Here is a 576,716-nt window from a genome sequence, read left to right as displayed (position 1 = left end):
AGTCTGACCGATTGTGAGTGTTTATTGACCTATCACGGAATCGAGAGACACCCCGCCCCCGGGGCTCAGATCTTCACCTAGCGTCACTCTCAAAACCTTTTCTTTGGAGGCCTATGGATTTTTCTTTTCCAAATAATTCTCTTGTTGATTGCCTCAGTTGAACCTGCCTCTACCACAGTTTCAGGCAGTGCACTCCAGGTCCCAACCATTTGCTGCATGAAAACGTTTTCCCTCATGTAGCCACTCCATACTTTGTCAATTGCTATAAATCACTACCCTCTAATTCTCAAACCTTCCATCAATGGGAACAGTTTCTCTCTGTGTCCAGACCCCTCATGATTTTGAACACCTCAATCAATTCTCCTTTCAGACTTTCTCTTCTCCAAGGTGAACAGTCCGAACGTCTCCAATCTATCCACGTCATTGAAGTTCCTCACCCCGGGCCCATTCTCATTAATCTTTTCTGCACTTTTTTCTCATACTTTCACATCCTTCCTACAGTGGCAAGCCCAGAACTGGACACAATACTCCAGTTGAGGCCAGACCCATATTTTATGTAAGTTTACATAACTTCCTGCTTTTGTACTCTATATCCTGTTGATAAAGCTCAGGATTTCACCATCCCTCCAGACCTAACCCTCTGAGGATGAAAGATCAGTCCTCAGCAGAGGCCTCACCTTCCTTCATTCCCCTACGCTCTCGGATTAATGAGTTCAACACGCGCGTGACATCGAACAATTCTTCCGCCGCCTTCGCCTCCGCGCCTACTTCTCCAACCAAGACTCGCCCACCCTCTGACGACCCCTTCTCCCGCCTCCAACACACCCCATCCACCTGGACACCCCATGCTGGCCTCCTACCTGCCCTCGACCTCTTCATAGCCAACTGCCGCCGCGATATTAACCGTCACCTGAACTCCCCCCACCCCTCTCATCCACTCCAACCTCTCACCCTCGGAACGCGCAGCCCTCCACTCCCTCCATTCCAACCCCAACCTCACTATCAAACCAGCAGACAAGGGAGGTGCGGTAGTAGTTTGGCGCACCGACCTTTACACCGCTGAGGCTAAACGCCAGCTCGCGGACACCTCCTACTGCCCCCTTGACCATGACCCCACCTCCCACCACCAAACTATCATCTCCCAGACCATCCATGACCTCCTCACCTCAGGTGATCTCCCATCCACCGCCTCTAACCTCATTGTCCCATAACTCCGCACCGCCCGTTTCTACCTCCTGCCCAAAATCCACGAACCTGACTACCCCGGCCAACCCATTGTCTCAGCCTGCTCCTGCCCCACCGAACTAATCTCTGCATACCTCGACACGGTCCTGTCCCCCTTAGTCCAAGAACTCCCCACCTACGTCCGGGACACCACCCATGCCTCCACCTCCTCCATGATTTTCGCTTCCCCGGTCCCCAACGCCTTATCTTCACCATGGACATCCAGTCCCTTTACACCTCCATTCCCCCATCACGAAGGACTCAAAGCCCTCTGCTTCTTCCTTTCCCGCCGTACCAACCAGTACCCTTCCACTGACACCCTCCTCCGACTGACTGAACTGGTCCTCACCCTGAACAACTTCTCTTTCCAATCCTCCCACTTCCTCCAAACGAAAGGAGTAGCCATGGGCACCCGCATGGGCCCCAGCTATGCCTGCCTCTTCGTAGGATATGTGGAACAGTCCATCTTCCGCAACTACACTGGCCCCACCCCCCACCTTTTCCTCCGCTACATCGATGACTGTATCGGCGCCGCCTCATGCTCCCACGAGGAGGTTGAACAGTTCATCCACTTCACCAATACCTTCCACCCCGACCTCAAATTCACCTGGACAGTCTCAGATTCCTCCCTCCCCTTCCTAGACCTCTCTATTTCTATCTCGGGCGACCGAATCAACACGGACATCTACTACAAACCGACCGACTCCCACAGCTACCTGGACTACACCTCCTCCCACCCTGCCCCCTGTAAAAACACCATCCCATTCTCCCAATTCCTTCGTCTCTGCCGTATCTGCTCCCAGGAAGACCAGTTCCAAAACCGTACAACCCAGATGGCCTCCTTCTTCAAGGACCACAATTTCCCCCCCCCCCGATGTGGTCAACGATGCCCTCCACCGCATCTCTTCCACTTCCTGCTCCTCCGCCCTTGAGCCCCGCCCCTCCAACCGCCATCAGGACAGAACCCCACTGGTCCTCACCTACCACCCCACCAATCTCCACACACAGCGTATCATCCGCCGTCATTTCCGCCACCTCCAAACGGACCCCACCACCAGGGATATATTTCCCTCCCCTCCCCTATCAGTGTCCGAAAAGACCATTCCCTCCGTGACTCCCTTGTCAGATCGACACCCCCCACCAACCCAACCTCCACTCCCGGCACCTTCCCCTGCAACCGCAGGAGGTCTAAGACTTGCGCCCACACCTCCCCCCTCACCTCCCTCCAAGGCCCCAAAGGAAACTTCCATATCCGCCAGAAATTCACCTGCACCTCCACACACATTATCTATTGCATCCGCTGCACCCGATGTGGCCTCCTCTATATTGGGGAGACAGGCCGCCTACTTGCAGAGCGCTTCAGAGAACACCTCTGGGACACCCGGACCAACCACCCTGTGGCCCAACACTTCAACTTCCCCTCCCACTCCACCAAGGATATGCAGGTCTTTGGACTCCTCCACCACCAGACCACAACAACACGACGGTTGGAGGAAGAGCACCTCATCTTCCGCCTGGGAACTCTCCAACCACAAGGGATGAACTCTGATTTCACCAGTTTCCTCATTTCCCCTCCCCCCCACCTTGTCTCAGTCAAATTCCTCGAACTCAGCACCGCCCTCCTAACCTACAATCTTCTTCCTGACCTCTCCGCCCCCACCCTACTCTAACCTATCACCCTCACCTTGACCTCTTTCCACCTATCACATTTCCAACGCCCCTCCCCCAAGTCCCTCCTCCCTACCTTTTATCTTAGCCTGCTGAACACACTTTCCTCATTCCTGATGAAGGGCTTATGCCCGAAACGTCGATTCTCCTGTTCCTTGGATGCTGCCTGACCTGCTGCGCTTTTCCAGCAACACATTTTCAGCAAAGCTCAGGATACTCTATGCTTTGTTAACTGCTCCCTCAAGCTGTCCTGTAACCTTTCATAATTTCTGCACATAAAACTCAGACCCTTCTGCTCTTGCTTCCTCTTCAGAATTGTACACTTTATTTGAATTATTCTCTCTGCGTTCTTCCAAACAAAATGAATCACTTCATGCTTCGCCACATTGAACTTCACTTGCCACTGGTCTACCCACTCAACATGTTAATGTTCTTTTCTACTCTGCTCTCCTCACTGGTTACATTGTTTCCAAATTTCATATCATCTGCAACGTTTGAAATTGTGCCTGGTACATCAAAGCTAAACGGGAATGTGCAGGCTCTTGTGGCACTCTGGCCGCTGGTAGATTCCAAGAATCACTAAAATGTCACCCCAGGAGAGGAGGCAATAACACCATGGAGCAGAATAACAGCATGCATGCTCCCAAACTTGCCATTCCAACAGTGCGAACAATGCCCATTCACCGGGCTGCTCCCAACCCATGTCAATGTGGTGCTTCCAAAGTCAGTGTGATGTAAGCTTTGTGATTTATATTTATTTTAGACTTATTTCAGTGTTTGGATTTTAGACAATAGGTGCAGGAGTAGACTATTCTGCCCTTCGAGCCTGCACCACCATTCAATATGATCATGGCTGATCATCCTTAATCAGTATCCTGTTCCTGCCTTATCTCCATAACCCTTGATTCCACAATCCTTGAGAGCTCTATCCAACTCTTTCTTAAATGAATCCAGAGACTGGGCCTCCACTGCCCTCTGGGGCAGAGCATTCCACACAGCCACCACTCTCTGGGTGAAGACGTTTCTCCTCATTTCTGTCCTAAATGGTCTACCCTGTATTTTTAAGCTGTGTCCTCTGGTTCGGCACTCACCCATCAGCGGAAACATGTTTCCTGCCTCCAGAGTGTCCAATCCTTTAATAATCTTATATGTCTCAATCAGATCCCCTCTCCGTCTTCTAAACTCAAGGGTATACAAGCCCAGTCGCTCCAGTCTTTCAGCGTAAGGTAGTCCCGCCATTCCAGGAATTGACCTCGTGAACCTACGCTGCACTCTCTCAATAGCCAGAATGTCTTTCCTCAAATTTGGAGACCAGAACTGCACACAGTACTCCAGGTGTGGTCTCACCAGGGCCCTGTACAGCTGCAGATGAACCTCTTTGCTTCTATACTCAATCCCTCTTGTTATGAAGGCCAGCATGCTATTAGCCTTCTTCACTACCTGCTGTACCTGCATGCTTACCTTCATTGGCTGGTGTACAAGAACACCCAGATCTCTCTGTACTGCCCCTTTACCTAAATTGATTCCATTTAGGTAGTAATCTGCCTTCCTGTTCTTGCCACCAAAGTGGATAACCATACATTTATCCACATTAAACTGCATCTGCCATGCATCTGACCACTCACCTAACCTGTCCAGGTCACACTGTAATCTCCTAACATCCTCCTCACATTTCACCCTGCCACCCAGCTTTGTATCATCGGCAAATTTGATAATGTTATTACTAATACCATCTTCTATATTATTAATATATATTTTTAAAAGTTGCAGTCCCAGCACTGATCCCTGCGGTATCCCACTGGTCACTGCCTGCCATTCCGAAATGGAGCCGTTTATCACTACACACTGAATTAGTGGCATGAGGGTTTTCGTTTTCGTTTGTGTGTATGAAGGGATAATAATTAACTTGCCAGTCTTCCTGGAACCATTATTTTTAAACTAGTATGTGTCAGAGAGGTGACTGGGGCTCTTCCAGAATGATAACATGAGTTTGTTTGTCATTGAGTCATAGAGATGTACAGTACAGAAACAGTCCCTTCAGTCCAACTCGTCCATGCTGACCAGATATCCGAAATTAATCTAGCCCCATTTGCCAGCACTTGGCCCATATTCCTCTAAACCCTTCCTATTCATATACCCATCCAGATGCCTTTTAAATGTTGTAATTGTACCAGCCTCCATCACTTCCTCTGGCAGCTCATTCAATGCATGCGCCACTCTCTGTGTGAAATAGTTACCCCTTAGGTCCCTTTTAAATCTTTCCTTTCTCACTCTAAACCTATGTCCTCTAGTTCTGGACTTGCTCACCCCAGGGAAAAGACCTTGTCCATTTACCCTACCCATGCACCTCATGATTTTATAAACCTCTATAAGGTCACCCCTCAGTCTCTGATGCTCCAGAGAAAACAGCCCTGGCCTATTCCGCCTCTCCCTATAGCTCACACCCTCCAACCCTGGCAACATCCTTGTAAATCTTTTCTGAACCCTTTCATGTTTTACAACATCCTTCCTATAGCAGGGAGACCAGAATTGCATGCAATATTCCAAAAGTGGCCTAACCAATGTCCTGTACAGCCTCAACATGACCTCCCAACTCCTATACTCAATGCTCTGACTGATAAAATCTTGTGAAAGCTTTATGATCAGAAATAACAAACATTGAAAGGCTTTAGATTGCTTTCATTTAGAGGAACCAATGTTTTTTTGCTTAGTAAAAATCCATAGATTCAAAAGCTTTTGGGGGCAGTTCACAGAAGTCCTAAGGTTAGATATAAGAACAGTTTCTCTTGGAGAAAGGAGTTAGTTCAGAACAGGTTTCCAATTTGAGTGGTTTGGGGATCTGGGGGAATTGATGGAGGGATGTCATCAGGTGTAGAAGAGTTATCCTTTGATTGCCCTCAAGTTCCTCTTGGTGCCCATGGACTACCACATGATGAAAAAATTGTGGTTGCTGCTAGGATAGTAGGCAATGACCAATATGAATATTCCTGCACTGTGATACACAAACTGTTCAGTGGTAGATTGGTAAATCTTGTGGTACCACTGTCTGTTGTCAAGAAGAAACTGGCAGAGCCATGTTTGAGCTGCCAATGGTACCCAGCAACATGGGCAATCCCTTCACGTGCCATCATCCCATGAATGCATCACTGGCTAGTATATTGGCAGTGGCTTATGTTCCATGACCCATTTCTGCCTAGAATCATCAATTCCACAAGAGGTTTAATGAGCCTGTAACCTTATCAGTAACTGGCAGTGCCATTCTTGCCCAGCTATGAGCTCTTGAAGGAGGTGGCATGCTTACGTAACCACCTCCTTATTGAAGCTCAGTTACCACAGTCATTGCTCCAGGATTAAGTGGAGCAATGAGAAGTACTCTCTGAAAACCCCGTGCCGGGTAGGGCCTTCTGTGTGGAGCCCTCCTCCCCATCACACCCTCCCACCACCTTTGCAGAGCTTCCCTCTTTTTTGAAACAATTCAAGGGACATGGGCATCACTGACTGGTCACTATTTATTGCTCATCCCTCGTTGCCCCTGAGAAGGGGGTGGTGAGCTGCCTTTTGAATACATACTGTATGTAGACCCACAATGCCTTTAGAGAGGGACACTGAAGGAACGGTGATATATTTCCAAGTCAGGATGGTGAGTGGCTTGGAGGGGAACTTGCAGGGGATGGTGTTCCCATGTATCTGCTGCCCTTGTCCTTCCAGATGGAAGTGGTTGTGGGTTTGGAAGATGCTGTCTGAGGATCTTTGATGAATTTCTGTGGTGCATCCTGTAGAGATGCAAAATAGAGGTGGAGTACGGCTCCTGAGCTGGAGCTCGTCGCTCTGACTGCTTTTCATTTTTTTCTTTCTTGTTTCTTTCTATCTTCTATTGTCCTTACATACCTCTTCAACTCAGGTGTCATTGGCGGAGGACCTCATGGACCTCGAGCAAGCCCAGTGTGGATGAGAGTAGGCCCAGCGCAGACCTCAAGTGGGCCCAACCTGGACCTCGAGAAAGTCCAGAGTGGGCCCAGCGCAGACCTCAAGTAGGCCCCTCGGACCTCAAGCAAGTCCAGCGCAGAGGAGTGTAGGCCCTTGAGTAGGGAGTATTCCATCACAGTCCTGATCTGTGCTTTGTAGATGGTGGACAGGCTTTGGGGAGTCAGGAGGGGAGTTATTTACCACAGTACTCCTAGCCTCTGACCTGCTCTTGTATCACCATCACTCCCCATCTCCATCTATATAACACCTTCCCAGTTACTGTCCCCTAGCCCCACTCCCACCCTCCTTTTTATCTCTCAGCGCCCTTACCCTGCCACATTCCTGATGAAAGGCTTATACCCGAAATGTCGACTCTCCTACTCCTCGAATGCTGCCTGACCTGCTGTGGTTTTCCAGCGCCACATTTTTCAACTCTGATCTCTTGCATCTGCAGTCCTCACTTTCTCCTATTTATATGGCTAGCCCAGTTGAGTTTCTGGTTGATGGTAATGGTAGGGGTTTCACCAATGGTAATGCCATTGAATGTCAAGCGGCAGCAGTTAGATTATCTTGAATTTGTGAAACTGCAGCTCATCCAGGTCTGAGATATTAAATAAGCAGTCTGACAAAGCCACGGCTGCAAAGTCAAGGGAGATGTTGGGAAAGAGATGTTATTAACACATTCATTTCACAAGATAACAGCTTTCAAATGCATTTATTGTCTCTTAAAGTAATGAAGCAGTTATGTGATCCTAACTATTATCAAAAACTGCACACCAAATGATAACAATGGTTAACAATCATACAGATGCCCAGGGTCACACTAACAGCACTACACACTACAGAATTCAAACATTCAAGTTCTCAAGTTTGAGGTTACGGGCTTTCAAAGCCTAAGTTCTATTTTAACCCCACTTTAACATTTCCTTCACTCTGGTTACTTGAAAAACTGCCTATTTCTACACTAATTTGTCTAATTTACTGCTATAACTGCAATTTTAACAGAAGTTATTGCTTACATTTTATCTAATTTCCTTGGGGGAGTTAATCTCATAAAGCAGGGACTCAGAAAGCTTGTAGCCAAATACGTATCTGTTAGCCTCCATCTGGTGAGTGAAACTGACTTTTACATTTGACATATCATGAGAAGTTAAACTGATATTTCCACTCTTCTAAGAGAAACGCAAGTAAAACACAATACGAAGAATTCAAACTCTCGGTAAGGATATGATTAAACTGGGTGCCCTCAATGTACACACAGACTCCAATGCCATGTCTTCAGATGATAGTCCCATGTGGCAGCATGCACATGAGAAATGGAAGCTACATAGAAATCCTTCTCTTAGGGGACTCCAAAAGTAACAGTGTATGGAGATGGAGTGAAGCCGTTGCTCAAGATGGTCTGGCTAAGACTGACTTGACAAAAGTGACAGTCCCAGCTGATTAAAGGTGGTGGAAGACTGTTGTCAAAGGCTGGAGGCAGGTCAAGGAGAATGGGGAGGGAAATGCTCCACGATTGCAGTGAAATAGGATGTCATTTGTGCTTTAATTAGGACAAAACAAATTAAATTGTGATTAAGTAGATCTTTCCTATGTTGTAAAGGTGGGGCTGATTCATTAAGTAAGGTTTTGTGCAAGGCTGTAGCGCCCTTTGTTATTCTTTCATGGAATGTGGGCAACACTGGCAAGCTTGCATTTGTTGCCCATCCTTAAATCCCCCTCTGTTGCTTGCTGGGCTATTTCAGGGGCAGTTCAATGTCAATCATATTGTTATGGGTCTGAAGTCACATGTGGGCCAGACGAAGATAGTTTGGCAGATTTCCCTTCCTGCAGGGCAATAGTGAACCTGATGGATTTCCATAGTCTCAGTAATAGTGACCATGAATCTCGCTTCATTCCAGATTTGTTAACTGCCATGGTGAGGATTTGGATTCACAACCCCAGAGCATTTACCCAGACCCCTGGATTACTAATCCAGTGACTTTACCACAACACCACTGTCTCCTCTTTCCTCATTTCTTTGGCAGGAAGAATAGAGGAGCTGAATATTACTGAAATGGAGAAACATTGCAGAAAACTACATAACAGAGGAATTTTGGAGTCCTTACACGATCACGAAAAACAAGCATCCAACTTCAGTGGATAATAGGGAAGGCAAATGGATTGTTGTCCTTTATTTCAAAGGGAATGAGTCTTATCGAAGGAAAAGTTTACTGACATTGCAGACAGTCCAAAGAAGGTTCACTAAGTTGATAGCAGGTATGGAAAAAGTGCAGATGCTGGTAATCAGAGTCAAGAGTGTGTTGCTGGAAAAGCATAGCTGGTCAGGCAGCATCCAAGGAGCAGGAGAGTTGACGTTTCAGGCAAAAGCCGTTCATCAGGAATGTGGCTTGTGGACCAAGGGGGCTGAGAGATAAATGGGAGGGGGCTGGGGGGAAGGTAGCTGAAGGTGAGGGTGAAAGTGATAGGTTGGAGGAGGGTGGAGCAGTTAGGTGGGAAGTAAGATGGATAGGTATGACCATTCAAGGCAGTGGTGACAAGTTGGAAGGTTGAGACTGGGATAAGATGGGGATAGAGGAAATGGGGAAACTGGTGAAATCCACATTGATTCCATATGGTTGGAGAGTCCCAAGGGGAAAGATGAGGCATTCTTCCTCCAGGAGGAGGCCCAGGACTTGCATATCCTTGGCAGAGTGGGAGGGGGAGTTAAAATGGTTAGCCATAGGGCGGTGGGGTTGGTTAGTACGGGTCCCAGAGATGTTCTCTGAAACGTTCCGCAAGTTAGCATCCTGTCTCAGCTAACTTCCCGGCAGCCCCATCCCCTCTCCCATTTATCTCTCAGCCCCCTGGGCCCACAAAATTCGGCGTAATCCCGAAACGTCGACTCTCCTGCTCCTCAGATGCTACCTGACCGGCTGTGCTTTTCCAGCACCACACTCTTCAACTCTGATAGTAGGTAGAGGCTGAATAGATTGGGCCTGAACTTATTGGAGTTCTGAAGAATGAGAAACAACTTTGTTGAAACATACAAGATTCTTAGAGGATTTAACAAGGTAGATATGTTTTCTCTTATGGGAGTGTCTAGGACCAGAGGGCATTATCTCAGAATAAGGGAGTCATGCATGGACGGGTTGGACAAAGGGTCTGCTTCCATGCTGTACATCTCTATGACCATAAAATAGAGGAGTAGAATTAGGCCATTCCTCCAATTGAGTTTGCTCTGCTATTCAATCATGGTTGATATGTTTCTCAATCCCATTTTCCTGCCTCTCCCCATAACCCTTGATGCCCTTACTAATCAATAAACCTATCTATCTCTGTCTTAATTACACTCAATGACTTGGCCTCTACAGCCATCTGCAGAAATGAGTTCCACAGATTCACTCCCCTCTGGCTGAAGAAATTCCTCTTCATTCCAGTTCTGAAGGGCCATCCCTTCAACCTGAGGCTGTGACCTTGGGTCTTCGTCTCTCCTACCAGTGAAAACATTTTCTTCACGTCCACTCTATCCAGGCCTCTCAGTATTCTGCAAGTTTCAATCAGATCCCCCTCGTCATCCTACTAAACTCGATCAGGTAATGATCCAGAGTCTTTAAACATTCCTCGTATGATAAGCCCTTCATCCCAGATCATTCTTGAAAAACCTCCTCTGGATCCCCTCCAATGCCAGCACATTTTTCCTTAGATATGGGGACCAAAACTGTTCACAATATTCCAAACGTGGTCTGACCAGAGCCTTATACAGCATCAGCAGTACATCTCCGCTCTTGAAATCAATGCTGACATTGCATTTGCCTTCCAAACTACCAATTGAACCTGCATGTCAACGTGAAGAGAATTCTGAACTAGGACTCCCAAGTACCTCTGTGTTTCAGATTTCCAAAGCCTTTTCCAGTTTGGAAAATGGTCAACACCTGTATTCTTTGCAGAAAAATGTATAGTTTCTTACTTTGCCACATTGTAATCCATCTGCCACTTCTTTGCCCACTCTGCTAGCATATCCAAGTCCTTCTGCAGCCTCTCTGCTTCCTCAACCCTACCTGCCCTTCCACCTATCTTTGTGTCATCTGCAAACTTAGCAAGAATGCCCCAGTTCCTTTGTCCAGATCGTTAATGTAAAACATGAATAGTTGTGGTACCAACACTGACTCCTGTCAAACTCCACTAGCCATCCTGAAAGACTCGTTTATCCCTACTCTCAAGCTTATCTCTCCACGCTCCAGGCTCACTGCCTTTATTCCTGATGAAGGGCTTTTGCCCGAAACGTCGATTCCGAAGCTCCTTGGATGCTGCCTGAACTGCTGTGCTCTTCCAGCACCACTAATCCAGAATCTGGTTTCCAGCATCTGCAGTCATTGTTTTTACCTCAGTCCTCTATCCATGCCAGTATCTTGCCCCTAACACCATGGGCTCTTCTCTTATTTAGCAGCTTCCTATTCAGCACCTTGTCAAAGACCTTCTGGTAATCCAAATAAGTCATGTCCACTGGCTCATTGTCTAATTGGTCATTACCTCCTCAAAGGATTCTAATGGATTTGTCAAGCATGACTTCCTTGCTGAAGCGGTGCTGACTCCACCCTAATCTACCATGTACTTCCAAGTACTCCACAAACTCATCCTTAATAATGGACTCTAAAATCTTAACAACAACTGAGGTCAGGCTAATTGGCCAATAGTTTCCTGCCTTCTGCCTCCCTCCCTTCTTAAACGGGGTGTTGCATTAGCCATTTTCCAATTCTCTGGTCCCCTCCCTGACTCCCGTGATTCATGAAAGAACATTTAGATCAGAAATGAGGAGGAATTTCTTCTCTCAGAGGATAGTGAATCTGTGGAATTCTTTACTGCAGAGTTAAATATTCAAATTTATAAAATCAGAATAGCAATTCATGGTGAAAGTAATAAAGGATTCAAAGTAATTTACATTAAAAATAATATCATAGCATAAATAAGTCCTGTTTAATATATTCAAATTACAATGGAACGTTTGGTAAGCAATACCTCATTTGAGATTAGAGAATTTACTTCTTTTTAAAAAAATGTTTTGACATTCTAGTTCAGAGTGGGTTCGGAGAATACAGAGAAAAGTTTTGATTGAAATAATAAAATATGAAAACTGATCCTGGACATGGATGTATAATCTGGAATTTTGCTTGATTACCATTGCGGATGAAAGTACTGTGTGATATAGTGGATTAAAAAGGCACATTTAAAAGCACTCATCTTAATGACTAGTGATTAAAATTAATTGACAAAGGATTATTGCACTGATACTTCTAATTCGAATGAATGATTCACAGCAGACAAGTAAATATAAGGCTTGGTGTTCCCATGATCCAGCTTCTCATTTGACTGCATATCCAACAATATGGTGTTTGATCAAACTCATCAAAGGTGCAATGATGTGCTTCAGATTCAATTCTGAGAAGTTGGCTTTCTCGAGGTTTGCTGAAGTGTCCCTGGTCAGATAGCATCCATCCCCAAAGTAACGCCATGCAGGCTGGATCACATGTTGAATGAAGTGCAGCCATGTTTCTTTGTCAGCAGCCACATGCTCAATGAAGAAAAATGCCCCGCCCTGCAGAAACAAAACATTTTGTCAAGTATCTGAAGAAAGTGGGCTGAACAGGAAGCAGAGTCAATCAAATTGGCCACATACAGGGACTAAGGCCACAGACCAACCCCAACCAGAATAACAAGGGCAGCAGATATGTAGGAACGCAATCACTTGCAAATTCCCTTCAAAGCCACTCACCATCCTGACGTGGAAATACATTTCTGTTCTTTCAGTGTTGTTGGGTCAAAATCCTGGAATTCCCTCCCTAATGGCATTATGGGTCAGTTTACAGCACATGGACTGCAGCAGTTCAAGAAGGCAGCTCACCACCACCTTTTAAGGGGCAATCAGGGATGGGAAATAAGTACTGATCTAGCCCATACCTCACAAATTAATATATTTTTCAAACCTTCCACAAAATAAGGCTTAAGTGAAAGATAGACTCTGATTTTAATGAGTGGACTCCCTGTGGCCTTGCTCAATAATGTGGATATTACTGTTCTGTAAGATTAGAAGTGTTTCATTAACAAATGTACAATTTGTCTTTCTGCTACATTAGAGCTGTGCATCTTTTAAGACTACAAAAGTAAACTGTTAAGTGAACAAATATTCAATTTAATTGTTTAGTGGAGCAACTTGCAGGTTACATAATCTGTTTCAGGCTGCAGCTGACAAAGCACCCAGCAATTGGAATGTTTTCTGCACAGCAATGGAGTAATGGCTGCAGTGTGATGTTCATTATTACAGAATTGATGCCTTTCAGAGTAAGCCAGAGGATGTTATTTTGCAAAGAAAAAAGCAATATAGTATGGAATATTCAATGTATTATTAATGCTGTTTTAGCATCGTTGTGTGCATCTAAAGATGCAAGCCATTCGTGAAATCAGTGCTCAGGTTAGTCAAAGATAAGTTGGGTTCAATAAATTGGCAAAGGATAATTGAGAAGCAGATATGCTTGCTGACAAGCTGCTGGTTCATCTAAATGTATTGCCCACTGCAATCTCCCTCACAGGCCTTTTAAATTTGCATTGTTCTGAAACATTCTTTTCACTGATGCAAACCGACATACCTTGAGACATTTTCCTCACATTTAAAGCTGGTCACTGATAATTTTGAAAGTTAGCTAAATTTGCAGTTTAACAGCATGTCATTTGAAAACAATTGTTGTTTTACACTGTGTTCTCAAAAGACAGCAATGGATGTCTTTAGCAAAGTACCTCCTTAAATAATTAAGTATATATAGTATTAGTGCTGGCTAAAGTCAGTCCCAGATACACAACAGAGATGTAAGGCTGGAGACAGCTGTGGATCTCCAAGGGGGATGTGGGGAAGAAATACATTGCAGGAGATACAGGAGACTTTTATGACTGGAATCTTGTTTGAGATATTGATCTCACCATACTGTTCTGGAATTTGCTGCATAACTGGCTGGTTGTTATTTTTTTTTGCCCTCTCTAAAATTTATATTTACATTGAATGCACCCCTTGAGAGTGGTGATGAATTGCTGACTAGTGATAATTATGAAAGTAATAGATCCAGCAAATGTGCATTTCACAGAAGCCTACGAGTGGAATTAAGTTAACACATTTTAAATAAAGAATGTTGTTACCAATTTTAATCTCTTGTTCAACAGGTATTCCTCTTACTCTTGTGGATGCAAGTTTCGTTTAGGCTGACACTTTTCAAGTTAAGGTGATGTCTTCAGATGATATTTTTAAAAAGTGGCCCTGTCTGCTTATTCACTCATTGGGTGAAAATAAAGATCCCATGACTGTAGTGATTGTAATATGGTCAGCCAGGTGGACTTCATAAAATATGAGTTCCCTGACTGGACCAGATCAACAACCCCGATCAGGGAGCCCTGGCTGACACATAAGAACAGGAGTGTCAGACATGCTGTTCACTCGGAGAGCTGGCTCTGAGGGAGGTAGAATGGTTTCAAGGACACTCCACATGTACATAAAGGGTGACTTGGTGACAGAATACCAGCCTCTGTGGAGCTATTTCAATGGCAACGAGAGAAAAGCACACTCCTGAAGAAATTTAATTCACACCAGCTGTCTTTGAGTTGGGGTAAACATTTCTGGCATGATGCCATTTTTTGAGACGCTTAGCTCATTTGATCGTACTGTTGAAGACTGGGCCCAGTTTGCCCAGTCAGCTTTTGGACCTGCAGCTTTTTCAGTTATTAGGCACGAGATACAAAAACCTTTCAAGAGTTGATGATTTAGCTAAGAAATATTATGACACCAAACCTCTTCTAATTCTGAGATAATATCAGTTTTACTCGGCAATTCGAGAATCGGGGAATCAAAATCAGGGTTTTTGATTTGGTTAAGATGACAGGCAGAGACATGTGAATTTTGGTTTAACTCTTAATGAAATGCTAAGAGACCATTTGGTATGTGGGATTAATGATGTCACCATGCAAAAGTGCCTACGAGCTGAACCCAACTGGACTTCAAACAGATACTGTCACAAAGCTGGTTCTTTTTCTCAAGGATACTAGGTCCTTGGTTTTTTTTCTGAGAGGTCGTAAACTCTCACGGTGTCAATTAGACTGGTTTGGTACAGAGATTAAAGGGTATTGAGAGGCCTTTTTGTTTATATGTAAACAGATGAGACTTCAGGCCAAAGTGGTCATGTTTTAGAAATGACCTATATAATGAAAGGGGAGTGGTCAGCTCTCTAGCTGAGCAATTCAGTCCAGAACTAGTTAGGAGTTCAACAGTGAGCTGAGTGGAAACCCTCTCTCTCCTTCTGCCCTTCTAACTTCAACCTGTAAGCATCTTTTCTTTAACTGTGTTTAAGGGGGTTTGCTTATTGGGACTGTTGTGTATATTCGAAACAGCGTAATTAAGTCTAGTTTGGATAGACTGAGTTCTGTAGGGGTTCTTTATTCTGTTCTTTGTGTTTCATTGTGTAATTTTGTGAAAAAAAAAGTCTGCTTTAAAACATAATCGTCAACCTAGCTAGCTTACTCTGGGTAATTTTCACTGTACACTTACCAAAACAAATTGCGGTCTGGATTGCCTGCTCAAGAATGTTTTGAGTGGTCTGGCCTAGTCCATAACTACACTACAACTGGCTTTGTTATTGGAAAATGCAGCAAGTGGAGCATATGAGTTACAGGGCATTCTGATGGCAATGGACACCCTCGCCAGGCTGACTGAGCTTGGGGAACACCATTTGAATGAAGGCAATTGCACAGCCTCACTCAGGGCATATCCTGAACAGAGAGACTCTAAGTCAGCCCACAACAAAACCCCAAAACAAAGCCAAACCTCGGCCAAATGGTTGAAATGTTCTTCAGAATCTGAGCTGACAAGTCATTGTAGTTGCTGCCGGTATATGGACTCAAGACAGCAGAAGAGACTCACTGGATCTAAATGGAGTAAGAGAACTCAGAGGCCGGTATCCAGGAGAGTGCACACCCTGGAAAGTCCACCTACATCTGGTTTGGAGCAGTTAAATTGTTTAGCAAGATCCAAATCAGAACCAATCAAAATAAATGTAGAGTTAAAGGGTCGCGTGGTTGTAATGAAGGCCAATACAGGCATGGCCATTTCAGTGATCACAGAACCAGTCTTTAACAAAATTCATTCTGTACTCCAACCTTTAAGTTTGTGCAAGAACTTGGCCAAGCTGACAAACTATACTGGTGAACTTTTACAGATTAAGGGTACAACTTCGGTTCTGGTCCCTTCTGAGAAGCAGCTGGTACAGTTACCACTGATTGTAGTAAAAGGCTCAGGCCCAAGCCTATTGGGACAAAATTGTCGAGAAAGATTCACCTTGATTGGCTCCACATTTTTCAATTAGAAAATGGCTGCCTGGATGAAGTCCTAATTAAATACCTGGAAGTTTTTCAGGACGGTCTAGGCACTATTAAAGAAGCCAAGGCCACCTTGCATGTTGACCACGAGCAATTTAATGATTCTGTAAGACCCACCAGTGCCAATTGCCTTATGGGCAGAAATCAGGAGGCTGGAAAGGGAAGGAATCATCAAACCAGTCCAGGTTGTGGAATGGGCAGCACCGGTCGTACTGATTGTGAAGCCTGAGAGGTCGGTTCCCCTTTGTGAGGATTTTATACAAACAGTAAACCGTTTTTCACACCTGGATGAATACACAATCCCTCACACAGAGGGTTTATATGCAAAGCTGGTAGGAGGATTGTCCTTCACGAGGCTGGACATGAGCTATGCATACTTGCAATTGCAGTTAGATGAGGATTCCCAGAAGTATGCTACAATTAATACCCAAAAGGGTTTGTACCAATAAACGAGACTGCCATTTGGGTATCGTCAGCCTGCGCAGTTTCTTTTTAGTGGACGATGGAGAACATTTTATAAGGTCTACCCCAGGTTGCCATTCATCTAGATGACCTGGAATAATAGGGAAGACCAATAAGGAACACTTAGAGAACCTGGCCATTGTCCTTAGATTCTCCCAGGCAGAGGTTCACCTTAGAAGGAAAAATTGTGTGTTTCAGGCACCCCAAGTGTGCTACAGAGTCGATAAGACTGGGTTACACCCATTGGAAGGTAAAATGAGGGCAATCAAACATGCCCCAGCTTCCACGTATTCCCTTAGGCTGGTGAATTATTATGGAAAGTTCATACATAACCTGGCTTCGACCCTGGCACCTTTGAATCAACCCTTAGAAAAGGGTCAACCTTGGAAATGGTCATGTAGACAAGCCAAAGCTTTCAGGGAAGTGAAGAAATCGTTATCATCCTCTAAGGTGTGTTGGCACACTATGATCCCAAGTGAGATCTGGTGTTGACATGCGATGTCTCCCTGAATGGCATCAGGGTAGTATTGGCTCACAGGTGGCCCAATGGAGAGGAATGCCCAATGGTGATTGCATTCACAATTTTGGCTAATGCAGAGCGTAAATATGCCCATATTGAGAATAAAAATGTGCTGATCATATTTGGAGTCAGGAAGTTCCACCAATACCTTTAAATACGTAAATTTGTTACAGTAACAGACCACAAATCCCTGCTAGGGCTGTTCAAAGAGGACAAGGCCATGCTGCCCATAGCTTCAGGCTGAATTCAGCGGTGCGCTCTCATTCTCCATGCGTACAATTACAAGTTGGAACACCGTTAGGGAGGCCAAGTAGCAAATGCAGATGCAGTGCACCACCTCCCACTGGCAGATACTCCACTGGTGTATCCCATTCCGTGAGAACTGAGAGAGCAGAGCCAGGGTGAAAGGGAGCTTTAAGCTCAGAGGCCTATTATATCAGATGTGCTCTTGCTTTAAACTCAAGTCAGGAATTGACAGCGGCCATTACTGCCTCAGACCTTGCGACCTCACTTGGTGTTCTGAACTTCATTTTGCAATGCCCTTTTTGGCATATCCAGACATGCCAGCTGTCATTGTAGCAACTTTTCAAAGTATTTTACATGGAATTTGCTTGTTGCGTTAAATGGATTTCTTTAATGTTAATCTTTCAATTAATCTTCCAATCAACAGATATTTCAACTGATTGATGAGTTGGTGGGCAGGGATTGGAAATTACAAGAGAATAACAAAACAATAACACGATAAGAAGTCTGGCAAGGAGAGATGAGAACTGAGGTAATCCTTTGCTGGAATTCCATACTTCGACAAGGCAGATTTCATGGCACAGTGGACAATTGACTAGTCAGTGATATGGGCATTTGTTGCCCATCCTTAATTGTCCTTGAGCTGAGTAGCTTGCTTGGTCATTTGAGAGTGCAGGTAAGAATCAACCACATTGTTGTTGGTCCGGACTCACGTGTAGGTCAGACCAGATAAAGATAGTAGATTTCCTTTCCTAAAGGTCATTAGTGAACCGGATAAGTTTTTATGACATTCAATGACAGTTGTCACAGTCACCATCACTAAGCCTAGTTTTCAAATCCATATTAGATTAGATTAGATTACTTAGTGTGGAAACAGGCCCTTCGGCCCAACAAGTCCACACCGCCCCGCCGAAGCGCAACCCACCCATACCCCTACATTTACCCCTTACCTAACACTACGGGCAATTTAGCATGGCCAATTCACCTGACCTGCACATCTTTGGACTGTGGGAGGAAACCGGAGCACCCGGAGGAAACCCACGCAGACACGGGGAGAATGTGCAAACTCCACACAGTCAGTTGCCTGAGTCGGGAATTGAACCCGGGTCTCTGGTGCTGTAAGGCAGCAGTGCTAACCACTGTGCCACCGTGCCGCCCAAATATGTCTTAATATATTTTGAATTTCACAAACTGCTGAGAGTTGAACCAGTGTCCCCAAAAAAATCAGCCTGGGTCGTTGGATTACTAAAGTCATGAAAACTGATCAGAGCTCCAAAATACATAGATATTGTAAAAGTACATACATTTCAATATAAGACAGACAAAAGGTGGCTTAGAATGTAAATTCACCAGCTATCCAAAGTCCTTGTGTGGAAACAGAATGTTACCCAAACAGTGTCAACCATCAGACAGCAAGATTTTAAAGGGAGAGGTGCCATTAAAAAAAAAACTGAACTGTGATCTTCTGTGGGTGTGTTCCATGCTTATGGACATGACACAGGTTGAAAGAAAGGCAGTTCTCGGCAAAGGACAGGTTTGTGTTTTCCTTTTCAGGAATACACAAGGGGGTTAAAGACAACTAGAGCCCCTAGTCTGTGTGCGAGGTTGTGGTTCAAGTTCTACCAAACTAAAGTATGCTGTGAAGGGACATAGCTGAAAATTCCCACTAGACATCCCTGCATCTGCATATAGAAATAAACTCTTCCTGATTGTTGAAAACACTCAAGTCAGAAAAGCCACAATTGAAGGAAACTGGACAAATTCCTTTCACTAACTGCAGAACCAAGAACCTCCAAACAACTACTCAACGGTCAAAGTCAGCACTACCAGACTCACCCACCTTAATGACCAAATTGTTTCACAATTGATCTGTCATGGACAAACCAAATGATTGATAAATTCCTTTTTAACTTTTACTTTTCTGGACTCCCCTGTCATTTACAATCTGTCTACATTTGTGTCACGTTTTATTATTTTTTCTTGTTTTAGTAGCTAATAAACTTCTTGTCTCCTTTAACTCAGGAAAGCTTGGTTAAATTAGTTCTTTTAAAAACATAAAGACATTGAGATAGGGAAAAAGGTATACATGAGGAAATAAATTCTTTTAAAATTAACTTTGTTTTAATCAATTGAGGGAGGAGTTGTATAAAAGATAGCTAGATCATCCCTCCTTATCTCAGAACATGACAAATTGGGGACCGATCCTAACACTGGTTTAGTGGCATTACTATTATGCAACTGATCTCCATATAAACCTGTCAAGTGGCTGGATTTCTTTTCCCACTTTACTCCATTTCAATTAAGTAAACTATTACCCTAACAGATCAAGAAGCATTAACTAGTTTAAATTCTGAGGTTTCACAAACAAAGCTGAAGCTTCCTTTCCCCACACCTCATCATTTTAAACATTTAACCAACTTTTGCTTTAAAATGTTATTAGTTACTATTTTATGAACATGACATGAGATCCAAATTGGATGCAAGTAAGCTCAGCATTTATAGAGTAAAGCCTGATAGGCAAAATGTACAACCACTGTGCCACCACTGCTGCCTCACAGCGCCAGAGACCTGGGTTCAATTCCCGCCTCAGGCGACTGACTGTGTGGAGTTTGCACATTCTCCCCGTGTCTGCGTGGGTTTCCTCCAGGTGCTCCGGTTTCCTCTCAACAGTCCAAAAATGTGCAGGTTAGGTGAATTGGCCATGTAAATTGCCCGTAGTGTTAGGTAAAGGGGTAAATGCAGGGGAATGGGTCTGGGTGGGTTGCGCTTCGGCGGGTCTGTGTGGACTTGTGGGGCTGAAGGGCCTGTTGCCACACTGTAAGTAATCTAATCTAATCTTATTAATATGGTGAAAGAACTCCTCTGATATTCCTCATGGTTGAATGAAGAGGTTAAATTATTGTCTAACAGGAGTTGAATGCTGTGTTATAGAAATATGCATAGGGTGTAAATAGCCACTGAAGGATTTATAAAGAAGTTTATAAATGATGTCCTCAGAAAGTGTGTCAAGTAGGTTCTGAGATTACAAATTTTCCCTGTCTTCCTGGTGTGAATTAAGATACAAATACCACAGTTGCATCATGGTTTGCAATGAATACAGCAAACTTTTTATTAACTGACACCTATGGGACCAGGAGGGTGCTGGCTGATCAAGTATTCTGGGTAATCAAGAGGTCCACATAACCGCAGTACATCCTGACCAAGCAAAGCTTTGAGGTATCAACATATTTTTTTTTATTCATTTGTGGGATGTGGATATCACTGGCTGGCCAAAATTATTGCCACTTTCCTAGTTGCCCTTCAGCTGCCTTCTTGAACCGCTGCAGTCCACCTGCTGTGGGTTGACCCATAATGCCCCTAGGGAGGGAATTCCAGGATTTTGACCCAGCGACACTGAAGGAACGGTGATATATTTCCAAGTCCAGTGGCTTGGAGGAGAACTTGCAAGGGGTCGTATTCCCATGTATCTGCTGCCCTTGTCCATCTAGATGGAAGTGGTCGTGAGTTTGAAAGGTGCTGTCTGAGCATCCTTGGTGAATTTCTGCAGTGCATCTTGTAGATAGTACACACTGCTGCTACGGAGCATCAATGGTGGAGGGAGTGGATGCTTGTGGACGTAGTGCCGATCAAGCGGGCTGCTTTTGTCCTGGATAGTGTCAAGCTTCTTGAATGTTGTTGGGGCTGCACTTGTCGAGGCAAGTGGGGAGTATTCCATCACACTCCTGACTTGTGCCTGGTAGATGGTGGACAGGCTTTCGGGAGTCAGGAGGTGAGCTACCCACTTCAGTATTCCTAGCCTCTGACCTGCTCTTGTAGCCACTGTGTTTATGTGATGAGTCCAGTTGAGTTTCTGGTCAATGGTAACCCTGGAGACGTTGATAGTGGGGAATTCAATGACGGTAACACCACTGAATATCAAGGGGCGGTGATTAGATTGTCTTTTATTGGAGATGGCCATTACCTGGCATTTGTGTGGCATGAATGTTACTTGCTGCTTGTCAGCCCAAACCTGGATATTGTCCAGATTGTGTTGCATTTGAACATGGACTGCTTCAGTATCTGTAAACATTGTGCAATAATTGGTGAACATTCCTACTTCTGACCCTTTGATTGAGGGAAGGTCATTGATGAAGCAGCTGAAGATGGCTGGGCCAAGGACACTACCCTGAGGAACTCTTGCAGAGATGACCTGGAGCTAAAATGACTAACCTCCAACAACCACAATCATCTTCCAACAATGTCAGACATGACTCCAACCACCACAGAGTTTGCTCCCTGATACCCATTAATTCCAGTTTTGCTCGGGCTCTTTGATGCCACACTCTACTGAATGCAGCCTTGATGTCAAGGACTGTCACTCTCCCCTCCCCACTGGAATTCAGCTCTTTTGTCCATGTTTGAACCAAGGCTGTAATGAGGTCAGGAGCTGAGTGGCCCTGGTGGAACCCAAACTGGGTGTCACTGAGCAGGTTATTGCTGAGCAGGTGCTGCTTGATAGCACTGTGGATGGCACCTTCCATCACTTTACTGATGATCGCAATTAGACTGATGGGGCAGTAATTGGCCAGGTTGGATTTGTCCTGCTTTTTATGTACATGACATAGCTGGGCAATTTTCCACATTGTCAGGTAGATGCCAGTGTTGTAACTGTATTGGACCAGCTTGGCTAGGGGAGCAGCAAGTTCTGGAGCACAAGTCTTCAGTACTATTGTTGGAATGTTGTCAGAGCTGACAGCCTCTGGAGTATTTTGTGTCTTCAACCATTTCTTGATATCACATGGAGTGAATTGAATTGGCTGAAGATTGGTATCTGTAATGCTGGGGACCACTGGAAGAGGCAGAGATAGACCATCCTTTCAGCACTTCTGGCTGAAGATTGCTGCAAAAGCTTCAGCTTTATATTTTGCACTAATGTGCTGCGGTCTTCTATCATTGAGGATGGGGATATTTGTGCAGCCGCCTCCTCCTCCAATGGATCAGAGCAAATCCATTCATTTAAATGGGAAATTTACCTTCCCAGCAGCCCCTGATCCCTGGTTCTGGAAGGTTCCCTATAATATGTTCAGTCCGCAGTAAACCGCGGGTAACTGAAACTGCAGAAAACTATTCTGTGGATACGGGGGTCGCCCTGTACATAACTTTTGCCGTTTTATGAAGAGTGCCAGTTAAAACAAAGTTTACTGTATGTGGAAAGCAGGTATTTTTCACCAAATGTTTTTAGCTTCGCTGAGCTGTATGGATTTTACATGTTCACCTATGAAATTTTGTGAAGATTAATTTGTCAAACAAAATGTAAACAAGCTGCTAAATATACACAACTATTTTTTAAAAGGATAACAATCAAGAAAAGCTGAAGTTGCTGTTTTACCTTATCTTTGAAACTTATTGGAGACAATAATTACACTTAGTGCCGCTGTTCTTAAAGAAAAGTTGAACTTGAGAAGGCTTCAATTTCTATGGAGAGGCATGATTACAAGGAGTAAGTTCCAGCAATATCTGTCAATTGCTAATCTCTGCAATTGTAAGAATATCAGAAAGCTACATTACAACTGACGCAAGATCACACTATATTTTAGGAATTCAAAATATGTACTTACTGAATGTACATACAAATTAGGAGCAGAAGGCCATTTGGACCCATAAGCCTGCTCTGCCATTTAATAAAATGACTCCACTGCCAATCAAAAATCTAACTCAGCCTAAAAAATTCAATTATCCAGTCTCCCTTTCTCTTTGGGAAAGAGAACTGTATAGACAACAACATTCAGAGAATAACAAATTTTCATCTGTCAAAAATTGGAGCCTACTCAGTTTTTAAATGGTGGCTCCTAATTCTAGTCATAGAGTCATGGAGATGTACAGCACGGAAACAGACCCTTCGGTCCAACCTGTCCATGCTGACCAGATATCCCAACCCAATCTAGTCCCACCTGCCAGCACCCAGCCCATATCTCTCCAAACCCTTCCTATTCATATACCCATCCAAATGCCTCTTAAATGTTGCAATTGTACCAGTCTCCACCACATCCTCTGGCAGCTCATCCCATACACGTACCACCCTCTGCATGAAAAGGTTGCCCCTTAGGTGTCTTTTATATCTTTCCCCTCTCACCCTAAACCTATGCCCTCTAGTTCTAGACTCCCCGATCCCAGGGAAAATACTTTGTCTATTCATCCTATCTATGCCCCTCATAATTTTGTAAACCTCTATAAGGTCACCCCTCAGCCTCCGATGCTCCAGGGAAAACATCCCCAGCCTGTTCAGCCTCTCTCTATAGCTCAAATCCTCCAACCCTGGCAACATCCTTGTAAATCTTTTCTGAACCCTTTCAAAAGTTTCACAACATCTTTCCGATAGGAAGGAGACCAGAATTGCATGCAATATTCCAACAATGGCCTAACCAATGTCCTGTACAGCTGCAACATGACCTCCCAACTCCTGTACTCAATACTCTGAACAATAAAGGAAAGCATACCAAACGCCTTCTTCACTATCCTATCTACCTGCGATTCCACTTTCAGTCTCTCCCACAAGGGGAGACATCCTCTCAGCAGTCACATTTTCAAGATCCCCAGAATCTTACATCTCAAAAACATCTCAACTTATTCTTCTAAACTCCAGATCCCCAATCTATCTAACCTTTCCTCATAAAATAAGCCCTTCATCCCAGGAATTGAATCATTACTTCTAATGTATCCCTTCTTAAATACGGAGATCAAAATTGCATCTAGTACTCCAGATCTAGAATCTCTAAAGTGTCGAAAGAGGCCTTTCGGCCCAACACGTCTACACCGACCCTCCGGTGACTAATCCACCCAGACCCATTCCCCTACCTTATTTTACACCTGACTAATAACTTACTCCATGGGCAATTTAGCATGGCCAATTCATTTAACCTGCACATCTTTGGATTGTGGGATGAAACCGGAGCACCCGGAGGAAACCCACGCAGACACAGGGAGAATGTGCAAACTCCACACAGACAGTTGCCCAAGGCTGGAATCAAACCCAGGTTCCTGGTGCTGTGAGGCTGCAGTGCTAACCACTGAGCCACCGTGCACCCCTAGTCTGACCAATGTCCCATAAAAATGTAACAAATAATACGTGAAGTATTGCACAGATATGCAATTCAACACTCCACCACTGACAGTTATGCTATCAGCAGCCTAGAGCTCTGGAATTCCCTCCATCCATTTCTCCTCCTTTTTAACCTAGTTATACAGTCACACAGCACAGAAACAGACCCTTCGGTCCAACTAGTCTGCCAAGCATAATCCCAAAGTAAACTAGTCCCACCTGCTTATGCCTGGCCCATATTCCTCCAAACCTTTCCTATTCATGTACTTATTCAAATATTTTTTTAAAGGTTGTAACTGTACTCGCATCTATCACTTCCTTCGGAAATTCATTCCACACACGAACCACTCGGTGTAAAATATTGCCCTTCATGTCTTTATTAAATCTTTCCTCCTCACCTTAAAAATATGCCACCTAGTCTTTAAATCCCCCATCCTAGGTAAATGACATCTGCCACTTACCTCTTCTGTACCCCCCATGATTTTATAAACCTCTGTAAGCTCACCCCTCGATCTCCTACACACCAGTGAAAAAATACCAGCCTAACTAGCCTCTCCTTATAACTCAAACCCTCCACGCCCAGCAATAGCCTGGTAAATATCTTCGACCAATAGTCCTTGGACCAAGCTTTTAGCCACCTGTCCTCAAGTGTCTGGTTGTCACATATTGATTGATAACACTCTTGCAAAGTGCATTGGGAAATTTTACCATATTAAAAGGAGCACATAAGTGCAATGGTTGAAAATGCACAAAAGCAAACAATTTGTATGAAGGCTTGAAGATCTCTGTTGCCATTGGGTGGTGCAATGGACATCTCAAAGTCTGATAAAACAATGATTCATTTCCCTTTATAACCACAAACTTTAATTGCTCCTAAGTAAAAAATTAGTGAGATCAGAAATTAGCTTCAGGTGGGAACTCAGGCTTCCTTTTTTAAAAAATGATAATGGGTACAATCTGTTCAAAGTTACTCAGTCCATATCTGATGATAGTTAAAATATTTTTAATGTCTTAGGGACCTTATATATTCCAATTGCCTCCCCTTGTTTCCTTATTATGGTAGTTACAAATTTACAGTGTGTCACATAAAGAGCCTGTGTAATGGGTCTTTGATTTACTGTTCAGGTTGTGGAGTTGAAAGTAACTTTGTTTGAAGGGAAGAGTTGGAAATGTGCAGGGAGAGGACATCTTTTGTGAAAAACTTTAGTTACTTACCAGAACCAGTGTGCTGGAAACACATCAAAAATTGCATGCATCAGTGAGTGCGGACACAAGGCTTTGTTGTGGTGATGTACATTCATTAAGGTTTTTAAGTTGCGAAACAGCAGCCTGAAACAAAGTCAGGTTCAAGTTCCCAGCAAAATCAACTAAAATCTGAAATAACATCAGTCAATGTTTATTTAATGATTGAAAGGATGCATTAATTTAGTACTTGGTGTTTGAAAACTATTTTCACTCTGAAACTTCCCTCACCGACGTGTATGTAACTTTTTGTATTTTTTAAAAACATAACACAACAATTTAAGTTGGATAGGAAGTAGCACTGGATCTAGCATTTTTAAACATTAGTGGATTTCTTCTGCTATTATAACTCATTGTAAATCAGACAATGTGCCAATTTCAAAGGATATAGTATTAGACCATTTAATGCACTGTATTAATCTGCCAAGGTAATGCTGCAATTCTTTAACATTCCAAAGCCTAACTATTACATAATGCAACACAAAAAAAGGGTGAAATCTGTGAGATTGTTAAGCCTCAGTTTTCTTCAATATGAGCATAGTTTTACACGCTTAAAGGACAAGATTTAATTGGAGGAGCAGGTAAGTCCCGACCCAAAACGTCGACTTTCCTGCTCTTCTGACGCTGCCTGACTTGCTGTGCCTTTCCAGCTTCACATTTTATCGACTCGACATTCCCCAGTTCTTGCCTAATATTATGGAAGTTAGCCTTCTCTCAGTTTAGTATGTTCACCTTAGGATTGCTCTTATCCTTATCCATAAGTAACTTAAAACTTACAGAGTTATGGTCACTGTTCCTGAACTGTTTCCCCATTGAAACTTTGATCACTTGGCCAGGCTCATTCCCCAATACCAGCTTTAGTATGGCCCCTTCCCTCGTTGGACTATTTATATATTGTTTCAAAACATCATCCTGTACAAACTTAACAAATTATCCACCCCATCCAAGCCCCTGGCACTAAGGCAGTCCCAGTCAATATAGGGGGAATTAAAATCACCCACCACAACCATCCTGTTGTTTTTACATTTTTCCATAATCTGTCTACATATCTGTTTCTCGGTCATCCGCTGGCTGTTGGGAGGTCTGTAGTACAATCCCATCAGAGTGATTACACCTTTTCTATTCCTGAGCTGGATGGCCTTGCTGGATGAACCCTCCAAGGTGTCCTCCCTCAGTGCAGTTGTGATATTCCTCTTTTAAGTAACCCAACTCCCCCAGCTCTTTTACATCCCTCTTATCTCACCTGAAACATCTAAATCCTGGAATGTTAAGTTATCCATCTCTCAACCAAGTCTTTTGTTCTAGCTACACCATCATAGTTATATGTACTAATCCAAGCTCTAAATTAATCTGCTTTAATTAATACTCCTGACATTAAAACAAATACACTTCAAACTGCCTGTCCTACTGTGTTCAGCATCCTCTCCTCATCCGTTCCTCCTCTTAGTCTTATTGGCCTTAGTCTCGGACTCCTCCCCAGTCATTTTACTTACTGACCTACAGCTCTGCTTTTTTTCCAGCACCCCCCACCAAATGACACAAGCAAACCTCCCTGCCAGGACATCGATGTCCCTCCAGTTTAGATATAACCCATCTTCTTGTATAGGTCCCACCTCCCCTGGAAGACATTCTAATGATTCACATACCTGAAACCCTCCCTCCTATGCCAGATCATTAGCTACATATGTAACTGTACTATCTTCCTATCCTGAGCCTCACTGGCACGTGGCACAGCAAATAATCCTGAGATTACAACCCTAGAGTCCTGCTTTTCAATTTCCTATCTAACTCTCAGTGCTCCTTTTGAAGGACCTCAGTTTAATTGCTTACTTAACAGTGAACTGAAGAACCTCTCAGTAAATCACAGGCCCTGACTTTGAGGTCCTTCCTTGTCTGGGAGATGATGACTGGAGGCCTGTTCTTCACAGGATCCAACAGCAAGAAAGTAGGTCTTTTCCTTAGGTCATTTGGGACAGGACTTTGCAGGACCTTGTTTCCTGATCAGGGAAAACAGCCATTTTTCTTTGTTTCTCCCCTTCTCTTGTTTTTGCCCCCACACTACCACTGTCCCCAAACGGGACCCAGCAGTAGTGTTTATATTTTCCCCAAATCACCCGTGGCTATACGTGTATGTACAGTGACTCAGTAAAAAAAGACAGGATTGTGTGAATACTTTATTCTATATTCTCCATCACCAGGAAAACATGCATGTATCTAGTGAAACATTAACAAGCAAAACCTAATAAGGGCAATGCTTATGTCAAAAAGTGAAGGGGAGGGTACCAAATCAAAATGGAGTTGGAGGGGAAATAAAGCACTGTATTCCCTACAGTGCCCACCTTTCTCTAAAGACATCAAAAGCATTGACGGACACAACGTGCTTTCTCTCCAATGACACCCTGGCTCTAGAATGTAATCACGGAATAGGGGCAGGCTGTTGGCAGATGACCCCCCCCCCCGGCCCATTGTCTAGACCTGTTCAGCTATTTTTATCTGTCAAGAAGGCACATAATTTGACTGAAGGCAAATTGAGGCTCAAGTAGCTGTAAGTTGATCACTTAATGACTTTAGTTAATGGTGGGTTGTGAAAATTCTTGAGAAGAACTTAATTGTTGGGGGGATGTGGTGAATATTCTCCTCAGAAACTTGCCTAACTATCTGCCCCTCCCACCACTTTGACCAGAAGATGTGGGAGCTGAAGTAGGCCATTCAGCCCATCGAATCTACTCCACAATTCCATGAAGTCAAAGCTGATTGGATGATCCTCAACTTCACTTTCATCCCTTTTCCCATTACCTTGATTACCTTACTGTTAAAAATCGGTCTGTCTCAACTTTGAATATATTTAATTACCCAGCCTCAACATCCCTGAGTAAATACTTCCACAGATTCACTCCACTCAGAGAAGAGATTCCTCCACATCTCTGCCTTAAATATGCAGCCCTTATTCTGAGATAATGCTCTCTGGTCCTAGACTCTCACAAGGAGAAACAACCTCTCCACATCTGTCAAGTCTTGTAAGATTCTTGTATGCCTTAGATACCTTCCCTTGATAAGGGGACCAAAACTGTTCACAGTATTTCACACTTACTGAGACAAAAGGCCTACGGTCAATAAATCTTAACAACTCTTTGTAAACATTTCTGAATGAAAGGGTAGGCGGGGGAGGGGAGGGGAGGGGAGGGAAAAGAAGAGGAGTTATCCCGTTTCTTTTACCGGTCTCAACACTCGTTTAATCTCTTTCAGCACCGCGTCCACGTTCTGGGCGGTGCAGAGCACGAAGGTGCAGACCACGGCGTCTACTGAGCCGCTCGCCACTTGGCTCAAATTTTCGCCGCACGCCACCACGAACCGCTCGAGCTTCAGGTGCGTGTTCTTGGCGCCACTGCTCTTCAGCATGTGCTCGAAATTCGGATTCGGGTCCGTGCAGATGACCTTGCAACCCCAGGGGTAATACTGAAAGTTGGCACCAGTGCCACAGCCCACTTCCAAGACTGTCAGCCCCGAGGAGCTGGCGAAGTCCGGCAACCGGCCGAAAAGTTCCTTCTTCACTTTATCCATCTTGTCGTTGATAGTGGTGGTCATTCTGCGCATAAGGTATGGGAAAAACCTCTTGTATAGAGGGTCCCAGAAACCGATGTATTGTAAAATGGTGACTGGAAGAACCATGATCCCCACAAGGGAGCGCAGCACAGAGCGAACAAACGCCATCTTTAAGGAACCAAGATTGTCGACAAGCTTTTCTCTCTCTCTCTCTCTGTGTTGAACGTTATACTGGGCGGAGAGCAAATCTGTACAGCCCTTCCAGGTGCCTCGAATTGGTTAGAGGGAACTGCCCACAGTTTACCCCTCTCGTGCCAAACGGGAAAACAGGGATTAATAATTGCCCTGCAGAGAGAACCTGCACCGAAAGGGCTGAATTTGTCTTTCAAAAAAAAATTACGGATCCTTGATAAATACTTTAAAAAAGTCAAACTAAATAATATAATATAAATCAGTTTAGTTTTTAAATTGGTTTTGTACTGTTTCGTGGCACGGGGGCTCAGTGGTGAGCTCTGCTGCTTCACAGCGCCAGGGGCCTGAGTTCGATTCCAGCCTCAGGCGACTGACTGTGTGGAGTTTGCACATTCTCCCCGTGTCTGTGTGGGTTTCCTCCGGGTGCTCCAGTTTCCTCCCATAGTCCAAAGATGTGCAGGTTAGGGTGGATTAGCCATGGGAAATATACGGTTATCAAGGATAGGTTGGTGTGGACTTATTGGGCTGAATGGCTTGTTTCTACACTATACGGATTCTATGCAATGAGGGCATCACTGACTGGTCCAGTATTTATTGCCTATCCCAAATTGCCCAAAGGACAGTTAAGAACCACATTGCTGTAAGTTTGGAGTCACATGTTGGCCAGACCAGGTAAGGATGGCACTTTCCTTCCCTAAAGGATATTAATGAATTATTACTATTTCCCTAGAATCACAGAGTATTTATATGTGTATCATACATTATAGTCATAATATATGTGGCTTCTTTGTGATTTTGCTATGTAAGAACGATCCCCTGTGTGACCCTGACACAGTTTCTACCTGTGAATTAATTTCTTGAAGAGCAAGCAAAGGCAATGCATCCTGGAGAAAACACTTGCATTTGCCTAGAAAGGAAACCAGATGCTTGAACTTTAACATGGAAAATGTGCATAGTGTTTTGCGGCTCGTGCAATTTTTAAAGCACATTTTTTAATGTCCAAAATATACTTTATTAATAAAAATCATTTTTAAGCACATGCAAATATTCTAAATCAGTTCTGTGCAATCTGCAGAGAGAAAAAAAACCAAAATATTGGAATTTTGACATTTCTCAGAGCTTCTCTTCAGTTGCAAAAAAAACACTCATTTTCTACTTGTGCAGGTAACTATTTCTGTTCAATTTGGGGTACCAAAACAATTGAACGGACCCTTACTATACTTTGGTAGGAAGACCCTAGGCAACGGTCTTTCCGACTGTACATTCTCTTCCTTACTTTATTTCACTTGTTGGATAAGGAGTGCCGAAGTCCAAATCTGAATAACAAATGTCGACATAATGATAAGGTGACTGGATTTTTATCAGAGATCCAGACTAATATTCAAATCTAAACATAAAGGGCCAAATAATCACCTCCAGATGCTATATCATTCTACATGACCAGTAAGCTTGGTCAAGGAGGTAAGATTTAAGAAGTGTTTTAAAGGAAGTGACAGAGGCACAAGCATTAGACAAGGAATTCCAGAGCGCTAAAACAGTCTCGATCAAAGTTACAAAGTGTAGTCCATTAAAGTTTACTGATCTCTCTACAGCCTTTCATATGGTGAATCATGCCTTTAATGCTTTGCCTCTGTTATTCAGTTGTGTGTGACTGCCCTTTACCTATTCAATCATAGCTGGAACATCTCTAACTTCCTAAACTGCTATCTCCAGAAGTTCTCAAAAATCTTTCCTGGGGGGTGGGGGTTGGAATCCTTCACTTTGGTAGTTTCTTAGTGTTCCCAAAGTAGGATGCTCCTCAGTGTTATCCTATAAGACCTCTTTTTTTCCCACACCTCCTTATTTAGTGCATTTAAGAGTCATCCTTTCCCATAGTGCTGGAGGAGATCCCAATTCCCTTCAGTACTATCAGACCCCTAGATTTCCTTTTCTTCAACTGTGACATACCATAGGAAAGTCTTCAATGTTTGCAGTGCCCTTCACAGTTCGGGGGGGGGGGGGGTGCATGGTGGCTCAGTGATTAGCGCTGTTGCCGCACAGTGCCGGGGACCAGGTTTGATTCCACCTCGAGTGACTGTATAGAGTTTGCACATTCTCCCCATGTCTGTGTGGGTTTCCTCCGGGTGGTCTGGTTTCCTCCCACAGTCCAAAGATAGACTGGCCATGCTAAATTTCCAGGAATGTGTAGGAATAGCCATGGTAAGTACGGTCACAGGGATAGGTTGGGGGGAGGTCTGGGTGGGACGATTTTCGGAGCGTCGATGTGGACTTGATGGCCGAATGGCCTGCTACCACACTGTAGAGATTCAATGATTCTATTGAGACCAGTTGTAACAACCTAACAGTTGAAATCAGCACAAATAGTGAATACACAAACATGTGATCATTGCCAACTGCAATGGTGCAAAAGGCTATAGCAACGTAGGACACAAAATGAAATCATCTCTTGCTCCTGGATTCTGCATAGTTCAGGTATTTTTGATTAGGAACTTTAGAATAGTCTGCTTTCTCTGAATGAATTAACTGCAGGATAGATTTTGATAAACAAAATTAAACAGACATGAATATAAGATTAGAGATTGTGGTACTGGAAAAGCACAGCAGGTCAGGCAGCATCCAAGAAGCAGGAAAATCGATGTTTCGGGCATAAGCCCTTCATCAGGAATCATGAATATAACATTGCAATTCAAACCTGTAAAAAATATATAATATCCCCCTTTGTCGCTAATGGCTTGCAGTTATAGTACATTGAAGGGATTATTTTCTGTTTACCAAAGGCAAGTAGGCAGCAACCTCCATTTATTGAATTTGGTCAGTTGGCAGTCAAACATTCTTGCTTAATCTTGCAAAATTCTGTGAAATGTATCAACTTGCTTGAAAAGTATAGTGTATCATCTTTGAATCAGTACTATTCATTGTTTAATTGAGAACATCATGTTAAGGGATGTGTATCTCCCATGTTGAAAAGGTATAAGCAATACTCCAATATTATGGTTGGGAATTTTACCAGACTTCAATCATAGAATCCCTACAGTGTGAAAACAGGCAATTCGGTCCAACAGGTCCACACTGACTTTCCGAAGAGCATCCCACCCAGACTCACACCGTGCAGCCCCCGCCCCGCCCCCCCCCCCCCCCAACCCTACCCCTGTAACCCTGCATTTCCATGGCTAATCCACCCAACCTACTCATCCCTGGACAATAAGGGGCAATTTAGCATGGCCAATCCACCTAACCAGCACATCTTTGGACGACAGTAGGTAGCTGGAGCACCCCGATGAAACTTTGTGCATTCTTTCTAACATCTTGACTTCCACTCTGCACATTCCTGACCAAATCACTTAATGTTTTCAATGATTTCTTGAATAGCTTTCTGTATTTTGGTCAGTCACAAGCCATGAAATACTTTGAGGACATCCCTGTTTTGTCTTGGACTCTTAGGTAGATGTAGGAGCCATGTTGCTGGTAATATCCACATATAGCAAAGAGATAAATGAGCAGATAATGTACTTTTGCGAATATTGATTGAAGAAACTTGATTGAGTTCAGATCACCATGTCAACCAGTTGAGTTTTACCTTTTTGACTTATGATATCACTGTGCAATTCAATCTTCAACTGGTGACAGATATGTTCACATGCACGAACCATATATATTTCTTGCTATAAAAACACACCAATTTTTATCAATCGAGTGAACATTTTGAAAAATGTAATCAAAGTAAAGCAAACCATTTGTAAAGCCTCCTGTCACATCTTTCAGAAATGTCGTAAAGCTGCTTCAAGTGCAATGAATAATGTGACGCACAGTGACTGTTGTCAAATAGGCAAATATGTATCACGTAGGCTTGAGGAAATCATAGAGTCCCGATAGTGTGGATGCAGGCCATTTGGCCCATGAGTCCAAACCGACCCTCAGAAGAGCATCTCACCCAACCCACCCCTCTGTCCTATCCCTGTATTTCCCATGGCTAATCCACCTAGTCTGCACATCCCGTATACTATAGGCAATTTAGCACGGCCAATCCATCTACCCTGCACATCTGTGGACTGTGGGAGGAAATTGGAGCATCCAGAAGAAACCCATGCCGACATTGGGAGAATGTGCAAACTCCACACAGGCAATCACTTGAGGCTGCAATTGAACCCAGGTTCCAGTGCTAGCCACTGTGCTGCCCTTTTGCATAACAACAATTCAAAAGGCAGCGAGAGAAACTACCAGTTTGCATTGGTGTATTTGTCTGTGTTCTTCCAATGTCTCATCCCAACAATGACATCCCGAACAATGCAGCACTTCCTCAGTCATTGAGTCAGAAAGATGTACAGCAAAGAAACAGACCTTTCAGTCCAACTCGTCCATGCCGATCAGGTATTAGAGTCATAGAGATGCACAGCACAGAAACAGACCCTTCGGTACAGCCCATCCATGCCAACTAGATATCCCAACCCAATCTTGTCTCACCTGCCAGCACCCGGCCCATTTCCCTCCAAACCCTTCCTATTCATATACCCATCCAAATGCCTCTTAAATGCTGCAGTTGTACCAGCCTCCACCACTTCCTCTGGCAGCTCATTCCATACACGTACCACCCTCTGCATGAAAAAGTTGCCCCTTAGGTATCTTTTATATCATTCCCCTCTCATCCTAAACCTATGCCTTCTAGTTCTGGACTCCCCCATGCCAGGGAAAAGACTTCGTCTATTTATCCTGTCCATGCCCCTTATGATTTGATAAGACTCTATAAGGTCACCCCTCAGCCTCTGATGCTCCAGGGAAAACAGCTCTAGCCTATTCAACCTCTCCCTATAGCTCAAATCCTCCAACCCTGTCAACATCCTTGTAAGTCTTTTCTGAACCCTTTCAAGTTTCACAACATCTTTCCAATAGGAAGGAGACCAGAATTGCACGCAATATTCCAACAGTGGCCTTACCAATGTCCTGTGCAGCCGCAACATGACCTCCCAACTCCTGTACTCAATACTCTGACCAATAAAGGAGAGCATACCAAATGCCTTCTTCACTATCCTATCTATCTGCGACTCCACTTTCAAGGAGCTATGAACCTGCACTCCAAGGTCTCTTTGTTCAGCAAAATTCCCTAGGACCTTACCATTAAGTGTATAGGTCCTGCTAAGATTTGCTTTCCCAAAATGCAGCACCTCGCATTTATCTAAATTGAACTCCATCTGCCACTTCTCAGCCCATTGACCCATCTGGTCAAGATCCTGTTGTAATCTGAGGTAACCTTCTTCGCTGTCCACTACACCTTCAATTTTGGTGTCATCTGCAAACTTACTAACTGTACCTCTTATGCTCACATCCAAATCATTTATATAAATGACGAAAAGAAGAGGACCCAGCACCAATCCTTGTGGCACTCCACTGGTCACAGGCCTCCAGTCTGAAAAACAACCCTCCACCACCACCCTCTGTCTTCTACTTTTGAGCCTGTTCTGTATCCAAATGGCTAGTTCTCCTTGTATTCCATGAGATCTAACCTTGCTAATCAGTCTCCCATGGGGAACCTTGTCGAATGCCTTACTGAAGTCCATATAGATCACATCCACTGCTCTGCCCTCATCAATCCTCTTTGTTACTTCTTCAAAAAACTCAATCAAGTTTGTGAGGCATGATTTCCCACACACTATCCTTAATCAGTCCTTGCCTTTCCAAATACATGCCCATCCTGACCCTCAGGATCCCCTCCAATAACTTGCCCACCACTGACGTCAGGCTCACTCATCTATAGTTCCCTGGCTTGTCCTTACCACCTTTCTTAAACAGTGGCACCACGTTAGCCAACCTCCAGTCTTCCGGCACCTCACCTGTGACTATCGATGGTACAAATATCTCAGTAAGAGGCCCAGCAATCACTTCTCTAGCTTCCCACATAGTTCTAGGGTACACCTGATCAGGTCCTGGGGATTTATCCACCTTTATGCTTTTGAAGACATCCAGCACTTCTTTCTCTGTAATATGGACATTTTTCAAGATGTCACCATCTATTTCCCTACAGTCTATATCTTCCATATCCTTTTCCACAGTAAATACTGATGCAAAATACTCGTTTAGCATCTCCCCCATTTTCTGCGGTTCCACACAGAGCTGCCTTGCTGGTCTATGAGGGGCCCTATTCTCTCCCTAGTTACCCTGTTGTCCTTAATACATTTGTAAAAACCCTTTGGATTCTTCTTAATTCTATTTGCCAAAGCTATCTCATGTCCCCTTTTTGCCCTCCTGATTTCCCTCTTTAAGTATACTCCTACTGCCTTTATACTCTAAGGATTCACTTGATTTATCCTGTATATACCTGACTTATGCTTTCTTCTGAACCAAACCCTCAATTTCTTTAGTCATCCAGCATTTCCTATACTTACCAGCCTTCCCTTTCACCCTAAACAGGAATATACTTTCTCTGGACTCGCGTTATCTCATTTCTGAAGGTTTCCCATTTTCCAGCTGTCCCTTTACCTGCAAACATTTGCCCCCAGTCAGCTTTTGAAAGTTCTTGTCTAATACCGTCAAAATTGGCCTTTCTCCAATTTCGCACTTCAACTTTTAGATCTGGTCTATCTTTTTCCATCACCATTTTAAAATTAATAGAATAATGGTCACTGGCCCGAAAGTGTTCCTCCACTGACACCTTAGTCACCTGCCCTGCCTTATTTCCCAAGAGTACGTCAAGTTTTGCACCTTCTCTAGTAGGTACATCCACATACTGAATCAGAAACCTTTCTTGTGCACGCTTAACAAATTCCACTCCATCTAAACCCTTAACATTATGGCAGACCCAGTCTATGTTTGGAAAGTTAAAATCCCCCACCATAACCGCCCTATTATTCTTACAGATAATGGAAATCTCCTTACAAATTTGTTTCTCAATTTCCCGCTGACTATTAGGGGGTCTGTATTACAATCCCAATAAGATGATCATCCCTTTCTTATTTTTCAGTTCCACCCAAATAACTTCCCTGGATGTATTTCCGGGAATATCCTCCCTCAGTACAGCTGAAATGCTATCCCTTATCAAAAATGCCACTCCCCCTCCTCTCTTGCCTCCCTTTCTATCCTTCCTGTAGCATTTGTATCCTGGAACATTAAGCTGCCAGTCCTGCCCATCCCTGAGCCATGTTTCTGTAATTGCTATGATATCCCAGTCCCATGTTCCTAACCATGCCCTGAGTTCATCTGCCTTCCCTGTTAGGCCCCTTGCATTGAAATAAATGCAATTTAATTTATCAGTCCTACCTTGTCCCTGCCTGCCCTGACTGTTTGACTTGCTTCTGTTCTCAACTGTACCAGTCTCAGATTGATCTCTTGTCTCACTATCTTGTTGGGTCCCAGTTTACTAGTTTAAATCTTTCCGAGCAGCTGCAGCAAATCTCCCAGCCAGTACATTAGTCCCCTTCCTACTTAGGTGCAATCTATTCCTCTTGTACAAGTCACTTCTACTCCAAAAGAGATTTCAATGATCCAAAAATGTGATTCCTTCTTCCAAACACCAGCTCCTCAGCCATGCATTCATTTGCTCATCTGCTCTATCCTCCTATTCCTTCCCTCACTAGCTCGTAGCACCGGGAGTAATCCAGATATTACTACTCTCGAGGACCTCCTTTTTAAATCCCTGCCTAACTCTCTGTAATCTCCCTTCAGAATCTCAACCTTTTCCCTTCCTGTTGTCGTTGGTTCCAATATGGACAATGACCTTTTGCTGGCCCCTTTCCCCCTAAGAATATTCTGCACCCTCTCTGAGGCATCCTTGATCCTGGCACCAGGGAAGCAATACACCATTCTGATTTTTCACTGCTGGCCACAGAAACGTCTGTCTGTACCTCGGATTAGAGAATCCCCTAACACAATTGATCTCTTGGAACCCGATGCATTGCATTAGAGCCAGTCTCAGTACCAGAAATTTGGCTATTCATGCTATGTTCCCCTGAGAATCCATCACCCCCTACCTTTTCCATAACAGCATACTTGGTTGAAATGGGGAGAGCCACAGAAGACTCCTGCACTAACTGCCTACCTCTCTTAACCTTGCTGGAGTTAACCCATCTATGTGACTGTATCTGCGACTTTCCCCCCTTCCTATATCTGCCATCCATCACATCCACTTGCTCTTGAAGTTCCTCATTGCCTCTAACTGCATCTCCAACCGACCCATTCGATCTGATAGGATTCGCAACCAAAGGCATTTATTGCAGATATAATTCTCAGTAACCCGTAAACTCTCCCTAAACTCCCACATCCGACAAGAAGAGCATATCACTCTACTAAAAGCCATTTTTTGCTTCTTTCAGTCTACAGACTCAGAAAATGCACAGTCTTATTCCTCTACAAAACACTGCTCCAGGTTAAATTAACAGCTATGGCTTATATTTTAAGTTTAATCAAGAGACATATCTCAATAAAACATATAATCAAGAAAGAACCCACTCTATTCATGACTGCAGATTTACTGTAAGAACATAGAACAATACAGCACAGAACAGGCCCTTCGGCCCACGATGCTGTGCCGAACATTTGTCCTAGCTTAAGCACCCATCCATGTACCTATCCAATTGCCACTTAAAGTTCGCCAATGATTCTGACTCTGCCACTCCCACAGGCAGTGCATTCCATGCCCCCACCACTCCCTGGGTAAAGAACCTACCCCTGACATCTCCCTTATACCTTCCACCCTTCATCTTAAATTTATGTCCCCTTGTAACACTCTGTTGTACCCGGGGAAAAAAGTTTCTGATTGTCTACTCTATCTATTCCCCTGATCATCTTATACACCTCTATCAAGTCACCCCTCATCCTTCTCCGTTCCAATGAGAAAAGGCCTAGCACTCTCAACCTATCCTCGTACGACCTATCCTCCATTCCAGGCAACATCCTGGTAAATCTTCTCTGCACCCTCTCCAAAGCTTCCACATCTTTCCTAAAGTGAGGCGACCAGAACTGCACACAGTACTCCAAATGTGGCCTAACCAAAGTCCTGTACAGCTGTAACATCACTTCACGACTCTTGAATTCAATCCCTCTGCTAATGAACGCTAATGCACCATAGGCCTTCTTACAAGCTCTATCCACCTGAGTGGCAACTTTCAAAGATCTATGAACATAGACCCCAAGATCCCTCTGCTCCTCCACCTTACTAAGAACCCTACCGTTAACCCTGTATTCCGCATTCTTATTTGTCCTTCCAAAATAGACAACCTCACACTTGGCAGGGTTGAACTCCATCTGCCACTCCGCAGCCCAGCTCTGCATCATATCTAAGTCCCTTTGCAGCCGACAACAGCCCTCCTCACTAACCACAACTCCACCAATCTTTGTATCATCTGCAAATTTACTGACCCACCCTTCGACTCCCTCTTCCAAGTCATTAAAAAAATTACAAACAGCAGAGGACCCAGAACTGATCCCTGCTAATAACTCCACTTGTAACTGGGCTCTAGGCTGAATATTTACCATCTACCACCACTCTCTGACTTCAACCGGTTAGCCAGTTTTCTATCCAACTGGCCAAATTTCCCACTATCCCATGCCTCCTGACTTTCCGCATAAGCCTACCATGGGGAACCTTATCAAATGCCTTACTAAAATCCATGTATACTACATCCACTGCTCTACCCTCATCCACATGCTTGGTCACCTCCTCAAAGAATTCAATAAGACTTGTAAGGCAAGACCCACCCTTCACAAATCCGGGCAGTCCCTAATCAAGCAGTGTCTTTCCAGATACTCATAAATCCTATCCCTCAGTACCCTTTCCATTATTCCCGGGGTTATCCCTATTCCCTTTTTTGAACAGGGGCACAACATTCGCCACTCTCCAGTCCCCTGGTACCACCCCTTAAATCACACTGAAGGTCACACTTAAATATTCACTTCTGTTTCTGTGCTGCGACCTCTCCCAAACAGGTTCATCCAAGATCAATTGTGAATTTCACTGTTTGTTAATTTTCCCAGACACACTCCGATATCCAGCGATATGTGAATTCATATAGCAAAGGCAGTAACTGTGCAGGTTCACTGCCGTGTCAATTTTTTTCTCTCTCTCCTGCACTGACCTGACCATATGCTTCCTTTGTCTGTTCCTCATTCCCCTTTTAAAACTACTGCTGTTTTGACTTTTTTTTTCTCCAAAGTTCCAAAACAATGCAACAGCATATCAAACAGTAATTGCTGTTCCCGGAATTTGAGGAAATCACCTCTAAAACCTAAAATACTTAAAAAAAGGAGCAGCCTGTTACAGCCAGAAATTTTTCCCGTCCTCCATCTTGGATTACCCAGAATCCTCTAATCCCTTTTACCAACACTTGGCCCATATCTCTCTAAATCCTTCCTGTTCATATACCCATCCAGATGCCTTTTAAATGTTGTGATTGTACCCGCCTCCACAACTTCCGCTGGCAGCTCATTCCATACATGCACCCCCCTCTGTGTGAAAAACTTACCCCTCAGGTCCTTTTTAAGTCTTTATCCTCTCACCTTAAACCTATGCCCTTTATTTTTGGACACTCCCACCCCGGGGAAAAGACCTTGACTATTCACCTTCTGCCCCTCATGATTTTATAAACCTTTATAAGGTCACCCCTCAGCCTCCAACACTCCAGTACCATTGTCATTGCTAAGAAAAAATTAACATAAATATATGGGATGCTGAAGCATATTACAAAAATGATGGGATGCAAATCATAGAAAATCATGCTCAAATGTATAATATTGTTTTGTCAGCCAAACTATTGATGTGATAAGCCCGGTGATTGTACCTATTGTTGCAGACCTGTTTCAGGTCCAATGTTCCTTTCTCAGAATTCTCTAGAGTGTCAGCCTACAGTATCTACTTAAGTCATGGAATGGAACTACAAAGTATAAACTACAAATTACTGACTCAAGTAGGATCAAATAAGCCAACTGATAATGGTCAGAGAATTATTTTTCACCCCAATTGCAACCTAATAATTACTCACTGGTACATGATTATTAAGTCTTTGGGGGAGCTGGTGGTGCAGCATTTACATAACTAGAAGATCAAATCCCACCACAGCAGCTTGTAGACCTTAAATTCAATGAATAAATCTGGAAATGTAAACTGGTAACACCATGACAACAAGGTCCTTCTGATACAGTTCTGTAGAAGGGCCAATAGACTCAAAATATTAACTCTGTTTTCTCTCCACAGATGCTGCCAGACCTGCTGAGTTTCTTCAGCAATTTCTGTTTTATGTTTGTTTCCCTCTGATCCTCTGTACTTCCAAAACGACCAAAACAATGAACTGTTGGCTTCTCTCATTTCCACTTGAATTGATGTTATGCAAAAGGTGCACGTTTGCCTACTTGACAAGTCACTGTCCTTTAAGTACAGTATTTCATTGTATATGAAGCACTTTATGACCACACCACCAATTTTTGGGTATCATCTATAAACTTACTGATCATACCTCCTATATTCATATCTCGATCATTAATCTACACAACAAACAGCAAGGGACCCAGCACCAAACTGTGTGTTCCAGGGTTTTGACCCAGTGACAGTGAAGGAATGGCAATATATTTCCAAGTCAGGCTGGTATACAATGGAGAAAGGAAACTTGAGGTGAGCACAATTCTGTGTATCCTTTCGCCTTGTCTTTTTAGGCAGTGGATGGGTTTGGAAAATCCTGTTGAAGTTTAAGGTTACAGATGTAAGATTAGAATTCAGTACTAAGTTGAAAGGCCAGGGCTCATGTAGGACACCAGCAAAAATAAAGTAACTGGTATGGTTGTGATTAGGTGATACCAATGTTGGGTTTGGCCTTTAGAAAGACAAAAAGTGAAAACTTCAGTAGAGCACCAACTAGAGCAATATTGGTGAAACAGAATTACATTTCATTTAATTATCTTCAGTGTATTAAATTTCCTTTGACTGCAATAACCAGAAATAATATGATCTGCCAATGCATATTAAATGTTTACAATGTTATATAGATGCAGTTTCTGACCTCATATGAAAACAACAACTTCATTCCTAGTGGCTTATGAGGCAGGCAAAGGTTGCATCAGCGTCCATTGCTTGCTTTTCCTGGAACATGTCAATAACCATGTCAGATGAGGCTGTAGTTTGAGGGATTCCACTCTGCATGAAGCATGGCTGACCAGGAGTCTCTCCCACCCTTACTGTCTGCAATTGGTCTGCGTTGGAAAGAATTGCAGGTTGATATCCAACCTGTTCTATCACATTACAAACACACACCTTCCTTGACCATCAAGTCCGGGAGTGGGACTTGAATGTGGAGCTTCTAGCTCAGAGTTTTTTCCTCAGTTAATGCTACTGGAACAATGGGAATTTATCTAATTAATCTTTGGGATTATATTACTTTTGGGGGATTTTGCTTTGTGCTAACTGGCTGCTGTGTTTGCCGATGTTACAATATTGATTAAAGTTTCAAAGCATTTCATAGTCAAGTAATAATTACTTTTGAAGTTTTAAGGCCATGGAAGACAATATACAAATGCAAATGCTATATTTCCTTTTCCCTCTTGGACCTCAACTCTCACTCATTATCTTGCTCAACCTTTCTTTTACTTTCTCTTTAGCTAGTATTACTCTCTCATTTTCACATGCTGCTCGTATCCAGTTCACCTTATACAGGCTTCTTTTTTCACCTTTGACAAAAACCAAGTTAGAATTAAGAAATAAACTTTCTGTCATCTACTCTGTTGTTCCCTGTTTTTCTCTCTCTCTCTCTCACACACACACACACACCCCTTCACTTCCCTCTCCTATGGTAAAAGTTGAAATCATTTTTCTACATGACATTGAAAGTTTTGAGGAGATATGTTTTCACCCAGAACTTAGTGAGGACTTGAGACTTAATGCTGAAAAGAATGGCAGAGGCAAAAATCCTCATGACCTTTGCTATGTACTTGGATCCATACTTGAAGTACCATATTCCACATTGCTGTGGAGTAAAAGCTGAAAAATGGGATTAGGCTGGGTAGATGTTTTTAAAACTAGCACAAACATTATGGGCAAAATGGCCACCTTCTGTGCTATACACTTCTATTATTCTGAATAGTGGTTATATTTAGAAAATAATTAATTGACTAAGGCATATTGGGATGTTTGGAGGTTATAAAAGATGCTATGTTAATACAAATTGTTCATTTTCTTTGTTTTACACATATTAGCAGCAAAATACTTGGTGATTGAGATAATTAGGCGGCGTCAAAATTCAATTGTTGTGTTCTTTTTAGGATTGGACTGAAGTAAACATAAGTAAAATAAAACTACCCCTTACATCTTCCTCTCACCAAGTTCTTTTGAATATTTCAGTCACCAGACTCCGTACCTTTGAAATCCTTTTACGATCAAATTGTCATCAGTGTAACAGCTGGAAATATTGCATGGACAAATGCCATTATCGCACAGTTTGACATTGTTGTGAATTGTTTGGGATGAATGGCAATGATAGAGTGCCAGCAGTAATGACTTTTTCTTACTTAATCCTACTTCAACAAATGCATCCAAACCTCAAGATTGCCTGTTTCTCATGAGGGAAAATAAAACATAGATCTGAGCAATGCATTGGATCCTTCAATCAATCCCCAACTTACTCACTGCCATCAATCCCCGATTACGTTGGGTGCTAGATCTCCAGTAGCCTTTTACCAACCATGAGGTGATTGTAACAACTGTCTCAAAATGCATATTTAATAGATACTCTACCAGAGAAGATCACTAGCCTTATCAAGGCCTCAATAAGAAACATGAATAGTTTTTGAAGTTTATTTCCTTTTCAGGGGCCAAAGGATAAACAGCACTCACTGTTCAAGCTAATCTTTCTTTCTGGAAACTTAGAGAACTGGAGTGAAACTTATCAAAATCAAATTAAAATATCATTATCCAGGCTGATAATGCACCCCAGCTCCTGTGAGGCACACCCCTGCTTTCCGTTGGTCTTAATTGCATCTATGTTCCTCTTATTGTTCATTTATTGTGGGGGTCCCTGTCGTCTCCCCCTACGATGTTACAGCTGAATAGTGGCAGTCACAGCACAAAACCTGATTTGAATGTATTTGATATTGAACCTGGATGACAGAGAACTTTTTCACCCCCTAATGCTCACAACAATTAACATCAGAAACCTCACCAAAATATAAAAGGCAGCTTTCAGAGTACAAAACTGCAACACTATCCTCCATTTCAAAATAACATTGTCATCCACTAGAATTTCACTCTCGTGGTTTATGGTGTCATTACATCATTTATTCTTTACAGTTTGGTAATTTAATGTTTGGTCAGCTTGGTAATCTGAATTTAACGTTCACTCTAGATAGTGATGAAGGGTCCTGCTCCTCTGATGCTGCTTGCCCTGCTGTGCTTTTTCCAGCTCCACATTTTATCAACTCTGACTTTCCAGCATCTACGGTCCTTACCATCCCCAAAGTTCAGTGTAGGTCAGTGCTTGCTACAATGAAGCAGTGCAATTGCTCCACTCATGCGTCAGCTTAGAATGCTTACTCAAGTCTTAGAATGTGGCTTGAATCCACCAGCTTCTGATTGTGATTAAATGTAGCTAATAGCACAGCACAAATAAGTACCTAAACAACGGGGGTTGATGTTTGAATTGTTGTTTTTGATGAGGAACAACTTGTAACATTGTGCAAACTTTGAAATGGATCCGACAAATGAACTTTGAATGATAAGCCAATATTGTTTTACAGGCTGCAGTTGTTATCCAGTTTATTTGCAGTGTTTTGATTTGAATTCATTTGATTTGATTTTTGATTTTATTGTCACATGTACTCAAATACAGAAGTAAAAGACGACAGTGAAAAGTATATAATGTCACCACACATGGCACCATCCTAGGTATAAGTACGTAGGTTTAGATCAGAGTGGTGCTGGAAAAGCACAGCAGGTCAGGCAGCATCCGAGGAGTTTTCCTGCTCCTCGGATGCTGCCTGACCTGCTGTGCTTTTCCAGCATCACTAATCTAAACTCTGGTTTCCAGCATCTGCAGTCCTCACTTTTGCCTATAAGTACCTAGGTACAGAATCTTAAGAACAAGGTAGAAAGAAAGAACAAAGTTAAAAGTTAAACGTTGCAGTAATTATAGTCGAATGTAAAACATAAAAAAAGGTTAAAAGTTACACGTTGTAGACTTTTAGGTTTAAGTAGAAAATAAACAAATAAATCTGAAAGTTCAAACATTACAATCTTTCTTAAGTGCTTAGCCATGGTTGGACCATGCTTTCAGGAATCACTTTGAGACCAGAAGACCACACTGAGGCCACGCTGGGCTGAGTGACCGGCACATACTGTTGAAAGACCGCCAAGCTGGACTGAGAGATCACCACGCTGGGCCACTGAAGAGAGAAGAAGGAAGAAAAAGAAACAAGTGAAGAAAGAGAAAAAAGGAAATGGATGAGTAGGCAAGTTCCTCCTGAAGCGTTGTATTCTGCTGCCATCTTGACTCTTGGGATGCTGTTGGCCTTTATTCCCATACTGACCACGCACTACAGTCTAATGCCTACCCCTGGAAGGAGTGTAACAGAAAAACTAATGCATCAAACCTAAATAATGATGCTGTCCTTCATTTCACAGTTTTTGAAACTCTGGTACATGGCCATCCATGATCTCACTGAATGCAGCAACTGTTTTCTATTAACGGACCTCAAAGCATCACAGCAACTCAGGAAAACTAACTTCATTAGTATTCCAATAAAGTATTTTGTGCACATCGCTGCTGAATGGGACACTTTGCATTTCAGATATCCAAAGTGTCAGCATCAAGCACTCATGATGTGTATCACATTAAAGTATGGGGTATCTCCCTCTACACTCTCTAATAATATCCATCAGCTCAAATTTCAGCAGGGATCCCCCCCTACTGCAGTCAGCAGGCATCTATGGCCTTCCTGGGTGAGATTACTGCATTTTGAATACACTTCACTTCAAATTCTAACAGCTAGGCTTAATTCATATCCCATGAATCTAAGTGTGAAATATATCCAGGTTCACAGAGGTGAAAAGGCTGTTGTAGAGGTCGTGTGAGTCAAACAGGCTGTTTTGTCCTAAATGGTATCAAGCCTTTTGAGTGTTGTTGGAGCTGAACCTATCCAGGCAAGTGGAGAGTCTTCCATCACACTCCTAACTTGTGCCTTGTAAATGGTGGACAGGCTTTGGGGAGTCAGGACGTGAGTTATTCACCACTGTATTCCTAGCCTTTGACCTGCTTTTGTAGCCACTGTGTTTTATGTGGAGAGTCCAGTCGAGTTTCTGATCAATAGTGAACCCAAGGATGTTGATAGTAGGGGATTCACTGATGGTAATTTCATTGTAAGTCAAGGGGTGGTGGTTAGATCGTCTCATATTGGAGATTATCATTGTCTGGCAAATGTTACTTGCCACTTGTCAACCCAAGCCTGGATATTGTCCAGATCTTATTGCATTTGAACATGGACTGCTTCAGTAGCTGCAGAGTTGCTCCTGGTGCTGAACATTGTGCAATCATCAGTGAATGTCCTCGCTTCTGACCTTAAGATGGAGGGAAAATCATTGAGGAAGCAGCTGAAGGTAGTTGGACTGAGGACATTACCGTGAAGAACTCCTGCAGAGATGTCCTGGAGCGGAAATAACTGACCTCCAACAACTATAACCATCTTCCTATTGCCAGGCATGACTCCAACCTGCAAGGCGTTTGCCCCCGATACACTTTGATTCCAGTTTCGCTCAGGCTCTTTAGTGCTACACTCAATTGAATGTGGCCTTGATGTCAAGGGCGTCATTTTTGCCTTGCCTCATTTCATCAAGTTCATCAGGCAGGATCTATCCTTTACAAATTATACTGGTTCTCTGATCAGCTGAAACGTATCAAGACATTCAGTCACCCTTATCATTAATTATAGAATCTTGTACTTTCCTGACAACAGTTGTTAAGCTAGCTTTCTTAAATAATAGATTGATATGCACAATTTTCCAATTGAAAGGAAGAGTTTTTGAATCAGGAGAACTTTGGAAGATTATACTTTGTACATCTGCACTGTTGTCTTATTCTTATCTATTACCTTTATAATCTGGGGATGGAAACTCTGGTCATGAGTAGTTCTCACTCTTTACTGGTAGTATATTCTTCAACATCATTATTTTGCTCTCATTAATTTTGCTTTAGGTTTCCTAACAAGCATTGTATTTTTGAAAATAATACTTGCTATTTATTAAATAAATGCTTGCAGTAATTTAAACCTAATGTGAAGTACACGTACGGTGTAAAGTTTTCTGTTCTCACATCTGTACTCCTTTTCAGTGAGTTTGACAGAAAACTGCCAATCTATAACTAATTGTGGTCAGTTTTAACTACTGCATTCAAATACAAAAGATCCTGCATTGAGCCTGATTCAACTTAGTACATTATTGGGATCAACTCCAGGTACCTGGACAGTCCAGATCACCAAAGAGATGGGGGAGTACAGAAACAAGATGGATCTGAACCATTGCCTGCTCTTTGTATACATGCAGGAAATAAGCTCACTACTTCCATTGGTACTCATCATCACATAGGGAGCAATGTCGTTGCCAGCCTTCCAATATTGAGAGACAATGGTTTGTGTCTAGGTTGACAACACTGTGTTGGCCATTATCTGGTGTGGCTCAGGAGCCTGAGTCTAGCATAACAGCCTATGCCACAGAAGGCAGCACTGGGTTAAGAAGTTACATCTGATTTCTCAAGGTCCTCTCCTTAGCTAGTTGAGCTTTTCATTTCTCCTTACATCTTCCAATTCTCTCTAGTCAATGTCCAGATGTTATGGCTGCCAGGAACTGTCTCCCAGTTGCCAGTGTCTGCCATCTTCACATCTTGCTTGCAGTTGTTTTTGCAGCAGAGGTATGGATGTTTTAGAGGTCAGAACTGAGTTCATTGTACAAAAGGTCTTTCAATTTTTCGCTGTGACCCATCCAATAAATATTGCTGAGTCAGTGCAGAAGTCATTGACTTTCAGTGTCTACTGATGGAATTAGCACACTTCAGAGACTTTGACCTGCTGGAAGTTTGAGGATACATCTGAGACAGTGCAAGTAGAAACTGTTCAGCTTTTTTTCAAGCCTAGCATATGTTGTTCAGGCCTCATTACTGTAGAGGAGTGTGCTGATGATGTAGAGGTGGTACATTTGCGTTTATGTCCTCAGCCAGATTGCTGATGTTCCATATTCTCTTACTCAGCATACTCAGGCATAACACCTGCAGCTTTTGCAATGTGTGAGTTGATTTCAGTATCAAGTGACAGATTGCTGATGATCGTGGAGCCTAGATATGTGAAATCATCAGCAGCCTCCAGTAAGGCTCTTGAGAGGGAAGGAATGCAAAACAATTTTTTAGGCCAACTATAATCAGCCAATTTGAGGTATAAAATAGATAAATTTGCAAAGGCTAATATATGTCATGTTCTTGGTAGTATTTGTAGAGTCATAGAGATGTACAGGATGGAAACAGACCCTTCAGTCCAACCCGTCCATGCCGACCAGATATCCCAACCCAATCTAGTCCCACCTGCCAGCACCCGGCCCATATCCCTCCAAACCCTTCCTATTCATATACCCATCCAAATGCCTCTTAAATGTTGCAATTGTACCAACCTCCACCACATCCTCTGGCAACTCATTCCATACATGTACCACCCTCTGTGTGAAAACGTTGCCCCTTAGGTCTCTTTTATATCTTTCCCCTCTCACCCTAAACCTAAGCCTTCTAGTTCTGGACTCCCCACCCCAGGGAAAAGACTTTACCTATTTACCCTCTCCATGCCCCTCATGATTTTAAGCCTCTATAAGGACACCCCTCATCCTCCGACGCTTCAGGAAAAACAGCCCCAGTCTGTTCAACCTCTCCCTATAGCTCATCCTCCAGCCCTGGCAACATCCTTTCAAGTTTCACAACACCCTTCCAATAGGAAGGAGACCAGAATTGCACGCAATATTCCAAAAGTGGCCTAACCAATGTCCTATACAGCTGCAACATGACCTCCCAACTCCTGTACTCAATACTCTGACCAATAGAGGAAAGCATAGCAAACGCCTTCTTCACTATTCTTTCTACCTGCGACTCCACTTTCAAGGAGCAATGAACCTGCACTCCAAGGTCTCTTTGTTCAGCAACACTCCCTCGGACCTTACCGTTAAGTGTATAAGTCCTGCTAAGGTTTGCTTTCCCAAAATGCAGCACCTCACATTTATCTAAAATAAACTCCATCTGCTACTTCTCAGCCCATAAGCCCATCTGATCCGTAGAATATACTTGATTGTTCTATTTGAGAGGTTCGAATATATATTTGTAAAACTATAGACCAAACTGTGTACCCAGTTATCTAACTTTGCTAGTTTTACCACCATGTCAGATGTGTCCTCAGAGTTAACCTTTGAGAGTCAGAGATGTACAGCATGGAAACAGACCCTTCGGTCCAACCCGTCCATGCTGACCAGATATCCCAACCCAATCTAGCCCCACCTGCCAGCACCTGGCCCATATCCCTCAAAACCCTTCCTATTCATATACCCATCCAAATGCCTCTTAAATGTTGCAATTGTACCAACCTCCACCACATCCTCTGGCAACTCATTTCATACATGTACCACCCTCTGTGTGAAAACGTTGCCCCTTAGGTCTCTTTTATATCTTTCCCCTCTCACCCTAAACCTGTGCTCTCTCATTCTGGACTACGCAACCCCAGGGAAAAGACTTTGTCTATTTATCCTATCCATGTCCCTCAATTTTGTAAACCTCTATAAGATCACCCCTCAGCCTCCAACGCTCCAGGGAAAACAGCCCTAGCCTGTTCAGCCTCTCCCTCCAACCCTGGCAACATCTTTGTAAAGAGCTGAAAATGTGTTGCTGGAAAAGCGCAGCAGGTCAGGCAGCATCCAAGGAGCAGGAGAATCGACGTTTCGGGCATAAGCCCTTCTTCAGGAATGAGGAAGGTGTGTCCAACAGGCTAAGATAAAAGTTAGGGAGGAGGGACTTGGGGGAGGGGTGTTGGAAATGCGATAGGTGGAAGGAGGTCAAGGTGAGGGTGATAGGCTGGAGTGGGGGTGGGGGCGGAGAGGTCAGGAAGAAGATTGCAGGTTAGGAAGGCGGTGCTGAGTTCGAGGGATTTGACTGAGACAAGGTGGGGGGAGGGGAAATGAGGAAACTGGAGAAATCTGAGTTCATACCCTGTGGTTGGAGGGTTCCTAGGTGGAAGATGAAGCGCTCTTCCTCCAACCGTCGTGTTGCTATGGTCTGGCGATGGAGGAGTCCAAGGACCTGCATGTCCTTGGTGGAGTGGGAGGGGGAGTTGAAGTGTTGAGCCACGGGGTGGTTGGGTTGGTTGGTCTGGGTGTCCCAGAGGTGTTCTCTGAAACGTTCCGCAAGTAGGCGGCCTGTCTCCCCAATATAGAGGAGGCCACATTGGGTGCAGCGGATGCAATAAATGATGTGTGTGGAGGTCCAGGTGGATTTGTGACAGATATGGAAGGATCCCTTGGGGCCTTGGAGGGAAGTAAGGGGGGAGTTGTGGGCGCAAGTTTTGCATTTCTTGCGGTTGCAGGGGAAGGTGCCGGGAGTGGAGGTTGGGTTGGTGGGGGGTGTGGACCTGACGAGGGAGTCACGGAGGGAGTGGTCTTTTTGGAACGCTGATAGGGGAGGGGAGGGAAATATATCCCTGGTGGTGGGGTCCGTTTGGAGGTGGCGGAAATGATGGCGGATGATACGCTGTATATGGAGGTTGGTGGGATGGTAGGTGAGGACCAGTAGGGTTCTGTCCTGGTGGTGGTTGGAGGGGTGGGGCTCAAGGGCAGAGGAGCGAGAAGTGGAGGAGATGCGGTGGAGGGCATCATCGATCACGTCCGGCGGGAAATTGCAGTCTTTGAAGGAGGTGGCCATCTGGGTTGTACGGTATTGGAACTGCTCCTGGGAGCAGATGCGGCGGAGACGAAGGAATTGGGAATGTGGGATGGCGTTTTTACAGGGGGCAGGGTGAGAGGAGGTGCAGTCTAGGTAGCTGTGGGAGTCGGTCGGTTTATAGTAAATGTCTGTGTTGATTCGGTCGCCCGAGATAGAAATGGAAAGGTCTAGGAAGGGGAGGGAGGAGTCTGAGATGGTCCAGGTGAATTTGAGGTCGAGGTGGAAGGTGTTGGTAAAGTGGATGAACTGTTCAACCTCCTCGTGGGAGCATGAGGCAGCGCCGATACAGTCATCGATGTAGCGGAGGAAAAGGTGGGGGGTGGTGCCAGTGTAGCTGCAGAAGATGGACTGTTCCACATATCCTACGAAGAGGCAGGCATAGCTGGGGCCCATGCGGGTGCCCATGGCTACTCCTTTGGTTTGGAGGAAGTGGGAGGATTGGAAAGAGAAGTTGTTCAGGGCGAGGACCAGTTCAGTCAGTCGAAGGAGGGTGTCGGTGGAAGGGTACTGGTTGGTACGGCGTGAAAGGAAGAAGCGGAGGGCTTTGAGTCCTTCGTGATGGGGGATGGAGGTGTACAGGGACTGGATGTCCATGGTGAAGATAAGGCGTTGGGGACCGGGGAAGTGAAAATCATGGAGGAGGTGGAGGGCATGGGTGGTGTCCCGAACGTAGGTGGGGAGTTCTTGGACTAAGGGGGACAGGACCGTGCCGAGGTATGCAGAGATGAGTTCAGTGGGGCAGGAGCAGGCTGAGACGATGGGTCGTCCGGGGCAGTCAGGTTTGTGGATTTTGGGCAGGAGGTAGAAACGGGCGGTGCGGGGTTGTGGGACTATGAGGTTGGAGGCGGTGGATGGGAGATTCCCTGAGGTGATGAGGTTATGGATGGTCTGGGAGATGATCCTGCTGATTGCTGAGTCCACTAGTACAGGCAAACATTGACTATTGAATTCTGTTAGTTCCTCTAGTTTATTTTTCTAGTTTATTTTTCTAAAGCAAAGTGGTTGAAACTTGAAGTCAGATTCAGCATCTGTGATGAATTATGTAATTCAATAGTCAATGTTTGCCTGTACTAGTGGACTCAGCAATCAGCAGGATTTGAGGGTGAGAGTTTTCTTGCTCATCACTAGCTCTGCAGATATTTCACTTGCAAATTGACTGAACTCTTTTATAGAAGAGCAGGTGATTTCTGTATGCCTTCCTCCTTTTGCTCCTTCTGGCCAAGAACCATTTCTGATGTCTGGATTCTTCCTGGGCGTACTGCATAGAATGACAATTGCAGCCTGTCTTCATCACAAGCAAAGTAGACAGGCAAGAGGCTGAAAGAACACAGCAAGCCAGGCAGCATCAGGTGGAGAAATCGATGTTTCAGGTGTAACCCTTCTTCAGGACTGGGTTTGGGTGTAGGGGGAGCTGCAGATAAAGGGGGTGGTGGGGGCAGGGTGGTGAGGTGGGGATAGGTGACGATAAAGATTCACCTGTCTCTCTTCCAACCTAGTTGACTGCATCAGGTGCTCCCGATGTGGTCTTCTCTACAATCGAGGAGAAGAAGAACCGTAAACTTAGGGAACGGTTCACCAAGTATCTCAGCCGGGCCCACAGGGGCCGACCGGACCTCCCAGCTACCGTCCATTTTAATTCCCCTTACCAGTCCCATTCCAACATGACCATCCTTGGCCTCCTCCATAACCACAACAGCTCCACTCTCTGCAACTGGATCCTCAGTTTCCTGACCCACATGCCACAATCAGTGAAGACTGGGGACAATATTTCAACGTCACTAACACAACACTGGAGCCCCCCAGGGGTGTGTACTCAGCCCTCTACTGTACTCACTGTATGCCCATAACTGTGTCGCCAAATACCAGACTAATGCTATTTACAAGTTCGCTGATGACACCACCGTAGTCTGTCAAATCTCAGATGGCGACGAAACAGACTACAGACGGGAGGTGGAAGACCTGGAAAAATGGTGCACTGAGAACAACCTAGCTCTCAATGCCGGCAAAACCAAGGAACTCATTATTGACTTTCGGCAGGATGTTACTCATGCCCCCCCCCCCCCCCCCCCCCCCACCCCCCCCCACCCCACACATTAACAGCACAGAGTGGAACCAGTGGGGAGTGTCAAGCTCCTGGGAGTGGGTCATCCACAACAAGCTTTCTTGGACACTTCATGTGGACGCACTGGTCACAAAGGCCCAACAACGTCTCTTCTTCCTCAGGCAGCTGAGGAAATTTGGCATGACGGCGAATACCCTTGTCAACTTTTATAGGTGTGCCATCGAGAGCATTCTGTCTGGATGTATCACTACCTGGTGTGGCAACTGTACCATTCAAGATCAGAGACGGTTACAGAGAGTGGTGAACCCGGCCCAGACAATCACAAAGGCCAATCTCCCATCTATAGAATCCATCTACCAGGCCCGCTGTCAAGGAAAGGCCGCCAGCATTCTCAAAGATCCATCCCACCCTGGCAATGTTTTTCTACAACCTCTACCATCGGGGAGAAGGTACAGAAGCCTGAACACACACACCAGCCGGTTTCGAAACAGTTACTACCCTACTGTTGTTAGAATACTGAATGGACTCACAAACTCTTAACGTTCACCTGTACCTGTGTTTTGGTTTTTGCCGCTGTTTACCTATTATTTACTTATCTATGCTACTTAACTCTGTGACCTGCCTGTATTGCTCTCAAGACAAAGCTTTTCACTGTGCCTCAGTTCACGAGACAATAAATTCAATTAAAACCGCAAATTGGAGGAACACCACTTCATCTTCTGCCTGAGCAGCCTACAGCCCAGAGGACTCAATATTGAGGTCTCCAATTTCCCAGCTCCTCCCCCTCCCTGCCACCCACCAGATTCATTGACCAACCAGTTCATACCCTCTGCCTGTCTTCACCTCGCCCCACTTCACCACGCCTCCCCCTTTATCTGTAGCTCCCCCTACACCCAACCCCAGTCTTGAAGGGTTACAGCCAAAATGTCAACTTCTCCACTTCGTGATGCTGCCTGGCTTGCTGTGTTCTTCCAGCCTCCTGCCTGACTACTTTGGATTTCAGCATCTGCAGTTTTTTTTGTCTCTATCACAAGCAAAGCAAAATGTTTCTATGATAAAACATCTTGCCCTCCCACAAGCTTTGAATTCTTTCACTTTTGGAAGGTCCTGAAATAACAGCACAGAGGCCAATAGTCCATCTCCATGTCACCTTTATTTACTTGTGCATAGTACATTGGCCATGTGTGCTTGCCAGCTCAGTCAGTCCCCTGAACTGAGGCGATTCTAAATCCCCTGTTAATATTTTATTAACTAGTACAAATTACAGATAAACAGTTAACATGAACAGCCACATACAAGCAATTTGGAGGGGAAAGGGGTGGCAAAGACAGATCCCTAAACCCCACCGTTCAACCAGTTTTCAGGTGAATGAGGACAAACCTCAAATCCCACTTTCAGTCACCACAAAAGTAACAAATACATACAAGACAATCCAATAAAATGAGAAACAGTGCATAGAATACAGACCACCCACTCCCATTCCGCAACCCAGCAAGCCACCTGTCCCACCCACCTTCCGACCACTCTAAGGCAGCCCACCTCACACCCCTTCCGGCTCTCAATCCCCACCCTGACTCACCTTCCGGCCACCTTTAAGACAAACCGTCCCGGTACCTCCCCGAGGTGACAACGCTAAGGATGTCCTACCCGCCTTCCAGCTCCATCTGCCCCTACATACCATCTGGTTCTCACCCACCCGGATGCACCATCTGGCCTGTGGACTGCCCTGACACATGTCCAGGCCACATCTAGAACAGCCCATCCCCTCCCTGGGAGAAAAGTGCTCAGAGCAGCCCACAAGTATTCTGGATCTTGGCCCACACTTACGTACCTTCTGACTCTCAGCCACTCCGACACACCTTCCAATCACCTCTAGAACAGCCCATCCCAATTACCCCTTCTCGGAACAGCAGCACTCAGAACAGCCTACCCACCTTCCGGCTCTTAGGACGGCCTACCCACCCTTGGCTCTCAGGATGACCTATGAGCCTCCCAGCTCACATTAAGGCCTGCCAGACCCAGAGACACAAGACACTGCACTGATAAAGCCAACAAGTGACAAAACAATGTCAATTACCAACAGAGTCCCTTCTGAACCAGAGACCATTACCATAAACAGAATCCACAACCAAAGGCAGAGTCCACTCCTGAAAGCAGCAAATGCACACCCCACAGGTGTTCAGTCTCCATAGAGGCTTGGTCTATCCACAGAGAACTAGGCCCACTCACAAGAATACAGTTCATTATAAAAGATACGGTTAACTTACAGGGAATGATCCACTCCAACAGGCAGAGTCCACACCAACAGGCAGCAAATGCTCACCTCCCAGCATACACACACACACACACACAGGTGTTCAGTCTTTACAGAGGCCTAGTCCACTCACAGAGGGTCAGACCTACCCACACAGAAACAGTTCATCTGGAAAGGTACATTATCTCACAGGGGCTCAGTCCAAACACCAAAATAAAACACATGCAAAAAAGAAAGAAAACCAGAGTGCAAGGGCTGAGGCCTGCTACAAAATCAGTACAGTCCTTTTCTCAAAGTGGAAGAAAAGAGTAACACACAGGCTGTAACCAGCCAGTGAAACAACAGTTCCCTAATGAACTGAATTACATCTGTAACACATTGACTGTGAAGATCAGCCAGTTTAAAAATCAGTCCTCAATAAAAAAAAGGAATGCCAGTTCAGGTATCAGGTTCCCCCAAAACAACAAACCAACAACAGTACACACTAGCTCTGTGGCCAGCCAGTTCAGAGTTAGTCCCCTGAACTGAGGAGATTCTAAATCCCCTGTGACTATTTTTTTTTTTATTGAACAAATTACAAAACAGTTTACAAAAAAACATTGACAGCTGTACACAAAAGACAGCAATTTTACAAGGGAGAGGAGCAGCAAAGCTGGGCCCTGAACCCTACCGTTCAACCAATTTACAGGGAGAGGAGGACAAACCTCAAATTCCCCTGTGACTATTGGTCAGGCAGGGCTTACCTAATTGGCCCAGGTTAGCAACACCAATCAAGGACCTCATAGTCAACAAGATCTACCTGGTTCCAATCACTACACTCCCACTATGTTGTACAGGGGTAATAGCACATAGAACATTGCAGCGTAGTACAGGCCCTTCAGCCCTTGATGTTGTGAGACCAATCTGAAGCGCATCTAATCTACACAATTCCATTTTCAAATCCATTTCCAAATTATGGAATTCCATTTCCATAATCAAATTCTAAGCTAATTCTTTTGTGAGTGATAATTGAATAACTCAATTCAATAGGTTCTAAACAAACTCAAGGTAACAGACTTTTAAAACTTCAGTTACAGGTTTTAAAGAAGCAGTATTCTTTTAACAGTTTTGTTTCTTAAAAATTTGCAATATCAGAACTGCCCAGTTGTGATGGCTAGACTGGTCTAATTTATCAGATGTTCTCCTTTTGCAGACACATAATTGCCTTTAATCCTGCTGATCTTAAGACGTATCAGAAAATGTTGATGTTCTCTATGGAAATGATGTGAAATATAAGAAAATAGAAATCGAGAAAACTCTGGTCTGTGGTCCAAATTTTACTATTATGGCCTCTTCCTGATTTGATTAATCTTCTGCGGGGATTCAGTAACCACAGGGGAAAAACTCCAATGAGGAGAACCTCTAAAATGTCCCCTTCTGAAGGTAATGGAGCACAACGTCTCAGAGATTGATCTGAACTCATAGCCTATATTATTGAGCCTAGACAGTTGTTCACAGTTCACACTTCCAAGGTTATAACAGGTCTAATGGCAGAATAATCATGGTCCCTGGTGTCTTGCACCTTTTATATCAGTATTTAACCCTGTAAAATTCAATCCATAACAACCAGATGTTTTCCTGAATGTAGCATTCTCTTTGATTAATTTAATGTTTCTCAGCATGTGGTGTGAATGTCTCAAACACATGTAAACTTAACAAAAATATTTATAGTGCTCCTATGCAAGATATCAGCCTTTGTTCAATGATAACACTCTCATGCCTGAGCCGTTAAATCCAGTGTAAAAGCTATAGTTAAGTTCAGTATGGCATCTCATCAGACAAAAAATGTTAGAAGAATATATCCTGCAAATTGAAATAATTTACATTGCTAAATAACTTACAAAATAAATTGAAAAAATAAAGATAAATATGGTAACTTTCTACCTCCCTCCCACTTGCTGGCTCTCCTGCAAACTGCCAATCCTGCTCACCACCAATCCTGCTCACCAAACTACCAGCTTTCCATACTTCCTGACCCTCTCACTGCCAACCTTTTGGCTTGTGGACTCTCCCTTTCCCTGACCCTTGACTTTGTTAATTTTGCAGCTCATGGCTTCTCCTGCTTTTTGCCCCCCCCCCTCACCCCAATTGTTTTGTAGATTGTTCTTCTCACCAACTCTCTAGTTTGTGGCCTTTGCTGCTCCTCCTGCTTACCATGTCTCTCTCCGAAACTGTTGCTATAAATGTGGGTTTTGGTGATGAGCAGCAAGAGGTAGGAGGTAAACAGTGAGCTGGAGAAATGGTGAGATGAAGAGGTGGCAGCAAACCAGGAGGGTCAGGAAGTCTTCATGAACTGGAGGGTAGGCAGCAAGAGGGAGATTCAAGGGGTTGCAGAGGCTGCTCTTATATGGTGTCAATCAGGTCACATGGACTGATGGTCAGAACTGGTGCAAAATGACTTTTATTTTGTGCAGCACCCACACTCCTGTTTATTTATTTATTTATTATTTTTTTTAATTTTAAACCCCACACTACCACCTAAGTGCGGTAGTGCTTATTTTATCCCCAGCACCCATGGTGTGTGTGTGCAGGTGTGAGACACAGTGAAAGACACAAGGTGCACGAATCTTTATTCAATTTCCACCACCAGGAAGATAGGAAAACACCCGGGTGGCCAGTGACAAACACTGCCCTTCACATCAAAGGATAGTGCTGTGTGATCAAAAACAGTGAAGGGGAGGGTAGGGACTAAATCAAAATAGAGTTGGAGGGAGAAATAATACACTCCACTCCCTGCGGCGCCCACCTCTCCCTGAACAACTCCAGGGTGTTGGTCGACACCGCGTGCTCCTTCTCCAAGGACACCCGGGCCCTAACGTAACCGCGGAAGAGGGGCAGGCAGCAAAAATGACTTTAAAATGTAACTCAAAATGATAAACACAACTGATCTCTATTAAAGTGAAAAGACTTAAAATTGGGCAACTTAAAACAGCCACTTATTGTACATACCATAGTTAATTTTGGAAAATAAAGAAAGTTTCAAATTCATTCCTTGTTGTTGCTTATTTTTTGATCACGCAATATAGGTATTGCTGGCTGAGCCAGCATTTGTGAATCCTTTGTTGCCTTAAGATGGTGATGAGCTGCCTTCTTGAACTGCTGCAGGCCATGTGCTATGGTTAGATCCACAATACTCTGAGGGAGGGAATTCCAAGATTTTGACCCAGTGACACTGAAGGAATGGTGATATATTTCCAAGTCACGATTGAAGGGGAACTTGTAGGGGGTGGTGATCCCATGTATCTACTGCCCTTGTCCTTTTAGATGGAAATGGTTGTGTGTTCACAAGATGCTGTCTAAGGAGATTTGGTGAGTTGCTGCAGTGCGTCTTGTAAATGATGCACTCTGCTATCGATGTGCATTAGTGGTGGAGGGAATGAATGTTGAAGGTGGTAGACAAGCTGCTTTGTCCTGGATGGTGTCAAGCTTCTTCAGTGTTGTTGGAGATGCATCCATCCAGGCAAGTGGAGACTATGGTTTATGCCTTGTAGGGAGTGGACAGGCTGTGAGGAGTTGGGAGGTGAGTTACTTCTCTCAAAATTCCTAGGCTCTGACCTGCTCTTATAGATTCTCTTTATATGGCTGGTCCAGTTCAGCTTCAGGCCAATGACAACACCAAGGTTATTGATAGTGGGGGATCCCATGATGATAATGTAGTTGAATGTTAATAGGAGATAGTTCAGTTGTCTCTTGGGGATGGTCATGACATATGTGGTTTTGCACATATCTCACAACGAATGTGAGTAAGCTTTGGGGAAACATTGAGTAGTTTTCTTCCAAATGAAGGCCTTCTGGTATGCGCTATATATAATATAAAATTCATGCTTGGGCGTCGCTTTAAACATGCTGTCATTAATAATTCGCGATCGTTTTTAGATTGGATCGAAGAACTGTGCGACTTCCACTTTGGAAGAGAAAATGTAGAGAGATTCTTTACTTACCTTCATATTCTGACATGGCTCAGACATGATTTGATCAACTTACATGCATTTTCATTTACTTTTCATCCAGACAACAGCACTGCCAGTGTACAGTCCAGCATGATGCAAGAAGACAAAGCACAATAACTCTAACGCTTAAAAATATAGAGAATATCAAATGTCTAAATATGAGGTTGTTAAAGGCTTTTGAGCCAATTAATTCAATTATTATATAACAATTTCCCTGTTCATCTCCACCATCCCATATCTTGGTATGTGATTTGGTTCAACACATCATTATCAAAACGTTTGATGAAGTTCTACACTTGCCACGTGATTTGCAACTGGTCACTGGAGTGTCGCAACTTTGCAAAACCAAGTCCTGGATGGCCTGAAAATGCTATTCAGTCAACAGCAACAAATTCATTCCAGCAATACACATATCCACTTGTATTTCAAAATAATGAGAGATAACAATATAAAAATATGCAGGGGTGGTTGTCGTGTTATTACAATTGATCTCTACGTCCCAAGGATAGAGCAGGGAATAAAGTCAAACCATATTTAATTCCAATTCAGTTGTCCACACCAAATGTTATGCATAGCAATGTTTCAGAAGCTAATATATGACATCTCCCAACATCCACTTTCCAGACTTCCGCATGAAGAATAGCCACTGCAACAGAGGAGAGGAGAACTGTTGGTGCTGTTAAACTGCACCTAAGTATGGGATGGACTCTTCAAGAGCAGAAAACAAAGTTTGAAAAAAGAAGTGTATACAAGTTCACTATTTTGTAGAAAGTAAGTCGTCAAAATATCTTAATTTGGACTGGGTAAGCTTCCAATCGATGAAACAAAGAGGAAGTTGGATCATTGAAATCGTATATAAAAATGGCCAGTCAGCATTTGAAAGCACAAGGTAATTTTATATTTTGAGACCCATGTTTCATTAGAATTGAATTATTGCTCAGTCAAAACTGAACTTACACAAAGAGCTTTGCGCTGTTGTGTTGTCATCCCTACAATTAGTTAAAGGATCTTCCAATGAAAAATGGGTAGGTGTCTAATCTTCTTATGACCTGTTTGTGAAATTTTGGGAATCTGCAAATTCTGAAATTTAAGATATTTGAGAATTTGTTTTTAATCATGGTTTGCCAGTTTCAGAGGAAAAAAGGCACCATGTTTTTCAGTTATGTTTAGATAGTTCAGCTTCCTCTGTTAGTGTGTTATTTTACAGTGCAAAAAAGGACTTTTACTGTGGTGATTAACCTTTTAAAATAAAATAAATTTTATACAAAGGTTAACCAATAGGTAACTGGAGAAAATTAAATCTTTTTGATCTAAACTGCAGGCTTATACTTGCCTCTCAGATTCATTTAAAAGAGAAGAATGGAGTAAGCTCCATTATTCTTACACTGAAGAGAAGAGTTATGTAGGTCATGAAGATGTGCAGTTGTTCATACCTAATATTTTCTATCAATATTTATAGCCCTCTCCATAGTGCACATATGAACATTTATTTTAAAATACCTAAACACATCAGTGTTTCCATGAGGATATATAGAAACTGCAGAAGCAGTTTTCACCTGGTGGTAAACAAGGTTGGTCGGCAGTTAAAAGCAGTCAGAAATTTTGCCACTGGTGTACCCCCCCCCCTCCCCCAACCCCCCGATTCCAACCATCTCTAATTTTAATGTGTTTATCTCAGCAGCTGGTAAAGGCACACCCTTGAAGTTGGTGGGGTTCTCCCTTAAATACAATATTATCAGATACTGGTGGCAGTTTTAACTGAGGCCTGATTGGAAGGCTTTTTTGGCTTTGTGGTCAGGTAACAACTGTAGGAGGATGGCCTTGGACTGAAGAGGACATTTAAGATAATTTTTTAAAAAAATATTTCCTTTTGGTATTTGGAGTAGATGCTCCTCTTGGTCCCATGAGGAAAGCTTAACTCTCTTGCACCTAGGCTTACCAAATGTGACTAAGTATATTCCTGAAGGTGTCATCATATGACTTGATCCCACATTCCAGTCATTATGCGGCCAACACATTCATCCTCGTGTTGCACTGCCTTCCTGTAATGGGACCTCCAACAGCAGATGACAATGGTGATAGAAGACATGGACCAAGGGAGTTGAGCAGTTCACCGGGATCTCCACCAGCAGGTGGTGACAGTGAGGGGAGACAGTCAGCCAGACTCCCTCTGAAAAATAGGTGTCTATGATGGTAGAAGGCAGATGGGAAGGGGGAGCATTTAGATAATAGATTTCTCAACCCAATGTTACCCTCAGACTTTATCTCATGTACATATTGTTCTTGTTTCTCTTTAATTTTCCTTCATGTTTGCAAACTCCTAACACCAGTGGAATAAAGGATCCCTGCAATCTTTGGGCCATCCATCTGTTCAAACCTCATGTTAAGGTACACTAATTAGAAAGCAAAAAGGATTTATTACTCAAGTGATGATGAAAAGCATAGAAACAGAGAAACTAGGTGCAAGAATAGGCCATTTGGCCCTTCAAGCCTGTTCTACCATTCAATATGATCATGGCATACAACTCAGTGCCATGTTCTTGCATTCTACCCATGCCCTTTGATTCCTATCATTCTAAGAACTATATCTAACTTGCTTAACTGGCAGCCAAACAGATATTTTAATGCCTTTTTAATGTTTCTACATCTGGTGAAGAGAAATGTTCAAAGAAAATGACAAAAAACTTTTTTAATGTCCTTACAATATTTCAATCCAGGGTTTCACAGCACAGGGTCTTAGAAATTGATATTCAATCCTTGGAGATTCCAGGGCTATCCTGGAGGGACTGTGTCCCAGGTTCCGTCTCATGAAACCCATCCACAAACCTTGCATTCTGGACCTAACCTTCTGGGTGGCATTGTGCCATCTGGTGGTCTTCTAGATTCTGCATTTTCAAACCCAACCAGCAACCGTTTCTGTTCATTTCAGGCAGGGAGCTGACTGGTGAAATAAAGATTGAGACTGGGCAATTTTACCTTTATGCCACCCAGGTCAGCGTAGCTTGAAGGGTGTCTTCAAGAGAGGAACACAGGAGGTGATTTTATTTCTCAGTCTGTGTGTGAGCTATGCAGTAGCTTTCATGAGTAGCTAAGTTACATTCAGAGACAACATTTTCACTGTCCCATTTCTGTGGAGTAGTGTGACCCAGATTGCTTGAGGGTAATTATATGCATAATGTTGTCAATTGACATTTGATTTTGAGTATAATGTAGTAAATGTGTGTCTAGCAATTGTTAGGATATAAATTTGGTGGATAGACTTTTTATTGATGTGGTCAGTTATTTTATTTAGGACATGATTTGTGAACATTTTCTTTTCGATTAATTGTGTATCATAAGTAGATTTGTTTCTGCTATCCCAGAATCTTTAGTGGCGGTTATTGAATGGGGTTGCCATGGTTATAGCTAGTATTCACTGCTGGTGAGAGAGTAGTTTATTTTCTCCTTTACAGGGATTTAGAATATAGAACATTACAGCAGAGTACAGGCCTGTTTATATGTGTTTATCCAATGACCATTTAAAGTTGGTGAGTCTACTACTGTTGTAGGCAGTGCATTCCAAGCCCCTATTACTCTCTGAGTAAAGAAACTACCTCTGACACCTGGCCTATATCTATCACCCCTCAATTTAAAGCTATGACCCCTCGTGCTAGCTATCACCAACCAAGGAAAAAGGCTCTCACTGTCCACCTTATCTAACCCTCTGATTATCTTGTATGTCTCAATTAAGTTACTTCTCAACCTTCTTGCCTCTAACAAAAATAGCCTCAAGTTCCTCAGCCTTTCCTCATAAGACCTTCCCTCTATATCAGGCAACATCCACATAAATCTCCTCTGAACCCTTTCCAAAGCTTCCACATCCTTCCTATAATGTGGTGACCAGAACCGTACGCATTACTCCCAAGTGCGGCCGCACCAGAGTTTCGTACAGCTGCAGCATAACCTCGTGGCTCGGAAACTCAATCCCTCTACTAATAAAGGCTAACAACCGTATGCCTTCTTAACAACCCTATCGACCTGGGTGGCAACTTTCAAGGATCTATGTACACGGACACCAAGAATCTTACCATTAGCCCAGTACTCTTTATTCCTGTTGCTCCTTCCAAAGTGAATCACCTCACACTTTTCTGCATTAAACTCCATTTGCCACCTCTCAGCCCAGCTCTGCAACTTACCTATGTCCCTCTGTAACCTACAACATCCTTCAGCATTATCTGCAAATTTACTAACCCATCCTTCTGTGCCCTTATCAAGGTCATTTATAAAAATGACAAACAGCAGTGGCCCCAAAACAGATCCTTGTGGTACACCACTGGTAACTGAACTCCAGGATGAACATTTCCCATCAACTACCACCCTCTGTCTTCTTTCAGCTAGCCTATTTCGGATCCAAACCACGAAATCACTCACAATCCCATGACTCCATATTTTGTGCAATAACCTACCGTGGGGAACCTTATCAAGTGCCTTACTGAAATCCATATACCCCACATCAACTGCTTTACCCTCGTCTACCTGTTTGGTCACCATCTCAAAGCACTCAATAAGATTTGTGAGGCATGACCTACCCTCCACAAAAACATGTTGACTATCCCTAATCAACTTATTCCTCTCTAGTTGATTATAAATCTTATCTCTTATAACGTTTTCCAACACTTTACCAACAACCGAAGTAAGGCTCACTGGTCTATAATTACCAGGATTGTCTCTAATCCCCTTCTTGAAAAAGGGGACAACATTTGCTATCCTCCAGTCTTCTGGCACTATTCCTGTAGACAATGACAACATAAAGATCAAAGTCAAAGGTCCTAGAATCTCCTCCCTGGCTTCCCAGAGAATCCTAGGATAAATCCCATCCGGCCCAGGGTTCTTAGCTATATTCACACTTTCCAGAATTGCTAACACCTCCTCCTTGTGAACCTCAATCCCATCTAGTCTAGTAGCCTGTATCTCAGTATTCTCCTCGACAACTGTATTTTTCCAGTGTGAATACTGATGAAAACATTCACCACCTCCTTGGACTCCACGCACAACTTCCCACTACTATCCTTGATTGGCCCTAAACTTTCTCTACTCATTCTTTTATTCCTGATATACCTATAGAGGGCTTTAGGATTTTCCTTGACCCTAACTGCCAACAACTTCTCGTTTTCCCTCCTGGCTCTTCATAGAGGTCTCTTTAGGTCTTTCCTGGCTAACTTGTAACTCTCAAGTGCCCTAACTGAGCCTTCACGTTTCATCCTAACATAAGCCTTCGTCTTCCTCTTGACAAGAGATTCAACTTCTTTAGTAAACCACGGCTCCCTCGCTCGACCACTTCGTCCCTGCCTGACAGGTACATACTAATCAAGGACCCGCAGTAGCTGTTCCTTGAATAAGCTCCACATTTCAATTGTGTCCATCCCCTGCAGTTTCCTTCTCCATCTTATGCATCCTAAATCTTGCCTAATCACATCATAATTGCCTTTCCCTATAACTCTTGCCCTGCGGTATGTACCTACCCCTTCCCATCGCTAAACATAACCGAATTGTGGTCACTATCACCAAAGTGCTCAACTGCCTCCAAATCTAACACTTGGCCAGGTTCATTACCCAGTACCAAATCCAATGTGACCTCAGCTCTTGTTGACATGTCTTCATACTTTGTAGTGTTGCGTCACATTTTGCCTTGACTATCCAAACAAAACAGGTGGGAAGTGTTTTGTTCAGATAACTGAGAGTTCGGATAATGGATTGTTTGGATAATGGATAGCATTTTTACAGGATCTTGAGACCTTGTTCGGATAATCCGAAATTCGGATAATTGATGTTCAGATAATCAAGGTTGTTCTGTATACTAGTTATTAGATTGTTGAGTTGAATTGAATTGAATTGAATTGAAATTATAGTGAAAAGTGTGTAGTGTCGCCATACTCTGGCACCATTTTGAATTATTGAATATATTAAAGGATATTATTCAAATAGAGTTCATCTTTCTTTCCCCTTCTTGATCCTCCTCTGCTGCTCCACTTGACGTTGGCCAGGGTTTCAGTAATGGGTTCTGAGTATCGGTTACGGGCCTGCGCTGCCACCACTCCCATGACTGCCACATCTGAGCTGGAGCCATGGGCTAATTCTCATACCTCTGGAGCTCCAACCGACGCTCATCCAGACAATGTCCTCAGTTGCAGTGGTCCTCTGCCGTTCTCTCACCAGCACTGCTACTCGATCAGGAGCCTGTCCCAGCTGCAGACCTAGAGCCTTGGTTCAGCCTGTGGGTCTGGGCTGGGGGATTCAGCCTTGGACCTGCTCCTTGCTCACCGGGAGATCCAGACTGGGGTGGAGATATGTTCGCCTCATCCTGGCATTGCTGTGACTGCCAATGCCACTGAATGCCTCCTCCTTTATCATTCACTCGGCCTTGGATACTTCCACTCTCCAAGCCCATGCCACAGCCTTAGTCTGCCATCTTGGAGCCAACTCCAAGACCCAATGTACTGTGCAAAAAGATGTTCTGATGTGTGAGAAATATTAGTGATGGGGAATGGAATATTTTCACACTTCAGATATTGTGTCTGCATGAAATAGTCCAAGATCAGATCCAGCAGAGTGAAATGAAGAGTGGATCATTTGCTGTGCTATCTTCTGAGGCGGTCCCTCAGAATCACAGATGACTTGCCTCCTCTCTGCTTTGAAGGGTTCTGAGATGGCTAGTGAGTCCAATGTACAATTTGTCAACACATCTGGAGCAGATGATACTTGGAGGGTTATGTGCTCCCCTGGACCTTGTTTACAAATATTCCTGATGAAGTTTCTCAAAGTGTCTGTTGCTTTTCTGAGTGAGCCTTCTCCATTTTGGGCAGCCACAAGACAGGGTCTCTTATGAGTCAGCAGGGATGTTTGACCTCCTCAGTGAGGACACCTCTAAAGTGTTTGCCCTCCTGGGAGTCTCTTGCTGCAACTGAGTTCCTGTTAGAGCAGTTGCTTCCCCTATGCTACCTGTTTTAAACTCCAAACTAATAAGATAACCTTCCATTCTTTTATTTTCCACACTTGTCTTAGCAGTTAAAAGTGGTTGTTTTCATTGTGTGCTTATGTCCACAGGTCTAAGAAAGCTCAGGTGCATTTCCCATAGGGTGCTTCCAGTAACCAGATATCCTATTAGCCTGAGCGAGATGGAAAACAGAGCAGATGTAATGTGGCACTGTGCTACTTCAGTCCTGGCAGTAGAAACTATAGAGGCTGAGGTTGCAGATGGGGTATTAATGAAGAAATTTACCATGGTCCTGTTGCCATTTTTGCACTCATAATCGAGTCAGTAACTGTCCAAAATTCATGTGCAACAGCAATGTCAATCTACTGCTGCACTTCTGCCTGTTCTGATCATGTTAATGCCTGTCGTGGATATATATCTTTAGGTCTTGCTATTGATCTAATGGGCCCTAAGTGTGGCAAGAAATCACATTGTTGACCTTTTCAATTCTCAAGGTCAATGTGACTGAAGACTAGCGGGGAGCTCCCAACCTGGTGTTGGCCTGCCAGAGAGAGAGCTCACTAACTCAGGAAATTGTATGCAGTGTAGCTCTTAAAAGATGGTGACTGCTATTTATAGAAATGCCTGTATTTATGCACTCTTGCAAGAAATTTTTTAGCAGAAATGAACACAGAAGATTGGAGAACATTGCAGAGCATCTTTCGATATAGAATGTATACTGTGAGTACAGTGTCAGCTGAGGCTTGGTTGGCAGTACTCTTGTCTCTGAGATGGAGGTTTGTGTGTTGTGGGGAGGTCATGAGCACAAAGTCAAAACTGACTGTCCAGTGTAGCACTGAGGAGGAACTGTCTTTTGCCTTAGCTGTTAAACAGGGGCACTGCCCTCTCAGGTGTTTGCAACAGTCGCAGGACTGTTTTTAAAGAACAGTCAAAGAGAAAAAAGAAGAAAAACGCATCCTGGCCAATATTTTTCCCTCAATTAACATCATAAGAACAGATCCTGTTGTCACTGTCACATTGTTGTTAATGGAAGCTTACTGTGAAAAAATTAGATGCTGTATTAGCCACAGTTCAACAGTGATTACACTGCAAGAAAAGTCTTTTCTTGGCTGTAAAGTGCTTTGAGACATCCAGTGCTTATGAAAGGTCTTATACAAATGCAAACCTTTCTTTCTTATGAAGGAAGGGAAGAAGAGGGTTATCCTGCTTGAGCACTCACCCTGCAGGATAACTCTGGGAGGAGATGTGTCATGAGTTAATGCAGTGTTCAACACTCAGCAAGGGAGATAAGAAGTTTAATAGCCTGAGGATGTCTGGCAAGATGAGACTTGCAATTACTTCTCTAGGCTCACTAAGTGGCAAAGGATGCCTGTCACAAAAGCTTTCCATTGAGCCTGTACTATTCCTGAGGTTGCACGCTAATATACTAGAAAACTATATTGTTTTTCCTCCAAGGTTCAAATAGGAGTCTATACCATTCAAAAACTGATTAAGAGCTGAATAAACTAATGAGACAAGAACTAGGATGACACCACATGAGCAGCAACCATGAGGATTACAAGCAGCAGCAAGCTAGACAGAAAATGTATACATTCATTGCTTTATAGCTGCAAGGTATCAGTTTGTCTGTTCAGTAAACTGAGTTGAGTCTATACAACTTACCAAGCCAATGAGATATGATATAGTGATCAACAGTGATTTTCCCTCAGTGTCATGTACTATGCATGTGTAGGTAAAGGGTTTTTTGATGATGGAATACTGGCCTTTGTGGAGTTATTTCAGCGATGACGAGAGTGGGATACATCCCCAAAAGGATTTGCTCGCAACAGTCATCTCTGAGTTGGAATAAGCATTTCTGACATCATGTAATTATTTGGGAAACTTGACTCCTTTGACCCTGCCATCAGACTGGGCCCAGTATGTGGAAAGAATGCGTTATTTTTTCTGATCAAATGACATTGAGGCAAATGAAAAGCAACGAGTAATTCTCCTGACAGCTTGTGGACCCACAGCTTTTTCATTTATGAGGAGCCTAGCATTCCCTGAGGCACTAGATGTTAAAACCTATCAAGAGTTGATAGATTTAGCTAAGGAATATTACGACCCCAAGCCTCCTGTAATTCTGAAACGCTATCAATTTCATTAAGCTGTTTGAGAACCAGAGAATCCATGTCAGGATTTTTGATGAGGTTAAGACTACTGGCAGAGGCACATGATTTTGGTTTAACACTAAGTGAGATGCTGAGAGACTGTTTGGTATGTAGGATTAATGACATGACCATGCAAAAGCGTCTACTATCTGAAGCCTAACTGGACTTCAAACAGGCACTACAACTGGCTTTATCATTGGAAAATGCCCCAAGTGGAGTATATGAGTTGCAGGGTATGCTGATGGAAGTGGACACCCTTGCCAGGCCAACTGAATTTGGGGAGCACCACCTGAGTGAAGGAAATTGCATGGCCTCACTCAGAATTCTGAACAGAAGGACTCTAGGTCAGCCCTCAGCAAAACACCAAACAAAGCCAAGCCTTGGCCAAACGGTGAACATTTGCTTCAGGATCTGGGCCGGCAGGCCATTATGGTTGCTATCGGTATGCAGACTTGAGACAGAAAAAGAGTCCCATGAGGCCTGAATTGCATAAGAGAACTCATAGGTGGGTATCCAGGAGAATTCACCTGGAAAGTCCACCTACATCTGGTTTGGAACAGTTACATTGCTTAGCAACATCCAAATCAGAAGCAATCAAAATAAACACCTGGTTAAATGGTCACCTGGTTCTAATGGAGGTTGATACTGGCGCAGCTGTATCAGAGATTGTAGAAGCAGTTTTTGCCAAAATTTGCTCTGGACCCCACCCTTAAGTTTGCTTAAGACCTCGGCTAGACTGAGAACCTAAAGCGGGGAACCTTTACAAATTAATGATACAACTTCAGTATGAGAAGTAGCTGGTTCAGTTCCCACTGATTGTAGCTAAAATGCTCGGGCCCAAGATTGATGAGGTGAAATTGCTTGAGAAAGATTCACCTTGAGTGGCTCCATGTTTTTTCAATTAGAAAATGGCTGCCTGAGTGAAGTCCTATTTAAGTACTCAGGCATTTTTCAGGAAAGTCGAGGGACTATCAAGGGCACCAAGAGCACTTTACATGTTGACCAGGAAGCAATTCCACAATTTTGCAAGGCCTGCCAAGTGCCATTTGCCTTATGGGCAAAAGTAGAGCCAGAAATCAGGAGGCTGGAAAGGGAAGGAATCATCAAACCAGTCCAGGTTGTGGAATAGGCAGTACCAGTCCGATTGTGAAGCCCGATGGGTCATTTCGCATTTGTGTGGATTTTAAACAAATGGTAAACCGTTTTTTGCTGTTGGATAAATACCCAATCTCTCATATAGAGGATTTGTGACAAAGCTAGCAGGGGAGCTCTCCTTCATGAAGCTGGACATGAACCATGCATACCTGCAATGTTGATTAGATGAGGATTCCTAGAAGAATGCTACAATTAATAACCATAAGAGTTTGTACCAATATACTAGATTGCCACTTGGGATATCGTCAATATAGTGATTGGAACCAGGGGGATCTTATTGACCATGTGATCCTTGATTGAGGTTGTTAACCTGGGCTGACAGGGAGCCCTGGCTGACAGATATAAACAGAGGATTCAGAAGTTTCTCACTCAGGGACTGACTCTGAGCGGACTGGCCAAGCCAGTGTACTGTGTACATGTAAGTAAAGGGTGACTTGGTGAGGGGATACCAGCATGTGTGCAGTTATCTCAGAAAGAAAACAGTATGTGCCTGAAGGGCATTTACTCCAACAGTTGTCTTTGAATTGGGATCAGTATTTCTGCCATCATGTCTTTATTTGGGAAACTTTACTTGTTCGATCCTTTGAATACTGGGCCCTGTATCTGGAAAGATTGCGATTTGTTTTCCAGGCAAATGACATTGGGGCAGATTAGAAGCAATGTGTAATCCTTCTGACTGCTTATGGCCCCTCAGCATTTTCAGTTATATTGGCCTTAACTTTCCCAGAGGCACCAGACACTAAAACCTGCCAAGAACTGACGGAGTTGGTTAAGGAATATTATGACCCCCAAGCCTCCTCTAATTCTGAGACACTATCGGTTTTACTCAGCAGTTCGAGAACCAGGGGAATCCATAACAGAATTTTTGATGAGGTAAAGATGATTTCCTGGAACATGTGATTTTGGGTTAACCCTGAATGAGATGCTGAGAGACTGTTTGGTATGTGGGATTAATGAAGTAACCATGCAAAAGCACCTACTAGCTAAAGCCCAACTGGAATTCAAACAGGTAATATAACTGGCTTTGTCATTAGAAAATGCAACAAGTGGAGCATGGGAGCTACAGGCTATCCCAATGGAAGTGGATACCCTCACCTGTCCAACTGAACATGGGGAACACCACTTGAATGTAGGTGATTGCAGACTTCACGCAGGGCATATCCTGAGCAGATGGACTCTAGTCCAGCCCACAGCAAAACCCCACATTAAAGCCGTGGCCAAATGGCTGAAAGGTTCTTCAGGATCTGGGTCAACAAGCCATTGTAGTTGCTGCTGGTATGTGGACTCGAAACAACAAGGGAGTCCTACATGGCCTGATTTGAGTAAGAAAACTCGCAGTCTGGTACCCAGGAGAGTGCACACCCTGAAAAGTCCCCCTACGTGTGGGTTGGAACAATTTAATTGCTTAGCAACATCCAAACCAGAGCTAGTTAAAATTAATGTTTGGTTAAATGGTCCCCCAGTTCCCATGGAGGTCGATACTAGCACAGCTGTATATGTGGTTGCAGAACCAGTCTTTACCAAAATTTGCTCTGGACTCCAACCCTTAATTTGCACAAGACCTCAGCCAGACTGAGAATGTGTACCGGGGATATGTTACAGATTAAGGGTATGGCTTTGGTTCCGGTCTTCTATGAGAAGCAATTGGTGCAGTGACTACTGATTGTAGTAAAAGTCTCAGGCCCAAGCCTATTGGGGCAGAATTGGTTGAGAAAGATTTACCTTGATTGGCTCAAATTTTATGATTGGAAAATGGCTGCCTGAGTGAAGTCCTAATTAAATACCCAGATATTTTTCAGGAAGGGATAAAGACTATCAGAGGGACCAAAGTCACTTTACATGTTGGGCAGGAAGCAATTCTGCAGTTTTGTAAGGCCTGTCTGGTATGCCTTGCAGGCAAAAATAGAGGTGGAAATCAGGAGGCTGGAAAACGAAGGAATCATCAAGCCAGCGAAGTTTGTGGAATGCGCAGCACCGGTCGTACTGATTGTGAAGCCTGATGGGTTGGTTCGCCTTTGTGGGAATTTCAAACAAACGGTAAAAACTGCTTCTCACAGCTGGACAAATACGTAATCCCTCACATAGAGGACTTGTATGCAAAATGGCAGGGGGACTGACCTTCATCAAACTGGACATGAGCCACGCTTACCTGCAATTGCAGGAGACCCAGGAGTACGCCACAATTAATACCCCTTAGGATTTGTACCAATATACAAGACTGCCATTTGGGTATCATCAGCCTCGCCCTTTTCCAGCAAACCATGGAGAACATTTTACAAGGGCAACCCCAGATTGCCATTTATCCAGATGACGTGCTAATAACAGGGAAGACTAATAGAGAGTACTTGGAGAACTTGGACAAGTACCTAAATGTTTCTCCCAGGTGGATGTACACCTTAGAAGGAAAAGGTGTGTTCCAGGCATCCCAAGTGACCTACTTGGCTTACAGAGTCAACAAGACCATTGTTGAGGAGGGTCTGCCGACTGAGTCAGTATGAGTGGAAATTAGGAACAGTAAGGGAGCAGTCACCTCATTAGGGGTTTACTCCAGGCCCCCCAATAGCAGCAGGGAGATTGAAGAAAGCATAGGTCGGCAGATTTTGGTAAAGAGTGAATGTAATAGGGTTGTTGTAATGGGTGACTTTAACTTTCCCAATATTGATTGGAACCTCCTTCGAGCAGATGGTTTGGAAGGAGCTGTTTTTGTAAGGTGTGTTCAGGAGGGTTTCCTAACTCAGTACGTTGACAGGCCGACGAGGGGAGAGGCCATTTTGGATTTGGTGCTCGGCAATGAGCCGGGGCAAGTGTCAGATCTTGCGGTGGGAGAGCATTTTGGTGATAGTGACCACAACTGCCTCACATTCTACATAGCTATGGGGAAGGAGAGAAGCAGGCACAATGGGAGGATATTTAATTGGGGAAAAGGAAACTATGATGCTATCAGACGTGAATTGGGAAGCATGGACTGGGAGCAATTGTTCCATGGAAAGGGCACTATAGACATGTGGAGACTGTTTAAGGAACAGTTGCGAGTGATGCATAAATGTGTTCCTCTGAGACAGGCAAGAAGGGGTAAGATAAAGGAACCTTGGATGATGAGAGCGGAGGAGCTTCTCGTCAAAAGAAAGAAGGCAGCTTACGTAAGGTGGAGGAAGCTAGGGTCTTGCTCAGCTCTAGAGGATTGCAGGCAGGCGAGGAAGGAGCTCAAAAATGGTCTGAGGAGAGCCAGGAGGGGACACGAAAAAGGCTTGGCAGGAAGGATTAGGGAGAATCCAAAGGCATTTTACACGTATGTGAGGAAAAACAGAATGATCAAAGAAAGAGTAGGGCCGATCAGGGATAGCATAGGAAACTTGTGTATAGAGTCTGAGGAGGTAGGGGAAGCCCTAAATGAGTTTTTTGCTTCTGTCTTTACTAAAGAAAAGGGCCTTGTAGTGAATGAAATCATTGAGGAGCAGGTAAGCAAGCTGGAACGGATAGAGATTGAGGAAGCTGATGTGCTGAAAATTTTGACAAACATTAAGATTGACAAGTCGCCAGGGCCAGACCAGATTTGTCCTCGGCTACTGTGGGAAGCGAGAAATGTGATTGCTTCGCCGCTTGCGAAGATCTGTGCATCCTTGCTCTCCACCGGAGTCGTACCTGAGGACTGGAGGGAGGCAAATGTAATTACTCTCTTCAAGAAAGGAAATAGGGAAATCCCTGGCAATTACAGACCAGTAAGTCTCAAGTCTGTCGTCTGCAAGGTGTTAGAAAGGATTCTGAGGGATAGGATTTATGACCATCTGGAAGAGCATGGCTTGATTAAATGCAGTCAGCATGGCTTTGTGAGGGGCAGGTCATGCCTCACAAATCTTATTGAGTTCTTTGAGGATGTTACTAGACAAGTTGATGTGGGTTGAGTGGTGGATGTGGTGTATATGGACTTCAGCAAGGCATTTGATAAGATTCCCCATGGTAGGCTCGTTCAGAAGGTCAGGAGGAATGGGATACAGGGAAATTTAGCTATCTGGATACAGAATTGGCTGGTCGACAGAAGACAGTGAGTGGTAGTGGAAGGAAAGTACTCTGCCTGGAAGTCAGTGGTGAGTGGTGTTCCACAGGGCTCTGTTCTTGGGCCTCTACTCTTTTTAATTTTTATTAATGACTTGGATGAGGAGAATGAAGGATGGGTTAGCAAGTATGCAGACGACACAAAGGTTGGAGGTGTCATTGACAGTATAGAGGCCTGTTGTAGGCTGCAGCGTGACAATGACAGGATGCAGAGATGGGCTGAGAGGTGGCAGATGGAGTTCAACCTGGATAAATGCGAAGTGATGCATTTTGGAAGGTCGAACTTGAAAGTTGAGTACAGGATTAAAGACAGGACTCTTGGCAGTGTGGAGGAACAGCAGGATCTTGGTGTGCAAGTACATAGATCCCTTAAAATGGCCACCCAGGTGGACAGGGTTGTTAAGAAAGCATATGGTGTTTTGGCTTTATTAATGGGGGATTGAGTTTAAGAGCCGTGAGATCTTGTTGCAGCTCTATAAAACTTTGGTTAGACCACACTTGGAATACTGCGTCCAGTTCTGGTCGCCCTATTATAGGAAAGATGTGGATGCTTTGGAGAGGGTTCAGAGGAGGTTTACCAGGATGCTGCCTGGGATGGAGGGCTTATCTTACGAAGAGAGGTTGACTGAGCTCGGACTTTTTCATTGGAAAAAAGAAGGAAGAGAGGGGACCTAATTGAGGTGCACAAAATAATGAGAGGCATAGATAGAGTTGGTAGCCAGAGACTTTTTCCCAGGGCAGAAATTGTTAACACAAGGGGTCATAGTTTTAAGCTGTTTGGCGGAAAGTATAGAGGAGATGTCAGAGCCGGGTTCTTTACGCAGAGAGTTGTGAGAGCGTGGAATGCATTGCCAGTAGCAGTTGTGGAAGTGAGGTCATTGGGGATATTTAAGAGACTGCTGGACATGCATTTGGTCACAGAAATTTGAGGGTTCGTACATTAGGTTTACCTTACATGAGGATCAATGGTTAGCACAACATTGTGGGCTGAAGGGTCTGTTCTGTGCTGTACTGTTCTATGTTCTATGTTCTAAGACCGGGTTACACTTGTTGGAAGATAAAGTGAGAGTGATCAAAGGTGCCTTGGCTTCCACATCTGTGCGAGAGATTTGGTCTTTCATTGGGTTAGTTAATTATTACAGGAAATTCATATGCAATCTGGCATCCATCTTGGCACCCTGGCACCCTTGCACCTGCATCAGCCTTAGAAACGGTCGTGTAGCCAAGAGGTAGCTTTTAGGTAAGTGAAAAAAGCAGCTGTCGTCATCTAAAGTGTTAGCCCACTATGATCCGAAATGAGAGGTGGTGCTGATGTGCAATGCCTCCCCGTACAGTTTTGAGGTAGTGTTGGCTCACTCGTACCAACAATGAGCACTGTTGGAACACCCAATATTGTATGCTTCCCAGACATTGGCTGATGTCGAACCTAAATACGCCTAGATAGAAAAGGAAGGTTTGGCGGTCATCTTTGGTGTGAGAAAGTTCCCTCAATACCTTTACAGACATGATTTTGTCATAGCAATGGGCCACAAACCCCTGCTCAGGCTACTGAAAGAAGACAAGGCGATGCCACCCGTAACTTCTGTTCAAATTTACCGGTGGGCCCTTATTCTAAGCGCATAAAATCACAAGTTGGAACACCACCCAGGAAGCAGCGAATGCCTAAAGCCGCTTCCGACTGGCAGATACACCACCAGTGGTGCTGCCTCTAGAAAAGTCTGTTCTGGTTTTAAACTTTCTAGACACTTTCCAGTCACCGCTGACAATATCTGACTGTGGACACAAAAAGACCCGGTCCTAGTGAAACTAAAACAGCTGGTGGTGATGGGGGAGACTAAAGGGCCATCACAACTGGAATTGAAACCTTTCTGGACCCGACGAGACCAGACCACAGTAGAGGACGGCATATTATTATGGGGAGCAAGAGTGATTGTCTCAAGTAAAGGTCGCCACCAGAAACAGGCTGAACTCCACCAGGATCACCCAGGGGTTTCCAAAATGAAGATTTTGGCAAGAAGCTATGTCTGGTGACCAGGATTGGATGCTGACATCACTGCATTAGTGAAGCAGTGTCCAGAGTGCCATCAAGAACAAAAAGTACCACCAGCAGCTCCCTACATTCGTGGGAATGGCCGGATAAACCCTGGACTTGGTTATGCGTTGACTATGTTGGTCTTTTCATTGTCTCTATATTTTTAGTCATTGTGGATGACCACTCAAAGTGGCTGGACATGCATAAAGTTCATTCAGCAACCAAAGGGACAACAATTGAAAAGCTGCGAGTATCTTTTGTAATACGTGGACTCTCGGCGGTGTTGATCACAGACAATGGGCCATCATTTACCAGCAGGGAATTTGAGTATTTTCTAAAGTCGAATAACAGAGCAGCTCCAAACCATCCATCGTCTAATGGTCTGGTGGAAAGAGCAGTCCAAACTTTCAAGGCAGGCTTAAAGAAACATCCTACAGCTTCATTCAGTACCAAACTGTCCCAGTTCCTGTATGATTAGAGGACCACTCCTCATGCAACAATAGGGATAGCTTCAGCAGAGTTGCTAATGGGGAGAACACTCTGCACCAAAATCTACACTCACTATGGTGGCAGCTTATTGTGAAGGACTCATCTTCAGCATTATAAAGTGGATGTAGGTCAGATCAACTTTTTCGGCCCAGTGTATTCAAATAATGGGATTCATTGAGACCCAGGAAAAGTTGAAGATGTATAACTCATGCCTACTTCTTAAGACAAAGAAGACTTGCAGACATGTTCGGATATTTTAACTTACAAGTAGAAGACATGCCAAATATTTTCAACAAAACATCATCATCAAGGGTGTTCTTAAAGAAAGACAAGCCACAAGTATGGCAGGTGGATCATCAATACACGAGCAATCAACAAGCTTTGTCAACAGAAACATACATCCTACAGTAGTATGGCCCGTGGAAGAAAACAATGCTAGAAGTAAATGCATCTCAGAAAGGGGTAGGAACATGCATTATGCAAGATGGCACAGCAGTTTCATTTGGATCTAAAAGTTTATTATAAGCACAATCCAATTAGAGTGTGGAACACTTGCTATACTACTTGATATCGCAAGACTTCATTGTGGAAACCAATTATAATCCATTGGAAATGATTTGACACAAACTACTGACAAGTACACCACTTAGACTTCTAATGAAAACATTGACATCTGACTTCGACATCTACTACAAGCCTGACACCTGAGCGTTTACCTCAGGCATGCTGAGCAGATTACCAAATCCGAATAGGAATGCAGAAATTGCACTAGATTTACAAATAGTAGTCTGGACAACAAGGTGAAAGATGTGTTTAAAGTAGTCTGATGAATTTTAGTGTGCACAACTGCAACTAACGTCAGGAAGAAACAGTGAATGACCCAGGGCTGAAGATGCTTTGCAAAGTTATCAGGAAAGGATGGCTAAACACAATACAAGAGGTTCCATGCACTCAGATGATTTTGGCCTTACAGAGATGAACTAGGAATTTCAAGAAATGTAAATTTTAAAGAGAAATGAATGCTTGTACTTGAAGCTCTTTGCCAGGACATGTTGTCACAGCTATACCTGGGATATATGGGCATGGAGTAAAGATAGCAGCTGCTGCAGGAAACTACAGACTGACCAGGGATCAACAATGACATGGAAAAATCAGTGAGAATGAGGGAAGTGTATCAGAGTCACTAACCACAGCAGGGCAAAGACCCTCTACACCCTCACAAAATTCTCCGTCTCTTAGTCCAAAATCACAACAGATTTATTCGACATATACAGTGATGGTTTTCTCCTAGTCACCAACTACTTTTCCAAATTTTCAATTGTCACCCAGTTAAGGACACTTACTGCGTGTCCATGGCAGCAGTCTATTTGGTACACCTGGATATCAAACCTGACAATGGGACATAATATATAGGCAGACCTTTCAGGAATATGTGTTTCAAAAGGGGAAAAAAAACACATAACAGCCTCGCCACATTATTCCCAGATCCATTGGTCTTGCCAAGTGAATGCGCATGGTATGAAGTGCATGACAATGAAACAAGATTTTCATATTATAATGTTCCAACTAAGGACTACACCTCTGAATATGTTACCAGATAACGTGTTTGGAAGGAAAGTTAGGACAATCTTGCTGAGCCATCACCTTTCCTGGTTCTCGGAAATACAGGAAAAGCTTCTGCAAAAACAAGGGAAAATGAACTTGGTACATGACCGACAGTGAGTTACAGAGCTGTCTAATCTGTGTGTAGGACAGAAGGTCAGAGTCATACTTCCTACTCAAGGAGCTTGGTTACCCACAGAGGTAGCCAAAGTGTGAAGTAAGTCTTGATTCTACAACATCTAACCGGGTGACGTTGAGGAGAAACAGAAACCAGTTCAGGGAAAGGTACAGTACTCTGTGCACAAAGTACACACAAGAATATGCTTCAATAATGAAGGTGTGGAAGACCATCATGACAACAGTGAACACTCTAACAACGTGCAAGGGCCCAACCCAAGAACAAGTTGAGAACAATCAAGTGTGAAGTCACAGTCACCAGAAGGTTATACCATCCCAAGATATGGAAGAATTGTCACATTGCCTATACGTTATACAGACTCTTAAACTCCTAAGCTTGCACTTTTTACAATTCTTGTTTCAGTGTAAATCATTTTGCAACTATCTAATTCATATGCATTTTCACTTAATGCATGTAATTTTATCTTGGGGGATAAAGGGGCAATGTTGTGTAACTGCATCAAGAGCTGAGTATGCTGATAAGCCAAGGACCAGGATGACACATGAAGAACATGCTGGATTGTATGCGTAAGTTACTTTACAGCAGCAAGTTATCAATTTGTTTGTTAAGTAAACCTGTTTGAGATTTTCAAGTAAACTGAACCTATGTTACTTATCAATCCAGTTTGAGTGGCAATTCTGTGTTGAGGGAAACAACACAAGAATACAAAAATCAAGACTTTTTTTGATACTCTGATACTCTAAACTATCTAACGTTGTCTCAGAATATTGGACAGTGGAATGGTCAGCTAATGATGTCTTGGCTGAGAGTGAAATAATAGTGGGGAAACACTGTTTTATTGTGGTATTTATTTCATTGCATGTAGTCCCAGCTGTACTAGCCCAAGACATTGGTTTCGAAATTTGCAGTAAGAAATCTGACCTTTTAATTACAATTGATCACAATTCAGTCAAGAGCAAGCTGCCAGATACATTTGCACAATTTAAACAGTCATATATTATGCAGTGGGAAAGGGAGGGCAACTTTAAGTTCAACCAGGGAGCATTTTGATGCGTCATGTCAAATCAACAACTAGAGCTCTTTGTGCTATCTGTATGATTATTGGCAAATGAAAAAAACGTTACCCTATTACTTAGCACTGATAAATATTCAGACAGCCACAAAATTGGCAGAGATCTGGTACAAATGGATTCTGCACTCAAAATCCACTCGTGACTGCCTCAAATTGTTCAGAGCCTGTATATTCCATTTTGTGCTAAATAAAAGCACCTGATAAGCTATGTTTAAAGTGACATCCTTAGGTGACTAGAGGAATAAACACTGAGTCAGGGGAAAAGCAACACATCTCAGCCAGAGCAAGTCTAAAGCTTGGACAGGTAACCCTCAACTTGCCAGGAGAGATGTGCCACGTGTCACAGCACATTAAAACATTGACTGTGGAATATTCCCAGAGCAATACAACAATGTGCTTACAGGTTTGGGATTTTCTTTTCCTGTAGGATATCATCTTGAAGCACTTGAGAGCATAAGATCAGTCTGAAAGTCAGAAGAGCTGGGAAAGGAGGGAGTAATCATGGCTATGAATTGTATAAAGGCCACCTCTAGGTGGCGCAAGCAGTGTACATGTGCAAAGAGAAAGCCATAAGTGATGGAGTTGTGTGCAAATGCTACAACTGTGCCCTATTCACATAACAGATACTTGCTGAACAGGCTTGCTGCAGTGCTGTAACTAAAGCATGTGGAGTGTGGTCTCTGACTGGAGCATGACAATCATGCTTTTTCATGCATATGGGTCATTTCTTCTTTGAAAGTGATAGCAAGCAGGAGCAGCAGGTGCAAGAACAATCAGGTGCAACAGCAACCTTGCCCCCATGCTCCCCCCCAATCTGGTATGACCTCCTGGCTGGGCAGGTTAGGACAAGGTTAGTCCCAGCCTATACCTCTGCCTTGTTCCCAATCTTCCCATCCCCAGTCTGGTGACGTCAACAGTGCACACACTGAAACGTTCTGGTCTGGTGACATCAGCAGTATTTCTTGCAACCTGTCGTGGCCAGCTGATGTCATAGGCCACATCTGTGCATGCGCAGGGACCATTTTGATGTCATGGACAATCACTGCAAATCAAGAAAGTGACAGTTCCTACAGAATGGATTGGGGGAGTTTCACATTAGGTCAGGTCAGTGGGGATGAGGAGGCTTCAGTTTTAGATTATGCCAGGAGTTAGAGCAGGTTATAACCTTTGTCATCTTTCCTAGTTACCTATTCAGGTGAGTCAGCTGGAAACCTCTGAAATCTCCAACTGTAAATAAGAGCTAGGGACATTTCTAGAGGGTTTCAGATGCCAGGTAATTAGTTATCAGAAATTTAAGCTTCCCAGCCAATTCCCAGGTGGTCGAACCTAACAAATGGTCATGTACCTTCAGGATACATTGTGACAATGACTATCTTTCATTGAAGGACCTGAATTAGTGACTCTTCAATGACATCAACTTACACCAAAACTCTTTCCTTCTGCCCTTTGACTTCCTACATTCCCTCCTTTCATTTAATTCCACCGTCCACATGTAAACTGTCTCACCAACATATACTCCCTCATCTCTCCTCCTGAGGTCTGACTACCGAACAAGGCCACTGTCTATGCTGACAGCACAGCAGTACACTTGGTGTGTACTGTGTATTTATTGATCACTAATAAGATGCCTACCTCCAGTGTGTCTTCTGATAGAGGACACATTACTATGGCAGACTAAGAAGGACATTTGCACATCATTGAATTTCAGTCCAAATTTCCCTGTTTCTATTGAGCATGTTGGAGAAGAGGAAGATGCACCCTGGTTCTCCAACAGGGATATGAGGTCCTGGTAGAGTGGGTGACGGAGACGAGAGGCATCCTCTTCTCAGAGGACCAGCAGAGGAGGCCTCGCCATCAGGTCCTGGCACCACTTGGTTCTGTGTGATCTTCATGGTGCAGAGGAATGAACAGGAGTGCCACAAGAAGGTCAATAACCTTCTCCACTCCACCAGGTGCCACATTCTTCTCTCTGCACACTTGCTCTATCTTTGATACTGCACCCTCCTCCCATCAAGGCTCATGGTCTATCACTTTCACTATTGTCTGCAATATCTGCCCTCACTCGCTCTCACCCACTCCAGCCCCCCGATACCACTAACCTACATGCCCTTTGCACTGCCCACTCACTCACTGAGGACACCTCCCCACCTGCACCAGCACTAACAGCTGTGCTGCCCACTTTCACCTCACTCAATCCCTCCCTTTCTCTCATTCCAGGAGAAGACAGCCCACAGTTGGGAAGAGAGAGCCCTTATGGGTAGAGGGGTGCCCGACATTAGATCCCTCCGCTACGAGGAGAGAATCCTGGCCCTTGTGGGAGAAGACTGGAACCACTCTTGAGAGGATGGACAGTGAGACAGTATGGTTGCAGCTCCATTGCAGCTATTGATAAATACTGTAGTGCATGAAGCAGAGAATACCAGTTTCGAGAGAGACAAGTTTAGGATGACGGCAGTAAGGACATTAGATTAGATTACTTACAGTGTGGAAACAGGCCCTTCGGCCTAACAAGTTCCCACCGACCCGCCGAGGCGCAACCCACCCAGACCCATTCCCCTACACCTAACACTAGGGGCAATTTAGCGTGGCCAATTCACCTAACCTGCACATTTTTGGATTGTGGGAGGAAACCGGAGCACCCGGAGGAAACCCACACAGACACGGGGAGAATGTGCAAACTCCACACAGTCAGTCGCCTGAGGCAGGAAGGGTGAGAGCAAGGGTGATGGTGCTGAAGAATTGGTAGGGTAAGGTGGAGTTATGTTGGTATTGGATAAAGGGACTGGAAGGAAGAGGGAGAATGAAAAGAAATGGAGTCATCAGATCTCGAATGGCAAGCATTTTAGTTGTGAGGAAAGATTAGATAAGCTACTTCAAGTGAAGCATCATTCTGTCCTCTGCCTCAGCACTGCAGTTAAACTGGTAAAGATATAGAAGAATTGTATGTTGGCAGGCTTTGTAACTGTACAGAATATTACAGTTGAACCTGTTCTATTAGCTCACCTGCATTTGCAATCAGAAGTCACTGGATAATGAATAGGATGAGACTCTGTAGCTAACCTTTCTTTTTCAGTGCTGTTTTATTGAAGGCGTGGAATGTGATTCCGTCTCCAGGAGACAGAGAGAAGGTCTGGACTTCAGATGCTAGAGATCATAGTCAAAGAGTGTAGTGCTGGAAAAGCACAGCCAGTCAGGCAGCATCTGAGGAGCAGGAGAGTCGACGTTTCTTATTCCTCGGATGCTGCCTGACCGGCTGTGCTTTTCCAGCACCATGCTCTTCCTCTCCAGGAGGCAATCATGTAGCACTTTAACTTGGCATTGTCTTGAGTAGGATTTCAATTTGGCATGCAGCAGGGTCTGTAAAGTGCTTGTATGATCTCTTAGATTGTTGAATATTTTCTAACAATACAGCTGGAGCTTCAACGCAATGAGAAATTAGAATCATGCACCCTCCGCCAAATTCACTCATTTAACATTGATAAATAGTCAGTGAGGATCATGGAGCCTTCTCCTGATTAGCACATTGCAGTTCAATTTACAGCAATTATCCTGATCTTTACCTCTATAGTTCCTGACTTCAGATCAATTGTGCAGTAGAATTGCAAGCTCTAGTGAAATTCAGAACAGTATACTTGTATTAAAAACATGAAAAAAATAGTTCTCTTTGATCTCTAACTTAATTTGTTTTTTGGAATAGAAACATTTGTGACATGAGGTGGTGATCTGATATTCTGCAACTGTCATGCTATGTTACTTGTGTTAGCTCCAGTAACATAAATGAGACACATGCCATGCAGGACTGAAGAATTAAATAACTCTTATTACAGCTGCTGGTATTTACATATGCTCACTGACACTTGTGTGTCTGGGCTCAAGCTATGCAATTCGGATATTCTGTAGCACACTTGCTCAGTATGTCATGCTCCAAAAGGATAGAGCTCAATAAGATGGAGACTGAGAGCTTGAAACTATTAGGTTACATGCCATGATATGGTGAAGATATCCTGAGCACTTTGACCACACTTGAAGGTACTTGCCTACAGAAATATACGACATATTGTGTACTCCTGGAGGACAGCAGAAAACTGCAGAAAACAGAGACAAGGGCCAGAAAATTATTTGGACCTGAGGTTCAGCTGAATGAAGCTCCAGGAATAGAGCACAAATTCTGTTGACAATAAGAAGACATATTTGTTAGTAAATGATTTGAACCATTTTGTGTTTATTTTTCCATTTTCCATGAGTTATATGCTTGTTCCCAAGTTGTTTTTTATATTCAGCATTTTTCAATTAACTTCCTCTTGGGAAGTGGAAAAGACACATTGCTTGCTGCTGGCCTGAAAATCTAACATGAGCCTTCTCCCAAAACCACAGCATTTGTTATATCAGTGGCGCTCAGTCAGGAATATGAGGGAATTGACCGAGTGATGACAAAGGAATGGTGTGTGACTTGGAGGTGAATCGATTGCCATTAAATTTGCAGCTCTCCTCCTTCTGAGTGGAGATCATGAGACCAAGAAAATGCTGTTGAATTAACCTTGGTGAGTTGTTGAAGTGCATCCTGTAGTTAATACATACTGTAGCCACAGTGCAGTGGTATCAGAGAAGGGGATAATGTGTTTAGAGGAAGGAGGATCAATCAAGTAGGCTATGTTGTTTTCTTTTTAGCAGTAGACTTTTTTGCAGTTGCATCCATCCAGACAAAAGGTGAATATTGCATCTCAATCATTATGGCTAGGCCACTTAAGGTATTTGGTATTGGTAAAGTCCAGGCTGTTGATGGTTGGGAATTTGGAAGTCGTGCTGTGCTTTAGGTGAAGAGTGGGGTGGGGGGCGCGGTGGGGATTGTTTGGAGCTTTTATTGTAGAGATGGTCATTGTGTGCCTCCACGTCCTCCAAATTGTTTTGCATCATAAGATAAACGAGTAACATGTCTAGACCCTGAACAAATTACTCAGTTGTGTTACACTGAGAGAGAGAGAGAGAATCCCCAAAGGAATGAAGCATTTTGATACCAATTCTCAAAGGAAAGACTGCATAAATTGCCTCAGATTTAAACTCCTACCACGTAGTTTCAAGTTTTGTTTATACGCTTGTGGGACATGGGTGTCACTGCTGGACCAACATTTATTTCCTGTCCCTACTTGTTCTCAAGAAGGTGGTGGTGAGTTGTCTTTTGAACCACTGCAGTCCACATGTTGTAGGCAGACACAATACCCTTAGGGAGAGAGCCATGGACCAGAGACTGAGAAAAATAGTGGAAATCCATGAAGGTCAGTTTGGATTCATGCTTGGAAGAAATGCCAAAGATGCCTTTTTTGTTTTGCAATAAATGATGGTGAAATTATGGGAATGCCAATAATGTATGAGGATTGTGTGCATCGCTCTAGAGAAGGCCTACGACCAGGTACCAAGGGAGGAAGCCTGGAAATGTTCTGGAATTTGAGGAGTACCTGAAAAGTATGTACAACTTTTACAAGACAAATGCAATGAGTACCAGACAAGGTGAATAACCAATGTGTATAAGAGTGAGAGTTGCAAAGCCAAAGTTGGATTACACCAATGATTTGTGCTGAGCACTTTTCTCTTCCTGATTGTCATGGATGTTATAACTGAGTAAGTGCAACAGGAAGTGCCATAGTCAATTATGTTTGCAGCTGACATTGAGCTGTGAAGTGGGGATTATGAGAATGTGGTCAAGTATCCAGAGAAAAGCACTGGAAGACCAGTATGCAGATCAGTAGACCAGACACACAGTCTAGTTTAAGCCTAGGGTAGAGGATCAGAGTAAAGGTGTAGAGATCAAGGTAAAGATTTGGAGAAAGTGAATAGTTTTATGTGCTTGGGGTCAGTGATGGCAGAAGATAGGAGGATGAAATGAAACAATGGATTAATCCAGTTTGAATAAATGGAAGAAGTGCAGTGGAGTATTGTGTCATGGAAAAATAGAAAAACATCATTAAAACTGATACTATGATCTCAAATGATGTTATTATTAACAAGTCAGATCCCAGAAAAAGCCTATCTTTAATAATTATAAACTACCTTCTCAAGAGCAACTACTTTACATATCTAGATTCAGCTTTTTCCTAAGCTGTCGGTGTTTCCCTTATTCAAAAGACTATAATCAACCTCTGACCTTCTAAACTGGAGCATAATGCACAATTATTTTCTTTGTTTGCTCATAAAATTCTCACATTGTAAACAAATCCTATTACTCTCCAGAGAGTCTTTCCCTTATACGGCTATAGCACTACAAGTTAAATATTAAACTCTTCAGACATACAGAAAACCCATATGCCACTGTTTCAAATTCAAAAACAATATTAAAAAATATATAAATCATTTGCATTATATCAAACAAAAAGGAAGAATCTACAAGACAGTTGTGAGACTGGCCTTATTATATATCATGCAGAAACTTGGGCAACATCAAAAAAAGAGGAATGATGATTGGATAATGAGATGCAGATGCAGTAATGGATGTGTGGAGTGACAGGAAAGGACAAAATCAGGAACCAACCCATCAGAGTGTCAGTGAAAATTGTGGGAGCATTGAAGAAAGTAACTGAGAAGAGAGTGACATGGTCTAATCATCTATTGCAGAGAGCGAGAGAGGAAATGTGATGGGGTGAGTAATGGATACAGAACTACCATGCAGAGGAAGATCTGAGACCAGATGGAAAGATGTGGTGGTGAGTGACTTAAACTCAGTAGACTGGAAGAGGAATGAGTGTCTTTAGGAAGAGATGGAGAAAGTTGACCAACCAATAACTCCATGTAAAATTGGAGAAAGCAAAGGAAGAAGAGAGACACGATTATAATGTGGCACTTACATGGCATAATTGTCATCAGCCCAAATCTGATTGTTGGCATGAGCTTTCTCATTATCAGAGAAGATTGGGAATGGAGCTGAACAGTGTGGAATCATCAGTGCACAACCCCCTTCTGATCTTATAAGAGTGGGAAAATGATGGGTTAAGCAGATGAGCCTGGTTGTTCCATCCTGTGTTGGCAATGATTGGCCTTTGATAAGGCTCGCATAGTATAACCCCAGCCACTGGACAATTTTCTCAGTGTACCCTTAGACCTAATTTTCACTCAGACTCCTAATGCTAAATCTTGTCCATTGCTGCTTTTTGTCAGGGCAGCTTCTGTCAGATTGCCTCTGGTATTCAGCTCTTGAACCCATATCTGGATCAAAGCGTCAACAAGGTCTGGAATTTGGACATACTCAAGTGCTTTATTACATTGACAGGTAGACTGGAATAGCGTGACAAGGAAATTGTCTCATTCTGTTAAGCATTACAGGTAGGATGCTTTCTGTTTGTGCACTCAGCCAATTCTTTAAGTCACAATGAGAAACAGAACTGACGAGGGCATTGGCATCTGCAGGACTTTAAGAGGAGGTCAAAAAGGGATTCACTGCTTGCACATTTGGTTGGGGTTGCTTGCAAATAATTTCGCCTTACCAGTTGAACTTTCATGCTGGATTTCATGACAGTTGAGGTTATCCTGGGGCCATATCTTTCCATCATTTGGTAATAGTGATCGAGATGAGATAGGGCTACAGAGATTTCAGTTCTAATGGTTGTATGCTCCTGCTTCTAGTATTAGCAGGCACTGCTGGGTTGTACTTCTAATGTCACCTTCAGCAGCAATCAATCCTGAACTAGTATCATTGAGCATCTAGGACACTCTATATCACTTGTCAGGGGTTCTGTGGGTCCTTGCAAGGTTGATGAACCCAGTCCTTCAGCCACATCACTGACCACAAATTTGCAAGGTATTTTTAGGAGATAGAATTGATTCTCGGCTATGAGATTACTGGCATTCCTTTCTGCATGTTCTTTTCCATATCTCCCCTTGCAGACAGGTGTTTGAATAAATTGTGTCTCTTCTGACAGGAGGTTCCTCTAAGTTGGTTTGTTCTGAGCAAGGCTCTCCCAGGCTTTGACATCGATGTTGTATTCCTCAGGGAAGCTTATGTGGACGTTCTCTCACTCACTATCACCCACCCCAACCCCCTGACATCGACAACACTGCATGTCCTCTGTGCTGCTCAGTCACTCACTGGAGACACTTGTACCAAGAGTAGCATCTGTGCTACCCACTTTCATTTCCAGTAAGCCCTGCACCTCTCTCAATGTGGGAGGAAAGAAATCCCCAATAAGATAGAAGGTCTGAAGATGAGAAGTGGGCTGCCTGACATTCCGCTCCTTACCATTTATGAGAAGAGGGTCCTGACTCTGACTGTCCCGAGTGGCTTACTGACCCTGTCCAAGCTCCTGGACTGGGTATAGAGACTGGTATCTCTGGCTGAGGGACAAGGTAGCAGCACAGTGAGACTGGTATATTTGACCGACGGACAAGGCAGCAGCACAGTGAGCCTGGTATCTCTGGCTGAGGGACAAGGCAGCAGCACAGTGAGCCTGGTATCTCTGACTGAGGGACAAGGCAGCAGCACAGTGAGCCTGGTATCTCTGGCTGACGGACAAGGCAGCAGCACAGTGAGCCTGGTATCTCTGGCTGACGGACAAGGCAGCAGCACAGTGAGCCTGGTATCTCTAGCTGACGGACAGGGCAGCAGCACAGTGAGCCTGGTATCTCTGACTGAGGGACAAGGCAGCAGCACATTGAGCCTGGTATCTCTGACTGAGGGACAAGGCAGCAACACAGTGAGCCTGGTATCTCTGACTGAGGGACAAGGCAGCAGTACAGTGAGTCTGGTATCTCTGACTGAGGGACTGGGCAGCAGTACAGTGAGTCTGGTATCTCTGGCTGACGGACAAGGCAGCAGCACAGTGAGCCTGTCTTTCTGGCTGAGGTACAGGGCAGCAGCACAGTGAGTGTGGTATCTCTGACTGAGGGACAAGTCAGCAGCACAGTGAGCCTGGTATCTCTGACTGTGGGAAAAGGCAGCAGCACAGTGAGCCTGTCTTTCTGGCTGAGGGACAGGGCAGCAGCACAGTGAGCCTGGAATCTCAGGCGAGGAACAAGGCAGCAGCGCAGTGAGCCTGGTATCTCTGACTCAGGGACAAGGCAGCAGCACAGTGAGCCTCGTATCTCCGGCTGACGGACAAGGCAGCAGCACAGTGAGCCTGGTATCTCTGGCTGAGGGACAGGGCAGCAGCACAGTAAGCCTGGTATCTCTGGGTGATGGACAGTGCAGCAGCACAGTGAACCTGGTATCTCTGGCTGACGGACAAGGCAGCAGCACAGTGAGCCTGGTATCTCTGGCTGACGGACAAGGCAGCAGCACAGTGAGCCTGGTATCTCTAGCTGATGGACAGGGCAGCAGCACAGTGAGCCTGGTATCTCTGACTGAGGGACAAGGCAGCAGCACATTGAGCCTGGTATCTCTGACTGAGGGACAAGGCAGCAGCACATTGAGCCTGGTATCTCTGACTGAGGGACAAGGCAGCAACACAGTGAGCCTGGTATCTCTGACTGAGGGACAAGGCAGCAGTACAGTGAGTCTGGTATCTCTGACTGAGGGACTGGGCAGCAGTACAGTGAGTCTGGTATCTCTGGCTGAGGGACAAGGCAGCAGCACAGTGAGCCTGGTATCTCTGAGTGAGGGACAAGGCAGCTGCACAGTGAGCCTGGTATCTCTGACTGAGGGACAAGGCAACAGCGCAGTGAGCCTGGTATCTCTGACTGAGGGACAGGGCAGCAGCACAGTGACCCTGGTATTTCTGACTGAGGGACAGGGCAGCTGCGCAGTGACCCAGGTATTTCTGACTGAGGGACAGGGCAGCATCGCAGTGACCCTGGTATTTCTGGCTGAGGGACAGGGCAGCAGCAGAGTGAGCCCGGTATCTCTGGCTGACGGACAAGGCAGCAGCACAGTGAGCCTGTCTTTCTGGCTGAGGTACAGGGCAGCAGCACAGTGAGTGTGGTATCTCTGACTGTGGGAAAAGGCAGCAGCACAGTGAGCCTGTCTTTCTGGCTGAGGGACAGGGCAGCAGCACAGTGAGCCTGGAATCTCAGGCGAGGAACAAGGCAGCAGCGCAGTGAGCCTGGTATCTCTGACTCAGGGACAAGGCAGCAGCACAGTGAGCCTCGTATCTCCGGCTGACGGACAAGGCCGCAGCACAGTGAGCCTGGTATCTCTGGCTGAGGGACAGGGCAGCAGCACAGTAAGCCTGGTATCTCTGGGTGATGGACAGTGCAGCAGCACAGTGAGCCTGGTATTTCTGGCCGAGGGACAAGGCAGCAGCACAGTGAGCTTGGTATCTCTGGCTGAGGGACAGGGCAGCAGCACAGTGAGCCTGGTATCTCTGACTGAGGACAAGGCAGCAGCACAGTGAGCTTGGTATCTCTGGCTGAGGGACAAGGCAGCAGCACAGTGAGCCTGGTATCTCTGACTGAGGGACAAGTCAGCAGCACAGTGAGCCTGGTATTTCTGGCCGAGGGACAAGGCAGCAGCACAGTGAGCCAGGTATCTCTGACTGAGGGACAAGGCAGCAGCACAGTGAGCTTGGCATCTCTGACTGAGGGACAAGGCTGCAGCACAGTGAGCCTGGTATCTCTGACTGAGGGACAGGGCAGCAGCACAGTGAGTCTGGTATCTCTGACTGAGGGACAGGTCAGCAGCACAGTGAGCCTGGTATCTCTGACTGAGGGACAAGGCAGCAGCACAGTGAGCCTGGTATCTCTGGCTGAGGGACAGGGCAGCAGCACAGTGAGCCTGGTATCTCTGGGTGATGGACAGGGCAGCAGCACAGTGAACCTGGTGTCTCTGACTGACGGACAAGGCAGCAGCACGGTGAGCCTGGTATCTCTGGCTGAGGGACAAGGCAGCAGCACAGTGAGCCTGGTATCTCTGACTGAGGGACAGGGCAGCAGCACAGTGAGCCTGGTATCTCTGACTGAGGGACAAGGCAGCAGCACAGTGAGCCTGGTATCTCTGACTGAGGGACAAGGCAGCAACACAGTGAGCCTGGTATCTCTGACTGAGGGACAGGGCAGCAACACAGTGAGCCTGGTATCTCTGACTGAGGGACAGGGCAGCAGCACAGTGAGCCTGGTATCTCTGACTGAGGGACAAGTCAGCAGCACAGTGAGCCTGGTATTTCTGGCCGAGGGACAAGGCAGCAGCACAGTGAGCCTGGTATCTCTGACTGAGGGAGAGGTCAGCAGCACAGAGAGCCTCGTATCTCTGGCTCGGGCCAAGGCAGCAGCACAGTGAGCCTGGTGTCTCTGACTGAGGGACAGGGCAGCAGCACAGTGAGCCTGGTATCTCTGACCGAGGGACAGGGCAGCAGCACAGTGAGCCTGGTATCTCTGACTGAGGGACAGGGCAGCAGCACAGTGAGCCTGGTATCTCTGACCGAGGGACAAGGCAGCAGCACAGTGGGCCTGGTATCTCTGACTGAGGGACAGGGCAGCAGCACAGTGAGCCTGGCATCTCTGACTGATGGGCAAGGCAGCAGCACAGTGAGTCTGGTATCTCTGGCTGAGGGAAAAGGCAGCAGCTCAGTGAGTCTGGTATCTCTGACTGAGGGACAGGCCAGCAGCACAGTGAGCCTGGTATCTCTGACTGAGGGACAGGGCAGCAGCACAGTGAGACCGGTATCACAGACTGAGGGACAGGGCAGCTGCACAGTGAGCCTGGTTTCTCTGACTCAGGGACAGGGCAGCAGCCCAGTGAGCCTCGCATCTCTGACTGAGGGACAGGGCAGCAGCACCGTGAGCCTGGTATCTCTGACTCAGGGACAGGGCAGCAGCACAGTGAGCCTGGAATCTCTGACTGAGGGACATGCAGCAGCACAGTGAGCCTGGTATCTCTGACTGAGGGACAGGGCAGCAGCACAGTGAGCCTGGTATCTCTGGCTGAGGGACAGGGCAGCAGCACAGTGAGCCTGGTATCTCAGGCTGAGGGACAGGGCAGCAGCACAGTGAGCCTGGTATCTCTGAGGGACAAGGCAGCAGAACAGTGAGCCTGGTATCCCTGAGGGACAGGGCAGCAACACAGTGAGCCTGGTATCCCTGATGGACAAGGCAGCAGCATAGTGAGCCTGGTGTCTCTGACTGAGGGACAAGGCAGCAGCACAGTGAGCCTGGTATCTCTGGCTGAGGGACAGGGCAGCAGCACAGTGAGCCTGGTATCTCTGGGTGATGGACAGGGCAGCAGCACAGTGAACCTGGTGTCTCTGACTGGCGGACAAGGCAGCAGCACAGTGAGCCTGGTATCTCTGACTGAGGGACAGGGCAGCAGCACAGTGAGCCTGGTATCTCTGACTGAGGTACAGGGCAGCAACACAGTGAGCCTGGTATCTCTGACTGAGGGACAGGGCAGCAGCACAGTGAGCCTGGTATCTCTGACTGAGGGACAAGTCAGCAGCACAGTGAGCCTGGTATTTCTGGCCGAGGGACAAGGCAGCAACACAGTGAGCCTGGTATCTCTGACTGAGGGACAGGGCAGCAGCACAGTGAGTGTGGTATCTCTGACTGAGGGACAAGGCAGCAGCACAGTGAGTGTGGTATCTCTGGCTGATGGACAAGGCAGCAGCACAGTGAGCCTGGTATCTCTGACTGAGGGACAGGGCAGCAGCACAATGAGCCTGGTATCTCTGACTGAGGCACAGGGCAGCAGCACAGTGAGCCTGGTATCTCTGACTGAGGGACAAGGCAGCAGCATAGTGAGCCTGGTATCTCTGACTGAGGGACAGGGCAGCAGCACAGTGAGCCTGGTATCTCTGACTGAGGGACTGGGCAGCAGCACAGTGTGTCTGGTATCTCTGACTGAGGGACAGGGCAGCAGCACAGTGAGCCCGATATCTCTGACTGAGGGACAGGGCAGCAGCACAGTGAGCCTGGTATCTCTGACTGAGGGACAAGGCAGCAGCACAGTGAGCCTGGTATCTCTGGCTGAGGGACAAGGCAGCAGCACAGTGAGCCTGGCATCTCTGACTGATGGGCAAGGCAGCAGCACAGTGAGTCTGGTATCTCTGGATGACGGACAAGGCAGCTGCACAGTGAGCCTGGTATCTCTGACTGAGGGACAGGGCAGCAGCACAGTGAGCCTGGTATCTCTGACTGAGGGACAAGGCAGCAGCACAGTGAGGCTGGTATCTCTGAGGGACAAGGCAGCAGCACAGTGAGCCTGGTATCTCTGAGGGACAGGGCAGCAGCACAGTGAGCCTGGTATCTCTGACTGAGGTACAAGGCAGCAGCACAGTGCACCTGGTGTCTCTGACCCAGGAACAGAGCAGCAGCACAGTGAGCCTGGTATCTCTGACTGAGGGACTGGGCAGCAGCACAGTGAGCCTGGTATCTCTGACTGAGGGACAAGGCAGCAGCACAGTAAGCCTGGTATCTCTGACTGAGGGACAGGGCAGCAGCACAGTGAGCCTGGTATCTCTGACTGAGGGACAAGGCAGCAGCACAGTGAGCCTGGTATCTCTGACTGAGGGACAAGGCAGCAGCACAGTAAGCCTGGTATCTCTGACGGAGGGACAGGGCAGCAGCACAGTGAGCCTGGTATCTCTGGCTGTGGGACAGGATAGCAGCACAGTGAACCTGGTATCTCTGCCTGAGGGACAACGCCTGACAGGGATGTTGTGAGTTTCGATGTTGTCTCAGAGTGAGGGAGCAATGGGAGAGTGAGTGAACATTCCGGTACAGACCACGAGCTTTGGGTCAGTGTCTCAGAGCACAATGTCCTCACTGCAGCATTACCATGGGTGTCCGACGACTTTCTAATGGGCAGCATTGAAGGGCTGAAAGTTCCTCTAAGTGGATTGAAGATAGGTCGTAAGGGTTTTTGGAGCCTGGCACATGTTGGATGTCTGCATGTGTGTGTGTGAGTGGGGTACATGTGGCCAGTGCCCATGGAGCATCTGGTTTGCTCACAGCAGGTTGTCGGATAAGAAGCTACATATTAATGAGGCAAGATGTGCAGTTCATGAGGTCACGAACAAACAATAATCCCCTTTAATATGCAATTCATCAACGCCTGGCAAAAATCTTGCCTCAATGCCCAAATTTTAGCTGAAAGGTGGAACAAGTTGTTCCTGATACTGTGGTAGGCCATGCCGGACTACTTGCACAATTCTAACATTCTCCTCACCATAGCCCACATTGTTTCAGTCTTGATAAGATTCCACCCTATGTTTTGAGTTCCAAGAGTCTTTTCCCAGCATCCACAATACTTTTTTTAAAAATAGAACCTCTACAGTGCGGGAAGAGGTCAGTCAGCCCATCATGTCTGCACTAACCCTCCAAAGTGTATCCCACTCTGACCCAGTCCCACCCACCCTCCACCCTATCCTTATAATCCTGTATTTACCACAGCTAACCCGCATATCCCTGGATATTACAGGGCCATTTAGCATGGCCAATCACCTAAATAGCAACCTTCGGACTGTGCGAGGAAACCACACAGACACGGGGATAATGTATAGACTCCACACAGTCACCCAAGACTGGAATCAAACCCAGGTACCCTGCGCTGTGAGGCAGCAGTGCTAACCACTGATCCACTGTGCAGCCCAATTGAATCCCTATAATTCAGAATTCTATCAACATCTATCTCGTCAACAACTGAACTTCCACACTTCTCTGGATGTAGAATTCCAAAGATCCTCAATTCACTGATTGAAGAAATTTCTTCTCATCTCAGAGTTGAATGCGCACCTGTTATGATCCAAGCTGATGTGATAACTGGTCAAGTCAGATTCCAAACTGAACTCTAGCTTGACTGATCATAAGCTGGGTAAAAACAATGACTGCAGATGCTGGAAACCAGATTCTGGATCAGTGGTGCTGGAAGTGCACAGCAGTTCAGGCAGCATCCAAGGAGCAGCGAAATCGACATTTCGGGCAAAAGCCCTTCATCAGGAATAAAGGCAGAGAGCCTGAAGCGTGGAGAGATAAGCTAGAGGAGGGTGGGGGTGGGGAGAAAGTAGCATAGAATAAAATAGGTGAGTGGGGGAGGGGATGAAAGTGATAGGTCAGGGAGGAGAGGGTGGAGTGGATAGGTGGAAAAGGAGATAGGCAGGTAGGACAAGTCCGGACAAGTCATGGGGACAGTGCTGAGCTGGAAGTTTGGAACTAGGGTGAGGTGGGGGAAGGGGAAATGAGGAAACTGTTGAAGGCCACATTGATGCCCTGGGGTTGAAGTGTTCCGAGGCGGAAGATGAGGTGTTCTTCCTCCAGGCGTCTGGTGGTGAGGGAGCGGCGGTGAAGGAGGCCCAGGACCTCCATGTCCTCGGCAGAGTGGGAGGGGGAGTTGAAATGTTGGGCCACGGGGTGTCCCGGAGATGTTCCCTTAAGCTGCTACCTTGTTACGGTTGGAGGGGTGGGGTCTGAGTGCGGAGGTGCGGGATGTAGACGAGATGCGTTGGAGGGCATCTTTACCCACGTGGGAAGGGAAATTGCGGTCTCTAAAGAAGGAGGCCATCTGGTGTGTTCTGTGGTAGAACCGGTCCTCCTGGGAGCAAATACGGCGGAGGCTGAGGAATTGGGAATACGGGATGGCATTTTTGCAAGAGGTAGGATGGGAAGAGGTGCAATCCAGGTAGCTGTGGGAGTCGGTGGGTTTGTTGTGTTTTTTTATTTAACATGGTGGTCTTTCACTGAAACATAAGCACAAATGCTGCAATTTGGTTTTAACAATAAAACAGAAGTTTATTACTTAAATGAAAAGACAAAACAAGTTATTTACATTTTTTTATTCACTCGTGGGATGTGGGCATTGCTGGCTGGCCAGCATTTATTGCCTATTCTGAGTTGCCCTTGTGGCAGTGGTAAGCTGCTTTCTTGAACTGCTGCAGTCCATGAAGTGTCGGTGGACCCACAATGCTGTTCGGGAGGGAGTTCTAGATATAACACAATATGGAAGATTTCCAAACACATAGCAAAAAGAAAATCCCATCTGACACAACACCATCACTTTATAGTTCTCAAGTAGAAGTAAACGTTCCTGTCACATCTATAAATTTAACTTAGATTTGATAGCCTTTCCCTCAATTATTCATACAATTGGTCTTCGACTTTATTATGTTCAAACACTTTGGAGTTCAAACTAAACACTTCTGCTCTAGAATTTTCAACCTGAAACTCTTAAACTGAGATAACCTATTTCCTAACTGTACTGACCTAACTCTCCTGAAGAGATTGTTCTCTCATCTGACCCCAGCCATGTCTTCTTCAAACTGAAAATCAAAAGCTTTCTAATCTATGGGTTTTCAGAAGCAAAAATTCAATTATTGCTTCCTCTAAATCAAAAGTCTTTCTCTCCTTAATTGTAAAACTCTCACAATACAAATAAGCTCGCATCATCATTCCAGCAAGAGAACCCAGTCAGCTGCTCGCTGCCAAATACTGGTTTAAAAATCCATGCTCCAGGTAAACTGACCCCTTTGTCTACATCGACCAAAATCTATATGTCATGACATCAAAATTGAAACTCTAAAATACATGATATTAATATATTTTATCACACAACTTCCATCTCACACCCCTTTATTTTGAGACGATGACTCATATTCACGATTCTCAAGCTGGTGTGATCTTTTCATAGAATCCCGACAATACAGAAAGAGGCCATTTGGCCTATCGAGTTTGCACCAACCATCAGAATAGCATCCCACCCAGAACCCGACCCTATTCCCATAGCCCCTCATTCACCTTGATCAATCCACCTAATCTATACATCCTTGGACACTACAGACAATTTAGCATGGCCAAACCACATAACTTGCACATCCCTGGACACTACGGGACAATTTAGCATGGCTAATCCACACTAACCTGCTCATCCCTGGACATTGTGGGTAATCTAGTATGGCCAGTGCACAGAATCTGCATATCCCTGGACACTAAAGGCAATTTAGCATGGCCAATCCAACCTAACCTGTACATCTTTGGACTGCGGGGGGGAACTGGAGCACCCGACGGAAACCCACGCAGACATGCTCAAGCTCCACACAGATAGTCTCCTGAGGCTGGGATTGAACCTGGGTCCCTGGTGCTGTGAAGCAGCAGTGCTAACTACAGTACCTTTGTTATCCCAAAATCTATCCTGCCAAGCCCTTCTAGAATGTTTTACATTTCAAAGAGATCATCTCTCATACTCTAATCTTCAGAGAATATATGCCAAGTCTCGTCAATCTCTCCTCAAAGGACAATTGCCTGATGCCAGGCATCCCTGTCATGAACTTTGTTGCACTCCCTCAAAGTCAAAGATATCCTTCTGTAGTTAATGAAGCAAAAGCCTTGTCAAGGTCCTGTATACTTGTAGTAAGAGTTCCTTACTCTTATACTCCACTATTTTTGGATCCACTATTTATATCAATGATTTGGATGAGAATATAGGAGGTATGGTTAATAAGTTTGCAGCTAACACCAAAATTGGTGTTATCGTGGACTATGATGAATGTTACCTAAGAGTGCAGCAAGATCTTAATCAGATGGGCCTATGGCCCGAGAAGTGTCAGATGGAGTTTAATTTAGATAAATGTGAGGTGTTGCATTTTGGTATGGCAAATCAGGGGACGACTTACACAGTTCATCGTAGGGTCCTGGGGAATGTTGTTGAACAGAGGACTGAGGGGTGCAGGTTCATAGTCCTTAAAAGTGGCGTCACAGGTAGACAGGCTGGTGAAGAGGGGTTTGGCACGCTTGAGCGCAAGAGTTGGGGTGTCATGTTGCGGTTGTACAGGACGTTAATGAGGCCACTTTTAGAATACTACATACAATTCTGGTCGTCCTTCTGTAGGAATGATGTTGTTAAATTAGAAAGGGTAAAGAAAAAATTACCAGGATGTTACCAGAACTAGAGTTATAAGGAGAAGCTGGATAGGCTGGTACGTTTTTCTCTGGAGCGCCGGAGTCTGAGGGGTGACAATTTAGAGGTTTATAAAATCATGAAGGAGGCATAGCTAAGGGTAGAGGAGTCCAAAACTAGGAGGCATAGGTTAAAGGTGAGAGGGGAAAGATTTAAAAAGGACCTGGGGGACAACTTTTTCACTCAGGGGGTGGTGCATATATGGAATGAGCAGCCAGAGAAAGTGGTAGAGGCTGGTACAGTTACGGCATTTAAAAGACTTTTGGACAGGTACATTAATGGGAAAGTTTTAGAAGATTATAGGCCAAATGCAGGCAAATGGGACTAGTTCAGTTTTGGAAACCTGGTCAGCATGGACGAGTTCGACCGAAGGATCTGTTTTCTTGTTGTATCACTCTATGACCCTGAAAACTAACATAACATTTGTAATAAAACCAACCCCATAACATTTGCCTTCTGAATTGCTTACTGTAGCTGCATGTTAACTTTCTGTGATTAACGTGCAGGTACATCCAGGTCCCTCTGAATACCAACATGCCTCAGCCTCTTATTATTTTAAAAAATATGCTGCTTTTCTGTTTTGCCTGCCAAAATGGATACCTTCACATTTCGGCACATTATTTTCCATCAGTCACATGCTTGCTGCCTCTTTGCACCCATCTCACAAATGACTTGCCTATTTAGTTTTGTATTATTAGCAAACATGGATATGTTATACTTTGACCCTCATCTAAGTTATTAATATATTTTACAAATATCTGAGCTTTCCAGCATTAAACCAAGTTTGTAAGCATCATTCCTGACTTAACTTTCCCTGTTTCTCTAAGATTGTACACTTGTTATCTCAAGACTTGATTATTCCAATAATCTCTTGAATAGTTTGTTGTCTACATAAACTGTTTTTTTCTTTATTTCTTCCTAGGCTGTAGGCATCGCTGAAAGGCCAGCATCTTTCCCTGATTACCTGTACTCTCAAACTGAGTGGCTTACTCATGTCATTTCAGAGAGCAGATAAGGGTCAACCACATTGCTGTGGGTCTCGAGTCAATGTAGACCAGATTGGGTAAGGATGGCAGTTTCCTTTGCATGTAGTGATTGTAATAAGGTCAGCCAGGTGGACCTCATAGAATATGAGTTCCCTGATGGGGCTGTTAACCTGATCCAATCAGGAAGCCCTGGCACTGACAGGAACATGGTGAATGTCAGGGACATTGGGTTACTGAATGCCCGACTCAGTGAGAGGCAGTGCTATTGTCAAAGGTTATGCATTTGTAAATAAAGGGTGATGCGTGATGGGATGCTGGCTTCTGAAGAGTAATTTCAATGGCTTTCTACTAAAATCCATGGTTATTTATGGCACCATTCCTGAGATAATATTCCAGATTTATTGCCAGCTGGATTTGAACTCCTCTCCACAGAGTACAAGTATAGGACCCTCTTGATAACTAGTCCAGTGGTATTGTCATGACACACTGTTTCCCCAAAGCTCTGTTGCCTGTGTTCTAACTCATACCAAGAGATATTCACTCATCATCACTATCCTCAGTGAGCTACATTAGATCCCAGTCAAGCAATGTCTCACTTTTTAAATGCTCATCCTTGCTTTCAAATACCCCTAACTCTTTCTTAACCTCTTACAGCCTAGACCCCATCCCTATCTCTTTAACCCCCTCCAGACCCTACACCCCTCCCTATCTCTGTAACCTCCTCCAGCCCCCTACACCCCTCCATACCTCTGTAGCCTCCAACAGGCCTGCATCCCTCCCTATCTCCAACACCTTCTCCAACCCCCTTCACCCCTCCCTATCTCTGTGTCACCTCCTCCAGACCCTACACGTCTCCCTATCTTTGTCACCTCCTCCAGCCTCTACACCCTTCCCTATCTATGTAACCCCCTCCAGTCCATATATCCCTCCCTATCTCTGCCACCCCCTCCAGCCTCTCTTTATCACCTCCTCCAGCTCCTACATTCTTCGTTCTGTGCTATTACCCTAATGCATTTTGCATGGTATGATCTGTCTGTACTGCATACAAAACAAAACTTTTTACTGTACCTAGGGACATGTGACAATATTAAATCAAATCAAATCAAATCAAAAACATCCTTCCTCAACGCTGTCACCTCATCTTAAACCCCTGAAATATCTGTGCTCCTTCAACAGTGGGTATCCTGTGCATTCTTAATTTTAAAAATTACACAACACCAGGTTATAGTCCAACAGGTTTACTTGAAAGTACAAGCTTTTGGAGCGCTGCTCCTTCATCAGGAAGCTAGTGGGGCAGGATCATAGGACACAGAATTTATAGAAAAAGATCAAAGTGTCATACAACTGATGCAATGTATTGAACAAATTTAAATTGCTGTTAAGTCTTTAATCACTTAGAATGGGGATGCAGGTTCTGATTGATTAATATGTAAATCCCAGAACCTCTTTCAAGTCACAGTCCTGAGATAACTTAAGGTTTTATCAGCATATAGAGAAAAAAAGGTAACATCTCAGAGCAGACAATACATTAAAGGTGTGAGGTTAGAGTCTGTCTGTATCCCAACCTTGAGTCAGATTGGTTCTACTTCCAAAGTAGGAATTTATAAAATGTTACATTGACTGACTCTTTACAGATTGTGTGCTTTTTGAACAAAATAGAATGTATCTGCAAATACAAATCTGCAAATGTAAATTCACCCGGTACACATGTCTGTGTTTGTGCGTATGCGTGTGACAGAGAGAGAGTGTGTGTGGGATGGGGATGCAGGGGGAAAGTCTGGAGAGAGAGTGTGTGTGTGGGACAGAGGGAGAGTGTGTGTATGTGTGTGCACGCTTGATAGAGTGTGTGCACAAGGGAGACAGAGTATATGCCTGTGAGAGGGTCTGCGCATGAGTGTGAGTATGTGTGTATGTATCAGAGAGAGTCTGTGTGAGTGTGTGTGTGTGCTTGTGTGTGTGAGAGAGTGTATGCTGTGGTGGGGTCACCTGAATCCAAGAACCCAGGTAAGTCATCCAAATATTGCACCTGCACCCTCATTCACCTCATTCTCTGCTCTGGATTTCTCTCTGGAAACTCTTCCACCTTTCTTTTCTTCTCTTAAAGCTTACTTGTTTGCCCTGCTTTTTGTCATATTTCCTGATATCTCATGCTGTGTCAAATTCTGTGTGATTATCACTCCTGTGAAATACCTTGAGATACTTTAACACTATATAAATGCAAGTTGTTGTTGACTCTTTCACTCACTTCTGCTGTCACCATGAGCTGACAGTAATTTGACATGCTCCTCGGATGCTGCCTGACCTGCTGTGCTTTTCCAGCACCACTCTGATCTAAACTCTGGTTTCCAGCATCTGCAGTCCTCACTTTTGCTTAGTAATTTGACATGTCCTAATCCATCAGGTTAGCATGGTCACACTGGGCTGAATGGCCTCCTTCTGTGCTGTAAATCCTGTACTTCTGTCTAATCCTTGCCCCTTTCCTCTTTCACGGTGTTCAATACTCAAGGTTAAATGCTGGTTAAACAGAGTTTGGTCCTATACTGTACTAAATTTGCACATGGCAAGATCCCACAATCAGTCTTTAGATAATGGCCTGATAGTCAGGATTTTTTGAGAGACTAACATCAGAATTGGAAACTCTTGCATGATATGGCAGTCTGTGTTTATGTACTCATCATAATGAGGCAGTTGATGTATTGTCAATACTTCAATCCCTTTTGTACAAGAAATGCTGCTCATGTAATCAGAAAGCACAGAGCTGAGAAACTGCTTTAATTTTCAACCCTGATTAGTGCATACTGCACCTTGTAATCTAATGTGCAGGAACTGTAACAATTAGATCAAACATCTGCTGACAAACAGCGAACTTATTGCTGAAACCTTGACTGCTGTTTTAAAATTACTAAGTGCCTGAAATGCCAAGATTTTGGTAATTAATGCATTCATGCAGTCCTTTGTCCACAATTTTAAGGCATTAACTCATCTTCATTAAAATAATCTAGAGAGGAATTTCACATGAATACATTAATATATTCATTACTGCTATCATACTGCACAATTTCAAATTTTTACCCCCTTCCCAAAATAAATTTTACACAGAATGTCCTAACATTTCAAGTTATTATCACCAGCTGGGGATTGAGCCACTCTTTGTGATCACAGGGAGCTGAGCCTTCCAATATTACTCATTGACCAGCTATGTGATTGCTTTTTCTTCAACTTGAAGCAGTTTTGGAAGTATATCAACGCTAAACCAATGGTGTAACTCAGGAGTCAGATTGGCAAGAGCTGTGAAAGCGTGACAAGGACAATAGATGAAAAGCAGGGAGAATGAGAAGTTGAAGGAAATTAGAATTCATAAGAATGTTGAACTGGAGAAAGTTGATAAATCCCCATAACCTTATGGTCCTCATCCCAGAGTGTTGAAGGAGGTGACTATAAAGATAGTCAAATGTATTGGTGATTATCTTTCAAAATTCTAAAGATTCTGAAATGATTTCTGGGGATTGGAAGGTAGCAAATGTCACCCCACTATTTAAGAAGGAAGTGATAGAGAAAACAAAGAACTATGTATGTGTTAGCCTTACATCGGTAGTGGGGAGAATGCTAGAACCTTTTAATAAAGAATGGCATAAATAGACAGCTGGTTTGTAATGATATATTGGGCATAGTCAGCCTGGATTTGCAAAAGGGACATCGTATTTGATTAACATGCTGGAGTTCTTTGAAGATGTTATGAGCAAAAATGTTAAAGGAGAGACAATGTATGTCGTGTACTTAGATTTTCGGTAGGATTTTGATAAAATCCCCCACAGGAGGCTGATTAGAATAATTAAAGCACACAGGATAAAAGCTAATGTACAGGCATGGATTAATGATTGGCCAACAGACAAAAAGTAGAGTGTCGGAATAAATGGGTCAGTCTAACATGGATAGTTTGTGACTAATGGGGTACTGCAAGGATCAGTACTTGGGCCCCAACTATTCACGTTATATATATCAATGATTTGGAGGTGGGGACCAACATAATATTTCCAAATTTGCAGATTATACAAAGCTGAATGAGAATGTGTGTGGTGAGGTTGATATAATCTGTCTTCAGAATATTTAGACAGACTTAGTGAATAGGCTAGAACATAGCACATGGAATATAATTTGGAAAATTGTGAGGTTATCCACTTTGGTAGGAAAATAGATTTCCAGAGTATTTCTTAAATCGTGAGAGGTTGGAAAATGTAGATGTAGAAATGGACTTAGGTGTCCTTGCTAATAAGTCACTGAAAGCTAACATACAGGTAAAGCAAGCTATTCAGAAGGCTAATGAAATGTTAGCCTTTATTCCAAGAGTAGTGAAGTCTTGCTTCAATTGTGCAGAGCTTGGTTAGACTGCATCTGGAGAACTGTGTGCAGTTTTGGTTGCCTTTATCCCAGGAAAAATACTGTCATAGAGGGAGTGCAACCGAAGTTCGCCAGACTTGTTCCTGAGATGGCGGGACTATCTTTACAAAGAGAGATTGGGCAATATTCTCTAGAATTTCAAAGAATGAGTCATGATCTAATTGAAACTTACAAAATACCGAAAGGAATAGACAGGGTAGCTTCGGGTAAAATGTTTCCCCTGGTTGGGGCACAATTTAAACATAAGGGGGATGCCACATAAGTCCAAGGTGAGGAGAAATTATTTTACTCAGAGGGTTGTGAATCTTTGGAATTCTCTACACAAGAGGGTTGTGAAGATCAGTCTTTGAGTATGTTTAAAGTAGAGATTGATGGATTTCTGATTACTAGTGGCATAAAGGATTTCGGGATAGGTTGAGTGAAATGCATTGAAGTGTTTGATCAGCCATGATTACATTGAATGGCAAGGCAAATTCGATGGGCTGAATGGCCCACTGCTGTTCCTTTGTTCTGACATCAAAAATAATAAGAAATGAAGGAAATCCATTTGATCTCATTCCATAATACTAACGGTATAATCTCTAGCTGTTTCCCAAATGAGTTTAGTGCCCTGGTCTTAACTAGTCTTTTGGAAATCTTCTAGCTATTTCAGTGCAAAGAAATGTTTCCCTGGCACCTGTTCTAAACTTGCCATTTACAAACATGAATCTTTACCCTCTTTTATACCGGTGGCTTATCTGAAACAAATATTCTGGCTTTCCTTTCTCTATCCTCAGTATCTTAGGTTCCTTTATAAAGTTCCCTCTGAGTCAACGATTTTCTGAGCTACACCTCATCCTTCCAGCACGAGGGATCAGCTTCGTTGCTTTCCTCTGCATTGACTCCCAAAGCTGGACCATGTATGTCTTGGTAAGCTGGTACATGTTCAGCTGTCAACTAATCGCAATGCAGTGTTAATCTGAGTTTTAAGTATTTCCCAGGTAGTCTACTAATAGCGTTTTGAACAAATTTTAGCAAAGCGCTGATTGTGCCCTCTAAATCTTAACTGAAACTTGGAAGCTGGTGTACAGGACTCAGTATATGGACCATTGTTCCTGTCCAGCTGCAAAGATGTTTTCATTGGGCTTTCACTTGCTGTAGTTTTGGTTGAAGACCCCTATCACAGATGGTGCAGCAGAGTCACAAGGTCAGAGATGCATGTTAAAAACACTGCGTATGAGACTGAAAGCAAAGATGAACAAGTCAATGAGCACTTTTACATTAACAATATTTTTCAATGAGGTGGGACAACTTGAATTGAATATATCTCTCTCCAGAAACACATTTTTGGGGGAAAAAAGTTTGGTATAGTGCTCTTCAAATAAGAAATTACAAATCTATGTTGTATTTTTATGGCTTCATAGATACCACCATATCAGTTCTCTCAGCCCGAAAAGGCTCAGTTGGACGGTTTTTGTGACAGATCTATCATCGCAAAGCTCTTATTTCTGAAATTGTTCCTCTTCCCTAATCTTGATGCTAATCCTGGCTTTCCAACTCCATTAAAACATAAGTACCAGACAAGTGCTTGAGATCTGACTGCTGCTGAGTACCTTTAAAACATTCTATGGGTAAGCTTTTCTCACCTTACCTGGACTTTTCCATGCTATCTTCCCTATGTGTTGCAATATACTATGGCCCTTGGATTAAAATATGTTTATGATGGCCTCAGCCTTGATGAATGATATTTTTTCCCTTATTACATACCTTCAAGTCCATTGCTACAACTTTGTTTTAAAGTCTCCTGCTAGTGGGAGACTCACTATGGAGTGTGATATTGTCCTTTTTTTATACATTTAATTTATCACTGATCTCTTCTTTAAGTTTACTGTACTCTTCATCCCTTACTCCTGAATCCCTCAGTAGGATTCTTAGCCTTTGAAAAGGTTGATGGGCAAATAACTAATATAATTTTAGATATTAAGCCTTTTTCACCTTTCAACTTCTGTCAAGTGGCAGATGGAGTTTAATTCAGATAAATGTGAGGTGCTGCATTTTGGGAAAGCAAATCTGAGCAGGACCTATACACTTAATGGTAAGGTCCTAGGGAGTGTTGCTGAACAAAGAGACTTTGGAGTGCAGGTTCATAGCTCCTTGAAAGTGGAGTCGCAGGTAGATAGGATAGCATAGAAGGCATTTTGGATGCTCTCCTTTATTGCTCAGAGTATTGAATACAGGAGTTGGGAGGTCATGTTGTGGCTGTACAGGACATTGGTTAGGCCACTGTTTGAATATCGCGTGCAATTCTGGTCTCCTTCCTATCAGAAAGCTGTTGTGAAACTTGAAAGGGTTCAGAAAAGATTTACAAGGATGTTGCCAGGGTTGGAGGATTTGAGCTATAGGGAGAGACTGAACAGGCTGGGGCTGTTTTCCCTGGAGCATCGGAGGCTGAGGGGTGACCTTATAGAGGTTTACAAAATTATGAGGGACATGGATAGGATAAATAGACAAAGTCTTTTCCTTGGGGTCGGAGAATCCAGAACTAGAGGGCATAGGTTTAGGGTGAGAGGGGAAAGATATAAAAGAGACCCAAGGGGCAACTTTTTCACACAGAGGGTGGTACGTGTATGGAATGAGCTGCCAGAGGAAGTGGTGGAGGCTGGTACAATTGCAACATTTAAGAGGCATTTGGATGGGTATATGAATAGGAAGGGTTTGGAGGGATATGGGCCGGGTGCTGGCAGGTGGGACTAGATTGGGTTGGGATATTTGGTTGGCATGGACAGGTTGGACCGAAGGGTCTGTTTCCATCTTGTACATCTCTATGACTCAATGACTCTATAATATTTTGATTAGAGAATTTGGATATTGTTAAAGGAACACAATAATGTTTAGATTGTGTAAACTGAAAATCTACTGACCCTCCAAAAACGGTTGTCTTGTGTACCAAGTACAGTTTCATTTGAGCCTTTTCATAGACAGCCTGCTCAACAGCAAAGATATTCACTTGACAAGACGTCTATGCTGATAAAGTGTTTTACACAAGCTACTTACAGGGAATCGTCATTCCTTTTAGTGATAGCAGCCATTTAGGCACGAAGGCTGCTGGGAATGAATATTTTTGCAAGAATATTTTTAATGGCTTCTGACATATGTCACAAAAATGTGTTTCTTTCTGAAAACACAATCTAAATGTTGTTCTCCCTTTACATTGGCATTCTTGTGAATTGTCCTATTAAGTGCAAGATGAAAAGCATTGCCAAAATCCATCTTTTTCAGCAATACTGTCCAAGCAAATTTGTGACTATGTTGACCTTAAAGCCAGGGCAGAAAGTCAGAACCATTGTCATCAGAGAAATAGATCCACCAGATCCTATATTGCCATAATGCCTGAGGAGACATTCAGGAGGACCATAAGATCATAAGACATAGGAGCAGAAATTAGTCCATTCAGCCCATTGAGTCTGCTCCATCGTCCAATCATGGGTGATAAGTTTCTCGTCCCCATTCTCCTGCTCTTTCCCCATAACCCTTGATCCCCTTGATACACAAGAACCTATCTATCTCAGCGGAACAGGAAATTCTTGATCTTTCTTGAGCCAAGAAATGAAACTGACTATGGACACCTATACATGTACTGCATATTGCACAGAGTAGGATATGATAATTCCAGACATGGGACAACATTCTTATCCAAGCTTTGAATACAAGCAAAGCAGATGAGGATAATCAGAGTTACAGATTCTTTAAATTCACTTGTGGGGCATGGGTGTCACTGGCTGGGCTGATATTTATTGTCCGTGCCTAATCGCCCTCTTGAGAAAGTGGTGGTGAGCTGCCTTCATGAACCGCTACAGTCCATATACTGTTAGGGAGGGAATTCCAGGATTTTGACCCAGTAACACTGAAGGAACAGTGATATATTTCAGGGATCAGTGTTGGGACTGCAATTATTTACAATTTACATAGAATGATTTGGAATTGGGGACCACGTGTAGTGTGTCAAAGTTTGTGGATGATACTAAGATGAGTGGTAGAGCAAAGTGTGCAGAGAACTGTGAAACTTTGCAGAAGGATATAAATAGTTAAGTGAGTGGGCAAAGGTCTGGCAGATGGAGTACAATGTTGATAAATGTGAAGTCATCCATTTTGGTAGGAATAACAGTAAAAAGGACTATTATTTGAATAGTAAATCTTGTAGCATGCTGCTGTGCAGAGGGACCTGGGTGTCCTTGTGCATGATTTATAGAAGGTTGGTTTGCAGGTGTAACAGGCAATTAAGAAGGCAAATGGAATTTTGTCCTTCATTGCTAAAGGGATTGAGTTTAAAAGCAGGGAGGTTATGTTGCAGCTGTACAAGGTGCTGGTGAAGCCACACCTGAACTTGGTTGATTACGGAGTTAAGGCGGTTGGCTTATGAGGAGACACTGAGTAGATTGGGATTATATTCATTGGAATTTAGAAGAATGAGGGGGGGATCTCACAGAAACATATAAAATTATGAAGGGAATAGATAAGATAGAAGCAGGGAGGATGTTTCCACTGGTGGGTGAACTAGAATGAGAGGGTATAGCCTCAAAATTAGGGGGAGCAGGTTTAGGACTGAAATAAGGAGGAACTTCTTCACCCAAAGGATTGTGAATCTGTGGAATTCCCTGCCCAGTGAAACAGTTGAGGCTTCCTCAATAAATGTTTTTAAAGTTAAGATAAATAATTTTTTGAACAGTAAAGGAATTAAGGGTTATGGTGAGAGGGTGGGTAGGTGGAGCTTAGGCCATGAAAAGATCTGCCATGATCTTATTGAATGGTGGAGCGGGCTCGAAGATGGCCTACTCCTGTTCCTGGTTCTTATGTTCTTATATAAGTCAGGATGGTGAGTGGTTTGGAGGGGAACTTACAGGTGCTGGTGTTCCCATGTATCTGCTGCCCTTGTCCTTCCAGATGATAGTGGTAATGGGTTTGAGAAATGTGGTCTAAGGGTCTTTGGTGAATTTCTGCAATGCATCTTGTAGATAGTATACACTGCTGCTACTGAGTGTCAGTGGTAGAGAGAGGGGAAATGTGTAGTTGTGGTGCCAATTAAGTGGGCTGTTTTGTCCTCGGTAGTGATAAGCTTCTTGAGTGTTATTCGAGTTGCACTCGTCCAGGTACATGGGGCGTATTCCATCACACTCCTGACTTGTTTCTTGTAGATGGTGGACAGGCTTTGGGGAGTCAGGAGGTGAGTTACTCACTGCAGTATTCCTAGCCTCTGACCAGCTCTTGTCGCAACTGTATTTACGCAACTGGCAAATCCAGTTGAGTTTCAGGTCAATGATAACCCCCAGGATGTTGTTAGTGGGGAATTCAATGATGTTAACACCATTGAATGTCAAGGGGTGGTGGTTAGATTGTCTTTCATTGGAGATAGTCATTAACTGGCATTTATGTGGCATGAGTGTTACTTGCCACCTGTCAGCCCAAGCCTGGATATTGTCCAGATCTTGTTGCATTTGAACATGGACTGCTTCAGTGTCTGAGGAGTTGTGAATGGTGCTGAACATTGTGCAATCATCAGCGAACATCCCCACTTCTGAACTTACGATGGAGGGAAGGTCATTGATGAAGTGGCTGAAGATGGTTGGGCCTAGGACACTACCCAGAGGAACTCCTGCAGAGATGTCCTGGAGCTAAAATGACTGACCTTTAACAACCATGACTGTCTTCCGATGTTTCAGGCATGACTCCAACCACTGGAGAGTTTGCTCCCTGATACTTATTGATTCCAGTTTTGCTCGGGCTCCTTGATGCCACACTTGGTCGAATGCAGCCTTGATGTCAAGGGCTGTCATCTCCCCTCCCCTGTGAAAGTCAGCTCTTTTGTCCATGTTTGAACCAAGGCTGTAATGAGGTCAGGAGCTGAGTGACCCCGGTGGAACCCAAACTGGGTGTCACTGAGCAGGTTATTGCTGAGCAGGTGCTGCTTGATAGCACTGTGGATGGCACCTTCCATCACTTTACTGATGATCGAGAAGTAATTGGCAAGGTTGGGCTTGTCCTTTTTCTGTACAGGACATACCTGGGCAATTTTCCACATTGTCGGGTAGATGCCAGTGTTGTAACTGTACTGGAAGAGCTTGGCTAGGGGAGCAGCAGGTTCTGGAGCACAAGTCTTCGATACACTTGCTGGAATGTTGATAGGGCCCATAGTCTTTGCAGTATCCAGTGTCTCCAACTGTTTCTTGATATCATGTGGAGTGAATCAGATTGGCTGAAGAGATGCTGGGGACCACTGGAGGAGGCCAAGATGGACCATCCACTCGGCACTTCTGGCTGAACATTGTTGTAAATGCATCAACTTTATCTTTTGTATTGATGTGCTGGGCTCCCCCATCACTGCAGATGGGTATATTTGCAAATGATCTCGACCTGTGGTGTTTGGACTTTGAGGGGGATGGGAAATGGTGTGAAAGTGGTAATAATGATGTGAGACTATGCAAGACTGTGGATGTAAGCAAAAGTGAACAACTGGAAAATGTAAACCAAGTAGAGAAAAACTGGGGGAAGGGGTGTGATGCAGTGTAATGAGATTCATATAAATCATAATGGTGTAACTTATCGCATGACTGACATCAGTGAGAGAGAAGACTTCAGTCTCAAATGACAATGTGAGGAGAGAGATCTCAGAAACTATCCTACAGAGTCGTATTTGAGAATCTACTATGTACAAATGGAACTGAAGGAGCATGATAGTAAGGAGGTGAAGAGTCTTACTTCTGGATAAGGGGAAAGCAGTCACAGGACAGTGCAGACGCCCACAGCCTGAAATACTCCACACAAGTGTCTCAACATACAACTATCAGCACTGGCTGAAAGCACAAGATAAAGCACATTGTCCTTATGCATATCTGTTTCTCTTTAATAATTTTATTCTTAAAGTGTTTATCTCATCCCCTCTTCAATATCATGATTGTCTCAGTTTAATTAACTACTTGCAGTAATGCAGTGAACATCCATACTCACCTTTAGAATTGAAAATATTTCTTCTTCCCTCCATTTTATGCTTTCTTGTATTAATCCACATTAAGTCCCCCACCAATTATTAATTCACTGTCCAATAGTCATTCATGTCATTGAATCTGGCATGGGGTGGCATGGTGGCTCAATGATTAGCCCTACTGCTGCACAGTGCCAGGGACCTGGGTTTGATTCCTTCCTTGGGTGACTGTGTGGAGTTTGCATATTCTCCCCGTGTTTATGTGGGTTTCCTTCCACAATCCAAAAGATGTGCAGGTCAGGTGAATTGGCCATGCTAAATTGCCTGTAGTATTAGGTGTATTAGTCAGTGATAAATATAGGATAGGGGAATGGGTCTGGGTGGGTTACTCTTCAGAGGGTCGGTGTGGACTTGTTGGGCCGAAGGGCCTGTTTCCATACTGTAGGGAATCTAATCCTTTTATAACATGGAACATTCCTATTAGATCCTACTTCTAGCTTTTCTGCTCCAATGAATCCAGCCTTAGTTTTTTGTTTCTGTTTTTCTATCCTTTACATCTTCCCACGAGATATATCTATTTCATTTTCTATCAGAACCAAGGGAATTGTCTATGTTTAAAAACAAATGGTCTTACCCTTCTAAGGTTAATAACACTTTAAAAAAAATTACTGGAAGACGAAAATAATTATCTTGCTGAAATCAGACAATATTTATGCTAGAGATTGTGAATTCAGCTAATGTGTAGAGTTAGATATGAATACCTGTAGAGTGTGATTTATATTCTATGTGTGGGCTGGGCTGAGCAGTCACAAGCAGCAAAATTCAAAGTGACTGATAGTCATACCACAGAGGGATATAAATTGTGGGTAGTGTGTCTTCATAATGTATTCTGTTTCAATAACATGTTTATAATGTTGATAATCTTGCAGATTTCCTAATTTACACAGGAAGATGCTAGGGTGGCTGGGTCAGATACCAAATCCCAAAGTTCAGGGTAAACCTGCCTACACTGCTCCACTGGGAGATTTGCCTCCCATCTCAGAAGCTGTTGTCGGCAAACTGAGATTCCCCGGATGATTTTTAAGGTATATAGTTTAAACAATAATGTTGTAAATTAGCAGTCTGGTCACTTGGGTGAAGATAAAGGAGGTTATGCTGGGACTGGTGGGGTGAGAGCAATGTGATTGGTTGATAGGTCTGGGAAACAGAGAGGTGCGGGCAGAAGGCATGACCTTATTCCCTAGTGGGTCTCTAAATCTGCTTGTGGCTCCTGGCCCTGCAGAGGTGGGCTTGTCCCAGCCTCTCAGCCAGATCTGGTTCCTATTTACCTAACCTGGAGTATTGTGTGCAGGTTTGGTCTCCTCTGAGAAATGATGTTCTGGCGATTGAGGGAATTAAGCAAAGGTTTGCCAGACTGATTCCTCCATAGGACTGACCTATGAAGAGAGACTGGATCAGTTAGGATTATATTCATTGGCATTCAGTAGAATGGGAGGTGGGGGTGGGGGAAATCCCATAGCAATTTATAAAATTCTAACAGGACTACACAGGAAGGATGTTCCCAATGACCAGCGAGTCCAGAACCAAAGGTCAAAGTCTAAGGGTATGGGGTAGACTATTTAGGACTGAAATGAGGAGAAATTTCTTTCCCCTGAGAGTGAAAGCCTGTGGAATTGTCTGTCATAGAAAGCAGTTGAAGTCAAAACATTGAATGTTTTCAAGAAGGAGTTGGATATAGTTCTTAGGGTTAAAGGGTTCAAAGGGTTTGGGGAGAAAGTGGGAACAGACGACTGAGTTGGATGATCAGCTATGATCATGTTTACTGCTGGACTAGGTTGAAGGGCTGAATGGTCTACTCGTATTTTCTGTGCTTCTGTGTTTCCAACATATACTGACTGCTGATGCTACTCAGCATGGGAGCCTGGCATTCTCCCAGTGCTGCTATCAATCACTTTGTTTGATTGCTTGCCCATCACTCCCCATCCCCAAACATTGCTCAATAACAATCCTGGGTGCTTGCCTCTCCTCCAGTTCTGAAATTGGTCCAACAATCAATCATGGAGCAAAGAGGGACCCTACAATCATACAGAGATGAAAGCCATTGATAGTAATATTAAACATGATTTTCTTTTCCTTACTAATCTGTTGATGAATGCTAATCTGGCAATTCTTCAAGTCTTTTCACAGGATCAAATGCACTTTAACAACCTACCTCATAATATTCTATGATTGTGGCTCAGCAATGGTTCCTCATATAACCTGGCTTTGATTTATAAATGGCACTGGAGAACATTTACGTCCAGAAATCAGGTCCCACGGTGATGATAAGAAAACCAATTTGAAAGAAATTCATTGGCTTGTATTCTTTTTTGAAACATACATTGAAAAGTCTTAATAATGGACTTTGGTTCGTAGTGCAGGACAATACAAACAAATAACAAGAGTAGACCACTCGGCCCTTTGAGCTTGTTCTGCCATTCAATAAGATCGCGGCTGATCTGATTTTAACCTCATCTCTACATTCCTGCATATCCCCCGAAATTCTTTCATCCCCCTTGGTCATCAAGAATCTATCTCCCTCTGCCTTAAACACATTGAACGATTCTGCATCCACTGCCTTTTGAGGAAGGGAATTCCAAAGACTCTCGACCCTCAGAGGGAAAAAACATTTCCTCACTTTTATCTTAAATGGGTGACTCCTTATTTTTAAACAATGACCCCTAATTCTAGATTCTCCCACAAGAGAGAGGCCAGGTATCAGATATTTGGATCATTGGGATACCTTCTGGGGAAGGTGGGACCTGTACATGAAGGAAGGGTTACACCTGATTTGGAGGGGCACCAATATCCGGGCAGGAGGTTTGCTAGAGCTCTTCAGGAGGGTTTAAACGAGATTGGCAGGGGAATGGGAACCAGAGCTCCAGATCTCAGGATGGAGTAACTAGTGAACAGCAGATACGGCGTGCAGAGAGTCTGTGAGGAGGGATAGATATTTGATAGGGCAAAGTTGCAGTCAGTGTGATGAGTTGAAGTGTCTATTTTAATGTAAGAAGTATCAGGAATAAGGGTGATGAACTTAGAGCATGGATCAGTACTTGGAACTATGATGTTATGGATATTACGGATACTTGGATATCATAGGGGGAGGAATGGTTGTTGGATCTTCCAGGGTTTAGATGTTTCAAAAGGAATAGAGGGGGAGTCAAAAGAGGTGGGTGAGTGGCATTGCTAATCAGGGATAATGTCACAGCTGCAGAAAGGTAGGTGGTCGAGGAGGGTTTGTCTACAGAGTCAGTATGGGTGGCAGTCAGAAACAGGAAAGGAGCAGTCACTTTATTGGGAGTTTTCCACAGATGCCCCCCCTCCCCCCACAAATTGCAACAGAAACATCGAGGAGCAAATTGGGAGGCAGATTTTGGAAAGGTGCAGAAGAAACAGGGTTGTTGTTATGGGTGTGTCCTGGAAGGATTCCTAACTCAATATGTAGATAGGCCGACTAGAGGGGAGGCCATATTGGATTTGGTGCTTGGCAACGAACCAAGCCAGCTGTCAGATCTCTTGGTGGGAGAGCATTTCGGTGATAGTGATCACAACTCCATGCCCTTTACTATACTCATGGAGAGGGATAGGAGCAGACGGTATGGGAAAGTATTTAATTGGGGGAGGGGGAATTACTATGATATTAGGCAGGAACTGGGGCACCCAAATTGGGAACAGATGTTCTCAGGGAAATGCACGACAGAAATGTGGAGGTTGTTTAGGGAGCACTTGCTGATAGTGCTGAACAGGTTTGTCCCTCTGAGGCAAGGAAGGGATGGTAGGGTGAAGGAACCTTGGGTGACAACGGATGTGGAACATTTAATCAAGAGGAAGAAGGAAGCTTACTTAAGGTTGAGGAGGCAATGATCAGACAGGGCTCCAAAGGGTTACAAGGTAGCCAGGAAGGAACTGAAGAATGGACTTAAGAGCCAGAAGGGGACATTAAAAAGCTTTAGTGGGTAGGATTAAGGAAAACGCTAAGGCATTTAGACTTGTGTGAGGAACAAGAGGATGGCCAGAGTGAGGATAGGTAATCAGGGATAGTAGAGGGAACTTGTGCCTGGGGTTGGAGGAGGTAGGGGAGGTCTTCATTGAATACTTTGCTTCAGTATTCGCTACTGAGAGGGACCTTGACATTTCTGAGGACAGGTTGATGTTAAGAAGGAGGATGTGCTGAAAACTTTGGAAAACATAAAGATAGATAAGTCCCCTGGGCCAGATGGGATAGACCCAAGGTTGCAACAGGAAGTGAGGGAAGAGATATCCGCGCCTTTGGCGATGGTCTTTGCATCCTCACTGTACACTGGAGCCGTGCCAGATGATTTGAGAGTGGCAAATGTTATTCCTTTGTAATCCAAGATGGAGGATGCGAAAATTTTCTGGCTGTAACAAGCTGCTCTTTTTTTGAGATATTTTAGGTGTTGGAGGTGATTTCCTCAAATTCTAGGGGCAACAATTACAGTTTTATATGCTATTGCATTGTTTTGGAACTTTGGGGAAAAAAGTCAAAAGCAACAACACATTTAGAAGGGAGAGGAACAGACAAGGGCAGCACATGGTCAGGTAATGCAGGAGAGAGAGAATGAAACCCACACTGCTAACTGACACACAGTGAACCTGCGCAGTTACTGCCTTTGCTGTTTGAATTCATGTATGGCTGGACATCGGAGTGCGGTTGGGAAAATTAACAAACAGTGAAATTCTTAACTGATCTTGGAGGAATCTGTTTGGGAGAGGTCACAGCCCAGAAACAGATAAGTGAATAGTTTAAGTGTGACCTTACAGTAAGTGTGCAGTAGTGAGTAGAGTGGGTCCTTTCTTGATCATATGTTTTATTGAGATATGTCTCTTGATTAAACTTAAAAACATAAGCTGTAAGCATTAAGAGAGCCTGGAGCAGTATTTTGCAGAGGAATAAGACAGTGCTATTTTCTGGGTCTGTAGATTGAAAGAAGCAAAAATGGCCCTTAGTAGAGTGATATGCTCTTCTTGTCGGATGTGGGACTTTAGGGAGAGTTTACATGTTACTGAGGATTATATCTGCAATAAATGCCGTTGATTGCGAATCCTATCAGATCAAACAGATCAGTTGGAGAGACAGTTAGAGGCAATGAGGAATTTACAAGAGCAAGTGGATGTGATGGATGGCAGTTATAGGAAGGGAGAAAAGTTGCAGATACAGTCACATAGATGGGTTAACTCCAGGAAAGGTAAGAGAGGTAGGCAGGTAGTACAGGAGTCTTCTGTGGCTATCCCCATTTCAAACAAGTATGCTGTTTTGGAAAATGTAGGGGGTGATGGAATCTCAGGGGAATGTAGCACGAACAGCCAAGTATCTGGTACCAAGACTGGCTGTCATGCAATGAAGAGTACGTCAGGTTCCAAGAGATCAATTGTGTTAGGGGACTCTCTAGTCCGAGGTACAGGCAGACATTTCTGTGGCCAGCAGTGAAAAAGCAGAATGGTGTGTAGCCTCCCTGGTGCCAGGATCAAGGCTGTCTCAGAGAGGGTGCAGAATGTTCTCAAGGGCGAGAGTGCCCAGCAGGAGGTCATTGTCCACATTGGAACCAACGACATAGGAAGGGAAAAGGTTGAGACTCTGAAGGGAGATTACAGAGAGTTAGGCAGAAATTTAAAAAGGAGGTCCTCGAGAGTAGTAATATCTGAATTACTCCCGGTGCTACGAGCAAGTGAGGGCAGGAATAGGAGGATAGAGCAGATGAATGCATGGCTGAGGAGCTGGTGTATGGGAGAAGGATTCACATTTTTGGATCATTGGAATCTCTTCTGGGGTAGAAGTGACCTGTACAAGAAGGATGGATTGCACCTAAATTGGAAGGGGACTAATATACTGGCAGGGAAATTTGCGAGAGCTGCTTGGGAGGATTTAAGCTAGTAAGGTGGGGGGTGGGGTGGGACCCAGGGAGATAGTGAGGAAAGAGTTCAATCTGAGACTGGTACAGTTGAGAACTGAAGCGAATCAAACAGTCAGGGCAGGCAGGGACAAGGTAGGACTATGAAATTAAACTGCATTTATTTCAATGCAAGGGGCCTAACAGGGAAGGCAGATGAACTCAGGGCATGGTTAGGAACATGGGACTGGGATATCATAGCAATTACAGAAACATGGCTCAGGGATGGGCAGGACTGGCAGCAAATGTTGCAGGATACAAATGCTACAGGAAGGACAGAAAGGGAGGCAAGAGAGGAGGAGGAGTGGTGTTTTTGATAAAGGAGAGCATTACAGCTGTACTTAGGGAGGATATTCCCAGAAATACATCCAGGGAAGGGTTGAAGTGAGAAATAAGAAAGGGATGATCACCTTATTGGGATTGTATCATAGACTCCCTAATAGTCAGCGGGAAATTGAGATCTTACAAGTCAGCTTGTAAGGAGATCTCAGCTATCTGTAAGAATAATAGGGTAGTTATGATAGGGGATTTTAACTTTCCAAACATAGACTGGGACTGCCATAGTGTTAAAGGTTTAGATGGAGAGGAATTTGTTAAGTGTGTACAAGACAATTTTTTGATTCAGTATGTGGATGTACCTACGAGAGAAGGTGCAAAACTTGACCTACTCTTGGGAAATAAGGCAGGGCAGGTGACTGAGGTGTCAGTGGGGGAGCACTTTGGGGCCAGCAACCATAATTCTATTAATTTTAAAATGGTGATGGAAAAGGATAGACCAGATCTAAATGTTGAAGTTCTAAATTGGAGAAAGGCCAATTTTGACGGTATTAGGCAAGAACTTTCAAAAGCTGATTGGGGACAGATGTTCGCAGGTAAAGGGACGGCTGGAAAATGGGAAGCCTTCATAAATGAGATAACAAGAATCCAGAGAAAGTATATTCTTGTCAGGGTGAAAGGAAAGGTGGTAGGTATAGGGAATGCTGGATGACTAAAGAAATTGAGGGTTTGGTTAAGAAAAAGAAAGAAACATATGTCAGGTTTAGACAGGATAGATCAAGTGAATCCTTAGAAGAGTATAAAGGAAGTAGGAATATACTTAAGAGGGAAATCAGGAGGGCAAAACGGGGACATGAGATAGCTTTGGCAAATAGAATTAAGGAGAATCCAAAGGGCTTTTACAAATATATTAAGGACAAAAGGGTAACGAGGGAGAGAATAGGACCCCTCAAAGATCAGCAAGGTAGCTTTTATGTGGAGCTGCAGGAGTTGGGGGAGATACTAAATGAGTATTTTGCATCAGCATTTACTGTGGAAAAGGACATGGAAGATATAGAATGCAGAGAAATAGATGGTGACATCTTGAAAAATGTCCATATTACAGAGGAGAAAGTGCTGGATATCTTGAAACTCACAAAAGTGGATAAATCCCCAGGACCTGATCAGGTGTACCCCAGAACTCTGTGGGAAGTGATTGCTGGGCCCCTTGCTGAGATATTTGTATATCGATAGTCACAAGTAAGGTTCCGGAAGACTGGAGGTTGGCTAACGTGCCACTGTTTAAGAAGGGTGGTAAGGACAAGCCAGGGAACTATAGACCAGTGAGCCTGACATCAGTGGTGGGCAAGTTGTTGGAGGGAATCCTGAGGGACAGGATGTACATGTATTTGGAAAGGCAAGGACTAATTATGGTTAGCCAACATGGCTTTGTGCGTGGGAAATCATATCTTACAAACTTGATTGAGTTTTTTGAAGAAGTAACAAAGAAGATTGATGAGGGCAGAGCAGTAGATGTGATCTATATGGACTTCAGTAAGGTGTTCAACAAGGTTCCCCATGGGAGACTGGTTAGCAAGGTTAGATCTCATGGAATACTAGGAGAACTAGCCATTTGGATACAGAACTGGCTCGAAGGTAGAAGACAGAGAGTTCTTTTTCAGATTGGAGGCCTGTGACCGTGGAGTACCACAAGGATCAGTGCTGGGTCCACTACTTTTCATCATTTATGTAAATGATTTGGATGTGAACATAAGAGGTGTAGTTAGTAAGTTTGCAGATGACAGCAAAATTGGAGGTGTAGTGAACAGCAAAGAAGGTTATCTTAGATTACAATGGGATCTTGATCAGATGGGCCAGTGGGCTGAGGAGTGGCAGATGGAGTTTAATTCAGATAAATGCAAGGTGCTGCATTTTGGGAAAGCAAATCTTAGCGGGACTTATACACTTAATTGTAAGGTCCTGGGGAGTGTTGCTGAACAAAGAGACCTTGGAATGCGGGTTCATAGCTCCTGGAAAGTAGAGTCGCAGGTAGATAGCATAGTGAAGAAGGCGTTTGCTATGCTTTCCTTTATTGGTCAGAGTATTGAGTACAGGAGTTGGGAGGTCATTTTGCAGCTGTACGGGACATTGGTTAAGCCGCTTTTAGAATATTGCGTGCAATTCTGGTCTTCCTATCGGAAGGATGTTGTGAAACTTGGAAGGGTTCAGAAAAGATTTACAAGGATATTGCCAGGGTTGGAGGATTTGAGCTATAGAGAGAGATTGAATAGGTTGGGGCTGTTTTCCCTGGAGCATCGGAGGCTGAGGGGGTGACCTTATAGAAGTTTATAAAATCATGAGGGGCATGGATAGGATAAATAGACAAAATTTTTTCCCTGGAGTCGGGGAGTCCAGAACTAGAGGGCATAGGTTTAGGGTGAGAGGGTAAAGATATAAAAGAGACCTAAGAGGCAAAGTTTTCACGCAGAGGATAGTACGTGTATGGAATGTGCTGCCAGAGGAATTGGTGGAAGCTGGTACAATTGCAACATTTAAGAGGCATTTGGATGGGTATGTGAATAGGAAGGATTTAGAGGGATATGGCCCAGGTGTTGGCAGGTGGGACTAGATTGGGTTGGGATATCTGGTCGGCATGGACGAGTTGGACCGAGAGGTTTGTTTCCATGCTGTACATCTCTTTGACTCTATGTCTGTAAGATAGGGAATAGGGATAATGCTGAGAATTACAGACCAGTCAGTCTTAAATCTCTCGTTGGTAAATTGTTGGAGAGGGTTCTGAGAGTCAGGATTTATGATTACTTGGAAAACCATAGTTTGATTCGAGATAGTCAGCATGGCTTTGTGATGGGCAGATCAAAACACACGAACCTTCTTGAATTCTTTGAGGATGTGACAAAACACATTGATGAAGGTGGAGAAGTGGATGTGATGTACATGGATTTTAGCAAGGTGTTTGATAATGTTCCCCATGGTAGGCTCATTCAGAAAGTAAGGAGGCATGGGATACAGGGAACTCTGGCTGTCTGGATACAGAATTGGCTGGCCCATAGAAGACAGAGGGTAGTGGTAGATGGAAAACATTCAGCCTGGAGCTCGGTGACCAGTGGTGTTTCGCAGGGGTTTTGGCACCTCTGCTCTTTGTGATTTTTATAAATGACTTGGATAAGGAAGTAGAAGGGTAGGTTATTAAGTTTGCTGATGACACAAAGGTTGGTGGATATTGTGGAGAGCTGTTGTAGGTTGCAGTGTGACATTGACAGGATGCAGAACTGGGCTGATAAGTGGCAGATGGAGTTCAACCTGGAAAAGTGTGAAGTGATTCATTTTGGAAGGTTGAATTTGAATACAGTACACAAGATTAAAGGCCAGACTTTTGGCAGTGTGGAGAAACAGTGAGATCGTAAGGTCCATGTCCATGGATCCCTCAAAGTTGCAACCCAAGTTGATAGGGATGTCAAGAAAGCGTATGGTGTGTTGGCTGTCATTAGCGGGGGATTGAGTTTAAGAGCTGTTTGGTTATGCTGCAGCCCTTTAGAGCCCTGCTTAGGCCACTCTTGGAATATTGTATTCAGTTCTGGGTGCCTCATTATAGCAAGGATGTGGAAGTTTTCGAGAGGGTACAGAGGAGATTTACCAGGATGCTGCCTGGACTGGAGGGCATGTCTTATGAAGTAAGGTTGCGGGAGCTAGGGCTTTTCTCATTGGAGCGAAGAAGGATGAGAGATGACTTGATAGAGGTGTACAAGATGATGGGAGGCATAGATCGAATGGATAGACAGAGACTTTTTCCCAGGGCGGAAATGGCTAGCACAAAGGGACATAATTTTAAGGTGATTGGAGGAAGGTTTAGGGGAGATGTCAGAGGTAGGTTCTTTACACAGAGAGTGGTGGGTGCATGGAATGCATTGCCAGCAGTGATAGTCAAGTCAGATACATTTGAGACATTTGGATTTAAGCGACTCTTGGATAGGCACATGGATGATAGTAAAATCAAAGGTATGTTGATCTTAGAGTAGGATAAAAGGTCAGCACAACATTGAGGGTTGAAAGGCCTATACTGTGCTGTACTGTTCTATGTTCTATGTTCAATAAGAGGAAACATCCTTTCCACATCCACCATGTCAAGTCCCCTCAGGATTTTATGTCTTTCAATCAAGTTACTTCTGACTCTTTTAAACTCCAGAGGATACCGGCCTAGCCTGTCCAGCCTTTCCTCATAAGAAAATTCGCTCTTTCCAGGAGTCCTCTAGGCTGTGGGGTGCTCAAGTGGAAGATGAGGTGTTGTTCTCTAATAGGAGCTGTGGTTTGTTTTGGCAATGGAGGAAGCCAAGGATGGTCATGTCAGAAATGGAGTGGTTGGGGGAATTAAAATGGGTGGTGACTCGGAGGTCCAGTCGACCCCTGTGGGCTCGGCTGAGATGTTTGGTGAGCCGTTCCCTCAGTTTACGTTTGGTCTCCACGATGTAGAGAAGACCACATAGGGAGCACATGATGCAGTAAACTAGGTTGGAAGAGAGGCAGGTGAACCTCTGTCTCACCTCCAAGGACTGTTTAGGGCCCTGGATGGAGGTGAGGGGGGTGGTGTACCAGCAAATTTTGCATTGTTTCCGGTTGCAGGGGAAGGTACCTGGGGGCTCAGTGGTGGGGGTGGCGTGAACCAAGGACTGTCAAAGGGAATGGTCCTTGCGGAAGGCAGAGAGCGGTGGGAAGGGAAAGATGTTCTTGGTGGTGGGGTCTAGTTAGAGTTGGCGGAAATGTTTGAGGATGATGCATTCGATGCGGAGACTGGTGGGGTGGTAGATGAGGACAAGGGGGACTCTATCTTTATTGTGTTTGGAGGGGGGGTTTAGAGCAGTGGAACAGGGAATGGAGGTTGTGTGGTGAAGGGCTGTCTGGATGGCAGAGGGAGGAAAAGTATGTTGTTCAAAATAGGAAGACATCTAGAATGTCTCCTTGTCCGAGCAGATGCGGAGGAGGCGGAGGAATTGTGAGAATGGGGTGGAGTTCTCGTGGGATACTGGGTGGGAGGAGGTGTAGTCCAGGACTCAACATTCAGTTCTCCAATTTCAATTAACTTCCCTCCCCATTCCCACAACTCCTTTCCCAGCCCCTCCCCCTCCCGGCCACTGCTCCCTGCCACCAATCAGATTAATTCCTCCCATTGACCAACCAAGTCATACCCTCTACCTTTCTTCACCTAGCCCCACTTCACCACCCTGTCTCTGGCACCCCCTTTGTCTGCAGATCCCCCTGCACCCACCCCCAGTCCTGAAAAAGTGTTACACCCAAAATGTCAACTTCTTCACCTCCTGATGCTGCCTGGCTTGCTGTGTTCCCCCAGCCTCCTGCCTATCCCTCCTGATGCTGCCTGGCTTGCTGTGTTCCCCCAGCCTCCTGCCTGTCCCTCCTGATGCTGCCTGGCTTGCTGTGTTCCCCCAGCCTCCTGCCTGTCCCTCCTGATGCTGCCTGGCTTGCTGTGTTCCCCCAGCCTCCTGCCTGTCCCTCCTGATGCTGCCTGCCTTGCTGTGTTCTTCCAGTCTCCTGCCTGTCGCCCCTGATGCTGCCTGGCTTGCTGTGTTCCCCCAGTCTCCTGCCACTCCCTCCTGATGCTGCCTGGCTTGCTGTGTTCTTCCAGCCTCCTGCCTGTCCCTCCTGATGCTGCCTGGCTTGCTGTGTTCCTCCAGTCTCCTGCCTGTCCCTTCTGATGCTGCCTGGCTTGCTGTGTTCCTCCAGTCTCCTGCCTGTCCCTCCTGATGCTGCCTGGCTTGCTGTGTTCCTCCAGTCTCCTGCCTGTCCCTTCTGATGCTGCCTGGCTTGCTGTGTTCTTCCAGCCTCCTGCCTGTCCCTTCTGATGCTGCCTGCCTTGCTGTGTTCTTCCAGCCTCCTGCCTGTCCCTCCTGATGCTGCCTGGCTTGCTGTGTTCTTCCAGCCTCCTGCCTGTCCCTCCTGATGCTGCCTGGCTTGCTGTGTTCTTCCAGCCTCCTGCCTGTCCCTCCTGATGCTGCCTGGCTTGCTGTGTTCCCCCAGCCTCCTGCCTGCGCTGCCTGGCTTGCTGTGTTCCCCCAGCCTCCTGCCTGTCCGTCCTGATGCTGCCTGGCTTGCTGTGTTCCCCCAGCCTCCTGCCTGTCCCTCCTGATGCTGCCTGGCTTGCTGTGTTCCCCCAGCCTCCTGCCTGTCCCTCCTGATGCTGCCTGGCTTGCTGTGTTCCCCCAGCCTCCTGCCTGTCCCTCCTGATGCTGCCTGGCTTGCTGTGTTCCCCCAGCCTCCTACCTGTCCCTCCTGATGCTGCCTGGCTTGCTGTGTTCTTCCAGCCTCCTGCCTGTCCCTCCTGATGCTGCCTGGCTTGCTGTGTTCTCCCAGCCTCCTGCCTGTCCCTCCTGATGCTGCCTGGCTTGCTGTGTTCCCCCAGCCTCCTGCCTGTCCCTCCTGATGCTGCCTGGCTTGCTGTGTTCCCCCAGCCTCCTACCTGTCCCTCCTGATGCTGCCTGGCTTGCTGTGTTCTTCCAGCCTCCTGCCTGTCCCTTCTGATGCTGCCTGCCTTGCTGTGTTCTTCCAGCCTCCTGCCTGTCCCTCCTGATGCTGCCTGGCTTGCTGTGTTCTTCCAGCCTCCTGCCTGTCCCTCCTGATGCTGCCTGGCTTGCTGTGTTCTTCCAGCCTCCTGCCTGTCCCTCCTGATGCTGCCTGGCTTGCTGTGTTCCCCCAGCCTCCTGCCTGCGCTGCCTGGCTTGCTGTGTTCCCCCAGCCTCCTGCCTGTCCGTCCTGATGCTGCCTGGCTTGCTGTGTTCCCCCAGCCTCCTGCCTGTCCCTCCTGATGCTGCCTGGCTTGCTGTGTTCCCCCAGCCTCCTGCCTGTCCCTCCTGATGCTGCCTGGCTTGCTGTGTTCCCCCAGCCTCCTGCCTGTCCCTCCTGATGCTGCCTGGCTTGCTGTGTTCCCCCAGCCTCCTACCTGTCCCTCCTGATGCTGCCTGGCTTGCTGTGTTCTTCCAGCCTCCTGCCTGTCCCTCCTGATGCTGCCTGGCTTGCTGTGTTCTCCCAGCCTCCTGCCTGTCCCTCCTGATGCTGCCTGGCTTGCTGTGTTCCCCCAGCCTCCTGCCTGTCCCTCCTGATGCTGCCTGGCTTGCTGTGTTCCCCCAGCCTCCTACCTGTCCCTCCTGATGCTGCCTGGCTTGCTGTGTTCCCCCAGCCTCCTGCCTGTCCCTCCTGATGCTGCCTGGCTTGCTGTGTTCCCCCAGCCTCCTACCTGTCCCTCCTGATGCTGCCTGGCTTGCTGTGTTCCCCCAGCCTCCTGCCTGTCCCTCCTGATGCTGCCTGCCTTGCTGTGTTCCTCCAGCCTCCTGCCTGTCCCTCCTGATGCTGCCTGGCTTGCTGTGTTCCCCCAGCCTCCTGCCTGTCCCTCCTGATGCTGCCTGGCTTGCTGTGTTCCTCCAGCCTCCTGCCTGTCCCTCCTGATGCTGCCTGGCTTGCTATGTCCCCCCAGCCTCCTGCCTGTCCCTCCTGATGCTGCCTGGCTTGCTGTGTTCTTCCAGTCTCCTGCCTGTCTACTTTGGATTCCAGCATCTGCAGTTTTTTTTTGTCTCTCACAATAAAGGATGGCATCTTAATTTTACAACCATTTTACATCTCTTTTTCTCTTTCACCTCCATTAACAATGCCTTCGTCTATTCCACTGGGCCTCTACACCAGAAACCTGTATTCCCTTTGTTCCCTCCTCCTTTGTTAAATGTATTAAAAAAAATCCAACATCTTCCAGTTCTGAAGCCTCATACTGGACTGGAAACATTAATTCCATTTCTCTCTCCAAAGATGCTGCCAGACCTACAGATTTCTCTGCATTTGTTTCAGATTTTCATCAGTTTCTATACAAAGTAATTACAAAGCTCAAAGACAATAATCCAAAGTCTTATTCTTTTGTTGCAGGTGATGTTTATGAGCCACAAGTTTTCCCTTGATTCTGGATCCCCTTCAAGAAGCATTCTTTTTCACAAAACGTTTTTTTATTCAGTCACAGTGAATCAAGCTAGGGACTCTGTTATCTGATCTCAGAATAAACTGTCAAAAAGTTGGAAAATAGAATTTACGACTCTCTGCAGTAGTATCTCAATTTAAACAATCAAAACTCCCTATAATCTTTGCAGTAAATATTCAGACTTTCTTGGATAGGGGTTATTTACTTTGAAAAGTTGTTTTTTGCCACATAGACCAGCAATGTCACAATTTTGATTTATGGTCTGTTCTGAGCTCCATGATAGCAATCAGGACGTTGATGAGGATGTTTTAAGTTGCCGCAATGTCATTCGGTAAAAGAAAGGAAAATCAGCTGGTTTTCCCACTCTTCTTCACTAAGCAACCTGTGTGGAAAAGTGCACATGTAAATGTCAAACGAGGAAACCACCACCAGAGAGTGATGAGCCTTTGGAATTATCTGTTACAGAAAGTGGTTAAGGCTAAAACATTGAAGGTTTTCAAGAAAGAGTTAGATGTAGTTCTTCGGGCTGAAGGGATCAAAGGATCAGGGAGAAAGTGTGAACAAGGTACTGAGTTCGATGATCTGTCATGATCAAATTGAATGGCCTACTGCTGTTCCCACTTTCTACGTTACAATGATACCTGGATGTCATGAGTTAGGTTATAAGGAGAAACTAGCATTGTATTGTTAGGAATTTAGAAAGTTAAGGCATAATTTGGATAATGTCTTCATGATATGAAAGGGAACAGACAGGGTACTGTTGCCATTCTGGACACTCTTATTGGTATATACTGGTTCAGCTCCCTGAATCACATCTTTAGCAATCTAGTAGCTTGCTTTCTGTCTGTTTTTGTGCTCATGTGAATCTGGTTGACCTTGGTTCTTCATCAGTATTATGGTTCCTCAATCGTGTTATCAACCACAGTCTGAAAATGCAACCTTTGCCACTGACTTGCATCATGACAAACTCCATTGAATGCTGGAAGAAATCAGAAATCTCAGGCCAAAGCTCCACACTTAGCATTTCTCATTTTCACAGGGGTGGGATTAGGGGTGATCCCGGGTTTGTGCACATGTGGTTCCCAGAGGCAGCTAGTCATTTAAATGAACACTTGTCTCCACTGAAATTAGATTTTAGTGTCCCTAGTGTTTGGTACATGTCATATGGTAATTAGAGGGGAGGTGGAGGTTTAGTGGTAATGTCACTGGCCTAGCAATCCAAAGACCCCAGACTAATGTGATAGGGACTTGGGTTTGAATCCTACCATGATAGCTGGTGAAATTTTAGTTATATTCCGAAAAAGCTCCCCAACTGTGATCACGTAACAAAAAAAAAGTTGATTGCTGTAAAAGCTCATTTGGTTCACAGATGCCCCTCAGGGAATGAAACCTGCTGTCCTTACCTGGTCTGGCCTACATGTGAGTCCAGAATCACACTGATGTGATTGACTCTTAACAGCCCTCTGGGCAATAAATGCTGAGCCAGATGCCCAGATCCTGTGAACAAATTAAAAACAAAGAACTCATCCTGTTCTCAATACCTTTCTTTTGAATAGCTAGTGCACCCATTTGGAGAACAATGGTACCTCTACGGATAAGTTCACAGAAAGTCTTGGAGGTGGTAATCAGGGATCCTTTAGGACTGTTAACTGTGGAGGAGATTGTGTGTAAAACGTGCTTAAAGCAACTGAGAATTGTCCAATCTGTCAAGATTTGTCTAGATGCATCAACAAGTTTAATGGAGTTTAATGCGGAAAAGTGTGAGGTGATTCACTTTGGAAAGAGTAACAGGAATGTAGAGTACTGGTCTAATGGTAAGATTCTTGGTAGTGTAGATGAGCAGAGAGATCTCGGTGTCCATGTACATAGATCCCTCAAAGTTGCCCCCAGGTTGATAGGGCTGTTAAGAAGGCATACGGTGTGTTAGCTTTTATTAGTAGAGGGAGCGAGTTTCAGAACAATGAGGTCATGCTGCAGCTCTGGTATGGCCACATTTAGAGTACTGCATACAATGCTGGTCACCACATTATAGGAATGTGTGGAAGCTTTGGAAAGGGTTCAGAGGAGATTTACTAGAATGTTGCCTGGTATGGAGGGAAGGTCCTACAAGGAAAGGTTGTGGGACTTGAGGCTGTTTTCATTCGAGAGAAGGAGGTTGAGAGGTGACTTAATAGAGACATATAAGATAATCAGATAGGGCTAGATAGGGTGGGCAGGGAGAACCTTTTTCCTCGGATGGTGATGGCTTGTGCGATGGGACGTAGCTTTAAATTGAGGTAATTTCTTTACTCAGAGAGTAGTGGGGCGTGGAACGCACTGCCTGCAACAGAAGTAGACTTGCCAACTTTACGGGCATTTAAATGGTCATTGGCTAGGCATAAGGATGAGAATGGAATAGTGTAGGTTAGGTAGGCTTCAGATTGGTTTCACAGAGCAGCGCAACATTGAAGGCCGAAGGGCCTGTACTGCGCTGTAATGTTCTATGTTCTGTGTTCGAAGTATCAACCTGTCAAGAAGTGGTTACAAATTTTAACCCATCAATAAGTACCAAGGAATGTCAGCCTATCAAGAATGTCAACAAGTTTCAACCTGTCAAGAACAAACTTGCTCCAAGGCCTGATTGCACACATGCGCAGTTGCTCCAATGTTCCATGCATGGTGATAGGTGTTGGCATACTGATCACGGCATTGACTTCCAGTTCCAGAAGTCACTGCTGCACATAGACCTTGGAGGCTGGTGCAGCTGGAAAGAAAATGAGAGAGAATGCTGATCAAGAAGTGTCAACAAGTGAGATCTGTCAAAATGTGTCAACCTATTGAAATGTCAACAAGTGCTGACCTGTTGAGAAGTGTCAACAGAACTCAAGTTATGATTTTTATGAATGGGAGTGCATTTCTCAATAAAGTGTAGTCTGCAAAATAGAATTTTATTCATTGAACTTTTTTTCTTCTAAAATGTATGTATTTGTGGATACTCAATGAGATGACGTGATAGGTGACGGGGAAATAGTGATGGTTGGAGGTAGGCACTAAGTTGACGTAAGTGTATGAAGAGTCATGGGGAATGGCAAGAGGGCATTAGTTTGCATGGATGGTACATGGGAAGTGTGTGTTGATGAGGAAGGTGAGAGTGCTTTGAGGGGTGAGGACTGGAGGAAAGTTTTATATTTCTTCCCTTTTGGAGAGATGAGGTCCTGGGTCACCTTTGGAAGAGGTGAGGCACCCTTTGGGGTTGTGAAAAGGTATGTTTGTGCCTACAAAGTGCCGAAAACATGGGATTTGATTGTGAAGAAACTACTCAAAGAAATTTGTGGAATTGTGAAAAAAAAACAAGGTCAGGTATTTCAAGTTTCCTGTCCACATAAGCCATTATAGAATTTGTGCTGCTAAAATGATTTCCCAACCATCATTTTCACAATGGGGGTGGTTGATGGACAGCTCCAACTGATTGAATGGAAATGTTTGTTGATATGAGGGATTAAACATTTAGGGGTCAAGCACTTAAGTGGAGTGTTGTTTTCATAAGGGTCTAGTTGAAACAATTTAACAGTAGTTTGGTATCAATTAGAGAGCGATGTTTTTCAATAGGGACACCATCAACAGAGACCCAGTTCAAGTCCCACCTGCTTCAGAAATTTGTAATAACATCTCTGAATAGGATAATTACAAAAATAGGTTAAATAAAAAATTTAGACTGCTGACTAGGCCTCTTGGCTGTGTCACTACCTCTGATACTGGGAAGTTTGAGTTCAAGTCCACCTGCTCTGGAGGGGGCTAGTTAGGATCTCTGAACAGGCTAATTGGAAAATATAATACAAAGACTGACAACACTCACCTTCTTGAGTATTCAGGGGTAGAAAAAGGCACAAAATAGTCTGATAACTCAGGAGGCATCAGGACAAAAAAAAAGTATGTCCATGCTGAATAATAGGTGAGTTAGCACAGAGAGAAAGGTAAAAGATGATGATTGGGTGGACATTTAATGGGAGCAAGCTCGTGCTGTATGGCCTTATCACAATCACAGAAGTGTTACAATGCAGAAGGAGGCCATTCAGCCCATTCTACCAGCACAGCCTTGTTAAATCAATATCATTATCTCCTGCTTTTTCTCAATGCTCTTGCACATTATTTTTATCCCAATAATCATTCAACGCTGTCTTGAATTCCTCACTTTAACCTGCGCCCACTTCACTTTCAGGCTGAAAAGGGATATTTTTGTGTTGGAATCAGGTCAGAGAAGGTTCACGCATTCTTGGGATGAAGGACTTATCTAATGAAGAGAAGTTGAACAGATTGGTCCTGTATCCATTGGAGTTCAAAGAATGAGAGATAATTTTATTGAAACATATAAGATCATGTGGGGTCTTGACAGGACAGATGTTGAAGAGTTGTTTCCCCTTGTAGGGAAGACTAGAATGATGGACTACAGTTTAAAAATAAGAAGTCTTGATTTTAAGGCAAATATACGAAGGACTTTTTCCCCAGAGTGTTTTTAGTCTTTGGAATCCTCTTCCTTAGAAATCATTGAAGGCTGGATCATTGAATTAATTCAAGGCTGAGTTAGTTAGAGCTTTGATGGACATGGGCATCAAGAATTATCAGGCAGACATGGGAAAATGGACCTGAGACCATAACCTGATCAGCCAAGATCTTATTGAATGATGGTACAGCTTTGATGGGCCAAAAGGCCTTGACCTGATCCTAAGTTCTATGTCCCTATGCATAACAAAGCAGATATAGGTAAACTGAGGCAAACATGGCATCGATCCACCTAGGACAGATGTTTGTGGAGTCCTGCAGGTGTTACCAGCCCATTCCTGGAAGGAACCAGAGGTGAAAAAACTCAGGGCTGTGGCGACCATTACAACCACAGGCAATGGATATCCAGTTGTCTTGCTGAGAAATTTTTTAGAATCCCTACAGTATGGAAACAGGCCCTTTGGCCCAACAAGTTCACACCAACCCTCTGAAGAGTAACACATCCAGACCCATTCCCCTACATTTACCCCTGACAAATGCACCCTGAACATTGTGGGACAATTTAGCATGGCCAGTTCACCTAAATTGCACATCTTTGGATTGTGGGAGGAAACCAGAGCACCCAGAGGAAACCCACGCCAACACAGGGATAACGTGCAAACTCCACACAGACAGTCACCCAAGGCTGGAATTGAACCTGGGTCCCTGGTGCTGTGAGGCAGCATTACTAACCACTGAGCCACTGTGCCACCCCCAAAAAGGGAGGCTTGTTCCAGGAGTTTGAGGTTGTCAGAAATTACCTGCTCTGAAAATCTGAACTCCCTGAGACATTGATGCTCAGTTATGTTGAAAGAGGGGATCTTCTGTCTGAATATACCCTGTATTAGGGCTATTGCCTCATTTCAGCTGGAGCTGTCAGTCAATTCCCTCTGTTGTGCTGAGTGACATGTGACTGAGGAGGAGATAGCTGCTCATGCTGTTATCTTGCTTCGACTCCTCCTGTTGATGTTGGTGTTAGTGCTCCTCTTAGCTCTCATTAGAGGTCCAAAGTGAAGCTATGGAAACTGCTTGTGTGACCCACTGAAGGCTGACAGCAGGAATGTGCAAATCAAGGCAAGTAAAGTCCATGGAATCAGAAATTACCTCCAAAAATGATCGAAATCACCTGGAAAACATACTCTTAGAATGTGTTTTTTGAGCAGCAAGCTTGCAGCTAGGCAAGGAAGCAGCTGCCTTGCTTCAGTTTTTAATGACTTTCCAGCCTGCTGATCTCAAAGAGCTATGAATTTCTGTTGTGCTCTCGCCTTGTTGACTCTGGTGAAAGCTGGACAGTTCTGGAACCCCATGTGCTGGCAGTTAGCCAGAATACTGCACTTTCAATTATTTTCTTTCCATATTTAAGTATCATACCTACAAGGGCCTTGGGGAGACCACACCTGTAGTATTGCATGAAGTTTTGGTTTCCTAATCTGAAGAAAAATATACTTACCATAGAGGGAGTGTAGCAAAGGTTCACCAAGCTGATTCCTAGGATGTCAGGACTGTCCTATGAGGAGATATTAGGCTGACAGGGCCTGTATTCACTGGAGTCAGTGCTCCTGCTCCTTAGATGCAGCCTGACCTGCTGTGCTTTTCCAGTGCCACACTTTTTGACTCTGATCTCGAGCATCTGCAGTCCTCACTTTCTCCCTATATTCACTGGAGTTTAGAAGAATGAGAGAGAATTTGATTGAAATGTATAAAATTCTGACAGGGCTGGACGGACTGGATACAGGGATAACGTTTCTCTGGGGTCCAGATCAAGGAGACACAGTGTCAGGATACAGGGTAGGCCATTTTGGACTAAGATGAAGAAAGATCTCTTCATTCAGACAGTAGTCAACTTGTGGAATTCTGTACCTCATAAGTCTGTGGAGATGACTCATTGAATATGTTTAAGAAAGGCACATAGGTTTCTCGAGGCTAAAGATGTCATGGAGTATGGGGAAAGAGCAGGAACATGGCGTTAAGATAGAGGATCAGCCATGATTGTGTTGAATGGTGGAACAGGCTCAATGGATCAAATGGCCTACTCCTGCTCCTCTTCTGTCTATTGCTATCCACATGGGGATTTCCTTCATGTTTCTAAATGCAGGATTCTGACAGGTTTCTGGCAAACTGGAATTTTGTTGATATTTTGTATGCTCTGGTTACCACCCCTCCACTCATCCCTCACTTTAGGATTAAATTAGGATTCTGCTTGTTTGATTTTTCTACAGAACACCAAGACACAAAAGAAAAACATACTGTATTTCACTTTTTCCTTTGCAACATATTTGTCTTGCACTATAGATTAACTCAACTACAAAATAGTTATATTCTTCCAATCAATATTCAGTCAAAGATGCTGTCCTGTTAATCTGCACTCCTTAGTTTAACAGATAGATGGTGATGTAGCAGAAATATCACTGGATTGGTAATCCAAAGCCCCAGGCATGGGTCCAGCTGGTGGAATTTATATTCAGTTTATATATCTGGAATAATAAGCTACTTCTTCAGAACAGATGTTCTGGTGAAGAACAGTTTGGATGAAGTGTCATACCGGACTTGAAATGTTAACTCTGTTTTCTCTCGATAGATGCTACCAGACCTGCTGACTTTCTCCAGCAATTTATGTTTTTGCTTCAAATAACTGCATATGTATCTAAAAATGTTGTCAGCAAATATATCTTGGCAGAATTAATGTACATTAGCACTTCAGGTTCAATTTTACCATTTCTGTTTTGATCAAAATAAAGAACAGTGTTTAAAGATTCTAAGTGGGATGACAAAAGTGGTGGATGGAGCAAGTTGCCTAACTGTAAAGTAATAATGTATAGCTATCTGCATCCATCTGAATAATAAACTGATGAGACAGACTCTGACCATCATTGCCTAGAGGCCCCATTGAACCTTCAGGTTTTCCTGCTTCTAATCCCATAAAAGTATGTTTTTTTGCATATCTTCCTACTGCCCCCTCTCCTCCTCAGTCATGATACACCTCCACACATTCTTCAATAATATTCCAGCACCTAATCCTATCAATACTCAACTTCTCCTATCTGTTTACCATTCTGATGGTTGCACATCTTTTCAACCCTCTCTCCTCTGTGCAGATTTCAGTGTCAGCCTTCCTACCAATTTCTATCCAGTTTGCTGAGTTAAAAATGGCTAAAGAGATTGGAGTATGCAAGAAAGAAGGTTGTGCTAAAACTACACAAGACACAAGTCAGACCACAGCTAGAATACGGTGAGCAGTTTTGGGCACTTCATCTAAGGAAAGATAGACTGGCACTGAAGGCAGTCCAGAGAAGGTTCACTAGGCTGAGACAGGGTATGGAGGTACTGTCTTTTGAGGAGAGGCTGATTCAGTTGGGCCTGTACTGATTGGAGTTTAGAAGCATGAGAGGTTGCCTCATTGAAACATACAAGATTCTCAGGGGACTGAACAGGGTAGATTCTACATTGGAGGAACCAAATGCAGATTGGGTCACCGCTTTGCAGAATACCTCCAGTCTGTGTGCAAGCATGACCCCAACTTCCAGTAACTGGTTATTTTAACACAGTGTCCTGCTCACACGCCCACTTGTCTGTTCCCAGCATGCAGCAGTGCTCCAGTGAATCACAGCGCAAGCTGGAGGAACAACATCTCATGTTCAGACCGGGCACTTTACGGCCTCCTGGACTTAATATTGAGTTCAACACCTTCAGATTGTGAACCCACTCCCATTCCTTCCCTTTTTAAAAACTTTACGTGTTACATTCTCTGTCACCGCGTCCTTTCTTCCCTCTCCCACCCCAGTGGGACTGTCTGTCCTTTCCAATCTGGCAGTTAGACACACCAATGTTCTGCGTTCTACAATTCTCACATTCCGATCACTTAATCTGAATTATCAACATCCTTTCTCCCCCAGAACTCAATGCCCCCGCCCACCTCAACTATTACACACTTAACGTCAGCTCTGATGAAGTCATCTAGATTTGAAAAGTTGGTTTGCTCTCTCTCCATGGATGCTGCCTGACCCACTGATCTCCAACATTTTTTGTTTTCAGTACAGATTCCAGCATCTGCAGTCATTTGCTCTGAGATGTGAAAAGGTTTTTTCCCCTTATGGGAGAGTTGAAGATCACAGGGTTTAATCTCAGAATTCAAGATCGCACATTTTAGAGATGAGGAATTTCTTCTCTCAGACGGTCGTGAATCTGTGGAACTCTTTACCTGTAGAAGCTGAAGCATTAAGTATACTCAAAGCTGAGATAGACAGATTAATCTGTAATGGAATCAACGGTTATGGGGAAAAGACAAGAAAATGGAGTTCAGGATGATCAGATCAGCCATGATCTCACTGAATGGGAGAGCAATCTCGAAAGGCTGAATGGCCTACTTCTGTTCCTAATTGTTATGGTCTTAAAATTGATACAAGTGTCTTTTATTCCAATATTTTCAGATGCATTTCATTGGGTTCTTACCACTATACACCTCTTTCATGTTAAGATCTTAGCAGGACTTATAGACTTAATGGTAAGGTCCTGGGGAGTGTTGCTGAACAAAGAGACCTTGGAGTGCAGATTCATAGCTCCTGGAAAGTGGGGTCACAGGTAGATAGGATAGTGAAGAAGGCGTTTGATATGCTTTCCTTTATTGGTCAGAGTATTGAGTACAGGAGTTGGGAGGTCATGTTGCGGCCATACAGGACATTGGTTAGGCCACTGTTGGAATATTGCGTGCAATTCTGGTCTCCTTCCTATCAGAAAGATGTTGTGAAACTTGGAAGGGTTCAGAAAAGATTTACAAGGATGTTGCCAGGGCTGAAGGATCTGAGCTACAGGGAGGGGCTGAACAGGCTGGTGCTGTTTTCTCTTGAGCGTCGGAGGCTGAGGGGTGACCTTATAGAGGTTTACAAAATTATGAGGTGCACGGATAGGATAAATAAGCAAAGTCTTTTCCCTGGGGCCGGGGAGTGCAGAACTAGAGGGCGTAGGTTTAGGGTGAGAGTGGAAAGATATAAAAGAGACCTGAGGGGCAACCTTTTCACACAGAGGGTGGTACGTGTATGGAATGAGCTGCCGGAGGATGTGGTGGAGACTGGTACAATTGCAACATTTAAGAGGCATTTGGATGGGTATATGAATAGGAAGGGTTTGGAGGGATATGGGCCAGATGCTAGCAGGTGGGACTAGATTGTGTTGGGATATCTGGTCAGCATGGACGGGTTGGACCGAAGGGTCTGTTTCCATGCTGTACATCTCTATGACTCTATGACTAACATTTATAAAAAAGGGATGTAGAAAAAAAAAGTGGAAGGATGGCATAAGAGATCTAAGCAGAGAATTAATCAGAATAGGAAAACTCAGAAGTTTACAGTGTTGGAATATATAGAGAAACAGCAATAGATAAAAGGGAAAGTTATTAACTGCTGAAAATTGCAATAAGAGCAAAATGTAGGTAATAGGCTAGTCAGCATCTGAAAGAAGTTTTATGACTGAGATGTTAATAGATATAACTTAGTTTTCAGCTTGTTATATTTCAATTATTAGAAGACATTACAGGAAGAACAAGCAGCAAATTTCACACCGATTTCTTTAAGTTGAAGGTGAGCCTGAAATTTACAAGCATCTGCAGATCTGAAAACTTCCTTCACACACAGCAGCAAAACTCAGAACATTGCTGGTCACAGCAATTAAACTTTAGCATCTTAAAGGGTCAGGGCAGATTGAAAAAGCAGAATAATACATTGTGCATTATATGACATGCAACTCCATTCATTAGAAAGCTTGCTGGGCCAGCATTTATTATCTGCTCATAGTTGCCCTTGAGAAGGTGGTGGTGAATTGCCTTCTTGAACCATGCAGTCCATGTCAGAGAGTCATAGCGATGTACAGTATGGAAACAGACCCTTCGGTCCAACACATCCATGCTGACCAGATATCCTAACCTAATGTAGTCCCACTTTCCAGCACTTGGCACATAATCCCTCCAATCTCTTCCTATTCATACGCCCAGCCAGATGCCTTTTAAATGTAATTGTACCAGCCTCCACCACTTCCTCTGGCAGCTCATTCCATACACATACCACCCTCTGCATGAAAGCATTGTCCGTTAGGTCCCTTTTAAATCTTTCCCCTATCATCCTGAACCTATGCCCTCTAGTTCTTGACTCCCCCACCCCTGGGAAAAGACTTTGTCTATTTACCCTATCCATGCCCCTCATGATTTTATAAACCTCTATAAGGTCACCCCCCAGCCTCCAATGCTCCAGGGAAAACAGCCCCAGCCTGTTCAGCCTCTCCCTGTAGCTCAAATCCTCCAGCTCTGGCAACATCCTTGTAAATCTTTTCTGAACCCTTTCAAGTTCAACAACATCTTTCCAATATGAGGGAAACCAGAATTGCCAACAATATTCCAACAGTGGCCTAACCAATGTCCTGTACAGCTGCAACATGACCTCCCAACTCCTGTACTCAGTGTTCTGACTAATGCTGTCGGTAGACCTACAACACTGTCAGGAAGGCAGTTCTAGGATTTTGATCCAGTTACAGTGAAGGAACGATGATATATTTCCAAGTCAGGATGGTGAGTGGCTTGGAGGGGAATTTGAAGGGAGGTGGTATTTCTGCCCTTGACTTTTTATGTGGTAAAGGTCATGGGTTTGGCTGTCTTAGGAGTCTTGGTGAATTTCTGCAGTGCATTTTGTCGATGGTACACACTGCTGCTACTGAGCGTTGGTGAGAGGAGTTATTATTGAAGGTGGTGGTGAAGTACTTATTAAGTGGGCTGCTTTGTCCTGGATGATGTTGAGTTTTCTGAGAATTGTTGGAGCTGCACCCATCCAGGCAAGTGGCAAGTATACCCCTGAGTTGTGCCTTGTGGACAGACAATGAGGAGTCAGGAGGTGAGTTACTTGTACAAGACCCAGCTTCTGACCTGCTTTGGTAGCCACAGTATAATCCAGTTCAGTTTCTTGTCAATGGCAAACCCCCAGGATGTTACAGTACTGAAGAAGTCATACCAGACTCAAAACGTTTCTCTCTCCACCGATGCTGCCAGACCCGCTGTATTTCTCCAGCATTTTCTGTGTTTGTCCTAGGATGTCGAAGCTGTCTGACTTACTCTGAGTAATGCCACAGCAAAGTCTATGGCATTCTCTTGCTTTCCAGATGCCCACGGACCTGAAACCCATTTTCTATTGAAAAGGAACAGCGAAAGAAAACAAACAGGAAAGAAACCGAAGTGAACCGCAGGAAAAAAAAAATTATTGGTTCAGTGTGAGAATGACACATGAAACCAAACATCCAGGACAGGGGCGCAGTGGTCCTCACAGAGCCATGACTCAGTAAGAAGCAGGCACCGGCTGTCATTGCACTTTCATATAGCCCTTGAGAAGAGCGGATTGATGAATGATCGGATCACATGCAGGCTACATTTCCCCGGCGGGTGCGTGCGTTTCACGGAAGCCCCAGCAAGCCCCGAGAAAAGTTGGGCGAGTGCTGCTGTGTGCACAGCTAGCTGACTGGCAGATCTGGGAGAGGAGGCAATGGCAAAGTGAAGGCGAGGCGGGTGAGTGAATGAGGTGCTGGTGGTGGGAACTGGATTCTAACCCAGGCATTTCGGGGGGGGGGGGGGGGATGTTGGTGGTAGGAGAGAGAGAGAGAGACACACACACACAGACTGTTTTTGGACATGATCCCTAACACGCTGCTGAGAGTCATCAATTATGCAAGGTAACGGCACGCACTGGGAAGGGAAGGAAGCGCTGCAATATGGCGACAACCGCAGTTTCTCCTGCATCCTTTCAACATCTGCAGTACAGCATCACCTTCCGCGGTCTCTGTTAGAGCACCGAATGTAAGTCAATCCCTTCTTTTCCTCGGGCGGCAGCGCTTTCCCCTCACCTCTCCCCCCCCCCCCCCATAACCAAAAAAAAACACAGAAAAGAAGCGGCGTTTTATTCGCCTCCGCTTAGCCCAGCACAAGCCCTTGCCGCAGAACAATTTTTCCAGCCGTGAACATCGTCTGCATTTCTGAGTAGGGTGTCTGCTGGGGCTCTCTTCTACCTCAGCCCCCCCACCCAGAAAGATTCCATCCTCTCTGCAGGTTACCTCCAGAATTGCTGCCCCCACCTCCCCTCTTTACCGCGGATTTCGCCCGGAATCTCAGCTCATTTGCTGAGAGATGGCACAATATTGAAATGTCAGATGCAGTCTCCATCCATGGCACTCGCCCAAACGCCACCAAATCTCCATCCTCCAGCTCTGAGCTGGGAGAGCGTTTCATTCTCCTTCGCTACAATTTTCTATTTGTATACACCACCCCCACCCCGACCCCCCTCTCTCTCTCTCTTAACCACCCGAATTGTAAATGCATCAGATTGCACCATTTTATTGAGAGCCGGAACACTTTGCACAGTAAGAGGGCATGGTTGGGAGGGAGGGAGAGGGGAAAGGGAGGTGGGAGTGGGGGTGGGTGTGTGTGGTGGGGTGGGGGGGGGGGGGAGGCGGGGGCGGAATCTATGGTTGGGTTAAGTTCTTGAAAAGGGTTTGGAATGTGTGGTTATGCGGTTAAAGGGAAGCGCTGGGTGTCACCGCAGTTAGAAAGTCAAATTGAACAGAGTGGCTGCAAGACCGGAAAGGTAATGCTATGGGTTTGCTGGAAAGGCTGGCTAGTGTGAAAACTTACTGTCCCCTTTCACCCCCAGCATCCTCCCCCCCCACCCATTACCACCCCGTACTCCCCCAACACTCCCACCCCAGCATCCTGGCCCCCCAGCACTCCCACCCCGAGCATCCTGCCCCAGCACTCCCAACCCCAGCATCCTGTCCCCAACACTCCCACCCCCAGCATCCTGTCCCAACACTCCCACCCCCAGCATCCTGCCCCATCACTCCCAACCCCAGCATCCTGTCCCAACACTCCCACCCCCAGCATCCTGCCCCATCACTCCCAACCCCAGCATCCTGTCCCCAACACTCCCAACCCCAGCATCCTGTCCCCAACACTCCCACCCCCAGCATCCTGTCCCAACACTCCCACCCCCAGCATCCTGCCCCATCACTCCCAACCCCAGCATCCTGTCCCCAACACTCCCACCCCCAGCATCCTGCCCCATCACTCCCAACCCCAGCATCCTGTCCCCAACACTCCCACCCCCAGCATCCTGTCCCAACACTCCCACCCCCAGCATCCTGTCCCAACACTCCCACCCCCAGCATCCTGCCCCAACACTCTCACCCCCAGCATACTGTCTCCAACACTCCCACCCCCAGCATCCTGCCCCAACACTCTCACCCCCAGCATACTGTCCCCAACACTCCCACCCCCAGCATCCTGCCCCAACACTCCCACCCCCAGCATCCTGCCCCAACACTCCCACCCCCAGCATCCTGCCCCAACACTCCCACCCCCAGCATACTGTCCCCAACACTCCCACCCCCAGCATCCTGTCCCAACAATACCACCTCCAGCATACTGTCCCCAACACTCCCACACCCAGCATCCTTTCGCCCCAACACTCCCACCCCCAGCATCCTGTCCCCCCAACATTCCCACCCCCAGCATCCTGTCCCCCCAACACTCCCACCCCCAACATCCTGTCCACCAACACTCCCACCCCGAGCATCCTGTACCCCAACACTCCCACCCCCAGCATCCTGCCCCAACATTCCCACCCCCAGCATCCTGTCCCCAACACTCCACCCACAGCATCCTGCCCCCCCAACACTCCACCCACAGCACCCTGCCCCCCCAACACTCCCACCCCCAGCATCCTGACCCCCAACACTCCCACCAGCAGCATCCTGACCCCCAACACTCCCACCCCCAGCATCCTGCAACCCCAACACTCCCACCCCCAGCATCCTGTCCCCAACACTCCCACCTCCAGCATCCTGTCCCCAACACTCCCACCCCCAGCATCCTGCACCCCCAACACTCCCACCCCCAGCATCCTGCCCCAACACTCCCACCCCCAGCATCCTGCCCCAACACTCCCACCCCCAGCATACTGTCCCCAACACTCCCACCCACAGCATCCTGTCCCAACAATACCACCTCCAGCATACTGTCCTCAATACTCCCACCCCCAGCATCCTGCCCCAACACTCCCACCCCCAGCATCCTGTCCCCAACACTCCCACCCTCAGCATCCTGTCCCCCAAAACTCCCACCCACAGCATCCTGCCACCCCAACACTCCCACCCCCAGCATCCTGTCCCCAACACTCCCACCATCAGCATCCTGTCCCCCAACACTCCCACCCTCAGCATCCTGTCCCCCAACACTCCCACCCCCAGCATCCTGCACCCCCAACACTCCCACCCCCAGCATCCTGCCCCCCCAACACTCCCACCCCCAGTATCCAGCCCCGAACACTCCCACCCACAGCATCCTGTCCCCCAACACTCCCACCCCCAGCATCCTGCACCCCCAACACTCCCACCCCCAGCATCCTGCCCCCCCAACACTCCCACCCCCAGTATCCAGCCCCGAACACTCCCACCCACAGCATCCTGCCCCCAACACTCCCACACCCAGCATCCTGCCCGCCCAACACTCCCACCCCCAGCATCCTGCCCCCAACACTCCCACACCCAGCATCCTTCCGCCCCAACACTCCCACCCCCAGCATCCTGTCCCCCCAACATTCCCACCCCCAGCATCCTGTCCCCCCAACACTCCCACCCCCAACATCCTGTCCACCAACACTCCCACCCCGAGCATCCTGTACCCCAACACTCCCACCCCCAGCATCCTGCCCCAACATTCCCACCCCCAGCATCCTGTCCCCAACACTCCACCCACAGCATCCTGCCCCCCCAACACTCCACCCACAGCATCCTGCCCCCCCAACACTCCCACCCCCAGCATCCTGACCCCCAACACTCCCACCCCCAGCATCCTGACCCCCAACACTCCCACCCCCAGCATCCTGCACCCCCAACACTCCCACCCCCAGCATCCTGTCCCCAACACTCCCACCTCCAGCATCCTGTCCCCAACACTCCCACCCCCAGCATCCTGCACCCCCAACACTCCCACCCCCAGCATCCTGTCCCCAACACTCCCACCCCAACATCCTGTCCCCCAACACTCCACCCACAGCATCCTGCCCCCCCAACACTCCACCCACAGCATCCTGACCTCCAACATTCCCACCCCCAGCATCCTGACCCCCAACACTCCCACCCCCAGCATCCTGCATCCCCAACACTCCCACCCTCAGCATCCTGTCCTCAACACTCCCACCCCCAGCATCCTGCACCCCCAGCATCCTGTCCCCAACACTCCCACCCCCAGCATCCTGCCCCCCCCAACACTCCCACCCCCGCATCCTACCCCCCCAACACTCCCACCCCCAGCATCCTGTCCCCAACACTCCCATCCCCTGCATCCTGCCCCCCCAACACTCCCACGCTCAGCATCCTGTCCCCAAACACACCCACCCCCAGCATCCTGTCATCAAAACTCCCACCCTCAGCATCCTATCCCCAAAGACTCCCACCCCCAGCATCCTGTCCCCCAACACTCCCACCCCCAGCATCCTGTGCACAACACTCCCACTCCGAGCACCTGCCCCAACACTCCCACCCCCAGCATCCTGTCCCCCAACACTCCCACCCCCAGCATCCTGACCCCCAACACTCCCACCCCCAGCATTCTGTCCTCAACACTCCCACCCCCAGTATCCTGTCCCCCAACACTCCCACCCCCAGCATCCTGTCCTCAACTCTCTCATCCCCAGCATCCTGTCCCCCCAAACACTCCCACCCCCAGCATCCTGACCTCCAAAACTCCCACCCCCAGCATCCTGCCCCCCCCAACACTCCCAACCCAGCATCCTGTCCCCAACACTCCCATCCCCAGCATCCTGTCCCCCAAGACTCCCATCCCCTGCTTCCTGCCCTGCAACACTCTCACCCCTAGCATCCTGCCCCCCCCCAACACTCCCACGCTCAGCATCCTGTCCCCAACACTCCCACCCTCAGCATCCTGTCCCCAAACACTCCCACCCCCAGCATCCTGTCCCCCAAGACTCCCATCCCCTGCTTCCTGTCCTCAACACTCCCACCCCGAGGACCTGCCCCAACACTCCCACCCCCAGCATCCTGACCCCCAACACTCCCACCCCCAGCATCCTGTCCCCAAACACTCCCACCCCCAGCATCCTGTCCCCACACACTCCCACCCCCAGCATCCTGTCCTCAACACTCTCACCCCGAGCACCTGCCCCAACACTCCCACCCCCAGCATCCTGTCCCCCAACACTCCCACCCCCAGCATCCTGACCCCCAACACTCCCACCCCCAGCATCCTGTCCCCCAACACTCCCACCCCCAACATACAGTCCCCAACACTCCCACCCCAAGCATCCTGTCCCCCAACACTCCCACCGCCAGCATCCTGTCCCCAACACTCCCACCCTCAGCATCCTGTCCCCAAACACACCCACACCCTGCATCCTACACCCCCAACACTCCCACCCCCAGCATCCTGTCCCCAACACTCCCACCCCCAGCATCCTGTCCCCCAACACTCCCACCCCCAGCATCCTGTCCCCAACACTCCCACCCCCAGCATCCTGTCCCTCCAACACTCCCACCCCCAGCATCCTGCCACCCGCAACACTCTCACCCCCAGCATCCTGTCCCCCAACACTCCCACCCCCAGCATCCTGACCCCCAACACTCCCACCCCCAGCATCCTGTCCCCCAATACTCCCACCTCCAACATACAGTCCCCAACACACCCACCCCAAGCATCCGGCCCCCCCATCATCCCACCCACAGCATCCTGTCCCCAAACACTCCCACCCCCAGCATCCTGTCCCCCAACACTCCCACCCCCAGCATCCTGTCCTCAACACTCTCACCCCGAGCACCTGCCCCAACACTCCCACCCCCAGCATCCTGTCCCCCAACACTCCCACCCCCAGCATCCTGTCCCCCAATACTCCCACCCCCAGCATCCTGTCCCCCAACACTCCCACCCCCAGCATCCTATCCCCCAACACTCCCACCCCCAGCATCCTGTCCCCCAACACTCCCACCCCCAGCATCCTGTCCCCCCAACACACCCACCCCCAGCATCCTGTCCCCAACACTCCCACCCCCAGCATCCTGCACCCCCAACACTCCCACCCCCAGCATCCTGTCCCCCCCAACACTCCCAACCCCAGCATTCTGTCCACAACACTCCCACCCCCAGCATCCTGCACCCCCAACACTCCCACCCCCAGCATCCTGTCCCCCCCAACACTCCCACACCCAGCTTCCTGTCCCCAATACTCCCACCCCCAGCATCCTGTCCCCCCAACACTCCCACATACAGCATCCTGTCCCCCCAACACTCCCACATACAGCAACCTGTCCCCCAACACTCCCACCGCCAGCATCCTGTCCCCAACACTCCCACCCTCAGCATCCTGTCCCCAAACACACCCACCCCCAGCATCCTGTCCCCCAACACTCCCACATACAGCATCCTGTCCCCCAACACTCCCACCACCAGCATCCTGTCCCCAAACACACCCACCCCCAGCATCCTGCATCCCCAACACTCCCACCCCCAGCATCCTGTCCTCCAACACTCCCACCCCCAGCATCCTGTCCCCCAACACTCCCACCCCCAGCATCCTGTCCCCAACACTCCCACCCCCAGCATCCTGCCCCCCTAACACTCCCACCCCCAGCATCCTGCCATCCGCAACACTCCCACCCCCAGCATCCTGTCCCCCCAAACACTCCCACCCTCAGCATCCTGCCCCCCTAACACTCCCACACCCAGCATCCTGTCCCCAACACTCCCACACCCAGCATCCTAACCCCCAACACTCTCACCCCCAGCATCCTGTCCCCCAACACTCCCATCCCCAGCATCCTGTCCTCAAAACTCCCACCCCCAGCATCATGCCCCCCAACACTCCCACCCCCAGCATCCTGCCACCCCCAACACTCCCACCCCCAGCATCCTGTCCCCCAACACTCCCACCCCCAGCATCCTGTCCCCAACACTCCCACCCCCAGCATCCTGCCGCCCTAACACTCCCACCCCCAGCATCCTGCCATCCGCAACACTCCCACCCCCAGCATCCTGTCCCCCCAAACACTCCAACCCACAGCATCCTGCCCCCAACACTCCAATCCCCAGCATCCTGTCCCCCCAACACTCCCACGCAGAGCATCCTGTCCCAACACTCTCACACCCAGCATCCTGCCCCCAACACTCCCACCCCCAGCATCCTGCCGCCAAAACTCCCACACCCAGCATCCTTCCCCCCAACACTCCCACCCCCAGCATCCTGTCCCCAACGCTCCCACCCCCAACATCCTGTTCCCAACACTCCCAACCCCAACATCCTGTCCCCCAACACTCCCATCCCCAGCATCCTGTCCCCCCAAACACTCCCACCCACAGCATCCTGTCCCCCAACACTCCCACCCCCAGCATCCTGTCCTCAACACTCTCACCCCGAGCACCTGCCCCAACACTCCCACCCCCAGCATCCTGTCCCCCAACACTCCCACCCCCAGCATCCTGTCCCCCAATACTCCCACCCCCAGCATCCTGTCCCCCAACACTCCCACCCCCAGCATCCTGTCCCCCAACACTCCCACCCCCAGCATCCTGTCCCCCAACACTCCCACCCCCAGCATCCTGTCCCCCAATACTCCCACCCCCAGCATCCTGTCCCCAACACTCCCACCCCCAGCATCCTGCCCCCCTAACACTCCCACCCCCAGCATCCTGCCATCCGCAACACTCCCACCCCCAGCATCCTGTCCCCCCAAACACTCCCACCCACAGCATCCTGCCCCCAACACTCCCATCCCCAGCATCCTGTCCTCAACACTCCCACCCCCAGCATCCTGCCACCCCCAACACTCCCACCCCCAGCATCCTGCCACCCCCAACACTCCCACCCACAGCATCCTGCCCCCAACACTCCCATCCCCAGCATCCTGTCCCCCCAACACTCCCACGCAGAGCATCCTGTCCCAACACTCTCACACCCAGCATCCTGCCCCCAACACTCCCACCCCCAGCATCCTGCCGCCAAAACTCCCACACCCAGCATCCTTCCCCCCAACACTCCCACCCCCAGCATCCTGTCCCCAACGCTCCCACCCCCAACATCCTGTTCCCAACACTCCCAACCCCAACATCCTGTCCCCCAACACTCCCACCCCCAGCATCCTGACTCCCCAACACTCCCACCCCCAGCATCCTGCCCCCCTAACACTCCCACCCCCAGCATCCTGCCATCCGCAACACTCCCACCCCCAGCATCCTGTCCCCCCAAACACTCCCACCCACAACATCCTGCCCCCAACACTCCCATCCCCAGCATCCTGTCCCCCCAACACTCCCACGCAGAGCATCCTGTCCCAACACTCTCACACCCAGCATCCTGCCCCCAACACTCCCACCCCCAGCATCCTGCCCCCAAAACTCCCACACCCAGCATCCTTCCCCCCAACACTCCCACCCCCAGCATCCTTTCCCCAACACTCCCACCCCCAGCATCATTTCCCCAACACTCCCACCCCCAGCATCCTGTCCCCAACACTCCCACCCCCCCAACATCCTGTCCCCCAACACTGCCACCCCCAACATCCTGTCACCCAGCATCCTGTCCCCAACACTCCCACCCCCAGCATCCTGTCCCCCCAACAGTCTCACCCCAGCATCCTTTCCCCAACACTCCCACCCCCAGCATCCTTTCCCCAACACTCCCACCCCCAGCATCCTGTCCCCAAAACTCCCACCCTCAGCATCCTGTCCCCAACACTCCCACCCCCAGCATCCTGCCCCCCACAACAGTCTCACCCCAGCATCCTTTCCCCAACACTCCCACCCCCAGCATCCTGTCCCCAATACTCCCAACCCCAGCATCATTTCCCCCCAACCCTCCCACCCACAGCATCCTGTCCCCCAACACTCCCACACCCAGCATCTTGCCCCCCCAACACTCCCACCCCCAGCATCCTGTCCCCAACACTCCCACCCCCAGCATCTTGCCCCCCCAACACTCCCACCCCCAGCATCCTGTCCCCAACACTCCCACCCACAGCATCCTGCCCCCTCCAACAGTCTCACCCCCAGCATCCTTTCCCCAACACTCCCACCCCCAGCATCCTGTCCCCAACACTCCCACCCCCAGCATCCTTCCCCCCACAACACTACCCCCCCGGCATCCTGCCCCCCAACACTCGCGCCCCCCAACATCCTGTCCCCAACACTCCCACCCCCAGCATCCTGCCTCCCCAACACTACCCCCCCAGCATCCTGTCCCCCAACACTCCCACCTCCAGGATCTTGCCCCCCCCCAACATTCCCACCCCCAGCATCCTGTCCCCCCAACACTCCCACCCCTAGTATCCAGTCCCCAACACTCCCACCCCCAGCATCCTGTCCCCCAACGCTCCCATCCCAGCGTCCTGTCCCCAACACTCCCACCCCCAGCATCCTGTCCCCCAACACTCCCACCCCCAGCATCCTGTCCCCCAACACTCCCACCCCCAGCATCCTGTCCCCAACACTCCCACCCCCAGCGTCCTGACCCCAACACTCCCACCCCAACATCCTGTTCCCAACATTCCCACCCACAGCATCCTGCCCCCCCAACACTCCCACCTCCAGCATCCTGACTCCCCACCACTCCCACCCCCAGCATCCTGTCCCCCAACACTCCCATCCCCTGCATCCTGCCCCCAACACTCCCACCCCCAGCATCCTCGTTCCCACAACAATCCCTCCCCCAGCATCCTACACCCCAACACTCTCACCCCCAGCATCCTGCCCCCACATCCCTCCCCCCAGCCCTCTTCCCCCTAACACTCCCACACCTTCCCCCACATCCCCACCCCAGCATCATCCCACCAACATCCTCTCCCACATTCCAACCCCTTCCCCACATCCCCACCCCAACATCATCCCACCAACATCCTCCCACCCCCTCCCCCACATCCCCACCCCAGCATCACCCCACCAACATCCTCCCCCAGCCCTCTCACCCGCTTCCCCACATCCTTACCACCAGCATCATCCCCCAAACTCTTACCGTCCACATCTCTACCCACAGTTTACTCTGCCTGCCCTTCCATCCTCCTCCTCCACATCCTCACCACCAGCATCCTAACCCCCATAATCATCCCCACTGCCAGCATATTCCCACTGCACAACCACACCCCTCTCCCCTGTATTCCCAGCCCCAGCATCCTCCCACCCCCACCTCCAGCATTCCCCACTTTTCTCTTCCTCACCCACTCCTTCCCCCCACCTCCCCCCTTTCTCGCTCCTTCCCCACTCCGTCCCCACCCGCCTCCCCATTCCTTCCCTCCTACCTCACCCACTCCTTCCCCCCCATGCTTCCCCACTCATTCCGCCCGACTACCCCCTATATCACCCACTCCTTCCCCCTCCCTGTCTCCCCACACCACACTCTTATCCCCCCTCACTTCCCCCTCCCTTCCCATTCTTCCCCCTCTAATTTCCCAATCCTTCCTCCTAACACCCCACTTCCTGTACCCCACCTACCACTCCTTCCTTCACTACCTCCCACTCCTTACACCCCCACCTCCCCACTCCTTTCCTCTTAACTCCCCACTCATTTCCCCAACCTCCCACTCTTTCCTCCCTACACCCCCATTCCCTATACTAACCCCACTCACTGCATTCTCCTCCTCCATCACACCTTTCCCAAACTGCCCCAGTCCACCCCACTCTTAACGTCCAATATCTTCTGTGGAACCCCACCATTTTCCCCTCCCATTTATTCCTCTTCTCTCTTCCCTTCTCTTCCCCTTCCCTTCTCTTCCTGCTCCATCCTCTCTAACCCTCTTTCCCTTGTTCCCTCCATTTCTCCATCCTCCTTCTGCTTTCTGCCTCCATCCCCATCCCAACATCACTCTTTCCTGCCCTTTGTTTCTGCTCTCCCTTGTGCCCCTTCCTTGCCTCTCCATCTTTCTTATCCTCTCTTCAACCACTCCTCCTCTTCTTTCCCCGTTCCATCCTCTCCCCGTCCTTCCTCTCCATCCCCCTTCCTTCCTCTTCCTCACCCTCCCCTGCCCTTCCTTCCCCATCCTCTCCCCTGTCCCTGCCTTTGCCGTCCCCATCCTAATACACTCCACACTGTCCCCTCCCCATCTTCTCTCCTCCCTCCCCCTTTCTTCCCCTCCTCCTTTCTTCACCCTCCCCCTTCTTTCCCTCTCCCCCTCCCCTCCCCCTTCCTTCCCTCTCCCCCTCCCTCCCCCTTCCTTCACCCTCCCCCTTCCTTCACCCTCCCCCTTCCTTCACCCTCCCCCTTCCTTCACCCTCCCCCTTCCTTTACCCTCCCCCTTCCTTCAACCTCCCCCTTCCTTCCCTCTACCCCTCCCCTCCCCCTTCCGTCACCCTCCCCCTTCCTTCCCTCTCTCCCTCCCCTCCCCGTCTCCTCCCCCTTCCTTCACCCTCCCCTTCCTTCCCTCTCCCCTCCCCTCCCCTTTCCTTCCCTCTCCCCCTCCCCCTCCCCTCCCCTCCCCTTTCCTTCACTCTTCCCTTTCCTTCACCCTCCCCTTCCTTCCCTCTCCCTTCCTTCACCCTCCCCCTTCCTTCCCTCTCCCCTCCCCTCCCCGTTCACTCCCCCTTCCCTCACCCTCCCCCTTCCTTCACCCTCTCCCTTCCTTCCCTCTCCCCCTCCCCTCCCCTCCCCCTTCCTTCACCCTCCCCCTTCCTTCCCTCTACCCCCTCCCCCTTCCTTCCCCCTCCCCATCCCCTCCCCCTCCCCTCCCCCTTCCTTCCCTCTCCCCCTCCCCTCCCCGTTCACTCCCCTTTCCCTCACCCTCCCCCTTCCTTCACCCTCTCCCTTCCTTCCCTCTCCCCCTCCCCTCCCCTCCCCCTTCCTTCACCCTCCCCTTCCTTCCCTCTCCCCCTCCCCTCCCCTTTCCTTCCCTCTCCCCCTCCCCCTCCCCCTCCCCTCCCCTCCCCTCCCCTTTCCTTCACTCTTCCCTTTCCTTCACCCTCCCCTTTCCTTCACCCTCCCCTTCCCTTCACCCTCCCCTTCCTTCCCTCTCCCTTCCTTCACCCTCCCCCTTCCTTCCCTCTCCACCTCCCCTCCCCGTTCACTCCCCCTTCCCTCACCCTCCCCCTTCCTTCACCCTCTCCCTTCCTTCCCTCTCCCACTCCCCTCCCCTCCCCCTTCCTTCACCCTCCCCCTTCCTTCCCTCTACCCCCTCCCCCTTCCTTCCCCCTCCCCATCCCCTCCCCCTCCCCTCCCCCTTCCCTCCCCCTCCCCCTTCCTTCACCCTCTCCCTTCCTTCCCTCTCCCCCTCCCCCTCCCCCTTCCTTCACCCTTCCCCTTCCTTCCCTCTCCCCCTCCCCTCCCCACCCACTTCCTTCACCCTCCCTCTTCCTTCCCTCTCCCCCCTCACCCTTCCTTCCCTCTCCCCCCTCCCCCTACCTTCCCTCTCCCCCTCCCCTTCCCCTTCCCCTTCCTTCACCCTCCCCCTTCCTTCCCCCTCCCCTCCTCTCCCCCTTCCTTCACCCTCCCCCTTCCTTCACCCTCCCCTTTCCTTCACCCTCCCCCTTCCTTCACCCTCCCCTTCCTTCCCTCTCCCCTCCCCTCCCCTCCCCCTTCCTTCACCCTCCCCCTTCCTTCCCTCTCCCCCCACCCCCTTCCTTCACCCTCCCCCTTCCTTCCCGTTCCCCCTCCCCTCCCCTCCCACTTCCTTTACCCTCCCCCTTCCTTCACCCTCTCCCTTCCTTCCCTCTCCCCCCTCCCCCTCCCCCTTCCTTCACCCTCCCCCTTCCTTCCCTCTCCCCCCCCTTCCTTCCCTCTCCCCCTCCCCCTCCCCTTCCCCTTCCTTCACCCTCCCCCTTCCTTCCCCCTCCCCTCCTCTCCCCCTTCCCCCTCCCCTCCTCTCCCCCTTCCTTCACCCTCCCCTTTTCTTCACCCTCCCCTTTCCTTCACCCTCCCCCTTCCTTCACCCTCCCCCTTCCTTCACCCTCCCACCTTCCTTCACCCTCCCCTTCCTTCACCCTCCCACCTTCCTTCACCCTCCCCTTTCCTTCACCCTCCCCTTTCCTTCACCCTCCCCCCTTCCTTCACCCTCCCCCCTTCCTTCACCCTCCCCCCTTCCTTCACCCTCCCACCTTCCTTCACCCTCCCACCTTCCTTCACCCTCCCACCTTCCTTCACCCTCGCACCTTCCTTCACCCTCGCACCTTCCTTCACCCTCCCACCTTCCTTCACCCTCCCCTTTCCTTCACCCTCCCACCTTCCTTCACCCTCCCACCTTCCTTCACCCTCCCACCTTCCTTCACCCTCCCACCTTCCTTCACCCTCCCCTTTCCTTCACCCTCCCCTTTCCTTCACCCCCCCCTTCCTTCACCCTCCCCTTTCCTTCACCCTCCCCCTTCCTTCACCCTCCCCTTTCCTTCACCCTCCCACCTTCCTTCACCCTCCCCCTTCCTTCATCCTCCCCTTTCCTTCACCCTCCCCCCTTCCTTCACCCTCTCCCCCTTCCTTCACCCTCCCCCCTTCCTTCACCCTCCCCCCTTCCTTCACCCTCTCCCCCTTCCTTCACCCTCCCCCCTTCCTTCACCCTCCCCCCTTCCTTCACCCTCCCCCCTTCCTTCACCCTCCCCCCTTCCTTCACCCTCCCCCCTTCCTTCACCCTCCCCCCTTCCTTCACACTCCCCCCTTCCTTCACCCTCCCACCTTCCTTCACCCTCCCCCCTTCCTTCACCCTCCCCCCTTTCCTTCACCCTCCCCCCTTCCTTCACCCTCCCACCTTCCTTCCCTCTCCCCCTCCCCTCCCCTTTCCTTCCCTCTCCCCCTCCCCCTCCCCCTCCCCTCCCCTCCCCTCCCCTTTCCTTCACTCTTCCCTTTCCTTCACCCTCCCCTTTCCTTCACCCTCCCCTTCCCTTCACCCTCCCCTTCCTTCCCTCTCCCTTCCTTCACCCTCCCCCTTCCTTCCCTCTCCACCTCCCCTCCCCGTTCACTCCCCCTTCCCTCACCCTCCCCCTTCCTTCACCCTCTCCCTTCCTTCCCTCTCCCACTCCCCTCCCCTCCCCCTTCCTTCACCCTCCCCCTTCCTTCCCTCTACCCCCTCCCCCTTCCTTCCCCCTCCCCATCCCCTCCCCCTCCCCTCCCCCTTCCCTCCCCCTCCCCCTTCCTTCACCCTCTCCCTTCCTTCCCTCTCCCCCTCCCCCTCCCCCTTCCTTCACCCTTCCCCTTCCTTCCCTCTCCCCCTCCCCTCCCCACCCACTTCCTTCACCCTCCCTCTTCCTTCCCTCTCCCCCCTCACCCTTCCTTCCCTCTCCCCCCTCCCCCTACCTTCCCTCTCCCCCTCCCCTTCCCCTTCCCCTTCCTTCACCCTCCCCCTTCCTTCCCCCTCCCCTCCTCTCCCCCTTCCTTCACCCTCCCCCTTCCTTCACCCTCCCCTTTCCTTCACCCTCCCCCTTCCTTCACCCTCCCCTTCCTTCCCTCTCCCCCTCCCCTCCCCTCCCCCTTCCTTCACCCTCCCCCTTCCTTCCCTCTCCCCCCACCCCCTTCCTTCACCCTCCCCCTTCCTTCCCGTTCCCCCTCCCCTCCCCTCCCACTTCCTTTACCCTCCCCCTTCCTTCACCCTCTCCCTTCCTTCCCTCTCCCCCCTCCCCCTCCCCCTTCCTTCACCCTCCCCCTTCCTTCCCCTCTCCCCCCCCTTCCTTCCCTCTCCCCCTCCCCCTCCCCTTCCCCTTCCTTCACCCTCCCCCTTCCTTCCCCCTCCCCTCCTCTCCCCCTTCCCCCTCCCCTCCTCTCCCCCTTCCTTCACCCTCCCCTTTTCTTCACCCTCCCCTTTCCTTCACCCTCCCCCTTCCTTCACCCTCCCCCTTCCTTCACCCTCCCACCTTCCTTCACCCTCCCCTTCCTTCACCCTCCCACCTTCCTTCACCCTCCCCTTTCCTTCACCCTCCCCTTTCCTTCACCCTCCCCCCTTCCTTCACCCTCCCCCCTTCCTTCACCCTCCCCCCTTCCTTCACCCTCCCACCTTCCTTCACCCTCCCACCTTCCTTCACCCTCCCACCTTCCTTCACCCTCGCACCTTCCTTCACCCTCGCACCTTCCTTCACCCTCCCACCTTCCTTCACCCTCCCCTTTCCTTCACCCTCCCACCTTCCTTCACCCTCCCACCTTCCTTCACCCTCCCACCTTCCTTCACCCTCCCACCTTCCTTCACCCTCCCACCTTCCTTCACCCTCCCCTTTCCTTCACCCTCCCCTTTCCTTCACCCCCCCCTTCCTTCACCCTCCCCTTTCCTTCACCCTCCCCCTTCCTTCACCCTCCCCTTTCCTTCACCCTCCCACCTTCCTTCACCCTCCCCCTTCCTTCATCCTCCCCTTTCCTTCACCCTCCCCCCTTCCTTCACCCTCTCCCCCTTCCTTCACCCTCCCCCCTTCCTTCACCCTCCCCCCTTCCTTCACCCTCTCCCCCTTCCTTCACCCTCCCCCCTTCCTTCACCCTCCCCCCTTCCTTCACCCTCCCCCCTTCCTTCACCCTCCCCCCTTCCTTCACCCTCCCCCCTTCCTTCACCCTCCCCCCTTCCTTCACACTCCCCCCTTCCTTCACCCTCCCACCTTCCTTCACCCTCCCCCCTTCCTTCACCCTCCCCCCTTTCCTTCACCCTCCCCCCTTCCTTCACCCTCCCACCTTCCTTCACTCTCCCACCTTCCTTCACCCTCCCACCTTCCTTCACCCTCCCCTTTCCTTCACCCTCCCCTTTCCTTCACCCTCCCCTTTCCTTCACCCTCTCACCTTCCTTCACCCTCCATTTTCCTTCACCCTCCCCCTTCCTTCACCCTCCCCTTCCTTCCCTCTCCCCCTCCCCTCCCCCTTCCTTCCCTATCCACCTCTCCCTTCCTTCCTACTCCCCTCCCACTTCCTTCCCCTTCCCCTCCCCCTTTTCCCCTCCACTTCCTTCCGCCGCCAAGCTCCGCTCCCCCTTCCCTCCCCCTTCTTCTGCATCCTCTTCCCTCCCCTCCCTTCCCCTTCCTTCCTCCCGCCATGCATTCCACTTTACTTCCCACTCCGCACCCCTCTGCCTTCTTCCCCATCCTCTCCCCTCCCTCTTCTTCTCCATCCTCTCCCATTCCCCATCCTCCCCTCCTCCTTCCTTCCCCTTCTCCTTCCCTCTCACTTCCCCGCCCCTTTCCCTTCCTATCCGCTTTCCCCAACCCCTTTCCCCTCCCCTTTTCCCACCCCTCCGCACTCCTAAACCCTCCTGCTCCCTTTCCCCTTCCTTTTCCCCACCCATCCCACCTCCCCCTCCCGTTTCCCCTTCTGTCACTGTCTCCTCCCCATTCCCTTCCCATCCTCCTCCCCTTTCCCCACCATGCCCTTCCCCTCACCCTCCCCTTTCACCTCGGCCTCCCCTCCCCTTTCCCCTTTCCACTCCCCTCCCCTTTCCCCTTTCCACTCCCCTCCCCTCCCCTCTATCTTCTCCACTCCCCTCTGGCCTCTCCCTCCCCTCTCCCCTTTTCCCACCCCTCCCTTCTCCTCTCCCTTCTCCCCTTCCCTCTCCCCTTCCCCCCCACTCCCCTTTCTCCCCTTTTCTCCTCTCCTTCCCCTATCCCTTCCCCACCACTCCTTCCCCCCTCACCCCGACTCCTTCACCGCTTTCCCTTCCCTCTTCCACTCCCTCCCAGTTCCCTCCCCTCAACTCCCCTCCCTCACTCCTCTCTGCTCTTCACTCACACCTCCCCTCCCCTCTCCCCTTCCCCTCCGCTTCTCCTTCTTCCCCTTCGCTTCCCCTTCTTCCCCTTCCCCTCCCCACTTCCACATTCCCCCCCTCCCCTTCCACTGTCGCCTTCCCCCTCCCCTCTCCGCTTCCCCCGGCCCTTCCCCGCCCTTCCTCCTCCCCTTCCCCTCCCCTCATCTTCCCCTATCCCTCTCCTCTCCTTCCCTCCTCCCCTCTCCCCTCCTTTCCTAATTCCCCTTCCTCTCCTCCCTCCCCCTCCCCTCCCTCTCCTCCTTCCCCCTCCCCTCCCTCTCCTCCCTCCCCTCCCCTCCCTCTCCTCCTTCCCCCTCCACTCCCCTCCCCATTCCTTCCCTCCAAACCTCCCCATTCCTTTTACTTAACCCTCACCCTTCTCCTTCCCCCTCACTCCTCCCCTTCCCCTCCCGCTTTTGTGCCCCTCACACTCTATTCCCTTCCCCACTCCCCTTTCCTTCCTCTCCCCTTCCCCTTTCGCTTACCCCCTCACCCTTAATTCCCCTCCCCTTCCTTCCCCACCCACTCAACCTCCCTTCCACCCAACCACCATCTTCTTCCCTGCCCATTCCTTCCCATCCCCCATTGCTTCCCCCTCTCCCTTCCTTCCCAGTCCTGTCCTCTCCCTCCCTTTCCCCTTGCTTTCTCCACTCCTTCCCTCTCCCTCCCCTGACTCCTCCCCCTCCCCCAAGCCCTACCGCTTCCTTCACCGTCCCCCTCCCCCTTCCTTCCTTACCCTTCCTTCCCTGTCCCCCTCCCCCTTCTTTCCCTATCCTCTCTCCATACCCATCCTCTCCCCTTCCCCATCCCAATCCTCTCCCCTTCCCCATCGCCATCCTCTCCCCTTCCACTTCCCCATCCTCTGCCCTTCCCCATCCTCTGCCCTCCCCCATCCCCATCCTCTCCCCTTCCCCATCGCCATCTTCTCACCTTCCCCAATCTCATCCTCTCTCCTTCCCCATTCCCATCCTCTCCACTTCCTCATCCCAATCTTCTCCCCTTCCCCATCCCCATCTCCTTCCCCATCCTCTCCCCTTCCCCAATCCGACCCTCTCCCTTTCCTCATCTCCATCATCTCTCATCGCCTTCCCCATCCCCTCCCTTCCCCATCCCCATCCTCTCCCATTCCCCATCGCCAAACTCTCCTCTTCCCCATCCTCGTCCTCTCCCCTTCCCCATTCTCATTCCTCCCCTTCCCCATCTCCATCCTCTCCCCTTCCCTATCCTCGTTCTCTCCCCTTCCTCATCGCCAAACTCTCCCCTTCCCTTTCCCCATCCCCGTTCTCTCCCCTTTCCCATCCCCATCCTATCCCCTTCCCCTTCCCCATCCTCACCCCTTCCCCATCCTGTCCTCTTCCCCATCTCCATTCTCTCCCCTTCCCCATCCCCATCTTCTCCCCTTCCACATCTCCTTCCCCATCCTCACCCCTTCCCCATCTCCATCCTCTCCCCTTCCCCATTCTCATTCCTCCACTTCCCATCTCCATCCTCTCCCCTTCCCCATTCTCATTCTCTCCCCTTCCCCATCACCATTCTCTCCCCTTTCCCAACTCCATCCTCTCCCCTTCCCCATCCTCTCCCCTTCCCCATCCCCCTAATCTCCCCTTCCTCATCCTCAACCCTTCCCCATCCCCATCTTCTCCCCTACCATATCCTCTCCCCTTCCCCATCTCCATCCCCTTCCCCATCCACCTCCTCTCCCTTTACCCTTCCCCATTCTCTCCCCTTCGAAATCCTCTCACCTACCCCATCTCCATCCTCTCCCCATCCCCATCCTCTCCCCTTCGCCTTCCCCATCCTCTCCCCTTCCCCTTCCCCATCCTCTCCCCTTCCCCATCCTCACCCCTTCCCCATCCCCATCCCCATCTCTTTCCTCATCCTCTCCCCTTCCCCATCCCCATCCTCTCCCCTTCCCCATCCCCATCCTCTCCTCTTCCCCATCCCCATCCCCTCCCCTTCCCTATCCTATCCTCTCCCCATCCCCATTCTCTCCTTTTCCTCTTCCCCATCCTGTCCTCTTCCCCATCCCCATCCTCTCCCCTTCCACATCTCCTTCCCCATCCTCTCCCCTTTCCCATACCCATCCTCTCCCCTTCCCCATCCCCATCCTCTCCCCTTCCCCATCCCCATCCTCTCCCCTTCCCCATCCCCATCCCCATCCCCTCCCCTTCTCTATCCTATCCTCTCCCCATCCCCATTCTCTCCTTTTCCTCTTCCCCATCCTGTCCTCTTCCCCATCTCCATTCTCTCCCCTTCCCCATCCCCATCTTCTCCCCTTCCACATCTCCTTCCCCATCCTCTCCCCTTTCCCATACCCGTCCTCTCCCCTTCCCCAATCCAACCCACTCCCCTTCCTCATCTCCATCTTCTCTCATCGCCTTCCCCATCCGCTCCCTTCCCCATCCACTTCCCCATCCACTTCCCCATCCCCATCCTCTCCCCTTCCCCTTCCCCATCTTCTCCCCTTCCCCATCTCTATCCTCTCCCCTTCCCCATCCCCATCTTCTCCCCTACCATATCCTCTCCCCTTCCTCATCTCCATCCTATCCCCTTCCCCATCCTCTCCCCTTCCCCATCCCCCTCCTTTCCCTTTACCCTTCCCCATCCTCTTCCCTTCCCCATCCTCTCCCCTTCCCCATCTCCATCCTTTCCCCATCTCCATCCTCTCCCCATCCCCATCCTCTCCCCTTTCCCTTCTCCATCCTCTCCCCTTCCCCATCCCCATCCTCTCCCCTTCCCCATCCTCTCCCCTTCCCCATCCCCATCTCCAACTCCTTCTCCACCCTCTCCCCTTCCCCTTCCCCATCCTCTCCCCTTCCCCATCCTATCCCTTTCCCCATCCCCATCCTCTCCCCTTCCCCATCCCCATCCTCTCCTCATTCCCATCCCCTCCCCTTCCCCAATCTCATCCTCTCCCCTTCCCCATCCCCATCCTCTCCCCTTCCCCATCCCACCCTCTCCCCTTCCCTATCTTATCCTCTCCCCTTCCCCTTCCCCTTCCCCATCCTCTCCCCTTCCCCATCCCCATCTCCATCTCCTTCCCCATCCTCTCCCCTTCCCCATCCCCATCCTCTCCCCTTCCCTATCCTATCCTCTCCCCATCCCCATACTCTCCTTTTCCTCTTCCCCACCCTGTCCTCTTCCCCATCTCCATTCTCTCCCCTTCCCCATCCCCATCCTCTCCCCTTCCCCATCTCCTTCCCCATCCTCTCCCCTTTCCCATACCCGTCCTCTCCCCTTCCCCAATCCAACCCACTCCCCTTCCTCATCTCCATCTTCTCTCATCGCCTTCCCCATCCGCTCCCTTCCCCATCCACTTCCCTATCCCCATCCTCTCCCCTTAACCAACCCCATCCTCTCCCCTTCCCCTTCCCCATCCTCTCCCCTTCCCCATCCCCTGTCCCCATCTCCTTCCCCATCCTCTCCCCTTCCCAATCCACATCCTCTCCCCTTCCCCATCCTATCCCTTTCCCCATCCCCATCCTCTCCCCTTCCCCATCCCCATTCTCTCCCCTTCCCCATCCCCATCCTCTCCTCATTCCCATCCTCTCCCCTTCCCCATCCCCATCCTCTCCCCATCCCCATCCTCTCCCCATCCCCATCCTCTCCCCTTCCCCATCCCCATCCTCTCCCCATTCCCATCCTCTCCCATTCCCCTTCCCCATCCCCATCTCCTTCCCCATCCTCTCCCCTTCCCCTTTCCCATCCTCTCCCCTTCCCCTTTCCCATCCTCATTCTCTCCCCTTCCCCATCTCCATCCTCTCCCCTTCCCCATCACCAACCCCACCCTCTCCCATTCCTCATCCCCATCCTCTCCCCTTCCCCATCCTCTCCCCTTCCCCATCCCCCTCATCTCCCCTCCCCCATCCTCTCAACTGGCCCTTCCCCATCCTCTCCACATATCCATCGTCTCCCCTTCCCCATACCCATCCTCTCCCCTTCCCCATCCTCTCCCCTTCCCCATTTCTATCCTATCCCCTTCCCCTTCCCCATCCTCTCCCCTTCCCCATCCCCATCCTCTCCCCTTACACTTCCCCATCCTCTCCCCATCCCCATCCCCATCCTCTCCCCTTCCCAATCCCCATCCTCACCCCATCCCCATCCCCATTCTCTCCCCTTCCCCATCCTCTCCCCATTCCCCATCCTCTCCCCTTCCCCATTTCCATCCTATCCCCTTCCTCTTCCCCATCCTCTCCCCTTCCCCATACCCATCCTCTCCCCTTCCCCATCCTCTCCCCTTCCCCATTTCTATCCTATCCCCTTCCCCTTCTCCATCCTCTCCCCTTCTCCATCCTCTCCCCTTTCCCATCCCTGTCCTCTCCCCTTTCCCATCCCTGTCCTCTCCCCTTCCCCATCCCCGTCCTCTCCCCTTACCCATTTCTATCCTATCCCCTTCCCCTTCCCCATCCTCTCCCTTCCCCATCCCCATCCTCTCCCCTTACACTTCCCCATCCTCTCCCCATCCCCATCCCCATCCTCTCCCCTTCCCAACCCCCATCCTCACCCCATCCCCATCCCCATCTTCTCCCCTTCCCAATCCCCATCCTCTCCCCTTCTCCATCCTCTCCCCTTCTTCATCCTCTCCCCTTTCCCATCCCTGTCCTCTCCCCTTTCCCATCCCCATCCTCTCCCCTTCCCCATCCCCGTCCTCTCCCCTTCCCCATCCCCATCCTCTCCCCTTCCCCATCCCCATCCCCATCCTCTCCCCATCCCCATCCTCTCCCCTTCCGCATCCCCATCCTCTCCCCATCCGCATCCTCTCCCCTCCCCCTCCCCATCCTCTCCCCTTCTCCATCCTCTCCCCTTCCCCATCCCCATCCTCTCAGCTTCCCCTTCTCCATCCTCTCCCCTTACCCATCCTCTCCCCTTCCCTATCCCCATCTCCATCTCCTTCCCCATCCTGTCCCCTTCCCTATCCCCATCCTCTCCCCTTCCCCATGCTCTCCTCTTCCCTATCCTATCATCTCCCCATCTCCATCCTCTCACCTTCCCCATCTCCATCCTCTCCCCTTCCCCATCCACCACCTCTCCCCTTCCCCATCCCCTCCCCTTCCCCATCCTCTCCCCTTCCACATCTCCATCCCCATCTTCTCCCCTTCCCCATCCCCATCCCCTCCCCTTCCCTATCCTATCCTCTCCCCATCCCCATCCTCTCCTTTTCTTCTTCCCCATCCTCTCCCCTTCCCCATCCCCATCCTCTCCTCATCTCTATCCCCCTCCTCTCCCCTTCCCCATCCCCTCCACTTCACCATCCCCTCCACTTCCCCATCCCCTCCACTTCCCCATCCCCTCCCCTTCCCCATCCTCTCCCTTCCACATCTCCATCCCCATCCTCTCCCCTTCCCCTTCCCCATCTCCATCCCTCCCCCTACCTTCCCTCTCCCCCCCCCTTTCCCTTCCCCTTCCTTCACCCTCCCGCTTCCTTCCCCCTCCCCTCCTCTCCCCCTTCCTTCACCCTCCCCTTTCCTTCACCCTCCCCCTTCCTTCACCCTCCCCTTCCTTCCCTCTCCCCCACCCCTCCCCACCCCTTCCTTCACCCTCCCCTTCCTTCCCTCTCCCCCCACCCCCTTCCTTCACCCTCCCCCTTCCTTCCCGTTCCCCCTCCCCTCCCCTCCCACTTCCTTTACCCTCCCCCTTCCTTCATCCTCTCCCTTCCTTCCCTCTCCCCCCTCCCCCTTCCTTCACCCTCCCCCTTCCTTCCCTCTCCCCCCCCTTCCTTCCCTCTCCCCCTCCCCCTCCCCTTCCCCTTCCCCTTCCTTCACCCTCCCCCTTCCTTCCCCCTCCCCTCCTCTCCCCCTTCCCCCTCCTCTCCTCTCCCCCTTCCTTCACCCTCCCCTTTTCTTCACCCTCCCCTTTCCTTCACCCTCCCCCTTCCTTCACCCTCCCCCTTCCTTCACCCTCCCACCTTCCTTCACCCTCCCCTTCCTTCACCCTCCCACCTTCCTTCACCCTCCCCTTTCCTTCACCCTCCCCTTTCCTTCACCCTCCCCCCTTCCTTCACCCTCCCCCCTTCCTTCACCCTCCCCCCTTCCTTCACCCTCCCCCCTTCCTTCACCCTCCCACCTTCCTTCACCCTCCCACCTTCCTTCACCCTCCCACCTTCCTTCACCCTCCCACCTTCCTTCACCCTCCCACCTTCCTTCACCCTCCCCTTTCCTTCACCCTCCCACCTTCCTTCACCCTCCCACCTTCCTTCACCCTCCCACCTTCCTTCACCCTCCCCTTTCCTTCACCCTCCCCTTTCCTTCACCCCCCCCTTCCTTCACCCTCCCCTTTCCTTCACCCTCCCCCTTCCTTCACCCTCCCCTTTCCTTCACCCTCCCACCTTCCTTCACCCTCCCCCTTCCTTCATCCTCCCCTTTCCTTCACCCTCCCCCCTTCCTTCACCCTCTCCCCCTTCCTTCACCCTCCCCCCTTCCTTCACCCTCCCCCTCCCTTCACCCTCCCCCCTTCCTTCACCCTCCCCCCTTCCTTCACCCTCCCACCTTCCTTCACTCTCCCACCTTCCTTCACCCTCCCCTTTCCTTCACCCTCCCCTTTCCTTCACCCTCCCCTTTCCTTCACCCTCCCCTTTCCTTCACCCTCCCCTTTCCTTCACCCTCTCACCTTCCTTCACCCTCCACTTTCCTTCACCCTCCCCCTTCCTTCACCCTCCCCTTCCTTCCCTCTCCCCCTCCCCTCCCCCTTCCTTCCCTATCCACCTGTCCCTTCCTTCCTACTCCCCTCCCACTTCCTTCCCCTTCCCCTCCCCCTTTTCCCCTCCACTTCCTTCCGCCGCCAAGCTCCGCTCCCCCTTCCCTCCCCCTTCTTCTGCATCCTCTTCCCTCCCCTCCCTTCCCCTTCCTTCCTCCCGCCATGCATTCCACTTTACTTCCCACTCCGCACCCCTCTGCCTTCTTCCCCATCCTCTCCCCTCCCTCTTCTTCTCCATCCTCTCCCATTCCCCATCCTCCCCTCCTCCTTCCTTCCCCTTCTCCTTCCCTCTCACTTCCCCGCCCCTTTCCCTTCCCATCCGCTTTCCCCAACCCCTTTCCCCTCCCCTTTACCCACCCCTCCGCACTCCTAAACCCTCCTGCTCCCTTTCCCCTTCCTTTTCCCCACCCATCCCCCCTCCCCCTCCCGTTTCCCCTTCTGTCACTGTCTACTCCCCATTCCCTTCCCATCCTCCTCCCCTTTCCCCACCATGCCCTTCCCCTCACCCTCCCCTTTCACCTCGGCCTCCCCTCCCCTTTCCCCTTTCCACTCCTCTCCCCTCCCCTCTATCTTCTCCACTCCCCTCTGGCCTCTCCCTCCCCTCTCCCCTTTTCCCACCCCTCCCTTCTCCTCTCCCTTCTCCCCTTCCCTCTCCCCTTCCCCCCCACTCCCCTTTCTCCCCTTTTCTCCTCTCTTTCCCCTATCCCTTCCCCACCACTCCTTCCCCCCTCACCCCGACTCCTTCACCGCTTTCCCTTCCCTCTTCCACTCCCTCCCAGTTCCCTCCCCTCAACTCCCCTCCCTCACTCCTCTCTGCTCTTCACTCACACCTCCCCTCCCCTCTCCCCTTCCCCTCCGCTTCTCCTTCTTCCCCTTCGCTTCCCCTTCTTCCCCTTCCCCTCCCCACTTCCACATTCCCCCCCTCCCCCTTCCACTGTCGCCTTCCCCCTCCCCACTCCGCTTCCCCCTCCCCACTCCGCTTCCCCCGGCCCTTCCCCGCCCTTCCTCCTCCCCTTCCCCTCCCCTCATCTTCCCCTATCCCTCTCCTCTCCTTCCCTCCTCCCCTCTCCCCTCCTTTCCTAAATCCCCTTCCTCTCCTCCCTCCCCCTCCCCTCCCTCTCCTCCCTCCCCCTCCCCTCCCTCTCCTCCTTCCCCCTCCACTCCCCTCCCCATTCCTTCCCTCCAAACCTCCCCATTCCTTTTACTTAACCCTCACCCTTCTCCTTCCCCCTCACTCCTCCCCTTCCCCTCCTGCTTTTGTGCCCCTCACACTCTATTCCCTTCCCCACTCCCCTTTCCTTCCTCTCCCCTTCCCCTTTCGCTTACCCCCTCACTCCATCATCTCTCATCGCCTTCCCCATCCCCTCCCTTCCCCATCCCCATCCTCTCCCATTCCCCATCGCCAAACTCTCCTCTTCCCCATCCTCGTCCTCTCCCCTTCCCCATTCTCATTCCTCCCCTTCCCCATCTCCACCCTCTCCCCTTCCCCATCCTCGTTCTCTCCCCTTCCTCATCGCCAAACTCTCCCCTTCCCTTTCCCCATCCCCGTTCTCTCCCCTTTCCCATCCCCATCCTATCCCCTTCCCCTTCCCCATCCTCTCCCCTTCCCCTTCCTCTCCCCTTCCCCATCCCCATCCTCTCCCCTTCCCCATCCCCATCCTCACCCCTTCCCCATCTCCATCCTCTCCCCTTCCCCATTCTCATTCCTCCACTTCCCATCTCCATCCTCTCCCCTTCCCCATTCTCATTCTCTCCCCTTCCCCATCACCATTCTCTCCCCTTTCCCAACTCCATCCTCTCCCCTTCCCCATCCTCTCCCCTTCCCCATCCCCCTAATCTCCCCTTCCTCATCCTCAACCCTTCCCCATCCCCATCTTCTCCCCTACCATATCCTCTCCCCTTCCCCATCTCCATCCCCTTCCCCATCCACCTCCTCTCCCTTTACCCTTCCCCATTCTTTCCCCTTCGAAATCCTCTCACCTACCCCATCTCCATCCTCTCCCCATCCCCATCCTCTCCCCTTCGCCTTCCCCATCCTCTCCCCTTCCCCTTCCCCATCCTCTCCCCTTCCCCATCCTCACCCCTTCCCCATCCCCATCCCCATCTCTTTCCTCATCCTCTCCCCTTCCCCATCCCCATCCTCTCCCCTTCCCCATCCCCATCCTCTCCTCTTCCCCATCCCCATCCCCTCCCCTTCCCTATCCTATCCTCTCCCCATCCCCATTCTCTCCTTTTCCTCTTCCCCATCCTGTCCTCTTCCCCATCCCCATCCTCTCCCCTTCCACATCTCCTTCCCCATCCTCTCCCCTTTCCCATACCCATCCTCTCCCCTTCCCCATCCCCATCCTCTCCCCTTCCCCATCCCCATCCCCTCCCCTTCTCTATCCTATCCTCTCCCCATCCCCATTCTCTCCTTTTCCTCTTCCCCATCCTGTCCTCTTCCCCATCTCCATTCTCTCCCCTTCCCCATCCCCATCTTCTCCCCTTCCACATCTCCTTCCCCATCCTCTCCCCTTTCCCATACCCGTCCTCTCCCCTTCCCCAATCCAACCCACTCCCCTTCCTCATCTCCATCTTCTCTCATCGCCTTCCCCATCCGCTCCCTTCCCCATCCACTTCCCCATCCCCATCCTCTCCCCTTCCCCTTCCCCATCTTCTCCCCTTCCCCATCTCTATCCTCTCCCCTTCCCCATCCCCATCTTCTCCCCTACCATATCCTCTCCCCTTCCTCATCTCCATCCTATCCCCTTCCCCATCCTCTCCCCTTCCCCATCCCCATCCTCTCCCTTTACCCTTCCCCATCCTCTTCCCTTCCCCATCCTCTTCCCTTCCCCATCCTCTCCCCTTCCCCATCTCCATCCTTTCCCCTTCTCCATCCTCTCCCCTTCCCCATCCCCATCCTCTCCCCTTCCCCATCCTCTCCCCTTCCCCATCCCCATCTCCAACTCCTTCTCCACCCTCTCCCCTTCCCCTTCCCCATCCTCTCCCCTTCCCCATCCTATCCCTTTCCCCATCCCCATCCTCTCCCCTTCCCCATCCCCATCCTCTCCTCATTCCCATCCCCTCCCCTTCCCCAATCTCATCCTCTCCCCTTCCCCATCCCCATCCTCTCCCCTTCCCATCCCACCCTCTCTCCTTCCCTATCTTATCCTCTCCCCTTCCCCTTCCCCATCCTCTCCCCTTCCCCATCCCCATCTCCATCTCCTTCCCCATCCTCTCCCCTTCCCCATCCCCATCCTCTCCCCTTCCTTATCCTATCCTCTCCCCATCCCCATCCTCATCTCCATCTTCTCTCATCGCCTTCCCCATCCGCTCCCTTCCCCATCCACTTCCCCATCCCCATCCTCTCCCCTTAACCAACCCCATCCTCTCCCCTTCCCCTTCCCCATCCTCTCCCCTTCCCCATCCCCTGTCCCCATCTCCTTCCCCATCCTCTCCCCTTCCCAATCCACATCCTCTCCCCTTCCCCATCCTATCCCTTTCCCCATCCCCATCTTCTCCCCTTCCCCATCCCCATTCTCTCCCCTTCCCCATCCCCATCCTCTCCTCATTCCCATCCTCTCCCCTTCCCCATCCCCATCCTCTCCCCATCCCCATCCTCTCCCCATTCCCGTCCTCTCCCATTCCCCTTCCCCATCCCCATCTCCTTCCCCATCCTCTCCCCTTCCCCTTTCCCATCCTCTCCATTTCCCCTTTCCCATCCTCATTCTCTCCCCTTCCCCATCTCCATCCTCTCCCCTTCCCCATCACCAACCCCACCCTCTCCCATTCCTCATCCCCATCCTCTCCCCTTCCCCATCCTCTCCCCTTCCCCATCCCCCTCATCTCCCCTCCCCCATCCTCTCAACTGGCCCTTCCCCATCCTCTCCACATATCCATCGTCTCCCCTTCCCCATACCCATCCTCTCCCCTTCCCCATCCTCTCCCCTTCCCCATTTCTATCCTATCCCCTTCCCCTTCCCCATCCTCTCCCCTTCCCCATCCCCATCCTCTCCCCTTACACTTCCCCATCCTCTCCCCATCCCCATCCCCATCCTCTCCCCTTCCCAATCCCCATCCTCACCCCATCCTCACCTCCTCTCCCCTTCCCCATCCCCTCCCCTTCCCCATCCTCTCCCCTTCCACATCTCCATCCCCATCTTCTCCCCTTCCCCATCCCCATCCCCTCCCCTTCCCTATCCTATCCTCTCCCCATCCCCATCCTCTCCTTTTCTTCTTCCCCATCCTCTCCCCTTCCCCATCCCCATCCTCTCCTCATCTCTATCCCCCTCCTCTCCCCTTCCCCATCCCCTCCCCTTCCCCATCCCCTCCACTTCACCATCCCCTCCACTTCCCCATCCCCTCCACTTCCCCATCCCCTCCACTTCCCCATCCCCTCCCCTTCCCCATCCTCTCCCTTCCACATCTCCATCCCCATCCTCTCCCCTTCCCCTTCCCCATCTCCATCCTCTCCCCTTTCCACATCCCATCCTCTCCCTTTCCACATCCCATCCTCTCCCCTTCCCCATCCCCCTCCTCTCCCCTTACCCTTCCCCATCCTCTCCCCTTCCCCATCCTCTCCCCTTCCCCATCCTCTCCCCTTCCCTATCCTTTCCCCTTCCCTATCCTTTCCCCTTCCCCATCCTTTCCCCTTCCCCATCCTTTCCCCTTCCCCATCCTTTCCCCTTCCCCATCCTTTCCCCTTCCCCATCCTCTCACGTTCCCCATCCTCTCACGTTCCCCATCCTCTCACGTTCCCAATCCTCTCATCTTCCCAATCCTCTTACCTTCCCCATTTCCATCCTCTCCCCATCTCCATCCACTCCCCATCCTCTCCCCTTCCCCTTCCCCATCCTCTCCCCTTCCCCATCCTCTCCCCTTCCCTATCCTATCCTCTCCATATCCCCATCCTCTCCTTTTCCTCTTCCCCATCCTCTCCCCTTCCCCATCCCCATCCTCTCCCCTTCCCCATTCCCATCCCCTCCCCTTCCCCATCCCCATCCCCTCCCCTCCCCTTCCCTATCCTATCCTCTCCCCATCCCCATCCTCTCCTTTTCCTCTTCCCCATCCTCTCCCCTTCCCCATCCCCATCCTCTCCTCATCTCCATCTCCATACTCTCCCCTTCCCCTTCCCCATCTCCATCCTCTCCCCTTCCCCATCCCCCTCCTCTCCCCTTCCCCATCCCCTCCCCTTCCCCATCTCCATCCCCATCCCCTCCTCTTCCCCATCCTCTCCCTTTCCACATCTCCATCCCCATCCTCTCCCCTTCCCCATCCCCATCCTCTCCCCTTCCCCATCCCCATCCTCTCCCCTTCCCCATCCCCAACCTCTCCCCTTCCCCATCCCCATCCTCTCTACTTTCCCACCTCCATCCTCATCCTCTCCCCTTCCCCATTCTCATCCTCTCACCTACCCCTTACACATCCTCTCCCCTTCCCCATCCGCATCCTCTCCCCTTCCCCATCCCCCTCCTCTCCCCTTTCCCATCCTCTCCCCTTCCCCATCCCCAACCTCCCCCCATCTCCATCCTCTCCACTTCCCCATCTCCATCCTCTCTCCTTCCCCATCTCCATCCTCTCACCTTCCCCTTACACATCCTATCCCCTTCCCCATCCCCCTCCTCTCCCCTTCCCCATCCCCAACCTCTCCCCCTCCCCAACCTCCCCCCATCCCCCTCCTCTCCCCTTTCCCATCCTCTCCCCTTCCCCGTCCCCAACCTCCCCCCATCTCCATCCTCTCCCCTTCTCCATCTCCATCCTCTCCCCTTCCCCATCCCCATCCCCATCCTCTCCCCTTCCCCAACCTCTCCTCTTCCCCATCCCCAACCTCTCCTCTTCCCCATCTCCATCCTCTCCCCTTCCCCTTCCCCATCTCCATCCTCTCCCCTACCGCTTCCCCATCCTCTCCCCTTCCCCACCCCCCCCTTTTCCCCTTCCCCATCCTCTCCCATTCCCCATCCTCTCCCATTCCCCATCCTCTCCCCTTCCCCATCCTCTCCCCATCCCCATCCTCTCCCCATCCCCATCCTCTCCCCATCCTCTCCCCTTCCCCATCCTCTCCCCTTCCCCATCCTCTCCCCATCTCCATCCTCTCCCCATCTCCATCCTCTCCCCATCTCCATCCTCTCCCCTTCCCCATCCTCTCCCCTTCCCCATCCTCTCCCCTTCCCCATCCTCTACCCTTCCCCATCCTCTCCCCTTCCCCATCCTCTCCCCATCTCCATCCTTTTCTCTCCCCAACCCCCTTTATCTCTCTGTCCCCCCTCTGTCTGAATTATATAAGCAGACATTATTTGACAGAGGCGAGTCAGGTTGGGATTTTGTTAAGGATTGGCATGAAAAGTACTGGAAGCCTGAATACTGCAGTGTCTCCTCTTCCTACCCACCCCCTCTCTTGAATCCAGTGAACCTAGCCCTATATATTTTAATATTAATTATTTACACCTATTGCATTCTCTGTACACACTAGCGATTGATGTGATAAGGGAAGGCTGTTCTGAGACCTCTATGATGTGTTGGTGGGTGGAAATTGGGATTTGTAATAGGATCTGGAGTGCCAGTTGTAGGGATGAAGTGGTCATAGTGTTAGGTAGGTGTGTGGCAGAGGCCTGGATATGTGATGTGGCAAAGGGAGTTCCTGATTTATTTTTGAGGAGAGGGAAGAGTGGAATTCTTTTTCTGAATGAATGTGTTGCTAAGTTTAAGATGTTTTGGAATTGCAACTTTTTTCTTGGTTAGAAAAAAAGGCCCAGGAAATAATCATCTTGGGTCCATGCTGCAGATAACAAGTAACATGTCATACAGTTTATTGCATAATTTGGTTTCCAATTTATAACAAAAAAAATGCTTTCAAGAATTGGTGATGAGTTATTGACTTTGGTGCATTTGTTGTTGATGCATCTTATGCTTTGGAAAAATATGCATTCCTTGATCAGTGGATAAAAGTCTTGCATTTGTGGCCAATAGTGGAAGATTTGAGCTATCCCATCTCCTCCACCTTTCTGAGGGTAATCGATGTGCCTGGCTTTTCCTCCCCCCTCCCCATATTGTTTCTGGTTATTGTATATGCACATACTGCATTTATTTGCATGGTATTGCCCAATCTGTATGTGTCTCTCTTTCGCTTTCTGACACATACACATTAGCCCCTGAAGTCCTCTCTGAGCTTACAGAGTTGCAGTGGTGAATTGACAGCACCAGCTGCTAGGTTTTGACCCCAATCTCATTTTTTCTTGACCCCCTGCCCCCCGAAAAAATAGCGACATTTCTAAGAAGAACACTTCCATGCTTCCTGATATGTCAGGCCCACGCCCATTCAACAGTCTCCGAAATACCAACCCCCACCCCGTCTTATTCCAGTATACATTTCACGTGGGGCTGGATGGCAGTGCCGTAAATGCCACTCGACCCTCCGGTTGATAAGTGCTTGGCAGCTCAGGCAAATTGCAGGATTTTATTTCAAATGAGCCATTGGCCAAGAGGAGAGGGGACTACACCGGGAAGCAATTCGGGACGTCAAGATCGTGCTAACCCCCACTTCCCCTGTCCACTTGCTACAGTGGGCTCTTTGCATGCTTTGACTTGGGTGTGGTTTTTGCACTGTATTTATAGTGTGCATCTCTTACACGGATCTGCTTATATAAACAAGTCCACTGCAACCACATTTTGCCATTAAAATTCAACCTGCACAGCTAAAAAAAAACATCAGATGTAGCACAGGGAGCGGCGTTGCTAGTTACAGCGAGAACCAGTGACGGTTGGTAATGAGGTGTACTGTAGCAAGCATTCTATGCTTATTTTGATTGAGAACGATTGTGCGCTCTTACCCTTGCAATTTCACATCAGTTCAATCAACATGGTTTTATTTATGATACCTGGCATTGGTTTATCAGTTCACCCCCTCTGTGTTTTTCTTTAATGTTAATATTTTATCATTTGAGCGATTAAAAACTGCATTTTAAATTTCAGCTTGCAGCCTCTATGCTGGACACGTGATTGCCATTCATTATTGATTGCCTTCCTGCTGATGTAGCTGAAATAGGCATTGGATAACGAAATAACCTGGAATTGATGCTCCATTGATCTGCAAAGGATTTGCAAAGAAATGTCCAGTGTCTGAACATGAATTAAGACCAGAAAAAAGAACAAAATCCAGAAGGTAGGTTCAATGGTTAACAACAATCAAAAAGCTCGCCACTGTGTTCTGGCTGCTTTGAGCCGAAATGGCTCCAGTTCTTGGCACTGAGGCGAGCAAGCAGATTTGAAGGCAGGCAGGCAGGCTGTGTTATATTCTGGGGGAGCACGGAGACCAGGGCATTTGATGTAGACATGTGTGGTAATAATGATAAACCTAAGGCTTGTTTGTATAGTGTGAGTTTTTATTTGTAAAACTTGGTGTGCGTTAAGGTGCCATTCGTTCATCAAGTCTCTTGACTTCGTAATAGCTGAATTAGGATGGGTGAAAGTATAGTGGGTTTCAACTGTGTACTAGTTTTTTGAGTTAAGTATTACTTACCTTGGCCTCGAGTCTAAAAAGGAATATGGATTTTACAAACATCAGTGCCAACTTTGACTTTCAGTTTCACGATAAGACAGGATGAAATCTTATCATATGTACCATAACTGTTTAATGAGTATGTCTTGTTGGTAAAATTACACATTGCATCTTGTCTTAACATTATGAGGAGTCAAATTGGCAAATAATGAAATCAATAAATGAGTTTTGAGTCACCATTGCAGGGTGACAGTTTGCTGAATTCAAACTGACGATCCAGATCTAGATTGTGTTTTTCTCTTCAATATATCATGGCACAACTGAAACTGCAATAAAAATAGTGACTTTAGGAAGGGAAGTTAAATGTGGAAGAGGTCTGACATGCTTCAGCCTCTGATGAAAGGTTTAGATTGATAATGTGTGCATATCCCAGTTTGAGCTGTCATTATGTAACATGGAAAGCGACCATTACCTTGTACACTGCAGTAGTTGGAGAGTGTACACATCATTGAAATAAGATCTTTGAACACTTGAAGTTTTACAATCATTCACCTTTCTCAAAACAAGACCACCTCTATTCTGGCAATATTCTGTCCCTTGTGCATGCTCTCATTGAATTAGACCCAGCCTGAAACAAACCCTTTGAGATCATGTAATCTACTCAAAAGAGAACTTGCTCTTTTGAAGTGGGACGCTGAAATTTAAGTTGTGGCTGAATTTTGTTTGCAAATGATCTATGCTGAAAGATTATAATCTGAATATGTAACGCTGCATTTGGAGAGGCAAAAATGAGTTAATCTGCAGATTTTTAGATGTCAAGGGTCCGTGTTAATGCCTTAACGTGGTAGCTCTTTGAATTTCGAGTTTCATGGCAACAATTGTAATTGGGACATTACTGGATTCCTGCATATCTTATCTTGCTTTCACTGTGCCATTGTGCATGTTTTGCCACAATATGCAACAATAAAGAAAAGCTATTGGTCAAATTTAAAATGCAGTGTTGAAAATTTCAACACTACTTTTTGCCCACATTTCAGTGCCAATGTATTTACAGTCTCAGAGTCATAGAGATGTAGAGCACGGAAACAGACCCTTCGGTCCAACCCGTCCATGCCAACCAGATATCCTAGCCTAATCTAGTCCCACCTGCCAGCACTTGGCCCATATCCCTCCAAACCCTTCCTATTCATATACCCATCCAAATGCCTTTTAAATGTTGCAATTGTACCAGCCTCCACCACTTCCTCTGACAGCTCATTCCATACAAGTACCACCCTCTGTGTGAAAAAGTTGTCCCTTAGGTCTCTTTTATATATTTCCCCTCTCACCCTAAACCTATGCTCTCTAGTTCTGAACTTCCCCACCCCAGGGAAAAGACTTTGTCTATTCACCCTATCCATGCCCCTCATGACTTTATAAACCTCTATAAGGTCACCCCTCAGCCTCCGATGCTCCAGGGAAAATAGCCCCAGCCTGTTCAGCCTCTCCCTATAGCTCAAATCCTCCAACCCTGGCAACATCCTTGTAAATCTTTTCTGAACCCTTTCAAGTTTCGCCACATCCTTCCTATAGCAGAAGCTTTGGGGCGTTTCTGAAAAACCTGGTCAAGGGTGCAATATAAACTTTTGTTCTCATTAGTTGAAGAAAATATTTAATGGGTAGTCTCAGTGCTAAATATCAATTTTCTTTAGTTGATCTGTAATTTTATTCTTAAAGTTTCTTTGATTTTTTTTAGACAGAGCTGTCCCATCCTGGAGGCTACATAATTGAAGACATTGTTGCAGGATGAAAAGATGGCAGCGCACATGCTTGCACCGCCAGGCCCTGATAGTTTCCGCCTTTTCACCCGTGAGTCTTTGGCTATCATTGAGCAGCGGATTGCTGAGGAGAAGAAAAAAAAGCCTCCCAAGCAAGACAGCAGCCACCGAGATGATGATGATCAAAATAAGCTTAAACCAAACAGCGACCTTGAAGCAGGCAGAAGTTTGCCATTTATCTATGGCGACCCCCCTCCTAAATGCATTGCTGAACCATTGGAGGACTTGGACCCTTTTTATATAAATCAGAAAGTGAGTGCCTTGGACAACAGTTAATAGCTCTTTTTGCAGGGACAAAGCTGTAAGATCAGATTGAAGTACCAGAAGTGTGGTTGGAAAATTAGGTTTGATATTTCCCACTTGCAAAGGTTAACAGTCATGTGCCAATAATTGTCTGAGGGGAAATAGGTCACAAGCTATAAGTTTAAGTCTACATTTTGGTCTCATGTTTCTGGTACCTTGTAAAATTGGATCATACCTCCCTCGTGGCAATTTTACAGTCTCAGCCTTGATTTGTAACTGACTTCCATTTGAAAGAGCTTTGTACATTGTCCCGAGTGCCTTGGCATAGCTGGCTTGCAACAGCCACAAACTTGCTTTGTTTTTTATTATCAATTGGGTAATGATTACAAAGTCACAATTTCCAAGCATATGCTTTTTTTCCTGGTTTTTAAAATGAGTGTTTATCTGGATTATACTGGCAGTCATGCAATGTTTTCAATATGGCTTGCACATATTAGGAAAGGGATAAGATGGATGATCATTGTAGAGTTTAGTGACTGAAATATGAATGAGACTTAAAAATTGAACCTACTATTATATCAGTGCATGACATGTCAGCCATCGTTATACCAAGATAGAGATGCCCCAATCAAAACAGGGGGTTGTTGCTAAGTTGGATGCGAGGCTTTATCACAATTAAGTCATGTTTCACGATCCCATTTTTTTTGTTTCATGTTTGCTGGTAGTAGGAATAAAATATTTTGTCTTTGAAACCATAGTTTATCCCAGCAATGATGATGGCCTCAAACATTCACTGCAAGATGAAAGTAAACAATTGGATGCATTTTCTTAAAAAAAACCCTAGTATAAGAATTGGACCTATGATGGACAAAACTGTAGCTTTTAATTATTTTGCTCATAAAAATATTTTTTCCAAATTCTACAACCCATTTTAAATTAGCCCATGACATGAGGTAGGAAATTTAAAATAGGCAACAATTATCGTTGCTTCACCAATCCTCCCTTCCTAAATCCAACTCCTCCATCCCAGCTTGGTGCCTTCAGAATGGCACATTCTCTGCTACTATGCAAAAAACCCCAACCATTTTTGACTTATTAGACAACCACAGTGTTTGTCCTATTGAGTTGAAAGGATTTGAAAATTATAGTTGACAGATTGCCAACTCTTACGAATTGTTTTCTTTTTCATATAATGTCAGTTCATCAGACCTTGCCCAGGTAACCTTGTTTTCTGGTGATGTTGTCCTCCATAAAGTGCTATTACGTTGATTGGATAAAAACATGGCTTGAATTTTTTACAAATTAAAAGGGCATCAACTGAACACATTTGCTTTTTGACTTGAACCTTTTCCTGTCAGGATGTTCATGTGTTGTGCCAGTGGCTAGGACTTGAGAGAAAACCAAGTGTGGGAACAGGACTGAAGATTTGAGATTTGTTTGATATAAAATTGGAGCTAGGATTTTGTGAAAAAGTCTGTTCACTTTTACACTGTGGCATTGTAAGTGCAAGTAGAAAATGGGAATGCAAGGAATGGTATTAATACTGGGTAAGGAATATTTTCAATCTTGTTTTCAGTGGATTGAGTAGAGCAGGACCAACTCTCAGTTAGCAAACTTTATTTTCCACAAAGAATTATTTGAGGCATCAAGAGATTCTGCAGTTGTTTTGTCATTGGACCTGGATTCAAATCTACTCCAGGCTGATGGGGTGAAAGTCTCTGCTGGCTGTAAGAGTATGGATTAAAATGAATTCAGACAGTCTTAACCCAGTTCTAAGTGAGCATGGGCCTGCAGCACAAATGGCTCCTGACTTGTCAATTTGTCAGCTTGGTTCCCAGTGACAACAGATTCTTAGTACGAGGCCAGGTTCATAAATTAACTGTAGTTGTGAGTAGCCCAAGATGGAGCTTGGAGGGAATGGAATGTTATTTGCTGAGGTGCCCCTGTATTTTCTGGATTTGTCATGCCTTATTTACCCAGTAGTAGGTATGCTTGTAACTTTTTATTGGGGGAGGGTATATCATGCTGCAGCAAGCCAGGGCTCCCATATGACTCTAGTCATAAATCAGGTAGCATCAAAAAATATACTTTATTAAGAACTGAACAATCTGTGTTTTCTTCCATGCAGTTTAGTGAACCACATTCATCTGAAGTGACAGATCATCGTAAATATCATAAAGAGATATATGTACACTAGCTAGTGCCATGCAGCCCTTTCTTGTTCTCATTTGCCTGAAATATACTGAAGTCATTCAAGTGAAATTTCAAGTCGAATTCCACCTGTAGTTTTAAACTGAAGGTCCACACTAGTAGCATGAATTCTGCTCACAGTGGGTGAAGGCCCAATGTGTTTGGTGCTGCCAAGACTGAAAAGGGGTTAGCGTAAAGCTAATGGTGCGTGGTTGGTGGTAAACTTACTTATTGAGAGTTTGCAAATTTATAGAAAGAAAGGAAGACCAAGGGAACAAAGTCATTGCACAGATCGTGGGATCCAGATCCAGAGCTACAGCCACCATGAATATAGTTTTAATTTATGCTTGCCCATGCTGCTGAACTTTAAATTTAGTGAGCCAGTACTAAAGCTCAGGAAACTTGCAATAGAGTTGAATTGTTTTTTCTTCTGCATGCTATGTTGGTTGAGATGAGACAAAAAAATAACTGTCACCATTGTCACCATCAGGAAATGCCCTGTTACCTGATTTTCCCTCGAAATTTGTAAATTTCACAACACTTATAGAAGCATAGAAAATCAGAGCAGGAGTAGGCCATTCAGCCCTATGAGCCTGCTCCAGTATGATCATGACTGATCACTTAACCCAGTACTACTTCCTCTTCATACCTTTCGATCCCTTTAGCCCTAGGAACTATAACTCCTTCTTGAAATCATATGTTTTGGCCTCTACTTCTTCCTGTGGCAGAGAAGTCCACAGGCTTCCCACTCTCTGGGTGAAGACATTTCTCCTCATCTCAGTCCGAAACAGCCTACCCCAGATCCTGAGACTGTACCCTCAGTAAGGTGAGATTGTAGCTGTGTGATATCTATTGTGAAAGTATGCAGTACTCTCTTAAATGAACTTATGCTTGGAATAGAATTGCTTTTTAAAATGAATGTCTCAATTCAGTTTTTAACTAAATATGGGCCCAAGGTGGAAGATTGCTAAGTTAGCTGTGATTTTTAAGTTTGGAAAATGTCACAAATGTTGCAGCAGGAGATGCGGATCTGTGCTTGGAGTTGAGAAGCAGTATTTTAAGGCATTAAAGGGTTTTGATCTATATTCTGTGATGAAGTACCTGAGCTGGGACAGATTCTGATGCTGAGCACTTGGAATGGGATGCATTCCATTTGCTCCATAAACATCCTTCACCTTAATGCGAACTGATTCTGTTTTTTCCTGGACTGCCTTAAATCTGAAGCTTTGCAAGTTCTAACAATTATTTTGAGATGAAAGACGCACTGAGCTTGCAGGTGTCTGCCAGAGGTCAGCAAGAGGCCTTAATAGATTGGAATAAACTTGTTAATTGAACTCAATAGAAATCTCTATATGATGGAAGGTTCACCATTTTCCTTATCGGTTAGCCATAAATATGCATTTTGTTGTGCCAGAGCAAAACGTTAGATAGTTCATCGATCACAGATATATTTTTAAATAACAACTAGGTAAGTTTTCTATAGGTTTGCACATGGTCACGAGGCTTTGCATAGATTTTTGGTCTAAATTTATTTGGCTTGGATTTCACCTACAATGTGGAAGTTATAGTCACAATTATAAGAACAGCAGTAAATAAGTTATGGAGGCTTGAGACTTTATCAGAATGCAACACCAAAAATGTATACTTATGTAGAATCGTTAACATAAGAAAATATCTCGAGGTGTTTCTTGGGACATTATAAAACAGTAAACGTGGGGAAGGGAAATGGAAGCCCACTTTTGAATACAGAAAATTGATGGGAATGGTCAGCTTATTAGTGTCAAACCAAGTGACTATTAGGGCAGGTATCCAGAAGCTTGGTCAAAGAGGCTAGTTTTAAGGAGTGTATTAAAGGAGGAAAAGGAGGTAGAGAAGAGGAGAGTTTTAGGCAGAGAATTCCAGAGTTTGGGGTTCAGCTAAAAGCATGACCACCAATGATTGAGCAAGTAAATTGCTAGATGCTCAAGAGGCCAGAATTTGAAGAGAGCAGGGATCGCATAAAGTTGTGGTATTGGAAGCGAGGGAGAGTGTGCATATGTGTGTGTGTATCTCTGAGTCAAGCAACATTTTGTGTTTCAAATGTAAAGTCAAAGTATAATTTTATAATGGCAGATTTCTGACGATGAAAGAAATCTGTTAGTGTATTCCTGCCAGGTCTGTATCCTTATCCCCCTTGCCACTTCTTGGCACTATCTATTTTCCTCTTGTGTGACCTAGACCTCATTTTCCCACTTTGGTTTGTTTGCTTGCTTAAGTTAACCAGTCTGACTGTTGCTTCTACTCTCAAAGCAACCCATTTTATTTCGGAAGAAGGGTCACTAGACCTGAAACACTAACTTTCCTTTCTCTTCACAGATGTTGCCTGACCTTCTGAGTTTCTCCAGCAATTTCTGTTGTTCCTTTTTTTTGTTCTAAGGATGCAGAATCTCTTTCTGAAGTTGTCACCGGTAGTGATTGTAATGAGGTCATCCAGGTGGACCTCATAGAATCAGAGTCCCTGATTGGGGCTGTTAACCCGGTTCAATCAGGGAGCCCTGGCTGGCAGATATAAACAAGAATGTCAGAAGTTCTGCTCACTCTGAGAGCTGGCTCTGAGGGAGCTGGATCAGTGTCAAGGACTCTCCATGTATAGATAGAAACATATCACAGAATCCCTACTGTGTGGAAGCAGACCATTCAGACCATCAAGTCCACACTGACCCTCCGAATAGCATCCCACCCTCACCTAATCCTGTAGCCATGTATTTCCCATGGCTAATCCACCTGGCCTGCACATTCATGGACACTATGGGCAATTTAGCATGGCAAATTCACCTGACCTGCACATCTTTGGACTGTGGGAGGAAACCAGAGCACCCGGAGGAAACCCACACAGACACAGGGAGAATGTGCAAACTCCACACAGACAGTCGCCCAACAGTTACCACTGAGCCACCATGCAGCCCCTGTCAAACCTTTGAAAGAAACTTGTATGTTTCAATAATATCACCTTGCATTCTTCCAATTAACAAAATGTATGAATTTAATGTGCTCAATCTATCATCATAGCATTGGCCTTTGAGCTGAGGAATCAATGGGTAAATGTGAATACAGGTGCTAGTGTCTCCAGAAACCTAATTAGGTCATTGCTGTGAGAGACTGGTTACAAGTCTTGATATTAGGTATGTGTCTTACCCTGAATGCTATCCTGGATCATTTTAAATCCAAAATTATTCAGGAAGGAGGAGATGGTGACCAGCTTTTCCAGTTTGAATGAAACTTGCTCCTCATACCAGCCCGGACACCCTTGCCATGCTGACTGAGCTTGAGGAACACCATTTGAGTGAAGGCAATTGTATAGCCTCACTCAGGACATATCCTGAATGGAGGGACTCTAGGCCAGCCCACAGCAATACCCCAAAACAAAGGCAAGCCTCGGCCAAACGGTTAACATTTTCTCAAGGATCTGGGCCGGCAAACCATTGTAGTGCTTCCTGTATGGAGACTCGAGACAGCAAAAATGTCCCACTGGACCTAAATGAAATAAGAGAACTCAGAGGCCGGTATCCAGGAGAGTGCACACCCTGGAAAGCCCACCTACATCTGGTTTGGAGCAGTTAAATTGCTTAACAACATCAAAATCAGAACCAATCAAAATAAACATCTGGTTAAATAGTCACCCGGTTCTAATGGAGGTTGACACTGGCCCGACTGTATCAGTGATCACAGAACCAGTCTTTAATGGAATTCGCACTGGACTCCAATCCTTAAGTTTGTGCAGGACCTCAAATAGGCTGAGAACCTATAACGGGGAACCCTTACTGATCAAGTGTACAACTTCAGTTCCGGTCTCCTATGAGAAGCAGCTGGTTCAGTTCCCACTGATTGTAGCTAAAATGCTCGGGCCCAAGATTGATGAGGTGAAATTGGTTGAGAAAGATTCACCTTGAGTGGCTCCATGTTTTTTTCAATTAGAAAATGGCTGCCTGAGTGAAGTCCTAATTGAATACCTGGAAGTTTTTCAGGAAGGTCTAGGGACTATTAAATGAGCCAAGGACACCTTTCATGTTGACTAGGAGGCAATTCCACGATTCTGTGAGATCCACCCAGTGCCATTTGCCTTATGGGCAAAAGTAGAAGCAGAAATCAGGAGGCTGGAAAGGGAAGGAATCGTCAAACCAGTCCAGGTTATGGAATGGGCAGCACCGGTCGTACTGATTGTGAAGCCTGAGAGGTCGGTTCCCCTTTGTGAGGATTTTAAACAGATGGTAAACCATTTGTTCTCATAGTTAGATAAGTACCCAATCCCTCATGTAGAGGATTTATATGCAAAGCTGGCAGGGTGACTGTCCTTTACAAAGCTGGACATGAGGCATGCCTATCTGCAATTACAGTTAGATGAGGATTCCCAGAAGTATGCTACAATTAATACCCATAAGGGTTTGTACCTATATGCAAGACTGCCATTTGGCTCATCAGCCTGTGCAATTTTTCAGTGGATGATGGAGAACATTTTACAAGGTCTACCCCAGGTTGCCATTTATCTAGATGATGTGCTAATAACAGAGAAGACCAATAAGGAGCACTTAGACAACTTGGACATAGTCTTTCGATGTTTCTCCCAGGCGGGCATGCACCCTAGAAGAGAAAAATGTGTGTTCCAGGTACCCTAAATGAATTACTTGAGCTACAGTGTCAACAAGACTGGGGTTACACCTGTTGGAAGATAAAGTGAGGGTGATCAAAGGTGCCCTGGCTCCCACATCTGTACCGGAGCTTAGGTCTTTCTTTGGGCTGGTGAATTATTACAGGAAACTCATACATAATCTGGCCTCCGTCTTGACACCCTTACACCTGCTAAAGCCTTGGAAATGGCTGTGTAGTCAAGCCAGGGAAGTGAAGAAACAGCTATCATCCTCTGAGGTGTTGATGCACTATGATCTCAAGCAACATCTGGCATTGATATGCGATGCCTCCCCGTACAGCACTGAGGTAGTATTACTCATACGTGGCCCAATGGAGAGGAACACCTGATAGTGTATGCATCCTGGACTTTGTCTAATGCAGAGTGTAAATGCACCAGATAGAGAAGAAAGGTTTGGCAGACATATTTAGAGTCAGGAAGTTCCACCAATACCTTTATGGACATAAATTTATCATAATAATGGACCATAAATGCCTGCTGTTTCTACTTAAAGGAGACAAGGCAGTACCAACAAAGACAAAAAGTACCTCTAGCAGCTCCCCCCACCAATTCGTGGGAATGGGCAGGTAAACCCTGGGCTCAGTTACACATCAACTATGCAGGTCCTTTCACAGGCTCAATGTTCTCAGTCATTGTAGATGCCATTCAAAGTGGTTGGACATACAAAACGTTTTTTCGGGGTGATGACGATAGAAAAACTACAGGCATCTTTTGCAATGCACAGACTGCTGGAAGTGTTGGTCACAGATAACAGGCCATCGTTTACCAGCAGGGAATTTGAGAAGATCCTAAAATCAAATAGTATTTTTCATATAAGGACAGCTCTATAACATCCAACATCCAATGGTCTGGCAGAAAGAGCACTCCAAACTTTAAAGGCAGGCTTAAAGAAACAGCCTACAACTTCACTAAGTACCAAACTGTCCCAGAGCCCCTCGTGCAACTACAAGGAGAGCTCCAGCAGGATTGCTAATGAGGAGAAGACTCCACACCAGGTTAAATCTGATCTTCCCAGACCTGGGGAGGGGGGTGAAATAGCATCAGGAATACCAATACCAGGCACAACACGTCACTAAATGAGAGAGACAGTTTACTTCAGGGAATGAAGTTTGGTCTAGGAACCACAAGGATGGCCCTGCATGGATAAGACGCATGGTTAACAAGAGATCAGGTCTATTGATATATAAAGTTTGGATAGGTGCGATAGTCTTGAACAAGCACATGTTCTATATGAAAGCTGCAAAAACACAAAAGGTGTGGAAGTAGAACACACCCAGCTCCTCAATATCCTTTCTGACTGTTCTGGACCCCATGGGTTCTCCCTCTCCATCACTGGGTACGAAAGGCGAGCTACTGTGCGTTACATGCCACCTGTATCAGAGGCAGAGTTGGAGGAATCTCACCCGGTACTAAAACATCCCATGAGGGGCTGCAAAAAAAACAAGAACTGGCCGATATCCTCAGACTCTGAGTGGGAGGGTTGTAGTGATTGCAATGAGATCAGCCAGGGAGACCTCATAGAATATGAGTTCCCTGATTGGGGCTGTTAAACTGATCCAATCAGGGAGCCCTGGCTGACAGATATAAACAGGAGTGTCTCCAACTCTATTTTGATTTAGTCCCTACCCTCCCCTTCACTGTTTTGATCACACAGCACTGCCCTTTGATGTGAAGGGCAGTGTTTGTCACTGGCCACCCGGGTGTTTTCCTATCTTCCTGGTGGTGGAAATTGAATAAAAAAAAAAATTAACAGGAGTGTCAGAGGTTATGTTCAGTCCTGAGAGCTGGCTGTGAGGGAGCTGGATCAGAGTCAAGGACTCTCCACGTATAAATAAAGGGGACTTGGTGACGGTATGCTGGCCTCGGTGGGATTATTTCAACATTGTTTGTTTGCTTGCCTTGTTGAAGCTGTTCATTTCCTTCGGAAGTGGCTTGTTCACTGTTTATCCTCTTGAGGCTAGCCATTTCTCTCCATGGCTGTTGCACTCCTTCCTGAGATGATCTGTTTCCTTCTCTGAACTTGCCCTGGTTACAGCAGCTTTAAAGTTATTCAGTTTATTTTCTGGATCCTCCTTTTAATCCAAGTTCTCTTTCTCTCTCCCCAGGTCACCAACAAAAATCACAGAAAAATTGACTTCCTTTGAACCAAAAGTAGTCATTCTATTAGTTCTTGGTAAAATTTCTGTCCTTAAATAAGATCTGTGTGGACGCAGTGCTTTCTTTTTGCATCTGCAGTCCTCACTATCTCCAAGTTGCTTTTGCATGAATCCATTACCATGGCATGTGTTGGTGTAGTAGTAATGCCACTGGGCCTGTAATACGCCTCAGGCTAATGTTCTGGAGATATAGGTTTGAATCCCATCTTAGCAGATGGTGGAATTTGAATTCAGTAAATGTAAAAGCTGGTCTAATGGTAACCATGTTGGTTGTTGTAAAAACCCATCTGGTTCGCTGATGCCCTTCAAGGAATGGAAGCTACTGTCCTTACCTGGTCTGGCCTACATGTCACTCCATATCCACAGCAATATGGTTGACTCTTAACTGCCCTCTGAGCAATTCAGGGTGGGCAATAAATGCTGGCCTAGCCAGTGATGCCCACATCCCATGAATGAATTAAAAACAAATCTATTTACACGAATGAGGAAATCCCTTGGATGGGCCAGCTCTGATTATGTAATTGTTACCAACAACATCTTTAATGTAAAAGAACATTGGCGAAAGATATTACAAAAATATACTCAAGTATAATGAGCATGTAAGAATCTCCATTCACTTGACAAACCTGGTCTCACAATGGATGTCTAAGAGAATGTCTGGTTTTAATATGTTCCTCAAGTTGTATTTGCAGGCTGTAATTTGAGAGCACATTGTATTGAAATACATCCATGTCCAGCATGAATTGTGACTCCCCTCTTCTCTAAATGATAAACAGTGCAGGCCCATACAATGACCTAAAACGGCCTGGTCAAGCTCAATTGGCTCAGCATGAGGATTGAATGTGGGATCTGGCTGGTCAGTGTTGTTTAACTGTTTGCTGCACACGCTCATGCCAGCTGAAGAGATGCCATTAGTCTTGTTGCAATACAGAATGTATTTTGGATGATTGTCATTGTTACGTGGAGGGGAAATTGGAAAGTACGCTTTTTGTTACAGAAAGCTAGTAGCAAACATTGGAATCAAATTGTCATAAAAACCACAAGTGCTGGAGAAACTCAGCAGGTTTGACAGCATCTGTGCAGAGAAAAACAGAGTTAACGTTTCAAGGCCAGTGCAACCCTCCTGCACAACTTCTAAATTTGTCTTGTTTTCAAATGTCCATAATTGGAAGTTTTAAAATATGAACAATGGTTATATATACAAACCTTGATGTAGACGAGTGTAATCTCATTCATTATGGTTACCTTTATTTTAACCTTCGGATTTAGAAAGAACACAGTGGAAAGCAGTTGGATAGTGAAATATATATAAAGGGAGGGCAAGTCCTGCAGTAATGTCATTGATGATTTATGAAGCCTTTTACATAGTCAGCTGTTTTGGATAGAGTGGTACAGACTATCAGATTCTGAAAGTGCCCCAAGATACTTAAGGTGCAGCCTGACTGTCCAAGTAGATGTTCTCTCAATGTTTTGACCAACATTCCTCCCTGAAACAACACCATCAAAAGCAAACAATAGTTTGTTTCGTTGCTATTGGTGTGACCTTGCTGTGTGTGGAGCAGTTGCCAGTTGACTTGACAAAACGAGTGGCAGCACTTCAGAGAAGCTCATTCTGAAGTGCTTCTTGTGCACTCTAACTTATTTATGCCCGAAACGTCGATTCTCCTGCTCCTTGGATGCTGCCTGACCTGCTGCGCTTTTCCAGAAACACATTTTTCAGCACTATAACTTAAGGAAGATTTGTTATGGCGCTATATAAATCCTAGTCCTTTACTAGCAAAATCCTATTCAGCCTTGGTATTGAACGAAGAGAGATGCAGAAAAAATTGACTGGCAGGTTTGCTGGCAAAACAACATTTGCCATTTAGTCCTGCAGATTTACTGTAATCGTTGACAGCCATCTTTGGGCAGGCAATGTTCAGATTTTGCTCCAATAATATGGTCTTTTAATTTTGTTTCCTGAGGCCGCAACCTGTTTATTTAGTGCAACTTCATATGGGAACTGTGAAATTGTTAGATCAAAGTATCATTTCAGTTTCCGTACATTTTGAGATCATCTAAGCTGACATAGGTCAGCTCTTTTTGACAATAATTTGAATACATAGATATTCTTTCGTCAGTTAGGTAATCCTATTTGTTCTCATTAATGTTTTATTGCATTTGTGACTTATTTAATGAGATGATCTCAGAAAGTGAAATGACAAAAGGCATCTACGTTTATCTAATATTTTTAGAACCCTTTTTAGTATGTGTGGGATCAAATCTGGCCAGTACGTTCAGACAGAAATTGATATTTTTTTTAATTATAAGAGGTTGAAGCCCAGAATGTATTAAAAAATACCAAATTATTAATGACAATCTTGTACTCAAAATGGTTTTCAATTTTTTATGTTTTGCTTGCGCCAGGCTAATAATAATATTTTTGAACAATCGTTTTACTCCAATACAAATGGTGGACAAAAACACACAGGACCATCTGTGTAGTAAGCTGGAAATTGTATCTGTGTACAAGGTACTCACTCACAACATATCACCGGCCAGACAGCTGATTTTGCAGACTGCCTTTCTGCCTGTCATTGTTTGAACTCAGCTTGATTTCTCTGCCTGCCCAGAATTGCCTTTCATTTATGATCTCTTTCCTTTAATTCTTTGTTTTCAATCTTATCGCTCTTCCTTCCACCTGTTCCCCTTTCTCTCATCCATCTTTCTTTTTTGCTATTGTCTTCCTTTCTTCCACTTAGGTTTTTTCTTGTGATCCCCTTCTCTGCCACACCCTCACTTGCTATGCCCCCAATGTCTATCGAGTGCCTATCAACCTCTTCTGTGTCTTTCCTTGCTGTAACTTTCCCTGCTGTGACCTCTACGTCGCAAGGGCCTGTCCTCAATCTTTCTTTCTCTCTCTCTTCTCTTTTCTTCTCTTGTCATTCTTCTCTTGTCTTTTTTCTCCTCTCTTCTCATTCTCTCTCCTTTCTTCTCTTTCCTTCTCTTGTCTCTCCTCCCTTCTTTCGTCTCACTCTTGACAGGTTCAGACAGCATTACCATGGATTTACGAAGGGGAAGTTGTACTTGACAAATCTGCTGGAATTCTTTTAAGGATGTAACTCATGGAGTTGATGAGGGGAGCCATTGGATATAGTTTACTTGGACTTTCAGAGGCTTTTGATAAGGTCCACCATAAGAGATTGGGGACAGTGTACTGACATAGATAGAGAACTGGTTGGAAGATAGGAAACAGCGTCAGAATGAATGGGTCTTTTTCTGAGTGGCAACCAGTTAGGGTCTCCTGCATTTATTTCAGATTTCCAGTATTCACAGCCGTTTGCTTTTGCAAAACATTTTCCTATAGTGGCTCTCTCCTTGAGCAACTTAAAAGTGATCCTACTGCCCTACTTTCCCTCCCAATTCCTATTTTGATCATCTGCTTTAAACAATTATTTATTTTTCCCTTAAAACATGCACCAATGAGTTGAAAGATGAACTGGGATGCAGTTGTAGAGAAACTGAATTGTAGAGAAGCAATGGAATGTTTCTTAAAAAGAAACAAAGGTGTGCAAAGTATTTTTTATTGAAAAAGAAAATTGCTTTATTAAGAACACAAGATTGTAGAATTTCTCAGCAGGAATGAGGACATTGAAAGACAAAGGTAGACTAAAGAAAATTGGGATTCTGTTACAACCCTGCAGATTATGGGGTGAATTGATATTTAATTTGATGATTGGCAATATAGTGGAATGAAAGTGGATAGACTGTTTCCAGTGGTTGAGAGATACAGAATAAGAGACAAGATGAATTGAGCTTAAAAATGTTTGCATAGGTGGTTGTGAGACTGTGAGACACTCTTGCTGAGACCAGAGGTAAGGAGGAAGCTGTCAACATTCGAAACTAGTTTGAGGAGGTGGCTAGGTTAAGGTAATAAACGGTTTGGGAACATGCCACATTATAGGAAAGATGTGAACACATTGGAGAGAGAGGGCAGGAGGGATTTACCAGAATGGTTCCAGAGATGAGAAACTTCAGAGAGGAGGAGAGATTGAAGAGGTTGGGACTGTTCTCCTTGGGGAGAAGAAGGCTGAGAGGGAGATCTGAGAGAGGGTTTCAACATCATGGGGGGAGGGGGCTGGACAGAGTAGATCGGGAGAAGCTGTTCCCACATGGAAAAGGGACAAGAATGAGGGGGACAGAGATTGAAGGGGATGTGCAAATGAAGCAAGGGTGAAGTGAGAAAATACTTCTTAACTCAGCAAATAGTTAGGGTCTGGAATGCACTTCCTGGAAATAGGGTGGAGGCAAGTTCGATTGGAGGCATTCAAGGAGGCATTGGATGGTTATTTGGATAGAAATGGTGTGAAAGGCATGGGGAAAAGGCAGGAGATTGGCACTTGGAAATGACATTCACTTGAAGAGCTGGTGCAAGCATGATGGGCTGAATGGCCTCCTTCTGTACTAACAATTCTATGATGACAGGCAAGTATGATTAAAATTATCTACTCAAAGTTTGTGCGAAGATTTGTAGCTTGGGTGCTCGTTGTTGTGGTTCTGTTCGCCGAGCTGGGAAATTGTGTTGCAGATGTTTCGTCCCCTGTCTAGGTGACATCCTCAGTGCTTGGGAGCCTCCTGTGAAGCACTTCTGTGATAATTTCTCCGGCATTTGTAGTGGTTTGAATCTGCCGCTTCCGATTGTCAGTTCCAGCTGACAGCTGCAGTAGTCGGTATATTGGGTCCAGGTCGATGTGCTTATTGATTGAATCAGTGGAATTCCCTGGCTGTTCTCTGTTTGGCTTGTCCTATAATAGTAGTGTTGTCCCAGTCAAACTCATGTTGCTTGTCAACACAGGACAACACTACTATTATAGGACAAGCCAAACAGAGAACAGCGAGGGAATTCCTAGAGGCATGGCACTCATCCACTGATTCAATCACTGCAGTGGACAGCTGGAACTGACAACCGGAAGCGGCAGATTCAAACCACTACAAATGCCGGAGGAAAGATCACAGAAGTGCTTCACAGGAGGCTCCCAAGCACTGAGGATGTCACCTAGACAGGGGACGAAACGTCTGCAACACAATTTCCCAGCTCGGCGAACAGAACCACAACATTATCTGCTCACCTGGAAAGTAAAGGTTGACACAGATTAGTTGAGCTTTTGGCTTGCAATGGTGTCATAACTTCTTTGTATTTCTATGCAAACATCTGTAGCCCAAAACTGGTCATAATTGTCTTAAACAGACAATCTCATTCAGATGTCTCAAGGTGATTGGCTTTGGAAATTGGGACACAGTGAACTAGTGGCTGGTTTTATGAGGTTAAACCTAATCACCTTGTTCACGATAAGGGAATTTAATTATCCCTTGGGAAGTGATTGTTGGTAAAGCTGAAGAGAAAAGTAATCTTTTCTCCTAAACCACACTTCACCTATCTTCTTGAATTGGCGGTGCCGGTGTTGGACTGGGGTGGATGAAGTTAAAAATCACACAACACCAAGTTATAGTCCAACAGGTTTAATTGGGAGTGCTAGCTAGTGCTTCCAAATAAACCTGTTGGACTATAGCCTGGTGTTGTGTGACTTTTAACTTTATCTTCATGAACTAATGTTTGACTGAAAATGTTAATTGAAGAGAGGATGGCCTCAATTATTATATTGGCATGGAAATTAGAATTACTTTGATTTCCTGGTGACCTCTCATTTGTGGCACTCTCTCCTCTAGTGTAAGTTGAAAATGTAGTGCCATATCAAGGGAGTGCTGCACTGTTAGTGGTGCTATTTTTCAGCTGTGATGCTATTCAGTTAGATGTAAATTATCGTGGACTGTATTTCTCCTTCAAACACCACCAACAGAAATCGATTATTTGGTCATTTATTCATTTGTTGTCAGTGGGAGCTTGCTGTATGCAAATACATTGTCACACTTACCTGTGTAATGACATTTCAAAATCATTTCATTGGCATAAAGGATCGGGGATGTCTTGAGAATGTAATAAGGCTATATCAAAATGCATGTTCTTGTTCTCTTCTTGCTGCACTGTCAAACTTGGCTGTAAAGTATCTGCAACAGGGGGAGAAAGATGGTTTATTGGCAATATCTCCTGATAGTGAGTTGGGACAGATCTCTAAGATTCTGGATCAATGGTGCTGGAAGAGCACAGCAATTCAGGCAGCATCGAGGAGCTTCAGCAAAATTGACGTTTCGGGCAAAAGCCCTTCATCAGGAATAAAGGCAGGAGAGCCGGCTCTCTGCCTTTATTCCTGATGAAGGGCTTTTGCCCGAAACGTCGATTTTGCTGAAGCTCCTCGATGCTGCCTGAATTGCTGTGCTCTTCCAGCACCATTGATCCAGAACCTGGTTTCCAGCATCTGCAGTCATTGTTTTGACCCCCCAGAGATCTCTAAGAAGCAAGTGAGCAAAAAGAAATAGAGTTCTGCAGCAGTGATGTTCATCTAGACGCAGCATCATTGCTAGAGTTTATTTGGACAAAGTTCTGTTGAGTGAGAAGAAGTCTGAGCTGACCCCAATCCACACACGTTTTGGTTTTAAAGGAAGCAGGACAGCGGGTGCATGGCCCACTAATCCACACTCATGAGGCAATTCAGTCAATTTGGAGCAGATGTTCATTTTCACATGGATTCTACTATTAGCCACGGTCAGCCATTTTTTTTCAAGTCTTTGGGAAACCAGGCGAGTAAAGAGAGGTGAGGAAAACTAGATCTATATGATGGTAAGTGCCTTTGCAGCACTCCTTGTGGGCTGGCTCCTCTTCCCTCCTTTTGCTTCTTGCACCATTATCATCCCTCTTTGGGCCCACACCATCATTTATTTTGTCTTCAACCCTAGAACTTTGCTTTTATTGTGTTGCTGCACTTGCCCTGACTCTGCACTTGCTTAAAAACTGTTTTATCTCTGACTTTCACCACTTTGGATGAAGGATTACAGACTTGAAACATGAGCTCTGTTTCTCTTTCTCGGCAAATGCTCCCGGCCTGCTAAACATGTCAGCATTTTCTGTTGGTTTTTAATACTTCTTGACTCCACATTCTAGTTCTCCTGCCCAGAGTGCCCCTCCCAGCCAACAGAACATGAATGTTTCAGAGAATACTTCTAAGCATTTAAGTCAACATGTTGAGTTTGAAAGGTTTGAAATTTTCCATTTGGGGGCAACTCAGTCTTTGGATTTCTGGTTTGATTCTGGTCTCTGAGATATGTTGAAACCAATGAACAATTGCACTAAGGGTACATTATAAATACCCTGTTTTATTAAACCAAGTTCAATTGGATTCAACTTTCACATTTCTTTGTTGTACAAATTATGCATTTAAAAAGATACACAGTTTAACATCACAATTGTCCCCTATATCTATCAAACTAATGCAAAAAGCAAAATTGTGCAAATGTTGGAAGTCAGAAATAAAAGCAAAATGCTGGAAATACTCAGCTGGCCAGGCAGTACCTATTCAAAGAGAGAAAGAGAGACAGAAAAACAGCTGCTAACATTTGTTTTCAGCATGTACAGGGTGTGGCTGGTGAGGATGGGAGGAAACAAAAAATGAAAGATGTTCAAAAGGTGGAAGAGATTAAACAGCATGGATAAAGAGTGGAGATGGAAAAAGCACAGCAGCTCAAACAGCATCAGAGGAGAAGGGCGGTCAATGTTGCAGGTTGGAACATCGACCCCCCTCCTCCTCTGACGCTGCCTGACCTGCTGTGCTTTTTCCAGCTCCACTCTTCATCCACGCTGACTCTTCAGCATCTGCAGTTCTCACTATCTCCAAGTGATTAAATGGCAAAGGTATGATGGTGTGAGGCAAAATGAAGAAACTCAGCAGATCTGGTAGCAGCTGAGGAGAGAAACAGTTCAAACCCAATATCACTCAGAATGATTGTGAATGGTACAGGAACAAGAAGCAAAAAGAGATGAAAGGTTCTTGTGAGTAGAGATTGAGCAGTTTAGGCCCATACTCTCTGGACTTTAGAAGGATGAGAGGAGATTTAATTTAAGTATAGAAGATTCTAAAAGGGGTTGACAAAGTAGACGTAGAGAGGATGTTTCCTCATGTGGGGCAATCAAGAAGAAGGGGTCATCATGTTAGGATAAGAGGTCGCAGATTTAAAATAGAGATGAGGAGAAATGACTTCTCTCAATGAGTTGTGAATCTGTGAAATTCACTCCCATGAAAGTGTGGTGGATACTAGACATTGGGTAAATTTAAGGAGGAGATTGACAGATTTTTAATTAGTATTGGGTTAAAAGAGAGTGGGCAGGAAAATGTAGTTGAGGCTGAGATGGGGTCGGCCCTGATTGTATTAAATGACAGAGCGTGCTAAAGGAGCTGAATGGCCTATTCCTGCTCCTAGTTCTTAGGTTCGATAGAATTAACAGAACTTGCTGTTCCTGTTTTTAAAAAAGAAAATGGAAATAGAGGTTATGATTTTAAAATTGTTAAACCCTGTATTGAATCCAGAAGGCTGTATAGTGTCTAGTTGAAAGATGAGATGCTGTCCCTCAGGTTTGTGTTGAGCCTGAGTGCAACAGTGCAGAGGCTGAGGGCAAAGAGGTCACCGTGGGAAGAGGTGGAGGATTAATGATAGACAGTGGGAGACTCCGCATCAGGCTTGTGAACTTCATGGACATAATCGACAAAGCAGAGAAGATTGCATTGCCAATAGCAAGTGCAGATATGTTATATTGAGACAAATATATCTAAATTGCTGATTCATCTGAAAAAGGCATTGGCACCCTGGAAGAAAGAGTAGATAGGGTGTGGTGCTGGGAAGGCTTCTGCCCAAAACATTGACTCTCCTGCTCCTCAGATGCTGACTGACCTGCTGTTCTTTATCCACTGCCACACTCTATCTTCTCTGGGTCTCCAGCATCTGCAGTCCTCACTATACCCTGGAAGAAAGAACTTAAAGCTACAGGTGTTTCACCTGTTGTGCTTGCTTGGGAATATAATGTGGGAGCAGGTTAAGAGGGTTATTGAGGATCAGAAGAGAGAATGGTCTCTCGAGAAAGGCAGAAAGGGGAAGGGAAGATGTGTTTGGTGATGGAGTTCTGAAAAATGATGGAGGCTGATCTCTCAAATGTGGAGGTTTGGAGGGTGGAAAATGAGGACAAGGGGAAATCTTGTTGTGGCTCTATGGGAAGGGGAAGGAGGTTAGAGCAGGAACTTGTCAATTAGGATGAATTTGGGTTGAGGGCTCTGTCAAACATGGTGGAGGAGAATCCTCGGTTGGGGCAAATGCAGACATATTGGGAGAGCTATTATGAAAGGTGGCATCGTTAGAACAGAGACTGTCCAGACAGAGAAACTAGGCTTTGCAGGAAGCACACTGGAAGGAGGTGTAGTCTTACTAACTGAGAGACAAAGATAAAAATCACACAACACCAGTTTATCGTCCAACAGGTTTATTTGGAAGCACTAGCTTTCGAGGTGCTGCCTCTTCTTCGGCGTCTTGAGAGCAAGTCTTCCAATTAAACCTGTTGGACCATAATCTGGTGTTATGTGATTTTTAACTTTGTCCACCCCAGTCCAACACCGGCATCTCCAAATAATAACTGAGAGATGGTGGGCTTATTGTAAATATTGCTTGCCAGCCGATCTGCAGAACTGGAGACAGAAGTTGAGGGAGAGGAGGAAGGATACAGAGGTGGACCATGTGAAAGTGAAAGAGGGATGGAAGTTTAAAGCAAAGTTCATAACATTTTCCATCTACGAGGGAGGGCCACTGAATAGGCTTGAAAGAAACCCTTTAGATGGGTTCCCATAGTGACAATAAGTGGAAGGGACTGGACAAGGTGAGAAGAAAATATAGTCAAGAAAGGAAGAAATCCACTCAGTGGGACAGGAGCAGGTCGAAATAATGGATTGATCAGGGCTGTCCTGTTTGTGGATCTTGAGAAGAAGGTGGAAGTGGGATGTGTGAGGTTATTGGACCATAAGGTGGGGATGGAAATGAGTTCAATGACATTCTGGTTTGATGTTCAGTAGAGGCATCATGGTCCAGGGGAAGGTGAGAGGATGTGTCAGTTGGCATTCAATCACTGCAAGGTAGAGATTGATTTGCCAAATCACAACAGCGCTAACCTTGCCACGTGATATGATGGTGATGTTTGGGTTCAACCCCTGAGAGCGCGGACTGCAGCAAGATGATCATTGTCTTGCTGGCAGTTCCTATGAATAGAGCTGGTCATAGAATCATATAGTACAGAAGAGGCCCTTCAGCCCATCAAGTCTATACCACCAAAAATATACTCCCTACACTAGTCCCACTTTTCTTTACTAGGGCTACAGCCTTGAATGATATAACATTTAAAGTGCCTCATCCAAGTATTTTTCAAAGGTTGTGAAGTTTCCTGCCTCAACTACCCTCCAGCACCGTGGGGAAACACCTTTTCCTCAAAATCCCCTCTAAACCTCCTGTTTTTCACTTGAGCTGGTGTGCCTTTATTCTCTTATCTGTTGACTGAGGGTAACAGCTGCTTTCTATTCACATTGTGCATGCCCCTCATAATTTCATACACCTCAATCAGGTCCCCCTTCAACCAATTTAGTGAGGGATATAATGTGGGAGCAGGGCTAGTGGGTGATTGAGGATCTGGAGGAAAGAATGGTCTCTCTCGGGAGGCAGAAAGGAGAAAGGAAGATGATGGAGTTCTGAAAAATATGAAGGCTGATGGAGGTTTAAATGAAAATTCTAGCGGAAGGGTCCACTGTGTGGTTGGGGATGATGTGGAGAAAAGGGGCTGCGAGAAACTCCTGGCCAAAGAAAGTGGCTGTGGAGGCAAAGGTGATAGAAGAGTGCAGTGTTGTGTCAAACTCCAAAACTATCGAGGTGGGGGTGGAAGAGTGCTGACAGTGAGTCATTGCTACAGAAGAGAGAAGCTGAGCATGCTAATGGTGACATGTTGGTATTAAGTATCATTTAGCACCTGACTAATATAGTCTGTTGTAGAATCATTGACTTCAAATAGTGCACTCCATACAGCAATGGCAGTTGCCAAAAGAAGGGAAGCAGAGAAAAAAAACAAAGGAACTTGACACCTCATGACTTGAGGATGTCTCAGAACTCCACTCATTTCTCCTTCTTATCTATGGACCTTTCAGTATTTCTCTAAGTCTTTAATGAACTCTTCTTTGTGTTGCAATTGACTCTGTTTCTCAATAGCCACTTGTGGTAATTTATCCAGCATCTTTCTCACCCTTCACATGAAAACGTTCCTTCAGATCCTTCCCTCCCAGGCCTTGTGCTTCTCCTACTAGCCTTAACTGGTCTACCCTTTGTCACCACGTTTTGTTACCACATTTCTTCTCCAGCTGAAAATACTCCCTTTATTTTTAATCCAGTCCTCTGTTTTCTCCCTGGTGAACTACTAATGATTCTCTGCAGCAATTTTCCCATATCCTTAGTATTATTTCTATAAAGGTATTTCCAAAACTGCATATAATACTGTGCCCTAACCAGTATCTTGAATAGATTACTTCCTTGGTTTTGTATTCCACATTCCTACTTATAAACTGGAATCCCATTGGTGTTTTTAACATTTTCCCTCCACCTACATTTCTGTTTTTGACAATCTATATATCTCTCCTTACAACAAACCACAATTTCAATCTGTTTATGCATGTGGTCTCTCCACTCTAATACCATTTACGTTTAGCATGTCTAGAATGTATCCTCGTTTGCAAAACATACTCCATTTATCTGGGCTGAATTACATTTGCTGCATTCTCTGCCCACTCATCTATAGTCTCCTTCAGAGTTTGAGATGCCTCTCAATTTACTGTTATTCCCTCATGCACATCTTCAAATCTTTTATGTATGTGAAAGACAGAAAAGGGCACAACCATAAATCCCTGGGGCACATCGCTATTATCTAAGTCACCAACTAAGTAGCTGACTCATACCTATGCAGTGCTGTCACCCATCTTTTATACGATGAGCCTTAACTGTTTTAAGGTCCACTTACATGAATACAACACTGTGCATTAATCATTGCATGTTTATGCCCCTCCATTAAATTGTATGACTGGTTATTGATATCTGGCAAAAGAACATGCTTGTGTGTTCCTGCTTATTTGCTCCAGTACTGAAAGTTCATGGGATGTGGGAGTCACAGGCTAGGCCAACATTTATTGCCAAGAAGACTGTTAAGAGTCAACCCCATTGCTGTGGGTCTGGAATTATATGTAGCCTAGATAAGGTGAGAGTGGCAGATTTCCTCCTTTGAAAGATGTTAGTAAACCTAATGTGTTTTTACGACAATTGACAATGGTTACCATTAGGCATGCTTTTCATTTCAGATTTTTGATGAAGTTCAAATTTCACCATCTACCATAGTGGGATTTGAATCCATGTTCCTCAGTGCATTAGCCAGAGGTTCTGGATAACTGGTCCAGTGGCATCAATACTTCACTGAATCACAGAATTGTTACGACACAGAGGAGGCTGTAATGCTTTGATTGTGCCTGCACCTGCACCCCACATCATTGGGGTGGGAAGTTAAAATGTTAAAAATTCCACATCTGAATCCAAACCACCCGGGAATCCGGTTTTAATGATGGTAGAACGTAGCATTTAGTCTGAGAGTGAGAAGCTTTGCTAAACTTAAATAAGGGTAATTACAAAGAAATGAGCTTGTTGATGTAGACTGGGAAAGAGGTTTAGCAGAAAAGGCAGTTGAGGAACAATGGCAGACGTTTCAGAAATCAGTTCAAGTTTCACAGCTAAGACATATCCCAGTGAGGAAGAAGGATTCTAGGACGGAGATAAGCCAATCATCACTAACCAGGGCTGTTGATAATTCTAATTGTAAGAAAAAAACATGCAGTATGGAAAGATTAGTGCTAAGCCATAGATTGAGAAAGTTTTATAAAACAACAAAAGATCAACCAAATCAAAAGGGTGAAAATAAATGTTGCGGGTAAACTAGCCAGAATTATAAAAAGAGATAGGAAGAGCTTCTTCATAATATATGGAAGAGTTACCATCAGCTCACTAGAGAATGAGGCTGGGGAAATAATAATGGGAACCATACAGTTAGGTAATAGGGAAAACCAACAGAATGTTAACCTTTATTTCAAAAGTAATGGAGTATAAAATAGGGAGATCTAGCTAAACTTATACAAGGCACTAGTTAGGCCACACCTGGAATACTGTGAACAGTTTTGGGATATTGTTATTTTCTTTTTTTAATCTATCTGTCTATCTATGTCTGTCTATCTGAGGAAAGGTAGACTGGTATTGGAGACAGTCCAGAGAAGGTTCATTCAGCTGATCCCGGGTATGGAGGAGAGATGGAGCAGATTGGGTCTGTACTCATTGGAATTTTGATGAATGAGAAGCAACCTGATTGGGGCATGCAAAATTCTTAGGGGACTTATGCATAATGCAGAAAGGTTGTTTCCCCTTTTGGAAGAGTCGAGGATCAGAGGGCATAATCTCAGAGTAAGGGATCACTCGTTTCAGACAGGGATGAGGAGGAATTGTTTTCTCTGAGGGGACTGAATTTTTGGCATTTATTGAGGCTGCGTCTATTAAATATATTCAGAGTCAAAATAGACAGATTTTTAATCAGTAAGGGAATCAAGGATTATAGGGAAAAGGCAGGAAGTTGGGGTTGGGGATTATCAGATCATCCATGATCTCATCAAATGACTGAGCAGACTTGATGGGCCGAATGGCCTGCTCTGCTCCAGTGCTGCTGCTAGAATAAGGACAGTGACAATAGTATTCAATCCATGAATGATATTCTTAATTTGATCATACATGAGTGAAAGTAGCAAAGGAGCATCTATAATGTCATACCCCAGCAAGATTCATGTCTTCAGACATTCGGGAGCTGAGACTTATTGAGTTAGTCAGCTAGTAGACATGTAGATAAAAGCAAAATGCTGCTGATGTTGGAGATCTGACAGAAAAACATAGTGCTGGAGGAATCAGCAGGTCAGGCAGCATCTCTGGAGAGAGAAACAGTTAATGTTTCAAGTCTTGTAAGATAGTGGACCGCAAAGAGGGTTACCTCAGATTACAACAGGATCTGGACCAGATGGGCCAGTGGGCTGAGAAGTGGCAGATGGAGTTTAATTCAGATAAATGCGAGGTGCTGCATTTTGGGAAAGCAAATCTTAGCAGGATTTATACACTTAATGGTAAAGTCTAGGGAGTGTTGCTGAACAAAGAGACCTTGGAGTGCAGGTTCATAGCTCCTTGAAAGTGGGGTCACAGATAGATAGGTTAGTGAAGAAGGTGTTTGGTATGCCTTCCTTTATTGGTGAGAGTATTGAGTACAGGAGTTGGGAGGTCATGTTGCAGCTGTACAGGACATTGGTTAGGCCACTGTTGGAATATTGCATGCAATTCTGGTCTCCTTCCTATTGGAAAGATGTTGTGTAACTTGAAAGGGTTTAGAAAAGATTTACAAGGATGTTGCCAGGGTTGGAGGATCTGAGCTACAGGGAGGGGCTGAACAGGCTGGGGCTGTTTTCCCTGGAGCGTCGGAGACTGAGGGGTGACCTTATAGATTTATAAAATAATGAGGGGCATGGATAGGATAAAAAAGCAAAGTCTTTTCCCTGGGGTCGGAGAATCCAGAACTAGAGGGCATAGGTTTAGGGTGAGAGGGGAAAGATATAAAAGAGACCTAAGGGGCAACTTTTTCACACAGAGGGTGGTACGTGTATGGAATGAGCTGCCAGAGGAAATGGTGGAGGCTGGTACAATTGCAACATTTAAGAGGCATTTGGATGGGTATATGAATAGGAAGGGTTTGGAGGGATATGGGCCGGGTGCTGGCAGGTGGGACTAGATTGGGTTGGGATATCTGGTCGGCATGGACGGATTGGACCGAAGGATCTGTTTCCGTGCTGTACATCTCTATGACCCTATGATTCTATGAACTGTAGGAGGCTGGAGAATGATGTTTTTCTGTGTTGCTGACAAAGGGGAGGATGAGTGAATGAATGGATGGCGAGGGTGCTCAGAACAAAAGACAAAAAAGTTTTACTGGTAGTAGAGAATCAGTATAAAAGTAGAAAAGGTGTTATTGGTAGGCATTAATCGCAGATAATAAGTCAGGTCTGCTGACAGCAAACCCATGCAAGCAAGGTTTTGCTGGTGGGCAAGGTATTGTAAACAGTGTCCTCCATTTTGATTATGTTCTGAAGTTCTTGAACTCAGTGTTAAGTTCTGAGGGTTGCAAAGTGCCCAAGCGAGAAATGAGGTACAATTCCTTCAGCTTGTGTTGAGCTTTGCTGGAACACTGCAGCAGGGGTAGGATGGAAATGTTAATATTGGAGCAAAGTGGTTTATTGAAATGGCAATGGATATGCAATGCTGCCGAATGACCTTCCATCAGTTTTGGGTGTAATCCTGTTCTATAAATAATTGATGCCTCTGCTTTTTTAATCCCCCTTCTCCCTTACTCCTTGGTCTAAGCACAATCAGCAAAGTTTTCATTTATGCAGTCACTTTGATTCCCTTACAGATTAAAAATCTGTCTATTACACCCTTAAATCTACTTAATGACCTAGCCTCAACAGGTCTCTGCAGTAAAGAATTCCACAGATTCACTCCCCTCTGAGAGAAGAATTTCCTCCTCATCCCTGTCTTAAAAGAGTGATCACCTCTTCTGAAATGATGCCCCTCAGGTCTTCGACTCTCCTACAAGGAGAAACAACCTGTCCAAATCTCCCCCAAGAATCTTGTATGTTTCAATAAGGTTGTCGCTCATTCATCTAAACCCCAGTCTACTCAACCTCTTGTCATAAGACAGTCCCTCCATATCTGGTATCAGCCAAGTGAACCTTCTCTGGACTGTCTCCAATGTTGATAATCTTTCCTTAGATAAGGGGCCCAACACTGTTCAAAATACAAAGATTGACTGTCAGAGATTAGAGAGTTGCGCTATCCTGCTAATGCAATTTTTTAAATTGCCCACTAGTTAAGCTGTCTTCAGTGGTAATCTTTGAATTTTCCCCTTCCTTGCAGAGAAATTACCTGACTTTTTTTTATTTGTTTATGGGATGCGGGTATCACTGGCTGGCCAGCATTTATCGACTGTCCCTAATTTCCCTTGAGAAGGTGGTGGTGAGCTGCCTTCTTGAGCTGCTGCAGTCCAAATGAGGATTGCAGTATTGCTGAAATTCGGAATTTTATCAATGTGTAACTCTGGGGCTCTTGTGGTGCAGTGGTTGTGTCCCTACTTCTGAGTCAGGAGGCCCAAGTTCAAGTATGTTTTAATATCTCTGAACTGGGTGATTAGAAAATATCTAAGTCTGTTTAATACACCATGTGATCATGAATCATAGAATGTTAACATTACAGAAACAGCAAGCAGTTAGTGAGGCAAGGGCAGTCAGTTCTGCTATAAAACAGTAGTTCCGTACTCATGCTATCCTGTGTTATAAGAAAATCATGTAATAGCAGCACCATTTAAACTAATGGGGCCAGAATCACGTTATAACCAATACACACTTTGAAAGTTTATGCTTTAGAAACAGTGTCCCCAATTCGTCAATCATGTTATAGCGAATTCGCATTAATGAAGCGCACCTTATAGCAGAACAATGTGTAGTATGTTAGCTTTTGTTACAAAGGGATTGGAACACTAGAATAAAGAAGTCTCACATTGTAACCAGATGAGGAAGGGTGAATCAAACCCTCTTTTCAACCCCCTACCAGTCAGTTGTACAATATCTTTTACTTATTTTCGAGTGTAGCTATTTATACATCAAGTAAAGATGTAGATAACTCAATCAAAATCATAAGCCAATTATAAACTTTGTTTGAGTGAAAGAGAAATTTTATTTTATACTAACCCTGAGGAGGGGGAGGAAATGGTGCAAACACATAGTCAGACATGGATAAGATGTATAAAAGGGAGATGAAGGATAAAGCCAATGCAGTTTTAAGGTCCTTTGAGTTCTTGAGGTGTTAGATTTTAACCTAAGACCACTGTTATTTAATTGTTGACTCGTATCCTTAACAATGGTGAAGATTGTAGATATATTGTAGCTAAGGACAGAGAGAGTCTTCCAGTTCTTGCTTACAAATCTATTTTCCCTCTCTCTTCTGCTGGAGCTGCTTGAAATTTAGTTCAGTATGTAATCTTGAGTCTGGTTCCATTGTCTTTCAAAATTGGGTAACTTGTAGGTGAGCGATTCATCTGCAAAGATGTGAAGTTATCATGTAAGTGTGAGTTAAAACAGAAGATGCAAATTTCTTGATGCTGATTCAGAACCCTGGTTTTGATATCTTTAGATAAAATGTTAGCTTTACTACAGAAAGCTTCGTTGATTCTAGATGGGTCTCCTGGACTTGCCCCAATCTGTAGTCAGGTGATTCTGGACAGTCATTTCAGGTTAGTATTTGTCCTTTGTTTACAATCATTTTACTCTGTGAAAGATCTCTGGTATAACAATCAGCTGATGGAAGTTAACATTTGCGCATCCATATTTACCACTATTATACCACATACCAGAATTAAACAGGGCATTTGTAAGGCCACATTTGAACCACTCTCTGTAGCTTTGCCCTTCTTTCCTAAGGAAGGATACAGTTGCCCTTGAGGGAGTGCAACATAGATTCAATAGACTGGCTCTTGGCATGAGGAATTGTCCTTTGCGGAGAGATTGAGTCAGTTAGGCCAATATCCCCTGGAGTTTAAAAGAAGGGAGGTGAGCTCACTGAAACAAATCGGGCTGACTTTTCTTAACTCTGCATGTCCAGCCCAGGATAAAGTGACCTGGAACTTTTATTTCAGAGTGATGGGCTTCCCTAGGAGTCAGGCCAGGGAACCCCAGACCAAGTGCGGATGGTGGGGAGGTCTGCTTCTCTGCACTAGCACAGTTAGAAATTAGAAAGAAAGTAATCAAATGAAAATCATACCTCCAGTCACCTTGCCTGTCTCATAAGAACCTGAGAATTAAGAACAGAAGTAGGCCGTTCAGCCCCTGGAGCCTGCTCTGCCATTTGATACAATCATGGCTAATCTCATCTCGGCTTCAACTCCATTTTCATGCTCGTTCTCCATAACTTTTCAACCCATTACTAATAAAAAATCTGTCAATCTCCACCTTAAATTTACTCAGTGTCCTGGTATCCACCACACTCTAGTGGGAGTGAATTCCACAGATTCACAACTCATTGAGAGAAGTAATTTCTCCTCATCTCTGTTTTAACTCTCCCCCCTTTATTCTAAAACGATGACCTCTCGTTCCAGATTCCCCCACACGAGGAAACATTTTTCTACATCTACTTTGTCAATCCCATTTTTGCATCTTATATACCTCAATTAGATCTCCTCTCATCCTTCTAAACTCTAGAGAATAGAGGTATAAACTACTCAATCTCTCTTTATAAGGCAAACCAGTCATCTTTGGAATCAATCTATTGAACCTTCTCTGAACTGCCCTAATACAATTACATCCCTTGTCAATTAAGCTCTCACTGCCTTGCCCCACTCCCTATGCCACTCCCATATATGTCACTTACCCAACTCTCATGGCACTTTATAGTCCCCACATTGACTCATGCCAACCCATGCCTCTTACCCACCACCTTTTGGCTTTGAACCTACCATGCTAATTCACTCAATATGTACCATGGGCAGATGTTAGGATTGAGTTGAGTTAGAATAATGTGTGTGTATTGCAGATTATTTGTTTTTTAGAGGTACTCTCATTTACAAAAGCAAACACTTCATCTAACTTCCTTCAACTATATAATCCCTTATAATGACAAATATGTCATTAAAGTGCACAACCCCTTCTAACCGCAATAGTTAGGATTCATTATCCCACTTCAAGGAAACGCTCACCACTTGGAGCAGTCAATAAAAAATGTGAAAAGGCAGGCACCCTACTATGATAATGGAAGGTTATGGAATCATGTCATGTAGCACTAATTCAATAATGAAAGTCCTTAGGCTGATGTCAGCAGACAGAGTGAAATGGTAGACAGTGATTTTAAAAAAAACTCCAGACAGTTCTTTCATAGATTTAAATGACAGGAATTTTAAATGCTTTGACACTTTTGTCAGTTCCTCTTTATAGCCTCCCTCAACAGTTCTAAGTAGTATATGTGCTTTTTACAATCATGCCAACTTTTAACAATCCCAAGGGCACCTTATCTCTCCAAATGGGGACATGACCTCTCTGAAAAATGACAGTGTTTCAGACACCCAGGTTCCCAAAACCACATGCGTGGAAGCAACTACTTCAGGAAATGAGCGTTGCACAAATCCTGACTTACCTCTTCTTTCTTACTCTTGCAAAAATGGTAGATGCTGAGATTAGGAGTGTGACTTTTGATTTTTGGCCATTTGCATTCTTTTCACACTTTGTGAAAATCCAGGCCATAAAATTCTTGCGGGTAAAATTGTTTTACCTGGTTCGAGAATCTGGAACATGGAGTCATAGTTGAAAACATGGGGTTAGCTATTTAGGACTGAGACTAGGAAGTACTTCTTCACTCAAAGGGTTGTGAGTCTTTAGACTTTTCTACCCCAGACGCTCAGCCATTGCATATATTCAAGACCAAGGTTGATCAATTTTAATGGGTATTAATGGATATGGGGAAAGGGTGGGTAGGAGGAGTTGAGGTACAAGACCAGTAATGACCTTGCCAAATGGAACAGAATTGAAAGGCCAAATTATCAACTCCTCTTATTGCTTACATTATGATTGTGTTGCATCAGTATACTACACTTCCAAGGTATTTGCCTTTTTTTGATAAATATTGAAATAATGAGCAACAAGTGAGCAGTAGGTGTTGACTAATAATGTGTACATCAGCTTTAGATCTTGCTGTCCAAAGGCAGAATTGCACATCTTCCACTTGATGAATGATGTTCCCTTACTACCATAATAAATTGCTTGGATGCATTTTCCATCTCTCCCTATCATTAAATTGGAGAAGATTGCTCTCATCTCCATTACTTGCATAGTTGGATGATAAACCATCAACTAGAATCTCAGAATCGTTATGGTACAGAAGGAAACCATTCGGCCCAAATATGTTTGTTTATTCTCAGGGTATCATTGAGTAAGACTGTTTTTACAGTAGCACCATGCAAATATAACTCTGAAAAGAGCACGTGTTACCTTAAAAGAATTCCTTAAAGGAACTGGTAGGCCTTAATATCTGGGCAGCATTCTCTTCCCATTCTCTGAGGGTTGATTAATTCACAAATGCTCTTTAGGACAATCTGCCATCCTTACCTAGACTAGCCTACTTGTGACTCCATGTCCGTAGTAATGTGGTTGACTCTTAACAACCCTCTAAAATGGCCCAGTAAACTACTCATTTCAAGGATTGTTAGGAATAGGCACGAAGTGTTAATGCCCACATCCCATTCTTTCTACTGTTTGATTGGCAGTGTAGAATGGATTGTAATGTGTTCCTTGTGTAAGTATTTGCCAAATAATACTGATGAGAAGCCACTTTTTGGGGGAAAATGTGACATTTTGTGACACTCTGTCACCGTTTATTTGATTTTCAACGTGAAAGAATGTTTGAACGTTGCTGTTGGTGGATTGTTCAAAGATGCTATCATGCGAAGACGACACATTGGGCAGTTAGTAAGACTTTGGAGTTGAGTTTCTCTTGAGATGAATGTGGCACTTGTTCTGGTGCAGTGCATGTGGAAGACGTTTTCATGATTTCCCTGGTGAGCAATTTGGGGATGTAATGTTTTTGGTGGACAAGATGGTCTGTGGCATGAGTTTAATGCACTGCTGACATCTCATGGCGTAGTGTCCAATAGCAGCAATTTACTTGGCATATTGGAAAGCTATTCACTTTAGAAACGGGGGGGAAAGGGGAACATTTGTTTGTGTAATGGTGCTATATAGAGGTGAGTAAGTTGTTGGAGGGGATTCTGAGGGACAGGATCTACACGTATTTGGAAAAGCAAAGACTCATTAGGGACAACCAATGTGGCTTTGTGCGTGGGAAATCATGTTTCACTAACTTGAGTTTTTTGAACAAGTGCCGAAGAAGATTGATGAAGGGAGAGTCTTCAGCAAGGCTACCCATGATAGACTGGTTAGCAAGGTTAGATCACATGAAATACAGGAAGATTTTTGTATCGTGAAATTGGCTTGAAGGTAGGAGATAGAGGATGGTGGAAGGTTGCTTCTCAGACAGGAGGCCTGTGGCCAGTGATGTGCCACAAGGATCAGTGTTGGGTCCACTGCTTTTTATCATTTATGTAAATGATTTGGGTGTGAGTATAGGAGGAATGGTTAGTAGGTTTGCAGATGATACCAAAATTGGAGGTGTAGTGGACAGTGAAGAAGGTTATGTCAGAGTACAATGAGACCTTGATCACATGGGCCTATTGGCTGAGGAGTGGAAGATTGAGTTTAATTTATATAAATGTGACATGTTGCATTTTGGAAAGGCAAATCCAGGCAGGGCTTATACAGGTAATGGTCGAGTTCTTGAGAGTGTTGCCCCACAAAGAGACCTTGAGTGCAGGTTCATAGTTCCTTGAAGATGGAGTCACAGGTAGATGGGATAGTGAAGAAGACATTGGTACACTTGCCTTTAATGGTCAGTGCATTGAGTATAGGGCTTGAGATGTCATGTTGCGGCTTGACAGGACATTGGTTAGGCCACTGTTGTAATATTGTATTCAATTCTGGTCTGCTTGCTACAGGAAGGATATTGTTAAACTTAAAAGGGTACAAAAAAGATTTACAAGGATGTTGCTAGGGTTTGAGGGTTTGAGCTATAGGGAGAGGCTGAACAGGCTGGGGCTGTTTTCCCTGGAGCGTCGGAGGCTGAAGGGTGACCTTATAGAAATTTATAAAATCATGAGGGGCATGGATAGGGTGAGTAGCCAAGGTCTTTTTCCCAGGGTAGGGGAGTGCAAAACTAGAGGGCATCGGTTTAAGGTGAGAGGGGAAAGACTTAAAAGGGACCTAATGGGCAACTTTTTCACACAGAAGGTGGTGTGTGTATGGAACACGCTGCTAGAGGAAGTGCAATTACAACATTTAAAAGGCATATGGATGGGTATATGAATAGCAAGAGTTTAGACGGATATGGGCCAAATACTGGCAAATGGGACTAGGTTAATTTGGGATATCTGTATAGCATGGACGAGTTGAACCAAAAGGTCTGTTTCTGTGCTGTACATCTCTATGACTGTATATAGACTCCATTGATTCCCTTGGAGAAATAGTGTCACAGGCTGTTATCTGCTTGGCATAATTACCAAATGCCATTGTACAGGTATTGACCCATGATGCTGTCTGCTCCCAGGGAATCAGTATAGCTTGCGTGGTGCCACACAAGCTAACATTTTTCTCCTGGATCCCTTCCCTGACATGCTGCTGCAATATCAACTGCTCATTGGGTATTTAGTGTATTCACATTTGGATCCTCCAAAGCTATAATATCCCTCATGCGAGAATCATGAAATAGGGCAGCACAAAAGAGGCCATATGGCCCATTGAATCTGCGGTGCTCCTTTGAAAAGCAATCCAGTTTGTCCCATTCCCCCAGTCTTTCTCCATGTCCCGTCAATTCTTTTTCTCCTTAAAAGTCTTTGTCCAGTTTCCTTCTAGAGATGATTATTGAATCTTTATTGTGTTTCCTCATCAGACAATGTATTCCTAATTCTAACCATTTATTGCTATTTTTGTCTCTCATGTAACCTCTGCTCTGACCTACCATTATCACTCCCCCACCTGCATCTACCTATCACCTTCCAAGCTACCTCCCCCCAGCACCACCTCCCCTCCTATTTATCTCTCAGCCCCCTTCCCCTTTAAAATGTAATATTTGTCTTCGAGTAAACTGTGAATTAATTGAGACTGAGTGGCATTGGGTTGGTGGTGGGGGTGGGGGGGGCAGGAGTCTGTGTAACTATTAATAATGTACAGGTATAAAACAAGATTCAAATTTGAAAACTACTAGGAAGCTTTGCAAAATCTCGCCCATATCCTATTGTAATATCCCCACCCCACATTCCTGATGAAGGGCATATGCCCTAAACGTTGACTCTCCTGCTTCTCAGATGCTGCCTGACCTGCTGTGCTTTTCCAGTGCCACACGTTTTGACTCTTCTCCTTTTGACAATCATCCTAAATTTATGCCGTCTGCCAAATGACCCTTTAGCTATTTTAAAACAGTTTCTCTTTGTTCATTCTTTTAAATATCTCTCTCAAATCTGCTGTTTTCTAATCTTTGAACATACTGCAATCCCACATTCCTTGAGCCATCACTTCAATGAATCTCTCTGTACATTCTTCCAAAGCCTTCAAACTTCCCAAAAGGGTCGTGCCCAGAAATGCCGGCAAACAATGCTCCACCATGTAGCAAACTTGTGTTTCATACAGGTTCAACATAAATCCCTACCTTTGTTCTGGGGAGTTGATTAGTGGCATTATTAGTGGACTCTTAATCCAGAGACTCAGCTCTCTGTCTATAAAGCCCAGAATCCCCAATGCTTTATTGCCCAGTCTTAGCATCTTCAAAGATCCATGCATAAATACTCCCAGATCTCTCTGTTCATGGATCCTCTTTTAAATTGCACCCTTTAAAATGTAATATCTGTCTTCGAGTAAACTGTGAATTATTTGAGACTGAGTGGCATTGGGTTGGTGGGGGGGGAGAGTGAGTGTAACTATTAATAATGTACAGGTATAAAGCAAGATTCAAATTTGAAAACTACTAGGAAGCTTTGCAAAACCTCGCCCATATCCTATTGTATATTAGGTCCCAATTGCCTTTTACTCCTGTTCATGCCAACTGACATTGGCTTTCAATCTTCTAACACCTCAAATTTAAAATGTTGATTCTTATGTTTAAATCCCTTCTGTTTGCTGTATCATTGACAACTTTTCCTTTAGCTGCCTGGCCTCTTGCTCGACAATGTTGCTTGCCTGAACCCTGTCTGTTAAACATCCTGTAATCACCTCCTTAAAGCTCATGACTTTGATCACACGTTTATTTGATCCTCCTAATGTCCTTGAAATCTATGAAATGGATTGAGAATTTTTTTCCTATGTTAAAAGATTAATAGTGAAATAAATTTCCTTTTTGGATTTACAAATATTCTTGAACTTAATTTAAGACTGAGATGAGGAGAAATTCCTTCTGTCAGAGGGTTGTGAGTCTTTGGAACTCCTTGCCACAGAGAACTGTGGGGTCAGAGTCCTTGTGTGTATTTAAGGCTGAGATCAACAGATTCTTGATCAGTAGGGGAATCGAGGGTTGCAGGAAAAATGCAGGAAAGTGGACGAGAGAAATGTCAGATCAGCCATGACCCGTATTGAATGGTGGAGCAGGCTCAAAGAGCTGAATGGCTTACTCCTGTTCCTGTTTCTTATGGTCTTGCTATAAAGAGTAAACTGGTTTCTTGTCTCTCCTTGATAATAACCACATCGTTGCATTTTATTTGCTTATGTGTGACAATGAATTCCAAGACTTTGTTGAACATGCAATTCCCACATTTGGATTATTGGATATTATGGTGGTGCTGTTATGTTCTCCAAATGTCACTTTTTCCAGTTTTGCGTCTTGGAAATTAAAAATATAAGAGGCTTCTTTTCCTGGCATTGCATTTCTTTTCATGTTGGGTTTTGGGCTCAGGAAAGTAAGGCCTGTGCTTTGTTTCTCACCATTAGAAGGTAGAAGATTGCCCCCTGGGATCTAAACCCTGTCAATCCCTTAGGTTAAACTTCATTGTGAAAGCATTGCTATATTCTCAGCGATGACGAAATCTTATAGCAGGCCAACACCTTTAATGCTAGCCATTCAATTATTGGGTGTAAGATTTTTGGGTTTGAGAGCTACAGGTATCTAAAATTATTTGGAATTCATTTTAAGATTGCTAATTAATAAGCAACAATTTCAATTTGGTGCATTAGGAAAAGCATATGACCTGTGACAGTGATGGGTATTTCACTGATACCAGGGGATGTGTGTGTTGATCTTAGTAGCTTATGAAGGCAGCATCCAGCTTTCCAGCTGAAGTGTTTGGGAATTCCTCACTCAGTCATCTTCCATCTTCCACTTGAAAAAGGCAGTTGCCTGATGAGGACTGTTTCCCCCACCCCCTCAACTGGCCATCTCCCAGTTTGAGGTCAGTTCAGTTTTAGTTTATTGTCATACTGAGGGTTTGCTAGTCCTTAACAGACACTCATAGATTAAAGAGTACACAAGGTGCCATCCACAAAAATAGACACATGAACTAAGAGTTTCTGATGTTTCATAGAATGTAGAACATAGAACAATACAGTGCAGAGCAGACCCTTTGGCCCTCGATGTTGCGCTGACCTGTGAACTATTCTCAGCTCGTCCCCCTACACTATCCCACAATCATCCATGTGCTTATCCAAGGATTGTTTAAATCTTTCCTGAGATTGTTTATGTGTATTTCCAAGGAGAAGAAGAACGCTGTTTTTCTGAGGTGCTGTTTTTCAATGCCCATTGATCCCTTTTGGATACTTCCATACTTAGCTAAAATGTGCTATTTATGAAAGGGGATAATTGGGAAGGAACTGAAAAGTAGATGTCTTTCTTGCCAAGTTTTATTCTTTTGGGGAGAGGGGGGGAAGTGGTATGATGATATGATGCCATGGGCTTCTCTGTACTTGCAATACCTTGCTCTCTGGGCTGTTTATGTGTGAATAAGGTACGCAGGGTTTTTAAAATGTCCTCAAGTGGCACACACATTAACACATGCTCAGAACAAAGATCATTGAGTAACTATTAGGATTAAGAATGCAACCTATATTTTTGTTTTTTTTTTGCTTTCTTCCTCCCTGTCTTTGGGTAGATGTTGCTATTTGTAATATTGCTAGTGTTGTGCCTAAGAGCAGATAATTCACTACAAGCCAAAAATCCAACCTGAGACTGTAAGAGACCTCCTATATTAAGTTGGTAGGATATCATTCAATCATGACAAGACGCAGCCCTGTAACTTAGTCAGATCTGACTTGCACAATATGTGATCGGTACTCTCACCAGATACTTTGTGAATCTTGCCTTTTTTGCTGTTGTTCTAGAAAATGTAACACAGAAGGCTTGAGCTTTGATTCATTGGGCTAAATATAAATTTAGTTGAGTTCCACCATAATTGAACATCTAGGCTCGTCTGGTTGAATGAACCCTACAGTGGGTACAGTTTATGTGCAATTTAGCAGTTTTTCTTGTGATTTAAGCAATATGAAGCAAAGTAGACATTTTAAGTAAAGAGAAATTGTGGAAATTAACCTTTTTTTGTATTGAACAATGTCAATCATCTTCAAATCTTTGATCCTGAATAAGGTAGGTGAGGTTGAGAAAAGTCAATCTTGACATTTCTGTAGCTCTGTAATATGATGGGATACAGATGTTTCTGTCAGCCTCAAAGGAAAATGTAATAAACATATCTGATTCCAAAGTTCTCACTGTACAATCTGAATCCGACATATTAAATGGTGAGATCACACTCATTAAATAAGTGAGAATGACCATTACTTCGCCCCTGATTCATTTTGTCTGTTTGCCAGCCTCTGTCACATTTTATCTCTCTCTCGTCACCTATATCAGAGGTGCAGTCATGTGCTGGGCACAGTCATAGGTGTTGCCAACCCACCAGTAGCTGGTATACGTTGCCAATGTTGAGAGATGGTAGGCGTTTTAGGTGGGCAAAGGGGATCATCACAGCCAAGCCAACATTCATGTACATGTACTTTTCCAGCTGCAATCAATGCTCAGCGTTCAGGGAGAGGATCGCTATCTAGTGGCGCTAAGGCTAGTCATTACAGTTCTACCGCCAGAAACTAATTCGAGCAAGGCCAGGAAATCAAACCTGGAATCTTTTTGGTTTGTATGGCTCATGGTAACAATGAACAGTGTAATTACCAAGTGAATCATTGGGAGAAGGATTTAACAAATTCAAATCTAATCCTACCTTCCCAATTGAAAACACTGCACGCTGAACTTTTTGCCTTTGCAGTCAGGTTAAAGTGACCTTGGAAAATATTAAGTCACTCAGTTTGATTCATTTGGTAGCACTATACCTCTGACAGAAGGATTGTGGATTCAGGACCCTCTTCAGGCCTTGAGCACATAATCAAAGGTGAAATTTTAGTGCTGGGCTTTCAGACAAGCTGACTGTTGGAAGAAGTGCTGAACCATGATCCCACTTTGCCTGTGTTATACGTGGCACCATTTGAAAACAATGGGCAGTCTGTCCGTAAACCTTCTCCGATGCTACCAAAAGCAAATTTATTGGTCGTTGCACTTTTAATGATATTGCTCTGCGCAAAATAGCTGTTGCATTTGCCTTTATGACACATTTCCAAGTTACTGAGATGCGATACAAATTTAAGTCATTTTCTTGCTCTGAAATTTGATATCTTTTGATGCTCTGCAATCATTGTATATAAGGAAACCTGGCCAAAAGATTTTTCAAAATCCCCCTTTTGGAAAATTTATTGTATTAAATACAAATTAAACTCTCTGATGCATTCAATGCATTCATAGTGCGGCGCTATGTTGTGCATGTTCATGCAAAAGCCAACCTTGCCTTCTCCTTTCTGTCCCAAAAATCTGAGTTTATACTAATGCAGTAACATAAGTGAAACTTCATTTACAGCGATCTGTTTTTATTTGGAGAAGTCAACCTGAATGGTCTTTAAGGTAGCAGTAAGGTTGTGGGAAGATAAAACAAAAGAGAAAACAGAGCCTGAATTTATTTGAAAAGAAGTTGTTCAGTAATATTTAGCTTGAGTTTTGAAAGGATTTAAATAGTAGGAGGAAGCGAAGGCTGGGGGCAGAGTGGAGTTCTACAATGTTGAGAGGTTGCTGAGGAATAAGTACAAGTAGAGCAGATAATTTGAATGTGGATTTAAGGAATGGGGATGACAGTGCAAGGTAGTGGTGCATTTGTATTTCAGAAAATAATTTTATAATCAGAATAGTGGCTTTTATAGGGACATTATTAAAGAAATAAAAGGACGCTATATGAGAGAAAAGGACTGTCTATCAAGTAACACGCCTTTTCAATGTCAAAGGATGTTGTTAATTTATGCTTTAAATACAGTATGGGGTACAGTTTCAAAAATTCAATCTTCCCTTTTCTCTAGCCGTTGTGGAGCTAACTGCCAGTCACCTGTGCCAACTCTTCAAGCGGTGTTGCTGCCCAGGGGTAACCTTTTTATTATAGTAGCCAGTGTTTCAGACATTACAAAGGGTAATTTGACATGCCATGTTGTACATTGCTTATAATTGATCAGTAATATGTAAACGTTCAGCTTGACGCTCTCCTAATACTGTATGAGGAAATTGTTGATGCATTCAGACTGCTGTGCAAAATGGCTGCAAATGGCACTTGGGATTGATGTTTATAAAGCCAGTATATTTTTTCCCTTCCCAACATCTGGGATGTTGACCAATATCTAATGCAACCGCTGCTCTGTCGGCACTTTGTATTTGTCACTGGCAGAATACTTCAACCATAAACAATATGGTGCCACGTCAACACTAAAATGTTAGAAGGGCAGAGGGCTTTTGGCTTGAGATTAAGGTTAGCTTTATCACGAATGAAATTTCAGTGAAAACCTTCATAACTAGGACACCACAAAGTATGGGGCACAAAGAGATTTGGTGTCTGTATGTTACTTTATGAGGTGCACCACTCACAAATTGAACTATTTGGCTGAAAGTGAATGGGTGACATTCCTGTAATCATGTTAGAAATTATTCTTAATAGTACCATACAGTTGATTGGTTAATGATGGTGATTGCAAGCAGTGTTGCTTTTAGAACTTTGTACTGTAGATTAGCCACCTTTTGCTCAATTTGAAGCTGGTGCGAGGTGACTTTTCTTTGTTTAAAATAATGCGCATAAGTGAATCAGCTGTGATAATATGCAAATGTGGAATGACCTGCTGCGTATGCGCCAATGCAAAAATGAATCGCAATTGCATTTGTCGCCAATTTTCAGAGTGCGGCATTGGGAAACTGGCTTGGGACTGTTGAGTTTGATATTTCACAAAATTATTGAATGACTAGCTCCCCTTAAAAATGGACTGTCTAGTTCAAAGCCTGACAAATGGTCATACAGATGTACAGTGGTGGATTTCAAGGTAACCAAAGCAATGCATATAAAGACGTAAGTAATTATATTGAACCAATTTAATTGCCCATGGTATTATTTTGATGAAATACTGTACCAAATTGATAAAGGTTGCTGAAAAAACTACATCACAATATAGCTTCAGTTTGAATAAATTCAAAATCTTTCTGCTGACTTTTGTAAATAATTTTATGACTTTGGAATTATCCTTAATAACATGAAAATGTGCACAAGATAATGAGTTGTTTCAAATTGCAAATATTGATTGATTCCATCAGCTATATTTTTCAAATAGCCAGGAATTGATGGCTGCATGTTTTCAGTCATGTTAATGCTTGAGCATCTCAACATCCTTCAAATGAAATTAATTATTGAATCATGTTCTATGTGGTGGGAAGCCCAGTTTCTCCTAGGTGTATACCCACGGCATGAGAGCACCCATGATTTTGCTGTAATTGACACAGTGCAGCTGCTGATGATAGTTTGTCCTGTTCTGGGAAACTCCGATGCAAGCTGCTGCAGTAACGGGTACTTTTCTTGAGTTTTCTGCAAGATAAAGATAGCATTGGTCTGTGTTTGGATGTGCATACCTAGTCACTAAATGACTGATTCTGGCACTGAATGCCTCAATTGAGGTGTTCCATTCCCACCTCAAACATGATTTGCAGTGTTGAGCACAAAAGCATGAACACTGCCACTCAAACAAAAATTGAAGTTTATGTACCAAAAAAGCTGTGGAGCATTGCCTGTCACTTCCTAGTAGAAATTAGTCCTGCTAAATCCCATAAAGATCACTTGAAGTAAACTGGGACTAATTGGTCCCTGTTAATGTGGAAATGTTCATTTACGCCCTTGATAAGGTTTCACAAGAATGTAATTTACAAGAATTCAGCAGACCTTTATCAACCTTTGATATCACAGTTGTATTGAAGCCTTTACACAGGAGGTGCTCAACAATGGGAACAGATTGGCAGGGAGGATTGTTCAAGCTAAGATATCAGACTTGTTTTAATTTTTAAAAACTTACCTGAGATAATGTAATAGGGAGACATTAGGATTAGAATTCTGAAAGGACACTCTCAAAAGGCAAGAATGATCTTTTGTATCCATAGCTATTTTCAAAATTCCATGGGATACAATTCTGCTAATGTTACAGTTTTCATCTTTTGGATATTGTCTTGTAATCTTGCTTATACATAAAGTTGCTGACCATGAAACGTCTCACAGTTAAGATGATGATGGTGAAATGAGTTTTAAATCTAGAATTAAACATAGAGTTGTGGTATGAAAGGGTTTTTTTTCATTTGAATTGATTCTGTATGTAAAGGGCACCTGCACAACCTGTTTGCATTGCTGGCACTTCTGAATTATGTTTGTGTCCCTCTGCTTGTACGATAAGTTCTTTACTTAGCATTTCAACAGCGAGAGTCTGTGATTCACCTAACCTTTTCTCTGTATTGAACTAATGTCCATCTTTATTCATGTCCAAGATCCCAGCTACTGTGCATTAAGCCTTGTGAATTTAGAAATAACTTGTTTCCGATTCTCATTGCAAGTTTGACATTGTCCCTTGTCATATTCAGCAAAATGCTTCCTACTTCTCTTTGAAAATGTTTGTTGATGCAACGCGTTGGAATTATCACAGAACTAGTCATTAGAAATGTTTTCTTCAGCTTTCTGCAAGCTGTCCATTGAAGTAACGTTTACTGACTTATCTACTGCATGAAAATGTGTTGAACATTATATGTTTTCAATCTGTGTAACAATTTTTCCTCTTTTTCTCCTCACAGACCTTTATAGTACTAAACAGAGGAAAAGCTATCTTCCGATTTAGTGCCACACCTGCCATGTACATTTTAGGCCCTTTGAATCCACTGAGGAGATACGCTATTAAAATTTTGATACATTCATATCCTTTTTAGTGTATTATATGGTGCTTTTCTTTTATGTTAGTGGATGATAATCTGGCAGTCTTGAACATACAATGTTGTGTTTTCCATCATCATACCTTTATATCAGCAAATTAAATGCAAAGTGCATGCAATTTGTTGCCAAACCAAATTTGTGATAACGATGCAGTAACTATTGGTCCATCTAATCTATTCTATTCAAGTAAGGTGACTTGCAGAATCCAAGCCAGCCCCTGCCACTGCACCCCACCCCTGCCCAACGTCTGCTCTGCAGTACATATCAAACAATTTTCCAAGACATAGTGATACGATGTTTTAGCATGTAATGTGTTTTAGCAGTATCTGAAATATTAATACTGTGACCAATTTCAGCAAATCTAATTGTATCTCATGCAAGTTGACAGAAGGTAGAGAGAACTTCACCGGCACAGGAATTGATGGCTGCATGTTTTCAATCATGTTAATGCTTGAGCATCTTAACATCCTTCAGATGGAATTAATTATTGAACCATGTTCTATGTGATGGGAAACCCAGTTTCTCCTAGGTGTATACCCACAGGTTTTATATTTCATGAGAGGTTGACATAGCTTGAGTGATTTAACTAAGAGTGGCCTATGAACAAGATCACTTGGTTTTTTATAATGTATTCTTTTTATACTGCATGATCAAAGTTAAATTAATGGAGGTGAATGAAATATTTAATGGTGTGTGGTATTGCTTTATGGTTTGGATCCAGTAAAGCTCAGGGCAGAGTGAGAGCTAATCAGTGTGTCACATGGTTTGGATTTAGAATGGTTATAGTTTGAACATTCTCTTGAAAACAAATACTCAGAAGAAAAACAGCTTCAGGAATTGAGACAGAGCATTGGGATATAGTTACTCTGGGCATTCTGTGAAGTGGTGTTGTAAATATATTCAAAGAGAGCTTTATGGCTCCCCATTATGGCACCTGCATTAAATATGAAATATGTTATGTATGATCCAAGTAGTAATGAACAATATTCTTAACATTTCTTCATAACATAGACAATAATGACTGTGTCAGTCTGGAATGCTGAAACATTCCCAGATCAAATACTGTAAGCAATTGTATGCAGTATCTTTCCCACCTTTCAATGCACATCTTCCTCATCTTTCTTTTTCATTCAAGCTTTCCATATTCCAGTTGTTACTCTTTGCTTTGCTCTTGTGCCTTCAAATTGAACTGTTCAAATATTTGAATATCCAACCAGGACCAAACCACCTCCAATATAAATATTCAAATGAGGCTAAGTTTGATGACCAGGTTCTGCAGGCTCAAAACGCCTTGTGTGGACATCACTGCTCTACTCAATAAGTTCTGCTGGAGAAGAATGTGGCAATCCTAATCACTCTTTTCATCCCCTATTGAAACAAACTCAGTTCTGAAAGTTCTGATGGCTGTTTTGTAAAATGTTTCACTCTCCTGTCTATCACTTCATGATGTGGCATGACAAGTGCAGGGACAAAAACATTCCCTTTCAATTTGACAACAGCAGGGTGAGTGGGCAGGTGACATTGCAACTTGCTTATCACATGCTGTGCGGCACACCCACTTTCTTCAATTTAGGGACGGATACACATATAAGCCGAATGTGTGATCAAATCGATTTTTAAAAAAACCCTGCCCTTCCAAAAGTAACAACCATGCCATAAGTTGGGAGATAAATCACACGGGGATATTTTGTTCAATCAGAGAAAGCTGAGGAGAGATTTAATTGGGGTTTGGGTAGAGTGGAGAGGAACAACCCATTTTTCTAAGCAAAGAGGTCAATAATCAGAGGCATAGATTTAAAGTAACTGGAGCGGGGGCAGTTGAGGTGAATTCTTTTCACCTGGACCGTGGTAGGGATCATTCACTGAAAGGGTGATAGAAGCAGGAATCCTCATTAAATTTAAAAAGTGTTGAGAGCATCTTCTGCATTCTTGTATAACAGTCGAAAAGTGTGGCGCTGGAAAAGCACAGCAGGTTAGGCAGCATTTGAAGAGCAGGAGAATCGACGTTTTGGGCATAAGCCCTTCCTCAGGAATGTGCCTGAGGCATTGACTCTTCTGCTTCTGGGATGCTGCCTGACCTGCTGTGCTTTTCCGGTGCCACACTTTTCAACTCTGACCTCCAGCATCTGCAGTCCTCACTTTCTCCCATTCTCATATAGCATTTTGCTTAAAGTTAAGCTAACGGAAGAAGTACAGATGGTAACCTTGTACCCTTAAATGCAAATCGAAATGCATTTATTAGAAACAAAGATACCATTCTGTTACCCATAATAAACAGATGCAATCTATCTTCTTAGTTGGTGCCTAGCAGTTTTTCTTTTATTCAAATAGAATCATGTTGGTACAGAAATAAATGGTATTTTATGTTTGGAGAAGGTAAAAATTAATGCATTATATTTTAATTTGCAAACATCAGTCAGCTAGATATCTTCAAACAAACTGCATTGCACATTAGCTTTTTCACGAGTCAGTCACATTAACAATAGTCCGAAAGTGGGACCCAACATTGTGTATGTATTGCCGGAGTCAATTTTGAATTTCAGTAAACATGTAATGCATTCTCCACATGTTGGTAGTTAATATTATTTGCCAAAATGAATGGTATGTATTTGCTAAATATTTTCAGTTTTAACTTTTGATTTCCTGGAACTATTTTTCTGGCTAAAATTTGTTTTGAGAATGTTCAATATATGAACCTTCTAAATTAATAGGCTTTAGGACAATAGACAGTACAGGATCTAAAGGCGTTCAAGCCATCTCGACAGTCTCAAGGTTTGGAATAAACCATGCATTTCTTTATCTTTCACATCAACTTTAATTGCAGCCTGTAACACAGTCTCTTCTTGAATTTGCTAATGTTATTTCCTTTACCGTCCCAGAAAGGCAGCGGAGAAAAATAGTATTTGATACTGCATCCAATTTTCCGACTCCACTGGCTTGTTAGATTTGTCCAATAGCTTGCTCTTTCCATTTGAAATGAGACAAGACCTGAGCCAAGACATAATTCCACTAATAGGAATCTTGATTCTATGTTGGTACACGTTTTCAGCAATGGCTTTGTCTTACGCTTGCACAATTATAGGCTCGTTGACTTGAAAATGTTGCATTCTATTGTACATGATTCATGGTTGTTACATTCAGTGGGACAGGGCATACACAGATACAGTTTACATTTGTCTTGGTCTTGATACTTGGACAGAATACAAATCCTTTGCCGTAGCAAGTATTCTGGCAATGAAGTAATCTATTCTTTGAACTCCTGGTGCTTGATGTATCTGAGTGACAGCCTTAATATTTGGAACCAGTGAACTGTCTGTTACTTGATCCCCATCAAGACTGTGCAGGTATTAGTCAAATGGTTTTGTTCTTCTGTTATTCAGATAACACATTAATTTGTGTTTTCTGAGAGAGCAGTGGCAACTGTTTATCTTGAAATTTGGCAAGTAGTTGACTCATTTGAGTACCACATAATTGTATAGCCTAAGTTGGGCCCTTTTCCTAATTGGCCACTTTTACAACTGTGTGTGGTAAAATAGATTGAACAACCTGCCATGCTCACCATCCCCTGTGATAGGCTATGAAATTCTTTCTAATTGTCTTCAGCATTAGTGGTGCTGAGGTAAATAGATGATAATAAAAGTTAACTTTTCATTCTAACAGTAAGAGGATTGGGTTTCTGCACAAACCAATTGAGGCCAAGTCAATTGTTTACTGTCAAGGAGGTCATGGGATTGTATTTTTCACCCAGTGAGCTACACTAAGCTTTGCTCGACTGTTTCCCCAGTGTATGTTTTGTTTCTAAAGACCAGGCTAAGATCTAATATTCTTGTGTTCACTCACCTTAGCAAAAATGCAGATGTGAGCAAATGGGATGTTGAAAGAGAAGCAAATAAGGGGCATTTTACTGGTCTTTTTCCAGGATAATCTGATCATAATGCATATTTGAAATCAGGATGGATTGGAGCCACATCTGTGCAGGAATGCTCCTGAATTTTCATCCTTTAATATTAGTAGACTGAAATGAGGAGGGCCTCTTTGCACAGAAAGGTTCTGACCTGCCCCACTTTCTGATACTTACATCCTGGTGATCCAGGAAAATCTCCTCTGTTTATTATTGGTCCTCTGAGCATTCCTGTTTCTCAAAGGACTTCGAGATAAAAAGGTCAGTTTAACCCTTCTAATCAGAGCCTTGTTAGAGTACAGAAGTAGGCTATTGATCTATTGATCCTCTATTCTTGATGAAGAACTTTTGGCCGAAACGTCGATTTTTCCTGCTCCTCGGATGCTGCCTGACCTGCTGTGCTTTTCCAGCACCACTCTAATCTGGACTATTGATCCATTGGATCCATGCTGGCCCTCCTAAGTAGTGATTTACATACTGACCTCTCTCTCCACATCCCTGCACATTCCACCTCTTCACTTATTTTTATTTGGATGTGCATGCCATCATTTAATGACAAACTTCAGTTGTACTGGCCAGTCAGACCTGAGCAGATGTGGTGAGTTGCATGTAGCGGCTGATTCGAAAATACCACATTAACAGTGAGGCAAGTGAATAGGTTAGAAGGGCTTTGTGCTGAAGTGTAATGACAATTTACTGTAATGAAAGAGGAGCTGATAGTGGTTCTTTAGCAGAGGAAGTAAAGAACAATTATCCCCAAGCAGTAGTATACCGCAGCAAAGTCTGTTGCTTGGGCCTTGTGAAGGAATCAAATGTGAGTTGGCTCGAAGTCCCCAGCTGCGTTTGTACTTGAGTGAGGCCGCAGAGGCCTGCAGGGATAGTCCTCCAAGAGGACTATGATGCCTTCAATGTTTGTGTCAAGGGACCTTTGTGATTCTAGCAGTGAATATCTCCAGGAGAGTTTTCTTTTCCCTATGTACTGCTTCGCACTATGCACTCAGCTACCTAAACTTCTTCAAGATGCAACTGGAGAGTAATAGAAACACAAAATGTCCCAAAGACCAACTCTTCTAATCTGTAATTAACCATGATTCCTTCCTATTAATTGTTTGTCCCAACTGCATTCAGTCCATTTGAAAAGTTTTCTGAAGTTTCTAAAAGATGTGCTAAGATGCTTCAGAATTGCTTGTTTTATTTCCTTCTTTCTGCACAATCACAATCACAAAACCACCACGTGCCTATCCCTCTTGTGTGCTTTGTGTGTTTTGTTTGGATTTTCCATGACTGTTCTACTTTCTTCTAAATTAAGTAATGACTGATTTGTAAGATATATTGTAAAAGTGAAATCATTTAAAATGTTCACTGTCGCAGGATGTGTGCTTTAAATATGTTTTGCTTCCACTTGTGCATTGTAAACGCCTTTGTGTTACTCTAGCTGCATCCAACAGTTAAATCCTCCCTTGTTGAAAGAAATACCACTGGTGAATGGCTACATGCCAATTCGTGAGCTGCAAAGGATGCAAGATTGCAACCAAACTTGAATGACTAGCCATGAAAGACCAACAAGTCCTTGATGTAGTTGCTATGGGTTATGCTTTCAGAGGTGACACCTATTGCACTTTGTGCAGACCTGTACCGTGGCACACTGGCGTAATGCCAGCTTGGCTCACTGACCAAGTTATGGTCATTTAAGTTCCAGAGTCAACTTGTTGTTTAACACTTTTCTTCAGGTGAATTGAGAGTTTTGGCATACAGTAACCAGAACAGCAATACCAATCTGCGTAAAGATGCCCCGATTTGTTCGTATTGCTGGCTCAACTGATGTATCCACTGCAGATATCTCAAATATTGCTATGTCTTTTGTAGCAAGTGCTGTGCTCCATGAGAATCCCTGGTCATTCCATTCTACTTAAACAACCTTTCATGTGCAATGAGGCAAGTGGCTCATGCGCATAAGGCTGGTGCCATACCAATATCCCCTTTGAGTTGAGCCCTAGGAGACTTGTTTCCTCCTGAGTCAGGGTGGGGATAGGGAGGGGGAATTGCAGTGTAACACATTGGGTCTGTGCCCCATGCTAGATGCCTTCTCATAGAAACATAGAAAATAGGAGCAGGGGTGGGCCATTTTGTCCTCGAGCCTGCTGTACCATTAAATATGATCATGGCTGACATCAAACTCAGTAACCTGTTCCAGCTTTCTCCCCCATACCCTTTGATCCATTTAGCCCAAAGAACTATATCAAACTCCTCGAAAACATTCAATGTTCTGACTTCAGTCTCTTTCCTTGGCAGATAATTCCATACGTCCCCCGCTCTCTGGGTGAAGACATTCCTCCTCATCTCAGTCCTAAATGGCCTATCCCATATCCATAAACTGTGATCTCTGGTTCTGGACTCCCCAGTCATTGGGAACGCCCTCCTGCATTGATTCTGTCTAGTCCTGTTAGAATTTTATAGATTCCTATGAGGTCCCACTCATTCTTCTAAACTCCAGTGAAACTGAGTCTAATCGATCCAGTCTCTCTAAATCCGTCAGTCCTGCCATCCCAGGAATCAGTCTGGGAAACCTTTGCTGCACTCCCGCCATTGCCAGAATATCTTTTCTCTGATAAAAAGACCAAAATTACACATAATATTTCAGGTGTAGTCTCACCAAAGCCCTGTACAATTCCAGCAAGACCTTCCTACTCCTATACTCGAATCTTCTCACTATGAAGGCCAACATACCATTTGCTTTCTTCACCATCTGCCGTACCTGCAATGTTTACTTTCAGTGACTGGTGTATAAGGACACCCAGGTCTCATTGTACTTCCTGATCTATCACCACTCAGACAATAATCTGCTTTCCTGTTTTGCTGTTCTCTCATTGACCATTATTGTTCACCCTTCCCCAGACTATGGTTTCTCATGGTTTTTGATATCTACCTCTCCCATAGTATGTACATATGTTCTGGTACCCATCCTGAATGGGCTGTCCAAGGTGAATAGGCAAGTACATGGTGGAGCCAATTGTCCAGTAAATACCTTTGTTCTTTCAAGTGACTAAATGGTACCTGATGAATAGATGTGCACACCTATGCATTTATCTGCTACATTGTTATTTTCTGACTGACCAAAGCAATCAAGATGCTTTGGTGTTTCAAGGAACATACAGTTCAAGTAAAAAGCCGCGGGCTTGATTTACCTGTCGGAGTTGGAAACCTGACCTCCAAATACCTCTTGGGTATCACATTGTACTGCAGCTGCATGGCCCTTTTTAGAATACAGATGTCACATTTGAGTCAAATATGTGCTTTGGTGTCTTATTCATGGCTCTGAGTATCTAGGAGTTGGGAACTGCCTACACGGCATGGGTGACAATTGGCAGCCTTGCCTTGCTGAAGAAAGCAGAGCAGCACTTAAGAGTGCCAGCAAGCTCCCTGGACACAAATGAAAAGTAAAGCACATGTTCAGGTGCAATGCCCACCAGCTCCTGACATGTTTTCAAAACAGTGTAGAAGCTTTAATTTCTGCCTGATTTGAAGTTGACATTTGTGCAGTATTGTTTGAGTTTGGTGATTTGCATTATGTAAATTCCCTTCTTATTCTCCTGTCCCATTAGCAAACTCCTCAAAGAGCTTAATGGGCTGTTAGTGGGCGGCACGGTGGCACAGTGGTTAGCACTGCTGCTTCACAGCGTCAGAGACCCGGGTTCAATACCCGCCTCAGGCGACTGACTGACTGTGTGGAGTTTGCACGTTCTCCCCGTGTCTGCGTGGGTTTCCTCCGGGTGCTCCGGTTTCCTCCCACAGTCCAAAGATGTGCAGGTCAGGTGAATTGGCCATGCTAAATTGCCCATAGTGTTAGGTAAGGGGTAAATGTAGGGGTATGGGTGGTTTGCGCTTCGGCGGGTCGGTGTGGACTTGTTGGGCCGAAGGGCCTGTTTCCACACTGTAAGTAATCTAATCTAATTGACTGTAAATGAGTTTCCCATCTCCCACAATGTTGAGAATTGCATTGCATTCTGGAGGCATTGGAATCCAGCGCCAGATTTTCCATTTGTGCCTGTACCCCTTCTCAACCCCTTTGGCAAATGGAAGTTCAGTCCCATAGAAATGATTGGGATTCATCAGTCATTATTTGTGGTCATGTCACCTTCAGTGGGCACATAATGTGTAAATCTATAATGTGACAGGAGTTCCTTAATAGCTTGGTCACCACCATTTGCTGTGATGTGCTAGTTTGTTATGTGCAGTATCCCTTAAATGTCCAAATTAAGGGGATAACACCTATCGAAGGCATCATTAATGTATGCACGCACCTCCAAACTGCTAGCCCCATTTTAACTGATTAAAGAAAACTTTTGTTTGCAGATTTCCATCTTGTGGAGCCCGAAGGAGCAAGAGTGCTCCTCCACCTCCACAAGAGTCTCGATAACACTCCTTCCATTGCTCCCTCACAGACTTGAACAATTAAGGCACACAGTCCGACATTGAAGCCTTTATTTGTGGTCAAGAGCTTTTGGATGCACAAATAGCCCCAGCAGTCTGCTCCAAAGTTCAGGTCTAGTGCCCTGCATGTAATACCTTTATTAATATTTCTGTGATTGAATCCAATTTTTATCTATGTGTATCTTCTTTTTGTCCTGTCCATCTATGCTCCTATTATGCAATCATATTTGTTGCTCACATTTCGACTCACAAATCACATGCAGTTTCCTAAATTGCTGTCTGATTCTGTGATTGGTGGAGGAAGCAGTGATCTTATCTGATTAATTCCCATTTTTGCCTCGTGAGATTGTGCTCCCAGCTGAAACTGCTCTTCTTTGCCACTGCACCACAGGTTAGAGTTAATGTCCCCATCCCTGAACAAGAAGACCCAGGTTGAAGTCCCACCTGTTCCAGAGATGTGTCATTGATTGATTGACAGGTTGATTAGAAAATAAGTTTAAAAAAAACTGTGTTCCTGAGCCCAAGTTAGGGCTCATTGCTAAGAGTTCAGTTGTTCAGTGCAGTGAGTGCACACTGCTCCATTGAAGTGCAAAACTATTTGGTTAAGCAAACACAAGGACCACAGGAGAAATGCAGCAGGTCAGGTAGCATCTGTGGAGAGAGAAACAGAGTTAATGTTTTGAGTCCAGTCATTTTGCAGAAAAGTCATGACTCTCTCTCCCCACAGATACTGCTAGATCTGCTAAATTTCTCCAGCTTCCAGATTTCCAGCATCTACAGATTTTACCTTTATTGTTTGGTAGAGCACTTTGAAGGAACATGGCATCCTTACGTTTTTCAATATTTTTTATTGCCAAGAAAGTCTTACAAATGCATGTTTGAATGTTGGATCTTTGAGGTTTTGTTAGCATTTTGTCAATAACTGATGTTTTAAAACAAAATCCACTTTCCTTTCATTTTTACATGCATTGAACCCGAGTATCATGACTGCTCAATATGTTGAACTAATCTGGTCCAGCATAATGCCCAATTAGCAGCAGTTATCATGTTTGTTTGGTATAGAGCTATTTTTGCAACTGCTTTATTGAGCTGGCATTTTATTAATCCTCTCCACACTACTCAGTAGTTGCAGTCTCCCAGTCTCCTATAATTTCTCTTCCAGTAGCCCTGATACTGCAGCATGCTTTTAACTGTTTGTCACAGATTGCACCATTATCTTCATAGAGGGGCAATTGAGAACAGGGTGCCCCAGATCAAAGCTATTTGTCAATCTAGTCACCATGACCATTCTGCAAATTTGCGCAAACACTGCAGCCTGCTTTACCCATTTTTATTTTACACCTATTTTCTTTTATTCTGATGACTGAGCTGATTTTGCATCTTCAATGCTGTGTGCCCAAAATGGTGAACAGAGGATCAACTGAGATAAGAGAGGGTTGGCTCAATTTGAGACATTGGATTATTGTCAGCTGCCACCGGGTCTTTTTCATTTTACTCATGATCTGGTATGCCTTCTGAGTTGGCACATGTCCCCCTGCCAGTTCGAGACAAAATGAATTCCTGTTTGCTATTAGACCGTTGACACTGTATTTTACCGTATTGAGCAGCCTATCTAATAGCTAGCAAGGCTTCCCAACAGAGAGAGAAAGAGAACGTGCCATAGTTACGAATACAGATCTCCTGAATGAGGCACTGTTGGAGCTGGAACTCACACAAACTGCCCTGAATTGAAGCAGGCAACTCAGACATACTAGAGCTCCCAAAATGTCTGCAACAATTTCAGATCAAATTCGATATTCAATTGAATTCATGGCAGGTCAGTCTAAGGTCTGTGGCATGTTTCAAAACGGAATAACAGGGATTTATAGATTTTGTTTCTGCAAAAATGCATGTTCAGATTGAAGGAGATGAACTCCATGCTCAATGCGAAAAGCAATGCAGGACCTGATTCCAAGAGGTTGCAGCAGGAAAGGGGAACTGAGAGCAAAGCAATCAACCAAGTTGCGTGCAACCAACCTACTAAGGCTAGCTCGCATCAAGTCGCCAAGGTGGCTCGCAAACCACTGCTTGCATCCAATCAGCCAAGCTCACAGTCCGCAGCTCACAACCAGTCAGCAAGTAAGCAAGCAAATGGATTACCTGCTGCTAGAGGACTAGCTATTGGCAGCCGCTTAAAGCTATTCCACTTCCAATAGCCATTAACAAAATGGAAGACTTGGGCACAGCAACAGAGAAGGGGCTAATTACTATCATGCAAATAATGGAGTTACCTTTTACATTATCTCACAGATTGCATCATACTCCGTTGTTACAAATGTATCTTGTAACACTGGCACTAGGTACTGGATGGATTTAATTATCTCGATGCTTCTAAAATAATCAAAATTAAATAGAAAAATATGATTTCCGTTTCCAGTTTTGTGAACTGACAGCTATGCTTCCTTCTATCACTGCAGCTGAGTTCTGTGTGCGACAACTCTGCATCGACAGAAAGACTGAGCACGTGCTACTGCCTGAAATGTTAGAAGCAAAAAGACAAGCCACAAATGCTGGAAATACACATTGGGTCCATCGGCATCTGAAAGAAAGGTTAACCTTTTGGGTGTAACTCTTCGCCAGAGCAGGTTTTTTTTGTTTAGTGAATTTTGCACTCTTTAAAAGGTGTGGGAGTGATGTTGGGAGTGGGGAGGGTGGTTTTTGGGGAGCTGTTATTGCTGGCCAGTAGGACATTTTCTATTTTGGGAGCCTCATGTCAGTGTCAAGCTCTCCCTAGCCAGGTATAGTACAGGGTCAACCTAAAGCCAAGCTTTCTATGCTCTGCTTCAGCAGCATATCTCAGCTCTGAATTCAGAAAAGCACCTCCGATTTGCAGTGGAGTGACATTTTCTATCTCTCGTTGCTAACCATCAAGTCACCTCTTGGGTAAGACAGATGATTAATAGTGTTGTGCTGTGGACTTGCTCACATAAGGAACTAGACTGTGACTACCCAAACACATTTCAAAGTTTAGAGCAGAATTTAGGTTGAATCACTTGTTCTGAAGAAATGAATCCAAATCCCCATTGTAAGGAAACTTGAGCATTTCTTCAAACATTTGCATCAAGAAGTTGCTTATCATAGAATCACAGCTGTCTGCAGCACAGAGAAAAGGCCCTGCAGCCCATCAAGCCTGCGCCAGTTGAAAACAAGCACGTGTAGCACAGCTCGTTGCAAAGTAAAGCTTATTCTACTCTGCACTGACAATATACATCAGCTTCATGCTGAACCCCTGGTGAGCGCAAGGTGTGACACATTTCCGTTGAATATGCCAAGCCATTCTTTCATGAGGCTGCCAATTTAGTGCAGGATTAGGAACAATTTAGCCCTTTCCACAAGATAGTGGCTGGAGTTGGTCCCAAACTCACTTCATGTAGGATCCTTGCAGCCAGCGACATGGGAGACTTTCACGTCATCAGGATGGGTTCTGGAGAAAGCACTTGCTTGCTTATGAGTGGTTAACCTACTAGCTTAGATTGTAGACTCTTGATACAAAACCATCTAGTGTATATATGCTGAGCAATGATCTGCATCTACATATCAACCACTGAAAGCTGGGTAACAGGAACTGAGGCAGTAATGGCACTTATAAAACAAAATTGTCATTTAGGATATAGCTGGACGTCTTGGTTTCAATAACACATGTAACTAAAGAGGTGACACAGTGTGGATTTGCACCTAGTGCTGATGAAGGGTTACATTAGATTGGATTTTCTTTTTCATTCAGAAGCTGATCGGCCTGCTATGAACTTCCAGCATTTTATGTTTTAATCTGTGCCTGGGTGTTCCTTTCATCATATGGTCAAACAGGCAGGAGTTGATTTGAATGGATAACAGGATTCGAGTTTCATCGAGAGCTATTATAAACCAGATAGTCACCTCTGTATTAGTCATCCGAATTCACATTCTTTGCCACTTGCAGTCCAGTCACATGTTCTGTTCTCTTCTATTAAGTTGCCATTACTCCTTTCACCAGCCCACACTGTTGCTGTGAAAGTTGTGATTACAGCACTCTGCTAACGATTGTCATTGCACTTTGCATTTTTATGTTGCCTCATCCATTTTGCAAAGTGATCTTATTTATTTCTGTCTGCTGTCCATTTCTAGCATGTCATACACATGGTGCATTCCTTGAGATTCACAGATAATGAAGGCAGAAATGGTGTGAGCAGTGGAGATCCTATAAGAAGGCTTGGAGGCCTTGAGTTTTCACCTGATGGCAAAAGGCAGGCTAGAGCAGTGTTTGGAATGGGGGGTCAGGTTTTCATTCTGGCAAATTCTTTGCAATTGAAAGGTGGCCTAAATAATTCCCTCACATCATTGGTCTGTTCTTAAATGTATAGGTTTCGCTTTTTGGGTACCATTTTTGGAGTTTTTCAAATTGCTCACTTAGAAACAGAACTCTAGTCCAGAAATTAGCCAATTACCCCATTGAAGTCAACATCAAACAATAATCTCCATCTTCTTTGGCAGTAGCTATGAAGCCACGATAATGCAAGCTTATCCCAGTTTGGCCAACCCATCAATCGCATTGAGTCCCGCTGACCCGAAGCTGCAAGTATTTTTATTCTGCTCATTAAATTATCTGCAGGTGTCCCGACACTAAGGACATAAGTTAAAAATTTTAATTTTCAATTCAGTTTCTGACGAGGTAATCCCAGCCTTAATCAGAAATATCAGGGGATGGCCTTCTGGACATCTTAAAGGATCTCTGTCATGTAAGTGAAGGCTACATTTCATACCATCTAGGTGGCAGTGTGGAGAGTATTAGGTAGCCCTATTCACGGCAATACAGAACTTAGGTAGAAACTGGAGAAAGTATGATACCATGGAAATGAAAACTCAGTGTGTTATGAAAAAATATTGTGCTAAAAATTGTGAAGCACTAAGAATAATTATGATTTCCTTAACTCCAATCTACAGTGTTCAGCATGATTATTATGGCCACTATTTTGACCAACTGTGTATTCATGACTTTTAGTAAACCCCCAGACTGGTCTAAGCAGGTGGAGTAAGTATTTCTTTTTATTCCTCTTTAGAGTGTTTACTTTTGATTAATTTAACTTATCAAATGTGTTGTGCATGACCAATATGTTGACATTGTGTTGAGATGATCCCGGGGAAAGCAACGGAACCTTCCGGTTTATTCCACGGGTGAGGAAATGTTGAAAGAAACAAAATTTGGCCAAGTGTGAAATAAGCTATGCCTCACTTGTGGAATAAAATGGACGCTCCACCACTTCTGCCTGGTGTTTCCAATTTATACAACAGATGTGAGAATAATATGTCCTTTTTTCAGAAAAATGTTTCTAATGGGGCCAGTTAGAAATACAATGCCTCAGTTTAATCAATGCTACCTGTATCATGGCAAACTGGGCTCACCTTGTTCTGGACATGATTTCTCTCCATCTTGAAAGTCTTAATTGGGGATTGAATCACTTCAAAATCAAATGCTGTTGCTTCCGTGACTGATTCAGAAAATGGGAGTGTATGGTGGACTTCAGGCAGAAATGATCACAATTCTCATTGCCCCCAAACTACTTTTGTCCCATCAGCTTAATTCATGGATCCATTTAAGCAACAGATCGACTGCAAATTAAATTGTGCAGGAGGGACAAGTATTTTAACTGGCATATGATAAATACTGCATCACACTGGAGTTCAAGTGGACTCTTGTTCACATTCCTTGTTGTAGAAAAATAATGCCTGCTTCCCTCAGTTTGAGTTCTGCAGTCTGACCATGCTGTTAACTACCATATGCATATAGTTTCTACTTAACAGTGACCTGGCATGGAGAACCAATATGACTAAAGTTTTACAAACCATTAAAAATACCTGGTAAAGAGTGAATTGAATAACTTAAAATAAGCCCTAAAATCCCATTCATCCTGAAAATGTGGACATTTGCTCTCATGTATTAGAGCAAATTATCACTGAGAATAGAATTCAAAGAACTAGACTGAAGCATGATTTATGAACTGGGTTTTCTAAGTTACTGTGTGTAACCGTTTCTTGACAGTGACATACTGGCAACGTGGAGTTGCAGTAACTTGTACAATGCAAAATTTCATGAATTAATTAGATAGAAATTTGAGATTTCTCAAGACCCGGACAGCTTTGTTGGCCATTATAGTAACAAGGGATTAATCTTTGAGGGCATGGACTATTGATTTTGAGGGAACCATTCTCATAGACAACAAATGAAACACATTATCATTGTGGGCGGCACGGTGGCACAGTGGTTAGCACTGCTGCCTCGCAGCGCCAGAGACCCGGGTTCAATTCCCGACTCAGGCGACTGACTGTGTGGAGTTTGCACGTTCTCCCCGTGTCTGCGTGGGTTTCCTCCGGGGGCTCCGGTTTCCTCCCACAGTCCAAAAGATGTGCAAGTCAGGTGAATTGGCCATGCTAAATTGCCCGTAGTGTTAGGTAAAGGGGTAAATGTAGGGGTATGGGTGGGTTACGCTTCGGCGGGTCGGTGTGGACTTGTTGGGCCGAAGGGCCTGTTTCCACACTGTAAGTAATCTAATCTAATCTAATCTAATCAATATTGTGTGACAAACCATGCTAATTACCATGCTTCTTTTCCTCCTAATGCTCAGGTTGTTTAAAACTCTTTGAGAAATATTTGGTATTTATCTTCAAAATACAGTGACCACTTCTCTGATGACTTGTTAGCAGAAAGTACCACCTGATGTGAACTGAACCATGCAGATAAGTTCAGTATCAGATTAGAAAATAGGAGCAGGAGTAGGCCATTCAGCCCGTCGACACTCTTCCACCATTCTATATGATGGCTGATCATCCAACTCAGCATCCTATTCCCACTTTCTTCGCATATTTTTGATCCCTTTAGCTCTAAGAATGATATCTAACACCTTGAAAACATTCAATATTTAGCTTCCACTGCTTTCTGTGACAGAGAATTCCACAGGCTCCCCACTCTTTGGGTAAAGAAATTTCCTTTCATCTCAGTCCTAAATAGCATACCCCGTATCCTTAGAATGTGATCCCTGGTTCTGGACTCCCCAGTCACTGGGAACATCATTCCTGCATTAGCCTTGTCTAATCCCGTTAGAATTTTACAGGTTCCTATGAGATGCCCCCTCATTCTTCTAAACTCCAGTGAATATAGAGCTGATCGATCCAGTCTCCCTTCATACATTAGTCCTGCCATCCCAGGATTCAGTCTCGTAAATCTTCACTGCACTCCCTCCATCACCAGAGCATCCTTCCTCAAGTAAGGAGGCCAAAACTGTACAAGATACTCCAGGTGTGGTCTCACCCTATATAATTGAGGCAAGACATCCCTCCTCCTGTACTCCAATCCTCTCACTATGAAGGCCAACATACTATTTGCCTTCTTCATTGCCTGCTGCACCTTCATGCTTACTTTTAGTGCACCGCTCTTTCTCCCAATCAGATAATAATCTGCCTTTCAGTTTTTGCAAGCAAAATGGATACCTCACATTCATCGACATAATACTACATCTGGCATGCATTTGCCCACTTACTTAATTTGTTCAAATCACACTGAAGCATCTCTGCATCCTCCTTCGTTCTCTCTCCCACACAGCTTTGTGTCATCTCCAAATCTGGAGATATTACGTTTAGTTCCTACATCTAAATCATTAATGTAATTGTGAATAGTCGGGGTCCTAGCACTGATCCCTAAAGTATCCCACTAATCACTGACTGCCACTCAAAAAATGACCTGTTTGCTGTCAAAAAAATTCCAACAACATGATTTCCCTTTTGTAAATTAATGCTGACTCTGTCCGTTTCTGTCACTGTTTTCCAGGTGCACTGCTAATAAATCTCTTATGAAGGACTCTAGCATTTTCCCTTCTACCCTCAAGATCAATCCCTGCCTTGCACTGAGTTAGTTGAGCTTATCCAGACTGATATCCAGCACAATGGATGCCTTGACTTGTTAGGGCTTAAAAGATTGACCAACCTTCCCAGTCCAGAACACTGTTTGGTGATCTCTGCTGAAATATTTGTGCCTTTGTATGAATATGGTCACTTGTAATGCCACCTTATGGAAAAATAGTTTGAAGATGCATCTCATTGTGTTGTCCATGAAGGATAGCCATTTGCATTGGAGAGTGGTGAGAAAATACCCAGAACTGGTAGAGAGCAAGTAGAGTCAAAAAGTATGATGCTGGATGAAGAGATTATGCTCGAAACATCAATTCTCCTGCTCCTCGGATGCTGCCTGACCGGCTGTGCTTTTCCAGCACCACACGTTTTGACTCTGATCTCCAGCATCTGCAGTTCTCACTTTCTCTTAGAGAGCAAGTAGAGATGGATATCGAAATACTGTGTCTTAAACATTATAGGTTGCTGCAGTTCCTGCTAGAGCAGGATGGGGAGTGATTACTGTCAGCAGAGATCATGATGTCCAGCGACAGCATCAAGACTTTGACTTTGTTATAATTATCTATTCATTTGGAAATGGAATTAACTTTGACATTGTAGTCAGCGGACCTCTTCCTGCCCTTGGTCTGAGCTGTGGCTTGATTAAAATCTGCTGAAGGGCTCCAGATGTGAAGGACAGTGCTTTAGAAGATGCCCATTGCATATATTCATGCTTCATTTTATGTATTTTTCATTTTATTTTCAAATTGACTTCAAAATATTTCTTTAATAGAACCCAACCTAAAACAGTAAAAATCTGATTGATGACTTTTGTTGATGATATTTTCAGTATTTCTATTCGTAAAGAAATGTATGTTATGAAAGGCCATGTGGTCAGCCTCAAAGCTTAAATAAAAATACACATTTGGCAAGCCAGGCAGTTAACTATCTCCCTTCATGTAACTTATGCATTCTCCATGGCAATGTCTCTACCAATCAGACACCACTTGCCAACCAATCACACTCTTCTCTCGTTCAGTATCAATGTTGTTTTCCTTCTCCATTGGTATTTCTTGCAAATTGCCCTGATGAGTGCAAGAGTGCTTTAACAAAGCAAGTCTTTTTACAGCAATATTGAAAAACATTGTTCATTAATTGTTCTTTTGGTTAAAAAGAAAAGTGCTATCCACTTTTCTTTTCAATTTGCTGTTACTATCTGCAGCTGCTACTGCACTGGCCAGTCTGATCCATGATTTCACCTCCCTTTGTAATTAAACATGGTTTTGTTTCTTCATTCACAGGTACACATTTACTGGCATTTATACATTTGAGTCTCTTGTAAAAATGATTGCAAGAGGATTCTGCATAGATAGCTTTACATTTCTACGTGATCCATGGAACTGGTTGGATTTCAGTGTAATAATGATGGCGTAAGTAATTTTTCATCTCCTAGATTATACAATTTGTGATTCGGAGCATATTTATAATTTAATAACTATTACACATAACTAAAATTTGATGTTTGAACCTGCTGTCATTTTCATTTAACATTTGATGAAGATAATTTATTCAAATTTGTAATATATTGATTGCTTTCATAACATTACCAAACCTCCAACTGTTTAAGTCAACGTAAGTTGCAATGAAAAAATTTATTGTACCTCCAATTTAAGGATTGCAGCTGATGATGAGTTCACCGATACAAAGTTTGCCGAAATAGCAGTTCAAATGCCTACAAGGTTTCAGAGCAGATTTGTACTAGCACTGACGCTAGCTCTGTGTTATTTGGATCTAATTTTACCCAGCAGGATTTATATTACATTGAATGGGACTTGGAAGCCTAGAGGAGGTCATGAAGATCTAAAGGTTACAATATTTAATACACATAATGAAAGATGTTTAGCAACCTGCACCTGTGGTGATATTGAAATTAATACGGGTACTTGTCAATCCATGACCATTATGATCTTGCAGATCTCAACAAGAAACATGTAATATTATTTATTGGTATTTATCTGTTGATGTTCTGGTTCCATTTTTGTTGCATTCATCTGGCTCATCAAATTGATGCACCTGTATCACTGATTATTCAGATTGCTAAATACCTTTTAAAACAGAAAATGAATTGTTGACACGCCTCGTTCAAGCATCTGACATTGCATAGATAATTGTCTAAGCAGTGCTTAAAGGAAAAGAATGAACACAATTATTAACCCTTTGAGTGCTGATCTGGAATATTGCACCATGCAGCATCTTTAACATGTCCTTTCTCCACAAGGACACTGTCTCACAAAGAAAAGCTTGTTTAGAACATAGCCAGTATTTATCAGGGAGCAGGGAGCAGAATAATTGAGATTGTAACATCGTGTTTGAGGGAATGTCAGGTTGCTGCACCATCTTGCATTGCACAGGCCTTGCTTAGTTCAAGAACTATCCAGTTTCTGACTCCTGACTGATCTGTCAGTCTCTCGATAGCTGCTGTCAGAAAGGGCACTGTGCTGACAAACAGACAAATGTGTCACTGGAGAATCTTATCAGTGTGTGTGAACCCACAGTTAGCATATCACCATCTGACAGATATAGCAACTTGCAAATACAGATGAGGTGCAAAAGCAGCAGACTGAATGGAAAAAAGTTTGGCTGGATGTAGGTGGGTTGGTTTGATGTGCAAACATCAGCACTGCTTTTGGGAGTCACTCAATATTATTGGTCCAGAATATTTTGGAGCTTCTTTCAACTCCTTTCTGTGCTGAAAGAGAATATTAAAATAACATTGAAAAGGAACATATTCAACATAAAATGTGTCTTGATGTAGCATCTAACAGCAGACTGACGTATTATGTGACAGCAGAAAATTAGTGTGGAAGGAATAATTTGACATTGTAGCCCAGTTAATTGGTTAGGAGAGGTGGTTGGAGGACAGTTGAATGTAATGGGGCAGAGCCAAGTTTTTCTTCTGGAGCTTAGAGGGATACACCTGCTCCAATTGGCCCACAAAGAGACCAAAAAATAAATATAGTCTGGCTCCTGATCACAACTGTGGAAGCTGTTGTATATGGAATATTACATTGGCTCTACCCACTCTACTGATATCACAATGTCTGTAGGTTGAGACAAAGAATTCTATTTCAGCTTTTGGGAGGAACAGATGTATTTCTGCTAGCTCCCTAGATTCCAGGTAATTATACCTGACAAAATGTTGTTGTACCTATTGCTATCCTGCATAAGACCCTTTTGTTATCTGAGAACTCTGCCTCTTCTGTAGATATTCTATGTTGTTGGATCCTCTACCACTAATCAACTAGCTCAAGACAAAGCAAACAGAAAGGATTGCTGGCAGTGAATTACTTCAAAACCTTTTACCCAGAAGCACACACTAATAGAGGTGGCAAATACGACATAATGCATGAGTTGTCCTGTGGAAAAATACCACATCTGACCCCCATCATGATGCGAAGAAATTCTGAAAACCCAGAGAAAAGATTAAAAGTTCAAGCATGTGAAATTGTCACATTAAGAGCATTGTCACTCTAAGAGTCAGACAGCAACTAAAACACAGTTACCTGCATAGAAAGGCACTAACAACCAGGGAAGCAACAAAAAAGCCAAAACCCCACTCGAAAGGCAAAATTCCATTCAGAAGTTGGTAAGAAGTGCCTGAGCAAGAGTGTAGACTAGAAAAAGAAAGGAAATCCAACCTCATTACAAAATACAGAGGCCTTAGCAAAGGCTGCTCTGTAAGAAGCAAGGAAGGCTCTGAGAGGTAAAGTTAGAGATCCTTAAGGGAAAAGGGAACAACTTTATGAAAAATGGTGTACAGGCTGGAAAGGGAAGGCAAAGGAACGTAAAAGAGAGTTCTCACCACTCGCATCAAGCATTGATGCCATTGCCATTCAGCTTCCTGAGGCGCAGTTTCAAACCACAGTGAAAGGGCCAGAAATCAAATTTAGACCAGAGTTACAGTCAGGAATACTTCAGAATTGATTTAAGCTGAAATCAAGCAAATTGAAAGAAATCTGGTGAAAGAATCTAGCAGAAGAAGAAAGTCAGGAAAAATTAAAGATTTAACATGACTGGGACTAAGCAACAATTAAGCCGTGATTTTGGCAAGAAGATTTAAAAAGGCTGCAGCTGGAGAACTTTATTTAAAAATTTGCATAGAAAAAGATGCTCGGATTTAGATTATGAACAGCAGGAACATATCAATTTTCCCCAGGGATGAAGTGGGACGTTTAGCTGCAGAATGCAGGAAACTCCTAGAAGAAATGGGTAGGCACCATTTTGATTGATAAAAAGATGGCAAAACTCAGTCAGCACTAAAGATACAGTATCACCAATGAACAGATTTTAAAAAGCGTTAAAGCAAGTAAATTCTGACCAAATAACCAGTAATACAAGTTACAGCTTTATAAAAGAATTTAATATAGTATTACAGAAATACAGTGTTATAAAGACTGACAAATAAAGGAACTTTTGCAACATTTTTGTGGTATAGAGTCTAACAAGCTCTACAGTTCAATTTAAAACAGCATTGATGAATACAAACTTAGAGAGAACAGCAGATTTCAAGCAATTGAAATTATATAGATTTAAAATGCCTTTACAGTATTAAGGCTAATCAGCACATTGAGAAGAAATGGAACAATTATTGAATACTTTGGAGCAGATTCAAGGTCAGAGAAGGACCAAACCAAATATAAGATTGTACTTCATGGAGGTGACCATTCTTCAGACACAGCATTGCCTCAAAATCAAACACTCCATGCAGAAGAAACACACAGCTGCAAAGTTTCAGGAAGGGAGGAGGATACACATGCAAAGACCTTTAATGTAATAAAGCAATTGCTTGAGAAAATATACCTGAGGCATTTATAGGGGAAATTGGTAATCTCAATGATCCAGGTTGCATAAAACTTGTTAATATCAATGGATATTCAACTCAATTTAAATTTAATTCCAGTCCCGAGGTCATTATCCTGTCAGAGCAGTTATCATGGCTAAAAAAGAAAAAGCATCAACCTACAGCAACTTGGTGTGCCGCAACTTCAACTTCCTTAGCAGAGAAGAAATTTGATGAACTCCTGGAGAGGAGACGATCCAGAAACGAACTCTTGTTGACTAACTAGTCAAGCAGCAGCCAGTAGAAGATTTCTTTGGGCTTCCTCGACTCATGACAACATCCAAAAAGTAGAGAGAATCTCTTGAGATTACTTACGACAGCATGGAAGAAATGTTTCATATGGCCGAAAAGAAATGATGGCTAGCAAGCTAAGAGAGGAACAAATTTGACAAGAATTGAAGAGTGTTCAACACTCTCTGCTATCATGTGCCAGTGTTGTTTTGAAGGATGACCAGAACAGAAATCTGGCACATTGGCGGAAAGCACATACTTTAAGCAGTGAGAGCATTTCAAGATTTTGGACAATCTATGAGTGTATGACATAGGACTTGCTAGCCTAGTTTCCCTTTCGGAGGGTGCATCAGAAAGAATACACAAGGCATGTGGTGTTGGGGAGGGGTGGTGGGAGGACACTTGTGCATTGCCAGGTATGCAACCATTAAGTCGTGTGGTGGCCAGATATCTTAAAAGAGATTGACGACCTTGTCTCTTGTTGTGCAATCTGCAATTATAAAGGATTGGTAGTCTGGAAAACACTCCCATCATCATCAAGGGCAGAGCAGAAGCAAACACTCAGCAAAACATGTGCAAAGAAGCAAATACTGGCAATAAAAATGTGAAGCACTATCTGCTTGAGCCCATTCAGGAATTTTCACTGATCATCTTGAGAAACAGAACAGTCAATGCCAGTGACCAAGGAAGTGCTGGGTAAGCAGGAATCTTTCAGTAACATGACTGAGCATCTGAAAAGTTCTACTCTTGCCCCCCCAACCCCAGCCCCTTGTCAAGCAATCAGAATGGGCAACTGAAGGTCTCCCCCCTGATCTACAAATTGAGGCAGATAAGCTGCAGCCTACCCCATTGAAATCAGACTGGCATCCACAGATTTAAGACACCAGTGAAGAAGAGGAAACTGTCTCGTCTAAACATCCAGGATACTGCAAAAAAAGACCTGGCCTCTTTCAATTGTTAAGCTTTTGCCTGGTCTCGAAATCCAGGATACTACAAAGATTAAAGTATTTGGTTTCAATAGAGTAGCCAACTTCCATGACGGACATTCATGAGATTCAAGGAGCCCAAATGATGATACAGTGCAACTACATGAGTTAACAGGGAAGAGTTCCTCTGCTAAGAGAATTCTGGAGATTAAGGATACATCCTCTTGATAAGGTGATCAAAAATGACATCTGTGGAGAACAACATCCTCCCAAGGGTATCAAAGAGATTAACGATCCACAGATCAGGACCAGGGTCAACAGACTTACCATTCAAGCAGCAGACTTACCATTCTCTCAAGGCTGAAGAGATGGCATTTGGACAAAAATGTGCCACATTCCGATCGAATGCATTTTTGAAGCCAGAGGCTTTTGGGGAAGGTGAGACAGTGGTAAATGCAGTGGAGTTGTATACATGATTAGTATTATGGGTTAACAATGAGGAACAACAGCTTGAGGAGAGATGTTGTATACAGGTAATAGTTCTGAGGGGTTAATGTTCATATATACTGGTTTCGCTCGTTCTACTGTTAATACACACAGTCTGTGCATGGAGATGAAGTGTTCTACTTTAGTTTTTGAAGGGATTGGATATATTTGTACCAGCTCCATGAGGTCTAAGTACTTATGTCTGAACAAATATAGTTGTACTTACTGCTATTATGCAATAAACCTCCTTGTTACCTAAGAAAATACCTGTTCGGTAGATACTGCATGGTGATGTACCCTCCACTACTAATAACTAGATAGGCCCAAGACAAAGGAGGATTAGGCCAATTAATTATTTCAAACAGCCATTGAATGGCTATCTGGGAAAACATCACAGAAGCCATGAAGACTTCATTGTGGAAGCCTCAGCTTAAAATTGCAGACAGACTCTGGTGTAGCACTGATTCTACCCAGTTGCAAATCTATCACACATCGTGATATTTGGTGGATTAGGAATGCTTGTTGAAACTTGGAAGATAGCATCTACAATACAACAAGCAGCAACTTTACTCCATTGACTTTCCAATGACATGCTGCCACATTCCTGAGGAGTTGTCCACTGAGCAAATGAGGAATGATTTAAAGATACCTTTGAAAAGCTGTTTGACGTAAGAATAAGGCAGTCATGTTTTCACAACTTCAACTTGTACACTGCCTGAGAGGTTGGCCAAGATTAGGGTTCAAGAACTCCTGAATGCTCAGGAAATGTAGGTGTGTTGGCCTCAGACTGAGAGAAAAAAATGGCCAAGATAGAGCTACCTGGGGAGTGATCTCTGGTAGTGGTGTTGTTTTCCTATGAACAACAAAGATGCGGGGAAGCAAAGAACAAAAGGCAAGCTAAAAAGACTGGGTAGTTCCAGAAAAATCAGACAATGCATCCTTGCTTTCACTATGGAAAGCTATGTTGGATTGCAATTGGACTCCACAGCCATGTTGGAACATAACAGATAACTCTACGCTCGGAAGAAACAACAATCTTTGATAAGGAAGAGAAACAGATCCTGTGTAAGAATGCACTTGTGTTCTTATGAATGTTTTTATGATTTAATTGCAAGAATAGAGGAAATCTCCTCCTTTGTAATAGAAAGAGGTGGATATACATTTCTGTTCAGTTAATCATATGGGAATTTGGAGAATGAATTGTTGCATGCAGTGACCGTCCCAGACTAAATACATGGGAGTGCTGCCCACACAGCTGATTTGTAACAGTAGCTTTCAAGAGACAGTTTTATTTCTTGCAGGACATGATGAGCTACATCATAACTATTTTCTACACCCCACCTCTGAGACTAAGAGCAGGGCAAAGTGTGAAATAAGCTTGACTTGTGTTTCTTATTGACACCGGAAGAGGTGTTCTGTTGTAATGCACTGCAGAAATTCACCAAAGCTCCTCAGACAGCACCTCTCAAACCCACAACACTTCTATCTAGATGGGCAAAGACAGCAGATACATGAGAACACCACCATCTGCAAGTTCCCCTCCAAGCCGCTCACTATCCTGACTTGGAAATATATCACCGTTCCTTCAGTGTCGCTAGGTTATAATCCTGGAATTCCCTCCCTGAGGGCATTGTGTGTCTACCTAGAGCACATGGACTGCAGCGATTCAAGAAGGTAGGTCACCATTCCATTTTCAAGGGCAAATCGAAACCCAATTAATGCTGGCCCAGCCTGTGATGCTCACATCCCATGCGTGAATAAAGAAAAGCTCAGCTAGTGAATTGCATTGTCACATGATTTGAATGATGAAATATGAGCTGCGATTTCTTAGGATTGCGAAAGGGAAACTGCTTAAATGAAAGGAGAGACAACATAGGCCTTTAAAATAATGAAACCCATTCAAAGTGTCTAATGAGCATTGAACCAGAGAGGAATAATGCTTTGGAGTCCTGAAGCCACGGACATAAATTAAGGGTCAAGATAATAGTTGCATTTTCTTGCTCAGTGGCAGCAGTGGAATATACCTCCTTCATCGAGCTTGCTTATATGTGACAAACACTTTCACCAGCCTCTCCCACAACTGTGACATATGGTGCAGTTTTGCCAGCATCCTGGTTGAGCGATCTGTATGAAAATGCTTTCTTGTTCTCAGCAGCTGCTGATCCAACTTGGGAATCAGAACCTTTGCTGTTCCAGATCGATAGTCAGTGTAGCGGTAATGTGCGATCCGTTTGCTCAAGCTGCAACAGGAACAGCAGGTACAGAAAGTTGACAATGTTTTAGAACAATACAAAGTCTAAGTCTTTAATCCCGTTCAAAGAATTGAAGATTGATAACAGACAATGTTTTGAAGCTGAGAGCCTTGACAGGAGCTGCTTGACATTGATTCAACACTTTTGGCCAAATAGTACATGAGGTTTGGCTGTAAAAAGAAAACATTTGCGAGCATCAACGAAGAATGTCAAGATATCGGAGTATTGTGTACTGTTTTGGTCACTTAAGGAAGGATGTAAATGTATTTGAGGCTGTTTAGAGAAGGTTCACTCAATTGGTTCCAGAGATAAGAAGTTTGTCTTATGAAGAGAGATTGAACAGTTTAGACCTATACGCACTAGAATTTAGAAGGAAGAGAGGAAATCTAATGGAGGTATGTAAGATGTTAAAGGGGATTGACAAAGTCGATGTACAGAGGATGTTTCTTCATGTGGGGCAATATTGAACGAGAGGTAATAGTTTTAGAATAAGAGGTAGCAGATTTAAAACAGAGATGAGGAGAAATTACTTTTCTCAAAGGGTCTTGAATTTTTGGAATTCACTGCCCTAGAGTGTGGTGGATGCTGGGACAGGGAGGTAAATTTTAAGGAGGAGATAGACAGATTTTTAATTAGTAATGGGTTAAAGAGTTATGGCAAACAGGCAGGAAAGTGGAGTTGAGGCCGAGATACGATCAGCCATGATTGTATTAAACGGAAGAGCAGGCTGAAGGGGCTGAATGGCCTCCTGCTTCTCCTACTTGAGTTTTTATGTCAAAGACATTGTCAAGAAGTTCTCCCTGGAACATCTCAATGATGAACAAAGAAATTATAATGTGTGGACAGGGATCCTTGATGATAGTAATTTTGCTAAATCGTTGAGGAAGCCCAGAACCGTTGAGACGTTGAATGATCATTCCAGAATCTGACGCTAACTTTTGAAGAAATAAAGGGTCAGTGTGACCTTTTATTGCTCAAGTTGCTATTTCTCAACAATGTTTGGGAGTTTCTTGAAGAGCTATAGAGTACTGCTCTCCCAGTCTTGGTAAAGAATCTGACAACAGCAAAAAACTTTTACCCATGATAATTTTGGCAACTGATTCTTGCAAGCAAAGCTTGCTTCCAGGCAGAAAGAGAACCACAATGTCATACTTCCTTTAACATCTACAAAATAATGCATTTTTATTGATGTATCACTTTTCTTTAATTTGTAATGACTGCATTTTCAGTGATTGGCATAATTGCACAAACTTTGGAAAACTGTCATCCAGGGCAGATCCCAATAAAAATGTAACTTGCCTAAACTTGAGATGTAGCAATGCAGGAAGCTAAAATAGACTTGATTACTATATGTGCAAGACCTGATTTAACTTGAAAGGAATAGGGTTTGACTGAGTTGAAATCTGGCTTGAATGTTGAAATCAAATTTTTGCTTTTAGGCCTTTGCTAGTTGACTCCTAAGTGCGAAATAGTGTGACCAAGGTTATAAACTGTATAAACTGTCATCCTCTTAGCTGGACTTAAAGCAGTTAATCGATGTGGTAAAGAGAAGCAGGCTGATATTGAGTTTTTTGTATAGAACAGTTGAGTTTATAAAGACAGGCTGAATGAATTTACTGCACTTCTGTGAGGAACTACGGTATGCAAATAAAGACAATGCGCTCAATTTCATATGCCTTATTGCGGGAAGCTTTAAATGTCGAATATAATAGGCATTTGATGGCTAAAGTGAAAAATTATTATAGCAATGGCTTGTGGAAGTTGATAATGGTTCCCAAGATAATTAGTAGTGGTTGCAGTGGCCACTGGAGTTTTCCAGGAGCTGATGTTGGAATCTGGGCTTTGATTAATCTAATGAGTGAATTGTAAGCAGAACAAATGTGTTTGTGGATCAGACTAAAATGTGGGAAGGCAAAGTGCCCTGTGCGAGAAAGACATTTACAGTGATACTGAGGGTAGAAATAAATATCATCGAATACAGTGAAATTCACTGATAATGCCTCTTTGTGTTTAAAAAGTCTAGTTCTGTAATGAGGAGAATACTATTAAAAATTAAAAATCAGAAGAAAGCAAGGCACATGATATTTGAAACAACCATTGACATCATTGTCATGTTGTGTGTCAGCAATTTGGACTGTCTGGATAAGTACATAGCCACTGTATAAGGCTTGAGACCACATTCAGTGTCTTGGTCTCTTTTACTGTATTGCCAGATATGATGTTCCTCTGTCTGCTATGTAAAGCATATGTCTGTTATTGCTGCAGGTAATTTCTTGCCTCGTGCAGTCAAAAATACACACGAAAATTGGAAATGATACAAAGATGAAGAACAAAGATGATACAAGGACTTACATTAAGTGTTCCTGAGCCTGGATTCATTCACAGTCTGAGGGAAAGAAGGAAGATATTAGTTAACTCCATAGAATCATGGATACTAGTAATCTTTACCTAAGTTCAGACAAGTGTTTGAGCTGAGAAACTCAGAAGCACCATTGATATGCGAGCTTGAGAATTAAGAAAAGCAAGAAAATTACTGCTGCTATTTGGGTCCAAAACATTAGTCATATGACAGACTGCAGGGATATTACTCAACAGGGATCTAGGAGTTCTGCTTAGTTGTGACACTCAAGGACAAACCTGAAGTCAGGATTCCCCTGCAGGGAAAGTAAAGGTTCCAAACTGTTTTCTTTGTGGAAAAAGGATTGAAATTCTCCTAAAATACATGACGGGATGAGAAAGCAGCTCACGTCCAAAGTGACTCAATTACAAGTTGTCATTTTTTTAAAAAATAGCTTATAAATAGGTCATCACTGGCCTGTGAACTCATGGAAATAATGAACAAAGCATGCACACAATGAAAGACGCAATTTTTAATTTTTGAAAAAATGGTTTGCTGAACATTGCTTTGGTGCAAAATGTAGCCATGGTCCTCAAAGGGTTAAAATATAACCATGAATAACTGTGATTTAATTCTGCAGGTATGTAACAGAATTTGTAAACCTAGGCAATGTTTCAGCTCTTCGCACTTTCAGAGTATTGAGAGCTTTGAAAACTATTTCTGTAATTCCAGGTAAGAAGTCTGTGATTGGTGTTAGGTGTTGAGTAGGCCCTGTGTACCTCTAGTTGTTTTGTGTCTTGTCATTGTGTTTGTGTGTGACCTCCCTCATTGCAGATATGTGACAGAGTTTGTGGACCTTGGCAATGTGTCAGCGTTGAGAACGTTCAGAGTTCTCCGAGCTTTGAAAACTATCTCAGTCATTCCAGGTGAGAGCCCATTTAAACACGAAGGCTGACTTTTCCCGTTTGCAGTGCAAAAATCTTTCAGCATATTGATAATGCATGAGAAACTCATCAGCTCACTTGCTTTTAATTCAGTCAGTTGGGAGATATTGTTTGATTTCACTGGAGATATGCATGAATGGCTCATTAGAAAAGATCTGAGCTTTTCCCAAAAACATAGGTGCTACATTTCACCTAATCACATTTCACTTAATCACATGAGGCTAAGATTGGGGAAAAAAACAACTAGGCCTCAAGCATCCTGATCACTATCCAATGGACTTGTACTGCATGGACAAGATTAGAATTTGGCTCCCTCCCTCTCTCCAACAACTTAGCTTCTTTTCATGCTGTTTGAGGTTTGCAGTATGGGTTTACATATGAAAAAAAAGTCAGTTGGGCATAGTGCCATTGGATACTTGGCACTCATGGGAAATGTGCCCAAGATTGATTCAGTGCCTTCAGGGAGAAAAGGGGAGGACATCAGAAAAAAAAACACAGCTGCTTGAAATAAAGATTCACTGCAATAAAGAACCAGCTATCTGAATGCAAGTGATTCCCATTTCCTTTCTTTGTGTGTTTGCCTGGGTCATGGACTCTGGTGAAGGGCTTGACGGTTGACTATTGTGCATCTCCCTTACAGCTACTTTCACTGGTGTGCTGGACCATTTGCTGAAAGTATGCTTGAAGGTAGAAACCTGCTGAGGCCGTTGTCATCTTTCAGTCAAACCGCCCTCCTGTTTCTTCACCCAGTGCTGCACCTTTGAATAGAGGGAAGAAAATTGCAGGACAGTGAAATTGCACTGTCATCAGAGGATGGGATTCTAACCCATATCTCAGTCTCTAGCACAAATAATTTGAGCTTAGGAGACTATAATAATTATGTTGTTCCCCACTTTTGACATAAATTAAAATACCTGGCATCTGTACATGATCAGAGGTGGCACCTGCACAGTTGATTTAAGAGTTGCAGTGCAATAAGCAGGCTTATATCAGCACTGAAGATTAAAATGTTGCTGGTGAGGCCTAACCTTTCCTTGGAATTGTTCCACTGCGAGTGCCCTCTTGACAGCTCCTTCTCAAAGTTAACCTGATGATCACTAACTGAAAAATTCCTGTATTGCCAATAATAATGGATTCCCAAATTATTCTTGAAAACGTTTGCACATGACACAGTTGACATTCATATTTTCTTACAAAACTACATTCACCTGCATATGGCAGATAACGATTTACAATATTAATGCTTCTCTTTTTAAAAATGGTAAGATAGCTTGAATTTACTTTGACGTTTGCCTGCATTTTTGATTATAATTGACCCAAAAAAAGTTTTGATGAGAATTAGTATTTCACACTTTCATGTAACTATATTATTGATTCAGCCTTGGCGTTTAAGAAATGTGCATGGGATGTTAATCTAACCTGCTTGTGTTGTTTCTTATAAATTTGTATTTTTGCACCCTTATTTCAAGGATTCTTTGCACTTTGATCAACTCTACTCTACCTCTGCCACACTTGGGTTATATCTTTCTGCAATTTGCCAAAGGGAATAATGATCTAACCTTACAGAAAGTTATCTCAATTTGGTATTATTTTAAAACTGTGCTTTTATGAAAGAAGTATTCTCCTATATCTTTTGGTGGTTGCATTATTGACAAACCCTCTCTCAATCCTGGCTGTTAAGACTTTTGTGGAAGCAAAGTTTTTTTATAAACAAAAAATGGACAATTGAACCAGCAAACACAAACTCAATTCATGGAAGAATGGTTGGAATTCTCTTCAGGAGATGGTGAGCTTGGATGGAGGGAGGCAGCAGGACGGGCACTTAGTGAAGTGGGTGGTGACCATCCCCAAATAATGCCACCTTCCTATCTTCGCGGGAATTAGGGTTTTGGGCAGGAATGCTAACGGTCAGCCTTTATTAAAGGCATTTAGTGCCTGATCAAGGGACTGAATGCCGGGGAGGAGAGTCCAGAGAGGATGGCTGAGAGCCACCCTCTGTAGTGATTGTAACAAGGTCAGCCAGGTGCACAACGTAGAATGAGTTCCCTGATTGGGGCTGTTAATATGGTCCAATCAGGGAGCCCTGGCTGACAGATATAAACAGGAGGGTCAGAGGTTCTGTTCACTCTGAGAGCTGGCTTTGAGCGGGTTGGATCAGCGTCAAGGACTCTCCACATGTACGTAAAGATTGGCTCGGTGAGAGGATACCGGCCTCTATGGAGTTAATTCAGTGGTGGCAAGATTGGGATTAATTATGTAACTGTGCAAAAACGCCTACTGGCTGAAGCCCAACTCGACTTCAACAGGCATTACGATGGCTTTATCATTGGAAAATATGGCAAGTGGAGCATATGAGTTGCAGGGTATTCCGACTGAGCTTGGGGAACACCATTTGAGTGAAGGCAATTGCAGAACCTTGCTCAGGACATTTCCTGAACAGAGGGACACTAAGTCAGCCCACAACAAAACCCCAAAACAAAACCAGGTCTCGGTCAAACGGTTAAAATGTTTTTCAGGATCCAGGCCAACAAACCATTGTATTCCAGTATGCAGACAAAAGAATCCCACGAGCCCCAAATTGGGTAAGAGAATCCATAAGCCAGTGTCCAGGAGAGTACATACCCTGGAAAGTCCACCAACATCTGATTTGGAACAGTTAAGTTGCTGAGTAACATGCAAATTAGAATGAATGAAAATAAATGTCTTGTTAAATGGTCACGGATAATGGGTCATCATTTACCAGCAGGAAACTTGAGTATTTCCTAAAGTCAAATGGTATTCTTCATATGAAGACAGCTCCAAACCATCATCATCCAATGGTCTGGCAGAAAGAGCAATCCAAACTTTGAAGGCAGGCTTAAAGAAACAGCCTACAACTTCACTTGATAATAAACTGTCCTGTTTGATTATCAGAGCATCCCTCATGCATTGACAGAGATAACTCCAGCAGATTTGCTGGAGAAGACTCCACACCAGGTTAAAACTGATCTTCCCAGATATGGGGTGGGGGTCCTGGATTGGGGGGAGGGAGAGGGCGAGGAGGTGTGAAAAAGCATCAGGACTGGACACAAGACTCCGCTAAGCGAGAGAGACAGTTTACTTTAGGGGACAAAGTTTGGTGTAGGAACCATGGGAATAGCCCTGCATGGGTAAGAGGCATGATCACCACAAGGTCAGGTCCAGTGACTTATAAAGTTTTGGTAAGTGCGATGGTCCAGAACAAGCAGGTGGACCATATGAGTGCTGTAAACCCGCAAACAGTACGAGAGCAAAACATGCCCGGCTCCTCAACAGCCTTTCTGACTGTTCCAGAACCCATGGATTCTTACTCTTCCTCGGAATCTGAGATGGACACAGCAGATCTCACTGCCTCGACGCCTTTGCTGCTTGAAGAAGAGAATCAATTTCTTCTGGGATGCTTTGGACGCAAGAGGCAAGCTACTGTGCATTACACACCACCTGTACTCGAGACAGAGGTGGAGGAACCTAACCCGATACTAAAACGCAGCATTAGCACAGGAGCTTCTCTCTGTTCTCTGCAGTCAAAACCCACATTAAACCTGAAGAAAACCAGTTCATCTTTCCTTCAGCAATTATTGTAAGCTGTGATTCTACCTTGATAAGTGAACTAGTGACCTGATGTCTCTTGCAGACTAGTGGAAGGAGGAAGATGACTGAAAAGCAACATTTTGACCATAATTGTAAGAGTCATAATCTAAGCAACTCTTGATGGAGTTTGTGTTTCAATCTGCAGAGTGATTTTTTTTGTTTTATCTGACAAAATGATTTATGTAAAAGCAACTATGACGAAAGAGAGATTGTTTGTTTATAGATGGAGCGTCTGGAGAGGCCTACTCCTGGACAGCTCTGGAGGGAGTTAGTTTTTGTGTTTTATCCGAAGATTGAAAGCTGAATGTTAGATTATTTGAGGAGGAGTAGTTTTTTTATTGTTTAGCTGAGCATTTTATTTCCTTTTAACATTTATATGTTTACTTTTTTCTTTTTTTTTGAATGCTTAATATTAAATCTGTGGGTAAGGAGAGGTAGTTTACTTTTATATATAAGGTGCTGTTCAGTTTTTTTTATGCTTAATGTCACAGAGGGTATTCAAGGGACACTGAGTGTAATGACTAGTAGATTTAGAGAAGTGATTACACAGCAGGATCAGTCAGATCGATGATTGACTGTCGGGAAAGGGAAGAAGGTAGTTCAGACGTCTCCTGCAGCTATTCCTCTCTCAAACAGATATTCCATTTTAGGTACTGTTGAAGGGATAGTCTCTCAGAGGAAAATAGAAGTGGTAGTAGGATCTTGGGCAAGTTGTTGTCCACACTGGTAGGAATGACATTGTTTGGGGAAGTGTTCAGGCTTTGCAGAGTGAATATAAGAGGTTTAGTAGAAGGTTAAAAAAACAGATCATCAAAAGTGATAATCTTTGGTTTACTTATGGTGCCAAGTTAGATTTAAATTTAGATGTTATTGTCACATGTACTCAAGCTCAGAAGTACAGGAGTACAGTGAGAAGTACATAATATCGCCACACAGGGTGCCATCTTAGCTACCGAGGTGCAAAAAACGTAGGTACAAAGTAATAAGACAAACAGTTAAAAAGTTAAGCATTATTTCATAGAATGAGTAGAAAAATAAAGAAATAAGGTAATAGTTAAGATTAAAGTCTTTCTTAATTTAAACTAGGAAAATAAAGGAATAAGTTAAAAGTTCAACAGTCTTTGATGATGGAAGCTCTAATGAGGGAAGGAAAAAAAGGATGGGGAGATAAATCACTGGCTGAAGAGGTGGTGCAATTTGCAGAGATTCAATTCCTTGGGTCATTGAGATCTCTTCTGGGACACAAAAGATTTGTTCAAAAATGATGGGTTTCACCTGAATTGGAAAGGGACAAATATTCTAGTGAGGATGTTTGCTAGTTCTATTTTGGGAGCCTATAAACTTTTTTGGGAGGGCTTCCTAAGTAACAGTGAAAATAGAAAGACAGATGAGGATGGTTCTGAATCTGAAAAAAAACAAGTTAATTAGAAAAGACAGACAAGCGCAGGTCAGAGAATGAAGTAACTCTGAAGAATTAAACTGCAATTATTTCAGTGTAAGAGCTCTTACAGGTGAGGCTGCTGAACTCAGCATGGATGGGAACATGGGACTGGGATGTCATAGCTATTGCAGAAATGTAGCTGAGGGAAGGACAGGACTGGCAACTCAATGTACTGGGTTTTAGATACTGTATGAAGGATAGAAAGAGAGGAGGGTAAGTGGTGTTTTTGATGAAGGAAAACATTACAACTGTAATAGAGAAGATATTTCTGAGGAATCATTTAGCGAAAATACATGAGTTGCAATTAGAAATAAAAAAGGGATGATCACCTTGATGGGATTGTACTATAGTACCCCTCCCCCAACAGTCAGAGGGAAATTGAGAAGCAAATATATAGCGAGATCTCAAATATGTGTAAGAATAATAGGGTTGTAATAGTAGGGGATTTTAATTTTCCAAATATTGACTGGGACTGCCATAGTGTTAGAAGTTTGAATGGTGAAGAATTTGTTAAATATGTTCAAGATAGTTTTCTTTATCAATATATAAATGTTCCTACGAGAGAAGGAGCAAAACCTGACCTTCTCTTGGGGAAAAAAGGCAGGGCAAGTGACTGAAGTGTTTGTAGGGGAACACTTTGGGACTAGTGATCATAATTGTATTAGTTTTAAAGCAGTTTATGCCAAAGGATAGGCCTTGTATAAAAGTTAAAGTTCCTCATTGGAGTAAGACAAGTTTTAATGGTATGAGACAGGAACTTTCAAAAGTTGATTGGAGTAGATTGTTCACAGGTAAAGAGGTGACTGACAAGTGGGAGGCTTTCAAAAGTGAGATAACGTGAGTTCAGAGGCATTATGTTCCTGTTAGAGTGAAAGGTAAGGCTGGTAAGATCAAGGAAAAATGAATTAATAGAGATATTGAGGTTCTAGTCAAGAATAAAAATGAATCATAAATTAGATGTAGACACTTGGAACAAATAAATCTCTTGAAGAGTATAAAGACTGAAAGGGCATTCTTAAGAAGGTAATCAGGAGGGCAAAGAGGAGTTATGAGAGAGCCTTGATTAAAGATAATTCAGAAGATTCTACGAATATATTAAGAGCAAGAGAGCAACTAGAGAGAGAGTAGGACCCCTTAAAGATCAATGAGGTCATCTTTGTGTTGAACCTTAGGAGTTGGGAGAGATAGCATATGAATATTTTGTGTCAGTTGTTACTGTTGAGAAAGAGTTGGAGACTAGAGAACTTGGAAATAAATATTGATGTTTTGAAAACAGTTCACATAACAGAAATGGAAATGCTGGAGGTCTTAGAAAACATAAAGGTAGATAAATCTCCACGACCTGATCAAGTGTTTCCCAGGATGTTGAGGGAAATTAGGTAGGAAATTACAAGGCCCCTAGCAGAAATATTTATATCATTTTTAAACACGGATGAAGCACTGGAGGACTAGAGTGTAGCTAATGTTGTGCCATTGTTTAAGAAAGGCTATAAGGAGAAGCCTGGAAACTAGAGGCCTGTGAGCCTGACATCGGTGGTGGGGAAGTTGTTAGAGTTGATTCTGAAAGAAGGGATTTACATTGAGGAAGGAGAGGCAAAGATTGATTAGGGATAGTCAGCATGGCTTTGTGTGAGGAAAATCATGTCTCACAAACTTGATTGAGTTTTTTAATGAAGTAACCAAAAAGATTGATGAGGGCAAAGTGGTGGACATTGTTTACATGGATAACCTGAAATAAAGTGACAGCGTGAAATATGATGAAGTCTTTTGAAGTTAAAACAAAGAACTTATAGAAAAGTCATAAGACGAGAAAGGCATTCAACCAGAACAGGGGAAGTGATAAAAAATGTTAGGAATATAATGCCAGTAAAAAGTTGGGGGTGGGGATGTGTGAATGATCTGTTCCACCTTCGGGTTACTTTACTATCAGTCTGATCGAGGTATCTCATAAAGGTATAGTTGCTGCTATATTGGTCTAGTTACAGAGTGGACTTCCCTCCAACATAATTACACAATGTTCAGCATCATTCACGACTTCTCAGATATTCAGATATTGAAGCAGTCAACATGCAAATTCATCAAGACCTGGACAATATCCAGGCTTGGGAATGAAAAGTGGCAAGTAACACTCATCTCACACAAATGTCAGGCAATGGCCATCATCAACTAAGAGAATATAACCATTGCTCCTTGATATTCAATGGCATCGCCATCACTGACACCTTCACTATCAACATCCTGGGGTTATCATTGACCAGAGGCTCAACAGGACTAGCCTTATAAATGTACTAGTTACAACAGCAGGTCACAGGCTAAGAATTCAGCAGTGAGTAACACCCTCCTAACTCCCCAAAGCCTGTCCACCAACAACAAGGCACATGTCAGGAGTCTGATGGAATACTTCACACTTGTCTGGTTGGGTGCAGCTCCAATATTATTTGACACCATCCAGGACAAAACAGCCACTTAATTGTCACCACATTCACCACCGTCAATATTTACTTCCTCCACCACTGACACTCAGTAGCAGCAGCAGTGTGTACCAGCTACAAGATACACTATAGCAACATACCAAGGCTCCTTAGACTGCACCTTCCAAACCCATGGCCACTTCCATTTAGAAGGACAAGGGCAGCAGATATATGGGCACACCACCACCACCACCACCTGCAAATACCCTTCTAAGCCACTCACCATCCTGACTTGAATGTTGCTGGGTCCAAAACCTGGAAACCCATCTTCATGACACTGTAGGTGCCCCTAGACCTCACAGAGTGCAGTATTTCAAGAAGGTGGCTCACCACCACCTTCTCAAGGAAAATTTGAGATGAGCAATAAATGCTGGCCTTTTCAGCTATGCTCGCATCCAAAAACAAATGTTTAAATGTGATTGATTTCAAAAAGAACCATCACTCATCATTGCCACTGAAGATCGAAACAGGTAATGTTTACACACTTGTTAGTCTGTTTATTTATAAGCAATCTATCTCAAAATCTACTGAATGGATTTCAGTGAAATCTGGTGCACAAATTGGGTATGGGCCAAGGAAAAACAGATTTGTTCTTGATGAAAATGCAAATCCAGATCACGATCCTAATCCTGGAATTTTTTTTAAAGGATCTGTTGACAATGGGCAATAAGATGAATTAACTTTGTTTTTAGAATATTGTTAGTTGTCTCAGCTGCAGTGGTGCAATTTGTCACACTTGTCAAAACATGAGCAGAGGTTTCAGAGCAGGTTGTTGGATGCGGATTAACTTGAAGCTTCTGCAGTGAGATTGAAGCTCTTACTGAAAGAAAATAGTTTCTCTGCTTTGATGTTATAAGGCATCAATCAGGTATGTAAAAGCCTCAAAGAAGAGTGGCATCGTTGTAATAATGTCAAGTTAATGTCGCATGGTGTGGATTGCTAACAGAGTGTGGCAGAGGTATATGCTCCTCTGAGTACTCTCTTCATTTTATTTGTTTTTTTTCCAAAAGCTTGTGTGATGATACACTTATAACTTGTACAAAAGAAGCTTTGAGGAACACCAGTAAGATAGGGAAAGTTGTGGCATGGAGTTTGAAGATTAGCGGTGAGGCAGTAGTCAGTTTTCAGCTGTTATGTCGTTTTGTTTCTATCCTGTTCAGAAATTTGTCTGATTCTGCCAGGCTGTGCTACCTCCAGTTTATCTGCCAAGTCAATCAATTGGGTTTTGAAAGTTCCCTTTCAAGTGTGCTAGGGACACTTGAAGTGTCCCTAGGAGTGCTAGCACCTGCAAGATGTCCTTTGCAGTTTCCAGTGCCATGCCTTAAATGCAGTACAGAACCTGATGTTTTCCTTTACCTGTCTTACTTTCTAATACCAGACCCAAATATTCATTGCTTCATCTGCTGAAGGCAGATGAACTGGTTTTCTTCAAGCTTAAAGTGAGTTTTGACTGCAGAGAACAGAGAGACAGCTCCTGAGCTAGTGTCGAGATCAAATCGCTTGTCTGAATCTTGTTTCCAGTCCCAAATTGTTCATAAGGGGAGGCACTGGCTGAGTGGTATTATTGTTTGACAGTTAATCCAGAGACCATGATAATGTTTTGGGGACCCAGGTTCAAATCCTGCCACGGTAGATGGTGGAATTTGAATTCAATTTTTAAAATTTGGAACTAAGAGTCTAATATTGATTGTCAGAAAAAACCTGTCTAGTTCACTGATGTACTTTATCGAAGGAAACTTCCTTATCTTGTCTGGCCTTCATGTGACTCCTGACCACACAGCAATGTGGTTGACTCTTAAACTGCCCTCTGAGTAATTATGGATGGGCAAAGAATGCTTGCCTAGCCAGCGATGCCCACATCCCTTGAATGAATAACTTTCTTTAAAATGACCTGAGAACCAATCACACGGTTGTTGGTGGGCTGGGCATGAGGGCTTTGTTATTGATAACTGGTCACTGCTCCATAGACCAATCAATGTCTTGTTGCCAACCACAGTTGCATCTAACCTGGCCCCTCAGGTCCAGTTTGTCTGCAACCTAAACTATGTTGACTTTTTTTGTGTTCAAGCAGCTATTTAAATGATGCCTGCCATGAGTGTCAGTTTACTACTTTTCAAAACATGCAGCAATCTTTTAAAAACCAGTTTTAAAACAATTCCTTCTCATTTCAATCCACAATTTCAAGAAGCACAAAAATGAAAGACACCACCTTTACAAATGCAAGAGTTGTTAGAGGACCCTCCTCGATTGCGAGAGCAATGGTCAAGCCTTGGATGAGCTTGGTACAGATTTCAGTTATGAGAAACATCTTTGAGCCTGATCAGAAGTTAGCATAGTGAGACCACAAGTGTCAAAAATTCAGTGCCAGTTAGTAGCACTTCAGGCTTGGCAAGGGTTCTTGTGGTGCAATGGTCTCCCTACTACTGAGCCAAGTGACCTGTGTTCCAGTCCCACCTTTTGCAACAGTGTGTTGTAACATCTCTGAACAGACTGATTAGGAAAATTTAAAAACAATGACTGCAGGTGCTGGAAACCAGAGTCTAGATTAGAGTGGCACTGGTAAAGCACAGCAGGTCAGACAGCATCCGAGGAGCAGGAAAATCAACGTTTAGGGCATAAGCCCTTCATCAGGAAGGGCCAATGAATGGCTTATGCCTGAAACATTGATTCTTCTGCTCCTCGGATGCTGCCTGACCTGTGCTTTTCCAGCACCACACTTTTCGACTCATAATCCAAAGCCCCAGGCTAAAGTGCTGGGGACGTGGATTCGAATCCCACCATGTCAGATTTGAATTGAATAACATTCTGGAATTTTAAAAAAAGGGTGAGTTGAATGGCGCCCATTTAACCACTGTTGATTATCGTTTAAAACCCATCTTGTTAATCAATATCCTTTCGGGAAGGAAATCTGCCCACCTTACTCTTCTGGCCTACATGTGACTCCACACCCACAGCAATGTGGTCTTAAGTGCCCTCTGGGCAATTAGGGATGGGCGACAAATGGTGCCCACATCCTATGTGCAATTTTTCAAATATATGCAGCCAGTTGAGATGGCTCTGTGGCATATGGCAAGGTAAATGCTGTTCAATAATAATGTATTCTTGATGTTTAGATTAGATTAGATTACAGTGTGGAAACAGCCCTTCGGCCCAACAAGTCCACACCAACCCGCCGAAGCGCAACCCACCCATACCCCTACATTTACCCCTTACCTAACAATATGGGCAATTTAGCATGGCCAATTCACCTGACCTGCACATCTTTGGACTGTGGGAGGAAACCGGAGCAAACCCACGCAGACACGGGGAGAACGTGCAAACTCCACACAGTCAGTCACCTGAGGCGGGAATTGAACCCGGGTCTCAGGCGCTGTGAGGCAGCAGTGCTAACCACTGTGCCGCCCGTGCGTGCCACCGTGCCGCCCGTCAATATGTTATTTTAAAATATTGGGCAGAGGTTTGCTCAAGCTATCTGCAGAATGTAATTTGGGACCTTCTAGGTGTCTTTAACTTGTTTTCCACCCTCAAAGAGTAGCATCTCCAATGACAATTTACAAATTACCAAATCCAGATTTGCACTCTGACACGACTTCCTGATCTTTTGCCCAGGAATTTGTCTGCAAATTGCAACCAGTATGTAAATTAAATGCAATGATTTAAAAAAGAACTTGGTTCAACATGAGGTAGTAGTTTTAAACCAGTACTTGCATAGACTGATGCAAAGCAAATAAGCCAGATTGGAAGTGCTCACTGTAGAAGTGAATATCGTCAGAACTCTCCTCTCCAGTGTCCAAATGTTTGTTACATTTTGATGCTTTATCGAGTTATCCATAACAACAATGCACTGTTTGGTAAAATACAAAAGATTTATGAGGCAGTCTTAAAGAGATTATTTCTGGTGCAACCTCAAAGTATTAGGAGGTGCCCTGCTTGAGAAACTTTGCACAATTTGTTAAAGTGTGAAGCATCGCACTGTTAGTAAATTATGCCATTACTTTGCACTAGTGTAAGCCAAATACAACCTCACGTCACTGTAGGAGATGCAGAGGTTGGAGTGGTGGGAAAAATTCTACTGTTTGGAGCTAAGTTCCAGGAAGGTGGGAAATCACTCTTCCTACACATCTCTCTCTATCCTAGTCCTGACCTTCATTCCTGAGTCAAGCCTCATTGCACTTATGTGACTGGCTCATGTCAGGATTCCCACCATCAGACTGGAGCTTACCAGAGTGAGCAATTGAACATGAGTGGTGTTGCACTGGGTGCAACAGTGTAACACCAGAAGAGACAGTGAGGAACCTTTTAAGGTGCAGTATTGTCCTCCAAAGAAGGAAGTCTCCCAATGTAGGCTTTGTCAAAGACAGGAATCAGTTTGATGCCTGGAGTTAATAGTTCCTTCACAGCAATTCAGAAAAGACAATATAACTCCTGATTTGGGTCCTCACCAGATTGTGGAGGTGAAACCCCTTGAAGATAGCAATCCTGTCTTGTTTAGATTTGACATGGAACATAAGTGGTTTGTCAAATCTGATTTGAAAAAAAAATGCAGTAGGGACCTTGTCCCCTTGGGCACCTGATGAATTAATGGCTGGGAGCAGAGGTCTTTACTTGGTAGATTGTGCTTGTTGACATGAAGATTCAACAAAGAGCTGTGTGACAGTATTCAGGAGGGACTACTCTGTTAGAAGCTTTAACTCTTAGGTACCAAAGTCAGCTTATGGTGTAAATGCAGTTTGTGCCCTACATCTGTGGATCTTGGGCACAGATTGGTGTGAGCATCTGTTGCTGGTTCAATTGTTTCCATAGCAATGTAACATCAATGAGATGGTTAATTAAGGTTAAATGAATAAGTAATGTCAGAATACTTCATTAGTACTTCGCACAAATTGGCAAATCAACCTCCCCAAACCAGATTGCAAAGTAACGGCTCATTCATAACTGCTTCAATTGTTTTAATTCTCAATTTCTCTCTTGAGGAAGCTCAAGGGGGCAGAAGTTTCTACTTTCTTCGAGTGTTTTATGGTGTTTGCATCTCTTTGATTGCGACACAAGTGTTATTTCATTTAACCTATCCAAATTTTAAATATACAGGAGGCTTTGTGGCAGAGGAAGATGGATATTATGCTGCGCCACTGAACTGTTCCTTACAATTTGTTAACGTTTTGCTGTTGCTTCTGTTGCCAGTTTGCTAAGTTGTGATGGAGTTGATTGATATAAAGAAATGAAGTATTTTGAGAATTTCTGTTGAGTATTATCAAATTCTCAAAGACATGCCTTCAGTTAGGTATAGGCCACACACCCTCACCAAGAGAAGGCAATGGCTCAGTGCTGTTTTCACTAGACTATTAATCACTGGACACCCGGTAATGACCTGGGCTTGACAGATGGTGGAATTTGAATTCAATTGAAAATCTGAAATTAAGAGTCTCAAGATGACCGTGAAACCAGTATTGATTGTCATCTGGTTCGCTAATGTCTTTCAAAGGAGGAAATCAGATGTCATAGAGTCATACAGCATGGAAACAGACCCTTTGGTCCAACTCATCCATGCCAACCAAGTTTCCCAAACTAAAAAAGGCCCATTTGACAGTATTTGGCCCATATCCTGCTAAACCTTTCCTATTCATGTACCTGTCAAAATGTCTTTTAAATGTTGTAACTGTACTTGCCTCTACCACTTCCTCTGGCAGTTTCATCCACATATGAACCAGCCACTGTGTGAAAAAAGTTGCCCCTCAAGTTCCTTGTAAATCTTTCTCCTCTCACCTTAAATCTATGCCCTCTAGTTTTGAACTTCCCTACCCTGGGGAAAAGACCTTTGCTAGTCACCTTATCTATGCCCCTCATGATTTTATAAACCCCTATAAGGTCACACCTCAAACTTCTACATTGCAATGAAAAGAAATCCCAGCCTATTCAGCCCTTCCTTATAACTCAAACCTTCCAGTCCTGGTAACATACTTGTTAATTTTTTCTGCACCCTCTCCAATTTAATAATGTCCTTCCTATAACAGGGCGACCAGAACTCCAAAGGTGCCTCACCAACATCCGATACAACTGCAACATGAAGTTTCAACTTCTATACTTAATGGTCTGAGCAATTAAAAAAAATCAAGCATGCCAAATTGCCTTCTTTATCACCATGATTACCTGTGATGCAATTTTTAATGAACTATATACCTGAAATCCTAGGTCTGTCTCTTTGACAGCACTTCCCAGGGCCCTACCATTAACTGTATAAGTTATTTGTCTTACCAAAATATAATACTTTCCGTTTATCAAAATTAAACTCCATTTGCAAGACCTCAGCCCATTGGCCCAATTGATCAAGATCCCTTTGTAATTGTAGATAACCTTCTTTACTGTCCATTATGCCACCAATTTTGGTGTCATTCACAAACTTATGAACCATGCCTCCTGTACTCTCACCCAAATCATATATACAAATGGCTAACAACAGTGGACACAACACCTGTTCCTGCAAAACACCGCTGGCCATCGGCCTCCAGTCTGAAAAACAACTCTCCACCACCACCCTCTGTCTCCTGCCATGAAGCTTTTTTAGTATTCAATTGGGAAGCTCTCCCTGAATCTCATGTGACCTAACTTTACTAATTAATCTACCATGTGGAACTTTGTCAAAGACTTTACTAAAGTCCATGTAAACAATGCCTACTGCTCTGCCTTCATCAATCTTTTTGGTCATGACCTCAAAAAACTCAATCAAGTTGGTGAGACCTCATTCCCCATGCACAAAATCATGTTGACTATCCCTATTCAATCCTTACCTTTCCAAATACATGTAAATCCTCAGAATCCCCTCCAACAACTTACCCAACACTGATGCAGTTCTGTAGTTCCCAGGCTTCTCCTTGCAGCCTTCTTTAAATAAAGGCACAACATTAGCCACCTTCCAGTCCTCCAGCACCTCACCCGTGGCTGTAGATCATGCAAATATCTCTGCCAGAGAACCCACCATTTCTTCCCTTGCTTCCCACACTGTCCTGGGATACACCTGATCAGGTCCCAGAGATTTATTTGCCTTTATGTTTTTTAAGACCTCCTCTTCTGTGATGTGGACTGTTTTCAAGACATCAATATTTATTTCCCCGAGTTCCCTCGACTCCATGCCTTTCTCCCCAGTAAATACTCACACAAAATATTTGTTTAGTGTCTCTTCCTTCTCATGTGGTTCCATACATAGATGAATTTGTTGATCTTTCAGGGGCCCTATTCTCTCCCTAGTTGCTTTTTTGCTTTTAATGTTCTTGTAGATTCTCTTTGGATTATTCTTAACCTTATCTGCCAAGGCTCTTTCATATCCCCTTTTTGACCTTCTGATTTCCTTCTTAAGAATGTCCCTCCTCCCCTTATACTCTTCAAGAGCTTCACTTGATCCCAGAGTTGTCTATATCTAACATATACCTCCTCCTTATTCCTTACCAGAGCCTCAATATCTCTATTGTTCCCTACTCCCACCAGGTCTGACCTACACATGAGTCCAGACCAACAGCAATGCACTTGACTCTTAACTGCCCTCTGGACAATTGGGGATGGGCAAGAAATTATGCCTATATCTTGTAAATGTTTTTAAAAAATGCATAATTGTACCTGTTTAAAGTGACCTGGTCCTCCATTTGAGTGCAAAATCAATGATTGCACCACAGATAATCTTCTCTTAAAGTGATTGAGCTCTGCCTTTCTGCTCTTAGAAAGGTAGTTATAGCTGTGATTCTGCAAAAGCTGTGTACCCTTGTCCCAAATAAACCTCTCAACAATTCTAGTGGAGCTATCAAATCTGTTTACTTGGCCTGAGCTAATAAGCATTCTGACAATATGAAATAACCAAGTATAATTTAATTTGATGCCTCCTAAACAGTGGAGATAAGTTCAGTCCTAGCAAAAACAGAGTCAATTTGCCTTAGTGTTCATTGCTGTTACGCTTTCCATACTTATTTTTTGGGGACCTCTTATCGAATTTAGCTCATTCCCCAGCAGGAGGCTCATACTGTAATTTGAACAAATAGTGCCACTGATGACATTAACAGGACATTTAATGAGCACTAGGCTTTAAGACTGCTTTTTCTTTTAATACTCAGAATGGAATGGACTGAGCAGTTTCTACCATGGGAGATTGCCACTGAGAGCATAAAGATGGAAGTAGTTGTAAAAGTCAAGGCAGGCATTAGCAGTGTCTGGTTAACTCATCCCAAAGCTATTGAGGCTTGTTGTGTCACACTCACGTTTGGCATTCTCTGGATTTAATGCATGCAGTTGAATGGAAATTTTAGAAAAATTACAAAACTATTAGCAATTCAAAATTAACTTAGTAGGTCAGGCTTGTGAGATTCTGAGCTGTCTGAGTTTGAAGCAACTATCTGGTGACCGTATTAATAGTCATGTAATAAATAAGGTTTTGTGGGCCAGTAAATAACTTCTCTAACCTTAACTCAGTTGCTAATTTCCGCTGCGTTATCTGATTTTAATTGGTATCAGTGCCCTTCAATTAAGGAAGAGAAAATTCACCATGCAGGGTTCTTACTGCCCAGTAGCTGCAAAGGGAAAATTATCTGTGGGGTGCCATCAGATGACGATAGAACTCAACTTTTCTGCGGTGTGTCTGTGGTCCAAGGATCTGCTGCTACTCACTGACAAAGGCTTATGTGAAGAATGTTTGCTTTGGTGAACTACTGGAGAACTGCCTTCATTACAGTGAAGGGACTTTTTGTTTTTGAATAGCGGTAAAGTTCAGGTTTTATGTTGTTACTGTGAGTGAATTTGGACCTGGGACAATAAGAAGAAAGCTTGTAGGAATAATGACTGCATTGGTATTGAGAAAGACAATAAAGTCAAAAACTTTGCAATGGATAAAGAGGATTTTGAGATGAGAGATGAGCACATATCAAACTGTTAACAACTGGCTACTCAAATCACAAAGTCAATAGTAGGAAGGAAGGCTATGTGGCCTATCAGGTTAATGCTGGACTAGTGTGCCAATACTGTAGTCAAAGTGATGATGACAAAAGCCCATGTTATGTTGCTCCAAGTATCTTGACCACATTGTGCTGGAACAATATAGATTCTGAAAGGTCAGTAAGTAGTTGAATTACAAACCCTGCTCACCATTTAGTGAGAAACATGAAGCTCACTCAACAATGTGGGTAAATTAAAGTTAGTCTGAGATTGCATAATTAATCATTTCAGTTCAGCTTTGTATTTTGAATTATTGCATCAACCATCTTGAAAATGCATTAACCTTTGGAGCATTATAACTTATTAGAATTGTTCATTTGAGTTTTCAGTTATCTGGTGTAGCAAATAGGTACTTTGGGACAACTGAACTGTAGTATGGGAAGGGTATTGTAGCTGTACAATAGAAGATCGAAGTGGACACAGTAGAATTTATTCTGTGTATGATAATGGGTGAGTGCTACCTAATAAGATATGCAAGTTCACATTTTCTCGATTAATTTTTATTTTGTTTCTCAGTGAGAACTTTTAGTGCAGAGGAATGGAATGTGTTATTATTTCAGTTACCTTATTTTAGTATCAAGCATTTCAGGCCAAGTGCATCATGATTTGATATAAAACAAAACTGTTTCTTCAACAGTCTACTTCACCCCACACTTCGAAACTAATACTCCACTAGTGTGGCATTTTACCCATGTCCCAACCAAACCATCCTATCTTTTCTTAGCAAATTACAGTGAAATCCAGGATAGACAGTATCCAAATCCCCTGCTCATAGGAGTGCCAATCCCAAGCTTGCTTAAAGAATCAGTCATATGTGCCCTGCTGCTAGCTATTAATGATGCTGCAATTGTGTCTGATAAGTCAAAACTAAAAATAACCAGTTGTTAGTGACCGTTAAAAATTGTCTCCACCACAAGCTTTTTCAACAGCCCTTTTAGTTTTGAGCTCAAGCATTGTTATTAAATCCATTGACATGGTTTGCATTCAACACTGCTTGCTTTCCTGCATGAACTTTTTCTGGAATGTGATTTCTGTTCTTTTTGTGAACATGTGAGATGAGTGTTCACCCAGAGTATAGGTATAACAGTGTATGTTTATTTCTACAGGCCTGAAGACCATTGTGGGTGCTCTAATCCAGTCTGTGAAGAAGCTGTCTGATGTAATGATTTTGACTGTATTCTGCCTGAGTGTCTTTGCCCTTATTGGACTCCAGTTGTTTATGGGCAATTTGAGGCAGAAGTGTGTCATTTGGCCACCCAATCCAGCATATCTAAATGCCACAGATGAAAATGGAACAAGGATTTTTGACTTTAATGACTACATTATGAATGACAGTAAGCATTGAATAATCCATATTTCTGGGTTATGTGTATTGCTTCTCCTGTTAGAAGGGAATTATTGGCAGTGTTTTGGCATGATCAGTTGGTATGTCAATGTGCAATACCTTTCATTGATTTGACCTTTGTGTCTTGATTTCTTCCATTGAGAATACTTGATATTATATGGCTCTATATGCTACCTTTTTAGAAACTGAGAAAGCCACTAGGCCCAACAAGACTGTCATAAGCTTCACTTGCCCATCTTTTCACCAAATTCTTCAACCCTGGAAACAAGTCTGAATGTCTTTTGAGTGTTGTTGTTATTTTTGACCCTCTGCGAGGATGGCCCTTCTTACTAGCATATTGTACAGCTCTTGCTGTTTTGCTTGGCAAACTTTGTCCAAATTTCCTCCTTCCTTACTTGTATCACCAGGTGCTTGAATCCTACACAACAGTGAACAATTTAGTTGGATGGATGTGTCAATAAGAATACATTAAAGTGTTTATGTGAAATTCTTTTATCCGGGAAAAGCCACAAACATGGAGGACTTATCCAGATACGAGAGAGAGAACTAAGAATAAGTTGTTGAATTAGCAGGCAGGCAAGACACTTGTGACCATACCAAAGACTTTTGTCTTGAAATTAAAGAATCCTCTTATATAAGCAACAAACCTATCATTTTTGGTTCTAAATGAGGTTTCAGAATATTCATAAGTGGTTTATGGATAATTTGTGAGGAGTTCAGGATGAGTTTACATTTCGCCGATGACTGGGGAGTCCAGAACCAGGAGATCACAGTCTAAGGATACGTGGTAGACCATTCAGGACTGAGATAAAGAGAAATGTCTTCACCCAAAGAGTGGGGAGCCTGAGGAATTCTCTATTACAGGAAAGGGTAGAGGCCAAAACCTTGAATATTTTCAAGAAGGAGTTCAATATAGTACTTAGGGCTGAAGGGATCAAAGGGTATGGGGAGAAAGTGGGAACAGGGGACTAAGTTAGATGGTCAGCCAGGATCATATTGAACGGTGGAGCAGGCCTGAAGGGTCGATTGGTTGCCTCCTACTCATATTTTGTATGTCCAGAATGTAGAAGCATGGCTAACCCCTGGTCTGCAGGCTTTGTGTAGCTGCAAAGCTCCTTGTGTCTGAAATGAACCACTGACCATGGATCCAGGGTAAGCTAGTTGTCTCAAGGAATGAGACAGTTTTGTTAGGAACATGGATTGCCTTGTGTGCCCTGATTTGATCTACAAAATGACAATGCCTCAGTCCATTCATAATTGGAGCAATGAATGAAATAGTTTGATTGTGCCATGATTTAGTTTAATATCAGCAATACTACATGAAGCATAGTTTTACATTTTCATTATTGAGAGGCGAACATTTGCATGCTGGAAATACGGCAGAATGTGATCTGGCTAAGAAGAAACCAACTGATGTTGAAAGTCCCCAGCAAGATACCACTTATGAACGAGAAACACAGGTGATATTGTAAGTGAAAATAGGGAAACGGCAATCTTGCTAAGTTTATAACTTTGCATAAGGATTCTTAAGGGGCTTGACAGGGTAAATGCTGAGAAGATATTTCCTCTCATGGGGAAGTTTAGGAACAGAGGACATAGCCTCAAAATAAAAGGGCACCAATTTAAGATTAAGATGAGGAGGAATTTCTTCTCTCAGAGGGTTCAGAGTCTTTGGAACTCCGTGCCACAGACAGCTGTAGTTCTGCTGGTGGGACAGAGTCCTTGTGAATACTAAAGGCTAAGATAGACTCTTGCTCAGTAGGGGAATTGAGGGTTATGGGGAAAGGGCAGAAAAATGGACACGTCAGATCAGCCATGATCCTATTGAATGCGGAGCAGGCTCGAGGGGCTGAACGGCCTACTCTTATCCTATTCCTTATGGTATTTGCAGAAGAGGAAGAGGATTAAAATACCAGAAATTACAGGAAAACGAAAAGTAAATTGACAGCAGGCACTTAATAGATTTAATATCAGTCAGCAAAATGGAAATAGCGAAAGTAATGACACCGAAGATTGGCAAATTTCCAGAATCTGATAGGTTTTGACCAAAGGTTAATAAAGCAAATAAGTAAGGAAATTGTAGTTGCCTTAGTCATAATCTTCCAAAAGACACTTGATTAAGGAATTGTTCCTTGACATGGGAAATCCTGATTGTTTCAGTAAGGGTAGGAAAGAGTACGCTGAAAGTTATAAACCTACTAGTTTGATGTGTAGTATCTGGAAGGTACTAGAAACTGCAGTTTGAAATGGTGATTGTGTATTTGGCCAAATATTAACGGATGGGAGAAAACAATTGTTCATGGGTGAATTTTTTGAGGAGGTCACAAATGTGATGGATTATCTATTCATATTACTTACATGAACTTTCAGAAAACTTCATACAAGGTTACACTCAAGACATTGTTTTTAAAGATCAATGTACATGGAATTGGAGGTAACCAATTGTCATCGGTTTGGAATTCGGTTGGTGTTAGGAGACAGAAAGTAGAGATAATGGATACATGCTACAATTGCCAGCATGTGACCAGTGGTGTCCCTCAGGAAAATGTCCCTGGGCCTTAGGATTTTCTTTTGTTGTAGGCAATAACTATAAGCCTTTTCAGAGAACACCTCTGGGACACCCGGACCAACCAACCCAACCACCCTGTAGCCCAACACTTTAACTCCCCCTCCCACTCCACTAAGGACATGCAGGTCCTTGGACTCCTCCATCGCCAGACCATGGCAACATGACGGTTGGAGGAAGAGCCCCTCATCTTCTGCCTGGGAACCCTCCAACCACAAGGGATAAACTCAGATTTCTCCAGTTTCCTCATTTTCCCTCCCCCCACCTTGTCTCAGTCAAATCCCTCGAACTCAGCACCGCCTTCCTAACCTGCAATCTTCTTCCTGACCTCTCCAACCCCACCCCACTCCGGCCTATCACCCTCACCTTGACCTCCCTCCACCTATCGCAATTCCAACGCCCCTCCCCCAAGTCCCTCCTCCCTACCTTTTATCTTAGCCTGCTGGACACACTTTCCTCATTCCTGAAGAAGGGCTTATGCCCGAAACGTCGATTCTCCTGTTCCTTGGATGCTGCCTGACCTGCTGCGTTTTTTCAGCAACACATTTTCAGCAATAACATAAGCAACACTGTAGGTGTACCTGCATCAAATGGACTGCAGCGATTCAAGAAGATAGCTCACTATTACCTTATCATGGGCAGTAAGTACCAGTCTTACCAGTTGCACTCAAATCTTTGAATGGATATTAAAAATAATGAAGAAATCGAGAGCTGCATATTCAAGTTTGCTGATAACGGAATTTGGATGGTACAGAAGTAAACGGTGTAGTGAACACAGGAAGTTTCAGAAGGACATTGATAGATTGAGTGGTTGAAACTGTGGCAGATGACATTTGTGAGGACGTTTGCAGTCTGTACAGTCATATATTCAAGTCTCAATTTCCCCATTACCACTCTGGATCTGAGGACAATCTAGCAGGTTTCTTGACCCTCTGTGGTCCATGTGCTGTACATAGATCCACAATGCCCTGAGGGAGGGAATTCCAGGAATTGGACCCAGCGATACTGAAGGAATGGCAATATATTTCCAAGTCAGGATGGTGAGTGGCTTGGAGGGAAACTTGCAGGTGATGGTGCTCCCATGCTTTTAAATGGTTCATAGAATTATAGCCTTTATCTTGGCCTTGACACACAAGGGGGCAGAAGTTCTTCTACGGTTGTAAAGAGTTCTTGTTAGGTCCCATCTGGAGTACTGTGTTCAGTTCTGTACCACACCGCAGGAAGAATATATTGGGTTTGAGAGGGGTGCAGCTGAGATACACAAGAATGACAACTGGGACTGAAAAAGTATTTCTACATCCTCAGAAGGATACATCAGTCAGTACCTCTACCAATGTCATCTACTGCATCCGTTGCACCCAATATGGTCTCCTTTACATCAGGAAGACAGGACGCCTTCTTGCAGATCATTTCAGAGAATATCTCTGGGACACCCACACCCACCAACCCCACCGCCCCGTGGCTGAACACTTCAACTTCCCCTCCCACTTGGGCCAGCATTTATTGCCCCATCCCTAATTGTCCCTGATAAGGTGGTGCTGAGCTGCATTCTTGAACTGCTGGAGTTCATGTACTACAGGCAGACACATGATTCCACTAGGGAGGGAATTCCAGGATTTTGACTCAGTGACACTGAATGAAAGGTCATATATATCCAAGTAAGTGGCTTGGAGTGGAACTTGCAGGTGGTGGTGTTCCGATGTATCTGTTGCCCTTGTCTTTCTAGATGGAAGTAGTTGTGAGTTTGGCAGGTGCTGTCTCAGGATCTTTGGTGAATTTCTGCAGAGCATCATGTAGATGGTACACATTGCTACTACTGAGCATCAGTGATGGAGGCAGTGAATGTATGTGGCTGTGCTGCCAATCAAGTGAGTTGCTTTGAACTGGATGGTGTCAAGTGTCTTGAAAGTGTTGAGTGTTGTTGGAGTTGTATTCCACCACATTCCTGATTCCTGATGAAGGGCTTATGCCTGAACCATCGATTCTCCTACTTCTCTGATGCTGCCTGATCTGCTGTGCTTTTCCAGCACCACACTCTTGACAGTATTCCACCACACTCCTGACTTGTGCATTGTAGATGATGAACAGACTTTGAGGAGTCAGGAGGTGAGTTACTCACCATAGGATTCCTAGCATCTGACCTGCTCTTGTATTTATATGGCTAGTCTAGGTCAGTTTCTGGTCAATGGTAGCCCTCAGGATGTTGATAAAGGAGGATTCAATGATACGTTAAATGTCAAGAAGCAATGGTTAAGTTCTCTCTTGTTAGAGACAGTCATTGCCTGACATTCATATGTCACATGCCATCACGGCAATGAGTTGTCATCTTATACCCATGTAGTCCTTGTGATACAGTTATTCCTGAGACTGAATTTTTTTAAAAAAAACTTCATTCCAGATTTAACTGAATCTAAATTCCATCGGCTGTCGTGGTGGGGTTTGAATCCGTGTCCCTACAGCATTAGCCTGGGCTTCAGAACCTATAGTTTAGTGAAGTGGGTGATGGAATCCAATGGCAGTAAATGTAAGCGGTGTATTTTCATTTTGAAGAAAGTGATGCCTTGGGAAAAACTGGGTGCTGTGGAAGACTAGAAAGATTTGGGGACCCAGGTTTGATTCCAGCCTTGGGTGACTGTCTGTGTGGAGTTTGCACATCCTCCCAGTGTCTGCGTGGGTTTCCTCCAGGTGCTCTGGTTTCCTCCCATAGTCCAAAGATGTGCAGGTCAGGTAAATTGGCCAAGCTAAATTGCCTGATAATATGCAGGTTAGGTGGGTCAACTATGGTAAATGTGGGGTAATGGAGATGGACTGGTCTGAGTGGGATGCTGTTTGGAGGGTCAGTGCAGGCTCAATGGGCTGAATGGCCTCTATCTGCACTGTTGCTATTCTGTAATTCCATGCAATTCTATATCTAAGTTACTAGTTTTTAGCTACAAGATTATTCATTGTGAATGAATTTAACATTGCTAAAACGACAAAACAATCAAAGCATTTTTTCTTGTCCTCATCAAGACTGGAATGCAAGAAACCAAACTTAGAAAGGGAATACCAGTTTATGTGAGACAAGAACAGACCATGGTTGGTATGGCGATGCAGCCAGAACTGTTAACTGTCAATCCTTGCTGATTGAACGTGGACCAGGTGGGATGCGTTTGGTTGGTTGGGCATTACTGGAAGAATTGGCAGTCTCCATTTTTAAAAATATGGTACAGTATATGGACAATTTCCTTTTGTCCTATGTGTGAATAAATGGCTTTATCAGCTTTAAAATAATGAACACTATATGGATGTCAGTATTTGCACCATATAATTTATAGATATACACAATTTGGAAAACTTGGGTTTGGTCAACTTGAAGTCTAGCAGCTCTAGAGTCGACACCTCCACTAAGAGAGAGTTTACAAAGTGGGAGTGATAATTCCTCCTGCTCACATATGCCTAATTGACTGGTTATAGAGGGTGCTAGAAGCTTGTGACAGTGTTGCCCTCTTGCTTGACGGTGAATGTGTGGGTCACATATTGTTCTGTCAGGTAGAAGATAATATTTTGAAAAAAGAAGGAATAGAGGGAAAAAGGAGATTGTCAACCATGTGCTTGTTTTCAGCAAGCTCTCAATTTGTGTATTTTAAAAGTTAAAAGTCACACAACACCAGATAATAGTCCAACAGGTTTAATTGGAAGCACGAGCTTTTGGAGCGCTGCTCCTTCATCAGGTGGTTCCACAACCACCTGATGAAGCAGCAGCGCTCCAAAAGCTCGTGCTTCCAATTAAACCTGTTGGACTATTATCTGGTGTTGTGTGACTTTTGATTTTGTTCACCCAAGTCCAACACCAGCATCTCCAAATCATGTATTTTAAAAGAAAGACTGATTGGACATTCTTGTCCTAGGCAATTTGATATTATGACATTCTTGCAGTTTTGAACCATGTTTAGTCATTGGCACAGTTTGACTTTGTCTTGCAGCAGAATGTAATCTTCAAAACAAAGCAGCAACAGGTTGCAGAAAGTACTAACAAAGCTAAGGATACTGATTTTAGTTTGAATTCTGTACAACAAGTACCTCCTAAGCATTACACAGCAGAGCCCATTTCAACTGGCAACAGATAAACAAGAGTGATCTGTAAGGGTCATCTTCCTTAAACATGGCCAGTAAGAATACATTGCTAACAGTGATCACTTGTGTAATTTTATATATTCTGAGTGCACCTCAGACGTATGTGGAAAGCAGCCTACCTAAAATGCTTTTTACATACTGACACTCAGCAATTTCTGGATACTTTTGTGCTACACATCTATCGAATGTCATCTGAATAGTGGAGAGAGAGAGAGAGAGAAAGAGAGAGAGATAAATCATTGTTTGATGAAAGCCCTTTCAATATTTAATTGTTTTGCATTGAATTTGGCTGCCCCACTGTCAATTGTATATTAATCTCCCCATCTCCTCCACTTTGGTAAAAGATGTAGACAGAAACAACAAGATAAAAATACCCAACTATATTTTAACATAGTACTGGAAACCATTTATGCCCTAATGGATAATACTGGACAGTTTTAACTCGAATTCAGTCCCTTCAGCTGTGTGTTATACTGCTGGCACATTGAGTTATTTTAACCCCCCCAAAATGTGTTGAGTCACCAGGAAGTTAAAATTTCAAACCCAAACCTGACCCACCTACTTCTCAGTTTCAACTAAGCTCGGCAGGTAACCACAGTCTGCTAGGAATTAGGCCCCTATTTCAATGAGGCTGTGTGTTAGATGTTAGCTACATCTTTAATACTAGCCATTTGAATTGACTGGAACAGTGGATTCCCACAATGAGAAAAGGCCATGTGTCCCATGAAGTCAGTTAATTTGTTCCACAGTTGTTTACCTTATTATACATTCTACTCAACAAATCTGGTCTCGAGAAGAATGTCTTGCAAACCTTATCTCATCCTATCCCACCTTCCAAAGTTACTCAAGACAACTCCATACAACCTATCCGGTTGTATGTCTTGCACTGGATGTTCAAGACTGATTCCCCTCCTCCTCTGTGGCATATTTATGATCACTGGAAATTTATTCTGTACAAGATTCTGATACCTTCCTCTGCACTCGTCTTTATAATCCTGCTGGTTATAAACATTTGCCAATCCCCATTGGACAAATCCATTTGCAATCTCAACCAGAACTGTTTTGGAGCAACAAGAGACCAACACTTCATGTGATAATGGCATGCCAAATGGGATGGCTTAAAGAAGAGAGTGATTACCATACCAACTTGAGGGGGCTAAAAAAGGCTGTGAAAGAATGCAGCCTAACCTTGGAGCTGATGGTTCGTTTCTTTTTTGTGGAATGTCTCAAATTTTCTCACCAATAGCAACTGTGATTGTGGTATTAGGTAACATTTGTAATGTTTTTCAGAGCTTTAATTACACATTGTGTGGGGGAAAAGCAAAAGATTAATTATTGTAGTGAAGAAATGAACCTAATTAAAACATTATTCTGTTTCCTTGCAGCAAATTTCTACTGGGTGGCAGGAATGGGTGATCCATTGCTTTGTGGAAATAGCACAGATGCTGGGTAAGTTTTATCTTCTAATTGTTGAATTCCACCCTGTTTGTTAATTATGGTATTTGTAAAAGATTCTTCCAATTGAATTTGTCTGTCTGATGTGGGACTTAGTCATAAAGACCAGAAGCTTCCACAATTGTCTGTGCTGATCTCAGTTGGGCAACTGTTGAGGATCTGCAATTGTTAAACTACAGAGAGAATAAATCAACCAAGACCCCTTTCTCCATTTGTTACTCAGTGGTTTCCATTGCAGAGAATGCGGAACCCTGTTATCATGCTCTCCCAGTCTCCTATTTAAAGAGTAGCCTCTTGGATCAAGTAATGTTGATTGCTTAAGTCTGTGATGCTGTGACTGCAGGGAGGGAGGAAAGGAAACAGTGTCAATGCAGTCCCAGCTGTCTGAAGGAAAGCCGAGCAGTGTGGAAAGAAGGTCAATGAACTTCCCCACTCTACCAGCACAAACAACTCCCGACAGGACAGAAAGTCTGAAGATGAGAAGTGGGCTGCCTGACATTCCGCTCCTTATCCTTTATGAGGCGAGGGTCCTGACTCTGACTGTTCCGAGTAGCTTACTGACCCTGTCCAAGCTCCTGGACTGGGTATGGAGGCTGTCCCTGACGGAAGGCTAGCTCCCTTGAGTGATTGAGGTTCGGAGGCTGTCCCTAAGTGAAAGCTATCTCCCTTTATGTGACTGAGGTCGGCTGAAAACCAGGGCAAGCTTCCTGCGACTGTGTCTGAACGAAATGGCAAGGCAACACAGTGAGTCTGGTATCTCTGACTGAGGGACAAGGCAGCAGCACAGTGAGCCTGGTATCTCTGGCTGAGGGACAGGGCAGCAGCACAGTGAGCCTGGTATCTCTGACTGAGGGACAGGGCAGCAGCACAGTGAGCCTGGCACCTCTGGCTGAGGGACAGGGCAGCAGCACAGTGAGCCTGGTATCTCTGACTGAGGGACAGGGCAGCAGCACAGTGAGCCTGGTATCTCTGACTAAGGGACAGGGCAGTACTACAGTGAGCCTGGTATCTCTGACTGAGGGACAGGGCAGCAGCACAGTGAGCCTGGTATCTCTGACTGAGGGACAGGGCAGCAGCACAGTGAGCCTGGTATCTCTGACTGAGGGACAGACCAGCAGCACAGTGAGCCTGGTATCTCTGGCTGAGGGACAGGACAGCAGCACAGTGAGCCTGGTATCTCTGGCTGAGGGACAGTGCAGCAGCACAGTGAGCCTGGTATCTCTGACTGAGGGACTGGGCAGCAGCACAGTGAGCCTGGTATCTCTGGCTGAGGGACAGGGCAGCAGCACAGTGAGCCTGGTATCTCTGACTGAGGGTCAAGGCAACAGCACAGTGAGCCTGGTATCTCTGACTGAGGGACAGGGCAGCAGGACAGTGAGCCTGGTATCTCTGACTGAGGGTCAAGGCAGCAGCACAGTGAGCCTGGTATCTCTGGCTGAGGGACAGGGCAGCAGCACAGTGAGCCTGGTATCTCTGACTGAGGGTCAAGGCAGCAGCACAGTGAGCCTGGTATCTCTGACTGAGGGACAGGACAGCAGCACAGTGAGCCTGGTATCTCTGGCTGAGGGACAAGGCAGCAGCACAGTGAGCCTGGTATCTCTGACTGAGGGACAAGGCAGCAGGATAGTGAGCCTGGTATCTCTGACTGAGGGACAGGGCAGCACTACAGTGAACCTGGTATCTCTGACTAAGGGACAAGGCAGCAGCACAGTGAGGCTGGTATCTCTGGCTGAGGGACAGGGCAGCAGCACAGTGAGCCTGGTATCTCTGACTGAGGGACAAGGCAGCAGCACAGTGAGCCTGGTATCTCTGACTGAGGGACAGGGCAGCAGCACAGTGAGCCCTGGTATCTCTGGCTGAGGGACAGGGCAGCTGCACAGTGAGCCCTGTATCTCTGACTGAGGGACAAGGCAGCAGCACAGTGAGCCTGGTATCTCTGACTGAGGGACAAGGCAGCAGCACAGTGAGCCTCGTATCTCTGACTGAGGGACAGGGCAGCAGCACAGTGAGCCTAGTATCTCTGACTGAGGGACAGGGCAGCAGCACAGTGAGCCTGGCATCTCTGGCTGAGGGACAAGGTAGCAGCACAATGAGCCTGGTATCTCTGGCTGAGGGACAAGGCAGCAGCACAGTGAGCCTGGTATCTCTGGCTGAGGGACAAGGCAGCAGCACAGTGAGCCTGGTATCTCTGGCTCAGGGACAAGGCAGCAGCACAGTGAGCCTGGTATCTCTGACTGAGGGACAGGGCAGCAGCACAGTGAGCCTGGTATCTCTGACTGAGGGACAAGGCAGCAGCACAGTGAGCCTGGTATCTCTGACTGAGGGACAAGGCAGCAGCACAGTGAGCCTGGTATCTCTGACTGAGGGACAGGGCAGCAGCACAGTGAGCCCTGTATCTCTGACTGAGGGACAGGGCAGCAGCGCAGTGAGCCTGGTATCTCTGGCTGAGGGACAAGGCAGCAGCACAGTGAGCCTGGTATCTCTGACTGAGGGACAGGGCAGCAGCACAGTGAGCCTGGTATCTCTGACTGATGGGCAAGACAGCAGCACAGTGAGTCTGGTATCTCTGGCTGAGGGACAAGGCAGCAGCACAGTGAGCCTGGTATCTCTGGCTCAGGGACAAGGCAGCAGCACAGTGAGCCTGGTATCTCTGACTGAGGGACAAGGTAGCAGCACAGTGAGCCTGGTATCTCTGACTGAGGGACAGGGCAGCAGCACAGTGAGCCTGGTATCTCTGACTGAGGGACAGGGCAGCAGCACAGTGAGCCTGGTATCTCTGACTGAGGGACAAGGTAGCAGCACAGTGAGTCTGGTATCTCTGGCTCAGGGACAAGGCAGCAGCACAGTGAGCCTGGTATCTCTGACTGATGGACAAGGCAGCAGCACAGTGAGCCTGGTATCTCTGACTGAGGGACAAGGTAGCAGCGCAGGGAGCCTGGTATCTCTGACTGAGGAACAAGTCATGGCAGGGATGTTGTGTTTATCACGGTTGTCTCGGAGTAAGGAATCACTGGGAGAGTGCATGAACAGCCTGCAGATCCAGCCCGGTCCAGGCCACGAGCTGTGGGTCAGTGTCCTCACTGCAGCATTACAATGAGAGTTCCCAGGGCATCCCAAGGGGGGCATTGAAGGGCTGAAGAGTCCTGTAAGTGGATCGATGATGGGGGACCAGAAGTGTTCTTGGAGGCTGGCACATGTTGGATGTCACTGACTGTGGGCGTGAGGTGTATGTGTGCACGCACATGCGTTCCCCATAGTGCATGCCCTGAGATGTTGATGCCTCGTGTTTAACATGGAGATTGTTCAGAGCGGGCGGTGAGCTGAAGCCTCCAGGTGCTCCCTCTGGTTTCCTTGTTGTCTTTTCCCGATATCGAGTTTGTTTGGAGTCGAGATTGGTCTCGCTGGACGTGTCGCACAATTTTGCCACAATCTCACCCATAGCCCACTGTTGCTCTTAAGATTTTGCCCTTAGAGACTGTTGTGACCCGTTGTTACATTTTTGTGCTGATGTTGTTGCTCTGCATTTATTTCACTCAGCCCTCCTGAGCCACTGATGGGCTCCCTTAATAGCATCACATGTACTTTCACATGTACATGTACTCATGCTTTCTGTGCATTCTACTGGTAGACTTTGCTGTTAGGGAGGGACTTCCAGGATTTTGACCCAGTGACGATGATATATTTCCAACTCAGGATGGTGAGTGGCTTGGAGAGGAATATGCAGGGGGTTTGTGTTCCCAAGTACTTGCTGCCCTTGTCCTTCTTGGAAGAGGTCGTGGGTCTGGAAGGTCCTGTCTGAAAAACCTTGGTGAATTTCTGCAGTGCATCTTATCGGTAGTACACACTGCTACTACTGAGCGTTGGTGGGGGAGGGAGTGGATGCTTGTGAATGTGATGGCAATCAAGTAGCTGCTTGTCCTGGATGGTGTTGAGCTTCTTGAGTGTTATTGGAGCTGCCCCCATCCAGGCAAGTGGGGAGTATTCCATCACACTCCTCACTTGGGCCTAGTAGGTGGTGGATAGGCTCTGGCGAGTCAGGAGGAGATGAGTTACAAGCTGCAGTATTTCTAGCCTCTGACCTACTCTTGTAGCCACTGTGTGTATATGGCTAGTCCAGTTGAGTTTCTGGTCAATAGTAACCCCTAGCATGTTGACAATGAGGGATTCATTGGTAATGCTGCTAAATGTCAGGGGGCAGTTGCTAAATTGTGACTCTTACTGAAGTTGACTATTGCCTGGAATGTCTTAAGTGAATATTGTTTACATGTTATTCGTGCATCTTATTGAACCAAGCCTTTCCCAACCATATAGTATAACAAGGGTTGGCAACTGGGCAACAAGGCTTCAGTTACTGACCTATATATGGCAAATTAATTCACTGATGAATTTTCCTTTACTCAGTACACTGACACTTTGAAGTGTACTTTCACGCTAGTCTTATCTTGTGCTGTGATTTCGGCAGCCAGTAATTTTAAGGAAAGCTATTTCTGTATGAGGGTGTCAGATTGTGAAACATCCCACTTTTTATTTGCTCTGTCAAGAAATTTGCAAAAGGTCTTGCAGTATCTAAGACCATCTTATACTTGCTGAATGCAGTATACCTGCAGTGGTTTGAATGGTTTCTTTGGCATTCTTATTTTCATATAATTATTGTTACCCCTCAGAGCTTTGGTGACATTCAGGTCCCAGGTGTGATTGTTTTAATGTTACTAGTGTGCCCAGGTTTAAATTGGCTTTCAGTTCTCTGAATCAAGCCCATGACTTGTAGTCCCCAGGTTCTTTTGGTGCATATGCCCAAGGTACATTAACATTCGAAAATTCACAGTGATGGCATGCTGAATGACAACCTTGTTCCAACAGTCTGCATTCATTGGATGGCAATGTTGCATTAAAGAGCAGCTTGAGTTAGCTCTTTAGACATTGGGGAAAGAAATAGGTCTCCAGGATCACGATATCCAAAGCCATTTATGTAGGTCCGTGATTATAAATACGTTTGGCATGCAGTAGAGGAATTGTCAACCATCTCTCAAGATCTTAGCCACTGTCTTCCACCTGCACCCACTGCAATCTTTCAGTCTCTGTATTCACTTCACTGGTTAAAGGCTTTGAAAATGCAAGGAGCTCATTTTTTTGATGGCAGCCAACCTGTCAAGTTGCACGTTCATCAGGAAATGTAGATGTAACCTGAAGATGTGTCAGAAATAAAGCCTTCTAAATGTCCTGCATTACCTGCTTACAGGGTGAGATTCTGTGAGGCATGTTGGGCAGTAACTGTGGTGGAACTGATATATCTATTTTTCATCCAAACTGACTTTTCAAAGCAATACTGGTGGTATTCCCTATTTTACACTCGATAATTTCCTGTCTGAAATAGATGAAAGAAACAGACTAATGGGTAGCAGCAAGAAATTCACAGCAAATGCTTTTACTGTATAAAGTATTTGGGGGTGGTTTTACAGCAGGTTACATTGAAGATGGACAGTTCAGAATTTATTCAAGAAAAACAGTTGCTGATGGTTTGCATTTGCACTGTTCAATTTTCTGGCGAACTTTCTGGTAATATAGAAGCAAGAACATGCTGCTGACCCTTTGCCCGTTTATTTATATTGCTTTTTTATTCATTTCCTATATTTAGTTCTTCTAATTCACAATCTCACAAACAAAGGAGGGGTTAGTTTTCCCGCATCTAAAATGCCAGCCTGTAGTTTTTCACCAGGATGCATCAAGGAAGGCACAAATCTCCCATCTGCCCTTTTTCTCACTCCTTCTGGAGAGACCGTACCCTCAACTGAACCTGGTCTAAGTTGAGAATTACCTTTGTCCCTCATGACAGATGAAAACCTCCCTTGTGCTTGTTGTTGTTTAACAAAGTCAAATCCCCATTTATAAAGGATGTGTTCACAATTTTGTTACACAAAAAAGTCTTCATTGTTCAATTCATGCAATGGATCCCTATGGAAGGAGGAGTGAACCGCTGAACAGGTTTCCCACCTGGTTTTGAACTTCTGTATCGATTCAGGTGCTTGATTTGACGACTGCATTGAACATAGAACATAGAACAGTACAGCTTAGGAATAGGCCCTTTGGCCCACTGTGGTGTGCTGAACATGACACCAAATTAAACTAATCCCTTCTACTATGGTCCATATCCCTCCAGTCCTTGCTTATTCATGTGCTTATTCAAAGGTCTTTTCAACACCCCTATTGTATCTGCCCCCATCACTAACCCTGGGAGTGCACTCCAGGCTCCTACCACTCTCTGTGTAAATAAGTTGTCCCTTATGTCTCCTTTGAATTTTCCCTATCTCACCTTAACTGCATGCCCCTTAATATTAGATATTTCAACACTGAGAAAATAAGATTCTGACCGTCAACCCTATCTATGCCTCTCATAATTTTACAGACTTCTATCAAGTTTCCCCTCAGCCTCCACCACTCGAGAGCAAGCAACCGTAGTTTGTCCAGCCTCTCCTTGTAGCTCATACCCTCTAATCCAGACAGCACCTTGATAAACCTTTTCTGCACACTCTCCAAAGCCTCCAGATCTTTTCTGCAATGTGGTGACCAGAATTGAACACAATACTCTTCCATGCAGTCTAGCCAAAGTCTTATAAAGCTGCAACATGACAACCTGACTCTTGTACTCAATTCCTTGACAAATAAAGGCAAGCATGCCATACACCTTCTCTACCACCCTATCTACTTGTGTGGTCACTTTCAGGGAGCTATGGACTCGGATCCCAAAATCCCTCTCTACATCAACACTGATAAGTGTCCTGCCATAAACTGTATATTTTCCCTTCACATTTGATCTTCCAAAGTGCATAACCTCATACTTGCCTGGATTAAACTCCATCTGCCATTTCTCCGCAAATACTGTAACTGATCTATATTCTGCTGTATGCTTTGCCAACCTTCTACACTATCTACAACTCCCTTGATCTTTGTGTCATCTGCAATTGGCTGAGAACCCAGAAAAAGTTACTTCCCCTCCCCTGCCCAATTTCAATGAAAAATGGTGTGTGATACAAGAAAATACAAAGTGGTGAAACAAAATCCACCCCATGTTACCTGAAGTCAGAATCCCAACTGATATTCTGAAAAAAATTGTAGTATAAGTGTTCACTTAGCAAAAATATATAAATAAAATGGTATGAAGGCAAAATGCAGACTTTCATTATGTGCCCTTGTGGAAACTAAATTCCATACATGACCTGTTACATTTCTTTCAGCCAATGTCCTGAAGGGTATATGTGTATGAAGGCAGGAAGAAATCCTAACTATGGGTACACCAGTTTCGACACGTTTGGTTGGGCTTTTCTAGCCTTGTTTCGACTCATGACGCAGGATTTCTGGGAAAATTTGTACCAGCTAGTAAGTGACAAGGCATTTTATCCTTGTGTGTTTGTATGTTATTTAATTTGCTCATTTTCATACACAATCAGTATACAAGCTTGTTGTGTGAACAGTTACAATCACTGGCAATAGATTCTAACCCAGTCGATCAAACAATCTAAACCTTTTTCATAGAATCCTTCAGTGTCGAAAGAGGCCATTCAGACCATCAAGTCCACCCCGACCTTCCAAACAGCATCCCACCCAGACCCTCCCCTATCCCTGAAACCCCACATTTCCCATGGCTAATCCACCTAACCTACACATCCCTGGACACTATGGGCAATTAATCATGGCCAATCCACCTAATCTGCACATCTTTGGACTGTAGGAGGAAACCAGAGCACCTGGATATGGGAGAATGTGCAAACTCCACACAGACTGACAGTCACCTGAGGCTAGAATCGTACCCGGGTCCCTGGCGCTGTGAGGCAACAGTGCTAACCACTGAGCCACAATTTTGTGCAGGGAGTTTATTGCCCGTGCCAGTCCAACAGTCACACTTGTTCCTCCCTCCTTTATCAATAATTCCTAACTAACCTGTTCAGAGATTTTATTGTACATCTTTGTAGCAGTTGGGAGTCGAACCCAGGCTTCAGCCTCTTATTCTGAGACTGTGTCCCCCTCTCCACTGTGTTCCTGATTCCTCAGACAGGGGAAACAATCTCTCAGTATTGACCCTGTCAGGACCCTTTAGAATCATGTCTGTTTCAATAAGTTTCCCTCTCAATCTTCTAAACTAAAGAGGATATCACCCCAGTTTACTCAGCATTTCATCCCAGGGATCAGTCTCATGAACCTTCACTATACCACCTCCATTGCAAGTGCATCCTTCTTTAAATACAGGCGAAAATTGCTCACATTACTCCAAATGTGGTGTCATTATTATTGAGGCAAGGCTTCCCATCTCCAGTTACCTTGCAATAAAGGCTGACATGCCATTTCATGTGGTTTCAGTAGTTGCTAAGTTCATTTTAAAAGCACACATTTGAGATGTTGGTATATTTTATAAACCTTATAGACATGTGGGAAATTGTTTACTGCATCCAACAGCAATTTGAACTTTTACAGTATCTTTCATATAGAACACTGTCCAAAGCTCTTCATAAAGATATTGTCAAAAAGTAGAAGGAATGAGAATTTAGGAGCAATGGTGGTCAGAGATTTCATTTTAAGGAGAATCACTTGAAAGGACTGGGAGGTGTTTGGTGATGGAAGAACTTAGGGGAGAAATTTCAAGAGCATAATGTCGAGGTAGCTAAAGTATGCGCAGCAGTGTTAGACAGAAACAATAGGAAATCCCACAGAGATTTTTTTTAAAAATCCGGAAGAGCTTTCACCAGAGGTAAATATTCAGAAGAAAATGGCATCAAAGTACAATAATAGAATGAAGAGCAAAGAAGCAGATATCTGGGCTCTGGTGGATTTTTGGGTCCTGGTGGTTTTCTGGGGCCTTTTCTTTAAACCGTAGTATTCGCAAGATACTATCTACAATGTCCCAAATATCTTTGGAAACAGGAATTCTGCCAAAGGATTGGAAGGCAGCAGATGGTTCACTCCTGTTCAAAAGAGGTGAAAGGGTTCAAGCATGAGATTCACAGATAGTCTTGTCCCAATTGTGAATCAACGTTTAGATCCCCAGTGAGGTGTGGGGGGTGGTGGTGGTGGTGTAGGTACAGGTTGTGTTTGGCTAATTTTATTGTATGTTGGACAGGGCATTTGTTAAATAAATGCAGTTGTTGTGTATATATTAAATTCCAGGAAATAATTGACCAAATGCCAAGGAAGACACTCAGTATAAAGATGAGGCGTATGGTTATAAGGAGAAGATATAGCCTCATGGATAGAGTGATATCTGGGGGTAGATAGCACGGAGTACATCTTTTTTTCTAATTGGTAGAAAGATCTGAATTGGAATCTCTCATATCTTCTCATTAGGTATATGATTTAGACATAGCCAGACAAAGAATTACAGCAAAATTTAAATTTTCAAATCAAGCCCGCACTCTTGACTTATTTTGAACCAGACAGTAGTGATTGTAACAGGTCAGCCAGGTGGACCTCATAGAATGTGAGTTCCCTGATTGGGGCCGTTAACCTGATTTAATTAGGGAGCCCTGGCTGACAGATATAAACAGGAATGTCAGAGGTTCTGTTCACTCTGAGAGCTGCCTCTGAGGGAGCTGGATCAGAGTCAAGGACTCTCCACGTATAAATAAGGGGAGACTTAATGACAGGATACTGGCCTCTGTGGAGTTATTTCACACATTGTAGCCATTTAGAGTACAAGAGCAGGGAGGTGATGTTGAACTTGTACAAGACCCTTGTTAGACCTCAGCTGGAGGGTTGTGTCCAGTTGTGGGCCCCTCACTGTAGGAAAGATGTGAACACATTGGAGAGAGAGGGCAGAAGGGATTTACCAGAATGGTTCCAGGGATGACAAACTTCAGTGAGGAGGAGAGATTGAAGACATTGGGACTGTTCTCCTTGGAGAGAAGAAGGCTGAGAGGGAGATCTGAGAGAGGGTTCCAACATCATGGGGGAGGGGCTGGACAGAGTAGCTCGGCACAAACTGTTCCCACATGGAAAAGGAACAGGAATGAGAGGGACAGAGATTGAAAGGAATGAGGTGAGGGGGAGGTGAGGCGAGTAGTTAGGGTCTGGAATGTACTACCTGGGAATGTGGGGGAGGCAGTTCCATTGAGGCATTCAAGAGGGACATTGGATGGTTATTTGGCTAAAAATGATTTGCAAGGGCACAGGGGAAAGGCAGGGGATTGGCACGAGGGAACGATGCTCACTTGATGAGCTGGTGCAGCACAATGGGATAAATGGCATCATTCTGCACTGTAATAATTCTGTGATCTAATTGACTCACTTAAATTGCCCCTCATGGAACTAATACCCTAACAAAAAGCCAAGATATTCAGGAGATTATACAGAAGGTAGAAAATTGAGAAGAAAGATGCTTTTTTCAGGGTTGGTTGGTGGAGGGAATAAAACTTGCATACTAACTTGATTTGCCCTTCTAAAATGCAACAGAATTGTTCATTTTTTGGCACTTAGCAACTTATGAGTAACATCCATAGGCTAACTGTGTCTAAAATAGCAGTTCCGTTCCTGGCAGTTGTCCTGACTCCAATCTGCTCCTGCTGCACAATATCAACCTGCTGTTCCTCTCCTTACCTGGCTCAAGGCCAGCAGCAGAGTCTGTGTGCAAACAGACCTGGATAACTGGAAACAGTCAGAAAAGAACTACAGAGAAGTGAAAACACAGGAAAGACAGTTTCGCGATCCATTGGAGAAAATGGTGATTTAAACACAAATAGCTGACAACGATTTACCTGCAATTTGCAAGATTCTATAATTGGTCTATTCATTGGTCAGATTGACCAACAATGGCACAGGACAACTGAAGGGCAATATTAATTCAATAATCAGAGCAGAATCTTAGAGTGCAGGGAAACTGTGTGTGCTTTGTGTGTAATATATGATGAATAGGTTTCCGTATTGTAAGAACATAAGAAATAGGAGCAGGAGTAGACCTTTTGACCCCTCAAGCCTCTTATACTATAATGTATAGGAACAGAATTAGGCCATTTGGCCTACCAAGTCTGTTTTGCCATTTGGTCATGGCTGATATAATTGCTCTTCTGCAATTCAGTGCAATTATGGATGATCTGATTGTAAATTTAACTTCACTTTCCTGCCCTCCAGAATTATTGATTCCATTGTGAATCAAAAATCTGTCTATCTCCACCTTGATGTTTTGCGACATATGAAACATGACACAGACAAGCTTTTCCCAAAATGGTTGAAGAAAAAGCTATTTAGCCCAAAGGGTCTGTTCCTATCCCATCTCGGGTAAATGTACCATAACGCGGGTCTATTTAATTTTCAGAGGAAAAATTTCAGTTTAACTATTTCCTGATTCCAAAGGCATTTGAGAAAAACTGCAGGATATTCATCTACCAACACGCTTCCACTATTCATAGTTGACACCCTTACACAGAATTCCAGTTGCATGGAGCATTTGAGAGCCTCGGTCTTTACATACCCCTTATAACCTCCAGTTCTATTGCCACCCAAATATCTGTCCCACCACTTCTCGGAGGAAGTGAGACCATAAGACATAAGAACAGAAGTAGACCATTCAGCCCATTGAGTCTGCTCCGCCATTCAATGAGATCGTGGCTGATCTGATAATCCTCAAAGCTGAAAATGTGTTGCTGGAAAAGCGCAGCAGGTCAGGCAGCATCCAAGGAGCAGGAGAATCGACGTTTCGGGCATGAGCCCTTCTTCAGGAATGAGGAAAGTGTCTTCCATCTGGGTTGTACGGTATTGGAACTGGTCCTCTTGGAAGCAGATGCGGCGGAAACGAAGGAATTGGGAATATGGGATGGCATTTTTACAGGAGGCAGGGTGGGAGGAGATGTAGTCTACGTAGCGGTCGGTTTATAGTAAATGTCCGTGTTGATTCGGTCGCCCGAGATAGAAATGGAGAGGTCTAGGAAGGGGAGGGAGGAGTCTGAGATGGTCCAGGTAAATTTGAGGTCGGGGTGGAAGGTGTTGGTAAAGTGGATGAACTGTTCAACCTCCTCGTGGGAGCACGAGGCAGCGCCGATACAGTCATCGATGTAGTGGAAGAAAAGATGGGGGGTGGTGCCAGTGTAGCTGTGGAAGATGGACTGTTCCACATATCCTATGAAGAAGCAGGCATAGCTGGGGCCCATGCGGGTGCCCATGGCTACTCTGATCTCCAGCATCTGTAGTCCTCACTTCCTCCCTGATAATCCTCAACCCCACTTTCCTGCCTTTACTCCATAACCCTTGATTCCCTTCCTGATTAAAACTCTGTCTGTCTCAGCCTTGAATATACTGAATGACCCAGCATCTACAACCTTCTGTGGTAAAGAATTTCACAGATTCACTCCCCTCTGTAAGAAGAAATTCATCTTCATTTCTGTCTTAAATGCAAAACTCCTTATTCTGAGATGTTGCCCTATGGTCCTAGACTCTCCCACTCTCCTGTTTCTCCGCTGCCAAGTCCTCTAAGAATCTTGTGTGTTTCAATAAGGTTGCCTCTCATTCTTCTAACCTCCAGTGAGTACAGGTCCAACCTACTCAACCTTTTCAACCTTTTCTCATAAGAGAGTCCCTCCATACCCAATGTCAGCTGAGCAGATAAGGGGCCCAAAACTGTTTGCAATATTCTAGATATGTGTATAAATGCATGTACCAATTTTAAAGAAGGATTAACCCAATTAATTTGAATAATTGAACACACATTTTAACTAAAGTGTAACAAAGTGTTCAAGAGATTGCTATATAGTTGGTGTCAGCAGTATATTGTGTTATTAACTATGGAGTGTTGATAAACTTGCAAAACCATGTCACGGGTTCACAGTCTCGGGTGCTTGGCCTGTTGTTTCATGTGATGGGAACTCATTGCAAAACCGTCTATCTCCGATCTATTTACTCTCCAGCAAATGAATTTTCAAAATTGCTTCTCTGGTTCCAACTTATCTGGGGACATGCTTTGTGCATTCATATTGTACCAATTTCAGAGCTTCGACTCAGCTGACATTGCAGTGCAGTACTGAGGGAGAGCAGAATTTTCTAAGATGCTGCCCTACAGATGAAATGTTAAGCCAAGGTCATGTCTGTTCACATGGGTATGAGGGATCCCTTGGCAATATTTGAAGAAAGTTTTCCCAATATCTTAGCAAAGTTCTTTCCTCAACCAACACTGTCAAAATATTTGTAAGAACAGTAGCGACATTTGCCCATATGAATATCCACTGACTATGAAGTGCTTTGAACTGTTTTTGAGATATAGTAAGGTCTCTATAAAAATGCCACAAACAGTGAGAGGTTTTATAACTGATATATGAGGTAGGAGAAGAGAAAGGCAGAGATTTGATAGACAATTACAAGGGGACTAGGCAGAGTAGATGGAGAGAAACCATTCCCATTGACTGAAGGGAAACCAGGGGGCACCGATTTAAAATGATTGGCAAAAGAGGAGTTGCCAACATGGAGAAAAACCCATTCACTTGGGGAAATGGTTGGGATCTGGAATGCCTTGCCTGAGGGTGTGGTGGAAGCAGATTGGATCACTGTTGTCAAAAGAGAATTGGATAAACAACTGAAAAGAATAGAATGTGGAATATGGAAGCATGAGCACAATGGAATGAGTGACCAGCCTCATGTGATACAACCATCCTATGAATCTATAATAAGCTGATAGATGGGTGTCACTGTACCCATGTTTGATTATTGAAAGTGACCCTGTATGTTTGATAAAAATGAACTTAAAAACAAATTGTGTCTTTTGCAGACATTAAGAGCAGCGGGGAAGACGTACATGATCTTCTTTGTTCTTGTCATCTTCGTGGGTTCTTTTTACCTGGTCAACTTGATTCTGGCTGTGGTCGCCATGGCCTATGAGGAGCAGAACCAAGCTACCCTGGAGGAAGCTGAGCAGAAAGAGCAGGAGTTCAAACAGATGCTGGAACAGCTGAAGAAGCAGCAAGAGGATGCTCTGGTTTGCATCTTAAGTATTTTATATTGGGGTGGGACAGTCTTGAGGTATTTGAGGTTGGAACTTTAAAATAAGAAATAATCATTCTGTTGGTATCCATAGCAACATTGTCAACATTGTTTTCCAATTAGATCACAAGATCGCCTTGATTGCTGCCTTCTATTTCTCTATACAGGCACACACACACTCACTGTTTATGGAGGATCTGTGTTGCCCTGAGAGATTTCTTATAACTCATTTTTAGACAGGAACCAGCATCTGCCATATTGTTTCAGTGGGACAACTTAATTGACAGTGAAGATTTTGTTTCAGTCCAGTCAATTGAAAAAGACAAAAACATGGAGGGAAGGGGAATATATGTTGATTTTCAAAGCTTCTTTTAAAAACTTGAGATGAATCGAAGACTTTGATATAAGACATTTGTTAAATCATAATTGACCTTCTGCTACTATTTATTATAGAGGTTGAATTTCCCCTTGTCAGTAATGTTACTGAAGAACCTGGCTGCCCTTCTTGATTTTGCAACCCTGCACTCAATTTTCACAAAGGCCATAGATAGTCTGAATGGGAGAGCAAAACTCCAGAATTTGGCCTGCATTTTGGGTAGGTGTCAAGACAAATCGCAGTGTTTTCTTTATGAAAAGAAGGTCAGGACTGGGGATGGGCTCTCCATGGCCATGTTTGCAACCTGGAAAGCTAGTGTTTAGGTACAAAAGATTAAAAGGGCTTCTGTCTCATGTAGAGCAAGTGAGATGCTTCAGTAATACAAAGCCTCAGTCATGTCCTATGTGGAGCACTGCACTCAGTTTTGGATATTATACCTCAGGAAGGATATGTCGAATATGAATGGTGGAAATGCAGATTTAACAGCCTGACACCAAGGTTTAACAAATTAAGTTATAATAACAGGTTTGGTATGAGATTGAATGATGAAACGATAGGTAGATGGAATTGAAATTAGTCTAATGGGAATCAAGTTTTTTTGGACAAATTGATCAGCATTGGGCTGGCATACTATGCATTAATAGCAAGAAAATAGGCAAAAAATCTCTTCAAAGACCTGACTGTAGACCATCTGCTTTAAAACCCTAATTAGCATGCAGTTGGTTCTAACATTTCACATTCTAATATACTCTTCGTTTCCCGCTCATAACATTCGAAATTTCTAATTTGAAATTGTAAAATTAATGAGTCATTACATTCTTAAAAGGCACAAATAAGCTGTAACTAAGTTTATGAAAACTTAAGCCTGGTTAAAATTTTGTATGAACAGTTTAGCCCAATTGTTTGACCCAATTTCTCCAAAACATTGCCAAACTATTTTGGAAATCAGTAGTTGAAGCTGTTGGGTCACTGTATCATGAATCTGCAGGAGGAGGTTTGAGGGGACAAATGGCTATCTTCTGCTTCTATTTCCTCTGTTTCTATTTCCTATGATATTTTTCCTAGCATATTAAATTCTTTGTATCAGTATTTAGAGCATCTTGCAATGGCAATTGCATTTCCAGGATCAAAGCATTTAACTCCTGAGGACTTCATGTCATTTCAATGTTTTTGTTCTTGGCTGAACCAATACAACTTGTTTATCAACTTCCCTCAAATTTTCAGTTCCCAATGTTTTGGCTGCGTAGCTCTGTATCTTGCTACATTAACTGTTTTTAAGGTTGGGTGAATGACCTTTGTTTCTTGGGCACTTGTGGATCACAATATTGTGAATTAGGGTTCATGACTATCTTCTGAATTCTATTAATTTTAATTGATTAGTCAAACTTCTCCAAATGCTCTGGCCTCTAAAATAGTTAACTATTTCGTATCAATAGAAGTAGATAGTTTTGAGTCCAGCAGAACGTTTAATACATTAGTCCCTCAAGAAACAACCCATTTCAACATTCTCCACAAGACAGAAAATATAAAAGCAAGTGGCTGCAGATGCTGAAAATACTCAGCAGCTTGAGTAGCATCTGTGGAGAGAAAAAGCAAGCGTTCAAATTTTCTGTCAGAAGCATCTGTACTGTCAGGGAAGGGTTGACATGAAAAATGAGTCAGTTTGGCAGAATATTACTTTGGCATCAACTAATGAAAGTTCTGTCCCAAAATTTGATCTTCTCTGAAGTGAATTCTAATCTCTTTAAAGCTTAAGGAATAACTCTGGGACACAAAAACTGTAGTCATTATGAACTGTACAAGTCAAAGGATTAGGCGTCATTGTTCTTGAGTGGGTAGTTGAACCATTGAAATCTTAGCCACATAAAAGGCCTTTATTTTTCTCTACTGACATTTTAGTCTTGCCTCACAATCTATTTCATGGTCTTCCTTATTTTGACTGTGCATTAGTGAAATTAGGAATCGTATTAGATCCAAGGGAGGACCATCCGAATTGGCCAAAAAAAGACCAGCAGGCCTGAGGATTGGGAGCAGTTTAGATTTCAGCAAAGGAGGACAAAGGGGTTGATTAAGAGAGGATGAATAGAGTATGACAGAAAGGTTGTAGGGAACACACAAACTGATTGGAAAAGCTTCTATAGGTATGTGACGAGAAACCGATTAGTGAAGGTGGTGATCCCTTGCAGCCAGAAACAGGGGAAGTTATAATGGGGAACCAAGAGATGGCAGACCAATTAAATACATTTTTTGGTTCTGCCTTCACAAAGGCGAACACAAATAACATGTCAGAAACGTTGGGGAACACCAGAGTCTAGTGACAGGGAGGAATTGAAGGAAATCAGTATTAGTAGAGAAATGGTGTTTGGGGAAATTGATGGGACTAAAGGCAGATAAATCCCCAGGGCCTGATAATCTATAGCCCAGAGTGCAATAGGAAGCTGCCCTAGAAATAGTGCAGGCATAGGTAGTCATCGTTCAGGATTCAGTAGACTCTGAACAGTTCCTATAGATTGGAAGGAATCTAATCTAAGTTGAAACTTTATTGCTGGAACAGCACAGCAGGTCAGGCAGCATCCAGGGAACAGGAGATTCGACGTTTCGGGCACAGGCCCTTCTTCAGGAATGAGCAGAGAGTGTTCAGCAGGAGAAGATAAAAGGTAGGGAGGAGGGACTTGGAGGAGGGGCGTTGGAAATGTGATAGGTGGAAAGAGGTCAAGGTGAGGGTGATAGGTCGGAGTAGGATGGAGGCGGAGAGGTCAAGAAGAAGACTGCAGGTCAGGAAGGCGGTGCCGGGCTGGAGGGATCCGGCTGAGACAAGGTGGGGGGAGGGGGGATGAAGAAACTGGTGAAGTCCAAGTTCATCCCCTGCGGTTGGAGGGTTCCCAGTCGGAAGATAAGACGCTCCTCCTCCGACCGTCGGGTTGTTGTGGTTTGGCGGTGGATGAGTCCAATGACCTGCATATCCTCGGTGGAGTGGGAGGGGGAGTTGAAATGCTGTGCTACAGGTTGGTTGGGTTGGTTCGTCCGGGTGGCCCAGAGGTGCTCTCTGAATCGCTCCGCAAGTAGGCGGCCTGTTTCCCCAATATAGAGGAGGCCACACCGGCTGCAGCGGATGCAGTAGATGATGTGGGTGGAGGTGCAGGTGAATCTGTGGCGGATATGGAAGTTTCCTTTGGGGCCTTGGAGAGAAGTGAGGGGGGAGGTGTGGGCGCAAGTGTTGCACCTCCTGCGGTTGCAAGGGAAGGTGCCGGGAGTGGAGGTTGGGTCGGTGGGGGGTGTGGATCTGACAAGGGAGTCGCGGAGGGAGTGGTCTCTACGGAAAGCTGATAGGGGAGGGGAGGGAAATATATCCTTGGTGCTGGGGTCTGTTTGGAGGTGGCGGAAGTGACGGCGGATGATGCGCTGTATATGGAGATTGGTGGGGTGGTAGGTGAGGACCAGTGGGGTTCTGTCCTGGTGGCGGTTGGAGGGGCGGGGCTCAAGGGCGGAGGAGCAGGAAGTGGAGGAGATGCGGTGGAGGGCACCGTCGACCACGTCGGGGGGGAAATTGCGGTCCTTGAAGAAGGAGGCCATCTGTGTTGTACGTATTTTGAACTGGTCCTCCTGGGAGCAGATGCGGCGGAGACGAAGGAATTGGGAGAATGGGATGGCGTTTTTACAGGGGGCAGGATGGGAGGAGGTGTAGTCCAGGTAGCTGTGGGAGTCGGTTGGTTTGTAGTAGATGTCCGTGTTGATTCGGTCGCCTGAGATAGAAACAGAAAGGTCTAGGAAGGGGAGGGAGGAGTCCGAGACTGTCCAGGTGAATTTGAGGTCGGGGTGGAAGGTGTTAGTGTAGTGGATGAACTGTTCAACCTCCTCGTGGGAGCACGAGGTAGCGCCGATACAGTCATCAATGTAGCGAAGGAAAAGATGGGGGGTGGGGCCAGTGTAGTTGCGGAAGATGGATTGTTCCACATACCCTACGAAGAGGCAGGCATAGCTGGGGCCCATGCGGGTGCCCATGGCTACTCCTTTTGTTTGGAGAAAGTGGGAGGATTGGAAAGAAAAGTTGTTCAGGGTGAGGACCAGTTCGGTCAGTCGAAGGAGGGTGTCGGTGGAAGGGTACTGGGTGGTACGGCGGGAAAGGAAGAAGCGGAGTGCTTTGAGTCCTTCGTGATGGGGGATGGAGGTGTACAGGGACTGGATGTCCATGGTGAAGATGAGGCGTTGGGGACCGGGGAAGCGGAAATCCTGGAGGAGGTGGAGGGCGTGGGTGGTGTCACGAATGTAGGTGGGGAGTTCTTGGACTAATGGGGACAGGACCGTGTCGAGGTATGCCGAGATGAGTTCGGTTGGGCAGGAGCAGGCTGAGACGATGGGTCGTCCGGGGCAGTCAGGTTTGTGGATTTTGGGCAGGAGGTAGAAACGGGCGGTGCGGGGTTGTGGGACTATGAGGTTGGAGGCGGTGGATGGGAGGTCCCCTGAGGTGGTGAGGTTATGGATGGTCTGGGAGATGATGGTTTGGTGGTGGGGGGTGGGGTCATGGTCAAGGGGACGGTAGGAGGAGGTATCTGCGAGCTGGCGTTTGGCCTCAGCGGTGTAAAGGTCAGTGCGCCAAACTACTACCAATCTAATCTAACCCAACCATGAAAAGAAGAGAGAGAAAAACTCGTAATAATAGATTGGTTAGCCTGAAATCGGTAGTGGAGAAAACAGAAGAATCCTTGGTATAAAAGATTCAGTAGCAGAGTTCTTTGAAAACAGTGGCTGGTTTGGACAGAATCAGCATGGATTTACAAAAAGGAAATCAAGCAGTGCAGGCTCAAAGAGCCGAATGGCTTACTCCTGCTCTGATTTTCTGTGTTTCTGTGTCCTTTCGGGAAGAAGACTCCAGACCACCATGATGTAGTTAACTCTTAACTGTACTCTAGGCAATTACGGTTGGGCATCAAATGCTGGTCATTGAATATCAATATCAATGAATATAATTGTAGGTGCACAGAGTGCATGCTGCCATGTTGTAGACTACCACTTGCACAGGAACCTCCTTCAGTTCACTTCTATCCTTCCCAATCTATGGGGAAGTTCAACCAGCTCATTGCTGGAGAAAGTTTGCATTGAGCCTTCAAATTGATGTATAATTATTCTTTCCAATGGCACATGAAGAATTAGAGGGGTGATGTGGGAAAAGCTACAAACTTTTAAATACAATGAGATTTTGTCTTTAGATTCTTCATAAATGGATGAAAAATCAAAAATGGAGTTTCAGAACCTTTGAGCAGTTATATCTCGTAATGGGTAAAAGCATAAAACTTTCTGAACTTCAAATGTCAAAAAATCATACATATGTTTCTTCTTTTGATACTTGTGATGATTCTTCCATAAGAAAAAAACTACCAAAGAAGTGAAGTAAAAGAATAATTTTATGATAATATTTTGTTATAATATTTCACTATATTTCACAAAACTCTACTTTGAAATCTTGTCCTTTCAACATGTACATTTGTGGATTAAATGGAGCAACAGACTACTGTAAAACATTAGGGTCCAATATCTTAATCTATATCAAAGGTCCACATACGTCCTTAATACTTTACTTTGACCCCTCGCTAAGAAACTTTCTGGGCTTTTATGTTAGATCTCAGAAGAAATACAGCAATGCATGATTTCGTTCCTCAAGCTATCTTCTATTTAAGTCATGTACTGTATTTAATTTACTGGCCCTCAATTAACTTACACTGAAGCAGTTGATAAATTGAATTAGTGCTTGCTAAATCATTAAAGCAAAAACCAAATTGCAAAGCTGTGCAGTCAATGCTATTTACTGGCCGCCGTACTATACAAACCATCGTGAAGTTTCATCACAGAAAGAGACCGTTTCGCCAATTATCTCTGCACTGGCAGAATAAACAGACTGTCTGTCTGTTCTAATCCCACAGACCAGCCTTTGGTCTGCAGTCCTGCAGGTTCCAGTGCTTCAAGGAAAGATCCAAGTTCCTTTTCAATGGGCTGAGGGTTTGCACCTCAATCACTGAACCAGCCAGTGAATTCCAGGCAGTGAATTCCTCAGGTCCCCTCTAATCCTCGTACCAATCATCGTAAATTGTGCTACTTGCTAATTGATCTCTCCAGTGGGGGAACACAGGTCTTCCTTGTCCACTCCAAGCCCTTCATTATTTTGTGCACCTCAATTAAGTCACCCCTTAGCCTACTCTGTTTTAAGGAAACCAACCCTAGCTTCTCCAGAAGTTAGTGACACTCCTGTTCTTATCTGTCAGCCTTGATTGGACTAACAGCTCATTTCCTGTGAGGTCCATCTGGCTGACCTTATTCCAATCACGACAGAAGGTCAGGTCTTACTAACCTAATTGAATCTTTTGGGCAAGTAACAAGGAGGATTGATGAGTGTACTGCAGTGGATGTTATCTACATGGATTTTCATAAGGCATATTAATGATAGGGTAAGTATACAAGGTCTTTTCCCTGGGGTGGGGGGGTCCAAAACTAGAGGGCATAGGTTTAAGGTGAGAGGGGAAAGATATAAAAGGGACCTAAGAGGCAACTTTTTCACACAGAGGAGGGCGCGTGTATGGAATGAGGAGCCAGAGGAAGTGGTGGAGGCTGGTACAATTGCAACATTTAAAAGGCATCTGGATGGGTGTATGAATAGTAAGGGTTTAGAGGGATATGGGCCAAGTGCTGGCAAATGGGACTGGATTAATTTAGGATCTCTGGTCAGCACGAACAAGTTGGACCAAAGGGTCTGTTTCCATGCTGTGAAGCTCTTGACTCAATGACTCTATATCCCCAGATAATCTTTCATCCTCTTGGTTATCAAGAATCTATCTCCCTCTGCCTTCAACATATTGAATGATTCTACATCCACTGCCTTTTGAGGAAGGGAATTCCAAAGACTCACAACCCTCAGAAAAAAATGTTTCCTCATCTCCGACTTAAATGGGCAACCACTTATTTTAAAACAATGACCCCTAATTCTAGATTCTCCCACAAGAGGAAACATCCTTTCCACATCCACCTGGTCAAGTCCCCTCAGAATATTATATGTTTCAATTAAGTCACCTCTGACTCTTCTGAACTCCAGAGGACACAGGCCTAGACTGTCCAGCCTTTCCTTGTAAGGCAATCCACTTGTTCCAGGGATTAGTCTCGGAAACCTTCTCTGAACTGCTTCCAATGCATTAACATTCTTTTTTATGTATGTTGACCTGTACTATACACAGCACCACAGATGTAGTCTCAGCAATGCCCTGGATAATTAAAGCATAACCTCCCTACTCTTACATTTGAACCATCCATTCCTCCACTCTTCATCTTGAATCAGCATTTGTGAGCTCAAGATCATTTCGTCCAATGAATCAGCTCTGTACAAAGATGCTCTGGCTGCACGAACCTGGATGTGGTCAGCCTAATGTATTGTAAAATATGATGCACGTTTCTTGTGAGCTAATGACATTTGTGTAATGCCATGTGGATTTGCAGGGATTTGAGCTCGACAGTAGATGCTAAAAATCCATTTATTTTCAAAAAGTTTAGTTGTTGTCGACAAAATGGTTTCAAATCCTTACCCTGACGTTTGTCAACTTGCCATTTCACCCAAATCTTTTCAAGATCACTTGTATTCTTTTGCATTATCCAATCTAGGTAAATATTTCAATGAAGCTCCAATTGGATGTAACTCTGTGTTTATTTATCTGTGTGTCTAGCTGGCTGCTGCGACAGCCACCTCTGCGGGCACTGTTTCGGAAGATGCGCTTGACGAAGACGAGGAAGGAAGAATGTCACAAAGCTCATCAGAGTTGTCGAAACTCAGCTCGAAAAGTGCCAAGGAAAGAAGGAACAGGCGGAGGAAGCGAAAGCAGACAAGGGGACACTCCGAGGGGGAGGAGAAAGGCGACCATGAAAAGATTTTAAAGTCAGAATCTGACAATGGGATCAGTAAACGGGGCAGGCATTTAACACATGGAATGAAATACCCCATGAACCAGGTACCTGGTTTCTTGATTTGTTCGAGCCGTTATGGTCTGTGATACAAATGGAGACAAAGGAGTCACAATTCACCAAGCAGCTTAGCTGATTGATGGCTATTCCATAGCAATAGGTCATTAGGCATATATTGTTCAGTCTTCATAAAATTACTGCTACCAAAGCAAAGTTAAATCATATATGAATAATGAATTTAGCAGTGAGCTTGGTGAACCAATTATTGAAATACATTTTGCATCATCACCTCTGAGTGCAATCACAGCATTGCTCAGCAGCAGAGGTTTCTGCATGTTTAAGCTGCAGTGTACTACAGATTGCAGTGGTCATTGTACTTCAGAGATTCTCCAAACTCTATCTTAAAGCTTTTCTTTGCTTCGCAGTTGAGATACATGTTGAGAATTTGGTGTGGGTAAGCTTTTACCAGCATTTATACCAATGTGGCTAGGTTCCAGGAGGAATGTAAATGTCCTGAGGTGACGAGCCATAGATTCTTCCTGATGCAATGATACCAGACTTTGACATGGAAGGTCTCATAGTGTTCTGCTTGAGATTAACGCCTTGCTTTGTCAAGAATTGCAGACTTGAAATGGTATCCTGCCTGTACTTGGTGCAGTGGGTTGGCAACCGAAGTTGCACTATTTTTGTTCTCCATTTTAACAAAAGGTAGTGACATAGAAAGTGTAAATAATGGAATTGCTGAAAGAAGGTATCAGCAGAGGTTCCATCATGGATGTGAACCCTTGAGTCAAATTTAAGCTGGACTCTTCCCAGCTCTGCAGGTTGGCCAACGTGAGGAGTGTTTCCTGGTGTATACCCATCAGCCTACTTTGTTTGATTCGTCCACAGGATGGACATCACTGGCTGGGCCAGTATTTATTGTCCATCCCTAATTAACTTGAAGAAGGTGATAGTGTGCCTTTTGAAACACTGCAGTCCACATGCTATAGATAGGCCTATAATATCCTTAGGGAGAGAATTCCAGGATTTTGACCCAGCGACACTGAAGGAATGGTGATATATTTCCAATTCAGGATGGTGAGTGGCTGGGAGGGGAACTTGCAGGTGGTTGTGTTCCCAAGTATCTGCTGCCCTTGTCCTTCTAGATGGAAGTGGTCATGGGTTTGGAGGATGCTGTCTGAGGGATTTTGATGAATTTCTGCAGGGCATCTTGTAGATAGTACACACTGCTGCTACTGAACATCGGTGGTAGAGGGAGTGGATGTTTGTGGATGTGGTGCCAATCTAGCGGGGGCTGCTTTGTCCTGGATGGTGTTGAGCTTCTTGAGTGTTGTTGGAGCTGCCCCCATCCAGGCAAGTGGGGAGTATTCCATCACACTCCTGACTTGGGCCTTGTAGATGGTGGAGAGGCTGTGGGAAGTCAGGAGGTGAGTTGTTCACTGCAGGATTTTAGCCCCTGATCTGGTCTTGTAGCCACTGTGTTTATCACCTTCCTAACTTTTGTCTTTTAAATGGTTAACAGGCTTTGGGGAGTCTCAGCCCTCAAAGCCAGCAACTCAGTCCTCAGGACTAGAGTTAGTATGCAGTCACACCCTCTGGGGAGCTGGAACCTGTGACATTATTGGAAGTCAATGCATTTCGAAGTAACTTATTCTACCTCCCCATTGGTCAGCGGAAGGTATCTCCTCATATGTGAGTTAAACTGCAACAAAGCAAAATACCAGACTTCAAGGGGCTGGTGTCAAAACACATTAGTGCTCCAGTGCATTATTGTAGTGTGAGGGCTCTGTTTACTGTGACTTCCTAATCTCAACTGAACTGTTGCAGGAAGCTGAAGCTATGCCATTTTGCACAGTGACTCCTTCATCCATAATTGGAAACAACTGGTATTAACTGAAACTTGGGGACAGGCTGCATGTTCACCTCTATTAGGAAAATATTGCATTGTGCAGCAAGACATCTCTGGCTATTGTTCCAGGACATTAATCAAAATCAAATGAAATTATTTTGCTGCTCTATGTTGTGTTTTATAAAATGCAAACCTGTTTCAGGACTCTCAATGATTAAATTATAATGGGCAACCTTACCTTGAAATTAAGCAATCCAAATCATAAAGTACAGTTGATGGCCAATTGGTCCATTGAACTTGCGAGTATTATTAAAACAATGACTGAATGTTGTTTGAAATCCAACTATTTTAAGAGGAGTTAATCTGTTTGTTTTAAGCATACTTGAAACAGTGGAGAAAGCAATTCCATGCAAATGCACAGCTTAATTTCAAGGTTTGTAATCTATAGATAATTGCTTTGCTAAATGTTATTATCAGAAGCTTTTTTTAAATCTGTGAATAACACCGTACTGAAATAATTCCACAAGAGGCCAGTATCCTGTCACCCTTTCTTTACATGTGGATATCTACATATGACACTGATCCAGCTCTCCGAGTGAACAGAACCTCGGACCCTCCTGTTTCTTTTTTTTTGAATCTCCTGTTTATTTTATTTTATTAAATAAATTACAAAACAGTTTACAAAAAACATTTACAGCTGTACACAAGGGACAGAAATTTTACAAGGGAGAGGAGCAGCTAAGCTAGGCCCCAAACCCTACTGTTCAACCATTTTACAGGGAGAGGAGGACAAACCTCAAATCCCAGTTCCACATAGGACAAGACAGTGACAACAACATTTGTACATTAGACAATACTGTTACATACAAAAGTGCAGACAATACAGACCCAGCCAGCCCCCATCCCTCCCACCTTCCGACAACCCTCCTGTTTCTCTTTTTTTTCTTTTTTTTCTTTTATTTTACTCTTTTTTTTTCTTTTTTCTTTCTTTTTTTAACCCCCACACTACCACCTAAGTGCGGTAGTGCTTATTTTTCCCCCAGCACCCATGGTGTGTGTGTGCAGGTGTGAGACAGAGTGAAAGACACAAAGTGCACAAATCTTTATTCAAATTCCACCACCAGGAAGATAGGAAAACACCCGGGTGGCCAGTGACAAACACTGCCCTTCACATCAAAGGGCAGTGCTGTGTGATCAAAAACAGTGAAGGGGAGGGTAGGGACGAAATCAAAATAGAGTTGGAGGGAGAAATGATGCACTCCACTCCCTGCGGCGCCCACCTCTCCCTGAACAACTCCAGGGTGTTGGTCGACACCGCGTGCTCCTTCTCCAAGGACACCCGGGCTCTAACGTAACCGCGGAAGAGGGGCAGGCAGCCCTCCTGTTTCTATCTGTCAGCCATGGCTATCTGATTGGACCAGATTAACAGCCCCAATCAGGGTATTCATAATGTATGAGGTCCACCTGGCTGATCTCATTGCGATTACTACATCCCTCCCCCTCTGAGTCCAAGGACATAGGCTGGTTCTTTTTCTTATAACCCCTCCTGTGGCTTTTTAGCAGCGGGTCAGGTTCCCCTGACTCTGCCTCTGATATGAGCGTTGTGTAACAAAAAGCAGCTCATCTCTTGCACCCGGAGTGTCTCGGAAGAAATTAATTCTCCTCTTCAGGCAGCAAAGGCATCAAGGCAGTGACGTCCACCATGTCCATTTCAGATTCTGAGGTATCTTCAATGCTTGACGGAGAGGGAGAACCCATGGGTTCTAGAACAGTCAGAAAGCCCATTGCGTAGCCGGGCCTGTTTTGCTCCTGCCCATTTTGCAAGTTTGCAGCTTTTATATGGCCCACATTCTTGTTCAGGACTATCGCACCTACCCGAACGTTATATATCACGAGACCTGACCTCATACAACCATGCCTCTTACCCATGCAGGGCCATTCCCATGGCTGCTCCACCAAACTTCATTCCATGAAGTAAACTGTCTCTCTCATTTAGCAGAATCTTGGGTCTCGCATCAGTGTTCTTCATGCCATTTCACCACTCCCATCCCCCAGGTCCAGGAAGATCAGATTTAACCTGGTGCTGAGTCTTCTCCCCATTAGCAACTTTGCTGGAACTATCCCTGTACTTGCATGATGGGTGATCCTACAATCAAGAGGAAACCAGGACAAGTTGGCATCAAGTGAAGCTGTAGGCTGTTTCTTTCAGCCTGCCTTCAAAGTTTGGACTGCTCTTTCTGTTAGACTATTGGATGATGGATGGTATGGAGCTGCCCTTTTATAATGAATACCATTTGACTTTAGGAAATACTCAAATTCCCTACTGGTAAACGGTGGCCCGTTATCTTCGATCAACACTTCCGGGAGTCCATGTTTTGCAAAAATTGTATGCAGTTTTTCTATCATTGTCCCCTTGTTCGACAAATCGGCCCTTTGTATGTCCAGCCATTTTGAGTTGCATCCACAATAACTAAGAACATTGAGCCTGTGAAAGGACCTGCATAAATGGTGTGTAACTGAGCCCAGAGTTTATCTGGCCATTCCCACAAATGTGGATAAGTGATTGGTGTAATCTTTGTCCTTGATGGCACTCTGGGCACTGCCCGACCAACACAGTCTGCATCCAATCCTGGCCACCAGACAGAACTTCTCACCAACATCTTCATGTTGGATCCCCTGGATGACCCTGGGGTGGAGTTCAGTCAGTGTCTGGCAGCGACCTTTGCTCAGGACAATCACTCTTGCTCCCCATAATAATATGCCACCCTCTATTGTGGTCTGGTCTCTCTGGGTCCAGAGAGGTTTCACTTCTGGCTGTGATGGCCCTTTGGTTTCCCCCATCCCCACCAGCTGTTTCAGTTTTGCCAGGACTGGATCTTTATGCGTCCAAAGTCTGATATTGTCAGCTGTGACTGGAAGTGTGTCCAGAAAATTTAAAGCCATTACAGACTCTTCCAGTGGTGGTAGCACCGGTGGTGTATCTGCCAGTGGGAGGCACCTCAATGCATCTGCATTTGCTACTTGGCCTCCCGGACAGTGTTCCAACATGTAATTGTACGCATGGAGAACGAGAGCCCGCTGCTGAATTAAAGCTGAAGCTATGGGCGGCACTGCCTTGGTCCTCTTTACGTAGACCTAGCAGGGGTTTGTGGTCCGTTATAGTTACAGATTTATGTCCGTAAAGGTATTGGTGGAACTTGCTGACTCCAAATATGACCGCCAAACCTTCCTTCTCTGTCTGGGTGTATTTTACACTCTGCAAAAGCCAAAGTCCTGGATGCATACGCTATTGAGCGTTCCTCTCCATTGGGCCACCTGTGAGCTAATACTACCCTGATGCCGTGCAGGGAGACATCGCATGTCAACACCAGATCTCACTGAGGATCATAGTGTGTCAACACCTTAGAGGATGATAGAGGTTTCTTCACTTCCCTGAAAATTTTGGCATGGCCAATGGATCCTTTCCAAGGCTGACCCCTTTTTAAAAGTTAGCAGATGGATGGAGGCCAGGTTATGTATGAACTTTCTGTAAAAATTCACCAGTCCAAGGAAAGTCCTCAGCTCCGGTCCCAATGTGGGAGCTGAGGCACATTTGACCGCCCTCACTGTATCTTCCAACAGGTGTAACCCAGTCTTGTCGACTCTGTAGCCCAAGTAGGCCACTTGAAGTGCCTGAACGCACATTTTACCCTTCTAAGGCATACGCCCACCTGGGAGAAACGTCAAAGAGCTATGTCCAACTGCTCCTTATTGGTCTTCCTTGTTATTAGCACATCATTTAGCTAAATGGTAACCTGGGGGTAGACCTTGTAAAATGTTCTCTATTATCCGCTGCATAATGGCACAGGCTGACGATACCCAAATGGCAGTCTCGTTTATTGGTACAAACCCTTTTGGGTATTAATTGTAGCATACTTCTGGGAATCCTTATCTAACTGTAATTGCAAGTATGCATAGCTCATGTCCAGCCTCGTGAAGGACAATCCTCCAGCTATCTTTGCATATAAACCCTCTGTGTGAGGGATTGGGTATTAATCCAGGTGTGAAAAACGGTTTACTGTTTGTATAAAATCCTCACAAAGGGGAACCGACCTCCCAGGCTTCACAATCAGTACGACCGGTGCTGCCCATTCCATAACCTGGACTGGTTTGACGATTCCTTCCCTTTCCAGCCTCCTGATTTCTGCCTCTACTTTTGCCCATAAGGCAATTGGCACTGGGTGGATCTCACAGAATCGTGGAATTGCCTCCTAGTCAACATGCAAGGTGGCCTTGGCTCATTTAATAGTCCCTAGACCTTCCTGAAAAACTTTCCTGAAAGACCTTTGTGTATTCAATTAGGATTTCACTCAAGCAGCCATTTTCTAATCGAAAAATATTGAGCTAATCAAGGTGAATCTTTCTTAACCAATTTCACCCCATCAAGCTTTGACCTGAACCTTTTACTACAATCAATGGTAACTGAACCAGCTGCTTCTCATAAGAGACTGGTTCTGATTTGGATCTTGTTAGGCAATGTAACTATTCCGTATCAGATGTTGGTGGATTTTCCAGGGTATGTACACTCCTGGATACTGGCCTATGGGTTCTCTTCCCCAATTTGGGTATGGTAGGTTTCTTTTGTCTGCATACTGGAAGCACTACAAGAGCTTGCTGCCCCAGATCCTGAAGAAAATTTTAACTGCTTGGCCGAGGCTTGGCTTTGTTTTGGGATTTTGCTGTGGGCTGACCTAGGGTCCCTCTGTTCAGAATATGTCTTGAGTGAGTGTCTGCATTTGCCTTCACTCAAGTGGTATTCCCCAAATTCAGTCAGCCTGGCAAGGGTCTATTTCATCAGAATTACCCTGCAGCTCATATGCTTGACTTGCTGCATTTTCCAGTGATAAAGCCAGTTGTAGTGTCTGTTTGAAGTCCAGTTGGGCTTCAGCTAGTCGGTGCTTTTACATGGTTACATCATCAATCTCACATACCAAATAGTGTCTCAGCATCTCATTAAGGGTTAAACCAAACTCACATGCCTATGCCATTGGTCTTAACCTAGTCAAAAATCCCGATACGGATTCCCTTGTTTCTTGAATTGCTGAATAAAACAGATAGTATCTCAGAATTAGAGGATGCTCATTTGAACCCGATGTGGCCTCCTCTATACTGGGGAGACGTGCCGCCTACTTGCGGAACGTTTCAGAGAGCACCTCTGGGACACCCGGACCAACCAAGCCAACCATCCTGTGGCTCAACACTTCAACTCCCCCTCCCACTCCACCAAGGACATGCAGGTCCTTGGACTCCTCCATCACCAGACCATAGCAACACGACGGTTGGAGGAAGAGCGCCTCAACTTCCGCCTAGGAACCCTCCAACCACAAGGGATGAACTTGGATTTCTCCAGTTTCCTCATTTCCCCTTCCCCCACCTTGTCTCAGTCAAATCCCTCGAACTCAGCACCACCTTCCTAACCTGCAATCTTCTTCCTGACCTCTCCACCTCCACCCCACTCCGGCCTATCACCCTTACCTTAACCTCCTTCCACCTATCGCATTTCCAACACCCCTCCCCCAAGTCCCTCCTCCCTACCTTTTATCTTAGCCTGCTGGACACACTTTCCTCATTCCTGAAGAAGGGCTTATGCCCGAAACGTCGATTCTCCTGCACCTTGGATGCTGCCTGACCTGCTGCGCTTTTCCAGCAACACATTTTCAGCTCTGATCTCCAGCATCTGCAGTCCTCACTTTCCCCTCGAAGCTCAGGATTCCTAAAGGTTTTCGTATCTGATATCTCAGGAAACATTAGGTTCCTAATAACCTAAAAAATTGTGGATCCACAAACTGTCAGGAGAATTACTCATTGCTTTTCATCTGCCCCAATGTCATTTGAACGGAAAAATTAATGCATTCTTTCCACATACTGGACCCAGTCTTTGACAGCAGGATCAAATGAGTCAAGCTTCCTAAATAGTGACATGAGGCCAGAAATGCCTACCCCAACTCAAGGACGAATGTTACGAGCATATTTCTTCAGGAACATGCTGCTCTTTTGTTGCTACTGAAATAACTCCACACAGGCCAGTATCCCATCACCCTTTACTTACATGTGGAAAGCCCTTGACACTGATCCAGCTCTCAGAGTGAGCAGGATGTCTGACACTCCTGTTTATATCTGTCAGCCAGGATTCCCTGACTGGATCAGATGAACAGCCCGGATCAGGGAACTCATATTCTGAGGGGTCCACCTGGCTGATCTCGTTACAGTGACTACACACACAAGTTGGGATTTTTGAACAACCTTGTATTAATTAGATTTTTCAAATGAAACATTTGCTGAGTGCTAATTCAGAGCTTCTTGATACTCTTCAATGAATATTGCCCTCAGAGTCATTAAAGGACGTCATCTGCCCACGACTGAACAAGTGACAGATCCATAAGTCGCAAGAGCAGAAATGGGCCATCCAACCCATTGAGTCAGCTCCACCATCCAATCTGATCATGGCTGATCATCCAACTCAGTACCTGTTTCTACATTCTTCCCATGTATTTTGATCCTTTTAGCCGAAGAACATATATCTAACTCCTTCTTGAAAATATTAAATATTTTGTCCTCAACCACTTTCTGTGACAGAGAATTCCACAGGCTCCCACACTCTGGGTGAAGACATTTCTCCTCATCTCAGTCGCAAATGACCAACCCCAGATCCTTAGACTGTGACCCCCTGGTTCTGGACTCCCCGGTCATCGGGAACATCCTTCCTGCATTTACCCGGTCTAGTCCTGATGGAATTCTTTAGGTTTCTATGAGATCTTAATAAGTGTGTCCAATATTTTTGAGTCAAATTTATTATTGTGCCAATATTAAAATGTGTATTTTTTTTTGTTGCAGTCTCAGCTGAGCATCTTGGGGTCTCCGAACCTAACGCGGTTCGACAGCAAAAGCAGCATTTTCAGTATTAGAGATCGGAAAGAACCCGGTTCAGAAACAGAATTTGCTGACGATGAGCACAGCACGGTGGAAGAGACAGATGGCAACCGGAAGAATTCTTTGTTTGTTCCGAACAGGGAACCCAACAGGAGGAATAGCTACAGTGGCTACAGTCAACCCAGCAAGTCGTCAAAAATGTTTCCCGTCCTTCCAGTCAATGTGAAAAGGAACAGCACAGTGGACTGCAATGGTGTGGTCTCACTAATCGGTGGCCCAGGAGCTACCCTGTCTGGTGGACGCCTACTGCCTGAGGTGATAATAGATAAGGCAGCTACTGATGACAGTGTAAGGAAGTCAATAAGTAGATCAGTTTAGGCATGGCGGTCTAACCTCTCTGCATTTATGTATGCCGCCCTTCCCAACAGAAGATGCCACTTAGGAATGGAACTTGGTTTGTGCAATAGAACCTACATGCACTTCTCCAAAGTCCAAATTGTTACCTATTAGTAAGCGTGTTCAATTGGGAACCTGTTTCTAAAACAAAACCCCTTCTGAAAATGACTTAGGATGAATAATCTCTCGACACCCGAACCCTTTTCCACCCAAAAGCAGTGCCTTCACTGATCTCTAATCCACTGCTTAATTTATATTTGTATGCACTAACCCTCATGACAGGCCCATGAGAATTTAGAAATAACTTGGACTGTCTGTGTTGACCAACTCTCCCTCTCTCTCCTTAGTGGATTTTGTAGATTGTCTGAATGAGCAGTGGGCCAAGTTGTTTTTATGGTGAACCCTTTGGAGGAACACATTGGAAATGAAAGTGAAACAAAAGCCCAATTGCATGTAATGAGATACAGATGACATCTTGACACATTAATGTACAGTGCATTTGTTAAGGGATTCACCAAAGGAGAAATTTGATGGTTTTGTACTCCCAAAGAGCCATGCTCAAATGAAACCCAGTTAAGGAAATCAATGTGCCGTTGCTGTAACCCTAACTCTGATTGTATTCCCACTGAGTGTGGCTCCCCACTCAGAATGCAAGATTGCTAAATATATTAATGTTGCACACTGCAATTTCACTCCAACTGTGATTAGTCATTGTGTCCCATTTCTTCTTGTGATAATCCAGGTCTTAAAACAACATATTTCAAAATGCTTGGGTGGAAAAAGGACATCCAGTTGGATTTAATACTTATTACATTCTAAGGCATTTTCTGAGATCCTGCAACCAGCATTTAACTCCCCACTTCTCTGTCTCTTCCTAGTCCACCCCCCTCCCCTCCCATCCAGTGAGCACATGTACCTTCAGGTCTATATCTGTAGAACTAGCATGCCAACACAGCCGTATCGAAGCTTTATGGCTAATGCATGGAGCATGAAGAGTTGCTTGTACCCAGATAAAGCTTTGTGTTAACAGAAGGTCCTAAACAGACAGTATCCTTTTCATTTGTGCTGTTTAGGGACAGACCTGATCTGCTTCAAAATGCCAATTTTTAACATTGTGGTCTTTACTAATTCCATTGCCTGTTTATGCCTCATTTACATTGGAGAGCTGTGGACAGGCAGTTATTCTCAAATTGCATTTTTGTGCTTTTATATTTCTGGCCCAGACCTTGCTAAATGTTGCAGGAGTGGGAAGTTGGGAATGGTGGATGGGCAGGGTTCATCCTGACTGAGGCTGTGAAACTGTTGGCACTGATAGCAGGCAAGACTGCAACCCAGTCAAATTTTGCCATGAGATTGTTTGGGAGGTGATATTGCCTACCATTTATGTCTTCGAGGAGAAAGTGAGGACTGCAGATGCTGGAGATCAGAGCTGAAAATGTGTTGCTGGAAAAGCGCAGCAGGTCAGGCAGCATCCAAGGAACAGGAGAATCGACGTTTCGGGCATGAGGAAGGGCTTCTGCCCGAAACGTCGATTCTCCTGTTCCTTGGATGCTGCCTGACCTGCTGCACTTTTCCAGCAACACATTTTCAGTACCATTTATGTCTTATTTATTTTACAGTACCTGTTTGCAAAAGCAGGGCTGTTCTATAAATGGAGTGCCATGTCAATTTTTAATATGCTTTGCTAACAAATGATTGTGCTAACACCGATCATTTAATCTGTCCCCAATTGTAAGATTGTTTCAAAATATGTTCCTTTTTGTCCATGGGAATGTGGGTGTCACTGGCTGGGGCAGCATTTGTTGCCCATCCCTGATTGCCCAGAGTACATTTTAAGAGCCAACTACATTGCTGTGGGTCTGGAGCCACATGTAAATCAGACCAGGTAAGGATAGCACTTTCCTTCCCTGAAGGACATTAGTGAACCAGAAGGGTTTTTACAAAAATTGACAGTTTATACATGGTCGCCATTTCAGATACTTGTTTTAAATTGAATTCAAATTTCATCACCTGCCGTAGAGGGATTTGAACCCATGTCCCCAGAACATTAGTTTGGAATTTCTGGGCTATTCATCTGCTGATATTACTGGTATACCATCTCCCCAAGCAGCAGCCAGCCTCTAACTTGACCAATGTAACTGGTTACTTTAGACCTCTCTGAAATTCATCACATTCCATGAAATTGAATATGAATGTTTTTTTTAAGGAGCATTGAGAAGCTGCTGTAGCAGTACATCTGTCAGAAAGTTGTTTGCTATCACGTGCATCTGTTACAAAAACAATTTGTTTTACAGAGTTATCTGCTTCAAAAGGGGGACACAACAGTTTGGGCAAAACTTTGTGTTATTAGGTGGAAGTTAGTGGATGAATTCTGGATTCCACTGTAACTCTGGCATTGCTTTTACGTTCTCCATCAATAAATGGGCAAAGGTTTGTCAAAATAATCTCCAGTGAAGACATTTCCCACTAACATTCTTTTTATTTCTCTACGCTTTTCTCATTTTTATATATTTTTGTTTGATCAGCAAACCCTGATGACATTGTTGATATGCTGTACAGTTCAGTCCAAAAACAGCAAAATTGTTTGCTGTTTGTGACAGGACAGAACTCATACGGGAATGTCACCAAACCTAGTGTTTGAGCAGGAGATGAATTAACAGAATCATTGACCTGAACTTCTGGAGCAAATTGAGTGATTCATTAATAAAAGCATCTCTCTCTATTTCTCTCACATTTAGGCTCAGGCCATTATTTTCAGACAACCATCCCTTAATAATGTCATCAGTGATCATAGTATGAACAGAAATATATTTTAACAAAAAAAAGAGAACAAGGCAGAGAAAATGCAAAAGGGTGTGAAACATGGGAAAGTTTTGCCATGAAACAAGTAAATTCTATATTTTAGTAAGAAATGCAAAGAAGATTTAACTTTTGAACTGATTAAAATTATAAAGGATACTGTCTCTTTAACTATATCTAGCATAATGCATGAGCTTAAACTGTTTTGATGGATGTTGGTTTTTCACTATATGTGGACCAGATCACACTCAAACAAGGATTGTAAAGCCCCGTTACAAGAGGACTGTTATAGATAAGTCATTAGTTCATTTTGCTTCGAAGGCTCCATGCTGATTCCAAACAGCCTCGATTGATAGATTTGAGAGACTTTGAGATTAGTGTTGTTGGATAACAATACAATGCTGAATACACTCGTCTTAAACTCCTATCTCTCTTGGATTAGCAAAGATTTTAATTATCCATTTGAAATGCTTAGTAGATAGGAATTTAATAAGAGAGTATTATCCATTTGTACTCTGAGCACAATTTCAAGACCAGAGCGCAAAGACGCCATGGTTAATCATTGTGCAGTTTTGCTAAATTATTCTCTTTTGGATTCTAGTCGACTTGAAGTACATTTTTGTGCTCCAGGTTTTGATCTTCAGAATGATGCAGGATCTTGGAGGTCCAAGTTACATTGCCAATTCTGTACATGGGATATTAAGCTTTCTGTGTACCCACTGGCACCCAAGTACTGGTTCCATTTTAGTGTAAACAGAAAAATCAAAATTCACAAGTTTAAAAGAACAGAATCCGATTGACCATCTGGAACCTTTTCAAGCATTTGCATTTGTGTGGACCAATTGTAGTTTACTGCAGTCAAGGTGCAACTCTGAATGTGTTCACCTTCCTCTTCAAGATGGTCTCATTTTCGATAGCTTCCCCACTGAATTTAGAACAGTGTTTCAATTGCTGCAAAGCATTAACTGATTCCCATTATCACAGAACATGTTGTGTCACTTAATTGGACTGTAACCGGATTGAAAACCGCACCGGTGCTGGTGTAACTTAGTCCCAGAGACAGGAAATGCTTTTACATTTTATGCTTCTGCAGTTTGGTCATGGGAGACCAGAATCAGTGTGTCAGCTCCCCGTGTTTACATTTCTAAAGCCAACTCCCTTATCACTGAAACAACAAAAACATGGATCTGAGCTGAAAAACATGACCTGCATTGAGTGATCTAAACTCAGGGAGCTGGTGCAAAGATGGTGCTCTCCAGTGGCTTGAAATACAGATGCAGCACACGTAAAAATGCCTGCCGATCTGATTCCAACTATCATTTATGGCAAAAAAAAAATCAAGGATTGCTTTGTTGCCCAGATTACATCGTGTAGGTGAATCTTCTTCAGAACTGAATTTGCATTTTTCACCAAACTTGGCAAAATATAATTTAAGCAATCATAAAATATTCCTTCGGATACAGAGTTGAGCAACCAAATATCTTTTTGCATCTGAGACTTGGATTGGAATCCAGGAATAAGATCTTTCTCTTTTAGTTTCCCCTCCACCTTTCTTTCTCCCTCCTTTGTTCCCCTTCTCCTGCAGTCCATGTTTCCAGTAAGTGTAGGCAGTACAGATTCTGTTCCTGTTGGGCACAAGTCTGCTGCCCCCAATTCTTGTTAAATTGACATGTTTACTCCAAAGCCACCTGATGGCTGAGATGACGAATCATAACAAGACTTTAGTGTGGTCAGAGGGTGTTCTTCTGAGGTTGTGGGGGAACACATTGTTGGTTACAGCACAGAGGGAGCTTTACTTTCCATGTAACCTGGCTATTAGCTGACCTGTGAGTGCTTGATACTGATACAGAGTACCCAAAGTGTTTCATTCTGCAAAATCTACATCACTCCACTTCAAATGGAGGCCAGGCCAGGAAATTCCTTGGAGCTGTCACAGCTCCGCCATGAGTGTGACAGAAGCCCCATTTACACAGATAAACAGGATTTCTGATTCAACTTCAGGCAAAAGGATACTAGCTGAGTGGGAGCAGTTCCAAGGAATTCCCTGGCCAAAAAATCCTCCCTGCAACATATTCTTAGTGAATGATTGTTTTGGCAGAAATTCTACATAAAATTCAGTACTTTTGAGGACGGATATGAAATGACAATTAAGCTGAAAATGATTTAGGCAACCAGGAGAGAAAGGGATATTTGGTTGAGAGATGAAGTATATCCCTGCCTGGTTTTGATTCCCACAAACATGGCCTAATTGATGCAAAGTTTTTTGCCGAGTTGCAAGTTACTGCCGTATGTCTGTCCCTTTATTATGCTCACTGCATTCTTCTATTCTCGCACTAATATAAACTATATATATATATATGCTTATACATAATGTAATGAACATTTTTGGGTTTAACTTGTATCAGTGAAGGTATTTAGATATTTTTAATTAGAAAGGTAATCTAATTTATGGTATTTTGTAAGTCCTTTGCATGAATCTGTTCTGTTGAATGCATAGTGTAAACTCTTGGCTGTCTCTGTTGTTTTTGAATCTCTCATTTCAATCATTTTCTCTCTTCTTTGCAGTCTCCTAATCCCAAAAATCATTTTCTCAGCTAGAAAAGAGGCCTGCCCTCACCCCTTACTATTTACTAATATCTGTCTAACAGCTTCTGAGAAGGCACATACCACAGCAATTTGGGGACTGTCTATCTGAGTTTCTCTTCCCCCACAGGGAACCCTTCTCATATACTTGACACACTTGGCCCAACCCAAGTTCAGGAATTCACTGTGGATGGAGTGCCATGTAAGCACATCTTTACATTCAATGGCACAGTACATTGGTATATCCCACAAAGCTCATCAAATATATCCATTTAATTTTGTAATCCCAAAACCCCAGGTGAGAGGGCATTGCCATTCCTCATGGAGTTTGGAGGGAAGGAGAATAAGCCAGCACCTTTTGATTCCCAATATTTCAGCTCGGTTCACTTGGTAGCCCCCTAAATCAGAAAGTTGTTCAAACCCCACTCCAAAGACTAAAGGGTGCAATCCAGGCTAACGCATTAGTGCAGCACCAAGGAAGTGTTACGTTGTCACAGATTTTGTCCTTTAGTTGAGACGTGATCTTGAAGCTCCATCCACCTGCTCAGGTAGATAAATCCCCCGGAACAGTCTGAAGAAGGTCAGGGAGTTGTTCCAGTGTCCTTGGGGCCACCTTTCCATCGACAAATGTAACGAGAAACAGATTAATTGGTTACTCATCTCATTGCGATTTGTGGGATCTTTCTGCGTGCAAAATGGCTGTCACATTTGTCTGCATCACAGTCACTGCTCTTCAAAGGAATCGGTTGTATGTGAAATGCTATGAAATGCTTCTGACAAACTTGATATGCTACCAAACTGCATGCCTTCTTTATAATGGCTGATTCAAGCGATATAGATGGAAGCCTGGGTGTGAGCCCCTTAAATTGGGCTTACTGGGGCTTAAAGGTGGGAAAGTTAAATAATGGGAAAATGTACATATTATTTTAACAAAAGTGTTGTACAAATATACCTACTAGGAACAGAAGCATCATCTTCTATCTAAAACTAGAAGATCCAAAATCATAATCCTGCTCAGTACTAAGTATTTTAAACTGGGGCCTTTTTGCCTTATGAGTGAGGTAGAGGAAAGAAAATCTGCAAGGATTCCTGTTGTTAACTGCTATTCACTGGGTCCTGCTGCCAAATTTGTTGAATGGTTTTGGGCAAAGGTAAGATTAGTCCTGATGCTTCCCAAGGCATAATGACTCCTGGCAGTCCGGGGCTGAAAGGAACAAATGGAAAATACTCAAGGGCAGCCAGCGCCCACATGGCTGAAAGAACTGGGCAGGAACAAAGAAAATTGGGGAAAAGCATAAAAGTATACTTGGTTGCCAAATTTGTCTCAGCTCTAACACAACTGTATTTCTTCATCTGCTCCACCTGCCATTTTGTGTTGACTTTTCAAAACACAAGTGCAAAAAAAACTGTGCTCAGTATATGACAGTGAATAATCATTGCACTGGTGTGAACGTTCAAAAAGGCTAAATTTGGGATGATGGAGATTCGTATGTTGGTGTTGCAACAAAAATGACTTTGTTTGGACACAAGTGTGATCTGAAACAGTTTGGCAGCTGCTCTGCCACACTGCATATTTCCTCTTATTTTCTGGTTAGAATGGGGTCTTTTAAAGTTTGTGTGTATCCCACAATGAATGCTGATTTCCTTTACTGATACTTTTGACGAGTATTAGTAGATGCAGAGATTGTGGAACTGCACTGGGAAGACTGATCAGAGCCACAGTTTTCACAGTGACTGAATAAGTTGAGCGATAACATGATTTTTCATCACTTTGAAATCACATTTTGCAATTATAGACCCATTTTTGTTTCAAGACTAAATCAGTAGCTTTAGTTTATAACTTTGATCTAAAATCTATTTTATGAATGGGGGAATGGCTTGTTAATTTACATAATCTTATTAATTTTAATATAATCCCCTTCCCTTCAAAGGCGTTTGCCTACATTCAGTTTCTTTCATCCTGAGGCATGTGGGAGAAGTGAAATACATGACTTGGCTGTCAATGTTCCACGTTAAGCTGACTATACATTTTCTGCCACAATCAGAGCACCTACTGTAGTGTGTAAATGGCATCAAGTGGTGTTGTCATATATATCAGTTTTGACATGATGTAGTTCATGAGAAGGAATTTGTCTTTTTGATGAAAACAACAGAACAGATGAACATTTGTGTTCTAAGTTCAGTTTTTAAAAATAATACAGATTTTATGATCTAATTTATCCTCTGGAATACTAACTATGTCCTGTGTTTGGGTGGAATTTTCCCTTCCGTTGAACAATGGTGAGAAAGGTGGGAAAATGCTATAAGAGAAAAAGGGAAACACGCATCTGAAGCATCTTATGGCTCTTAGCTTGCATTCACTCACTTTGCCTCTACTTGGAAGCTGCCAGCCACTGTGTACTTCACATTGCGTTATTTGAGCACACTGGCAAACTTATAGGCTGCCAGTCTCTGCATGGCTCACATTCCTTTCTTAGCACATGGTCTTCAGTGCTATATTCCAGGCTTAGAACTCTGTGGCTTACATTGCTTTTTAGTGCAGAGGGAGAAGTAAGCAGCTTATGATGGTGGAGGTCACTGAACAGTCAATGGATGAACATTTCACTGTATGGCACTGTGCTACAGCAGTGTCAGACCTGCAGTATGTGCCAGCAGCTCACATGGCAAGCACAGTGCATTTGCTTCTGAAAGTCAGTGGAGCAGTCATTACTTGGGTGAAGTGGGACTACCATCAGTCTGGGGGTACTCTACAGTCAGTCACATCCCCATCCAATTCCAATCTTAGGTGGCACTTTATCAAATGTTTTTCGGAAGTCCATTTACACCTAATCAATAGCATTGCTCTCATCAACCTCATTTTAAAAATCTGCATCAGTCAGTCAAACACAATTTGCTGTTAACCTATCTATGCTGACTTTCCTTCATTAATTCTCATTTGCCCAAGTGACTGTTAATTTTATCCTGATTTCTACAACTGACTGTTCTGTAATTGTTGGATTTATCCTTCTACTGTTTTGGAACAAAAGTAGTTTTGAACAATATTTGCAGTTCTCCAGTCCTCTGCTCTGGCGCCAGCTCTGTATCTGAGGGAGGATGGAAGATTGTGGCCAGTGCTTACACTATTTCCAATCCCATTTCCCTCATTATCTTGGATATATTTTACCCAGCCCTGGTGACTAAGCAACTTAGCAACCTATCTCATACCTCTTTATTAATTTTTAGCCCATCCAGTGTCTCAATGGCCTTCTCTTTCCCCGTTTTGGCAGCATCTTCTTCCTTGTTATCGAGTGAAAGTACTCATTTGGTACCTCAGCCACACCCTCTGACTCTATGCTTACTTAAGCGAAAGTGAGGACTGCAAATGCTGGAGATTAGAGTCAAGAGTGTGGTGCTGGAAAAGCACAGCAGATCAGGAAGCATCCGAGGAGCAGGAGAATCAGGATTCATGCAGGGCTTTTGCCCCACACTCTAAACTCTATGCTTAATTAGCTTTGTTGCTCCTTAATAAACCTTGGTCCTCCTTTTACTACTTATATGTTTACAGAAAACTCTTAGATTCTCTTTTATGTGTACTGCCAACTTTTTCTCATACTCTTCTTTGCGCCTCTGATTATTTTACTTTCCTTCTGGATGTTTTGTGTTCATTTCCATCTTCATTCCTTCAGGAGAGGAAAAGTAGAAAACTTTGCTACATTGAAGAGGGAAGAACAAGGTCGATTCCAGACTTGGCCTTTAAAAACATTTTTTGGCAACAATGGCAATTAATGGTACAACTTCATAAAGCATGTTGATTGCTAAGTGGGCATTTTGTCTCCCCCTCCTCACTCTGATTCCTTGAACTACAGACATGCAGGTTACATGGAGAAGAGACTAAAAATGGCATCTTCAACCATGTCCTAAAGCTATGAGCTGAATGAAAGTGGTCACAAAGTTCAGACATTTGTTATTTTAATCTGCACTCTTCTGCCTCTGGCCAGCATTTACTTGGCAAGGAAGCTATTATTGCTAGCCTGATCAGGCCAAAATCACTGATCAGGTGCTGATTTTGTCATCAGATCCCAATGCACATGTTTAACGAGATTCCTTCAGCTTGGTGAATTGACTTCTGAATTACAGCCATACAAACCAGAGGAGAGAATGAGTGGACAAAACAGACAAATTTTCAGCAGGGGTCCTCAAACTGCTAATTTGCATACGTGACCTGTTAGCATCTATTTCAGACAGGTTTTAGATTAGATTAGATTACATTAGATTAGATTACATTACAGTGTGGAAACAGGCCCTTCGGCCCAACAAGTCCACACCGACCCGAAACCCACCCATACCCCTACATTTACCCCTTACCTAACACTACGGGCAATTTAGCATGGCCAATTCACCTGACCCTGCACATCTTTTGGACTGTGGGAGGAAACCGGAGCACCCGGAGGAAACCCACGCAGACACGGGGAGAACATGCAAACTCCACACAGTCAGTCGCCTGAGGCGGGAACTGAACCCAGGTCTCAGGCGCTGTGAGGCAGCAGTGCTAACCACTGTGCCACCGTGCCGCCCACATTCCTTTATTGCCTTATTCAAGGGATTTGAGCAGAACTGCATTTTGGGGACTGTTTCAACAAATTTCTATTATTTCCCAATGGGTCCCCTCCATTTTCACAGGTTAATGAAGGTAGCAGCCCAAAGCATGATTGAACTGTGATCTTGTCCATGTTGGCCGAATACCAGTTGTTACCATCTAGTGGATTCAGTTTCACCTTTACAGCAGAATAATACATTGCCCATCATTTGGTTCTTGTCAAACATATCTGACTCAAGAGCCCTCGATATTAAAATATTGACTACAAATCCACAGTAGGAGCAAGAATAGGTCATTCAGCCCTTTGAGCCTGCCCCACCATCCAGTTAAGTTGTGACTGCTCTTCTCCTCAAAGCCACATTCCTGTACCATTTCATATCCTGTAATGTCCATTAGCTTCCCAAAACCTATTCATTTCTGTCATAAACTGACTCAGCGATTGAGCTTCTGCAATTGTTCAGGTCTTCAATTTTGTTGAAATCCAAACCATAGAGTGAGTGCACCAAAGGTTCATCAGACTGATCCCAGAGATGGCATGATTGTTGTACGAGGCGAGATTGAAGAGACAAGACCTGTATCCTCTAGAGTTTAGAAGAATGAGTGGTGAGCTCATTGAAGCTTCCCAAATTCTGACAGGACAGATGTGAATAATAGCTAGCAATAATAGCTTCCTTGCCAAGTCTAGAACCAAAGGACACAGTCTGTGAATTAAGAGGCAGGCCTTGTAGCACAGAATCACACAAATGTTGCAAGGCGAGAGGAGACTATTTGGCCCATCATGTAAGCCTGAGAGGAGGAGAAATTTCATCCTTCACTTGCTACAGTGAGTCTTGGAATTCTCTACTCCAGAAGACTGTGGAAGTTCAGTCATTGAGTATATTCAAGACAAACATTGAGAGATTTCTCAAGGCAGTCATTAAATGAGATGGGGACAATGTGGATGGAAAAAATAGTGTTGAGGTTGTGGACCAGCCATGATCCAATCGAATGGCAGCGCAGGGTGAAGTGGCTGAGTGGCTCTTATTTCCTGTGTTTCCATGTCATGAGAATGCAGCTTAAGGCCTGAAGTGATATGGTGTGAGGCCTGAGTGCTTTAATTGTAGGAATGTCTGAGGTGAAACTGATTTTTCACAATTTCCAATAAGGCAGGGAATAAATGAAATGCACAGGATGTCGATCAGGTATCTATAATTAGGGACCAAATCAGTTAATTTGCGAGGATCTGAGTGAATTCCTTTTTGCTTTATGGAACTTGTTTTACAATAGCTGGCTCAGGCAAATATCAGGAATTGATAAGTAACATTCAGGAGGCCCAAATAATACATGGGTATAGTGGCGGTTGACAACTTTGACTCACAGGGGGCTATTACCATTGAACCAGAGGGTTGTTGTAGGCTGGAGGCCCAATAGATTGATGCTTCAGAGCAGTACTGAGGTGTACTGCTCTCTTCAAATACAATTCTCAAGTGGACATTAGAAAATTCTTTGCTTATAAAAACAAAGTACTGCAAATGTCAAAATCTGAAGTAAAGGCACAAAGTGCTGAAGAGACTTAGCAGATCTAGCAGAATCTGTACAGAGAGAAGCAGAGTTGATGTTTCGAGTCTGGTATGACTTTCCTTCAGAACGCATTTCTTGACACTGTTCACAAAAGGAGCAGATGATTTCGAATGTACTGGCTAGTATCTGTCCTGAAGTCTGTGTTGTCTGCAGGACCCATCTGTGCATTAATTGATTCTGAAGTGACTTGAGAAGTCTAATCATCATGAAATGCAGTTCTGACAAAGCATCGTTGGACTCGAAATGTTAACTCTACTTCTCTCTTCACAGATGCTGCCAGACCTGCTGAGCTTCTCCAACACTTTCTGTTCTTGATTCATGAGCTGCACTATGCTAGTTTGGTCTGTACTAACCCTTGAGAATGCAGCAGCAGAATCTGAAATGGGACAATCCTTAATTCGGGCCAAAGTGCCGCAAAGTCACAAAGTGGCTCCAGCAAGAAGCAGGAAGGTGAGAACAGCAACTGTCTCTGAGACTGACTTAACTGTTCTCCCGACTGAAGTTGTACATGAAAGGGTTGCAAAAATGACAGCGGGTGAAGAGAAGTCTGCAGCCAGCTAAAGCTAAATGGAAGGAAGTGACACGGGCAGTGAGTGGCAACTCCCTCATCCTCAAGGCACCTACACTAGTCTGAAGCTCCATGACTGCACAAGGCCAGCAAAGGTAAGCTGCCATTCATCATCTTTACCTCTAACTGTTCAGTACAGATGTGAACTGTGCAGATGTGTTCACAATTATGCTGCTGCACTGGAGAATCTTACAATGGGCACATGCCTTTGCGGGATCATTTTCAGTTTCAATATTCTATAAGGAAAGTCTTATATATGTTCTGGTAATTTTTAAACAAACAGCTCTCTATCCAAAAGTAATCAGGGTTCTGTTTGCATGCAGGAAAACAAATTAGGCGTAATTTGCAGGAAGACTCCATTGCATAAGGAAGAACAGAAATCATTCATCCACTAATCAGTATGAAGAGGAGGCAGCCATTATACAGGGGTCCCACTCTTCTGAGGTGGAGATGTGCATCGTCAAGTGAAAAGTGCACCACAAGTACCATTGTGCATAGCCAATAACACAAGTCGCTTTCCTGACTGTCTGTGCTTACAGAAGACCCAGATATGAACAGACCAAGAAAAAAGCCAGCTTGTATGAAACACATAATATTTCCCCATTTATTTCCCTCCACAGAATTGGAAAACCCATTCAATAGCAACATCTTCAAAAACTTGCCCAGCGGGAATTCACTCATGCCATCATGAACCACGGGTTTGAAGTCACCAACAGAAGTGGGGTCACTTCAAGAGTTAATGGCATGAAATGGAGACCAGAGAATTAATAGATACCAGGAGAGATTGATCTTGTGTAGTAGAATGAGTGGCATCAAGCCAATCCCCCATTATATGCTCTGGTCCTTGTTAGTTCCATTGCGGAGTGTATTTCAAACAGACAGTATGATGCTATTGGTTTATCACTACTGCCCAAGATACACTCCTACCCAAGAGTGCTGCATAACATTCAAGGAAGACAGTGAAGAGGGTATTGGAAGTAGAGAGGATAGTCACAAGTGTTTGATGAAGAGATGCCAGGCTTCAGCTGAAGATCATTTGGCGCATTGCAATGTCGAAGTCTCTGAAACTGTTTGACAGAAAAAAGGTTATAGCTGCCAAATCCCAGGTGCCCCTCTGCAACATCGTCCAACAGAGACTCCTGACTCAACCTCTTGGGTGTTGATTGGACTGGGTGACTGAATGAGGATGCACTCACCTGCTGCGCTGCTTCCTGCTCCAGCAAATAAATTATACAGAGGAGAATTTCAGTTGGAGAAATCTTTTTGCAGAAGCTCACTCCATTCTAGAGAAGGAAGAACTATTCGCAAGGGAAACTTGGACATGAAGCAAAGAGTGATCAAAATAAAGAACAGAAATGTTTTGGCAAAAACCTAATCCAACCTCTGACTTAAGAAATAATAATTCACCCTTAAGTTCTAAGAATCATCCTTCCTTAGTTGCTGTTCTACACTATCCAGTTTCATCCTGTTTGAAATGATTGTATTTTATAATAGTACAAGTTAGACTGGTGGCTTAAGGAGGAGGTGATGGCTTAGTGATAATTTCACTGTGCAACTATCATCGATTATTTATAAAACCCATCTGGTTCACTGATGTCCTTTAGGGAAGGAAATCTGCTGTCCTTACCTGGTCTGGCCTACATGTGACTCCAGGCCTACAAGGTTGACTTTTAAGCAGGCCAAGCAAGCCATTCAGTTCAAGGGCAATGTGGGATGGGCAATAAATGCCCACCCTACCAGTGATGCCCATATATGAAAAAAACTGAATTTGAATGAAGCATTCACTCTATCCCCTCAGCTCCTGAAAGCTGCACATGTAAAGTGGGTGAGATTGCAATAGAATAGACCCCACACACACCCACTTTCCATGACTGGCTAAGTGATTGGAGAATGTACATTTAGGACATATACCTGAAGTATTAATTTGCCCTTTCTCTGTTCAGATACTGATGTACATGCTATATGTTTCAAACATTTTCTGTTTCATGCTTTCAGTCAGCTAAAATGTCTTTTGTCTTCCATTTCCTCATTAATTCAAACAGTTGGGGGAAAAAAAGGGAAACTAAATGATGCCACATAGCATTGCCCTTCTACGAAGGATCAAAGAGGATCATTTAAAATGAAGAACTAAAATGTCAATACCTTGCCCTCATTCTTGAATACAACAGATTGCATTCATAGTGTTTTATTCATAAATTTGTTCTGTTATGGGTATCAGTGACCAAGGACTGCTGAGTCATCTTACAACAATAGTGGACATCCTCTTGAGCCTCTGCAGTTCTTGAGTGAGTGCTGCCACCATATTGTTTGATAGAGGACTTTCAGGATCTTCACCCAGATGATAAAGGAATAGCACTATACATCCATTTTATGATGGATGGTAACTTGGAGGTGCTCCAATGACATTGCCACCCTTGTTGTTTTCAGTGTTAAAACTTGCAGGGGAGGGGGCTGCAGCAGAAGTGAGCTTGGTAAATTGCTTGAGTGTATCCTGTACATCATATATAATCCATCTGTAATCCATTGGTGAAGGCCAGGAAGACTGTTGAGAAAATCAGTGCTCAAGGTATTGAAGATGTGAGATTTGGGATTCAGGACTGTTTGGGGGAGGGATGAGAGTTTTAGGTATAGAGGGTTATACAATGAACTAACTGTGAAGTCACAATATTTTAAACTCACTAATATGTTCAGCACGGAAAAGATACTGATGGAATAACTGCATTTGCTGCATTTCTTCAAAATATACTTATTTTCCTTTACATTGTTCAGAGTTAGTGTGTACTGGCTAAGTGTAAATCTCTCAATTATTTTGAACAGTGATATTACATGTGACAAGTATAATGTAATGTACAGATTATTCAATTTGATTATACAAAGAGGAAACTGGACATCAACTCGGTGAGACACTTAGCTAAGCTAGTTGCAGTGGAGGATTCTATCCTTGATGAGTGCCGATTGCTGTATTGAACTGACACTTGTATCCCCTCTCCCTTCCCCATTCCTTACCTGCTTATCTATGGATGAAGCATGCAAGCTGCACAATGCCATATTTCTTAAGCGAATAGGAACTATATTAATTGAAATGTAACCATTTACAGCCTACCACTGAAATCGAGAGCAAGAAGAAACATTCGGGCTCCCTCCTGGTGTCAATGGACCAGTTAAATGCATCCTTCGGAAGGAAGGACAGAGCGAACAGTGTTTTAAGTGTTCTGACAAACACTCTGGAAGGTGCGTAGAATGTTATCCTTTTCACTTTCTAGATCGGTGACCTTCTGTTTCAAATGAGCTACTCAAGTAATGTCCTTTGATTCCAACAATACTTAAAGTTTTAAATGAATTGGTTCTTTGATCTCCTTGAGTGTGTAGTGAGTACTGTACAGGGCCATACAGCATGCTGTGGAGGGACAAGCCTCCCACCAGAGTTCCCACTCTTGATTGCTGTCCAGGAGCTGCTGCAGGAAGTTTTGCGATCAGATCTTCCTCAACACCCCCCAACAACCATTTCCCCTAAAACCATGAAAAATAAACTGATGTTAAACCGAACAAAATAGAAGAATGTTAGCATTCATTGGAATCCCTTCTTGATGAAAGGTCTTTATTAGCTTTTTTACTATTCAAGGGGCAAAATCACTGGAAATCCATTCACTGCCGTCCTTTTGAATTCAGAGACCAAGTTGTACATGTGAGACATGTGGAAATTCAGCAGGACAGTCTGCTTATGGTCCCTCACCATGGAATCCTCAAGCCTCCTGCGGTGAAATGACAGAGGCCCAATGGCACTGATTCGCCACTGTCTTTGGAAGCTTCCTGCAATGCTTTGAGGGTCAGAAGCCAGAAGTGGCTAAGGTCAGAAACAGGAGACACCCTAAACTGGGAATTGTGACCCAAGGAAGTTTAGAACCCAGTACATTTGTGATAAGCTTGGCAAGCCCATCACCGTGTTGATGTCTTTGATTACAGTTCCTGAAGAATATCTGCACACCATTCAGCAGTGTTCTGTTTCATCAACATTGACTGCACATTCTGTCCGTTAAGAAACACTCTTCTAAATCTGATGGTGTGACCTGTGTGTGTTGGGCAAATACAGTACGACCAAACTGCTCTGCATCAGCTAACACTGTAGCTTATGTCTTTCTTATTGTTATGATTCTAGACTTTACAGAAATATCCATATCTCATGTGTGCCAGCCATGACTCAATTGGTAGCATGTTCATCTCTCAAAGCTCTGGGTTCAAGTCCCACTCCAGGGTTTGAGTGTAAATTCCAGGCAGGTACTCCCATGCAGTACAAAGTGTGTTCCACCATCTTTGGGTGAGATGTTAAACTAAGGACCTGGCTACCCTCTCAGAGGTGTAAAGGTTGCCATGGCACTTTCCAGAGCAGAGCAGGGCAACTATCCCCAGTATCCCAGCCAAAATTTAATTCACAATTAACTTAAGCAAAAAAAAAACCAAAATTATCTATTCTTTATTGTTGTTTGTGACCATTTACCATGTACACATTACAACACTGGCTACACTACAGTCGTGCTTGATTGACAGTAAAGCACTTTGCGATGTCCAGTGGTTGTCAAGGGTGCTACTTAAGTACAAGTCTTTTCTTTGTATAAATGTTGTGCTTTACAGTGTCAAATTGAAGTTAACAGCAAGCTTGCAGTTCTCCCTCCATTGGCAATGCTTATTCTTGTTCTGGCAGCTGGAGAGATGTACTTCCTTGTGGACTGTGAGAATTTAGCTGACATGTTCTGAAGACTGACCCCCATCAGTATTGCAAACAGCAGTCACACGCCAATATAAGGCTCTGAAATCAAGAGTTGAAAGGAAGCCTGAGACTTCATTTCTCTCTCTTGTCTAGTTTTGCTGAAGATGTGAATGGCATTTAATAGAGAACAGTATTTGCTCCAGTATGTTTAGTGTTTCAGTCAAGAATGAATGACAGTGCTGTAGCACAAGTTGTTAGTTCCTGAAATATTGTGCTCAGCAGAAAAATCATTTAGGGTCATCACAATTTGATTCCCCATGTAACAGCAGAGATGTAGTGGTAATGTCACTGAATTAGTCATCCAGAAATCCAGGTTAATATTGCCATCAGTTGTTGTAAAAACCCACCTGGTTCACTTTTAGGGAAGGAAATCTGCCATCCTTACCTGGTCTGGCCTACATGTGACTCCAGACTCAGAGCAATATGGTTGACTCTTAGCTGCTCTGGAAATCTCTCAGGCCGTTCAATTCAAGGACAATTAGGAATGGGCAATGAATGCTGTCCTTGCCAGCAACATCGACATCTGATGTAAGAATGATACAAAAAATTCCAGTCACTGTATCACCCAGTCTGTTCTCAAGATGTTTGTATAGTGCATTGCCATATTGTCTAGGTCAGGCTCCTCACTCGCTGCTGAGTTTATTTGTCTGATCAGTGTAGAAGCTCTGGTGCTACAGTGACCTGGGGTTAAATAGTGTGACTGGAGTTTACCTGTGCTGAATGTTCTGGAAATCCTGCTGAAAATGAACGTGGATTGATGTCCAGGGCATTGACCTACTGATAAAGCCCTCTGTGGTTGCCACTTTGGGCAGGTATTTGTGTCTTTCAAACCAGCCCTTAGCAAAGAGTAAAATTGGACATGGCCACAAAGCATGTTGAATCACGTTGAATGCCTGTCCAACACTCTGCTGAGCATTCAGTTCCATTTTCTGTTGTAGAACCCAAGATTATGTGTGGTATAAGAGGCAAAAGAAAAGCACGCCCATTTGTTTTAAGCCCTTGCCCCGAGTCCAATTTCACCCCATCCCTTTGGAAGATCCTTTCAACACACTAATGGCAGGTGGTAAAAGCTGGAGAGATTCATGGTCAGTCATGTGATGGGGAGAGAATGGAGTCCACAACTCCAGATGACAACATGCAGCTAAACATGCACATTGCCCGAGCAACTGTAACAGCCACCACCTTCTGAACGGGATTGGGGGAATTCATGAAGCACTGAACTATGCTGCACACAACTTTAGCAGTTGTGGCTATCTTATCTCAAACTCTTTGGCTTTGTAATTTCAGAGCTCGAAGAGTCTCAGAGGAAGTGTCCACCCTGCTGGTATAAATTTGCAAATATGTTTCTCATCTGGGAATGCTGTCCGCTGTGGTTGAAGTTGAAAGAGTACATGCATCTGTTTGTGTTTGATCCATTCGTGGACCTAGCCATCACCATTTGTATTGCACTCAATACCCTCTTCATGGCAATGGAGCACTACCCGATGACACCGTCCTTTGAAAATGTTTTGGCTGTGGGAAACCTGGTAAGGCACACTGTTTAATTTCTCTTTTCAAAGCAGCAGTGGAAAATGTAAAGACAGATTATTGAGCCCAGCCATCTGTTCTGGTGTTTATACCCCACACAAACCTCCTTTCACCGCTTTTGAGCTTATCTTGAATCCTCTCAAGCGTAGTTACACTATTCACCTCGCCTACTTCCCTGGAAGCCTGTTCCACACTCTGAGTAAAGCCATTTCTCCTGCATTCTTTCTTCACTTCTATCCCATTATGGGTCCCTCCTTCTGGAGTTGCCTGCACATGGAAACAGCCTTTACATCTTTTCTACATTGACTTGATAAAATGCCTGCATAGTCCTAAAGATCTTGATCAGGTCACTACTTCCTATTTCAGCCTGAGGCTCTCTGAATTTTTCTGGTAACTATAACCATTGGTTGAGAGGAACTTCAGTTTCCCTGCAGAAACAAGCAAGCAGAAACAATCTCTGAATTCTCAGTGGTCTTAATCAGTGCTTGGCCAGCAGGCTTTGGCAAAATGTGTTCTCTCAACTTTTCCAATGAGTTTTAATTTGGGGTTAAAATAAAATATTGAGCTTCCCTGGTTTTGTCTCTAGCAATTGTTGCAGTCTCTGGACTGTATCTGTCCTCTCTGTCTCTTGCTCTCTCTTGTCTCTTAGCTCTCTCTCTTGCCTCCTAGCTCTCTCTCTTGCCTCCTAGCTCTCTCTCTCTCTCTCTCTCTCTCTCTCTCTCTCTCTCTCATGTCGCTATCTCTGTCTTCCTCCTCTAGCTGTCCCTCTGCTAGTGCTCGCTCTCTGTCTCTTCCCCTTCCTCTCCTTGTCTCTTCTCTATCTTTTTCTACTCTGTCTCTGTACTATACTCTACTCAATCTCTCTCTCCTCTAACGCCCCCACCACCACCTCCCCCTCTGTCTCTCCTCAATCTTCCTCGCTATCTCTCTACCATCTCCCTCTCTCTTTCTCCACCACTTCTCTCTACCTCCCCCTCCCCCATCACCTCCCCTTCTCTCTCTGTCTCCAACATCTCCCCCTCTCTCCTTGCACAATGGCAGCTGTGAAATTTTAATTAAAGTAGTTGAAAGAAAGTCTTAACGATAGTGACCATGATAACTATCATTGATTGATGTAAAAGCCCATCTGGTTCACTAATGTCCTTTAGGGAGGAAAATCTGCTGTCCTTACCTGGTCTGGCATACACGTGACTCCAGACCCACAGCAATGTAGTTCACCTTGTCCTTTTGAGATGGCCAAGCAAGTCACTCAGTTCAAGGGCAGTTAGGAACAGGGAACAAAAGATTTGGGATGGAAAGGTGCAAATGCAGCCTGATTCCATCTCTATTTTGGGTCTTCAGTGAAGGATTGAAATGATTAAATCTGCATGCATTTCAGTGCCTATAATGTAGGACTATTGTATTGATTCATAACTTTAATTCAACATTTCCTTTCCTTTAATAACCAGGCAACCATTTCCCTGTTCCCTGACAATTAGGTTGTCTGTTTTTGTTACCACATATTTGTTATCTGTTTGCAGGTTTCAAGCATGATCGCTTTACACTACAGAGGGATTTTTTGATGTTTGTCGCACTGTAGTTCAGTCGTTTGGCTGCAAGTGTGTTTCTTGTGGAAAAGAATGCCATCATTACTAAAATGCAGGGTTTTTTTTGATGACAGCAAAATATTAGAGGAACTAGGTGTGACAATCAGGAAGTGCACACAAATGGGAAAAAAATTGTTTGCAACTCCTGTTGTGATCAGGAGAGAAAGTCGCATAAGTGTGTGGATGTGTGACTAAATATTGAGGTTGACGGTAACACTGAAAAACAACATTACCTTACGCCTAAAAGGATTGGAGGGTTTTGTCACATGCAAAAGGCATCCTGCTTGGAGACAGCTGTATTTTTCCTGTTCTCGAGCCCTCCCATTGTTTGTCAATGGTGATTCATGCAGGGAAGTGTCATAAATACAATATGTTCTTATATAATGCTGGCACAACATGACTGTTTCTGGTGTTAGATACTGAGCCACGACAGAAATAGTGAGGTGCAGTTCCACAACCCACTCATTTAGCACAGGCACACACACATTGATACTCAATTGGACATCTAGAGTAATGCATACTGTGTGTGTCTGTATTTGAATTTGACAATTTTTGGTGTTTTAAGTTTATACTGTGACTTTGTTATGTTTGGCTGTATGACTTCAGGTGAATCAAGGAAAGCAGACAGCTAACATATAAAGTGAACTACTGAATTATTTTCAAATGCACACGCAACCAATCTACAGCTGGGAAATGAAGGACGCTTAGACCATTCGATGTAAGAGCAGAAGTAGGCCATTCAGCCCATTGAGTCTGCTCCACCATTCGATAAGATCAAGGCTGTTCTGATCATCCTCAACTTCACTTTCCTGTCTTTTCTCCATATTTGATTCCCTTATTGATTAAAACTTCATCTATCTCAGCCTTGAATTTACTTAATGACCCAGCCTTGACAGCCCTCTGTGGTAAAAAATTGCATAGATTCACCACCCTCAGAGAAAAACTTCCTCCTCATTTCTGTTTTAAATGTGCGACCCTTTATTCTGAGATGATGCCCTCTGGTCCTAGACTCTCCCACAAGGAGAAACAACCTCTCCATATCTCCCCTGTTGAGTCCCCTAAGAATATTGTATGTTTCAATAAAGTAGCCTCCCATTCTTCTAAATTCCAATGAGTATGGGCCCAACCTACTCACCTACTTCGCATAAGACAGTCCCCTCCATACCTGGCATCGACCCGAACCTTAACCCTAAACTTGCAAGATCCTCCCTCACTGTGTTGAGTGGCTCTGGACTGCCTCCAATGCTGCCAGTCTATCTTTCCTGAGATAAAAGGACCCAAACTGTTCACAGTATTCCAGCTGTTGTCTGACTACAGCCTTGTCATGTTTTAGCAAAGCATCCCTACTTTTAAATTTTATTCCCTTTGAAATAAAGGCCAGCATTCCCTACTACTTACTGAACTTGGATGCTAGTTTTTTGTGATTCATGGATGAGGACTCACAATCTCTCTGTTCTCTTTGAGGCTACCTGTAATTGTTGGCAATTGTTACTTGATTAAATCACTTGTGAATGATGAATAGAATTTTTTTTTTGCCTTCTCTCTCAGGTTTTCACTGCGATCTTTGCAGCGGAAATGTTTATGAAGCTCATAGCAATGGACCCTTACTACTATTTTCAGGAAGGGTGGAACATTTTTGATGGCTTTATCGTGTCCCTCAGTTTAATGGAGCTTGGTCTGGCAAATGTTGAAGGACTGTCTGTGCTGAGGTCCTTCAGATTGGTAAATATCATGTTTTGTTTCATTCTGTTCACAGTTGCTTGCAATCACCTTTGGGCTATGACACCTGAGAAAGTTGCAAGGTTCTCCCTCAGTATGTTGTGTCTTTTGACACCACTGTGTCAACCAAAAAGTTGCAACTGCAATGGGCATGTGATAGGTCTCATGGCAGCCCTGACTCTTTCACAGCAAACAATGTCTGTCTATTTAAATGGCAACTTGCAGAATGCAGTTTACCAAGTCTATTTAAACAACACGTTGCAGCACACAGTCCATTTAAACAGAGTCCCAACTACAGCAAATGGCTACTCATGACTGAAACTGTGACAATGCCTCCCAGTTTAAAAAGAGAATGATTTCACCATTAAGTTTCATTAAACAAGGCATGGCTACATATTATAAATTTGTCATTTCTATTGCAAAATGTTATAATTGGGTGATAGTTACATGCACAGTCTATGTGTAAAATCAATCTAATATCAGAAGCATAAGCAACTAAAGTGGCTCACAACCAGAAAGAGGAATTTATCTCATTTGCAGTGTTTGCATATAAATTAACAGTGACTACAAAAGCAACTCGCTGATAACTAAAAGCCCCTTGAGACATCCTGAAGGTATACAAGTTTTATGATCCCAGCTGACGTTACTCCTGGACAACTCTGATCCCAGAATAAGATCTTGCTTAATAGATCATTATCTGTCTTTTTGTTAATTTAGCATGGCAGTCTTTCAGTGAAGTATAAGCACACAAGGCTGCAGATTTGGTTTAACAATAAAACAGAAATTTCTGACAAAATAAATAAAAGCAAAATTAAACAAACCAACCCATCTAAATATAATAGTTTGAAAGATTTAAAAGCACACAGCAAAACAAAATCACATCTATTCCTAACACTATCACTTTACTTACTCAACAACTAGAGGAATTCCTTCCTTGTCAAATCTGTATGCTTGACTTAACTTCTTCTGAGTTCTGGTTCCATATGCTGTGAAACCTTTTCCTTCAATCCTCACACAACTAATCTTAGACTTTCTCAGTCTTTGGATAATCTGCACAGTTCGAACCAAACATTTTGGGTTTGGAAGTTTCACCACCTACACTCTTTCACGGAGTTAACTTTATTCCTTAACTTCTCTGAACAATCTCCTTTATGTAGAAGAGATTACACTTGTATCTGACTTCAGTCAGACTTCCTTCAAACTGGCCAAAAGCTTTTGAAGAAGATTTTTTAAAAATCTGTTCACCTCAGATTCTGATAAGCTACTAATTTAATGCTTTCTCTTTCTAATTGTACAACATAAACAAATGCCCGTGAACACTCCAGGAGGCATATTCTGTTTAAAATGATGTTTCCAGAAAGACTGTCCTAGTTAAGTTTAAACCCCTTCACAAATATAGACCAACAACTATATGCCACTAGTTTAAAATCCCAACTGTTTTTAAAAAAAAATGTTAAATCACTTACCCTTCATCACACAAAAGAGGGTGTGAATGCTTATGATTATGTGACCTCTGATGATTTGTGATTGAAATTACTGTCTGTTCAATTGATCAAACTTTCTTTTCATTTTATAGTTGAGAGTTTTCAAACTGGCAAAGTCCTGGCCAACACTCAACATGTTGATAAAAATTATTGGCAACTCTGTTGGTGCCTTAGGAAACCTGACATTGGTGCTGGCGATCATCGTCTTCATCTTTGCTGTGGTGGGCATGCAGCTCTTCGGGAAAAGCTACAAGGACTGCGTCTGTAAGATCAATTCCGATTGCATTCTGCCTCGTTGGCACATGAATGACTTCTTCCACTCTTTTCTGATTGTGTTCCGTGTGCTGTGTGGTGAATGGATTGAAACTATGTGGGACTGTATGGAAGTGGCAGGCCAGACCATGTGTCTCATTGTGTTCATGATGGTCATGGTCATTGGCAATCTTGTGGTAAGTAGTGAATTTTACCATGAATGCATGCCAAACACAAATAGTATATGGTGTATTAGAACCATAAGAGTCATTTTATTCCAAGGAATTGCTTGCAATTGCAGACTATGTGACCCTGTCACAAATACGCAAAACTGCATAAAGCAAATGTGGTGTTTTAAAGCTGAGCTGGAAGAAAAAGCCTAGAATTGAAAATTAGATGTAATTTTTAGTAGGCAACTATAAAGAAAAGGTTTCATTTCTTGTGTCCACATTTATTGCATGTAATTCTTGCCTATGTAATTCTAATATGACAGTCAATGAGTTTAACGAAGTATGAAAATGTTTATTTTAAAGTCGTGTTCGCACAAATTTCTAAGAGTGCATCGAGGTGTACAAATACATCCCAGAAGAAATGAATGTCTCAGGAGTTTGTTTTATTGCAAGGTTCTGTGTTTCATTTTGACTGATTATGTGAAGGTCTAATTCTCAGACTGAAATTTCTGGCTCATTGACAGAGCTACCTTGCTTGGGCAATATTTGGCACTGCCCGAATGGGGAGTTCCTGGTGGCTGTAGGGGTTACTCTCAACTTTGACAAGACTGGTATATGCCAGGATCATGTATCAGGAAATTGTGAATCCCAGATAGCAATTGGCAATCAAATTCACAGTGTCAGAACATTTCCAGTTCTGCATTCCCAGCGTGTGTTCAGATTAAAATCTAAACTGTCTTCAGCATTTATAAATGCTGAGAAACAAAAATATTACTTTGCTGGTCCTCAACATCATCAAGGCGCCAGCTTGATTAACACCCTATTCAGCACCTTCGTCATTCATTCCCTCCTCAACCAATGCTCAGTAGCAGCAGTGTGTACTATCTACAAGAAATCCACTAAAGATCCTCAGACAGCACCCTCCAAACCCATCACCACTTCCATCTAGAAGGACAAGGGCAGCAGTTACATGGGAACACCGCTCCCTGCAAGTTCCACTCCAAGCCACTCACCATCCTGACTTGGAAATATATCGCCGTTCCTTCAGTGTCGCTGGGTCAAAGTCCTGGAACTCCTTCCCTAAGGGCATTGTGGGTCTACCTACAGCACATAGGATGCAGCGGTTCAAGAAGGCAGCTCACCCCCACATTCTCAAGGGGCAACTAGGAATGGACAATAAACCACACCCACATCCCATATACAAATATAAAAAGAAAACAGGTCTTGTGCCCTGAAATCAGAGCCTCTTAATATTTGTGTGGGACTTTTCCTTGAATACTACTTTAACAAATGTTTACTTTCAGTGGTTAAGTTCAAGACAGTTGTGTGTAATTTTAAACACAGTCTGAGAATACTTCAACAAAGATGCGTTTCAAAAGATCAGAATTTTTCCTAAATAAATGAGCAGAGCCCTATCACTATGAAACATAGGAGAAGCTTTCCTTCTGCTGTCCTGTTTTATGTTCACATTTGTTTCACCATAGGTGCTGAACCTGTTCCTGGCCTTGTTGCTGAGCTCTTTCAGTGCTGATAACCTTGCAGCGACTGATGATGATGGTGAGATCAACAACCTTCAGTTGTCTGTGATTAGGATCAAGAAGGGAATCGCCTTCATGAAGGCCTATGGGCATGCATTTGTTCAAAAACATTTTAAGAGCAAAGATGCAGATGAGGCCAAACCACTAGATGAGCTTATAGACAAAAAGGTGAACTACATTGGAAACCATACCGGGGCTGACATCAACCGAGAAATGGACTACCAAAAGAATGGCAATGGCACCACCAGTGGCATTGGGAGCAGTGTGGAAAAGTACATTATTGATGACGACCATAATTCCTTTATCCACAATCCTAATCTTACTGTCAGAGTTCCAATAGCAGTTGGGGAGTCAGACTTTGAAAACCTAAATACTGAAGACTTCAGCAGCGAATCTGAAGTTGGTGGGAGCAAAGAGGTAGGAAGGCATATTCGTAGTTCTTGGCTGTGATCATTGCTTTTTTTTTGTTGTCAAACTACCAGTCAACATTCAGTAATTCAGCTGAATATACCAGAGGCTGAACATCAGAGTGAGAAAATGCTTTCAGGCTAACCAATCCATTCCCCATCCCAAGCACCTTCTGTTTGAAAGGTCTACATTGAACATTTACGCATTTGACAGGATAGTCCAAATTTTTTCTGTCTGATCTGTAGCCTAAGTTTTAACCATTAGAGACATGCCAATTTCACTGCTGAAGGAGTGGAGAAATTAATTTCAGACGAATGCATTTAGAATCATTTTATAACCTTTTTTAACATTTGGTTTTTGAAGGTTGAAGTTTTTATTTTCCCTCAGTGACAATGCTCCAAAACATTCTGGGAATGTTCACTGTTCAGACCAGTCATCTTGAGGAAGAATAAGATTCTAGCCCTGAAAAGATTCCAGAACTTAATAAGTAAGTGAGAAACTGGAATTTAGTTTCAGGATAACCACTAGTAGCACATTTTCAGCCAGTGCAGCAAAAGGCACATAAGGGCAGTACATGCCTGACTAGGGGCATGACATAGGAGAGAGAGAGAGAGTTGAGATTAGTTGAGCTGTTGCCTGCACCATGTCATGGAGAAATATCTGAGCCTACTTGAGCTAGCCAGATGTGAGGGGATGTCCTCAGAAAGCATGTTTGGCTGAGAACCGAGACTAACATAAGCATGAGTTGAGCAAGGGCTCTGTTTTGACAATTGAAGTTGATCTTGACTTTGTTTGATTGACAATTCTATGCGGTTTTAAAACATTGTTCTTTCTGTGATCACTTTCGTCAAAGTCTCATGTTTATTTGGACAAGGTCAAGGGATGCTAACTGTTTGAAACTCTGTTGATACTTAATGGTCTGTCTGATTGAAACTTTCATTGAATTGTAAAGAACAAAGGAACACTTACCATTGTTAATATATCAACTCGTTGGATCTATACTTAGTACATCCTAAATAATTGAGCATGGAAGGGGATTAAGTTCTCATAGAGAGTATGGGGGAATCATGAAGAGTGGCAGAGGTGGCATTGGGTTGACATGGGGGATGTGAGAGGCACGGGGAACAACTGAGGGGTGTGGGTAGAACTCTTTAAACTTACTTTTCAAAAGGTTGCATAAATCATAAATCCAGACTATGGTTCGTGACTTCTTTGAGCAGCCAGTGCCCACAAATTGTGGAAAAGCTGGGTGACTCCATTGAAATTGTGAGAGAGCTTGGGAGTTGTTAGGAGATCAAGAAGATGCCTACCTGTACAAAGGAGCCAGCAAGGTCAGCAGTGCAGGGACTATGTGCATCAGTTTAAAATAACTCTGCAATAACCTGGCCATAGAGGCCAAAACAACATTTGACCCCATTGACTAAAATAACAAACCATGATGCAGCAGGCTTCCACTGGAGCTGACAACCACTAGGTCAAGATTGCCAGTTAAATTTTACAAGGAATAACACTTAAAGAAAAGATGAAAGGGAGGAGGATAGTAGCAACTGTTGTTAGAATACTGAATGGACTCACAAACTCTTAACATTTGCCTGTACCTGTGTTTTTGTTTTTGTCACTGTTTACCTGTTATTTCCTTATCTATGCCTGTATTGCTGGCAAGAGAAAGCTTTTCACTGTGCCTCGGTACACGTGACAATAAATTCAATTCAATAACTAGAAACAAATTAATACTATTAAAGAAGAAAACAGTTAAGTGGCTGAAATAGCATCCCTACTGGAGGGGGAATTAAATGTTTGAATGGTTTGCTCAGCATTTAGTAATTAAAGAGCCAGATTGCAGGGATTCAAAGTAATTGCTTGAGGAGAAAGAAATGGTGCAGATTTGATGGGTTGAACAGCCAATTTCGGTCCTATAATATTGCATCAGTTTGACTTTTTCTGAATGCAGTTTTAGGAGAAAGTGAGGACTGCAGGTGCTGGAGAGTCAGAGTTGATAAAGCATGGCACTGGAAAAGCAGAGCAGGTCAGGCAGCATCCAAGGAGCGAGAGAGCCAACGTTTCAGGCAGGACCTTTCTTCAGGACTGGGGAGGTGGAAGGGGGCTGAGAGATAAATGGGGGGACATGGGGCTAGAGGAAAGGTAGGTAGAATGGCAATAAATGGGCGAAGGTAGGAAGTGAATGCGATAGGCCGTTGGAAAGAGTGGAGCGAATAGGTGGGAAGGAAGATGGACAGGTAGGTCAGGTCAAGAGGGCGGATCTGAGTCAGAGGGTTGGATCTGGAATGGGGTTGGAAGGAGGGGAGATTTGTAAAATGGTGAATTCAATATTCATGCCATATGGATGTCGGCTCCTCATCTTTCCCTCGCCCCACACCGTCCCCCCACCCCCCACCAACCCCCATTTATCTGTCAGCCCCCTTCCCCATCCCCATTCCTGAAGAAGGGTCCTGCCTGAAACATTGACTCTCCTGCTCCTCAGATGCTGCCTGACCTGCTCTGCTTTTCCAGCACCACACTTTATCAACTCTCAATGCAGTTTTGCCCAGCTCTCAAGTGCCAGTTGGATTAATCATTAACCATCATGCTAGAATAAATTGCAATTGTCTGGTCTTTTCTAATAGTTTTGACTGAAACTAGGGTGTCAATTTTAACCCCATGCAGATTTAAAAAGACAGGAGCAGTGCCAAATTTCAAGCCTGGGATGTTAAACAGATTATGATCTGAACGGTGATAGATTGGGAAAGGGGAATGTGCAATAAGACCTGGGTGTCTTTGCACACCAATCGCTGAAATTAGACATTGCAGGTGCAGCAGGCGGCGAAGAAGGCAAATAGTATGTTGGCCTTCATAGTGAGGAGCAGGAAGGTCTTGCTGCTATTGTACAGGAGTCTTGGTGAGACCACCCCTGGAGTACTGTGTGCAGTTTTGGTCTCCTTATCTGAGGAAGGATGTTCTGGTGATGGAGAGTTTATCAGACTGATTCCTGGGATGACATATGAAGAGAGACTGAAATAGGACTATTTTCACTGGAGTTTAGAAGAATGAGGGGGTGGATCTCATGGAAACCTATAAATTTCTAACAGGACTAGACAAGGTAAACATAGGAAGGACGTTCCTCATGACCATGGTGTCCAAAATCAGGGATTGCAATCTAAGGATATGGGGAAGGGCATTTAGGACTGAGATGAGGAGAAATTATTTCACCCAGAGAGTGATGAGCCTATGAAATTCTCTGCCATAGAAAGCAGTTGAGGCCAAAATATTGAAAGTTTTCAGAGAAGGAGTTAGATTGAGTTCAAAACAAACACAGAGTACACTGTAGAAACTCAGCAGGACTGGCATCATCTGTGGGGAGAGAAACAGTTAATGTTTCCAGTCCAGTATGCTTCTTCTTCAGAACTGAAAGAATGTCAGGATATGGGGAGAAGGTAGAAACAGGAACTGAATTGGACAATCAGCCATGTGCTTATTGAATAACAGAGCAGGCTGAAAGGGCTGGATTTCTTACTTCTCCTCATTGCTACATTTCTATGTTTAATTCCCTGGGGCTCAATTGATTGCTCATTGCTCCAATTCCCGCTCCAAAATAGGCAGCATTAGGGTGCAGACTGGCTCAAAGTGTGGTGGGGCTCCTTGCACGTGAGGATGATGGTGAATATTTGGAGACCTGGTAGAAATAGGGGAGTCTGTAGTTGATGAGTGAAGCTCCTCCTGTGAGGCCTCACAATGCTTGTCCAGCTGACCCCCACATAGACACATTTGACAATTGCTTTGGAGACCTCTTCTGTCTCCAAAGCCAGCTACAGACCAGTTTTAAGGAGCTACCTCATCTGATTACAAAATCCAAAATACTGTGAACAGGTAACTTGTGATGCGATAGTAATGTCTCTACCTCTGGGCCAGGAGGCTTAGGTTCAAGTCCCAGCTGCTCCAGAGATGTATCATGGCATGTCCCAACAGGTTGATGAAATTGTTACCTGCTTGTCTTCACTACCTGCCTAGTCTCTGCCAGCTACCTTGGAGAGTGATTTTAATCCTGCATCTATGTCATGCTTAGAAAAATCTTTGCTGGGAATTACAGGGAATTTAGAGCTGTAGCATCTGTTGGTGGTTTTCCACCAAGTGCTTTTGTTGTACAAAGTCTGGCAGAGGTTTCTTGTAAATGCTCTATCTCTGCTAAGGTGAGAGGAGAAAGATTTAAGAAGGAACTGAGGGACAACTTCTTCATGCAGAGAGTGTGTGTGTATGGAATGGGCTGCCAGAAAATATGGTTGAGGTCATACAATGCTTTAAAAAGCATTTGGATAGATACATGAATGGGAAGAGTTTAGAGGGATATGGACCAAATGCAAACAATTGGAACTAGCTGAGCGGGCACCATGGTCAGTATGGGCCAGTTTGGGCCGAAGGGCCTATTTCCTTGCTGTTTTACTCTATGACTCTGTGACTCTAAGTGTTTGGTAGCGCAGTATTTAAAGAACCTCAAATTCATATAGAATGAAAGCCTAATCAAAGTATCTAAAATTATTCAAAGTCAAGAGTGGACTAGAGGTCTTGTGGTGCAGTGCCTCTGAGCTAGAAGCTCTATGTTCCAGTGGTGGCTGCTGAGGTGCTGTGCCTTTGGACAGAGGACTGAATAAAAGAAGGTGAGGTGGCCAAGAAGCCCAATTCCCTTTCAATATGGGGTCCATAACCAGGGGCATAGATTTCAGGGAAGAGGTTTCAAGGGCATTCAAGCAGAAAGACTTTGACCCGGAGGTAAATGGGAATCAAGAACATACTGCCTGAAGGGTTGATAGAGGCAGGGTTCCTCATAAAAAGGGCTTGGAGCTGTACTTGAGATAGCATGGCCTACAGGGTTACAGACCCCAAGAGTGAAACATGGCATTAGGTTGAAAGGATCTATGTCAACTTGTACAGACATGGTGGGCCAAATCGGCATATTTCATAAAGTAAATTCAATGATATTAGATATGCTGCTGCTTTATCTTAGATCTTGAAATATTTGACACCACAGATGCGGTAGAGAATTTTTAAATCATTGGTGAATGTGAGGGACAGCAACAGTGGTCAATTGTGTTTCTTTTTTTCTATACACTTATCAGTATCACCAAAGGTTTTCAAAATGGGGAGCATCAGATCAGGCCCTTCCTTAGTCCTGTTCCTTTGACAAATGGTCTTGTTTTGCTTTGCTAAACATTTTGATGTAAAAAGCTAATTATCTTCCCAAACGTTTTTTCAGTTGGTTTATTTCCACAAGGGGTGTTAATACCCAATGGTTACTGTCACTCTTCTGGGTAGCAACTTGAGTGGATGTTTGGTACGGACTGTGGAAAAATGTCAAAAATGGGTATTTGTGCGATTTTCCCAGGGTTTTGTTTACCGTGAGTGAACAATCTGAGATTTCTGGTCAGAAATATGAAAAATAGGAGTGGGAGTAGGTCATTCAGCCCTTCAAGCCTGCTCCATTAGTCAATCAGATAATAGCTGGTCATCCACTTCAGTACCCTGTTCTTGCTTTCTCCCCATATCCTTTGATCCCTTTAGCTTTCCGAACAATATCCAATTCCTTCTTGAAAATGTTTCAGAGACATTTTTCCATTTGTTGCTTACAAACCCTGTTGTGTTGCTTGATAGCTTAAATATTTGCCAAACATTTTCAAAGTTGTAGTCTCTGAAATTTTGAATTTTGTTATGCCACTCTGAATGTCTTGTGATGAAACTGTTGGATAGTTTCAAGATCTTCAGAAACAGGAAGAATAAGTGGAAGACTATAAAGGCGGGCAAAGTTCCTGGGGGTCCAGTGTTCACAAGTGGCATCAGGGTGCCAGTTTGGTGCCCAATTACATGCAGAAGAGGCATGATTTTGATGGTCTTTATCAATAGCCACCAATCACGCTGCCTTTCTCACTGCTAAAGCTGCTTCCCCTGGAAATTCTTAATTGTCTATGCTGGCTGCAAAGCATGAGGAAACACATGTCCCCTTTCCCCAAATGCTGCATTATTCACTTAATTGCCACACCAAAACAAATTGAATCACCAATGCAGAGCAAGATTCACTTATATTACACTGAAATGGAAAAAACTCAAACAGATTTAAGAGTGTGCATTGAGGAGCGGGATGGTTTAAGTTAAATAGGGGATAAAGTGAGAGAGATCCATTTCCTGGTCCAAAGTGTACTCCTGGTGCCACAAAGCAAAGCTTTGAACTGGCTGCATCTCCCCTGTCAAGTCCTGTCAGAATTGTATATGTTTCAATAAGGTCACCTTTCATACTTCTCAACTTCAATGAGTACACACTCAACCTACTCAACCTCTCCTCATAAGACAGTCCCTCCATACCCTTGAATATATTTAATGACCCAGCCTCAACAGGTCTCTGCTGTAAAGAATTCCACAGATTCACGGCCATCTGAGAGAAGAAATTCCTCCTCATCTTGCTTCAGTGTGGGACCCCTTATTCTGAGATGATGCTCTCTGGTCCTAGACTGTCCCATAAGGGGAAAACAACCTTTTAGCATCTACCCTGTCAAGTCCTCTAAGAATTTTATATATGTCAATAATGTTGCCTCTCATTCTTCTATATTCCAATTAGTCCAGAGGCAATGTACTCATAAGACAATCCCTCCACACCTGGAATCAGCCCAGTGAACCTTCTCTGGACTGCCTCCAATATCAGCATATCTTTCCTTCAATAAGGGCTCATAATTGTTCGGTTATGGTTTGACTGCTACCATGTATCATTTTAGCAAGATTTCCCTATTTTTATACCATCTGTTTATTGCCAAATGTTAGCCCCATTGCCCTCCTTCCAAAGATGCTCAAGAGCATCCAATTTTCCACCAGCTTCCCACTGTTTTCCAGCTGGATTTAAATGATGCCTGGTGTTCAAATAACCCAGGCTTTCTTTCATGAGCAGTAAGTCTGTTTTCAACTCACTCTACTGCTCACCTGCCCAGAGTTAAGCCTTTATCTCTATGTTGTCCATTAATGAAGTGGCATTATTGCTTTAAGACTTTTAACCCTTACAGTACTAAACCAGTACATAGAATAAAAATGTAATACCATAAATGAATTATTACAAGCTGTGTCACTTCAGACAAGAGAGTCGAGGTGGGAAGTATATCCTCAATAATGTAACTGACAGTGGAATAAAATGGCAACTTCTGTATACTGCATGTACTTCAGAATCCCCATCAATAATGATCATGCATTATTGTGATAGCACTCTTTCATCAACCTCAATAGATGAATATCTGAACAAGATATCTTTCATGTCCCCTTCCTTTTCCATGTTTCCTTTAGCATGCTATCAAGGGATTTGAAATTTCATGTGCAAACTTAGTAAAAAATGCATCATTGGCTAATCATCTTCCTTAAAGCAAGCAACAAAGTAAATTATGGGAATACAACAATGATGGGCAGGACAAGACCTTGATCTGTTCAGCTCCAAGGAATAGTTTGTCACAAAAGATTGACTTGCCATACCAATTGAAGCTGTATGGACTTCCAAAGTGCCTGAATGTGTTTATTATTCCTGTTTCACAGGAACAAAGTATATTGTTGTGTCAAAGACAATAATTCCACAGTGAAAGTACACTATGTATCCAGACACTTTGGTATATTTTGAACTTTGAGGCCTCAGCGTCCAGCAGTTTGGCAATTATGCGGAAAGTTGGGATTGTCAGTGCAAAATATCTAAAGGACATTTGAGTTATAATGAAAGGCTGGATAGACTGGGACTTGTTTCACATGAGCTTAGGAGGTTGAGAGGCAACCTGATAGAAATGTATAAAATAATAAGGGGTATGAATAGAGTTATTGTCTTTTCCCTGGGATGGAAGATTTCAAGAGCAGGGCACTCATTTTTAAGGTGAGAGGAGAAAGATTTTAAAAAGACATGAGATGGAAATTTTTGACACAGAGTGGTTTGTGTATGGAAAGAACTTCCTGAGGAAGTGGTGAATGCAGATACAATTACACCGTTTAAAAGATATTTTGATAAGTACCTGAACAGGAAAGGTTTGGAGGGATATGGGCCAGGAGCAAGTAGGTGGGAGTAGTTTAGTTTGGGATTATGTTCGGCATGGACGAGTTGGACGGAAGGGTCTATTTCTGTGCTATATGACTCTAGGACTCAGCTTATGACAACCAAAGGGATTGACTCTCCATCTTGACACCATCTTTTCCAGCAATTCTCTTTGATTTTCTGCAGAATGGAATAACTGCTGTGTAAATGTAACCACATGATCTGTAAGACATCCTTCTTTGTATATATTTTTGCCTCAAGCATCGCAACTTTAAATAAAAAGAAACAGCCGCTCTTTCTTTTATTTCCCAAGGCGATGCTTTGGTCTTCAGCAATCAGACACATTCCGCTTGTTTTAAAATGTATACAAAAGTTTGGCAGTTAACTGTCAGTCATCATTCGCAGGATCAGTCTTCATGGCAAAACCTTTACCAATTAACACTGACTTCATTTACAGTATAAAGATTATGACCCCTTTAAATTAAAACTCTTGTCAATTGTCTGGATGAGTGCACGTATCAACAAAATATGTCTTTTTCCAGAAATATCAAAAAACACTGATGGTCAAGACAAGATAGCATTGCGTATAAGTCTGTCTGCTTTTGTTGTGATGACATCTATTCCTTCAGCATTGCTTATGTTGTTATGGAGTTACCAATCATTCGCTTGTCTTATGAATTTGCAGAAACTGGATGATACCAGCTCGTCGGAAGGAAGCACAATAGATATAAAGCCAGAAGGAGAAGAGGGCCCACCAGTAGAGCAACCTGAAGAGTACTTAGACCCTGAAGCATGCTTCACTGATGGTAGGGCCTGACTAAATGACATTGTGAAATCACAGTTAGCATTGCAAAAGATGAGTTGGGTTAGAATGACTTATACTGGGTGCAAGTCATGGACAACTGATGTATTCTTCATGCTCTTTTTCTACAATAGATAAGAACTTAAGAAGGTAAAAACAATGACTGCAGATGCTGGAAACCAGATTCTGGATTAGTGGTGCTGGAAGAGCACAGCAGTTCAGAAGCTCCTTGGATACTGCCTGAATTGCTGTGCTCTTCCAGCACCACTAATCCAGAAAGAACTTAAGAAGTCCAAGCAGGTTTGGGTCATTCGACTCCTTGATAATAATATCTGATTGTGACTTTGACCCCACTTTCCTGTCTGTCCCCCATAACTTTCATCTCCCTTGTCAATCCAGACTTTGTCTAAATTAGACTTAACTATATTTAATGAACCAGCCCCCAATGCTCACTGAGCAAAAGAACACTATGACAACATTCCTGGGAGAAGAAATTGCCTCTTATTTCTGTCTTGAATAAGATGCCCCTTGGGTTCAGCCTTCACTCAGAGCTGCCTCTGAGGGAGCTGGATCAGTGTGAGTGAAGGACTCTGCTCTTTTTTTACTCCTGTACTAAAGAGAAGAGGAGACTGATTAGATGCAAAAGAAAAGGGCTTGTGTGAATCATATCATGATGAAAACATGCCCAGTTCTAGACTCCCTGGCAAGAGGAAATGGTTCACCTCGCTAAAGTCAGAAGTCTCTCGGCCACAAATTCTAGAATGACCTGGGCCAGTAGTTGGCAAGTCTGGTTTATGAGGATAAAATCAAACTAATTTGTAAGGAAGTGTATGTTAAAAATAGCTCTGTCAATGCAATGCTTAATTACTGTTAAATATATAAGCAGGATAGATCCTTGCAGTATAACATGCTGGTTGCACTCTATTTAAATTATTTTGTGACATTCTCTAAATTATAGGAGCAATATTATTTCTTGCACTTTGGTTCAGGAACAAAAAAATGTTCCCAGGTGTCAGGTATTTAAGTACTTCAGGAACAAGTAACAAGTTTGAGGTGACTGAGTAAATTTAGGGAAATTGTTTACTTGAAGTGGAGTATTTGAACAGTGGAAGACTTAAGTTATAAGTTTTGAGGTTGAAAAAAAGGAAGCCCTTTTCTTATTGTCACAGAAAAGTTATTTGATTTGTGGGTCAGGAACATCTAAAAGCAAATAGCATAGAATGGTTTTGAGGAGACTAGAGAGGAGTTCTTGAAGTAACAAAACATTCAGGACCAAGTGAGGAGGTAGAATGGGGAGGTCTTGTGGTGCAGTCAGTAGCATCCCAGCCTCTGAGCCAGAAACTTCCGGTTCAAATTACCATCCAGGACTTGATGGTCACGGGAGGTATATTCATTACAAGTTGATCATTAACCTACAAACTTTACTGATATTCCTGATAGCAGGTGGGAAGAGTGAGTGTGTCTCCTGGTTAGCCATCCTGCAGAAGGCAATGACAAACCACTGCAGTGTCTTGCTGAGCATTACCACAACCCAACATAAATACAGTGCAGGTTCATAGTCAACAATGACCTGTTTTAGGCAGACGAGAGAGAGAGATAGATTGGCACCACACCTTGAAACACTCCCTCCACCACTGATGCTCAATACCAGTAGTCTTTACCATCTAAAAGGTGCACTGCAGAAATTCACCAAAGGTCCTTAGACAGCACTTTCCAAACCCATGACCACTTCCATCTAGAAGGACAAGGGTACCAGATACATGGGAACACCATCACCTGCAAGTTTCCCTCCAAGGAACTCACCATCCTGACTTGGGAATATATCACTGCTCCTTCAGTGTCGCTGGGTCAAAATCCTGGAACTCCCTCTCTAAGAGCATTGTGGGTCTATCTACAGCATGTAGACTGCAGCTCACCAGCACCTTCTCAAGTGGCAACTAGGGACAGACAATAAATATTGGCCAGCCAGCAACACCCACATAGCATGAATGAATAAAAAAAATTTAAGTTAATCAGAAAGGGATGGTCTTGTTGGTCAAAATGTCCTTTCTCATTGTTTAATGAAATAATAATTGCTGAAAAGTGCGGATTCAGAAATTGCATTCTGTCTTTGAGCGAATTGGTCACCTTAGCTGAATATCATTGAGATAATTAACTGAGAAATTATCCCACCCCAATAGTCATTGAACCGTGTGTTTGCATTTTCCATAGGTTGTGTGCAACGCTTTAAATGTTGTCAAGTTAGTATTGAGGAAGGCTGGGGAAAACCATGGTGGACTTTGCGAAAGACCTGCTTCTTAATTGTGGAACATAACTGGTTTGAAACCTTCATTGTTTTCATGATTCTGCTCAGCAGTGGAGCTCTGGTAAGTCCTTGTAAAGTCGAGCAGCATTTGCCTTGGGCATGACTGTACATTTATTGTCTTGTCAGTTAGCCAAATGAAAAGCAGAATTCTGAAGCTGAGTCTAATGCCCATTTTCTTTTGTTGTAGTTATATGCTGCCTGCATTTTCAGGTGTTTTATCTTCCTTTCAGTGCAAACTCTTTCTGGGATTCAGGTCCCATAGGTGCCAGGCACTGTTCAATTCTCTTAATGGTCATTTAACATGAGTGCATGTGAACAGCCTGTGGCCTCCATTGCAACTGAGCCTTCTCTTGTGGTCTTGTCCAAATCCAAGATTTTCCAGCAGCCTCCCTTTCCATCTGACCCTATCAGTATAATCTTAGTGAGAAATACTGGCACACTGGTAACAGCACCAGGCTAGTAATCCAAAGCACTGGGGACATGGGTTCAAATTTAATGAATAGATCTGGAATTGAAAGGTTGTCTCAGCAACAGTGACTATTGCTGTACGGGTATATCAGCTTATTACCCTGTCTGAACTGCTGGTCATGATGAAGGTTGCTGCCACCATCCTGTTTGAGTGTAGAAAACTACAGGCCTGTTCGGTCTCGTGTGGGAGAGGAAAACCACCTCCTCGTCCAACTAGAAGAGGCTCATGTAGTTCACAAGGTGTAGTTTATTGCATGTTGCAACATGTTACTGGCTACATTGATATTATAGACATTGTTCCAGAGACTTTGAAGAGGACCCAGACTGATTCCTGGGGTGGCAGAACTGACGTATGGAGAGAGACTGAATTGGATTAGGCCTATATTCACTGGAGTTTAGAAGAATTAGGGAGGGTCGCATAGAACCCTATAAAATTCCACCAGGACTAGACAGTATGGATGCAGGAAGGATGTTCCCAATGACTGGGGAGTCCAGAACCAGGGGGTCACAGTCTAAGGATCAGGGTAGGCCATTTAAGACTGAGATGAGGAGAAATGTCTTCACCCAGAGAGTGGGGAGCCTGTGGAATTCTCTGCCACAGGAAGCAGTTGAGGCCAAAACATTGAATGTTTTCAAGAAGGAGTTAGAGATAGTTCTTAGGTTTAAAGAGATTAAAAGGATGGAGGGAGAAAGCAGGAACAGGGGACTGAGTTGGATGATCAGCCAGGATCATATTGAATGGGGGAGCAGAGTCAACAGGCCAAATGGCCTACTCCTGCTCCTATTTGCTAAGTTTCTATGTTAGGTGCCACTCCTTTGTCGAGCCCAGAATGATCTGCCCATAAGTTCACATGACATCATTATAGAAGTTGATGCTTATGACGTTCCTCAGTATTATCTCTGTCAAACCCATATACAATAACCAGGGCAATATCTGGATGACTAATATCCTTTCAGGAAGGAAATGGCCATCTTGCCCAGTATGGCCTGGATGTGACTCCAGACCCAGAGCAATGTGGTTGACTTTGAACTACCTTCTTAAATCGCCTGGCATGACACTTGAGTTCAAGAGCAACAAATAATGGCTTTGCCAGTGATGCTAATCTCCCATGAAAGAGAGAAGTTTTTTCTTCCTCATGGATTGATCTGTCTTCCCCTTAAGTACATCAACACCATTCCCCTCGATTACTCCATGTGGAGACAGGTTATGCATCTTCTGGGGAAAGAGGTTTCTTCTGAATTCCCAATTGAATTTGTTAGTGACTATCTTCTCCTTAGGATCCCTAGTTCTGATCTTGCAGACAAATGGAAACTTTTCCATATCAAAGCTCTCCATAATCTTTAAGAACTTTAGGAGGTCAGTTTTAAGTTGTCTCTTTTCTGGAGAGAAGAGCCCCAGCCTATTCAGTCTTTCCTAATGGTTATTTATAGCCCCCTGGCTCTGCTGTAAGTTGAGTGAATCCTTTAATTAATCAAGCCAAATTTGTAAAGATAAAAATTATACCATTGCATGGCATGATGGTATTAGCTGCAACATAGGTATGACTATGGATTCTTTACTAAATAGGTTTCAGGTTTAATCCCCAGGCTGTGCATCCAGTGTCTGAAGTTAGTGAGGGCAATTTGTGAAAGTATTACAGCAGTCTACCAGGACTGGGGAGAGGGGGTGCCAGCTTGGGTGACTCCAGCGGATTGTCTAGCATGGGAAGAAGAACCTGGGGCAAACTAAAATAACACCACAACATACACACACAATTTAATACAAGGCCAACAATCAAGAAATAAGGAAAAAAGGCCAGCCGATGTCTGAGGAGCCAAGCCTTGGCTCAAGACAGTGCATTTCGAAGAGATATTCTTTTGTTTCCAAGAACAATTGCTGTACAGTTTTAAAATGGTTGTTCTTTTCAGGCTTTTGAAGATATTTACATTGAACAGCGGAAGACAATCCGGACTATCCTTGAGTATGCTGACAAGATCTTCACATATATCTTTATCCTTGAGATGTTGTTGAAGTGGACGGCCTATGGATTTCAAAAGTACTTCACGAATGCATGGTGTTGGCTGGACTTCCTCATTGTCGATGTACGTGTCCAACTTTTTTGTGTACTTTTTGACATCTTTAAGTGCTGGTGGGTGTGCATGATATAGTTATGTTTAGTTATATTCTCATCTAGCAGTATAAATGTGTTTAATTCAACATAATATATTTAAGGTACAATGAACTGTTGTGCCAATCTTGTCAAGGTGTGTTATGAGCAAGGAAGTTTAGTCTCATAAATAAGCCTAAAATTGAACAGCAAATTATGTCAATGAGATGCCTCCGTAATGGTTTTACAGGTGACTTCAGGGCTTAATCTGGTAAATAAATTGGTTTAAGAGATGGAGGGTTTTGGTCAATAGTTTAGTAGCGAATCTGAAGAAGACTTAAATCTTCATTCCATTCAGATTCCCTTCACCTAAGAAAGCTTGAACCATTCCCTTTTTTGGCAAATATATTGTTTGTTAATTTTAAGTTCAGAGGTTAACAGGCAGTGTCAAATGATCTCTTAAAAGATAAAATTTGTACTAACAAAATCCCAGTGTATTTAAAAATGGAAATATTGATAGTGAATGTAAGATGTTGGAGATGCAGTGCTTTTATTTCTAATTCATTTTGCAGAAATTAGAGCCAAATATTGTCCTTTATTCATATCTGCATTGATTTCTAGCTCTTTTTCTGTATACAGAAAAATTGAGGCCCAGATTTTAAGGGTACCCTGTCCATTAGCCATCTTTCAATCATTTAAACATTCAAATGTTAACATATGGTAAAGCTTGTTTTGTGATGTTGTCATAACTTGGAATTTTATGTTCTGCCACCAGAGAAATACCTGTGATTTACTTTCATTGTTTGAAGCATTTGTCTGTGCAAATCTGTTGCCTGTGCTGGGTTGTTCTATTATAGCACTATTATGCAAACCTGTTCCAAAATAATTAAGTTGCCATTTCAAATTTGGGTGTTTTGTTGAACGAGGAAGGCATTGACTTCAGGAAGTTATGTATGTGTAACAATGTTCTCCTGTGATTCAAATGGCAGTTTGACATATGACAGGACAATATGGTCTCCTTAATGTTATACTGGGCATCCTTAATGCAGTGCTTCCTTTTAATCTGCCACAGGCTTTCCTTTATTAGCTGCTATATTGAAGTGTTGACATTTCTTTTTGCTGTGGGATAATTGAAAAGTATATTTTTGTCATGCTACTACACTCAAGCTTCAAAGTTGCCAATGCTGTTGTAGTAATTTTCAGTATGTCCTTAGAAATGGGTGCCATACATTGCACAGTGCAACTACAAGCCAAGCATAATACACAAGGCATGTCATATTTTTATTTTCTAATAACCTGTTCAGAGCCATTATGACACACTTCCAGAGCAGATGGGACTTGAAGCCGGGACTCCTGGTTCAGCGGTAGGGGCACTACCACTGTGCCACAAGAACCTCAATGTATGTTATTCTCTTATAGCATAGTTTGGGGTAGAAATTTGCCTCGAGTGAGCAGGCAAAATAGATTATTAGTATTGAATTATCTGGCCATTCTATGCCATCCCAAATGAATTCCATTCATTTGAATCTATCAAGTCAGGTATATAGTCCAGACAACACTCATGTTTAGTTGGCCATTCAGTCCTTTGAGCCTCCTCTCCTGTGGCTAATCCTCTTTCTCAATGCCATGGGGGTGTCGATTAGCTCAGTTGGTTGGATGGCTGGTTTGTGATGTAGAGTGACCCATCAGTATAGGTTCAATTCACACACTGGCTGAGGTCACCAAGAAGGTCCCACCTTCCCAACGTTACCCCTCACCTGAGGTGTCACCACCAGTCATCTCTCTAATAAGAGAATAGCCCTGTGGTCCTCTGGGACAACAGTGACTTTACCTTATCCCAATGCCTGCTTTCTCCCCATACCCCTTCATGTCTTTAAAACTAAAAATGTATCGATCTCTTTCTTGAATATGTTCAGTGACTTGGCATCCACAGCCTTCTGTGTTTCAATAGGGTGACCACCTTCTGAGTAAAGAATTCTTTTCTCATCTCAGTCCTAGATGGTCTACCCCTATCCCGAGATTGTGACCCTTGGTTCTAGACTCTGTCACCAGGGGAAATAAAATAATAAAGAATAAAATTGATAATAATAAATTAATAGTCCATTTGAAAGGAATAGTTTAATGCCTCCATTAAAATAGTGGCTAAAGTAATGCACACAACATAATCTCTGGACGATGATGTTTAATTTCAATAAAACATCATTGGGGTAGAAAGTTGTCACCGACAGTGATGTAGAACGAGCAGTATTGAATCAGCTGCCTGATATTAACTCAATTGCAGCCAATGGGCCCAGATGAATTCCTACCCTAGAGTTTATCTCTGTAATGAGTCTAAAAATCCATGTCACTTTTAGCCAAAATTTTAATACACATGTATTAAGAGGTTGAAAGTCTATTTTAGCAGATAGACCATAAGACCATCAGATATAGGAGCAGAATTAGGCTATTCAGCCCATCGAGTCTGCTCTACCATTCATTCATGACTGATGTGTCTCTGAACCCTATTCTCCTGCCTCCTCCCCATAACCCTTAATCCCCTTACCAATCAAGAACCTATCTATCTCTGTCTTAAATACACTCAATGACTTGGCTTTCACAGCCCCCTGTGGCAAAGTGTTCCACAGATTCACCTCCCTCTAGCTGAAGAAATTCCTCCTCATCACAGTTCTAAAGGGTTGTCCCTTCATTCTGAGGCTGTTCCTCATGTGATAAGCCCTTCATCACCAGGATCATTCTTGTGAACCTTCTTTGGACCCCTTCCAAGGCCTGTGCGTCCTTCCTTAGATTCGGGGCCCAAAACTGCTTACAATATTCCAAACGTGGTCTTACCAGAGCCTAATACAGCCTCAGCAGTACAGCCTTGCTCTTGTATCCTAGCCCTCTTGAAATGAATGCTAACAGTGCATTTGCCTTCTGAACTGCCAACTGAATGTGTATGTTAATCTTAAGAAAGTCCTGAACTAGGACTCCCAGGTCGCTTTTGTGCTTCAGGTTTCTGAAGCCTTTCCCCATTTAGAAAATAGTCTATTCCTGTATTCTGCCTACCAAAGTGCATAACCTGTCACTTTCCTTCATTGTAATCCATCTGCCATTAGCAATAGTTAGTACATTCATCCATAATTTTTAGGAAAAGCATTTACTTTAAAGAAATAAAGGAACTTAGCAGATTTATCAATGCATTACAAATGCCAGTAACAATTTGTATTCATTGAGCTCTGCTCTTTTTTAAAATATATTTTTATTTAAAATAGATTTTTAAATTTTACAACAAATACAAAATAATACAATTCAAAACAATGCAAAGAAAGAACACCAAAAAAAATTTTAAAAACCCAAACCACCCTCATGTACAAGTGTATAAATCTGTATATTAAAAAATGTATAATAAAAACCCAACTACTCAACTAAATAAATAATAACCAACAACAAACTAATAAATAATAATAATACAGCTCAACCAGATAAAACACTAACTCTCAAATATCGAGAGCATTAATTTTTCATTGATCCCTTTAATGTAATATAATTGCTCAAGGTGTTTCACCAAGAAATTTTGAAACAAAGTCCTATAGAGCTTCAACCTGATGGAGAATAGCACATAGTGTACAAAATGATGAAATGTTATACAATGCATATGTTATTGGAGATTAATATACACACTATCCTCATTCTAAAATGAACGAATTTCAAAAGAGGCTGTCCCACTTGTTCACGAGAAGGAAGGAAAAGTTAGAAAATGTTTTGCAGCACATTGATGCTTTAAATGACTTCTTGAAATTTAACTATTTATTGGTTTTCTTTACATTCATTTTTGGGATATAGATGTTGTTGGCTAATTTCCCTTGAGAAGATGGTGGTGAACTGCCTCTTTGAACTGCTGCAGTCCATGTGCTGCAGTGAGACCCACAATGTCATTAGGGAGGGAATTCCAGGAGTTTGACCCAGTGACATGAAGAAACAGCAATATATTTCCAAGTCAGGCTGGTCACTGGCTTGGAGGGGAACTTGCAGGTGATGGTGTTCTCATGCATCTGCTGTCTTATTGGTCATTCCTAGTTCATAAAGCACCAAGTTTATTGTCAATTTTGCTTTTCCAAGAGACTGAACCACTGAATGTTATTCTTTGAAGAAAGTTTGCAATTTAATTCTTGCAGTCCCCTCTCCCTCATTTTGTTCAACATCATTAGTTTCTCTTCGCTTGTGTAACCCCCTCACCCAAGTAGACTGTCCCAGGATCTGAGGTATCTTCATGTACACCACCAATGTCAAGCTAAACCCACTTGACAGATATAGGTGCTGGAGTCTGCTTTCTTATGCTCAAGTAGCAGGGCTAAGACTGTCAAATGGAACATGGGCAGGAATGCAGAAGGAATTGCATTGTACAAGTCACCATTTATACCCACCATGTACCCCTTTGTTTCTGGAGAGAGTCAATATGTCATTGATAATCCAAACTCGAAACTTGAATTTCAGTCTAAGTATGTGTGTGTCAGTTATTCTAAAGCAACAATATAAAACTTTACATAATGAAGGTTAATAATGACTTTGTGTTTTAGCCCAAAGATGCTTCCAATGATTGTTTTCAAACTTGTTAGTATAATATGAATGTGGAATAGTCTGATGGCATAATGGTGGCAAATGATCTCTATTAGTATTTTGCCTGTGGATTTAAATTTCCATGTTGGTTGCATTGATTAGATAAACACATAATAATTAACATGTTACATACAGATCTCATTAACTTCCTTTTCAGAGTCTTGGACGATCAGCATCTTTACTTTTCCTTTTGGCTTCGGGTACAATAACCATTGTAAACAGGTGGACGTGAGCATGCTTAGTATTCCATCTTGTCTGAAGGTGAACTAACAGAGTTGATAACCTGTAGATCAATTTATTGTCTCCTTTCCTTGTAGAATGGATTTCTCCCTCTTATTATGTTAAGAGTGAACACTGACAACATTGTAAACATGTCTTTAAATTTATAGCCTTTTGGAAGATTTTGAATTGTTTCAGTCTACTGTGTGTCTTCTGTAAAAGTTCGAAGAATGAATTGATTTTAAGATGTTTTCCATTTGTGCAGAACAATTCCTGTTCACCCCTCTGACTACTGAAGACAGATTTGGGTCTGCTATATTGCTTATGGTAGCTAACTTCCTCAGCATATTCCTGCTGTGATTTCTGGGGACAAGTGTAACATCCAGTACCAATTATCTCTGTTAAATTACTATTGTTTGTTTAGTGATTTATGTCAATTATAAGCTCAGCTAAAATGTTGAGTCAGAAGTCATAATGGACAAACCAAATGTTTGTATTTGTTATTTAGTGGACGGCTTATCTCTATTATATTGTCTTCAGTGCTCAGAGTGTGTAAAAAGAAAGCAAGTTGAAATGCTGGCAAAATAGATTTTGGCTCCTTCATTTGTTTCCTTATGGCCAAGTATCTTTTGAGTGCGAAAGACTACACTCACAATGATTACTAGAATAAATATTAGGTATTAAAACACATGGATCAGGGAGATGCTAGTACATTTATTCTACACATGCATCAAACCCACGTCATATATAATCTCTGACCTTTCCATCATGGTGAAAGAGCTACATTACTGTATCAGTGCAACATCGACCCAGTTGCAGATGCCATTAATTTAGTTATTCAAAATAAGATCCAATCTAAGCATCAATATCAAGCCATGCTGAATGGACATCCTTTAGAATTTAAATTTTAAGCCATTTGGAGATAGAGTGGGGAATTCTGTCTTCCCTAGGAGGTACTAAGGAAAACAGATTTCACTTATTTGACATATTAATACTAATGTGTGTCAAACCTAGCCCCTTAGACTCTGTGATTTCCTCCCCCACCGCCCCACGTCTCTGCTGCCCTCAGCCTTGCAGCTGTGTAGTGCACCTATACAAACATTGAATAGAGAACTGAACAAGATCTTCTTCAGTGTCCAATTTTTAAAGTTCTCACTTTAGCAACGACTCAAACTTTCGAGCATGTTTTGCTTGAAGGCCTGGTACTGTCTTCAAATTGTTCCTTGCCCGTGAGTCTTTTCAAACCTGATTTAACAACAAGTAACATTTCAGAAACTTCCCGAAGAGACTGAGCTAGAGTGCAGCTTCCAATTGAAATTTCCTGGGAATCCCTCTTAATTTTGTGCATTTGAATTTGAGTACAAAATGTTAAACTGAACGTGACTGGGCTTAACACATTACAGAATGTCAGTTTGACTATCATTAGGATCAGTTTGTTTGCAGATGGAACCCTGTGTCCCTCTGCCACCCACATCCTCCCCCCCGCCCTCCACCTCTGATCCCATGATCCCTTTCCAATGCAGTGCCTCTGTATATAAAGGATATATCAGAGGTTAGTTTGATATGCAGCACAGATTTACCTGTATTCTTTTTTGTAGGTACCTTTTATTTGTGTCGCTTAATTTTCTGGGCTTTTTCTCCCCTCACTTCGATCGGATCTTCACAAAGTAAAGGGCAAGGGTAAGGTTCTTATCGTCCATTGGGCGTTTTCCTCCAACAGGTCCCCTTTAGTTGTCTGTGTGTCTGTGACCCTTCTTTTCACTTTTCTTCCTTTTGTTCTGTCTTATGCCTCTTCTCAACTACGCATTTCCTTCTAGGTCACTAGGAATTACTTCAGGCAAGGGAAGTAGGGAGCTGGCCTCAGTTCATCGCATCGAGCTTGAGGCAATCTCACAATTAGTCCATTTTGTTTCATCAGCAATAGGGCCTTTGCTAACAGTATTGGGAACTTTGCTTTTCTGTTTCTGTATAGGTTTCCTTAGTCAGCCTCGTAGCTAATGCCCTGGGCTACTCCGAACTAGGTGCCATTAAGTCTCTTAGGACACTAAGAGCTTTGAGACCTCTAAGAGCCTTGTCACGATTTGAAGGGATGAGGGTAAGATGGAATAGCAGCTGACCTTCTGCATGCATATGAGAACAAGTTTAAGCATGCTAGAATTGATCAATAAACTCTGGGGAGGGGTAAATTAACCATGACACAGCTGCTGAACTTATCCCCTCTCCCTGTTATTCCCCCACCTGCACCCTCTCCTGAAAGGGAGATACATTAGGCTGCCTCATCACATTTAGACTGGCCCAAACTACATGCCATCGTAGAACATACATCAGCCGTTCTCATTTGGCCTGGCTTTCCTTTAGTGTTTAAAAGGGTTTTTCTGCTGTAACCTAAATGGAGAATCACCAGGTGCAAAGAAGTACACATGGAGCATATGCACAAATATGGATCAGGCCAATGTGCGTGATTGGAAATTGATCCACAAAGTGACAAACTTGATTAAATTCATTGATGGGAAACTGTGATCATTGTATCCAAATCTGAGGTGCAATCGACTGTTTTTGACGTCTGAATGTATGTGTGATCAGAACGGCATGTTTCTCAGCTTGTTAAATATATGCACAACCATGGTGTTCATCTTGTTGTACCTGGTTGTTCTCAATCCAGTCCACTGGAGACTGGTGGCCTTGTCTGACAGCTTTTCCTTCCACTCCCTCCCTTCTTTATACCATGCTCTATGGTACTCCTGTTGTGTCACTTTAAATGAATCTGAACACAATCAAGCATTGCACTGACTGAGTTTGATGCCATCATAACATTTGAAAGATTTGACATCAGATAATGTGGGATGAAACTCACTGCTGTTGATTGCATGGAATCCGTATTGAGTAATCAACCAGATATTTTGAAGGTGCGTGTAAATTACAATGTACCAGTACCTTTGTTTTGAATGAGCATGTACACAGCACAGGCCATCCAATGCTAATTAAACAGACAACGTTTGGAGAAACAGCATTTTTTTTTCCCAGCTTTGCATTCAATGGCTTGCAAGCATCCCTAGTTTGGATGTATAGTATGGTCAAAAGGAACTGTATGACCAATCAATCCAGTTTAAACCCCAAACCTAGGACAGGCAAAACTGCTGTGGAAGGTGACTTACAGAAGAGCAAAATGAAGGAATGTGTTCCAAAGATGTACTTGACCTCTAATCACCCCACACTCATAGAGTAAGGTACAGATTGACAAATTCAGTCCATCCCTTATTTTATGCTTTATGTCCACACATTTTAAACACACTTTTATACTTGCCCTGTTTTTGAAAATTGCCTGCTGCAAAGCCAAGGTGAGTACACTGTAGAGAATAAAGGCTCGACTTTCACTCCCGAGAAGACAATCAGGTGAGTGCTGAAGTAGGCTGCTTTGAAGGCCTGCCTCAGTTCCCTGGGAATAGCTTCCATTTCTTGTAAAAGATCATAACCCCTCCAGCCCTCATATCTCTAACCCTGTGTCCACTCCCTATGGCCTCTCTATACCAACACATGCCACTCACCCAGCGCCCTCGGTGACAGAGCTCAGTAGCCAACTGGAGATGGGAAAAAACAAGCTTATAACAACTTATTGGATCTCTCACTCATGCATTCTTTAATGCAAATATCGTCCATTTGTGAAAGCCATTCAAAGGTTTTAATTCCCCTCATTGTCCAACCTATATTAAAAACCAAGTTCTATTTGGTAACCAGATAAAAATCAGCCAATGCTTTAATAATCTCTTTAAACTGTCAATCAAAATGCAAACCCTGCTGTCCCAGTTGATAGAAATGTTCTTTTAATTTTTCAAACTCAGCCAAGATTTCAGAATCATGTCAGCTATAGTAACAACCCTTGGGAAATCCCAACCAACAACTCCGTTGATACTGCAGGAACAAGTGGTAATCGTTTTGTTTTTCTTTCTTTATTATTATCTGGGATGTGGGCATCACTGGAAGGGCTGGCTTTTGTTGCCAATTCTCAATGGCCCCTTTAACAGAATGGCTTGCTAGAGTCATTTCAGAGGGCAGTTAAGAGTCAAACACATTGCTGTGGGTCTGGAGTCACGTATAGGCCAGACTGGGGAACATTGGCAGATTTCCTTTCATAAAGATAATTAGTGAAGCAGACAATTACAACAACTTACAACGGTTACATAGTCAACGTTGGGTTAGCTTTCAGCTCAGGATTTTATTGAATTCAAATGTCACCATCTGCCACTGCCTCCCCCTTGCTAATAGACACCTGATTGCCTATGAATTAAAGCAGTCTCACAGAATCACAGAATTGTCACAATGCAGAAGGAGGCCATTCAGTCCATTGTGCCTGTTCCTGTTCTATCCCCTAGTGCCAATCTCCTGCCTTTTCCCCATATCTCTGCACACCATTTCTATCCAAATAATCAGTCCAGCAAAGGATTTCCTTTTAATGCTAACTAACAGATTCAGCCTTTTTTTTTCCTTGTAAAGTGCTGGGTTGGATAAGCGGTCAAATCATGACACTTAAACAGATCTCATCTGTCTTTCACGAGCGTTTATGTCTACACCATCTTGCAGTCTCACACTGTGGGTTAAGGCTTTTGGAACAATAGAAATGGGGTCTGATTGATTGATTGAAGCACTGATTTCAAATGGCCGTGCTGTGTTTGGGTTTTCTGCCTATGTGATTCACACGAGTTTGAAGGGGTGAGGGCACCTCATTGGGCAGGAGGATACCAAGTGAGAATCCTGCTGCCATCCTGCCTCTGCACCAATTAAGTCCAAGGTGGGAAGGCTTGTGGATGGCCTTCCTCGATGCCAGTTGAGGCCCTTTACCCCAGCACTGCAGATATTGACCCAGCATTGGCAAGGGAGTTTGAAACACAGAAAAAGGAACAGGAGTAGGCCATTCAGCCCTTTGAACCTGTTACACCATTCAATATGATCCTAGCTGATTATCCAATTCAGTCTCCTGTTTCTGCTTTCTCCCCATACCCTTTAGCCCCAGGAACTATATCTAACTCCTTCTTGAAAACATTCAATGTTTTGGCCTCAGCCACTTTCTGTGGTCGTGAATTCCACAGGTGGCCCCCCCTCACTCTCTTGGTGAAGGCATTTCTTCTCAACTTGGTCATCTAACTCCTTCTTGAAAATTTGCTCTTCGGGAATTATAATGAACCTTGTCAGGGTGCCTGGAGGGACTCTGCAGGGGTCAGAGATCAGGAAGGAGGCAAGTGGTCAAGGGAATGGGCATTGAGAAGAGGTTTCCCACTGAGAGCCATCTCCTCTATCCGAGCTCCCAACATAACACCTCACCTCAGGACCACTTCTCAGTGAAACAGCCTCTCCACTTTGAAAGACTGTACCACACAGGCTGTACTTTATGGCAAGCTTCCTTCAAACGATCATCCGAATAATTCAATTAATGGGAGATGGCGATGGGAATGTCAATGGATTAGTAATCCAGAAGCCCAAAAATGTTCTGGGGATGTGGGTTCAAATTACAGCCACTGATGGAATTTAAATTCAATGAATATATCTGGAATTTGAAAGCTAGTCTCACTGATGGTGATCATGAAACGATCATTGAGTGTCATAGAAATCTATCCAGTTCACTAAAGTCCTTCAGGGAAGGAAATCTGTCGTTCTTACCTCGTCTGGTCTACTGCAGGTAGATGGCATGATTTCACAGCTCAAACACTTGAAGACTGATGTCATAGAATCATAGGATCTCTACACTGCCAATAGTACCCATTCGGCCCATCGAGTCTTCACTTAACCTCCAAAGAGCATCCCATCCAGACTCAGCCCCCTGCTCATCCCTGTAACCCCACACTTACCGAGCCTGCATGTCCCTGGACACTATGAGCAATTTAGCATGGCCAATCCACCTAACCTGCACATTTTTGGTCTGTGGGAGGAAACACACACAGACACGGGGAGAATGTGCAAACTACACCCAAACAGTCACCCAAGGCTGAAATTAAACTCCAGTACCTGATGCTGTGAGGTAGCAGTGCTAATCACTGAATCACTGTGCCACCCCAATGTCTGGAAGTTCGTTGCATGAAAAGCAGTCACTCAAAGAACAAAGAAAATTTACAGCCCAGGAAAAGGCCCTTCAGCCGTCCAACCCTGAGCTGATCCAAATCTACTGTCTAGATTAGAGTGGTGCTGGAAAAGCACAGTAGGTCAGACAGCATCCGAGGAGCAGGAAAATTGATGTTTCGGGCAAAAGCCCTTCATCAGGAATAGAGGCAGGGTGCCTGCGGTGGAGAGAGAAATGAGAGGGGCGTGGAGGTGGGGAGAAAGTAGCATAGAGTACAATAGGTGAATGTGTGTGGGGATGGAGGTGATAGGTCAGGGAGGAGGGTGGGGAAAGGTAGAAAAGAGTACAATGGATGAATGGGAAGGAATATAGGCAGGTAGGACAGGTCACTATTTATTTCCCCACATTGTATATCTTCCATATCCTTCTCCACGTAAACACTGATGCATAAAATTCATTTAGTATTTCCCTGGTGATAGTGAAAGCAAGTGAGAAAGTGTGCTTGTGTAGCCACTAAAGCCACTTAACCAAGCTTCTGTCAGTGGTGAAATCTCTTAATCAATGAAAGTGAAGACATGCACAAGTTGGCACAATGAAGATTTTTGGGGGTTTTGGGGGCATATTGTGTTTGATAAATTGGACCTGCTACTATTTTCCCCACACCGTTTAAATGGTGCAAATGATTGGATGTACCATTTGAAATCGAAGCAGCTCATGAGGAATTTCTACAAGACTCCATGAGGTTCTTGAAACTGAGAAAAAACAGTGTAGCAGTTGCAGTTTAGCCAATGGTAGAAATGGATGACTGCAAGAGAAGCCAGGAGCTTATTGTTGATACATTATGTAGAGCTTGTTTACAGCACTGGCTTGGAAGAGCTAGCAGACCGGTGTCAATTGACAAACGTTCAGAAGCAAAGATTTGAAATCTGCAATATTAGAATAGAATATAAGTTTGTTTTCACCTGTGCATGAAAAATACAGGGGAAAAAATTTATAACTTATCAACCCACCATGGCACCCACATCAGTGACATGTTACCAATGTAAATAAGGAAAGTGAATGCATCCAGAGCGCTTCGCAGTTGGAGAAGTGAATTTACTAGCCTTTGCTGAACAAGGACATAGAAAAAAAACATGACGTGCACCAATTGCTCAAAGACAAACAGCAAATACCGCAAAAGCCCTGGGAGAAATGACACCTTTTGTTTTTGACTTGAAGGAAATGAACTATTTCATGTTCTGGCTATTATTCAGATTCCTTCAGAATAAGACAGGTTTCAAAAAAAAAGATACTCAAGAAGTTCCACTGAAGGTGAGAGCATATCCCAAATGAATTTCTATCAAATAATGGTTCCTGCCCCCCATTTGATTTGAGAAAATTGCAACAGTTTGCAGTCATTCCACCAGCTCACAAGCCAGACAGAAAGGTAGAGAGTATTCCAAATTGCAAAGGTTTAATCCAGCTCCTTACTTCAATCCTCCTGGCAATACAATACAGCAAGTGAAACACCAGACAGTTCATTTACTGGATGCTCTAGCCAGATCAAAGACTATTTGACCCTTTCCCATGAAACTAACAGTGGTAAGTGATATAAAAAGCAAGCTATTCTTCAGGAGCATGAAGGTCCAGCTCCACAGGAAAGGCACCGAAGACCTTACTGAGCTTTGAGAAGGAGTCATTAGAGTTGTACCAAACAGTGGGAATCAGTTTAGTTCAGTTGGCTGGATTGTTGGTTTACAAAGCAGTGTAATGCCAACAGTGTGGGTTCAATTCCCATCACCAGTTTGAGGTTACCATGAAGAACTCTCTTTCTCAACCTGTTCCCTTGCCTGAGATCTGGTGGCCCTCAGGTTAAATCACCACCAATTGCTTCTCTCTAATGAGGGAGCAGTCCCTATGGTCTGGTCAGACTATGGCGACACCACAAGAATCAGACAGTGGAGGAAGTGGATGGGGATGAATGCAGTCGACCAGTGTCAGGCCCAAGGATGGAAAGATCTTTAAGAGGAATCGAAGAGCCTCACAAGAATTGGAGCCATTCTTTGTGGATCAACCAGACTACACACTCCATAGCACAGATGGTGTGATCCAGGCAGTTCAGAGTTAACGAGCCACAGCAACAGAAACGAAGACTGTGTCTGATCACAACAAAATGGTGAGTTAGAACATCAACTCATCTCCTGAGAGGAGAAGCTGCAACGAAACCTTGATGAAGAGGCACAGTAGAGTCTTGCAAAAATTCCAGTGATTTTATGGATGAGGGATTGGCTTTCAACTGGATGTATATTGTTGTATTATTGTGCCACAGTCAAGTGCAGCACATGCTCAAACTCTTCCCTCTGATCTGGGGTGTGGGAAGGGGTACAGGACGTTTATGACTGGCAGCTGCAGATAATTAGCTGACCAGCCAATACCACAGCCCCAAATTCCCTCTGCTCTGCATTTCCAAGTGTGCCTTCTTTTTAAAGTAAAGATACCAATATGTAGTTCTCTGTTAATTTTGTACTTGTCCTGAAATCACATTGAGTGCATCATGAGGGATGCATAGCCTCTCAGAGGTTTTTAATGGAGCTAGCACTGTTTCATACCTTTGTGCTGTTACTAGCTCAAGCTTCAGAGGTATTTAGCAGTCAAAGAGGTATACCAGTTGCTATATCGCATTATGTCCATTTGAAACTTCAAATCTGCAACTGCAGAATGAGGTTCCTGTTTAAATTTTCCTTTTATATGATGTAGAAGAGGGTGGAGGTGCTTTTGGAAGCCAGGAAGATGAATTATTAGTTGATGGTTTTGCCTTGTGTATGTGTATGTAAACTAATGTGCTTTGCCGATATAGGTAAAGGCATAACAACTACTCAGTTTTCCAGTTCAGATCACCCTTTTTTAAAAAAAAATCAAATACCTCCAGCTAGCCACGGGAACATAGTTCATTTGGATATGTAAGTGTTAATAGGATCCAAGCTGGTTGGTGAGATAGAAACCACGACTCATCGCCATTACTTTGTGGAGAGAGTTTATCGACTTGCTCAATCTTACCGCTCTCATCCAACAACCTCAGTGTCCCAGTTGTTCCTTATTTATGTGTGGATATTTTCTAACCAACCTGTTCAGAGAGGTTATTGCACAGCTCCGGAGCAGGTGTGACTTGAATCTAGGCCTATTGGTTCAGATGTAGGGATACTACCACTGCACCACAAAAGGCTTTCTTATTTATAAGTGCTTAAAGAAAATTCATACCAACCACCTGTTTCTGCTAACCTTAACAATTACATCAAGAAATCTCAACAGTGTGATTGGTTAGACATTGATACAGTATATCGATAACACTTTTCCAAATGCGTCTGTAACAGAAGGGGAAGATTAGCTCTGGTCATTGTGTGTAGTGACATAGTAAAATGTTGTTTACAATTCTGTAACACTTCATGATCAAAGGTTTGTGGCCTGATTCTTAATGGAATCACTTCCCAAGTGACACAGCATACAAATTCTTTGGGGTACATTTATAAACAGCACTTCAGAATGTTCAATTTTGTGTTCAATAATTTGATCAATTCAGAAGGGAAGACAAAAAGCTTCTTTTGAGAAAACTATGACATCAACTCCATCAGTAAAATGCACTGATTACTTTCATTTCACCTTATTGATGATCAGTCTCTCTCAATGCACATTATCTTTGTTTTGCATATCTGATGAAGTTCATTGGATATGTTTTGAACTTCAGGTGGCATAGTAGGTTTGAGCACCGCTGTTGTGGATTTCTAAAATGGCAAGATTCAGGGTTAGTTGTAAGTCTGCCCTCTTGGCCAGGCTGCTATGGCTGGATGCCAAGCCGAGGATGGGCATCTCTTTGCAGAGAAGGGAATGAAGAACATGGATCTAATCTTTTGACACTTGACTCAAGAGTAAGAAGGCAAAAATGCCTGGTATAAGGTTGTCTGGTCAAGCTCTTAGCTTGAAGAAATCTATGGTACAGGAAAGTTAGGAAGATGTTTTATAAATGAAATAAATGGTAAAATAATGAAAACCTTTATTGTATTGAATGTTGAGTTTTCTAAATATGAATTTTGAAAAATGGCACAGCATGGGGAAGGTCAACCTTGTGTTCATGCCTGTGATTTTGTTTTACATGTGTGTTCCCTGTCTTCCTGGAAAGTTGTCCAGTTAAAAGATCAGGCAGATCTCGAGAAGGGACATGGGGAGGACTGGAGGCAGTCACCCCCAGCGCTGCCTGAGAGCACCTTCAAGTGGCCAGTAATGGTACAGCAATGGAATAGAGGCCTCTCAGCCAGAGTATGATGTGTAGTCCTGCAAAATCTAAGGGAGAGAAAACTGGGAAATTCAAACTATACGGCAGAAAAATCTATCCAACAATCATTTGACTCTTTATCCTTAACAATCTACTAATATTCGCAATCTAATAAAGGAGAAAGTATCTATCTATTCTTGGAATTTGTTTCAAAACTTGATTCCACTCCAAGCTGTGCTTTTGCCTACTATCTTGTGATATGCATTGCAAAGAGCTTGTAAAACCCCTTGTATATGCAGGAAATGGCATAAAGATGCTGTTCTGTAACTTGCATGCGTGCCTCAAATCACCACTGCCTGCTTCCAAACAGCTTATAAGACTGCACGCTCAGCTGTTAACTTGCCCATTGGCCCCGCTTATTCACAAACAAAAGTTGGAATGACAGGGTTTAAGCTGAGCAGCAGGAGGATGTGAGATAACTTGTTTAAGAAAATACTGTCACTTGTTTCAAAGATCAAAATAGCAGGATCAGAAATATCTGTATGGATTGCTGGATCAATCACTCAAGCAGTTTTATAATATTCATCAGCCAAAGCTCATGACCCTACAGTATAGTACTTGACTATGCAGTAAGGCGACAGCAGCTTAAACCCTGACCTAAAATTCCTGGTGTATGGTCTCAAAGGCGTTTCTTGTCACACTGATCTTCTTTCTTTCTGCGTCCTGGTGCAGGTTGTCGTCAACGCTTTGGTGGGTGCCATTCCTTCCATTATGAATGTACTGCTGGTCTGTCTCATCTTCTGGCTCATTTTCAGCATAATGGGAGTGAACCTTTTTGCTGGAAAGTATTATTATTGTTTTAATGAAACCTCCGAATATAGGTTTCTCCCCTCGGAAATAAACAACAAGACAGATTGTGAGGCCTTTATAAACCAGACCAGTGATGAAATTCGATGGAAGAATGTGAAGATTAACTTTGACAATGTCGGAGCAGGATATCTGGCTTTGCTGCAAGTGGTACGTTTCTTTCCTATTTTGGCACTGCTAATAGACTTTTATGTATGTGTTGATGCCCAACACCAAATTACGTTGATGTAGTGCCTTTAATATCCCATCAAGGTAAGGGAAGATAGCCCTGGGAATGGAGTATTTTCCAACTCTGGCACCCAGGCATCCAGGTACACACATGTGCATGGATGTGTTCTTTTGTGCATCTGTACATTTATTTTTATTTCCACTCTGACCACTCATCTCAGACTCATGTGGATCTCGTTGCAAATTTGAGATACACTGGCAATAATATTCCTTCTATAATCTGGGAATGGGATACATGGCACAGAAACAGGCCATTCAGCCCAACTAGTCCCTGCCAATGCAGCCCCCTCCTATCTTTATTCATCTGAATTCTTTTCGTGAGGAGCTTTCTGTTCCCTTCTCTCTCATATGCTCGTCTGGCTTTCCCTTAGATGAATCTATCCTACTTCCCTGTAGCCATTCCGTATGGGAGGGTGTTCTACATCCTCACCACTCTCTGGGTGAAGACACTTCTTCTGAATTCCCTATGGGAATTTCTCAGTGACTGTCTTATATTAATGACCTCCAATTCTGCTGTTCCCCACAAAAACAGAAAATTGAATCCGGAGTAGGCCATTTGGCCCTTTGAGCCTTCTTGAAAACATTCAGTGGTTTGGTCTTAACCATTTTCTGTGGTAGAGAATTCCACAGGCTCCTCTGGGTGAAGACATCTCTCCTCATCTCAGTCCGAAATGGCCTACCCTGTATCCTTAGACTGTGACGCCCTGGTTCTGGACTCCCCGGTCATCGGGAACATCCATCCTGCACCAACTCTGTCTAGTCCTGTTAGAATTTTATAGCTTTCTATGAGATTTCCCCCCCTCATTCTTTTAAACTCCAGTGAATATATTCCTCACTGATTCAGTCCCTCTACATACATCAGTCCTGCCATTGCAGGAATCAGTCTGGTAAACTGCACTCCCTCCATTGCCAGAACATCCTTCCTCAGATAAGGAGATCAAAACTGCACGCAGTACTCCAGGGGTGGTCTCACCAAGGCCCTGCACAATAGCAGCAAGACCTTCCTGCTCCTGTACTCAAATCCTCTCGCTATGAAGGCCAACCTACCATTTGCTTTCTTCACTGCCTGCTGTACTTGCAATAATTACTTTCTGCATTTGGTGTTCAAGGACACCCAGGTCTCATTCCCCCTTTCCCAATCTATCACCATTCAGATAATGATATGCCTTCCTGTTTTTGCTCCCAAAGTCAGTACCTTCACATTTATTCATGTTATACTGCATCTGCCATGCATGTGCCCAGTCAGCCTGTCCAAGTCACTCACAGCTCACCCTCTCACCCAGCTTTGTGGAAGCACTCTCTCTGCGTCCACTCAACCAAAAATCTTTCATCATTTTAAAGACCTCCTGTTAGATCAGTCCTCAGCTGCTTTTTTATAAGAAAGGTGGCACCCAGCCTGACAATCCTTTCCTGATAGGTGTACCCACACATTCCTGGGCTCACCCTTGTGAATCTGCAGGAGTTAGGGGACTGGAATGGAAATGAGGCAACATTGCTCAAGATTTTATTAGGAGATTAAAGTGGATCGGGTGGTAACTCTGACCAAATTGTCACGTGAATTATAGAAAGGGACAAGTGTTCTTTTCTTCAGCACATCTTGTGATACTTTGAGAAATTGAAGAGGGCAAATCCACCAATGTCACTCTCCCAGCAGAGAGAGAGAGGTCAAGCAAGGAAAAATGCAATTAAAATGTGGAAATGACACTTTGCAGTCTGAACTGGTTTTGTGTACTGAAAACAGAACTCCAGTTTGGACCACTATCAGTTCTTTCCGCATTTTGTGGTTTTCTTTTTACCCTCTTCTTTCAGAATTGTTGCAGTGTTGTTGTGACCTTCTCCTCCAAAACATGTTCACTTCAAGCCACTGGAGTGCAGGACTGATGAATTTGATTTCTAATAACATTTCTTGAGTGAAATAAACAAGATTTCATTGAACATGTGGGAGTACTTGGCATAGATTCATGTCCTGTGTTGGTGAAATGCTAAATTCTGGTCATAGTGCAAAAGAGTTGAATGCAGCACATTATTCACTGGGTGTTCATTTGATCATTTTCAGGCTACCTTCAAAGGTTGGATGGAAATCATGTATGCAGCTGTTGATTCACGAAAGGTAAGTGCAACAAGATGGATGGTGTGTTTTCCATGATGTTGAGGCATCAGTGATATCCTAAGTGACCCAGTATAAGGCAAGCAGCAGCTTGCAACTCTCCTCTGTTCCAGAAATGTTGCAATGCCAAAAGGAAAATAGAGATGGAACTTCTCAACATGGTTTGGGTAAAGCCATTTTGCCATACAAGGCAGAAATACCTAGGTTTGATGCCAGGTCTGTGCTGAGTTAGCAAGGTGCCAGCCTGGGCACCATATTCTGCCACCTGTGTATTCTAGGCAAGAGGTACATGATAGCGGCTAGCATTTCTGCTTCTGCTCACTGTCAGGTCTCCTGCTGGAAAATGCACTTGGCTAGCCATGAGGTGAAACCACAGTTGGCAGCCACCTCAGACCTGCTCGGTGGTCAGTTGGCCGTCCATTGAAGAGGTTGACTGCTCTTCACTTGCAAATCTGCCCAGCCAAAACATCAGCACCTACTGGGGTAGAAGCAAAAGGTGACAGTGCATTCTGTTTACATGATCAAAGCAATTCCTAATTTAAAAATCCAGGCATGACCAGAGATGTGTGCCTGGACCTTGCAGAAGTCCTGGTAGCGTAACCTCCCAATGGAATGAGCTGGGAAGTTTGAACTTCTGGTGTTGCAATTTCCCTGTTCCTTGGAACTCTCTGAAAAAGTCTCTAAGTCCTGAGTTCAAGCAGAAAACCTGCAACAGTTCTGATGTACTTACCCAGATAGTGAGAGAGAAACCTTCAGCTAAGTCCTGGGCAATGACACAACTGTCTCCTTCCCTCCCAAACCCACCAACCAAACATTCACATTTTCCCCTCAATCCCTCCTGTCCTCCCTCCTCCTCCTTCCCTGCCCCCAGCCACACGACTACAACGCTAACCCCACTGGACTAGAAGATAACTCAAGAACCCCTCGTGTCCTGATCCAACTACCTCAAACCAACCTCACTCACCTCACCGCCCTATCCCTCTCCACACTACCCACCTGCCTATGATCCATCTTTCACCTTACTCTCTGGTGGGCTTGTACCTGGAATTATGGCCCCCAGCGTGATGGTCCTACTTACTGAGAGTCACCAGCCTCTGATGTTGGGGATTCCCAAGTGCCCAGCGATTTGGAGGACCCAAGAAATTTGTGGATGTTATCTGTTTTCAAATTCCTCCTTGACCTAACTCTGTATTCCCCTCCAGTCCCATGACTCTCTGACATCTCTGCACACCTCTCGTCCTAGACTCTGGAGCTTCCCTGGTTTGAATCACTTCACAATTGGTGATCTTGCCTTCAACCAGCCAAGTCCCAGAGCTCTGGAACTCCTGCCCTAAACCACCCTCTCATACATTAAGGGGTTCATTTGAAACTATCACTTTGGGCAAGCTTTTAATCAACTGTCCTGCAATATTCTCATGCAGTTTGTGTCAAATGTTGCAACATAATACTCTGTTGAAACTGCTTCAATGTTTTATTGCGATGAGGGCGCCTGTGGAAGTTTTAGTTGTTGTTGTAGGGTGCGTAGATACGTCGGATGACAGGGAGGTCTTTCTGAACCCTGCTCAGGAGTTTGCTGCCCTGGACTTTCTGCGTCCTGCATCCCAGTCAGCTGTAGCAGGGTGGTGGGGTCTCTGGATGAAAGCATAAATAAAAAATTGGGAATCTGTCAAAAGGCCAGGCTAGTTGGTTAGCAATATTGATAAAGTAGCTGTTGACAGGAGAGACTTCGGTAACAGTGCTCACAGACCGTGAAACCACAGTGGGGTGAGTAAAGCAGCAACATGGGAAACAGCACTCTGACTGAGGTAGGCGACAAATAGTGTGCTAACAGTGAAAAGGTAATCAGGGTGTGTAAAAGCAGAGATTAGCAAAACATCGCCAAGGCAACATGGTTTTAACAGGAGACTTTAGTTCCTGCATTGACTGAGAGAGAAGCAGCTTCACTCAAGTCGTGATGAAGTGAATAAATTTGTAGCAGTTTTCCAGGACAATCCGAGCTGTAGCTGCAACAAAAACAGAAATTGCTGGAGAAACTCAGCAGCATCTGTGTAGAGAGAAACAGAGTTGACATTTCGAGCCTGGTGTGACTCTACTTCAAATCAAATAACATACGGGGGTGAGGGTGAGGGAGGGAGAGAGAAGAAAGAGTGAGCAGATAAATGGAGACAGAGTCCAGAGAGAGAGAGACCAAAAAGGATAGTAGACTACAGAAGAATAAAAGCTTGATGGGTAATGATGGGGACCATGAGTGGGTGAGAATGGGCTGGCTGTGCTGAAAGCAGTTGAGAGTCAGTAGTGCTGGAAATGCACAGCAGGTCAGGCAGCAGCCGAGGAGCAAGAGAGTCAACATTTCAGGCATAAGCCCTTCATCAGGAATGCTAAAAGCAGCTCATGTGATAACAGGATCTGGATGTGGGGCTGGGGAAAGGACATGGAAGAAGGTGCTCAGGCTCTAAAATGCTTGAGCTCAATATTGAGAAGGCTGCAGGGTCCACAAGTGGAAAACGAGATGCTGTTCTTCCAGTCTGCGCTGAGCTTAATTGAAGCCCTGCAGTCGGCGTGACATTGAAATGTTGTCATGGGAACAGGCTGGTATCTTGAAGTAACAGGCAACTAGAAGCTCAGGGTTATTTTTGTGGACAGAGCGTAGGTGTTCTGCGAACTGGTCACCCAGTCTATACTTCATTTCCCCAATATAGAGGAGACCACATTGTGAGCAGTGAATACAGTAGATTAAATTGTATGAAGTGCAGGTAAAGTGCTGCTTCAGCTGGAAGGTATGTTTGGGCCCTTCAATATTGAGGAGGTAAACAGGCAGGTGTCACACCTTCTGCGATTGCATGGGAAGGTGCCTTGGGGCTGTGGGGAGGTGTTGGGAGTGGAGTGTGAATGATTAATTGGATGTCCGTTGTTGTTTGCATGCTTACTGACCTGGATAATCCATTACACATGCCATGACACAGCTGGTGGGTGATTTAAGTGATGCTCACTGGTACCTGATTCCGAAAGGATCCTCTTTGGGGAGATACATGACCACCAATCCGACTTATTAGTACTAGTTTTGTGTACTTTCTAATAGGAAGTGGTGAAAGGTGACTGTATGAAGTATTGGCTGACGAGGCTCATTCTTGAGTAACAAGAACAGTTTATTACACACCAGTAAGATAACAAATTATATAGAGTATCTCCTAAGAGATTCCACCTGCCATGTTATGGTTACAGAGCTGGTGTGTTGTGGCTACAGAGAGGGAGTGTTGTATTTACAGTGCCAGTGTATTGTGATTATGGAGCTAGCATGTTGTGGTTACAGTGCTGGTGTGTTGTGGTTACAGTAGTGTGTTGTGGTTATGGAACTGGCATGTTGTGCTTACACTACTGATGTATTTTGGTTATGGAGTTGACACATTGTGCTTACAGTGGCGTGTTGTGGTTATAGAGCTGGTGTGTTGTGGATATGAAGCTGGTGTGTTGTAATTATGGGGCTATCATATTGTGGATAGGAAGATGGGGTGTTGTGGTTATAGAGCTGGTGTGTTGTAGTTATGGAGCTGGCATGTTGTATTTACAGTGTCATGTTGTGGTTACAGTGCTGGTGTGTTGTGGTTATGGAGCTGGCATGTTGCAGTTACAATGCTGGTGTGTTGTGGTTATGTGGCTGGCATGTTGTGGTTACGGTGCTGGTGTGTTGTGGTTATGGAGCTGGCATGTTGTATATACAGTGTCGTGTTGTGGTTACAGTGCTGGTGTGTTGTGGGTATGGAGCTAGCATTTTGCAGTTACAGTGCTGGTGTGTTGTGGTTATGGAGTTGGCATGTTGTAGTTACGATGCTGGCGTGTTGTGGTTACAGTGGTGTGTTGTGGTTATGGAGCTGGCATGTTGTGGTTACGGTGCTGGTGTGTTTTGGTAATGTAGCTGGCATGTCGTGGATACAGTGTCATGTTGTGGTTACACTGCAGATGTGTTTTGGTTATGGAGTTGGAATATTGTGTTTACAGTGGTGTGTTGTAGATATGAAGCTGGTGTGTTGTGGTTATAGAGCTGGTGTGTTTTGGATATGAAGCTGGTGTGTTGTGGATATGGAGCTGGTGTGTTGTGGATATGAAGCTGGTGTGTTGTGGATATGGAGCTGGTGTGTTGTGGATATGAAGCTGGTGTGTTGTGGTTATAGAGCTGGTGTGTTGTGGGAATGAAGCTGGTGTGTTGTGGGTATGAAGCTGGTGTGTTGTGGGTATGAAGCAGGCGTGTTGTGGGTATGAAACTGGTGTGTTGTGGGTATGAAGCTGGTGTGTTGTGGTTATGAAACTGGTGTGTTGTGGATATGGAGCTGGTGTGTTGTGGTTATAGAGCTGGTGTGTTTTGGATATGAAGCTGGTGTGTTGTGGATATGGAGCTGGTGTGTTGTGGTTATAGAGCTGGTGTGTTTTGGATATGAAGCTGGTGTGTTGTGGATATGGAGCTGGTGTGTTGTGGATATGAAGCTGGTGTGTTGTGGTTATAGAGCTGGTGTGTTGTGGGAATGAAGCTGGTGTGTTGTGGGTATGAAGCTGGTGTGTTGTGGGTATGAAGCAGGTGTGTTGTGGGTATGAAACTGGTGTGTTGTGGGTATGAAGCAGGTGTGTTGTGGGTATGAAACTGGTGTGTTGTGGGTATGGAGCTGGTGTGTTGTGGTTATGAAACTGGTGTGTTGTGGATATGAAGCTGGCGTGTTATGGATATGATGCTGGTCTGTTGTGGTTATGGAGCTGGTGTGTTGTGGGAATGAAGCTGGTGTGTTGTGGGTATGAAGCAGGCGTGTTGTGGGTATGAAACTGGTGTGTTGTGGGTATGAAGCAGGCGTGTTGTGGGTATGAAACTGGTGTGTTGTGGGTATGAAGCTGGTGTGTTGTGGGTATGAAGCTGGTGTGTTGTGGGTATGAAGCTGGTGTGTTGTGGGTATGAAGCAGGCGTGTTGTGGGTATGAAACTGGTGTGTTGTGGGTATGAAACTGGTGTGTTGTGGATATGACGCTGGCGTGTTGTGGGTATGAATCTGGCTTGTGGGTATGAAGCTGGTGTGTTGTGGATATGAAGCTGGTGTGTTGTGGTTATGAAGCTGGTGTGTTGTGGATATGAAGCTGGTGTGTTGTCGATAGGAAGCTGGTATGTTGTGGATATGAAGCTGGCATTTTGTGGATATGAAGCTGGCATTTTGTGTATGAAGCTGGCGTTTTGTGGGTATGAATCTAGCTTGTGGATATGAAGCTGGTGTGTTGTGGTTATGAAGCTGGTGTGTTGTCGATAGGAAGCTGGCATGTTGTGGATATGAAGCTGGTGTGTTGTGGGTATGAAGCTGGTGTGTTGTGGGTATGAAGCTGGTGTGTTGTGGATATGCAGCTGGTGTGTTGTGGGTATGAAACTGGCATGTTGGGGATACGAAGCTGGAGTGTTGTGGATATGAATCTGGTGTGTTGTGGGTATGAAACTGGTGTATTGTGGGTATGAAGCTGGTGTGTTGTGGGAATGTAGCTGGTGTGTTGTGGATATGCAGCTGGTGTGTTGTGGATATGCAGCTGGTGTGTTCTGTGTATGAATCTGGCGTGTTGTGGGTATGTAGCTGGTGTGTTGTGGATATGCAGCTGGTGTGTTGTGGGTATGAATCTGGCGTGTTGTGGGTATGTAGCTGGTGTGTTGTGGATATGCAGCTGGTGTGTTGTGGGTATGTAGCTGGTGTGTTGTGGGTATGTAGCTGGTGTGTTGTGGATATGCAGCTGGTGTGTTCTGTGTATGAATCTGGCGTGTTGTGGGTATGTAGCTGGTGTGTTGTGGATATGCAGCTGGTGTGTTGTGGGTATGTAGCTGGTATGTTGTGGATATGCAGCTGGTGTGTTCTGTGTATGAATCTGGCGTGTTGTGGGTATGACGCTGGCGTGTTGTGGGTATGAATCTGGCGTGTTGTGGATATAAAGCTGATGTGTTGTGGGTATGAAGCTGGCGTTTTGTGGATATGTAGCTGGTGTGTTGTGGATATGCAGCTCGTGTGTTGTGGGTATGAAGCTGGCGTGTTGGGGATACGAAGCTGGCGTGTTGTGGTTATGAAGCTGGCGTGTTGTGGATACGAAGCTGGCGTGTTGTGGGTATGAAGCTGGCATGTTGTGGATATGAAGCTGGTGTATTGTGGATATGACGCTGGTCTGTTGTGGGTATGAAGCTGGCATGTTGTGGATATAGAGCTGGTGTTGTGGATCTGAAGCTGGTGTGTTATGGAACTGGCATGTTGTGGTTACAGTGCTGGCATATTGTGCTTACACTACTGATGTATTTTGGTTATGGAGTTGACACATTGTGCTTACAGTGGTGTGTTGTAATTATGGGGCTGTCATATTGTGGATATGAAGCTGGGGTGTTGTGGTTATAGAGCTGGTGCGTTGTGGATATGAAGCTGGTGTGTTGTAATTATGGGGCTGTCATATTGTGGATATGAAGCTGGGGTGTTGTGGTTATAGAGCTGGTGTGTTGTAGTTATGGAGCTGGCATGTTGTATTTACAGTGTCATGTTGTGGTTACAGTGCTGGTGTGTTGTGGTTATGGAGCTGGCGTGTTGCAGTTACAGTGCTGGAGTGTTGTGGTTACGTGGTTGGCATGTTGTGGTTACGGTGCTGGTGTGTTGTGGTTATGGAGCTGGCATGTTGCAGTTACAGTGCTGGAGTGTTGTGGTTATGTGGCTGGCATGTTGTGGTTACGGTGCTGGTGTGTTGTGGTTATGGAGCTGGCATGTTGCAGTTACAGTGCTGGAGTGTTGTGGTTATGTGGCTGGCATGTTGTGGTTACGGTGCTGGTGTGTTGTGGTTATGGAGCTGGCATGTTGTATATACAGTGTCGTGTTGTGGTTACAGTGCTGGTGTGTTGTGGGTATGGAGCTAGCATTTTGCAGTTACAGTGCTGGTGTGTTGTGGTTATGGAGTTGGCATGTTGTAGTTACGATGCTGGCGTGTTGTGGTTACAGTGGTGTGTTGTGGTTATGGAGCTGGCACGTTGTGGTTATGGAGCTGGCATGTTGTGGTTGTGGTTACGGTGCTGGTGTGTTTTGGTAATGTAGCTGGCATGTTGTGGATACTGTGTCATGTTGTGGTTACAGTGCTGGTGTTTTGTGGTTATGAAACTGGCATGGTTTGGTTACAGTGCCGGTGTGTTTTGGTAATGGAGCTGGCATGTTGCAGTTACAGTGCTGGTATGTTGTGGTTCGGGAGGTAGCATATTGTGATTACAGTGCTGGTGTGTTTTGGGTATGGAGCTGGAGTGTTGCATTTGCAGTGCTGGTGTGGTGGTTATGGAGCTGGCATGTTGTGGTTACAGTGCTGGTGTGTTGTGGATATAGAGCTGGCATGTTGTGTTCATAGTGGTGTATTGCTGTTACGGTGCTGGTGTGTTTTGGTAATGGTGCTGGCATGTTGTGGTTACAGTGCTGGTGTGTTGCGGTTATGGAGCAGGTATGTGGTTACAGTGCTGGAGTGTTGTGGTTACAATGTTGGTGTGTTGTGATTATGAAACTGGTATATTGTGGTTACAGAGCTGGTGTGTTGTGGTTATGGAACTGGCATGTTGCATTTACAGTGCTGGTGTATTGTGGTTATGGAACTGATATGTTGTGATTACAGTGCTGGTGTGTTGTGGTTACGGAGCTGGCATGTTGTGGTTATGGAGCTGACATGTTGTAGTTACAATGCTGGTGTGCTGTGGTTATGGAACTGGTATGTTGTGGCTACAGTGCTGGTGTGTTGTGGTTATGGAGCTGGCATATTGTATTTACAGTGCCGGTGTATTGTGATTATGGAGCTAGCATGTTGTGGTTACAGTGCTGGTGTGTTGTGGTTATGGAACTGACATGTTGTATTTACAGTGGCGTATTGCTGTTACAGTGCCGGTGTGTTTTGGTAATGGAGCTGGCATTTTGTGGTTACAGTGTTGGTGTGTTGTGGTTATGAAACTGGCATGTTGTATTTACAGTGCTGGTGTGTTGCGGTTATGGAGCTGGCATGTTGTGGTTACGGTGATGGAGTGTTGTGGTTATGTGGCCGGCATGTTGTGGTTACAGAGCTGGTGTGTTGTGGTTACAATGCTGGTGTGTTGTGATTATGGAACTGGTATGTTGGGGCTACAGTGCTGGTGTATTGTGGTTATGGAGCTAGCATGTTGTGGTTACAGTGGTGTGTTGTGGTTATGGAACTGGCAAGTTGTGGTTACAGTGCTGGTGTGTTTTGGTTATGGAGTTGGCACATTGCGCTTACAGTGGTGTGTTGTGGTTATGAAGCTGGCATGTTGTAGTTATGGGGCTGTCGTTTTGTGGATATAAAGCGGCTGTGTTGTGGTTATGAAGCTAATACGTTGTGGTTATAGAGCTGGCACACTGTGGATCAGAAGCTGGTGTGTTGTGGTTATAGAGCTGGTGTGTTGTGGATATGAAGCTGGTGTGTTGTGGTTATGTGGCTGGCATATTGTGGTTGCAGTGCTGGTGTGTTGTGGGTATGAAGCTGGTGTGTTGTGGTTATGGAGCTGGTGTGTTGTGGTTACAATGCTGGTGTGTTGTGATTATGGAGCTGGTGTGTTGCATACACAGTGCCGGTGTATTGTGGTTATGAAACTGGCATGTTTTGGTTCCAGTGCTGGTGTGTTGAGGCTATGGAGCTGGCAAGTTGTGGTTACAGTGCTGGTGTGTTGTGGATATGGAGCTGGTGTGCTGTGGTTACACTGCTGATGTGTTTTGGTTATGGAGTTGGAATGTTGTGCTTAAAGTGGTGTGTTGTAGATATGAAGCTGATGTGTTGTGGTTATAGAGCTGGTGTGTTTTGGTTATAGAGCTGGTGTGTTTTGGATATGAAGCTGGCGTGTTATGGATATGACGCTGGTCTGTTGTGGATATGAAGCTGGCGTGTTGTGGATATGAAGCTGGCGTGTTGTGGTTATGGAGCTGGTGTGTTGTGGTTACAATGCTGGTGTGATGTGATTATGGAACTGGTATGTTTGGGGTACAGTGCTGGCGTGTTGTGGTTATGGAGCTGGTGTGTTGTAGTTACAGTGCTGGTGTTTTGTGGTCACAGTGCTGGCATGTTGTGGTTACGGAGCTGGTGTGTTGTGGACACAGTGGTGTGTTGTGGTTATGGAACTGGCAAGTTGTAGTTAAGGTGCTGGTGTGTTGTGGTTATGTGGCTGGCATGTAGTATTCACAGTGCTGGTGTGTTGTGGTTATGGAGCTGGTGTATTGTGGATATGGAGCTGGTGTGTTGTGGATATGAAGCTGGCACGTTGTGGTTATGAAGCTGGCGTGTTGTGGATATTAAGCTGGTGTGTTGTGGTTATGTAGCTGGTGTGTTCTGGGTATGGAGCTGGTGTGTTGTGGTTACAGAGCTGGCATGTTGGGGTTACACTGCTGATATCTTTTGGTTATGGAGTTGGCACATTGTGCTTACAGTGGTGTGATGTGGTTATGAAGCTGGTGTGTTTTAGTTACAGAGCTGGCATGTTGTGGATGTGACACTGCTGCGTTGTAGTTACAGAGCTGGTGTGATGTGGATATGACGCTGGCGTGTTGTGGTTATAGAGCTGGTGTGTTGTGGTGATAGAGCTGGTGTGTTGTGGTTACGGTGCTGGTGTATTGTGGTTATGGAGCTGGCATGTTGCATACACAGTGCCGGTGTATTGTGGTTATGAAACTGGCATGTTTTGGTTCCAGTGCTGGTGTGTTGAGGCTATGGAGCTAGCAAGTTGTGGTTACAGTGCTGGTGTGTTGTGGATATGGAGCTGGTGTGTTGTGGTTGTGGAACTGGTGTGCTGTGGTTACACTGCTGATGTGTTTTGGTTATGGAGTTGGAATGTTGTGCTTAAAGTGGTGTGTTGTAGATATGAAGCTGATGTGTTGTGGTTATAGAGCTGGTGTGTTTTGGATATGAAGCTGTCGTGTTATGGATATGACGCTGGCGTGTTGTGGATATGAAGCTGGCGTGTTGTGGATATGAAGCTGGCGTGTTGTGGATATGAAGCTAGCGTGTTGTGGATATGAAGCTGGCGTGTTGTGGTTATAGAGCTGGTGTGTTGTGGATGTGTAGCTGGTGTGTTGTGGGAATGAAGCTGGTGTGTTGTGGTTATGAAGCTGGTGTGTTGTGGATATAGAGCTAGTGTGTTGTGGATATGAAATTGGCATGTTGTGGATATGAAGCTGGTGTGTTGTGGTTATAGAGCTGGTGTGTTGTGGGAATGAAGGTGGTGTGTTGTGGATATGAAGCTGGCGTGTTGTGGATATGAAGCTGATGTGTTGTGGTTATAGAGCTGGTGTGTTTTGGATATGAAGCTGTCGTGTTATGGATATGACGCTGGTCGGTTGTGGATATGAAGCTAGCGTGTTGTGGATATGAAGCTGGCGTGTTGTGGTTATAGAGCTGGTGTGTTGTGGATGTGTAGCTGGTGTGTTGTGGGAATGAAGCTGGTGTGTGGTGGATATAGAGCTAGTGTGTTGTGGATATGAAATTGGCATGTTGTGGATATGAAGCTGGTGTGTTGTGGTTATAGAGCTGGTGTGTTGTGGGAATGAAGGTGGTGTGTTGTGGATATGAAGCTGGTGTGTTGTGGGTATGAAGCTGGTGTGTTGTGGGTATGAAGCTGGTGTGTTGTGGGTATGAAGCTGGTGTGTTGTGGATATAGAGCTAGTGTGTTGTGGATATGAAATTGGCATGTTGTGGATATGAAGCTGGTGTGTTGTGGTTATAGAGCTGGTGTGTTGTGGGAATGAAGGTGGTGTGTTGTGGATATGAAGCTGGCGTGTTGTGGATCTGAAGCTGGCGTGTTGTGGATATGAAGCTGGTGTGTTGTGGATGTGAAGCTGGCATGTTGTGGTTATGTAGCCGGCGTGTTGTGGGTATGATGCCGGCGTGTTGTGGGTATGTAGCTGGTGTGTTGCGGATATGCAGCTGGTGTGTTTTGTAAATGAAGCTGGTGTGTTGAGGATATCATGCTGGTGTGTTGTGGTTGTAGAGCCGGCATGTTGTGGATCTGGAGCTGGTGTGTTGTGGGTATGAAGCTGGCATGTTGTTGTTATGACGCTGATGTGTTGTGGATGTGAAGTTGGCATTTTGTGTGTATGAAGCTGGTGTGTTGTGGATATGAAGCTGGTGTGTTGTGGATATGAAACTGGTGTGTTGTGGATATGAAGCTGGTGTGTTGTGGATATGACACTGGTCTCTTGTAGGGATGCAGCTGGTATGTTGTGGGTATGAAGCTGACGTGTTGTTCTGAATCTAGTGTGTTGTGGATATGAAGCTCGTGTGTTGTGGATATGAAGCTGGTGTGTTGTGGGTGTGAAGCTGGTGTGTTGTGGATATAGAACTGGCGTGTTATGGATATGAATCTGGTGTGTTGTGGGTATGAAGCTGGCGTGGTGTCGATATGAAGCTGATGTGTTGTGGATATAGAACTGGCGTGTTATGGATATGAAGCTGGCGTGTTGTGGGTATAAAGCTGGTGTGTTGTGGGTATGAAGCTGGTGTGTTGTGGGTATGAAGCTGGCGTTTTGTGGATACGAAGCTGGCATGTTGTGGGTATGAAGCTGGTGTGTTGTATGTATGAAGCAGGTGTGTTGTGGGTATGAAGCAGGTGTGTTGTGGATATGAAGCTGGCGTGTTGTGGATATGAAACTGGCACGTTCTGGTTATGAAGCTGGTGTGTTGTTATGAAGCTGGTGTGTTGTGGATATGAAGCTGGCGTGTTGTGGATATAGAGCTAGTGTGTTGTGGATATAGAGCTAGTGTGTTGTGGGTATGAAGCTGGAGTGTTGTGGGTATGAAGCTGGTGTGTTGTGGTTATGAAGCTGGCGTTTTGTGGCTATGAAACTGGTGTGTTGTGGATATGACGTTGGTGTGTTGTGGTTTTACTGCTGGTGTGTTGTGGATATGAAGCTGGTGTGTTGTGGATATGAAGCTGGTGTGTTGTGGATATGAAGATGGCATGTTATGGGTATGAAGCTGGTGTGTTGTGGATATGAAACTGGCGTGTTGTGGATATGAAGCTGGTGTGGTGTGGATATGAAAGTGGCATGTTGTGGATATGAAGCTGGTGTGTTGTGGTTATAGAGCTAGTGTGTTGTGGATATGAAGCTGGCGTGTTGTGGATATGAAATTGGCATGTTGTGGATATGAAGCTGGTGTGTTGTGGGAATGAAGGTGGTGTGTTGTGGGTATGAAGCTGGCGTGTTGTGGATATGAAGCTGGCATGTTGTGGATATGAAGCTGGCATGTTGTGGATACGAAGCTGGCGTGTTGGGGATATGACGCTGGTCTGTTGTGGGTATGAAGCTGGTGTGTTGTGGATATAGAGCTGGTGTGTTGTGGATATGAAGCTGGCATTTTGTGGATCTGGAGCTGGTGTGTTGTGGGTATGAAGCTGGTGTGTGCGTATGAAGCTGGTGTGTTGTGGATATGAATCTGGCATGTTGTGGATATGAAGCTGGCACGTTGTGGGTATGAAGCTGGCGTGTTGTGGATATGAAGCTGGTGTGTTGTGGATGTGAGGCTGACGTGTTGTGCACATGAAACTGTTGTGTTGTGGTTATGTAGCTGGTGTGTTGTCGATATGTAGCTGGTGTGTTGTGGGTATCAAGCTGGTGTGTTGTGGTTGTAGAGCTGATATGTTGTGGGTATGAAGCCAGCATGTTGTGGGTATGAAGCTGGTGTGTTGTGGATATGACGCTGGCCTGTTGTGGGTATGAAGCTGGCGTGTTGTGGATATGAAGCTGGCATTTTGCGGATCTGGAGCTGGTGTGTTGTGGGTATGAAGCTGGCGTGTTGTTGTTATGACGCTGATGTGTTGTGGATGTGAAGTTGGCGTTTTGTGTGTATGAAGCTGGCGTGTTGTGGATATGAAGCTGGCGTGTTGTGGATATGAAGCTGGTGTGTTGTGGATATGAAGCTGGTGTGTTGTGGATATGAAGCTGGTGTGTTGTGCGTATGAAGCTGGCGTGTTGTGAATATGAAGCTGGCATGTTGTGGATATGACGTTGGTGTGTTGTGGTTTTACTGCTGGTGTGTTGATATGAAGCTGGTGTGTTGTGAAGATGAAACTGGTGTGTTGTGGATGTGAAGATGGCATGTTGTGGATCTGGAGCTGGTGTGTTGTGGATATGAAGCTGGTGTGTTGTGGATCTGGAGCTGGTGTATTGTGGGTATGAAACTGGCGTGTTGTGGATATGAAGCTGGCGTGGTGTTGATACGAAGCTGATGTGTTGTGGATATAGAGCTGGCGTGTTGTGGATATAGAGCTGGCGAGTTGTGGATATGAAGCTGGCATGTTGTGGATATGAAGCTGGTGTGTTGTGGGTATGAAGCTGGCGTTTTGTGGATATGAAGCTGGCATGTTGTGGGTATGAAGCTGGTGTGTTGTGGGTATGAAGCTGGTGTGTTGTGGTTATGAAGCTGGCATTTTGTGGATATGAAGCTGGTGTGTTTTGGGTATGAAGCTGGCGTGTTGTGGTTATAGAGCATGTGTGTTGTGAATATAAAGTTGGAGTGTTGTGGATATGAAGCTGGTGTGTTGTGGACATGAAGCTGGTGTGTTGTGGATGTGAAGCTGGCCTGTTGTGGTTATGTAGCTGGTGTGTTGTGGGTATGTGGCTGGTGTGTTGCGGGTATGATGCCGGCGTGTTGTGGGTATGTAGCTGGTGTGTTGCAGATATGCAGCTGGTGTGTTTTGTGTCTGAAGCTGGTGTGTTGTGGATATGTAGCTGGTGTGTTGAGGATATCATGCTGGTGTGTTGTGGTTGTAGAGCTGATATGTTGTGGGTATGAAACCGGCATGTTGTGGGTATGAAACTGGTGTGTTGTGGATATGCAGCTAATGTGTTGTGGGTATGAAGCTGGCGTGTTGTGGGTATGAAGCTGGCGTGTTGTGGGTATGAAGCTGGCGTGTTGTGGATACGAAGCTGGCGTGTTGTGGATATGAAGCTGGCATGTTGGGGCTATGAAGCTGGTGTGTTGGGGATATGACGCTGGTCTGTTGTGGGTATGAAGCTGGTGTGTTGTGGATATAGAGCTGGTGTGTTGTGGATATGAAGCTGGCGTTTTGTGGATATGAAGCTGGCGTGTTGTGGATATGAAGCTGGCGTGTTGTGGATATGAAGCTGGTGTGTTGTGGTTATGAAGCTGGTGTGTTGTGGTTCTGATGCTGGCGTGTTGTGGATCTGGAGCTGGTGTATTGTGGATATGAAGCTGGCACGTTGTGGTTATGAAGCTGGCGTGTTCTGGGTATGCAGCTGGTGTGTTGTGGATATGTAGCTGGTGTGTTGTGGGTATCAAGGTGGTGTGTTGTGGTTGTAGACCTGATATGTTGTGGGTATGAAGCTGGTGTGTTGTGGATATGTAGCTGGTGTGTTGTGGGTATGCAGCTGGTGTGTTGTGGATATGTAGCTGGTGTGTTGTGGGTATCAAGGTGGTGTGTTGTGGTTGTAGACCTGATATGTTGTGGGTATGAAGCTGGTGTGTTGTGGGTATGAAGCTGGTGTGTTGTGGGTGTGAAGCTGGTGTGTTGTGGATATGACGCTGGCCTGTTGTGGGTATGAAGCTGGCGTGTTGTGGATATAGAGCTGGTGTGTTGTGGATATGAAGCTGGCATTTTGCGGATCTGGAGTTGGTGTGCAGTGGGTATGAAGCTGGCGTGTAGTTATGACGCTGATGTGGTGTGGATGTGAAGTTGGCATTTTGTGTGTATGCAGCTGGCGTGTTGTGGATATGAAGCTGGTGTGTTGTGGATATGACACTGGTCTCTTGTAGGGTGAAGCTGGCGTGTTGTGGATATAGAGCTGGTGTGTTGTGGATATGAAGCTGGCATGTTGTGGTTGTGGAACTGGCGTGTTGTGGATATGAATCTGGTGTGTTGTGGGTTTGAAGCTGGCGTGTTGTGGGTATGAAGCTGGCGTGTTGTGGATATGAAGCTGGTGTGTTGTGGGTATGAAGCTGGTGTGTTGTGGATATGAATCTGGTGTGTTGTTAATATGAAGCTGGCGTGGTGTCGATATGAAGCTGATGTGTTGTGGATATAGACATGGTGTGTTGTGGATATGAAGCTGGCGTGTTGTGGGTATGAAGCTGGCGTGGTGTGGATATGAAGCTGGTGTGTTGTGGGTATGAAGCTGGAGTGTTGTGGGTATGAAGCTGGTGTGTTGTGGTTATGAAGCTGGCATGTTGTGGCTATGAAACTGGTGTGTTGTGAATATGAAGCTGGCGTGTTGTGGATATGACGGTGTGTTGTGGTATTACTGCTGGTGTGTTGTGGTATTACTGCTGGTGTGTTGTGGATATGAAGCTGGTGTGTTGTGGGTATGAAGCTGGAGTGATGTGGGTATGAAGCTGGTGTGTTGTGGTTATGAAGCTGGCGTGTTGTGAATATGAACCTGGCGTGTTGTGGATATGACGTTGGTGTGTTGTGGTTTTACTGCTGGCGTGTTGTGGATATGAAGCTGGTGTGTTGTGGATATGAAGCTGGTGTGTTGTGGATGTGAAGCTGGTGTGTTGTGGATCTGGTGCTGGTGTATTGTGGGTATGAAGCTGGCGTGTTGTGGATATGAAGCTGACGTGGTGTTGATACGAAGCTGATGTGTTGTGGATATAGAGCTGGTGTGTTGTGGATATAGAGCTGGTGTGTTGTGGATATGAAGCTGGCATGTTGTGGATATAAAGCTGGCGTGTTGTGGGTATGAAGCTGGCGTGTTGTGGATATGAAGCTGGTGTGTTGTGATATGAAGCTGGTGTGTTGTGGATATGTAGCTGGTGTGTTGTGGATATAGAACTGGCGTGTTGTGGCTATGAAATTGGCATGTTGTGGATATGAAGCTGGTGTGTTGTGGTTCTAGAGCTGGTGTGTTGTGGGAATGAAGGTGGTGTGTTGTGGATATGAAGCTGGTGTGTTGTGGATATGAATCTGGCATGTTGTGGATGTGAAGCTGGCACGTTCTGGTTATGAAGCTGGTGTGTTGTTGTTATGAAGCTGATGTGTTGTGGATATAGAGCTGGCGTGTTGTGGATCTGAAGCTGGCGTGTTGTGGATGTGAAGCTGGCATGTTGTGGTTATGTAGCTGGTGTGTTGTGGGTATGATTCCGACGTGTTGTGGGTATGTAGCTGGTGTGTTGCGGATATGCAGCTGGTGTGTTTTGTATATGAAGCTGGTGTGTTGTGGATATGTAGCTGGTGTGTTGAGGATATCATGCTGGTGTGTTGTGGTTGTAGAGCTGATATGTTGTGGGTATGAAGCCGGCATGTTGTGGGTATGAAACTGGTGTGTTGTGGATATGAAGCTGGTGTGTTGTGGGTATGAAGCTGGCGTGTTGTGGGTATGAAGCTGGCGTGTTGTGGGTATGAAGCTGGCATGTTGTGGATATGAAGCTGGCATGTTGTGGATACGAAGCTGGCGTGTTGGGGATATGACGCTGGTCTGTTGTGGGTATGAAGCTGGTGTGTTGTGGATATAGAGCTGGTGTGTTGTGGATATGAAGCTGGCATTTTGTGGATCTGGAGCTGGTGTGTTGTGGGTATGAAGCTGGTGTGTTGTGGACATGAAACTGTTGTGTTGGGGTTATGTAGCTGGTGTGTTGTGGTTATGTAGCTGGTGTGTTGTCGATATGTAGCTGGTGTGTTGTGGATATCAAGCTGGTGTGTTGTGGTTGTAGAGCTGATATGTTGTGGGTATGAAGCCAGCATGTTGTGGGTATGAAGCTGGTGTGTTGTGGATATGCAGCTGGCGTGTTGTGGGTATGAAGCTGGCGTGTTGTGGATATGAAGCTGGCATGTTGTGGATATGAAGCTGGCATGTTGTGGATACGAAGCTGGCGTGTTGGGGATATGACGCTGGTCTGTTGTGGGTATGAAGCTGGTGTGTTGTGGATATAGAGCTGGTGTGTTGTGGATATGAAGCTGGAATTTTGTGGATCTGGAGCTGGTGTGTTGTGGGTATGAAGCTGGTGTGTTGTGGACATGAAACTGTTGTGTTGGCGTTATGTAGCTGGTGTTTTGTGGTTATGTAGCTGGTGTGTTGTCGATATGTAGCTGACGTGTTGTGAGTATGATGCCGACGTGTTGTGGGTATGTAGCTGGTGTGTTGCGGATATGCAGCTGGTTTGTTTTGTGTCTGAAGTTGATGTGTTGTGGATATGTAGCTGGTGTGTTGAGGATATCATGCTGGTGTGTTGTGGTTGTAGAGCTGATATGTTGTGGGTATGAAGCCGGCATGTTGTGGGTATGAAACTGGTGTGTTGTGGATATGAAGCTGGTATGTTGTGGACATGAAACTGTTGTGTTGGGGTTATGTAGCTGGTGTGTTGTGGTTATGTAGCTGGTGTGTTGTCGATATGTAGCTGGTGTGTTGTGGGTATCAAGCTGGTGTGTTGTGGTTGTAGAGCTGATATGTTGTGGGTATGAAGCTGGTGTGTTGTGGATATGACGCTGGCCTGTTGTGGGTATGAAGCTGGCGTGTTGTGGCTATGAAGCTGGCATTTTGCGGATCTGGAGCTGGTGTGTTGTGGGTATGAAGCTGGCGTGTTGTTATGACGCTGATGTGTTGTGGATGTGAAGTTGGCGTTTTGTGTGTATGAAGCTGGTGTGTTGTGGATATGAAGCTGGTGTGTTGTGGATATGAAGCTGGTGTGTTGTGGATATGAAGCTGGTGTGTTGTGGATATGAAGCTGGTGTGTTGTGGATATGAAGCTGGTGTGTTGTGGATGTGAAGCAGGTATGTTGTGCGTATGAAGCTGGTGTGTTGTGAATATGAAGCTGGCATGTTGTGGATATGACGTTGGTGTGTTGTGGTTTTACTGCTGGTGTGTTGATATGAAGCTGGTGTGTTGTGAAGATGAAACTGGTGTGTTGTGGATGTGAAGATGGCATGTTGTGGATCTGGAGCTGGTGTATTGTGGGTATGAAACTGGCGTGTTGTGGATATGAAGCTGGCGTGGTGTTGATACGAAGCTGATGTGTTGTAGATATAGAGCTGGCGTGTTGTGGATATAGAGCTGGCGTGTTGTGGGTATGAAGCTGGTGTGTTGTGGGTATGAAGCTGGTGTGTTGTATGTATGAAGCAGGTGTGTTGTGGGTATGAAGCTGGCGTGTTGTGAATATGAAGCTGGTGTGGTGTGGATATGAAGCTGGTGTGTTGTGGATATAGAGTTGGTGTGTTGTGGATATGAAGCTGGCGTGTTGTGGGTATGAAGCTGGCGTGGTGTGGATATGAAGCTGGTGTGTTGTGGCTATGAAACTGGTGTGTTGTGCGTATGAAGCTGGCGTGTTGTGAATATGAAGCTGGCGTGTTGTGGATATGACGGTATGTTGTGGTTTTACTGCTGGTATGTTGTGGATATGAAGCTGGCGTGTTGTGGATATGACGTTGGTGTGTTGTGGTTTTACTGCTGGCGTGTTGTGGATATGAAGCTGGTGTGTTGTGGATATGAAGCTGGTGTGTTGTGGATGTGAAGCTGGTGTGTTGTGGATCTGGAGCTGGTGTATTGTGGGTATGAAACTGGCGTGTTGTGGATATGAAGCTGGCGTGGTGTCGATACGAAGCTGATGTGTTGTGGATATAGAGCTGGTTTGTTGTGGACATAGAGCGGGTGTGTTGTGGATATAGAGCTGGTGTGTTGTGGGTATGAAGCTGGCGTGTTGTGGGTATGAAGCTGGTGTGTTGTGATATGAAGCTGGTGTGTTGTGGATATGTAGCTGGTGTGTTGTGGATATAGAACTGGCATGTTGTGGATATAGAACTGGCGTGTTGTGGATATGAAGCTGGCGTGTTGTGGGATGAAGCTGGTGTGTTGTGGGTATGAAGCTGGTGTGTTGTGGGTATGAAGCTGGTGTGTTGTGGGTATGAAGCTGGCGTTTTGTGGATATGAAGCTGGCATGTGGGTATGAAGCTGGTGTGTTGTGGGTATGAAGCTGGCGTGTTGTGGATATGAAACTGGCGTGTTGTGGATATGAAGCTGGCGTGTTGTGGATATGGAACTGGCGTGTTGTGGATATGAAGCTGGTGTGGTGTGGATATGAAGCTGGTGTGTTGTGGATATAGAGCTGGTTTGTTGTGGACATAGAGCGGGTGTGTTGTGGATATAGAGCTGGTGTGTTGTGGGTATGAAGCTGGCGTGTTGTGGGTATGAAGCTGGAGTATTGTGGGTATGAAGCTGGTGTGTTGTGGTTATGAAGCTGGCGTTTTGTGGCTATGAAACTGGTGTGTTGTGCGTATGAAGCTGGCGTGTTGTGAATATGAAGCTGGCGTGTTGTGGATATGACGTTGGTTAGTTGTGGTTTTACTGCTGGTGTGTTGTGGATATGAAGCTGGTGTGTTGTGGATATGAAGCTGGTGTGTTGTGGATATGCATCTGGTGTGTTGTGGATATGCATCTGGTGTGTTGTGGATATGAAGCTGGTGTGTTGTGGATATGAAGCTGGCGTTTTGTGGTTACAGAGCTGGCACATAGTGGTTATGGAACTGGTGTTTTGTGGTTATGGAGCCGGCACGTTGTGGATGTGAGGCTGATGTGTTGTGGTTATGAAGCTGGTGTGTTGTGGATATGAAGCTGGTGTGTTGTGGATATGAAGCTGGTGTGTTGTGGTTATGAAGCTGGTGTGTTGTGGATATGAAGCTGGTGTGTTGTAGATATGAAGCCGGGGTGTTGTGGATATGAAGCTGGCGTGTTGTGGACATCGAACTGACGTGTTGATATAGAGCTGGTATGTTGAGGGTATGAATCCCGCCTGTTGTGGATATGAAGCTTGTGTGTTGTGGGTATGAAGCTGGTGTGTTGTGGATATGAAGCTGGCATGTTGTGGATCTGGAGCTGGTGTGTTGGGGGTATGAAGCTGGCGTGTTGTGGTCATGAATCTGGTCTGTTGTGGGGATGAAGCTGGCGTGTTGTGGATATGGAGCTGGCGTGTTGTGGATATGGAGCTGGCGTGTTGTGGATATGAAGCTGGCGCGTTGTGGATATGAAGCTGGCGTGTTGTGGATATGAAGCTGGCGTATTGTATGTATGAAACAGGTGTGTTGTGGTTCTGAAGCTGACGTGTTGTGGGTATGAAGCTGGCGTGTTGTGGGTATGATGCTTGTGTGTTGTGGGTATGAAGCAGGTGTGTTGTGGGTATGAAGCAGGTGTGTTGTGGGTATGAAGCAGGCGTGTTGTGGATATGAAGCTGGCGTGTTGTGGATATGAAGCTGGTGTGTTGTGGATATAGAGCTGGTGTGTTGTCGATATGAAGCTGGCGTGTTGTGGTTATGAAGCTGGCGTGTTGTGGATATGAAGCTGGTGTGTTGGGGTTATAGAGCTGGAGTATTGTGGGTATGAAGCCAGCGTATTGTGGGTATGAAGCTGGCGTGTTGTGGATATGAAGCTGGTGTGTTGTGGATATAAAGCTGGTGTGGTGCGGTTATGAAGCTGGTGTGTTGTGGGTGTGACGCTGGTGTGTTGTGGTTTTAGAGCTGGTGTGTTGTGGATATGAAGCTGGCGTGTTGTGGATATGAAGCTGGCGTTTTGTGGTTACAGAGATGGCACGTAGTGGTTATGGAACTGGTGTTTTGTGGTTGTGGAGATGGCACATTGTGGATGTGTTGTGGTTATGAAACTGGTGTGTTGTGCGTATGAAGCTGGCGTGTTGTGAATATGAAGCTGGCGTGTTGTGGATATGACGCTGGTGTGTTGTGGTTTTACTGCTGGTGTGTTGTGGACATAAAGCTGGTGTGTTGTGGATATGAAGCTGGCGTGTTGTGGATATGAAGCTGGCGTTTTGTGGTTACAGAGCTGGCACGTAGTGGTTATGGAACTGGTGTTTTGTGGTTGTGGAGACGGCACGTTGTGGATGTGAAGCTGATGTGTTGTGGTTATGTAGCTGGTGTGTTGTCAATATGAAGCTGGTGTGTTGTGGGTATGAAGCTAGCGTGTTGGGGATATGAAGCTGGCGTGTTGTGGATTTGAAGCTGGCGTGTTGTGGATACGAAGCTGGCGTGTTGTGGATACGAAGCTGGCGTGTTGTGGGTATGAAGCTGGCATGTGGGTATGAAGCTGGCATGTTGTGGATATGAAACTGGCGTGTTGTAGTTATGAAGCTGGTGTGTTGTGGTTCTGAAGCTGGCGTGTTGTGGGTATGAATCTGGTGTGTTGTGGTTCTGAAGCTGGCGTTTTGTGGATATGTAGCTGGTGTGTTGTGGATATGCAGCTGATCTGTTGTGGGTATGTAGCTGGTGTGTTGTGGATATGAAGCTTGTGTGTTGTGGGTAAGCAGCTGGTGTGTTGTGGATATGAAGCTGGCATGTTGTGGATCTGGAGCTGGTGTGTTGGGGGTATGAAGCTGGCGTGTTGTGGTCATGAAGCTGGTCTGTTGTGGGGATGAAGCTGGCGTGTTGTGGATATGGAGCTGGCGTGTTGTGGATATGGAGCTGGCGTGTTGTGGATATGAAGCTGGCGCGTTGTGGATATGAAGCTGGCGTGTTGTGGATATGAAGCTGGCGTATTGTATGTATGTAACAGGTGTGTTGTGGTTCTGAAGCTGACGTGTTGTGGGTATGAAGCTGGCGTGTTGTGGGTATGATGCTTGTGTGTTGTGGGTATGAAGCAGGTGTGTTGTGGGTATGAAGCAGGCGTGTTGTGGATATGAAGCTGGCGTGTTGTGGATATGAAGCTGGTGTGTTGTGGATATAGAGCTGGTGTGTTGTCGATATGAAGCTGGCGTGTTGTGGTTATGAAGCTGGCGTGTTGTGGATATGAAGCTGGTGTGTTGGGGTTATAGAGCTGGAGTATTGTGGGTATGAAGCCAGCGTATTGTGGGTATGAAGCTGGCGTGTTGTGGATATGAAGCTGGTGTGTTGTGGATATAAAGCTGGTGTGGTGCGGTTATGAAGCTGGTGTGTTGTGGGTGTGACGCTGGTGTGTTGTGGTTTTAGAGCTGGTGTGTTGTGGATATGAAGCTGGCGTGTTGTGGATATGAAGCTGGCGTTTTGTGGTTACAGAGATGGCACGTAGTGGTTATGGAACTGGTGTTTTGTGGTTGTGGAGACGGCACATTGTGGATGTGAAGCTGATGTGTTGTGGTTATGAAACTGGTGTGTTGTGCGTATGAAGCTGGCGTGTTGTGAATATGAAGCTGGCGTGTTGTGGATATGACGCTGGTGTGTTGTGGTTTTACTGCTGGTGTGTTGTGGACATAAAGCTGGTGTGTTGTGGATATGAAGCTGGCGTGTTGTGGATATGAAGCTGGCGTTTTGTGGTTACAGAGCTGGCACGTAGTGGTTATGGAACTGGTGTTTTGTGGTTGTGGAGACGGCACGTTGTGGATGTGAAGCTGATGTGTTGTGGTTATGAAGCTGGTGTGTTGTGGTTATGTAGCTGGTGTGTTGTCAATATGAAGCTGGTGTGTTGTGGGTATGAAGCTAGCGTGTTGGGGATATGAAGCTGGCGTGTTGTGGATTTGAAGCTGGCGTGTTGTGGATACGAAGCTGGCGTGTTGTGGATACGAAGCTGGCGTGTTGTGGGTATGAAGCTGGCATGTGGGTATGAAGCTGGCATGTTGTGGATATGAAACTGGCGTGTTGTAGTTATGAAGCTGGTGTGTTGTGGTTCTGAAGCTGGCGTGTTGTGGGTATGAATCTGGTGTGTTGTGGTTCTGAAGCTGGCGTTTTGTGGATATGTAGCTGGTGTGTTGTGGATATGCAGCTGATCTGTTGTGGGCATGAAGCTGGTGTGTTGTGGATATGTAGCTGGTGTGTTGTGGATATGCAGCTGATGTGTTGTGGGCATGTAGCTGGTGTGTTGTGGATTTGCAGCTGGTGTGTTGTGGATTTGCAGCAGGTGTGTTGTGGATATGATGCTGGCGTGTTGGGGATATGAAGCTGGCGTGTTGTGGATACGAAGCTGTCGTGTTGTGGATATGAAACTGGCGTGTTGTGGATATGAAACTGGCGTGTTGTGGTTATGAAGCTGGCGTGTTGTGGGTATGAATCTGGTGTGTTGTGGTTCTGAAGCTGGCGTGTTGTGGATATGCAGCTGGTGTGTTGTGGATATGCAGCTGGTGTGTTGTGGGTATGAAGCTGGCGTGTTGTGGATATGACGCTGGTGTGTTGTGGTTTTACTGCTGGTGTGTTGTGGACATAAAGCTGGTGTGTTGTGGATATGAAGCTGGCGTTTTGTGGTTACAGAGCTGGCACGTAGTGGTTATGGAACTGGTGTTTTGTGGTTATGAAGCTGGTGTGCTGTGGTTATGAAGTTGGTGTGCTGTGGTTATGAAGCTGGTGTGCTGTGGATATGAAGCTGGTGTGCTGTGGATATGAAGCTGGTGTGCTGTGGATATGAAGCTGGTGTGCTGTGGATATGAAGCTGGTGTGTTGTGGATATGAAGCTGGTGTGTTGTGGATATGTAGCTGGTGTGTTGTGCGTATGAAGCTGCTGTGTTGTGGTTATAGAGCTGGCGTGTTGTGAATATAAAGCTGGTGTGTTGCGGTTATGAAGCTGGTGTGTTGCGGTTATGAAGCTGGTGTGTTGTGGTTTTAGAGCTGGTGTGTTATGGATCTGAAGCTGGCGTGTTGTGGGTATGAAGCTGGCATGTTATGGATATGTAGCTGGTGTGTTGTGGATCTGTAGCTGGTGTGTTGTGGATATGAAGCTGGTGTGTTGTGGATATGAAGCTGGTGTGCTGTGGATATGAAGCCAGTGTGCTGTGGATATGAAGCTGGCGCGTTGTTGATATGAAGCTGGCGCGTTATTGATATGAAGCTGGTGTGTTGTGGATATGAAGCTGGTGTGTTGTGGATATGAAGCCGGTGTGCTGTGGATATGAAGCCGGTGTGCTGTGGATATGAAGCCAGTGTGCTGTGGATATGAAGCTGGCGCGTTGTTGATATGAAGCTGGCGCGTTATTGATATGAAGCTGGTGTGTTGTCAATATGAAGCTGGTGTGTTGTGCGTATGAAGCTAGCGTGTTGGGGATATGAAGCTGGCGTGTTGTGGATTTGAAGCTGGTGTGTTGTGGATACGAAGCTGGCGTGTTGTGGATACGAAGCTGGCGTGTTGTGGGTATGAAGCTGGCATGTGGGTATGAAGCTGGCATGTTGTGGATATGAAACTGGCGTGTTGTAGTTATGAAGCTGTCGTGTTGTGGATACGAAGCTGTCGTGTTGTGGATATGAAGCTGGCGTGTTGTGGAGATGAAACTGGCGTGTTGTGGATATGAAACTGGCTTGTTGTGGTTATGAAGCTGGTGTGTTGTGGTTCTGAAGCTGGCGTGTTGTGGGTATGAATCTGGTGTGTTGTGGTTCTGAAGCTGGCGTGTTGTGGATATGCAGCTGGTGTGTTGTGGGTATGAAGCTGGCGTGTTGTGGATATGACGCTGGTGTGTTGTGGTTTTACTGCTGGTGTGTTATGGACATAAAGCTGGTGTGTTGTGGATATGAAGCTGGCGTTTTGTGGTTACAGAGCTGGCACTTAGTGGTTATGGAACTGGTGTTTTGTGGTTATGGAGCCGGCACGTTGTGGATGTGAAGCTGATGTGTTGTGGTTATGAAGCTGGTGTGTTGTGGTTATGAAGCTGGTGTGCTGTGGTTATGAAGCTGGTGTGCTGTGGTTATGAAGCTGGTGTGCTGTGGATATGAAGCTGGTGTGCTGTGGATATGAAGCTGGTGTGTTGTGGATATGAAGCCAGTATGTTGTGGATATGAAGCTGGTGCGTTGTTGATATGAAGCTGGCGCGTTGTGGATATGAAGCTGGTGTGTTGTGGGTATGAAGCTAGCGTGTTGGGGATTTGAAGCTGGAGTGTTGTGGATTTGAAGCTGGAGTGTTGTGGATATGAAGCTGGCGTGTTGTGGATGCGAAGCTAGCGTGTTGTGGGTATGAAGCTGGCATGTTGTGGGTATGAAGCTGGTGTGTTGTGGATATGACGCTGGTCTGTTGTGGGTATGAAACTGGCGTGTTGTGGATATAGAGCTGGTGTGTTGTGGATATGGAGCTGGCGTGTTGTGGATATGGAGCTGGCGTGTTGTGGATATGGAGCTGGCGTGTTGTGGATATGAAGCCAGTGTGTTGCGGATATGAAGCTGGCGCGTTGTTGATATGAAGCTGGCGTGTTGTGGATATGAAACTGGCGTGTTGTGGATATGTAGCTGGTGTGTTGTGGATATGCAGCTGGTGTGTTGTGGATTTGCAGCTGGTGTGTTGTGGGTATGATGCTGGTGTGTTGGGGATATGAAGCTGGAGTGTTATGGATATGAAGCTGGAGTGTTGTGGATATGGAGCTGGCGTGTTGTGGATGCGAAGCTGGAGTGTTGTGGGTATGAAACTGGCGTGTTGTGGATATGAAGCTGGTGTGTTGTGGATATGAATCTGGCATGATGTGGATATGAAGCTGGCGTGTTTGGATATGAAGCTGGTGTGTTGTGGATATGACGCTGGTGTGTTGTGCGAATTAAACTGGTGTGTTGTGGTTATAGAGCCGGCGTGTTGTGAATATAAAGCTGGTGTGTTGCGGTTATGAAGCTGGTGTGTTGCGGTTATGAAGCTGGCGTGTTGTGAATATAAAGCTGGTGTGTTGTGGATATGGAGCTGGCGTGTTGTGGATGCGAAGCTGGAGTGTTGTGGGTTATGAAACTGGCATGTTGTGGATATGAAGCTGGTGTGTTGTGGATATGAAGCTGGTGTGTTGTGGATATGAAGCTGGCGTGTTATGGATATGAAGCTGGCGTGTTGTGGGTATGAAGCTGGCATGTTGTGGATATGAAGCTGGTGTGTTGTGGATATGACGCTGGTCTGTTGGTATGAAACTGGCGTGTTGTGGATATAGAGCTGGTGTGTTGTGGATATGGAGCTGGCGTGTTGTGGATCTGGAGCTTGTGTGTTGTGGGCATGAAGCTGGTGTGTTGTGGGTATGAAGCTGGTGTGTTGTGGATATGAATCTGGCGTGTTGTGGATATGAAGCTAGCGTGGTATGGATATGAAGCTGATGTGTTGTGGATATAGAGCTGGCATGATGTGGATATGAAGCTGGCGTGTTTGGATATGAATCTGGTGTGTTGTGGATATGAAGCTGGTGTGTTGTGCGAATTAAACTGGTGTGTTGTGGTTATAGAGCCGGCGTGTTGTGAATATAAAGTTGGTATGTTGCGGTTATGAAGCTGGTGTGTTGCGGTTATGAAGCTGGTGTGTTGCGGTTATGAAGCTGGTGTGTTGTGGATATGAAGCTGGCACATTGTGATTCTAAAGCTGGTGTGTTGTAGTTATGAAGCTGATGTGTTCTGGATATAGAGCTGGTGTGTTGTGGATCTGAAGCTGGCGTGTTGTGGGTATGAAGCTGGCGTGTTGTAGATATGAAGCCGGGGTGTTGTGGATATGAAGCTGGCGTGTTGTGGACATCGAACTGACGTGTTGATATAGAGCTGGTATGTTGAGGGTATGAATCCCGCCTGTTGTGGATATGAAGCTTGTGTGTTGTGGGTATGAAGCTGGTGTGTTGTGGGTATGAAGCTGGCATGTTGTGGATCTGGAGCTGGTGTGTTGGGGGTATGAAGCTGGCGTGTTGTGGATATGAAGCTGGTGTGTTGTGGATCTGGAGCTGGTGTGTTGTGGATATGAAGCTGGCGTGTTGTGGGTATGAAGCTGGTGTGTTGTAGATATGAAGCCGGGGTGTTGTGGATATGAAGCTGGCGTGTTGTGGACATCGAACTGACGTGTTGATATAGAGCTGGTATGTTGAGGGTATGAATCCCGCCTGTTGTGGATATGAAGCTTGTGTGTCGTGGATCTGGAGCTGGTGTGTTGTGGATATGAAGCTGGCATGTTGTGGATCTGGAGCTGGTGTGTTGGGGGTATGAAGCTGGCGTGTTGTGGATATGAAGCTGGTGTGTTGTGGATCTGGAGCTGGTGTGTTGTGGATATGAAGCTGGTGTGTTGTGGTTATGAAGCTGGTGTGCTGTGGATATGAAGCTGGCGCGTTATTGATATGAAGCTGGTGTGTTGTCAATATGAAGCTGGTGTGTTGTGCGTATGAAGCTAGCGTGTTGGGGATATGAAGCTGGCGTGTTGTGGATTTGAAGCTGGTGTGTTGTGGATACGAAGCTGGCGTGTTGTGGATACGAAGCTGGCGTGTTGTGGAGATGAAACTGGCGTGTTGTGGATATGAAACTGGCGTGTTGTAGTTATGAAGCTGTCGTGTTGTGGATACAAAGCTGTCGTGTTGTGGATATGAAGCTGGCGTGTTGTGGAGATGAAACTGGCGTGTTGTGGATATGAAACTGGCGTGTTGTGGTTATGAAGCTGGTGTGTTGTGGTTCTGAAGCTGGTGTGTTGTGGATATGAAGCTGGTGTGTTGTGGTTATGAAGCTGGTGTGTTGTGGATATGAAGCTGGTGTGTTGTGGATATGAATCTGGCGTGTTGTGGATATGAAGCTAGCGTGGTATGGATATGAAGCTGATGTGTTGTGGATATAGAGCTGGCATGATGTGGATATGAAGCTGGCGTGTTGTGCGAATTAAACTGGTGTGTTGTGGTTATAGAGCCGGCGTGTTGTGAATATAAAGTTGGTATGTTGCGGTTATGAAGCTGGTGTGTTGCGGTTATGAAGCTGGTGTGTTGCGGTTATGAAGCTGGTGTGTTGTGGATATGAAGCTGGCACATTGTGATTCTAAAGCTGGTGTGTTGTAGTTATGAAGCTGATGTGTTCTGGATATAGAGCTGGTGTGTTGTGGATCTGAAGCTGGCGTGTTGTGGGTATGAAGCTGGCGTGTTATGGATATGTAGCTGGTGTGTTGTGGTTATGTAGCTGGTATGTTGTGGATATGCAGCTGGGGTGTTGTGGGTATCAAGCTGGCGTGTTGTGGATGTGAAGCTGGTGTGTTGTGGGTATGAAGCTGGCGTGTTATGGGTATGAAGCCGGCATATTGTGGGTATGAAGCTGGCGTGTTGTGGATATGAAGCTGGTGTGTTGTGGGTATGACGCTGGTGTGTTGTGGTTTTAGAGCTGGTGTGTTGTGGATATGAAGCTGGCGTGTTGTGGATATGAAGCTGGCATTTTGTGGTTATAGAGCTGGCATGTAGTGTTTTGTGGTTGTGGAGACGGCACGTTGTGGATGTGAAGCTGATGTGTTGTGGTTATGAAGCTGGTGTGTTGTGGTTATGAAGCTGGTGTGTTGTGGATATGAAGCTGGTGTGCTGTGGATATGAAGCTGGTGTGTTGTGGATATGAAGCTGGTGTGTTGTGGATATGCAGCTGGTGTGTTGTGGGTATGATGCTGGTATGTTGTGGGTATGATGCTGTTGTGTTGTGGGTATGAAGCAGGTGTGTTGTGGGTATGCAGCTGGCATGTTGTGGATATGAAGCTGGTGTGTTGTGGCTATGAAGCTGGTGTGTTGTGGCTATGAAGCTGGTGTGTTGTGCGTATGAAGCTGGCGTGTTGTGAATATGAAGCTGGCGTGTTGTGGATATGACGCTGGTGTGTTGTGGTTTTACTGCTGGTGTGTTGTGGATATGAAGCTGGTGTGTTGTGGATATGAAGCTGGCGTGTTGTGCGTATGAAGCTGGCGTGTTGTGAATATGAAACTGGCGTGTTGTGGATATGACGCTGGTGTGTTGTGGTTTTACTGCTGGTGTGTTGTGGATATGAAGCTGGTGTGTTGTAGTTATGAAGCTGATGTGTTCTGGATATAGAGCTGGTGTGTTGTGGATCTGAAGCTGGCGTGTTGTGGGTATGAAGCTGGCATGTTATGGATATGTAGCTGGTGTGTTGTGGTTATGTAGCTGGTATGTTGTGGATATGCAGCTGGGGTGTTGTGGGTATCAAGCTGGCGTGTTGTGGATGTGAAGCTGGTGTGTTGTGGTTCTGAAACTGGCGTGTTGTGGGTATGAAGCCGGCATATTGTGGGTATGAAGCTGGCGTGTTGTGGATATGAAGCTGGTGTGTTGTGGGTATGAAGCTGGCATGTTGTGGATATGAAACTGGCGTGTTGTAGTTATGAAGCTGTCGTGTTTAGATTAGATTAGATTAGATCAGATTACATTACAGTGTGGAAACAGGCCCTTCGGCCCAACAAGTCCACACCGACCCGCCGAAGCGAACCCACCCATACCCCTACCCCTACATTTACCCCTTACCTAACACTACGGGCAATTTAGCATGGCCAATTCACCTGGCCCTGCACATCTTTGGACTGTGGGAGGAAACCGGAGCACCCGGAGGAAACCCACGCAGACACGGGGAGAACGTGCAAACTCCACACAGTCAGTCGCCTGAGGCGGGAAATGAACCCGGGTCTCTGGCGCTGCGAGGCAACAGTGCTAACCACTGTGCCACCGTGCCGCCCACAGATACGAAGCTGTCGTGTTGTGGATACGAAGCTGTCGTGTTGTGGATATGAAGCTGGCGTGTTGTGGAGATGAAACTGGCGTGTTGTGGATATGAAACTGGCGTGTTGTGGTTATGAAGCTGGTGTGTTGTGGTTCTGAAGCTGGCGTGTTCTGGGTATGAATCTGGTGTGTTGTGGTTCTGAAGCTGGCGTGTTGTGGATATGTAGCTGGTGTGTTGTGGATATGCAGCTGGTGTGTTGTGGGTATGAAGCTGGCGTGTTGTGGATATGACGCTGGTGTGTTGTGGTTTTACTGCTGGTGTGTTGTGGACATAAAGCTGGTGTTTTGTGGATATGAAGCTGGCGTTTTGTGGTTACAGAGCTGGCACTTAGTGGTTATGGAACTGGTGTTTTGTGGTTATGGAGCCGGCACGTTGTGGATGTGAAGCTGATGTGTTGTGGTTATGAAGCTGGTGTGTTGTGGTTATGAAGCTGGTGTGTTGTGGTTATGAAGCTGGTGTGCTGTGGTTATGAAGCTGGTGTGGTGTGGATATGAAGCTGGTGTGCTGTGGATATGAAGCTGGTGTGTTGTGGATATGAAGCCAGTATGTTGTGGATATGAAGCTGGCGCGTTGTTGATATGAAGCTGGCGCGTTGTGGATATGAAGCTGGTGTGTTGTGGGTATGAAGCTAGCGTGTTGGGGATATGAAGCTGGAGTGTTGTGGACTTGAAGCTGGAGTGTTGTGGATATGAAGCTGGCGTGTTGTGGATGCGAAGCTAGCGTGTTGTGGGTATGAAGCTGGCATGTTGTGGGTATGAAGCTGGTGTGTTGTGGATATGACGCTGGTCTGTTGTGGGTATGAAACTGGCGTGTTGTGGATATAGAGCTGGTGTGTTGTGGATATGGAGCTGGCGTGTTGTGGATATGGAGCTGGCGTGTTGTGGATATGAAGCCAGTGTGTTGTGGATATGAAGCTGGCGCGTTGTTGATATGAAGCTGGCGTGTTGTGGATATGAAACTGGCGTGTTGTGGATATGAAACTGGCGTGTTGTGGTTATGAAGCTGGTGTGTTGTGGTTCTGAAGCTGGCGTGTTGTGGGTATGAAGCTGGCGTGTTATGGATATGTAGCTGGTGTGTTGTGGTTATGTAGCTGGTATGTTGTGGATATGCAGCTGGGGTGTTGTGGGTATCAAGCTGGCGTATTGTGGATGTGAAGCTGGTGTGTTGTGGGTATGAAGCTGGCGTGTTATGGGTATGAAGCCGGCATATTGTGGGTATGAAGCTGGCGTGTTGTGGGTATGACGCTGGTGTGTTGTGTTTTTTTGAGCTGGTGTGTTGTGGATATGAAGCTGGCGTTTTGTGGTTACAGAGCTGGCACGTAGTGGTTATGGAACTGGTGTTTTGTGGTTGTGGAGACGGCACGTTGTGGATGTGAAGCTGATGTGTTGTGGTTATGAAGCTGGTGTGTTGTGGTTATGTAGCTGGTGTGTTGTGGATATGAAGCTGGTGTGTTGTGGTTATGAAGCTGGTGTGTTGTGGTTATGAAGCTGGTGTGCTGTGGATATGAAGCTGGTGTGTTGTGGATATGCAGCTGGTGTGCTGTGGATATGCAGCTGGCATGTTGTGGATATGAAGCTGGTGTGTTGTGGCTATGAAGCTGGTGTGTTGTACGTATGAAGCTGGCGTGTTGTGAATATGAAGCTGGCGTGTTGTGGATATGACGCTGGTGTGTTGTGGTTTTACTGCTGGTGTGTTGTGGATATGAAGCTGGCGTGTTGTGGATATGAAGCTGGCGTGTTGTGCGTATGAAGCTGGCGTGTTGTGAATATGAAACTGGCGTGTTGTGGATATGACGCTGGTGTGTTGTGGTTTTACTGCTGGTGTGTTGTGGATATGAAGCTGGTGTGTTGTGGGTATGAAGCTGGCATGTGGGTATGAAGCTGGCATGTTGTGGATATGAAACTGGCGTGTTGTAGTTATGAAGCTGTCATGTTGTGGATACGAAGCTGTCGTGTTGTGGATATGAAGCTGGCGTGTTGTGGAGATGAAACTGGCGTGTTGTGGATATGAAACTGGCGTGTTGTGGTTATGAAGCTGGTGTGTTGTGGTTCTGAAGCTGGCGTGTTGTGGGTATGAATCTGGTGTGTTGTGGTTCTGAAGCTGGCGTGTTGTGGATATGTAGCTGGTGTGTTGTGGATATGCAGCTGGTGTGTTGTGGGTATGAAGCTGGCGTGTTGTGGATATGACGCTGGTGTGTTGTGGTTTTACTGCTGGTGTGTTGTGGACATAAATCTGGTGTGTTGTGGATATGAAGCTGGCGTGTTGTGGATATGAAGCTGGCGTTTTGTGGTTACAGAGCTGGCACGTAGTGGTTATGGAACTGGTGTTTTGTGGTTGTGGAGACGGCACGTTGTGGATGTGAAGCTGATGTGTTGTGGTTATGAAGCTGGTGTGTTGTGGTTATGTAGCTGGTGTGTTGTGGATATGAAGCTGGTGTGTTGTGGTTATGAAGCTGGTGTGTTGTGGTTATGAAGCTGGTGTGCTGTGGATATGAAGCTGGTGTGTTGTGGATATGCAGCTGGTGTGCTGTGGATATGAAGCTGGTGTGCTGTGGATATGAAGCTGGTGTGTTGTGGATATGCAGCTGGTGTGTTGTGGTTCTGAAGCTGGCGTGTTGTGGATATGCAGCTGGTGTGTTGTGGGTATGAAGCTGGCGTGTTGTGGATATGACGCTGGTGTGTTGTGGTTTTACTGCTGGTGTGTTGTGGACATAAAGCTGGTGTGTTGTGGATATGAAGCTGGCGTTTTGTGGTTACAGAGCTGGTTATGGAACTGGTGTTTTGTGGTTATGAAGCTGGTGTGTTGTGGATATGAAGCCAGTGTGTTGTGGATATGAAGCTGGCGCGTTGTTGATATGAAGCTGGCGTGTTGTGGATATGAAACTGGCGTGTTGTGGATATGAAGCTGACACGTTGTTGATATGAAGCTGGCGCGTTATTGATATGAAGCTGGTGTGTTGTAAATATGAGGCTGGTGTGTTGTGCGTATGAAGCTAGCGTGTTGGGGATATGAAGCTGGCACTTAGTGGTTATGGAACTGGTGTTTTGTGGTTATGGAGCCGGCACGTTGTGGATGTGAAGCTGGTATGTTGTGGATATGAAGCTGGTGTGCTGTGGTTATGAAGCTGGTGTGCTGTGGTTATGAAGCTGGTGTGGTGTGGATATGAAGCTGGTGTGTTGTGGATATGAAGCTGGTGTGTTGTGGATATGAAGCTGGTGTGTTGTGGATATGAAGCCAGTATGTTGTGGATATGAAGCTGGCGCGTTGTTGATATGAAGCTGGCGCGTTGTGGATATGAAACTGGCGTGTTGTGGATATGAAACTGGCGTGTTGTGGATATAGAGCTGGTGTGTTGTGGATATGGAGCTGGCGTGTTGTGGATATGGAGCTGGAGTGTTGTGGATTTGAAGCTGGAGTGTTGTGGATTTGAAGCTGGCGTGTTGTGGGTGCGAAGCTAGCGTGTTGTGGGTATGAAGCTGGCATGTTGTGGGTATGAAGCTGGTGTGTTGTGGATATGACGCTGGTCTGTTGTGGGTATGAAACTGGCGTGTTGTGGATATAGAGCTGGTGTGTTGTGGATATGGAGCTGGCGTGTTGTGGATATGAAGCCAGTGTGTTGTGGATATGAAGCTGGCGCGTTGTTGATATGAAGCTGGCGTGTTGTGGATATGAAACTGGCGTGTTGTGGATATGAAACTGGCGTGTTGTGGTTATGAAGCTGGTGTGTTGTGGTTCTGAAGCTGGCGTGTTGTGGGTATTAATCTGGTGTGTTGTGGTTCTGAAGCTGGCGTGTTGTGGATATGAAGCTGGTGTGTTGTGGATATGCAGCTGGTGTGTTGTGGATTTGCAGCAGGTGTGTTGTGGGTATGATGCTGGTGTGTTGGGGATATGAAGCGGGAGTGTTATGGATATGAAGCTGGAGTGTTGTGGATATGGAGCTGGCGTGTTGTGGATGCGAAGCTGGAGTGTTGTGGGTATGAAACTGGCATGTTGTGGATATGAAGCTGGTGTGTTGTGGATATGAAGCTGGCATGTTGTGGATATGAATCTGGCATGATGTGGATATGAAGCTGGCGTGTTTGGATATGAAGCTGGTGTGTTGTGGATATGAAGCTGGTGTGTTGTGGATATGAATCTGGCATGATGTGGATATGAAGCTGGCGTGTTTGGATATGAAGCTGGTGTGTTGTGGATATGACGCTGGTGTGTTGTGCGAATTAAACTGGTGTGTTGTGGTTATAGAGCCGGCGTGTTGTGAATATAAAGCTGGTGTGTTGCGGTTATGAAGCTGGTGTGTTGCGGTTATGAAGCTGGCGTGTTGTGAATATAAAGCTGGTGTGTTGTGGATATGGAGCTGGCGTGTTGTGGATGCGAAGCTGGAGTGTTGTGGGTATGAAATTGGCATGTTGTGGATATGAAGCTGGTGTGTTGTGGATATGAAGCTGGCGTGTTATGGATATGAAGCTGGCGTGTTGTGGGTATGAAGCTGGCATGTTGTGGATATGAAGCTGGTGTGTTGTGGATATGACGCTGGTCTGTTGGTATGAAACTGGCGTGTTGTGGATATAGAGCTGGTGTGTTGTGGATATGGAGCTGGCGTGTTGTGGATCTGGAGCTTGTGTGTTGTGGGCATGAAGCTGGTGTGTTGTGGGTATGAAGCTGGTGTGTTGTGGATATGAATCTGGCGTGTTGTGGATATGAAGCTAGCGTGGTATGGATATGAAGCTGATGTGTTGTGGATATAGAGCTGGCATGATGTGGATATGAAGCTGGCGTGTTTGGATATGAATCTGGTGTGTTGTGGATATGAAGCTGGTGTGTTGTGCGAATTAAACTGGTGTGTTGTGGTTATAGAGCCGGCGTGTTGTGAATATAAAGTTGGTATGTTGCGGTTATGAAGCTGGTGTGTTGCGGTTATGAAGCTGGTGTGTTGCGGTTATGAAGCTGGTGTGTTGTGGATATGAAGCTGGCACATTGTGATTCTAAAGCTAGTGTGTTGTAGTTATGAAGCTGATGTGTTCTGGATATAGAGCAGGTGTGTTGTGGATCTGAAGCTGGCGTGTTGTGGGTATGAAGCTGGCGTGTTATGGATCTGTAGCTGGTATGTTGTGGATATGCAGCTGGGGTGTTGTGGGTATCAAGCTGGCGTGTTGTGGATGTGAAGCTGGTGTGTTGTGGGTATGAAGCTGGCGTGTTATGGGTATGAAGCCGGCATATTGTGGGTATGAAGCTGGCGTGTTGTGGATGTGAAGCTGATGTGTTGTGGTTATGAAGCTGGTGTGTTGTGGTTATGAAGCTGGTGAGTTGTGGATATGAAGCTGGCGTGTTGTGGATGTGAAGCTGGCGTTTTGTGGTTACAGAGCTGGCACGTAGTGGTTATGGAACTGGTGTTTTGTGGTTGTGGAGACGGCACGTTGTGGATGTGAAGCTGATGTGTTGTGGTTATGAAGCTGGTGTGTTGTGGTTATGAAGCTGGTGTGTTGTGGTTATGATGCTGTTGTGTTGTGGGTATGATGCTGGTGTGTTGTGGGTATGCAGCTGGCATGTTGTGGATATGAAGCTGGTGTGTTGTGGATATGAAGCTGGTGTGTTGTGGCTATGAAGCTGGTGTGTTGTGCGTATGAAGCTGGCGTGTTGTGAATATGAAGCTGGTGTGCTGTGGATATGAAGCTGGTGTGTTGTGGATATGCAGCTGGTGTGTTGTGGGTATGATGCTGGTATGTTGTGGGTATGATGCTGTTGTGTTGTGGGTATGAAGCAGGTGTGTTGTGGGTATGCAGCTGGCATGTTGTGGATATGAAGCTGGTGTGTTGTGGATATGAAGCTGATGTGTTGTGGATATGAAGCTGGTGTGTTGTGGATGTGAAGTTGGTGTTTTGTGGGTATGAAGCTGGCGTGTTTTGGATATGAAGCTGGTGTGTTGTAGATATAGAGCTGGTGTGTTGTGGATCTGAAGCTGGCGTGTTGTGGATATGCAGCTGGTGTGTTGTGGATATGAAACTGGTGTGTTGTGGATATGTAGCTGGTATGTTGTGGATATGCAGCTGGTGTGTTGTGGGTATGAAGCTGGCGTGTTGGGGATATGAAGCTGGTGTGTTGTGGATATGCAGCTGGTGTGTTGAGGATTTGCAGCAGGTGTGTTGTGGGTATGAAGCTGGAGTGTTATGGATATGGAGCTGGCGTGTTGTGGATGCGAAGCTGGAGTGTTGTGGGTATGAAACTGGCATGTTGTGGATATGAAGCTGGTGTGTTGTGGATATGAAGCTGGTGTGTTGTGGATATGAATCTGGCATGATGTGGATATGAAGTTGGTGTGTTGTGGATATGAAGCTGGCATGTTGTGGATATGAAGCTGGTGTGTTGTGGATGCGAAGCTGGAGTGTTGTGGATATGGAGCTGGCGTGTTGTGGATGCGAAGCTGGAGTGTTGTGGGTATGAAACTGGCATGTTGTGGATATGAAGCTGGTGTGTTGTGGATATGAAGCTGGTGTGTTGTGGATATGAATCTGGCATGATGTGGATATGAAGCTGGTGTGTTGTGGATATGAAGCTGGCGTGTTATGGATATGAAGCTGGCGTGTTGTGGGTATGAAGCTGGCATGTTGTGGATATGAAGCTGGTGTGTTGTGGATATGACGCTGGTCTGTTGGTATGAAACTGGTGTGTTGTGGATATAGAGCTGGTGTGTTGTGGATATGGAGCTGGCGTGTTGTGGATCTGGAGCTTGTGTGTTGTGGATGTGCAGCAGGTGTGTTGTGGGTATGAATCTGGTGTGTTGTGGATATGAAGCTAGCGTGGTATGGATATGAAGCTGATGTGTTGTGGATATGTAGCTGGCATGATGTGGATATGAAGCTGGCGTGTTTGGATATGAATCTGGTGTGTTGTGGATATGAAGCTGGTGTGTTGTGCGAATTAAACTGGTGTGTTGTGGTTATAGAGCCGGCGTGTTGTGAATATAAAGTTGGTATGTTGCGGTTATGAAGCTGGTGTGTTGCGGTTATGAAGCTGGTGTGTTGTGGTTATGAAGCTGGTGCGTTGTGGGTATGAAACTGGTGTGTTGTGCGTATGAAGCTGGCGTGTTGTGAATATGAAGCTGGCGTGTTGTGGATATGACGCTGGTGTGTTGTGGTTTTACTGCTGGTGTGTTGTGGATATGGAGCTGGTGTGTTGTGGATATGAAGCTGGCGTTTTGTGGTTACAGAGCTGGCACGTAGTGGTTATGGAACTGGTGTTTTGTGGTTATGGAGCCGGCACGTTGTGGATGTGAAGCTGATGTGTTGTGGTTATGAAGCTGGTGTGTTGTGGTTATGAAGCTGGTGTGTTGTGGTTATGAAGCTGGTGTGTTGTGGTTATGAAGCTGGTGTGCTGTGGATATGAAGCTGGTGTGTTGTGGTTATGAAGCTGGTGTGCTGTGGATGTGAAGCTGGTGTGTTGTGGATATGAAGCTGGTGTGCTGTGGATATGAAGCTGGTGTGCTGTGGATATGAAGCTGGTGTGTTGTGGATATGCAGCTGGTGTGTTGTGGGTATGATGCTGGTATGTTGTGGGTATGATGCTGTTGTGTTGTGGGTATGAAGCAGTTGTGTTGTGGGTATGCAGCTGGTGTGTTGTGGGTATGCAGTTGGTTTGTTGTGGCTATGAAGCTGGTGTGTTGTGGATGTGAAGTTGGCATTTTGTGGATATGACGCTGGTGTTTTGTGGATATGAAGCTGGTGTGTTGTGGATATGTAGCTGGTGTGTTGTGGATATGAAGCTGGTGTGTTGTGGATATGAAGTTGGCGTTTTGTGGATATGATGCTGGTGTTTTGTGGATATGAAGCTGGTGTGTTGTGGATATGAAGCTGGTGTGTTGTGGATATGAAGTTGGCGTTTTGTGGATATGATGCTGGTGTTTTGTGGATATGAAGCTGGTGTGTTGTGGATGTGAAGCTGACGTGTTGTGAATATGAAGCTGGTGTGTTGTGGATGTGAAGCTGGCGTGTTGTGGATATGAAGCTGGCGTATTGTGGATATGAAGCTGGTGTGTTGTGAATGTGAAGTTGGTGTTTTGTGGTATGAAGCTGGCGTGTTTTGGATATGAAGCTGGTGTGTTGTGGATATGAAGCTGGTGTGTTGTAGATATAGAGCTGGTGTGTTGTGGATGTGAAGCTGGTGTGTTGTGGACTTGCAGCTGGTGTGTTGTGGGTATGAAGCTGGTGTGTTGTGGGTATGAAGCTGGCGTGTTGGGGATATGAAGCTGGTGTGTTGTGGATGCGAAATTGGCATTTTGTGGGCATGAAGATGGCATGTTGTGGATGTGGAGCTGGTGTGTTGTGGGTATGAAGCTGACGTGTTGTCGATGTGAAACTGGTGTGTTGTGGATTTCAAGCTGGTGTGTTATGAATATGAAGCTGGTGTGTTGTGGATATGAAGCTGGTGTGTTGTGGATGTGAAGATGGCATGTTGTGGTTCTGGAGCTGTTGTGTTGTGGGTTTGAAGCTGGCGTGTTGTGGATATGAAGCTGGCGTGTTTGTTGGTATGAAGCTGGTGTGTTGTGGATATGAAGCTGGTGTGTTGTGGATATGAAGCTGGCGTGCTGTGGATATGAAGCTGGCGTGTTGTGGGTATGAAGCTGACATGTTGTGGATATGAAGCTGGTGTGTTGTGGATGTAAAGCTGGCGTGTTTTGTGGGCATGAAGCTGGCGTGTTTTGGATATGAAGCTGGTGTGTTGTGGATATGAAGCTGGTGTGTTGTGGATATGAAGCTGGCGTGTTGTGGATATGAAGCTGGTATGTTGTAGTTATGAAGCTGATTTGTTGTGGATATAGAGCTGCTGTGTTGTGGTTATGAAGCTGGTGTGTTGTGGTTATGAAGCTGGTGTGTTGTGGTTGTGAAGCTGGCGTGTTGTGGATATGTAGCTGGTATGTTGTGCATATGCAGCTGGTGTGTCGTGGATATGCAGCTGGTGTGTTGTGGATGCGAAGCTGGCGTGTTGTGGGTATGAAGCTGGCATGTGGATATGACGCTGGTCTGTTGTGGGTATGAAGCTGGCGTGTTGTGGATATAGAGTTGGTGTTGTGGATATGGAGCTGGCATGTCATGGAAATGAAGCTGGTGAATTGTGGGTATGAAGCTGGCGTGTCTTGGATCTGAAGCTGGCGTGTTTTGGATCTGAAGCTGGTGTGTTGTGGGTATGAAGCTGGTGTGTTGTGGATATCAATCTGGCGTGTTGTGGATATGAAGCAGGCGTGTTGTGGATATGAAGCAGGCGTGTTGTGGGTATGAAGCTGGCGTGTTGTGGGTATGAAGCTGGCGTGTTGTGGGTATGAAGCTGGTGTGTTATGGATATGAACCTGGCATGTTGTGGATATGAAGCTGGCGTGTTGTGGATATGAAGCTGGCGTGTTGTGGGTAGGAAGCTGGCATGTTGTGGGTATGAAACTGGCGTGTTGTGGATCTGGAGCTTGTGTGTTGTGGATCTGGAGCTTGTGTGTTGTGGGTATGAAACTGGTGTGTTGTGGATATGAAGCTGGCGTGTTGTGGATATGAAGCTGGCGTGTTGTGGATACGAACCTGGCGTGTTGTGGATATGAAACTGGCGTGTTGTGGTTATGAAGCTGGTGTGTTGTGGTTCTGAAACTGGCGTGTTGTGGGTATGAATCTGGTGTGTTCTGGTTCTGAAGCTGGCGTGTTGTGGATATGTAGCTGGTGTGTTGTGGATATGCAGCTAATGTGTTGTGGTTCTGAAGCTGGTGTGTTGTGGATCTGCAGCTGGTGTGTTGTGGATCTGCAGCTGGTGTGTTGTGGGTGTGCAGCTGGTGTGTTGTGGGTATGATGCTGGCGTGTTCGGGATACGAAGCTGGAGTGTTATGGATATGAAGCTGGAGTGTTGTGGATATGAAGCTGGTGTGTTGTGGATGCGAAGCTGGCGTATTGTGGGTAGGAAGCTGGCATGTGGGTATGAAACTGGCGTGTTGTGGATCTGGAGCTTGTGTGTTGTGGATCTGGAGCTTGTGTGTTGTGGGTATGAAGCTGGTGTGTTGTGGGTATGAAGCTGGTGTGTTGTGGGTATGAAGCTGGTGTGTTGTGGGTATGAATCTGGCGTGTTGTGGATATGAAGCTGGTGTATGGATATGAAGCTGATGTGTTGTGGATATAGAGCTGGCATGATGTGGATATGAAGCTGGCGTGTTTGGATATGAAGCTGGTGTGTTGTGGATATGTAGCTGGTGTGTTGTGCATATGAAGCTGGTGTGTTGCGGTTATAGAGCTGGCGTGTTATGAATATAAAGCTGGTGTGTTGCGGTTATGAAGCTGGTGTGTTGCGGTTATGAAGCTGGTGTGTTGTGGATATGAAGCTGGCACATTGTGATTATGAAGCTGGTGTGTTGTGGATCTGAAGCTGGCGTGTTATGGATATGTAGCTGGTGTGTTGTGGATATGTAGCTGGTGTGTTGTGGATATGTAGCTGGTGTGTTGTGGATATGCAGCTGGGGTGTTGTGGGTATGATGCTGGCGTGTTGGGGATATGAAGCTGGCGTGTTGTGGGTATGAAGCTGGCATTTTGTGGCTATAGAGCTGGCGTGTTGTGGATATGAAGCTGGTGTGTTGGGGTTATAGAGCTGGAGTATTGTGGGTATGAAGCCGGCGTATTGTGGGTATGAAGTAGGCGTGTTGTGGAGATGAAGCTGGTGTGTTGTGGATATGTAGCTGCTGTGGTGCGGTTATGAAGCTGGCATGTTGTGGATATGAAGCTGGCATTTTGTGGTTACAGAGCTGGCATGGAGTGGTTATGGAACTGGTGTTTTGTGGTTGTGGAGACGGCACGTTGTGGATGTGAAGCTGATGTGTTGTGGTTATGAAGCTGGTGTGTTGTGGTTATGTAGCTGGTGTGTTGTGGTTATGAAGCTGGTGTGCTGTGGTTATGAAGCTGGTGTGGTGTGGATATGAAGCTGGTGTGTTGTCGTTATGATGCTGGTATGTTGTAGTTATGAAGCTAATGTGTTGTGGATCTAGAGCAGGTGTGTTGTGGTTATTAAGCTGGTGTGTTGTGGTTATGAAGCTGGTGTGTTGTGGGTATGCAGCTGGTGTGTTGTGGGTATGATGCTGGCGTGTTGTGGATTTGAAGCTGGCGTGTTGTGGATGCGAAGCTGGCGTGTTGTGGGTATGAAGCTGGCATGTTGTGGATATGATGCTGGTCTGTTGTGGGTATGAAGCTGGTGTGTTGTGGACATGAAGCTGGTGTATTGTGGGTATGAAGCTGGCGTGTTGTGGATCTGAAGCTGGTGTGTTGTGGATCTGAAGCTGGCGTGTTGTGGGTATGAAGCTGGCGTGTTGTGGGTATGAAGCTGGCGTGTTGTGGATATGAAGCAGGCGTGTTGGTATGAAGCTGGCGTTTTGTGGCTATTGAGCTGGCGTGTTGTGGATATGAAGCTGGTGTGTTGGGGTTATAGAGCTGGTGTACTGTGGATATGAAGCCGGCGTATTGTGGGTATCAAGCTGGCGTGTTGTGGATATGAAGCTGGTGTGTTGTGGATATGAAGCTGGTGTGTTGTGCGTATTAAGCTGGCGTGTTGTGGTTTTAGAGCTGGTGTGTTGTCGATATGAAGCTGGCGTGTTGTGGATATGAAGCTGGCGTGTTGTGGATATGAAGCTGGCGTTTTGTGGTTACAGAGCTGGCACGTAGTGGTTATGGAACTGGTGTTTTGTGGTTGTGGAGACGGCACGTTGTGGAAGTGAAGCTGATGTGTTGTGTATATGAAGCTGGTGTGTTGTGGTTATGAAGCTGGTGTGTTGTGGTTATGAAGCTGGTGTGTTGTGGTTATTAAGCTGGTGTGTTGTTGATATGAAGCTGGCGCGTTATTGATATGAAACTGGTGTGTTGTCGATATGAAGCTGGTGTGTTGTGGGTATGAAGCTGGTGTGTTGGGGATATGAAGCTGGTGTGTTGTTGATATAGAGCTGGTGTGTTGTGGATATGAAACTGGTGTGTTGTGGGTATGAAGCTGGCATGTGGATATGAAGCTGGCGTGTTGTGGATATGAAACTGGCGTGTTGTAGTTATGAAGCTGGTGTGTTGTGGTTCTGAAGCTGGCGTGTTGTGGGTATGAATCTGGTGTGTTGTGGTTCTGAAGCTGGCGTGTTGTGGATATGTAGCTGGTGTGTTGTGGATATGCAGCTGATGTGTTGTGGGTATGAAGCTGGTGTGTTGTGGATATGCAGCTGGTGTGTTGTGGATATGAAGCTGGTGTGTTGTGGATTTGCAGCTGGTGTGTTGTGGGTATGATGCTGGCGCGTTGGGGATATGAAGCTGGCGTGTTGTGGATATGAAGCTGGCGTGTTGTGGATATGAAGCTGGCGTGTTGTGGATACGAAGCTGGCGTGTTGTGGATATGAAACTGGCGTGTTGTGGTTATGAAGCTGGCGTATTGTGGTTCTGAAGCTGGCGTGTTGTGGGTATGAATCTGGTGTGTTCTGGTTCTGAAGCTGGTGTGTTGTGGATATGTAGCTGGTGTGTTGTGGATATGCAGCTGATGTGTTGTGGGTATGAAGCTGGTGTGTTGTGGGTATGATGCTGGCATGTTGTGGATACGAAGCTGGAGTGTTGTGGATATGAAGCTGGAGTGTTGTGGATATGAAGCTGGTGTGTTGTGGATGCGAAGCTGGTGTATTGTGGGTAGGAAGCTGGCATGTTGTGGGTATGAAACTGGCGTGTTGTGGATCTGGAGCTTGTGTGTTGTGGATCTGGAGCTTGTGTGTTGTGGGTATGAAGCTGGTGTGTTGTGGGTATGATGCTGGCATGTTGTGGATACGAAGCTGGAGTGTTGTGGATATGAAGCTGGTGTGTTGTGGATATGAAGCTGGTGTGTTGTGGATATGAAGCTGGTGTGTTGTGGATGCGAAGCTGGCGTATTGTGGGTAGGAAGCTGGCATGTGGGTATGAAACTGGCGTGTTGTGGATCTGGAGCTTGTGTGTTGTGGTTATGAAGCTGGTGTGTTGTGGGTATGAAGCTGGTGTGTTGTGGATCTGGAGCTTGTGTGTTGTGGGTATAAAGCTGGCGTGTTGTGGGTATGAAGCTGGTGTGTTGTGGATATGAATCTGGCGTGTTGTGGATATGAAGCTGGCGTGGTATGGATATGAAGCTGGCGTGTTTGGATATGCAGCTGATGTGTTGTGGGTATGAAGCTGGTGTGTTGTGGATATGTAGCTGGTGTGTTGTGGATTTGCAGCTGGTGTGTTGTGGGTATGATGCTGGCGTGTTGGGGATATGAAGCTGGCGTGTTGTGGATATGAAGCTGGCGTGTTGTGGATACGAAGCTGGCGTGTTGTGGTTATGAAGCTGGTTTGTTGTGGGTATGAATCTGGTGTGTTCTGGTTCTGAAGCTGGCGTGTTGTGGATATGTAGCTGGTGTGTTGTGGATATGCAGCTAATGTGTTGTGGTTCTGAAGCTGGTGTGTTGTGGATTTGCAGCTGGTGTGTTGTGGATTTGCAGCTGGTGTGTTGTGGGTATGATGCTGGCGTGTTGGGGATATGAAGCTGGCGTGTTGTGGATATGAAGCTGGCGTGTTGTGGATATGAAGCTGGCGTGTTGTGGATACGAAGCTGGCGTGTTGTGGGTATGAAACTGGCGTGTTGTGGTTATGAAGCTGGCGTATTGTGGTTCTGAAGCTGGCGTGTTGTGGGTATGAATCTGGTGTGTTCTGGTTCTGAAGCTGGTGTGTTGTGGATATGCAGCTGATGTGTTGTGGGTATGAAGCTGGTGTGTTGTGGGTATGATGCTGGCATGTTGTGGATACGAAGCTGGAGTGTTGTGGATATGAAGCTGGAGTGTTGTGGATATGAAGCTGGTGTGTTGTGGATGCGAAGCTGGTGTATTGTGGGTAGGAACCTGGCATGTGGGTATGAAACTGGCGTGTTGTGGATCTGGAGCTTGTGTGTTGTGGATCTGGAGCTTGTGTGTTGTGGGTATGAAGCTGGTGTGTTGTGGGTATGATGCTGGCATGTTGTGGATACGAAGCTGGAGTGTTGTGGATATGAAGCTGGTGTGTTGTGGATGCGAAGCTGGCGTATTGTGGGTAGGAAGCTGGCATGTGGGTATGAAACTGGCGTGTTGTGGATCTGGAGCTTGTGTGTTGTGGGTATGAAGCTGGTGTGTTGTGGGTATGATGCTGGCTTGTTGTGGATACGAAGCTGGAGTGTTGTGGATATGAAGCTGGTGTGTTGTGGATGCGAAGCTGGCGTATTGTGGGTAGGAAGCTGGCATGTGGGTATGAAACTGGCGTGTTGTGGATCTGGAGCTTGTGTGTTGTGGTTATGAAGCTGGTGTGTTGTGGGTATGAAGCTGGTGTGTTGTGGATCTGGAGCTTGTGTGTTGTGGGTATGAAGCTGGTGTGTTGTGGGTATGAAGCTGGTGTGTTGTGGATATGAATCTGGCGTGTTGTGGATATGAAGCTGGCGTGGTATGGATATGAAGCTGGCGTGTTTGGATATGCAGCTGATGTGTTGTGGGTATGAAGCTGGTGTGTTGTGGATATGTAGCTGGTGTGTTGTGGATTTGCAGCTGATGTGTTGTGGGTATGATGCTGGCGTGTTGGGGATATGAAGCTGGCGTGTTGTGGATATGAAGCTGGCGTGTTGTGGATACGAAGCTGGCGTGTTGTGGTTATGAAGCTGGTGTGTTGTGGGTATGAATCTGGTGTGTTCTGGTTCTGAAGCTGGCGTGTTGTGGATATGTAGCTGGTGTGTTGTGGATATGCAGCTAATGTGTTGTGGTTCTGAAGCTGGTGTGTTGTGGATTTGCAGCTGGTGTGTTGTGGATTTGCAGCTGGTGTGTTGTGGGTATGATGCTGGCGTGTTCGGGATACGAAGCTGGAGTGTTGTGGATATGAAGCTGGAGTGTTGTGGATATGAAGCTGGTGTGTTGTGGATGCGAAGCTGGCGTATTGTGGGTAGGAAGCTGGCATGTTGTGGGTATGAAACTGGCGTGTTGTGGATCTGGAGCTTGTGTGTTGTGGGTATGAAGCTGGTGTGTTGTGGATATGAATCTGGCGTGTTGTGGATATGAAGCTGGCGTGGTATGGATATGAAGCTGATGTGTTGTGGCTATAGAGCTGGCATGATGTGGATATGAAGCTGGCGTGTTTGGATATGAAGCTGGTGTGTTGTGGATATGTAGCTGGTGTTTGTGGTTATGAACCTGGTGCGTTGCGTTATGAACCTGGTGTGTTGCGGTTATGAAGCTGGTGTGTTGCGGTTATGAAGCTGGTGTGTTGCGGTTATGAAGCTGGTGTGTTGCGGTTATGAAGCTGGTGTGTTGTGGTTATGAAGCTGGTGTGTTGCGGTTATGAACCTGGTGCGTTGCGTTATGAACCTGGTGTGTTGCGGTTATGAAGCTGGTGTGTTGCGGTTATGAAGCTGGTGTGTTGCGGTTATGAAGCTGGTGTGTTGTGGTTTTAGAGCTGGTGTGTTGTGGTTTTAGAGCTGGTGTGTTGTGGACATGAAGCTGGTGTGTTGTGGATATGAAGCTGGTGTGTTGTGGATATGAAGCTGGTGTGTTGTGGTTATGAAGCTGGCGTGTTATGGATATGTAGCTGGTGTTTGTGGTTATGAACCTGGTGCGTTGCGTTATGAACCTGGTGTGTTGCGGTTATGAAGCTGGTGTGTTGTGGTTATGAAGCTGGTGTGTTGTGGTTATGAACCTGGTGTGTTGCGGTTATGAAGCTGGTGTGTTGTGGTTATGAAGCTGGTGTGTTGCGGTTATGAACCTGGTGCGTTGCGTTATGAACCTGGTGTGTTGCGGTTATGAAGCTGGTGTGTTGCGGTTATGAAGCTGGTGTGTTGCGGTTATGAAGCTGGTGTGTTGTGGTTTTAGAGCTGGTGTGTTGTGGACATGAAGCGGGTGTGTTGTGGATATGAAGCTGGTGTGTTGTGGTTATGAAGCTGGCGTGTTATGGATATGTAGCTGGTGTGTTGTGGATGTGCAGCTAATGTGTTGTGGTTCTGAAGCTGGTGTGTTGTGGATCTGCAGCTGGTGTGTTGTGGATGTGCAGCAGGTGTGTTGTGGGCATGATGCTGGCGTGTTCGGGATACGAAGCTGGAGTGTTGTGGATATGAAGCTGGCGTGTTGTGGTTTTGAACCTGGTGCGTTGCGTTATGCACTTGGTGTGTTGTGGTTATGAAGCTGGTGTGTTGCGGTTATGAAGCTGGTGTGTTGTGGTTTTAGAGCTGGTGTGTTGTGGACATGAAGCTGGTGTGTTGTGGATATGAAGCTGGTGTGTTGTGGTTATGAAGCTGATGTGTTCTGGATATAGAGCTGGTGTGTTGTGGATCTGAAGCTGGCGTGTTATGGATATGATGCTGGAGTGTTGGGGATATGAAGCTGGAGTGTTGTGGATATGAAGCTGGCATGTTGTGGATATGAAGTTGGCATGTTGTGGATATGAAGCTGGCGTGTTGTGGATGTGAAGCTGGTGTGTTGTGGGTGTGACGCTGGTGTGTTGTGGTTTTAGAGCTGGTGTGTTGTGGATATGAAGCTGGCGTGTTGTGGATATGAAGCTGGCGTTTTGTGGTTACAGAGCTGGCACGTAGTGGTTATGGAACTGGTGTTTTGTGGTTGTGGAGACGGCACGTTGTGGATGTGAAGCTGATGTGTTGTGGTTATGAAGCTGGTGTGTTGTGGTTATGAAGCTGGTGTGTTGTGGTTATGAAGCTGGTGTGTTGTGGATGTGAAGCTGATGTGTTGTGGTTATGAAGCTGGTGTGTTGTGGTTATGAAGCTGGTGTGTTGTGGTTATGAAGCTGGTGTGTTGTGGATATCAAGCTGGTGTGTTGTGGATATGAAGCTGGTGTGTTGTGGATATGAAGCCGGTGTGTTGTGGATATGAAGCTGGTGTGTTGTAGATATGAAGCCGGTGTGTTGTGGATATGAAGCTGGTGTGTTGTAGATATGAAGCTGGTGTGTTGTGGATATGAAGCTGGTGTGTTGTGGTTCTGAAGCTGACGTGTTGTGCTTATGTAGCTGGTATGTTGTGGATATGCAGCTGGTGTGTTGTGGGTATGAAGCTGGCGTGTTGTGGATATGAAGCTGGTGTGTTGTGGATGTGAAGTTGGCGTGTTGTGGATATGAAGCTGGCGTGTTGTGGATATGAAGCTGGTGTGTTGTGAATATGAAGCTGGTGTGTTGTGGATATGAAGCTGGCGTGTTGTGGGTATGAAGCTGGCTTGCTGTGGATATGAAGCTGGTGTGTTGTGGATATAAAGCTGGCGTGTTGTGGATATGAAGCTGGCGTTTTGTGGTTACAGAGCTGGCACGTAGTGGTTATGGAACTGGTGTTTTGTGGTTATGGAGCTGGCACAATGTGGATGTGAAGCTGATGTGTTGTGGTTATGAAGCTGGTGTGTTGTGGTTATGAAGCTGGCATGTTTTGGATGTGAAGCTGGTGTGTTGTGGGTATGAAGCTGGCGTTTGTGGCTATAGAGCTGGCGTGTTGTGGATATGAAGCTGGTGTGTTGGGGTTATAGAGCTGGAGTATTGTGGGTATGAAGCCAGCGTATTGTGGGTATGAAGCTGGCGTGTTGTGGATATGAAGCTGGTGTGTTGTGGATATAAAGCTGGTGTGGTGCGGTTATGAAGCTGGTGTGTTGTGGGTGTGACGCTGGTGTGTTGTGGTTTTAGAGCTGGTGTGTTGTGGATATGAAGCTGGCGTGCGGTGGATATGAAGCTGGCGTTTTGTGGTTACAGAGATGGCACGAAGTGGTTATGGAACTGGTGTTTTGTGGTTGTGGAGACGGCACATTGTGGATGTGAAGCTGATGTGTTGTGGTTATGAAGCTGGTGTGTTGTGGTTATGAAGCTGGTGTGTTGTGGTTATGAAGCTGGTGTGTTGTGGATATGAAGCCAGTGTGTTGTGGATATGAAGCTGGTGTGTTGTGGATATGAAGCTGGCGCGTTGTAGATATGAAGTTGGTGTGTTGTGGATATGCAGCTGGTGTGTTGTGGGTATGATGCTGGTATGTTGTAGTTATGAAGCTAATGTGTTGTGGATATAGAGCTGGTGTGTTGTGGTTATGAAGCTGGTGTGTTGTGGGTATGAAGCTGGTGTGTTGTGGATATGTAGCTGGTGTGTTGTGGGTATGAAGCTGGCGTGTTGTGGATATGAAGCTGGTGTGTTGTGGATGTGAAGTTGGCGTGTTGTGGATGTGAAGTTGGCGTGTTGTGGTTACAGAGCTGGCACGTAGTGGTTATGGAACTGGTGTTTTGTGGTTATGGAGCTGGCACAATGTGGATGTGAAGCTGATGTGTTGTGGTTATGAAGCTGGTGTGTTGTGGTTATGAAGCTGGCATGTTTTGGATGTGAAGCTGGTGTGTTGTGGGTATGAAGCTGGCGTTTGTGGCTATAGAGCTGGCGTGTTGTGGATATGAAGCTGGTGTGTTGGGGTTATAGAGCTGGAGTATTGTGGGTATGAAGCCAGCGTATTGTGGGTATGAAGCTGGCGTGTTGTGGATATGAAGCTGGCGTTATGTGGTTACAGAGATGGCACGAAGTGGTTATGGAACTGGTGTTTTGTGGTTGTGGAGACGGCACATTGTGGATGTGAAGCTGGTGTGTTGTGGTTATGAAGCTGGTGTGTTGTGGTTATGAAGCTGGTGTGTTGTGGATATGAAGCCAGTGTGTTGTGGATATGAAGCTGGTGTGCTGTGGATATGAAGCTGGTGTGTTGTGGATATGAAGCCAGTATGTTGTGGATGTGAAGCTGGCGCGTTGTTGATATGAAGCTGGCGCGTTGTGGATATGAAGCTGGTGTGTTGTGGGTATGAAGCTAGCGTTTTGTGGTTACAGAGCTGGCATGTAGTGGTTATGGAACTGGTGTTTTGTGGTTGTGGAGACGGCACATTGTGGATGTGAAGCTGATGTGTTGTGGTTATGAAGCTGGTGTGTTGTGGTTATGAAGCTGGTGTGTTGTGGATATGAAGCTGGTGTGTTGTGGATATGAAGCCAGTGTGTTGTGGATATGAAGCTGGCGTGTTGTAGATATGAAGCTGGTGTGTTGTGGATATGCAGCTGGTGTGTTGTGGGTATGATGCTGGTATGTTGTAGTTATGAAGCTAATGTGTTGTGGATATAGAGCTGGTGTGTTGTGGTTATGAAGCTGGTGTGTTGTGGGTATGAAGCTGGTGTGTTGTGGATATGTAGCTGGTGTGTTGTGGGTATGAAGCTGGCGTGTTGTGGATATGAAGCTGGTGTGTTGTGGATGTGAAGTTGGCGTGTTGTGGATGTGAAGTTGGCGTGTTGTGGATATGAAGCTGGCGTGTTGTGGATATGAAGCTGGCGTGTTGTGGATATGAAGCTGGTGTGTTGTGAATATGAAGCTGGTGTGTTGTGGATATGAAGCTGGTGTGTTGTGGATATGAAGCCGGTGTGTTGTGGATATGAAGCTGGTGTGTTGTAGATATGAAGCCGGTGTGTTGTGGATATGAAGCTGGTGTGTTGTAGATATGAAGCTGGTGTGTTGTGGATATGAAGCTGGTGTGTTGTGGTTCTGAAGCTGACGTGTTGTGCTTATGTAGCTGGTATGTTGTGGATATGCAGCTGGTGTGTTGTGGGTATGAAGCTGGCGTGTTGTGGATATGAAGCTGGTGTGTTGTGGATGTGAAGTTGGCGTGTTGTGGATATGAAGCTGGCGTGTTGTGGATATGAAGCTGGTGTGTTGTGAATATGAAGCTGGTGTGTTGTGGATATGAAGCTGGCGTGTTGTGGGTATGAAGCTGGCTTGCTGTGGATATGAAGCTGGTGTGTTGTGGGTATGAAGCTGACATGTTGTGGATATGAAGCTGGCATGTGGGTATGAAGCTGGTGTGTTGTAGTTATGAAGCTGATGTGTTGTAGATATAGAGCTGGTGTGTTGTGGATGTGAAGCTGGCATGTTGTGGACATGAAGCCGGCGTGTTGTGGGTATGCAGCTGGTGTGTTGTGGTTGTAGAGCTTGTGTGTTGTGGGTATGAAGCTGGTGTGTTGTGGGTATGAAGCTGGTGTGTTGTGGATATGTAGCTGGTGTGTTGTGGGTATGAAGCTGGCGTGTTGGGGATATGAAGCTGGTGTGTTGTGGATATCTAGCTGGTGTGTTGTGGATATGCAGCTGGTGTGTTGTGGATATGATGCTGGTATGTTGTGGGTATGAAGCTGGTGTGTTGTGGATACGTAGTTGGTGTGTTGTGGATATGTATTTGGTGTGTTGTGGATATGAATCTGGCGTGTTGTGGATATGAAGCTGGCACATTGTGATTATGAAGCTGGCGTGTTGTGGTTCTGAAGCTGGCGTGTTGTGGATATAGAGCTGGTGTATTGTGGGTATGAAGCCAGTGTGTTGTGGATATGAAGCTGGCGTGTTGTCGATATGAAGCTGGTGTATTGTGGATATGAAGCTGGTGTGTTGTGGATGTGAAGCTGGCATGTTGTGGATCTGGAGCTGGCGTGTTGTGGGTATGAAGCTGGTGTGTTGTGGGTATGTACCTGGCGTGTTGTGAATATGAAGCTGGTGTGTTGTGGATATAAAGTTGGCGTTTTGTGGGCATGAAGCTGGCGTGTTGTGGATATGAAGCTGGTGTGTTGTGGATGTGAAGCTGGCATGTTGTGGATCTGGAGCTGGCGTGTTGTGGGTATGAAGCTGGTGTGTTGTGGGTATGTACCTGGCGTGTTGTGAATATGAAGCTGGTGTGTTGTGGATATAAAGTTGGCGTTTTGTGGGCATGAAGCTGGCGTGTTGTGGATATGAAGCTGGTGTGTTGTGGATGTGAAGCTGGCATGTTGTGGATCTGGAGCTGGCGTGTTGTGGGTATGAAGCTGGTGTGTTGTGGGTATGTACCTGGCATGTTGTGAATATGAAGCTGGTGTGTTGTGGATATAAAGTTGGCGTTTTGTGGGCATGAAGCTGGAGTGTTGTGGTATGAAGCTGGCATGTTGTGGATATGAAGCTGGCATGTTGTGGATATGAAGCTGGCATGTTGTGGATATGAAGCTGGCGTGTTGTGGATGTGAAGCTGGTGTGTTGTGGGTATGAAGCTGGCGTTTGTGGCTATAGAGCTGGCACGTAGTGGTTATGGAACTGGTGTTTTGTGGTTATGGAGCTGGCACAATGTGGATGTGAAGCTGATGTGTTGTGGTTATGAAGCTGGTGTGTTGTGGTTATGAAGCTGGCATGTTTTGGATGTGAAGCTGGTGTGTTGTGGGTATGAAGCTGGCGTTTGTGGCTATAGAGCTGGCGTGTTGTGGATATGAAGCTGGTGTGTTGGGGTTATAGAGCTGGAGTATTGTGGGTATGAAGCCAGCGTATTGTGGGTATGAAGCTGGCGTGTTGTGGATATGAAGCTGGTGTGTTGTGGATATAAAGCTGGCGTGTTGTGGATATGAAGCTGGCGTTTTGTGGTTACAGAGCTGGCACGTAGTGGTTATGGAACTGGTGTTTTGTGGTTATGGAGCTGGCACAATGTGGATGTGAAGCTGATGTGTTGTGGTTATGAAGCTGGTGTGTTGTGGTTATGAAGCTGGCATGTTTTGGATGTGAAGCTGGTGTGTTGTGGGTATGAAGCTGGCGTTTGTGGCTATAGAGCTGGCGTGTTGTGGATATGAAGCTGGTGTGTTGGGGTTATAGAGCTGGAGTATTGTGGGTATGAAGCCAGCGTATTGTGGGTATGAAGCTGGCGTGTTGTGGATATGAAGCTGGTGTGTTGTGGATATAAAGCTGGTGTGGTGCGGTTATGAAGCTGGTGTGTTGTGGGTGTGACGCTGGTGTGTTGTGGTTTTAGAGCTGGTGTGTTGTGGGTATGAAGCTGGCGTGTTGTGGATATGAAGCTGGTGTGTTGTGGATATGAAGCTGGTGTATTGTGGATATAGAGTTGGTGTGTTGTGGGTATGAAGCTAGCATGTTGTGGATATGAACCTGGTGTGTTGTGGACATGAACCTGCTGTGTTGTGGACCTGAAGCTGGTGTGTTGTGGATTAGTTGCTGGCGTGTTGTCGATATGTAGCTGGCGTGTTGTGGACATGAAGCTGGCATGTTGTGTGTTTGAAGCTGGCGTGTTGTGGAAACGATGCTGGTGTGGTATGGATGTGAAGCTGGTGTGTTGTGGATATGAAGCTGGCGTGTTGTGGATATGAAGCTGGTGCGTTGTGGGTATGAAGCTGGCGTGTTGTGGGTATGAAGCTGGCGTGTTGTGGATATGAAGCTGGTGTGTTGTGGTTGTAGAGCTTGTGTGTTGTGGGTATGAAGCTGGTGTGTTGTGGGTATGAAGCTGGTGTGTTGTGGATATGTAGCTGGTGTGTTGTGGGTATGAAGCTGGCGTGTTGGGGATATGAAGCTGGTGTGTTGTGGATATCTAGCTGGTGTGTTGTGGATATGCAGCTGGTGTGTTGTGGATATGATGCTGGTATGTTGTGGGTATGAAGCTGGTGTGTTGTGGATACGTAGTTGGTGTGTTGTGGATATGTATTTGGTGTGTTGTGGATATGAATCTGGCGTGTTGTGGATATGAAGCTGGCACATTGTGATTATGAAGCTGGCGTGTTGTGGTTCTGAAGCTGGCGTGTTGTGGATATAGAGCTGGTGTATTGTGGGTATGAAGCCAGTGTGTTGTGGATATGAAGCTGGCGTGTTGTCGATATGAAGCTGGTGTATTGTGGATATGAAGCTGGTGTGTTGTGGATGTGAAGCTGGCATGTTGTGGATCTGGAGCTGGCGTGTTGTGGGTATGAAGCTGGTGTGTTGTGGGTATGTACCTGGCGTGTTGTGAATATGAAGCTGGTGTGTTGTGGATATAAAGTTGGCGTTTTGTGGGCATGAAGCTGGCGTGTTGTGGATATGAAGCTGGTGTGTTGTGGATGTGAAGCTGGCATGTTGTGGATCTGGAGCTGGCGTGTTGTGGGTATGAAGCTGGTGTGTTGTGGGTATGTACCTGGCGTGTTGTGAATATGAAGCTGGTGTGTTGTGGATATAAAGTTGGCGTTTTGTGGGCATGAAGCTGGCGTGTTGTGGATATGAAGCTGGTGTGTTGTGGATGTGAAGCTGGCATGTTGTGGATCTGGAGCTGGCGTGTTGTGGGTATGAAGCTGGTGTGTTGTGGGTATGTACCTGGCATGTTGTGAATATGAAGCTGGTGTGTTGTGGATATAAAGTTGGCGTTTTGTGGGCATGAAGCTGGAGTGTTGTGGTATGAAGCTGGCATGTTGTGGATATGAAGCTGGCATGTTGTGGATATGAAGCTGGCATGTTGTGGATATGAAGCTGGCGTGTTGTGGATGTGAAGCTGGTGTGTTGTGGGTATGAAGCTGGCGTTTGTGGCTATAGAGCTGGCACGTAGTGGTTATGGAACTGGTGTTTTGTGGTTATGGAGCTGGCACAATGTGGATGTGAAGCTGATGTGTTGTGGTTATGAAGCTGGTGTGTTGTGGTTATGAAGCTGGCATGTTTTGGATGTGAAGCTGGTGTGTTGTGGGTATGAAGCTGGCGTTTGTGGCTATAGAGCTGGCGTGTTGTGGATATGAAGCTGGTGTGTTGGGGTTATAGAGCTGGAGTATTGTGGGTATGAAGCCAGCGTATTGTGGGTATGAAGCTGGCGTGTTGTGGATATGAAGCTGGTGTGTTGTGGATATAAAGCTGGCGTGTTGTGGATATGAAGCTGGCGTTTTGTGGTTACAGAGCTGGCACGTAGTGGTTATGGAACTGGTGTTTTGTGGTTATGGAGCTGGCACAATGTGGATGTGAAGCTGATGTGTTGTGGTTATGAAGCTGGTGTGTTGTGGTTATGAAGCTGGCATGTTTTGGATGTGAAGCTGGTGTGTTGTGGGTATGAAGCTGGCGTTTGTGGCTATAGAGCTGGCGTGTTGTGGATATGAAGCTGGTGTGTTGGGGTTATAGAGCTGGAGTATTGTGGGTATGAAGCCAGCGTATTGTGGGTATGAAGCTGGCGTGTTGTGGATATGAAGCTGGTGTGTTGTGGATATAAAGCTGGTGTGGTGCGGTTATGAAGCTGGTGTGTTGTGGGTGTGACGCTGGTGTGTTGTGGTTTTAGAGCTGGTGTGTTGTGGATATGAAGCTGGCGTGCGGTGGATATGAAGCTGGCGTTTTGTGGTTACAGAGATGGCACGAAGTGGTTATGGAACTGGTGTTTTGTGGTTGTGGAGACGGCACATTGTGGATGTGAAGCTGATGTGTTGTGGTTATGAAGCTGGTGTGTTGTGGTTATGAAGCTGGTGTGTTGTGGTTATGAAGCTGGTGTGTTGTGGATATGAAGCCAGTGTGTTGTGGATATGAAGCTGGTGTGTTGTGGATATGATGCTGGTATGTTGTGGGTATGAAGCTGGTGTGTTGTGGATACGTAGTTGGTGTGTTGTGGATATGTATTTGGTGTGTTGTGGACATGAATCTGGCGTGTTGTGGATATGAAGCTGGCACATTGTGATTATGAAGCTGGCGTGTTGTGGTTCTGAAGCTGGCGTGTTGTGGATATAGAGCTGGTGTATTGTGGGTATGAAGCCAGTGTGTTGTGGATATGAAGCTGGCGTGTTGTCGATATGAAGCTGGTGTATTGTGGATATGAAGCTGGTGTGTTGTGGATGTGAAGCTGGCATGTTGTGGATCTGGAGCTGGCGTGTTGTGGGTATGAAGCTGGTGTGTTGTGGGTATGTACCTGGCGTGTTGTGAATATGAAGCTGGTGTGTTGTGGATATAAAGTTGGCGTTTTGTGGGCATGAAGCTGGCGTGTTGTGGATATGAAGCTGGTGTGTTGTGGATGTGAAGCTGGCATGTTGTGGATCTGGAGCTGGCGTGTTGTGGGTATGAAGCTGGTGTGTTGTGGGTATGTACCTGGCGTGTTGTGAATATGAAGCTGGTGTGTTGTGGATATAAAGTTGGCGTTTTGTGGGCATGAAGCTGGCGTGTTGTGGATATGAAGCTGGTGTGTTGTGGATGTGAAGCTGGCATGTTGTGGATCTGGAGCTGGCGTGTTGTGGGTATGAAGCTGGTGTGTTGTGGGTATGTACCTGGCATGTTGTGAATATGAAGCTGGTGTGTTGTGGATATAAAGTTGGCGTTTTGTGGGCATGAAGCTGGAGTGTTGTGGTATGAAGCTGGCATGTTGTGGATATGAAGCTGGCATGTTGTGGATATGAAGCTGGCATGTTGTGGATATGAAGCTGGCGTGTTGTGGATGTGAAGCTGGTGTGTTGTGGGTATGAAGCTGGCGTTTGTGGCTATAGAGCTGGCACGTAGTGGTTATGGAACTGGTGTTTTGTGGTTATGGAGCTGGCACAATGTGGATGTGAAGCTGATGTGTTGTGGTTATGAAGCTGGTGTGTTGTGGTTATGAAGCTGGCATGTTTTGGATGTGAAGCTGGTGTGTTGTGGGTATGAAGCTGGCGTTTGTGGCTATAGAGCTGGCGTGTTGTGGATATGAAGCTGGTGTGTTGGGGTTATAGAGCTGGAGTATTGTGGGTATGAAGCCAGCGTATTGTGGGTATGAAGCTGGCGTGTTGTGGATATGAAGCTGGTGTGTTGTGGATATAAAGCTGGCGTGTTGTGGATATGAAGCTGGCGTTTTGTGGTTACAGAGCTGGCACGTAGTGGTTATGGAACTGGTGTTTTGTGGTTATGGAGCTGGCACAATGTGGATGTGAAGCTGATGTGTTGTGGTTATGAAGCTGGTGTGTTGTGGTTATGAAGCTGGCATGTTTTGGATGTGAAGCTGGTGTGTTGTGGGTATGAAGCTGGCGTTTGTGGCTATAGAGCTGGCGTGTTGTGGATATGAAGCTGGTGTGTTGGGGTTATAGAGCTGGAGTATTGTGGGTATGAAGCCAGCGTATTGTGGGTATGAAGCTGGCGTGTTGTGGATATGAAGCTGGTGTGTTGTGGATATAAAGCTGGTGTGGTGCGGTTATGAAGCTGGTGTGTTGTGGGTGTGACGCTGGTGTGTTGTGGTTTTAGAGCTGGTGTGTTGTGGATATGAAGCTGGCGTGCGGTGGATATGAAGCTGGCGTTTTGTGGTTACAGAGATGGCACGAAGTGGTTATGGAACTGGTGTTTTGTGGTTGTGGAGACGGCACATTGTGGATGTGAAGCTGATGTGTTGTGGTTATGAAGCTGGTGTGTTGTGGTTATGAAGCTGGTGTGTTGTGGTTATGAAGCTGGTGTGTTGTGGATATGAAGCCAGTGTGTTGTGGATATGAAGCTGGTGTGTTGTGGATATGATGCTGGTATGTTGTGGGTATGAAGCTGGTGTGTTGTGGATACGTAGTTGGTGTGTTGTGGATATGTATTTGGTGTGTTGTGGACATGAATCTGGCGTGTTGTGGATATGAAGCTGGCACATTGTGATTATGAAGCTGGCGTGTTGTGGTTCTGAAGCTGGCGTGTTGTGGATATAGAGCTGGTGTATTGTGGGTATGAAGCCAGTGTGTTGTGGATATGAAGCTGGCGTGTTGTCGATATGAAGCTGGTGTATTGTGGATATGAAGCTGGTGTGTTGTGGATGTGAAGCTGGCATGTTGTGGATCTGGAGCTGGCGTGTTGTGGGTATGAAGCTGGTGTGTTGTGGGTATGTACCTGGCGTGTTGTGAATATGAAGCTGGTGTGTTGTGGATATAAAGTTGGCGTTTTGTGGGCATGAAGCTGGCGTGTTGTGGATATGAAGCTGGTGTGTTGTGGATGTGAAGCTGGCATGTTGTGGATCTGGAGCTGGCGTGTTGTGGGTATGAAGCTGGTGTGTTGTGGGTATGTACCTGGCGTGTTGTGAATATGAAGCTGGTGTGTTGTGGATATAAAGTTGGCGTTTTGTGGGCATGAAGCTGGCGTGTTGTGGATATGAAGCTGGTGTGTTGTGGATGTGAAGCTGGCATGTTGTGGATCTGGAGCTGGCGTGTTGTGGGTATGAAGCTGGTGTGTTGTGGGTATGTACCTGGCATGTTGTGAATATGAAGCTGGTGTGTTGTGGATATAAAGTTGGCGTTTTGTGGGCATGAAGCTGGAGTGTTGTGGTATGAAGCTGGCATGTTGTGGATATGAAGCTGGCATGTTGTGGATATGAAGCTGGCATGTTGTGGATATGAAGCTGGCGTGTTGTGGATGTGAAGCTGGTGTGTTGTGGGTATGAAGCTGGCGTTTGTGGCTATAGAGCTGGCACGTAGTGGTTATGGAACTGGTGTTTTGTGGTTATGGAGCTGGCACAATGTGGATGTGAAGCTGATGTGTTGTGGTTATGAAGCTGGTGTGTTGTGGTTATGAAGCTGGCATGTTTTGGATGTGAAGCTGGTGTGTTGTGGGTATGAAGCTGGCGTTTGTGGCTATAGAGCTGGCGTGTTGTGGATATGAAGCTGGTGTGTTGGGGTTATAGAGCTGGAGTATTGTGGGTATGAAGCCAGCGTATTGTGGGTATGAAGCTGGCGTGTTGTGGATATGAAGCTGGTGTGTTGTGGATATAAAGCTGGCGTGTTGTGGATATGAAGCTGGCGTTTTGTGGTTACAGAGCTGGCACGTAGTGGTTATGGAACTGGTGTTTTGTGGTTATGGAGCTGGCACAATGTGGATGTGAAGCTGATGTGTTGTGGTTATGAAGCTGGTGTGTTGTGGTTATGAAGCTGGCATGTTTTGGATGTGAAGCTGGTGTGTTGTGGGTATGAAGCTGGCGTTTGTGGCTATAGAGCTGGCGTGTTGTGGATATGAAGCTGGTGTGTTGGGGTTATAGAGCTGGAGTATTGTGGGTATGAAGCCAGCGTATTGTGGGTATGAAGCTGGCGTGTTGTGGATATGAAGCTGGTGTGTTGTGGATATAAAGCTGGTGTGGTGCGGTTATGAAGCTGGTGTGTTGTGGGTGTGACGCTGGTGTGTTGTGGTTTTAGAGCTGGTGTGTTGTGGATATGAAGCTGGCGTGCGGTGGATATGAAGCTGGCGTTTTGTGGTTACAGAGATGGCACGAAGTGGTTATGGAACTGGTGTTTTGTGGTTGTGGAGACGGCACATTGTGGATGTGAAGCTGATGTGTTGTGGTTATGAAGCTGGTGTGTTGTGGTTATGAAGCTGGTGTGTTGTGGTTATGAAGCTGGTGTGTTGTGGATATGAAGCCAGTGTGTTGTGGATATGAAGCTGGTGTGTTGTGGATATGAAGCTGGCGCGTTGTAGATATGAAGTTGGTGTGTTGTGGATATGCAGCTGGTGTGTTGTGGGTATGATGCTGGTATGTTGTAGTTATGAAGCTAATGTGTTGTGGATATAGAGCTGGTGTGTTGTGGTTATGAAGCTGGTGTGTTGTGGGTATGAAGCTGGTGTGTTGTGGATATGTAGCTGGTGTGTTGTGGGTATGAAGCTGGCGTGTTGTGGATATGAAGCTGGTGTGTTGTGGATGTGAAGTTGGCGTGTTGTGGATGTGAAGTTGGCGTGTTGTGGTTACAGAGCTGGCACGTAGTGGTTATGGAACTGGTGTTTTGTGGTTATGGAGCTGGCACAATGTGGATGTGAAGCTGATGTGTTGTGGTTATGAAGCTGGTGTGTTGTGGTTATGAAGCTGGCATGTTTTGGATGTGAAGCTGGTGTGTTGTGGGTATGAAGCTGGCGTTTGTGGCTATAGAGCTGGCGTGTTGTGGATATGAAGCTGGTGTGTTGGGGTTATAGAGCTGGAGTATTGTGGGTATGAAGCCAGCGTATTGTGGGTATGAAGCTGGCGTGTTGTGGATATGAAGCTGGCGTTATGTGGTTACAGAGATGGCACGAAGTGGTTATGGAACTGGTGTTTTGTGGTTGTGGAGACGGCACATTGTGGATGTGAAGCTGATGTGTTGTGGTTATGAAGCTGGTGTGTTGTGGTTATGAAGCTGGTGTGTTGTGGATATGAAGCCAGTGTGTTGTGGATATGAAGCTGGTGTGCTGTGGATATGAAGCTGGTGTGTTGTGGATATGAAGCCAGTATGTTGTGGATGTGAAGCTGGCGCGTTGTTGATATGAAGCTGGCGCGTTGTGGATATGAAGCTGGTGTGTTGTGGGTATGAAGCTAGCGTTTTGTGGTTACAGAGCTGGCATGTAGTGGTTATGGAACTGGTGTTTTGTGGTTGTGGAGACGGCACATTGTGGATGTGAAGCTGATGTGTTGTGGTTATGAAGCTGGTGTGTTGTGGTTATGAAGCTGGTGTGTTGTGGATATGAAGCTGGTGTGTTGTGGATATGAAGCCAGTGTGTTGTGGATATGAAGCTGGCGTGTTGTAGATATGAAGCTGGTGTGTTGTGGATATGCAGCTGGTGTGTTGTGGGTATGATGCTGGTATGTTGTAGTTATGAAGCTAATGTGTTGTGGATATAGAGCTGGTGTGTTGTGGTTATGAAGCTGGTGTGTTGTGGGTATGAAGCTGGTGTGTTGTGGATATGTAGCTGGTGTGTTGTGGGTATGAAGCTGGCGTGTTGTGGATATGAAGCTGGTGTGTTGTGGATGTGAAGTTGGCGTGTTGTGGATGTGAAGTTGGCGTGTTGTGGATATGAAGCTGGCGTGTTGTGGATATGAAGCTGGCGTGTTGTGGATATGAAGCTGGTGTGTTGTGAATATGAAGCTGGTGTGTTGTGGATATGAAGCTGGCGTGTTGTGGGTATGAAGCTGGCTTGCTGTGGATATGAAGCTGGTGTGTTGTGGGTATGAAGCTGACATGTTGTGGATATGAAGCTGGCATGTGGGTATGAAGCTGGTGAGTTGTAGTTATGAAGCTGATGTGTTGTAGATATAGAGCTGGTGTGTTGTGGATGTGAAGCTGGCATGTTGTGGACATGAAGCCGGCGTGTTGTGGGTATGCAGCTGGTGTGTTGTGGTTGTAGAGCTGGTGTGTTGTGGGTATGAAGCTGGTGTGTTGTGGGTATGAAGCTGGTGTGTTGTGGATATGTAGCTGGTGTGTTGTGGGTATGAAGCTGGCGTGTTGGGGATATGAAGCTGGTGTGTTGTGGATATGCAGCTGGTGTGTTGTGGATATGCAGCTGGTGTGTTGTGGATATGATGCTGGTATGTTGTGGGTATGAAGCTGGCGTGTTGTGGATATGTAGTTGGTGTGTTGTGGATATGTATTTGGTGTGTTGTGGATATGAATCTGGCGTGTTGTGGATATGAAGCTGGCACATTGTGATTATGAAGCTGGCGTGTTGTGGTTCTGAAGCTGGCGTGTTGTGGATATAGAGCTGGTGTATTGTGGGTATGAAGCCAGTGTGTTGTGGATATGAAGCTGGCGTGTTGTCGATATGAAGCTGGTGTATTGTTGATATGAAGCTGGTGTGTTGTGGATGTGAAGCTGGCATTTTGTGGATCTGGAGCTGGCGTGTTGTGGGTATGAAGCTGGTGTGTTGTGGGTATGTACCTGGCGTGTTGTGAATATGAAGCTGGTGTGTTGTGAATATAAAGTTGGCGTTTTGTGGGCATGAAGCTGGCGTGTTGTTGTTTTAAAAAAATTCTCAAGGTCAGGTTCGTAGGAGAGTAGTCTGACACAGAACAAACGACCAAGAGGCGAGACTGCTAGAATATGGGCATTTTATTCCCCGCAGCGTCGCACAACGGGTCTGGCTTATACTCACTCTACATGTTACAAAAACTGGGAGCCGTCAGTTCTCGTAGAGCGGTTGCCAACAACCCACGCTCGGCGGTTAAACGTAACCCCGGAGCAGACTCACCGAACTGGAGACTTTTCCGGCTGATATACTCTTTTCCAGATATAAACATTCATGTGAACAGCAGAAAAACACATTCCATTCTGGTTACATACAGATAATAACAGCAGAGCAAGGCTAAAAAACACATTCCATTCTGGTTACATACAGATAAGAAGATTCACACGGGACTAAGCAACACCTCCATTCCGGTTAGATTCACACATGTATTGGGACATAATTTTTAACCGTTTCACCACATTCCACTGCTTGGAATTTTACACCACATTCCACTGCTTGGCCCAATACATGTGTTACATTATGATTCACACATGTATTGGGACATAATTTTACACCACAGTTGTGGATATGAAGCTGGTGTGTTGTGGATGTGAAGCTGGCATGTTGTGGATCTGGAGCTGGCGTGTTGTGGGTAGGAAGCTGGTGTGTTGTGGGTATGTACCTGGCGTGTTGTGAATATGAAGCTGGTGTGTTGTGGATATAAAGTTTGCGTTTTGTGGGCATGAAGCTGGCGTGTTGTGGATATGAAGCTGGCGTGTTGTGGATATGAAGCTGGTGTGTTGTGGTTATGAAGCTGGTGTGTTGTGGTTCTGAAGCTGGCGTGTTGTGGGTATGAAGCTGGTGTGTTGTTGGTATGAAGCTGGTGTGTTGTGGATATAGAGCTGGTGTGTTGTGGGTATGAATCTGGTGTGTTGTGGTTGCAGAGCTGGTGTGTTGTGAATATGAAGCTGGTGTGTTGTGAATATGAAGCTGGTGTGTTGTGGATGTGAAGCTGGCATGTTGTGAATCTGGAGCTGGTGTGTTGTGGATATGAAGCTAGCTTGTTGTGGACATGAAGCTGGTGTGTTGTGGATGTGAAGTTGGTATTTTGTGGGTATGAAGCTGGTGTGTTGTGGGTATGAAGCTGGCGTGTTGTGGATATGAAGCTGGCGTGTTGTGGTTATGAAGCTGGTGTGTTGTGGTTCTGAAGCTGGCGCGTTGTGGATATAGAGCTGGTGTATTGTGGGTATGAAGCCAGTGTGTTGTGGATATGAAGCTGGCGTGTTGTCGATATGAAGCTGGCGTATTGTGGATATGAAGCTGGTGTGTTGTCGATGTGAAGCTGGCATGTTGTGGATCTGGAGCTGGCGTGTTGTGGGTAAGAAGCTGGTGTGTTGTCGGTATGTACCTGGCGTGTTGTGAATATGAAGCTGGTGTGTTGTGGATATAAAGTTGGCGTTTTGTGGGCATGAAGCTGGCGTGCTGTGGATATGAAGCTGGTGTGTTGTGGATATACAGCTGGTATGTTGTATATATTAAGCTGGCTGTTGTGGGTATGAAGCTGGTATGTTGTGGACATAGAGCTGGTGTGTTGTGGTTATGAAGCTGGCGTGTTGTAGTTATGAAGCTGGTGTGTTGTGGATATAGAGCTGGTGTGTTGTGGGTATGAAGCTGGCGTGTTGTGCATATGAAGCTGGTGTGTTGTGGATGTGAAGTTGGCGTTTTGTGGGTAGGAAGTTGGCGTGTTGTGGATGTGAAGCTGGCGTTTTGTAGGTGTGAAGCTGGCGTGTTGTCAATATGAAGCTGGCGTGTTGTCGATATGAAGCTGGTGTGTTGTCGATATGAAGCTGGTGTGTTGTGGATATGACGCTGGTGTGTTGTGGGTATGAAGCTGGCATGTTTTGGATGTGAAGCTGGCATGTTTTGGATGTGAAGCTGGCATGTTGTTGGTATGAATCTGGCGTGTTGCGGATATGAATCTGGCGTGTTGTGGATTTGAATCTGGAGTGTTGTGGATATAGAGCTGATGTGTTTTGGATATGAACCTGGCGTGTTGTGGATATGAAGTTGGCGTGTTGTGAATATGAATCTGGTGTGTTGTGGGTATGAAGCTGGCATGTTGTGGATATGAAGCTAGTGTGTTGTGGATATGAAGCTGGCATGTTGTGGTCTTGAAGCTGGTGTGTTGTGGGCATGAAGCTGGTGTGTTGTGGGCATGAAGCTGGTGTGTTGTGGGCATGAAGCTGGTGTGTTGTGGATATGAATCTGGCGTGTTGTGGGTATGAATCTGGCGTGTTGTGGGTATGAATCTGGCGTGTTGTGGATATGAATCTGGCGTGTTGTGCGTATGAAGCTGGCGTGGTATGGATATGAAGCTGATGCGTTGTGGATATAGAGCTGTCGTGATGTGGATATGAAGCTGACGTGTTGTGGATATGAAGCTGGTGTGTTGTGGGTATGAAGCTGGCTTGTTGTGGGTATGAAGCTGGCGTGGTATGGATATGAAGCTGATGTGTTGTGGATATAGAGCTGACGTGATGTGGATATGAAGCTGGCGTGTTGTGGATATGAAGCTGGTGTGTTGTGGGTATGAAGCTGGCGTTTTGTGGCTATAGAGCTGGCGTGTTGTGGATATGAAGCTGGTGTGTTGTGGTTATAGAGCTGGTGTATTTTGGGTATGAAGCCGGCGTATTGTGGGTATGAAGCTGGCGTGTTGTGGATATGAAGCTGGCGTGTTGTGGATATGAAGCTGGTGTGTTGTGGCTATGTAGCTGGTGTGTTGTGCGTATGAAGCTGGCGTGTTGTGGTTATAGAGCTGGCGTGTTGTGAATATAAAGCTGGTGTGTTGCGGTTATGAAGCTGGTGTGTTGTGGATATGAAGCCAATGTGTTGTGGATATGAAGCTAGTGTGTTGTGGATATGAAGCTAGTGTGTTGTGGATATGAAGCTGGTGTGTTGTGGATATGAAGCTAGTGTGTTGTGGATATGAAGCTGGTGTGTTGTGGATATGAAGCTAGTGTGTTGTGGATATGAAGCTGGTGTGTTGTGGATATGAAGCCGGCGTATTGTGGGTATGAAGCTGGCGCGTTGTTGATATGAAGCTGGTGTGTTGTCGATATGAAGCTCGAGTGTTGTGGTTATGGAGCTGGTGTGTTGTGGGTATGGAGCTGGCGTGTTGATATAGAGCTGGTGTGTTGTGGATATAGAGCTGGTGACTTGTGGATATGAAGCTGGTGTGTTGTGGATATGAAGCTAGGGTGTTGTGGTTATGAAGTTGATCTGTTGTGGATATAGAGCTGGTGTGTTGTGGGTATGAAGCTGGCGTGTTGTGGTTATGAAGCTGGTGTGTTGTGGGTATGAAGCCAGTGTGTTGTGGATATGAAGCTGGTGTGTTGTGAATATGAAGCTGGTGTGTTGTGGATATGAATCTGGTGTGTTGTGGATGTGAAGCTGGTGTGTTGTGGATGTGAAGCTGGCTTGTTGTGGATCTGGAGCTGGTGTGTGGTGGATTTGAAGCTGGTGTGTTTAGATTAGATTACATTACAGTGTGGAAACAGGCCCTTCGGCCCAACAAGTCCACACCTCCCGCCGAAGCGCAACCCACCCATACCCCTACCCCTACATTTACATTTACCCCTTACCTAACACTACAGGCAATTTAGCATGGCCAATTCACCTAACCTGCACATCTTTGGACTGTGGGAGGAAACCGGAGCACTCGGAGGAAACCCACGCAGACACGGGGAGAACGTGCAAACTCCACACAGTTGGTCGCCTGAGGCGGGAATTGAACCCGGGTCTCTGGCGCTGTGAGGCAGCAGTGCTAACCACTGTGCCACCGTGTGTTGTGGATATGAAGTTTGTGTGTTGTGGATATGAAGCTGGTGGTGTTGTGGATGTGAAGCTGGCATGTTGTGGATATAGAGCTGGCGTCTTGATATAGAGCTGGTGTGTTGTGGATATAGGGCTGGTGTGTTGTGGATATGAAGCTGGTGTGTTGTGGATATGAAGCTGGTGTGTTGTGGTTATGAAGTTGATCTGTTGTGGATATAGAGCTGGTGTGTTGTGGGTATGAAGCTGGCGTGTTGTGGTTATGAAGCTGGTGTGTTGTGGATATAGAGCTGGTGTGTTGTGGATATAGAGCTGGTGTGTTGTGGGTATGAAGCCAGTGTGTTGTGGGTATGAAGCTGGTGTGTTGTGGATATGAAGCTGGTGTGTTGTGGATATAGAGCTGGTGTGTTGTAGGTATGAAGCCAGTGTGTTGTGGATATGAAGCTGGTGTGTTGTGGATGTGAAGCTGGCATGTTGTGGATCTGGAGCTAGCGTGTTGTGGATATGAAGCTGGTGTCTTGTGGATATGAAGCTGGCACGTTGTGGATATGAACCTGGTATGTTGTGGATATGAAGCTGGTGTGTTGTGAATATGAGGCTGGTGTGTTGTGGATAGGAGGCTTGTGTCTTGTGGTTATAGAACTGGTGTGTTGTTTAAATGAAGCTGGTGTGTTGTGGATATGAAGCTGGCGTGTTGTGACTATGAAGCTGGTGTGTTGTGGATGTGAAGCTGGCATGTTGTGGATCTGGAGCTGGTGTGTGGTGGATATGAAGCTGGTGTGTTGTGGATATGAAGTTTGTGTGTTGTGGATGTGAAGTTGGCGTTTTGTGGATATAGAGCTGGTGTGTTGTGGATAGGAGGCTTGTGTCTTGTGGTTATAGAACTGGTGTGTTGTTTAAATGAAGCTGGTGTGTTGTGGATATGAAGCTGGCGTGTTGTGGGTATGAAGCTGGCGTGTTGTGGGTATGAAGCTGGTGTGTTGTGAATATGAAGCTGGTGTGTTGTTGATATGAAGCTGGTGTGTTGTGGATGTGAAGCTGGCATGTTGTGAATCTGGAGCTGGTGTGTTGTGGATGTGAAGTTGGCGTTTAGTGGGTATGAAGCTCGTTTGTTGTAAATATGAAACTGGCGTGTTATGGTTATGAAGCTGGTGTGTTGTGGATATAGAGCTGGTGTGTTGTGGGTATGAAGCTAGTGTGTTGTGGATATGAAGCTGGCGTGTTGTCGATATGAAGCTGGCATGTTGTGGATATGAAGCTGGCGTGTTGTGGATATGAAGCTGGTGTGTTGTGGATATGAAGCTGGTGTGTTGTGGTTCTGAAGCTGGTGTGTTGTGGGTATGAAGCTGGTGTGTTGTTGGTATGAAGCTGGTGTGTTGTGGATCTGGAGCTGGTGTGTTGTGGGTATGAAGCTGGCGTGTTGTGGATATGAAGCTGGTGTGTCGTGGATGTGAAGTTGGCGTTTTGTGCGTATGAAGCTGGCGCTTTGTGTGGATGAAGCTGGCGCTTTGTGTGGATGAAGCTGGCATGTTGTGGATATGAAGTTGGTGTGTTGTGGATATAGAGTTGGTGTGTTGTGGGTATGAAGCCAGTCTGTTTTGAATATGAAGCTGGCGTGTTGTGGATATGAAGCTGGCGTGTTGTGGATATGAAGCTGGTGTGTTGTGGGTATGAAGCTGGTGTGTTGTGGATATGAAGCTGGTGTGTTGTGGTGATGAAGCTGGTGTGTTGTGGTTATGAAGCTGGTGTGTTGTGGTTATGAAGCTGGTGTGTTTTGGGTATGAAGCTGGAGTGTTGTGAATATGAATCTAGTGTGTTGTGGTTATAGAGCTGGCGTGTTGTGGGTATGAAGCTGGTGTGTTGTGGATGTGAAGTTGGCGTTTTGTGGATATGAAGCTGGTGTGTTGTGGATATAGAGCTGGTGTGTTGTGGTTGGGGGCTGGTGTGATGTGGATATGAAGCTGGTGTGTTGTGGATATGAAGCTGGTGTGTTGTGCATATAGAGCTGGTGTGATGTGGATATGAAGCTGGCGTGTTGTGGATATGAAGCCGGCGTGTTGTGGTTATGAAGCCAGTGTGTTGTGGATATGAAGCTGGTGTGTTGTGGATATGAAGCCGGTGTGTTGTGGATATGAAGCCAGTGTGTTGTGGATATGAAGCCAGTGTGTTGTTGATATGAAGCTGGTGTGTTGTGGTTAGGGAGCTGGTGTGTAATGGATATAGAACTGGTGTGATGTGGATATGAAGCAGGCGTGTTGTGGATATGAAGCCGGTGTGTTGTGGATATGAAGCCGGTGTGTTGTGGATATGAAGCCAGTGTGTTGTGGATGTGAAGCTGGTGTGTTGTTGATATGAAGCTGGTGTGTTGTGGATATGAAGCCAGTGTGTTGTGGATATCAAGGTGGTGTGTTGTTGATATGAAGCTAGTGTGTTGTGGTTAGGGAGCTGGCGTGTTGCGGTTATGAAGCTGGTGTGTTGTGGGTATGAAGCTGGCGTGTTGTGGATATGAAGCTGGCGTGTTGTGGATATGAACCTGGTGTGTTGTGGATATGAAGCTGGCGTGCTGTGGATATGAATCTGGTGAGTTGTGGGTATGAAGCTGGTGTGTTGTGGATATGAAGCTGGTGTGTTGTGGTGATGAAGCTGGTGTGTTGTGGTTATGAAGCTGGTGTGTTTTGGATATGAAGCTGGAGTGTTGTGAATATGAATCTAGTGTGTTGTGGATATAGAGCTGGTGTGTTGTGGGTATGAAGCTGGCGTGTTGTGGGTTTGAAGCTGGCGTGTTGTGGGTATGAAGCTGGTGTGTTGTGGATGTGAAGTTGGCGTTTTGTGGATATGAAGCTGGTGTGTTGTGGATATAGAGCTGGTGTGTTGTGGATATGAAGCTGATGTGTTGTGGGTTTGAAGCCAGTGTGTTGTGGGTATGAAGCTGGTGTGTTGTGGATATAGAGCTGGTGTGTTGTGGTTAGGGGGCTGGTGTGTAATGGATATAGAGCTGGTGTGATGTGGATATGAAGCTGGCGTGTTGTGGATATGAAGCTGGTGTGTTGTGGATATGAAGCCAGTGTGTTGTGGATATGAAGCCAGTGTGTTGTGGATATGAAGCTGATGTGTTGTTGATATGAAGCTGGTGTGTTGTGGTTAGGGAGCTGGTGTGTAATGGATATAGAGCTGGTGTGTTGTGGATATGAAGCTGGTGTGTTGTGGATGTGAAGCCAGTGTGTTGTGGATCTGGAGCTGGTGTGTTGTGGGTATGAAGCTGGTGTGTTGTTGGTATGAAGCTGGTGTGTTGTGGATCTGGAGCTGGTGTGTTGTGGGTATGAAGCAGGCGTGTTGTGGATATGAAGCTGGTGTGTCGTGGATGTGAAGTTGGCGTTTTGTGGGTATGAAGCTGGCGCTTTGTGTGGATGAAGCTGGCGTGTTGTGGATATGAAGTTGGTGTGTTGTGGATATAGAGTTGGTGTGTTGTGGGTATGAAGCCAGTCTGTTTTGAATATGAAGCTGGCGTGTTGTGGATATGAAGCTGGCGTGTTGTGGATATGAAGCTGGCGTGTTGTGGATATGAAGCTGGTGTGTTGTGGATATGAAGCTGGAGTATTGTGAATATGAATCTAGTGTGTTGTGGTTATAGAGCTGGCGTGTTGTGGGTATGAAGCTGGTGTGTTGTGAATGTGAAGTTGGCGCTTTGTGGATATGAAGCTGGTGTGTTGTGGATATAGAGCTGGTGTGTTATGGTTAGGGGGCTGGTGTGTAATGGATATAGAGCTGGTGTGATGTGGATATGAAGCTGACGTGTTGTGGATATGAAGTTGGTGTGTTGTGCATATAGAGCTGGTGTGATGTGATATGAAGCTGGCGTGTTGTGGATATGAAGCTGGTGTGTTGTGGATCTGGAGCTGGTGTGTTGTGGGTATGAAGCTGGCGTGTTGTGGATATGAAGCTGGTGTGTCGTGGATGTGAAGTTGGCGTTTTGTGGTTCTGAAGCTGGCGTTTTGTGTGTATGAAGCTGGCATGTTGTGGATATGAAGCTGGTGTGTTGTGGATATAGAGCTGGTGTGTTGTGGGTATGAAGCCAGTGTGTTGTGGATATGAAGCTGGTGTGTTGTTGATATGAAGCTGGTGTGTTGTGGATATGAAGCCAGTGTGTTGTGGATATGAAGGTGGTGTATTGTTGATATGAAGCTAATGTGTTGTGGTTAGGGAGCTGGCGTGTTGCGGTTATGAAGCTGGTGTGTTGTGGTTATGAAGCTGGTGTGTTGTGGTTATGAAGCTGGCGTGTTGTGGATATGAAGCTGGCGTGTTGTGGATATGAAGCTGGCGTGTTGTGGATATGAAGCTGGCGTGTTGTGGATATGAATCTGGTGAGTTGTGGGTATGAAGCTGGTGTGTTGTGGTGATGAAGCTGGTGTGTTGTGGATATGAAGCTGGTGTGTTTTGGATATGAAGCTGGCGTGTTGTGGGTATGAAGCTGGCGTGTTGTGGGTTTGAAGCTGGCGTGTTATGGGTATGAAGCTGGCGTGTTGTGGATGTGAAGTTGGCGTTTTGTGGATATGAAGCTGGTGTGTTGTGGATATGAAGCTGATGTGTTGTGGGTTTGAAGCCAGTGTGTTGTGGTTAGGGGGCTGGTGTGTAATGGATATAGAGCTGGTGTGATGTGGATATGAAGCTGGTGTGTTGTGCAGAAAGAGCTGGTGTGATGTGGATATGAAGCTGGCGTGTTGTGGATATGAAGCCGGTGTGTTGTGGATATGAAGCTGGTGTGTTGTGGATATGAAGCCAGTGTGTTGTGGATATGAAGCTGATGTGTTGTTGATATGAAGCTGGTGTGTTGTGGTTAGGGAGCTGGTGTGTAATGGATATAGAGTTGGTGTGTTGTGGACATAGAGCTGGTGTGATGTGGATATGAAGCTGGCGTGTTGTGGATATGAAGCTGGTGTGTTGTGGATATGAAGCTGGTGTGTTGTGGATATGAAGCTGGTGTGTTGTGGATATGAAGCTGGTGTGTTGTGGATATGATGCCAGTGTGTTGTGGATATGAAGCTGATGTGTTGTTGATATGAAGCTGGTGGGTTGTGGTTGTTGTGGGTGTGAAGCTGGTGTGTTGTGAATGTGAAGTTGGCGCTTTGTGGATATGAAGCTGGTGTGTTGTGGATATAGAGCTGGTGTGTTATGGTTAGGGGGCTGGTGTGTAATGGATATAGAGCTGGTGTGATGTGGATATGAAGCTGGCGTGTTGTGGATATGAAGTTGGTGTGTTGTGCATATAGAGCTGGTGTGATGTGATATGAAGCTGGCGTGTTGTGGATATGAAGCTGGTGTGTTGTGGATCTGGAGCTGGTGTGTTGTGGGTATGAAGCTAGCATGTTGTGGATATGAAGCTGGTGTGTTGTCGGTATCAAGCTGGTGTGTTGTGGATTTGTAGCTGGAGTGTTGTGTATATGAAGCTGGTGTTTTGCGGATATGAAGCTGGTATGTTGTGGATATGAAGCTGGTGTGTTGTGGATATGAAGCTGGTGTGTTGTGGGTGTGAAGCCGGTGTGTTGTGGATATGAAGCTGGTGTGTTGTGGATATGAAGCTGGTGTGTTGTGGATATGAAGCTGGTGTGTTGTGGATATGAAGCTGGTGTGTTGTGGATATGAAGCTGGTGTGTTGTGGTTATGAAGCTGGTGTGTTGTACATATGAACCTGGTGTGTTGTGGACATGCACCTGGTGTGTTGGGGGTGTGAAGCTGATGTGTTGTACAATGAAGCTAGCATGTTGTAAATTTGAAGCTGGTGTGTTGTGGATATGAACCTGGCATGTTGTGGATATGAAGCTGGCGTGTTGTAGATATGAAGCTGGCGTGTTGTGAATATGAAGCTGGTGTGTTGTGGATATGAAGCTGGTGTGTTGTGGGTGTGAAGCCAGTGTGTTGTGGATATGAAGCTGGCATGTTGTAGATATGAAGCTGGCATGTTGTAGATATGAAGCTGGTGTGTTGTGGATATGAACCTGGCATGTTGTGGATATGAAGCTGGCGTGTTGTGGATACAAAGCTGGTATGTTGTGGATATGAAGCTGGTGTGTTGTGGATATGAAGCTGGCGTGTTGTGGATATGAAGCTGGCGTGTTGTGGATATGAAGCTGGCGTGTTGTGGATATGAATCTGGTGGGTTGTGGATATGAACCTGGTGTGTTGTGGACATGAACCTGGTGTGTTGTGGACATGAACCTGGTGTGTTGTGGACCTGAAGCTGGTGTGTTGTGGATTAGTTGCTGGCGTGATGTCGATATGTAGCTGGCGTGTTGTGGACATGAAGCTGGCATGTTGTGTGTTTGAAGCTGGCGTGTTGTGGACATGAAGCTGGTGTGCTATGGATGTGAAGCTGGTGTATTGTGGAAATGAAGCTGCTGTGTTGTGGATATGTAGCCGGCATATTGTGGATATGAAGCTGGCGTGTTGTGGATATGAAGCTGGCGTGTTGTGGATATGAAGCTGGCGTGTTGTGGATATGAAGCTGGCGTGTTGTGGATACGAAGCTGGTGTGTTGTGGATATAGAGCTGGTGTGTTGTGGGTATGAAGCCAGTCTGTTGTGGATATGAAGCTGGCGTGTTGTCGATATGAAGCTGGTGTGTTGTGGATATGAAGTAGCTACTTGTGTATATGAAGCTGGTGTGTTGTGGATGTGAAGCTGGCATGTTGTGGATCTGGAGCTGGTGTGTTGTGGGTATGAAGCTGGCGTGTTGTGGATATGAAGCTGTTGTATTATGGACATGAAGCAGGTACGTTGTGGATATGAAGCTGGCGTGTTGTGAATATGAAACTGGTGTGTTGTGGGTATGAAGCTGGTGTGTTGTGGATATGAACCTGGTGTGTTGTGGATATGTAGCTGGCGTGTTGTGGATTTGAAGTTGGTTTGTTGTGGTTATGAAGCTGGTGTGTTGTGGTTATGAAGCTGGTGTATTGTGGGTGTGAAGCTGGTGTGTTGTACATATGAAGCTAGCATGTTGTGGATATGAAGCTGGAGTGTTGTCGGTCTCAAGCTGGTGTGTTGTGTATTTGAAGCTGGAGTGTTGTGGATATGAAGCTGGTGTTTTGCGGATATGAAGCTGGTATGTTGTGGATATGAAGCTGGTGTGTTGTGGATATGAAGCTGGTGTGTTGTGGGTGTGAAGCCGGTGTGTTGTGGATATGAAGCTGGCGTGTTGTGGTTATGAAGCTGGTGTGTTGTGGGTGTGAAGCTGCTGTGTTTTACATATGAAGCTGGTGTGTTGTGGTTATGAAGCTGGTGTGTTGTACATATGAACCTGGTGTGTTGTGGACATGAACCTGGTGTGTTGTGGGTGTGAAGCTGGTGTGTTGTACAATGAAGCTAGCGTGTTGTAGATATGAAGCTGGTGTGTTGTGGATATGAACCTGGCATGTTGTGGATATGAAGCTGGCGTGTCGTGGATATGAACCTGGCATGTTGTGGATATGAAGCTGGCGTGTTGTGGATACAAAGCTGGTGTGTTGTAGATATGAAGCTGGCGTGTTGTGGATATGAAGCTGGCGTGTTGTGGATATGAAGCTGCTGTGTTGTGGATATGTAGCCGGCATATTGTGGATATGAAGGTGGCGTGTTGTGGATATGAAGCTGGCGTGTTGTGGATATGAAGCTGGCGTGTTGTGGATACGAAGCTGGTATGTTGTGGATATGAATCTGGTGTGTTGTGGATATGAATCTGGTGTGTTGTGGATATGAATCTGGTGTGTTGTGGATATGAATCTGGTGTGTTGTGGACATGAACCTGGTGTGTTTTGGACATGAAGATGGTGTGTTTTGGATATGTTGCTGGCGTGTTGTGATATGAAGCTGGCATGTTGTGTATATGAAGCTGGCGTGTTGTGGATATGAAGCTAATGTGATATGGATGTGAAGCTGGTGTGTTGTGGATATGAAGCTGGCATGTTGTGGATACGAAGCTGGCGTGTTGTGGTTATGAAGCTGGCGTGTTGTGGATATAGAGCTGGTGTGTTGTGGATATGAAGCTGGTGTGTTGTGGTTATAGAGCTGGTGTGTTGTGGATATAAAGCTGGCGTGTTGTGGATATGAAGCTGGCGTGTTGTGGATATGAAGCTATTGCGTTGCGGATATGAAGCTGGTGTGTTTTGGAATTGAAGCTGGCGTGTTGTGGTTATGAAGCTGGTGCGTTGTGGGTGTGAAGCTGGTGTGTTGTGGATATGAAGCTGGTGTGCTATGGAAGTGAAGCTGGTGTGTTGTGGATATGAAGCTGGCGTGTTGTGGATATGAAGCTGGTGTACGCTGGATGTGAAGCTGGTGTGTTGTGGATATGAAGCTGGCGTGTTATGGATATGAAGCTGTCGTGTTGTGGTTATGAAGCTGGTGTGTTGTGGATATGAAGCTGGTGTGCTATGGAAGTGAAGCTGGCGTGTTGTGGATATGAAGCTGGTGTACGCTGGATGTGAAGCTGGTGTGTTGTGGATATGAAGCTGGCGTGTTATGGATATGAAGCTGTCGTGTTGTGGTTATGAAGCTGGTGTGTTGTGGGTGTGAAGCTGGTGTGTTGTACATATGAAGCTAGCATGTTGTGGATATGAAGCTGTCGTGTTGTGGATTTGAAGTTGGTGTGTTGTGGTTATGAAGCTGGTGTGTTGTGGTTATGAAGCTGGTGTGTTGTGGGTGTGAAGCTGGTGTGTTGTACATATGAAGCTAGCATGTTGTGGATATGAAGCTGTCGTGTTGTGGATATGTAGCTGGTGTGTTGTGGATTTGAAGTTGGTTTGTTGTGGTTATGAAGCTGGTGTGTTGTGGGTGTGAAGCTGGTGTGTTGTACATATGAAGCTAGCATGTTGTGGTTATGAAGCTGGTGTGTTGTGGATTTGAAGCTGGTGTTTTACAGATATGAAGCTGGCGTGTTGTGGATATGAAGCTGGCATGTTGTGGTTATGAAGCTCTTGTGTTGTACATATGAAGCTAGCATGTGGATATGAAGCTGGTGTGTTGTGAGTATGAAGCTGGTGTGTTGTGGATATGAAGCCTGTGTGTTGTGGATATGAAGCTGGCGTGTTTGTTGATATGAAGCTGGTGTGTTGTGGATATGAAGCTGGTGTGTTGTGGATATGAAGCTGGCGTGTTGTGGATATGAAGCTGGTGTGTTGTGGATCTGGAGCTGGTGTGTTGTGGGTATGAAGCTGGCGTGTTGTGGATATGAAGCTGGTGTGTTGTGGATGTGAAGTTGGCGTTTTGTGGTTCTGAAGCTGGCGTTTTGTGTGTATGAAGCTGGCATGTTGTGGATATGAAGCTGGTGTGTTGTGGATATAGAGCTGGTGTGTTGTGGGTATGAAGCCAGTCTGTTGTGGATATGCAGCTGGCGTGTTGTCGATATGAATCTGGTGTGTTGTGGATATGAAGTAGCTACTTGTGTATATGAAGCTGGTGTGTTGTGGATGTGAAGCTGGCATGTTGTGGATCTGGAGCTGGTGTGTTGTGGGTATGACGCTGGCGTGTTGTGGATATGAAGCTGTTGTATTATGGACATGAAGCAGGTACGTTGTGGATATGAAGCAGGCGTGTTGTGAATATGAAACTGGTGTGTTGTGGATATGAAGCTGGTGTGTTGTGGATATGAAGCTGGTGTGCTATGGAAGTGAAGCTGGTGTGTTGTGGATATGAAGCTGGCGTGTTGTGGATATGAAGCTGGTGTACGCTGGATGTGAAGCTGGTGTGTTGTGGATATGAAGCTGGCGTGTTATGGATATGAAGCTGTCGTGTTGTGGTTATGAAGCTGGTGTGTTGTGGGTGTGAAGCTGGTGTGTTGTACATATGAAGCTAGCATGTTGTGGATATGAAGCTGTCGTGTTGTGGATATGTCGCTGGCGTGTTGTGGATTTGAAGTTGGTGTGTTGTGGTTATGAAGCTGGTGTGTTGTGGTTATGAAGCTGGTGTGTTGTGGGTGTGAAGCTGGTGTGTTGTACATATGAAGCTAGCATGTTGTGGATATGAAGCTGTCGTGTTGTGGATATGTAGCTGGTGTGTTGTGGATTTGAAGTTGGTTTGTTGTGGTTATGAAGCTGGTGTGTTGTGGGTGTGAAGCTGGTGTGTTGTACATATGAAGCTAGCATGTTGTGGTTATGAAGCTGGTGTGTTGTGGATTTGAAGCTGGTGTTTTACAGATATGAAGCTGGCGTGTTGTGGATATGAAGCTGGCATGTTGTGGTTATGAAGCTCTTGTGTTGTACATATGAAGCTAGCATGTGGATATGAAGCTGGTGTGTTGTGAGTATGAAGCTGGTGTGTTGTGGATATGAAGCCTGTGTGTTGTGGATATGAAGCTGGCGTGTTTGTTGATATGAAGCTGGTGTGTTGTGGATATGAAGCTGGTGTGTTGTGGATATGAAGCTGGCGTGTTGTGGATATGAAGCTGGTGTGTTGTGGATCTGGAGCTGGTGTGTTGTGGGTATGAAGCTGGCGTGTTGTGGATATGAAGCTGGTGTGTCGTGGATGTGAAGTTGGCATGTTGTGGATATGAAGCTGGTGTGTTGTGGATATAGAGCTGGTGTGTTGTGGGTATGAAGCCAGTCTGTTGTGGATATGCAGCTGGCGTGTTGTCGATATGAATCTGGTGTGTTGTGGATATGAAGTAGCTACTTGTGTATATGAAGCTGGTGTGTTGTGGATGTGAAGCTGGCATGTTGTGGATCTGGAGCTGGTGTGTTGTGGGTATGACGCTGGCGTGTTGTGGATATGAAGCTGTTGTATTATGGACATGAAGCAGGTACGTTGTGGATATGAAGCTGGCGTGTTGTGAATATGAAGCTGGTGTGTTGTGGGTATGAAGCTGGTGTGTTGTGGATATGAACCTGGTGTGTTGTGGATATGAAGCTGTCGTGTTGTGGATATGAAGCTGTCGTGTTGTGGATATGTAGCTGGCGTGTTGTGGATTTGAAGTTGGTTTGTTGTGGTTATGAAGCTGGTGTGTTGTGGTTATGAAGCTGGTGTGTTGTGGGTGTGAAGCTGGTGTGTTGTACATATGAAGCTAGCATGTTGTGGATATGAAGCTGGTGTGTTGTCGGTCTCAAGCTGGTGTGTTGTGGATATGAAGCTGGAGTGTTGTGGATATGAAGCTGGTGTGTTGTGGATATGAACCTGGCATGTTGTGGATATGAAGCTGGCGTGTCGTGGATATGAACCTGGCATGTTGTGGATATGCAGCTGGCGTGTTGTGGATATAAAGCTGGTATGTTGTGGATATGAAGCTGGTGTGTTGTAGATATGAAGCTGGCGTGTTGTGAATATGAAGCTGGTGTGTTGTGGATATGAAGCTGGTGTGTTGTGGGTGTGAAGCCGGTGTGTTGTGGATATGAAGCTGGCATGTTGTTGATATGAAGCTGGTGTGTTGTGGATATGAACCTGGCATGTTGTGGATATGAAGCTGGCGTGTTGTGGATACAAAGTTGGTATGTTGTGGATATGAAGCTGGCGTGTTGTAGATATGAAGCTGGCGTGTTGTGGATATGAAGCTGGCGTGTTGTGGATATGAATCTGGTGTGTTGTGGATATGAACCTGGTGTGTTGTGGAAATGAACCTGGTGTGTTGTGGACCTGAAGCTGGTGTGTTGTGGATTAGATGCTGGCGTGTTGTCGATATGTAGCTGGCGTGTTGTGGACATGAAGCTGGCATGTTGTGTGTTTGAAGCTGGCGTGTTGTGGACACGAAGCTGGTGTGCTATGGATGTGAAGCTGGTGTGTTGTGGATATGAAGTTGGCGTGTTGTGGATATGAAGCTGGTGTGTTGTGGATATGTAGCCGGCATATTGTGGATATGAAGGTGGCGTGTTGTGGATATGAAGCTGGCGTGTTGTGGATACGAAGCTGGTATGTTGTGGATACGAACCTGGTGTGTTGTGGACATGAACCTGGTGTGTTGTGAACATGAAGATGGTGTGTTTTGGATATGTTGCTGGCGTGTTGTGATATGAAGCTGGCATGTTGTGTATATGAAGCTGGCGTGTTGTGTATATGAAGCTAATGTGATATGGATGTGAAGCTGGTGTGTTGTGGATATGAAGCTGGCATGTTGTGGATACGAAGCTGGTGTGTTGTGGTTATGAAGCTGGCGTGTTGTGGATATTGAGCTGGTGTGTTGTGGTTATAAAGCTGGCGTGTTGTGGATATGAAGCTGGTGTGTTGTGGATATGAAGCTGGTGTGTTGTGGATATGAAGCTATTGCGTTGCGGATATGAAGCTGGTGTGTTCTACATATGAAGCTAGCATGTTGTGGATATGAAGCTGGTGTGTTGTGGATATGAAGCTGGTGTGTTGTGGATGTGAAGCTGGTGTGTTGTGGATATGAAGCTGGTGTGTTGTGGATGTGAAGCTGGTGTACGCTGGATGTGAAGCTGGCGTGTTGTGGATATGAAGCTGTCGTGTTGTGGTTATGAAGCTGGTGTGTTGTGGGTGTGAAGCTGGTGTGTTGCACATATGAAGCTAGCATGTTGTGGATATGAAGCTGTCGTGTTGTGGATATGTAGCTGGCGTGTTGTGGATTTGAAGTTGGTGTGTTGTGGTTATGAAGCTGGTGTGTTGTGGTTATGAAGCTGGCGTGTTGTGGATACAAAGTTGGTATGTTGTGGATATGAAGCTGGCGTGTTGTAGATATGAAGCTGGCGTGTTGTGGATATGAAGCTGGCGTGTTGTGGATATGAATCTGGTGTGTTGTGGATATGAACCTGGTGTGTTGTGGACATGAACCTGGTGTGTTGTGGACCTGAAGCTGGTGTGTTGTGGATTAGTTGCTGGCGTGTTGTCGATATGTAGCTGGCGTGTTGTGGACATGAAGCTGGCATGTTGTGTGTTTGAAGCTGGCGTGTTGTGGACACGAAGCTGGTGTGCTATGGATGTGAAGCTGGTGTGTTGTGGATATGAAGTTGGCGTGTTGTGGATATGAAGCTGGTGTGTTGTGGATATGTAGCCGGCATATTGTGGATATGAAGGTGGCGTGTTGTGGATATGAAGCTGGCGTGTTGTGGATACGAAGCTGGTATGTTGTGGATACGAACCTGGTGTGTTGTGGACATGAACCTGGTGTGTTGTGAACATGAAGATGGTGTGTTTTGGATATGTTGCTGGCGTGTTGTGATATGAAGCTGGCATGTTGTGTATATGAAGCTGGCGTGTTGTGTATATGAAGCTAATGTGATATGGATGTGAAGCTGGTGTGTTGTGGATATGAAGCTGGCATGTTGTGGATACGAAGCTGGTGTGTTGTGGTTATGAAGCTGGCGTGTTGTGGATATAGAGCTGGTGTGTTGTGGTTATAAAGCTGGCGTGTTGTGGATATGAAGCTGGTGTGTTGTGGATATGAAGCTGGTGTGTTGTGGATATGAAGCTATTGCGTTGCGGATATGAAGCTGGTGTGTTCTACATATGAAGCTAGCATGTTGTGGATATGAAGCTGGTGTGTTGTGGATATGAAGCTGGTGTGTTGTGGATGTGAAGCTGGTGTGTTGTGGATATGAAGCTGGTGTGTTGTGGATGTGAAGCTGGTGTACGCTGGATGTGAAGCTGGCGTGTTGTGGATATGAAGCTGTCGTGTTGTGGTTATGAAGCTGGTGTGTTGTGGGTGTGAAGCTGGTGTGTTGCACATATGAAGCTAGCATGTTGTGGATATGAAGCTGTCGTGTTGTGGATATGTAGCTGGCGTGTTGTGGATTTGAAGTTGGTGTGTTGTGGTTATGAAGCTGGTGTGTTGTGGTTATGAAGCTGGTGTGTTGTGGGTGTGAAGCTGGTGTGTTGTACATATGAAGCTAGCATGTTGTGGATATGAAGCTGTCGTGTTGTGGATATGTAGCTGGTGTGTTGTGGATTTGAAGTTGGTTTGTTGTGATTATGAAGCTGGTGTGTTGTGGTTATGAAGCTGGTGTGTTGTGGGTGTGAAGCTGGTGTGTTGTACATATGAAGCTAGCATGTTGTGGTTATGAAGCTGGTGTGTTGTGAATTTGAAGCTGGAGTGTTGTGGATATGAAGCTGGTGTTTTGCAGATATGAAGCTGGCGTGTTGTGGATATGAAGCTGGCGTGTTGTGGATATGAAGCTGGCGTGTTGTGGTTATGAAGCTCTTGTGTTGTACATATGAAGCTAGCATGTGGATATGAAGCTGGTGTGTTGTGAGTATGAAGCTGGTGTGTTGTGGATATGAAGCTGGTGTTTTGTGGATATGAAGCTGGTGTGTTGTGGATATGAAGCTGGCGTGTTGTGGGTGTGAAGCCGGTGTGTTGTGGATATGAAGCTGGTGTGTAGTGGATATGAAGCTGGTGTGTTGTGGTTATGAAGCTGGTGTGTTGTGGGTGTGAAGCTGCTGTGTTTTACATATGAACCTGGTGTGTTGTGGACATGAACCTGGTGTGTGTGGGTGTGAAACTGGTGTGTTGTACAATGAAGCTACCGTGTTTTAGATATGAAGCTGGTGTGTTGTGGATATGAACCTGGCATGTAGTGGATATGAAGCTGGCGTGTTGTGGATACGAAGCTGGTATGTTGTGGATATGAAGCTGGTGTGTTGTAGATATGAAGCTGGTGTGTTGTGGATATGAACCTGGCATGTAGTGGATATGAAGCTGGCGTGTTGTGGATACGAAGCTGGTATGTTGTGGATATGAAGCTGGTGTGTTGTAGATATGAAGCTGGTGTGTTGTGAATATGAAGCTGGTGTGTTGTGGATATGAAGCCGGTGTGTTGTGGATATGGCTGGTGTGTTTTGGGTGTGAAGCCGGTGTGTTGTGGATATGAAGCTGGCATGTTGTAGATATGAAGCTGGTGTGTTGTGGATATGAACCTGGCATGTTGTGGATATGAAGCTGGCATGTTGTAGATATGAAGCTGGTGTGTTGTGGATATGAACCTGGCATGTTGTGGATATGAATCTGGTGTGTTGTGGATATGAACCTGGTGTGTTGTGGACATGAATCTGGTGTGTTGTGGACCTGACGCTGGTGTGTTGTGGATTAGTTGCTGGCGTGTTGTCGATATGTAGCTGGCGTGTTGTGATATGAAGCTGGCATGTTATGTGTTTGAATCTGGCGTGTTGTGGACATGAAGCTGGTGTGCTATGGATGTGAAGCTGGTGTGTTGTGGATATGAAGCTGGCGTGTTGTGGATATGAAGCTGGTGTGTTGTGGATATGTAGCCGGCATATTGTGGATATGAAGCTGGCGTGTTGTGGATATGAAGCTGGCGTGTTGTGGATATGAAGCTGGCGTGTTGTGGATACGAAGCTGGTGTGTTGTGGATATAGAGCTGGTGTGTTGTGGGTATGAAGCCAGTCTGTTGTGGATATGAAGCTGGCGTGTTGTCGATATGAAGCTGGTGTGTTGTGGATATGAAGCTGGTGTGTTGTCGATATGAAGCTGGCGTGTTGTGGATATGAAGCTGGTGTGTTGTGGATATGAACCTGGTGTGTTGTGGACATGAACCTGGTGCGTTGTGGACATGAAGATGGTGTGTTTTGGATATGTTGCTGGCGTGTTGTGATATGAAGCTGGCATGTTGTGTATATGAAGCTGGCGTGTTGTGGATATGAAGCTGGTGTGTTGTGGTTATAGAGCTGGTGTGTTGTGGATATAAAGCTGGCGTGTTGTGGATATGAAGCTGGTGTGTTGTGGATATGAAGCTATTGTGTTGCGGATATGAAGCTGGTGTGTTTTGGAATTGAAGCTGGCGTGTTGTGGTTATGAAGCTGGTGCGTTGTGGGTGTGAAGCTGATGTGTTGTACATATGAAGCTAGCATGTTGTGGATATGAAGCTGGTGTGTTGTGGATATGAAGCTGGTGTGTTGTGGATATGAAGCTGGTGTGTTGTGGATATGAAGCTGGTGTGCTATGGAAGTGAAGCTGGTGTGTTGTGGATATGAAGCTGGCGTGTTGTGGATATGAAGCTGGTGTGTTGTGGATGTGAAGCTGGCGTGTTATGGATATGAAGCTGTCGTGTTGTGGTTATGAAGCTGGTGTGTTGTGGCTGTGAAGCTGGTGTGTTGTACATATGAAGCTAGCATGTTGTGGATATGAAGCTGTCGTGTTGTGGATATGTAGCTGGCGTGTTGTGGATTTGAAGCTGGTGTGTTGTGGTTATGAAGCTGGTGTGTTGTGGTTATGAAGCTGGTGTGTTGTGGGTGTGAAGCTGGTGTGTTGTACATATGAAGCTAGCATGTTGTGGATATGAAGCTGTCGTGTTGTGGATATGTAGCTGGTGTGTTGTGGATTTGAAGTTGGTTTGTTGTGGTTATGAAGCTGGTGTGTTGTGGGTGTGAAGCTGGTGTGTTGTACATATGAAGCTAGCATGTTGTGGTTATGAAGCTGGTGTGTTGTGGATTTGAAGCTGGTGTTTTGCAGATATGAAGCTGGCGTGTTGTGGATATGAAGCTGGCATGTTGTGGTTATGAAGCTCTTGTGTTGTACATATGAAGCTAGCATGTGGATATGAAGCTGGTGTGTTGTGAGTATGAAGCTGGTGTGTTGTGGATATGAAGCCTGTGTGTTGTGGATATGAAGCTGGCGTGTTTGTTGATATGAAGCTGGTGTGTTGTGGATATGAAGCTGGTGTGTTGTGGATATGAAGCTGGCGTGTTGTGGATATGAAGCTGGCGTGTTGTGGATATGAAGCTGGTGTGTTGTGGATCTGGAGCTGGTGTGTTGTGGGTATGAAGCTGGCGTGTCGTGGATATGAAGCTGGTGTGTCGTGGATGTGAAGTTGGCGTTTTGTGGTTCTGAAGCTGGCGTTTTGTGTGTATGAAGCTGGCATGTTGTGGATATGAAGCTGGTGTGTTGTGGGTATGAAGCCAGTCTGTTGTGGATATGAAGCTGGCGTGTTGTCGATATGAAGCTGGTGTGTTGTGGATATGAAGTAGCTACTTGTGTATATGAAGCTGGTGTGTTGTGGATGTGAAGCTGGCATGTTGTGGATCTGGAGCTGGTGTGTTGTGGGTATGAAGCTGGCGTGTTGTGGATATGAAGCTGTTGTATTATGGACATGAAGCAGGTACGTTGTGGATATGAAGCTGGCGTGTTGTGAATATGAAACTGGTGTGTTGTGGGTATGAAGCTGGTGTGTTGTGGATATGAACCTGGTGTGTTGTGGATATGAAGCTGTCGTGTTGTGGATATGAAGCTGTCGTGTTGTGGATATGTAGCTGGCGTGTTGTGGATTTGAAGCTGGTGTGTTGTGAATATGAAACTGGTGTGTTGTGGGTATGAAGCTGGTGTGTTGTGGTTATGAAGCTGGTGTGTTGTGGTTATGAAGCTGGTGTGTTGTGGGTGTGAAGCTGGTGTGTTGTACATATGAAGCTAGCATGTTGTGGATATGAAGCTGGTGTGTTGTCGGTCTCAAGCTGGTGTGTTGTGTATTTGAAGCTGGAGTGTTGTGGATATGAAGCTGGTGTTTTGCGGATATGTAGCTGGTATGTTGTGGATATGAAGCTGGTGTGTTGTGGATATGAAGCTGGTGTGTTGTGGGTGTGAAGCCGGTGTGTTGTGGATATGAAGCTGGCGTGTTGTGGTTATGAAGCTGGTGTGTTGTGGGTGTGAAGCTGCTGTGTTTTACATATGAAGCTGGTGTGTTGTGGTTATGAAGCTGGTGTGTTGTACATATGAACCTGGTGTGTTGTGGACATGAACCTGGTGTGTTGTGGGTGTGAAGCTGGTGTGTTGTACAATGAAGCTAGCGTGTTGTAGATATGAAGCTGGTGTGTTGTGGATATGAACCTGGCATGTTGTGGATATGAAGCTGGCGTGTCGTGGATATGAACCTGGCATGTTGTGGATATGCAGCTGGCGTGTTGTGGATACAAAGCTGGTATGTTGTGGATATGAAGCTGGTGTGTTGTAGATATGAAGCTGGCGTGTTGTGAATATGAAGCTGGTGTGTTGTGGATATGAAGCTGGTGTGTTGTGGATATGAAGCTGGTGTGTTGTGGGTGTGAAGCCGGTGTGTTGTGGATATGAAGCTGGCATGTTGTAGATATGAAGCTGGTGTGTTGTGGATATGAACCTGGCATGTTGTGGATATGAAGCTGGCGTGTTGTGGATACAAAGCTGGTATGTTGTGGATATGAAGCTGGCGTGTTGTAGATATGAAGCTGGCGTGTTGTGAATATGAAGCTGGTGTGTTGTGGATATGAAGCTGGTGTGTTGTGGATATGAAGCTGGCGTGTTGTGGATATGAAGCTGGCGTGTTGTGGATATGAAGCTGGCGTGTTGTGGTTATGAAGCTCTTGTGTTGTACATATGAAGCTAGCATGTGGATATGAAGCTGGTGTGTTGTGAGTATGAAGCTGGTGTGTTGTGGATATGAAGCTGGTGTTTTGTGGATATGAAGCTGGTGTGTTGTGGATATGAAGCTGGCGTGTTGTGGATATGAAGCTGGTGTGTTGTGGGTGTGAAGCCGGTGTGTTGTGGATATGAAGCTGGCATGTTGTAGATATGAAGCTGGTGTGTTGTGGATATGAACCTGGCATGTTGTGGATATGAAGCTGGCGTGTTGTGGATACAAAGCTGGTATGTTGTGGATATGAAGCTGGCGTGTTGTAGATATGAAGCTGGCGTGTTGTGGATATGAAGCTGGCGTGTTGTGGATATGAAGCTGGCGTGTTGTGGATATGAATCTGGTGTGTTGTGGATATGAACCTGGTGTGTTGTGGACATGAAGCTGGTGTGTTGTGGATTAGTTGCTGGCGTGTTGTCGATATGTAGCTGGCGTGTTGTGGACATGAAGCTGGCATGTTGTGTGTTTGAATCTGGCGTGTTGTGGAAACGAAGCTGGTGTGGTATGGATGTGAAGCTGGTGTGTTGTGGATATGAAGCTGGCGTGTTGTGGATATGAAGCTGGCGTGTTGTGGATATGTAGCCGGCATATTGTGGATATGAAGGTGGCGTGTTGTGGATATGAAGCTGGCGTGTTGTGGATACGAAGCTGGTATGTTGTGGATATGAACCTGGTGTGTTGTGGACATGAACCTGGTGTGTTGTGGACATGAAGATGGTGTGTTTTGGATATGTTGCTGGCGTGTTGTGATATGAAGCTGGCATGTTGTGTATATGAAGCTGGCGTGTTGTGGATATGAAGCTAATGTGATATGGATGTGAAGCTGGTGTGTTGTGGATATGAAGCTGGCATGTTGTGGATACGAAGCTGGTGTGTTGTGGTTATGAAGCTGGCGGGTTGTGGATATAGAGCTGGTGTGTTGTGGATATAAAGCTGGCGTGTTGTGGATATGAAGCTGGTGTGCTGTGGATATGAAGCTGGTGTGTTGTGGATATGAAGCTGGCGTGTTGTGGAATTGAAGCTGGCGTGTTGTGGTTATGAAGCTGGTGCGTTGTGGGTGTGAAGCTGATGTGTTGTACATATGTAGCTGGTGTGTTGTGGATATGAAGCTGGTGTGTTGTGGATATGAAGCTGGTGTACGCTGGATGTGAAGCTGGTGTGTTGTGGATATGAAGCTGGTGTGTTGTGGATATGAAGCTGGCGTGTTGTGGGTGTGAAGCTGGTGTGTTGTACATATGAAGCTAGCATGTTGTGGATATGAAGCTGTCGTGTTGTGGATATGTAGCTGGCGTGTTGTGGATTTGAAGTTGGTGTGTTGTGGTTATGAAGCTGGTGTGTTGTGGTTATGAAGCTGGTGTGTTGTGGGTGTGAAGCTGGTGTGTTGTACATATGAAGCTAGCATGTTGTGGTTATGAAGCTGGTGTGTTGTGAATTTGAAGCTGGAGTGTTGTGGATATGAAGCTGGTGTTTTGCAGATATGAAGCTGGCGTGTTGTGGATATGAAGCTGGCGTGTTGTGGATATGAAGCTGGCGTGTTGTGGTTATGAAGCTCTTGTGTTGTACATATGAAGCTAGCATGTGGATATGAAGCTGGTGTGTTGTGAGTATGAAGCTGGTGTGTTGTGGATATGAAGCTGGCGTGTTGTGGCTATGAAGCTGGTGTGTTGTGGGTGTGAAGCTGCTGTGTTTTACATATGAACCTGGTGTGTTGTGGACATGAACCTGGTGTGTTGTGGGTGTGAAACTGGTGTGTTGTACAATGAAGCTACCGTGTTGTAGATATGAAGCTGGTGTGTTGTGGATACGACGCTGGTATGTTGTGGATATGAAGCTGGTGTGTTGTAGATATGAAGCTGGTGTGTTGTGAATATGAAGCTGGTGTGTTGTGGATATGAAGCCGGTGTGTTGTGGATATGGCTGGTGTGTTTTGGGTGTGAAGCCGGTGTGTTGTGGATATGAAGCTGGCATGTTGTAGATATGAAGCTGGTGTGTTGTGGATATGAACCTGGCATGTTGTGGATATGAAGCTGTCGTGTTGTGGATATGAAGCTGTCGTGTTGTGGATATGTAGCTGGCGTGTTGTGGATTTGAAGTTGGTTTGTTGTGGTTATGATGCTGGTGTGTTGTGGTTATGAAGCTGGTGTGTTGTGGGTGTGAAGCTGGTGTGTTGTACATATGAAGCTAGCATGTTGTGGATATGAAGCTGGTGTGTTGTCGGTCTCAAGCTGGTGTGTTGTGTATTTGAAGCTGGAGTGTTGTGGATATGAAGCTGGTGTTTTGCGGATATGAAGCTGGTATGTTGTGGATATGAAGCTGGTGTGTTGTGGATATGAAGCTGGTGTGTTGTGGGTGTGAAGCCGGTGTGTTGTGGATATGAAGCTGGCGTGTTGTGGTTATGAAGCTGGTGTGTTGTGGGTGTGAAGCTGCTGTGTTTTACATATGAAGCTGGTGTGTTGTGGTTATGAAGCTGGTGTGTTGTACATATGAACCTGGTGTGTTGTGGACATGAACCTGGTGTGTTGTGGGTGTGAAGCTGGTGTGTTGTACAATGAAGCTAGCGTGTTGTAGATATGAAGCTGGTGTGTTGTGGATATGAACCTGGCATGTTGTGGATATGAAGCTGGCGTGTCGTGGATATGAACCTGGCATGTTGTGGATATGCAGCTGGCGTGTTGTGGATACAAAGCTGGTATGTTGTGGATATGAAGCTGGTGTGTTGTAGATATGAAGCTGGCGTGTTGTGAATATGAAGCTGGTGTGTTGTGGATATGAAGCTGGTGTGTTGTGGATATGAAGCTGGTGTGTTGTGGGTGTGAAGCCGGTGTGTTGTGGATATGAAGCTGGCATGTTGTAGATATGAAGCTATTGTGTTGTGGATATGAACCTGGCATGTTGTGGATATGAAGCTGGCGTGTTGTGGATACAAACCTGGTATGTTGTGGATATGAAGCTGGCGTGTTGTAGATATGAAGCTGGCGTGTTGTGGATATGAAGCTGGCGTGTTGTGGATATGAATCTGGTGTGTTGTGGATATGAACCTGGTGTGTTGTGGACATGAAGCTGGTGTGTTGTGGATTAGTTGCTGGCGTGTTGTCGATATGTAGCTGGCGTGTTGTGGACATGAAGCTGGCATGTTGTGTGTTTGAAGCTGGCGTGTTGTGGAAACGAAGCTGGTGTGGTATGGATGTGAAGCTGGTGTGTTGTGGATATGAAGCTGGCGTGTTGTGGATATGAAGCTGGCGTGTTGTGGATATGTAGCCGGCATATTGTGGATATGAAGGTGGCGTGTTGTGGATATGAAGCTGGCGTGTTGTGGATACGAAGCTGGTATGTTGTGGATATGAACCTGGTGTGTTGTGGACATGAACCTGGTGTGTTGTGGACATGAAGATGGTGTGTTTTGGATATGTTGCTGGCGTGTTGTGATATGAAGCTGGCATGTTGTGTATATGAAGCTGGCGTGTTGTGGATATGAAGCTAATGTGATATGGATGTGAAGCTGGTGTGTTGTGGATATGAAGCTGGCATGTTGTGGATACGAAGCTGGTGTGTTGTGGTTATGAAGCTGGCGTGTTGTGGATATAGAGCTGGTGTGTTGTGGATATGAAGCTGGTGTGTTGTGGATATGAAGCTGGTGTGTTGTGGATATGAAGCTGGTGTGTTGTGGTTATGAAGCTGGTGCGTTGTGGGTGTGAAGCTGATGTGTTGTACATATGAAGCTAGCATGTTGTGGATATGTAGCTGGCGTGTTGTGGATTTGAAGTTGGTTTGTTGTGGTTATGAAGCTGGTGTGTTGTGGTTATGAAGCTGGTGTGTTGTGGTTATGAAGCTGGTGTGTTGTGGGTGTGAAGCTGGTGTGTTGTACATATGAAGCTAGCATGTTGTGGATATGAAGCTGGTGTGTTGTCGGTCTCAAGCTGGTGTGTTGTGGTTATGAAGCTGGTGTGTTGTGGGTGTGAAGCTGATGTGTTGTACATATGAAGCTAGCATGTTGTGGATATGAAGCTGATGTATTGTGGATATGAAGCTGGCGTGTTGTGGATATGAAGCTGGCGTGTTGTGGATATGAAGCTGTCGTGTTGTGGTTATGAAGCTGGTGTGTTGTGGGTGTGAAGCTGGTGTGTTGTACATATGAAGCTAGCATGTTGTGGATCTGAAGCTGTCGTGTTGTGGATATGTAGCTGGCGTGTTGTGGATTTGAAGTTGGTGTGTTGTGGTTATGAAGCTGGTGTGTTGTGGTTATGAAGCTGGTGTGTTGTACATATGAAGCTAGCATGTTGTGGTTATGAAGCTGGTGTGTTGTGAATTTGAAGCTGGAGTGTTGTGGATATGAAGCTGGTGTTTTGCAGATATGAAGCTGGCGTGTTGTGGATATGAAGCTGGCGTGTTGTGGATATGAAGCTGGCGTGTTGTGGTTATGAAGCTGGTGTGTTGTACATATGAAGCTAGCATGTGGATATGAAGCTGGTGTGTTGTGAGTATGAAGCTGGTGTGTTGTGGATATGAAGCTGGTGTTTTGTGGATATGAAGCTGGTGTGTTGTGGGTGTGAAGCCGGTGTGTTGTGGATATGAAGCTGGCGTGTTGTGGTTATGAAGCTGGTGTGTTGTGGGTGTGAAGCTGCTGTGTTTTACATATGAACCTGGTGTGTTGTGGACATGAACCTGGTGTGTTGTGGGTGTGAAACTGGTGTGTTGTACAATGAAGCTACCGTGTTGTAGATATGAAGCTGGTGTGTTGTGGATATGAACCTGGCATGTAGTGGATATGAAGCTGGCGTGTTGTGGATACGAAGCTGGTATGTTGTGGATATGAAGCTGGTGTGTTGTAGATATGAAGCTGGTGTGTTGTGAATATGAAGCTGGTGTGTTGTGGATATGAAGCCGGTGTGTTGTGGATATGGCTGGTGTGTTTTGGGTGTGAAGCCGGTGTGTTGTGGATATGAAGCTGGCATGTTGTAGATATGAAGCTGGTGTGTTGTGGATATGAACCTGGCATGTTGTGGATATGAAGCTGGCGTGTTGTGGATACAAAGCTGGTATGTTGTGGATATGAATCTGGTGTGTTGTGGACATGAACCTGGTGTGTTGTGGACCTGACGCTGGTGTGTTGTGGATTAGTTGCTGGTGTGTTGTTGATATGTAGCTGGCGTGTTGTGATATGAAGCTGGCATGTTATATGTTTGAATCTGGCGTGTTGTGGACATGAAGCTGGTGTGCTATGGATGTGAAGCTGGTGTGTTGTGGATATGAAGCTGGCGTGTTGTGGATATGAAGCCCTTGTGTTGTGGATATGTAGCAGGCATATTGTGGATATGAAGCTGGTGTGTTGTGGATATGAAGCTGGTGTGTTGTGGATATGAAGCTGGTGTGTTGTCGATATGAAGCTGGCGTGTTGTGGATATGAATCTGGTGTGTTGTGGATATGAACCTGGTGTGTTGTGGACATGAACCTGGTGCGTTGTGGACATGAAGATGGTGTGTTTTGGATATGTTGCTGGCGTGTTGTGATATGAAGCTGGCATGTTGTGTATATGAAGCTGGCGTGTTGTGGATATGAAGCTAATGTGATATGGATGTGAAGCTGGTGTGTTGTGGATATGAAGCTGGCATGTTGTGGATACGAAGCTGGTGTGTTGTGGTTATGAAGCTGGCGTGTTGTGGATATAGAGCTGGTGTGTTGTGGATATGAAGCTGGTGTGTTGTGGTTATAGAGCTGGTGTGTTGTGGATATAAAGCTGGCGTGTTGTGGATATGAAGCTGGTGTGTTGTGGTTATAGAGCTGGTGTGTTGTGGATATAAAGCTGGCGTGTTGTGGATATGAAGCTGGTGTGTTGTGGATATAGAGCTGGTGTGTTGTGGATATGAAGCTGGTGTGTTGTGGTTATAGAGCTGGTGTGTTGTGGATATAAAGCTGGCGTGTTGTGGATATGAAGCTGGTGTGTTGTGGATATGAAGCTATTGCGTTGCGGATATGAAGCTGGTGTGTTGTGGAATTGAAGCTGGCGTGTTGTGGTTATGAAGCTGGTGCGTTGTGAGTATGAACCTGGTGTGTTGCGGATATGAAACTGTTTTGCTAGGAATATGAAGCTGGTGTGCTATGGATGTGAAGCTGGTGTGTTGTGGATATGAAGCTGGTGTGTTGTGGATATGTAGCGGGCGTGTTGTGGATATGAAGCTGGCATGTCGTGGAGATGAAGCTGGCGTGTTGTGGATATGAAGGCGTGTTGTGGATACGAAGCTGGCGTGTTGTGGATATGAAGCTGGCATGTTGTGGATACGAAATGGTATGTTGTGGATATGAAGCTAGCGTGTTGTGGATATGAAGCTGGTGTGTTGTGGATATAGAGCTGGCATGTTGTGGGTATGAAGCTTGTGTGTTGTGGGTATGAAGCTTGTGTGTTGTGGATATGAAGCTTGTGTGTTGTGGATATAGAGCTGGTGTGTTGTGGATATAGAGCTGGTGTGTTGTGGATATGAAGCCAGTGTGTTGTGGATATGAAGCCAGTGTGTTGTGGATATGAAGCTGATGTGTTGTTGATATGAAGCTGGTGTGTTGTGGTTATGAAGCCAGTGTGTTGTGGATATGAAGCTGATGTGTTGTTGATATGAAGCTGGTGTGTTGTGGTTAGGGAGCTGGTGTGTCGTGGGTATGAAGCTGGTGTGTTGCGGTTATGAAGCTGGCGTGTTGTGGATATAGAGCTGGCGTGTTGTGGATGTGAAGTTGGCGTTTTGTGGATATGAAGCTGGCGTGTTGTGGACATGAAGCTGGCGTGTTTGTTGATATGAAGCTGGTGTGTTGTGGATATGAAGCTGGTGTGTTGTGGATATGAAGCTGGTGCGTTGTGGGTATGAAGCTGGCGTGTTGTGGGTATGAAGCTGGCGTGTTGTGGGTATGAAGCTGGCGTGTTGTGGATATGAAGCTGGTGTGTTGTGGATCTGGTGCTGGCGTGTTGTGGGTATGAAGCTGGCGTGTTGTGGATATGAAGCTGGTGTGTTGTGGATATGAAGCTGGTGTATTGTGGATATAGAGTTGGTGTGTTGTGGGTATGAAGCTAGCATGTTGTGGATATGAACCTGGTGTGTTGTGGACATGAACCTGCTGTGTTGTGGACCTGAAGCTGGTGTGTTGTGGATTAGTTGCTGGCGTGTTGTCGATATGTAGCTGGCGTGTTGTGGACATGAAGCTGGCATGTTGTGTGTTTGAAGCTGGCGTGTTGTGGAAACGATGCTGGTGTGGTATGGATGTGAAGCTGGTGTGTTGTGGATATGAAGCTGGCGTGTTGTGGATATGAAGCTGGCGTGTTGTGGATATGTAGCCGGCATATTGTGGATATGAAGGTGGCGTGTTGTGGATATGAAGCTGGCGTGTTGTGGATACGAAGCTGGTATGTTGTGGATATGAACCTGGTGTGTTGTGGACATGAACCTGGTGTGTTGTGGACATGAAGATGGTGTGTTTTGGATATGTTGCTGGCGTGTTGTGATATGAAGCTGGCATGTTGTGTATATGAAGCTGGCGTGTTGTGGATATGAAGCTAATGTGATATGGATGTGAAGCTGGTGTGTTGTGGATATGAAGCTGGCATGTTGTGGATACGAAGCTGGTGTGTTGTGGTTATGAAGCTGGCGGGTTGTGGATATAGAGCTGGTGTGTTGTGGATATAAAGCTGGCGTGTTGTGGATATGAAGCTGGTGTGTTGTGGATATGAAGCTATTGCGTTGCGGATATGAAGCTGGTGTGTTGTGGAATTGAAGCTGGCGTGTTGTGGTTATGAAGCTGGTGCGTTGTGGGTGTGAAGCTGATGTGTTGTACATATGAAGCTAGCATGTTGTGGATATGAAGCTGGTGTGTTGTGGATATGAAGCTGGTGTGCTATGGATGTGAAGCTGGTGTGTTGTGGATACGAAGCTGGTGTGTTGTGGTTATGAAGCTGGCGTGTTGTGGATATAGAGCTGGTGTGTTGTGGATATGAAGCTGGTGTGTTGTGGTTATAGAGCTGGTGTGTTGTGGATATAAAGCTGGCGTGTTGTGGATATGAAGCTGGTGTGTTGTGGTTATAGAGCTGGTGTGTTGTGGATATAAAGCTGGCGTGTTGTGGATATGAAGCTGGTGTGTTGTGGATATAGAGCTGGTGTGTTGTGGATATGAAGCTGGTGTGTTGTGGTTATAGAGCTGGTGTGTTGTGGATATAAAGCTGGCGTGTTGTGGATATGAAGCTGGTGTGTTGTGGATATGAAGCTATTGCGTTGCGGATATGAAGCTGGTGTGTTGTGGAATTGAAGCTGGCGTGTTGTGGTTATGAAGCTGGTGCGTTGTGAGTATGAACCTGGTGTGTTGCGGATATGAAACTGTTTTGCTAGGAATATGAAGCTGGTGTGCTATGGATGTGAAGCTGGTGTGTTGTGGATATGAAGCTGGTGTGTTGTGGATATGTAGCGGGCGTGTTGTGGATATGAAGCTGGCATGTCGTGGAGATGAAGCTGGCGTGTTGTGGATATGAAGGCGTGTTGTGGATACGAAGCTGGCGTGTTGTGGATATGAAGCTGGCATGTTGTGGATACGAAATGGTATGTTGTGGATATGAAGCTAGCGTGTTGTGGATATGAAGCTGGTGTGTTGTGGATATAGAGCTGGCATGTTGTGGGTATGAAGCTTGTGTGTTGTGGGTATGAAGCTTGTGTGTTGTGGATATGAAGCTTGTGTGTTGTGGATATAGAGCTGGTGTGTTGTGGATATAGAGCTGGTGTGTTGTGGATATGAAGCCAGTGTGTTGTGGATATGAAGCCAGTGTGTTGTGGATATGAAGCTGATGTGTTGTTGATATGAAGCTGGTGTGTTGTGGTTATGAAGCCAGTGTGTTGTGGATATGAAGCTGATGTGTTGTTGATATGAAGCTGGTGTGTTGTGGTTAGGGAGCTGGTGTGTCGTGGGTATGAAGCTGGTGTGTTGCGGTTATGAAGCTGGCGTGTTGTGGATATAGAGCTGGCGTGTTGTGGATGTGAAGTTGGCGTTTTGTGGATATGAAGCTGGCGTGTTGTGGACATGAAGCTGGCGTGTTTGTTGATATGAAGCTGGTGTGTTGTGGATATGAAGCTGGTGTGTTGTGGATATGAAGCTGGTGCGTTGTGGGTATGAAGCTGGCGTGTTGTGGGTATGAAGCTGGCGTGTTGTGGGTATGAAGCTGGCGTGTTGTGGATATGAAGCTGGTGTGTTGTGGATCTGGTGCTGGCGTGTTGTGGGTATGAAGCTGGCGTGTTGTGGATATGAAGCTGGTGTGTTGTGGATATGAAGCTGGTGTATTGTGGATATAGAGTTGGTGTGTTGTGGGTATGAAGCTAGCATGTTGTGGATATGAACCTGGTGTGTTGTGGACATGAACCTGCTGTGTTGTGGACCTGAAGCTGGTGTGTTGTGGATTAGTTGCTGGCGTGTTGTCGATATGTAGCTGGCGTGTTGTGGACATGAAGCTGGCATGTTGTGTGTTTGAAGCTGGCGTGTTGTGGAAACGATGCTGGTGTGGTATGGATGTGAAGCTGGTGTGTTGTGGATATGAAGCTGGCGTGTTGTGGATATGAAGCTGGCGTGTTGTGGATATGTAGCCGGCATATTGTGGATATGAAGGTGGCGTGTTGTGGATATGAAGCTGGCGTGTTGTGGATACGAAGCTGGTATGTTGTGGATATGAACCTGGTGTGTTGTGGACATGAACCTGGTGTGTTGTGGACATGAAGATGGTGTGTTTTGGATATGTTGCTGGCGTGTTGTGATATGAAGCTGGCATGTGTATATGAAGCTGGCGTGTTGTGGATATGAAGCTAATGTGATATGGATGTGAAGCTGGTGTGTTGTGGATATGAAGCTGGCATGTTGTGGATACGAAGCTGGTGTGTTGTGGTTATGAAGCTGGCGGGTTGTGGATATAGAGCTGGTGTGTTGTGGATATAAAGCTGGCGTGTTGTGGATATGAAGCTGGTGTGTTGTGGATATGAAGCTATTGCGTTGCGGATATGAAGCTGGTGTGTTGTGGAATTGAAGCTGGCGTGTTGTGGTTATGAAGCTGGTGCGTTGTGGGTGTGAAGCTGATGTGTTGTACATATGAAGCTAGCATGTTGTGGATATGAAGCTGGTGTGTTGTGGATATGAAGCTGGTGTGCTATGGATGTGAAGCTGGTGTGTTGTGGATATGAAGCTGGCGTGTTGTGGATATGAAGCTGGTGTACGCTGGATGTGAAGCTGGCGTGTTGTGGATATGAGGCTGGTGTGTTGTGGATATGAAGCTATCGTGTTGTGGTTATGAAGCTGGTGTGTTGTGGGTGTGAAGCTGGTGTGTTGTACATATGAAGCTAGCATGTTGTGGATATGAAGCTGTCGTGTTGTGGATATGTAGCTGGCGTGTTGTGGATTTGAAGTTGGTGTGTTGTGGTTATGAAGCTGGTGTGTTGTGGTTATGAAGCTGGTGTGTTGTGGATCTGGTGCTGGCGTGTTGTGGATATGAAGCTGGCGTGTTGTGGATATGAAGCTGGTGTGTTGTGGATATGAAGCTGGTGTATTGTGGATATAGAGCTGGTGTGTTGTGGACATGAACCTGGTGTGTTGTGGACATGAACCTGGTGTGTTGTGGACATGAACCTGGTGTGTTGTGGACCTGAAGCTGGTGTGTTGTGGATTAGTTGCTGGCGTGTTGTCGATATGTAGCTGGCGTGTTGTGATATGAAGCTGGCATGTTGTGTGTTTGAAGCTGGCGTGTTGTGGAAACGATGCTGGTGTGGTATGGATGTGAAGCTGGTGTGTTGTGGATATGAAGCTGGCGTGTTGTGGATATGAAGCTGGTGTGTTGTGGATATGTAGCCGGCATATTGTGGATATGAAGCTGGCGTGTTGTGGATATGAATCTGGTGTGTTGTGGATATGAACCTGGTGTGTTGTGGACATGAACCTGGTGCGTTGTGGACATGAAGATGGTGTGTTTTGGATATGTTGCTGGCGTGTTGTGATATGAAGCTGGCATGTTGTGTATATGAAGCTGGTGTGTTGTGGATATGAAGCTGGCATGTTGTGGATACGAAGCTGGTGTGTTGTGGTTATGAAGCTGGCGTGTTGTGGATATAGAGCTGGTGTGTTGTGGATATGAAGCTGGTGTGTTGTGGTTATAGAGCTGGTGTGTTGTGGATATAAAGCTGGCGTGTTGTGGATATGAAGCTGGTGTGTTGTGGATATGAAGCTATTGCGTTGCGGATATGAAGCTGGTGTGTTGTGGAATTGAAGCTGGTGTGTTGTGGAATTGAAGCTGGCGTGTTGTGGTTATGAAGCTGGTGCATTGTGAGTATGAACCTGGTGTGTTGCGGATATGAAACTGTTTTGCTAGGAATATGAAGCTGATGTGCTATGGATGTGAAGCTGGTGTGTTGTGGATATGAAGCTGGTGTGTTGTGGATATGTAGCGGGCGTGTTGTGGATATGAAGCTGGCGTGTCGTGGAGATGAAGCTGGCGTGTTGTGGATATGAAGGCGTGTTGTGGATACGAAGCTGGCGTGTTGTGGATATGAAGCTGGCATGTTGTGGATACGAAATGGTATGTTGTGGATATGAAGCTAGCGTGTTGTGGATATGAAGCTGGTGTGTTGTGGATATAGAGCTGGTGTGTTGTGGATATGAAGCTGATGTGTTGTGGGTTTGAAGCCAGTGTGTTGTGGGTTTGAAGCCAGTGTGTTGTGGGTATGAAGCCAGTGTGTTGTGGATATAGGGCTGGTGTGTTGTGGGTATGAAGCCAGTGTGTTGTGGATATGAATCTGGTGTGTTGTGGATATAGAGCTGGTGTGTTGTGGATATAGAGCTGGTGTGATGTGGATATGAAGCTGGCGTGTTGTGGATATGAAGCTGGTGTGTTGTGGATATGAAGCCAGTGTGTTGTGGATATGAAGCTGATGTGTTGTTGATATGAAGCTGGTGTGTTGTGGTTAGGGAGCTGGTGTGTCGTGGGTATGAAGCTGGTGTGTTGCGGTTATGAAGCTGGCGTGTTGTGGATATAGAGCTGGCGTGTTGTGGATGTGAAGTTGGCGTTTTGTGGATATGAAGCTGGCGTGTTGTGGACATGAGGCTGGCGTGTTTGTTGATATGAAGCTGGTGTGTTGTGGATATGAAGCTGGTGCGTTGTGGGTATGAAGCTGGCGTGTTGTGGGTATGAAGCTGGCGTGTTGTGGATATGAAGCTGGTGTGTTGTGGATCTGGTGCTGGCGTGTTGTGGGTATGAAGCTGGCATGTTGTGGATATGAAGCTGGTGTGTTGTGGATATGAAGCTGGTGTATTGTGGATATAGAGCTGGTGTGTTGTGGGTATGAAGCTAGCATGTTGTAGATATGAAGCTGGTGTGTTGTGGGTATGAAGCTGGTGTGTTGTGGATATGAAGCTGGTGTTTTGCGGATATGAAGCTGGCGTGTTGTGGTTATGAAGCTCTTGTGTTGTACATATGAAGCTAGCATGTGGATATGAAGCTGGTGTGTTGTGAGTATGAAGCTGGTGTGTTGTGGATATGAAGCTGGCGTGTTGTGGATATGAAGCTGGTGTGTTGTGGGATTAAAGCCGGTGTGTTGTTGATATGAAGCTGGCGTGTTGTGGTTATGAAGCTGGTGTGTTGTGGGTGTGAAGCTGTGTTTTACATATGAAGCTGGTGTGTTGTGGTTATGAAGCTGGTGTGTTGTACATATGAACCTGGTGTGTTGTGGGTTTGAAGCCAGTGTGTTGTGGGTATGACGCTGGTGTGTTGTGGATGTGAAGTTGGCGTTTTGTGGATATGAAGCTGGCGTGTTGTGGATATGAAGCTGGTGTGTTGTGGATATCGAGCTGGTGTGTTGTGGATATGAAGCTGATGTGTTGTGGGTTTGAAGCCAGTGTGTTGTGGGTTTGAAGCCAGTGTGTTGTGGGTATGAAGCCAGTGTGTTGTGGATATAGAGCTGGTGTGTTGTGGGTATGAAGCTTGTGTGTTGTGGATATGAATCTGGTGTGTTGTGGATATAGAGCTGGTGTGTTGTGGATATAGAGCTGGTGTGATGTGGATATGAAGCTGGCGTGTTGTGGATATGAAGCTTGTGTGTTGTGGATATGAATCTGGTGTGTTGTGGATATAGAGCTGGTGTGTTGTGGATATAGAGCTGGTGTGATGTGGATATGAAGCTGGCGTGTTGTGGATATGAAGCCAGTGTGTTGTGGATATGAAGCTTGTGTGTTGTGGATATGAAGCTTGTGTGTTGTGGATATGAATCTGGTGTGTTGTAGATATGAAGCTTGTGTGTTGTGGATATGAAGCTGGTGTGTTGTGGATATAGAGCTGGTGTGTTGTGGATATAGAGCTGGTGTGATGTGGATATGAAGCTGGCGTGTTGTGGATATGAAGCCAGTGTGTTGTGGATATGACGCCAGTGTGTTGTGGATATGAAGCTAATGTGTTGTTGATATGAAGCTGGTGTGTTGTTGTTAGGGAGCTGGTGTGTAGTGGGTATGAAGCTGGCATGTTGTCGATATAGAGCTGGCGTGTTGTGGATGTGAAGTTGGCGTTTTGTGGATATGAAGCTGGCGTGTTGTGGATAGGAAGCTGGCGTGTTTGTTGATATGAAGCTGGTGTGTTGTGGATATGAAGCTGGTGCGTTGTGGGTATGAAGCTGGCGTGTTGTGGGTATGAAGCTGGCGTGTTGTGGATATGAAGCTGGTGTGTTGTGGATCTGGAGCTGGTGTGTTGTGGGTATGAAGCTGGCGTGTTGTGGGTATGAAGCTGGTGTGTTGTGGATATGAAGCTGGTGTATTGTGGATATAGAGCTGGTGTGTTGTGGGTATGAAGCTGGCGTGTTGTGGATATGAAGCTGGTGTGTCGTGGATGTGAAGTTGGCGTTTTGTGGTTCTGAAGCTGGCGTTTTGTGTGTATGAAGCCAGTCTGTTGTGGATATGAAGCTGGTGTGTTGTCGATATGAAGCTGGTGTGTTGTGGATATGAAGTAGCTACTTGTGTATATGAAGCTGGTGTGTTGTAGATGTGAAGCTGGCATGTTGTGGATCTGGAGCTGGTGTGTTGTGGGTATGAAGCTGGCGTGTTGTGGATATGAAGCTGTTGTATTATGGACATGAAGCTGGTACGTTTTGGATATGAAGCTGGCGTGTTGTGAATATGAAACTGGTGTGTTGTGGGTATGAAGCTGGTGTGTTGTGGATATGAACCTGGTGTGTTGTGGATATGAAGCTGTCGTGTTGTGGATATGTAGCTGGCGTGTTGTGGATTTGAAGTTGGTTTGTTGTGGTTATGAAGCTGGTGTGTTGTGGTTATGAAGCTGGTGTGTTGTGGTTATGAAGCTGGTGTGTTGTGGGTGTGAAGCTGGTGTGTTGTACATATGAAGCTAGCATGTTGTGGATATGAAGCTGGTGTGTTGTCGGTCTCAAGCTGGTGTGTTGTGTATTTGAAGCTGGAGTGTTGTGGATATGAAGCTGGTGTTTTGCGGATATGAAGCTGGTATGTTGTGGATATGAAGCTGGTGTGTTGTGGATATGAAGCTGGTGTGTTGTGGGTGTGAAGCCGGTGTGTTGTGGATATGAAGCTGGCGTGTTGTGGTTATGAAGCTGGTGTGTCGTGGGTGTGAAGCTGCTGTGTTTTACATATGAAGCTGGTGTGTTGTGGTTATGAAGCTGGTGTGTTGTACATATGAACCTGGTGTGTTGTGGACATGAACCTGGTGTGAAGCTGGTGTGTTGTACAATGAAGCTAGCGTGTTGTAGATATGAAGCTGGTGTGTTGTGGATATGAACCTGGCATGTTGTGGATATGAAGCTGGCGTGTCGTGGATATGAACCTGGCATGTTGTGGATATGAAGCTGGCATGTTGTGGATACAAAGCTGGTATGTTGTGGATATGAAGCTGGTGTGTTGTAGATATGAAGCTGGCGTGTTGTGGATATGAAGCTGGCGTGTTGTGGATATGAAGCTGCTGTGTTGTGGATATGTAGCCGGCATATTGTGGATATGAAGGTGGCGTGTTGTGGATATGAAGCTGGCGTGTTGTGGATACGAAGCTGGTATGTTGTGGATATGAAGCAGGTGTGTTGTGGATATGAATCTGGTGTGTTGTGGATATGAATCTGGTGTGTTGTGGATATGAATCTGGTGTGTTGTGGATATGAATCTGGTGTGTTGTGGACATGAACCTGGTGTGTTGTGGACATGAAGATGGTGTGTTTTGGATATGTTGCTGGCGTGTTGTGATATGAAGCTGGCATGTTGTGTATATGAACCTGGCGTGTTGTGGATATGAAGCTAATGTGATATGGATGTGAAGCTGGTGTGTTGTGGATATGAAGCTGGCATGTTGTGGATACGAAGCTGGTGTGTTGTGGTTATGAAGCTGGCATGTGGATACGAAGCTGGTGTGTTGTGGGTATGAAGCTGGCGTGTTGTGGGTATGAAGCTGGTGTGTTGTGGATATGAAGGTGGTGTATTGTGGATATAGAGCTGGTGTGTTGTGGGTATGAAGCTGGCGTGTTGTGGATATGAAGCTGGTGTGTCGTGGATGTGAAGTTGGCGTTTTGTGGTTCTGAAGCTGGCGTTTTGTGTGTATGAAGCCAGTCTGTTGTGGATATGAAGCTGGTGTGTTGTCGATATGAAGCTGGTGTGTTGTGGATATGAAGTAGCTACTTGTGTATATGAAGCTGGTGTGTTGTAGATGTGAAGCTGGCATGTTGTGGATCTGGAGCTGGTGTGTTGTGGGTATGAAGCTGGCGTGTTGTGGATATGAAGCTGTTGTATTATGGACATGAAGCTGGTACGTTTTGGATATGAAGCTGGCGTGTTGTGAATATGAAACTGGTGTGTTGTGGGTATGAAGCTGGTGTGTTGTGGATATGAACCTGGTGTGTTGTGGATATGAAGCTGTCGTGTTGTGGATATGTAGCTGGCGTGTTGTGGATTTGAAGTTGGTTTGTTGTGGTTATGAAGCTGGTGTGTTGTGGTTATGAAGCTGGTGTGTTGTGGTTATGAAGCTGGTGTGTTGTGGGTGTGAAGCTGGTGTGTTGTACATATGAAGCTAGCATGTTGTGGATATGAAGCTGGTGTGTTGTCAGTCTCAAGCTGGTGTGTTGTGTATTTGAAGCTGGAGTGTTGTGGATATGAAGCTGGTGTTTTGCGGATATGAAGCTGGTATGTTGTGGATATGAAGCTGGTGTGTAGTGGATATGAAGCTGGCGTGTTGTGGTTATGAAGCTGGTGTGTTGTGGGTGTGAAGCTGCTGTGTTTTACATATGAAGCTGGTGTGTTGTGGTTATGAAGCTGGTGTGTTGTACATATGAACCTGGTGTGTTGTGGACATGAACCTGGTGTGAAGCTGGTGTGTTGTACAATGAAGCTAGCGTGTTGTAGATATGAAGCTGGTGTGTTGTGGATATGAACCTGGCATGTTGTGGATATGAAGCTGGCGTGTCGTGGATATGAACCTGGCATGTTGTGGATATGAAGCTGGCGTGTTGTGGATACAAAGCTGGTATGTTGTGGATATGAAGCTGGTGTGTTGTAGATATGAAGCTGGCGTGTTGTGGATATGAAGCTGGCGTGTTGTGGATATGAAGCTGCTGTGTTGTGGATATGTAGCCGGCATATTGTGGATATGAAGGTGGCGTGTTGTGGATATGAAGCTGGCGTGTTGTGGATACGAAGCTGGTATGTTGTGGATATGAAGCAGGTGTGTTGTGGATATGAATCTGGTGTGTTGTGGATATGAATCTGGTGTGTTGTGGATATGAATCTGGTGTGTTGTGGATATGAATCTGGTGTGTTGTGGACATGAACCTGGTGTGTTGTGGACATGAAGATGGTGTGTTTTGGATATGTTGCTGGCGTGTTGTGATATGAAGCTGGCATGTTGTGTATATGAACCTGGCGTGTTGTGGATATGAAGCTAATGTGATATGGATGTGAAGCTGGTGTGTTGTGGATATGAAGCTGGCATGTTGTGGATACGAAGCTGGCGTGTTGTGGTTATGAAGCTGGCGTGTTGTGGATATAGAGCTGGTGTGTTGTGGACATAAAGCTGGTGTGATGTGGATATGAAGCTGGCGTGTTGTGGATATGAAGCTTGTGTGTTGTGGATATGAATCTGGTGTGTTGTGGATATAGAGCTGGTGTGTTGTGGATATAGAGCTGGTGTGATGTGGATATGAAGCTGGCGTGTTGTGGATATGAAGCCAGTGTGTTGTGGATATGAAGCCAGTGTGTTGTGGATATGAAGCTTGTGTGTTGTGGATATGAAGCTTGTGTGTTGTGGATATGAATCTGGTGTGTTGTGGATATGAAGCTTGTGTGTTGTGGATATGAAGCTGGTGTGTTGTGGATATGAAGCTGGTGTGTTGTGGATATAGAGCTGGTGTGTTGTGGATATAGAGCTGGTGTGATGTGGATATGAAGCTGGCGTGTTGTGGATATGAAGCCAGTGTGTTGTGGATATGACGCCAGTGTGTTGTGGATATGAAGCTGATGTGTTGTTGATATGAAGCTGGTGTGTTGTTGTTAGGGAGCTGGTGTGTAGTGGGTATGAAGCTGGCATGTTGTCGATATAGAGCTGGCGTGTTGTGGATGTGAAGTTGGCGTTTTGTGGATATGAAGCTGGCGTGTTGTGGATAGGAAGCTGGCGTGTTTGTTGATATGAAGCTGGTGTGTTGTGGATATGAAGCTGGTGCGTTGTGGGTATGAAGCTGGCGTGTTGTGGGTATGAAGCTGGCGTGTTGTGGATATGAAGCTGGTGTGTTGTGGATCTGGAGCTGGTGTGTTGTGGGTATGAAGCTGGCGTGTTGTGGGTATGAAGCTGGTGTGTTGTGGATATGAAGCTGGTGTATTGTGGATATAGAGCTGGTGTGTTGTGGGTATGAAGCTGGCGTGTTGTGGATATGAAGCTGGTGTGTCGTGGATGTGAAGTTGGCGTTTTGTGGTTCTGAAGCTGGCGTTTTGTGTGTATGAAGCCAGTCTGTTGTGGATATGAAGCTGGTGTGTTGTCGATATGAAGCTGGTGTGTTGTGGATATGAAGTAGCTACTTGTGTATATGAAGCTGGTGTGTTGTAGATGTGAAGCTGGCATGTTGTGGATCTGGAGCTGGTGTGTTGTGGGTATGAAGCTGGCGTGTTGTGGATATGAAGCTGTTGTATTATGGACATGAAGCTGGTACGTTTTGGATATGAAGCTGGCGTGTTGTGAATATGAAACTGGTGTGTTGTGGGTATGAAGCTGGTGTGTTGTGGATATGAACCTGGTGTGTTGTGGATATGAAGCTGTCGTGTTGTGGATATGTAGCTGGCGTGTTGTGGATTTGAAGTTGGTTTGTTGTGGTTATGAAGCTGGTGTGTTGTGGTTATGAAGCTGGTGTGTTGTGGTTATGAAGCTGGTGTGTTGTGGGTGTGAAGCTGGTGTGTTGTACATATGAAGCTAGCATGTTGTGGATATGAAGCTGGTGTGTTGTCGGTCTCAAGCTGGTGTGTTGTGTATTTGAAGCTGGAGTGTTGTGGATATGAAGCTGGCATGTTGTGGATACGAAGCTGGTGTGTTGTGGTTATGAAGCTGGCGTGTTGTGGTTATGAAGCTGGCGTGTTGTGGTTATAGAGCTGGTGTGTTGTGGATATAAAGCTGGCGTGTTGTGGATATGAAGCTGGTGTGTTGTGGATATGAAGCTGGCGTGTTGTGGTTATAGAGCTGGTGTGTTGTGGTTATGAAGCTGGCGTGTTGTGGTTATGAAGCTGGTGTGTTGTGGTTATAGAGCTGGCGTGTTGTGGTTATGAAGCTGGCGTGTTGTGGTTATAGAGCTGGTGTGTTGTGGATATAAAGCTGGCGTGTTGTGGATATGAAGCTGGTGTGTTGTGGATATGAAGCTGGCGTGTTGTGGTTATAGAGCTGGTGTGTTGTGGTTATGAAGCTGGCGTGTTGTGGTTATGAAGCTGGTGTGTTGTGGTTATAGAGCTGGTGTGTTGTGGATATAAAGCTGGCGTGTTGTGGATATGAAGCTGGTGTGTTGTGGATATGAAGCTATTGCGTTGCGGATATGAAGCTGGTGTGTTGTGGAATTGAAGCTGGCGTGTTGTGGTTATGAAGCTGGTGCGTTGTATGAACCTGGTGTGTTGCGGATATGAAACTGTTTTGCTGGGAATATGAAGCTGGTGTGCTATGGATGTGAAGCTGGTGTGTTGTGGATATGAAGCTGGTGTGTTGTGGATATGAAGCTGGCGTGTCGTGGACATGAAGCTGGCGTATTGTGGATATGAAGGCGTGTTGTGGATACGAAGCTGGCGTGTTGTGGATATGAAGCTGGCATGTTGTGGATACGAAGATGGTATGTTGTGGATATGAAGCTAGCGTGTTGTGGATATGAAGCTGGTGTGTTGTGGATATGAAGCTGGTGTGTTGTGGATATGAAGCTGGTGTGTTGTGGATATAGAGCTGGTGTGTTGTGGATATGAAGCCAGTGTGTTGTGGGTTTGAAGCCAGTGTGTTGTGGGTATGAAGCCAGTGTGTTGTGGATATAGAGCTGGTGTGTTGTGGGTATGAAGCCAGTGTGTTGTGGATATGAAGCTGATGTGTTGTTGATATGAAGCTGGTGTGTTGTGGTTAGGGAGCTGGTGTGTCGTGGGTATGAAGCTGGTGTGTTGCGGTTATGAAGCTGGCGTGTTGTGGATATAGAGCTGGCGTGTTGTGGATGTGAAGTTGGCGTTTTGTGGATATGAAGCTGGCGTGTTGTGGGTATGAAGCTGTCGTGTTGTGGATATGAACCTGGTGTGTTGTGGATATGAAGCTGTCGTGTTGTGGATATGTAGCTGGCGTGTTGTGGATTTGAAGTTGGTTTGTTGTGGTTATGATGCTGGTGTGTTGTGGTTATGAAGCTGGTGTGTTGTGGGTGTGAAGCTGGTGTGTTGTACATATGAAGCTAGCATGTTGTGGATATGAAGCTGGTGTGTTGTCGGTCTCAAGCTGGTGTGTTGTGTATTTGAAGCTAGCGTGTTGTAGATATGAAGCTGGTGTGTTGTGGATATGAACCTGGCATGTTGTGGATATGAAGCTGGCGTGTCGTGGATATGAACCTGGCATGTTGTGGATATGCAGCTGGCGTGTTGTGGATACAAAGCTGGTATGTTGTGGATATGAAGCTGGCGTGTTGTGAATATGAAGCTGGTGTGTTGTGGATATGAAGCTGGTGTGTTGTGGATATGAAGCTGGTGTGTTGTGGGTGTGAAGCCGGTGTGTTGTGGATATGAAGCTGGCATGTTGTAGATATGAAGCTGGCGTGTTGTGGATATGAACCTGGCATGTTGTGGATATGAAGCTGGCGTGTTGTGGATACAAAGCTGGTATGTTGTGGATATGAAGTTGGTGTGTTGTAGATATGAAGCTGGCGTGTTGTGGATATGAAGCTGGCGTGTTGTGGATATGAATCTGGTGTGTTGTGGATATGAACCTGGTGTGTTGTGGACATGAACCTGGTGTGTTGTGGACCTGAAGCTGGTGTGTTGTGGATTAGTTGCTGGCGTGTTGTCGATATGTAGCTGGCGTGTTGTGGACATGAAGCTGGCATGTTGTGTGTTTGAAGCTGGCGTGTTGTGGACACGAAGCTGGTGTGCTATGGATGTGAAGCTGGTGTGTTGTGGATATAAAGCTGGCGTGTTGTGGATATGAAGCTGGTGTGTTGTGGATATGTAGCCGGCATATTGTGGATATGAAGGTGGCGTGTTGTGGATATGAAGCTGGCGTGTTGTGGATACGAAGCTGGTATGTTGTGGATATGAACCTGGTGTGTTGTGGACATGAACCTGGTGTGTTGTGGACATGAAGATGGTGTGTTTTGGATATGTTGCTGGCGTGTTGTGATATGAAGTTGGCATGTTGTGTATATGAAGCTGGCGTGTTGTGGATATGAAGCTAATGTGATATGGATGTGAAGCTGGTGTGTTGTGGATATGAAGCTGGTGTGTTGTGGTTATGAAGCTGGCGGGTTGTGGATATAGAGCTGGTGTGTTGTGGATATGAAGCTGGTGTGTGTTTTAAAAAATTCTCAAGGTCAGGTTCGTAGGAGAGTAGTCTGACACAGAACAAACGACCAAGAGGCGAGTCTGCTAGAATATGGGCATTTTATTCCCCGCAGCGTCGCCACAACGGGTCTGGCTTATACTCACTCTACATGTTACCAAAACTGGGAGCCGTCAGTTCTCGTAGAGCGGTTGCCAACAACCCACGCTCGGCGGTTAAACGTAACCCCGGAGCAGACTCACCGAACTGGAGACTTTTCCAGCTGATATACTCTTTTCCAGATATAAACATTCATGTGAACAGCAGAGCAAGGCTAAAAAACACATTCCATTCTGGTTACATACAGATAAGAAGATTCACACGGGACTAAGCAACACCTCCATTCCGGTTAGATTCACACATGTATTGGGACATAATTTTTAACCGTTTCACCACATTCCACTGCTTGGAATTTTACACCACAGTGTGTTGTGGTTATAGAGCTGGTGTGTTGTGGATATAAAGCTGGCGTGTTGTGGATATGAAGCTGGTGTGTTGTGGATATGAAGCTATTGCGTTGCGGATATGAAGCTGGTGTGTTGTGGAATTGAAGCTGGCGTGTTGTGGTTATGAAGCTGGTGCGTTGTGGGTGTGAAGCTGATGTGTTGTACATATGAAGCTAGCATGTTGTGGATATGAAGCTGGTGTGTTGTGGATATGAGGCTGGTGTGTTGTGGATATGAAGCTGGCGTGTTGTGGATATGAAGCTGGTGTGTTGTGGATATGAAGCTGGTGTGTTGTGGTTATGAAGCTGGTGTGTTGTGGATATGAAGCTGGTGTGTTGTGGATATGAAGCTGGTGTGTTGTGGATATGAAGCTGGCGTGGTGTGGATATGAAGCTGTCGTGTTGTGGTTATGAAGCTGGTGTGTTGTGGGTGTGAAGCTGGTGTGTTGTACATATGAAGCTAGCATGTTGTGGATATGAAGCTGTCGTGTTGTGGATATGTAGCTGGCGTGTTGTGGATTTGAAGTTGGTGTGTTGTGGTTATGAAGCTGGTGTGTTGTGGGTGTGAAGCTGGTGTGTTGTGGATATAGAGCTGGTGTGATGTGGATATGAAGCTGGCGTGTTGTGGATATAGAGCTGGTGTGATGTGGATATGAAGCTGGCGTGTTGTGGATATGAAGCCGGTGTGTTGTGGATATGAAGCCAGTGTGTTGTGGATATGAAGCTGATGTGTTGTTGATATGAAGCTGGTGTGTTGTTGTTCGGGAGCTGGTGTGTAGTGGGTATGAAGCTGGCATGTTGTCGATATAGAGCTGGCGTGTTGTGGATGTGAAGTTGGCGTTTTGTGGATATGAAGCTGGCGTGTTGTGGATAGGAAGCTGGCGTGTTTGTTGATATGAAGCTGGTGCGTTGTGGATATGAAGCTGGTGCGTTGTGGGTATGAAGCTGGCGTGTTGTGGGTATGAAGCTGGCGTGTTGTGGATATGAAGCTGGTGTGTTGTGGATCTGGAGCTGGTGTGTTGTGGATATGAAGCTGGTGTGTTGTGGATATGAAGCTGGTGTATTGTGGATATAGAGCTGGTGTGTTGTGGGTATGAAGCTGGCGTGTTGTGGATATGAAGCTGGTGTGTCGTGGATGTGAAGTAGCTACTTGTGTATATGAAGCTGGTGTGTTGTAGATGTGAAGCTGGCATGTTGTGGATCTGGAGCTGGTGTGTTGCGGGTATGAAGCTGGCGTGTTGTGGATATGAAGCTGTTGTATTATGGACATGAAGCTGGTACGTTGTGGATATGAAGCTGGCGTGTTGTGAATATGAAACTGGTGTGTTGTGGGTATGAAGCTGGTGTGTTGTGGATATGAACCTGGTGTGTTGTGGATATGAAACTGTCGTGTTGTGGATATGTAGCTGGCGTGTTGTGGATTTGAAGTTGGTTTGTTGTGGTTATGAAGCTGGTGTGTTGTGGTTATGAAGCTGGTGTGTTGTGGTTATGAAGCTGGTGTGTTGTGGGTGTGAAGCTGGTGTGTTGTACATATGAAGCTAGCATGTTGTGGATATGAAGCTGGTGTGTTGTGAATATGAAACTGGTGTGTTGTGGGTATGAAGCTGGTGTGTTGTGGGTATGAAGCTGGTGTGTTGTGGATATGAACCTGGTGTGTTGTGGGTATGAAGCTGTTGTGTTGTGGATATGAACCTGGTGTGTTGTGGATATGAAGCTGTCGTGTTGTGGATATGTAGCTGGCGTGTTGAGGATTTGAAGTTGGTTTGTTGTGGTTATGAAGCTGGTGTGTTGTGGTTATGAAGCTGGTGTGTTGTGGTTATGAAGCTGGTGTGTTGTGGATATGAACCTGGTGTGTTGTGGATATGAAGCTGTCGTGTTGTGGATATGAAGCTGTCGTGTTGTGGATATGAAGCTGTCGTGTTGTGGATATGTAGCTGGCGTGTTGTGGATTTGAAGTTGGTTTGTTGTGGTTATGAAGCTGGTGTGTTGTGGTTATGAAGCCGGTGTGTTGTGGGTGTGAAGCTGATGTGTTGTACATATGAAGCTAGCATGTTGTGGATATGAAGCTGGCATGTTGTAGATATGAAGCTGGTGTGTTGTGGATATGAGCCTGGCATGTTGTGGATATGAAGCTGGCGTGTTGTGGATACAAAGCTGGTATGTTGTGGATATGAAGCTGGCGTGTTGTGGATATGAAGCTGGCGTGTTGTGGATATGAAGCTGGCGTGTTGTGGATATGAATCTGGTGTGTTGTGGATATGAACCTGGTGTGTTGTGGACATGAATCTGGTGTGTTGTGGACCTGAAACTGGTGTGTTGTGGATTAGTTGCTGGCGTGTTGTCGATATGTAGCTGGCGTGTTGTGATATGAAGCTGGCATGTTATGTGTTTGAATCTGGCGTATTGTGAACATGAAACTGGTGTGCTATGGATGTGAAGCTGGTGTGTTGTGGATACGAAGCTGGCGTGTTGTGGATATGAAGCAGGTGTGTTGTGGATATGTAGCCGGCATATTGTGGATATGAAGGTGGCGTGTTGTGGATATGAAGCTGGCGTGTTGTGGATATGAACCTGGCGTGTTGTGGATACGAAGCTGGTATGTTGTGGATATGAAGCTGGTGTGTTGTGGATATGAATCTGGTGTGTTGTGGATATGAATCTGGTGTGTTGTGGATATGAAGCTGGTGTGTTGTGGACATGAACCTGGTGTGTTGTGGACATGAAGATGGTGTGTTTTGGATATGTTGCTGGCATGTTGTGATATGAAGCTGGCATGTTGTGTATATGAAGCTGGCGTGTTGTGGATATGAAGCTAATGTGATATGGATGTGAAGCTGGTGTGTTGTGGATATGAAGCTGGCATGTTGTGGATACGAAGCTGGTGTGTTGTGGTTATGAAGCTGGCGTGTTGTGGTTATGAAGCTGGCGTGTTGTGGTTATAGAGCTGGTGTGTTGTGGATATAAAGCTGGCGTGTTGTGGATATGAAGCTGGTGTGTTGTGGATATGAAGCTATTGCGTTGCGGATATGAAGCTGGTGTGTTGTGGAATTGAAGCTGGCGTGTTGTGGTTATGAAGCTGGTGCGTTGTGAGTATGAACCTGGTGTGTTGTGAGTATGAACCTGGTGTGTTGCGGATATGAAACTGTTTTGCTGGGAATATGAAGCTGGTGTGCTATGGATGTGAAGCTGGTGTGTTGTGGATATGAAGCTGGTGTGTTGTGCTCATGAAGCTGGTGTGTTGTGGATATGTAGCGGGCGTGTTGTGGATATGAAGCTGGCGTGTCGTGGACATGAAGCTGGCGTGTTGTGGATATGAAGGCGTGTTGTGGATACGAAGCTGGCGTGTTGTGGATATGAAGCTGGAATGTTGTGGATACGAAGATGGTATGTTGTGGATATGAAGCTAGCGTGTTGTGGATATGAAGCTAGCGTGTTGTGGATATGAAGCTGGTGTGTTGTGGATATGAAGCTGGTGTGTTGTGGATATAGAGCTGGTGTGTTGTGGATATGAAGCCAGTGTGTTGTGGGTTTGAAGCCAGTGTGTTGTGGGTATGAAGCCAGTGTGTTGTGGATATAGAGCTGGTGTGTTGTGGGTATGAAGCCAGTGTGTTGTGGATATGAAGCTTATGTGTTGTGGATATGAAGCTTGTGTGTTGTGGATATGAATCTGGTGTGTTGTGGATATAGAGCTGGTGTGTTGTGGATATAGAGCTGGTGTGATGTGGATATGAAGCTGGCGTGTTGTGGATATGAAGCTGGCGTGTTGTGGATATGAAGCTGATGTGTTGTTGATATGAAACTGGTGTGTTGTGGTTAGGGAGCTGGTGTGTCGTGGGTATGAAGCTGGTGTGTTGCGGTTATGAAGCTGGCGTGTTGTGGATATAGAGCTGGCGTGTTGTGGATGTGAAGTTGGCGTTTTGTGGATATGAAGCTGGCGTGTTGTGGATATGAAGCTGGCGTGTTTGTTGATATGAAGCTGGTGTGTTGTGGATATGAAGCTGGTGTGTTGTGGATATGAAGCTGGTGCGTTGTGGGTATGAAGCTGGCGTGTTGTGGGTATGAAGCTGGCGTGTTGTGGATATGAAGCTGGTGTGTTGTGGATCTGGAGCTGGTGCGTTGTGGGTATGAAGCTGGCGTGTTGTGGGTATGAAGCTGGCGTGTTGTGGATATGAAGCTGGTGTATTGTGGATGTAGAGCTGGTGTGTTGTGGGTATGAAGCTGGTGTTTTGCGGATATGAAGCTGGCGTGTTGTGGTTATGAAGCTGGCGTGTTGTGGATATGAAGCTGATGTGTTGTTGATATGAAACTGGTGTGTTGTGGTTAGGTAGCTGGTGTGTCGTGGGTATGAAGCTGGTGTGTTGCGGTTATGAAGCTGGCGTGTTGTGGATATAGAGCTGGCGTGTTGTGGATGTGAAGCTGGGGTGTTGTGGATATAGAGCTGGTGTGTTGTGGATATGAAGCTGATGTGTTGTGCTTATGAAGCTGGTGTGTTGTGGGTGTGAATCCGGTGTGTTGTTGATATGAAGCTGGCGTGTTGTGGTTATGAAGCTGGTGTGTTGTGGTTATGAAGCTGGTGTGTTGTGGATGTGAAGTTGGCGTTTTGTGGATATGAAGCTGGCGTTTTGTGGATATGAAGCTGGGGTGTTGTGGATATAGAGCTGGTGTGTTGTGGATATGAAGCTGATGTGTTGTGGGTTTGAAGCCAGTGTGTTGTGGGTTTGAAGCCAGTGTGTTGTGGGTATGAAGCTTGTGTGTTGTGGATATGAATCTGGTGTGTTGTGGATATAGAGCTGGTGTGTTGTGGATATAGAGCTGGTGTGATGTGGATATGAAGCTGGTGTGTTGTGGATATAGAGCTGGTGTGTTGTGGGTATGAAGCCAGTGTGTTGTGGATATGAAGCTTGTGTGTTGTGGATATGAATCTGGTGTGTTGTGGATATAGAGCTGGTGTGTTGTGGATATAGAGCTGGTGTGATGTGGATATGAAGCTGGCGTGTTGTGGATATGAAGCCAGTGTGTTGTGGATATGAAGCCAGTGTGTTGTGGATATGAAGCTGGCGTGTTGTGGATATGAAGCCAGTGTGTTGTGGATATGAAGCCGGTGTGTTGTGGATATGAAGCTGGCGTGTTTGTTGATATGAAGCTGGTGTGTTGTGGATATGAAGCTGGTGTGTTGTGGATATGAAGCTGGTGCGTTGTGGGTATGAAGCTGGCGTGTTGTGGGTATGAAGCTGGCGTGTTGTGGATATGAAGCTGGTGTGTTGTGGATCTGGAGCTGGTGCGTTGTGGGTATGAAGCTGGCGTGTTGTGGGTATGAAGCTGGCGTGTTGTGGATATGAAGCTGGTGTGTTGTGGATCTGGAGCTGGTGTGTTGTGGGTATGAAGCTGGCGTGTTGTGGATATGAAGCTGGTGTGTTGTGGATATGAAGCTGGTGTATTGTGGATGTAGAGCTGGTGTGTTGTGGGTATGAAGCTGGTGTTTTGCGGATATGAAGCTGGCGTGTTGTGGTTATGAAGCTCTTGTGTTGTACATATGAAGCTAGCATGTGGATATGAAGCTGGTGTGTTGTGAGTATGAAGCTGGTGTGTTCTGGATATGAAGCTGGTGTGTTGTGCTTATGAAGCTGGTGTGTTGTGGGTGTGAATCCGGTGTGTTGTTGATATGAAGCTGGCGTGTTGTGGTTATGAAGCTGGTGTGTTGTGGTTATGAAGCTGGTGTGTTGTGGATGTGAAGTTGGCGTTTTGTGGATATGAAGCTGGCGTGTTGTGGATATGAAGCTGGGGTGTTGTGGATATAGAGCTGGTGTGTTGTGGATATGAAGCTGATGTGTTGTGGGTTTGAAGCCAGTGTGTTGTGGGTATGAAGCCAGTGTGTTGTGGATATAGAGCTGGTGTATTGTGGGTATGAAGCCAGTGTGTTGTGGATATGAAGCTGATGTGTTGTTGATATGAAGCTGGTGTGTTGTGGTTAGGGAGCTGGTGTGTAGTGGGTATGAAGCTGGCGTGTTGTCGATATAGAGCTGGCGTGTTGTGGATATAGAGCTGGTGTGATGTGGATATGAAGCTGGCGTGTTGTGGATACGAAGATGGTATGTTGTGGATATGAAGCTAGCGTGTTGTGGATATGAAGCTGGTGTGTTGTGGATATAGAGCTGGTGTGTTGTGGATATGAAGCTGATGTGTTGTGGGTTTGAAGCCAGTGTGTTGTGGGTTTGAAGCCAGTGTGTTGTGGGTATGAAGCTTGTGTGTTGTGGATATGAATCTGGTGTGTTGTGGATATAGAGCTGGTGTGTTGTGGATATAGAGCTGGTGTGATGTGGATATGAAGCTGGTGTGTTGTGGGTATGAAGCCAGTGTGTTGTGGATATGAAGCTTGTGTGTTGTGGATATGAATCTGGTGTGTTGTGGATATAGAGCTGGTGTGTTGTGGATATAGAGCTGGTGTGATGTGGATATGAAGCTGGCGTGTTGTGGATATGAAGCCAGTGTGTTGTGGATATGAAGCCAGTGTGTTGTGGATATGAAGCCGGTGTGTTGTGGATATGAAGCTGGCGTGTTGTGGATATGAAGCCAGTGTGTTGTGGATATGAAGCCGGTGTGTTGTGGATATGAAGCTGGCGTGTTTCGATATAGAGCTGGCGTGTTGTGGATGTGAAGTTGGCGTTTTGTGGATATGAAGCTGGCGTGTTGTGGATAGGAAGCTGGCGTGTTTGTTGATATGAAGCTGGTGTGTTGTGGATATGAAGCTGGTGCGTTGTGGGTATGAAGCTGGCGTGTTGTGGGTATGAAGCTGGCGTGTTGTGGATATGAAGCTGGTGTGTTGTGGATCTGGAGCTGGTGTGTTGTGGGTATGAAGCTGGCGTGTTGTGGATATGAAGCTGGTGTGTTGTGGATATAGAGCTGGTGTGTTGTGGGTATGAAGCTGGCGTGTTGTGGATATGAAGCTGGTGTGTCGTGGATGTGAAGTTGGCGTTTTGTGGTTCTGAAGCTGGCGTTTTGTGTGTATGAAGCCAGTCTGTTGTGGATATGAAGCTGGCGTGTTGTCGATATGAAGCTGGTGTGTTGTGGATATGAAGTAGCTACTTGTGTATATGAAGCTGGTGTGTTGTGGATGTGAAGCTGGCGTGTTGTGAATATGAAACTGGTGTGTTGTGGGTATGAAGCTGGTGTGTTGTGGATATGAACCTGGTGTGTTGTGGATATGAAGCTGTCATGTGGATATGAAGCTGTCGTGTTGTGGATATGTAGCTGGCATGTTGTGGATTTGAAGTTGGTTTGTTGTGGTTATGAAGCTGGTGTGTTGTGGTTATGAAGCTGGTGTGTTGTGGGTGTGAAGCTGGTGTGTTGTACATATGAAGCTAGCATGTTGTGGATATGAAGCTGGTGTGTTGTGAATATAAAGCAGACGTGTTGTGGTTCTGAAGCTGGCACGCTGTGGATGTGAAGCTGGTGTGTTGTGGATGTAGAGCTGGTGTGTTGTGGGTATGAAGTCGGTTTGTTGTGGTTTTGCAGTTGGTGTGTTGTGAATATAAAGCTGGCGTGTTGTGGTTATGAAGCTGGTGTGTTGTGAATATGAAGCTGGTGTGTTGTGGATATGAAGCTGGTGTGTTGTGGATATGAAGCTGGTGTGCTTTCGATATGAAGGTGGTGTGTTGTGGATATGAAGCTGGCGTGTTGTGGACATTAAGCTGGTGTGTTGAGGATATGAAGCTGGTATGTTGTGGATATGAAGCTGGTATGTTTTCGATATGAAGTTGGTATGTTGTGGTTATAGAGCTGGTGTGTTGTGGATATGAAGCTGGCGTGTTGTGGTTATGAAGCTGGTGTGTTATGGGTATGAAGCTGGTGTGTTGTACTTATGAAGCTAGCATGTTGTGGATATGAAGCTGGTGTGTTGTGGATATGAAGGTGGCGTGTTGTGGATATGAAGCTGGCGTGTTGTGGATATGAACCAGGCGTGTTGTGGATACGAAGCTGGTATGTTGTGGACATGAAGATGGTGTGTTTTGGATATGTTGCTGGCGTGTTGTGATATGAAGCTGGCATGTTGTGTATATGAAGCTGGCGTGTTGTGGATATGAAGCTAATGTGATATGGATGTGAAGCTGGTGTGTTGTGGATATGAAGCTGGCATGTTGTGGATACGAAGCTGGTGTGTTGTGGTTATGAAGCTGGCGTGTTGTGGTTATGAAGCTGGCGTGTTGTGGATATAGAGCTGGTGTGTTGTGGTTATAGAGCTGGTGAGTTGTGGATATAAAGCTGGCGTGTTGTGGATATGAAGCTGGCATGTTGTGGATACGAAGATGGTATGTTGTGGATATGAAGCTAGCGTGTTGTGGATATGAAGCTGGCGTGTTGTGGTTATGAAGCTGGTGCGTTGTGAGTATGAACCTGGTGTGTTGCGGATATGAAACTGTTTTGTTGGCATTATGAAGCTGGTGTGCTATGGATGTGAAGCTGGTGTGTTGTGGATATGAAGCTGGTGTGTTGTGCTCATGAAGCTGGTGTGTTGTGGATATGTAGCGGGCGTGTTGTGGATATGAAGCTGGCGTGTCGTGGACATGAAGCTGGCGTGTTGTGGATATGAAGGCATGTTGTGGATACGAAGCTGGCGTGTTGTGGATATGAAGCTGGCATGTTGTGGATACGAAGATGGTATGTTGTGGATGTGAAGCTAGCGTGTTGTGGATATGAAGCTGGTGTGTTGTGGATATGAAGCTGGTGTGTTGTGGATATAGAGCTGGTGTGTTGTGGATATGAAGCTGATGTGTTGTGGGTTTGAAGCCAGTGTATTGTGGGTTTGAAGCCAGTGTGTTGTGGGTATGAAGCCAGTGTGTTGTGGATATAGAGCTGGTGTGTTGTGGGTATGAAGCCAGTGTGTTGTGGATATGAAGCTTGTGTGTTGTGGATATGAATCTGGTGTGTTGTGGATATAGAGCTGGTGTGTTGTGGATATGAAGCAGGCGTGTTGTGGATATGAAGCTGGCGTGTTGTGGATATGAAGCCAGTGTGTTGTGGATATGAAGCTGATGTGTTGTTGATATGAAGCTGGTGTGTTGTGGTTAGGGAGCTGGTGTGTCGTGGGTATGAAGCTGGTGTGTTGCGGTTATGAAGCTGGCGTGTTGTGGATATAGAGCTGGCGTGTTGTGGATGTGAAGTTGGCGTTTTGTGGATATGAAGCTGGCGTGTTGTGGATATGAAGCTGGCGTGTTTGTTGATATGAAGCTGGTGTGTTGTGGATATGAAGCTGGTGTGTTGTGGATATGAAGCTGGTGCGTTGTGGGTATGAAGCTGGCGTGTTGTGGGTATGAAGCTGGCGTGTTGTGGATCTGGAGCTGGTGTGTTGTGGGTATGAAGCTGGCGTGTTGTCGATATGAAACTGGTGTGTTGTGGATATGAAGCTGGTGTATTGTGGATGTAGAGCTGGTGTGTTGTGGGTATGAAGCTAGCATGTTGTGGATATGAAGCTGGTGTGTTGGTATCAAGCTGGTGTGTTGTGGGTATGAAGCTGGAGTGTTGTGGATATGAAGCTGGTGTTTTGCGGATATGAAGCTGGCGTGTTGTGGTTATGAACCTCTTGTGTTGTACATATGAAGCTAGCATGTGGATATGAAGCTGGTGTGTTGTGAGTATGAAGCTGGTGTGTTGTGAGTATGAAGCTGGTGTGTTGTGGATATGAAGCCTGTGTGTTGTGCTTATGAAGCTAGTGTGTTGTGGGTGTGAAGCCGGTGTGTTGTTGATATGAAGCTGGCGTGTTGTGGTTATGAAGCTGGTGTGTTGTACATATGAACCTGGTGTGTTGTGGGTATGAAGCTGGTGTGTTGTGGATGTGAACTTGGCGTTTTGTGGATATGAAGCTGGCGTGTTGTGGATATGAAGCTGGTGTGTTGTGGATATAGAGCTGGTGTGTTGTGGATATGAAGCTGATGTGTTGTGGGTTTGAAGCCAGTGTGTTGTGGGTATGAAGCCAGTGTGTTGTGGATATAGAGCTGGTGTGTTGTGGGTATGAAGCCAGTGTGTTGTTGATATGAAGCTGGTGTGTTGTGGTTAGGGAGCTGGTGTGTAGTGGGTATGAAGCTGGCGTGTTGTTGATATAGAGCTGGCGTGTTGTGGATATAGAGCTGGTGTGATGTGGATATGAAGCTGGCGTGTTGTGGATACGAAGATGGTATGTTGTGAATATGAAGCTAGCGTGTTGTGGATATGAAGCTGGTGTGTTGTGGATATAGAGCTGGTGTGTTGTGGATATGAAGCTGATGTGTTGTGGGTTTGAAGCCAGTGTGTTGTGGGTTTGAAGCCAGTGTGTTGTGGGTATGAAGCCAGTGTGTTGTGGATATAGAGCTGGTGTGTTGTGGATATAGAGCTGGTGTGTTGTGGATATAGAGCTGGTGTGATGTGGATATGAAGCTGGCGTGCTGTGGATATGAAGCCGGTGTGTTGTGGATATGAAGCTGGTGTGTTGTGGATATGAAGCTGATGTGTTGTTGATATGAAGCTGGCATGTTGTGGATCTGGAGCTGGTGTGTTGTGGGTATGAAGCTGGCGTGTTGTGGATATGAAGCTGTTGTATTATGGACATGAAGCTGGTACGTTGTGGATATGAAGCTGGCGTGTTGTGAATATGAAACTGGTGTGTTGTGGGTATGAAGCTGGTGTGTTGTGGATATGAACCTGGTGTGTTGTGGATATGAAGCTGTCATGTTGTGGATATGAAGCTGTCGTGTTGTGGATATGTAGCTGGCGTGTTGTGGATTTGAAGTTGGTTTGTTGTGGTTATGAAGCTGGTGTGTTGTGGTTATGAAGCTGGTGTGTTGTGGGTGTGAAGCTGGTGTGTTGTGAATATAAAGCAGATGTGTTGTGGTTCTGAAGCTGGCACGCTGTGGATGTGAAGCTGGTGTGTTGTGGATGTAGAGCTGGTGTGTTGTGGGTATGAAGTCGGTTTGTTGTGGTTTTGCAGTTGGTGTGTTGTGAATATGAAGCTGGCGTGTTGTGGTTATGAAGCTGGTGTGTTGTGAATATGAAGCTGGTGTGTTGTGGATATGAAGCTGGTGTGTTGTGGATATGAAGCTGGTGTGCTTTCGATATGAAGGTGGTGTGTTGTGGATATGAAGCTGGTGTGTTGTACATATGAAGCTAGCATGTTGTGGATCTGAAGCTGGTGTGTTGTGAATATGAAGCTGGTGTGTTGTGGGTATGAAGCTGGTGTGTTGTGGATATCAAGCTGGTGTGTTGTGGGTGTGAAGCTGGTGTGTTCTGAATATGAAGCTGGTGTGTTGTGGGTATGAAGCTGGTGTGTTGTGGATATCAAGCTGGTGTGTTGTGGGTGTGAAGCTGGTGTGTTGTGGATATGAAGCTGGTGTGTTGTGGATATGAAGCTGGTGTGTTGTGGATATGAAGCTGGTCTGTTGTGGGTGTGAAGCTGGCGTGTTGTGGATATGACGCTGGTGTGTTGTGGATATGAAGCTTGCGTGTTGTGGTTATAAAGCTGGTGTGTTGTGGGTGTGAAGCTGGTGTGTTGTACTTATGAAGCTAGCATGTTGTGGATATGAAGCTGGTGTGTTGTGGATATGCAGCTGGTGTGTTGTGGATATGAAGCTGGTGTGTTGTGGTTATGAAGCTGGTGTGTTGTGGGTGTGAAGCTGGTGTGTTGTACTTATGAAGCTAGCATGTTGTGGATATGAAGCTGGTGTGTTGTGGATATGAAGCTGGTGTGTTGTAGATATGAAGCTGGTGTGTTGTGGATATGAAGCTGGTCTGTTGTGGATATGAAGCTGGTATGTTGTGGATATGAAGCTGGTGTGTTGTGGTTATGAAGCTGGTGTGTTGTGGGTGTGAAGCTGGTGTGTTGTACATATGAAGCTGGTGTGTTGTGAATATAAAGCAGACGTGTTGTGGTTCTGAAGCTGGCACGCTGTGTATGGGAAGCTGGTGTGTTGTGGATGTAGAGCTGGTGTGTTGTGGGTATGAAGTCGGTTTGTTGTGGTTTTGCAGTTGGTGTGTTGTGAATATGAAGCTGGCGTGTTGTGGTTATGAAGCTGGTGTGTTGTGAATATGAAGCTGGTGTGTTGTGGATATGAAGCTGGTGTGTTGTGGATATGAAGCTGGTGTGCTTTCGATATGAAGGTGGTGTGTTGTGGATATGAAGCTGGTGTGTTGTGGATATGAAGCTGGTATGTTGTGGATATGAAGCTGGTGTGTTGTGGATATGAAGCTGGTATGTCTTCGATATGAAGTTGGTATGTTGTGGTTATAGAGCTGGTGTGTTGTGGATATGAAGCTGGCGTGTTGTGGTTATGAAGCTGGTGTGTTGTGGGTGTGAAGCTGGTGTGTTGTACATATGAAGCTAGCATGTTGTGGATATGAAGCTGGTCTGTTGTGAATATGAAGCTGGTGTGTTGTGGATATGAAGCTGGCGTGTTGTGGATATGAAGCTGTCGTGTTGTGGTTATGAAGCTGGTGTGTTGTGGGTGTGAAGCTGTCATGTTGTGGTTATGAAGCTGGTGTGTTGTGGGTTTGAAGCTGGTGTGTTGTACATATGAAGCTGGCATGTTGTGGATATGAAGCCGGTGTTTTGTGAGTATGAAGCTGGTGTGTTGCGGACATGAAACTGTTTTGCTGGGAATATGAAGCTGGTGTGCTATGGATGTGAAGCTGGTGTGTTGTGGATATGAAGCTGGTGTGTTTTGCACATGAAGCTGGTGTGTTGTGGATATGTAGCGGGCGTGTTGTGGATATGAAGCTGGCGTGTTGTGGTTATCAAGCTGGTGTGTTGTGGGTGTGAAGCTGGTGTGTTGTGGATATGAAGCTGGTGTGTTGCGGAATTGAAGCTGGCGTGTTGTGGATATGAAGCTGGCGTGTTGTGGTTATGAAGCTGGTGTTTTGTACATATGAAGCTAGCATGTTGTGGATCTGAAGCTGGTGTGTTGTGGATATGAAGCTGGTGTGTTGTGGGTATGAAGCTGGTGTGTTGTGGATATCAAGCTTGCGTGTTGTGGTTATAAAGCTGGTGTGTTGTGGGTGTGAAGCTGGTGTGTTGTACTTATGAAGCTAGCATGTTGTGGATATGAAGCTGGTGTGTTGTGGATATGCAGCTGGTGTGTTGTGGATATGAAGCTGGTGTGTTGTGGTTATGAAGCTGGTGTGTTGTGGGTGTGAAGCTGGTGTGTTGTACTTATGAAGCTAGCATGTTGTGGATATGAAGCTGGTGTGTTGTGGATATGAAGCTGGTGTGTTGTAGATATGAAGCTGGTGTGTTGTGGATATGAAGCTGGTCTGTTGTGGATATGAAGCTGGTATGTTGTGGATATGAAGCTGGTGTGTTGTGGTTATGAAGCTGGTGTGTTGTGGGTGTGAAGCTGGTGTGTTGTACATATGAAGCTGGTGTGTTGTGAATATAAAGCAGACGTGTTGTGGTTCTGAAGCTGGCACGCTGTGTATGGGAAGCTGGTGTGTTGTGGATGTAGAGCTGGTGTGTTGTGGGTATGAAGTCGGTTTGTTGTGGTTTTGCAGTTGGTGTGTTGTGAATATGAAGCTGGCGTGTTGTGGTTATGAAGCTGGTGTGTTGTGAATATGAAGCTGGTGTGTTGTGGATATGAAGCTGGTGTGTTGTGGATATGAAGCTGGTGTGCTTTCGATATGAAGGTGGTGTGTTGTGGATATGAAGCTGGTGTGTTGTGGATATGAAGCTGGTATGTTGTGGATATGAAGCTGGTGTGTTGTGGATATGAAGCTGGTATGTCTTCGATATGAAGTTGGTATGTTGTGGTTATAGAGCTGGTGTGTTGTGGATATGAAGCTGGCGTGTTGTGGTTATGAAGCTGGTGTGTTGTGGGTGTGAAGCTGGTGTGTTGTACATATGAAGCTAGCATGTTGTGGATATGAAGCTGGTGTGTTGTGAATATGAAGCTGGTGTGTTGTGGATATGAAGCTGGCGTGTTGTGGATATGAAGCTGTCGTGTTGTGGTTATGAAGCTGGTGTGTTGTGGGTGTGAAGCTGTCATGTTGTGGTTATGAAGCTGGTGTGTTGTGGGTTTGAAGCTGGTGTGTTGTACATATGAAGCTGGCATGTTGTGGATATGAAGCCGGTGTTTTGTGAGTATGAAGCTGGTGTGTTGCGGACATGAAACTGTTTTGCTGGGAATATGAAGCTGGTGTGCTATGGATGTGAAGCTGGTGTGTTGTGGATATGAAGCTGGTGTGTTTTGCACATGAAGCTGGTGTGTTGTGGATATGTAGCGGGCGTGTTGTGGATATGAAGCTGGCGTGTTGTGGTTATCAAGCTGGTGTGTTGTGGGTGTGAAGCTGGTGTGTTGTGGATATGAAGCTGGTGTGTTGCGGAATTGAAGCTGGCGTGTTGTGGATATGAAGCTGGCGTGTTGTGGTTATGAAGCTGGTGTTTTGTACATATGAAGCTAGCATGTTGTGGATCTGAAGCTGGTGTGTTGTGGATATGAAGCTGGTGTGTTGTGGGTATGAAGCTGGTGTGTTGTGGATATCAAGCTGGTGTGTTGTGGGTGTGAAGCTGGTGTGTTGTGGATATGAAGCTGGTGTGTTGTGGATATCAAGCTGGTGTGTTGTGGGTGTGAAGCTGGTGTTTTGTGGATATGAAGCTGGTGTGTTGTGGGTGTGAAGCTGGTGTGTTGTGGATATGAAGCTGGTGTGTTGTGGGTATGAAGCTGGTGTGTTGTGGATATGAAGCTGGTGTGTTGTGGATATGAAGCTGGTGTGTTGTGGATATGAAGCTGGTATGTTGTTGATATGGAGCTGGTGTGTTGTGGTTTTGAATCTGGCGTGTTGTGGAAATGAAGCTGGTGTGTTGTGGTTTTGAAGCTGGTGTGTTGTAGATATGAAGCTGGTATGTTGTGGATATGAAGCTGGTGTGTTGTACATATGAAGCTGGTGTGTTGTGAATATAAAGCAGACGTGTTGTGGTTCTGAAGCTGGCACGCTGTGGATGTGAAGCTGGTGTGTTGTGGATGTAGAGCTGGTGTGTTGTGGGTATGAAGTCGGTTTGTTGTGGTTTTGCAGTTGGTGTGTTGTGAATATGAAGCTGGCGTGTTGTGGTTATGAAGCTGGTGTGTTGTGAATATGAAGCTGGTGTGTTGTGGATATGAAGCTGGTGTGTTGTGGATATGAACCTGGTGTGCTTTCGATATGAAGATGGTGTGTTGTGGATATGAAGCTGGTGTGTTGTGGATATGAAGCTGGTATGTTGTGGATATGAAGCTGGTATGTTGTGGATATGAAGCTGGTGTGTTGTGGATATGAAGCTGGTATGTTTTCGATATGAAGTTGGTATGTTGTGGTTATAGAGCTGGTGTGTTGTGGATATGAAGCTGGCGAGTTGTGGTTATGAAGCTGGTGTGTTGTGGGTGTGAAGCTGGTGTGTTGTACTTATGAAGCTAGCATGTTGTGGATATGAAGCTGGTGTGTTGTGAATATGAAGCTGGTGTGTTGTGAATATGAAGCTGGTGTGTTGTGGATATGAAGCTGGTGTGTTGTGGATATGAAGCTGGCGTGTTGTGGATATGAAGCTGTCGTGTTATGGTTATGAAGCTGGTGTGTTGTGGGTGTGAAGCTGTCATGTTGTGGTTATGAAGCTGGTGTGTTGTGGGTTTGAAGCTGGTGTGTTGTACATATGAAGCTGGCATGTTGTGGATATGAAGCCGGTGTGTTGTGAGTATGAAGCTGGTGTGTTGCGGACCTGAAACTGTTTTGCTGGGAATATGAAGCTGGTGTGCTATGGATGTGAAGCTGTTGTGTTGTGGATATGAAGCTGGTGTGTTTTGCACATGAAGCTGGTGTGTTGTGGATATGTAGCGGGCGTGTTGTGGATATGAAGCTGGCGTGTTGTGGTTATCAAGCTGTTGTGTTGTGGATATGAAGCTGGTGTGTTGTGGATATGAAGCTGGTGTGTTGTGGATTTGAAGCTAGAGTGTTGTGGATATGAAGCTGGTGTGTTGCGGAATTGAAGCTGGCGTGTTGTGGATATGAAGCTGGCGTGTTGTGGTTATGAAGCTGGTGTGTTGTACATATGAAGCTAGCATGTTGTGGATCTGAAGCTGGTGTGTTGTGAATATGAAGCTGGTGTGTTGTGGGTATGAAGCTGGTGTGTTGTGGATATCAAGCTGGTGTGTTGTGGGTGTGAAGCTGGTGTGTTGTGGATATGAAGCTGGTGTGTTGTGGGTGTGAAGCTGGTGTGTTGTACATTGAAGCTAGCATGTTGTGGATATGAAGCTGGTGTGTTGTGGATATGAAGCTGGAGTGTTGTGGATATGAAGCAGGTGTGTTGTGGTTTTGAATCTGGCGTGTTGTGGAAATGAAGATGGTGTGTTGTGGTTTTGAAGCTGGTGTGTTGTGGTTATGAAGCCGGCATGTTGTGGTTATGGAGCTGGCACGTTGTGGCTGTGAATCTGGTGTGTTGCGGATATGAAACTGGTGTGTTGTGGTTACAGAGGTGGCACGTTGTGGATAAGAAACTGGTGTATTGTGGATATGAAACTGAAGTGTTGTCAATATAGAGCTGGCGTGTTGTGGATATGAAGCTGGTGTGTCGTGGTTATAGAGCTGGTGTGTTGTGGATATGAAGCTGGTATGTTGTGGATATGAAGCTGGTATGTTGTGGATATGCAGCTGGTGTGTTGTGGTGATGAAGCAGGTGTGTTGTGGTTAAAGAGCTGGTGTGTTGTGGATATGAAGCTGGTATGTTGTAGATATGAAGCTAGTGTGTTTTGGATATGAAGCTGGTATGTTGTGGATATGCAGCTGGTGTGTTGTGGTGATGAAGCAGGTGTGTTGTGGTTATAGAGCTGGTATGTTGTGGATATGAAGCTGGTATGTTGTGGATATGAAGCTGGTATGTTGTGGTTATAGAGCTGGTGTGTTGTGGATATGAAGCTGGTATGTTGTGGATATGAAGCTGGTATGTTGTGGATATGCAGCTGGTGTGTTGTGGTGATGAAGCAGGTGTGTTGTGGTTAAAGAGCTGGTGTGTTGTGGATATGAAGCTGGTATGTTGTAGATATGAAGCTAGTGTGTTTTGGATATGAAGCTGGTATGTTGTGGATATGCAGCTGGTGTGTTGTGGTGATGAAGCAGGTGTGTTGTGGTTATAGAGCTGGTATGTTGTGGATATGAAGCTGGTGTGTTGTGGTTTTGAAGCTGTTGTGTTGTGTTTATGAAGCTGGCGGTTTGTGGTTATGGAGCTGGTGTGTTGTGGGTATGAAGCTGTTATGTTGTGGATATGAAGCTGGTGTGTTGTGGATATGAAGCTGGTGTGTTGTGGGTATGAAGCTATTATGTTGTGGATATGAAGCTGGTGTGTTGTGGTTTTGAAGTTGGTGTGTTGTGGGTATGAAGCTGGTATGTTAAGGATATGAAGCTGGTGTGTTGTGAATATGAAACTGCTGTGTTGTGGTTATAGAGCCGGTGTGTTGTGGGTATGAAGCTGGTATGTTGTGGATATGAAGCTGGTATGTTGTGGTTATAGAGCTGGTATGATGTGGATATGGATCTGGTGAATTGTGGATATGAAGCTGGTGTGTTGTGGTTTTGAAGTTGGTGTGTTGTGGGTATGAAGCTGGTATGTTAAGGATATGAAGCTGGTGTGTTGTGGATATGAAACTGAAGTGTTGTCAATATAGAGCTGGTGTGTTGTGGATATAAAGCTGGTGTTTTGTGGATATAGAGGTGGCGTGTTGTGGATATGAAGCTGGTGTGTCGTGGTTATAGAGCTGGTGTGTTGTGGATATGAAGCTGGTATGTTGTGGATATGAAGCTGGTATGTTGTGGACATGCAGCTGGTGTGTAGTGGTGATGAAGCAGGTGTGTTGTGGTTAAAGAGCTGGTGTGTTGTGGATATGAAGCTGGTATGTTGTAGATATGAAGCTAGTGTGTTTTGGATATGAAGCTGGTATGTTGTGGATATGCAGCTGGTGTGTTGTGGTGATGAAGCAGGTGTGTTGTGGTTATAGAGCTGGTATGTTGTGGATATGAAGCTGGTATGTTGTGGATATGAAGCTGGTGTGTTGTGGGTATGAAGCTGGTATGTTGTGGATATGAAGCTGGTATGTTGTGGATATGCAGCTGGTGTGTTGTGGTGATGAAGCAGGTGTGTTGTGGTTAAAGAGCTGGTGTGTTGTGGATATGAAGCTGGCATGTTGTGGATATGAAGCTGGTATGTTGTAGATATGAAGCTAGTGTGTTTTGGATATGAAGCTGGTATGTTGTGGATATGCAGCTGGTGTGTTGTGGTGATGAAGCTGGTGTGTTGTGTTTATGAAGCTGGCGGTTTGTGGTTATGGAGCTGGTGTGTTGTGGATATGAAACTGGTGTGTTGTGGATATGAAGCTGGTGTGTTGTGGATATGAAGCTGGTGTGCTTTCGATATGAAGGTGGTGTGTTGTGGATATGAAGCTGGTATGTTGTGGATATGAAGCTGGTATGTTTTCGATATGAAGTTGGTATGTTGTGGTTATAGAGCTGGTGTGTTGTGGATATGAAGCTGGCGTGTTGTGGTTATGAAGCTGGCATGTTGTGGATATGAAGCTGGTGTGTTGTGAATATGAAGCTGGTGTGTTGTGGATATGAAGCTGGCGTGTTGTGGATATGAAGCTGTCATGTTGTGGTTATGAAGCTGGTGTGTTGTGGGTTTGAAGCTGGTGCGTTGTACATATGAAGCTGGCATGTTGTGGATATGAAGCCGGTGTGTTGTGAGTATGAAGCTGGTGTATTGCGGACATGAAACTGTTTTGCTGGGAATATGAAGCTGGTGTGCTATGGATGTGAAGCTGGTGTGTTGTGGATATGAAGCTGGTGTGTTTTGCACATGAAGCTGGTGTGTTGTGGATATGTAGCAGGCGTGTTGTGGTTATCAAGCTGGTGTGTTGTGGGTGTGAAGCTGGTGTGTTGTGGATATGAAGCTGGTGTGTTGTGGATTTGAAGCTGGAGTGTTGTGGATATGAAGCTGGTGTGTTGCGGAATTGAAGCTGGTGTGTTGTGGTTATGAAGCTGGTGTGTTGTGGGTGTGAAGCTGGTGTGTTGTACATATGAATTTAGCATGTTGTGGATCTGAAGCTGGTGTGTTGTGAATATGAAGCTGGTGTGTTGTGGGTATGAAGCTGGTGTGTTGTGGGTGTGAAGCTGGTGTGTTGTACATTGAAGATAGCATGTTGTGGATATGAAGCTGGTGTGTTGTGGATATGAAGCTGGTGTGTTGTGGATATGAAGCTGGAGTGTTGTGGATATGAAGCTGGTGTTTTGTGGATATAGAGGTGGCGTGTTGTGGATATGAAGCTGGTGTGTCGTGGTTATAGAGCTGGTGTGTTGTGGATATGAAGCTGGTATGTTGTGGATATGAAGCTGGTATGTTGTGGATATGCAGCTGGTGTGTTGTGGTGATGAAGCAGGTGTGTTGTGGTTAAAGAGCTGGTGTGTTGTGGATATGAAGCTGGTATGTTGTAGATATGAAGCTAGTGTGTTTTGGATATGAAGCTGGTATGTTGTGGATATGCAGCTGGTGTGTTGTGGTGATGAAGCAGGTGTGTTGTGGTTATAGAGCTGGTATGTTGTGGATATGAAGCTGGTATGTTGTGGATATGAAGCTGGTATGTTGTGGTTATAGAGCTGGTGTGTTGTGGATATGAAGCTGGTATGTTGTGGATATGAAGCTGGTATGTTGTGGATATGCAGCTGGTGTGTTGTGGTGATGAAGCAGGTGTGTTGTGGTTAAAGAGCTGGTGTGTTGTGGATATGAAGCTGGTATGTTGTAGATATGAAGCTAGTGTGTTTTGGATATGAAGCTGGTATGTTGTGGATATGCAGCTGGTGTGTTGTGGTGATGAAGCAGGTGTGTTGTGGTTATAGAGCTGGTATGTTGTGGATATGAAGCTGGTGTGTTGTGGTTTTGAAGCTGTTGTGTTGTGTTTATGAAGCTGGCGGTTTGTGGTTATGGAGCTGGTGTGTTGTGGATATGAAACTGGTGTGTTGTGGATATGAAACTGGTGTGTTGTGGATATGAAGCTGGTGTGTTGTGGATATGAAGCTGGTGTGTTGTGGGTATGAAGCTGTTATGTTGTGGATATGAAGCTGGTGTGTTGTGGATATGAAGCTGGTGTGTTGTGGGTATGAAGCTGTTATGTTGTGGATATGAAGCTGGTGTGTTGTGGTTTTGAAGTTGGTGTGTTGTGGGTATGAAGCTGGTATGTTAAGGATATGAAGCTGGTGTGTTGTGAATATGAAACTGCTGTGTTGTGGTTATAGAGCCGGTGTGTTGTGGGTATGAAGCTGGTATGTTGTGGATATGAAGCTGGTATGTTGTGGTTATAGAGCTGGTATGATGTGGATATGGATCTGGTGAATTGTGGATATGAAGCTGGTGTGTTGTGGATATGAAGCTGGTATGTTTTGGATATGAAGTTGGTATGTTGTGGTTATAGAGCTGGTGTGTTGTGGATATGAAGCTGGTATGTTGTGGATATGAAGCTGGTGTGTTGTGGTTTTGAAGCTGGTGTGTTGTGGTTTTGAAGCTGGTGTGTTGTGGGTATGAAGCTGGTATGTTGTGGATATGAAGCTGGTATGTTGTGGATATGAAGCTGGTATGTTGTGGTTTTGAAGCTGGAGTGTTGAGGCTATGAAGCTGGTATGTTGTGGATATGAAGCTGTTATGTTGTGGATATGAAGCTGGTGTGTTGTGGATATGAAGCTGGCATGTTGTGGATATGAAGCTGGTGTGTTGTGGATATGAAGCTGGCGTGTTGTGGATATGAAGCTGGAGTGTTGTGGTTATAGAGCTGGTATGTTGTGGATATGAAGCTGGTGTGTTGTGAATATGTAGCTGGTGTGTTGTGGATATAGAGCTGGTGTGTTGTGGGTATGAAACTGGTGTGTTGTGGGTGTGAGGCTGGTGTCTTGTACATATGAAGCTAGCATGTTGTGGTTATGGAGCTGGTGTGTTGTGGATATGAAACTGTTGTGTTGTGGATATGAAGCTGGTGTGTTGTGGATATGAAGCTGGTGTGTTGTGGGTATGAAGCTGTTATGTTGTGGATATGAAGCTGGTGTGTTGTGGATATGAAACCGGTGTGTTGTGGATATGAAGCTGTTATGTTGTGGATATGAAGCTGGTGTGTTGTGGGTATGAAGCTGGTGTGTTGTGGGTGTGAGGCTGGTGTCTTGTACATATGAAGCTAGCATGTTGTGGTTATGGAGCTGGTGTGTTGTGGATATGAAACTGGTGTGTTGTGGATATGAAGCTGGTGTGTTGTGGATATGAAGCTGGTGTGTTGTGGATATGAAGCTGGTGTGTTGTGGATATGAAGCTGGTGTGTTGTGGGTATGAAGCTGTTATGTTGTGGATATGAAGCTGGTGTGTTGTGGATATGAAGCTGGTGTGTTTTGGGTATGAAGCTGTTATGTTGTGGATATGAAGCTGGTGTGTTGTGGTTTTGAAGTTGGTGTGTTCTGGGTATGAAGCTGGTATGTTAAGGATATGAAGCTGGTGTGTTGTGAATATGAAGCTGGTGTGTTGTGGTTATAGAGCCGGTGTGTTGTGGGTATGAAGCTGGTATGTTGTGGTTATAGAGCTGGTATGATGTGGATATGAAGCTGGTGTGTTGTGGATATGAAGCTGGTATGTTTTGGATATGAAGTTGGTATGTTGTGGTTATAGAGCTGGTGTGTTGTGGTTTTGAAGCTGGTGTATTGTGAACATAAAACTGCTGTGTTGTAGTTATAGAGCTGGTATGTTGTGGATATGAAGCTGGTGTGTCGTGGTTTTCGAGCTGGTATGTTGTGGATATGAAGCTGGTGTGTTGTGGATATGAAGCTGGTATGTTGTGGATATGAAGCTGGTGTGTCGTGGTTTGCGAGCTGGTATGTTGTGGATATGAAGCTGGTGTGTTGTGGGTATGAAGCTGGTATGTTGTGGATATGAAGCTGGTATGTTGTGGTTATAGAGCTGGTATGTTGTGGATATGAAGCTGGTGTGGTTTGGATGTGAAGCTGGTGTGTCGTGGTTTTCGAGCTGGTATGTTCTGGCTATGAAGCTGGTGTGTTGTGGATATGAAGCTGTTATGTTGTGGATATGAAGCTGGTGTGTCGTGGTTTTCGAGCTGGTATGTTGTGGATATGAAGCTGCTGTGTTATGGATATGAAGCTGGCGTGTTGTGGATATGAAGCTGGTGTGTTGTGGTTATGGAGCTGGAGTGTTGTGGTTATAGAGCTGGTATGTTGTGGATATGAAGCTGGTGTGTTGTGGATATGTAGCTGGTGTGTTGTGGATATAGAGCTGGTTTGTTGTGGATATGAATCTGGCGTGTTGTGGTTATTGAGCTGGCACGTTGTGGGTATGAAGCTGGTGTATTGTGGATGTGAAGCTGGCACGTTGTGATTGAAGAGCTGATATGAAGCTGGTGTGTGTGGATATGAAGCTGGTGTGTTGTCAATATGAAGCTGGTGTGTTGTGGATATAGAGTTGGTATGTTGTGGATATGAAGCTGGTGTGTTGTGGATATGAAGCTGGCGTGTTGTGGTTATAGAGCTGGTGTGTTGTGGATATGAAGCTGGTGTGTTGTGGATATGAAGCTGGCGTGTTGTGGATATGAAGCTGGTGTGTTGTGGTTATAGAGCTGGAGTGTTGTGGTTATAGAGCTGGTATGTTGTGGATATGAAGCTGGTGTGTTGTGGATATGAAGCTTGTGTGTTGTGGATATGTAGCTGGTGCGTTGTGGATATGAAGCTGGTGTGTTTTGGATATGAAATTGGTGTGTTGTGGTAACAGAGGTGGCACGTTATGGATAAGAAACTGGTGTGTTGTGGAAATTAAACTGGTGTGTTGTGGATATAGAACTGGTGTGTTGTGGGTATGAAGCTGGCGTGTTGTCGTTATGAAGCTGGTGTGTTGTGGGTGTGAGGCTGGTGTCTTGTACATATGATGCTAGCATGTTGTGGATATGAAGCTGGTGTGTTGTGGATATGAAGCTGGTATGTTGTGGATATGAAGCTAGTGTGTCGTGGTTTGCGAGCTGGTGTGTTGTGGATATGAAGCTGGTATGTTGTGGATATGAAGCTGGTGTGTTTTGGATATGAAGCTGGTGTGTCGTGGTTTTCGAGCTGGTATGTTCTGGCTATGAAGCTGGTGTGTTGTGGATATGAAGCTGGTATGTTGTGGATATGAAGCTGGTGTGTCGTGGTTTTCGAGCCGGTATGTTGTGGATATGAAGCTGGTGTGTTGTGGATATGAAGCTGGTATGTTGTGGATATGAAGCTGGCATGTTGTCGATATGAAGCTGGTGTGTTGTGGATATGAAGCTGGCGTGTTGTGGATATGAAGCTGGTGTGTTGTGGTTATAGAGCTGGTATGTTGTGGATATGAAGCTGGCATGTTGTGGATATGAAGCTGGTGTGTTGTGGATATGAAGCTGGCGTGTTGTGGATATGAAGCTGGAGTGTTGTGGTTATAGAGCTGGTATGTTGTGGATATGAAGCTGGTGTGTTGTGGATATGAAGCTGGTATGTTTTCGATATGAAGTTGGTATGTTGTGGTTATAGAGCTGGTGTGTTGTGGATATGAAGCTGGCGAGTTGTGGTTATGAAGCTGGTGTGTTGTGGGTGTGAAGCTGGTGTGTTGTACTTATGAAGCTAGCATGTTGTGGATATGAAGCTGGTGTGTTGTGAATATGAAGCTGGTGTGTTGTGGATATGAAGCTGGTGTGTTGTGGATATGAAGCTGGCGTGTTGTGGATATGAAGCTGTCGTGTTATGGTTATGAAGCTGGTGTGTTGTGGGTGTGAAGCTGTCATGTTGTGGTTATGAAGCTGGTGTGTTGTGGGTTTGAAGCTGGTGTGTTGTACATATGAAGCTGGCATGTTGTGGATATGAAGCCGGTGTGTTGTGAGTATGAAGCTGGTGTGTTGCGGACCTGAAACTGTTTTGCTGGGAATATGAAGCTGGTGTGCTATGGATGTGAAGCTGTTGTGTTGTGGATATGAAGCTGGTGTGTTTTGCACATGAAGCTGGTGTGTTGTGGATATGTAGCGGGCGTGTTGTGGATATGAAGCTGGCGTGTTGTGGTTATCAAGCTGTTGTGTTGTGGATATGAACCTGGTGTGTTGTGGATATGAAGCTGGTGTGTTGTGGATTTGAAGCTAGAGTGTTGTGGATATGAAGCTGGTGTGTTGCGGAATTGAAGCTGGCGTGTTGTGGATATGAAGCTGGCGTGTTGTGGTTATGAAGCTGGTGTGTTGTACATATGAAGCTAGCATGTTGTGGATCTGAAGCTGGTGTGTTGTGAATATGAAGCTGGTGTGTTGTGGGTATGAAGCTGGTGTGTTGTGGATATCAAGCTGGTGTGTTGTGGATATGAAGCTGGTGTGTTGTGGGTGTGAAGCTGGTGTGTTGTGGATATGAAGCTGGTGTGTTGTGGGTGTGAAGCTGGTGTGTTGTACATTGAAGCTAGCATGTTGTGGATATGAAGCTGGTGTGTTGTGGATATGAAGCTGGAGTGTTGTGGATATGAAGCAGGTGTGTTGTGGTTTTGAATCTGGCGTGTTGTGGAAATGAAGATGGTGTGTTGTGGTTTTGAAGCTGGTGTGTTGTGGTTATGAAGCTGGCATGTTGTGGTTATGGAGCTGGCACGTTGTGGCTGTGAATCTGGTGTGTTGCGGATATGAAACTGGTGTGTTGTGGTTACAGAGGTGGCACGTTGTGGATAAGAAACTGGTGTATTGTGGATATGAAACTGAAGTGTTGTCAATATAGAGCTGGCGTGTTGTGGATATGAAGCTGGTGTGTCGTGGTTATAGAGCTGGTGTGTTGTGGATATGAAGCTGGTATGTTGTGGATATGAAGCTGGTATGTTGTGGATATGCAGCTGGTGTGTTGTGGTGATGAAGCAGGTGTGTTGTGGTTAAAGAGCTGGTGTGTTGTGGATATGAAGCTGGTATGTTGTAGATATGAAGCTAGTGTGTTTTGGATATGAAGCTGGTATGTTGTGGATATGCAGCTGGTGTGTTGTGGTGATGAAGCAGGTGTGTTGTGGTTATAGAGCTGGTATGTTGTGGATATGAAGCTGGTATGTTGTGGATATGAAGCTGGTATGTTGTGGTTATAGAGCTGGTGTGTTGTGGATATGAAGCTGGTATGTTGTGGATATGAAGCTGGTATGTTGTGGATATGCAGCTGGTGTGTTGTGGTGATGAAGCAGGTGTGTTGTGGTTAAAGAGCTGGTGTGTTGTGGATATGAAGCTGGTATGTTGTAGATATGAAGCTAGTGTGTTTTGGATATGAAGCTGGTATGTTGTGGATATGCAGCTGGTGTGTTGTGGTGATGAAGCAGGTGTGTTGTGGTTATAGAGCTGGTATGTTGTGGATATGAAGCTGGTGTGTTGTGGTTTTGAAGCTGTTGTGTTGTGTTTATGAAGCTGGCGGTTTGTGGTTATGGAGCTGGTGTGTTGTGGGTATGAAGCTGTTATGTTGTGGATATGAAGCTGGTGTGTTGTGGATATGAAGCTGGTGTGTTGTGGGTATGAAGCTATTATGTTGTGGATATGAAGCTGGTGTGTTGTGGTTTTGAAGTTGGTGTGTTGTGGGTATGAAGCTGGTATGTTAAGGATATGAAGCTGGTGTGTTGTGAATATGAAACTGCTGTGTTGTGGTTATAGAGCCGGTGTGTTGTGGGTATGAAGCTGGTATGTTGTGGATATGAAGCTGGTATGTTGTGGTTATAGAGCTGGTATGATGTGGATATGGATCTGGTGAATTGTGGATATGAAGCTGGTGTGTTGTGGTTTTGAAGTTGGTGTGTTGTGGGTATGAAGCTGGTATGTTAAGGATATGAAGCTGGTGTGTTGTGGATATGAAACTGAAGTGTTGTCAATATAGAGCTGGTGTGTTGTGGATATAAAGCTGGTGTTTTGTGGATATAGAGGTGGCGTGTTGTGGATATGAAGCTGGTGTGTCGTGGTTATAGAGCTGGTGTGTTGTGGATATGAAGCTGGTATGTTGTGGATATGAAGCTGGTATGTTGTGGACATGCAGCTGGTGTGTAGTGGTGATGAAGCAGGTGTGTTGTGGTTAAAGAGCTGGTGTGTTGTGGATATGAAGCTGGTATGTTGTAGATATGAAGCTAGTGTGTTTTGGATATGAAGCTGGTATGTTGTGGATATGCAGCTGGTGTGTTGTGGTGATGAAGCAGGTGTGTTGTGGTTATAGAGCTGGTATGTTGTGGATATGAAGCTGGTATGTTGTGGATATGAAGCTGGTGTGTTGTGGGTATGAAGCTGGTATGTTGTGGATATGAAGCTGGTATGTTGTGGATATGCAGCTGGTGTGTTGTGGTGATGAAGCAGGTGTGTTGTGGTTAAAGAGCTGGTGTGTTGTGGATATGAAGCTGGCATGTTGTGGATATGAAGCTGGTATGTTGTAGATATGAAGCTAGTGTGTTTTGGATATGAAGCTGGTATGTTGTGGATATGCAGCTGGTGTGTTGTGGTGATGAAGCTGGTGTGTTGTGTTTATGAAGCTGGCGGTTTGTGGTTATGGAGCTGGTGTGTTGTGGATATGAAACTGGTGTGTTGTGGATATGAAGCTGGTGTGTTGTGGATATGAAGCTGGTGTGCTTTCGATATGAAGGTGGTGTGTTGTGGATATGAAGCTGGTATGTTGTGGATATGAAGCTGGTATGTTTTCGATATGAAGTTGGTATGTTGTGGTTATAGAGCTGGTGTGTTGTGGATATGAAGCTGGCGTGTTGTGGTTATGAAGCTGGTGTGTTGTGGGTGTGAAGCTGGTGTGTTGTACTTATGAAGCTAGCATGTTGTGGATATGAAGCTGGTGTGTTGTGAATATGAAGCTGGTGTGTTGTGGATATGAAGCTGGCGTGTTGTGGATATGAAGCTGTCATGTTGTGGTTATGAAGCTGGTGTGTTGTGGGTTTGAAGCTGGTGCGTTGTACATATGAAGCTGGCATGTTGTGGATATGAAGCCGGTGTGTTGTGAGTTTGAAGCTGGTGTATTGCGGACATGAAACTGTTTTGCTGGGAATATGAAGCTGGTGTGCTATGGATGTGAAGCTGGTGTGTTGTGGATATGAAGCTGGTGTGTTTTGCACATGAAGCTGGTGTGTTGTGGATATGTAGCAGGCGTGTTGTGGTTATCAAGCTGGTGTGTTGTGGGTGTGAAGCTGGTGTGTTGTGGATATGAAGCTGGTGTGTTGTGGATTTGAAGCTGGAGTGTTGTGGATATGAAGCTGGTGTGTTGCGGAATTGAAGCTGGTGTGTTGTGGTTATGAAGCTGGTGTGTTGTGGGTGTGAAGCTGGTGTGTTGTACATATGAAGTTAGCATGTTGTGGATCTGAAGCTGGTGTGTTGTGAATATGAAGCTGGTGTGTTGTGGGTATGAAGCTGGTGTGTTGTGGGTGTGAAGCTGGTGTGTTGTACATTGAAGATAGCATGTTGTGGATATGAAGCTGGTGTGTTGTGGATATGAAGCTGGTGTGTTGTGGATATGAAGCTGGAGTGTTGTGGATATGAAGCTGGTGTTTTGTGGATATAGAGGTGGCGTGTTGTGGATATGAAGCTGGTGTGTCGTGGTTATAGAGCTGGTGTGTTGTGGATATGAAGCTGGTATGTTGTGGATATGAAGCTGGTATGTTGTGGATATGCAGCTGGTGTGTTGTGGTGATGAAGCAGGTGTGTTGTGGTTAAAGAGCTGGTGTGTTGTGGATATGAAGCTGGTATGTTGTAGATATGAAGCTAGTGTGTTTTGGATATGAAGCTGGTATGTTGTGGATATGCAGCTGGTGTGTTGTGGTGATGAAGCAGGTGTGTTGTGGTTATAGAGCTGGTATGTTGTGGATATGAAGCTGGTATGTTGTGGATATGAAGCTGGTATGTTGTGGTTATAGAGCTGGTGTGTTGTGGATATGAAGCTGGTATGTTGTGGATATGAAGCTGGTATGTTGTGGATATGCAGCTGGTGTGTTGTGGTGATGAAGCAGGTGTGTTGTGGTTAAAGAGCTGGTGTGTTGTGGATATGAAGCTGGTATGTTGTAGATATGAAGCTAGTGTGTTTTGGATATGAAGCTGGTATGTTGTGGATATGCAGCTGGTGTGTTGTGGTGATGAAGCAGGTGTGTTGTGGTTATAGAGCTGGTATGTTGTGGATATGAAGCTGGTGTGTTGTGGTTTTGAAGCTGTTGTGTTGTGTTTATGAAGCTGGCGGTTTGTGGTTATGGAGCTGGTGTGTTGTGGGTATGAAGCTGTTATGTTGTGGATATGAAGCTGGTGTGTTGTGGATATGAAGCTGGTGTGTTGTGGGTATGAAGCTATTATGTTGTGGATATGAAGCTGGTGTGTTGTGGTTTTGAAGTTGGTGTGTTGTGGGTATGAAGCTGGTATGTTAAGGATATGAAGCTGGTGTGTTGTGAATATGAAACTGCTGTGTTGTGGTTATAGAGCCGGTGTGTTGTGGGTATGAAGCTGGTATGTTGTGGATATGAAGCTGGTATGTTGTGGTTATAGAGCTGGTATGATGTGGATATGGATCTGGTGAATTGTGGATATGAAGCTGGTGTGTTGTGGTTTTGAAGTTGGTGTGTTGTGGGTATGAAGCTGGTATGTTAAGGATATGAAGCTGGTGTGTTGTGGATATGAAACTGAAGTGTTGTCAATATAGAGCTGGTGTGTTGTGGATATAAAGCTGGTGTTTTGTGGATATAGAGGTGGCGTGTTGTGGATATGAAGCTGGTGTGTCGTGGTTATAGAGCTGGTGTGTTGTGGATATGAAGCTGGTATGTTGTGGATATGAAGCTGGTATGTTGTGGACATGCAGCTGGTGTGTAGTGGTGATGAAGCAGGTGTGTTGTGGTTAAAGAGCTGGTGTGTTGTGGATATGAAGCTGGTATGTTGTAGATATGAAGCTAGTGTGTTTTGGATATGAAGCTGGTATGTTGTGGATATGCAGCTGGTGTGTTGTGGTGATGAAGCAGGTGTGTTGTGGTTATAGAGCTGGTATGTTGTGGATATGAAGCTGGTATGTTGTGGATATGAAGCTGGTGTGTTGTGGGTATGAAGCTGGTATGTTGTGGATATGAAGCTGGTATGTTGTGGATATGCAGCTGGTGTGTTGTGGTGATGAAGCAGGTGTGTTGTGGTTAAAGAGCTGGTGTGTTGTGGATATGAAGCTGGCATGTTGTGGATATGAAGCTGGTATGTTGTAGATATGAAGCTAGTGTGTTTTGGATATGAAGCTGGTATGTTGTGGATATGCAGCTGGTGTGTTGTGGTGATGAAGCTGGTGTGTTGTGTTTATGAAGCTGGCGGTTTGTGGTTATGGAGCTGGTGTGTTGTGGATATGAAACTGGTGTGTTGTGGATATGAAGCTGGTGTGTTGTGGATATGAAGCTGGTGTGCTTTCGATATGAAGGTGGTGTGTTGTGGATATGAAGCTGGTATGTTGTGGATATGAAGCTGGTATGTTTTCGATATGAAGTTGGTATGTTGTGGTTATAGAGCTGGTGTGTTGTGGATATGAAGCTGGCGTGTTGTGGTTATGAAGCTGGTGTGTTGTGGGTGTGAAGCTGGTGTGTTGTACTTATGAAGCTAGCATGTTGTGGATATGAAGCTGGTGTGTTGTGAATATGAAGCTGGTGTGTTGTGGATATGAAGCTGGCGTGTTGTGGATATGAAGCTGTCATGTTGTGGTTATGAAGCTGGTGTGTTGTGGGTTTGAAGCTGGTGCGTTGTACATATGAAGCTGGCATGTTGTGGATATGAAGCCGGTGTGTTGTGAGTTTGAAGCTGGTGTATTGCGGACATGAAACTGTTTTGCTGGGAATATGAAGCTGGTGTGCTATGGATGTGAAGCTGGTGTGTTGTGGATATGAAGCTGGTGTGTTTTGCACATGAAGCTGGTGTGTTGTGGATATGTAGCAGGCGTGTTGTGGTTATCAAGCTGGTGTGTTGTGGGTGTGAAGCTGGTGTGTTGTGGATATGAAGCTGGTGTGTTGTGGATTTGAAGCTGGAGTGTTGTGGATATGAAGCTGGTGTGTTGCGGAATTGAAGCTGGTGTGTTGTGGTTATGAAGCTGGTGTGTTGTGGGTGTGAAGCTGGTGTGTTGTACATATGAAGTTAGCATGTTGTGGATCTGAAGCTGGTGTGTTGTGAATATGAAGCTGGTGTGTTGTGGGTATGAAGCTGGTGTGTTGTGGGTGTGAAGCTGGTGTGTTGTACATTGAAGATAGCATGTTGTGGATATGAAGCTGGTGTGTTGTGGATATGAAGCTGGTGTGTTGTGGATATGAAGCTGGAGTGTTGTGGATATGAAGCTGGTGTTTTGTGGATATAGAGGTGGCGTGTTGTGGATATGAAGCTGGTGTGTCGTGGTTATAGAGCTGGTGTGTTGTGGATATGAAGCTGGTATGTTGTGGATATGAAGCTGGTATGTTGTGGATATGCAGCTGGTGTGTTGTGGTGATGAAGCAGGTGTGTTGTGGTTAAAGAGCTGGTGTGTTGTGGATATGAAGCTGGTATGTTGTAGATATGAAGCTAGTGTGTTTTGGATATGAAGCTGGTATGTTGTGGATATGCAGCTGGTGTGTTGTGGTGATGAAGCAGGTGTGTTGTGGTTATAGAGCTGGTATGTTGTGGATATGAAGCTGGTATGTTGTGGATATGAAGCTGGTATGTTGTGGTTATAGAGCTGGTGTGTTGTGGATATGAAGCTGGTATGTTGTGGATATGAAGCTGGTATGTTGTGGATATGCAGCTGGTGTGTTGTGGTGATGAAGCAGGTGTGTTGTGGTTAAAGAGCTGGTGTGTTGTGGATATGAAGCTGGTATGTTGTAGATATGAAGCTAGTGTGTTTTGGATATGAAGCTGGTATGTTGTGGATATGCAGCTGGTGTGTTGTGGTGATGAAGCAGGTGTGTTGTGGTTATAGAGCTGGTATGTTGTGGATATGAAGCTGGTGTGTTGTGGTTTTGAAGCTGTTGTGTTGTGTTTATGAAGCTGGCGGTTTGTGGTTATGGAGCTGGTGTGTTGTGGATATGAAACTGGTGTGTTGTGGATATGAAACTGGTGTGTTGTGGATATGAAGCTGGTGTGTTGTGGATATGAAGCTGGTGTGTTGTGGGTATGAAGCTGTTATGTTGTGGATATGAAGCTGGTGTGTTGTGGATATGAAGCTGGTGTGTTGTGGGTATGAAGCTGTTATGTTGTGGATATGAAGCTGGTGTGTTGTGGTTTTGAAGTTGGTGTGTTGTGGGTATGAAGCTGGTATGTTAAGGATATGAAGCTGGTGTGTTGTGAATATGAAACTGCTGTGTTGTGGTTATAGAGCCGGTGTGTTGTGGGTATGAAGCTGGTATGTTGTGGATATGAAGCTGGTATGTTGTGGTTATAGAGCTGGTATGATGTGGATATGGATCTGGTGAATTGTGGATATGAAGCTGGTGTGTTGTGGATATGAAGCTGGTATGTTTTGGATATGAAGTTGGTATGTTGTGGTTATAGAGCTGGTGTGTTGTGGATATGAAGCTGGTATGTTGTGGATATGAAGCTGGTGTGTTGTGGTTTTGAAGCTGGTGTGTTGTGGTTTTGAAGCTGGTGTGTTGTGGGTATGAAGCTGGTATGTTGTGGATATGAAGCTGGTATGTTGTGGATATGAAGCTGGTATGTTGTGGTTTTGAAGCTGGAGTGTTGAGGCTATGAAGCTGGTATGTTGTGGATATGAAGCTGTTATGTTGTGGATATGAAGCTGGTGTGTTGTGGATATGAAGCTGGCATGTTGTGGATATGAAGCTGGTGTGTTGTGGATATGAAGCTGGCGTGTTGTGGATATGAAGCTGGAGTGTTGTGGTTATAGAGCTGGTATGTTGTGGATATGAAGCTGGTGTGTTGTGAATATGTAGCTGGTGTGTTGTGGATATAGAGCTGGTGTGTTGTGGGTATGAAACTGGTGTGTTGTGGGTGTGAGGCTGGTGTCTTGTACATATGAAGCTAGCATGTTGTGGTTATGGAGCTGGTGTGTTGTGGATATGAAACTGTTGTGTTGTGGATATGAAGCTGGTGTGTTGTGGATATGAAGCTGGTGTGTTGTGGGTATGAAGCTGTTATGTTGTGGATATGAAGCTGGTGTGTTGTGGATATGAAACCGGTGTGTTGTGGATATGAAGCTGTTATGTTGTGGATATGAAGCTGGTGTGTTGTGGGTATGAAGCTGGTGTGTTGTGGGTGTGAGGCTGGTGTCTTGTACATATGAAGCTAGCATGTTGTGGTTATGGAGCTGGTGTGTTGTGGATATGAAACTGGTGTGTTGTGGATATGAAGCTGGTGTGTTGTGGATATGAAGCTGGTGTGTTGTGGATATGAAGCTGGTGTGTTGTGGGTATGAAGCTGTTATGTTGTGGATATGAAGCTGGTGTGTTGTGGATATGAAGCTGGTGTGTTTTGGGTATGAAGCTGTTATGTTGTGGATATGAAGCTGGTGTGTTGTGGTTTTGAAGTTGGTGTGTTCTGGGTATGAAGCTGGTATGTTAAGGATATGAAGCTGGTGTGTTGTGAATATGAAGCTGGTGTGTTGTGGTTATAGAGCCGGTGTGTTGTGGGTATGAAGCTGGTATGTTGTGGTTATAGAGCTGGTATGATGTGGATATGAAGCTGGTGTGTTGTGGATATGAAGCTGGTATGTTTTGGATATGAAGTTGGTATGTTGTGGTTATAGAGCTGGTGTGTTGTGGTTTTGAAGCTGGTGTATTGTGAACATAAAACTGCTGTGTTGTAGTTATAGAGCTGGTATGTTGTGGATATGAAGCTGGTGTGTCGTGGTTTTCGAGCTGGTATGTTGTGGATATGAAGCTGGTGTGTTGTGGATATGAAGCTGGTATGTTGTGGATATGAAGCTGGTGTGTCGTGGTTTGCGAGCTGGTATGTTGTGGATATGAAGCTGGTGTGTTGTGGGTATGAAGCTGGTATGTTGTGGATATGAAGCTGGTATGTTGTGGTTATAGAGCTGGTATGTTGTGGATATGAAGCTGGTGTGGTTTGGATGTGAAGCTGGTGTGTCGTGGTTTTCGAGCTGGTATGTTCTGGCTATGAAGCTGGTGTGTTGTGGATATGAAGCTGTTATGTTGTGGATATGAAGCTGGTGTGTCGTGGTTTTCGAGCTGGTATGTTGTGGATATGAAGCTGCTGTGTTATGGATATGAAGCTGGCGTGTTGTGGATATGAAGCTGGTGTGTTGTGGTTATAGAGCTGGAGTGTTGTGGTTATAGAGCTGGTATGTTGTGGATATGAAGCTGGTGTGTTGTGGATATGTAGCTGGTGTGTTGTGGATATAGAGCTGGTTTGTTGTGGATATGAATCTGGCGTGTTGTGGTTATTGAGCTGGCACGTTGTGGGTATGAAGCTGGTGTATTGTGGATGTGAAGCTGGCACGTTGTGATTGAAGAGCTGATATGAAGCTGGTGTGTGTGGATATGAAGCTGGTGTGTTGTCAATATGAAGCTGGTGTGTTGTGGATATAGAGTTGGTATGTTGTGGATATGAAGCTGGTGTGTTGTGGATATGAAGCTGGCGTGTTGTGGTTATAGAGCTGGAGTGTTGTGGATATGAAGCTGGTGTGTTGTGGATATGAAGCTGGCGTGTTGTGGATATGAAGCTGGTGTGTTGTGGTTATAGAGCTGGAGTGTTGTGGTTATAGAGCTGGTATGTTGTGGATATGAAGCTGGTGTGTTGTGGATATGAAGCTTGTGTGTTGTGGATATGTAGCTGGTGCGTTGTGGATATGAAGCTGGTGTGTTTTGGATATGAAATTGGTGTGTTGTGGTAACAGAGGTGGCACGTTATGGATAAGAAACTGGTGTGTTGTGGAAATTAAACTGGTGTGTTGTGGATATAGAACTGGTGTGTTGTGGGTATGAAGCTGGCGTGTTGTCGTTATGAAGCTGGTGTGTTGTGGGTGTGAGGCTGGTGTCTTGTACATATGATGCTAGCATGTTGTGGATATGAAGCTGGTGTGTTGTGGATATGAAGCTGGTATGTTGTGGATATGAAGCTAGTGTGTCGTGGTTTGCGAGCTGGTGTGTTGTGGATATGAAGCTGGTATGTTGTGGATATGAAGCTGGTGTGTTTTGGATATGAAGCTGGTGTGTCGTGGTTTTCGAGCTGGTATGTTCTGGCTATGAAGCTGGTGTGTTGTGGATATGAAGCTGGTATGTTGTGGATATGAAGCTGGTGTGTCGTGGTTTTCGAGCCGGTATGTTGTGGATATGAAGCTGGTGTGTTGTGGATATGAAGCTGGTATGTTGTGGATATGAAGCTGGCATGTTGTCGATATGAAGCTGGTGTGTTGTGGATATGAAGCTGGCGTGTTGTGGATATGAAGCTGGTGTGTTGTGGTTATAGAGCTGGTATGTTGTGGATATGAAGCTGGCATGTTGTGGATATGAAGCTGGTGTGTTGTGGATATGAAGCTGGCGTGTTGTGGATATGAAGCTGGAGTGTTGTGGTTATAGAGCTGGTATGTTGTGGATATGAAGCTGGTGTTTTGTGGATATGTAGCTAGTGTGTTGTGGATATGAAGCTGGCGTGTTGTGGATATGAAGCTGGCGTGTTGTGGATAAGAAGCTGGCATGTTGTGGATATGAAGCTGGTGTGTTGTGGATATGAAGCTGGCGTGTTGTGGATATGAAGCTGGAGTGTTGTGGTTATAGAGCTGGTATGTTGTGGATATGAAGCTGGTGTGTTGTGGATATGTAGCTGGTGTGTTGTGGATATGAAGCTGGTGTGTTGTGGTTACAGAGCTGGTGTGTTGTGGGTATGAAGCTGGTGTGTTGTGGGTGTGAGGCTGGTGTCTTGTACATATGAAGCTAGCATGTTGTGGTTATGGAGCTGGTGTGTTGTGGATATGAAACTGGTGTGTTGTGGATATGAAGCTGGTGTGTTGTGGATATGAAGCTGGTGTGTTGTGGATATGAAGCTGGTGTGTTGTGGGTATGAAGCTGTTATGTTGTGGATATGAAGCTGGTGTGTTGTGGATATGAAGCTGGTGTGTTGTGGGTATGAAGCTGTTATGTTGTGGATATGAAGCTGGTGTGTTGTGGGTATGAAGCTGGTGTGTTGTGGGTGTGAGGCTGGTGTCTTGTACATATGAAGCTAGCATGTTGTGGTTATGGAGCTGGTGTGTTGTGGATATGAAGCTGGTGTGTTGTGGATATGAAGCTGGTGTGTTGTGGATATGAAGCTGGTGTGTTGTGGATATGAAGCTGGTGTGTTGTGGGTATGAAGCTGGTATGTTGTGGATATAAAGCTGGTGTGTTGTGGTTTTGAAGTTGGTGTGTTCTGGGTATGAAGCTGGTGTCTTGTACATATGAAGCTAGCGTGTTGTGGTTATGGAGCTGGTGTGTTGTGGATATGAAACTGGTGTGTTGTGGATATGAAGCTGGTGTGTTGTGGATATGAAGCTGGTGTGTTGTGGATATGAAGCTGGTGTGTTGTGGGTATGAAGCTGTTATGTTGTGGATATGAAGCTGGTGTGTTGTGGGTATGAAGCTGTTATGTTGTGGATATGAAGCTGGTGTGTTGTGGGTATGAAGCTGGTGTGTTGTGGGTGTGAGGCTGGTGTCTTGTACATATGAAGCTAGCATATTGTGGTTATGGAGCTGGTGTGTTGTGGATATGAAACTGGTGTGTTGTGGATATGAAGCTGGTGTGTTGTGGATATGAAGCTGGTGTGTTGTGGATATGAAGCTGGTGTGTTGTGGGTATGAAGCTGTTATGTTGTGGATATAAAGCTGGTGTGTTGTGGTTTTGAAGTTGGTGTGTTCTGGGTATGAAGCTGGTATGTTAAGGATATGAAGCTGGTGTGTTGTGAATATGAAGCTGGTGTGTTGTGGTTATAGAGCCGGTGTGTTGTGGGTATGAAGCTGGTATGTTGTGGATATGAAGCTGGTATGTTGTGGTTATAGAGCTGGTATGATGTGGATATGGATCTGGTGAATTGTGGATATGAAGCTGGTGTGTTGTGGATATGAAGCTGGTATGTTTTGGATATGAAGTTGGTATGTTGTGGTTATAGAGCTGGTGTGTTGTGGATATGAAGCTGGTATGTTGTGGATATGAAGCTGGTGTGTTGTGGTTTTGAAGCTGGTGTGTTGTGGTTTTGAAGCTGGTGTGTTGTGGGTATGAAGCTGGTATGTTGTGGATATGAAGCTGGTATGTTGTGGATATGAAGCTGGTGTGTCGTGGTTTGCGAGCTGGTATGTTGTGGATATGAAGCTCGTGTGTTGTGGGTATGAAGCTGGTATGTTGTGGATATGAAGCTGGTATGTTGTGGTTATAGAGCTGGTATGTTGTGGATATGAAGCTGGTGTGTTTTGGATATGAAGCTGGTGTGTCCTGGTTTTCGAGCTGGTATGTTCTGGCTATGAAGCTGGTGTGTTGTGGATATGAAGCTGGTATGTTGTGGATATGAAGCTGGTGTGTCGTGGTTACAGAGCTGGTATGTTGTGGATGTGAAGCTGCTGTGTTGTGGATATGAAGCTGGCGTGTTGTGGATATGAAGCTGGTGTGTTGTGGTTATAGAGCTGGAGTGTTGTGGTTATAGAGCTGGTATGTTGTGGATATGAAGCTGGTGTGTTGTGGATATGTAGCTGGTGTGTTGTGGATATGAAGCTGGTGTGTTGTGGATATGAAGCTGTTATGTTGTGGATATGAAGCTGGTGTGTCGTGGTTTTCGAGCTGGTATGTTGTGGATATGAAGCTGCTGTGTTGTGGATATGAAGCTGGCGTGTTGTGGATATGAAGCTGGTGTGTTGTGGTTATAGAGCTGGAGTGTTGTGGTTATAGAGCTGGTATGTTGTGGATATGAAGCTGGTGTGTTGTGGATATGTAGCTGGTGTGTTGTGGATATAGAGCTGGTTTGTTGTGGATATGAATCTGGCGTGTTGTGGTTATTGAGCTGGCACGTTGTGGGTATGAAGCTGGTGTATTGTGGATGTGAAGCTGGCACGTTGTGATTGAAGAGCTGATATGAAGCTGGTGTGTTGTGGATATGAAGCTGGTGTGTTGTCAATATGAAGCTGGTGTGTTGTGGATATGAAGCTGGTGTGTTGTGGATATGAAGCTGGTGTGTTGTGGATATAGAGGTGGTGTGTTGATATAGTGCTGGTGTGTTGTGGTTATGAAGCTGGTGTGTTGTGGATATGAAGCTGATGTTTTGTGGATATGAAGCTGGCGTGTTGTGGATATGAAGCTGGTGTGTTGTGGTTATAGAGCTGGTGTGTTGTGCATATGAAGCTGGTATGTTGTGGATGTGAAGCTGGTATGTTGTGGTTATAGAGCTGGTATGTTGTGGATATGAAGCTGGTGTGTTGTGGATATGAAGCTGGTGTGTTGTGGATATGAAGCTGGCATGTTGTTGATATGAAGCTGGTGTGTTGTGGATATGAAACTGGCATGTTGTTGATATGAAGCTGGTCTGTTGTGGTTTTGAATCTGGTTTGTTGTGGAAATGAAGCTGGTGTGTTGTGGTTTTGAAGCTGGTGTGTTGTGGTTTTGAAGCTGGTGTGTTGTGGTTATGAAGCTGGCGTGTTGTGGTTATGGAGCTGGCACGTTGTGGATGTGAACCTGGTGTATTGCGGATATGAAACTGGTGTGTTGTGGTTACAGAGGTGGCACGTTGTGGATATGAAGCTGGTGTGTTGTGGATATGAAGCTGGTGTTTTGTGGATATAGAGCTGGCGTGTTGTGGATATGAAGCTGGTGTGTCGTGGTTATAGAGCTGGTGTGTTGTGGATATGAAGCTGGTATGTTGTGGATATGAAGCTGGTATGTTGTGGATATGAAGCTGGTGTGTTGTGGGTATGAAGCAGGTGTGTTGTGGTTAAAGAGCTGGTGTGTTGTGGATATGAAGCTGGTGTGTTGTGGTTATAGGGCTGGTGTGTTGTGCGTATGAAGCTGGTATGTTGTGGATATGCAGCTGGTGTGTTGTGGATATGAAGCTGGTCTGTTGTGGTTATAGAGCTGGTATGTTGTGGATATGAAGCTGGTGTGTTGTGGTTTTGAAGCTGTTGTGTTGTGTTTATGAAGCTGGCGGTTTGTGGTTATGGAGCTGGTGTGTTATGGATAAGAAACTGGTGTGTTGTGGATATGAAACCGGTGTGTTGTGGATATGAAGCTGGTGTGTTGTGGATATGAAGCTGGTGTGTTGTGGGTATGAAGCTGTTATGTTGTGGATATGAAGCTGGTGTGTTGTGGTTTTGAAGTTGGTGTGTTGTGGGTATGAAGCTGGTATGTTAAGGATATGAAGCTGGTGTGTTGTGAATATGAAACTGCTGTGTTGTGGTTATCGAGCGGTTGTGTTGTGGGTATGAAGCTGGTATGTTGTGGATATGAAGCTGGTATGTTGTGGTATAGAGCTGGTATGATGTGGATATGGATCTGGTGAATTGTGGATATGAAGCTGGTGTGTTGTGGATATGAAGCTGGTATGTTTTGGATATGAAGTTGGTATGTTGTGGTTATAGAGCTGGTGTGTTGTGGATATGAAGCTGGTATGTTGTGGATATGAAGCTGGTGTGTTGTGGTTTTGAAGCTGGTGTGTTGTGGTTATAGAGCTGGTATGATGTGGATATGGATCTGGTGAATTGTGGATATGAAGCTGGTGTGTTGTGGATATGAAGCTGGTATGTTGTGGATATGAAGCTGGTGTGTTGTGGTTTTGAAGCTGGTGTGTTGTGGTTTTGAATCTGGTGTGTTGCGGATATGAAGCTGGTATGTTGTGGATATGAAGCTGGTATGTTTTGGATATGAAGTTGGTATGTTGTGGTTATAGAGCCGGTGTGTTGTGGATATGAAGCTGGTGTGTTGTGGATATGAAGCTGGTGTTTTGTGGGTATGAAGCTGGTGTGTCGTGGTTATAGAGCTGGCGTGTTGTGGATATGAAGCTGGTATGTTGTGGATATGAAGCTGGTATGTTGTGGATATGAAACTGGTGTGTTGTGGGTATGAAGCTGGCGGTTTGTGGTTATGGAGCTGGTGTGTTGTGGATATGAAATTGGTGTGTTGTGGTTACAGAGGTGGCACGTTATGGATAAGAAACTGGTGTTTTGTGGATATGAAACTGGTGTGTTGTGGATATGAAGCTGTTATGTTGTGGATATGAAGCTGGTGTGTTGTGGTTATAGAGCTGGTATGATGTGGATATGGATCTGGTGAATTGTGGATATGAAGCTGGTGTGTTGTGGATATGAAGCTGGTATGTTTTGGATATGAAGTTGGTATGTTGTGGTTTTGAAGCTGGTGTGTTGTGGTTTTGAAGCTGGTGTGTTGTGGTTTTGAAGCTGGTGTGTTGTGGGTATGAAGCTGGTATGTTGAGGCTATGAAGCTGGTATGTTGTGGATATGAAGCTGGTGTGTTGTGGTTTTGAAGCTGGTGTGTTGTGGTTTTGAAGCTGGTGTGTTGTGAACATGAAACTGCTGTGTTGTAGTTATAGAGCTGGTATGTTGTGGTATGAAGCTGGGGTGTCGTGGTTTTCGAGCTGGTATGTTGTGGATATGAAGCTGGTGTGTTGTGGATATGAAGCTGGTATGTTGTGGTTATGAAGCTGGTGTGTCGTGGTTTGCGAGCTGGTATGTTGTGGATATGAAGCTGGTGTGTTGTGGGTATGAAGCTGGTATGTTGTAGATAGAAGCTGGTGTGTTGTGGATATGAAGCTGGTGTGTTGTGGGTATGAAGCTGGTATGTTGTGGGTATGAAGCTGGTATGTTGTGGATATGAAGCTGGTATGTTGTGGATATGAAGCTGGTATGTTGTGGTTATAGAGCTGGTATGATGTGGATATGGATCTGGTGAATTGTGGGTATGAAGCTGGTGTGTTGTGGTTGTAGAGCTGGTGTGTTGTGGGTATGAAGCTGGTGTGTTGTGGATATGAAGCTGGTGTGTTGTGGATATGAAGCTGGTGTGTTGTGGATATGAAGCTGGTGTGTTGTGGATATGAAGCTGGTGTGTTGTGAATATGAAGCTGGTGTGTTGTGGATATGAAGCTGGTGTGTTGTGGTTGTAGAGCTGGTGTGTTGTGGGTATGAAGCTGGTATTTTGTGGGTATGAAGCTGGTATGTTGTGGATATGAAGCTGGTATGTTGTGGATATGAAGCTGGTATGTTGTGGTTATAGAGCTGGTATGATGTGGATATGGATCTGGTGAATTGTGGGTATGAAGCTGGTGTGTTGTGGTTGTAGAGCTGGTGTGTTGTGGGTATGAAGCTGGTGTGTTGTGGATATGAAGCTGGTGTGTTGTGGATATGAAGCTGGTGTGTTGTGGATATGAAGCTGGTGTGTTGTGGATATGAAGCTGGTGTGTTGTGAATATGAAGCTGGTGTGTTGTGGATATGAAGCAGGTATGTTGTGTTTATTGTTATAGTTGTGGGTTTCGAGCTGGCGCGTTGGGGATGTTTAGCTGGTGTGTTGTGGATATAGAGCTGGTTTGTTGTGGATATGAAGCTGGCGTGTTGTGGATATAGAGCTGGTTTGTTGTGGATATGAAGCTGGCGTGTTGTGGATATAGAGCTGGTTTGTTGTGGATATGAAGCTGGCATGTTGTGGATATGAAGCTGGAGTATTGTGGATATGAGGCTGGTGTGTCGTGAATATGAATCTGGCGTGTTGTGGTTATTCAGCTGGCACGTTGTGGATGTGAAGCTGGTCTGTTGTGGATGTAGAGCTGGTGTGTTGTGGTTATTAAGCTGGTGTGTTGTGGATATGAAGCTGGTCTGTTGTGGATATAGAGCTGTTGTGTTGTGGATATGAAGCTGGTGTGTTGTGGATGTAGAGCTGGTGTGTTGTGGGTATGAAGTTGGTTTGTTGTGGTTTTGCAGTTGGTGTGTTGTGAATATGAAGCTGGCGTGTTGTGGTTATGAAGCTGGTGTGTTGTGAATATGAAGCTGGTGTGTTGTGGATATGAAGCTGGTGTGTTGTGGATATAGAGGTGGTGTGTTGATATAGTGCTGGTGTGTTATGGTTATGAAGCTGGTGTGTTGTGGATATGAAGCTGGTGTGTTGTGGATATAGAGGTGGTGTGTTGATATAGTGCTGGTGTGTTATGGTTATGAAGCTGGTGTGTTGTGGATATGAAGCTGATGTTTTGTGGATATGAAGCTGGCGTGTTGTGGATATGAAGCTGGTGTGTTGTGGTTATAGAGCTGGTGTGTTGTGCATATGAAGCTGGTATGTTGTGGATGTGAAGCTGGTATGTTGTGGTTATAGAGCTGGTATGTTGTGGATATGAAGCTGGTGTGTTGTGGATATGAAGCTGGTGTGTTGTGGATATGAAGCTGGCATGTTGTTGATATGAAGCTGGTCTGTTGTGGTTTTGAATCTGGTTTGTTGTGGAAATGAAGCTGGTGTGTTGTGGTTTTGAATCTGGTGTGTTGTGGTTTTGAAGCTGGTGTGTTGTGGTTATGAAGCTGGCGTGTTGTGGTTATGGAGCTGGCACGTTGTGGCTGTGAATCTGGTGTGTTGCGGATATGAAACTGGTGTGTTGTGGTTACAGAGGTGGCACGTTGTGGATATGAAGCTGGTGTTTTGTGGATATAAAGCTGGTGTTTTGTGGATATAGAGGTGGCGTGTTGTGGATATGAAGCTGGTGTGTCGTGGTTATAGAGCTGGTGTGTTGTGGATATGAAGCTGGTATGTTGTGGATATGAAGCTGGTATGTTGTGGATATGAAGCTGGTGTGTTGTGGATATGAAGCTGGTATGTTGTGGATATGAAGCTGGTGTGTCGTGGTTTGCGAGCTGGTATGTTGTGGATATGAAGCTGGTATGTTGTGGATATGAAGCTGGTGTGTTGTGGGTATGAAGCTGGTATGTTGTGGATATGAAGCTGGTATGTTGTGGTTATAGAGCTGGTATGTTGTGGATATGAAGCTGGTGTGTTTTGGATATGAAGCTGGTGTGTCGTGGTTTTCAAGCTGGTGTGTTGTGGATATGAAGCTGGTATGTTGTGGATATGAAGCTGGTGTGTCGTGGTTTGCGAGCTGGTATGTTCTGGCTATGAAGCTGGTGTGTTGTGGATATGAAGCTGGTGTGGTATGGATGTGAAACTGGTGTGTTGTGGATATGAAGCTGGCGTGTTGTGGATATGAAGCTGGTGTGTTGAGGATATGAAGCTGGTGTGTTGAGGATATGAAGCTGGTGTGTTGAGCATATGAAGCTGGTGTTTTATGGATATAGAGCTGGTGCGTTGTGGATATGGAACTGGCGTGTTGTGGATGTGAAGCTGGTGTGTTGTGGATGTGAAGCTGGTGTGTTGTGAAATTGAAGCTGGCGTGTTGGGAAATTGAAGCTGGCGTGTTGTGAAATTGAAGCTGGCGTGTTGTGGTTATGAAGCTGGCACGCTGTGGATGTGAAGCTGGTGTGCTGGGGGTATAGAGCTGGCACGTTGTGGATGTGAAGCTGGTGTGTTGTGGATGTGAAGCTGGTGTGTTGTGGATATGGAGCTGGCGTGTTGTGGTTATGAAGCTGGCACGCTGTGGATGTGAAGCTGGTGTGTTGTGGATGTAGAGCTGGTGTATTGTGGATATGAAGTTGGTGTGTTGTGGTTTTGCAGCTGGTGTGTTGTGAATATGAAGCTGGTGTGTTGTGAATATGAAGCTGGTGTGTCGTGGATATGAAGCTGGTGTGTCGTGGTTATGAAGCTGGCACACTGTGGATGTGAAGCTGGTGTGTTGTGTATATGAAGCTGGTGTGTCGTGGTTATGAAGCTGGCACACTGTGGATGTGAAGCTGGTGTGTTGTGTATATGAAGCTGGTGTGTCGTGGTTATGAAGCTGGTGTGTTGTGGATATGAAGCTGGTGTGTTGTGAATATGAAGCTGGTGTGTTGTGGATATGAAGCTGGTGTGTTGTGAATATGAAGCTGGTGTGTTGTGGTTGTGAAGCTGGCACGCTGTGGATGTGAAGCTGTTGTGTTGTGGTTATAGAGCTGGCACGTTGTGGATTTGAAGCTGGTATGTTGTGGATATGAAGCTGGTGTGTTGTGGATATGAAGCTGGCGTGTTGTGGTTATGATGCTGGCTCACTGTGGATGTGAAGCTAGTGTTTTGTGGTTTTAGAGCTGGCGTGTTGTGGTTATAGAGCTGGCACAATGTGGATGTGAAGCTGGTGTGTTGTGGTTATGAAGCTGGTGTGTTGTTGATATAGAGGTGGCGTGTTGATATAGTGCTGGTGTGTTGTGGTTATGAAGCTGGTATGTTGTGGTTATAGAGCTGGTATGTTGTGGATATGCAGCTGGTGTGTTGTTGATATGAAGCTAGTGTGTTGTGGTTTTGAAGCTGTTGTGTTGTGTTTATGAAGCTGGCGGTTTGTGGTTATGGAGCTGGTGTGTTGTGGGTATGAAGCTGGTGTGTTGTGGTTAAAGTGGTGGCACGTTGTGGATAAGAAGCTGGTGTGTTGTGGATATGAAACTGGTGTGTTGTGGATATGAAGCTGGTGTGTTGTGGATATAGAGCTGGTGTGTTGTGGGAATGCAGCTGGTGTGTTGTACATATGAAGCTAGCATATTGTGGATATGAAGCTGGTGTGTTGTGGGTATGAAGCTGGTGTGGTGTGCATATGAAGCTGGTGTGTCGTAGATATGAAGCTGGTGTGCTATGGCTGTGAAGCTGGTGTGTTGTGGATATGAAGCTGGTGTGTTGTGGATATGAAGCTGGTTTGTTGTGGATATGAAGCTGGTTTGTTGTGGATATGAAGCTGGCGTGTTGAGGATATAAAGTGGTGTTTTATGGATATAGAGCTGGTGTGTTGTGAAATTGAAGCTGGTGTGTTGTGAATATGAAGCTGGCGTGTTATGGTTATGAAGCTGGCACGCTGTGGATGTGAAGCTGATGTGCTGGGGGTATAGAGCTGGCATGTTGTGAATGTAAAGGTGGTGTGTTGTGGATGTGAAGCTGGTGTGTTGTGGATATGGAGCTGGTGTGTTGTGGATATGAGGCTGGCGTGTTGTGGATGTGAAGCTGGCGTGTTGTGGATATGAAGCTGGTGTGTTGTGGATATGAAGCTGGCATGTTGTGGATATGAAGCTGGTGTGTTGTGGATATGAAGCTGGTGTGTTGTGGATATGAAGCTGGTGTGTTGTGGATATGAAGCTTGTGTATTGTGGTTTTGAAGCTGGCGGTTTGTGGTTATGGAGCTGGTGTGTTGTGGATATGAAGCTGGTGTGTTGTGGATATAGAGCTGGTGTGTTGTGGATATGAGGCTGGCGTGTTGTGGATATGACGCTGGTGTGGTATGGATGTGAAACTGGTGTGTTGTGGATATGAAGCTGGTGTGTTGTGGATATGAAGCTGGTGTGTTGTGGATATGAAGCTTGTGTATTGTGGTTTTGAAGCTGGCGGTTTGTGGTTATGGAGCTGGTGTGTTGTGGATATGAAGCTGGTGTGTTGTGGATATAGAGCTGGTGTGTTGTGGATATGAGGCTGGCGTGTTGTGGATATGACGCTGGTGTGGTATGGATGTGAAACTGGTGTGTTGTGGATATGAAGCTGGCGTGTTGTGGATATGAAGCTGGTGTGTTGTGGATATGAAGCTGGCATGTTGTGGATATGAAGCTGGTGTGTTGTGGATATAGAGCTGGTGTGTTGTGTGTTTGAAGCTGGCGTGTTGTGGTTATGAAGCTGGTGTGTTGTGGATATGAAGCTGGCGTGTTGTGGATATGACGCTGGTGTGGTATGGATGTGAAACTGGTGTGTTGTGGATATGAAGCTGGCGTGTTGTGGATATGAAGCTGGTGTGTTGTGGACATAAAGCTGGTGTGTTGAGGATATGAAGCTGGCGTGTTGAGGATATGAAGCTGGTGTTTTATGGATATAGAGCTGGTGCGTTGTGGACATGGAACTGGCGTGTTGTGGATGTGAAGCTGGTATGTTGTGGGAATGAAGCTAGTGTGTTGTGAATATGAAGCTGCGTTTTGTGGTGAGTTGTAGGTATGAAGCTGGTCGGTTGTGGATATGAAGCTGGTGTGTTTAGGATATGCAGCTGGTGCATTGTGGTCATGACACTGGCGTGTTGTGCATATGAAGCTGGTGTGTTGTGGATATGAAGCTGGTGTGTTGTGGGTATGAAGCTGGCACGCTGTGGATGTGAAGCTGGTGTGCTGGGGGTATAGAGCTGGCACGTTGTGAATGTAAAGGAGGTGTGTTGTGGATGTGAAGCTGGTGTGTTGTGGATATGGAGCTGGCACGTTGTGGATGTGAAGCTGGTCTGTTCTGGTTATGAAGCTGGCACGCTGTGGATGTGAAGCTGGTGTGTTGTGGATATGAGGCTGGTGTGTTGTGGATATGAAGCTGGTGTGTTGTGGATATGAAGCTGGTGTGATGTGGATATGAGGCTGGTGTGTTGTGGATATGAAGCTGGTGTGTTGTGGGTATGAAGCTGGTGTGTTGTGCATATGAAGCTGGTGTGTTGTAGATATGAAGCTGGTGTGTTGTGCATATGAAGCTGGTGTGTTGTGCATATGAAGCTGGTGTGTTGTGCATATGAAGCTGGTGTGTTGTAGATATGAAGCTGGTGTGTTGTGGGTATGAAGCTGGCACGCTGTGGATGTGAAGCTGGTGTGGTATGGATGTGAAACTGGCGTGTTGTGGATATGAAGCTGGCGTGTTGTGGATATGAAGCTGGCGTGTTGTGGATATGAAGCTGGTGTGTTGTGCATATGAAGCTGGTGTGTTGTAGATATGAAGCTGGTGTGTTGTGGATATGAGGCTGGTGTGTTGTGGATATGAAGCTGGTGTGTTGTGGATATGAGGCTGGTGTGTTGTGGGTATGAAACTGGTGTGTTGTGGATATGAAGCTGGTGTGTTGTGGATATGAAGCTGGTGTGTTGTGGGTGTGAAGCTGGTGTGGTATGGATGTGAAACTGGCGTGTTGTGGATATGAAGCTGGCGTGTTGTGGATATGAAGCTGGTGTGTTGTGGACATAAAGCTGGTGTGTTGAGGTTATGAAGCTGGCGTGTTGAGGATATGAAGCTGGTTTTTTATGGATATAGAGCTGGTGCGTTGTGGACTTGGAACTGGCGTGTTGTGGATGTGAAGCTGGTGTGTTGTGGATATGAAGCTGGTGTGTTGTGAAATTGAAGCTGGCGTGTTGTGAAATTGAAGCTGGCGTGTTGTGGTTATGAAGCTGGCACGCTGTGGATGTGAAGCTCGTGTGCTGGGGGTATAGAGCTGGCACGTTGTGGATGTGAAGCTGGTGTGTTGTGGATGTGAAGCTGATGTGTTGTGGTTATGAAGCTGGTGTGTTGTGGACATAAAGCTGGTGTGTTGAGTATATGAAGCTGGTGTGTTGTGGTTATGAAGCTGGCGTGTTCAGGATATGAAGCTGGTTTTTTATGGATATAGAGTTGGTGCGTTGTGGACATGGAACTGGCGTGTTGTGGATGTGAAGCTGGTGTGTTGTGGATATGAAGCTGGTGTGTTGTGAAATTGAAGCTGGCGTGTTGTGGTTATGAAGCTGGCACGCTGTGGATGTGAAGCTGGTGTGTTGTGGATGTAGAGCTGGTGTATTGTGGATATGAAGTTGGTGTGTTGTGGTTTTGCCGCTGGTGTGTTGTGAATATGAAGCTGGTGTGCTGTGGTTATGGAGCTGGCACACTGTGGATGCGAAGCTGGTGTGTTGTGGATATGAAGCTGGTGTGTCGTGGTTATGAAGCTGGCACACTGTGGATGTGAAGCTGGTGTGTTGTGGATATGAAGCTGGTGTGTTGTGGTTGTGAAGCTGGCACGTTGTGGATGTGAACCTGGTGTGTTGTGGTTGCAGAGCTGGTGTGTTGTGGTTATGAAGCTGGTGTGTTGTGGATGTGAAGCTGGCACGTTGTGGTTGAAGAGCTGGTGTGTTGTGATTTTCAAGCTGGTGTGTTGTGAATATGAAGCTGGTGTGTTGTGGTTGTGAAGCTGGCACGTTGTGGATGTGAACCTGGTGTGTTGTGGTTGCAGAGCTGGTGTATTGTGGATGTGAAGCTGGCACGTTGTAGTTGAAGAGCTGGTGTGTTGTGGATATGAAGCTGGTGTGTTGTGAATATGTAGCTGGTGTGTTGTGGATATGAAGCTGGTGTGTTGTGGATATGAAGCTGGTGTGTCGTGGTTATGAAGCTGGTGTGTTGTGGATATGAAGCTGGTGTGTCGTGGTTATGAAGCTGGCACGCTGTGGATGTGAAGCTGGTGTGCTGGGGGGAAAGAGCTGGCACGTTGTGAATGTAAAGGAGGTGTGTTGTGGATGTGAAGCTGGTGTGTTGTGGTTATAGAGGTGGCATATTGTGGTTGTGAAGCTGGTGTGTTGTGGTTATAGAGCTGGCGTGTTGTGGATGTGAAGGTGGTCTGTTGTGGATGTAGAGCTGGTGTGTTGTGGTTATGAAGCTGGTGTGTTGTCGATATGAAGCTGGTGTGTTGTGAATATAAAGCTGGTGTGTTGTGGATATGAAGCTGGTGTGTTGTGGATATGAAGCTTGTGTATTGTGGTTTTGAAGCTGGCGGTTTGTGGTTATGGAGCTGGTGTGTTGTGGATATGAAACTGGTGTGTTGTGGATATGAAGCTGGTGTGTTGTGGATATAGAGCTGGTGTGTTGTGGGTATGAAGCTGGCGTGTTGTGGATATGACGCTGGCGTGCTGTCGTTATGAAACTGATGTGTTGTGGGTATGCAGCTGGTGTGTTGTACATATGAAGCTGGTGTGTTGTGGATATGAAGCTGGTGTGTTGTGGATATGAAACTGGCACGTTATGGATATGAAGCTGGCACGTGGATATGAAGCTGGCACGTTGTGGATATGAAGCTGGCACATTGTGGATATGAAGCTGGTGTGTTGTGGATATGAAGCTGGTCTGTTTTGGATATGAAGTTGGTATGTTGTTGATATACAGCTGGTGTGTTGTGGATCTGAAGCTGGTCGGTTGTGGCTTTGAAGCTGGTGGGTTGTGGTTTTGAAGCTGGTGTGTTGTGGATATAGAGCTGGTGTGTTGTGGATGTGAAGCTGGTGTGTTGCGGATATGAAGCTGGTGTGTTGTGGATATGAAGCTGGCATATTGTGGTTATGGAGCTGGTGTGTTGTGGATATAGAGCTGGCGTGTTGTGGATATGAAGCTGGTGTGTTGTGGTTTTGAAGCTGGTCTGTTGTGGATATGAAGCTGGTGTGTTGTGGATATGAGGCTGGTGTGTTGTGGATATGAGGCTGGTTTCTTGTCGTTATAGAGCTGGTGTGTTGTTTAAATGAAGCTGGTGTGTTGTGGATATGTAGCTGGTGTGTTGTGGGTATGAAGCTGGTGTGTTGTGGATATGAGGCTGGTGTGTTGTGGATATGAGGCTGGTGTCTTGTGGTTATAGAGCTGGTGTGTTGTTTAAATGAAGCTGGTGTGTTGTGGATATTTAGCTGGTGTGTTGTGGGTATGAAGCTGGTGTGTTGTGGATATGAGGCTGGTGTGTTGTGGTTATCGAGCTGGTACTTTGTGGTTGTAGAGCTGGTGTGTTGTGGATATGAAGCTGGTGTCTTGTGGTTACTGAGCGAGTGTGTTTTGGATATGAAGCTGGTACGTTGTGGATATGAAGCTGGTATGTTGTGGATATGAAGCTGGTGTGTTGTGGATATGAAGCTGGCACGTTATGGATATGAAGCTGGTGTGTTGTGGATATGAAGCTGGTGTGTTGTGGATATGAGGCTGGTGTGTTGTGGATATGAAACTGGCATGTTGTGGTTATGAAGCTGGCACGTTGTGGATATGAAGCTGGCACGTTGTGGGTATGAAGCTGGTGTGTTGTGGATATGAAGCTGGTGTGTTGTGGATATGAGGCTGGTGTGTTGTGGATATGAAACTGGCATGTTGTGGTTATGAAGCTGGCACGTTGTGGATATGAAGCTGGCGTGCTGTGGTTATTGAGCTGGTGTGTTGTCTATATGAAGCTGGTGTGTTGCGGATTTGAGGCTGGCATGTTGTGGTTTTGAAGCTGGTGTGTTGTGGATATAGAGGTGGCGTGTTGATATAGTGCTGGTGTGTTGTGGATATGAAGCTGGCACGTCGTGGATATGAAGCTGGTATGTTGTGGATATGAAGCATGTTGTGTTGTGGATGTGAAGCTGGTGTGTTGTGGATATGAAACTGGCACATTATGGATATGAAGCTGGCACGTGGATATGAAGCTGGCACGTTGTGGATATGAAGCTGGCACATTGTGGATATGAAGCTGGTGTGTTGTGGATATGAAGCTGGTCTGTTTTGGATATGAAGTTGGTATGTTGTTGTTATACAGCTGGTGTGTTGTGGATCTGAAGCTGGTGGGTTGTGGTTTTGAAGCTGGTGGGTTGTGGTTTTGAAGCTGGTGTGTTGTGGTTATGGAGCTGGCACGTTGTGGCTGTGAAGCTGGTGTGTTGTGGATATAGAGTTGGTGTGTTGTGGATATGAAACTGGTGTGTGGTGGATATAGAGCTGGTGTATTGTGGATATGAAGCTGGTTTATTGTGGATATGAAGCTGGTGTGTTGTGGATATAGAGCTGGTGTGTTGTGGATATAGAGCTGGTTTATTGTGGATATGAAGCTGGTGTGTTGTGGATATAGAGCTGGTGTGTTGTGGATATAGAGCTGGTGTGTTGTGGATGTGAAGCTGGTGTGTTGTGGATGTGAAGCTGGTGTGTTGTGGATATAGAGCTGGCACGTTGTGGATGTGAAGCTGGTCTGTTGTGGATGTGAAGCTGGTGTGTTGTGGATGTGAAGCTGGTGTGTTGTGGATATGCGGCTGGTGTCTTGTGGTTATAGAGCTGGTGTGTTGTTTAAATGAAGCTGGTGTGTTGAGGATATGAAGCTGGTGTGTTGTGGATATGAGGCTGGTGTGTTCTGGATAGGAGGCTGGTGTCTTGTGGTTATAGTGCTGGTGTGTTGTTTAAATGTAGCTGGTGTGTTGTGGATATGTAGCTGGTGTGTTGTGGTTATCGAGCTGGTAATTTGTGGTTGTAGAGCTGGTGTGTTGTGGATATGAAGCTGGTGTCCTGTGGTTACTGAGCTAGTGTGTTGTGGATATGAAGCTGGCACGTTGTGGATATGAAGCTGGTATATTGTGGATATGAAGCATGTTGTGTTGTGGATATGAAGGTGGTGTGTTGTGGATATGAAGCTGGTATGTTGTGGATATGAAACTGGCATGTTGTTGATATGAAGCTGGTCTGTTGTGGTTTTGAATCTGGTTTGTTGTGGAAATGAAGCTGGTGTGTTGTGGTTTTGAAGCTGGTGTGTTGTGGTTTTGAAGCTGGTGTGTTGTGGTTATGAAGCTGGCGTGTTGTGGTTATGGAGCTGGCACGTTGTGGATGTGAACCTGGTGTATTGCGGATATGAAACTGGTGTGTTGTGGTTACAGAGGTGGCACGTTGTGGATATGAAGCTGGTGTGTTGTGGATATGAAGCTGGTGTTTTGTGGATATAGAGCTGGCGTGTTGTGGATATGAAGCTGGTGTGTCGTGGTTATAGAGCTGGTGTGTTGTGGATATGAAGCTGGTATGTTGTGGATATGAAGCTGGTATGTTGTGGATATGAAGCTGGTGTGTTGTGGGTATGAAGCAGGTGTGTTGTGGTTAAAGAGCTGGTGTGTTGTGGATATGAAGCTGGTGTGTTGTGCGTATGAAGCTGGTATGTTGTGGATATGCAGCTGGTGTGTTGTGGATATGAAGCTGGTCTGTTGTGGTTATAGAGCTGGTATGTTGTGGATATGAAGCTGGTGTGTTGTGGTTTTGAAGCTGTTGTGTTGTGTTTATGAAGCTGGCGGTTTGTGGTTATGGAGCTGGTGTGTTATGGATAAGAAACTGGTGTGTTGTGGATATGAAACCGGTGTGTTGTGGATATGAAGCTGGTGTGTTGTGGATATGAAGCTGGTGTGTTGTGGGTATGAAGCTGTTATGTTGTGGATATGAAGCTGGTGTGTTGTGGTTTTGAAGTTGGTGTGTTGTGGGTATGAAGCTGGTGAGTTGTGGTTTTGAAGTTGGTGTGTTGTGGGTATGAAGCTGGTATGTTAAGGATATGAAGCTGGTGTGTTGTGAATATGAAACTGCTGTGTTGTGGTTATCGAGCGGGTGTGTTGTGGGTATGAAGCTGGTATGTTGTGGATATGAAGCTAGTATGTTGTGGTATAGAGCTGGTATGATGTGGATATGGATCTGGTGAATTGTGGATATGAAGCTGGTGTGTTGTGGATATGAAGCTGGTATGTTTTGGATATGAAGTTGGTATGTTGTGGTTATAGAGCTGGTGTGTTGTGGATATGAAGCTGGTATGTTGTGGATATGAAGCTGGTGTGTTGTGGTTTTGAAGCTGGTGTGTTGTGGTTATAGAGCTGGTATGATGTGGATATGGATCTGGTGAATTGTGGATATGAAGCTGGTGTGTTGTGGATATGAAGCTGGTATGTTTTGGATATGAAGTTGGTATGTTGTGGTTATAGAGCTGGTGTGTTGTGGATATGAAGCTGGTATGTTGTGGATATGAAGCTGGTGTGTTGTGGTTTTGAAGCTGGTGTGTTGTGGTTTTGAATCTGGTGTGTTGCGGATATGAAGCTGGTATGTTGTGGATATGAAGCTGGTATGTTTTGGATATGAAGTTGGTATGTTGTGGTTATAGAGCTGGTGTGTTGTGGATATGAAGCTGGTGTGTTGTGGATATGAAGCTGGTGTTTTGTGGGTATGAAGCTGGTGTGTCGTGGTTATAGAGCTGGCGTGTTGTGGATATGAAGCTGGTATGTTGTGGATATGAAGCTGGTATGTTGTGGATATGAAACTGGTGTGTTGTGGGTATGAAGCTGGCGGTTTGTGGTTATGGAGCTGGTGTGTTGTGGATATGAAATTGGTGTGTTGTGGTTACAGAGGTGGCACGTTATGGATAAGAAACTGGTGTTTTGTGGATATGAAACTGGTGTGTTGTGGATATGAAGCTGTTATGTTGTGGATATGAAGCTGGTGTGTTGTGGTTATAGAGCTGGTATGATGTGGATATGGATCTGGTGAATTGTGGATATGAAGCTGGTGTGTTGTGGATATGAAGCTGGTATGTTTTGGATATGAAGTTGGTATGTTGTGGTTTTGAAGCTGGTGTGTTGTGGTTTTGAAGCTGGTGTGTTGTGGTTTTGAAGCTGGTGTGTTGTGGGTATGAAGCTGGTATGTTGAGGCTATGAAGCTGGTATGTTGTGGATATGAAGCTGGTGTGTTGTGGTTTTGAAGCTGGTGTGTTGTGGTTTTGAAGCTGGTGTGTTGTGAACATGAAACTGCTGTGTTGTAGTTATAGAGCTGGTATGTTGTGGTATGAAGCTGGGGTGTCGTGGTTTTCGAGCTGGTATGTTGTGGATATGAAGCTGGTGTGTTGTGGATATGAAGCTGGTATGTTGTGGTTATGAAGCTGGTGTGTCGTGGTTTGCGAGCTGGTATGTTGTGGATATGAAGCTGGTGTGTTGTGGGTATGAAGCTGGTATGTTGTAGATATGAAGCTGGTGTGTTGTGGATATGAAGCTGGTGTGTTGTGGGTATGAAGCTGGTATGTTGTGGGTATGAAGCTGGTATGTTGTGGATATGAAGCTGGTATGTTGTGGATATGAAGCTGGTATGTTGTGGTTATAGAGCTGGTATGATGTGGATATGGATCTGGTGAATTGTGGGTATGAAGCTGGTGTGTTGTGGTTGTAGAGCTGGTGTGTTGTGGGTATGAAGCTGGTGTGTTGTGGATATGAAGCTGGTGTGTTGTGGATATGAAGCTGGTGTGTTGTGGATATGAAGCTGGTGTGTTGTGGATATGAAGCTGGTGTGTTGTGAATATGAAGCTGGTGTGTTGTGGATATGAAGCAGGTATGTTGTGTTTATTGTTATTGTTGTGGGTTTCGAGCTGGCGCGTTGGGGATGTTTAGCTGGTGTGTTGTGGATATAGAGCTGGTTTGTTGTGGATATGAAGCTGGCGTGTTGTGGATATAGAGCTGGTTTGTTGTGGATATGAAGCTGGCGTGTTGTGGATATAGAGCTGGTTTGTTGTGGATATGAAGCTGGCATGTTGTGGATATGAAGCTGGAGTGTTGTGGATATGAGGCTGGTGTGTCGTGAATATGAATCTGGCGTGTTGTGGTTATTCAGCTGGCACGTTGTGGATGTGAAGCTGGTCTGTTGTGGATGTAGAGCTGGTGTGTTGTGGTTATTAAGCTGGTGTGTTGTGGATATGAAGCTGGTCTGTTGTGGATATAGAGCTGTTGTGTTGTGGATATGAAGCTGGTGTGTTGTGGATGTAGAGCTGGTGTGTTGTGGGTATGAAGTTGGTTTGTTGTGGTTTTGCAGTTGGTGTGTTGTGAATATGAAGCTGGCGTGTTGTGGTTATGAAGCTGGTGTGTTGTGAATATGAAGCTGGTGTGTTGTGGATATGAAGCTGGTGTGTTGTGGATATAGAGGTGGTGTGTTGATATAGTGCTGGTGTGTTATGGTTATGAAGCTGGTGTGTTGTGGATATGAAGCTGGTGTGTTGTGGATATAGAGGTGGTGTGTTGATATAGTGCTGGTGTGTTATGGTTATGAAGCTGGTGTGTTGTGGATATGAAGCTGATGTTTTGTGGATATGAAGCTGGCGTGTTGTGGATATGAAGCTGGTGTGTTGTGGTTATAGAGCTGGTGTGTTGTGCATATGAAGCTGGTATGTTGTGGATGTGAAGCTGGTATGTTGTGGTTATAGAGCTGGTATGTTGTGGATATGAAGCTGGTGTGTTGTGGATATGAAGCTGGTGTGTTGTGGATATGAAGCTGGCATGTTGTTGATATGAAGCTGGTCTGTTGTGGTTTTGAATCTGGTTTGTTGTGGAAATGAAGCTGGTGTGTTGTGGTTTTGAATCTGGTGTGTTGTGGTTTTGAAGCTGGTGTGTTGTGGTTATGAAGCTGGCGTGTTGTGGTTATGGAGCTGGCACGTTGTGGCTGTGAATCTGGTGTGTTGCGGATATGAAACTGGTGTGTTGTGGTTACAGAGGTGGCACGTTGTGGATATGAAGCTGGTGTTTTGTGGATATAAAGCTGGTGTTTTGTGGATATAGAGGTGGCGTGTTGTGGATATGAAGCTGGTGTGTCGTGGTTATAGAGCTGGTGTGTTGTGGATATGAAGCTGGTATGTTGTGGATATGAAGCTGGTATGTTGTGGATATGAAGCTGGTGTGTTGTGGATATGAAGCTGGTATGTTGTGGATATGAAGCTGGTGTGTCGTGGTTTGCGAGCTGGTATGTTGTGGATATGAAGCTGGTATGTTGTGGATATGAAGCTGGTGTGTTGTGGGTATGAAGCTGGTATGTTGTGGATATGAAGCTGGTATGTTGTGGTTATAGAGCTGGTATGTTGTGGATATGAAGCTGGTGTGTTTTGGATATGAAGCTGGTGTGTCGTGGTTTTCAAGCTGGTGTGTTGTGGATATGAAGCTGGTATGTTGTGGATATGAAGCTGGTGTGTCGTGGTTTGCGAGCTGGTATGTTCTGGCTATGAAGCTGGTGTGTTGTGGATATGAAGCTGGTGTGGTATGGATGTGAAACTGGTGTGTTGTGGATATGAAGCTGGCGTGTTGTGGATATGAAGCTGGTGTGTTGAGGATATGAAGCTGGTGTGTTGAGGATATGAAGCTGGTGTGTTGAGCATATGAAGCTGGTGTTTTATGGATATAGAGCTGGTGCGTTGTGGATATGGAACTGGCGTGTTGTGGATGTGAAGCTGGTGTGTTGTGGATGTGAAGCTGGTGTGTTGTGAAATTGAAGCTGGCGTGTTGGGAAATTGAAGCTGGCGTGTTGTGAAATTGAAGCTGGCGTGTTGTGGTTATGAAGCTGGCACGCTGTGGATGTGAAGCTGGTGTGCTGGGGGTATAGAGCTGGCACGTTGTGGATGTGAAGCTGGTGTGTTGTGGATGTGAAGCTGGTGTGTTGTGGATATGGAGCTGGCGTGTTGTGGTTATGAAGCTGGCACGCTGTGGATGTGAAGCTGGTGTGTTGTGGATGTAGAGCTGGTGTATTGTGGATATGAAGTTGGTGTGTTGTGGTTTTGCAGCTGGTGTGTTGTGAATATGAAGCTGGTGTGTTGTGAATATGAAGCTGGTGTGTCGTGGATATGAAGCTGGTGTGTCGTGGTTATGAAGCTGGCACACTGTGGATGTGAAGCTGGTGTGTTGTGTATATGAAGCTGGTGTGTCGTGGTTATGAAGCTGGCACACTGTGGATGTGAAGCTGGTGTGTTGTGTATATGAAGCTGGTGTGTCGTGGTTATGAAGCTGGTGTGTTGTGGATATGAAGCTGGTGTGTTGTGAATATGAAGCTGGTGTGTTGTGGATATGAAGCTGGTGTGTTGTGAATATGAAGCTGGTGTGTTGTGGTTGTGAAGCTGGCACGCTGTGGATGTGAAGCTGTTGTGTTGTGGTTATAGAGCTGGCACGTTGTGGATTTGAAGCTGGTATGTTGTGGATATGAAGCTGGTGTGTTGTGGATATGAAGCTGGCGTGTTGTGGTTATGATGCTGGCTCACTGTGGATGTGAAGCTAGTGTTTTGTGGTTTTAGAGCTGGCGTGTTGTGGTTATAGAGCTGGCACAATGTGGATGTGAAGCTGGTGTGTTGTGGTTATGAAGCTGGTGTGTTGGGGATATGAGGCTGGCGTGTTGTGGTTTTGAAGCTGGTGTGTTGTTGATATAGAGGTGGCGTGTTGATATAGTGCTGGTGTGTTGTGGTTATGAAGCTGGTATGTTGTGGTTATAGAGCTGGTATGTTGTGGATGTGAAGCTGGTGTGTTGTGAATATGAAGCTGGTGTGTTGGGGATATGAGGCTGGCGTGTTGTGGTTTTGAAGCTGGTGTGTTGTTGATATAGAGGTGGCGTGTTGATATAGTGCTGGTGTGTTGTGGTTATGAAGCTGGTATGTTGTGGTTATAGAGCTGGTATGTTGTGGATATGCAGCTGGTGTGTTGTTGATATGAAGCTAGTGTGTTGTGGTTTTGAAGCTGTTGTGTTGTGTTTATGAAGCTGGCGGTTTGTGGTTATGGAGCTGGTGTGTTGTGGGTATGAAGCTGGTGTGTTGTGGTTAAAGTGGTGGCACGTTGTGGATAAGAAGCTGGTGTGTTGTGGATATGAAACTGGTGTGTTGTGGATATGAAGCTGGTGTGTTGTGGATATAGAGCTGGTGTGTTGTGGGAATGCAGCTGGTGTGTTGTACATATGAAGCTAGCATATTGTGGATATGAAGCTGGTGTGTTGTGGGTATGAAGCTGGTGTGGTGTGCATATGAAGCTGGTGTGTTGTAGATATGAAGCTGGTGTGCTATGGCTGTGAAGCTGGTGTGTTGTGGATATGAAGCTGGTGTGTTGTGGATATGAAGCTGGTTTGTTGTGGATATGAAGCTGGTTTGTTGTGGATATGAAGCTGGCGTGTTGAGGATATAAAGTGGTGTTTTATGGATATAGAGCTGGTGTGTTGTGAAATTGAAGCTGGTGTGTTGTGAATATGAAGCTGGCGTGTTATGGTTATGAAGCTGGCACGCTGTGGATGTGAAGCTGATGTGCTGGGGGTATAGAGCTGGCATGTTGTGAATGTAAAGGTGGTGTGTTGTGGATGTGAAGCTGGTGTGTTGTGGATATGGAGCTGGTGTGTTGTGGATATGAGGCTGGCGTGTTGTGGATGTGAAGCTGGCGTGTTGTGGATATGAAGCTGGTGTGTTGTGGATATGAAGCTGGCATGTTGTGGATATGAAGCTGGTGTGTTGTGGATATAGAGCTGGTGTGTTGTGTGTTTGAAGCTGGCGTGTTGTGGTTATGAAGCTGGTGTGTTGTGGATATGAAGCTGGCGTGTTGTGGATATGACGCTGGTGTGGTATGGATGTGAAACTGGTGTGTTGTGGATATGAAGCTGGCGTGTTGTGGATATGAAGCTGGTGTGTTGTGGACATAAAGCTGGTGTGTTGAGGATATGAAGCTGGCGTGTTGAGGATATGAAGCTGGTGTTTTATGGATATAGAGCTGGTGCGTTGTGGACATGGAACTGGCGTGTTGTGGATGTGAAGCTGGTATGTTGTGGGAATGAAGCTAGTGTGTTGTGAATATGAAGCTGCGTTTTGTGGTGAGTTGTGGGTATGAAGCTGGTCGGTTGTGGATATGAAGCTGGTGTGTTTAGGATATGCAGCTGGTGCATTGTGGACATGACACTGGCGTGTTGTGCATATGAAGCTGGTGTGTTGTGGATATGAAGCTGGTGTGTTGTGGGTATGAAGCTGGCACGCTGTGGATGTGAAGCTGGTGTGCTGGGGGTATAGAGCTGGCACGTTGTGAATGTAAAGGAGGTGTGTTGTGGATGTGAAGCTGGTGTGTTGTGGATATGGAGCTGGCACGTTGTGGATGTGAAGCTGGTCTGTTCTGGTTATGAAGCTGGCACGCTGTGGATGTGAAGCTGGTGTGTTGTGGATGTAGAGCTGGTGTGTTGTGGATATGAGGCTGGTGTGTTGTGGATATGAGGCTGGTGTGATGTGGATATGAGGCTGGTGTGTTGTGGATATGAAGCTGGTGTGTTGTGGGTATGAAGCTGGTGTGTTGTGCATATGAAGCTGGTGTGTTGTAGATATGAAGCTGGTGTGTTGTGCATATGAAGCTGGTGTGTTGTGCATATGAAGCTGGTGTGTTGTAGATATGAAGCTGGTGTGTTGTGGGTATGAAGCTGGCACGCTGTGGATGTGAAGCTGGTGTGGTATGGATGTGAAACTGGCGTGTTGTGGATATGAAGCTGGCGTGTTGTGGATATGAAGCTGGTGTGTTGTGCATATGAAGCTGGTGTGTTGTAGATATGAAGCTGGTGTGTTGTGGATATGAGGCTGGTGTGTTGTGGATATGAAGCTGGTGTGTTGTGGATATGAGGCTGGTGTGTTGTGGGTATGAAACTGGTGTGTTGTGGATATGAAGCTGGTGTGTTGTGGATATGAAGCTGGTGTGTTGTGGGTGTGAAGCTGGTGTGGTATGGATGTGAAACTGGCGTGTTGTGGATATGAAGCTGGCGTGTTGTGGATATGAAGCTGGTGTGTTGTGGACATAAAGCTGGTGTGTTGAGGTTATGAAGCTGGTTTTTTATGGATATAGAGCTGGTGCGTTGTGGACTTGGAACTGGCGTGTTGTGGATGTGAAGCTGGTGTGTTGTGGATATGAAGCTGGTGGGTTGTGAAATTGAAGCTGGCGTGTTGTGAAATTGAAGCTGGCGTGTTGTGGTTATGAAGCTGGCACGCTGTGGATGTGAAGCTGGTGTGCTGGGGGTATAGAGCTGGCACGTTGTGGATGTGAAGCTGGTGTGTTGTGGATGTGAAGCTGATGTGTTGTGGTTATGAAGCTGGTGTGTTGTGGACATAAAGCTGGTGTGTTGAGGATATGAAGCTGGTGTGTTGTGGTTATGAAGCTGGCGTGTTGAGGATATGAAGCTGGTTTTTTATGGATATAGAGTTGGTGCGTTGTGGACATGGAACTGGCGTGTTGTGGATGTGAAGCTGGTGTGTTGTGGATATGAAGCTGGTGTGTTGTGAAATTGAAGCTGGCGTGTTGTGGTTATGAAGCTGGCACGCTGTGGATGTGAAGCTGGTGTGTTGTGGATGTAGAGCTGGTGTATTGTGGATATGAAGTTGGTGTGTTGTGGTTTTGCCGCTGGTGTGTTGTGAATATGAAGCTGGTGTGCTGTGGTTATGGAGCTGGCACACTGTGGATGCGAAGCTGGTGTGTTGTGGATATGAAGCTGGTGTGTCGTGGTTATGAAGCTGGCACACTGTGGATGTGAAGCTGGTGTGTTGTGGATATGAAGCTGGTGTGTTGTGGTTGTGAAGCTGGCACGTTGTGGATGTGAACCTGGTGTGTTGTGGTTGCAGAGCTGGTGTGTTGTGGTTATGAAGCTGGTGTGTTGTGGATGTGAAGCTGGCACGTTGTGGTTGAAGAGCTGGTGTGTTGTGATTTTCAAGCTGGTGTGTTGTGAATATGAAGCTGGTGTGTTGTGGATGTGAAGCTGGCACGTTGTGGTTGAAGAGCTGGTGTGTTGTGATTTTCAAGCTGGTGTGTTGTGAATATGAAGCTGGTGTGTTGTGGTTGTGAAGCTGGCACGTTGTGGATGTGAACCTGGTGTGTTGTGGTTGCAGAGCTGGTGTATTGTGGATGTGAAGCTGGCACGTTGTAGTTGAAGAGCTGGTGTGTTGTGGATATGAAGCTGGTGTGTTGTGAATATGTAGCTGGTGTGTTGTGGATATGAAGCTGGTGTGTTGTGGATATGAAGCTGGTGTGTCGTGGTTATGAAGCTGGTGTGTTGTGGATATGAAGCTGGTGTGTCGTGGTTATGAAGCTGGCACGCTGTGGATGTGAAGCTGGTGTGCTGGGGGGAAAGAGCTGGCACGTTGTGAATGTAAAGGAGGTGTGTTGTGGATGTGAAGCTGGTGTGTTGTGGTTATAGAGGTGGCATATTGTGGATGTGAAGCTGGTGTATTGTGGTTATAGAGCTGGCGTGTTGTGGATGTGAAGGTGGTCTGTTGTGGATGTAGAGCTGGTGTGTTGTGGTTATGAAGCTGGTGTGTTGTCGATATGAAGCTGGTGTATTGTGGATATGAAGCTGGTGTGTTGTGGATATGAAGCTGGTGTGTTGTGGATATGAAGCTTGTGTATTGTGGTTTTGAAGCTGGCGGTTTGTGGTTATGGAGCTGGTGTGTTGTGGATATGAAACTGGTGTGTTGTGGATATGAAGCTGGTGTGTTGTGGATATAGAGCTGGTGTGTTGTGGGTATGAAGCTGGCGTGTTGTGGATATGACGCTGGCGTGCTGTCGTTATGAAACTGATGTGTTGTGGGTATGCAGCTGGTGTGTTGTACATATGAAGCTGGTGTGTTGTGGATATGAAGCTGGTGTGTTGTGGATATGAAACTGGCACGTTATGGATATGAAGCTGGCACGTGGATATGAAGCTGGCACGTTGTGGATCTGAAGCTGGCACATTGTGGATATGAAGCTGGTGTGTTGTGGATATGAAGCTGGTCTGTTTTGGATATGAAGTTGGTATGTTGTTGATATACAGCTGGTGTGTTGTGGATCTGAAGCTGGTCGGTTGTGGCTTTGAAGCTGGTGGGTTGTGGTTTTGAAGCTGGTGTGTTGTGGATATAGAGCTGGTGTGTTGTGGATGTGAAGCTGGTGTGTTGCGGATATGAAGCTGGTGTGTTGTGGATATGAAGCTGGCGTATTGTGGTTATGGAGCTGGTGTGTTGTGGATATAGAGCTGGCGTGTTGTGGATATGAAGCTGGTGTGTTGTGGTTTTGAAGCTGGTCTGTTGTGGATATGAAGCTGGTGTGTTGTGGATATGAGGCTGGTTTCTTGTCGTTATAGAGCTGGTGTGTTGTTTAAATGAAGCTGGTGTGTTGTGGATATGTAGCTGGTGTGTTGTGGGTATGAAGCTGGTGTGTTGTGGATATGAGGCTGGTGTGTTGTGGATATGAGGCTGGTGTCTTGTGGTTATAGAGCTGGTGTGTTGTTTAAATGAAGCTGGTGTGTTGTGGATATTTAGCTGGTGTGTTGTGGGTATGAAGCTGGTGTGTTGTGGATATGAGGCTGGTGTGTTGTGGTTATCGAGCTGGTACTTTGTGGTTGTAGAGCTGGTGTGTTGTGGATATGAAGCTGGTGTCTTGTGGTTACTGAGCGAGTGTGTTTTGGATATGAAGCTGGTACGTTGTGGATATGAAGCTGGTACGTTGTGGATATGAAGCTGGTATGTTGTGGATATGAAGCTGGTGTGTTGTGGATATGAAGCTGGCACGTTATGGATATGAAGCTGGCACGTTGTGGATATGAAGCTGGCACGTTGTGGGTATGAAGCTGGTGTGTTGTGGATATGAAGCTGGTGTGTTGTGGATATGAGGCTGGTGTGTTGTGGATATGAAACTGGCATGTTGTGGTTATGAAGCTGGCACGTTGTGGATATGAAGCTGGCGTGCTGTGGTTATTGAGCTGGTGTGTTGTCTATATGAAGCTGGTGTGTTGCGGATTTGAGGCTGGCATGTTGTGGTTTTGAAGCTGGTGTGTTGTGGATATAGAGGTGGCGTGTTCATATAGTGCTGGTGTGTTGTGGATATGAAGCTGGCACGTCGTGGATATGAAGCTGGTATGTTGTGGATATGAAGCATGTTGTGTTGTGGATATGAAGCATGTGTTGTGGATGTGAAGCTGGTGTGTTGTGGATATGAAACTGGCACATTATGGATATGAAGCTGGCACGTGGATATGAAGCTGGCACGTTGTGGATATGAAGCTGGCACATTGTGGATATGAAGCTGGTGTGTTGTGGATATGAAGCTGGTCTGTTTTGGATATGAAGTTGGTATGTTGTTGTTATACAGCTGGTGTGTTGTGGATCTGAAGCTGGTGGGTTGTGGTTTTGAAGCTGGTGGGTTGTGGTTTTGAAGCTGGTGTGTTGTGGTTATGGAGCTGGCACGTTGTGGCTGTGAAGCTGGTGTGTTGTGGATATAGAGTTGGTGTGTTGTGGATATGAAACTGGTGTGTGGTGGATATAGAGCTGGTGTATTGTGGATATGAAGCTGGTTTATTGTGGATATGAAGCTGGTGTGTTGTGGATATAGAGCTGGTGTGTTGTGGATATAGAGCTGGTGTGTTGTGGATGTGAAGCTGGTGTGTTGTGGATGTGAAGCTGGTGTGTTGTGGATATAGAGCTGGCACGTTGTGGATGTGAAGCTGGTCTGTTGTGGATGTGAAGCTGGTGTGTTGTGGATATGAAGCTGGTGTGTTGTGAATATGTAGCTGGTGTGTTGTGGATATGAAGCTGGTGTGTTGTGGATATGAAGCTGGTGTGTCGTGGTTATGAAGCTGGTGTGTTGTGGATATGAAGCTGGTGTGTCGTGGTTATGAAGCTGGCACGCTGTGGATGTGAAGCTGGTGTGCTGGGGGGAAAGAGCTGGCACGTTGTGAATGTAAAGGAGGTGTGTTGTGGATGTGAAGCTGGTGTGTTGTGGTTATAGAGGTGGCATATTGTGGATGTGAAGCTGGTGTATTGTGGTTATAGAGCTGGCGTGTTGTGGATGTGAAGGTGGTCTGTTGTGGATGTAGAGCTGGTGTGTTGTGGTTATGAAGCTGGTGTGTTGTCGATATGAAGCTGGTGTATTGTGGATATGAAGCTGGTGTGTTGTGGATATGAAGCTGGTGTGTTGTGGATATGAAGCTTGTGTATTGTGGTTTTGAAGCTGGCGGTTTGTGGTTATGGAGCTGGTGTGTTGTGGATATGAAACTGGTGTGTTGTGGATATGAAGCTGGTGTGTTGTGGATATAGAGCTGGTGTGTTGTGGGTATGAAGCTGGCGTGTTGTGGATATGACGCTGGCGTGCTGTCGTTATGAAACTGATGTGTTGTGGGTATGCAGCTGGTGTGTTGTACATATGAAGCTGGTGTGTTGTGGATATGAAGCTGGTGTGTTGTGGATATGAAACTGGCACGTTATGGATATGAAGCTGGCACGTGGATATGAAGCTGGCACGTTGTGGATCTGAAGCTGGCACATTGTGGATATGAAGCTGGTCTGTTTTGGATATGAAGTTGGTATGTTGTTGATATACAGCTGGTGTGTTGTGGATCTGAAGCTGGTCGGTTGTGGCTTTGAAGCTGGTGGGTTGTGGTTTTGAAGCTGGTGTGTTGTGGATATAGAGCTGGTGTGTTGTGGATGTGAAGCTGGTGTGTTGCGGATATGAAGCTGGTGTGTTGTGGATATGAAGCTGGCGTATTGTGGTTATGGAGCTGGTGTGTTGTGGATATAGAGCTGGCGTGTTGTGGATATGAAGCTGGTGTGTTGTGGTTTTGAAGCTGGTCTGTTGTGGATATGAAGCTGGTGTGTTGTGGATATGAGGCTGGTTTCTTGTCGTTATAGAGCTGGTGTGTTGTTTAAATGAAGCTGGTGTGTTGTGGATATGTAGCTGGTGTGTTGTGGGTATGAAGCTGGTGTGTTGTGGATATGAGGCTGGTGTGTTGTGGATATGAGGCTGGTGTCTTGTGGTTATAGAGCTGGTGTGTTGTTTAAATGAAGCTGGTGTGTTGTGGATATTTAGCTGGTGTGTTGTGGGTATGAAGCTGGTGTGTTGTGGATATGAGGCTGGTGTGTTGTGGTTATCGAGCTGGTACTTTGTGGTTGTAGAGCTGGTGTGTTGTGGATATGAAGCTGGTGTCTTGTGGTTACTGAGCGAGTGTGTTTTGGATATGAAGCTGGTACGTTGTGGATATGAAGCTGGTACGTTGTGGATATGAAGCTGGTATGTTGTGGATATGAAGCTGGTGTGTTGTGGATATGAAGCTGGCACGTTATGGATATGAAGCTGGCACGTTGTGGATATGAAGCTGGCACGTTGTGGGTATGAAGCTGGTGTGTTGTGGATATGAAGCTGGTGTGTTGTGGATATGAGGCTGGTGTGTTGTGGATATGAAACTGGCATGTTGTGGTTATGAAGCTGGCACGTTGTGGATATGAAGCTGGCGTGCTGTGGTTATTGAGCTGGTGTGTTGTCTATATGAAGCTGGTGTGTTGCGGATTTGAGGCTGGCATGTTGTGGTTTTGAAGCTGGTGTGTTGTGGATATAGAGGTGGCGTGTTCATATAGTGCTGGTGTGTTGTGGATATGAAGCTGGCACGTCGTGGATATGAAGCTGGTATGTTGTGGATATGAAGCATGTTGTGTTGTGGATATGAAGCATGTGTTGTGGATGTGAAGCTGGTGTGTTGTGGATATGAAACTGGCACATTATGGATATGAAGCTGGCACGTGGATATGAAGCTGGCACGTTGTGGATATGAAGCTGGCACATTGTGGATATGAAGCTGGTGTGTTGTGGATATGAAGCTGGTCTGTTTTGGATATGAAGTTGGTATGTTGTTGTTATACAGCTGGTGTGTTGTGGATCTGAAGCTGGTGGGTTGTGGTTTTGAAGCTGGTGGGTTGTGGTTTTGAAGCTGGTGTGTTGTGGTTATGGAGCTGGCACGTTGTGGCTGTGAAGCTGGTGTGTTGTGGATATAGAGTTGGTGTGTTGTGGATATGAAACTGGTGTGTGGTGGATATAGAGCTGGTGTATTGTGGATATGAAGCTGGTTTATTGTGGATATGAAGCTGGTGTGTTGTGGATATAGAGCTGGTGTGTTGTGGATATAGAGCTGGTGTGTTGTGGATGTGAAGCTGGTGTGTTGTGGATGTGAAGCTGGTGTGTTGTGGATATAGAGCTGGCACGTTGTGGATGTGAAGCTGGTCTGTTGTGGATGTGAAGCTGGTGTGTTGTGGATGTGAAGCTGGTGTGTTGTGGATATGCGGCTGGTGTCTTGTGGTTATAGAGCTGGTGTGTTGTTTAAATGAAGCTGGTGTGTTGTGTATATGTAGCTGGTGTGTTGTGGATATGAAGCTGGTGTGTTGAGGATATGAGGCTGGTGTGTTCTGGATAGGAGGCTGGTGGCTTGTGGTTATAGTGCTGGTGTGTTGTTTAAATGTAGCTGGTGTGTTGTGGATATGTAGCTGGTGTGTTGTGGTTATCGAGCTGGTAATTTGTGGTTGTAGAGCTGGTGTGTTGTGGATATGAAGCTGGTGTCCTGTGGTTACTGAGCTAGTGTGTTGTGGATATGAAGCTGGCACGTTGTGGATATGAAGCTGGTATATTGTGGATATGAAGCATGTTGTGTTGTGGATATGAAGGTGGTGTGTTGTGGATATGAAGCTGGTATGTTGTTGATATGAAGCTGGTGTGTGGTGGTTTTGTAGCTGATGTGTTGTGGATATGAAGCTGGTGTGTTGTGGTTATGAAGCTGGTGTGTTGTGGTTATGGAGCTGGCACGTTGTGGCTGTGAAGCTGGTGTGTTGTCGATATGAAGCTGGTGTGTCGTGGTTATAGAGCTGGTGTGTTGTGGATATGAAGCTGGTATGATGTGGATATGAAGCTGGTGTGTTGTGGTTATGAAGCTGGTGTGTTGTGGTTTTGAAGCTGGTGTGTTGTGGATATGAAGCTGGTGTGGTGTGGTTTTGAAGCTGGTGTGTTGTGGATATGAAGCTGGTGTGTTGTGGTTATGGAGCTGGCACGTTGTAGCTGTGAAGCTGGTGTGTTGTTGATATGAAGCTGGTGTGTTGTGGATATAGAGCTGGTGTGTTGTGGATATAGAGCTGGTGTGTTGTGGGTATGAAGCTGGTGTGTTGTGGATATAGAGCTGGTGTGTTGTGGGTATGAAGCTGGTGTGTTGTGGATATGAAGCTGGTGTGTTGTTGATATAGAGCTGGTGTGTTGTGGATATGAAACTGGTGTGTTGTGGTAACAGAGGTGGCACGTTGTGGATAAGAAGCTGGTATGTTGTGGATATAGAGCTGGTGTGTTGTGGATATGAAGCTGGTGTCTTGTGCTTACTGAGCTAGTGTGTTCTGTATATGAAGCTGGCACGTTATGGATATGAAGCTGGTATGTTGTGGATATGACGCTGGTGTGTTGTGAATATGAAGCTGGCACGTTGTGGATATGAAGCTGACACGTTGTGGCTGTGAAGCTGGTGTGTTGTGAATATAGAGCTGGTGTGTTGTGGATATGAAGCTGGTGTGTTGTGGATATGAAGCTGGTGTGTTGTGGTTATAGAGCTGGCACGTTGTGGATGTGAAGCTGTGTGTTATGGATATAGAGCTGGTGTGTTGTGGATATGCAGCTGGTGTGTTGTGGTTTTGAAGCTGGTGTGTTGTGGATATGAAGCTGGTGTGTTGTGGATATGAAGCTGGTGTGGTGTGGTTTTGAAGCTGGTGTGTTGTGGTTATGGAGCTGGCACGTTGTAGCTGTGAAGCTGGTGTGTTGTGGATATGAAGCTGGTGTGTTGTGAATTTGAAGCTGGTGTGTTGTGGATATGAAGCGGGTATGTTGTGGATGTGAAGCTGGTGTGCTGTGGATATGAAGCTGGTGTGTTGTGGATATGAGGCTGGTGTGTTGTGGATAGGAGGCTGGTGTGTTGTGGATAGGAGGCTGGTGTCTTGTGGTTATAGAACTGGTGTGATGTTTAAATGAAGCTGGTGTGTTGTGGATATGAAGCTGGTGTGTTGTGGATATAGAGCTGGTGTGTTGTGGATATGAAGCTGGTGTGTTGTTGATATGAAGCTGGTGTGTTGTGGATATAGAGCTGGTGTGTTGTGGATATGAAGCTGGTGTGTTATGGTTATGAAGCTAGTGTGTTGTGGTTATAGAGCTGGTGTGTTGTGGATATGAAGCTGGTGTGTTGTTGATATGAAGCTGGTGTGTTGTGGATATAGAGCTGGTGTGTTGTGGATATAGAGTTGGTGTGTTGTGGGTATGAAGCTGGTGTGTTGTGGATATGAGGCTGGTGTGTTGTGGATAGGAGGCTGGTGTCTTGTGGATAGGAGGCTGGTGTCTTGTGGTTATAGAACTGGTGTGATGTTTAAATGAAGCTGGCGTGTTGTGGTTATGGAGCTGGCACGCTGTGGATGTGAAGCTGGTGTGCTGGGGGGAAAGAGCTGGCACGTTGTGAATGTAAAGGAGGTGTGTTGTGGATGTGAAGCTGGTGTGTTGTGGTTATAGAGGTGGCATATTGTGGATGTGAAGCTGGTGTATTGTGGTTATAGAGCTGGCGTGTTGTGGATGTGAAGGTGGTCTGTTGTGGATGTAGAGCTGGTGTGTTGTGGTTATGAAGCTGGTGTGTTGTCGATATGAAGCTGGTGTATTGTGGATATGAAGCTGGTGTGTTGTGGATATGAAGCTGGTGTGTTGTGGATATGAAGCTTGTGTATTGTGGTTTTGAAGCTGGCGGTTTGTGGTTATGGAGCTGGTGTGTTGTGGATATGAAACTGGTGTGTTGTGGATATGAAGCTGGTGTGTTGTGGATATAGAGCTGGTGTGTTGTGGGTATGAAGCTGGCGTGTTGTGGATATGACGCTGGCGTGCTGTCGTTATGAAACTGATGTGTTGTGGGTATGCAGCTGGTGTGTTGTACATATGAAGCTGGTGTGTTGTGGATATGAAGCTGGTGTGTTGTGGATATGAAACTGGCACGTTATGGATATGAAGCTGGCACGTGGATATGAAGCTGGCACGTTGTGGATCTGAAGCTGGCACATTGTGGATATGAAGCTGGTGTGTTGTGGATATGAAGCTGGTCTGTTTTGGATATGAAGTTGGTATGTTGTTGATATACAGCTGGTGTGTTGTGGATCTGAAGCTGGTCGGTTGTGGCTTTGAAGCTGGTGGGTTGTGGTTTTGAAGCTGGTGTGTTGTGGATATAGAGCTGGTGTGTTGTGGATGTGAAGCTGGTGTGTTGCGGATATGAAGCTGGTGTGTTGTGGATATGAAGCTGGCGTATTGTGGTTATGGAGCTGGTGTGTTGTGGATATAGAGCTGGCGTGTTGTGGATATGAAGCTGGTGTGTTGTGGTTTTGAAGCTGGTCTGTTGTGGATATGAAGCTGGTGTGTTGTGGATATGAGGCTGGTTTCTTGTCGTTATAGAGCTGGTGTGTTGTTTAAATGAAGCTGGTGTGTTGTGGATATGTAGCTGGTGTGTTGTGGGTATGAAGCTGGTGTGTTGTGGATATGAGGCTGGTGTGTTGTGGATATGAGGCTGGTGTCTTGTGGTTATAGAGCTGGTGTGTTGTTTAAATGAAGCTGGTGTGTTGTGGATATTTAGCTGGTGTGTTGTGGGTATGAAGCTGGTGTGTTGTGGATATGAGGCTGGTGTGTTGTGGTTATCGAGCTGGTACTTTGTGGTTGTAGAGCTGGTGTGTTGTGGATATGAAGCTGGTGTCTTGTGGTTACTGAGCGAGTGTGTTTTGGATATGAAGCTGGTACGTTGTGGATATGAAGCTGGTACGTTGTGGATATGAAGCTGGTATGTTGTGGATATGAAGCTGGTGTGTTGTGGATATGAAGCTGGCACGTTATGGATATGAAGCTGGCACGTTGTGGATATGAAGCTGGCACGTTGTGGGTATGAAGCTGGTGTGTTGTGGATATGAAGCTGGTGTGTTGTGGATATGAGGCTGGTGTGTTGTGGATATGAAACTGGCATGTTGTGGTTATGAAGCTGGCACGTTGTGGATATGAAGCTGGCGTGCTGTGGTTATTGAGCTGGTGTGTTGTCTATATGAAGCTGGTGTGTTGCGGATTTGAGGCTGGCATGTTGTGGTTTTGAAGCTGGTGTGTTGTGGATATAGAGGTGGCGTGTTCATATAGTGCTGGTGTGTTGTGGATATGAAGCTGGCACGTCGTGGATATGAAGCTGGTATGTTGTGGATATGAAGCATGTTGTGTTGTGGATATGAAGCATGTGTTGTGGATGTGAAGCTGGTGTGTTGTGGATATGAAACTGGCACATTATGGATATGAAGCTGGCACGTGGATATGAAGCTGGCACGTTGTGGATATGAAGCTGGCACATTGTGGATATGAAGCTGGTGTGTTGTGGATATGAAGCTGGTCTGTTTTGGATATGAAGTTGGTATGTTGTTGTTATACAGCTGGTGTGTTGTGGATCTGAAGCTGGTGGGTTGTGGTTTTGAAGCTGGTGGGTTGTGGTTTTGAAGCTGGTGTGTTGTGGTTATGGAGCTGGCACGTTGTGGCTGTGAAGCTGGTGTGTTGTGGATATAGAGTTGGTGTGTTGTGGATATGAAACTGGTGTGTGGTGGATATAGAGCTGGTGTATTGTGGATATGAAGCTGGTTTATTGTGGATATGAAGCTGGTGTGTTGTGGATATAGAGCTGGTGTGTTGTGGATATAGAGCTGGTGTGTTGTGGATGTGAAGCTGGTGTGTTGTGGATGTGAAGCTGGTGTGTTGTGGATATAGAGCTGGCACGTTGTGGATGTGAAGCTGGTCTGTTGTGGATGTGAAGCTGGTGTGTTGTGGATGTGAAGCTGGTGTGTTGTGGATATGCGGCTGGTGTCTTGTGGTTATAGAGCTGGTGTGTTGTTTAAATGAAGCTGGTGTGTTGTGTATATGTAGCTGGTGTGTTGTGGATATGAAGCTGGTGTGTTGAGGATATGAGGCTGGTGTGTTCTGGATAGGAGGCTGGTGGCTTGTGGTTATAGTGCTGGTGTGTTGTTTAAATGTAGCTGGTGTGTTGTGGATATGTAGCTGGTGTGTTGTGGTTATCGAGCTGGTAATTTGTGGTTGTAGAGCTGGTGTGTTGTGGATATGAAGCTGGTGTCCTGTGGTTACTGAGCTAGTGTGTTGTGGATATGAAGCTGGCACGTTGTGGATATGAAGCTGGTATATTGTGGATATGAAGCATGTTGTGTTGTGGATATGAAGGTGGTGTGTTGTGGATATGAAGCTGGTATGTTGTTGATATGAAGCTGGTGTGTGGTGGTTTTGTAGCTGATGTGTTGTGGATATGAAGCTGGTGTGTTGTGGTTATGAAGCTGGTGTGTTGTGGTTATGGAGCTGGCACGTTGTGGCTGTGAAGCTGGTGTGTTGTCGATATGAAGCTGGTGTGTCGTGGTTATAGAGCTGGTGTGTTGTGGATATGAAGCTGGTATGATGTGGATATGAAGCTGGTGTGTTGTGGTTATGAAGCTGGTGTGTTGTGGTTTTGAAGCTGGTGTGTTGTGGATATGAAGCTGGTGTGGTGTGGTTTTGAAGCTGGTGTGTTGTGGATATGAAGCTGGTGTGTTGTGGTTATGGAGCTGGCACGTTGTAGCTGTGAAGCTGGTGTGTTGATATGAAGCTGGTGTGTTGTGGATATAGAGCTGGTGTGTTGTGGATATAGAGCTGGTGTGTTGTGGGTATGAAGCTGGTGTGTTGTGGATATAGAGCTGGTGTGTTGTGGGTATGAAGCTGGTGTGTTGTGGATATGAAGCTGGTGTGTTGTTGATATAGAGCTGGTGTGTTGTGGATATGAAACTGGTGTGTTGTGGTAACAGAGGTGGCACGTTGTGGATAAGAAGCTGGTATGTTGTGGATATAGAGCTGGTGTGTTGTGGATATGAAGCTGGTGTCTTGTGCTTACTGAGCTAGTGTGTTCTGTATATGAAGCTGGCACGTTATGGATATGAAGCTGGTATGTTGTGGATATGACGCTGGTGTGTTGTGAATATGAAGCTGGCACGTTGTGGATATGAAGCTGACACGTTGTGGCTGTGAAGCTGGTGTGTTGTGAATATAGAGCTGGTGTGTTGTGGATATGAAGCTGGTGTGTTGTGGATATGAAGCTGGTGTGTTGTGGTTATAGAGCTGGCACGTTGTGGATGTGAAGCTGTGTGTTATGGATATAGAGCTGGTGTGTTGTGGATATGCAGCTGGTGTGTTGTGGTTTTGAAGCTGGTGTGTTGTGGATATGAAGCTGGTGTGTTGTGGATATGAAGCTGGTGTGGTGTGGTTTTGAAGCTGGTGTGTTGTGGTTATGGAGCTGGCACGTTGTAGCTGTGAAGCTGGTGTGTTGTGGATATGAAGCTGGTGTGTTGTGAATTTGAAGCTGGTGTGTTGTGGATATGAAGCGGGTATGTTGTGGATGTGAAGCTGGTGTGCTGTGGATATGAAGCTGGTGTGTTGTGGATATGAGGCTGGTGTGTTGTGGATAGGAGGCTGGTGTGTTGTGGATAGGAGGCTGGTGTCTTGTGGTTATAGAACTGGTGTGATGTTTAAATGAAGCTGGTGTGTTGTGGATATGAAGCTGGTGTGTTGTGGATATAGAGCTGGTGTGTTGTGGATATGAAGCTGGTGTGTTGTTGATATGAAGCTGGTGTGTTGTGGATATAGAGCTGGTGTGTTGTGGATATGAAGCTGGTGTGTTATGGTTATGAAGCTAGTGTGTTGTGGTTATGGAGCTGGTGTGTTGTGGATATGAAGCTGGTGTGTTGTTGATATGAAGCTGGTGTGTTGTGGATATAGAGCTGGTGTGTTGTGGATATAGAGTTGGTGTGTTGTGGGTATGAAGCTGGTGTGTTGTGGATATGAGGCTGGTGTGTTGTGGATAGGAGGCTGGTGTGTTGTGGATAGGAGGCTGGTGTCTTGTGGTTATAGAACTGGTGTGATGTTTAAATGAAGCTGGCGTGTTGTGGTTATGGAGCTGGCACGTTGTGGCTGTGAAGCTGGTGTGTTGTGGTTATAGAGCTGGTGTGTTGTGGATATGAAGCTGGTGTGTTGTTGATATGAAGCTGGTGTGTTGTGGATATAGAGCTGGTGTGTTGTGGATATAGAGCTGGTGTGTTGTGGGTATGAAGCTGGTGTGTTGTGGATATGAAGCTGGCGTGTTTGTTGATATGAAGCTGGTGTGTTGTGGCTGTGAAGCTGGTGTGTTGTTGATATAGAGCTGGTGTGTTGTGGATATGAAACTGGTGTGTTGTGGTTATAGAGCTGGCACGTTGTGGATGTGAAGCTGTGTGTTATGGATATAGAGCTGGTGTGTTGTGGATATGCAGCTGGTGTGTTGTGGATTTGAAGCTGGTGTGTTGTGGATATGAGGCTGGTGTGTTGTGGATAGGAGGCTGGTGTCTTGTGGTTCTAGAACTGGTGTGATGTTTAAATGAAGCTGGTGTGTTGTGGATATGAAGCTGGCGTGTTGTGGATATGAAGCTGGTGTCTTGTGGATATGAAGCTGGCACGTTGTGGATATGAAGCTGGCGTGTTGTGGATATACAGCTGGTGTGTTGTGGATATGAAACTGGTGTGTTGTGGGTATGAAGCTAGTATGTTGTTGATATGAAGCTGGTGTCTTGTGGTTTTGAAGCTGGTGTCTTGTGGTTTTGAAGCTGGTGTCTTGTGGTTATGAAGCTGGTGTGTTGTCGTTATGAAGCTGGTGTGTTGCGGTTATGAAGCTGGCGTGTTGTGGTTATGGAGTTGGCACGTTGTGGATGTGAAGCTGGTGTGTTGTCGATATGAAGCTGGTGTGTCGTGGTTATAGAGCTGGTGTGTTGTGGATATGAAGCTGGTATGTTGTGGATATGAAGCTGGCGTGTTGTGGATATGAAGCTGGTGTGTCGTGGTTATAGAGCTGGTGTGTTGTGGATATGAAGCTGGTATGTTGTGGATATGAAGCTGGTGTGTTGTGGTGATGAAGCTGGTGTGTTGTGGTTTTGAAGCTGGTGTGTTGTGGTTATGGAGCTGGCACGTTGTAGCTGTGAAGCTGGTGTGTTGTGGTTATAGAGCTGGTGTGTTGTGGATATGAAGCTGGTGTGTTGTTGATATAGAGCTGGTGTGTTGTGGATAATGAAGCTGGTGTGTTGTGGATCTAGAGCTGGTATGTTGTGGATATGAAGCTGGTGTGTTGTGGATATGAAGCTGGTGTGTTGTGGATATAGAGCTGGTGTGTTGTGGATATAGAGCTGGTGTGTTGTGGGTATGAAGCGGGTGTGTTGTGGATATGAAACTGGTGTGTTTGTTGATATGAAGCTAGTGTGTTGTGGATATGTAGCTGGTGTGTTGTGGATATGTAGCTGGTGTGTTGTGGATATGATGCTGGTGTGTTGTGGATATGAAGCTGGTGTGTTGTGGTTACAGAGCTGGTGTGTTGTGGATATGAAGCTGGCATGTTGTGGTTATAGAGTTGGTGTGTTGTGGATATGAAGCTGGTTTGTTGTGGATATGAAGCTGGTATGTTGATATGAAGCTGGTGTGTTGTGGTTTTGAAGCTGGTGTGTTGTGGTTATGAAGCTGGTGTGTTGTGGTTATGGAGCTGCCACGTTGTGGCTGTGAAGCTGGTGTTTTGTGGTTATGGAGCTGGCACGTTGTGGATGTGAAGCTGGTGTGTTGTGGATATGAAGCTGGCACGTTGTAGTTATAGAGCTGGTGTTTTGTGGGTATGAAGCTGGTGTGTTGTGGATATGGAGCTGGTGTGTTGTGGATATGAAGCTGGTGTGTTGTGGATATGAAGCTGGTGTGTTGTGGATATGAAGCTGGTTTGTTGTGGATATGAAGCTGGTGTGTTGTGGATATGAAGCTGGTGCGTTGTGGATATGAAGCTGGCACGTTGTGGATATGAGGCTGGCATGTTGTGGATATGAAGCTGGTGTGTTGTGGATATGAAGCTGGCACGTTGTGGATATAAAGCTGGTGTGTTGTGGATATGAAGCTGGTATGTTGATATGAAGCTGGTGTGTTGTGGTTTTGAAGCTGGTGTGTTGTGGTTATGGAGCTGGCACGTTGTGGCTGTGAAGCTGGTGTGTTGTGGTTATGGAGCTGGTATGTTGTGGATTTGAAGTTGGTTTGTTGTGGTTATGAAGCTGGTGTGTTGTGGTTATGAAGCTGGTATGTTGTGGCTGTGAAGCTGGTGTGTTGTGGATATGAAGCTGGTGTGTTGTGGATATGAAGCTGGTGTGTTGTGGTTATGAAGCTGGCGTGTTGTGGTTATGGAGCTGGCACGTTGTGGATATGAAGCTGGTATGTTGTGGATATGAAGCTGGTGTGTTGTTGTTCTGAAGCTGGTGTGTTGTGGATATGAAGCTGGTGTGTTGTGAATATGAAGCTGGTGTGTTGTGGTTATGAAGCTGGTGTGTTGTGGTTTTGAAACTGGTGTGTTGTGAATATGAAGCTGGTGTGTTGTGGTTATGAAGCTGGTGTGTTGTGGTTATGGAGCTGGCACGTTGTGGATGTGAAGCTGGTGTGTTGTGGTTTTAGAGCTGGTATGTTGTGGATATGAATATGGTGTGTTCTGGTTATAGAGCTGGCATGTTGTGGATAAAAAGCTGGTGTGTTGTGGTTATGAAGCTGGCACGCTGTGGATGTGAAGCTGGTGTGTTGTGGTTTTAGAGCTGGCGTGTTGTGGTTATGAAGCTGGCACGTTGTGGATGTGATGCTGGTGTGTTGTGGTTATGAAGCTGGCATGCTGTGGATGTGAAGCTGGTGTGTTGTGGTTATAGAGCTGGTGTGTTGCGGATATGAAGCTGGTGTGTTGTGGATATGAAGATGGTGTGTTGTGGATATGAAGATGGTGTGTTGTGGTTACAGAGCTGGTATGTCGTGGTTTTGAAGCTCGTGTTTTGTGGTTATGGAGCAGGTATGTTGTGTATATGAAGCTGGTATGTTGTGGTTTTTGAGCTGGTGTGTTGTGGTTATGAAGGTGGTGTGCTATGGTTACAGATGTGGCACATTGTAGATATGAAGCTGGTGTGTTGTGCTTATAGAGCTGGCATGTTGTGCATATGAAGCTGGTTTGTTGTGGAGAGTAAGCTGGTATGTTGGGGATATGAAGCTGGTGTGTTGTGGATATGAGGCTGGTGTGTTGTGGATATGAAGCTGGTGTGTTGTGGATATGAAGCTGGTGTGTTGTGGATATGAAGCTGGTGTGTTGTGGATTTGAGGCTGGTGTGTTGTGGATATGAGGCTGGTGTGTTTTGGATATGAAGCTGGTGTGTTTTGGATATGAAGCTGGTGTGTTGTGGATATGAAGCTGGTGTCTTGTGGGCTCTGAGCTAGTGTGTTGTGGATATGAAGCTGGCATGTTGCAGTTATAGAGCTGGTGTTTTGTGGGTATGAAGCTGGTGTGTTGTGGATATGGAGCTGGTGTGTTGTGGATATGAAGCTGGCACGTTGTGGATATGAAGCTGGCACGTTGTGGATATGAAGCTGGTGTGTTGTGGATATGAAGCTGATGCGTTGTGGATATGAGGCTGGTGTGTTGTGGATATGAAGCTGATGCGTTGTGGATATGAGGCTGGTGTGTTGTGGATATGAAGCTGGTGTGTTGTGGATATGAGGCTGGTGTGTTGTGGATATGAAGCTGGTGTGTTGTGGATATGAGGCTGGCATGTTGTGGATATGAAGCTGGTGTGTTGTGGATATGAAGCTGGTGTCTTTTGGTGCCTGAGCTAGTGTGTTGTGGATATGAAGCTGGCACGTTGCAGTTATAGAGCTGCTGTTTTGTGGGTATGAAGCTGGTTTGTTGTGGATATGTATCTGGTATGTTGTGGTTATAGAGCTGACATGTTGTGGTTATCGGTGTTGTGCGTTGTGGTTACAGATCTCGCACATTATCAATGTGAAGCTGGGGTGTTATGGTTACAGAGCTGGCATGTTGTGGATATGGAGCTGGCACGTTGTGGTTGAAGAGCTGGTGTGTTGTGGTTTTGAAGCTGGTGTGTTGTGGTTGCAGAGCTGGCGTGTTGTGAATTTGAAGCTGGTGTGTTGTGGTTATAGAGCTGGTGTGTTGTGGATATGAAGCTGGTGTGTTGTGGATATGAAGCTGGTATGTTGTGGTTATGAAGCTGTTGTGTTGTGCTTATGAAGCTGGTGTGTTGTGGATATGAAGTTGCCGCGTTGTGGTTATGGAGCTGGCGTGTTGTGATTATGAAGCCAGCATGTTGTGGATATGAAGCCAGTGTGCTGTGGTGATGGAGCTGGTGTGTTGTGGTTAGGGAGCTGGTGTGTTGTGGATATGAAGCTGGTGTTTTGTGGGTATGAAGCTGGTGTGTTATGGATATGAAGCTGGTGTGTTGTGGATATGAAGCTGGCACGTTGTGGATATGAAGCTGGTATGTTGTGGATATGAAGCTGGTATGTTGTGGAGATGAAGCTGGTATGTTGTGGATATGAAGCTGGTATGTTGTGGATATGAAGCTGGTGTGTTGTGGATATGAAGCTGGTGTGTTGTGGATATGAAGCTGGTGTTTTGTGGATATGAAGCTGGCACGTTGTGGAGATGAAGCTGGTATATTGTGGATATGAAGCTGGTATGTTGTGGATATGAAGCTGGTGTGTTGTGGATATGAAGCTGGTGTGTTGTGGATATGAAGCTGGTGTTTTGTGGATATGAAGCTGGTATGTTGTGGTTATGAAGGTGGTGTGTTGTGGATATGAAGTTGCCGCGTTGTAGTTATGGAGCTGGTGTGTTGTGGATATGAAGCTGGTGTGTTGTGGATATTAAGCTGGTGTGTTGTGGATATTAAGCTGGCGTGTTGTGGATATGAAGCTGGTGTGTTGTGGTGATGAAGCAGGTGTGTTGTGGTTTTGAAGTTGATGTGTTGTGGTTATGGAGCTGGCGTGTTGTGGTTATGAAGCTGGCATGTTGTGGATATGAAGCCAGTGTGTTGTGGTGATGGAGCTGGTGTGTTGTGGGTATGAAGCTGGTGTGTTGTGGGTATGAAGCTGGTGTGTTGTGGTTATGAAGCTGGTGTGTTGTGGTTATGAAGCTGGTGTGTTGTGGTTATAGAACTGATGTGTTGTGGATATGAAGCTGGTGTGTTGTGGTTATAGAACTGATGTGTTGTGGATATGAAGCTGGTGTGTTGTGGATATGAAACTGGTGTGTTGTGGTTATGGAGTTGGTGTGTTGTGGATATGAAGCTGGTGTGTTGTGATTATGAAACTGGAGTGTTGTGGTTATAGAGCTGGTGTGTTGTGGTGATGGAGCTGGTGTGTTGTGGTGATGGAGCTGGTGTGTTGTGGTTATAGAGCTGGTGTGTTGTGGATATGGAGCTGGTGTGTTGTGGATATGAAGCTGGTATGTTGTGGATATGAAGCTGGTGTGTTGTGGATATGAAGCTGGTGTCTTTTGGTGCCTGAGCTAGTGTGTTGTGGATATGAAGCTGGCACGTTGCAGTTATAGAGCTGCTGTTTTGTGAGTATGAAGCTGGCACGTTGTGGATATGAAGCTGGTATGTTGTGGTTATAGAGCTGACATGTTGTGGTTATCGGAGTGTGCGTTGTGGTTACAGATCTAGCACATTATCAATGTGAAGCTGGGGTGTTATGGTTACAGATATGGCATGTTGTGGATATGGAGCTGGCACGTTGTGGTTGAAGAGCTGGTGTGTTGTGGTTTTGAAGCTGGTGTGTTGCGGTTGCAGAGCTGGCGTGTTGTGGATATGAAGCTGGTGTGTTGTGGTTATAGAGCTGGTGTGTTGTGGATATGAAGCTGGCATGTTGTGGATATGAAGCTGGTATGTTGTGGTTGCAGAGCTGGTGTGTTGTGGATATGAAGCTGGTGTGTTGTGGATATAGAGCTGGTGTGTTGTGGATATGAAGCTGGTGTGTTGTGGATATAGAGCTGGTGTGTTGTGGATATGAAGCTGGTGTGTTGTGAATTTGAAGCTGGTGTGTTGTGGTTATAGAGCTGGTGTGTTGTGGATATGTAGCTGGTGTGTTGTGGATATGGAGCTGGTGTGTTGTGGATATGTAGCTGGTGTGTTGTGGATATGATGCTGGTGTGTTGTGGATATGAAGCTGGTGTGTTGTGGTTACAGAGCTGGTGTGTTGTTTAAATGCAGTTGGTGTGTTGTGGTGATGGAGCTGGTGTGTTGTGGTTATGGAGCTGGTGTTGTGGTTATGAAGCTGGTGTGTTGTGGATATGATGCTGGTGTGTTGTGGTTATAGAGCTGGTGTGTTGTGGTTTTGAAGCTGGTGTGTTGTGGTTATAGAGCTGGCACATTGTGGATATGAAGCTGGTGTGTTGTGGTTATGAAGCTGGCACGTTGTGGTTATGGGGCTGCCGTGTCGTGGTTGCACAGGCATGCCCTAATGTTGGTGTCTTCCACCTTGCCAGTGATTTCTGATGTGATTATGAAACTGGTAAGGAATCCCGTGTACCCTCTGATGGCAACAGTTTGTATCCATAAAAGGTGTTTCAGTGCTGTCTTGTTCTGAAACTGGAACAGTATTCATGCATTGAAAATGCAGAGAGCAGTGAAACCATAACAAAGCAATGTAATCTGTATGACATATTTGATGCTGAATGGAAATTGGCCACGCCCTTGTTTGATTCATTTCCAAGCCGTGATTGCACCGGGTTTTGCTTCAGTAATCTTTGTGATTGCATCTTCGCTAATTTGACCTGTTGAGATCAATGATGCTTATCTCATGACACTTGTTAACTTCCTGGTAATGTATTTTTTCAAGGGTTAGCTGTGTGGGTTGATGAACCTGCCAGAATTCACTCCTTTTCATTTCCATTGATAGCAGATAAATGTCACTGCATGTTAATATTAATGGTTTCACTTGTGGATTTCTTCAGGTCTGACATCTTGTGGGTATCCTTCCAAGTCTGGCAAATTCGTAACACCACACTCAGGCTCTTTAGGCTTACCACTCCTGGAGCTCGCAACATCCTTTCTACCCTGACAACCTCTTCCCCAGCTCCCAGCAAAGATGTTTGGTCCACTGTCCTTCAACTTTGAAATTGCTCTTTATACAACTCTATTCTGCTAACAGGAAATGGTTAGCCTGTGGTGCAATTAGGTGCTGGACAGCATTACTGCCCACACCCCCAGGCACATTTCTCAAAATGAGGGATCTTGGTGCTGGATAATGGGAAAGCCCTTTGTGTAAGGTGGGAGCTTGCCTTATATCCTCTGAGATCCAGAGGTTGCAGTCTTTCGGATCTCTGCATTTTCAATAACCTGTCCCCCAGAGCGGTGACACATAACTGTGACTCATTCTGCACCCTGCATTCTCCCTCCATTCTTTGAATCACCCAAAGGCAGAAATATCGCATAAGTGAATTTAGAGCCTGTAATTAACTCCGAGCTTATTCTCAATGTTACCTTATTTATAACCCTGCACAATTCTGTACAGTGCATGACAAGCTGCCAACTCCAATATGCAGGGGTGAAATTCAACTCTGATTGATTTCCACGGTATGGTCAAGATGCGTGTGTAGTATAATGTTACTGCACTCGTAATACAGCATAATCTCTGGAATTGAAAACTAATCTCAATAATGGTGAGCATGAAACTACGATTGATTGTCATAAAAATCCATCTGGTTTGTTATTCTTGATTTTAACCAGCTTGCTACGGATGGCAGATTTAGGGAAGGAGATTTGTGAAACAGATGGATTTTTAAAACAATTTGGCACTTTTGTAATCCTTATTAGTGATAGGGGTTGTTGTGTATCTCTGTGAGACAAAAGTATATACATAAATGAGCTTTGTTATCCTCAATTTTTTAATTAATGGAATTGAAATTTCCTTGATTGATCTGCTAGGATTTTGATCTCATGTTCCCATTAACCTGAGTTACTCGTCCTGTGGCATTTCCACAACACCACCATCTTGTCCGTGTCCACTATGCTACTCACTCCCAACTGTGCGATGGCTTCACTTAAATTAAGCAGCCAAGTTGCAGCCATTGGCTGGATAGATCAGTGTTGGTCAAACATTGGAGCCTGGGAAATTCTGGCTGACCCTACAATAGCTTCTGAGCATGCTGCTGTTAGTGTGGTGCCAAGGGAGGAATCTGAATAGAGGGTGGAACCAGTAACAACATGCGTGCTCCATCTAGCTCCACCACTTATTTTAAAAAGGTTGTTCAAGTGCAATCCCTTTACAAACCTCTGGTTAGCCTACTTAGGCATGCTAGGTGTAAGCTCCACCAATGTTAACTGGTGTCCTACAACCTGCATTAAGACTTTTTTGCTAGCCCTTAACCCCTGTTTCAAGGGAGCCCCCTGCAGCCTCAGATACCCCTTGATTCCAATATGCCAATAGGCACACTTTCAAGAAAGTTTAGGAAAGGGATATCATGACTTGAAACCAGTTCCTCCCCAGAATGGAGGATGAGTATCTTCACACAACTATTTCCCTTTTGCTCGCTCTGCGTTGATAACTCTTCTGCTTCTCTGAGGCTATCAGTTTTGAAGTGAATTGTGCATGGACTGAAATTATTCAGACCTCAGAAATGTCTCTTCAATTAGCAGAGTAAACTGGTCCGGAGAGTATAGAGTGTTTACAGAAAGCCAGGTAAGCTGGTGTCTCTCGGCAAAAGTATGGCATTTAAACACAGGAAAGCTCTGCTTTGCCTTTTCCGTTAAATGGATTGAGTAAATTATGATTGTGTATGAGGGGAGTTTTTTAACCTAAATGTTAACTGTGAAAAGCCAATCTAACCCCATCACAACCTCTTTGCCCCCTCTGACTTGCCACTTCACCCAAATTGTTCAAGCACCTCCATAAAGTTTGAAGTTCCAAAAGTTCCAAATCACAAGCTGATAAGCTGTTGTTATTTGTATTAGGCTGTAGAATATTAATGATGAATGATTATCATTCTAGGCTGAAGAACAACCATTTTATGAGGACAACATCTACATGTACATCTATTTTGTAATCTTCATCATCTTTGGATCTTTCTTCACATTAAACCTTTTCATTGGTGTCATCATTGATAACTTCAATCAGCAAAAGAAAAAGATAAGTTTACTTCTCTTTGTATGGGGAAAAGAAAATGTTCTGACAATGGTTTCTCACTATCCTTTTTTGACAGATGTTTTGAGACTGGATTTAATAATCAAAATTTAATACTATTTTTGAAATGAAGAGAGAAGACAAATCAGTTAGTTACATAATTTGTTCAATATTTTCAGAACTCTTCCTAAATATGATATGATTAGAATATTCTAGAAGCATACATAAGTGATATCAGGTGACAGAACATCAGCATGAGACAGATTTTACTTTTTCTTTCTCTGCTATCACCAAATTAATTCCCCATTCCTCTTCAGTTGGGTTTAGCTCCACCTCTGCATTCTATCCAAAAGTGGGTCTTATTTGTGTCTGGGTTCTTTCTGTGAGGTTGGACCACAAGAAACATCACAACTGAATGTGATCCGACATTCTCAATTAACATCTAAACATGCTGCCAGTGACTGCTACACCATCCCTAAATGAAATTGTTAATGGACCACATGTAGTTGAAGAGGAGGGGGCCAGATCTCATAGAGTCTTACAACCCAGAGTGAGGCCCTTCGGCCCATCACGTTAATATTATTAATCAAGCACCAATCTATTCTAATTCTATTTCCTGAGACTTGGCCCAAATCCTTGTGTGCTGTAGTGTTTCAAGTATTAATCTAAATACTTCTAAAATGTTGTGGTGGTTCTGGTGTCTACCACCTTATTATGCAGTGAGTTCCAGATACTCATCATCCTCTGAGTGAAAATATTTCTCCTTAAGTCCCCTCTAAACCCCCTACTCCTTACCTTAAATCTGTATCCCTGGTACTGTGCCTTCTACTAAGGAGAATAGGTTCTTCCTATTGACCCTATCTGTAGCCCCCACAATTTTGTAGATCTCAATCAGGTTGCCCCTTGGCCTTCTCTGTTCCAATGCAACAACCTCATAGGAACTCCAGAGGTCAACAGTGTGCGAATGGAGAGAGAAGCCAGTGGTTCACGTAAGCTAAGGTGAAGAACCACAAAGCTGAACAGGAGGAAGGTAGTCAGAAAGTGTAAGTGGACTATGTCTAAAGCTGTAGAAAGTGATGAGGAAGGATAATGTATCATGGTCATAATCACAGACTGTGGTGTTTTGCTGCCTATGTTATGGCAGGGATGGAATCCTGATTGGAGAGATTCAAATTGGAGCAGGAAAGATGGGCATGGATTAGAGGTGGCAATACATTAAAGGATTTTAGAGAGGTGAAGGTTACTTTGCTGAGGCAGTTGTTCATAAGAGCAGTTTTCAAAGGGAAGAAGATTGTACCTGGAAAGACAGAACTGCTTATCATGTCAGCTACGCTTGGTCAGGAAAGGAGTCAAGGTTGTGTCAATGGTCAAAATGGTCTGGTACCATTTCAAATTGAAGCTCTCAAAGGAACTTGTAATTGTTTGTGTGATACAGCTCAGTGAAAAGTCATCAACTTAATGAAGGGAGAGAAGAAAACAAATGAACATACACACACACAATATCCTAAGGTTGTAACCAGTTTTTTTCTGTTCTCTTTACTTTGGAGGTCAGGATATCTTTATGACTGAAGAACAAAAGAAATATTATAATGCAATGAAGAAGCTGGGATCCAAAAAGCCTCAGAAGCCCATTCCAAGGCCATTGGTAAGCAGTGCACAAGAACTAAAAGTGCTGAGACAACAGACAAAAGAAAACACACAGGACCTTTTGTTCTTAGCTCATTTAGAAATTGCCAAGCTGCTTCCATAACAGTGAGTAATGCAAGCATGGCCTCTGGCCATGCCACAGATACGTTTGTCAGCCAATGTTGTGAAAATTCCAGATGAAATGTCTATAAACTTAATTGTGATAAGTGTGTGTAAATGTAGCAATGAAATGCTCTCTGGTTCTTTGAATAAGTAAAAAGAAATAGTCTTTCAGTTGTATTTCCAATATTTATCCAAGATGCCTCAGTCATTGCCTCTTCACCTCACAACAAGGTGTCTCTGTACAGACAGTACAGCAATTGTTTAGCCTGTACACGAGATGACACTGTTTTAGGAGTCTAGATCTAAATTCACTCCAACAAATTCACTTTGTTTCAAAGTTGATGGAGTGCATTCTATTCTGAGGTGTATGGAATCCCATTTTTTTCTCTATATCCACCTCCTAGGAGTGTTAGTTCCGAAGGTGTGAAGCAGATTTTCATATTCTTAACACATCAAAAGATGTGTCTCTTGGGTGGCAGAGTGTGCTTCAAATACATGGGATGCAGTAACTCTTTGTGCCAGACACTATTGTTTTCTTTTCATTACAGAATGCAATCCAAGGTGGAGTCTATGACTTTGTCACTCAGCAGGTCTTTGACATCACCATCATGATTCTCATCTGCCTCAACATGGTCACAATGATGGTGGAAACAGACGATCAGAGCAAGGAGAGTGAAGACATTTTGTACTGGATCAACTTTATCTTCATAATTTTCTTCACAAGCGAATGCCTGCTCAAACTCTTTGCACTGAGGCATTATTATTTCACAATTGGGTGGAATATATTTGACTTTGTGGTTGTGATCCTTTCCATTGTTGGTGAGTAATAATGTTCAAAGACGTTTCCTAAGTCGCACTCTGAAAGTCACTGAGAACTAACAAGGAGGTGCAGCAAGCATTTGAGAAGGCAAGTGGCATGTTGATCTTTATCACAAGAGGATTGAGTGCAGGAGTAAAGATGTCTAGGCTCAATTATGTAGAACCTGGGTGAGACTGCACTTGGAGTGGTGTGTGCAGTTTTGGCCTTCTTACCCAAGGAAAGATATACTTGGCACAGAGAGAGTGTAATGCAAGTTCAGATTGATCCCTAGGATGACAGGATTGTCCTATGAGGAGAGATTAAGGAGATAGAGCCAGAAGAATAAAAGGTAATCTCAATAAAACTTAGAGAATTCTTAACAGACTCGCCAGGGTAGATGCAGAAAGGAGATTTCCCCCTGGTTGTGGGATTCCAGAGCCAGTTGGCACAGTTTCAGAATAAGAGAGAGGCCATTTAGTCTGAAATGAGAAGGAATTTCTTCACTTAGAGTCGAGGCTGGGGGAGGTGGATGATTCTTTGGAATTCTGTTCCCCAGAGGACTGTGGAGGCGCTCTCATTGAGTAAATTCAAGATAAAGAGCAGTAATTTCTAGAGATGAAAGATATCAAAGGGGATGAGTGTAGGGCAGGAAAATGGAGTTGAGGTGGATGATCAGCCACGAGCTAGTAGAATGTTGAAACACACTCAATGGGCCAAATGTTCGACTCCTGCTCCTATTTCCTGTTGGATTTGTTGTTGGTCTGTTCACCGAGCTGTTTTCAGTTGATGCCAGTTCCAATTTTCTTTACATTAAAAACATTTTGGAACTGACAACTAGACTGCTGCAACCACTAGGGACCTTGACAGCACACAAACCGACAGCTCCACTCAGACACAGCTCACTGGAATAAAGGACCCAATACCCACTGTGTGCAGGACAAATGTAATTTACAAAATCTCATGCAGCAACTGCACTAAGCACTATGTAAGATGAACAGGCAGACAGCTTGCGACCCACATCCATGAACACCAACTAGCAACCCAGTGACACAACCAACTCTCCTGAGTATCCATACACATGGACAACAAGAACCATGAGTTTGACTGGGACAACACAATGATACTAGGACAGGCCAAACAAAGAACAGCAAGGGAATTCCTGGAAGCAGGGCATCCTTGGACTCCATCAACAAACACATTGACCTGGGTCCAATATACAAACTGTTGCAATGGAAAACCAGAAACAGCTCAAACAGACCCACATAAATTCAAAGTGGAACAGGACAACAGCACTTCACAGGAAGCAACACAGCACTCATGATGTCACATGGAAAGGGGATGAAACATCAGCCAACAAACCTACCAGCTCGGCGAAAGACCAACAACGAATCCAACCAACTCCCAAGTGACAGATCTTCATGAAAACTTTAAACGTTTATTTCCTGTGTTTGACAAGAGCTCATGTTTGACCAACAGTGTATACTGTAACATTGTATAGTGTAAAGGCTAAAGCACTTAGGTCAATGTGCAATATAGTATAATAGAATGCCAAGAAAGTACAGGACTCTGCACCCCTAATCAACAGAATCTGGTCAAACACAACATGGCTCTGTGGTGGGCATTTGCAGTGTTCTTTCATTTTAGATTAGATTAGATTACTTAAAGTGTGGAAACAGGCCCTTCGGCCCAACAGGTCCACACCGACCGCCGAAGCGCAACCCACCCATACCCCTACATTTACCTCTTTAACCTAACACTACGGGCAATTTAGCATGGCCAATTCACCTAACCTGCACATCTTTGTGACTGTGGGAGGAAACCGGAGCACCCGGAGGAAACCCACGCAGACACGGGGAGAACGTGCAAACTCCACACAGTCAGTCGCCTGAGGCGGGAATTGAACCCGGGTCTCTGGCGCTGTGAGGCAGCAGTGCTAACCACTGTGCCACCGTGCCGCCCACTATTTTACCTCTTCACCTAACCCTACGGGGAATTTAGCATGGCCAATTCACCTAACCTGCGCATTTTTGGATTGTGGAGGAAACCGGAGCATCCGGAGGAAACCCACACAGACACGGGGAGAATGTGCAAACTCCACACAGTAAGTCACCTGAGGTGGGAATTGAACCCCGGTCTCTGGCGCTGTGAGGCAGCAGTGCTAACCACTGTGCCACCACGCTGCCTACAACAAGTCCACACTGACTCGCCGAAGTGCAACCCAATTCAAACCCATTCCCCTACATTTACCCCTTCACCTAACACTACGGGCAATTTAGCATGGCCAACTCACCTAACCTGCACATTTTTTGACTGTGGGAGGAAACCGGAGCACCCCCACGCAGACACTGCGAGAATGTGCAAACTCCACACAGTCAGTCGCCTGAGGTGGGAATTGAACCCAGGTCTCCAAGTTTGATCTCCAAGTTTGAATCCAGACCAGATAAATCAATGAAAGCCTCTGATTCGAATTGTGTTTCATTAACTCTGATAATCCAACATTATAATTGGCACTGTTTTATAGAGGCCATTAGGCCAGCTCATGGGATGGGAAGCAGCAATCCAATACAGTTCTTATTTGAGGATGGGGGCTAAGATGTAAGGTCAGGCCAGAGTAGAGGGAGTGTTATACTGAACAAGACCCATGGGTTATGTTATAAAGGAGTGCTCAACTCTGATATTGAGAGTCAAAAGCATTTAAGGTTCTTGTATATTGTATCAAGGCTTTAATGAGCTCAATAATCAAATTGTCCATAAATAAACTATTTAAAGGAGTCTAGTGGCAATTTATACTTAACCCATCCATCAGGGAATTAACAGGACAGATGTAAGGTGATATTGGGCTGGGAGTAAAGCTGACATTCCATGCAATCCCATGGGATTGTCTTTTGGCAAGTTAGGTTACAGTCACCGTTGTTTAAAACCCACCTCCTGTTGTGCCTGAGCCAACAATTGTATTTTCCAGTAGAGCTGTCTGTGGTACAAGAGTTCTCACTGAAATGTAAAATGGAAGAAACAATGTGTAGAACACAGTATTGGTGCTAAGTGACGTTTCTCAAGCAGCCCAAGAAGTTGGACACCAACCCAGAAGCACTGTAATCTGTTGCTGACGTAGAGACGTTTTAAAATTACTGCAGTCTTCCATTTTACTTTCCCAAATGAAACTTCAACAGCATTGGGGGTTCAATATGGTGAAAGGGATGGGTCTAGGTTTAGCTACCACTCTTACTCTTCATCTTTAATCACCAATAAATATGAGTGAAGGAGTTTGGCATCCTACTCTTTCCCACCCACATAACCATCCACCACAATTTGCTTCCCTCCGGTCCTGACAGAAACAGAAAGTGAGGTGAACTGGGTTATAGTGCCACATGTTGTGGTACCTTGCCCATGTAGCTATCTTTAAGCATGAAGTCTTAACAGTGAGTGTTGGCAGATTGAATTGTGGGTGAATAGAGAATGAGCTGGGTATGAGAGGTGTCACCAAAGGCAAAGCTAAGCCCCTCTTCACTGGAGATCCATGTAGTACATTTTCCATTTGAGTCATTGGATAACAATCAGGAACTTCAACTTTACTTTTTCCTCAACTGAGGATTAAGATCACAATATAAGTCCATAAGACATAGGAGCAGAAATTAGGCCATTCAGCCCATCGGGTCTGCTCTGCCATTCAATCATAGCTGATTTCTCAACCCCATTCTCCTGCTTTCTCCCCATAACCCTTGATAATCAAGAACCTATCTATCTCCGTCTTAAATATACTGAATGACCTGGCCTCCAGAGCTTTCTGTGGCAGTGAATTCCATCAATTCCCCACTCTCTGGCTGAAGAGGTTTCTCCTTATCTCCATTCTAAAAGGGCTTCCCTTTACTCTAAGGTTAATCTCTCCTACCAATGGAAACATATTCCCAACATCCACTCTGTCCAGGCCATGCAGTATGCTGTAAGTTTCTATCAGATCCCCCTCCCTCATCCTTCTACACTCCATTGAGGATAGACCAAGATTCTCCAAACGTTCCTCATATGTTAATCCTTTCATTCCTGGGACCATTCTCGTGAACCTTCTCTGGACACGCTCCAGGGCCTGTACATCCTTCCTGAGATATGGGACCCAAAACTGCTCTCAATTCTCTAAATGTGGTCTGACCAGAGCCTTATCGAGCCTCAGAAGTATATCCCTAGTTTTATATTAAAGTCCTCTCGAAATAAATGCCATCATTGTATTTGCCTTCCTAACTACTGACTCAATCTTCAAATTTACCTTGAGAGAATCCTGGACTAGAACTCCCAAGTCTCTTTGCACTTCAGACTTCTGAATTCTCTCCCCATTTAGAAAATAGTCCATGCCCCTCTTCTTCCTACCAAGGTGCATGACCTCACACTTTCCCACGTTGTATTCCATCTGCCATGTCTTTGCCCATTCTCCTAACCCGTCCAAATCCTTCTGCAGTCTCCCCGCCTCCTCAATGCTACCTGTCCCTCTACCTGTCTTTGTATTGTCTGCAAACTTAGCCAGAACATCCTCAGTCCCTTCATCTCGATTGTTAATATATAAAATGAAAAGTTGTGGTCCCAACACTGAGCCTTGTGGAGCACCACGTCACTGGCTGCCATCCTGAGAAGGACCCTTTTATCCCTACTCGCTGCTTTCTGCCAGACAGCCAGGCTTCTATCCATGCCAGCACCTTGCCTCTGACACCATGGGCCCTTATCTTACTCTGTAGCCTCCTGTGTGGCACTTTGCCAAAGGCCTTCTTGAAATCCAGGTAGGTAACACCCATTGGCTTTCTTTGGTCTAACCTGTTTGTAACTTCCTTAAAGAATTCTAACAGATTTGTCAGGTATGACCTCCCTTTGATGAAACCACGCTGACTTTGCCCTATTTTACCATACACTTCCAAGCATTCAGAAATCTCATCCTTCACAATGCATTCCAAAATCTTACCCATAACTGAGGTTAGGCTAATCGGCCTGTAATTTTCCAGGAGTGTCATGTTAGTGATTTTCCAGTCCTCTGGGACCCTATCTGACTTGAGTGATTCCTGAAGTATCACTACTAATGCCTCCACTATCTCTTCAGATATCTCCTTTAGAACTCTGGGGTGTAGTCCATCTGGTCCAGGTGATTTATCCACTTTCAGGTCATTCAGTTTTTCGAGCACCTTCTCTTTGGTGGTGGCCACCATAGTCAGCTCTGTCCCCTCACTCTCTTGAATGTTTGGAATATTACTCATGTCTTCCACCATGAAGACTGACATGAAGTAATTATTCAGTTCTTCAGCCATTTCCTTGTTCCCCATTACTATCTCTCCAGCATCATTTTCCAGTGGCCCAGTGTCCACTTTTGCCTCTCTTTTGCCCTTTATATATCCAAAGAAACTCTTACTTTATATTACTGGGTAGCTTACCCTCATACTTACTCTTCTCCCACCTTATTTTTTTTTGTTGCCCTCTCTTGGTCTTTGTAAGCTTCCCAATCCTCTAGTTTCCCACTGTTCTTCCCCACTCTTTTCTCTTTTGCTTTTATACTACCCCTGACTTCCCTAATCAGCCATGGATGGTTGCCTCACCCTCCCTGTACCATGCTTCCTTTTTCTCGGCATGAATCTCTGTGTCTCCTGAATTACTCCCAGAAACTCCAGCCATTGCTGTTCCACTGTCTTTCCTGCTAGGCTCTCCTCCCAATCAATTCTACCCAGCTCCTCCCTCATGCCTCTGTAGTTGCCTTTATTCAGCTATAATACGGTTACCTGATTCTATCTTCTCCCTCTCAAATTGCAGAGTAAATTCAATCATATTATGATTACTGCCTCCTAAGTGTTCCTTCACTTTAAGCTTCCTTATCAAGTCTGCCTCATTGCACAACACTAAATCCAGTGTTGCCTGTTCCCCAGTGGGCTCCACCACAAGCTGCTCCAAAAAGCCATCTCATAGACATTCCGCAGATTCCTTTTCTTGTAATCCACTACCAACCTGATTTTCCCAGTCCATCTGCATATTGAAACCCCCCAAGATCACTGTAACATTGCCTTTCTTACATACCCTGTTCTATCACCGGGTGTATCTTGTTCCCCAGCTCCTGCCTACTTTTGGAGGCCTGTACATAATTCCAACTATGGCTTTTTCACCTTTGTGGTTCCTCAATTCTACCCACACAGATTCTACACCATCTGACCCTACTTCATTTCTTCCTATTGATTTAATTTCATTTCTTACGAAGAAAGGCAACCCCATCCCCTCTGCCCACCTGCCTATCTTTTTGATAGGATGTGTCTCTCTGCACATTCAGCTCCCAATCCTGATCCCTTTGAAGCCACATGATGCCCACCACATCATACCTGCTCATTTCAAGCTGCGCCGCAAACTCATTTACTTTATTCCTTATACTGCGTGCATTCAGATATAACCTCTTCAGTCCTGTATTAACCGTCCCTCTTCTCATTGTCATTTGTTTGTCCGGTGTGCTTGAAGTTTGATTACTAACCCTTTCCATACACTTTGTCCTATTTGTGTCTGTGCTGGAGATTTTAATAACCTCTCCTGAGTTCTCTTTCCTTGTCATTTCTTTCATATTTTTCCACAGAGTTGAAGCCACCCTTACATATGTAAACCTACTGATTTGTTTCCCACTGGGGGAGGTTTTACCCTTCCTTCTGCCCGCCCGCCCCCCCTTTCAAGTTTAAAGTTGTGTTGACCAGCCTATTTACCCTTTTCGCTAGAACATATCAGTCAGTGCAGACCAGAAACTTGGTACCCATTCTAATCTGTGTCTCTCATCAAGGATTGTCACTAATCAAATAAAAATTGTGAGTATGATCAGACCTTTTGAGTTTATGTTCCAGGATATAACCCATTCCAAACCATTGTGATCCAGGAAAATTACACAGATGCATTTCAGCATTTAGAGTCCATAGAGTCATACAGCGTGGAAACAGAACATTCGGTCCAACTAGTCCACGCTAAACTAGTCCAAACTAAACTTAGTCCAACTTGCCTGTGATTGGCCCATATTCCCTCCAAACCTTTCCTATTTATGTACTTATCTTTTAAATGTTGTAACTGTACACATCCACCACTCCCTCTGGCAGTTTATTCCACATGTAAACCACTCTCTGTGTAAAAACGTTGCCCCTCTTGTCCTTTTTAAATCTTTCTCCTCTCACCTTAAAAATATGCTCCCTATTTTTCAACTCCCCACGCTAGGAAAAAGACCCCTAACTATTCACCTTATCTATGCCCCTCATGATTTTATAAACCCCTATAAGGTCACCCCTCAATCTCCTACACTCCAGTGAAAAATGTTCCAGCCTACCTTTATAATTCAAACTCTCTATACCCAGCAACATTCTGGTAAATCTTTTCTGAATCCACTCCAGGTTAATAATATCCTTCCTATAACAGGGCGACCAGAACTGGACACAGTATTCCAGAAGAGGCATCACCAATGTCCTGTACAACCTCAACATGACATCCTAATTCCTATACTCAAAGGTCTGAGCAATGAAGGCAAGCGTGCTAAATGCCTTCTGAACTACCCTACCTATATGTGACACAAATTTCAAAGAATTATGTATCTGAAACCCCGGGTCTCTCTGTTCTACACCTCTATCTAAGGCCCCATCATTACTTATATAAGTCCTGTCCTTGTTTACCAAAGTACTATCCCTCACGTTTATCCAAATTAAACTTCATTTGCCACTCTTCAGCCATTGGCCCAATTGATCAAGATTTCTTTGGAATCTTAGATAACCTTCTTCACTGTCCACTATACCCTATACTCCCAATTTTGGTGTCATCTGCAAACTTACTAACCATGCCTCTTCTATTCTCATCTAAATCATTTATATAAATGACAAGCAAAAGTGGACCCAGCCCTGATCACAGGCCTCCAGCCTGAAAGACAACCCTCCACCCCCACCCTCTGTCTCCTACTGTTGAGCTAATTTTGTATCCAATTGGCAAGCTCTCCCTGAATCCCATGTAACCTAATTTTATTAATTAGTCTACCATGCAGAACCTTGTCAAAGGCTTTACCAAAGTTCATGTAAACGACGTCTACCACTCCGCCCTCTTCAAGCTTTTTTGTTACGTCCTCAACAAACTCAATCAAGTTTGTGTGACATAATGTCCCTCATAGAAAGCTATGTTGACTATCCCTAATCAACCCTTGCCTCTCCAAATGCATATAAATCCTATCTTTTAGAATCACCTCCAACAGCTTGCCCACCACCGATGTCAGACTCTCAGGTCTATAGTTCCCCGGCTTCTCCTTCCAGCCTTACCTAAATAAAGTCACGTTAGCCACCCTCCAGTCCTCCAGCACCTCACCCATGGTTATAGATGATACAAATACCTCTGCTAGCTGCCCCGCAATTTCTTCCCTAACTTACCACAACTACATTACTTGATTAGGTCCTGGAGGTTTATCTACCTTTATGTTTTCTAAGACGTCCAGCATTTCTTCTTTTATAATGTGAACAGTTTTCAAAACATCAATATTTATTTCCCTGAGTTCTCTAGCCTCCATTTCTTTCTCTACAGTAAAAGCTAGTGCAAAATATTCATTTAGTATCTCTCCCATTTCCTGAAGTTCAACACATAGACACCTCTTGGATGTAGGTTTGCTCACTGAGCTGAAAGGTTCATTTCGTTACCTTACTAGGTAAGTGGATTTCAGTGGATTTCATGCAAAGCAATGTTGAAAATTCCTGCTTTCTATTTATATGTTTGTTGATCATTAAGGGGCCATATTCTCTCCCTGGTTGCACTTTTGCTCTTAATGTACTTGTAGTATCTCTTTGGATTATCCTTAACATTACCTGCCAAGGCTATTTCATATCCGCTTCTTGCCCTGCTGATTTCCTTCTTAAGAATGCCCCTACACCCCTTATACTCTTCAAGAGATTCATTTGATCCCAGTTGACTACATCTAACATAGGAGGCTTTCTTATTCTTAACCAGAGCCTCGATATCTCTATTCATTCATTGTTCCCTGATCTTACCAGCATTACCTTTCATTCTAACTGGAATATAATGCCTCTGAATTCTCGTTATCTCACTTTTGAAAGCCTCCCACTCCCTTTACCTGTGAACTGTCTACTCCAATCAACTTTGAAAGCTCCTGTCTCAAACCATTAAAATTTACCTTACTCCAATGAGGAATTTTAACTTTTATACAAGGCCCCTCCTTTCCATAACTTTTAAAACTAATAGAACCCCAAAGTGTTCCCCTGCAAACTCCTCAGTCACTTGCCCTGCCATATTTCCCAACAGAAGGTCAGGCTTTGCCCTTTCTCTAGTAAGTAAATTTACATATGGATAAAGAAAGTTTTCTTGAACACATTTAACAAATTCCTCACCATCCAACCCCTTAACATTTTGGCAGGTGCACTCAATGTTTAAAAAATTAAAATCCCCTAGTATTACAACCCTATTATTCTTACATATATTTGAGATCTCTCTACATATTTGCTCCTCAATTTCCCTCTGACTGTTGTGGGGGCAGGGGGGTGGGGTGAGGGGGTTGCAAATAGTACAATCTCATCACCCCCTTCTTCTTTCTGAGTTACACCCATATAGCTTCACATGGTCGAACCCTCAGAAATATCCTAAGTACTGCAGTAGTGTTTTCCTAAATCAAAAGCACCACTCCTCCTCCTCTGTCGGCTCTCTTTCTATCCTTCCCATAGCACCTAAAAGCTGAAATATTGAGCTGTCAGTCCTGTCCTTTCCCCAGCCAAGTTTCTGTAATAGCTGTGATATCCCAGCCCCATGTTCCCATCCATGCCCTTTGTTCATCAGCCTGACCTGTAAAGCCCTTTACATCGAAATAAATGCTGTTTAATTCTTCAGAGTTACCTTGTTCTCTGACTTGCTCCTGTCTGTCTTTTGAAATGAATCTGTTGGTTTTATTTGATCTAGAACTATCCTCCTCTTTTTTTCCTATTTTCAATACTACTTAGGAAACCACACACCCCCAAAAACATTTAGAGGCTCCTGAAATAGAATTAGCAAATCTCCCCACCAGGATATTGGTTCCTTTCCAGTTCAGGTGAAACCCATCCCTTTTGAACAGGTCTTTCCTGCCCCAGAAGAAATTCCAGTGATCCAAAAATCTGAATCCTTGCACATTGCACCATCTCTGCAGCCATTGATTTACTTGCCCTATCTTTCTATTCCTACTCTCATTAGAACGTGTTACAGAGTATAGACAACTGAAAAGTTAGGAAGAAAAGAATCTAGCAAAGATTTTACGTTTTTCTCAAGCATCAGGTTACATACAAAAGAAAATCGAAGTACGAAGAGCACATGCAATCTGGAAATGCTCCACATTTCCATGCAAGAATGTCCTCAGCACCAAATAGGTGCTGCTTTGGGCGAAACACTTAGAGATGTACAGCACGGAAACAGACCCTTCAGTCCAACCCGTCCATGCTGACCAGATATCCCAACCCAATCTAGTCCCACCTGCCAGCACCCAGCCCATATCCCTCCAAACCCTTCCTATTCATATACCCATCCAAATGCCTCTTAAATGTTGCAATTGTACCAGCCTCCACCATTTCCTCTGGCAGCTTATTCCATACACGTACCACCCTCTGCGTGAAAAAGTTGCCCCTGAGGTCTCTTTTATATCTTTCCCCTCTCACCCTAAACCTATGCCCTCTAGTTCTGGACTCCCCCACCCCAGGGAAAAGACTTTGCCTATTTATCCTATCCATGCCCCTCATGATTTTGTAAACCTCTATAAAGTCACCCCTCAGCATCCAACTCTCCATGGAAAGAGCCTGTTCAGCCTCTCCCTATAGCTCAAATCCTCCAACCCTGACAACATCCTTGTAAATCTTTTCTGAACCCTTTCAAGTTTCACAACATCTTTCCAATAGGAAGGAGACCAGAATTGCACACAATATTTCAAAAGTGGCCCAACCAATGTCCTGTACAGCTGCAACCTGACCTCCCAACTCCTGCACTCAATACTCTGACCAATAAAGGAAAGCAAATCAAACGCCTTCTTCACTATTATATCTACCTGTGACCCCACTTTCAAGGAGCTATGAACCTGCACTCCAAGGTCTCTTTGTTCAGCAACACTCCCTAGGACCTTACCATTAAGTGTATAAATCCTGCTAAGATTTGCTTTCCCAAAATGCAGCACCTCGCATTTATCTGAATTAAACTCCACCTGCCACTTCTCAGCCCATTGGCCCATCTGGTCCAGATCCTGTTGTAATCTGAGGTAACCCTCTTCGCTGTCCACTACACCTCCAATTTTGGTGTCATATGCAAACTTACTAACTGTACCTCTTATGCTCGCATCCAAATCATTTATGTAAATGACAAAAAGTAGAGGGCCCAGCACCGATCCTTGTGGCACTCCATTGGTCACAGGCCTCCAGTCTGAAAACAACCCTCCACCACCACCCTCTGTCTTCTACCTTTGAGCCAGTTCTGTATCCAAACGGCTAGTTCTCTCTGTATTCCATGAGATCTAACCTTGCTAATCAGTCTCCCATGGGGAACCTTGTCGAACACCTTACTGAAGTCCATATAGATCACATCTACTGCTCTGCCCTCATCAATCTTCTTTGTTCCTTCTTCAAACATTATAACATGTTTGACTGCGTGTTAATCACCAACAATTGTGCAATACTCCGTGTCAAGGGCACTTCAAAACTGGTAGGTTTTTTGAAGTTTACAGTTCTATCTGTGCAGTTCATAAAGTGTGATATGACATATTGTTTTTGCAAGGTACTTCTGCATAATTTAATCTTCTCGTTTTCTTTGACAGTTACAGTTCCATGATTCATCTATGGCAGATGAATTGTTTTACAGCAAAAACATTAACAATGAACTATCTTCTGTTTCCCTAGGAATGTTCCTGGCTGATATCATTGAGAAATACTTTGTGTCACCGACCCTTTTCAGAGTAATTCGATTGGCCCGAATTGGCCGTATCTTGCGTCTGATCAAAGGAGCCAAAGGAATCCGAACGCTATTGTTTGCCTTAATGATGTCTTTGCCTGCCTTGTTCAACATCGGGCTGCTTTTGTTCCTGGTCATGTTCATCTTTTCCATATTTGGGATGTCTAATTTTGCATATGTCAAGAAAGATGGCGGTATCGACGACATGTTTAACTTTGAAACATTTGGTAACAGCATGATCTGCTTGTTCCAGGTCACTACATCTGCAGGTTGGGATGGTTTGCTCTTGCCGATCTTAAACAGACCACCAGATTGTGACCTTGAAAAGGAGAATCCAGGCACTGCTGTTAAAGGAGACTGCGGCAATCCCAGTGTGGGAATATTTTTCTTTGTCAGTTACATCATCATATCATTTTTGATTGTAGTCAACATGTACATTGCCATTATTCTGGAGAATTTCAGCGTGGCGACCGAGGAGAGCGCAGAACCACTGAGTGAGGATGACTTTGAGACATTCTACGAGATCTGGGAGAAATTTGACCCTGACGCCACGCAGTTCATTGAGTATAACAAGTTGTCTGACTTTGCTGATACCTTGGAAGCTCCTCTTCGAGTTCCTAAACCCAATCACATTGAACTCATTGCCATGGACCTGCCCATGGTGAGCGGTGATAGGATTCACTGCTTGGATATCTTGTTTGCATTCACCAAGCGTGTGCTTGGCGAGGGCGGTGAAATGGATGTCCTCCGGCAGCAGATGGAGGAGCGATTTGTGGCGTCCAACCCCTCCAAGGTGTCCTACGAGCCAATCACGACCACTCTTCGGCGCAAGCACGAGGAGGTTTGTGCCATCATTATTCAGCAAGCGTATAGGGCACACTTGGCAAGGCGAAAAATCACCATCAAAGGAAGAGTTCCCTGTACTAAGTCGGGAGGGCATGCGAATGAGAATGGCAACACCAATCAAGAGAAAAAGGAAGGCTCTCCCTCCACTGCATCGCTGCCTTCGTATGACAGTGTAACTAAGCCTGAGAAACAAGAGAAGGATCGAAAAGGCAATGATAAAGGCAGAAACAACCAAAAAGACATCAGGGAATCTAAGTTGTGAAAACAAATTCCATTTGCAAGCAAATGTTGTTTACAGACTTAAAAAAGTATATAGATATATATATATATAAATAAATATATATATCATTGCAGAACAGTGACACAATTTCTAGAACAAAAAGAACTCTCATCTAGAGATCTATACCAAACATAATCTGCTTACAATATAATGTTGTTGCCTAGACGGCAGTGACCTTCCCCTGTCATGACACTAGGACCCTGTACAGCAAAGGGGATTCAATAGACTCCAACAGGTGGTTACTGCATCTACAGTACTTTAGCAGCCACTGAGACAAAGGACAAACAAAATGGCTGCTAGGATCAGTACATTGCCACGGGGGTCAGACAGACAGATTTTATTTTCTCATTTTATTTCACTCTTTCAGACAAAAAAAAACCAAGGTTTGTTTGACCATGCAAAATTATGGTTGCCTCCTTCCATTATCTGTTCAGCAATTGTAACATGTAGCCCATGTCATTTTTAGTCACAGTTCCTTTCTTATATCCTGCATATTTTTCTACATGGGCTTCATGTTGTTTGGGGATAAAGGGAGGTAAGTGGGGTGGGGGGGGGTGGGGTTTCGGACTGAGGGGGACTTGCTCAGGCCGATTCCAAAAAAATGTGCTTGTTCAATGCATAGAAATGATTTGCATGATAGCATGCTGTGATCAGAAATCATGCATGTAGAGTCATAGACCACAGACACAAGTACTTTGTCCACCCAGTGGCTTCGTCTGATGGCTGAGGCGATTCACTGTAAAACATACACTATATTGGGGGACAGCCTAATATCATGCCCTTCACAAGTAGTTACAAACTCTTTAATGAATCATTCATTCAACCTCAGTAGAAGTAAAACAAAAGGGGGTTGTGTGTATGTTTAATAGCTAATGTTCTGAACATACAGCCATTGTTGCACATAAATTGCTGCTCTGTATCCTCTTTAAAGGGGAAAATTAAAATACAAGAATGGCTTGTTGTATTTAAATTTCAATGTAAACCAAAACTAGGGCTTTAAAGATCGTTCATTTGTATCTTGCAGTATTGATTAATCACCTTCACATTGCAGAGTAGACATTTTATACAGAGGTAAGGAATGCTGTGTACATGGCAATTTATCTCTGTGGTGCAATTTTTGGGTACTGGATAATAGGGTATATGCAGCACCAAGATGTGTATTAATCAGAGTTGATACTGTTTTTGAATTTCTAATATCCTTTCAAAAAAAAAGAAAATGAACATTTACACCTTCATCAGTGATGGTTTGCAGTTGGCACTTTGATGCATGTTTTCTTGCTTCTGTAGTCACATATAATGTTTTTTCTCTAATACTCACATTTGTTTAAAAAAATGAATTAAAAAAAGAAAGAAATCTAAATAGCACGACAGGCCACCGTGCTGAGTGCAAGTGGTAGACCGTGCAGCTTCATTTCATTTCATTTCTTGTCATCTGCTGACAGATGACAACCAAATGAGGAGTCATGTTTTTTCCCCTCGTTAACCTCCCCAATTAGAATATGATGTATAAAAAAAGTCATACATATATGTACAGGCTATATTGTAAGCAGCACAAACGAATGCTGAAAGGTGTGGTTGGAATTTTTAAGAGAATATTATAAATATTGTAATATATCATTTTATTTTATCAGCATGCATTTTTTGTAAATACAACAAAAAAAAATTACAAAATTAAACCGAATGGCTTCAGGCTGATGCCATTGTCACAATTGTTATTTTGAATCCATGGATACTTTTTCATTTGTTAACATCCCGATTCTAGAAGCAGAATGGCAAATTGTAAAGATGATAAATTTGAAAAAAAACCCACTGTTCTCTGGTTCTCTGTGCAATAAACCCATTTAAGACCAAATCTGTTCAGAATTAGATTTTTCGCGCTAATTTGCAGAGATCCAAAAACTGGCAAACAAAAGAGTAGGCGGCAAAAGAAAATAGTGCAATTAGAAAGCAGCAGCATATTGTGGATGCATTTTGTTCTCATTTTTGTTTTGCAGCAAGATCCTTGATGTTGTCCAGCGTCAATTCCAGGGCTCATAGGCTCACAGTAATTGCCTGTCCTTACCTAACTCTGCTTTGAATGGAATGAATAGAATGGGGTCATAAGAGCAAAGAACCAAGCCACATCCTGGTTTTCATTTTCTGCTACACAGATGTGAACTGTAATTTTAAAATCTTAGTAGTAAACTTGACTAGTAATGTGTTAGTGAAATGCATGGTGGATGATGCTATTACCCAAACAATGATGGTTAAAGCTACATTATTAATACAAGTCTAAAGAATAAATATTACACTTTTTACTCTACCAGGTTGAGGCTGTCTTGGTGTGGATTTTTGTGTTTAGTTCTTTTTCTCAGGGGTCTTGTTTCAAGGGGGTACTGTCTTCAGCGAAGCGTGCATTTCCCTCGGCGCAAACCCCTCCAATCCCAAAGAAAAGCAAAATCACACTTTGAAAATATGAGCTGCTCATCGCAAAACTGGTGCAGTGCTCTTGTGCCTGTTAACCCTGCTCCCCTTCCTGCAATGAAGACAGTGCCCCTTCACACCTCCAAAGCCCATGCTGCATCACTGGTTACCATTCTGCATCGAGGTTTGCTCTGCCTCTTTCAAAACATCAGTCGACTGAAGTGTATTATTTCACAGATCTCCAAAAGGCACTGTAACTTTAAGACAGCTAGATGATATGACGTGTGATGATGTAGTATAAAAGGTCTCCATCTTATTCTTAGTTAAACAAGCAGCAGTCAATTATGCATATAATGTAACAGTAACATGAGTAGAGTCATAGAGATGTCCAGCATGGAAACAGACCCTTCGGTCTGACCCGTCCATGCCGACCAGATGTCCCAACCCAATCTAGTCCCAAAAAAACAGAACCTAGACTACATACAAGTCTGAGACATCACATCAGTGCACATAGCATTGTTGATAAACTTCAAGATGTGCATCAAGATGAACCAGTCTTTGTGGTGTATATTACATGGGCTAATGCATAGGAAAGCACTCAGCCCATATCTTTCTACCAGTGCTGTTTTACTCTAAGTAAACCACATCAGACTGCTACTATTACCTTTTCTGTTTCAGAGGCAGAAGTATACAAAATGTGCCAATACGATATTGACATGATCTAAAGTGAAGAAAACAAAGTACATATTACATTGGTCCCATCTTCGCAAATAATTTCTGTTCAACTCATATGAGGAATTCTGTCTCAAAAGTATTGCTAAAACAAACTCTCTTTAATGCCACCTAAAAACCAAAAGAATTGCGGATGTTCTAAATCAAAAACAGAAATTGCTGGAAAAGCTCAGCAGGTCTGACAGCATCTGTGAAGAGAAATCAGAGTGAATGTTTCGAGTCCGATGACATTCTGAGGAAGGGTCACTGGACCCGAAATGTTAAATCTGATTTCTCTGCACAGATGCTGCCAGACCTGCTGAGCTTTTCCAGCAATTTCTGTTTTTGTCTCTTTAATGCCACAGTGGGTTAATATAACTGCTGTGACTGGATTTAGGTTTAATCTAGATCAATGAAACAAAGGTCACCTCTGCTGGTTAGAAGTGTCCTGTGTGAAATGGGTTTGAGAAGTAGTCACCTATTGATTCAATCGCACAAGCATGACATCAATCGCCAAATAGGGCGATCATAGGTTTCTAAGTGGAAGCAAATCTCAAGTGTAATGGGAGGTGCTTTGGAGCTAAGGATGGGGCCATTATATTGGCAGAAGAGAGGGAACTTTGCTGTGCATGTTGCTGTGATTATTGGTAGCTTTAATCAACCAATTTAGACATGCTATGACACCTTTGGGACAGGTGGGACTCGAATCCAGGCTTCCTGGCTCCAAGGCTATGCGAGAACTTAATATTAAAATGCTTGATGCTGACACTAAATGACCAAACTCACTTCCACTGCTCACAACTGGCTGTTTACCCACTTCCATTAAAGGGTGAGTTTTGCCAATCTTCACGCTTCAAATTGTTGCCAAAAATGCTGGAGATAGTGGGAACTGCAGATGCTGGAGGATCAGAGTGGACAAAGAATAGATTAGATTACATTACAGTGTGGAAACAGGCCCTTCGGCCCAACAAGTCCACACCGACCCGCCACCCACCCATACCCCTACATTTTCCCCATACCTAACACTACGGGCAATTTAGCATGGCCAATTCACCTGACCTGAACATCTTTGGACTGTGGGAGGAAACCGGAGCACCCGGAGGAAACTCACGCAGACACGGGGAGAATGTGCAAACTCCACACAGTCAGTCGCCTGAGGCGGGAAATGAACCTGGGTCTCTGGCGCTGTGAGGCAGCAGTGCTAACCACTGTGCCACCGTGCCGGAGCTGAAAAAAAGCACCGCAGGTCAAGCAGCCTCAGAGCAGAAGGGGAGTCCAGCTGTAAAATGCTGTAAAGGATTCCAAGTCAAGAATGGAAAAGAAAATAAAAGCAAAAGAAAATTAACAAAAATGTGACTCTGCAACTCAGTTCCAGAAGGAAGCTGTTGTGGTTTATGGGATGGGGCTTGGCCTGCAGCTTAACACAGTAAGCAGGACTCCCAACTTCGCATGAGAGATTGCAGAGTCACCCCCTAATGGCACTAATGAACTTGAATTGATCCATTTTATTTCACACATTCGGCTCTGCATCATGGCAACATTGGTATAAAATAGTTAAGCTGAACTTGAGGTTCAGTTGATAGGGCTGATGCCTGTTGAGTCAAAAGGTTATGGTGCCTTGTTCCAAGACCTGTACTCGGTACTGAGGCTGTTAGTCCATCATAGAAGGTATGCTGTGTAATCAGAGGTGCTAACTATTGCTGGTGGTGTAAAGGACCTTCTGCTTTTTTAGCTGGAGTGAATTACCCCATGACAATATTTGAAGAGGACGAGGGAGTTTCTCCCCCCACCTCCCAGAGTGCCAATCAACAGTCCTACCTCCAATCAGACTAAGAAAGGCAATTGGTGTGTCACTGCTTGTGAGGTCTTGTGCGCAAAATGGCTGGTATGTGCTCGTGCATAGCAACAAGCACTGCAATTCAAAGTGACCCATTGCACACCGGCGTTGAGGTGCAAGCAGGCACTATAAAATGCAAGCTTCCCTTTGTCCTTTCGCTCCATCCCTTCCATAGTGATGTTCTGAAACTCAGTCAGTTTCTCTCGTTCTGTGTATGAGATGGTTTCCCAAAGTTGCCTCTGCTTGTTCGCATGGTTGAGGAGAATGTTAGGAGAAAAAAGCAAAGAATTCACCTTCAAGTGCCTTTCTTCAATCAATCCCTTAACACCAAAAGCAGATTAGCTAGCTAAGTTATCGAGAGCAGTGGGACCCTACTGTGCTCAAAATGCAGCATTAGGTTCCAAGTAATTCATTGCTTCTGAAGCACTTTAAGAGATTTCCAAGAGGTTGATAAGGTGCAATATTCATGCATTTTTTTCTTCCTATCCCAAAATGCATACTTCATGTGACACTGCATTTCCTATAGTTTCTGAAGCATGGTCAGAGTCCACACTTGTGAGGGCAACCAGTCAGCAATTTAGACTGATGTTTTGAGGATGATTTGCCCCCAGAGGAAACCTAGCAGTGTGCCCCATATTGTTTTTGAAGAATGTTTTTGTGATACTTGGCAATGCTCCTGGCCATGAGGCAGGAGGTTTTTCAAATCCCACTCCAGGTTTCAGGTCAGCCCTCCCAGTGGAGTACTGAGAGAACACACTGTCTCACAATCCTACCTCTCAGAAGAGGCGGTGAGCCTGGCTGTCTCTTTCGATCACCTGGCCTGTCATTGCTTTGCTATTTGTGGAATCTTGCTGTGCGCAAAGTGGTGGCTGCACCTGCCCGCAAAACAATAGTTGTTGCATCCGAACTGGTTTTTGAGACATCTGGGAATTGTTACAGGCGCACTTAAGTTCCCTCTGTTCTGCAAAGTTGCAAATCCTTTGACGTGTAAGATTAGTGATTGGTATCATCGCATGCAATTCTTAAAGGGATTTGCGATGCTAAGTTTTCATGCCCGGATGATAAACTTAATGGTACTGATGATTGGGTTAGCTGATCAATTATAGTGCAAGTCTACGTGTCATAACCTATCAGTGAATGTTGGGTTTTAATTACAATTTACTCTGTTATGTCTCCACTTTTGCTTTTAATTTTTGTTTCTCTTTAATAACTCTGTCTTAAAATTTCCCCTGTATTAGTGAAAACACTGTCTTCAATGGCTCTGCATCATACAGACTGAGTAGGGTGTCTGGGTTTCATCAGCCTGTGCACAGTCAGTTTATCTCAGCTGGCCATTCACAGTGGCACCAACATTGGCTTCAGTACACTTAGGAAAGGGAGAGGAATGACTACTCTGGTTCCAGCTGCTGGTTATTATCTGCTAACTCCTTCCACTCTGTAGAAACCGAGTGACACCGAGATAGAGATTGCTTATGGTGATGCTGCTGCAGTCAAATAGCCCAGTAGTAATCATTAAGCCGAATCTTGAAGCTTGACAACTTGATGCGAGTAGTAGACGGTACTTGCCATTTGTAAAACAATAAGCCAATATAATTTAAACCTTTGGTAGAGCCAGAGATGGAAAAATGGAGTTTCTTCTGTTCTATCGGCTTTCTTCTCTGAGTTATCGATCTAGCCATCTTGGGATTGGACTGATCACATTGATGATCAACAGGTATGTCATTGATTTTTCAGGACCATTTGATCAGTCTAAGTTTTTGGAGGTGGCATTTCCTCTGGTAGTTGGTTTGTCTATCTCCCAAATATAGGACACAGTATGAATCACAGTTGCATGAAACATAAAATAATTTAATGGAACAACTGGAGAGGAACAAAGTTTGTATGTGCCTTGCTCAAGAGAGGACAACACTTGGACAATGTTGCAAAAAAATGGTACTCTCCTTGTGTTAACACCCTGATGTCATAGCAAAGAAACAAAACTGGTATTGAGCAAATGAACTATTCCCCCTCAGTGATGCTCAGCACCACTGGCTTTAAATCTATGTGGGGCAGGAAAGGTAATACTACAAATGTATCATTTTCCTCTTTTTTTAAAAAAAAACAAGTCAATATTTTCCTCTCTGACAGCCATATGGCTTCTGGCCAGGACAAATCCGTGTGAGGTCAGAGGTGTTTTGAAACGAGCTAATTTGGGGGGAGGGTGGGAGAAGAGGTTTAGTAGATTCTTTAAAAAAGCTTTACAGTTTCTGAATCTGAATCCAGTCCAGTCAGCGAGCTGAAAGTCTCCTCCCTGATATTTCTAAGACTCTGAAGAGAAATACATTTCCACAAAGTGAGCTTTTCAGAATAGTTTACCAGCTCGCACCATTTGTGGAGAAACTGAAGGAGCTAGGGACAGCAACCTCCTAAATCTGAGCAATGCAGCAGACAGAATGGAGTTAGTCTTGACTTTGCGTGATAATGTGTAGCATGATGGATGGTAAGGTCAACAGCTCTCGAGTGGAAATAAAAAGGTGCGCCAAAGAGATGTACAGAAGGATGCTTATTTTACAAAAGTCTCAATATCTCGTTAGTTGAGGTCATCTCCCAGGTGTTCAAAGTGACAGAGCGTGGAAATGGCAGTGCATACTCTTGCTATTTGCAAAATGTCTGCTTGCAGCAGTCTGAGAGAGTCCTTGCATTTAGTTGTAAATCAAACAGTAAGGTGCAGGGCGAATGCAAGTCTTTCTGAGTTAGTTACGTTCAGTCTCCTTCAATTAACAAAAAAGATTGGTATTCACCACGTTGCTTAAGTATGAGGGGTGTTGCCCAAGGTATATGGGCATCCTTTGATGAAAGCCTACATCCTCTCTGGTTTTTGTTGGCCACCAACACAGCAGGTGAACTTGATGACTACATTCCCCTGTGCTATTGATATTGATAAACTTTTGTTAGTAACTTTCAAGGTTATGGGAATGGAGAGGATTAAGTATTTGTAATGGGTAGCAAACTGTGGTTCAGAACTAAATTTGACCAAATAGACAAAACTATTTTCTCCATTTATAAGCTGGAGAAAAATCCCTTCTAGAATAACAGGAAAATCTTTCCTGATTGTATGCCACATTCTGTGCATGACAGAATGATACCTTCTGTGGGATATAGGTAAAGTAGTGTTACTTCTGCAATCATAATTACTTTGCAAGGTAAATGAACTCACGCCAGTGTATAATTGTTTCAACCAAGAGCTGAGTCAACAAGAATGAAAACTATGTGAAGGAAATATATAATTGTTTTTGTATGAGCTAAAATGTACATGCAAGAATGAAACGTGCCTGCAAACAATGGTAGATGTTACAGACAAATAGATAAGGTGCTGTGAGGACGTAGGTTAAGCCAGATTTGCTTGTACAAGCAGTAGTTATAAGCATCTGTTTCCCACTTCTGCAAAAACAAAAAACAAACCACAATTAAAAGGTCCTAAGGTTCATTATGGTTGAGGAATGGGAGGAAATGTCACAAGTAAGGGAAATAGATGGCAGTGAAGGAGGATATACCTAACAACGGACCACAGCAGGATGTGGTGAAATGGCCAAGTAAAACTTGTACTTTGTTATGCACAAGGCCAGATAAGGCAAGAGATAAACAATAGTAATGGGCACCGGGTTTGAAGTAGTGAATCCTATATACGATATGTACTTGCTAAACTCTGCGTGTCTATTTTAGGCACCACATTTGCAAGCATATAATAAACATACTGATTGCTTCAGATCTTGTCTCGGACTGAAATTATTGAAGTGAGTGAGCTTCGTTTCTCACACTTCTAATTCAAGGAGATTCAGTGAGATACCCAGAGAATGAGATAGGACATGCGCTTCTGGGAATCAGTGGAGAGAGATAATTTCTTCAGCATAATTTTGATAGTCTGATGAAGCATTTTTTTTCTGTGGAGATGGGATCTTGTATTCTCCCAGAAACCTGTTCATTGTTGCATTACATTAATCCAAGGGAAAGGGATAGGATTAGACCCTTTTGGAAGGAAGTATGGGCTATAGTGATCTCGAGTAGTTAGGAAATTGGAGAAAGAATCAGGTTCTGAAGTTGCACAATTTAGCTGCAACTCAGAAATCATGGCCACGTCTCTTCCAATACTCTTGAGAGGGTGAGGTTGAAATGATCTGTCAAAGACAAGCTAATACATTTTCTCCAATTGCTTACTTGTTTTCAAATGTGCTAAACGTATAGTAAAGTAGCTTTATTCCACTGTTTGATGACTGGCATTTGAGAGTCAAAAGGAAAAGAAGGGACCCCTTGAAGAATTTATGAGAGTTTGTTTCACTCTGTCTCTCCCTCCATCTCTATGCCTCTTGCTCTTTCAATTTCTTTGCGCTGTCTCTCCCTCTGTCTCTCTCCCTGCATGTGTGCCTCTCCCTCTCCCTATGTTCGCCTATCTCTGTCTCTCTCCCTCTGTTTATCTCCCTGCCTTGCTCTCTGTCCCCTTCTCTCTCCGTCTCATTCTCTGTAAATCTCTCCTTGTGTGTGTCCTTCTTCCTGCATGCATCTGTCTCCTATGTTACTCCCTCTCCTTATGTCTGTGTTTCTCTCTTTCTCTGCGTTTCTCTGTCTCTCTCCTCCACCCCACCCCCTCCTTTTGAACAAATATATGTACCTATATCTGAACCTGAGGTGCTTTCAAAGTCCAAGAAAAACAGCTCTCCACGTTTTCCACCCACTTGGTCTGTGTGAATCTTTCAGAAGTGTAAGGTCAGTGCCATAGCATTGCTAGTTACTTTTAGGAAAGAAAAATCTTAATAACTCATGTTAAACAACAAGCCTTGCATTTATTTCAATGTCTGTCTCCACTAGGATCCAATCAAGGTTATACTTGGTTTGGCGACTCCGGTGGACAAGTTGCCCAGCTAGTGGTTGCACTGAAGAGGTAATCCAGATATGGTTACTCCCAAAAAGGCCTGACTTCCTCCTCCTCCATTTACTCAAGAATTTGGAATAGTTGCACCCAAAGCTGTGAGTGGTTATGTCTATATCATGTTCAAGTCTCTGCGAATTATACTTAGTGTTTGCCAGCATGGGCCATGTTGGGAAGAGCCAATAACAAAGAAGGGCTTCTCACTGACAAAGCTCAAGGTTCAAGGGTCAAGTTGAAAGGGCCACACAGAAATGAAATAACTCCACAGAGGCCGGTATCCTGTCACCCTTTCTTTACACGTGGAGAGTCCTTGACACTGATCCAGCTCCCTCAGAGTGAACAGAACCTCTGACCCTCCTGTTTATTTTTTTTCCCCCTCCTGTTTTTTTTTCCTTCTTCTAACTCAAAAACAAACAATCAAAATAAAAGGAAACCAGAAATCAAAAATGTCTCTCACTCAAAGAACTCTCTTGTCCTTCTTCTTAATACACTGGCTGTGGGCCAGCTAGCTCACAGTCAGTCCCCTCCTTTGACACAAAAAGGAGAGTCCTTCACACACTGATCCAACTCCCTCAGAGGCAGCTCTCAAAGTGATCAGAACCTCTGACCCTCCTGTTTATTTTTTCCCCCCTCCTGTTTATATCTGTAAGCCAGGGCTCCCTGACTGGTGCTGTTAATCTGGTCCAATCAAGGCATTCATATTCTATGAGGTCCACCTGGCTGACCTCATTGCGATCACTACATTCCTCCCCCTCTGAGTCCAAGGACATAGGCTGGTTCTTTTTCTTATAACCCCTCCTGTGGCTTTTTAGCAGCGGGTCAGGTTCCCCTGACTCTGCCTCTGCCTCTGATATGAGCGGTGTGTAACAAAAAGCAGCTCATCTCTTGCACCCGGAGTGTCTCGGAAGAAATTAATTCTCCTCTTCAGGCAGCAAAGGCATCAAGGCAGTGACGTCCACCATGTCCATTTCAGATTCTGAGGTATCTTCAATGCTTGATGGAGAGGGAGAACCCATGGGTTCTCGAACAGTCAGAAAGCCCATTGCGTAGCCGGGCCTGTTTTGCTCCTGCCCATTTTGCAAGTTTGCAGCTTTTATATGGCCCACATTCTTGTTCAGGACTATCGCACCTACCCGAACGTTATATATCACGAGACCTGACCTCATACCAACCATGCCTTTTACCCATGCAGGGCCATTCCCATGGCTGCTGCACCAAACTTCATTCCATGAAGTAAACTGTCTCTCTTATTTAGCAGAATCTTGGGTCTGGTATTGGCGTTCCCGATGCCATTTCACCACTCCCATCCCCCAGGTCCAGGAAGATCAGATTTAATCTGGTGTGGAGTGTTTTCCCCATTAGTAACTCTGCTTGAGCTATCACTGTAGTTACATGGGGGTTGGTCCGATAATCAAATAGGAACTGCAACAGTTTGGTATCTAATGTAGCTGTAGGCTGTTTCTTCAAGCCTGCCTTCAAAGTTTAGACTGCTCTTTCTGCCAGACCATTGAATGGTATGGAGCTGTCCTTATATGGCAAATGCCATTCAACTGTACGAAATACTCAAACTCCCTACTGGTAAATGATAGCCTGTTATCTGTGACCAACACTTCTGGGAGTCCATGTATTGCAAACGATTTGTGCAGTTTTTCTATCGTTGTCCCCATGTTGATAAATGAACCATATGCATGTCCAGCCCTTTTGAGTGGGCATGCACAGTGACTGAGAGCATTGAGCCCATGGAAGGACCCGCATAATCGGCATGTAACCAAGTCCAGGGTTTACCCGGCCATTCCCACAAATGTGGGGGAGCTGCTGGAAGTAGTTTCTGTCCTTGATGGCACTCTGGGCACTGCCCACCAATGCAGCTATGTCTGCATCCAATCCTGGCCACCAGATGTAATTTCATGCCAACATGTTCATTTTGGATACCCCTGGCTGACCCTAGTGGAGTTTAGCCAATATTTTATGGCGACCTTTGCTTGAGACAATCACTCTTGCTCCCCATAATAATATGCTGTCCTCTACTCTACCCTAACCCTGGTCTGGTCTCTCTGGGTCCAGAAAGGTTTCACTTCTGGCTGTGATGGCCCTTTGGTTTCCCCCATCCCCACCAGCTGTTTCAGTTTTGCCAGGACTGGATCTTTATGCGTCCAAAGTCTGATATTGTCAGCTGTGACTGGAAGTGTGTCCAGAAAATTTAAAGCCATTACCGACTCTTCCAGTGGTGGTAGCACCGGTGGTGTATCTGCCAGTGGGAGGCACCTCAGTGCATCTGCATTTGCTACTTGGCCTCCCGGACAGTGTTCCAACATGTAATTGTACGCATGGAGAACGAGAGCCCGCTGCTGAATTAAAGCTGAAGCTATGGGCGGCACTGCCTTGGTCCTCTTTACGTAGACCTAGCAGGGGTTTGTGGTCCGTTATAGTTACAGATTTATGTCCGTAAAGGTATTGATGGAACTTGCTGACTCCAAATATGACCGCCAAACCTTCCTTCTCTGTCTGGGTGTATTTTACACTCTGCAAAAGCCAAAGTCCTGGATGCATACGCTATTGAGCGTTCCTCTCCATTGGGCCACCTTTGAGCTAATACTACCCTGATGCTATGCAGGGAGACATCGCATGTCAACACCAGATCTCACTGAGGATCATAGTGTGTCAACACCTTAGAGGATGATAGAGGTTTCTTCACTTCCCTGAAAATTTTGGCATGGCCAATGGATCCTTTCCAAGGCTGACCCTTTTATAAAAGTTAGAAGATGGATGGAGGCCAGGTTATGTATGAACTTTCTGTAAAAATTCACCAGTCCAAGGAAAATCTTAAGTTCTGGTACAGATGTGGGAGCCAGGGCACCTTTGACCACCCTCATTTTATCTTCCAATGGGTGTAACCCAGTCTTGTCGACTCTGTAGCCCAAGTAGGTCACTTGGGGTGCCTGGAACACACATTTTTCCCTTCTCAGGTGAACCTCTGCCTGGGAGAATCTAAGGACAATGGCCAGGTTCTCTAAGTGTTCCTAATTGGTCTTCCCTGTTATTCCAGGTCATCCAGATGAATGGCAATCTGGGGTAGACCTTATAAAATGTTCTCCATCGTCCACTAAAAAAAACTGCGCAGGCTGACGATACCCAAATGGCAGTCTCGTTTATTGGTACAAACCCTTTTGGGTATTAATTGTAGCATACTTCTGGGAATCCTCATCTAACTGCAATTGCAAGTATGCATAGCTCATGTCCAGCCTCGTGAAGGACAATCCTCCTGCTATCTTTGCATATAAACCCTCTGTGTGAGGGATTGGGTATTCATCCAGGTGTAAAAAACGGTTTACTGTTTGTATAAAATCCTCACAAAGGGGAACCGACCTCCCAGGCTTCACAATCAGTACGACCGGTGCTGCCCATTCCACAACCTGGACTGGTTTGATTAGATTCCCTACAGTGTGGAAACAGGCCCTGCAGCCCAACCAGTCCACACCAACCCTCTGAAGCGTAACCCACCCAGACTCATTTCCCTCTGACTAATGCACCTAACACTATGGGCAATTTAGCATGGCATTGTAAAACCTGTGCCCACACCTCCTCCCTCACCTCTATCCAAGGCCCTAAAGGAGCCTTCCACATCCATCAAAGTTTTACCTGCACATCCACTAATATCATTTATTGTATCCGTTACTCCCGATGCGGTCTCCTCTACATTGGGGAGACTGGGCACCTCCTAGCAGAGCACTTTAGGGGACATCTCCGGGACACCCGCACCAATCAACCACACCGCCCCATGGCCCAACATTTCAACTCCCCCTCCCACTCTGCCGAGGACATGGAGGTCCTGGGCCTCCTTCACCGCCGCTTCCTCACCACCAGATGCCTGGAGGAAGAACGCCTCATCTTCCGCCTCGGAACACTTCAACTCCAGGGCATCAATGTGGACTTCAACAGTTTCCTCATTTCCCCTTCCCCCACCTCACCCTAGTTCCAAACCTCCAGCTCAGCACTGTCCCCATGACTTGTCCAGACTTGTCCTACCTGCCTATCTCCTTTTCCACCTATCCACTCCACCCTCTCCTCCCTGACCTATCACCTTCATCCCCTCCCCCACTCACCCATTGTACTCTATGCTACTTTCTCCCCACCCCCACCCTCCTCTAGCTTATCTCTCCACGCTTCAGGCTCTCTGCATTTATTCCTAATGAAGGGCTTTTGCCCGAAACGTCGATTTCGAAGCTCCTTGGATGCTGCCTGAACTGCTGTGCTCTTCCAGCACCACTAATCCAGAAAGGAGTTTAGAGCGACAGTTCTAGGCACAGGCTTTGATGGAAATGAAATAGGGCCTTTTAATAATGGGCAGCCAATCTACTATGCCAGTTTTGCATCCAGTGATGAGTTGGTAATCTAACTGAATACATGAGTGCCAACGGTCTGGCTGGAACCGAAAGAATGGCAGAGGTTTCGGGTAATCAATTCATGTGGGCCACAGACAATCAGGGAAAGTCAAGCAAGGTGGCACGATCTGAGTGACAATGTTGCAAGAACTTGCATGGTTAATAATATTGCAAGAGTGAATGACTACAGTGTTATGAAGATGTGGGTGTATCTTTAAGAGAGTTAAAAGCAGCAGAACTACTGGACACAGCACCAAGTGTTCTCAATAAGGCAACAATGGGTCAAACAACTCGAGTAGTTTGTTGCCTGGAGACAAAAACAAATTTGAATTTGGCCAATCAGTTTAAATTATACCCCTACAAAAATGTCAATTTCCAATCCTGTTTGAATTCAGTATATTGACAATCTTAAAAGCCAATGACACAATCCAATGCTCTGGGGTGTAAGAAAAGAGGAAAATTGAACAGTTGAGAGGAGACCTGGCAAGCCTAACATGTACCAGACTGCTTGAAAAAACATCTCTCTTAAAGGTACCTTTTTGATTAGTAACCTATGATGCAGAAATTCCTAACAAGGAGAAAAGAAGACACAGGAAGATCCGAAGATAGGAACCTACAGCTGCCTGGTTTTGAGATAAGAAGTGTTGTTTTGTAAATCTTAATTGGAAGTTTTATCGGGCTAGTATTATAGAAGGAAAGGTAAAAGATAGGTTAGAGAAAGAAATTGTAAATAGTTGTTAGTTAATTACTCTCTGTTATACTTTAAGAAATAAAGTTGTTAATTTTCACTTTACATAGTTCTTGGCCTCTCAAATGTTTACAGATTACTGCATGGGATAAATCATTTCTGTGGTGCTGGATTAAATTAAGCAGGAGGGTTTATCCCTGTGTCGTAACAATATGCAACCCAATATTACTTCCTTATGCCCAAGTGGAGGTTGTGGTGACAGAATCTGAGGTGATCCATGTTTGGTCCAAGACTCCCCCTTCAGGGAAAATTCACCTCGAGATATTCTTAATCAACCTGTTCAGATGTGTTAATGTGCACCTCTGGAGCAGGAGGACTTGAGCACAAGTCTCCTGTCCCAGAGGCAGAAATACTGCCACTGCACCACAAGAGTCCTTGCCTCTTCGCCTAGTGGTAACATGCAGGCAATCAAGAGAGAATCTACAGCTTGGGTGGTAAATGCAGGAACCCTTAAGCCATTTAAGAAGTATTGAAGTGAGCGTTTGAAAAATCACAGCATACAAGGCTTTAGGCCAAGTGTTGAGAAATGGGGTGAGAATAGATAGGCGCTTGATGACTGATACATACACAATCAGTCAAAGGGCCTCATTCTGTGCTGTAAAATCCCTCTCTGTCCCCAAGAAAGTTCTGGGACATGGATTAGTGTCATAAAAGATTCATTCAGTGCTGGAAAGGTGTAACTTGGTTACAAAGTTACTCCCTCATTTAAAAGGAGGAGGTAATTCTGACCCAGATAACCTCAGATACAATAAGACATTTTTAGTCAGCTTTTTGTGACACACATACAACATAGAACATTCCAGCACAGTACAGGCCCTTCGGCCCTCAATGTTACGCCGAACTGTGGAACCAATCTGAAGCCCATCTAATCTACACTATTCTATTCTCATCCATATGTTTACCCAATGACCATTTAAATGCCCTTAAAGTTGGTGAGTCTACTACTGTTGCAGGCAGGGCGTTCCATGCCCCTACTACTCTCTGAGTAAAGAAACTACCTCTAACATCTGTCCTGTATTTATCACCCCTCAATTTAAAGCTATGTCCCCTCATGCTAGCCATCTCCATCCGAGGAAAAAGGCTCTCACTGTCCAACCTAACCCTTTGATTATCTTATGTGTTTCAATAAAGTCGCCTCTCAACCTTCTTCTCTCGAACGAAAACAGCTCAAGTCCCTCAAACTTTCCTCGTAAGACCTTCCCTCCATACCAGGCACCATCCTAGTAAATCTCCTCTGAACCTTTTCCAAAGCTTTCACATCATTCCTATAATGCGCTGATCAGAACTGTACGCAATACTCCAGATGTGGCCGCATCAGGGTTTTGTACAGCTGCAGCATGATCTCATGGTTCCAAATCTCAATCCCTCTACTAATAAAAGCTAACACACCATATACCTTCTTAACAACCCTATCAACGTGGGTGGCAACTTTCAAGGATCTATGTACCTGGACACCGAGATCTCTCTGTTCATCTACACTACCAAGAATCTTAGCATTAGCCCAGTACTCTGCATTCCTGTTACTCCTTCCAAAGTGAATCACCTCACACTTTTCTGCATTAACTTCCATTGGCCATCTCTCAGCCCAGCTCTGCAGCTTATCTATGTCTCTCTGTAACCTACAACATTCTTCATCACTATCCACAACTTTACCAACCTTAGTGTCATCTGCAAATTTACTAACCCATCCTTCTGTGCCCTCATCCAGGTCATTTATATAAATTATGAACAACAGTGGACTCAAAACAGATCCTTGCGGTACCCCACTAGTAACTGATCTCCAGGATGAACATTTCCCATCAACCTCCACTCTCTGTCTTCTTTCAGCTAGCCAATTTCTGATCCAAACCACTAAATCATCCTCAATCCCATGACTCCATATTTTGTGCAATAGCCTACCATAGGAAACCTTATCGACCGCCTTACTGAAATCCATACATACCACACATCAACCACTTTACCCTCATCCACCTGTTTGGTCACCTTCTCAAAGAACTCAATAAGGTTTGTGAGGCACGACCTACCCTTCACAAAATCATGTTGCTTACCCTAATCAACTTATTCCTCTCTAGTTGATTATAAATCCTATCTCTTATAACCTTTTCCAACACTACCCACAACCAAAGTAAGGCTAACTGGTCTATAATTACCAGGGTTGTCTCTCCTCCCCTTCTTGAACAAGGGAACAACATTTGCTATCCTCCAGAACGTCTGGAGCATGTGGGACTTGAACCTGAATCTTAAAACCAAGAAGTAGAGACACTGCCACTGTACCACAGGATCCTGAATGCTGGGTGAATAATAAAAGCTGTCTTAAAGAGATTGTAAGAGGACTTTGTCAGCAGCATCTCAATAAGCAAAAGTGGCAGGCATCTGAAACAGGGGATGTCTGACTTGACAAATCTCCTTTCAGAGAAAGTGAGGACTGCAGATGCTGGAGATCAGAGTCAAAAAGTGTGGTGTTTGAAAAGTACAGCCAGTCAGGTAGCATCTGAGGAGCAGGAAAGTTGACGTTTCGAGCATGAGCTCTTCATCCATGCTGTACATCTCTATGACTCTATGACTCTTAGAACTTATGCCTGAAACGTCGACTCTCTTGCTCCTCAGCTGCTACCTGACATGCTGTGCTTTTCCAGCACCACACTTTTTGACTCTGATCTCCTTTAAGGCCCTCTCAAGGAATTGCAAACCCATTGAAAGGTCGCAAAATAAGCTTTATTTGGATTCCCAGATAGCCTTTCCACAACGACATACATGAAAAATTGCGAATTAAAGTGGATTGCATTTTATTCCAGTTAACCAGTCTGTTAGCTCCTCTAATCTCATTGTAAACCGGAATTGGAATATTACTTTTATATCTTAGATGAAAAGCGAATGTTAAAATATAATTGGTATGTTCAAATTTAAATTGGATAACTAACCAAGTATGTCTTCAACTATTATTTCAACTGGAATTGGTTTGACGAAGGAATGTTTCCTGTGATATTTAAAATGAGGTTTATGGTGCCTGATGATACAGACCTACTTATTCTGTTTGATATGTTGTAGAATTGGGTAAAAGATTGAATAAATCAAAAATGAAGATCACAGAGAGATCTCGTGACAGGTGCAGTGTCAGATGCAGCCAGGTGGGGAGCTAGTGAGCCAAGAACAGTGAGAATGGATGCTTTGTTCCCTTGGAGTTTCTCTTTTGAGATCTCCTACAGTGTGGAAACAGGCCCTTCGGCCCAACAAGTCCACACCGACCCTCTGAAGAGTTACCCACCCAGACCCATTTCCCTCTGACTAATGCACCAAACACTATGGGCAATTTAGCATGGCCAATCCACCTAACCTGCACATCTTTGGACTGTGGGAGGAAACTGGAGCACCCGGAGGAAACCCACGCAGACACTGGGAGAATGTGCTGTCTCTCTACTTGACCCAAATAGGCCTCTTGTTGCATAGTGGTAGTGACTTTACCTTTGAGTGTTGGGTTTAAATCTGACCTGCCCCTACGCTCTGTCATAACATCTCCAAGCTGTTTGATTTAGGTAAAAATATTTAAATGAATGCCTAACAATAGTAAGTGGAGTCAATGTAAAGGATACAGTTAATGATCCCTGGAAGGATTTAGATCTGTTATACCTTATGCAAGAAATAGGGTATTAAACTTAACACTGGCAGCTTTCTTTTTCATTCTAAGATGGAATGTGGACATCACTAGAAAGGCCAATTACCTGTCCCTTGAACTGAGTAACTTGCTGGGCCATTTCAGAGTCAACCACATTACTGTGGGTCTGGAGTCACATGTAGCTCAGACTGGGTAAGGACAGAGATTTCCCTCCCTGAAGGGCATTAGGGAACCAGGTGGATTTTCTTTTTGAATAACTGATCATGTTTGCCACAATCACCACTGCTGAGAAACTAGCTTTCGATTCCATTTTTGTTACAAATTGAAATTAAACTTCACCAGCTGGTGAAGGTGATATTTCAACTCGTGTCCCTATAGCACTAGCTTGGTTTCTGGATTAGTGGTCCAGTGACATTACCACTGTCCCACCTTCTCCCTAAATACCAAGCATTGCAAAAGGAATAGCAACATGGACAATGAAAGAAATCAGAATGCCACTGGGGGACTTGGAGTAGACATATGGATGATATCAGTAAATCTCATATCAACATGCGGCTGAGGAATGTGTAAAAGCAGATAGTTTACTGGGGTACCTAGTCAAAACATCATATCAAAACGTACAGCAATTATGCAAGGGTTTATGACAAACTAGTCAGAGAACACATCCTTCTGAAATAAAAACAAAAACAAGAATAGGAGCAGATATAAAACCCCAGCTGGAGCCCAATGTCCAGAGTCCAGGGAAATGGTCTGTAAATGGTCAGTTAAAAGGTCTGAGATCTGTACAGCATTAAATCTATTATTACACAAAGGAAATCCAGCATGTCACCTTTAAGACCAGTGAAGCTAATAAACGAGGCATAACTGTTAACAAGTGACAAGTAAGTTTCAAGTATGTTTAAAAATTGTCTTTACTTTGACTGATTAATGTTGGTAATGATCTACCAGGTAAGCTAAAAAAAGAGATTGGCAAATGTATGTTGAGCTGGGTGGAGAGATCTTTGATGACCCACGAAAGCCTTTCCTATCTCTTTTACTTCCTAATGTTTTTATGGATCTTGATAACCTGGTCTGTCCCCAGTGTGACCATTTGGATTAATTCACCCTTATAGTGCGCCTAAGCCATGATCTTACCAGAATGTATCCGATTAAATGTAACTTTGCCTCAGCAGTGACACATCATAGCCGTGCTCCAGACCTGAGACAGTCTGGAACAGTGTGGAAGCTCAGCTGCCATTGATTATTTATCCCTCGTCCAAGTTTTGCCATGCTGTATGGCTTGTGGATGGAGAATGAACGACATGTCCTTGGGAACGTGTGATTTTTGTCACAAGAGTTCATGTCATTGCCAATCGAAGCCAGATCCCTTTCCATCTGCATTTGACTTACTTGAGCTAGCTGCCAGTCCCCACTATTCAGTATGTATGGGATTCAGAGTAAACTGGTGCATTAGGTTTGGTTGGTTCAGGGAAAGAAAGGCCTCACAGTTCTATTTCTTTTTCTCCTTATCTTGCTCTGTCTTTGTAGGACATTTCAGTCAGAAACCATGTTTGAATGAAGGTTTTTTGCATCATTTCTGCTGCTTTGATTCAATGCCTCCATATTTCACAAGTTTCAATCACTCCTGCAGTAGATGCTCAAAGATTTGGAAGCAGCTGGACTGTCCACTGATGGGTTCTGGAGCTCCCATCATAGAGCTACGTCTTATCTTTGGTCTTCCTATCTTAAAGTCTAGGTGAAATGACTTTGGATTGTGAGGGATGGGAACACGAAAGAAACATTTGCAGGTGAGCAAATGGTATCCTTTAAAATTCAAACCCTGCAGATGCTGGGAATCTGAACTAAAAACAGAAAGTGCTGGAGAAACTCAGCAGGTCTGGCGGCATCTGTGGGGACAGAAACAGAATTAATGTTTTGAGAACAGATCGGAAGAACATTCAGAATGTCCTGAAGAAGACTCCTATCAGACTTGAAACGCTAACTCTGCTTTCTCTCCACAGGTGCTGCCAGACCTGATGAGTTTCTCCAGCATTTTCTGTTTTTATGAATGATATCCTTTGTTTGAATTCCACCTTTTCTCTTTCATTAATTTATAATTCTTTGTTCTTATCTCTTCTTTAAAATCATTAGTTGAAGAAGCCAAAATGAAACAAGGGAAGTCTTTCACAGAAACTTGGAGCATGAGTAGGCCATTCAGCCATTTGAGTCTGCTGCACCATTCAAGAGGACCATGACTGATCCTGTATCTCAACACCATGTTCCCACTTTCTCCCCATCCCCTTGATGTCTTTAAAAATCTAAAAATGTATCTACCTCTTTATTGAATATATTCAGTGACTTGACCTCCACAGCCTTTTGTGTTAGAGAATTTCACATAGTGTAAACCCTTTGAGTGAAGAAATGTTTCCTCACCTCCATCCTAAAGGGCTATCCTGTTTCCTGACACTGTGACCCTGGTTCTAGACTCCCTAAGGAGGAGAAACATCCTCATTCCATCTGGTCTTTCCAGACCCTGTTAGAATTTTACACATTTCAATCAGAGCCCCTCTCATCCTTCTAAACTCGAGTGAATACAGGCCCAGTCGAACCAATCTCTCCTGATATGGCAGTCCTGCCATCCCCAGTACCCACCTAGTAACCCTCCACTGCATTCCCTTTATGGCAAGGATATCCTTTCGTAGGTAAGGAGACCCAAACTAATGACCCATGTGTAGTCTCACTAAGGCCCTGCATAACTGCAGTAAGACATCCATATGTCTGAACTCTAGTCCTTTGCATTGAAGGCCAATATATCATTTACCTTCCTAATTGACTTGATGGACCTGCCTATCTATTTTAATTGTCTGCTGCACAAGGGCACCCAGAACTCTCTGCACACCCACACTTCCCAGTAGCTCACCATTTAAATAATACTGTGGCTTTCTGTTTTTCACATTAATGTGTATAACTTCCCATTTCACCATGTTGTGTTATATCTGCCATGTGTTTGCCCCATCACTCAACTTGTCTAAGTCATCTTGACGCCTCCTTGCCTCCTCTTCATAACTCACAATCCCATTAAGATCTATAATGCACTGCCTGAGAGTGTGGTTGAGGAAGGCTCAATTGAAGGAGTCATAAAGGATTTGACAGTTATTTAAAAAGGAGCAATGTGCAGGGTCACAGGAGAATGACACTAGGTGAGGTACTCGTCGGGAGACTAGCACAAGCACAATGGGCTGAGTGACCGTCCTTTACAATGTAACCATTCTGAAATTCTTTTTCCTTCAAAGGGCAGTTCCTATCAGCTTGGCATTGCAGGTAATGTGAAAGGTCATTGTTTCTGGGACTCGCTCCCTGTGTGCAAAAGGCAAAAACTACCACGAACAAATTCTGGCTTCATTGAGAAGCTTGGTTCAAATGGGCACCACATACAACCGTGTTGTGAAGAATTCTTCATTTTGTTGTTGATTCCAATCTGGGTCGATTTGTCTTTCAGGCAGCCATACTTTTTTCTTGGACACCCTAAGCTTTTTCTTCATTGCTGAGAAAAGCAGCATGTTGCGAAAGCATCTTCCCTTGCCTCTGTCAGGACTAATGCAAGAATGCCAATTTTCAAACACTCACAACTGTTTATACCACAGGAAAAAAAGGTGTTGATTAGTTAACAAATCAACTCTGGCTGAGATGTTGCCATGGAGAAAGCAATGGGGAAATATAGGCTGTCCAAGCTCCCGGGTGATTGGAAGATGGTGCAAGGCTTGAACATATCCCTTTTGTTTGCAGAAAATGGTATGAATGTGTGTCAGTTCTAGCAAGCATAAATGAGCCACATTATCACCCTAACTGATTGATAGTGCAGCTGTTAACACCCTCAGGATTATTCATCAAGTATTGTCCAATCATACAAATACATTTCACTGTAAACATTTTGTCTCTGATTTTGCAAGTGACAGTTGGTTGAGAGGAAGATGGGAAACCTCAACAGTGCAACTCTGTGTCGAGCAGCATTCACATTTTATTTTACCATATTCCTTGCATCATCTTTTCATTCCATTTCAATCTGCTCGCTCATCTGTTTTAACTTCCTTCTTTCTCTCTCCTGTTCCTCCAGTCGTCATGGTTTGATGTTCATGTAGCTTCTGGGGCTGTTTTCCCTGGAGCGTCAGAGGCAGAGGGGTGACCTTATAGAGGTTTATAAAATCATGAGGGGCATGGATAGGGTAAATAGACCAGGTCTTTTCCCTGGGGATGGGGCAGTCAAGAACTAGAGGGCATAGATTTAGGGTGAGAGGGGAAAGATATAAAAGAGACCTAAGGGGCAACTTTTTCACGCAGAGGGTAGTATGTGTATGGAATGAGCTGCCAGAGGAAGTGGTGGAGACTGGTACAATTGCAACATTTAAGAGGCATCTGGATGGGTATATGAATAGGAAGGGTTTGGAGGGTTATGGGCCGGGTGCTGGCAAGTGGGACTAGATTGGGTTGGGATATCTGGTCAGCATGGATGGGTTGGACCAAAGGGTCTGTTTCCATGCTGTACATCTCTCTGACTCTATGACTACAACAGTTGAAACTGCATTCCTGTCCATTAATGGAAGCAGTTTCAAATAGTGCAGTATCTGTATAGAACTGTGGAGAAAATCTTCAAATCTGCTTGAATTGTAAAGAAACACATTTACTGATTGGAATGATTGGAACGAGGTTGGCCAGGTGAATCCTGTTGAGTATGAGTTCCCTGACTGGGGCTGTTAACCTGGGGCCAGTAAGGTCGTCCTGGTTGACAGATATAAACAGGAGTGAACACTACTGCAGTTAGGTGGTAGTGTGGGGGTAAAATAAATAGAAAAGACAAAGTATATGTAAACAGGAGTATGAGAGAATCTCCTCACTTGAGGGACTGCCTCTGAGCTGGCTGGTCAGAGTCCATGTAGTGTGCATGTGTAAATAAAGGGTGAGGTGGTGACGGGAAACTGGTCTCTTGTGCTGTTCTTTCAGTGGCAGTGAGAGAAAACAGTACACTCCCGAAGAAAATTCACTCGCAACAGTCGTTGATCTGAAGTGAGATGTGGTGCTGACGTGCAATGCCTCCCTGTTTGGTACCAGGGTAGGCTTGGCTCATTGGTGACCCAACAGAGAGGAACAGACAGGAAGGCTTCCCGGTTTTTGGCTAATGCTGAATGCAAGTACACCCAGATAGAGAAGACCAGTTTGGCGGTCATCTTTGATGTGAGTTCCACCAATACTTTTACGAGCGTAAATTTGTAATAGTAACAGACCGCACACCCGTACTAGGCATACTCAGACTGACATGGCAGTGCCACCTATAGTTTCTGTTCAAATTCAGCAGTGGGTCCTTATTCTCAGTGAGTACAAGTACAAGTCGGAATACTGTCAAGTGGCAGATGCAAATGCTTTGAGCAGCCTCCCACTGGCAGATACACCACCGGTGGTGCTGTCCTGGAAGAGTCCATTCTGATTTTAAACTTTCTGGACACTCTTTCTGGTCACCACTGACTGGACACAAAAGGATCCAGTCCTGGCAGAACTGAAACAGCTGGTGCTAATGGAGGGAACAAAAGGGCCATCACAACAGGAATTGACCCCATGAGACCAGATCACCATCGAGGGTGGCATATTATTATGGGGAGTAAGTGAGACTGTCCCAAGTAAAGGTCACCTGCATCAGGATCATCCAGGGGTTCCCAAAATGAAGATGTTGGCAAGAAGCTATGTCTGGGGACAAGGACTGGATGTCGACATAGCTACATTGGTGAGGCAATGCCCAGAGTGCCAACAAGAACAAAGATTGCTACCAGCAGCTCCCCCACATTGGTGGGAATGGCCGGGTAAACCCTGGATTCGGTTACACGTTGACTATGCAGGTCCTTTCACGGGCTCAATGTTCCTGGTCATTTTGGACTCTCATTCAAAGTGGTTGGGTGTGCATAGAGTGCATTTTGCAAACTCAGTGATGACAATGGAGAAGCTGTGAGCATCCTTCACAATACATGGACTCCCAGAAGCACTGGTCACAGACAACGGAATATCATTTGCCAGAAGGGGATTTGAGTATTTCCTAAATTCGAATGGCATTCAGCACATAAGGGCAGCTCCATACTATCCATTGTCCAATAGTCCGGTGGAAAGAGCAGTCAGTACATTGAAGACAGACTTAAAGGAGCAGCCTACCAAACTGTCCCGGTTCCTGTTTGATTATAGGATCACCCTCACACAATAACAGGGATGGCTCTAGCAGAGTTGCTGTGGGGAGAAGGGTCTGTGCCAGATTAAACCTGATATTCCCAAAACTGAGAGGGGAAGGTGAAACAGCAGCAAGAACTCCAATGCTGGCCACATGCCTCCTCTAAGCGAGAGAGACGATTTAATTCAGGAGTGACGTTTGGTACCAGAACCATGGAAATGGCTCTGTATGGGTCTGAAGTGAGGTTGACAAAGGTTCGGGTCCTGTCACTTACAAAGTTCAGGTAGGTGAGCTGGCCCTAAACAAACATGTGCATCACCTGAAAGCTGAAAACACACCTGCCCCCTCCAAACAGCCAGAGGCCTGTCGGAAACTGTAGGTTCTCTCCCTCCATCTAGTGTCGAGGAGACCTCAGAGTCTGAGATGGATGTAGCCTCAATACCGCTACCACTGGAAGAAGAGGAGGAAATTCTCCCGAGACATTCTGGACGCAAGAGACAGGCTATTGTCTGGTACACGCCAGAGTCAGAGTCAGAGGAACCAGACTTGGCAGGAAAAGTTACAAGAGAAAGACCAGGCCTACATCCCTGGACTTAGGAGGGGAGGGATGTAGCGATTGGAAACAGATTGGCCAGGTAGATCTCATCAAGTGTGAGATCCCTGATTGGGGTTGTTAACCTTGGCCAATCAGTGAGCCCTGGCTGACAGATATAGCCAGGAGATTTAGAATCTCCTCAATTTAGGGGACTGACTCTGTGCTGCAGTCAGTGTGTTCCTGCTGCTGTTGGTTTCTGTTTGCTTTTGGAGGAAACCTGATTCCTGAACTGGCTGAACCATATCGCCAGTTTGTTAACTGGTATTCCTTTCTATTGAGGACTGACTTTTAAACTGACTGATTTAAGCAGTCAATGTGTTATAGGTGTAACTCGGTTCTCATTCAGGAACTGTTGTTTCACTGACTGGTTACAGCATGTGTGTTACTCTTTTCTCCTTTATTTTGAGAAAAGGACTATGCTGATTTTGTGGCAGGGCTTAGCCCTTGCACTCTTTTTTTTTTAAATGTGTTTCATTTTTTTGGTGCTTGGACTGAGCCCTTGTGAGAAAATACACCTTTCCAGATAAGCTGTTCCTGTGGGTAGGCCTGGCCCTTGTCAGTGGACTGGGTCTCTGTAAAGACTGAACACGTGTGTGTGTGTGTGTGTGTGTGCCGGGAGGTGAGCATGCGTCCTGGAGTGTGGGAGTGGACTCTGCCTTTGGGAGTGGACCAAATCCCTGTGAGTTAACTGCACCTTTACAATGTACTGTGTTCCTGTGAGTGGACCTGGTCCTCTGGATAAACC

The 576,716-nt window shown here is 45.0% G+C and overlaps 2 protein-coding genes and 1 long non-coding RNA gene across 10 annotated transcripts in view; 2 read left to right on the top strand and 1 right to left on the bottom strand.

The window, feature by feature from the left end:
* LOC122543289 (uncharacterized) overlaps positions 1-4 on the top strand; it is a 5,961-nt gene extending 5,957 nt beyond the window's left edge. Inside the window, exon 2 of the long non-coding RNA XR_006309989.2 lies at positions 1-4. This exon is cut by the window's left edge and continues 2,548 nt beyond it. This is a non-coding gene — a long non-coding RNA (uncharacterized LOC122543289).
* Positions 5-7,557: 7,553 nt separating this feature from the next.
* LOC122543288 (thiol S-methyltransferase TMT1A-like) lies at positions 7,558-29,843 on the bottom strand. The gene is made up of 2 exons (XM_043681791.2): positions 29,010-29,843; positions 7,558-12,433 (listed from the first exon to the last, which is right to left on the bottom strand). Exons 1-2 carry the CDS (start codon positions 29,502-29,504, stop codon positions 12,200-12,202), a joined length of 729 nt encoding a protein of 242 aa, XP_043537726.1. The 5' UTR covers positions 29,505-29,843; the 3' UTR covers positions 7,558-12,199.
* Positions 29,844-134,367: 104,524 nt separating this feature from the next.
* Positions 134,368-552,897, top strand: LOC122543258 (sodium channel protein type 8 subunit alpha-like). 8 transcript variants are annotated; one of them, XM_087985565.1, is made up of 28 exons: positions 134,368-134,794; positions 165,601-165,790; positions 167,862-168,195; positions 208,081-208,200; positions 221,507-221,595; positions 225,746-225,874; positions 236,412-236,503; positions 254,119-254,346; positions 262,425-262,488; positions 269,727-269,868; positions 276,230-276,436; positions 284,521-284,802; positions 293,481-293,864; positions 309,097-309,229; positions 312,051-312,289; positions 315,425-315,598; positions 317,172-317,528; positions 318,986-319,456; positions 328,165-328,285; positions 330,493-330,647; positions 332,963-333,136; positions 339,929-340,051; positions 348,984-349,268; positions 351,403-351,456; positions 534,868-535,005; positions 536,540-536,644; positions 537,297-537,567; positions 549,418-552,897. In XM_087985565.1, exons 3-28 carry the CDS (start codon positions 167,920-167,922, stop codon positions 550,575-550,577), a joined length of 5,973 nt encoding a protein of 1,990 aa, XP_087841691.1. In that variant the 5' UTR covers positions 134,368-134,794; positions 165,601-165,790; positions 167,862-167,919; the 3' UTR covers positions 550,578-552,897. The 8 variants fall into 8 exon arrangements, with proteins under 8 accessions (XP_087841691.1, XP_087841693.1, XP_087841690.1 ...); XM_087985567.1 differs by lacking the exon at positions 134,368-134,794 and adding an exon at positions 134,947-135,082 and having other exon boundaries at positions 293,481-293,831; XM_087985564.1 differs by lacking the exon at positions 134,368-134,794 and adding an exon at positions 134,947-135,082.
* Positions 552,898-576,716: the final 23,819 nt, after the last annotated feature.

Source organism: Chiloscyllium plagiosum, unplaced genomic scaffold (genome assembly GCF_037043375.1).
Source record: "Chiloscyllium plagiosum isolate Xiang-an unplaced genomic scaffold, Cpla_swu_hap1 HiC_scaffold_53X, whole genome shotgun sequence".
Taxonomy (NCBI): Eukaryota; Metazoa; Chordata; class Chondrichthyes; order Orectolobiformes; family Hemiscylliidae; genus Chiloscyllium; species Chiloscyllium plagiosum.
The sequence above is the reverse complement of the archived record's forward strand: the minus strand, read 5'-3'. Positions and strand labels throughout refer to the sequence as shown.

Coding starts and splice junctions, on each gene's coding strand:
- LOC122543288 (XM_043681791.2), bottom strand. CDS start 29,504: ATGGCGTTTGTTCGCTCTGTGCTGCGCTCCCTTGTGGGGATCATGGTT. Junction 12,434..29,009: donor TTAAACGAGTGTTGAGACCG/GTAAAAGAAACG, acceptor TTGTTTCTGCAG/GGCGGGGCATTTTTCTTCAT.
- LOC122543258 (XM_087985565.1), top strand. CDS start 167,920: ATGGCAGCGCACATGCTTGCACCGCCAGGCCCTGATAGTTTCCGCCTT. Junction 330,648..332,962: donor TGCTCAGCAGTGGAGCTCTG/GTAAGTCCTTGT, acceptor TGTTCTTTTCAG/GCTTTTGAAGATATTTACAT. Junction 537,568..549,417: donor TGTGATCCTTTCCATTGTTG/GTGAGTAATAAT, acceptor CTGTTTCCCTAG/GAATGTTCCTGGCTGATATC.